We start from the raw sequence: 576,716 nt of genomic DNA, 5'->3' as shown, positions 1-576,716 counted from the left end.
GAAAAATAGAATATGCTGGGTAGAATGTTGAAGACTGCTTTCCCAGTTAAGAAATATGTAGGAAAGAGACTAATTTTGTATTTTTCAACACTCATGACTTGAAGTGTGATGAGTCAAGACCACAGTTGGAATTCAACCAAATAGAGCTGAGGTCCCGGCAAAGATTGAACTTGCACCCAGTAACCATCTCTGTAAATTACCTCAATCTGAATTGCTCAGTAAAAAGGGCACTTTCTGTATGTGTTGATAATAAAATAAGAAAAGCTTTATATAAATAATATGAAAAGTTAATGAAGCACAGAAACAAGTAGTCAACTCTATCTTGGGGCAAAGAGAAGATACTGGGAGAAGTTTGTCCAATAGATATAAGGGGTGGGTTGGGTTTTTACATAAGAGCGCCTAACCTGGACCTGTGTGCAGAGAAGCTCTGAAGAGCAGCTGTATTTTTAGTTTGTTTGTTTCTCCCACATCTTTGTTACAGCCAGGGCAAATATATGTTTCTCTCAAATATATGTTTCTGGCTCATGTTATCACTGCAGAAAATTGGTTTGAAAAATACAAGGCTTATTCTTGGGTTTCTTTAAAAATTGGTTGGGAATTAAAGTAGTGTCTTTTACTGGTCTCTCCCTGACCCCTGACCATCTTCTGCACAGTTGAGCCCAGTAGAGTGTGGGCATAGACCCAAGGGTGAACTACCTATACTTACCTTGTTTTCTCAGTATTTTTAAAGCAATTCTGTGTATTCAAAAAGGTATTTTTAAATGGATTAAGTGATTTTTTAAAGAAAAAAAGCTTTCAAGAGAAGATTTTAAAGTCACCGCACATTTAGTATATGCTGACTACTTTACTTTAGTCCAATCAACATTAGTTTATAGGATATTAAATTTATAAAGCCATTGTCACCAAGGATCTGCCTAAATATTTTGCATGAGAATTGATATATCAGCCTTGGTCATTATGGTAGAGACATGGAAGATCTGTAGGAATGAGTCTTGAAATCCTTGGATTGCCTTGAATTGTGAGTAAAATGATTGATTTGATATTTGTGTACTCAGAAGCCTCTATTTCACATTTGTGTCCAGGAAGGTTATCTATGCCATGTATGTAATGCTCTTGTGCACACTAATTCACTTTGGGGAATGTGACAGATTTTAATGTTGTCTTCATAATATAAACTTTCAGAAATAATATCTGACATTTATATTAGCTAAAGAAGATTCTGAGGATAAAAACCACATGGAAGATAAAATGATTGCTGAGTTATATTCATTAACATTCAAAAATTCTGAATTAACTAATGTATTATGCTCCCTCTATCTAACTGCTGCCAAAATCTTTATTTGAAAAGTGTACTCTTTCCTTCAAAAATGATCTCAATCTCATTTAGTGTAACAAATAAAATATTTTTAATGATACAAATTTTATTTTTAAATGCATTTCTTTTATTTTCAGATGTGACAGAGTAGCTAGATTTAGAATAAGCCTCTCATATAGAAGAACTGTAAAAAATTGTTCAAAGTGCCAAAAAACCTCAAAACAAGGCAACTAATATGAAGGTACTGGAACAATCTCAGTTAGCCAGGGGACTGTTTAAGACATAAGCTCTAACAACATGTTGTTTAAAAGAGACAAGTTTAAAATAAAAGATCAGAAAAACTAAAAATGAAAACATGAAAAAGGGTTAAAATATTAAACTAGGAAAAGTTAAAATAGAAATCTTAATATCTGGTAAAATTTAATTCAAGGCAAAAATAGAAAACAAATAGAAAGGAAACATTGTGTACTCATAAAAGACATAATGGAATAAGAATTTTAGCCACCATAAACCTATTCTCTCAAAACAATACAGCCTTAGAATATTTTAGGAAATTTAGGGAGAAATATGTTTATCAGTAATTGCAGTTGAGGATTCTTATATACCAGTTTTAGAAATTTGAAGCTGAAACAGACAAAAAGTAAACAGATATGTGAAAAATCAGGATAATTCAATTAATGAGTTTCACATACTAGATATAAATGGAACCCTCAGTCAAAAACAAACAAATAAACAAAAACAGAGAAAACATTCATTGTAGGACATGAAAAATATTTATAAAAATTGACTGCACAGTAGGCCACAAGAGTAACTTTAATAAATTCCATAGAATATCACATTGACTATATTCTCTGGTCATATGCAATAAAATTAGAAATTAATAATATGAGGATAGTTTTTTTTTTAATCCTGTAGGTGTAGAAACTAAATTATATATTGCTAAACAACCCTTGAACTAAAAGGAGAATAATGAAATGCTTAAAGCTAAATGGCAATGTAACACCCCATTTCCAAATTTATGTGACACAGCTAAAGCAACACAGAGAAAGATATTTATAGCTTTAAATACTTTTACTTAGGAAACAAGAGAAGTTAAAAACCACAAACTAAAGCTCAACTTGGAAAATTAGAAAAATAGCAACACATTAAATCTTTTTTAAATATGATTGAAAGAAATAATAAAGGTAAAGATAAAAAACAATTGCATTAGAATTTTTCAAAATCAATAGACTATTAACAAAATTAAAAGATGGTTCTTTTGAAAGAGTAATAAAAGTCATGACAAAACTGGTCAATGATATGAGAGCTAATAAAAATAGACAAGATAGAAATGAAAACAAATGAGAAATAAACACAAATAAAATAGAAATGTTTTAAATGATAAAAAAATGTGAAAAAATTATATGCTAATAAATATAAAAACCTAAACAGATAATAAATTATTTTAAAAAGCATTAAAAATTAAAATTGGACTTCTAGCCAAGATGGAGGCTTAGACTGACACACTCTGTCTCCCTCCACTACTAAGAAGGAATACATCTACTGCAAAACCAGAAATGACAAGAAGTTCCAGAAAATAAAGCTACATGGAAGTCCAACATATGAAGTTATAAACAAGTGGTGCTCTTCCTTCCGGATGGGTAGGGGGTGAAGCCAGAGAGAAGAGGTCAAGCTGTGCTGGCTATGGCAGCTGTGGCAGTGGCAGCTGTGACAGTGGCAGCTGTGGTGACAGCAGCGGGATGGCAGTAAGCACAAACACCTGTATTTAAAAAGAGGCAAGAAACACCTGGGGAGCATCCCGGAATGCAGACCAGACCCGTCGGCTCACAATTTCAATGCTGGGGAAGGCAGACCCCCATTGCCTTGAACTGTGAAGGCCAGAGGGGGTGGGGATGGAGAAAGAAGCCCACAGTCCCTCAGCAGAGAGTAAACGGCAAGAATCCATCTTGAAGCCCCAACCCCACATAAAACGTCACAGTGTGGTGATAAGGGTCGCCTGGTAGTGATGAGTGTATGGGGCTCCACCCCCTATAATGTAGGAGGTGTGACAGCCCTGCCCAGGAAGCAAAGGTAAACAGAAAACTGTCAGGATGGCACCGATCATGATAGAGATCCCAGTGACACAGGTGACCAAACAGCAAATATCTGATCTAACAGATCAGCAAACAAAAAATCTTTCTGAGGCACAGTTCAGAGCTTTGGTTATATGAATGTTTACAGACCTGACAGCAGATCTTAAACAAGATGAGGAAGGAATGAAGGCTAGTCCTGCTGAAATGAACAAAAACACATACGAAACTAGTGGTGAGGGAAAGAAAACCAGGGATCAAGTCAACAAATCGGAACATAGAGAAGGAACAAACAGTCAACCAGTGCAGAAAGAGGAAATAAAAGTAAGGGAAATGAGGAGAGGCTCAGAAACCTATGGGACAGCTATAAGTGGGCCAATGTCTGAATCATAGGGTTGCCAGAAGGTGAAGAAGAACTAGAAATTGAAAAAGTATGTGAAAAAATAATGAAGCAGAAGTTCCCTAACTTGGGGAAGGAAATAGACTTACAGGTCCAGGAAGCACAGAGAGTTCCAAAAAAACTGGACCCAAGGAGAATCACACCAAGACAGATTATAATCAAAATGTCAAAAATTAAGGATAAAGAGAGAATCTTAAAAGCAACAAGAGAGAAGAAGAGAATTACATACAAAGGGGTCCCAATAAGACTCTCAGCTGATTTCTCCAAAGAAACTCTGCAGGCAAGAAGGGACTGGCAAGAAATATTCCAAGTAATGAAAAATAAAAACCTACAACCATGATTACTCTATCCAGAGAAGCTGTCATTCAGAATAGAAGGGCAGAGAAAGTGCTTCCAGGACAAAGTAAAACTGAAGGAGTTCATCAGATCCAAACCACTGTTATATGAAATGTTAAAGGGACTTGTTTAGGAGAAAGAGGATCAAAACTATGAACATTAAAATGAAAACTGTATCACAACAAGTAACAACAGAAGCTAGGGAATTGAAACAAAGGCAAACTAAGTAGGCAACAAGAGTGTGAAAAGAACTATAGGTATGGGGGACATTATGGGGAGAGGTCAGTGGGGAGGGGGAAGGGGGGAAAGGGAGGGAGATGGTACAGGAATTAAGAAGCATAGTAGGAGGGAGTGGAGGAGACAGGAAGATGTTGAGAAGAACTATATGCACAACCAACGGGCATGGACTAAGCAGGAGGGGACAACTGCAGGGTTGGGTATCACTGGGTGGAGGGGGACAAAGGGAAAAGAAATTGGGACAACTGTAACAGCATAATCAATAAAGCATATTTTTTAAAAGACTAACAGAAAAAAAAACTGTTATCATGACCAAGTACAATTATGGACAAATTAAGACACCCATGAGTTAACTGAAATAATCCCTATAAAAATAAACCACATGAAAAATCTAGAGTTTGTGCCAAGAATTTAACAATAGCTACTAATACTTTAAATACTCGTTTTTCCTAGTAATTGTGCTTCTATGACTGTATCCTTTAAAAATTGGAATCAAGCCCCATGTTCAACAAAATATTAGTTAAATAATTTTTTTAATTAAAATTGGAACAGAAAATGTATAAGCCTTTTTACTCATTCAACAAATGTGAAAATCAAAAAATTCTAAATAAGATGTAAGCTAAGAAAAGTTAAAACGTGTATGGATCCCTGGCTGGTGTGGTTCAGTGGACTGAGCACCAGCCTGAAAACCAAAGGGTCACTGGTTCAATTCCTAGTCAAGGCACATGCCAGTGGGGTCACATGAGAGGCAAATACACATGGATGTTTCTCTCCCTCCCTTCCTCTCCCTCTGAAAATAAATAAATAAATTCTTCTAAAAAATAAAAGTATGGAAAATAATTAATCATGACCAAATAGGATTTACCTGGAAATAAGAGAATGGTTCACCTTTAGGATAGCTGTCAATGTGACTCTCCACATTAATAGATTAAAGGAGAAAACTATGATTACCTCAGATATTTTATGTATTTGATAAAGTTCAACATCTATTTATAATTGGTAAACCCAAAACTCTCATCTATTTGATAATATTTGTAAAAGAAATTAGAAGAAAAGTAATAGTTAATGGAGACATTTCCAATGTATCCTCTTTATGATGGAGAACATGACTCAGTTGTTCATTTTCATCACTATTGCTTAAGCCCCAACCAATGCTATGAATAAAAACTAAGTAGTTTAAGAATTGGAGAGCAGTCATTGTTTGAAGATAATAGTGATAATGCACCTAGAAAACCCAACAGAATTTTTTTAACTACCATAAGTAAGGATAGAATTTAGTAAAATTGTTGGATACAAGATCATCTTAGGAAAAAAACCTCTTTACCCTATATATAACAAAGTATAAATTATAAATTAAAATAAGAAACCAGTTCCAATAGGAAGAAAAATTATAATATATCTAAAAATAAAAAATACACAAATACTCTAAGGAGAAAATATTTTAAAACTAATAAAAGATATAGAAAGTTATCTTAAACTGGAATACATTCCATGCAATGAGATTGAATAACTTCATATTATAATAATGTCAAATTGGAACAACATGAATCCAATGCAGTCCATATGAAATTTCTTGAATTTTTTTTAGAAATTCAATAAACTGAAATGTAAATGAAAGAATAAAGGCACATCAACAGCTGTTAACTTTGAATGAGAAAGTAAACTTTCCCTACACCATATTAAGCATATAAGGCCAAAATCATAATATAGTATTGGTTCAAGAATAGAGAAATTAACCAATAAAAAAAAATAAAGACTTCAGAAAAATACTTACATGTATGAGATCACTCTATTATTAAGAAGAAATCACAAACAAATGTAAAAAGAACCCAGTGTTGTGCAAAAACACCCAGACTCGTCCATGGAGAAAAATAAAGATGGGTAGTTGGCTAACATCTTATCGAGTCACAATACATTTTTTTAAAACTGTTTGAAAGTTAAGACTTTGAAGTTAATAGAAAATAATGTAGGAGAACATTTTGGGCCTTGAAGTGGAATTAAGCAAAAGAACTTCAAAATCAGAACCCTAGAATATAAATCAAAAGGGCAAAAGAGATTAATTTGATTATATGAAAACATACAACCTCCATTCAATGGACAAAGGTAACAGACAATTCCAGGCTACAAGAACCATCAAGTGATCAGTATCTAGAATACACAAATTCCTATGAATCAATCAGAAAAAGACTGGGCTACCAGCTAAGCATAGACAATAGGCAGAAAATTTATAATTAAGGAAACGTAAAAGTTGTTATCTGCTTGTGGCAGCAAGCAGTTGAAGGCAATCATCAAGGAATGGATAAAAATATGTACATATAATATGAAATTTTAAAATTCCAAAGTATTTCAGAACTTTCAGAGGCAACTGATGGCAAGAAAGACCACGGGATATGAAGAAGTAAATTATAGATTTCTTCAACATTACAAGAGTGAGAATTGTGAAGAGAAGAAATACAAGATATGTCTTGATACCTTCCATTTGATCACATTTAATAAATTTATATGTAACATCTACTATGTGTCAAATACCAGGGATATAATTATCTGTTGACTATCAGGTTAGTGTTTGTGAAGGTTTTATAGGATTTTTAAAAAAATAAAGAGATTGTTTGGCATCTCTGCCATCAAGTTGATAATTTTAACTTTAAAAGTTAAAAATATCTTCTAATTTATTGTTTCACTATTTCTTCTCATTTTTCTTTCTCTTTAAAGTCTGCATACTGAGTTCTCTGTATATAGGCATGTATTTGCATGTAACTTCTATATAATAAATAAAAACTTCACAAGAATCTTTAGGTATTTCTTAAGCTGGAATTTTTAACTATTAATATCAATTTTAACATTAATATTTAAACTATGCACACTATATAAATAGATATATATATATATTTGTATATATATAATGTATCATACTTTGAAAATTATTCACTAAAAAGTATAGAAAACATTTATTAACATTTGTAAATGTTTAATATAAAGACAGACATCATTGTGAGTCCTGAACCTCGAGTATTTTCACCTTACATACAGAAAGAAGAAAGAGTTTCCAATTTTATACCATAAACAGGTTTTATACACAAAAATATCTCTTCATGCACATCTTCTCAAGAATGTGTTTGCACTATTTCTCCCTCCAGCTCCTTTGCTAGGGCATCACCTTTGGTTGTTCTCGTTGTGCACTGCACATGGGTGTCACATCTAACTGGGCACCATTTATATCTTTATCGTCTTTATTATTTTGAAAAGGTTTAATTATAATTGAGCAATTTTATGTAACAATTTTGAAATTTTCTGACAGATGGCAGTACGCTCTCTTTCTCTATCCAAATGAGTATATTTTGCCAGTTTTCCAGTTGATAGAAATTAAGTGCTTAACTCTCAAAGGGTTAAATTGTTTTTTGAAAATTTCATATTGAAAATGTATATTACAAAGTAGGAACCAGTGTAACAATGAAAATATGTTGTTGAAATCATAGAGAGCAAACGTATAATGTGGGTGCCAGGGGCTGCAGGGAGGAGGGTGGGGAGTTGTTGAATGGGTATAAGATAAGAAGAGTCCTAGAGAAGGATGGTGGCGGTGGTCCGCTATCATTAGGACTGCATTTAATGCCACTGAACTGTACATTTAAAAGTGATTAGGATGGTAAGTTTTATGTTATGTGTATATTACCACAGTTAAAAGAAAGAGGAAAGAAAAACACTCTATTGATTTAATATCTTCAGTAACCCATGCCACTACATCAGAAGCTGCTGTTCTTCATTGCTGCTATTAGTGCCTTGGCTAAATTTGACATTTCAGATTGCTATTTATACATTCTGCCATTTATACACACACCTGAATGGAGCTCTTGAGTACCAAAATAAAATTTACAAGTGCTTTAATTATGTCATTAAACATTATGTAGCAACTGAGTATATTTAACTTTAATAATCTATAAATAAACATTATAAAAACATAATTATGCTAATTTATTCCAGTGATTGTTTTTAATGGAAAATCCACTAATATAAAAATTAGTCACTGTTAAAATTAAATAAGCTAAAGTGTTATAAATTCTAAGATAAAAAATTTTTTCCTGATAGAGAATAGAACTATTTGTATGGAGAAATCAAGAATTGGAAAACAGAAAATGACATAGTATTTAAAAGGAAAATGAAATACAATATTTGTATTTTTCAAATGGGGGAAAATAGCTGGATAACAAGGAAAATATTTGAGTTAATTTCTACTGGGCAATTTCTAATATTTCTATTTTTAGAGCTAATAACTTATAGTTATATCACCAGTGGAGCAGAATATGAATTTATTTTCTAACTCCATCTCAATCATAATAGATGAATTTCAAGGAAAACTGGATGATTAAAAAAAGTCTCCATTAGAATCAGTATTCTTTCTGCTCATAGAGCTACACAGCTGTGTAATTCAATTAAGCAACAGTCTCTGTCATTGATTAATATCCACTTCAAGCATGAAATTTTAATTTTCTAAAAGACGGAATAGGTAAGTTTCAGAAACATATTAAACACAAATCTACTTCTAAGAATTCTATATGCTAAACTCTTTGGGGATTGAAAAAGAGAAAGATTAGACTCAGATATTAGCAGCAGCACTTATCACATGTTCTTAGAAAACTAAAGAAATCCACGTGTCCATCAAAAATAATGTTAGTACTCAAAATTGAAATTAGAAATATCTAGCTATTACAGACACAGAGCAAGAAAGCTATAAAGCATACCAGTGTGTTACTGTTAAGTCTGATTCAGTTGGTAAAAATATTTTATTATTTTATGTTAGAATATTAATTGAGAATACCAACAATGAAAACAAAATGTTATAATAGTTGAGTATATAAAAATTTTAAGATAAATAAAATCATAAAATATGCAATGAGTGAAGTCTTTTTAAATAAACTAAAAATGAATATTTCTGTCATTCTCTACAGCTGTTATAAACAATGTAAAACAAATAAAATTATTGATAGAATTATAGTTTCTCCAAAACATAAATATTTCATGTTGTGAACCATTTGGGATTTTTTTCCAGTAGAATAACATGACTAGGCAAACATACACTAGCAGATAATTTCCATAACAAATCTAAACAAAATAACTTGTAGATTCAAGGATACAACAATGCCACAAATGTATGTGGAAAACATGAGCTTATAACAAACAAAAAAATCCTGAAAAGATTGAAGTTTTAGAATATTCTTTATTTTTTTTCTGCATATTTAAAAACTTGGTAAATAAACAATAAATCAAAAAAATCTCAACACCACTCACAACCACTCATTTTTTTACAGCTTCCAACAACTACACAATGAAATGTGGGCTTCAGTGAACTACTGGATATATTGAATACAAACATTGATTTAAAACATGTTTACCAAATATAAATTTAAACTTGTCACCAAATACACAATGGAAAAGTGGAAAATGATGCTGCCTTTTTACTAAAAATTCAATTAGAGACAGCGAGCAGTACTCTTTTACAAATTAGTGATATTATTTTAAAAGTATAGACGATACAAAGGGGGACCAACCAAAACAATGAAATTATCTTCTCAAGGGCGAGGCCCTGTAGTACAGGTTTCCCCTGGTAGGTGAGTGTTCTAGGAACCCACCTGTATCAGTGTACCAGCTGGCATTGTTGTGAGAAGCTGCATTTGGCTTCAGTAAAAATTTTTTTTGGAGACTCAATACATTTGCTCATTTCATGATGGGTGATTTAGGAGCATACCTGCTCACACCATGCAGTGTTCAGTGTTTTTTGTCCAAAAAATAGCATAACCCCTATGCCCCATCCACCCTATTCACCCAATCTCACCCTGAGTGACTTCTTTACTTGTTTCCAAGATGAGAAAAGTCCTTAAAGGAAAATATTTTGCCAATGTGGAAGAGGTGAAACAAAAAAAGACAGAAGCACAAACTCAAAATCAATGAGTTCAAACACTGTTTTGAGCAGTGGAAAAAACATCTCAAGAGGTGTAGTGCATTAAATGGAGAGTACTTTGAAGGTGACTGAAGTTGAAACATGTAAAAATAAATAAACAAATTTTTATAAATAAATTTCAGGTTTTGGGGGGTCCCCTCATAGAATGTGTACTTTAGAAAACACTCTTATATTCTTTTTTTAAATTTGTTTATTCAAGACTAACTTGGCATAATGGCAAAATATTATACACAAATGATGCAAGAATAAGAATTCTCTGTACCTAATCAGTTTTAATACATCAGAGTGAAGAAATTATTCAAAGAAAAATAAAGTTATCTTAATAAAGAATATATTATTGATGATGTAGTGAGCCCTGGCTTGTTCTGCCTAGAGTGCCCCCATCTGCCAGTGTTGGGGGATTGAATGGGCAGGGACTGTCAGAGACCACACCCAGCTGTCAGCCTTCTTTCTGAAATGCCATCACAGAAGACACCCACCTTGTCCAAAGTATTGTCTTCCTGGCAGAGCCAACACAAATGTCTGATCAGCATGGGTGTGTAATGGCCAGTCTCTCTCACGCCAACTTCAAAAAGCTAAGAAGAACCATTCCAGGTCCAGATACTGCTATTCGGTTTGCCAAAGCCTTATTGAGATCACATCATAGCCCACCTTTCCCCTTTCTCTGAACCTGCTCCTTTCCCTTCCCTTCCCTTCTTTTCCCTTCCCTTCCCTTCCCTTCCCTGTCCTGCCTTTCCCTTCCCTTCCTTCTCTTCCAAAGATGTTAATCTCAAGTATGCTCACTGATAATTTTTTTCTTTCTCAGGCTTTCTAGGGAACTAATTTACAACATATGCTAAATAAATTGTCACCCCTGACATTAACAACAACTTCTCCAATGTAGAAAATACTAGGGAAAAAAAGAGAAATAAACTCAATTTTCATGCAAATGCGATTATCATCCTACATGTATTACAATAATATCATCTTTAAAGGAACAGTTTAAGGAACTGAAAGAATGTCAAGACTTTTTTTACATTCCAGATGACCTGTGAAATTTGAAGGATTAGAGTGAGTATGAGCTATTGCAACTATGTAAAAATGTACAATTTAAATTGATTAACACACTAAGGAACGCATATTTATGAGATATTGCATATATAAGAAATAAACCACTTTTAAGTTGTTTCCCTTAAGTCTAATACAATGTGGGCTGAAGTGCTATTGTATATATTTAGAGCAAGAAGTTACATGACGTATTTGTGACTACATTATAGCTCTCAGGATACCTTTAACTTCATCAGTAGAGGGTATAGCTTCTCAAAATTAAAATGAACTAGAAATTATACAAGTTCTACTATAACTTCATGAGGCAGGCTGTTAAATCTAGTAGTAACTGTGACTTCAGATATTAGGGCAGGTAAACTTTGAAACTATGAGAAGGAATTTATTACCATGAAAGCAAGATATGTAACTTTGCAACAAATTGTTAGTCCTAAGACTGAATGTCTAGGTATCATGCTAAGGTTTTGCATTTTAGAATAAGTTTGTGGTTAATAATTTAATCTGTGTAACTTATACATAATAACATTGTTTTAGTTGTTATTGATAAGTAGTATACCAAACTTTCTTGGTATTTTTGGACTAGCGGTGGCCTTCATAGTTACTGTATTCAAGGATTTTTAAAGAAATAATCAAAACTTCTATTATGAATTAACTACTTAAAGTGGTTAAACAACTAAAAGATTAAAAAATAATTCCCACAAATCTCATTACAACTCCACGTGTTCAGTTTTAGATCTGTATCGGATGTCACTCTGACCATAAGCAAGATCCTGCCACAGAAGTTGAGATAAATTATTTGTAATGGATAGTTATTATATGAATCATAGCAATTCTAGATCTTTCATGAAGTTAGTCATCACATACATATTTTTTCAGTACTATATTAGATATATATTGCTGTATAATAAATTACCTCAAAGGTACGCACTTAAATCAACAAGCACCTATTGGCCCAGAGAGTTTCTGAGGCTCAGACTACAACTGCACCTGCACCTTCCTGAAGGGCAAGTCTGACTTAGGGTCTCCAAAGAGGTTGCAGTCAAGCTGTTGTGCTGGTCTGCAGTCTTCTCAAAGCTCAACTTTGGCTAGAGAATTTACCTCTCAGCTCACTCAGTCTGGGGTGGGCCTCAGTTCCTTGCCACATGGGTCTCTCCATAGGGCTTTGCACAGTGTGGCAACTGGCCTTCCACAGACAAGAAAGAAAGAACCAGAGAGCACCCAGGTAGCAGTTGTAGTACTTTATAACCTAACCTCAGAAGTGATATACCACCCTGTCTGCTGTATTCTACTGGCCTCACAAATCAACTCTGCTACACGTAGAAGAGGGCTGACAGCATATGGACACCAGGAGGCAGGGATCAGTGGGGATCATCTGGCAGTTTGGCTTATACAAGCACATTCTATTGGCTAAGAAATGCACTATACACTAGGAGGAAAACGGACATGAACCTTCTTTCCTGGGGCTTTCATTTTAAAAGCAAAACTGACCTTAAACAAATAATTATGTTCCTTGTCTGAAAGACTTGTCTGAAAGAATGGGCTCATGGCAAGTACAAGGGGGACCTCCCAAAAAAAGTATTTATTTATAAAAAGTTGTGTATTTATTCTTACATGTTTAAACTTCAATCACCTTCAAAGTGCTCTCCATTTGATGCAGTACATCTATCAAAATGTTTTCTCCACTGCTCAACACAGTTTTTAAACTCATCAGTTTTGATGCCTTTTAGTGCTTCTGCCATTTTTTGTTTTACTTCTTCCACATTGGCAAAATGTTTCTCTTGGGGGAAATTTCTCATCCAGGGAAACAAAAAAAAGAGTCATTCTGGGTGAGATTGGGTGAATAGGGAAAACAGGGCATGGGGGAGGCATGCCATTTTATGGTCAAAAACTGCTGAACACTCAGCATGGTATGGGCAGGTGCACTCCTAAATCACCCATCATGAAATGGGCAAACTCATTGAAAGAGTCTTCAAAAAAAATTCACTGGAGCCGATTGCAGCCTCTCACAACACCACCAGCTGGTACACTGATACAGATGGGTTTCTAGAACACTCACCTAGTGGGGGAAGACTGTACTACAAGGGCCTGTCCTCCAGAAGATAATTTCAGGGTTTTCTTGGGGGGGGGGTCCCCCCCTTGTATATTAGGGGAATCACTGAAGGAATATGAGTATAGCTAGGTAAAACAAAGCTTTAAAGGAAATATGAGGATTTAGTTTTAGGAAAGATGGTATTGAAATAATCTTTAAAATTGAGAGAATGTAGAAGGAAACCTTATATGTTCCTCTTTATAAAAAATATAGCATCATAAATATCTTTTTCCATTAAGAGTGGAAATGAATTTCTGAACTGTAAATAACAAAGAGGTTAGATTTTGAAGGCTGAGAGATAGTCTCAAAGCAGCTATGTGTCTGATTTGATTGAACTTATTATTCTTAAACACTTGGCACTCAAGGACAGGTAAGAATTTTCCCAGTGACATTAAACCTGTTAATTTACTTTCTTGTTATACACATTAGAGCCCTTGATGTAACTAGTTGTTTACAATGCTTGTGAAATATTGTTTAGTTAATTACTTGTGTCATAAACCATTAGCTATTGTGAAAGTTAATGATGGGCTAAAAGCTGTAACCATTGTAAATGATTCACAAGCAAGCTTACTAAGCTTTTTCTAGAGGCGTATTTTACTGAAAGGCTATAAAAACACAATTTTCAAGTAAGTCATTTAAAATGCTATCCTATAGTTCTCATTCTACTGCAGTAGAAAATTTTTAATAAGGTAGTTTGTAAAACCTTTCTTCCCTCCATAAAACTGAGACTTGATGCTGGGGGGAAAACAGAAAGATATGAAAAAATTCCTTCTCTAATTTATAAATCTTAGCAGTTTTTCATATTATTACTACATTTGTTAAAACAGATACCTGACCTGACGTCTCTACTTGTAGGAATATTCTGCTGTGTGTGTGTGTGTGTGTGTGTGTGTGTGTGTGTGTCTGTCTGTCTCACTGGAAGAGAGCAGCAGTTTTCAAAGTATGGCCCCAGACCACCAACAGTAATATCACCAAGGAATATGTTAAGAATGAAAATTCTCAGGCTCACCCCAAAGACCCTGAATCAGAATCTTTGAGGGGGAGGCCAGCAGCCTGGTTTTTTGACAAGCAAACTGATTCTAGTACACTAAAGTTTGGGAACCAGTGAGGTATAGCATAACTCATTATTGTCAACTCTTTGTTATCACTTCTGTGACTCATCAGAGCCCACAGAAGTGATTTTTCAATTGCCATTCAGTAGTTCAACCAACTCAAACACCATGAGCTTCACAAGGTGTTCCCACCGACCTCTTGAAGTTGAAGGATTCATAAATCAAGATTAGAGGTGTATTGACAAGGGATTATTTACAGTTCTTCCAAGCCTTCTGCAAATTTAGCATTAATTTTGGGGCAGATAGCCTTTCTAACAGCCTGTGGTTTAATCAATATTAGAAAAGAGAAACAACAAGGTAAAGATGAGACTTGTCTGGATTGGCGGTCAGGTGCCTTGGACAGGCTCATAATATGACTGACTCTATAAAATTGGATGACCTCGCTGGTTTAATTTCTCAAGACCTCCATTTTATCATCTGTAAAGGAAAGTTTCAGTTTTTCACAAATTTAATTTAAATATTCCTTCAGAAATATATCATGAGTAGGGTGACAAAAGAGTCTGGTCTCCTAGGACTTCCTGGTTTTAGGACTAAAAGCCCCTAATCTAGAGAACCCCTGACTCCCAGGCAACCTGGGAATGTTGGTCACCTTACGTGCACCAGCTGGTCAAAGGGCACCGAGTTGTTGAAGAAATTTGATTTGATTCTGAGTTTATACCAAATTTATACCAATTTTCATAAGTGACTTTAATTTGTTAAGAATGTTTTTAAGATTCTAGATTGAATTAAAATTAAGAGCAGTTTAACATTGACTCAGTAAGGGTCAATACATAAACCTAGATATAATAAAATCATGTGTAGGTTTTGTAATGACGGAATGGCTTTATTCTGTCTACTTTCACCAGCCATTCAAGAAAGCAAGCCCTCTTCCATCATGATGTACAGATATCAAGGTGACTGCCTGCCATGGTTTGCCCAGATTTTCCACATTTTAGTTTTGAAAATCCTGAGTCTCAGGGTCACCCTACCAACTTTACATTTAAAAGTTCTCTTCTGTTTTTTAAAAAGTCCAGTTGGCTAATTGGGTTCTTTGTCCCTTGGTTTAATAGGCTTTAGACTAGACAAGGTAGAGTAGCATTCCAATATGCCAAAGTCGTGGGTTTGACCTCTGCCCAGGGCACATACAAGAACCAGTTAATGAATGCATAAATAAGTAGAAGAACAAACTGATGTTTTAATGGTTCTCTCTCTCTCTCTCTCTCTCTCTCTCTCTCTCTCTCTCTCTCTCTCTCTCTCTCTCTCTCTCTCTCCCTCTCTCCCTCCCTCTCTCTCACCTTCCTTTTCCAAGTACCATCTCCACTTCTAAGAGTTGTAGTCTATTTCTTAACTGAAGCACTGGTAGCCACGTGCCCAAACATTGACCTCAGTGGTAACATCCTGATTTCCTATAGGTGGGGGTGACCATATGGTCAAGTGTTCATTTATAGGTGTTGTCTTCGCAGATGGCACCTATTTATTTCTACTTTCAGTAGTTTCCAAAAGTGAGTATGAATATACTTCTTTCCCAAACACTTTGACAATATAAATAACTTGATGTATTCAATTTCCAATTATTCATAATCTTCAGACTGTATTCAACCCTTTTAAATCAGCAGCAGAATCATTACATAGTTTTGTCAATAGCTGGAGGAGCTCCTGAGAGTGGGCAATTTCTTCACAACCTGTATTTCCTCATACCACTATACCAAGTGCTAAGTATTTTTAGTGAAGAAGCAATTCAATTATGCTAATTTAATGAGTCATCTTATTTAAACCTGGCAGGATAACTGATAACTGTCATGGTAGAAATAACCCTTAATTCAGAAGATGAGTTTTTATTCTAGTTGTGCAGATCATTTAGTTGTTAACATTGGCAAGTCATTTCATCTCTATGGTTTTTAGCCTACTATATATAAAATGGTGAAATTGATCTTTGCTTTTATGATTGGATATTATAATATCAGCTGAAGGCAAATATGTATTATAGGAACAGTATAAACATCAGGAAATTATCAAACCTTATAATAATTCAAGTCAATAAAGTTTAAGATTATTTCAAGCTTACATTTTAGGAACATAAAAGTCCTAATCTTTTAGAAGTGAAGCAAAGGAATCTGGTAATATGTCATAGGCTTTCAAAACTCTAATTAATTGACTCTACTTCAAAATTATTCTTATGTTAATAAAATTATACTGTCAACTTGCACAAAATGTTCCTGTTTGGGTGTCTCTTCAAGATAGAAAGGAAAAATGCTACTGTGGTGTCCATCCACCCCATGCCCAATTATTTCTGATTAATTATTCTTCAAGGCAGTGCCTGTAACTTGCCCCATGGTGTTTCAAACTTTGTACCTTTAATTTAATAGAGACTATAATATATGTGGGGACTTTTCTCTCAATCAAAATCCTATTGGATCTGCTCATGTCTCACATTTTCACCACTGACATATAGTTAGTTTTCAATTACCTAATCACTGCCTCTTTGTTTCTAGTTAAAGCTTATTTGAAGGCACAATCAGCCAACTGTGTTTTCACCTGGTAGAAACGAAACTTTTCCAAGCACTTACGAAGACTGGAAATAGCTACAGTCTACTACTTTCTGCTACTGTAGAACTAAGCCTGCACTTAATGGGAGATTTTTCTCTCTCCCTAGATATAAACTAGAACTTGAGAAGTTTCTCCTGGGGCTAGAGTGGGTTGGGAAGGAGTAAGGAGTCAGGTATGTGCAACTAGTTACTCCTCAAAAACCACTGCATCTTCAGGGATCTCCTGAACCAGATAGGTAATCCATCCTTGACTGCATGCTGTCACATATCATAATTCAAATTCCAGGCAAGGGAATGTGATTGGCCTGGCTGGAATCACATGATCGCTTTTGTGGTGAGAGGGGTGGAGGAATGCGGAAGGCAGCCCCACAAGAATCACATGGGGTGGGTGGGTGTGAGTGGGTGCAGTTGCTAGAACCAGGGTAGGGAGAGTGGGGTGGAAAGTTTTGTCAAACTTCCCATGCTCATTTCCCATCCTCAGATTCTCTATTTAATAAAACGTGGGAGAGGAGACAAGCATGCCTTGTGGAGAAAAACCCTCCCAGGCCATCTTGGATCCTGAGTCTTACTTGTGATCTGTTGTTTGAGGAAAGGAAAGCCTTCCTTATTATTTCCTTCCTGGATTCTCTCCTTAATTTTAGTAGAAAAAGCAAGAGGGAAAAACTTGTGAATTAAAAAAAAATGCATAGATCATTCTTTATAGCAAACAGGCTGAAGAAGAGAGAAAAAGTAACATGCAGAGAAATTTTGAGGGTAGAAAAATTCAAGAGGCTGATAATTGGGTGGTACCCACTTTCACATCAAAATAAGAAGTGATTATTCAGCTGAGATGGAGGTGTGAAGAGATCAGTAGAAAATATTTGAAAGACTTACTATCTATTTTCAACTAAGAGAGGTCATCAAACCATTGTCTAAGAGTTAGAATTACTTGAGTAACTAAAGTTAGAAGTATGCATTTCAATGGGCTTAATTATCTGCAGGCACCTAGTAGTTAGTTGAAATCTTGGGTTTATGTTTGAAATAATTTCTGAGTACTTTGTTTATGATTACAAAATGAATGTGTGTTTACTGTAAAAAGTTTAAAGAATACAAACAAAAACAAGAAAAAACCTTAATACTAAAAAGTAACTATTTTTCTCATTTTGTTGTCTACCAAGATTTTTTCTATGCATGTGTCCATATATGAAGATTTAAAATATTCAGGTTTTCCTTTTAATGTAAAAATCACATATCCACTGTCAAAAATTATAAAAATACCAAAATACATATTTAACAAAATAGACAACAATCATAATCAAACATTTAATCTGTACCTATATATAGGTATACATTTTCTCAAATAAAAACAGGATCAGTGCTTTGTAAGATCACTCTGCTTTGTAACCTACTTTTCTTATTTAAAGATATCATCTCACATTACAAAATAGTATCCACTCTTGTTCCAGTGGTAATTTTGCCCCAGGGAACATTTGTCAATATTTGGAGACATTTTTGGCTGTCACAAAGAAAGGCATCTAGCCAATAGAAGCCAGGGATGTTGTTAAACATCCTACAGAGTAAGCCTCCCAGCCTGCAACACAAAAGAATTACCCACCCAAAATGTCAATAGTGCCAAGGTTGAGAACTGAGCCTTATTCCCCCAAAGTCTCCTCCTCTTTTCAGATATAAGGGATTAGAAGAATATTTCAATTACAGTGACAAACTGTCAGGATCCCTATAATCCCAATCCATCTCACAAATACTGCCAAGAATTCCTTTTTCTTCCAACCTAAGAGCCAACCTGGCAGGGATACTGATGGGAGGAGGCAACAAAGCCTCCAAAATCTTCTAGCGCATGTTTACCTACACTGGCAAGTATCTAGATTCCTGAGAGCACCCAGGCCTGCCACCTCTGAGATGTTCTCGCACATGGGTGCTGCATTCACAAACACAGCTGACTCTAGGAAGCCTTATCTTCACCTTCTGCCTTTGGATTCCACTTAGGATGCCACCAGTCTTTACCCTCTGAGCCAGTCACTTGAGCCATCAATTCCTGAGATCCACTGGTGTGAAGACCCACCTTCCTGCACGACAAGAAGTTCTAAGGTCCTAGGATGCCCCCCTTGGTCTCTGCTGTCCTTTCTTGGAGATAACCCTAAGTATCAGGTGGTTTTCTTCCAAACATGTATTAATTATGCATAGTTCTAGGACCAAAACTTTGCAAAAAACAAAACAAGTTTGTCATCATATCATATAACCGATAGAGGTAAACTGACCTCTTTTTTCGTACCAGGCTTTTCTCATATTTGTCTACTTATTTCTGAGGGCCATTAGTTTGTTTTCTGTTTTTTTCATTAGTTTGTTTTTATTTCATGACATCCCCCATCAATTTTAATGGAAAAAGAGAATACCATTATATGAGTGGATTAAAATTTAAGAAATCTGTCACTAAATAAACACACCTGATATTCTGTTTTGTTTAGTTTTTTACTATTCTGTACAACATTTTGACAAGTATCCTGTCCATATGCTCTTACATAATGCCTTGTTCTTTCTCTATGATAAATTTCTAAAGTGAAATAACTGATTCAAAAGTATGTCCATTTTTAAGCATACTTGTAATGATATACAGCATAGGTTTAATAATATATGGTATAATTATTATAACAACATATAGTATAGTTGTAACAATATATAGACCCACAAACTCAACAAACAAAAATATAAACCATGCTTCACTAGTACTACCAGGGGAATGCAACCTAAGCCATCCTGAGATAGCATTAGAAAGTCACCAGATGACAAACTCCAACAGTGTGGATAAAAAAAAGGGGAACTCTTACATTGCCATTAGCACTGGAAACTGATACAAGCACTTGAGAAAACAGTTAAGGATTACTCAGAAAAGTGAATGATGTCCATAAGCGTACAATTCTACTGTTTGGCATATACATATATACAAAACACTCACATCTGTACATCAGCAGATGCACTCAAAATGTCCACAGCAGCATTATTTGCAATAGCCACATATTGGAAACCATCCACATGTTTGTCAACACTAGAACAGATAAGGAGTACTAAAGCCACACAACAGAACCCTACTCAGCAACAAAGATGAATAAACTACAACCGTATCCAACGATATGAACAAATTTTACTACCATAGTGTTACATAAAAGAAAAGACACAAAGGAATATATGAGATAAATTTGTATAAGCTTTTAAAACAGGAAAAACTAAATAGTATTTTTAGTGGTACCTATATAGATGATAAACAATAAACCAAAGTGAAAGAATAATTATCCTAAAAGGTAGGATAATGGTTATCCTTAAAGGGGAGTATGGGGGAAGGCACTCAAGGAGAACCATGGTGGGGCTGGTATATTATTGGCAATATGTTTTTATTCTCATGTTGAGCAATGGCAATATGTGTTCACTTTATTATTATTCTTTAAGTCATACACATTTTATATAATTTCCTATATGTATGTTATATTTTGCAAATTTTACTGAAAATAAAAGTATCCAGCCCACTACAGTCTTCCCAAGCATCTCATCAGATGCAAGGCATCTGTTCTATCCACCTTCTCCTTCACACATGGAGTCAGACTTTTCAATCTAATATAGAAGGAGAGACAACACCAAAAATAATTAGTGCATAACTCTTTGGGTAGTGCATACACGGTTTAAAAAGAGACAAAAGGAAGGGTCTCAAGTCCCCAAAGAAATTAGCCCATATATTTTTCAGATTAAATGCACACAAGATACTTTGAACAAGATAGCTCCTCCTCAGTAAAAAGGCCGTTGGGGCTCTGGACTCACGCAAATTGGTCACTTCATCATACAGCTTCTGTGAGTTTATTCAGGGACTCAGGGAAGATCTACAGAACAAGCCAAAATATTTTTCACTTCTAATACACATGAATAAAAGCCATAGGTGCGATCTTACTTAGGATTCTTAACTGCAAGCAACAGAAGATGCCTCTGGTTTATAAAACCAAAAAAAAAAGAGTTTATGAAAATAATATTGGGGATCTTTGGGAGGAATGGAAAGCCACACCCAAGCTAATCTCCCAGGAACAATGTCCAAAACCCTGTAGCAGAGCTGGCCTGGTGAGTAATCAAGGGCCCCTGCCATCGATCAGTGCCACTCCTAGGACAGAAACTCAGACTGGTAATTGTGGTCACACCAAAAGCTGGAGGTCTCTGCCGTTACCATAGCAGAGTCCATCTGGCATTTCTTTCTCCAGTTGCTCACTTTCAAACTGAGGTCCCATACATGATGTATCTGACTGGTGGCTTCCAGACCACACAGCACACTATCAGGGAAGCTGAATTCTACCAATGCCCTGGGCAGCCAGATATCCTGAACAATGTCTACCTCAGAGTAGGCATCCACACTCTTCTGCTTGAAAAAACTTTCTTAGTCTTCTCCAACTTATGGAATAACAAAAATTTAGTTACTGCCAAATTCTAAGTACATGATTGATGATATTTTTAACTCTCTAGGAAAAAAAAAAAAACATGAAATTTTACCATCTGTTTTGGTCTTTTGTACCTCGTGGGCAATACATTTCACAAAGTCCCCATGATTCAGAGGAGTTAGAGGTAGGGCCTTAGATCCGAGTCTGCATGCATATGTTACATCCATTTTCATAGCTCTAGAAGAGGTGGAGTAACTGGAAATGTCCAATTCAACACTTTGGATGGAAGTGGTTGGCAGACAAGGCCCTTGCTGTGGTGAAAGTGCACCTCCAGGTGATTCTGCAATCCCAGAGTCTCAAGGTTAGGGCTGGTGCAGAACAACCACAGGCTGTATCGGAAGCCAAGTGTATGGCTAGTGGCCATGCCACTCCCTCACAAGCTGTTGCATTCTGAAGCTATCTGGAAAGAATTTCTGCAGGGATTTAAGACTGTGAAAGTCAGGCTCCTTTTTTTCTATTATAGTTAGTAATTTTGAGACATTTGCTTTCTACACCAGGACCTTCAGCCTCAGAGGACACTCTCTCTGCAGACTTAAAATCTGTTTTAATATAGAAACTGAAGATACCTGGTGGGTGTGAGGGAGGAAATGGCAGGAAAAAGAGAGAAAGTTGCTAGGTTTTTCTTCTCACTTAAAACAATTTAAAGCAATTTTCTCCATTCTTACGATGATTACTTTTTTACCTTAGAAACTGAAATTCAGAGGTTATCATCAATCCAAGTTTTTTAAATGTTTTCTTAAGACGTCTTCTGATACATGGGAAAATTTCATTTTATTTCCTGTTTTAACTTTCAAAGCACTTGAGGCAAAAGCTGAGTTTTGTGGGCTTCTGACATTCTGTGATGTCTGATTTATAGCAATGGTTAGTTCAGGGTGAGCTTAAACAGGTGGTAGAGAATATTGGTGGAATGGATAAGACTGCAGATGCAAGCCATGACATATGGGACTGAGAAGATCGGGGAAGCACCAAGTTCAACAAGGAAAAAAGGCTGCTGAAATTAGCATTTTGAGAGAATATATGGTCCTCTGCTGCTCATTTTCCTAAGAGAGAATCTCTCCTTTTCCCCTTTTCAGAACCTTGAGATGGAATGTCAGTGTTTATTGGAAGTCACAGAGAACTACAGCGCTTTGTTTAAAACATTGGAATGCCCCCCCGCTTATGTTCCTAAAATACATATATATTGAGTCTTTCAGGCTCCAGACAGAAATGAGAACATGTGCCACCTGAAAAATATCATCCATGAAATAGGAGTTGAGAGGTGGTAGAAGCTTCTGCTCTGGAGACTTTTAAGAGAAGGCAGCTACCAAATGAACCAATAAATGGATAAGGGGGATATAAAGAGTTCACATATGTATTTTATAATAAATGGGGATTTAATAAATGATAATACCACCATTACAATTCACTGGGAATAGATGGATGTTTTTGTTAATTCAGTTGGCCCAACTGCCTATCCATTTGGAAGAAATAAGAGCAGACCCTTTCCTCACACCATATGGAAACAAAAATAACATGTAGATTAAAGATCTAATAATTTTAACGTAAGAATGAAGTATAGGAGACTATCTGAATAATTTAAGGGTAGGTGAAAAACACCTTTTTATGTATCAAAACTAGACATCACAAAAGAAGTTGACCTGTGTCCTTCAAAATAAAATCCTGTATAGCAAAGTTTCCATAAACAAAATGTATTTTCATGCTAGACTGGGAGAAATGATTTGCCACCACTTATATGGTTAATATCCCTGATATATTAAGAGCTATAACATAATAAGTAAAATATAAAAGTGAGCAAAAATATGCAATATAGTGACTGAAACTATGGGGAAAAAATGCTCATTATCACTGTAGTTTGGGAAATTAGAACAATGAGGTGCAATATTTCACAAAAATAAAAAGCAAGTTATGGGGGGCATTTATTACTATAGTTATAGTTGTTCTTTTTTTCAAGAAAGATAGGAAAGAAGGAAGAAAGGCCCTATTTATGTATTTGTGTGTGTGTGTGTGTGTGTGTGTGTGTGTGTGTGTTCTGGGGGATACATTTTTGGAGGATAAACAACAAAATGTTAAATTAATGACCTCAGGGTCAGAGAAAGATACTGAGCCAAAAAAAAAAAAATTTAATTTTTCTCTTCATACATCTTCATAGTGTTTTACTTATCCTGATAAGAATGTATTACTTTTGTGATTGTTTTTCTTCGTCAAGAGATTTTTGTTTTTATTTTTTTTATTATATTTTATTGATTAAGCTATTACAGTTGTTCTGATTTTCCCACTTTGCCCTCCTCCAAACAGCACACCCCACTCCCTCAGGAAATTCCCCCCACCATTGTTCATGTCCTCGGGTCATGCATAGAATTCTTTGTCTACTCCACATCCCGATGGCTATTCTGTAACTACCTATTTGTACTTACCACTGCAGAGCATCATCTGTGCAGGGACAGGGTAGTGGTGCTCCAACATGGCCTGTAGCTATCCACAGGGTACACTGGCCCTGATGTTTACTGGGTGGTGCCTGCCAAGGTCAGCCCACACTCGTGTTTTGCCTGGGGCACCTTTCCTGGGCTATAAAGCAATCTGAGATGGCTGCTACTTGTGCCGGGCTTGGAGATTCGCAGCTAAAGCCAGCCTGTGAACCTAGGCTGGCTGCTGCTAGTGCTAGGCCTGGGGCCTTTTAGCAAGAGGTATGGGGGGAGGGGGGACTCACTGAGGCTGGCTATTGCTTGTTTGAGAGGATTTAGGAAGTTGTAGCATGAGCCAAGACCCGCCATTCATATGGAAAATTAGCTTGGGTGGGCTGGTGAGCTGAGTGGGGCGGAGTCTCTGGGGATCTCCAAGGTGGGTCAAACAGTGTTAGCCAGGTTGATGGAGTCTCAGATATGGCACCAGCTTTCCAACCTGGGGCAGGAGAGTGGTTTAGAAAAGGGACAATGGCCTTCGCTCACCTCGATGCCAGACAATTCAATTTCTCTCTGTGCACCATTGGTGCCTTTCGAGCTACTACCCTGGTGCTGGAGCTCAAACGGAGTTAGTCTGAGTAGGTGAGTCTGTGATTGGGTTCTACCTGGGGCTTCAGCAGGTTATCCCAGCAACTCAATCCCTGCTGGTTTTTGCAGCCAGAAGTTGTGGAGACTTATCTTCCTGGTACTGGAATCCTAGGCTGGGTGGCCTGGTGTGGGGCTGGGATTTCTCTTCTGAGTTTTTATCCACCACATGTGGGTGAGGAGCCAGCCCATTCTGCATCTGCACCCTTCCTACCAGTCTGGATGGATGTGGTTTCTTTAATCCTATAGTTGTCAAACTTCAATTTGATTTCTGAAGCTTCTGAGTAATGGTTATTCTATATTTTAGTTGTAATTTTGATGTGGTTGTGAGAAGAGGTGAACCATGTCTGCCTACACTGCCATCTTGACCAGAAGTTTCCTACCTTTGTGATTTTTAAGAATAAATCCAACATTAGTCATGACCATGTAGTTCAGTTAGTTGGAACATTGTCCCATACACCAAAAGATTGTGGATTCATTCCCCATTTGAAGCACATAAGGGAGGCAACTGATTGTTGTTTCTCTGTCATATCAATGTTCCTCTCCCCCCACCCCATCACCCTAAAATCAATAAACATTGAGGATTAAAATAAAAAAATAAATTTAAAAATCCAACATTAAAGCACTACCTTAAAAGTAAATGAATGATTCACTATTGTGATGAATTAGGACAAATAAAGAATTAAGTCAATGGATTGACTATGTTATACCATTCATTGAGTAAAGACAGTTTCATTGACAATAAAATATTTTCACATAATAAATTCTTTGTTGTTTATACAGAGAATAAATACCAGTCTACAGTTAATGTTCAAGAAATATTACTTTGTTTCTATCAAGTCAAAGTTATTTTGATTGAGTTCTTCTATCACATGAGGCTATTGGGACATTCTATTTCTATCATGATTGGGCCCTGTCCAAGGTCCCACCAGACATCTGGGAAATGACAAGGCTGCAAGTGCTATAACTAAGTGTGGGAAAGGAGGGCTGGACTTGGAGACAGGAGATGTGGGTGGAGGCTGCTCTTTTACCATCTAAATTATCTTGGCATGTTGATGCAACTCTCTGTGCCTTGATTACCTCATCTATAAAACAGAATTGGTAACATTTGTCCTGCGTGGCTCACAGAGGTGTCATGGGATCATGGTGTTTAATCCTGTAAAAATGACCCATAATGAAGCTTGTGGTGATCTAGGACTTGGCTGAATGACTAGACTGTATGAAGAAAGCCAAGTCTCTGAGAGGATAATGTGTTTACAATTAAGAGATCTAAGAGAATTGGGCAGACGTGATAAGAAAGGTCTGGAATTCAGGTCTCAGAAAGTTAAATCAGTTGAAGCTTCAACAGACCTTCCTTGGACCTAAGATCTCTTAATATATAGGTCAAGTTCTTCCTCCAACAAAACTGCTGTATAGACTAGTTTATTCTTTAAAAAACTAAGTTGAAATTATTTTGTTTTTTTGCTTGTCACACAAAAATTCTTGCAGAATGACTAAAGACTGAATTCACTTAAAATTTCTTGGATAGCTCTTTAGAGAGATGATTATTATCTAAATCCTTCTCCAAAAAGTCAAAGAAAACAAGGAGGTGATTTATGAAATGTTCAGTGCATGCCTGCAATATCAACGATTGTGTTTACAGCCATAATTTAGTACCAGTTCCCTAGGCCCAGTGAGCATTTTTTGAACTAGGAACACACTGTACTTGCAGTATTTGAATAGTGCTTTTCCCACTCTGTAGAGTTAATGTCAGGAAAAGGATTAAATACTATTTAGGAAATAAGAGCCCTGGTTTTATCCCAAATTGTCCAACCATTAGCTGTGGACATTGGGCCAGCGACTCTCCCTAGGTCTCTTTTAACCCTCATGATAAATAAAGCCATTGTACCACCTAGGATTCAGATCATTATTTTCTGTTATAAAATGATAATAGAATGTGCCAACTAGTGGATTTTTGCTTTTTAATTGATTGTCTAGATGTTGTTTCACTTCATGTTTCTCGGAAGCTTGCAATTTTTATATATCATAGTGTAATGTAAGCTCTGATGCGTTTTTTTTTTTTTTTTTTTTTTTTTTTTTTGTAGTGTAAGTGGCTGACAGAAGTTTTGATTGCCGAGGCATCCACTTCAAAGACTGCTATCTCCAGTGAACACATTGCCACCCACAGTACGAGATAAAGAGCCAAACCAGCTCCCCGCACTGAGGTGCCATTTCTTTAGAGACCTTGGTTAATTTCAATAACTGATCATTTGTACTACTTGTTTTTTTCCTCTTCCCACACCTTAAATCCCCACTCTTATATTTTAAATTTGCCAATCAAGAGTGAGTCGCAGAAACCTTAGACCCCTATCCTGGACCCCAATAAAAGCAGAGTCCCAGTTCCCAGTTTGCTCTTTATCTCTCTACCCATAACCTAGCTGTATAATTTCCAGAGTCTATACATTATAAGCCTTAATTTTTTTTCAAAGGTTCTCGATGGTTATTGTTGAAGAGCATCTTGCAATTATAATAAGAACCAAAGCAGCTGGTCCAGTGCAAAATTGGTTACTGACTGGCTGAGACCAGCACAAAACAGTTTGACTTCATTTTCACTTAAAAGCCATTCTGTATTGTACATGTTAGAACGCTGTTGCTATGTACATGACATTGAACCAATTGTACTAATAATTGATATTCACTACTATTTTATAGTAATAGCTAATAATGGTGAATGTTAAAAGCAGCTTCTATACTACATAAAAATTCTAATTGACAAGTTGCAACTTCCCTCTAAACTCCCTCCCGTATGTGAGCCACTAGTCAGTAAACTATACTCCACAGGTCAAGTCCAACATGCCACTTGGTTTTATAAATAGTTTTATTGGACCCAGACTAATATGGCTCAGTTGGTTGGGCACTGTCCCACAAAGCAAAAGGTAGGCCAGTTCAATTCCTGGTCAGGACACATGCCCGGGTTGTGGGCCAGGCCCCCGGTTGGGTATGCATGAGAGGTAACCAATCCATGTTTCTCTCTCACATTGATGTTTCTCTCCCTCTCTTTCTCTTTCCCTTCCCCCTCACTCTAAAAAATAAATACATAAAATATTTTTTAAAGCTTTATTGGTGTAGCCACACTCATTTCTTTACATATCACCTCCAGCTGCACTCATGCTATATCAGCAAACTTGAGTAATTGAGACAGAGACCATAATGACCCACAAAACCTAAAATACTATCTGGCCCTTTACCAAAAAAAAAGAAAGTTTGCCAACATCTGCACAAATGTATTCATCACCTTAGTTGGAAAGCCTTGCCCTACACAGGAAACTATGTACCTTGGGCTGACATCCCATTTTTCTCTCTTGTAAAGCCTCTACTCCTACCAAGAAAGCCCAGTACCTTTTTTACTTCTTGCAGATAAAAAGTTCTACCCCTCCCCCATCCCCAGCATAAAACTAGCACAGTAGCCCTGATTAATTCACAGAAATGTCCCCTAGATCCTGGCCTCTCAAAGCATGGTCCATGAGCCAGCAACATCAACAACATCTAGGTACTTGCTACAACTGCAGAATCTCAGACCCCACCCCAGACCAGCTGAATCAGAAGCTATATTTAAATAAGATCTTCAGATGACTTGATACACTGATCTAGAGCAGTGGTCTCCAATACTTTCGGCAATGATGGAAATGTGCTCTCTCTGCAGTGTCCAGTATGGTAGCTACTAGTCACATATGACTATCAAGCAATTGAATTGTGACTTGCACAACTCAGAAACTCAATTTCTTTAACATATTCACTTAAATTAATTAAGTTTAGAGAACCACATTTGGCTGGTGACCACCGTATTGAAAAGCACAGCTCTAGACTGTGCCCTTGGAAAACGATCACTGGTGAACACTTGCAGCTCACCTCCATAAGCCTCCAAAGTCACCTGGAGCATTCCAGCATTGCCCTGAGCCTGGAAGAGGATAGACGATATGGGACATCTAGCAATGTCCCTATTGGGTTCTGTTGCTAGAGTACTCAAATTGTCCCCAAAAGCCCAAGAAAGGCAAGGGCGTTAACTATGAGTGAGATCTCAAGGACTGACTCCTCAAGGTAGTGGTTAAGACTTGGGAGGGATCAGGTGTAAGGACCTATCCCAGGAGGTGGGTAGGATGAAGGAATCCCTCCATCAGGCTGGTGTATCCAACTGAGGAGCCCATCCACAGACAACATCTTGCAAGCTCAAGCCTGACTCTCCTCTTGCCCCAGCCTCATAGACCCATGAACCAGAAGGCCTCAACCACAAGGACATTTAGAGGTCATCCTATGAAATCTTTTTTTCCGCCCATTCATGTATTTTTTATTGATGACACTTACAGTTGTCCCCATTTTCCTCTCTTTGTTTGCCTCCACCCATTTCCCTCAGCCACCCTTCTATCTGGCCATCACCCTACTGTTGTCTGAGTCTATGAGTTATGCATATAGGCTCTTTGGTTAATCCCATCACTTTCTTTCATCCAGTCCTCCCCTCCCCAGTCCCACCTGACAGCTGTCAGTCTGTTCCACATGGCCATGCCTCTGCTTTTATTTTGTTGCTGCTGCTGAGGAACTTGTGCCAGGGTGTGCAGTGCAGGGAGTTAGCAGCAAAGTGAAGGGTGACCCTCACTTCAACCAAGTATTTCCACCTCAAGACAGAGCAAAGACCTCTCCATCCACTCTGGCTCGCAGTCTGTATTCTCAGTAACATACACCCCCACCCCCAACACACACACCACCACCACCAGTTTCTCTTCAGGGCCTCACACCCTTCTGTTGTGGTCTGGGAGCTGCTACTGAAGGAAGCTGAGACATGCTCTGAGGTGCCTGATTCTTATCTCCCTTGGCTCAAACTGGTTTTCCCAGAAGAACTCTGCCTGTCATAAATCAGTTTCTTAGGGCTGCACAGCAAATTACCACAAACGCCTTAGCTTCAAATAACAAAAATTTATTGTCCCACAGTTCTAGCAGCCTAATGGCCAAAATCAAGGGCTATGCTCCTTCTGAAGGCTCCCCAGGAGAATCTCCCGTTACTCTTCCAGCTACTGTGGCTCCTGGTGTTCCTCGGCTTGTGCAAACATAACTGCAGCCTCTGTCTCCATCCTCATATGGCCTTCTTCCCAGTGCCTCTCTGTGTCTTCTCCTTTCCTACTTAATATCTAAAGGATACCTATTGTCATTAGATTTAAGACCCACCCTAATCCGAGCGGCTTTCCTTTTGAGTCCCTTACATCTGTAAGAATCCTCTTTCCAAACAAGATTACATTCACAGATACCGGAGTTTAGGCTTGGCACATTTCTTTTTAGGACCACTATTCAATGCACTGTACCCAGTGTCCAGCATTCTTCCCAAAAGTCCTCAGTACCTTCTCTTCTGTGGGTTTAATCATCCTGCCAGTCCTTCAGACACATTGGAGGGGCTCTACAAAACTTGCTTCCTGGGCAGGGAAAAAGGAAACAGCTAAAAGCCCTCTCTGAACAACAGTGTTTCACTGGAGCTGTGTACCCTGGAAACATGGAAATCTGTGGGGTGCTGCCCTTTTTCAACCCCTTTTCCACTGGCCCTGCCATTTGCCTTATCTTTCCTTCCATGGCACAAGGGCATGTATAATAGAAAGGACATGCCCTTCCATTTCTCTGTCAGCTTTGTGCTATTCCTACAGTCCTCACTCAACATGTTCCTATACCCACCAGGAGAATGCCTGGAGAATGTCTCCTATTCACCAATATATTAGGTGTTGTCCCACTGTCTTTCACCCACACTCCCGCCATTGAAATTGAATCCCCAGTCCTCATAGACCTAACTCAGATATGGAGATTGTGATTGGGCCAACTTAGACATGTGGCCTGGGGAAACACCCATAGACTGGGTTAAGCTTATCAGGCTCCTTTCAGGAAGATAAAAACTGAGAAGCCTAAGGACTATGCAGATTGAGTAGGGATGGGCCCTGCATTTGGCCATGATGTCTTGTACATCCTGAATTGTTCAACATATTGGGGTGACAACCGTGTTGGGCTGCAGCAAGCACAGGAAACCTGACTCTAAGGGGGCAGATGTGTAGAGAGCCGTAGGTACAAGAGACCATTTGGTCTGAGGGTGTGGGTGAGAGAGAGATACTTAATAACTTCCCACTTTCCTCACTTCCTACATGTTATTTTTGAATGTGTCCATTATTTTTCCATAAACCCCCTTTTAGCTCAAACAGGCCTAGGTGGGTTTCTGTTCTTTGTTACCATAAACAACCCAAACCATTTCTGCTTTATAATCTTTTACCCTCGGAAGACTAGTCTAAGGGGAAGAGTGCCTTACAAGAAAGAGAAATTCCATTAGTTGTTATTTAAAAACAAATAAATAAACAACAGAAAAAGAATAAAACCCAGTGAGCAAATCCTTCTTGGGACATTGTAATTTAACAAATTGTTATCATGATTTATAGATTACTTGCTTGTGAATTTTGTCAATACAAATTATTCTTCCCTTCAAGAACCTAATCATTTGTGGATGAGTTGACAAAGTTGTGTTTCTGAATCTGAGGAATTTGAGGTGATGACCAACACAATCTCAAGGGCTTGATTAGCATCTTGGGGCTCTACACCTTCTTACTTCATCTGCTACAGAAATTTTGCCAAAGAGAGCAAATGAAAATGGGAGGAGGGAAAGACAGCCTAGTGCCTGATCTTAGATAAAGAAAACTAACCTACCTAAGGCCCAGATGTAGAATTTTATGTTTGGGTAATTATTTGTGTTCTGAGGAAATGGTAGGGGTAAGATGCCCATGATAATGTATTTTACCTGTTTAATATTCTTCTCTTATTCCCCCAATATAAATGAGGAGCAGAGAAATTCAAAGAAAATACTCAATCATAGAAATGGTAGATACATAATAGTTTATGATGTCCATTTTTATGGAAGAGTGTCAGAGAAAAAATGGTTTGAAAACTTGGTTGTCTGTAAAGTTAAAATGCATGTGGAGAAAACTGAAATGTCACCTTTTTGTGCCCTGCTTTAAAGTTCTCATACTGGGATGAGGAAGAAGAAGGCAGAGATTTGATGCATTAGTGCCAGCTTTTTCAATGTGACATTATGTAACTGAGTAAGAAGCATTGAGCTCTCTCTCCATCAGGGAAAACCTGTAGAACTTCAGAGGATCTGCTAAGCCTTAAATAAACCTTCTATTTTTAGCCTAACCACTATAATTGAATTTTCTTTTCCCTTTCTCTCTCAATAGTTATCAGCATCTTTCCATGAAAATTCTTTGATCTCTGCTGGAAGTCTTAAGAAATGTGAATTTCTTAATATGCAAAATTAGAATGGCAAAGCCTCCTCACTGGGGGGGATCAGGAAGATGGATTAAAATAGCATTTTCCTGTGGTTCTCAACCTTAGATTTACAAAAACAATCACCTGGTAGTCTTTTGAAAAATAAAAATGCCTAGGCTGTTCTAGCCCAGTTGACTCAGACTCTGTGAGAGTGGGGCATCAATATTTTTAAACAGTTCAGGTTTTAGGACCTGTAAGCACTCAGTACAGAACAAGAGTAAGGGCCTGGTCTTTAAATCACTGTTAACTTGATGTAACAGCGGAAAATTGTAATGGTGGGAAATTATAACCCACCCCACCATTCTTTTGACAGTGTTTATATAAATGCTGACTCTGACTAATATGTTGCTTATAAAGGAACAGCTTGTTTATATAAGAATCTAGAAACTAACTGCTCAAAAGATACAAACTCCGAACTTCCGGCATCCCAGCTCCATAAGATTTGCTGACCTTCAACCATAGAGCCAGGATGACATGGATCCAGGATGATTAAACCAGGATGATGCACACTAGACCATCACTTGCCTTATTGGAATGGACAGTGCTCATCTGCATGTAGAGAACTTTTCAACCTTCTTCCTTGATCTCTTTGTTCTCTTCCCCTCTCCCTCCTTATGAAAACCTCTGTCTCCACTGAGATGTGGAGATGGGCCTTGAGACATGAGTCCTGCATCATCCAGGTGGCTGGCATCTGAAAATATACCACTTTCCTTTACCTCAGCATCTGCCTCTCAAGTGTTAGCTTTCCTAGCAACAGGCAGCTGGATCTGCACTAGGTTACACTGAGACTCTTAGGAAGAAAAATAAACGTGTGTGTGTGTGTGTGTGTGTGTGTGTTGAATGTTTCCTGATTAACACAACCTATAATGAGGAAGTTGACTACTAGACCCTACCAACCAATGAAGCTGTGAGCAGCTTATCCCATGTTCATGTTTTGTTAGCAGGACTCTGTCAGGTAATGTCAATTGGACACTGACTGTATAATGATGTAATTTCTAGTTATTCCAGTTTAATTCTCCTAAAATGACATCAAAAAAGTGAGACATTACAACACATTCCTGATTAAAAGACAATAGATGAAATTAAACCTCTGTAGATAACTTCATTTCCATTGAGGTCATGGGGCATATTTCTTTACTAAATGTGGGATCCCCTTAATACACGATGATGGTCAGTTTAAAACTTCATTTAGCCTGAGCATAGGTGGATTTCTGAATCTGTGGACTGTGCTGAAAATAGTTGGAGCCCCAAAATTAGACATCAGGTAAAAGTTTGATGCTGTCCTCCCCTTTCACATGTAGTCTTCAGTATGCTATAAACTAGCAGATAAGTTCATCATGGACATAAGGTAGGTTATTCATGGGCTTTTAGTGTAATAACTCACAGCTAGAATTTTAGTCTGGGATTATGGTTTTCCTGAACCTTGAGGATCTCCAGTTAAGCAAGGTGACCCTAATAAATAAATTATACAAAAGGGAACGAAACTGTGAGTCTGGATGAAGACATGGTTCCTCTGATTACAGAGATGAAAATTACATCCAGCCTGTTAGAAGTCTCTGCTCATTTCCAGTAACATACCATGCATTGAGATGTCCAGGTTTCAGATGTTTCTGAGGCTCCTTTGTATTCTCTCTCTCTCATTTGTACTAAGCCAATAGTTTTCCTTTTTAACACTTTTGCAAGGGAAGCACAGACACTATTTTCAGGAATGTCCAGTCACTGCACATGCTTTGGTACAGGTGTGATTACAAGTGCAAAGCACAGGCTTAAAGTTCACCCATGTTCTGCACATCAGATACGATTCACAAAATGCTATTTTTTGAATCTTGACATTTTTTAAGTGGCATTCAAAATTAAAAAAATGAAGCTATTGCTAGCCATATTCATCTTCTACTGACAGCTAATTAGTATAAATATGCATACAATTTAATTCAACAGAAGAAACATTCAGTTTCATAAATAAATCTATTCTCACCATTCAGGGAAAATAAGATGCCAGAGTTTGAATGATCTGAAACAAATAGTTTTATTACTTTAGTTGCTATTTTATGACTGTGTTTATATAGTTGTTCATCTTAAAGTTCTTTGCAAATTATTTTACAGATTTATTAGGGAATAGATGTGATTAAAATTCATTGTCATGATAAACATTTTGTATTATTCTCACATTTATTTACTGAATCTGTCACCACAAATTGCCTGATAGAAATCCCTGTTACTCTATAAACATTGATCATGACTTGACCTTTACCCCAGTGTTTGTAAAATTATTTCACTCTTGTGAGCAGTATATTAATTGCTGAAAGAAGGAAGGGAGGAAAGGAAGGATAGAGGAAGGGAAGAAGAAAGGAGGGAAGGAAGGAAGGAATGGAGGGAGGGAACAAGAAAGGAAGGAAGTAAAAAAGGAAAGAAGGAGGAAGAAGGGAAAAATGCTGAACTTTCTCACTAATCTCTTCCCATCTAAACTTGCCACCTTATCTCTAACCTTTAGTTTATTCCATGTATGAGTACTTATTTTCAGAAAACACCTGTCATCTTTACATCTCTACCTATGTTTTTCTCTTTAGCTCCTGCCTGATATCATTTCTCATTGACTATACTACCTGTATCTTACATTCACAGCTTTTTGCTAACTTTTCCCAGATTTTAATTCAACACCTTCCATTAATAAGGCTTCTTAGTTCCATAACTCAACTATAAGTAGGTGTCATAATTAATAGATTGTCAAACATAAAGCCAACCAGGTCTAGTTGACAATGATTTATCAACCTTAGTGATGAACTCCCGAGTTCATATGGACAAACTCTTGGTATTAAAATATCCAATATTCTCATCCATTTCTAAGCCATAGGTCAATAGCCATCTTGTATGATTAAAAGGTAGAAAAACTTAATATCTGTAAGCATAAACAAAAATTTTAAAGAAAAATTATTGTGTGCTTACAGAGACTAGGCACCATGCTAGAAGATGGGGAAACAGTGTTCAATTAAAAAGAGCCAGACCTTACTTTCATGAAATTAACTACTAAGTGTAGGACAGAGAGTTTAATGAAAAAATAACATATTATTGTTTAATTAAATCATACAATTACAAGGAATACTGTGAAAGGGAACGGGTGCTGTAAGAATATATAATTAGAGGGTCTAGCTTACTCAGGATATCATGGACAGTGGCTCTAAGAAATTGACATTAGAACTTAGTCCTTAAGGGTGGTTAGCCAAATAAAAAGAGAGAAAAGAAGGGTTCCAAACTAACAATATAGCAAGTCCCAAAGTTCTGAGGCTGTGTGGAGCTTAGTAAGAGAGATCATAAGAAAGCCAGAGTATCCTGAGTAAAGAAAGCTCAAGATGAGGCAAACTGTGAAGATAGGAAGGAATCTAATGACATAGCTCCTAAGTGGGCAGCCAATGCAGGATTTTAGGCATAGAAGCAAGATGATAAGTTTTGCATTTTAGGAACACTCTGGTTGCACTGAGGAATATGGACTGGGACAGTGGACGGGGGCTACAGAGGCATGAGTGGAAACAATGAGATGAGTTAAATGCTACTGAAGTCCAGGGAGGAGATGATGATGAATTAAAAGAGGGTGGTAACCGTGGGAACAGAAAGAAATAGAAGAAGTCAAGATGTGTTTAGTAAATGAAATCTTTTGCCCTAGAAGCAAAGGGCAAATATCTGATTCTACTGATTTCACTTCCCAAATATATCCCAAATCTATCTTATATATAAACTCTTAATTATCTCGTGTGTATGTGTGTGTGTGTGTGTGTGTGAGAGAGAGAGAGAGAGAGAGAGAGAGAGAGAGACAGAGAGAGAGAGAGACAGAGACAGAGAAAGAGAGAGAGAATGGAGTCAATGCTCTAAGTAATGGCCACCAGTTTCAACACTATCTCTAGACTTCCATCTTAAGAAGCCTGTTGCTCACTAGAGAACTCTGATGGGGAAGGGCTAGAGACTGAATGGATAACTACACCCAATCCCACCTTTAACACTGGAAAATAAGTAACCTACTACACCTACTTTATTGACCATAGTGGCATACATTTGTACAGAAGAAACAGCCAGTATATGTAACTATTGGGTTGGCCAAAAAGTCTGTTTAGTTTTTCTTGTAAAATAACAGATTTTCACCAATAACTTTATTGATTTGAATATTTTGAGTATGTCAGCTATATCCTGTGTGCTATAAGGCTGATTGTTCTCAATTAATGTCTCTATTTGATTGCCTTCAACTTTAACTGGTTTACCCGGCCATAAAGCATCATCCCGTGAGAAATCCCCAGTATGAAACTTTGCAAACCACTTTTGACATATTTGAACAATCACAGCACCTTCTCAATACACTGTACAAATCTTTTTATTTGTGCTTCAATGCACTTTTACTTTTCTTGAAATAATAAAGCATAATATGCCAAAAATGTTGCATATTTTCTTCCATCTTCAATATTAAAAGGCTACACAAAAATTCACCAATTTTGATCAAGATTGTTTTTTTTTTTGGTTTTTTTTTTTGGTTTTTTTTTTGTTTTGTTTTTTATGCATGCTGGTATGACAACTGGCACAATACGGTCTGACAAAATTGTTTTGAATGAACTTCAAGACAACTAAGCGTTACTAGAGCCAACTTATGGGAGGAAAAGAGAAGAGATTTTTTTTGGCCAACCCAATATAAATTAATATTCTTATCTTACATGATTGAAAATGAAATACTCTATTTTATCAAAGACATATCAAATATGGATTACCAGCATTCCGAGAATGAGCACATGATAAAGTTTTGGAACTTAAGTGCTCCTGGGTTGTAGGAGAAGACAGAAAGATACTTATTTCTCACAATGTGACCTTGGGAAAATTACTTTTAACATTTCTGAACATTATTTGTTTTACATGTAACATGCTAATACAACTTATTTCATAGAATTCTTCCATTATTTAAATAAGATAATATATAACATTGGAAGTTTTATTAAAGCTTCTGCCATATAGTGCATATAAAATAAATAGTAGTGAAGACTTTCATACTGAGAGCCATCATTGTGAATAGTAATTATTATGTTATAATTTTTCAGGTTGCCTGAGAGTTCCACTTTACTAAATGCTGATTCACTCAGCCTTCCCCATATGTGTTTTTAACTCTGACTGTTATTTGGGGTTGACTAATTTTGGGAAATTGGAAACTTGGCTGTTTAAAAGCAAAGTTTGTGGTATACTATTGTGATCTCTGGCACACCCCTACACCCACCTAAAGAATCCTTAGATTTCCATCTTTGCATTTTCAGTCAATGTCAAAAGCTACCAAACATTGCCAATTTATGGAGCTTGTGTAATACTAACGTAATTTCTGTGGAAATTATGTTACTGAACGTGTTCTTCTTAAAAGATGTAACAGGTCTGAACAAATATTTTTCAAAATAAAAAATTTTCCAATGTAAAGATCATGTATGCATATACAATTCATCTAAGATTAGTCTGCTTAAATTGTCAAGATGACAGCTTATGAGTTTAAATCCAATGGATAATAACATACGTTTTACATATAATCTTGACAGTATAGCTCTTTAGCTATGCAATTATGAAACTGATTATCTCATGTAATTATTATATTTTAAATTATGATTATCCCTTGTATTTTATTTATAGAAGTTAAAATAATCAAAACTTATGTTGAGTATTTATATTTTGAAGTTTAAATGTTTAATACCAGATTGAAATAAGAAGATACATTTTGAAATAAGAAAATATTTGTGGATATTCTTTAAGAGCACGTTTCTACTGCGCCATCTCTTCATGCTTTACCATAGAACAGCCAGTCTCACTCCTTTTACTATAGATAACAAATATGTAATAAGAAATAATAAAATTTAATTTTTTTAATTAAAAAGAGAAAAAGTAACCCTAAAATGCCTTTTAACTAAAATACATAAATTTTTAAATAAAAATCACTAGCTAGGTTTTAACCAAAAAATACCTCACTTGGAATATATGGTATTTCCATTAAGCAATAAATTTTGGAGCCCCCCCTATCATGCTTACAAATACCCTCCAACTTGCTGACCTAACCAACCCCTGGCTGCCCAAGTCTATTTTTATCCCAAGTGATCCAGACCTGACCTCTAATTCCTCATAGGCATCAAAATACCATGTCCCATTCTCATAAGACTCTGGCCTGGGAGACAGTGGGTGGCAATGGTTATTAATCAGGTAAGTGTGTTCTTTATGATGTATCAGCCAAGCTAATATGTGACTACCTCCTAAGTGATACCACGTACACTTCTCTGTTGGAGAATTCTAAGAAATGAACTAATGTAACCTTCAGACGATGTGGCAAGCCAGTGGTAGCAATACTTTGGGTCACATAGGTAAATATCCAGTTCTGAAGACTTTGTTGCCTTCTCTTGGAATACATATGAGCCTTCATTATTTTTAGGCCTGAACTGGCTACCTTCTTCCCCTAAACTAACTCTGCCTATATCCTATGTTCTCAAGACTTCAGATATTATCTTTATAAGGATGACCCCTGAGTCTCTATCTCTAGATTTAACTTCTAATATGTTCCAGTCTCCAGTTTCTTAGCACCTATGAGCATTTCCACATAGGCATCCTGCTAGTACCTCAATCTCAATATGCCTAAAGTAGAAGTCTCCCCACCCCTAGCACCTTCTCTTCCCCACCATCTCCTTATCTTAATTTCTATGTTTTGTTATTAATGTTATCTCAATTTTCCAGGTAGTTAAGTTCAAGATTATATGCTTATCTCTGATTCCTCCCCTCTTCCTCTTTCTTTTCCATATACATTCAACTGTCAAGAGTATTAATGAAGTTACGTAGAACACACAAACACACCACCCTAATGAACTCTGGGCTGGCCAGATTCTATGGGGAGTCTGATTCTAGGTACCTTTCTAGGTACTTTATTTTAGGTAGAATACTGACACAAGAAAGGACATCTAGAAAATGGTGAGTATTCCAAAACCATATTGGGTGGAAACAAGATGGTTGTCATAGAGAAGAGAAAACATAAGGGGTACACTGTGCTTTCTGAGATGCCAAATTTAGCTGTGAGAGCAATCAGCAAGATGTGATTTTTCAAAAGAAATATCTGGAACTGGTTACAGGACACATGGCCTTTTGCCCAGACTGGGAATTTATTGATAAAAGGGCTAGATTGTTGGGTAAGGAGAGGAATTGTGAAGCGATTTCTTCGGAGAGTTATACTATCAGTTGAAATCCTCCCATTCCAGACCCCAGCCTGTAGTCTTTTTAGCTCTTTAAGGAGAGTTCTATATACATTCCCTACATGTGGAGGACTGAGGGGCTGGTCCCTGACTTGTCATTTGGAACGTTACAGAACTCTATTGTCCCCCAAAATGGCTGTCAAGGAAGTAACTGTATATACTCAATATGTCAAAATGAACGTCACTGATATGTGAAACCCAGGGACCAGATGAATTAATTAACCATGGAAACTAAATCTGAATTACATTGAAAGGTATCTGACCAAAGAGGTGGCCCATCAGGGTAAGGGTCCCCAGAAGTAAAAGGTAAAACGATGTGTATCACTGGGGGCTACAGTTGAAAGAGGTTAACTGAATTAAAGGAGTTGCATTAATTGGCTGCATTAAATGAAGTGCACTGAGTGGGCCCAAAGGAGAATCTCCAAACTGTTGTTACTCAAAGCATGATCCATGGCCTAGCACCATCTGTATCACCTGGGAGCTTAGTAGAAATGCAGAATCTCAGATATCACCCAGGGCTACTGAGACAGAATCTCCATTTTAATGAGATCTACACATAATTCATATGCATATTAAATTTTGAGACATGGGAACCAGTGTATGGGGGTACCAGTCAAGTGAGAACTTTCCTGTCCCCCCTTAACTTTCCTTCCCCTCCCTGCTTAGATCTCCAAGTTTGGAAATAGCAGTTACATAGAATTGGGGAGATTAGCAAAGAAGATGGGAAAGCCTGCTTGCTACTCAAAGGCAAGAGGGTGGAAGATGTACTTCCAACCAAGACTAAGAATCCATTGATATATTTGATTGAACACTTTAAATCAGAGGATTGTACCTGTGTTCACACCTTAAAGTGGCTATAGAATTTTATTTTCTGAGATTGACAAGAAGTGTCATGGGACTGCCCTGGTAGGGGGGTGTATCAACTCCGAGCAGGCTTGAAAGGAAGTGGGAGATGAAGAAGAAACAACTGTAAAGACTATGAGCCCTGGGATTTCTGTTACCAGTTCACACTGGTAACACCTGTCTCCTAATCCTTGATTGATTGTCATGTGAAAAAGCACTGAACACTAGCCAGTTGGCACACATTACTGAGAGAGAGATTTTTTCCCAGCAGGCTATAAGAATCTTCTATAATTGTTAACAATGTCTAACCAGAAAAGGGATGCACATTGTCATACTCCTGAAATGGCTCAGGCAAAACAGACCCTCTAGCCCAGGATGATACATTGAGACTTTCTCCTTTGGGTTGAAGATAAAGTGCACATGGATTCTGAGGGTCTATAAATCATGCTGCCGTACAGTGTGTGGGACTACCTTCCTCCCTATTAGTGACCAGCCTATTCCATAGGCTTCTTGACTTTTTATATCTATGGCTCTTTACATTTTTCAATTTCTTCCCTTGATATCAGTTTGTCAGCTATTAGATATCATTTGCTTACCACTCATTCTTAATTTGCTATTTCTAGCCATGTGTGGGCTGCAAAAACACAGGGCCCTGCTTGAGAATTGTGTACAAAGAAAATAAACAAACTTCCTGTGAAGCCCTTTCTTATAAATAGAGAATTTGGATTGTGTGTCATCTACCTGGTCACTCAGGAATCTTTTCTGCTTATCTTTTGATTCTAGTGAACTTGTTCAATAGGCAAGGTAAGTACCTAGAGGAGGCAATTGATTGTAACCTTGTACATTCAGCAAACCCTAACTGTTCTAAGCATCCTTGCAGTGTTGGTAGTTTAAAATGTCAATCTCAGATCTCTGGGTGCAAATTTGGATTCTCCTAGTAGTAGCTAATAATTACAGGGGAGATCCTTAGCCTCCAGGGACTTCCTCTTTTCACTTTTAAAATAGAGGCAATAAGACTTCACAGGGTTGTGGGAACTAAATGAGCCAATGTTTATGGTGCACCTGGCATGTCTAGGTGCCCAGTAATTTTTAGTTCCCTTCCCCTGTTCAACTTTACCTTTTCTTCAACTCTTGGCAATGCAGTGTATGCAGGATATAAATAACTGAAATATTTGTTGAGGGGTGTAAAACCATGAGCAGCTATTGAAAGACCTGGAGATGTTTTCTCTGAACACAGAAATACCCAGCATGGAACTTTAGCCTTCAAAGATTCAAAGAAGATGCTGGTGGAAGAGAAAAGGAGTTCCTCCTCTTCACTTTTGGACTCTGTCCCAAGCTGTCCATCTGCACCATTACCACCTCATGCCAGGTAATCATCGTCTCTTACCAGGACCACTGCAGCCACCTCTATACCGGTCTTCCTTGACCAACTTATGCCCTACCTGCCTCCAGTCTATTCTCCACATGGCCTCCAGAATGACCTTTGGGAATTACCACATTGGCTATGTCCTGCCTCTATTAAAAATTATTCAGGTCCCCTTTGACAAAAACCAAGATCCTTAGCACCCAAGGGCATCCATGTCTGTTACTCAGCCACATTTCCCATCCTTCCATGGGTTCCCTCCCACCTACTCTCCACACACACACCCTGACACACACACACACTTATGCATACCTTGTATTTACCAAAACCAAATCGTATGAATTTCTTTAGAGATACTTATCTGTCTCACTGTCTTCATGCCCGTCTGTTTGGACAGCCTCCAACTTGCCCTTGGGGTGAAATGCTTAAAATCAACTCATCTTCTCTGAGAAGGCTTTTTGTTCTATTCTCTGATCCACCTTCCACCCACAAAATTAATCACTCATCTGTCCTACTTCCATATCTCTATTGTCAATAGCGTGCCATACCTGTGTGTCTCTCCTCCTGACTGTGAGCTTTCTTACCACACACACTCAAACCCTTTCTCCAGTCCCAGTGCAGGGCCAGGGGGTCACCATGTCAACACCATAGCACTTAACCTTCAACACAGGTTGACTCGCCAGCAGGAGGCTCAGCAGTTGCCTCCTACCTCAAGGAGTCACTATCATCAGATTATTATGGCATAATTTATAAAAACTGACCTAATAAGTTCTTTTAATTTGGGAATGCTACCATAAAGTGGAAGGATTATGTCATAATGGAGCTTCTCAAGCCAAATGTGCATAAGAATCACCTATGAACTCTTGCTAAAATGCAAATACTGCTTCAATGGGTCCGGGTGAGGCCTGAGATTCTGCATTTCTAACAAACTCCCAGGCGCAGCTAATGCATCTTGAGTGGCAAGGATTATAGATTATCAAATTCAACTGGGTTTTGGATAACATTGAAGCCAAAATCCTAAAAGTTAATGTTTTAAAAATCCAAGCAAAAAAAAAAATTTGTTCAATTATTATATCCATGGTGAAGAAATGGAAGGTGTTTGCAATAATGGTCTTTTAAGGTAACATTCAAGCAGTCCAAATATTGAGTAAGCCAGAAAATTTAAAGCATGTATATGAGCTATACACTTGTTCAAAAGCACTTTTGATTGGTTAATTAAAATAATTGTTTTCAAGGGGTTGGCAGACTATGCATAGAAGTGGAAATTCAAAGCTACTAAAAAGCTGGAAAAATGAGCTACTAAATGATAATTTCCAACTGTTAAAGTTAAAGCTTTTGATTTGATTAGAATAGAAGTTAAGTGAATTACTTTTTAAAAAGAAATAGAACTGCTCCTCCTCCAGAGGTTTCTATGGTTTCATTTAATACTTTTGCTATTAATAAATACATAAATGGGTTTGAAACATAATGGCCACTAATTAGAAGGAGAATAACAAAAGGTCTGAATAAGTTAAAAACTAAAAAATTGGTTCATGCTCCTCTGGTCAATGACTCATAAACAGAACAGCCATGAAAAATATTATTCATTCATGTTGCCTGGTAGTCAAGTGATAAAGAAACATTTCCAGATCTCCTGTCTTAGGAAATTCTTGGCTAAGTAGGAAGAGATGGAGAGCTGGAGGATAGAGAATATATAATTTACCAGGCTGGGAAGACAGTGGAGTTAATAAACCATTTCGAGTGCAGGAGCCCACACTCCTTCATCAACCACATTTCTATTAATAAGCTCTTATAGTATAAACATCTCTCATATAGACCCAATACTGACACAATGACTTTAATCAATAATACCAAGCCACAAACACTATCATTTGATGATGTACTTACATGCATGTAAGAACAGATTGCAAATTCAAAGAACAATACAAACATTTTTTGGGAAAATGCCACAAGCTGCCATCTCCCATCACTAGCAAATGTGACCTTCTCCATTACTAACAATGTGTACTTTGTCCTTTTCTTGAAAGCTGAGAGTTTTTGAAAGAAATTGCCATTGTTCTCTTCTTACATGGGTCCATTGATATCACAATTGGTTCCCAACTCCAGGAAGATGGGATCAATATTTGCTTATTCGTCAGTCATGCAGGTTTTCTCACAATGGTTTGTTGAAAACCACAAACACACTCATTGTTGGGTTCTTAGGTAAGATTTCCCCTCTTCCTTGAGCCAAGCTACACTCTACACACCCATAATGAATCCTGTTGGACAATGCCAAGGGCAGTTCAGTTCCAACTTCTGTCATTTTGCCTGGAAATCCTTTCAAACCCAGGGCCAGGAGACAATTACTATTTCTTTTTTTAAATTAAAATTATTGGGGTGACATTGGTTAATAAAATCATGTAGATTTAATGCATAGAATTCTATAATTCATCATCTGTATATTGTATTATATGTTCATCACATCAAGTCAAGTCTCCTTCCATCACCATTTAACCCCCCTTTACCCTCTCCTGCCTCCTCCCACTCCCCACCCCCTGCGGTTTTCCTCTGGTAACCACCTTACTATCATTTGTCTCTGTGAGTTGTATTTTTTTGTTGTTTGCTTAATCCCTTCACTTTTCCACCCAGCTCTCCAGCACCCCTCCCCTCTGACAGTTGTCAGTCTCTTCTTTGTCTCAGTCTGTTTCCATTTTGTTTGTTAGTTTATTTTGTTCATTAGATTCCGCATATAAGTGAAATCATGATTATTTCTAAAAAGACCAAATTTCCCTAATGGCATCTTGACAGATGGAAAAACCAAGAGTATATAGATAAGACCACATGAGATTTGAACTGCAGATATCACCAACAACACTGATTTTAAAGAAAGAGAGAGAGAGACAACATTTTTTTCCCAGTACAAATGCAAACAAACCTCCTTGATTTTTCTCTTTCATCTAAGTCGGGAAACTAGAACTTCTTTCCTCAAAGATCTACTCCCAGAGGGACAGGCTATTGAAATGATGAAAATATGAGCCCTACCCTTGCTCCACCCCTTAAAGTGTTATGTTACATGTGGCATATTTTTTCACTAGAAAACATAGGCACATTTTACTCTTTGGAAACATTTTTTTTCATTGTGCTTTTTTTTTTTTCTTTTCCAACAGAAAGGATTAGCTTGAGTCTTTGTTGTAGGCATAAGATTTAGTGTAAAAGCTTATTAACTTAGTTAGCTATAGCCAACTAGTGAGGTCAGGGCTGTGAATTCAGTCCTGGAAGTGACAAGGAAATCTTAGATTTAAGCTTCATAGCCTGAATCTTCTTATCAAACATGAACACCCAAGCCTGCTGTTCTCAAACTTAGCTGTGCATGAGACTCACTGGGCTTCTCCCCAAATTGCACTGAGACAGTCGGGTGGGGCCTGATGTATCTACTTTTTTAACCATTACCGCATATGTGGTCTGGGGCCTTGTTTTGGAAGACTCTCTTAAAGTCACTGGTCTGTCCAAAATTACATGTGTTGGGAACACAGATGACACAAAAAGAGATTAAATGGGGTTCTTGGCAAAGCTCTAGTCCCCACTGAACAAAAAGTTTAAAGAATGATCACCTGGGAATATAAACAACATATAGGACAAATCAGGGAAAAGAGCACTGATTTAGATCAATAAGTGCCTGTAAAAAATAAATAATACAGTATTTTTACCCAGTTTTTTCCTTTAAGAATTTCCTAATTAAAAAACCAGAGAGAGGGCTGTTAGTTTTGATCACAATTGTAGCAGTTGGTTTAAGCTTAATGCATTAACAGTTCTAGGGACTGTTGGACTAGAGGTATAAATAGAAAGCAATAACAGAAGCAATATGTCATAAGAGTTAAAGCAAAGTATTTTAAACATTTTATTATCTTGGATTGGGGAAGAGGGGTGGTGGGTGGAGAATCAGAGATTTGCCTTGCTTACTTTTATCACAGCTGCAACAATCAAAGGAAATGTCTGGATTTCCGGATGTTCCTCGGAAATTCTGGACTTAGTGAATTGAAAAAGGGTGTATGCAGGAAGTTGATATGTACCTATCTCTTCCATCTGCTATGTTATCAATGTAACTCCATATTTTAGAACAAGAATTAGCAATAGGTATTATTTCCAGGAGGAGAGGCAGCGTACAGGTCAAAGGTTAGGAGTTGGGTCACAGTGAGGGAGGGACTAGAGGTGGGAATGAGTTACAGGTGGGCTGTAGTAAGGGTAAGCTAGAAGAGGAAAGGCAGTGAATGCTCCTATTTCTACATTAGACTGAAGTTTTTCTGAGACTTATTGCTCCCTAGGTGACTAGAGGTGGGAGTTATAGGGAGGAAGAGTGATAGAAAGAGTGAAACTGGGTCTTTGATGGATATCTTGGGTTGGGTTCCCCCAAACCACATGGAGACAAAGACGTGGCACAAGAGTTGGTTTATTGAATAGCAGGTGATCCCAGGTGATAGTCCCTTCAGGGAACTTTGACTAACTGTAGAATACACTTCAGCATTATCCCAATTGAGGGGTGAGGCAGCTGGGTTATTTTTCTACCAACTTCCTTCAGCGGCCAGTTGAGGGCTACCTCCTAGGCATTTCTGGTCTGTCCCAGGCATGGATTAGGTGACCTTCCATGACCAGAGAAAACCCTCAGGGAATGGATCACAGGAGCTTAGAGGTTGAGGACGCCCAGAGATGGGAAAGCTGAGGCAATATTGATGGGGCACTGAGAGTAACTGGTATAGTGAGTCAAAGGCTGGGACATCATGACAAGATGTTCCATTTGCACGTGAAGGATCAAAGGATGCCTTCTGTTGAGAACGGGTATTTGAATAGAATTCCTTTCTTTTGTCCATTTTAGAAATATGCTTTCTGTGGTCAATCTGATCCCTGTTTTCCCTGTGCCAAAGCCCTATAGTCAGATGTATAATTTTAATATAGTATAAAACATATTATATTATATTATATTATATTATTCCATTAATAGCTGCCATGGTAGAAAATGGAAGCCACATTATTTTATTGTTTGACTAACATAGCTTCCTCACTACCACATCATTTAAAAAATTATGTTGATAACAGTGATATTTAATAACAAATTAAACTGTTATTTAATAATATTTTTCAAAATTTAATGATTTTGGAGAGAGAGAGAGGAAGGGAAAGAGAGAAATATCAATTTGTTGTTCCACTTATTTATTCATTCATTGCTTGTTTCGTGTATGTACCCTGACTGGGGATCCAACCCACAACCTTGACACAACATCATGAGCCTCTAACCAACAGAGCTATCCAACCAGGGCTAATAACACATTTTTTTTAATGGCTAAGGATATTCTCTGGGTAGTTTTCCAGTTTTCCTACAAGAGCTGCCTGCTTATCATTTTTAGATTTTGTTTCTTCCATAATTAGCTTTATAAATGTACCTTGAGATCAGCTTCGTTCTTCTTTCCTTTATTTATTTTATTTGTTTTTATTTGCTTCTAGGTTAACTGAGTTGGCTAATTGGAAATTATCCTTGAGTTTCTCTGAGTTTCCAGTGTCAGTCTACGCTTGGAATGGAGATTATTCCAGGCTTCCAGCCTTTTGCAAAAGCTTCTCACTGTCGCTGTTGAGCAACCTGCCTGCTGAAATATTACTTATTCCCAATAGGTGTGTCTAAGTCCCTGGGGGGAGGAAGGTTGGCTACTCTGCTGCCTCTCTCAGTTACCAAACTATCTGCCAAGGCAGCTTGGGGCTGAGATAGATAGAATAGGAAGATAAATCTGAGGAGACAGCTCAAATAACCCTAAGCCACACTTGAGAGTACCCCAAGAGGATGCACTGGAGGGAAAAAAAAATCAGATATCAGATCCCCCTAAATGGAAATTTCCCAAAGGACTCCATTTATCACTAACTGCTTGGTTCAAATGGAAATTCCCAGAGACACAGAGGGGCTTGGTAGAGAGCCATATTATTTGGAGGGTTGGATTTTAGAGGGATGATTAACCATGTCACAAAAGTCAGATCTTAGTAGTCGCCATAACTGCCTAAAAGTCCAGAAGGTTGAAAAGTTGTTATGATATTATAACCCCAAGTTCCCCTATGTGCCCAGGTATAAAGCAGCCTCAATCAACCATAATGTATAGAAATTTGGTTATCCTGTTTCATTTAAGTTTCCTGGCTACAAAACCTTCTTTTACTTCAACACTTTTTGAATCTTTTTCATTTACTTACCTTAATACAAAAATCTAAAGAACAGACGCATTTCATTCATTAAGTCATTACTGTGTTTAAAATGGGTCATTCTGAACATACTTTTCACCATAAAATATTTTGGATGCAATTAGAGAGGGAAGTAGGATGTTAAATCTTAGTAAACACACTGATGTCAGTTTGTTTTCTTATGTTTCATTCTTTCTTTAAAACGCTAGGTAATTAAGGGGTGTGATTAAGTAAGGTTATGGTTAATTTAGGTTTTGCTATGGTAAATTTACCTTATGTTGATTTGTCCTTGCTTATGAATTTCTTTAGATGTGATTTTAAGTTTTTCAGTTTTGCTGTGGTTTATTGATCAGGTTATATTGTAAGGCACCTTAAAGGCAAGGCCCTGACTTGAATTCACTGCGCCAAATGTCTACTGCCTGTCTGAGTGCCCGACACCTGCCTTCATTCCTCTCCTGCCTTCCCATCTTACACTGTTTAATCCCTTAGGGATCACTCAGTACATGTGTTTGGCAGACACACAAGTGAACTACTAAAACCATCCTGTGGTGTCAGTAACTTGTCACTTTGTTTCTCTTTTATTTGCAGTTCTCATGAAAATCGCCCCAGGTCCAAACACTGCCCAGACTGCTTGTCAGCCCTCTGCTAGAGAGATTACTGTTTTCTTCTTTCGAATACCACAGCACCTTTGGAGGCCCAGTATCAACGGTCAGCACCAGGAGAGGCTTTGCACTGTCCACATCCTAAAGCTGGCAAGACAGGCGGTGAATGCTTCAGAAGAAGGGAATCATTTGACCCCTTTTGTAAGTTCCCCCGGTGCATTGATGGGATGGACTGAGTCAAACTTCCTTAACTTTTTTGAAAAAGGCTTCTTTATCTCTTATTCTCTAATAGCAGTGTCAAAACCAGAGAGAGCATAGCATCAGGACAAAGCTTGCCTAGGGAACTCCCAACATATACTTTGCTGGATTGTGTATAAAAATTTTTATAAGGGGCATTCAGGGCCTGTTAGCAATATGCTTGGTAACAATATAGTAATTCCATCTCTGCTCCAGGGAAAGGAAGAATAACGACATGGGCCATATTATTAAATCCTTTGCCCAAAAGGGTGTTTTCAAGAGTTTCACAATGATAAATTAGTCAAATGCAACTTGAAACACATTTCCCTATAGAAAGTAACTTTAAATAACAGTGTCTTTAGGTGGGGATTCCTTCCCAGAACTTCACAAGAAATAGTTTTCCAAATCCCAAATTTCAAAATCAACCAATTGAGAAATCAGGGTGGAAATTTTAATTCTCTTGCAAAAATTAAACTTCAATAATCAACATGAAGACCATACTGATTCTAAGAAATCCATATGTCAAGTCAAAAGCAAGAGAAGCAAAAGCTGTCACTTGAAGTTGAAGGTCAAGGTCAATTTACCAGGAACCAGGACAGGACCATATAAGAGAAATGATCAGTCTAATCAGTCACTTGTAACTGTGGTTATTGTGTGTTCATAGCCTATATGTACAATATACTTTATTCAAATCCTATGGAAGATATCCCAATGAACAACAAATTCAAGAAACAAAATAAGGCCTTAAACTGGCAATTTAGACATGTGTTTTCTGTGGTTGCCAGCCTTGCAAGAAGACCTAAATGTCACTTTATTTAAATATACCTAATTATGTTCTCTAGCATTTTCTGGTGTTTAAACATTCACTGTAGACTATGGTTCTTAATAAATAGCTCCTAAACAACATGTCTTACTTTTTATTTTTAGATATCCATAATAACGAGTTTTAAGTAATAAAGCACATTGCATGTATTTTAAGAATGACTTATAATTTTGAAAATTTCCAAGAATTATGATTTTTTATTCCTGAAGCCAAATATTAATATATGCAGGTTAGGTTGAAAGTTTTAAAATGGAAAAAGATATATCAGGCAAACATCAATTTTAAAAATAGTAAAAGAACAGGAGTGACTTTACATATGTGATAAAATTCTATTACACTAAACACATACACAAAGGCTCAGAAGTACATTTAGGGACTAGGAATAAGACAGGTGGAGTGTATCCATGTCAATGTCCTGGTTGTGATATTATAGTACTATATTTTTGCAAAATATTTTCATTGGGCAAACTAGGTAAAGGGTGTACAGAATCATTCCATTATTTCTACTGCTGCATGTGAATCTACAATTATCTCAGTGCAAAATTTTTACCTAAACACCAAACAAATTACAGAACTGCAAAAAGTATTCTTCTAGCCCAATTTTAGAACAAGACAGCAAGAACAGAGTTAGTATTCAGTTTCTTCCCCTTTATTTAAAAATTATAGAAATCATATTGAGTCATTTAACATTTACTTACTGCCTATATGACTTATTACTAAGCAAACATTTTTATGTTAAAATTAAGCCTTTTGATAACAAACCCCTGAAGAAAATAATAATGACATTATAGAGTTTAAATATTTGCACATGGTAAATGAGTCATGGAGATATTACATAGAACCAAAAAGACAAAATGAAAAAGAGCTTAGTCTATGAGGGTTTCTCAGGTATCTAGTATTATCTCCGTATCTGTTCCAAAGGATTTTTCCTTACATAGACTCAACAGAGTGATAGAAGCACATGCGGTTAACACCTTTGCTTCTGTATAATGCGCTGGAATATACAGTTCCATGTTTTGTTCCATAAATGAGCCCAATCCCTTTTTATCTCCAGGCATAATTCATGATTGAGCACCACTCTCACTTCAAATCTAAATTAACGAGAAACTGGTGGTAGTTTTGCTAATAAATATTGGCACTTAATCTGTGCTACATGACAAGTAGTTTAATCGGTAATGTCACTTTATGGATTTTTGTCTCTTTCAATGATGTGACCCTATTTAAATTACTGTATTAACCTAAGCATGTAACTAAAGATACTCTAAAGATGTAAGCATAATAAACCCTGAGAAAAATGTGTGTGTCATTACTAACAAGTCTGCCTTCTGAAAATTTTATTTACAGTAGCAAAGAGAATAAATGAGATATGATGAGCAGGAAGTAATGCTTTGGTTAATTTCCTGGAAGGACAAACTGCAGCACGCCACGCACAGGGAGGCAGTGAGTCCCAGCCCTGCTGATGCCCTGTGCTCCCCACCAGAGCCCCATAGGCTGAGGCTGGAGCCCTGAACCTGCTCTAGAGCCACTGAATGAGAATGTTCAAGGGAAAGATGGAAAGTCTGCACTTTTTCTTTCTTCAGTTAATTCTAGTGCACATAGTCTACTAACAAAATTTGGGAAAATCAATGTACAAAATCATAGCCAGCAAACTTTTTCAGAAAAGATCCAGATAACTTATATTTTACACTTTGGGGGTCAAATGATATCTTTTTGCCTGTTTTTTGTGTGTGTGTGTGATTATTTATTTATTTGTATATTAACACATAATATTGTTAAATGCTGTTTACATTGTTTATACAGTATTAAATATTATTAGATATTTTGATCATCACCCTAAATACAATACAAGAAAGACTTGTTCTCTGTCCTCAGTAGCCACTTCAGTATGAGTAATCTATTGCTGTTTTGCAAAACTTAGTCACTTCAAACAAGGACCTTTTTAAAAACTTGTTCACAGTTCCGCGGGTCACGAATTCAGGCAGGGCCCATCAGGAACAGCTCATCTCTGCCCCGCGTGGCACCAGCCGTGGTGGCTCCGCGGGCGCTGCAGGATCCACAACGGCCTCACTGAAATGTCTGCTCCCTGTCCCAGGCCATGATTGAATAGCTGGGGCTGACAGGAGGCCAGGCCTCTTTCGTGGGGTGGGCCGGATTCACTCCTGCTGCTGCTCACATCTAGTCACCACCCCAAAAAGGACTGCACAATCCCGGTTTCTAGACTTAGTCTCATCTGGTCTGTGTCTGGCTCCTTTCACTCAGCGTTATGTGTTGGAGAACCATCCATGTTGTCGCCTGCTCTTGTCACTTGTTCATTCTCCTTGCTCTTCAGTATCACGTGGTGCGAAGGCTGACAACTTCCATTCTGCTACGGATAAACACCTAGGTGGTGTCCGGTTTATGTCTATTACAGAGAGGCTTCTATGGCCACTCTAGGACAGGAATTTTGGTGAACATACAGACACATTTCTGTTTGGTGTCCACCTAGCAGTGCAATTGTTGGGTCATAGACAGCACACCCACTCAGCACTGATTGACCCTAAGAAAGTGTATTCACGGTGGTTGTGCAAATGTACACTCCGCCAGCTGGGTCCAGGTGTTCCAAGTGCTCTGCATGTCCACCAATGCTTTAAGTAGGGTCAGTCTTTTTTAATCCAATTTGTGAGTGTACAGGATGGTCTTTGCTCCTCCTGGAGGGCTGTAGGCTGCATTGTATGGCCCGGGGAAATCCCCAGGGGCTGGCGCCAGGGGCCAAGGAGAAGCCACTTCATCCTGGAGCCGTAGGCACGGGGATGGGAAATTCTGACACCTAGTTGGACAGATGGTGATTTGAAAAATCAGTGGAAGTTAATTTGGGGGTGTGGATGGTGGTTTTGTTGTCCTGGTTCCCCCAGAGTCTTGTGACATCTCCCAGATCAGGAGAACTGGATCTGCATCCTGATTCCTTCCTGCTATCTGTCCCACCCTCTCCCTCATGCACCCTGAATTCAGCTACAGACATGTTTGCTGTGCATGAGTATTTCCCAAATATACCCCCACCCTGTACCTGAGGTTTGACTGCAGTTGTAATCCTTTGGCCCACCATGACTCAATTCTCTATCAAAATACTTCTTCTTCTCAAAGGCCTAACTCAAATGTCACTCTCTCTATAAGCTCTCCCAGATTCTCCAGTCCTTCCTGGGTCTGCTCACTGCAAGCTTCTCTAGCTTTGCAACCAAATTCTTTGCATCCGCTGCCCAAGACCTGGAGCCCTCTGCCCTCCACATGGCCCCTCGTGCTTCCTCATCTGTTACACCCATTTGTCTCTCTTTCTCTCTTTTTTTAATATACTTTATTGATTATGCTGTTACAGTCATCCCAATTTCCTTTCCCTTTGTTCCCCTCTACCCAGTGACCTGCCTCCCTCCAGTTGTCCCCTGCCCTTAGTCCATGCTCATTGGTTGTACATATAGTTCTTCTCAACATCTTCCTGTCTACTCCACTCTCTCCTACTATGCTTCTTAATTCCTGTACCATCTCCCCCCGCCCCCCCAGTTGACTTTCTTTTTCCACTCTCATTGCCTACTCAGTTTGCCTTTGTTTCAATTCCCTAGCTTCTGTTTTTGGTTGTTGTGATACAGTTTTCATTTTAATGTTCGTAGTTTTGATCCTCCTTCTCCTAAACCAGTCCCTTTAACATCTCATATAACAGTGGTTTGGATCTGATGAACTCCTTCAGTTTTACTTTGTCCTGGAAGCACTTTCTCTGCCCTTCTATTCTGAATGACAGCTTCGCTGGATAGAGTAATCGTGGTTGTAGGTTTTAGATTTTCATTACTTTGAATATTTCTTGCCAGTCCCTTCTTGTCTACAGAGTTTCTTTGGAGAAATCAGCTGAGAGTCTTATTGAGACCCCTTTGTATGTAATTCTCTTCTTCTCTCTTGTTGCTTTTAAGATTCTATCTTTATCCTTAATTTCTGACATTTTGATTATAATGTGTCTTGGTGTGGTTCTCCCTGGGTCCAGTTTTTTTGGAACTCTCTGTGCTTCCTGGACCTGTAAGTCTATTTCCTTCCCCAAATTAGGAAATTTCTGCCTCATTATTTTTTCACATACTTTTTCAATTTCTAGTTTTTCTTCTTCACCTTCTGGCAACCTTATGATTCAGATGTTGGCCTACTTATAACTGTCCCATAGGTTTCTGAGCCTCTCCTCATTTTCCTCACCTTCTGTTTCCTCTCTCTGCACTGGTTGACTGTTTGTCCTTTCCCTATGTTCCGATTTGTTGATTCGATTCCAGTTTTCTTTCCCTCACCCCTAGTTTCATATGTGTTTTCATTTATTTTGGAAGAACTAGCTTTCATTCCTTCCCCATCTTGTTTAAGATCTGCTGTCAGGTTTGTAAACATTCATACAACCAAAACTCTGAACTGTGCCTCAGAAAGATTTCCTGTCTGCTGCTTTGGTAGATTAGGTATTTGCTGTCTGGTCAGCTATGTCACTGGGATCTCTATCATGATCTCTGCCACCCTGACAGTTTTGTGTTTACCTTTGCTTCCTAGGTGGAGCTGTGGAACCCCATGTACTCATCACTACTAGGCAACTCTTCTCACTATGCTGTGGTGTTTTGTGTATGTGGGGGGGTGGTGGTGGTGGTGGTGTCCAAGATGGATTCCTGCTGTTCACTTTCCGCTGAGAGAATAGAAGCTTCCTCCTCTGTCCCCATGCCCTCCAGCCCTCACAATCTGAGGCAATGGGGGATCTGCCTTCCCAGGCATTGGAATTGTGAGCTGATAGGTTTGGTCTGCAGCCAAGGGTGCTCCCCAGGCGCTTCTCATCTCCCCTTAAGTGCAGGTGTCTGTGCTTACCACCATCCTGCTGCTTTTGCCACAGCTGTTGCCACAGCTTGACCTCTCCACTCTGGCTTCGCCCCTCCAACCCATCCAGACATGCACCACTTCCTTATAGCTTCATATGTTGAACTTCCATGTAGCTTTGTTTTTCTGGAACTTCTGGTAATTTCTGGTTTTGCAGTAGTTATATTCCTTCTTAGTTATGGAAGGAGATGGAGCATGTCAGTCTAGGCCTCCATCTTGACCAGAAGTCCCAAATGATATCTTGAAACTATTCAACTCTACTTTCAAAGGAAAGCAACCTCAGACAATATGCAAATGAACAGTTGCGGCTGTGTTCCAGCATTGTCTGATTGATGCCTGATTAAGGCATATGCCTTTCAGGTGCTTTCCAAGGTGTCAATACCCATGGGCTACAAAAGCATTACTGGAATTTTATCAAGTTTGAAAGAGTTTTTTTCTCCAGAGTCCATTCAGAAAGACTAGTGTCTAAAGATTGCCACCCAATAAACCAGGTCCTCAGCAGCCACGGTCTTGTGTATTCATCTACCCTCTCCTTGTATCAAGGCTGGGCCTGTGACTCCCTTATTACCAATAGAACAAGGTAGAAGAGATCCTGCCTGACTTCAGAGGCCAGATTAGAAGTCTTCTACTTTCCATCTTCTTCTCTTGTAATATTCATTCTGGGAAAGCCATCAGCTGTATAAAAAGTCCATCCACTCTTCTGTAGAGACCACAGGGAGGGACTTAATGGCCACTTGATCAAGGCAGTGGACATGTTTTGGAGCCTCTACACGAGACTAGCTATTAGGTGAATATAACGCAGTAACTCTGATCAAGAATCACCCCACCAAATTCTGCGTGAATTCCAGAACCCCCCCAAAACCAGAATAATAGTGTAGGAATGATATAATAAACCACTTGTTTAGAGGCAGTATCTCTATGAGGTATATTCAAAGGGCCACTAAGGATCATTAAACTAACTTATAATGAAGAAGGTTAAATGTAAATGTGCGCATGTTTGGAACAAGGCTTATTAATTGCTAAGGGGAGTAGAAGAGGGGTGATATTGCCATTGATGGCCTTTAGCCATCTTTCTTCTACAGTACAAGGTGACATGTGCCACCTGTGGCACTGGCACTGCTTTTCTGGCCAGGAGATTCATTCAGAGAAAAACAAATCTACATATGAGAATGTTGGTCTTTGAACAATGAATTAGCACACAGAGAACCGATATCTTTATTAGAATAACTGTTTCATTTTGTCATTTGAGTCAGAAACTAGATGTTTGAGATGGAAACTAGATGTTTGAAATTACCAGGAGAAAAAAAATTCCAACCTCTTTGTAATAAGAGTTTATATAGTGTTTTCCTAGCAGTTTAGAATGAAAAATACTAATCCATGGCTATTGATTACCATGTTTCCAAAAGCTGTATATATAATACTTTCATTCTCAATATATGATAAATAGCACCATCACAATAAGATTTGGCCATCTTCTACTAAGATGTCAAGGAGCAGACATATTTTATGATGTTCTAAGCTCCTCCAGAAAGCACCTCAGCAAAATTAGTTCTGCTAGCTTTTCCCTATTTATGGGATTCAGTGTGAAAGCAGCTTATTTATTAGTACATTGTGCCATTTGGTTTGGGAAATACTGTTTTATAAGACATATAACTAAATGAAAACTTCATTTAATCTTGGTTTAGTATAATTCATAAGGGCAATACTACTTCACAATAGCCAACTTTTAAGGAATGTTCATTTATGGCAAGCACTATGCTAAATAAAACTTGTAAATGTCACATAAATGTTATGGGGCAGGTATTATTATAATTTATATTTTCTGTATTAGAAAGCTAAGGCTCAGAAGGTTTAATTTTAATTATTCATTCAAGGTTAAGTAGAAGCCCCTGACTCCTAGGTCTGTGTTCTTAAAACACTACATTATATATGCGGTTACAATGAGGCAAGCCCTAGCTACTAGGGTGTATAAACTGTGGACCTTAAAAGACAAAAATTTTTTTTCAGTTTAGAGCTCCATCTCAATCTTCAAAATATAAACAATAGAACATATTTATGTGAATTATTTTCAACTTTGGGAAACTGGAAATATTAATTTGGCATTAGATTATAATCATAAAATATTATAAATAATTGAAAAAGAATTGCTATTGATCTAAGCCACAAAGGAGTTGACCCTTAAGAAAGCACTTAACAATTATGCTCTTGGAATAAATATGAGAAACAAAAATAATAAAATCTTGAAAAACATTCAAACTTATTTCAGTATCTTATGTGATTCTGGCAGCCTTCTCTTCATTTATTTGGCCTCTAGGACTTTCATGGTATTGATGATATGCCCATAAAAAAAGGAAAAATAGCCGTGATTGAAAATATGGATTTTATTTAAGAACTCATAAAAATTCCAATTTCAACACCCAGTATTCTTGATGTCTTATTTTTATTTTTTAGCGGCCAAAAAACATAAATTTATTTTATTTTAAAACTGGTAAATTTGGGCGTTTCTATTTAAAAGGGTGTTGAGCTAGCCTCTTTGCCTTCCAACTAAAATATCTTTGAAGTTAGAAAAGCTTACAACAATGCTGGAAATTAATACAATTGATTTAAAGCTAGCATCTGGAAAGCATTTCTAACTATAACATTATTGGAACTGGATGGAGAAAAACCAGAGTGAAACAACTGATGCTTAGCCCATGAGGTAGAGCATCTCTTCCTGCCTCAAAGAATGGAAAGAATGAAATAAACACTTCATCCCTTTTCTACTTCCCCCAAGAGGACCTGGGGCGATAAGAAAACTAAGCAGTGTTCTCTTACACGAGTCTCCCTTTTGGGATTGCCAAAGGAATACTTCTCAAGCATCTTTGCTATCATGGTGAAACTGTAACTGCCAGAACCTAGCAGGATGAGGAAGAGGAAGTTGTTTAGCATGGTGGAGGGTTGTGGCTAGCCAGGCAGTGGTGCCTTTTACCTCTAGTCCCCAAAACAAAGGGCTACAGGAAGAATCAGTAGTACTATGCTATGGACTGAATTGTATCTGCAAAATTCATGGCAGACTGAAGGCCTAATCTCCAATGTGACTACATTTGGAGATTGGGCCTTTATGGAGGTAATTAAGGTTAAATGAGGCCATAAGACTTAAGTCATGATCCCATAGGATTAGTGTTCTTATAAAAAAAAAAAAGACACCAGAAAGCTCATGTGTGTGCTTGTACTTGCTCCCTGGCTCCTAGCTTGTTCACACTCTCTCTCTACTACATAATCCATTAGGAAAATTTGGAAATCAATAACAAAATAATAAATTTAAAAGCTGCAAACATATAGAAACTAAATAACACAACTAAATAACCCCTCCACAAAAGGAAAAAAAAAGTAAGGGAAATTTAAAATCACTAAAAGGTAGAAAACTGGGTATGCCTTTTATGGAAAATCTTAGGCCATGGCTAAAGCAATATTCATAAGAAACTCCTAGCTTTAAAAGCATAAAACAGAAAACAAAAAATACTGAGAAAATGAACAGTGAATGAGGTCGGAGAAATAGCAATAAAGCAAATCCAATGAAACTAGAAGGAAGACAATAATAAGGTAAGTGAAGTAATTAAAGAAATAAAACAAAAATAATATGAAAGATTAATAAAATGAAAAGCTAAAATTATGAAAACCTTAAGATAGAATGCTGACAAAACATAATTAAATGCCCCGTTTACTTATGAACATGAATCCAAAGAGAATAAAATAAATGATAAATACATAGAGCAAAATCTTCAAATTAACAATTATTTTTTCAAGTCATGACCAAGCTCAACATCAGGAAACGTGTCCATACAATACAACATGTCAAGGAATTAAAATAGAAAAATTGTGTGATTATTTAAGTAGATGCTGTGAAAGTAACTGTGAAGGTTCACCATCAATTTTTTTTATTAAAATACTCAAAGTAGAAATAGAGAAACTTACTAAAATTGTAAACATTTATGTATCTAAAAAATTTTAACAAACATTGTACCAAAATGGAAAATCTATAGCCACTCCAATTAATATCACAGTCAAGAAAAGAACACTTCTATTACCACTACCATCAAACATAGGACTTAAAGTCTTGTGCAATTATATATGCAAAGCAAAAGTAATAAGAGGTGTAAGCATTTTTCCCAGATATGATTATCTCCATTTAAAGCACATAAGAATCAATAAACATTTAAATTAATATCAGAGTACATATTGGTAGATACAGTCATTCTTCTATACCAGTAATAACAAAACAGATAATAAGATATAGATTACACATAATATAAGAAAAAAATAAAATACTGCTCACAGTAGCAATTAAAGATATAAAATGTGTATCAGGATCGAACAGGGAAGCATAAACCATTATTAGTTTTTAAAATGGAGGGAATTAAAGCTGTAAATTGGTTGCAAAAGCAATAAAAACCAGGCAAAAGAGAAAGTCAACCCAGAGATCAGCAACAGAAAGAACCCAGTGCCGATGCTAAGTGGGAAAATGTGAGGCAGGGGTGATGCTTACCGAGCAGGAGGGGGACACACGGTAGGACTGTCCAACAGGAACTAGACAGACAGAGGAAATCACTGTGGCTTCTCCCTTTTTCTTGCCCTCCATCCAATCTCCCACCACTTCATCTCTTTGCCCCAGCAATAGGGAGGCCAGCAAACATAAGAACCTGGAAAGCACAGCTTATCTACCTAGAATTTCAGCTCCTATCAGGTGGACCCACTTTCACAGCTCTTGCCTCCACATTCACTGATGGTCCCATCAGGCTTTGAGGCGATATAGGTTCCCTGGTGATGCTGGTGTATTGATATTTCACATCTCTGTTTTGTTTCTCTTAACCCTGCCTGCAAGTCTATAAATAGTCCCTTCATTAAATTTTCAATTAAATCCTCTGAGGGTGCCATTTGTTTCCTGACTTATGAATGCCGAGTAGGAAGTATTAACTAACACATGATAAAGAAATAAAGCAGGAGTCCCTTGAACTGTGCTCACAAACTATGTTTTCTTCTGGAGTTGCTCTCCATTGTCAGAAATAAAAAATTCAGACACTAGAATAACAATGAGAAGATTCTTGCCTAAAATTTAAAATAAGATATAATTTAGTCCATGAAAAATACAATTCTCTTTTCAAAATTTATTCCTGCAGTTAGGAAGGTACTTCAACCCCAATTTGACACTTTTTCTGAAGCAGTATTGAAAGGGTGAAGAGCTTTAAAAGCAATCAAAAACATAAAATTTAAGAAGTCCTTTGTAGGACACATTGTACCAAGTGCTTCCAATCACTGGTTTTCAATTACTGTCAAAAAAGAATTTTAAATTTCTTTAGCTATTTTCCTGTTTTTTATCTTCTTGATTTTAAGTTTTTTTAAATGAGTAATTTAAAGATGAAGTTGTCATCTATAAATTTTATTCCTTTTTTTAATAGCTATGGTTATGGCTTACAGGCATTCATAATAGCTATTCTCATTCACTAGAGATATTCTCAATGTCTGAACGCTTTCCTTAAAAGAGCAAAAAGAGTTATATGTCAATTTCTTGAAGTTATTGCGAACTAAATCATTGCTATATGCAGGGAAATGTCCAACTATACCAATACTAATAGCGTGTTAGTTTTAGCATCAGGGTTTTACTCTGTTCTTGAAATATTTCACCTCTACTCTAAAGACCTCATCAGGCCCCTTGTCTAAAAAAATTTTCCTACTTGTATCATGGGCTAATTAATAAGATGCTATTATATTGGTGGCCAATTTAGAAAAAAAATAAAGTGAATTTCATAGAATCTGTTGGTATACGTTCAAACTACTTTGGGTAGAAATTTCACTATAACACCTCTAGGTGAGAGTTCAAATAAACAGAAACATCTCTGAGTCCTTGGTGAATCTCTTTATTTCCTTAAAGGAATACTCTCAAAGACCTTTTTTCGGGGAAAAAAAAAAACTGTAAGTTGATGAATAATTTTAAAAAAAACTAACATAGCATTCTTCATTATGTTTTTTTAAGTGTTTAAACACAGAACCACTCTTCGTCACAAACTATTTACATTGTAGTCTGATTCGCATTGAGAATAGTGACTGGGTAGAGCTCAAAGTGTTTTTTAAAAATCCATGTAAGAATATTCAATGTAACGATAAAGATTTCAAGCTAATCTTTATCATTAGGATGAGAAACTTCATCCGGGTTTTTGTCCTAGGATGTTTCATGATTCTTCCTCCAAGCAGGAAAATAAGAATTCAATTCTGACTTCAGAGATCCCAAGTAACTCCAACTGCATCTGGTAGTTTATAGGATACAGGAAAAATTTAGGGTTACTCCCCATTTTACTAGAAATTGTTGTTTTTTAGATGTTAAAAATATTCTATTAAACACTCTCTAAAAAAAAAAAAAGCAGAAGCAAATGTTTGGGACAACGTGTCTCCATAAATGATGCAACAACATACGTTGATGTTTTCAAGGTGCACTGTGGCCTCAGTGGGGAGAATCACACTCACAGGAGAGCCTTACAGATTTGTCCTAAGCAAACTGTTTTTTGTTTGTTTGTTTGTTTGTCTGTTTGTTTTTAATTACATCTAATATTGCTGGAAAATACGTATTGTAGAAAGTTATTTTACAGAATCAAATTTTTTAATTAAAATATAATTGGTATACAATATTCTATTAGTTTCGAGTAAACGTCACAGTGATTCGATATTTGTAAACCTTTAGGAATGATCACCACAATAAGTCTAGTTACCATGTGTAACCACAAAAGGTTATTACGATATTATTGGCTATATTTTCTGTGTTGTATATTACATCCTCATAACTTATTTATTTTATAACTGGGAGTTGGTACCTCTTAATCCCCTTCACCTGTTTTGTCCCCCAATGTCTCCCCATTCTGTTCACTTCCTATATCTATGAGTCTATTCCCATTTTATTTCATTTGTTGATTTGCTTTGTTTTTTAGATTCCACATATAAGTTAAATCATACGGTATTTGTCTTTATCTTATTTCATTTAGCATAATTCCCTCTAGGTAGGTCCACACATGTTGTCACAAATGGCAAGATTTCAGCTCTTAATGAGAAATGAAAAGTAAGCCAAATTCGAAGATTGTTTAGTATATATAAAATTTAAGTAAATTATTTTGTGGGCAATTTATAGAAGTATTGATTTCCATTCTGAAAGATTTCTAGTGAATAAGTGGGAGACAGGAAGAAAGAGCTCAAAAAGGTAAACATAATCAAGAGAACATATTATTTAAATTTCCTGGAGAAGTAAAATTAGAGACTGGATTAGGCTTAGAGAAGAGTTCTTCTACTATGGTACTAATGACATTTTGAGCTGGGTAATTTTTTGCTATTAGGGTCTCTCCTGTGCTTTCTAAGATTGGTATCCCTGGCTTCTAATCAATAGAAGACGGTAGTACTTCCTCCACCAGTTGTGACAACCCAAAATATCTCCAGATATTATCAAATATCTCCTGGGAAAACAAACTACCCCCGCTTGGAAACCACTGGCTTAGAGAAAAGAATATTTCCTTAGAGACAGGAATAGGTGAGTTCAAGAAATTAACCAAGAAAGAAAGGTAAGTGACAGAACAGGGCTCAAAACATGGAGATAGGATCAAAGGCACCTTTGTAAAAACTCAGATTAGAGGAAAAAAGGAACAAGGATGGGAGGAAAGGAATGGGAGAATAGGTGAAGGAACTTTAGGGAGGAGAGGAGGCAAGTTGATGAACCTCCTTATTTGACAAAAGTGGACAGCGGTAACCCAGATGGGAATCAGGAGTTGATATTGGAGTAACTCCTGCTGGAGAATAAGTAGGAGGCAAACTCATTGTCCAATGTGTCATGGTTCTGTGAGAACACTGAGGCTCTCAATTGACTTCCTCTTACAATACTTAGCCAATATTGGTCATGGGACCATCTCCAGGAAAACTCAGCTTCCAGAAGTGACAGCTGAAAAAACTTACTTTGTTATTCACCAAAAAACTGGGAATCAGCAAAGCCCATAAGCCATAAAGTGAATGGAGAGAGTGTAGCTATTAAGAGCATGAATTCTAATGATACACAAGAGAAGCAGCAAGGCTTGGGTTAACTTGAGAGGGGTAGGAAATAAGGAAAAGGAGGTTGTTCAGTGAGAGAGAAGAGCAGACTCTGAAAGAGTAACAATGAGAGAGATGAATGGGAGTCATGATCCAAAAGTAGAATTTCAGAGCTAGGATCTTACCCAGTTCCAATGAAGAGCCAGAGAAGTTGTTGGAAAATGAGGTGGGTGACAAAATTGGGGAACAACATATTTGAAAAGTCATAAACACAGGTACTGAAATAAGCAAAGTAAAGGTTAGGAGAGGAAGGGTAGAAAAAATACAGGAAGAAAACAGAAATATAAATATGTTAATAAAATTTTAAAGTTTCAGATTAACTCTGTTGTCTTACAAAAAAATAATTTCAATCTTCTATATCCAAAAATACTACATCAAAATGTTCTATAAATTGCCCACAAAATAGTTTACTTAAATTTTATATAGACTAGATAATTTTTCTTCAAATTTGGCTTCCTTTTCATTTCTCATTAAGAGCTAAAATCTTGCCATTGTTAAAATGTATAGCTTAACTTATTTTTAGTTAAAGTTTAGAAGACATTTTCTTTTTTTTTTTCATTATCTCCCCCTGCAAAAATATTTTGGATAATCTGTTCAAGATTACCTCAAATAGGCTAGAATTTTGATCGAGTATGAAAATTTTAACCTCACCACTTTCTTTAGTTAATTTTCTCAGTAAAATAATTTTTTTATAGTTTTTGATCCGTTTCATTAGAAAAAGGGAGCAATGTGAAAAAAAAAGCTTTTAAATTACTTCTTTAACCTTATTTATTTACATTTAAGTTAAATTACTTATAACAACTAAACTGAAATCTTATTGTTGTATTAAAAGTTGTTGAAAGCCATGTTCAAAAATGATCATAGCAGTATTCAGAATATTCAAAAACTGATTAGAATCCACATATAAAGGATAACAGTGGAATATTAGACTGTGGTAACAAAAACCAATAATAAACAAGTCAGTAATGTGACAAGATACAAGATAAATATCTTAAAAATCAATCATACTTCTATAAAATAACAACCCCATAAAAATTAAGAAACAAACTCATTTGCAATAACAAGAGAGGGTAAATGGAAGGCCTTTGTACTGCAGATGCCAGGAATAGCTGAGAATATAATTTTTGAACCAAAAATGGGATTAAGTGAAAATATGCCCACTGAATTCTGAAATTTCCAACTTTCAGAACACTGGCAGCCATATCATTACCCTCCAGATTGGAAAACTCTTCTCTTGGGAATCCAACCAGCCCACCATTAAAAATATTAAAGATATTTTTTAAAATTTACTTTGGGCTGTCCCCACAAACAACCAAGCAGGCCGCCCTATCCTGAAACTAAATGTTAACCAGCCCCATTCTGTGTTAAGAGCTTACAGTTGCTTTTAAGATATAAAAACAGGACTGATTTTTGTATATTGACCTTTTATCCTGTAACCTCCCTAAAGTAGTTTAATAGTTGTAGATAATATTTGTTTATAGATTCTACATAATCACCTATGAATAGAGGTAGATTTACTGCTCTTTGCATCTTGATGCCTTTTATTTCCTTTCTCGCCTAATGGTGAAGTTGAGACTCCCCAGTACAATGTTGAATATAAAGGCTGAGAGTTAATGTTCTTGCCTTGTTCCTGATCTTAGGGAGTATTTAATCTTTCAGCAGTAAATATGATGTTAGCAATAGTTTGCTTTGTTTTGTTTTTAGTAATTTAAGTACATTTTATTGACTACGCTATTACAGTTGTCCCAATTTTCCCCCTTTGCCCCTTCTCTGCCCAGTACCTCTCTTCCCTCCAGCTATTCCCCCCACTTAGTTCATGCCCATGGGTCATGCATATAAGTGCTCTGGCTTCTCCATTTACTTTACTATTCTTAACTTCCCTTGTCTATTTTATACCTACCAGTTATGCTTTTTGATCCCTGCTCCTTTTTCCCCATTATTCCCCCTCCGCCTCTCCACTGATAACCCTCCATATGATCTGCATATCTATGGTTCTGTTCCTGTTCACAGCCAGAAGCAATGAGGCTTTATTTTCCCAGCACCGGAACTGTGAGCTTCCCAGTCCAGTCTGGGACTGGGATCACTCCTCAGGTGTCCCTCCTGGCTTTTATAATGTGTGACTGCTTGGTCCACTGGCCAGCCATAGCCACTGCCTTGCTGCTGCCGCCACCACCACCACACTGCATCTTCTCTGCCCCAGCTCCCCGTCTCTACTCCTCTTACCTATCCAGATGAGTATTAATTTTTATATCTTTGTTTGTCAAACTTCCATGAAGTTCAGATTCTGGCAGTTCCAGTTGTTTTTCTTGGTTTTGAGGTAGATGTAATCCTTCTTGTGGTTGTGCAAGGAGGCAGAGCATGTGTGCCTATGGCTCCATCTTGGCCGGAAGTGCAGCGATAGGTTTTTAACATATGCCCTTTATCAGATCGAGATGGTTCCCTTTCTAATTTGATTAAATGTTTTACTATGAATAAATACTGAATTTTTTCAAACATCTTTCTATTTAAACAATGTTTTTTCTCCTTTGTTACAAATTACATTGATTTTCAAATGTTAAATCAACTTTGTGTTCCTGGACTTATTTGTTAATATTTTGTTAAGTATCTTTCTGTCTTTGTTCATAAGGCATGTTCATATGTATGTATGTATGTATGTATGTATATTGTCTTTTTTATTTTCTGTATGTGTTTATGTATGCATATTTTCTTTCTGTATTTTTTTCTTCCCTTTTTATTTCTTTCTGTATGCATGTATACATGTGTATGGCTGCATGGATATCTATTTTATGTATGTATTTATGTGTGTATGTATTTTTAATGCTTTTGTCTGGCTTTGGTGTCAGGGTGATATTGACCTCATAAAATGAGTTAAATAGGGCCAGCATCCTCTACTTTCTGAAAGATTTTGTGGAATATTGGTATGATTTATTTATTAAATGTTCAATAGAATTCATCACTGAACCATCTGGGCTTGAACTTTCCAATCAGCTTTTTGGTCTTCCACTCGTAAAAGTAGACATACAGACATCCAAGGATTGCCCCTGATCTGAACATAGAATCAGCTAATAAGCTTTGAAGAAATACACCCCATCAGCACAGATTTGAATTTGACTGGTCCTAAAAGCATAAGTATTTTTAAAATCCCCTATGTGATTTTGTTGAGAACCTTCGCTGTAACATAAAAGCTAGAGACAAAAGCAACCAAAAAAGAGCAAACTAGAAGAAACAGAAACTTCATGGAAATGACAACTCTAAAGAAATTATTACTGACATAATCAAAGACCTCAGAGAAGATATTGAGAACATTAAAAAAAAAAAAAAAAAAAAAAAAACGGGATGTTCCTACTCAAAAGTTAAGCAGAACTAATTTTAAAAACATTGTGGACCTCCGCATTTTACTGGTTTTGTGACCTTAAGTTATTAAGTTCTTTGAGACTCCGTTTCCTCATCTACAAAACAGCAATAATATTAATAGCATCTATTTCATGGGCTGCTGTGAATATTAAATAACATAATACTTGGAAAGAAGTTAGGAGAGTGCCTGCCATGATGTGATAATTAGTAGAATGTAACTGTCACTCTAGTTGAAACTCCTTTTATTGTTACTTGTTATATTGAATCAAATAATAACAGATGCCCTTGGCAGCATTAAATTAAATTAACTATCTAACTAGTGAAATTAATATTGAACTCTAAACAATGCATTGGAAAAAGGTAGAACAAGGAGAAAGGATGTAAATTAAAATTAGTTTAATATTGTGGCTATTCATTTCTAAAATGTGTCCACACTTACAAAAGTTAGCTTGAAAGTCACTTGCTCCTATTTCCTCGTTATTTGGTACAAGCTCAAATTTGCCACAGAACCCTGGACACTTAATAGAATCTATGCAGGAAATCATAGAATAAACTAGAAGAATGGCTATGTGGATGATCATTCTTTATATATTTTGTTAAGTATTAATCTAGTTTGATTTCCAGTATTCCCTAATTCAGTACCATTTAAATTTTAGAGTAAAATAAATATCAATGAGATCTATAATTCTCTACTTAAGTTGCAGATTAGTCAGATTTTTCAAGCCTAAAGAGCGAAATGAAAAAATAATGCCTAGAAAACAAATCATTTGGCACATAGCCTCAATAAATATTAATTGATATTGTCATCATCATTGTCATTATAATTCAAGGGAGGACTAGCTAATAATTATAAACTTGAGATTCCTCATATAGAGTATGAGGTCAATCTGAAATAAACTTGTCGCTCCTCACCTCAAAAGTTCGCTTAGAAAAGTTACTTGGGATTTGACCATTGTTTATTTTCAGATATATTCTCTTTGTAGACGATCAGTAATGTTCATCCATACCAAAGATATGCAGAGTTTTAGGCCAGAATCATCTGGTCATTCTTCATTCCTTAATAATAATGTTTTGCTTTGTAGACCGAGCCAAAACTGTAAAATCAGTTTGTTTTTCAAGAAGTAAGAACCAAAAAGATTCTTAAGTTTGACTTAAATGGCAAGATGTCCTTCCCTGGGTAATTTTTATCTATTCAAACACTGTAGGTAAGAATGAAACTCTTGAAGGTGAGCACAAGTGTCATTAGTCAAGTGTTGTCTCACTTAAATTTACTTTTTTGTGTGGAGTATAGGTATTGCCTTTTATCTCCTAATGGACTGTTAAACAAGGTGGGCACCAATAAAACTCCATAAATCTCAGAAAGAGTTTAAAAATTACATGTGTCTTAGATGTCAAGACACTTCATTTAGAGTTTTCAGACCTGAAATAAATATTTTTTGATGATCAATAAAATGTGTTTCAGAATCACCTTCCCCAGAAACTGCCACGGAAGGAAAAGAATAAAATTACTCAGACTATGAAAGGAAAAGAATCAAATTACAAAAGACTAGGAGAAAATGGACCAGTTTTCATTTTCAACTATGACCAAGGAGATGATGTAAAGTCTAGAAAATGTTCTAAATAATCTCTACTGGCAAGCAAATAAAATCATCCCCCATAAAACACATTCTTCAAGTCTCAGTATCATTTTCAGAAGGTGGTACCACCTGAGCAGTAGCATCTTCCAATGGGAAAAAAAAAATTGGTGAAATGAAGTCATTATGCAATATGCAGTTTTCTTCTTTATCTTTGTGTTCTGAAGAGCAGCTAGCCAATTTAGGAAAAATAACAAATAACACCAGGAATATAGCAATCATCTTTAACATTAAGTAAAAGGCCAGAAATGATTCCTTTTTAGGGCTATTTGAACGAAAAAAATGTAATTGTAAATTCTTACACCAAGAACCCTAATATTGAGATTGCATTTCTACCTAGAAATGTGGGGCAAACCATTTCTGCAAGGGTTACCAGAGATCTATGTCCACCAAGAACTGCCCAGAGTTTAAATCACCGAAAGTGCAACTCATACCCAGTTGGGACCTTCATACTGGAAGTTCAGGAACCACTGTTTGTAATCACAGGTTAGAAAATATATAAATATTTTTCCCTTCTACTCTTGTGTTTTATTTATTCTTTCTGTGCTTTAATTTTCTAAAACAATCTCTAAGAGAGATTTTACCAAGATTAAGTTATGACATGATTGCGCTGATGAGTATAAAACACTGCCTTTTGAAAGATTCCCTCCCAAGTGGGAAAAGACAAAATTTACAACAAAAATAATACCCTTTGCTTGCATTACTTCTCTTATTCACAGCATTTTATTTATTTATTTTTTATTTTTTTTATTTTTTGGAAAATCATTATGTAGACAATTTGACTATTTGTAATGTGAATGTACGAAACATCCACATTCTTTTAGTATCAAGAAGAAAAATCTGATTAGAAAACTCAGAATGTGTTTGTTGCTTTAAATACTAGTGGTTTTGTGAAGGGATGTAAGCTGACTCTTAATGGATGGTTCACCAAGAGAATTACTTCCTGTTTTGCTCTTCAAATAAATAGTAACTGCATTTCACGTGGGTATGGACAATCATGTAAGGATTCTTTATTGCATTGGATCACATTTTCTTTTATACTTCCTATTCATTGATACTTCTGAAACCAATTTCCAAAAAACAACTCTTGTAGAGAGAGGCGCAATGTTTTTTTAGAGAAGCCAGAGGGCCACAGTCCTGAACAAACTAAGAGGTCAGCTGGCCTGAAAAAGAGCCAACTCCAGTTGTATAATAAAAACTGACCCTGGCTCTGAAAGCTCACTTGGAGGCTTCCAGCTAGATTTCATCACTGCCCAGAGTATGGTATTTATATGGGATGGGCTCGTTTAATAAGCTGTTTCACCAGCTTCTAAACTTTCACTGCAAATATTTCTCCAGAAGCCAAGCCCTCCAATCCCGCTCATTCTGTGGGCTTGAAGTATTAATTATAGTTTCTATTCTACAAAACAAACATGTAGAACTGTACATTTCTGTGTCTGTTTGTTCCTAAATTGCTTGGCCATGACTACTTGTTTTTTACTTTGTTTTAGCCCCAGTTAGCAGTAAGTTCAGCATTTTAAAGAATCAATATAATTTATAGATCTTGAAGTTTTTCAGCAATCCTAATTCCTTAAAGGGCCATTTGTCTCATTTTTCAGTATATGCTACTAGTTCAGCCTTAAAAGCAAAAAAAATTAAATGGGGGGGGGGTGATTCATTAGGCCATATGCATGAACCAAATTTGGTTCAAACCTCAATTTAAGTCAGTTAATGGTGACTTTTATATCAAACTATTTTTGTGACTCGTTGTTTTTAAATTTTTTGTATCAAATATTTATTCTTCGTATTAAAAGAAATAGTAAACAAGAAATATTTTACCATATACCACCAATTAGTAAGAATAAAGATCTTGTTCTAAACTGCAATGGTTATCCATATCCGGTTCTGATATGATTGCAATCACTGTGTACAGACCACATGATTGCTATTTACAGTTTAGCAAAGAGTTATTTGTGCATCTCTAAAGTCCACATACCAGTCATATTTATAGGCAATAAAATATTTGATTGATATACCACAATTAACTAACTCAGTTCCCAATATTTAAACATTTGACATGACTTTTAAACTAGGTACATTATGATTATGTTCATGTAGTAGTTTCCTAGAGTGGCCACAACCAAAGTACCACAGACTAGTTGGCTTAAGACAACAGAAATTTATGCTCTCACAATTCTGGAGACTAGAGGTCTGAAATCAAGTTATTGGCAGGACCACACACCCTCTGAACCCTGGAGGGGAAAGTCCTTTCTTGCTTCTTGTGGCTGCTGGCATTTCAAGGAACTCCTTAGCTTCTGACAGCTCAACTCCCATCTCCAGCTGGGTTTTTTGTGGCGATCATATCTCTATCTCTTCTCTATTATAAAGACATCAATTACATGAACTAAGGGCCCTCTCTGCTCCACTCTAAATTCCAAATTTACTAATCACATCTATAAAAAAAACCTATTTCCAGATAATGTCATATTCTGAAGTCCCTGGAAGGACATGAAATTTGGGGGACATTTTCCAACCCAGTACATGTACCCTAAACTATTATTCATAGATATGCTAACATTCTCAGTTTCCAAGGACAAGAAAATAAAATGCTCTCACATTTTCAAAATATGCAATTTCCAAAAATACATATGTATGTTATTTATCTTTTCTCTCCAATCTGTAATTTCTGTGAGAAAAAGAATTCTGCCTTTCATATTATTTCTTAAAATACTGATTATCCCACAGGCATAAAATCTAACTACTATTCATTATAAGTTTGAGAAAAAAAAAGTTTTATAGCAATCATGAATTTAGTATCATGTCTTCTAATTGATACTCTTTTTTTCCCAGAGATGACAAATTTCTTCACAAGTTTCTATCTCTGATATGGGTTTGTAATGGAATACGTAGTTTCTATTCCTCAAAGGGAATAGAGGAGATCCCAAGTTCCAAAAGAGAGGGGAAGCATATAAACAGGAAAATAAATAACATTTGTCCTTCACCTTCACCACCATTCTACAAATATGTATTGATCTTTAGGAAACCCAAAAGTACTCTTTTGGGAACATCCAAAATTTAAGAAGAGGTCATAGTCCTTTCAATGGGAGGAGTCTGGAAAGGCAAAGTGCCAAAGAGCATCACCTTTGCAAAGATCACATAAGAAGGGCCATCTTTTTAAAAAGGGAGGGACCCCAAACACCTGCATCCCTTAGTTTTCAATGCATCTACTATCAACACATCAGAACATGTTTTCAAGGATCTTGACACAGCACAGGACACTGTGTGAGGGACAAGAGTGACACTTTATTTATTCTGAAGGTTGAGATTACTGGTAAAATATTACAATTTGTTGTTTATTATTAAAACTTTTTATTTTTGGAGCAGTTTAAGGTCACAGCAAAATTGAGGGGAAAGTACAGAGGTTTCTCATATACCCCTATTGCTCCAAAGGCACAGGCTCCCCATTACCAACATCCCCCACCAGCATGGTGCATTTGTTACGGTTGATGAACCTACACTGACTGACACATCATTTTCACTCAGAGTCCATACTTTACATTATGGTTCACTCTTCATATAGTACATTCTATGGCTTTGGACAAATGTATAATGACAAATATCCATGATTATGGTATTATACAGGTTATTTTCTGCCCTAAAAATCTTTTGTGCTCTGTCTATTCATCTCTTCACCGCCACTCTAATCTCTGGCAAACACTGATCTTTTTTTTAAAGGATTTTATTTATTTTTATAGAGAGGGAAAGGGAGGGAGAAAGAGAGGGAGAGAGACATCAATGTGTGGTTGCCTCTTGTGTGCTCCCAACTGGGGACCTGGCCTGCAACCCAGGTATATGCCCTGACTGGGAATCAAACCGGTGACCCTTTGTTTTGCGAGCCAGTGCTCAATCCACTGAGCCACACCAGCCAGAACCAAATGCTGATCTTTTAACCATCTCCATAGTTTTGCCTTTTCCAGAATGTCAAATAGTTGTAATCCTACAGTATGTAGCCTTTTCAGATTGGCTGCTTTCATGTAGGAATATGCATTTAAGTTTCCTCCATGTCTTTTCATGGCTTGAAAGCTCATTTCTTTCTTCTTTATTTATTTATTTTTTTTGGATGACGCACATAATCACTAATACTTTATTTTTACTAATTCACTCTCAAGAATCTGATACACAACTCTTGTCCCCTAGATCTTGTTGTATCTAAACACTTATGCGGATAGTCACACTGGGCAGAAACAAAGTCAGTTAATTTATGAAACACATTGATGACCTCAGATGATAAATGGTGGTACCTCTCAGGTGTACTGTTCAATGTAAAATGATTTTTTAAATTATTATTATTTTTAATATGCTTTATTAATTATGCTGTTACAGTTGTCCCAACTTCTTTTACCTTTGTTCTCCTCCACCCAGTGACCCCCATCCTTCCAGTTGTCCCCTCCTGTTGGTTGTGCATATAGTTCTTCTCAACATCTTCCTCTCTACTCCACTCACTCCTACTATGCTTCTTAATTCCTGCACCATCTGCCTCCCTTTTCCCCCTTCCCCCTCCCTGCTGACCTCCCCCTATACCTAGAATTGTTTTTCCATTCTCATTGCCTACTTAGTTTGCCTTTGTTTTGATTCCCTAGCTTCTGTTGTTGGTTGTTGTGATACAGTTTTCGTTTTAATGTTCATAGTTTTGATCCTCTTTTTCCTAAACAAGTCCCTTTAACATTTGATATAACAGTGGCTTGGATCTGATGAACTCCTTCAGTTTTACTTTGTCCTGGAAGCACTTTCTCTGCCCTTCTATTCTGAATGACAGCTTCTCTGGATAGAGTAATCATGGTTGTAGGTTTTTATTTTTCATTACTTGGAATATTTCTTGCCAGTCCCTTCTTGCCTACAGAGTTTCTTTGGAGAAATCAGCTGAGAGTCTTATTGGGACCCCTTTGTATGTAATTCTCTTCTTCTCTCTTGTTGCTTTTAAGATTCTATCTTTATCCTTAATTTCTGACATTTTGATTATAATGTGTCTTGGTGTGATTCTCCTTGGGTCCAGTTTTTTTGGAACTCTCTGTGCTTCCTGGACCTGTATGTCTATTTCCTTCCCCAAGTTAGGGAACTTCTGCTTCATTATTTTTTCACATACTTTTTCAATTTCTAGTTCTTCTTCTTCACCTTCTGGCAACCCTATGATTCAGACATTGGCCCACTTATAGCTGTCCCATAGGTTTCTGAGCCTCTCCTTATTTTCCTCACTTTTCATTTCCTCTTTCTGCACTGGTAGACTGTTTGTTCCTTCTCTATGTTCTGATTTGTTGATTTGATCCCTGGATCTTTTTCCCTCACCACTAGTTTTGTATGTGTTTTTGATCATTTCAGCAGGGCTAGTCTTCATTTCTTCCCCATCTTGTTTAAGATCTGCTGTTAGGTCTGTAAGCATTTTCATAACCAAAGCTCTGAACTGAGCATCAGAAAGATTTCCTATCTGTTCTTTCGTTGGATTAGATACTTGCTGTCTGGTCAGCTGTGTCACTGGGATCTCTATCATGATCGGTGCCATCCTGACAGTTTTGTGTTTACCTTTGCTTCCTGGGCAGGGCTGTCACACCTCCTATGCTAAAGGGGGCAGAGCCCTGTGCACTTGTCACAACCGGTGACCCTACTTACCATGCTGTGGTGTTTTCTGTGGGGGTGGGGGTCCAAGATGGATTCCTGCCATTCAATTTCTGCTGAGAGACTGGGAGCCTCCTCCTCTGTCCCCAACCTCTCCAGGCCTCACAGTCCAAGGCAATGGGGTTCTCCCTCCCCCAGTGTTGGAATTGCAAGCTGATGGGTCTGGTCTGCAGCCGAGGGTGCTCCCCAGGCACCTCTCTCCTCCCCTTAAATATGGGTGTCTGTGCTTACCGCAGTCCCACTGCCATCTCTGTTGCTGTCACAGCCAGCACAGCTTGACTTCTCTGCCCTGGTTTCACCCCTCCTACCCATCCAGATAAGCACCACTTCTTTATAACTTCATATGTTGGACTTCCATTTATTTTCTGGAACTTCTGGTTATTTCTGGTTTTGTAGTAGTTGTATTCCTTCTTAGATGTGGAGGGAGACAAAGCATGTCAGTCTAGGCCTCTATCTTGGCCAGAAGGCTCCTGCGTGTATTTGCCTCTGTGTCTTAGGTAGGACTGTCACACCTGCTATGTTGTAAGGGCCTTAGGGATTCGTCAGTACAGGGCGACCTGTTTCACCACATTGTGGCGCTGTATGTGGGGGAGGGGTCTGAGAAGGAACAATGCCACCTGCCCAGCACTTGCCCCTTTTCCAGGTACCTCTCCCACTTCTGTATGGGACTGGTGCCTCTCTAACTGTTGCCCTGGCTGTCATTCCGAGTAGATGGGTCTGCGGGTATTCTAGGATTGTGGGGGCCCTTTAAAAAAGTGGACTCTGCTGAGAGACTGGCAGTTTCTGCCTCTTCCCCAACCCCCACTGGTCTGCATAGTCAGAAGCAATGAAGCTTGATTTTTCCTGGTGCTGGGATCGTGGGTTGCACGGTCTGGTGAGGAGCTGGGAATTCTCCCCAGGTGTCCCTCCTGACTTTTTGAAATGTGTAACTGTGCTTTCCACTGGCCTGCCGCTGCCACTGCTGCTGCCACCACAACGCCATGTCCTCTCTGCCCTGGCTCTGCCCTACTCACCTGTCTGGATGAGTATTTCTTATTTATATCTTTGTTTGTTGGACTTCCATGCAGTCTGGTTTTCTGGAACTTCTGGTTGTTTCTAGTTTTGAGGTAGTTGTATTCCTTCTTAGTTGTGGAGGGAGACGCATCATGTCTGTCACACTTCCATCTTGGCCAGAAGTCTCTCAAAAAGTGTCTCATTTGTTTTTTCAGTGAATATATTTCATCATCTAGATGTACCGCAATTTATCCATTCACCCACTGAAAGATATTTGGTTACTTCCAAGTTTCGGCATTTATGAATAAAGTTGCTATAAACATATGTGTGCAGATTTTTGTGTGACTGTAAATTCTTAACCCCTTTGGATAAATACCAAGGAGCATGATTACTGGATCACATGGTAATAGTATGTTTAGTTTTGTTAGAACTCTCCAAACCCTGAACTTTCTTCCAGGCAGCCCTTTGCATGCTTTGACAACTTGGAAAAGGATGGCCCTGCAATGAAGTATTTTCAAACCTTCACAAACACTAGCTTTAAATTTCTGTTTTCCAAAAAAAATAACTTTATCCTGTAGCACTGTATAATCACTGTGAACATATAATGCTTGACCTACATATCGTCTTTCCAGGGAGCCCCAGATGTGAAACGTATATAATACTTGTAGCATTTTTTAAATTTCAAAATAACAGAATTGCTTTCCTGGAAAACATTTTGAAAAATACAAGGTTAGTGACCAATGCTGCACTTTCCCAAGTGACATCCCAACCACTTCCAGAGACAGGGCACTTTCAGAGTAAGAGGCTAAGAAAAGGTCTGCCACTCTACAAGGAAGTGGGGAACTTGGATCTCCAAGAACAAAACAGCCATGGCTCTTTTTGTCTTCCTTTCTCAATAAAGAAAGTGAATGCTCAACTTCAAGGGATGCAGAGAATGTTCTATTTGTTTTTGGAGTAGTTAATGTAAACTTTCTATGGTCAGTACTACTAAGAAGAAACAGAAATAAAGAGTTCAGAGTAAATAGACTGCCTATAATCAGAATTCTACAAAGTCCAGAAATAACTGTTTTCCTCATATTTCAGGCCAATATGGAAGCCTTTTCTTAGATCATGAAAAAAAATGTATTCCTGAGTTACTCTGGTCAGCTTACTGATTCAGTTGGATCCAGTGTAATTGTGAACTAAATTACTTTCTGATAAGAAATTATGGTGGCCAAAAAATCCAAAACAACAAGAAACTAGTCTATTTAGCCAAGAATGTAGATCATACTTTCCCTGTCCTATAATTCCTTGCATTTGTGAAAAATCTTCCCTCCATTCTAGTATTATTTAAGTTACCAGCTAAGTCTCTTGTTCCCTTCACTCAATTTATTTTGAAAACATTTCACTCTCTCCCATCAACTCATGGCTTGGTTGCCCACCATTCTCTTAAGACTTCTCTCTCAAAAGATCCCCATAATCTACTGATTCTAAAAGATCATCATGGAGCATTTTATGCTAATGACTCTCTCCTCTTTTTGGAAGCGTCTTCATTCTTGCCTTAGGTCAGTGTCCCTCCCACTTTTCTTCCAACTTCTCTGATGATTTCTCCTCAGCGTTTGCTCAGGCTGGGCTTCTAGGCACATATTACTTAGGTTTAGTTCCTTACACATTCCACATATACCTGCTCAGTGCCCTTTATGTGCTTGGCACGTCCTAAGGTTCCAACTTAAGCTCTGCTTTCCCTCATATCTATAACTTCTCCCTCTGCTATTTCATCCAGCCTCAAGGCTTTAATTATCAACACTGCTCATCCCCTCCTTTTGGCCACAGATTTAATATATATCCTTTACATTTCTTTCCTGGACTTTTATAATAGCTTCCTAAATAATCTTCCAGCTGACAGTTTTACTAACTACAATTCATTCTATGGACAGCATCTTCCCCTTTTCCTCATGCCTTTCCTTTCTCTCCTTCCTTTACTTCTCTTATAAAATGGGTTTCCAAACTTTCCTAAATATAAAAAATGAGAAAAAAAGAAAAGAATTGCTGATAAGTCCGCACCCAAAGTCAACCACTTCACTCTTATTGGGCTGCCAGAGTTCTGCGAGGTATAGGTTTAAAAAAGAAAAAGGAGTCGGGAAGGAAGGGAACTTTTTCAAACTTCAAAAATCAGATAAATCCTGTCTATTTAAACTGTTCCAAAACATAAAGAAGAAATCTTTCAAATAACTTTTACTGAAGCCAGCAAAATTTTGAAAGAAACCTGACATAAATATTTCCCTCCAAAAAACAATATATTGATCTCATTTGCAGAAACTGCAAAAATATGAAATAAAATATGAGCAACTATAATACAGTAAATAAATAAAAATAGCAGAGTGAAAGAATGATTTAATATTGAGAACTTTATTGATTAAAAATATCACATTAATAGAATAAGGAAAAATTCTAATTGTTCTTTCAAATAATGCTAAATAAGATCTTTGATATGATTCAAACTGCATTCCTACCTAAAAAGAACTCTGAACAAAAATAGGAATTGATGATGCTTTCTCAACATGATACCAATATTCATCTCAGCATTGTGCTGTGATGGTATATTTGCCAATGGTATCTAAGACAAGGGATTGATCTCCAAAATACATGAAGAACTTATATGACTCAACACCAAGAAAACAGACAACCCACTTAAAAAATGGGCAAAGGACCTAAACAAACACTTCTCCAAAGAGAACATACAGAGGGTCCACAGGCATATGAAAGGATGCTCAATATCACTAACCATCAGAGAGATGCAAATAAAAACCACAATAAGATACCACCTCACATCAGTCAGAATGGCCACCATCAACAAACCAACAAACACGTGCTGGTGAGGATGGGGAGAAAAGGGAACCCTGGTACACTGCTGGTCGGTGGACTGGTGCAACCACTATGGAAAACAGTATGGAATTTCCTCAAAAAACTAAAAATGGAATTGCCTTTTGAACCAGCAATTCCATTGCTAAGATTATATCCAAAGAATCCTGAAACACCAGTTCAAAAGAACCTATGCACCCCTGTGTTCATAGCAGCACTATTTAAAATAGCCAAGTGCTAGGAACAGCCTAAGTGCCCATCTGTAGATGAGTGGATCAAAAAACTGTGGTACATTTACACAATGGAGTACTATGTAGCAGACAGAAAGAAGGAACTTCTACCATTTGCAACAACATGGATTATAGAGAGAATTATGCTTAGTGAAATAAGCCAGGCAATGAAAGAAAAATACTTTATGCTACCATCTATTACAGGAGACTAATGAACAACACAAACAAACAAAAAATAGGCTTGATTGATACTTTCTCAACATGATGATACCAATATTCATCTCAGCATTGTGCTTATATAGTGAAATATGAGAAAATGTTCCTGTGATATCAGAAACAAGAAAAGTAATTCCAGTTTACTATCACTTATAAAGTACCAAACAAAGCATTTAAATGAGAGAAATATAAGATATTAACATAAGAAATGCAGTAACCTTGTAGTTATGTGCAGATTATATGGCAGTGTGTGTGAAAAAAATTAAGATTATCAACAGAACAAAAAACTAGGAACAGTAAGATTTGTATTCACTATTTTTACATAAAATTACACAAACGACTGATTGATCTATAATTTCCTTTGGAGGAACTATCTATCAAATAGTGTTTGTTGGCTTTGCAAATGGAATTTGGAAGTGGTTTTTTTAAAAAAATAATTTATTTATTTGTTTGTTTATTTATTTTATTATTATTATTTTTTTAGAGAGAGGGGAAAGGAGAAAGAGAGGGAGAGAAAGATCACTATGTGGTTGCCTCTCACTCGCGCCCCCAACTGGGGACATGACGTGCAACCTAATAATGTGCCCTGACTGGGAATCAAACCAGCGACACTTGGCTCGCAGGCCCATGCTCAATCTACTGAGCCACAGCAGCCAGGTCTTGGAGGTGTTTATTTTTGTTCTGAAACCATTTAAATGAACTGAATTTATCTGATCTTTGAAGGTTGAATAATGTGCATGTTTAAAAAAAAAGCAAAACCCTATCCCTGAGAAAAGCCTAGTAGTAACCTAGTAAAGTAGTTGCAACTTAATTATACAAAGTCTATTTTTTATACAAACAAACACAGGTAGGTAATATAATGGGTTTTAAAGTACTATCTATAATAGCAAAATTCTATGAATAAATGCGGAATATATACATACCCCAAAAGAAGAAGAAGACAAAAAATCTTTAAGCTTCGGATGAGGACCATAAAGATTAAGGCTAAATAGAAAGACTTATCATGACATTGGATAAAGAATGTAAAATATATAAAGGACTCTTAATAATTCAATTTCTAAATTTAATGAATTTCCCCCCCCAAAAAAAATAAACATTAAAAAGTTTAGGATTAAGTTAAGCAGAGCTTTAAAATGATTGGATATGCAAACTATACATCTAGTAAGAAATTAACATTTAAAATATATTAAGAATTATATTTTATATATATATCCTATAACTCAATAGCTAAAAAGGAGAAATAATTCAATTTAAAAATTGACAAAGGATCTGAATAGACATTCTTCCATAGAAAACTTACTTTCATCAAAAGCTACATGATAAGATGCTCAGCATCCTTATCCTCAGAGAAACATAAATCAATGAAAACTAATCTCACACCTGTCAGGGTGGCTATACAGTAATCCCTCTCTATATCGCTGTTCACTTATCATGGCATCACTGTATCACGGGATTATATTTAATTATTTATCGTGGATTTTTCACTGTATCGCGGGATTTTGCAGTACTGTATATGTATGTTGTTAAAGTTACGTAGGTTTAAGAGTGTAGAATATGTTTAAGAACGTAAGTAGTGTTTATAAAAGTGTGGAAAAGGTTAATAAGGGAGTAGGAAAGGTTAATAAGGGACTGGAAATGGTTTATAAGTGTGTGGGAAGGGTTTATAAAGTCTTAAAATATATATAAATACTAAAATAAATGCAAGGTTCCTACTTCACGGATTTTCACCTATCGCAGGCTGGTCTAGAACGTAATACCCGCGATAAGTGAAGAAATACTGTAATCAAAAAAACAAGAAATAATAAATGTTGGTGAGAATGTAGAGAAAAGGGGATTCTTGTGCACTGTTGGTGAGAATGTAAATTGGTACAGACTCTATGGAAAACAATACAGTTTTCTCAAAAAATTAAAAATAGAACTACCATATGATCCTGCAATCCTGAACATTTGAGTATTTATTCAAAGTAAACAAAACAGTATCATGAAGAGATATGTGCACCCCCATGTTCATTACAGCATTATTCACACCAGCCAAGATACGGAAGCAACCTAAGTGTCCATTGATAGATGAATAGAGAAAGATAATGGGCTATCTACATGCAATGAAATATTATTCAGCTCTCAAGAGGAGGGAAGTCCTGACATTTGTGATAATAGGGATAAACCTGGAGGGCATTATGCTAAGTGAAATAAACCAGACGCAGAAAAAATAAATACTATATAATCTCATTTACATGCCGGGGGAAATGCCTAACTCATAGAAACAGAGTAGAAAGGTAAGGGACTGGGAAACATGAAGGTATTGGTAAGGTACGAACTTCCAATTATAAGATGAATAAGTTCTGAGGATCTAATGTACAGCATGGTGACTTTAGTTAATAATATTATATTGTATACTTGAAATTTGCTAAGAAAGTAAATTTTACACAATCTCTCCACACACACAAAAAGTAACTATGTAAGGTTCTGGATGTGTTAACTAATTGTGGTAAACATTTTACAATGTATAAGTACATCAAATCATCATGTTGTACACTTTAAATGTCTACAATTTTATTTGTCAATGTACTTCAAAAAAGCTGAAAAAAAAAAGAAAAAAATATTTAGTAAAAATAAATTATGGATAACTTCACAGTTCATCTGGAAATATAAGTATGTGAAAAGAGCTAAGAGAAACTTGTAGAAAGAGAAGTAACAAGCATTGTCAGCATTTTAAAGTATTTAAAATGACAATATTTAATATAGCATTATAGAACAGACATAGCAATGAAACAGAATCCAGCAACAGAACAAAATGCATATGGGGATTTAGTCTATGATAAAGATAAATTTTTAGCTAAGAAATAAAGATGGATTATTTAATAAAAGGCATTTGAAAATGGACAAAGAGTTGGAAAACAGCTGGACTAAAATAAAATTAACTCCAGAACAATAAAAGATTTTAAAATTTTTAAATAAGTCATTAAAATAACTAGAGGAAAGCAGGTGAAAACCCAGATGTCACATAGGCAAAGTCCATTCTTTTTGATAAAATAATACTACACTTTATTGTTTTTTAGACAAAAATACACTAAACAAAGTCAAACAACAAGTAAAAGTGTGTGGGTCATTCTTTGACAAAGTGTTTATTCTAAATATGTAATATATTTGATAAAATGCTGATCAAATAGGAAAAAATGGTATCTTCATTCTTTTTTTCAGTTCTGTAACTATACATGAAGTTTAGCTTCTTTCCATGTATTTATTGACCTTTTATATTTTTGAACTGTTCTTAGGGATGGGGGAAGGGAAGGAACTAAGCAAGGATGTGCTCTCAGCTGGAGTCTAGCTTTAGCCGGACCCTACAGCTTGCGCTGTGCCATGTATAGCACCTCAGAGTCAGTCTCACCTCGAAGCAAAGCGGGTTGCTCTTTTAAACACTAAACCAGTCAGTCACTGGTATGGGCTGAAGATGGCCAATGGGTAAGCTTTCTGATGAAATGGCTTCTATTCCCCTGAAGGCAGCTGTGTGAGCAAGGGCACAGCTGTGGTCGCTATAGCAGCCAGCACTCATTGCAGCTGGGAGAGGGGTACCCCATGAAAGGGGACTGGACGTGGTAGCGAAAGCATCTTCTGCCATTTCCAAACATATCTCACCTTGCTGCCCTCCGCTCCAACCATTCAAGAGCACTTGACGTTTCCTAAACGTGCCCAGCATACCCATTATTCCACGGTTTTCCTGGAATAACCTTGCCACTTTGTCCAGCACTCCAAGCCCCACTCAACTTTTGATGTAATAGCCCAAACCCTCTCCTATCTGTGGAAGTTTCCAGTCTCCTCTGTCTCCCATGGGAGTCTCTTGGCACCTCTCTTATAGCGTTTATTTTGCATGCTTTTTAATAGAGTTAAATTGTTCACATTTTTTTTCTCCAGAATCAAGGTGGAAGCTATTCATTTCATCTGCTGTTTGTAACAAATAATTAGAAACATCTGTCTCCTCAAAGGTTTATAAATGCCTTTGGTGTGAAAACAGTCTTGGTCATCTTTTCCCGTTCCTTTAGTCTGTAGCATGAAATGAAGTAAATGCTTGTTGAAGTGAGTTGAATCAAATATAATCTCAAAAAAATAATAAGCGAACTTTTTTTCTATGTCACCCATCTGGCATGGAAATAAAAGGACTAATTTCTTGTTTGCTGGCTTTCTTTTCATTCTATTCCTCTTCTCTCCTCTGTGATACTACTAACCCTTCAGTATAAATATTTTATTCACTCCATCTACATTGTTTTATGTACTAAAAAATATCACAATTCAATTGACTACTCTTTTATAATTCAATCTTTTACATCTTTTAAGGGTGATAATTGAGAAATCAAAGGTTTTTGTGCTCTCTTTTTTAGAGCTTCACCATCAATTTCCTTTATTATGTTCAGATCACTTTATCTCTCAAGAAACACCTGAACCACAAATTTGTTTGAAAAGCATTATCGTTTCAAGGGCCCCTTATAGTAGGCATATGACATTGACTTTTGATATGGTTACAAAACTTGAAGCTCCATGTAAAAAGGAGACCCATTTATAAAAGAAATAATTGATGCCATTATTTTCAACACTTTCTGTAGAAGAGGACATGGAGATGCAGGGGTTATGATCAGGTTTCACTTGCTTAAAATCCTTTAGTGGCTTTCCAAGGCTCACAAGACAAAGTACAGACCTCTCAATATGGCTTAAAAGGCCCTCTATGACTTAGTCTCTGCTTTACCACACCATATTAATCCAGCCGTTGAAAATGACTTCTATTCTGCCAGACTCAGTGTGCTCTGACCCCTCCCTCTGAGTCTTTAAAATACTGTTCCCAGTATTTTAAATGTCAGCACTCTCAAATCCTAATGAGTTCCTATTAATCCTTCAGGTCTCAGACAACATATGAATTCCTCTGCTCAATCTTCCCAGACACCCCTAGATTGCTTAGATGCCCCTTCTTCTCCTGATGCCTAAATTAGTCTCCTTGTAATTATCATGCTGAATTGTATGCCTGTCTCCTGACCTGTAATTTAAAATCATAACTCCCTCACCCAGCATTATCCATCCTCCTTACACTGTTCTATTGTTTTTCTTAACATTTACCCATTTTTAACATACCATAAAATTTAGTCAGTGTTCACTTCTGGCCATAACAGACAAACTGGTATAAAATTAGTACTACTGACTATAAATACCTATAAAACTGGGGGTGGGGGGTGCAAATATTTTCAGACATTATACAACAGGGAGCACAGGGTTATTGTTTCTGAGAGAAGGGCAATTTCAAGGTGAGCTCCTCAATAGCCATGACCTCCTGCCTGAAGGCACTTTCCAGACTCCAGGGAGGGGAAGGGCAGCCCAAGCTGAGCCAGGTGGTCTTGCTGAACTGAGGAGAGATTGAAATGCAGAGCTGCTGAAAGCCGCTGGAGTTCGCAGGACAGAGTATTGGTCAGAAGGGAGTTACACCAAGAGGGAGCTCCCGAAACGTCCCCAGAGGTTCCCATAGTCATTCACTGAATACCCAACTATGCCTATGAGGACAAGACTGCACAAAGCCTGGGAGAAAACAATACCAGAGCACCATGAGCTGAATACAGATTCTAGAGTGCTGGGAGTCATTGGAATTCTGACCAGACAGTGACTTGTGGGAAAATATCAAACAGGCTAGTCTACCTACAAATAATGTTGCAGAAAGAGGAAAGGGATGGAGACAGAAAAGAAATATTTTTTGGAAAAAAAAAAATGTCTGACCAAACAAAACCCCACTGATTCCAAAAAGCTCAGATTAACACTAAGCAATATTTTTAAAAATAAGAAGAAACAAAGAAGAAAGACTATATCTAGGCACATTCGAATCCAATGTTAAAACCAATGCAAAGAGAAAAATTTGAAAGAAGCCAGAAGGTAAAAAAGACACATTCCGGAGGAACAATGGTGAGAATTAACAGTGACTTTTCACCAGAAACAATGTAAGCCCGAAGCAACACTACATCTATAATGTGCTGAAAGAAAAAGCTGTCACCCATGCACTATATAGCTAGCAAAAAAATATCCTTGAAAATTAAAAGCAAACTAAAAGTATTTCAAGATAGACAAATGTGAAAACATACCACCAGGAGATTTAAAATAAGATTTTCAGGCTGTAGGAAAATTATACTGTGTGGATACTCATAAAGGAGTGAGGAATAGGGGAAATGTAATATATGTAACTATGAAAGTGGGGTGAGCTGGAATCCATGAAGAAGGGCCCAGCATGTTAAATCAGAGGCTGAGAGGAGTAAAGAAGGCATCTACCATGAGAAAAAAGAGAATGACTGGTTCCAGAACTAGAGAAAGTAATAAATGAACATGGAACTTTTATTGTACTAAAGCAAGGAAATGGTCAAAGGAAGATGCGGACATGTCTAACTTGAAAGCCAGCAAAATAATTTTGAGCAGTAAAATGAATAATGACAGTCATTGATTATAAACAATTGATTAAAATGAGAAACCATGAGTCTATACTGATAAAAATAAATGAATGAATAAATTCAAAGTTTATAAGAAACTGGGTATTTGCTTAGTTCCAAAGTACATCCCCATAAAATACTTATTAATTATGAATTAATTATGAATGAGAAAAAAGTAACTTTACAGTGGCCTGGTAGACACACTCTTGATCAAGTAACCAATGTGAATATCATCTGTAGCGGGACAAACAGAAATTACGTGCCATCTGATATAACAACAAGAATTCAACATGATCTCTGTAATATTCCTGCCAAAGTGCATAATCTGAACCATATGAGAAAATATCAGGGAAAAAAAATAAAAGGAATTTTCTATCAAATAAAGACCTTTAATCTTCAAAAGTGCCAAGTTCATGGAAATTCAGGAAAGACCAAAGAACTCTGCCAGGCTGAAGAGACATAAAAAAGAAATACAACAGGTTAAACTCAAGTGGACTCTTTGCTCTGTATAAAGGATATTATTGAAACAACTAGCAAAACTTGACTGACATTTGGAGATTAGGTGGCAGGGATAAATCAATGTTCACTTCCTAAATTTGATGGCGGTATTATGAGTGTGAAGAATGTACTGGTTTGAGGAAATGTGCACTAATAAAAAGTGCAATTGGACTAAACATTCCAATCAAAAGGCAAGAGATTGAAGAGCCTACTATATCCTGTGTGCCAGAGACACACTTTAATGGTAGAGAACTTCTTCAAATATTATGTTCATTGTTTGTCTTCCCCCAGGAAAATAAAAATCTCACAAAGGTAGGGATTTTTGTAACATTCCACTTTCTTTCTCAAGATCCTCAGAACCTAGAACAGAGCTTAGAACATAGAAGCCACTTTAAAATATTTGTTGAATGAATAATTAAATACTCCCTCAGACCGTAAGCTCAAGGACAAAGTCCATGTTTCCTGCATCCCTGTTTCCCCATGGCCTGACACATAGAAAGTCCTCAATGAACACTGGTGGAATAAATAAGAGAATTAGGGTAAGTCATTCACTTTATGGAAGGAGACCAAATTCATATGGCATTTTTTACAGTTATTGTTTTAAAAAATTAAAACAAATAAAAAATTGTTAAGCCATTATCTATAAAAATTGTATGGCTGCTGGACCATAGAGACATACATTTACTGAGTTATCTGTTATCTGCTTTCACCTTTACAAAAAAAAAAAAAAAAGCCTATAAATGGAAACATTTTACCAGGGTTTTTATTTCTACTGGAATAGATATCCCAGGTATTGATTACCAGATGATCATGATAATGGCCATGAAACTTCATTACCACTAAAAATGCTGGGCCCAGCAAAACCTTGCTTACAGAGGTTTTAAGTTTCTTATAAGATATACTGATAACATGAATTAAAATATCTTCTTAAGTATACCCTGCCCTGATTTTATTCTTGCCTCTACTTCCATGCATGAGAAAAAAGAATTCACATTCCCATTGCAATCCAATACAGATTAAACCAATTTTCTTTTTGCATAGGAAATAGAATTATTTTTAAAGTAAAATGGGAAGGAATCTCAATTTCTTTAAAAACGTTTCAACTAGCTCTGTATTTTGTGACGATAAAGTTAACATTTGGCTCAAAACCACCATACCCATGCTCATATTTATTAGCCCCTTCTTCCTTAAAACACTAATGTAACATTGTAGAAATTAACTTTTTTAAACATTTTAAACCAGCTTATCGCACACATACTGAAAAGTACACAAACTATAAGTGTCCGGCTCTTACAGCTCAAAATGAACAATATGTACATTGTGTAACCAGAACCCAAGTAGAGAGAGAGAATATAATTAGCACCCCAAAAGATCACCTTTTTTCCCACCCAACTGCTATGCCTTCTTTCTCCCCAAAGATAAGTTCTCTACTGACCTCAAACATGATAGATAAATTTTTGCCTGCCTTTGTATTTTATATAAATGGCACGATGCAGTATGTGCATTTTTGGTATTTGGCCTCTTTCACTTAACATGTTTTCATAGAGATTAACTTTTTATCTTAAATTGAAATCATTATTGAATGTTGCATGATAAAATGTAATCAAAAGTTATTCTTGAATTTATTCTCTTTAAAAACAACAAGTTTTAGCAACCAAAATTTTACCAAACATTACAAAGTTGCTAAAATAGATACTGAAAACAAGAGTAGCAAAAACAGATTTTATTAAAGGTAATAAAAGCATTCAAATTAGTGCTCAGCTAAGTAATCTGCAATACACTGCTGAGACTTTGTACCCATTGGTAAACCATTCTACCTAAAAATTATTGCAGACATATCGAATGCTATATTTTCGAGGCTCTGTATACTTCGCTGCTCTTTGGTGTTAGATTTGAAGCGGATTATTTGTAGAGAGCACTGTGCATCTGTGTATCACTCAAGTAACATATACACTCCATTGGTCCTTCCCTTTCACCAGGCTGTCACTGATACTATAGAGTTTTACAGATTACAGGTTTTGCCTAAAGCGACAGTCAGCTCTCTTACCCAGTAAGTAATTGGATCGACAGATTTGGCTCAGCTCAGCAAGTCTGTACTTTTCTGTATGCAAAAGAAGCCCTGAATTGAAATGCAGCAGCCTTGCCTGGTCAGGATAAACAGAGCTCCGTGGGGAAGTTTAGAAAATCTTGTTAAGGAATACTACAGCTCCCATTTCTACATCTTTACCAATCAAATTTCATGATTTCTGGATACATAGGCGTCATTATCCATTAAAAATAATAATCCAAAATATTGGCTTTGTTGAAAAGGATTTCTAACTTTCAAAATGTTGGCTTCATTCAAGATGGATGTTTTCTAACTTTTTGCATCCCAAACTTGAAGCTAATTTTCAGACCACGATATTTTTGTTTTCAGGACATAGTATTGCTGTAAGAGAGAAATAAATTACATGATGCTACAAGCTGCTTTTTAATTTCAAACACTGTAAAACCTAAAGTGAATTTGTTCATAGCACATAAATCTAGAATAGCCTAGGTAATAAATTTAAGTTCAGTGTGGGTGAGCTTATAACACCATGAAAACCTCCATTTTTTCACTTCATGAATTTGCTGCCCTCTTGGCCAATATATAAGACTCTGTTGGGCTGATTTAATTCTCAAAAGAGAGGAAAATTTCAAGTTAAAAAAAAAAGCCCTGTCACATAAAACTTTCCATTTCTAGCCCTCTGGGCAGTCGAAGGAGTGAAAATGTGCCCTGTGCCCTGATACCCCTGCCTTCATTTTGCTTTAGGTGGTTCCAGCTAGCGTTACTGATACTGAAATTTAAATATAATTGCTAGTCTGTTACAAGTTGCATTCTGTTACTCTCCTGGCTCCGAAAAGGGGCTAGTGTCTCTCACAGAATCAAGCATTGTTAGAAACAGAAAGCTTTTGAAAATGGAGATTTTTAAAACAGATTTCAGATGATTTAATCACCTCTCTCCTCCAGTTCTTCCACAGCCCTCTCTCCTCTCAGCATCACCAAAGAGAGGCTTGATGAAGAAGAAAGAAGGAGCAATTATTTGCAGAACAGGTGAAGGTGCTTGTGAGCTATTGCGTGGTTTCTCTTTCCACGCCAATCCTCGAGTTTGCCAGAGGATCCTGACCTTCCACATAAACAGCACTGAAAGTGAGAATCCTGGCTGCCCATTTGCCATTCAGCTTTGTGCATGTCTTTAAACCTCCCTAAGCCACAGTTTCCTCAACTGTAAAATGGGAATGAATTTTCTTAACTCACAGCCTTGTTGTGAGGATTAACTGAAAAAAAATATACATATGAAAACCTTAGTGCATTAAAAGTGCAATAAATATTAGCTATTATAACTAGAGCATTTGAAGCAACAGGATGGGGTGGCCCAGGTTGTTAGTGCCCAACACAGATCTATTCCCTTCCTTCTCTCTCTGCCCACAGCTAGGCTGTATAGCCCCAGTATCGTGCCAGGAAGGTGGGATCACATGGCTGAGTTCTAGCTGATAGAATGTGAACAAAAGGCATGTGTGCCACTTCTGACTCAAAGCTTGTAAGAAGTTAGTGCCCCCCTTCACCCTGTTTTTCCCCTTCTATCTACATGCAAAGGATTACAAGCCCCTAGCAGATGGAGGAGCCGCAGACAGGAGAAGCCACGGTCCCAGAATAACTGCATGAAGGAATGTGGCCATCACTACACCCCAGCCAAGAACAACGTCCCAGGATGGACTGTTATTTGTGCTATGATTTATTTGGAGGTCTATTTGTTACTGCACCCTTGACTAATTAAAACAGCTGGGAGGCAGCCAGGATTCACATTTAAAATATTCTTGGCATGGTAGGTCAGAAGTTCTCACTATAAAACAAATGAGAACATTTTTCACTTAATTAAAGGTTTCACTTAGCCTTGCACTTTCACATTGTAAGAGAGCGGCCAGAAGCCCCAAAATTTGGGGGACGGGACTCAGTGGAGGACAGCCATTTTCCTGATACCTACATTCTTAATATGCAAACAGCTATGGCCATTCCACACACCAAGGAAGTGGGAAGGGTTTTGACCATAATGGTGATAAAAAGGCTTACGGGGCCTGTGTGAGATTCTGCAAGTGGCCAGGACTGGTCAACATACCCACTGCGTCACAGGCTGGGGTCAGGGATTTAAAAATAAGGCGGCAGCCATTAAGCAGCAGAGAGCCATGTGCTTTGAAAGAAAGAAAGGGGTCATGTGGCCTGGGCTAGTAAGAAAGCAGCTCGCTGCTGCCTTTATTGTGCCCACTCCAGTTGTCTCTGAAGCCACCAAGAACTCCACCTTGCACACCAGGATTCTGTCAGGACTTTTGGAACTTGGGACATGCGGAGAGGACTTTCTTAGGACTTGTGCCTTCCTGGACATCACCATGATCCAGTGCAACACGGCACATGCTTCCCTGGACTTTTATACAGAAGCTGATGACATCGTACCCCAGATCCTGAAGGAGAGAGCTGAAAGATAAGGAATGGGGAACTTCTGGGCATATTTTTGGCTTATAGCCTTTTGGGGAGCAAGAGAAGTCCCCGGTCCTGTGGGAGAACAGGGCTCTGAGCAGGACTGTTCCCAGCCCCACCAGTCCCCCAGGTTGGAATATTGTAAATAAAGAACATTTTTCCTCAATACTAATTGTTGGATTTTACACCAAGGCACCACGTGAATGAACCCCACTTTGCTTGGTAACAACATTACCACGTAGTTTCTCTCTTGAGCTGAACTTTCCCCAATACTGTTCACTCTGCACAGCTCCCAGACATATGCGCTACCTTTTTGTCTCCTGGATCAATCTTCCTTAACATAGCCATAACAGGGTGCCACTTTTCTGTGCTTTATTGAAATCCCAAGAGAAAATGAAACCAAACAGTATCATTTTCTAATTCTAAGCATCTCAATAAAAGTACGTATGAATTTTATTGAGCAGGAAATCCCTAAATATCCTATCTTGTTTGGTTCCTGGTCTTGAATGGTGAGTCTCATCTTGTTTTATCTGCCTAAAAACAGGCTATATAAATATGCAGCTCTGTTCAAAGACAAACACTAGCTTCCCGCTTCCAGGGAAACACATTTCCTGTTTCCGTCCTCCCCTGGCTCAGTGGTCTGGGCTCCCAGCTCTGTCTCCTCTTTGGGGGAGGCACCTAGTTTAGAGTTCATGTGAAACTCAATAGTTATTAACTGCCTTGAGACCCAATATATAATATGGCTATTCCCAGCTCCAAAACAAATGTCACCTACTTCCTGAGGTGTGCTATCCCTGAAGTTGGAGATTGTTAATATCACAAACATTAACTGTACAACTACTCAAGCATCATCTTAAAAATGTAGGAATGCACAAAGGGCCTTCCTGTTTTTCTCCAGCTCCTTATCAAAATTTCAGAACTTCTTAGCCATAAAAAACAAAAACTAGCCCTGGCTGCTGTGGCTCAGTGGATTGAGCATGGGCCTGCGAGCCAAGTGTCACTGGTTCGATTCCCAGTCAAGGCACATGACTAGGTTGCACATCAGGTCCCCAGTTGGGGGCAAGAGTGATGTTTCCCTCCCTCTCTTTTTCCTTTCCCCTCTCTCTAAAAATAAATAAACAAACAAATAAACAAATTAATTATTTAATTTTAAAAAACTAGCAGTAATGCAACTGTTTCAGTTTGAATACAGGTTAATTAGCAACATAAAGAGTATCAATCATTCAGCAATCACTAGATTTCAATGAAATAGGAACCCAAACTGTATGGTATTTCTGTAGTATGTTATTAGTGACAATACTAAAGCAGGGTTCCTCTATCAGTATAAAATGCTTTAGAACAAAAACAACAGCAAAATCTGAGCTTCATTACCAAAGACAAGTCCTCCAGTCTTTTCTTCCTTTCTTTCTTTCTTCCTTTCTCTCTCTCTCTCTCTCTCTCTCTCTCTCTCTCTCTCTCTCTCTCTCTCTCTCTCTCTCTCTCTCTCCCCCCCTCCCTCCCTCCCTCCCTCCCTCCCTTCCTTCCTCATGCAAGGTCATTTTTTCATTACTTCTACAGAGAGGGAAAGGGAGAAAGGAAGGGAGAGCAACACTGATGCGAGAGAGAGGCATGGATTGGTTCCCTCCTGTATGCACCCAGACAGGATCGTATGTGCCCGGTAGGTACGTGCCCTGACTGGAATTGAACCCGTAAACTTTCAGTTACGGGACGACACTCCAAACAATTGAGCCACACCAGCCAGGGCTTTAGTCTTTTAGAAAATAATTAAGATTTCCCAAATGCCATGGGTGGTAGATTCAAACCACCAATGTATATATGAGTCAGTGATCTGAAGATAGCAGTGGGGACTCACGAGGGATTCAATCAGCTGAAGATGGATTTAGATACATTCAGTAATTGCCCAAGACAAATCTGAAAGCAGATTTCTGTGCCTCCCTAGCAATGGCCAATGAAGATCACAACCAGCTTCCCAAAAAATAATAATAACTTTATAATATTCTATTTTTAAAAATTGTAATGTATTGATTTTTTCTTTCTTCCTTTTTTTTTTTTTTTTTAGAGAAAGAGAGAGAGATACATCCATTTATTGTTCCCACTTATTTATGCATTTATTGGTTTCAGTGGTTGATTCTTGTATGTGCCTTGACCTGGGATCCAACTCACAACCTTGGCCTAGGAACTACATTCTCACCAACTGAGCTGCCTGGCCGGGGCCTGCACAATGTTCGATTAACATCCAGAAAAGAAAGCCCTGAAATCTCATAACCAACAGTATGTAGCAAGCCATTCTCTAAGGTTTAAGCCTCTGCATAGTGCTATTTTAATTATGCACTGCAGGCAAACTGTGATTGTGTCTTGCCAGTATTTTATTAGAATGTCAATTCAATTGAATTACATCCCACGGGAAAGATTAGCATGGATTTTGTGTGATGTGTGAAAGTGTTGCTGTGTCCAGGCCAACTTTTTTAAAGTTGTGTGTTAATTAGAGTGAAAATGAAGAGAGAAGTGTGAGATTCTCGGATCCAAGAGAGCCTGTAGCCGCTCTTCCATTCCTGGGTAATCCTCACTCTGTTTGCTACAAACGTAACACAAAGGCTGCCAGACATCACAGTGCACTAGGAGCATTACAAGAAGGTAAAGGGACTCAGAATGAGGAAAAGTATGTTCAGTCATCTACTACTCCTCAGCTTAAAGCTGCAAGAGAGTGAAATATCAGACTATACACCTAATGGAAATTTAGTTGAATCAAATTGTTTAATCTCCCCCCAAAGAAATAGCAGACTTTGAGATAGTACCCGCATGTTTTCAACTGAAGAAACAAGGCAGGAACTTGGGGTCACCTGACTTGCAAAGCAATGGCAGAGAAAGGTCCCAGGTCTCCCAAAGTCAGTACCCTTCTTTTGTGCTAGTATTATAATAGTTTCTAGTTTCCTGACAATGCTTCAACACTTTTCTTTTCTTTTTTTCTTTTTTCTTTTTTGAAACTTGTAATTAAGGAGAAAATCTGAGTATATAATACAGACAGATTACTTTCCTTGGCAGCATAAAAATAGCACCCAGTAAAGGAAATGAGTAAAAATAGAGGAGAGATGTAGTGGTAAAATCTTTTTCTTTTTTTCCAGACCCAAAAGTGCTTACAGGTTAGTGATGTTTGAAAACCAGCTGAGACTCAGACTTGTCCCTGAGAAAAAGCCAGTGTGTGAACTGCTCTTTCTGTGGCCCTCCAGTCTCTGCAGTCTCCTTCGGTTTTAGTCCCTGGTAGTTTCAGGACTTAGCCCCATCTGCCCAGGTGAAAGTTAAAATCACTTCTGAAAAACTCAGAACAGGATTCCCCCATTTGTGATGACTGGGAAGTGAAGTGGCCATTGGACAGTACTTTCATAATAGAAGTGCAGAGCAGAATCAGCTCCCGTCCTGGACAATCCAGCCTTTGTACTCTCCCCTCACACTGACCCCAGGAGAGAGGGGAATTGGGGGGTGGGGGCGGGGAGGGGGACAGCGCCCTGGAGTTGAGCCAAGGGACCAGAAACTTTTCTGTTTTCAGAAACTTGCATGCTCGCTTTCCAGCCCCTCCCTCAGGCAGCTCCGTCCCAGGCCACACCATCCCACCCCTGAACCAGAACCTTGGTCCCCAACCTGGGCAGAAATGGGGACCAGGCAGAAAGTGAGGAACCTCCCTCGGAGAAGCCAGTAAAGCTCTGGTGGCCACGTCTGGGCGGACCGCCCAGCGCTGGTCAGCGCACGGGCCTGGGGACCAGGTAAACGGTGGGCACGGGAACTTCCTGAGGACAGGAGTCGCCAGCCCGCGGGCCCAGATGCACACAGGTGAAATCGGGCCTGTGGAAAGTATCAAATCGCCTGCGCCAGTATAGATGCCACTCACGCGCAAGCAGCCGCTGGTTTTTAAAGCCCAGGGGCATTAGAGCAAAACCTGGCGACCCAGAAAGTCTCCGCGTGACTGCCGCCGGCTCTTTTCTACTACCCATCCCCCGCTTACCGACTCCTGCCGCTTTCCTCTCCCCGCCCCACCTCCGCCCTGGCTCGGGGGTGCAGAATTCACGGGGCCACCTCTCCCCCGACCCCCAGGTCCTGAGCTCGCAGGGTCTCCAGTTCCCTCACCTCTTTTGGTTCTGGGATGGGGAGAAGGAGCGCTCTCTCCCCTCCAGCTCTCCCAGGCTTTGGGCTCTAGACGTACCCACTCTCTCCGTCTCTTAGGCTCGAGTTCTCAGGAGACCCCTACTCTTTTCCCTGGCCCCGACTCTGTACTCGTGAGGGAATCTCCCACCCTATTCCCCCAGGAGGCGCCAGACTGACTCGTGAGGCCCCCACTCTCTAGCCTGTCGCACCCTCCTTCTCTCCCTCCCTCCTGTCGTCCCCAGGGCTGCCGCCAGCGGCCCGCCCTTCCTCCTGCGGGGTCACTTGGGGACAGGAGCCTCCCCCACCCTCCCGCGGAGGGAGCCCAAGCCGCCGGGCGGAGGCCACAGCGAAGCCTTTGCCTATGAGGAGCCTAGAACTCCCGCGCGACATTGGAACCCTGTCCCCGCCCCCGGCCCGCGGCGAGAGCGGACTTGGGCGGCAGCGACCTCCACGGGGAGGCGGTGCTGTGAACTTCACGGACCGTGACACAGGCGACCGAGGCGGAGACGTATGGCCGCTGCCAGCGAACAGCAGAGAGTGTCATTAGGGCTCTAGGACAGAATCCCGCGGGTCTTTCGGGCTTTGCACCCCGGTGTTTCCTGCCCTGAAGCCTAGGGGGAGCACCCCCGCAGCCCGCTGAGCGCTGGCAGGCCCCTCCCTCCGCGTTCTAGCACTCACCCCACCCTGCGGCGCAGAGCTTCAGGCGGTGCGCGCGGCTAACCCAGCGGGTGCCACCCATCTCCCCATAAGTGAGCACCTAACTCCAGGGCTCCAAGCCCCAAGTACTAGGTAAACGTTACTGAGCGCTCCCGCACTCTCCCAGGCAAAACCCCATGCAATCGTTTTATTGTCAATTTTATTGCAGTGTAAAGCATATGTAAAACGTGCACCTGCACAGCTGGATGAATGTTCGCACACTGCACATACCTGTGTAACCAGCGGCCAGAGCAAGAAATAGAACAAGACCAGCGTCCCTGATGCCCCACCCCCACCCCAGTTCTTTCCAGCTGGTACCCTCTTCCACCCACCCAGGGCAACCATGCCCAGATTCATTTTGCCTGTTTTTATACTTTATATAAATGTCATGATAGAGAATGTGCTCTTTTGTGTCTGGTTGCTTTTCACTCAACGTCATGTTGTCACCTTAGTGAGATTCATCCCTGATTTGCCTCTGGTAGAAGGTTCTCATTTCTGTATTTTATTTTCTTGTATGAAACACACCGGAATGTGTTTATTTGTATATTTTCTTGGAAATTTGGGTAGCTTCTGGCTATGTGGTTATTACAGAAAGTACTGGTGTGAACATTCTAGTCTATGTATTTGGGGGGAACATCTTTGCATTTGTGTGGATAAATAAGTAGGAATGGAATATGTTCAGTTTTGGTAAACCCGGCCAAAGGAATTATAGAAACTGTTCCCTTTCACTTCTCACCAGCAAAGTAGGAGAATCCCTGTGACTTCAAGACCAGGATTGATTGAGGACCTATGTGTGCAGCAAATAGAATGCACAGAGCCCCTCCACTCAAGGAGTCCTAGCAGAGAGAGAGTATACATACTGACAAATACCTAGACAAGCTAATGCCTGATGGGAAAACAACAAAACTGGGCCAAGGGATGGGGGGAGGACAGTTAAAATGGGCTGGTCAGGGAAGGCCTCTAGGAGAAGGTGACAATTTAGTCCAGCCTCCAAGATAAAAAGGCCACAGCATGAAGGTGCTCCAACTTTCTCCTATCGTCTTCTGTCTCCCAGCTTACTGGGCTCCTCGACTTGGGGAGACCAGGTTTTAGTTTCCAAGGTCTTCACCTTCACAGTGTTGCTGCTTGGGTGGGAAAGTCTCAGGAAAGCACCTGGACCACCCATCTTTCCTGGCCTCTAAACTCCCAGACACTTCTCTCCCAGGGTAGTTTCCACCCTTGATTGTATAATTAGTGTTCATTATGCTTTATGTCTGCACCCCACATTTTGCCAAGTACTTTACCACTTGAAAAAATATTTCTGACTTGCAGTCATTGCTAAGGTAGCCTTGTGTGAGACACACACAGGAAGTTCCCACAAAGGAAGCAGACAGCATGAAAACACTAACATGCCCAAGGCCAAAAGGTAAATCAGGAAAGATGAAAGGCGGCTAAGGCCAGTTCACATCTCCTTCCAGGCCCTGAGAAATTTACCTAACTCACCTAAAGTCACAACACTAATTAGAGGATTCTACACAGGAATCCAGAACTGTCTAACTTTGGAATCCAGTGTCTCAGGTCAGGTTTCCTAGAAGCACAATCTATGATGAAGACTCTTGCTGGAGAAACTTTTGCACAAAGCGTTTTCAGAAGAGGAAGGAAGCAGGGTAAAGCAGGTGGGAAAACTGAGCAAGAATGTGGTCTCAGCCAGAGGAGACTGAATTTAGTCTATTGCAAAGGGAATGTGATGAACTGCACCACAGAGTTAGTCTCACTTTGAAGGAAGGGGGAGATGTTTCTACCCACTCACAGCCAGTCTTTGCCATTTGTTCAAAGGCGACATCTACGAGCTCTTTAAGAAAAGATCAAGTCTTAAACCAAAGAAATGATACTTTAATGCAACAGTTCATAAATATTTTGGTTTCAGGATCTCTTAACACTCTAAACAATATTGAGTACCCCAAAGAGCTTTGGTTCTGGGAATTACGTCTATCAATATTTAAAATTGAAACTAGATCCCTGGCTGGTGTGGCTCAGTGGATTGAGTGCCAGCCTAGGAACAAGAGGGTCATCAGTTCAATTCCCAGTCAGAGCACATGCCTGGGTTGCAGGCTGAGTCCCCAGTTGGGGGCTCATGAGAGACAACTAAACATGGATGTTTCTCTCCCTCTCTTTCTCCCTCCCTTCCCCCCTCATTAAAAATAAATAAATAAAATCTTTTTAAAAATTAAAAGCTGGAGTCTCATAACTGCTTCTGCATCCCATCCGCTACATTATGTTGTTTGGGCTGAGGAATAGGAAGAAAATCTGGTATCACCCAGATCAAAAACAGGAGGACCTCATGGACCCCTGGAAATAGTATCAGGTACCCCCAGGAGTCTTTGGATCACTTTGAGGACTATTAATCTAATAATTAAATTTCAGGCTCAGAACAGAGATAAGGAAACAAGCTTCAAACCCTTAGCCTATCCAATTGTATATGTAAGACTATCTCAGAAATGGATTAACCCAATGAGCTAAATGGTCATTCTATAAAGTAAACATAAAAACTATATTGTGGCATTTGAAATATACTCCCGTCTCTTTTAAACCTCAATCACCGCCAAACCACTGGTTTTCCAGATCCCAACAATGGGTTTTGCAATACCATTTATTCATTCAGTAAATATTTATTAGGCATCTATTACTTACCAGGCACCATCCTAGATACTGGAAATGCAATGGCATGCGAAATATTCAAGTTACTGCCTTCATGGGGCTTACAATTTAGTGGGAAACACAGACTGCGATAGGACAGAGATAAAGAAATATAAGGTGCCATAGAGTATCCTGGGATATTTCTTACAGAGTCAGTGCTGGCGGGGGGCGGGACAGAAGGAGTCCTAGATGGTAACAGTAGAAGTGGGATGGGAATGGGGAGCTCAGACAGCAAGGCTGAAAATGTGTGAAATCAGACCAGAGATATGAGGCCCATAGGTCTTGTCAACAATTTGGGTCTTCCTCCCAAAAGAAACAGAAAAGCCAAGTTTTTAACGAAAAGGCATGTGATGTAGGTGAGACCATGTAGAAGAATTTAGAATAGTCTAGTCAAGACAAGAGCTTCAGCTTGCATGGGTAGGGAGAGATGAAGACAAGTGCTTAAACTGGAGAGCTGTCAGGAGGTAAAACTGAAAACACCCAGTGCTGGGTTAGATACGAGGAGGGAGAAGCAGGTGTCAGGGCTGCCTGCTACATGGCTGCAAACATCTACTGAATACCTCCTACATAACAGCCACGGTACCAGGCTCTCACGTCACAGTATAGGTCTTAGGATTGCACTTGACTAGCAGTAACAGGACAATAAAAACTGAACATTGCTTAAACAAGACAGAAGTTTTGTTGTTTTGTTTTGTTTTTATCTTGTCTCATTGAAAAGTCTAGACACCAGAGGCTCAGGACTCTCCTCCATGAAATCCTCAGGGTTTGAAATCCTCTGATCTAATTGCTGCTCCCAGTCAGAGCCCCCATTCGCAAGGTCCCCCCCTATGATAGCAGCTCCAGTTCTGGCCATTATACCTGCAACCTTCAGAAGAGAAGCATAAAAAGCAAAGGGCAAGACATAAAACATCTTTTCCAAAGCAACCATGCAACACTTGTGTTTATATCCATTGCCAAGGTTTATTCCCTTAACCCAGAGAAGCTGCAAGGGATGCTGGAAAACATAGTCTTCACTCTGGACAGCTGTGCGCAGAGCTAGAAATTATATTACTTGGAATAAGGGAGAATATTGAGGGACAATCCACATATTCCACAAAAATGGAATTAGACAGAGGTGTTGCACTTTTAGGGAATCCAACAATTCAAGGTCAATGGTTTCCATCTTTTGAATCTTAGTGTTCCTCGTCTGTCAAACAAGAGGGTTCCTACCAGATGACCTTTATGATTTCTTCCAGCTCTAGAGCACTGTGATTCTATATTCACTTCCCTCACAATGAGGGCCTTTGTAATGATTCACATGTCAAAAGTATTGATTATAGTTGATTTCTTACAACAAATACATTTTGCTGAAAACACATATGATCTTTCCTGCAATTATTTTCTTTGATAAAGTTGGATTTACTGGAACCAATCAAACATGATGTTTTGCTGGCTCTTTATGTATTTGATGTACTTATTTTTGTGGAAAAAGAGATATTCAAACAATGGAAAATGGAAAAATGGAAATTTTTATGGTTGCTTGAATTAAATGTGATCTAAAAAATTGTTAGGAATAAGTATCACTTCTTTTAAGGAAACATAAACAAATACTTCTTCAGTTAAAAATAATTCTTACTTTTTTAATGGTGAGTGGAACCATCAGAAATTAGTCATCATTATTATCAACCTTTTCCCAAATATATCTGATCTTAGACAATTGGGGTAAAGAGACAGGTCACCTATTCTGGTTTTGTTTGCTTGTTGTGATCATATTTATTGTTCAATGTTGTTTGGGTTATCTCCAGTGGTTAGACTGAATTTCCTGACGTGATGGTAGAAGATTACCCATGAAAGTATTGGTTGTCCACAGGAAAAGAACTTAGATTTATAATTTGCCAAGGTTACACTATAATGTAGGTCATATTTAGTTTTGACGTTGTAGTCAACACCGGCAACTCCTGCGGCGCACCTGAAGCCAAGCTGTATTGACTCCGTCTTTCCCTTGGACCCTTCAGCTGCGAAGAGAGGGAGGGTCTGCTGCATGGGCAACAGCAGACCCTCCATATCACCCTGCCCAGGCTCTGTAGCTTCAGCTTCACTGGAGAGGACACTCCAGCGTCATTGCAAGATGTCGATTCAACACGGGAGGAGACAGATACCGTGTCACTCCCGAGTCGGACTGCACAGCCATTCTCGGCGGTGCAGATAGACTCTTAAGAAGCTACACGATCGCCTCTCGAGACGGACGGCTGCCGACGACGATTTAGTTTTGACTTTTGTCTCTAGACTCTTCATAAATCTAGCTAGCCATAGAAAAATGGCCACATGTTAACTTTGACTCTAATTTCAATTTATTATTGGATTAACTGAATTAGTATTGGAGCAAAGTGATACTTCCCATATCATTTAGTATGCAAAACATTTCTGATTTAATTTACTGTAATTGAGCAGTTCAAAGAACTGCTCGTGTGAAATGGGATCCTACCTGCTTTCCATCAATTAGGAGTTAATTCTGTGAAAGCTGTCCTAAAGAATATTAAAAAGAAGGCATTGAAGATATAAACTTTATGAAAGCACTGTTCAAATCATGAAACATATTTCTTGTTAAATTTATTTAAATAACAAATTTAACAAACAAGATGCCTGTTTTTTAGAAGCATATTTTCTCCAAGTAAGGGCAATTCAAAATTAGTGAGAAAATTCATTTTAAAATTTACCTCTCCTCGTTGTTTTTCAACCTAAAATTCAGGCACAAAGCTTTTTAGTATGAATGCATGTGTGTTTATGTGTATATACATATAAATATATACAGATGCAAATAGTTTTATCTGTTTTCCCTGAAAAATAAAGCATGATCTATGTCAATTTGTATGACCTTCAAAATGATTTTTACAGTGAGATAATTTAAATATAAACAATTTTTAAAATATTACCTTTCTGGTAACTTCATAAATGCAACAGCCAATGACTTACCATTAAATACAATTTGTCAACTTTTAAAATATGAGGTAAACTTGCTTGTTCAGACTTGAGCATAGATAAAAAGCCTGAATATTTAAGCAAGACACACTAGTTTTACAGTTGCTCAGAGATTTAAATAAGGCGGAATGATTGTCTATCACAGCTCATAATAATGTTCTTAAATTTAGAGCTCCAAATACCCTCACTCACCAGTCGGCATGTTTCTCAAAGCTTCAGACTGAAAAACTGCAGCTGTGTTTATGTGGTAATTTAAACCCCTATTACATATGCAAGCAACTGGGCTTCATGGCTCAATCGCAATGCATTCATTTTGCTTTTTTTTTTTTTGTATCAACGAAATAAAATCAAAGAACTATATAGCATTATGGCCAGCTCTTTAAATCACAAAAATCAGGAGATTGAAAATGATAGTCCCACACACACACAAAAGTCTTTTCCATCCTCCATTAAATAAAGTTTACAAGAGAATTTCCATGTAGATGTATTTAAGGTGTGGTTTTTCTGTTCGGCAAACATTTATTAAGGTATTAAAAAAGAAAAATCCACGTTATCATAATAAGATAAATTAAAGCAGGAGTAAGGCAGGCCTCTCATCCTGAGGATTTTGGAGTCTAACAGAAGGTATCTGGAATCAAATATTGTGTTGTGCTGTACAAATAGGTAATATTCTCTATGGAGAAGACCAATAAACAGACTGTTTTTGTTTCCAGATATTAATAAAATTCTGAAGTATTTTCTTTGGGGGATATTACAGATCAGTGCAGTCTATATTACTTGTGATTCACATAGCAGCAATATCTAAAGTATTTGTTTACTGTCTAGATCCACAGTGACCCAAGCAGAAGTATGAGTAGTTCATCTCATTATATATGATAGCCAGATTCAATGATTAACTCAATTTTTAAAAATCATATTCTAATTTAAGAGTTTTTATAAATCTGAGCTTTTCTCATATTATTTTTGCTTGTCAAATATGCATGTGCATGAGATGAGGCGAATGTACTGACTTATTGCAAGAAAACGTTTATTCTGAAACATTCAAACACTTTTTTAAAAGTGATATAGAGAAGTGAGACTTTTATAAGTATATTGGAACACAAAGAAGGTTGTTTCCAATTTACTCTTGGGTTGCAGTTCAGATGTTAAGTTGATTGGAATGCAAAAGTTTCTCTTGGAAACAATCTCTTAACAGGCTGGGTTTTCAAGAAAGCTCACAAAAGCAATTTATTCATCTAAGGTAAGCCTCTGTAGTAATTATTCTTTGACACTCTCTTTTCTTTAACTTTTGAGTGCTTCAAGGGAGACAGGGCAACAGCCTTCTTATTCCTCCGCCTCAGTAGCCAGAGCCTTCACAACCTGTAAATCCCAGCAATGGCTAAGCCCGAGCTCTGGGGGTGATTTTTTCTAAGCAACTATGGAAAGAAACTCTGTCTCTGAGAATCATGAAAGGAAAAAAGATCAAAATGAATGACTCCATTTATATACTCTTTAATCTATATAGATAATAGATGGATAGATAGACAGACAGATATACAGATAGAAGGTTTTGGAGTCATAGGAAAAGATAGCAGTATACATGCAATGTACATCCGGTAGCTACAAGCCAGATTACAAAGTCAGGCTACGTGGGACCTGATCTCTGATTTGCTACTTGGAAGTTGCATAATTTGGGGTAAATAACTAAACATCCTTAGGTTCCAGGTTCCCTATCAGAAAAAAATAAATACTCATAGTACCGAGCTCAGACAATGTGGTAAAGGAGTAATTGAGACAATCCATATAAAGTGAACAGCACAAGTCCACAACACGGGAAGCAGCGAGAGCATTTTATGGCACATAGTTGAAGGCTACAGGAATATACAGAAAAGCATATTCAACCATTGATCAGTTCCAGTTTAACTAGATTTATGACCTTGAAAAGGTCATTCAATTTCCGTGGGGCTCAATTTCTTCAGGTAAAATGAGGGAATAGGTATAGATAAACTAGTGCTTCTTAAACATTAATGTGCATAGAATCACTTGAGGACCTTGTTAAAATTCAGACTTTGATTCAGCAGATTTGGAAATAGAGGTAGGAGGTTCAAGATTCTGAACTTCTAACAAGCGTCCAGAACGAGGCTGATGCTGCTGGCCTAAGTACCGCAGTGACAAGGAAAGATCTAGGTGGTACCCAGCAAGAGTCTCTTCCAGCTTCCAAGCTGTAGTTTATAATTATGATAGTGGCCCATTTTTTGCACATAAAGAAAAGATAGAAGATTCATATTCACCTGAGAGAAAAACCAGTCTCAAAATATCCTGGGTATTATATCTCTAGTGCTCCAGGGGATCTTGAAAGTGAAGGCCAGGATATAGCGAAGGGGTCAGGAGATGTTTGGCTGCTGAGAAGGTGGGCCAAGGGAGATTTTCTCAATGTGGTCCTCAGCACAGAGGCAGTTTGAAGAAGAGGAGAGAGGCTTGAGGGGGTTGCAGTTGGGAGATTTCTTTTTTCTTGATTCTGGAAGGCAGCATGGCACGATACTGAAGAGTAAGGGTTGTGTGTGTGTGTGTGTGTGTGTGTGTGCGTGTGTGCGCACGCATGTGCATGTATGTGTGTTATCTACTAGACACGGAAACCACTTTCCCAGCTCTGAAACTTAATGGCTGACCTTGGGAAAACTGCTTAATTTTTCTTAACTTCATTCTCTCTTCTATAAAATGGGAGTAACAGTATTTTGTTGGACTCTCGTGAGTGAGGATTACATGAGCTAGTGCCTAAAGCTCATAGCATAACAAAAGATTATTCATTAAAATGACCATCACCATCATCACCATCACTGCTCTCATTAAGTTAGGAACACTGAAAGGCTGAGCACTATAATCTCAAGTCTAATTTCAGTTTCTAAGGCAGTGGTTCTGGTGAAACTTAGGGGTCAGCATGAGATCCCTGTGAAGAAGTATCCCAGGCTAACTTTATATTTTATTGTTATGATTGCTAGATTGGTACATTAGAGAAATGATGCAGGCATACATATTGGACTAGCGGGAAATAGGAGGCAATATGAATGTGTGTTGAGTGGGAGGAGTGTCACCCTGGGTAGATGTTCCTTACAGTGTGCCAGTGGATTCTATCCTCACTCTTGTCTCACTCTTTCTCAATTTGGATGTAAACACAGGTGACAAACTGAGCTAGAATATGACACATTACCATTGTCCAGGGGTGTTAAACACAGGCAAGAAGACCACTTGACGGAGTACTAGAGAAAGGGTTTGGAAGTTTGGAAGGGAGGCCAGGGTAGACGCTGCGCCCCTCCCACCCCAATCCAGAACTGTGGTTCTCTAACAGTTATGATCACTTCTTAGGCAACTGCCTTAGAGTTTTCTGTATTTGTTGCCAGGATGGCAGCAAATTAACTCTGATTCCCAACACTCCTTGCTGCCCACCCAAAATTTACCCCTTCACACATCTTCTTTCTTCAGCCTGTTCTTGGATTGCTCTTTCAGCTCTGCAAAGGTATGTGAAACCAGATAATCAAACTTGATAAGGAATATAAATGCAACAAGAGTAAGCAGACCAGTGAAGACCATAAGCCATCCTTTGTAGGATTTGGCTTTAGGGTCTCAGAGGGTGTTTTCTCTTATATGGATGTTCCATAGAAATGAAATTATCTTACCTTTGGCCTCCAGAGTTAGCTCAACCATCTATTCAGTTATCACCCACATTTCAAAGCAAATTGTGTTCATTTAATTAAAAAGTGATTTACAAAAAGTTGCTACAAATGCATAGAAGGTGAAATAGCATAATGCTATATGTTCTGCTCGAATATATTTGTTGTTCAATTAAATTGGCTTACAAGCTCAATGTTAAGCAAACTGGACACATAGATGTACAAGTATACATTCCCTACATCACTAATCTCTCATTTGTTATTGCCAAGGGGATAACTCCTAATGACAGATGGGAAAAATATTTTTTTTACTGTAGTAATAAAATGCCAGGTTTAACATGCACAAAGCTAGAAAAACAATGATGCCAAATACTGAATTTATATTACATTGTCTTTTGAACACCGAGCAGGAATAACTGCAAAATGCAGATACCATGCAATGTGAGAAAAAATGCTTTAAATAGAAAGGCATTTAGAGGAAACTTAAATAATTCTCATTTTACTTCACTATTTGGTTTGACACCTTCGTTCCATGGGTGGCCCCATATTAGTGAGGACTCTCTTAAAAATATACTAGTTTTATTTCATAGACTGTCTAATTACAGAAGAAAAGTATAGAATTACAAATTTAAATACACTGGCTTTGTATGCAGAGACATTTATAAAAGGGAATGAGGTAATATTATAAGATATTCACATTCTAGGGGTGCTGTGTATTTCCTAGGTTATTAATTTTCTTAGCTATACTTTTGAGGACTACTACTAAACAAAAGAATTGTATGTAATTTTTAATTACTAAATATGAGTATTTTCCCTTTGCAGCAACATTTGTAAAAGTCATCTGCTTTTTCGGTACAGTCATTTTCATCTTTTGGGCAGTTTGTGGGAAGTATATTACTTGAAATGCCATACTTGCAGAATTTGTTTTCTTTTCATGTGTTTTGAAGAAAACATTGTTTTTCATTTAATTAAATTGCTTGCAATAGAAGCAGATTAAATACTATGTTATTAATAAACTCCATATTTTTCTCTAGTCTCTCTAAGGTGCTGAAACATGCCAGTAAGCAATTTCTTAATCTAGAAAATTGTTTCAGAGCAAAGTTCAAATTTTCTGAAAATGGAAGGCAGAAAATTGATTCTCTACTGGGGATGAGCTTGCCCCCTAGGGGACATTTGGCAAAGTCTGGAGACATTTCTGGTGAGGAGGAGGAGGGGACGGGGGAGGAGGGGTGTACGTGCTACTGGCATCTAGTGGGTAGAGGTCAGAGATGCTCAGCTCCCTACAGTGCAAAACACAGCAAAGATTTACCCAACCCAGAATGTCTATGGTGCTGAGATAGAGAAATCCTAGCCTAGAATTTTATTTTAAATACAAATGCAAAATAGAAAGCACTGAGGCAGGCTGAACTTTACATGCTGGACCACCATCCTTTCCAAAGGTGAGAATGTAGCAACCCTAAAAGAACTCATCCTACGGTGTGAGAAGAAAGGAAACCTTTGTTCTTTTGTGTTCCAAGTCTCGTTAAGAAATACAAGTGCACGAGCCATTCCATTATAGTGAATCATGACCACATGTTCATTAGTTCCTACAAATTGTCTTACTTGTTATTCCTAACTTTAATATGCTGTAAATTAGAGTATGGCATTGCCACACACCACAAAATTTATTTTTCCCTTTTCTAATAGTGCATAAGCTGATGGTTGAATGTAGTCTTTAACCTATGGAATAAATGCTACCCTTCTGCTTTTTATTTTGCTCATACAGCATGGCCTTTAAAACAGTGTGATAATTCAAAGCAAATGTTCTTCTAAACTATTTCTCTTTGTTCGATCCCAGCAATTGACAAAAGAAAAACTAAAAAACCTTGATGGGGCTTTAGAATAAAGGGTTTTTATATATTGTACAATGTTTTGAATGTTAGTTCTTTTCTTTTTCAAGACATATTCTGGTGTACTCTCTTGCCACTTCATTCTTTCATTCTGTCTTGCCCACTGCTTTAGTCCTGACTTGATCCTAGTTTCTCTTATGTATGTGTGCATACTCATCTTTTCTTAACACTTTTTCCCACTGACCATTGCTATATCTTACAAAAGCCTTTCTTATAGCTTATAGGTTAAGTAAATTATCTTGGATAATTCACTTAATTTCTTACAAGTCTCAGTTTCCTCATCTGTAAATGGGAATAGTTCTATTATCTCTCTGAGAGGATTGCTGTGTATACGTGGGAAAGTGAGTGCTCAGAAAGTGTCTGGTACACAATAATAGATGCTCAATAAAGGAAGCTATTATTTCTTTTTGAAAAATTCAGAGCAGAATTTTGAAACCCCGTACTCATCAAATATTTATTAAACACCTTCTATCTGTTTGGCACTATTTTATGTGCTTGGGATACTTCAGAAAACAAGGCAGACTAAAACAAACAAATGCTGCAGTCATGGAACTGGCACACACACAGTCACACATGCAAAGGCAAACATACACACACGGGTAAAAACACATGCACCCACAATGATAATATAAACATCCTGCTGCGCTTCCATTACTCATTTTAGAAAATAAATGACAGTAAGCACTACTCCAACTGGCCAAAGTGGTGTGATCCAGGACAGTTACAGAATTCTGAAGGAAGACTTTTCTTTCAAATACCATTTCTTTTGGGTTTTAAGGAAAATAAAAGTACATTTCAAAAATATGTATAAAGATGATCTCTCTTAGGAAAAAATATATCACACAAAATGGCAATAGGTACCAAACTATGGGGAAGGAGGGAATTGGCTTTTTAGACACTATTTTAATAGCCAGCAAATTCACTGAAGGAGAAATATATCTAATTTATTTATTGCTCTTAAATATGGAAATAAACAATTCATAGACAGTAAACAGACCAGGTGGAATGACAGTGCAACACAATTGCTAAAATATGCATGGAAGGGGGATAAAAACTCATTAAAGAATACACGAGCTTTTCATGAATTCTTGGTAGGATTTTTTTCTTCTGCCTCAGAGCTTTGCTGTGCCTTTGCCTGAAACAATTTCCCTGCCTCTTTCCACCTGCCTGTCCCCTGCTCATCCCTCAGCGCTTAGCTGAAATGTCCCTTGAGAGATACCTCCCCTGACTACCCCATCTAACTTAGGTGCCTTCACCTATCACCCTCCCTAGTCAACCTCTCTTTGTCTGTCTATTTATCTACGTATCTGGATATATTTTGAAGGGTCCTTCCACCCAACTTGACTCAAAGTTCTACAAAGGGAGAAACATTTTACATTGTCTACCACGAGTTTTCCAGACTCTAGTCACTGACTCCTACTTTGTCCTCAGTGAATGTTTATGGACGAGAGAAAAGCTACCCGCTCAGGGTATACTGACTGCCAAGAGTTCTGAGCTAATCAAAGCATGCTTCCTTTAGTTTTCTTGATAAGATGTATATGCCTGGCCCCTGTTGGTCTGTGTGCAAACGCATTGCATCATTTGACCTCAGTCTATTTTGCCCTGTGTATGTGGCATAAAGTGAAAAATTCCTGGTATGGTGATGAATCTCCTAAGCCAAGCCAAGAACCAGGGATAGGCAAAGCTACTTGGAAGGTGTTACAAGAGGAAAATGAAAGGATCTATGATTGTTCTCATTTAGGACTTCTCCAGCTAGATGTTTGCCTCTAAACCTCAGCCATTTGCGTCAATCACATTTTAGCAACATGACATTGCTGATTCTCCCCTCCAGGGGTGGAGCCTGTTTTTCCTTCCATCCACCTGTTTTTCCTTCCATCCAACCTGGATTGAACATGTGACTGGTCTTGACCAATAGAACTTGAGCCTGTGTGAAGCAAGCAGAGACTTGAAAAGAGCTTGTGCTTTGTAGCTTGCGCTCTTGATCATCTTTGGGCCCTGAGACCACCACGTGAAGAATCCGGTGAGGAGCTAAGCTGATCCCTCACAGCTGATCCATCCCCTCCCGGGCTGACCAGGCTGACAACCACCAAACATGTGAGTACGAAGTGATGATAGATTATCCAGCCTCAAATTAAGCAGCTGCCCAGCTAACCCACACAATCATAAAAAGTAAGTGAGTTCTGCTTTAAGCCATTAATTTTGGGAGTGGTTTGTTAGGCAATTAAAGATAACTGATACAGTCACAGATATCATATTACTATGTCATTGGTCCAGGAGTCTACAAATTGTAAGTTGGGCATTAGTACCTTAGGACTGTCCAAGGTATAAAAAGCGAGTTGCTGATTCAAAGTTTGGGAACCACTGCATTCTAAAGCATTTTCCACTTCGAGGTTTGCAAAATAAGCTGTATATTAAAATTTTTGAGGAGCCCTGCAGTGAAAGAGAAGAAACTTGCTAAAAAAATGTTAAAGACACCTCCCCTTCTTTTCAAACTTTCATGACCTCTTGGCATTATCATCATTGCTGAAACCTTACCTTGAATGTGATGGTAAGGGAACTGGACAAGGACTGTGAGATCTTGGCTCTGGTTCAGGGTGTAGCATTAACAAAATGTAGGGCCTTTTACAAATCTAATTTGGTAAAATTAGATAAAATGAGAGACATAATTTCAGCTTTGAGTCTCTTTCAAGTAATCATGAACCTATTCATGTCACCTGGGGTGGAAATGTAAATGATGCATTGACACTTGGTTTTTTGTATTGTATTCTGTTTTTGATGAGTCATGACAACTCTGAAGTGACAAAGCATTCATTCATCTCAAAATCTTTTTCGAGAGCCTGCTGTAACTCAGGTACTATTCTGAGTGCTGGCGATGTATTAGTGACCAAATCTCTCTTTATGGCAGCTTGTACTCTAATAGAGGTGCACTGTCAATCTGCAAAGAAATAACTAATATAATGCCAGGTGGTAATAAGGACTGTGAAGCAAAACAGAGTTAAGGGCTAGAGTAGTGGTTCTTAAACTTCAGCTTACACCAGAATCATGTGGAGGATTTGTTTAAAATGTGCATTTCTAGTTTCCATCCCCTAGAGTGTCTTTTTCAGTAGGTCTCAAATGGGAACTAAGAATTTTCATTTTTTAACAAATTCCCAAGTGATGCTGCTATTGGTGGTAGATGCACCATGCTTTATAAACCAGTGGGAGAAAGTGACAGGAAGTTGTTCCTTTAGATGGAGTGGTCAAGAAAGGTCTCTCAGACCACCAGAGACCCCTCCCTGTAAAGTGAGGGAGGGAGCCAGGGGAAGATATGGGAAGAGAACTTTAAGTAGAATACACAGCATAGTATGTGCAAAGGCCCTGAGGCAGAATTGAGCTTGTTATGCTGGAGGAAAAGTGAAGGCTAATGTTCCTAATAGACACTGCTATGGTAACAAACCAGTGTCCTTGTTACCTAAATGGCATGAATTATGCATAGCAATATTCTCAGGGTCCACTGGGGTTGAGCTTTCCACCAAATTATTTCATGATAAGACTCCCATTTAGAAATAGTTAATAGGAAAAATACAACTGTAGGAGTTGAGGAGTTTGGGTTAAGTTAAACACCAGGACAAGAAGAGGAAACTGCTCGTGTGTCATATTTCACTTGCAGAGGTCCACTGGTTGAGGCTGTCACCAGAACTGTGTTACTTAAATTCACAGTCCCCAAGTCCTTGCCTGTGGCTTGCATAAGGGTATGTGATTTCTCAGACCCAGGCATGTCATTTCAACATGGCTCCTTCAGAATTTGTGGGTTTTCCCCAGACAGTGACATATTATGTTTTCGAGAATAATCTACACTTGGAAAACATTTTTCACATTCCTTATCTCATTAGAGCCTCACAATTTAATTTCATGATACAGAAAAGGCAGAAACTATTATCCCCTGTGCTACAGATGAGAAAACTGAGGCTCAGAGAAGCTAACGCTCAGGACCATTTCTTTCTTTTTTCTTCATAGGGTCTTTTCTTTGATATGCAAACTGTACAGAGTAGTACTGAAGCAGAGCACTGAAGGCCAAGTCCATAACCTCCCTCTCTTGAGAACAGTTGGTCTCAGGTCTGTGCCTACCACTCACGTGTATTTCATCATGACCATCAATCATGAAAATATGTGGCCTCACTCAGAAGGCACATCGTTCGTAAGAGAAGGAAAACTAACATTTACTCAGCACCCAAGATCAGGCACTGGGTTCAACATTTCTGAAGTGTGTCTTTAGTTAATCCCCCTGGCAATGAGAATTTTTTCCACTTTGTAGGTGAAAAAACTGAGGTTTGGGGAAACTAACAAATCTGAGGGCAAAAGTGTAAGTGACTCAACATCACTTCTTTCTATGCTGTTTCCTCTGACTTCAGTAGCCACTCAGCCCTCTTTAAATTCTACAGTGAAGTATACGCATGATAGAAACGAGACACTTCCTACTAGGGACAGTTTCATGTCAGTCACTCCAACAGTTTGAATCAATAACACTCTTCATGCTAAGACATAAAGGGGTTAAAAAATTGACCTAGAGGAAATTTCTATCACTGCCTTTAAAAATCTCAACTGTCCTATAAATGACTCACGGACATGGACAATGGGGAGGGATATGATTGTCAGAGAAGGGGTGGGCTGGTGGGGGGGGCAATGAGGAAAAAATGGGACAACTGTAATAGAAAAACCAAAAAATAAAATTAAAAATATATATATTAACTGTCCTTATATGAAGGACCACAGTCCATCATAATTATTTGTTTATTAAGACTTTATTTTTGTAGAGCAGTTTCAAGTTCATAGCAAAGTTGAGGGAGGGTACAGGGATTTTCCATACATCTTCTGCCTCCCATACCTTCATAGCCTCTCCTACTATTAACATCCCCGATGACAGTGGTACATTTGTTCAACTGGGGAATTTATATTGACACATCGTAACCATCCAGAGTCATACTTTACATTAGAATTCACTCTTAGTTTGGACAAATGTAGAATGACATATATTCATCATTATTGTATCATACAAAGATTTTCACTGCCCTGTGAATTCTGTGTTTCACCCATTCATCCCTTCCCCGACCCCAACCCCAGGCAACTGATCTTTTTATTGTCTCCATATTTTTGCCTTTTCCAGAATGTCATATACTTGAAATCATATAGTGTGTAGCCTTTTTAGATTTTTTTTTCCCATGTAAGGCTATGCATTTAAGTTTCTTTTGTGTCCTTTCATGACTTGACAACTCACTTATTTTTAGCACTGAACTCTATTCTGTCATCTGGATGTACCAAAGTTTATTTATTCATTTACCTACTGAAGTACATCCTGGTTGCTTCCAAGTTTGGGTAATTATGAATAAAGCAGCTATAAACAGCTGTGTGCAGATTTTTGTGTGGACGTAAGTTTTCAGAACTTTTGGGTAAATGCCAAGGAATGCAATTGCTGGATTACATGGTAAGAGTATATTTAGTTTTCTAAAAAATGACCACACTGTCTTCCAAAGTGATTATCATTTTGCATTCCCACCAGCAAAGAATGAGAGTTCTTGTTGCTCCCCATCCTTGCCAGCATTTGGTGTTGTTGTATTCTGGATTTTGGCCATTCTTATAGGGGTGTAGATGTCTAGTTGTTATTTAAGTTTGCATTTCCCTGATGAAATAAGATGTGCTTATTTGCCGTCTGTATATCTTCTTTGGTGAGGTATCTATTAAGATCTTTTGCTCATTTCTTATTCAGGTTGTTTTCTTATTGTTGACTTTTAAGGGTTCTTTGTATATTTTGAATAATGATCTTTTATCAGATATGCCTTTTGCAAATATTTGCTGCCAGTCTTTGGTTTGTCTTTTCCTTCTCTTGGCATTGTCTTTGGCAAAGCAGAAATTTTTAATTTTAATGAAGTCCATCATGTCAATTCTTTCTTTCATAAATTGTTCTAATCTGCATAAACAGAAACTCAGGATTCTCCTGTTTCCACTGCCAGTTCTAGATTTGGTTGTTTGTTACAAATATATCTTTTATGGATGCTCAAAATATGTTCTATAGTTGTGTCTGTAGGACCTCTTGACTAATATTTTATGCAATACTTTGTAAACTTGAGGTGAGAACAGTATATTGTAAAAGAAGTGTCAGTAAGACCTATAATGCCCTCAAATTGAGACTCTCATTTAACTAACAAAAGCAAGTAAATTCAAAGTTATAACTCTCACTCCAGATAAGACTCACTCAGGAATTTTAGGATCTGAAAATAACCCATGATCATAAGTACTATATTATATGTTTTTGAATCTAGAAAAATTAGGATTTATTCCACAAAAATAACTGTCACTATACTACAGTCCAATTAGAAATTACTCGGCTCATCTTAAATCTATCTTTCAGACAGCTGAAAATTAATATTTAATTTAGAATGTTTTGGTATTCTTACCTTCCTTTTGCCCTTCTTCTCAATATACTTTAATTCATCAACATCATTTCTGCATAGGCTTTTCGTATGTGGCTTAGTACATAGAAATGATTTGTGGCCACAAGCAGAACTCATAATTGCTACATAAGTTTATAGTTATTCTGAATATTATTTTTAGAATTTTCATACTTGTGATGCTGAATAATATTTATTCACTGAAGTTAGACTTTGTTTGATATTTTATTTGTGATAAGTGTAAGAATGAATAGAAGTGCTAATTGCCCATCTTCCAGTTGCTCATAATTGTGCTAGTACATCACAGAGCTCTAATTGAATGATTAAAAGACGATATATGACCAGCAATTACACTCCTAAGCATGTGCCCAAGAGATATGAATACATGTATCCACAAAAAGAATTGTTCAAAAAAATTTTCTTCAACAAGTTGCTTTATTTGTAATAGTCCCAAACTAGAAACAACTGAAATAACCATCAAAAGGAGAATAAATAAACAAATTGTGGTACCATATATTTACATGATTGAATATCAAATAAAAATTTCAAATAGAACAACTATCTAATCCATCCAATAATGTAGATTGACCTCAAAAATATTACATAGAGTGAAAGAAACCAGCTATAAGAAAGAATACATTGTGTGATTCCATTTATACAAAGCTCAATAAAATAAATGAAATTAGCAGAGCTAATAAATGATGACAGGAGTCAAAATAGGGTTTACTTCTGGAGGGGAATGGTGATCAACAGAGAAAAAGTACAGAGAAACTTTCTGCATTGCTGGAATTTTTTTTATCATATTCTTATGGTGATTACACAAGGGGATAAAATCTAAACATATATCAAACTGAACACTTAGCATGTGTCGATTTACTGTACATAAATTACACTTCAATAGAAAGTTATGGCTGACAGCTGTAGGGCTGGGGTGGAGAGATTGAACAAAAAGGAAAAAAGAGAGAAGGAACTTGGGAACATGGACAGCACTGTAGTGATTGCGGGAGGAGGGGCTTCGGTGGAGATGGAACAGGGTATGGAGGGATAAATGGTGACGGAAAAAAATATTGTTTAAATATGACCCTGAACTTCCTTTTTAAAACACAACATTTCATTTTGCACTATATCCATGCTGATGCACCTAGGCCTAGTTCATTCTGTTAATAGTACCTATTTAAAGAAATGATGATTTATGCTCTGATGGAGTTTGGCTTGGCTGATGGGCGTGTTGGCCTAACACTAACTACTGCTACAAATAAGCTCTCATATTTCAGTGGCTTACCACAAAAGAAGTTGATTACTCAATCACTGAGCAGTCCAGTGTGAGTCTTCTCTTTCTCCTCTGTGTGGTGATTAAAGGACCCAGGTTCCTTCCAGCCTGTGGCTTACTGCTTCCTTCCCAGGAACTTTTACCTCCAATTGAAAGACAAAAGAAGAGAAAAAATGTAATTAGGGAATTTTATAGGTTTCTAGCTGGTGACATGCATGTTTTATTTAGGCCTCTTTGGATTGTTCCAGTGCACAGAAGCTTCTTAACGAGGAGCTAGAGAGATGTCTCATGACTCCCAGAATAAGTTCACATTTTCTGGCCCCATGATTCCTCTCCTGCACACAGGTAGCATGATAGGCTTCTTAAGAGTACATACAGCCTCTGCCACCAGTGTCTGTCTGGGCCTGAGCTTAAGGAAATCATTTGATAATCCTATGTCTTAGCTTCCCCATCTGGAAAATGGAGTGTGTAATAATACTGCTGCACGGAGTTCTTGGGAAAATGTTAAAATGTGTGACGTATTTAGGATAATACCTAATACATTATGCACATTTAATAAATGGTAGCAGAATGTCTACTGGACCTCCAACATGCCCTGGGCTTCTACAAGAGCAAAGGCTGGAGCACCTTCTCCAGGGCCAACTTCATGGGCATACAATCATGCAGTTGCGAGCAGCCCCATGCTCAGACAGGCCCTGTGCTCCAGGCCTGGCACTAGTGTAATGCTCTGTTTTCACTGTCCTGAGATTTTTAGGAATTTTATCTTGTGTTTTGTAAGTAGCATCTGATGGGACAATGAAGCGTGTGCATGAGCAGAGGAGATCCAGTCAATACACGTGTCCATGACTATGCTTCACTGCTCCATTCTTATATAGCATTCTGGATGAGCACAGAATCCCAATGGCCCCACGATGAGTGAGAGGTCAGCAAACCTCAGACTGAGTACAAGGTGAGCATGCTACATGCTTTCCAGTCCAACCAGAACTTACTCTGAAAGCACAAGGAAGGCAACAGCCAAGGAACTCCATCATGTCCTCTCTTAACTTGTGTTACTTCCCTGTACTAAATGACCGTTTACTCTGAAAATGATGACATTGAGGGAAAGGGCAACCCATAGTTCCTTTTCCTTTCAGTTCTTCCTTACTCATCAGTACAGTAAGTCAAAGACAGAATCACCACATAACGAGAAGTAAAATAAAATAAAAGCAGTTTTGTGCTGATTCCACAGCTCTGATAAGACCAACACATACATGCACATACAAACTACAAAATACATATGCACATACTAGCTACAAAACACAAACTATGTAATTTTGTTGCTTTTGCATAGGAGTTGAATGCTCTTCTGTTTACATTTAAAAACCAGCATGGCATGATGTAAAGATGAATAGTAAAATTGATGCTAATAATTTTAAATGATTTTTTTACTTAGAATTATATTAAATAGCAAATTAAAAAGTACAATGACAATTCCAAGGACCTACAACCAAGACTACTTTATCCAGCAAAGCTATCATTTAGAATGGAAGGACAGATAAAGTGCTTCCCAGACAGGGTAAAGCTAAAGGAGTTCATCATCACTAAGCCATTATTATATGAAATGCTAAAGGGACTTATTTAGGAAAAAGAAGATCAAAACTATTAACATTAAAGTGACAATAAACTCACAACTATCAACAACTGAATCTAAAATATAAAAACAAAATGCAACTAAGCAAACAACCAGAACAGGAACAGAATCTTAAGTATGGGGATCATTTGGGGGGTTATCAGCTGGAAGGGGGAGGGGGAGGAATGGGGAAATGGTGCAGGGACTAAGAAGCATAATTGGTTGGTGTGAAATAGACAGGAGAAAGTTAAGAATAATATAGGAAATAGTGAAGCCAAAGAATTTATATGCACAATCCATGGACATAAACTAAGAGGGGTGTGATTGCTGGAGGGAAGGGGGGTACTGGACAGAGGGGAGCAAAAGGGAAAGAAATTGGGACAACTGTAACAACATAATCAATCAAACATACTTTAAAAAATACAATGACAATTCCAAAGAGAAAACATGGAAGAAAAAAGATATCTTTATATTGTGTATCTTTAGTGGCACTTTTTTCCTGCTTTTTTGAATAAAAGGCACCATGTTTCATTTTGCACTGGGCCCTGCAAATAAAATAGCCAGCTGTGTCTTTTCCTCTCTCTGACTTCCCCCAAAGTTCCACCCACCCATCTTCTGTAGGAAGTCTTACCTGATCCCTGCCCCATTTCATCATGGGCTATCATGATCTCTAAGTCAGCAATCACCTAATTATTTATGTTTATATATTTCCCATTACACCTTCACTCTTGATTTTGAACATGTCATCTCCCCTAATCATCTGTCTTCCCTAAGAGAAGGAACGGACTTGACCTTCTTATCTGTCTGGCCATGGACCAGCATCACTGGGGCCCTCAGAGCCAAGATAAATTTCAGAAACTAATGATGAACAGAAAGAATTGGAATCTCCAGAGCTGGGACATTAGGCTGCTGAGCTAGCTTGAGAAGTCATCAGGGGATGAATGAAAGACTACTTGTGGTTCCCGTCCCTGGAAGGGTCATTCCTTTGGTTCCAACACTCTCTGGTAAACTGTGGTCTATTCTTGGGCTGTTTCAAGTGTTACCTTGGTTCTGTGACATCTTCCTGATTTTTAACCTCACCTCATGGCCACATCTTTAATTTCCTGACTTCAGGTTCCTTAATTCATATTAATTATTTCTGACACTGAGAAAATTCTTAATTGAATTTTACTTCCCTTATTAGACTCTGGTAACATTGGGGACTAGGGAGATGCAAGTGAGGTGTTTGCCTTGGATGTAAAATGTAAAGGGATGTCTAAAAACTCCAGTGACCAAGAGAAATTATGTTTTAACGCAATATTTTTAAAATCAAAATTAATGCAACAATTATCCATGATAAACAATATATCAAAATTTTAAATAGAGGTTCAGACCCTGTACTGGCACCACTGTCCTCATTCATGTCAGTCTAATCCCAGCCCCGTTGGATCCTATGTTTTATTCTTCTTCTAACCCCAGTTGTCATTAATGAATGAATATATGAATGAATTGCTTCCTTGAACTAATTCATCAGCTTGAAATTTATTGATCTTGGCAATGAAGATGGATGACTATGGTGGAATGTGCGCATGGGTCATGAAAACAGCTTGGTTATGTCTTCTGAAATCAGCTGGATTGGGACTGCCTTCAATCAGGTCTCCATTACATTCTCCTTTATTGTCCTTCCTAGGGGAAAATCAGAAGAAAAAAAATCACATGTTCTGTTGGTGACCGTTCTTTACCATCATGCAGCCTCTTAGACTGCCCTCAGGGCCGGTTCAAATGGAATCACAGCAGTTCATGTTGTTTCAATAACGTTGCATTAAAGTTGTCCTCGCCATTATTATAAAACATCATTACCATCATAGCCTCATGAATTGTTTGAGTAATGCCACATTATTTATTTCATGTTTTAATTTAGTCTGTGCTTCAGAAGTTTCCAGGCAAAATGAGATCAGAAAGGCGAAGCCATTTGACAAAGGGAAGCAACAGTGTTTGTTACACTTCATTCTCTGTACAGTATTTCCTACTAAAGAAGGAATTTAGCTCCAAGTTATACTCAGGAAGTGAAAAATTAAGAAGTTCCAGAAGTCTTTAAGGCTTATCACCCACCGTTGTGAACGAAGATTCACACACACACAAACACGCACACGCACACACACACACACACACACACACACACACACACACACACACACACCACTACCACCACCACCACCTCTACCATTTATTACAAAGTTGTTGACCCCTCCTCGGCCCCTGCCAGGACCAAGCTGTCAACTGTTGTAGCCTATCAGAGCCAGGCTTTTTCCTGTGACCAACTTTTCCCCCTCACAGTTAGCCACCAGGGGGCCCCCTCTTTGGAACAAACGGTGAGGCTCCACAGCTTTCCTCCAAACCAACCAAAACATACCGTACAGCTTTGGCGCAACGCTAGGGAATTTCCCTGCAAAGAACAACTGACCAGCTACAGACCTACAAGTCCTACGTTGCAGCCTCATTGCGACTAAAAAATAAAACACGGATATATATCGCCAAGGACAGAAGGGAAATAGGATCCGTGGAGTCTCAAGGCAGTAGCCCCTCGCTCTAGTCAGGGAGCCTTGGGGTCTACGACTTTCTGGAAGCGCAACGCAACTGTGAATCAGACGCCTGGAACAGTTCCTAATCTCCTGACATTTGTAGTCATTAATGTTATCTGCAGAGGTGGTGGCTTCTCACCTCTTTCCGTGGGATGTTCACCTGAAGCTGGAATAAAACACACGCCACTGGCTGGTAATTTAGAAAACTCTCCCATAAATTATCTATATAACGTTTGACAGTTGGGGAATACATACAAATCGTCATAAATCCCTCACATTGTTATGCAAGTGAATGTGTGTATTTAACTAAATAAATCGGAATTATTTTAATATTATCTATAAGAAAATAATTGTACCCTGTCATCAAAATAGTTTTGTTGCAACTATGGCTTCTTAACGACTACATTTTAGCTTTTTTAGAAGCATTCTTCTAACACAGAATGCAGCTGCCTGCTTCATTTTCTTCCAATTTGAATCTTTGGCCTTCAGGACTTATGGGGGAGGGTCTGGGGGGGTAGCACTTTAGAAATTCATATTTGGGCAGAGCTTTTCAAGAGTATAGATTATTTTTGCTTTCTGGTTTTATTTGTACATATCCAGGGCAAAGACAAATTAATAGGGCGGCCCTTGTGGCACCTGTGGAGTGTCTCAAGCCCCGCACACATCTCCCAGGATATGCATGATGGTGTGAAGGGGTGTCTCCTTCAAGGGCAAGCCAGATATTTTCCAAACTCCCACTCCCGAGTTGGTGATGGTAAGAGAAGACCAGACGCCGCGGCGAGTGGGAGGCCCCAGGAGGAGCCAGTACCCTGTGTCAGCCCCACACGCGCGCCACAAGTGGTTTGGAGAAAAAGGGAGGAGCGCGGCCAGCCTCGGCAAAATAAAGCCCGTACTTCTGGAAGTCACCTCTTCCCGTAACCCTGTCACTCGTTCCCTATTCTTTCCAATTTGCCTACTAGAGAAATGGAGCCCGAACCCGAACCTCTGTGCTCACGCAGTCGGGTGGGGGCACGCGCAGCAACCAAAAACCGCCGCACCCTGGGTGGAGGGCACCGCAGGGGCTGGGAGGAGGGAAAGCGGCAGGTGTGGAGGCGGCCAGCCGGGTAGTGGGTGCGTAGGGAACGGGACAGGGTTACGCGAGCCCGGAGTGGCCAACACACCAGCCAGCCAGCCGAGTGCCGGGAGGGAGCCGGGCGGGGGGCGTTGGGTGCCAGCCGGGCGGCCCGGGCGGCGGCAGCGGCGGGACGTGAGGCCGGGAGGCCATTTCCTCGCTGCGCCCCTGGCGGAGCCGGGTTTGCCTGCTCTTGGCTGTCGCCGCCCCGAGAGTCGACCGCTGGGAGGGCTGGAGGGGAAACCAGGTCACCGGTTCGCAGACGCGTCGCAGAGCTTGCGCCCGGGCTCGGAGGAACAGCGCCCGGGGAGCTGGCCGGGGCGGGCCGGCGCGCGGGGGCCCGGGAGAGGCGGGGACTTCGGTGCCCGGGCCACGCTTGCTTCCTACGCCTATAAAAGTGGAGTGGCAAGGAGGGCCGGTGCGGCCCTGCCGGCGGCCGCCTCTCTTCACCCAAGGAGTTGACATTTTGCAGGACTCGCGCGACGTCCCGTCGTCGGCACTCCCCGGGACCCCGCCGCCGGGAGGAGGGGGCGGAGGAGGGTGGAGACTGCGGGGCTTGGCCAAGGAAGGCGCACATCCTCGGGCGGGCGGCCGTGACGCGGCGGGGATTAACTTTGCATGAATAATGTGAGTGCGCTTGGAAAGGAGACCTTCTGCTCCCCGGGCTCGGGCAAGCGCGCCCGCCGGCTGCCTTCCCCGGGCAGGGGCGCCCAACCCAACCGGCTCCAGGGCACTGGTAATTTGGCGAGAGGACCGCGCGGAGGCAGGGTTGAGGGTGGGAGTGTCGGGGACGGGGGAGGAGGGGGCGACAGTTTCACATGTCCAGAAGGGTGGGCAGGATGGTGACGGAGGTGTCGCGCAAAACTGAAGGGTTGCGGGAGGCGAGCTGAGCGCGCGCAGGCAGGCGGACGGGCGTGGGTGGGTGGCTGGGGGGTGTCAGTCAGCCGCCCTATTACCAGCCTCCGCGGGGTTTCTGTGCCCCAGGTTTGAGAGGAGGGGCCCTCTGGTGTTGGGGCACGGAGCGGCGGCACTTGGAGAGCCACAGCGTGGGCAGTGGCAGAACAGGGTGGCCGGGGGCCCGCTCCAATCGCAGCGGCTCTGTTCCTCAAACCCCATCCAGGCTGTTGACAGGCTCCTTGTGAAATGGAGTTTGGCATCCTCAGCGCCGAACCGAGTGGAAGTTTCCATGATGAGGAAGTTCTGTGACACGGAGATTCGGAAAAGGTTGGCAGACAGAGGGGGTGCGGTTTAAAGGGACTGTGGGTCCGTCCCCACCCCCCTTTTTGCTCCTGCCCCGGATCTGCTGGGTTTGGAAAGGAGAATAATCCTGAATATTGGCGTGCGCTGTTGCGGGTGCCTGGCGATTTGGCTTCTCTCCTCCTCCTATGCGAGTCGGTGGCGATTTCGCTAGCCTCCTGAGTGGCACTTCTTTGCCTTGCTTCTCTTGACGCAGCATCTTCGTCTGAGCGGCCTGAAGTTGGTTCTGATACCAGGAGTTGTCCCAGCTGTGTACTCCCCAACCCCCGCGCCACCCCTCGGAGAAGGACTAATTTGGGAGAGTTTTTTACTCCTAGTGGATGCTGTCCTTAGCTGCTGTTGTCACTTAGGAGAAAGATTTCCCAATGACCGTTGTGGGATTATTATTAGTGCTAAGTCTTAAGCCTTCTGATTTGTTGGGACGAGGGAGCATGGGGTGAGTTTTTATTTGTTAACATTGATTTTAAAGGTATGATTTTCCCCAAATGGGAAATTTTAAAGTGAGTCAAAGAAAACAATTTGCCTGAACAAGCAAGTTCAGACTCTCCATCCTCCCCTCTCCACACAGATTTAGGAGAATAATCACTATCCCTAAAAAAAGTCTTCCTCGTAGTGTGTTACTGGTCTGAGGTGCTAGTGAAACTGTTTTAAAGACCTGCTATTGAAATTCAGAAATGTAAAGCATTCCTTGGACAGTGTATTAATATCAGAGCACAGCAGTTTTTATAATGATAAATGTATTGGATAATGTAGACCTCTTGGACAATATCTCTACATTATTTTGCCTCATTTTAGTTCAGTATGCTTAGTTACCTTATAATAATATATAGCATGCATAGAATTGCAAAGTAAAAGTTGTATTTCAGTCAAAATATTCCATGATCCATTATTAATATTCACCATGACTGCTCCCTAATTCACTTCTGTTTGTCTCTCTTATTCTGTAACAAGTCGGAGACTAGGGAACATTTTTTTAAGGTGTTTTGATGAAAAGTATTTTGAGCAATGAATGTTTTTAAGAGCTTTCATGCCCCTTGGCAAAGTGTTCTCATGAACTCTCACAGAAATTCAATAGTTAAGTGACTTATTCAGGGGTATTATATGGAAAGGCATGGTCAAACAACCATTTATTATTTGTGATAGTTAAAAAGATGCTATCATAATTTTATTTTAATGAATTTCCAAGTTTTGTTATATGTTGGAAGGGGGAACAGACTATCTGGTAGCAAATACAATTTGCTTTTGTTTTCCAGTGAGTGAAAGTAAATGATACTGAATATAGCCACAGAACTATTTTTTATGGAGCAATTCCTGTTGGCATTACAATTCAAAGGCATAATTTTATTGACATTGGAATATTGTTTTTATAAAGTAACTGACTTTACAAGAGTAATAAACATTCCATTTCTCCCCTAAAGATTCTTTGTAGTAAATTCTGCTACATAGATGAAATAAGACTATTTCCTTTTAATCTGCATCTTTCTTTTAATCTACATCTTTGAGAAAAGGTGCTTTCTTAAAATTTCCTTAAGGAATGTGTGGATTCCTTTCTTTTTCTGGGGTTTTTGCAATTGTTTGAAGCACAGGGTATGTGGAGCCACAAATGGGATTGCACATTTCTTTTTTTAGTAAGCTCATCTTTTTGATGGAAATCAGAGTAAAGGTGATTGGTTTCTTTAGCTCCTTTGTTGTCATTCTAGTGTAAGATTATGTGTCACCTTCTTAAAAAGTCTTTTCCTGACCATTTGAGCAAAGGCAGTCACTCCCTTACTCCTTCTGAGACATTGTTTCCTGTTTCCCTTTTTCCTTCCTCTTCCTTGGTCTTTTGCAATCTGAATTGTTCATTTCAATTGATATTTACAGATTACCTGTCTTCTGTGTCTAGAATATAGAATCCATGAGAAAAAGTATCTTGGCTACTTCATTCACTCTTGATTCTCCAGCATCTTGAACCATGCTTGGCACACAGTAGGTGCTGAATGTATCTCTTCTGCATAAAGGAATGGTTGTGCCCAAACATTCTGCTCCTTCAAATACTGAATCATCCTAACTGATACCAATTGGGTATGCCAAGATCTGTGCCTGTAAATGTGTGTGCCATGTATATATGGGTCAATCTTTGTTTATTGTTCTCCTTCTCTCTCTTGTGAGGTGAAAGCTAGCCTCATTTTGTTATTTCTGCAAGTTTTTCCTGGGGGCATTTGCCTTGAGTACATGGAATTTCTCAGCAGCAGCTTGTCTTACCTGATTCCCTGAAGACTTTGACCTTCAACACCCTGGGTTTCAGCAGAATTTTTATGAGTTCCAGAGGTATTGTCAGTGCTCAAAGTGGAATTCCAGGAAACAGACATAATTGGGTGATAGCAATCCCTTCTCTCACTCAGTTGGTTCTAGCAGTGTCTCTATCTGATCTCCAAAAGTGATGGTTGGGGAAGGGGCAAATGGTACTGTCAGGATCCCACACGAGATGGAAATAGCCCCGTGGTGGTAGATTAGAAATAATCTGGTGGTTACCCTGCGTTATAAATTAAGTCAGTCGGCCTCTCCCTTTGCCCCCTTTTTCCACCTCCATAAACAGATTCTGAACCAGATGACTATGGGACATATTGCATTATCTGAGCTTTCAAGTGACTGAGCTGTGATACCCAAGGGGTTATTTTCAAAGTAGCTAGTCATGAAAACTCTTTTGACAAATGAAACTAAGAGGATGTTACAATTGATGATTATGGGAATTTGTTTTTGTTTATAAAGTATCAGTTTTCAGAACCATGTCTGAGTAAATGCATAGTAAAAACTCCACAGAATGATGAGACTGGTAGAAAAGGTAGTGGACAAAAGATACTTAAACTGAAATTCTAAGTGTTTATTGCTTTTGAGTATTTGATTTAGCTCCAAGCTTCTCAGCAGCCAAGTTAATAGGAAAAAAAAAAAAGGAACTGGAGTATGTATTAAAGTTATAGGTATAGCTCAGTTGACATTGGCTAAGTGCTTAATACGGTACCTGACAGCTAGTATATACTCCTATGAACTATCAAATCATATAATGGCCAGTACTTGAACTTTAATCCTCCAGAAAATGAAGAAAAGTTCTTTATGTGATCAAGTCTTCCACCAATCCTAGAGGGGAAAATAATGCAAAAGGCATGATAATGAAAAGTAACCCAGTGGGAGTTTATCTTCAGAGGCTAAGCTACCATGGTCTAGCAGTGGAGATTCTGGTGATTGTCCCCAAGACAGAAATAGAGCTCAGAAAACCTAGAGGAATGAATGGTTGACATGTTCTTTAGGCTGGCTCTCTCGAATATCCAGTGTCACAGCCAACCTTTTCACTAAAGCAATCTGAGAGGACAAGACAGCCAGGTACTTGAAAATGACACTGACCATAAACCTCTCTGAACAGGTGGTCTTGATGCTTTGTGCTTTAGTCTGTCTAGCTTCTATCTTCAGGTATGGCAATTTGTTTTCAGTGTGCATTTCTTTCTCCCCCCATGAATTCGTATGAGAGGCTATGGGTTTATTCATGCTTGACTGCCAGCACATAGCAAAGAGTTTCACACATGAGCACAGAGAAATGCTTGTTGAAAGAATGAATCAAGGGTGAGAAGGGGTGGTGCTTCTCGTTCTCTTCTGATGTTGGTTATAAGTATCGCCTTCTGACTTGATTTTGCCCAAAGTGAATGTTTGCTGCCTGGATTGCGTCATATCACAGCTGAGTATTTTGCTTGAAGGGCTTAGTCTAGTATCTGAACTGGTTGAGTAATGGGGTGCACGTTAACTGCTTGCTTTATTTAAAGTCATTTTGAGTACTTGATTTGATTCCTCATTCAGTCTACATAAATCTGTGTACCTACTATGTTCCTAACCTTGCCAGTCATTTCATAGCTCGGCATGCTCAGCGGTGACCTTTGAAACAATATGCATGTGTTCTGAAATGGTCTATACCTATTGGGGTCTCATATTTGGCCCCCTAGATGAAATAAAGTTATTTTAATCTGAGAAAGTGATTGTAGTATCTTTAAACCATGTGTGTTAGTAAAATTGCAGCAAGATTCACCCAGAGTTCTTTTGGTATCCACGTAGTATGGGATTGAATATGTTTAAGCCAGTGAGTCTCTGATTAATGATGTTCACTCTCCACTTCAAGTTCCCTAACTTATTAGTCAAATGACATTTAAGTAAGTGGGGGGAGATGGAAATATCCAAATCACTGAGTCACAAGTAATATATTTCCATATCCTCCTCTCAGGAATCTGGCCAACTGACAGCTACAATAATGATCTATGTTCAATGCTAATGCTGTTTTGTCCATATTGTCCTAATTTCAAGGGACCTTGGAGGCTTTATGGACTGGCAGTTCTTGTCCAGTACTATTTTTATTAAGCAAGAAACTGAGCCCTATTGTGAACTTAGGTCTCTTTTCCAAATGGCAAGTCAGGAGAGCCTGGAATTAGGTCCAAGGAACCTTGACTCTCTGTCCCAGGAAGCATATCATAACCTTTACATTCTGACAGTCAGACACACATATACGTATACAAGGTACATATACATGTACATTACATAATATATGTATATTATAATAATACATAATGTGTATATAATGATAATGTTTATTGTAACATGTACATATCTGTGTACACACTGAGAGTGGACTACAGATGGAACACATATAGTAATTAGGAAAGGATCGATCTGAACTAAATTATTTCTTCAACTTCCTAGTTCCGAAAGAGAGCCTTCAAGGTTCAAGGATTATGACTACTCTTCTGCAATCAAAAACTTAGGGATTTATTCAGAAAGTCATGAGTGATAAACTGATTAAAATAAAAGCTTGGACAAAGGAATGCACATTAACAGCAAGTACTGTATGTCTTCTTAATTCAGGAAATACACTGTGTGACTTCTCTGGTGACTCAGGAATGTTTGAGATGAGGGGAGTGAAGGTGATAGTCATGGTTTTTACTGGCATAACATATGATTATGACATTTAGGAACCCACTGAGTATTCTGACTCTTGTGACACATGTTCTGTATTTCTCAGGATGGTTCAGATAGACTTTCCCCCTCTTTTTGTTTCTCTTAAAAGACTCTATTTCCCTAGATTTCAACAATGGTTGCAGAGAATTGGTGCTCAAAAAATAATTATTGACAGCAGTCATGACATTGCCAGGTTTGGATAAGTTTTTCCTATCTCTCTTCCATAGGCATAAATGTCTCATCTACTTGCATGTCCTTACATGCAGAATCTGCCTCTGTGACAAGTGTGTGCCATGTTCCACATAGAGTGAGAAAGGCACTGCTTGTTTCTGGCTTTAGCTGTGGTTCCCATGCTCAGCTTCCAAATCACAGGGAGAATTCCATAATCACACTGGTGTCCCATGCCACGAATCTTGTCATCACTTTTAGTGCCCCATAATCATGAATATTTTCACAGATCCTCATATCATTTTATTTTTTATTTATTTTAACATTTACTTATGTTACTCTATGGCCAATTATGTTGAAGAAATCCTGAGTTCAACCACCTAGTGCAAGAGTGGCCAGAGCCTATTTTTATACTAAAGTGCCTTATGAATACCCAAGAGGGAAAGTAGGTAGCAAAACATTTATTTGTGTGTATGTACATGCATGTTCATGTGGCTCATATGGCACGTGTGTCTGTGTGTAAATCTTCATGGCTAAAGTTCAGATGGCAAGAGGCTGTGAGGAATAGTCCCTAGTGTTACACTTTAAAAAACTAGTCTCAGAGTATCTTGGGACAATCTACAGGAATTGATTGAGTGTGGGACAGTGTTTCTTAGCCTCTAAATATTGGCATTGTGGCCAGATCGTTTGTTGTGGGTGCTCAGTTTCATCTATAACATGTGAAAAGTAAATGAAATAATGTAGTACATGACCCACAGTTAGGTATTTCTAAATATTAACCATTTGTACTGGTGGTAGAATTAATAATAATATTGATAAGTTCTATGATGGAATAAGTATAATGCATAGTGAGATCCCGTAGTTAGGAATGGGGAGGGTGGTAGGCAGTAAGAACACTATCTACAAACATACAAAGTGGGGTCAAAGTATGAAGTGTCTGGGGAATTACAAGGACCTCAAGAATCACAAGGAGCACAATCATCTGACTGTTGTGAAAAGGACAATAAATGAGGCTGTTGGACCTGGTAGGGGTCACATGGTGAAGACTTTCCTGACCACAGTAAAGAACGTGGACTTTGTCTTAGTCACATGAAGAGACTGAGTATTCAGGAAATCAAATTTTGATTTTAGAGTAGTTCTTTGGAATAGATCTTGAGTGAAAGAGAGAGTGAAAATGATGAGCCCAGTTAGACTCTTAAAATAATCCCTTGAGAGATGATGGTGGCCGGAACAAGGCAGCTATATGTTGCTGTGAAGTCTTTGGGAACAGATTTGACTTCTTCCAAGGTATGACAAAATTTTTCTAATTTAATTCTAATAATGAATATGCTTCACAAGCTAGATCTGCAATTAGGGAGATTTCAAGTTTAATTTGAAAGAAGATTACATAATTGATTCTCTTTCAAATATTTCAGATGAAGCTTAAAGACCAACTCACAACCTATTTGTAGCTGAATATTACCCAAGGGTTTCTCTGTGACTGTATATACATGCCTACAGTTCCCATGTCAAACAGAAATATACTTCTTCATGACTACACTGAATTAACATTTTGGTATTGAGATTCATTATTTAGTATTAAGTGTTGATTTTCTAACAGATAGGAATTTTACTTTTTTAATGATCAAAATGAGAGATATTGAAGAGTATGAGTGAATGAATGAATGAGAGTGATATTATGTAAATACTACCTAATTAAAAATAAAAATATTTTGGACAAGTCTCTTGACTTATCTGAGCTCGGATTTCCTTAGTCATGAAATGGTAGGAATAGATAACTTAGAGAATCTCAAAATAATCCTTAGCCCAGGGGGTGGCAGACATTTTCTATAATGGATTATATAATAAGTATTTTCAGCTCTTCAGGATATACAGTCTCTGTGGAGGCTACTCAACATTTTGTTGCAGTGTGAAAGCATTCATAGATAATATCTCATTAGATGGGCATGATTGTGTACCAGTAAAACTTTATTTATAAAAACAGATTGTGGGTTGTGGTTTGCTAACCTCTGCTAGCCCAAGAGGAGGCCAATAGAAACATAATATGAACCATGTATGTACATAGTTTAAAATTTTCTAGTAGCCACATTATCAATAAGTACAAAGCAACCAGTGAGTTTAACTTCAATAAAATATTTTATCCCACCCAATATGTTAAAAATATTATTAACATGCAATCGATAGAAAAGTATTAATAAGATATTTTACTTTTTGTATTAAATCTTAAATATCTGGTATGTATTTGATATTTGCAGCACATTTTAAGTGTTCAATAGCCATTTGTAGCTATTAGCTACTAATAATTGTGGCAACTCAACTTTAGCCTTAAAAATCTATAATTTTATCAGATCCATGCAAAAAATAGTAATTGAGACACTTTCTCGCCACATATACTGGTTAGAAAATCGATGTACTTTGAAATAAAATTTTAAAATGCACAGTAGCTCAAAAACTAGAAGTTTATTTTTTACTCATGTGAAGTTGGAAATTGGTATTTGTGGTTGATTGGTGGCTATGCAACACAGTGGTTCATGGGAGTCTCCATACCTTTGGTCTTGGTTTCCTCCACCTTTAGCTCATGGCTTGCAAGGTCGTGTGTTCATTGCATCAGACCACTGATTAGGGAATGAGAATGGAGAATGGAGAAGTTCACCAGCTTCCTAAATACCATGGATTGGAATTAAGCCAAAATCATTTTGCTCAAATTCCACTGGTGAGGAGGAATCACATGTCCCCAGCAACATGAACTAGAGTGAGAAAGATAGTTCCTACTGAACAGTTGTTTTCTAGTGTTAACTCTATAGAATGGGGAGAAAGAATTGTTTGGGGAACTATCTGGGCCACACTGTGCTACTCTGTTTTTAATTCTTATGTGGATATCATCGCATCACTGTCTTGTTTTAGAAGGCATGGGCAAGGAATGGAAACATCTTTATAGCAATGAGGTAACCCCGTTCTATTTTTCGGTGCAGTGCCGCCCTCCTATCTGACCTAATTCTGTTCCTGACTTCCTTCTCACTGTTATGGGGCTGTCTTCAATCTTGGTAGCCCTGATTTTTCCTCTTTGTCTTTGACCATCATTTTGATTTCCTTGGTAGATTAGTGTCGGTCCTGATGTGCATATTCTGTAGTATTGGGAGCTTGTGATCGATCCTGCTGACTTATTTTGAAGGGAAATAGAATTTAAAGTAGAGTTATTAAGGAGCAGAGGCCAGAGCTGATTCTTGATGTATTAACAGAGAGGTTTTGAAACCATTTTCCTGGAATCATTTTACAGAGCTTTAGACTGTTTAAATAAATGACTCATTGCATAATATCTTGACTAAAAATACCAATTTTTTATATTTATACTACTTATCATTGCTTACTACAATGGGAACCCTTTTTAAGTCAAAAGGGATGTTTTTGTTTTCTTCCCCTCCCAAATTATCAATGTACTTTATCAAATATTTAACTAGGTCTATAGAAGTACCTCCCATGAAGGAAATTTAAGATGGGTATGAATAATAAAAGTGAGGTAAGTGAAAAGAACAAAGAAACTTTTTCCTTCTAACTATGCATATTTTATCTTTCTGAAAACCTTACCATTTAATTATTATTAAAATCTCTTATTCTAAGAAGTAAGGAAATGCAAAAGGCACATGCCTTTTGCATTATCAAGAAATAAGGCTAATCAGTGATAAGAAGTATCATTCTGAGGACACATTTTAAAAAAAGAAATAATTATATACCTTTATATTAGCCTAAATAGGACTGTTTTCAACTCCACAAACCTACTTTTGTAAATCATTTAGCAGTATTTTTGAAAAGTGAAATTTGAAATATTAACAGGTTAATCCTGACAAATCCCTCTCAGGTCCAGAATTTAGCTAATTCTTGATATTCCAGAGTAGGGAAGAAATAATTCTCTCAATAATCCCCAACTTGTTAGTGGCTTATCTCTGGGTTCTCTGGAGCTCAGGCTAACCCACAGTATAGGTGCCAGTAATGTCCTGTTTTATAGACCAATCACAGAGCAGGGACTGGCCAACTGTGTTTTAGGGAGGGTAGAAGCTGGGGATTTGGGTCCTGGATTGAATGAAAGCTGTGACACTGGGGAGAGACATCAGGGGGTAGGGATAGGGTCGTAGACAGCTATACAGGGGTTGAGTCGGATGCCTGGCTTTGCCACCTTCTACCTGTGGTCTCTTGGGCAAGTTACTTAACCACTTTGAACATCAGTCATTCCACCTGTGCAATGGAAATAATATTGGTACTTACTTCACAGCATTGTGGAGACAATTGAAAGTGATAATGGTTATTGACTGCTTAGCATGTATAGTGCCTGGTGAGTGTTCAATACATGGAAAACTATTTTACTATATTACAAAAGTTGTAAAATGGATTGTGGCAAGTAAGGCTGCACCCTGGAGGTGAGGGGCATCACTGTCTAAAAGGCAGGAAATCAAAGAGAGGGACCTGGAGGTCAATCTCCAAATCTCCTTGATCTCACAAATTTTTTGTGTTATTATGTGGTTATTGGTAACAACCTCCATTTTATAGATGACCTGGCATGTTTCAGTCTCAGGAGATATATTCCAACATCAGTCATAGAAGTCAGTGAACCCTCAGGGTTTGCAGAAAATTAGCATAATCGATGTTCAGTTACCTGCCCAAGATTCCGGTCTCTTGAGTGCAAATATGCCTCTCACTTGTATTGAATGTGGGGCTTCAGCTGACTCCCTTACTTATTTTTTTTTTTAATTTTATTCTTTAATTTTGTTATCCTCACCTGAGGACATGCTTATTGAGAGGGAAAGGGAAGGAGATAGACAGAGGGAGAGACACACTGATCAGTTGCCTCTTGTTCGCACCCTGACTGGGACCAGACCTGCAACCTAGGCATGTGTGCTGACGGGGAATGAAACCCACAGCCTTCCAGTTTACAGGACGATGCTCCAACCAACTGAGCCACACCAGCCAGGTCTTTGTTTTGTTTTTGTTTTTTTAATAGCAGCTACTCTCTTCCTTGTTCTGATGCTCTTCTACCATTCAAATTCGAACTTCTGTCCTTCCAAATTCAATAAATATTTTCCCTCGCTTCCATTTCATCCCAGATTCTCAATATCCTTCATTCACAGAGTTCTAGAAATTCTACTGTAATTAATTAGGCTTGAGATCCACATTTCCTCTGCTTCTGCTCAGCTGAAACATGCCAATTTCAAAGACAACTTCCCTCACTCCCTTGTCCCAAGTTTGCATGGCCAGTCACTTACTATATATATTCTTCACTGTTCACAGTCCAGGCCTCATATTTGTCAATGAGTTGGATTTTTTTTTTTTTTTTTTTTTTTTTTTTTTTGCTGGATTTGAAGTTCCAAGAGGGCAGGGGCTATGCGTTAAACAAGTTTTGTGGCGTCTAGAAGTGCAGGCCCAAAAGTAGGTGCTGAATAATGCTTTCCTGCTGCTTAGACCAACTACACTAAGCTGTTTTCATATAATTAGGAGGAACCTAATTTTAAAATGAACAACCGTGTGCCGTGTGTCCTCAGATGAACCAGAATATACACTTACAAGGCCCTGCTGTCCTGCATTATAAATAAGGGAATAGGTTGTCCAGCAGAAAAGCAATGCTGTTCTTTCCCCATTAAAAAAAAAAAAAAAAAAACCTATCCACACATAAGAATTGCGATAGAAGATCTTCCTGTCTCCTCAACTAAGTTGGCAAGAAATCAGGGTCCCAGGCTGGATGTCCTCTGTGAAGATGAAATCCATCAAAAATCTATGATCCAAGAAGAGTGGCTTCTGAGGATTTGTAAAGAAAGGTCCCCAAGAATGGCTCACTGTATGTAAACAGACCTCCAAGCTTGGCGGCCTGATTTCTCAACTTGTATGACCACAAGGACTTCCTTTGGTGATGGGTTCAAGTTTCTGCAGGGATAACATTCTGAAACTGGGAAGTGTCAAGCTACATTGCTTTTTAAATGCCCCTTTCGCCAATGAGAGGCGCCTCTCAGACACATAGCTGCTGTGGCATCTTTCACAATGCCTAGCTTTTTTGTGGACTTCTTTCTTCCTTAAGATTTTTAGTGTCTCAACATTCCCATTACATGGAAGTTGAGAGATTCAACATCACCCAGAGGGAGGTTACAATTCATTTCTCTTCTTTATCTAGCAGTGTGTTGAAACAATTCATTTTTGCTATTTTGTGGTCAAGTTTCATTTCAACTGAGGTGGTCTTTCCTCATCATCTTTGCCTCTTTCTAGTAGGAGAGTAAGACCCCCTTCTCAGAGTCAAGGCTGTTACTACTTCTATGAGTTCTGGCAGAAGTTTGACTTTTGGGCATTTGAGACTAATAGGGATTATGTAGCATTTCCTTCCTGCCATTCTTGAGCAAAAGATGTGGTTTTGCTTCTTGTCTCCATGGGAGAGACCAGAATTTGCCAGAAGTTGTGCTTCTGGTGGTCTGAGACAAGTGGGAGAGGAGGAACCCAGTGATTCTGTGCTCAGGCTTTGGGGAAAGAAAAATCAGCCTTTCTGAGAGAGGGACACTGGACCCAGATAGCTCATCCATCGGAGGAACCTGAGCATCCAGGGGCTGGCAGCCCAGCGTTCCTTTAAAACATTTACATTAGGCATTGAGTTCCCTGGAAGCAGACCCTGAGATGAAAATCCAAATGTGAGTGATCTTAGGGGAAAGGTGAAGAAAACACCAGTTGGAGAGTAAAGAAGGGAGTTGGGACAGGAACAGCAGCCAAAAAGGGAGTGTAACCAAACCAGTTACCACTGTGGGCACCTGGAGAAAACAAGGAACATGTGCCTCAGAGTTACCTTACCCAGGAGGCAAAGGGGTGCGTATTTATTCACCAAAACCTGTCAGGGATTAGGCAAGGACTGCCTCTGGAAGCCATTGATTCCCTGGCATTTCGGGACTGCCACTTGGTCAGCCAAGAGCACGCCTCCAGGCAAAGGAATGCAGTTTGGGGCCATTGGAAGACAAGCTGCTGGGCACTGAAGTGGAGCCCATGGGGACAGGGGCAGGGCACCGGCAGCATCTATACTATACCTTAGCTTTTCTTGTCACTGGCTTATGACGATGCAGCTCAGACTGACCCTCATTTATACCTGCGGGTCACTGGCCTTCTATGCACTTATGCTTGGCTCTCTCAAGGTACAGACTGCCTGTAGCTGGAGCGGTGGAGCTGACCCCAGCAGCTAATGGTATAGGATCAACTAGAGGGAGACCCATGGAGCAGGGCTTTTCAACCTCAGCACTATTGATATTTTGGGGCAGATAATTATCTTTGGGGGGGGGCTGCCCTGCGCATTGTGAATGTTTAGCAGCATTCCTGGCCTTTAGCCACTAGAAGCCATTATCAGTGCACTCCCAAGTTGTGACAATCAAAAGGTGTCAAGACATTGCCAAGTACGTCCCCTGGGAGGCATAATCACCCCCATGGAAAACCACTCTCTTAGACCTTCTTTCCAAATCTTCATCCTTCCCTCCCCCAAACTCCTCATCACTTATAATTACCTATTCATTATGATTCTAGTCCTTATGGGGGGTGGAGGAGATGTTCCAAACTCTGGGATATTTGGACGTTTTCCCCAGTTCATTCTGATACGCTTGCTGCTCCACCTGCTATGTAATACTCCAGCCAGGAATCATCGTCCTGGTCTGTCTGTCTGTCTCTTTTTCCTCCCTCCCTCTCTTCTCTCCATCTGCATCATGGACAATTGCAATTTGGAAGATGCCCCTTTAAGTTTCTTCCCCCTACCACCTTCTTTAAAAGCTCTTGCTCAATTTAATAGGACAAATACCATAATGACAAATCAGCTAATAAGGTGTATATTAAAATGTAACATATTTTTTAATTATGCTTATCCATTCTTTTATCAAACATTTATCTAAATATGTGCCAGGTACATGCTTGCGTACAGTGGTGAGCAACACACAGCCTTGTCTAGGGAGGTGCACAAAATAACCGGGAAGAAGGGAGCCTTGTCAAAGTGAAGAATATTTTTATCTTATCAATATACATACGCCTCAAATTCTGGAGGCCGCCAGTACACAGTCAATATTGTATGAGAAACAGTTACAATTATGGCTTGGTATTTCCTAGTTTGGGAACTCCCACTCTATGGTCTAGGATTGAGAAATCAGGCTTTAAACTATAGGATTTACTTCTGTCACATTCAGAAGTGTTTTATGAGCACAGTTCACCTTGACAAGCAGGTTTCACGGTGGAACAAGTTCCTGAAATGAAATGTTAATAAATCCTTCACCCTCCTGTTGGCCAGTATTGTCTTTTGCTGTTTCTGCGTTCCTAATCTAGCAGTTGTCCACATTGCTAGGTAATCTCTCCAAAAGGGCTTCCAAACTCTCAAAAACTGGTTTCCTTGCCTCTGCTTTGTTTTGCCCAGGGGTTTGTTAAGGAGAAAGGAATGGTATAATGATGACAGAGGAGAGGATTTTGAAGGCGCTGATGTCACCAGGTGATCTGCTGAAGGATGCTGTGTGTTTTGCCAGAGAGTGTACTGTGTCCTGGAAGGGCTTGTGGTGACCTCAGCGACAGTGGAGGGGGTAGCCTCTGCTGGAGGCAGTGGCATGCCCCACACAGTTAGTTCGCTTCTTCTCCCTTCCCCCAGACTGACTTCTTTTTTTTTAAGATTTATTTATTTTTTAGAGAGAGAGAAACGTCAAGGTGTGGGTGCCTCTTGTGCACCTCCAACTGGGGACCTGCCCTGCAACCCAGCCATGTGCCCTGACTGAGAATCAAACTGGTGACCCTTTGATTCACAGGCCGGTGCTCAGTCCACTGAGCCACACCAGCCAGGGCTCATACTGACTTCTGTACCCCCTTGCTTCCAGGGTGTGCTTCCCCCCCCCAACCAGCCCTTCCAGCTGGTTAGAAAGACAGAATCTGGACCCCACCCCAGACCTGCCCAAAAGGAATCTGCATTTTAACAAGGTCCCCAGGGGACTCATCTGCTCATTAGAGTTTGAGGTGCTCTTTAGTTCCACTTCTACCTTTCTACTTCTCATTAAATACAAATACATAGAATCCTACCACATAAAAGAATTAATAGCAGTAACCCTGATGTATATTCACTAACCCCATTATGCCTAGTTTACTGTTTTTCAGACTTGGTTATCAGCACATTGGTGGGCCTTGAATCAACATAATGAGTCACAATCAACATAAGTTTTAAGTAAAAAAGACTAGAATAGAAATTATTAGAGCAAATTACATATTTATGAAACATTCATTTCATTAAAAAATGCAAATATGTTCACATCATGCACACTTTTATATGTATGTCCTGGGTCATGATTACAAAATAGAATTCTGGGGTGACTTTAAAAACCACTTTCATAAAGACTTATAACTCTCTCTATATATTTGTATATCAGTGTCAGTTTTTTTAAAGATTGAACATACGCATTTGTTACAGTTTGGCCACTTGACTAACCCACAATTGTGAGACTACTATATTCTCCAATTCAGATCCCTGTGCAAGTAAAGTGTCTAAATAGCATGTACGAATGTTAAAATTATTTCAATTGCAAGTTAATGACAATAAGGATTTGAATTTTTCACACAATTTCAGAAAATAATGCTCTGTCAGAGACTATACCTTATCTTTAAAAAGACACCTTTAAAGAAAAGCTCCTCTTAAACCAGGAAAGAAAAAAATAACAACTGTAGGCTGTCCAAAAAACATGCTTATGTTTTTTAATTTTATCTTTTTTCTTTTTTGTTGTGTTTATTGGAGTGACACTAGCTAACAAAATTATACAGCTTTCAGGTGCACAATTCTACAACACATCATCCGTACACTGTGTTGTGTGTGCATTGCCCCAGGTCTCCGTCCATCAGCCCATCATCATTATCCCCCCTGTACTCTCTGTCACCTCTCCTACACCCCTCCGCCCCAAGCGATCACCACACTGCTGTCCACGTCCATGAGTTTTTTCTCTTTTCCTTTTTTGTTCAACTTCTCCATTGCCCTCACTCAACTCCCCAAACCCCTGACAGCTGTCAGCCTGCTCTGTATCTATGAGTCTATCTCTATTTTGCTTTTTAGTTCATTTTGTTCATTGAACTCCACGTATAAGTAAAATCACATGGTTTTGTCTTTCTCTGACTGGCTTATTTTATGTAGCATAATGCTGCCCAGGTCCATCCATGCTGTCGCAAAGAGTAAGATTTCCTTCTTCTTTATGGCCGAGTAGTATTCCATGGTGTAAATGTCCCATAGTTGTTTTATCTGCTCATCTACTGATGGAGACTTGAGCTGCTTCTATATCTTGGCAATTGTAAATAACAGTGTGTTGAACATAGGGGTACATATATTCTTTCAAATTAGTGTTTCAGGTTTCTTTGGATAAATTCCCAGGAGCAGAATTGCTGGGTCATAGGACAGATCTATTTTTAATTTTTTGAGGAAACTTCATACTGCTTTCCACAGTGGCTGCATCAATCTGTATTCCCACCAACAGTACACAAGGGTTCCCTTTTCTTCACATCATCACCAGCGCTTGTTATTTATCGATTTATTGATGATGGCCATTCTGACAGGTATGAGGTGATATCTCATTGTGGTCTTAATTTGCATTTCTCCAATGGTTAGTGAAGTTGAGCATTTTTTCATATGCCCATTGGCCATCCATTCTTAAAGTTTTAACATCCTTGAAAAGAATAAAAATTTTGAACCCAAAAGAAATTCTCCAGGTTATAGGAGCTATAGGGACTCCCAAAAAAGTTGGCACTGCAGTTTTATTTATTTTGTTGTTGTTGTTTATTGACTTTATTTATTTATTTATTTATTGCCTTTTATTTTATTTTATTTTTGGCACTGCAGTTTTAAATTCTTATACCTTCACAAGTGTCAATGCTGCAAAATTACAAAAAAATTTTGGAAGTTTAATTATTTACATTTCTTCAACACATATTTAACTTGGCAGATCTTGAAAAGTAAGTTTTTCACTTCAGTATTTTGTTTCAGTCTCCGACTGAAGATGGCAACGATGAAAACAATAAATTAACATGAAGCGTTTCCTTTTCCAAGTCCAGAAAGCTGAATGAGTGTTGAAGAAATGCAGCAAATGGAACCTTCAAAGGTGTTCTTGTCTAACTGTGTAGCATTAACCCTTCTGAAGGTACTAAACCCGCTGGAGAAGGAAAGAAAACCCTTGTCACTCTTCAGGCGGGTCTGTGTGAAGCTCGGGCTTGGAGACCTTGGAGAGTCCGATTTCACCACGTGTGGGAAAGAACGAGTCCACAGGGGGTGAAAGCGAGGCGCTTTGTGAAGGAGGGTGCTAATGCCAGGATGGGACACAGTTACAGGGAAGTGCTTTCAACTCGAAGGCAGGATCTGTGCCAGACAATGACTTGTCTTTGAAAGTGCCTTTGCCCTGCAAGCGGCAGCTGGTTGAGCCTAAGGGCCTTCTGAGCTTCCCGACTGTTCTTTGAGGCACCTGAATTTCCCCCCTGACCTGCAGGGCCTCTGATTCTGATGAAATGATTGCTTACTAGGGTGTTTACTTAGATGCGGGTGAGTTATTTAAAGCAATATTTTATTTAACATGATTTCAAATGTGCTTTTAAGGAACACTGCATATCTTTGTTTTCTTCTGTAATAGGTATGTCAATCATATGGGATTTTAGTTTTATCAAAATTCTAAAAAAAGATGATATCCATATGCTTTAAGAATTTTGTGTTTTGGGAGAATATTAAAATAATTTTACATTCTATAACAGGTGAGAATGCTGGCATTCCCTCTCAGGTGTAAATATTAGAGTATATGGTTTTGCTCATTTTGTTTCAACTATCCTGTTTCTTTGTTCCAAAACTAATCTGTTTGCTAATGCTCAGCCCTTTGAGGATATAGTGGTTCAAATTACATAATTTGAGTATATATAAATAATGAGTTAAATATATGGGGAATATATATTAAATATATATAATTTGAGATCAAAATGAAAAGGATATTAGAGATATAAGTGGTAGCAGTTTATAACAATTTCTTACATTTATTTCTAAATGTAACAAGTTACAATTCCTCAATATTATAGTTTGATTTTTTAATAAATTTTTAGTTTTGCATAGAAAACATTAGTTTCAGTAATATCAAATTATAGTTGTTCATATTTGCCATCATTATTTTAGCTTTTTGTTTTCTTGTTAAAAAAGGAAATCCTAACTTTGTATTTCAGGCTCCCGCTTCCTGTTGCATGGTGGTTGTGGCTGTATAAAGTAGCACTGTTAGCCTCAAGACTAATGAGAACATGACAAATTTTGAGGTCCATGCCAAATAGAACATTCTGTTTTTGGAACATTACCTATGGAAGACCACATGTTAGTATAGTAGCTTCCCTTTGTGATTTATCATAGATGTTATGTTCTTTCAATTAAAAAGTGCAGCTCGTTGTATGAAGTCATTCTTTTATCTACAGCATCTTGGACAGATTTCATTATAGGCACTTTTAAAATTAGTAAGAAAAATTAATGTTTTAACATGCACCAATCTGATACGAGTCCACATAGTTGAATCAACTCTGCCCATCTGTAAATGTTTGGGGCTTGAACCTCTCCCTATGCATAGCATGACTGTCTGCTGCATCAAAAAATTGAAGATTTTTAATGAAGTACCAAAAACAGAATCCTTGCTGGAAGTATTGTGTATATAATTATTGTAGCTTTTTGTTTTCCACAAAAGAAACCTAACCCTGACAATAGCTATTAATCCTACAAATTCTAGTAGATCTATCACAAAAACTAGGATGGCAAATAGTTTTGTGGTAACTCAAGTAGGTTTTGATAACCAGTGTGCTTGAGAAGTATTGTGAGGCTTACTCTCTGGACTTATTGGTAAAGAGCATTATGATTGATTAGTATTTTCAGCTATGGAATAACTGATAGTGATACCCTGAGTGTCATGTATTGTCTTATCCTGTGTCTATGCTCATAGAGGATTAAAATTTCAAGATACTGTCCCATTAGATTGCTTTTGGCTTTAGTTTTGTACACTTTTAGAGTATTTTTTTTAATTGATTTCATAGAGAGAGAGGAAGGGGGAGAGAAAGAGGAAAGAGAGAGAGACAGATATCATCACCTTGTTTTCCACTTATATATGCATTCATTTATTGTTTCTTGTATGTGCCTTGACCAGAGATTAAACCTGCAACCTTAGCATACTGGGATGACTAACCAACTGAGCTAGCCAGCCAGGGCTTTAGTTTTTTACATTTGAAAGGGTACTGTAAGTATTCGGAAGGCTTGTTTATTTTCTATTCAATAGTAAATCAGAACATTCATTTGTAAATCAAAAGTCTATGTAAGAGTATTTTTCAGATTGGCAACTTTAGTGTACTATCACATAAAACAAAGCACATAGTAAAGTTTTTTGTTGTTTTTGGTTTCCAAGTCCTGAGACTCTATGTATAAATGTATCATTAATAGTACTTTAAAAAGTAAAATACCAAAACAGGTGGAGTTATTTCAAGAAAATGTTAGGGTCTCAAAATAAAATTGGTAATAATATTTTGTTATATTTCAAAATGGTAAAACTATATTTATTTGTGTAATTTATCATTCAGACTTTATGGTCTACTTTATTTCTCAATTACAATACTCATCCTCTCAGGACTCTTTGACCAGCTCCTTGATATTGAGAACAGGAAGGAAATAGATTGTATATGAGAAGATAAGGACTCATGGGCAAGCTCATATCGTGTCGACAGAGCTAAGAAGATAGAAAAAGTTGGCAAAGAAGCTGCAAACGTGCAAAACTGCAGTTTGAAGTTCAACAGAGCCTGTGTTACTTATTTCACCAAGTAAAATTGAATCTTCTGTCAATCTATTTGGTCGAACTCCCTTGAAATATGCCAGTGAGAAGACCTGAGTAGTGTTCCCTTCCGCCATTACTCAACTGTCTGCCAAACCTGGAACCTCATAATTGCTTACACTACACTAAGTGACTATAAGGTCCACAGGAATTAAGGGCGTGAGGAAAGAAATCTTTTGTACTGTTGGTTTTGGCACTCTTTCCATAGACAGATGAATCACTCTTAAACAAGTCCAGGACTTGACTTTGTGAGGACTGGCAGAGAGAGCAATAAGAGACAATTGGCTTTATGTTCTAACCTCTTGCACAGTTGACCTTTTCTGTAGGAGCTTTTCGTCTTCAGGACAAGATGAATTGCGTCTACATACCTCAGGGGATTCTTCTTGACGCATACCATGTGCTAGATCCCTGTAGATGTTTCAAGATGTTATCATTCTGGTAGCTGGAACATGTGCTGTATTGACCATAAATAACTGAGTTTAATATTTTCTGAAATAAAGGGTGAGTTAAGAGTGTTGGGGTCTCAAAAGTCATCTGAACTTCTTTATTTGTCCTGCCACGTGCAGCTACAATATTATAAATACAACATAGCAGGTGAAATGCGAATCTTGGTGGGCAGACCTGAGTATAAATACGGGTGTCCCTACTAGCTGGATGACATAATGTTCAGAAAAATTGCTTAACTTCTCTGACTTTTAATTCCCAGTTCTATAAAAATGTTAAAAATTGTGTACAATGAAGAGTGGGAACAAGAAGTTAACAGTGTAAAATGAAAAGGAACTGGTTAAGCAGGGCTATGCCTCTAGTCTGAAAGCTTTGGAGGTATGACTGGCTTCCAGGACATTTTCTCCTGACCGGGGGGAGAAGGAGGAGTAATAAAAAGGTAGGAAAAAAAGAAACTTAAGAATAATCATAGATGCTCTGCTCATAAATAATTGTTGTTAGCTTTATTCATGATTTTAGAGCAAAGCAAGTCTCTCATGGTGTCACCTGGGTAAGATGGAAATTTGCAGACTGATAATAGGACATTTCACAAGTTGAACAATCATATGCACAGGATGTTTTCATTAATTAATATTGGGCTGGAGGAGGAGGATCTGCCAAGGACCCCTGGCCTTTTGCGTCAGCTCTCTGTGGATGTTGTGAGTGCCACCATGAAGACATGAATGACATGTTTATCGAATGTTCCGGGGCCCCAAACCTGGAGGAGAGAGCCAATATGTTAAACAAAAAGCGTGGATTTAGAGAGCTTTTGAGGGGCTAGAACAGTGAGTTCAAATCAAGAAAGCCTAAAAGAGGACTTAAACCACAACACTGCATTAGATGCATTAGATGCATGTCGGAAGCCTACATTCTAGGAGACCACCAGTCATCATTGGTATGAGCTGGTAAGCAATGTGGTGCCTCAGCCCCTACTGTGGCTGTAAGTTCCACTAAAACAATGGTTCTCAGACTTGAGCTGTATCATAATCACAAGGAAGGCTTGTTAGAATACAGACTGCTGTGCCCCAAGTCCAGAGTTTCTAACTTAGTAAGCCTCAGCTGGAGCTGGAGAATTTACATCTTGAGCAAGTTCCCAGGTGATGCTGATGCCTCTGGTCTGGGCACCATGCATGGAAAAATACTGCATTATAAGGACAAGTGTGGCTCAGAAATAAAGAGATTATTGTACAGTCCTGAAGTATGGAAGCAGTTTTGGGTCCGACTCTTCCAGAAGGATGGGAAGCATTCTGGCAACCGGGTAATATTAAGGACCATTGAGGAAAGAGATTATGGAGAAGGGAAACACTTCAGAGATGTAGTAGCTACCCTAAAACACTTGACAAAGAAACATGTTAAGTAGTCTTTGTTAAGAGTGTATACATTAGAACCAGATCAACCTGGATTTGATTCATAACTGTGTCATCCTTTTATATGTTTAACAAATATTTCTATGGTGCTAAGTACCAGGCACTGCTCTAAAGGTTTTACATGTATTAATTTAGTTAATCCTTATTAAGTAAGTTGAGAGGGGTGGAGCAACTTCCCTAAAGTCACATAGTTAGTAAGGGATGGAACTGCGATTGGAATGTAGGCAGTCCATGTCCTTGGATACGACCTTACACTGCCTCTGCCCTGTGGGCACCTCTCCACTTACTCGCTGTGAGTCCCTAACGAAACTCCCAACTTCCAACCTCCCTGAGACTCAGTTCCTTTACCTTTAAACAGACGCAATCCTTCCCTCAAAGGATTGTTCTAAAGAGTCACAAGAGATAGTATTTGTAAAGCATCTAGCTTGTGTGTGGTGTGTAGACTTCTGTGATACTGAAAACTAAGAGCAGTGGGAAAAGTTAGTGTGGGTCACACTGTGACTCAAGAGTCCAAAGCCTATCCATCAGTTTTGTGGTCCAGGAATGGTGCCAGTGCTTCTTGGCCCCTTTAGTGACATGGACAACATCCACACCTTGAGGACTTACTGATATTCTGACTTTAAAATTTTATGACTGTGTAAAATAGTGATGTCATTTGTGGCGACGTCTGTCTGCAGTAGATTTTTGGTGGTTTCCCTTTTGTTCACCTGAAGCTTCATGCAGATTCTAAAAGATTGTGCCTGTCACAGATAAGCTAGTTACAAAAATAAGTTAGCCGAACTGTTTTCTATTCCTTACTGGTGCCTCACTCTTCACCAGCAGACACCCATTCATTGTCTGTCACTCTTCAACACTTCCCTCTAAATAAGTTAATAAAATGTATTCTTATGCTCAGTAGCTATTTCTTGCCTGGTTTCCTTACACCTTAGTATCCCTTAGTAATGATGTATTTTGATTTTTGCATGTATCAGAAACCTTCATATTTTAAAACAGTAGGGATTATTCACAGAGGTATTTCATTGTACTCCTAAGAAGTAGACTGAATGCTTTCCATGACGTATAGACAGAAGTATGATAAGAAAAACCAGGCATGTGAGGCAAAAAGCTTGTGTGGGTGCCCTGGTTTGTGGTGGAGTTGCATAGCCAGGGGTAGGACTAATGTTGATGCCACAGACCCGTGATGTTGTGGCTTATTTGAAATGTTTTCCCAGCTCCTCTGTGGCTCCTGCATGTATAAGCAGCTCCCTTACTTGGGCCGCCTCAGGAATTAATTCATATCTCATGAATCTATTGAGCTTATTATATGCTAGTAACTGTGCCAAGAGTCCAGAAATCTAAAATGCATATAGCTGGTTTTGAATGAGGATTGATGTCTAACCAGGCAACTACAGAGGCAGGGGGATATCTGCTAAGAGAGGGGGAAACCCTGGGTTCTTTGACATGGTTCAGTTAGGGTGTCTACTAGGGAGATCATGGAGAACTATGCCTGATCCTTTTTGAATAACAGTAGTCAGCCTGGCAAACTCTGTGTGTGTGTGTGTGTGTGTGTGTGTGTGTGAATTAAGTAAATGTGCACATATTGAATATACAATTCCCAGACCTCTTCCCCCATTGGGTTTTCAGAACCTTAGCATCCAGGCCTTTTACTCTGCAAGACAATAGTTTGAAAAAGTCTTTTCTGGGAAATCTGACCAGCCCAAGAAGAAAGACCTAGAGATATTGAATAGAGAGTACCCTGCATTATGTTAAGCCATGTCAATCTACAAAGAAATTCTCCCAGAAAGAAGGAGGAAAGAAATGATGATGGTAAATGGGAGAAGGGAAATAAACCAAGATAAGTAAAGGATTGGTTTATTCAGCCCAACATCTTAATAAAAAAAAGTATCAGGAATAGAGAACAGGGAGTACGAACAGAAAGAACCCTTTAGCAAACTCATCAGAATGGTGTACATGTGTGGTGAGCAGGGAGGGAAATGAGCTGATTCTCCTCCTTGGTAGTGGAGAGTAAATAGATACTGCCTGAAATGAAAGGACATGTAATATAGTCATGTTATTATAAACATGGAGGTAGTCTTCCTTCCCGTGAATAAATGAAAGCTTAGAGTGTTTATCTCTAGGGAGGAAGAGATAGGGGGAAATGGGAGAGTAGTTTTTCATAACAAATCTTATACAACTGCTTGATACCTTAAACCATGTGCAAGTATAAATTTGATAAAAATAAAAGCAAAAGCAAATTTCCTCAAGTCTAGAGAAAGAGCAGACTAGATAGAGATGTGTCAAAAATGACTGAACGTGGCAATAGTGCTGATAAAATCACCTAGCATACAGGACATGGAGATACAAACTAAAGAAAAATTCTGAGTCCTAAACGCAATAAATAAAGTCAGATCTACACTTAGACTCATCCTATTGAGAATGGAGCCAGTCAAATAAAGTGGGTGGGATAACATTACTTGCAACGAAACCAAACAAACAGCCAACTGACTTCTCCTCAGCGATAGTAGATGCCAGATACCAGCAGAATATGATTTGCAAAATGCTGAACAAAATTGTCAACCCAAAATTCTATGCTGACTAAAGTATTGGGTTGGCCAAAAAGTCTGTATGGTTTTTTTCTGTAAAATAAAAGACACATTTTTTATTTTCACCAATAATTTTATTGATTTGGTTATTCTGAGTGTGTCGGCTGTTTCTCATATGGTATAACATTGGTTGTTCTCAATTAATGCCTCAGTTTAATCGCCATCAACTTCAACTGGTCTACCCAACTGTGAAGCATCATCCAGCAAGAAATCTCCAGCACAAAACTTCACAAACCACTTTTGACCTGTTTTATTGGTCACAGCACCTTCTCCATACTCCATACACTGCGCAAATCTTTTTTATTTTTTATTTTTTGCATTTCAGTTGTGTTTTTACCTTTCTTGAAATAATAAAGCATAATATGCTGAAAATGTTGCTTATTTTCTTCCATTTCTTGTATTAAAATGGCTACACAAAAATTCACCAATTTTGATTTTTTTAAAATACATGCTGATATGACAGCTGTCACCATACAATCTAACAAAATTGTTTCAAACGAATTTAAAGACAACTAAGAACTACTAGAACCATCTTATAGAAAAAAAATGAACGACCTTTTTGGCCAACCCAATATATTTAAAAACTGAGGGTAAATTAAAAATTTCCTCAGATAAGTAAGAGTGGGCTAATTTACCTTGCTGAAAGATGTACTAAAGGATATAGTAGAATGAGAAAGGGACTGAACCAAGAAAAATGGTGTAGGTTGCAGGGAAAAAACAGTGAATAAAGAAATTAGTATAATGGGAAATCTAAATAAGCACTGTTGGTAAAAATCAACAACAGTAACAGTAACTATTTTTGGTGAGTGTTTGTCAGGAGTAATACAGAACTTAACTACCGTAATAGCGCGGACTGAGAAAGATAGACGTTAATAGTATACACAGTCTTTGTATTATTCTAGAAGAGAATAGAGTTAGTGATTTTCTTTAGATTTTGGTTGGTATACAAATTTAGCGATAACTTCCCTAAAGAATAATGTACATGTGCGGTGGGCAAACCAGTGGAATATGGCAAATTCAACTAATTCAATAGCAAGAAGGAAGGGGAGGGGGGAACAACTAAACTCTCCAGTTTGAAGAAGATTGCCTGATTGCATAAAAATATGAGCTCCAGCCACATATTGTACTATTTATAAACATCATACCTAAAACATAGTGACTCAAAATCTTTGAATGTAATAGGGTGGAAAAAGATATATCAGGTAAATATGAAGTAAAATAAAGCTACAGTAACAATATTCATGTTAGGTTAAATAAGACATTAAGATGACACTTTAAAAAAGACTATGCCATCATCATTGATTATTTAGGTTAAAATTTAATGACCTAAATTTATCTTTATCTAGATATTTGTGTTGAGATGTGTCATATTTATCAAATTAATGAAACTATTTTAAGGGTATCCTTAGGCATTTTTTATTGAATTTATTGGGGTGGCATTGGTTAGTAAAATTGCGTAGGTGTCAGGTATCAATTCTACAATGCATCTTCTATATATTGTATTATGTGCTCACCACCCCAAGTCAAGTCTCCTTCCATCAGTATCAAGAACCGTTTCATGAAAGATAGCATTTAACACATTGCTGCATCAGTGTCCTAAGTGGTGGTAATGTGACTTAAATAAGTAGTTTTGTTCATTAATACTTAGAGAATAGTTAGCAGTATTTGCTGACAGCTCCTAATTCTCGAGAAGCAGTTGGCTTCCATGAGACTCCAGGCCCAAGTCAAATATACTTTTGAAGCAATTTCTAATCACAGTGAAAATTGCCTCAACAGCATGTATTATTCTAAACTTGCTTCATGTAGCAGTAACATAAATACTGGTGCCTTTTAAAATGTACTATCACTTATTATCAAATTTAGAAATGAGATGATGCGAAGAGAGCCCTCTCTGCCTCCAAACATGTTTTCTGCTGACAAAGTTATGTAGAAATCTTAATCCACTTAATGTTCTGTTAAGGTTTCAAATGTTCCTTCCTCCCCTCTTAACTGGCCCTTGCTACAGCCAACAGCCCATGTTCTTACTAATCAGACCAAATCAATCTCTTTTTCAATAACAGGGCCCAAATAGATACTGTGGGGTGAGTGTCCCCTCCGTTCTGGAGGGGAACCAAGTTGTATAACCCTACAGCAGTGACAGGAGCGGGGGTTACTTGGTGTGGGTGGGAATTTGTTCTTGCTCTCGCACAGAAGCAGATAGGCTGTAGGTTCTAGCTTTGCTCAGCTGGGTGCCTTGCCCAGAACAGGGTGGGGCTGGTAGCCTGAGAAACTGGGTATTTTTCCCAGGCTTCTGGGTCACTGCTGCAGCCTTTCAATACCCTTTAAAAAGCACCTCGAGGAAACTTCTCATTGGCAGCCCAAAAGCCCACTAGTTCCAGGGGAAGGATCTGGGCAGCAAAGAAGAATTTTCTCTCCTCTCTATTTCACAGGGCTCATGGAAAGTGGGATTTAGTGCATTAGTTTTAGACACAGGCCAAAAGGTAGCAGTTGAAAACATGTTTTTTTTCCCCTTTTGGAGTTGAGGCTTCAGGCAACCTGGTTTCCTTGCTACTTATTACCATTAAACAATTTTAATCACATAGGTATTTTCCTGATATTTAATAGTTTAGACCAGTGTACAACCTTAGCAATACCTTGCTTCCGAAATGCTGTGAGTGATAATTTCATTCAATTCAAGGGATTTCACATCTGAGAATTTTCTTAAGAAACAAGAATTGGTTCTATTTGACTTGAATTAATTATGCCAGAATTATGGCTACTAGTTGTGATTTTTTTTATTGATTTTGTTTAGGGCAAATAAAGTGTTAACCCATTTTAAAGGTACAATATGTACCAAACTGTTCAAATTTGCCTGTAAGCCTAAATTTATGTTGAACCCTTTACCCAGTTCAAATGATTTTTCCCTTTTATTTTTAAATTATCAAATGAATAACATCCTTATTATTCTTTAAAAATACAGAAAATGTTGAAAATGAAAGGATGCCATTCCAATGTCGCTTTTGTGGTACCAGTTACCATGTGTAGACTAGCTTGAAAAACAAAAAGCTTTCTGCAACATGTGGTCACACATCAGGAATTTTAGAGTATCAGAAAATACAGGTCATTTATCCTAACCTTGTCAGTTCCAAGGACAATATTTTGTTCAAAATAAGGAGGTAACTTGTCTGAAGTTATCATTTCAATATGTTGGCATCTTGACCTTTGAACTCAAGTCTTTGCCTTCTAGGACTTTGTGTAGGATATCACAGTTTTTAATTGTTAACCACTCATTTTTATTTTTTTAAGATTTTATTTACTAAGCCCTAGCTGGTGTGGCTCAGTGGATTGAGCGTTGGCCTGCGAGCCAAGTGTCGCTGATTCAATTCCCAGTCAGGGCAAATGACTAGGTTGCACATCAGGTCCCCAGTTGGGGGCGTGTGAGAGGCAACCACACAGTGTTGTTTCTCTCCCTTTCTTTCTCCTTTCCTCTCTCTCTCTAAAAATAAAAATAAAATATAAACCAACGAACAAATAATTTTTTAAAAAAAGATTTTATTTACTTATTTTTAGAGAGAGAGAAAGGAGGGAGAAAGAGAGGTAGAGAAATATCAATGTGTGAGAAAAATATCAATCGGTTGTCTCTCACATGCCCCCAAACAGGGACGTGGCCAGCAACCTAGGCATGTGTCCTACCTGGGATGTACTAACTCCCATTAATGACCATTTGAGAAAGTACCACTTTTTCAACACAAAGGTGTCATCTTGAACATAGCTGAAAATAAATCCTTGTATATTTCACATGCCATATGTAAATCTCTGCACATAGAAATCATAGTTGTTCTATAATTTACAAAACTCTTGGAAGGACAATGAATCTTTACAACCCAGAGTTATTTCATGTTATTAGATTAGATATCCTAGAGTTAAAGTTGAATAAAATCAGATCATTTTAGAGAACAAATCTATTTAGCTCTGACTTGGTCAAAGATGACTTAATCATTGGTTATTAGCCACATCTCTGTTTTATTAGAACAACTGGAAGAAGTATTAGAATAATCTGCCTTATTACTTGATGTAGATAAAGCCTCTGTATTCACAGTGTATTTTATAATGCAAATAAAGCAAATAATAGTAATAATGATAATAGTAGCAGCTACTATTTATTGAATAGATAGTATGCCTGCATCTTTACAAACATTACACTTGATCTTCACAACAGGCCAATGAGGTAGGCACTGGTTTTATCCCCACTTTATAGAGAAATATACTGTAGCTCAGAGAGGTTAAGTAACTTTCCTGGGGTGGTGGCACAATGACTGGGTGGCAGAATGCAGACTTGAATCCAGGTCTACCTTACTCCAAAATCCAAGACTGGGGCCCACCTCTCCAAAGCAATTCTGATTAATTAATTTTGTTTCTTGCTGATTTAAATTCTTTTATTAACAGTGGTTCTTAACCTTTTTGGGGTTGTAGAACTATTTGAGAATCTGTACTGTTGACTAGAAAATGGTATATTTGAAAAGATATGCATAATTTAAAATCAAATTTCAGTGAATAGAGTCTCTAGCCCAAAAGCCTATACTTGGGTCTTTGCAATTTTTCAATCTTCTGGAACCTTTAGCTAAAATACAACTAACCCTAAAAGAGGGGGAAAAATGGAATGCTTGTCAACTAAAATTGTGATATTTTTGTGGGGTTAGACTATTAATAAATGACAACAAAGATGGCAGGAAGCACTTGTTACATGTTGTATCTGTTCCTCATTCTTTCTGGAACCAGACAGTTCTGGATGGGAGCCCTAAAACTTTTAATACTGACACTGAATCATAACCAAAGAATAATTTCAAAGATAAGATCTAATAGCCAAATAATTAACTTCCAAGGAACCCAATAATTACTTAGTGAAATACGAAGTAAAACTTTCATGTTCTCCCTACTTAGATTAGGGTAGGTTAAAGGAACAAAAGATAATTCTTTAAATATTTAAATATTAGTGCAACATGTTAAAAAGAAAAAACCTGGTGCCCCAAAAATATGAACATTACAAAATTAACATAGTGATTTAAAATTTTTCTATGTCACAACTCCCATCATTAATGCTTATAGTTGAGAGCAAATTGCTTTTCAATGCAATTTTTCTGATCATCCCTGAACTTTATGATGCCCCTGCTGATATTAGTTTTATCATTAAAACCATTATATTTATTTTCCCAGTGTGATATAAAACAAGAAAAGAAAGTAGTTCTGCTTTATTTTAGATAGATAAATTGCATAGATAAGCCTGTTATTTTAACTTTTCTACTTTGCTGTTCATGTGACAGAGTTCACCAGATAATACATTCTAAAATGCCATTAAGAAAATGTGTTAAATGAAATCTCCTTAAAGTACATAGACTAATATTCTTTTTAGGGGAAGGGGAGCAAAGTAATGGGGACAGTAGGTAAGGTGGTAGGCACTGTCTGATCTATGTGGTTTAAATGATTTCTTATATTGAATGGCTAAAATTTAACTCTTTTGCTCTATTTACTGAGTTGTATTTTGAAAGTAAAAATATGGCATTGTGCTCCCCCAAAATACAAATAAATACACTCTCAATTAATTTTTATATAATAAGAATTTATATAAAAACTAGGTACATTGACTTGTCTCTTTTAGAATATTTATAATATATTTGAGAATTAAAAGCCATACTACATGGATATCTGAGTCTCTCCTGGTTTGAGGTTTGATCTTTCTTTTAGAACCTTATGAGTCTAATTCCCTCAGCAATGAGTAGGGTGTTCACAAAGTAATGTTCATTCTTTCAGGCTACAACATTTACTGCGCTGTGGGGGTAGGAGAGGATGCTTGACTCAGTCAATTTTGACATTTATAAAAGATTTGATGGAGGAAATTGAAACTAATAGCTAAACTATTAGCAGCCAGTGCATTAACTAGTACCCTACTGAGTGGCCTAAAAGAGTTGAAAATGTTTAACACCCTGAGAAGCAATGAGATTGCAATTAGGGAGAAGAAAGCTCCTTTTTTAAAAATACACAAAGGCATATAAACTGCAGACCATAATTTCCATCTTCTGTAGAAGTTGTAGAGACTTGAGCCTGCTAGGTGTGCTTGAAGAGAGCTTGAGAACAGGCAACCAAATCCAGCTGCTTCATTTTTCAGGAATGAGAAATGATGCTGAAATAATTTATCTGGCAGGTATTATCAGCCCACAATGACTGTCATTTAGCCTCAAAGTGATTTCCTTTTCTTTCACCTTGCTACATTTCTTTAGAACCTTGCTATTGTGGTGTGAGCTCTGGGCCAGTCCCATAGGCAGCCCCTGGGAGCTTGTTAGAAATCCAGAGTCTCAGACCTGCTGGGCCAGAATCTGCATTTAACAAGATGCCCAGGTGATTCATCAATGTCTGAAAAGCCCTGCTTTAAAACACTGAATCAATGACTGACTAATTGCCACCATTATGAACCCCCGAAGAGTTCATGTAGCTTCCAAACGTGCCCAACCTTTCTCTAAAAGCGAATATCCTCACTAAGTATAGGACTAGACAGTGTTTTCAGCTCCTTTCTACTGAGATTATCTGCTCCCCCCCATGCTTTCTTCTAAATACAGTACAGTTCAGTAAAGCCCACCTAGTAACACAGGTGGGATTTCCCAATTTGTGACACCAGAAACTCCAAGTGTCACAGTTTTCGCTAGTTTCATCATCTCTCAAAACTATTTCTGGAATGACAAACAAATCAGGTATTAGATGAATTTACAATTTACCACCTTTGTCCCTTCACTCCCCACTTAGAATGGATACTAAGTAATGGTCAAATGCATAGAAACTCTGGGAGAGTATTATTAATCAACCTGGACAGAGTACACACAGGGTACAGGAAGACAGACACACTTACCACTATCATGTACAAAACTATTTCATAGTCCCATAAAATGGAGAAGAACCTGGCTTCCGTTTGAGGCTGTTTCTATCTGGTGACAACCAAAACAGATTGAATGAACTCATTCCTATAAGCTTCATAAACACTTTGAACTTATTTTTAAATGCCTTGCTCTGAGAATCTAAAAAGACCGTATGCTTTCTTTTTTACTAACTTATGTGAGAAGATAATCACTTGCAGAGAAATCCAATAAAGTGGTTGATAAAATGCTTTAAAAATATATTTCAGAAAGTACAGCAATACTAGAGATCTCAAAACGCTAGCCCCACATTCTTCTTTCTACTTACAGCACATCCATGTTTCCTCCTCAGCCAGCAAATGGACTAGTAAAATCAATCCTGTACTTTATCGAATTTTATAAAACAGTTCTTTTTTCTGCCTGTTAATAAAATATCCCCTTGGAAGGAAGCCAGAATTCTCTTAGGCAGTTTGGGCTTTCTGAAAAAGAAAAACAGGAAAGGCAAGGTAGCAAAGGAATATAAATGAAAAAAAAAAATGAACTTTGGGGTAAAATTCTCATCTGAACACATTGACTAGTCTGGTTATTTTTTTAAGTTTTGTATCAATAGCAGTGTTTTAAATTGAACCATGAGTAATGAAGTTATGCTGCATCCTCAATTCTCAGTAACACTAAGAAACAAAATCACCTTTTAATTCACATTGCTTACTGACGCCTACAGAACACATGGGATAATTGAAGCCCCCAGATTGGGTGACATTTCTCAGGGTCTCAAAAGCAAGTTTGGAAGATAAAGAAGAGAAGATAGGCAAAGAAAGGTTTTGCTGGGAAGGTTGACGAGAGAATTCAGAATCAAAATGAACATCCCATTGCAATGCCTTTCGTACTGCTTAGGAACTGAAGAATGGAGACAACCAGTCCAAGCGTCCAATACCAAAGAAGTCCTACCCCTTGATGTTAGGGACCCAAATCTAGACTTCCTTATTTCTGCTGTCCTTAAGAAAATAAGTCTATTCCCACAGTGGTTAGCATGAGGCCAAGTACTCAGGCAAGGTTTACTGAAGGAATGGATTCAAGAAGAAGTGATCCCCGTGTGGACTTCATCCTTGCTGTCTTCATCCTTTGAGTGGAGTTCCTTACCTACCTGTGGGACTTAGTTACGTAAAACTCTGGCCTGGAAAATGCCATTCACTACTCTACATTTGTATGATGCTGTTAAAAAATTAAAAAATAAAGCTTTGGTCTGGAAAACACTGATTCTCGTTACCTTTATGATCTGGGGGGAAGGGTGTTTATTCTCTCTGGGTCTTAGTTTCCTTACTCTAAAATCATGATCTCTTACATTTTGTCTACTCTACAGTTCTGTAAGTCTGGCCCTAAGATCTCAAACTTGCCTCTAAATAATGACAGAGATAAGAGAACAAAAATTATAAGGACAGAGGGAGATCATAAATTCTTTATGAGAAAATTTCATCTAAAACTCATCTTCTGTGCTTGAAAGAAAATTATAATTTTTCTTTGGTTAAGCCATATCTACACTTGTAAATGCTAAGCATATGTCTACTTTTAAATTGTAGTAGAAGCTAGATTGTTTTTTTTTTTTTACAGAAGCTGTATTGAGATTCAATTCGCATACCATACAATTTACTTATTTTAAGTGTGTACTGTTCAGTAGTTTTTAAAATCATCATCACAGAGTTGTACAACCATCACCACTATGTAATTTTATATTATTTATATCACCCCCAAAAGAAACTGGTACTTACTTTGTACTCCTCCTCCTCCCCCCTGCTCACCCTAAGCAACCACTAATCTACTTTATGTCTCTGTGAATTTTCCTGTTCTGGGCATTTCGTATGAGTGGAATTATACAATACATGGCCTTTTGTGACTCGCTTTTTTTCACTTAACATTTTTAATGTTTATTACTGTTGTAGCGTGTATCAGTATTTTATTTATTTTTATTGCTGAATAATATTTTATTATATGATCATACTGTATTTTATTTTCCATCAGTTGATGAACATTTATCTTGTTCCACCTCTTGACTCTCATGCATAATGCTGCTGTCAACGTTCATGTACAAGTTTTTGGGTGATGTGTGCTTTCATTCACCTTCAGTATATTCCCAGGAGTAAAACTGCTGGATCACGTGATAACTTTATATTTACCAGACTGTTTTGAGGAATTGTCAGACTCTCTTTCAAAGTGCTACACAATTTTACATTTCCATCAGCAGTGTATGAGGGTTTCAACTTTTCCCCATCCTCACCAATGATTAGTGATTTCCACTTTCTATTATTACTATTCTAGTGGGTATAAAGTGATATCTTGTAGTTTTATTTGCATATCCCTTATGGCCTGTTTTGAAGAAATGTTCTCTCATATTCTTGGCTGATTTTTAAATTGTGTTGTGTTTTTATTAATGAATTCTTTATATAGTCTAGATACAAATTCCTTATCAGATATATGATTTGCAAAATTTCTCTCCCACTTATTTTCTTTTTGTTTTAAAGTATTGAAATCCTAAAGAACAGGTACCTTGATCTCAAGCCAAATAATTGTCTATTACACAGAAATGTAAAGAATCTGTCTTTATTCCTAAAACATCAACAACACAGCAGGACCACAGAAAATCGTGTATAATAAATGGTTTAGCTGTTTTCTGATGAGAGGTTTGGCACCAATTAAAAAAGCCCTGTCTAAGTTATGAAGAGAAATAAGTAGTCAAAAGATATGTAATTTAAATTGTCCATAGTTTATTATTAACAGATATTTATGGAATACCACTATGTACTGGGATTAAATAAGAACAGTTGAGAGTTTGATTCTTATCTTATTGGTATTGATAGTCATAGCAACATAAGAACTTTTTTAAAAGTTAGATATACTGTAAGATTTTTTAAATCATTCTTTAGAGATATATTCTTTTCTTCTATGTATTTTCTAAGTATTGAATATTTAATTTATTTTGTTCACATGTAAATAAAGGAGTAGAATACATATATATACATATGTGTGTGTATATATGTATATTTATTTACATTTACATTTTTTCTTTTTAAGGATCTGTCTTCCTAAAATCAATGATGTTGCTTATTTAAGTGCCGTTTTCAGTTAATTTACAGAAGTTTTTTAAAGAGCTATCCCAGGGTTAATTCATTCACTGAACAAATAATTGCTCTGTCTATATTCCAAGTTCTGGTCTAGGGGCTGAATAAGATGCTGGATAAACAGATCTTGATTGTTCCTCATGGAACTTACAGGCAATAAACAAGTAAAAAAGACAAATAAATGTAGAATTACACTTTTTAAAAAAAATGGTATGAGGGGAAAGAAGAGGGTGCTAAGAGAGAATACTAAGGAGATCTACTTTAGGCTAAGGGGTCAGGGAAGTACCTTGACACATATGGAGGATTAGATGGAGCAAGCCAGAGGGGCAGGAAAGCATTCCGACCAAGGGAACAGCATATGCAAAGGCTATGAGGCAGGAAAGAGTTTGCTAAGCCCAAGAAAGCACAAGAAGGCCAGTGGGCTAGAAAGGTAGTATATGAGGTAGACAAGGGTAGGAGGCAAAACTAAGAGGAGAGGAGGAGCCAGTTTACAGAGGAGGCTATAGGCCACATTAAGGAGTTTGAATTTTATTTAGAAAACTGTCGCATGGTTATGAGGATTTTAGCAGAAGAAATGACATGATCTGATACTAACTGAAAAATTCATGTTGGCTGCTTCATGAAGATTGATGTGTGGAAGTAAGGTAGCCATAGAACCAAAATGACCACTTAGGGGGCTTTTGCAGTTGCCTGGGTGAGCACTGATGTTAGCTTGGACTAAGATGGGGCAGTGGAAAACCAATACGGTGAATGGATTTGAGATTATTTTGATGTAATGGGTACAAGTATGTTTTCTAGGTTAGAACATTAACCTCTTCTCTTACTAGTTGAATGACCATGGGCAGATTAGCTCTCTGAGCCACCATTTTCTTAGTAGTAAAGTGGAAATAATAGTAAGAATCATCTCACAGAGTCATGAAAATTGAATGAGTTGATAATGCCCTATCTGCGTCGTAAGAGTACCTGGCATGTAGTGAATGCTTCAGTACGTTTTATTGTTGGTATGGTTTGGATGGGGAAGAGGAGTGAGCTATCAAAGATGACTGCCAGGTTTCTGGTTTGAGTACCAGGTCCTGAGATGGAGGAAATTGGAGAGAAGCAGCATCTGAGGAGATCAAGAATTTTGTTTTAGGGCATGCTATCATAGTTTGAGATGTGCAGGAGGTATCCAAGTGAGATGTTAGACTGTTGAATTGGGGGCTCGGAGTAGTGTCTTGGGCCAGAGATTGAGCTTGCATTCAAGATGAAACTAAAATGTACTTGACAAATTCACAAAATAATCAGTACTTGCAATGATTCAACCTTGTGACTGGCCAATGGGACATCAGAACAATTTGTTGATTGACCTTCGTTGGAGAGGTGGCAGATATGGCAAAAAGAGTGTGGAAATTGTTATCATACCATCTTTTGAATTTTTTCCCCCATTTATGGTCAAAAACTGCTGAACACTCAGCACAGTGTGGGCAGGTGCACTCATAAACTACCCATCATGAAATGGGCAAACACATTGAGTCTCCAAAAAATTTCACTGACCCAAACGCAGCCTCTCACAACAATGCCAGCTGGTACACTGATACAGATGGGTTCCTAGAACACTCACCTTGCGGGGGGAAGCCTGTACTACAAGGGGCCCACCCTCCAGAAGATAATTCTGGATTTTTTTTAGTCCCCTTCTCGTACCTTCCTCATAGGAGAGGACCAAAAAGAATGTACATGACATGTCTAGTGCAACACCTGGCACATGGTGGATGCTCAATAATGATTTCCTTGTGTGCTCTGGTCTCTTCTCTCCTTCTTACCCCAGCTGTGGCTCTGCTGCCTGGCCTAGATCTGCTTCTATTTTTAAGTGAAAATGTAATATGGGAACAGTATGGTGACAGATTAGGCCAGAACTAGGATGGGCCAACGGAGGCCCTCACCTTAGGCACCAAAAAATCAAGATAAGTACTATTTTAATGCATTATTTTGAAATATCAAAATCAATGCAAAAAATTCATGATAAATACAATATTATGTTTTTAATAAAGACAGGATGAGTATTGCTGATTTTACCTTTTGCCTCCAGTTGTAGCACTCAGTATGGCACTGTGACAAGGTGAAAACAAAGAGAAAATGTTTCCACTGCTGGGACCCTAAGACTCTAACTCCTTCCAAAGCTGATGGCTAAGAGCCGGTTCGCAGACTTGTGTACTCCAATGATCTCTAGATGGTAAAGGATGTGTTCTAATGGCCTGTGACACAGGGTACACTTGGGGTTGGAGGCTTCTCCTAGCCCAGCCCTCGACCTCCTTCTCTCACTTGCAATGTGGGAGCTGGAGCAAGGCTCTCAGGTTCGCCCCACCTCAGTGAACGCAGACCCTTGTGACCCTGGAACTGTTGAGCAAATACCAAGTGAAATAACCCAATGCTCTATTAAAGGCAGGGGTTTAAAGGTCAGCTTTGTGCTTATCGGCTGCAAGTCTGACTCACTCCCTAAATGACTCTCCGGGTTGTACTTGCAATATGGACTAAGAAGATGAGCATTTCCATTCAGAGTAGGAGCTGTTTGCTTTGCAAGAAGCTATCATTGCCCACAGGAAAACAGCAGGTCAGGAGTGGGTGGAAGCTGAAGGGAGGTCCCCGTACAAGGAACGCTTCCTTCTGGTTTTGGCTTAGAAAGCTCCAGGTACATGTGGTGCCATGTGGTAGCTTGTAGCTTTCTGCTTTTTCCCATAAAAATCAGAAAATCTCCAACTGAAACCCTTTGGTAGTTTAAACATTGTTAATGGGTGAATAACGAGTAATAAAGGACAGATTTGTCAGAGCTCATATCTTTCATGTAGAAACCAATCATGGAATTTTGAGCTTTGGGGTCACTTTTTCTATCACAAAAGCTACGTGTGGGAAGCCAAATTTTAAAAAGTCACATTAAGTATGTTTACTTAAAGAAAAAATTCTCCTAATTTTTAAAACATTTTACTGCAAATGTAACATACCATCATAATGTGCATTTATGAATGATTTGGGGTTAAACAGTAATGAATAGAGAGTCACATGAATTACTCTGAAGCTGCTGCTGAGCTGGGTCTACATGTCAACGGCACTTTAAGATTGCAACATTTTGTTTGGTGACCTTCATACCACTTGACTGCATGCACCTTAATCTCTCTCTCTCTCTCTCTCTCTCTCTCTCTCTCTCTCTCTCTCTCTCTCTCTCTCTCTCTCTCTCTCTCTGTCTCTCTGTCTCTCTCTCTCTCTCTCTCTCTCAAAAAAAAAAAAAAAAGCTGAGCCTGCTGCTATAGATTGGTCAGCGGCTGGTCTTGTTTTGAAACTCAGTTTTTCATTTACCTACTGCTTTATAATGCCTGGTTTAATTTGTACAAAAGGATGTTCAATATTTAACTCAGAAACCCATCTTTGAGTTTTTAGGAAAAATAAGTGCAAGGGTTGTCATGGCTTAAGACTGAAAGACCTCATAGATAAACTAGGTGGTACACTAAAGAATCAAAGTAAAGAATGCCTCAGAAAAATTGTAGAATATGTACACAAAGGCACAAAGGGAAAGAAAATTCCATATTTCGTAAGAAAGTATCTTCCAGACTTTGAAACTTATAACTAAAATTTCAGAAACAGAATAAACATTGGGACAAATCAGCTTTTGTGGGGGCTGCCAATGTGTAAATATGGGATCCGATAGAGAGCTTGCTGTCCAGTTACCTACCCCTCTGCAGGAATCATTTTTTGAATCTTTATTTCTCAAGAATTAATACCAAGCCTTTTCAGGCTATGAATAAATTTCATGATCCCTGAGCAAAGGCATACCCATGGAAGTTTTATTTCTTAAAGAATTTACAAGATTTTCAATTGTGTAAGTAAGAATATTAAATAATTAAGCTGTGATACTTTGTTCAAAGGGGACTGGTTTCCTTCCTTCCTTCTTCCCTCAGTCTCTGCTCCTCCCTTCCTTTCTTTGCCCATTCATTCTTACGATGTCCATTTGAGTGCTTCGATTATCTTATTTCTACCTTTGTAATTATTTGTTTTACATCAAGACAGTTCTATTAAGAACCTAAAAGCCAAGTAGTATCTTTTTAAAGCTCCTATTATTCATCCAAATTTAATCTTCCTTTTTTCTCCATTATTACATAATTGCTAAAACTAGCATTCATGTAGGAAGTCTCACCAGTATATTGCCTCCTTGAATACCTTAATTCAAAGGAGACAATAGAGTGGCGACACTTTCTATATAAATGCCATTTACATATGTATAACCATGTATATGATCTATTTAGCTAAAAGATAAGGCTAATATTCTTTAAACTAACTACCCTATTTTGAAAACTCTTCATCTATGTCTCTAAACCCAATGCAAATTGTCACTGCATTTGTAGACTAGCATTATACAGAAAACCATTAACCTGACTTCCAATTTTCAGAAGAGAAAATCAGAAATTCCACTGCCAATTAGAGCTGCTGGTCTAAATGTTGGTCTGTTAATAAGCAGGGAAAATAACTTAGCTGCTTTCCCTGCTGAGCTAAAATACAGCACTACTCTCTTCCCCCCTGTGGTGTTTTTTATCATGAACTTCTGGGTTTGGGGAATTTCCTGTCAAAAAGCCCATTTCTGTCAATCAGCCATCTGATTGGTTAGTGTGGCAGTAGTGTGGCATGTTGAATTTTAATGTGATAGTGGCGTACCTTGATTTCGAAAATGCACACATGAACACTTGGGAACAGTTGGGAGCAGGTTTAAAGTAGAGCAAATGCACTATACTGGTATAGACTATTGGCCATGCTTCTAATGAAACACGCCTGTAAGTAGCTTGCACACAAGACTGCCATCCTTCCCTGGCTGCTGTGGCTCAGTGGATTGAGCACTGGCCTGTGAACCAAGTGTCGCTGGTTCGATTCCCAGTCAGGGCACGTGCCTGGGTTGCACGTCAGGTCCCCAGTTGGGGGCGTGCGAGAGGCAACCACACAGTGATGTTTCTCTCCCTCTTTGTCCCTCCCTTCCCCTCTCGCTAAAATTAAATAAATAAAATCTGAAAAAAGGAAAAAAAGAAAAAAGAATCCGCCATCCTTGTTTCTCAAGAACTTTTGGTTTCCTTAGGCCCTTTCTTTGTTTTTCATTGACTCACTTTGCGACCCCTGCTCTGTTACCCCGCTGACAGCCACATGCCTTCCCATCACTGCCCTCCATCAAATGCAGACTTCTGCCTTTGCCTCCAAACTCAGGCCATTCCTGCTTTCATGTCCTTCTGTCTTACCTTTGTCCTTGACCTGGTTCTGCCTGGTTTGTTTGTCATCCTCTAAATTCACACCTCCCTGGCCTGTCTCTGTGTGGGCTCCTCTGTCCTTTATTTTTAACTGATGGCACCTTGTCCTTCACTGTCATTCACTGGCTTGCATTCTCCTTCCCCTCCAAGGCCAGCTACAGGTCTTTTCTTCTCTGAAGGGACCTTCCTAGATTTAAATATTAGATTTTTGTACCCGAAACAACGCTTGACCATTTTAATATATTTAGTCAGGCAACCTGAATTTGTTGTAAACTTTCTAAGACTAAGACTTTTATGTTTTATGTTAGTAACCTCATGGCAGGTACTTAGTAGGGTTTGTTTTAGTTCGGGAAGTGAACGTCTAGGTTGTGGCCCTGACAAGATGAGGTAAACAAGTCTATTTCGATTAAAACCTCCATATATTAGGGCTGCTTTTCTAACTGATGGAAACAAACAGGAAAAGGCTTGCTGATGTCTGTATTTTAGCTTTCTTAATTGATAACAATTGTCTCTGAAAAACTGTTTATATAGTTACGTAAGGTGATCCTTAATATTACCAACATCGTAAATGTCATTCATAATCTAATCTATTTTGGCAGCATGCCTTCCTTAGAGTAAGTCGATCACAGTTTTCCTAATGAAGACTTGTCTTTTGTTCTCTTAACCGTTTTTGAGTGTGTTGTTCGGTGGCAGTAAGTACATTCACATTGTTCGTCCATCACACCACCTGTCTCCAGGGCTCTTCTTTTTGCAAAACTGAAATTCTGTGCCCAATAACCAGTAACTCCACCTTTCCCCTCCTGAAAGACCCTGATGACCAACGTTCTTCTTTCTGTCTGTATGATTCAACTACTCTAAGTACCCATCGAAGTGGAGTCATATAGTATTTGATTTTTTCTGTGACTGGCTTATTTCACTGAGCATAATGTACTCAAGGTTCATCTGTGTTGTTGCATATGTCAGGATTTCCTTCCTTTTTAAGGCTGAATAATACTCAACTAATGCACAATTTTTAAAGAAACTTGCAACAGCATTTTGAACTCTGGCTTGTGTTTATATATGATTATACCGATTATTTCATATATGCAAGCTATTTTTATAGTTATTAGGTTAACCATTATTTGTGTTGATAATCACTGAAATTAGATTATGATAGTATTTACTTGATTTCCCTCAAATTCTCAAGGTCCTAAGGCATTCACAATTAATAGCAGTTTTGTATTTTATTATATATGGGAAATGATATATTTCATATTTCCTTATATTAAGGAAGAAAATATTTTGTTTAAAAATTGCTATTTTCATCACCAAAATACAGGTTATGTTAGACACTTCTCAGAATTAGACACTTTTTAGGCATTTACAAAATTAAATGTAATTTTTAAATATATAAATAAAAACTTTAATTATTAAAATATTTATATTATAAAACATTTAGAGACTGGACATTAGAAAAATCATTTATAATCGCATTTCCCAAATATAACTTAGGATTTTAGTGTCTTTCCCTCCAGTCTTTTTTGCTTAAACATTTTTATTACATGGTTCTAATCATGGTATATTATAAATGCTTTTAATACTCTAAAACAGGAAAGCTGCCCAATAGAAGTCAATGTAGTTTTATGATCATGTGTTTGATTGAACTCAAGAGCACCTTGGGAAGAAGCACTCTTAAGAAAAGCGCAGTTAACTGGTGTTTTGACGTAAAGGTTCTGCTGGTCCCCGTGATTAAGGATGACTGGGTGGACATTGGACATTCTCCAGTGACTTCACCAGAGCTGGCAGGATTCATGCTGTAATTGGCCATATTTATGGAAATATGCCTCTGGAAAAAAGATGGAAACAGGAGTGAGCAGAGATGAAAGATAGAGACCCTGTGGGCATCTTGGCCAAGTTGAGCTCTCCGGCTCTTACAGCTCTTCCTCGGAGCCTGAGGATGCCTCAGGATCCTTAAATTAAAGCTTCTTTTCTGATTAGCTTTTGAAAATTGGGGTTCTGTTTCTTGTCACTGAAAGATACCTGACTAACCCACCTTGACTTTGACCTATTTCTGTCCTGTTTGGGTTGTCTGAATGATTTACTAGCTTGATACTCTTCAAGCTGATACTACTACTCCAGTGAAACTTCACCCAACAAGCAGGCAGGTGTAGTTTCCCCTGTGGCTCTGTCACTGGGATCTGTCCTTTATAAAGGCTTACTGAATGAATTAGTTTTGATGACAAATACTTTTTCCTTGCAACCTCAAGCAATCTTGCTAGGCAGCAAGAGGCAACTACTTGACTCTCTATATTTCAAAATTCTATGATACCATTTAGGTGGCCACTAAAATATGACTCCTTCTTTCTACATCCCCTCCCATTTGCAGAGCCCTGCACTAACAAATTCCAAGCACAGAAATGACCAGACCCTCCAGGACACATGCCTTAGACTTCTTTTGGTGTGTAGTATTTTAAACTTACATTAAAGGTGACCTCCATCATTCATTCTAAATAAGAGGGTCCTAGTGTCACTGATTAGACACAGGTTAAGTAGAAGTCAAGTAGAAAGATTAAAAATATCCCTGTGTCATAATGCTTATATAATTGAAACTGACATCTTGTAATTGAACTTAGATTTAATATGCTAACAGGACAAGATAAACAAACTGCATTCCTTCTGGGATCAGGCCCTCCCATTTATTGCAAAGAAAGGCGTGGCGTGAGAAAAGTCTTTAAGTTCACTGCAGATTCACTGAGACCTGTCTGAGTTGTTGAGATATTTTAAGTTCAGAAGTTGAATTTTTATGACTAAACCTAGTTAATTGTTACAGAATGGTGAATTGTATAGAATATTCAATAATACAAAAAGAGTTGATGATTTTTTTACTCGTGGTAATATATTATAATTTATAGCATCCATTAAATGCTTCAGATTTTTTCCTAATTGAATTTAAAAATAAATATGTAGTTCTTTGAAACTCCATTGATTTGAGTTGAAAGCTATTGCAAAGGGGAATAAGAAAGATATGCCAAAAAGTTTTCATCTACCATTCTTTTAAAATGACTTGATTTCTTATAAAAACAGAGGCAATATTTGCATAATTGTGTTCCTGTAATCATGGAAGTTGGAAAGTTGTAAAATGCACTTTGCAAAAGAAACAACAGGATCATCCATTTGCAGCTGGGCTAGAATGTGATGTATGTTGAACTGTTATTTATTCCCTTTGGTAAAATAGAGGTGTAGTTAATACTCTATAATATTATTACTTGATGCAGTGATTACCCAAAAGATCCAACCATATATTTCTTTATATGACAAAGAAATACCTTCATCAAGATTTCAGACTTTCATTAAGATCAGAAGGAGAGGGAAATGATTGAGGGAAGCAGGAGATGCTAACTGTATATGCTCTGTTACCTGAAGTGTAACTCTTTCTTAAAGGCTTTAAAAGTTTGTATGATTCAGGAAGCTCTTTTGGATGATATAATCAAGGGACCATTCCCTAAAACAGTCTGGGACAATCAGTTTATCGTCTCAACATTTATCTATTTGTCAAATTAGGTAACAAAAATCTCCCATCTTCCTTCCCAAAATATTTTTTTCTTATGACTGTATGCATGTCTTATCAACTGGAATATTAGCTCCCTGAGGAAAGATGCTGCAGAACATAGGCTTGTAAAGAAATACGCCTGCTCTCTGGGAACTTAACTTCCTGTTGGGCAAGATAAAAAACCACCTATGTGGATAACTAAAAGCACAGTATGTGTCAAGTGTCTTGGGAATTCATAGAGTTCATCAAAGTGTCTTTAAATTTTTAAAGGAATAGTTTAAAGAATGAGTTCATCCCTGTTTCCTTAGGACCCAGCCTAGGACTGGACACATAGCAAGTATGCAAAGGCTTCTATGGACAAATAAGTTTGGAAAATTCTGAATTAAACAAAGGGAAAAAAAGAGATCACTAAGTCTTTAATATGAGAAAGTACATTGTGAATTTCTAAGAGGGTGATTGATATTTGATGAGAGAATTCTTTAAAACTGTGGAATAACCCATAGGGCTTGCAGTCAGTGTAACACACTTGGGGAAATTCTGGCAAAAAATAAGAAATGCTTTAATAGTGACCAATGTTTAATAAGGCTATATGCAGGGAGGCTCTAGATTTCATTGAATTATACTATATTCGATTATTTTTGCTACTGTAACAAATTACTGATTTAGTAGCTTAAAACAACATGAATTTATTATCTTATAGTTCTGGAAATCAGAAGTTTAAGGTAGGTCAGCTATGTTTTGTTCCTTCTGGAGGCTATGGTAGAATCTGCTCCCTTGCCTTTTCCAGCTTGGCTTGTGGCCCTGTACCACTCTGACCTTTGCTTCTGTTATCATATCTCCTCCTCTTGACTCTCCTGAATCTTTCCTTTAGAAGGAACCTTGTGATTATACTGGACCCACCCAGATAATGCAGGACAAGCTCTCCAATTCAAAATTCTTACCTTAATCACATCTATAAAGTCCCTTTTGCCATGTAATGTTACATAATCACAGGTTCGAGGATTAGGATATGAACATCTCTGGGGACCATTTCATTCAGCCTCCCACACCCACATTGTATTTCCCAGAACTTTAGAGGGTACCCAGTAAATATTTGCTGAATATCATTGAGAGACTGGATTAATGGTTTTAGTAGAGCTCCCTGAATTATGCCAGTGAGGGAGAAATGGACTGCTGATATCATCATTGCAGTAGGGCTTTGCAGGAATCTTCAGGAGTATAAGTTTTTAGAGAAAAGTCTCTCCAATGTGGATAGTATTATGAAATGATAATTCAGCAGAGGCAGGAAGCATTTTTGCAGAAATACATCATTCCCTCTGTAATCACTCAGCATGCTGACCTCCCTGCAAACCTTCCTGTGTGGGGATTGTTTTGCTATGGCCAGACTTTGAGTGGGAGGAAAGTGGAGGTTGGCAGAGTGGAGCTGAGCGGGAAGAGGCCAGAGTGGAAGGAGCAGAAAAGGAATTAGCCAGATCTGATGGAGAGATGGCTTCTGAGATGATTCCTTTTAGAAGCTGAAGTGGATTATGAGACACCCACTCCACCATTTCCCTGAGGTCATGCAATAAAATTAGTGTCACAAAAGGCAGACTTCTTCATCTCTTTAGAAGGTTCAGTGTGTCCAGCTTCTTGTTTTTCTTATCAACCTTTGTTTCATTTTTACTCTTTATAAAATAAATTTTATTTTAATGTTTATTATAGAAAATAAAAATGACCTAGTCTAATACTCAGAGAGAGATTTTTTTCCATGTTTTTCCCTGTATATATTGTTACATTACAGAATCAGGACCATCATCTACATATAGTTTTATATCTTACTTAGTTCACTCTACTAGGAGCCTTTTTCTTATAGCATTAACTGTTCTTCATGACATGATTATTTAATGACTTTCTAATATTGCACTTAGGGATGGACAGGTGTAGTTGAATGTTTATGCTTTTGCCTAGAATGAATGATGTAGCCTTGAATAGGCTTGCATTTCATCTTTTGCCATGTTCTCTTTTATTTATGTATGTATGTATATATGTATTTATATTCTAATCCTCATCCGAGGCCGTTTTTCATTGCTTTTAGAGAGAGAGGAAGGGAGACAAACATCGATGTGAAAGAGAAGCATCAATTGGTTGCCTCCTGTACGTGCCCAGACCAGGGATCATAGGCTCCCAGACCAGGGATCATACACGCCGAGACTGGGGATTGAACCCACAACTTAGGTATGTGCCTTGACTGGGAAAGGTTTGTGCCCTTTTGGTTACAGAACAACAATCCAACCACCTGAGTCACACCAGCCAGGGCATCTTTTGCCATCTTCTTAATTGCTTCTCCCTAACAGTAGGCATAAACATTTTTATAGTTCTTACACACGGCCAAAGGTATTAATTTACCCCCCTACTGGCAGTGTGTGAAAGTGTCTGTCTCTCCTCACACTCGGCAGCATTAAGCATTAATCATCTAAAATTCTTTTTGAATGTTTATCAGACATTTATACCAATTCTTTTGTAATTTGTTGATACATATTCTTTGCCTAGTCACCATTATGTTAATATTTTGCTATGAACTGTCAAAGATTCTTTGTATACCATATCTTTGAAAATTATTTTCCTAGTTTGGTGTTTGCCTTTTAATTTTGAGTATTGTGCTTTCTGATACATGGATCTTTTCATGTCTATTACTGCACTCAAATCTGTTATTACTTTCTGATATATTCCACTATGTCTGTGTTTGGGAATTCTTTGCTTCGCACACTGTCTAATAAATAATCATTTATATTGTTCATAATCCTTTATAATTTTATTTTTTAATTTAATATCTAATCCATATGTAACTCAGTTTGACATACTCTATGAGGTAGAGATATAATTTTTAATTATTCAAATAGTTACTCCAACACTACTTACAGAATAATCCCTTTGTCCTTCATTTAGTTTTAATGAAATCTATCTTTAATTATATTAGTATATACATTTCTGTATCTGGGCTCTCTAATCCATTTCTTCAAACATCTATTGATTATATAGTGAAACAACATTATATTTTGTTTAGCACATTTTCATTTCTGATATGGCAAGTCTTTTATTACTCTGTATTTTAAATGTATTTCAGCATTATTATCTGAGCATACTTCAAGGTGAATGTTGGATTTAATTTTAAAATTAGAAAATCCTAATGTATTCTGCTTGGAATTATGTATAAATTATGAATCGTTTTGGAAGAGTTTGCATCCTTACAAATTTTGATTATTTCATAATATGCCTCTGTTTTTTCGTCTTATTCAATGTGACAGAAAAATTACTTCTTCATACAAGTTCTGCATATTTTTAAGGTTGTTCCTAGGTATTACATAGTTTTCATTTAATTATATTGTTTTCTAATTGGTGATTGCTGTCGTATGAAAGCTATTTTTATTTTTTTTTACCTTATTTATTAATTATAATCATTTTCACCTAGTTCTCCTAAATTTTCTTAGTAAAAAATCATATTATAACAAATAATTACTCTATTGCTTGTCAAAGAACACATTTCTTATTTCAGAATTATGTTTTATAGCATTAGCCAGAATTTCTGTAGCAATGTTATACTTAACTTAGTGGTATTCGAGTCTTACCGTATGTTTCTAATTTTAACAACTATGATAGGTATTTCCAACTATGTTAAAGAAATTGTACTATATTTCAAATATGGCAAGAGCATATTTTTAATCAAAGAAGGATTTTGAAATGTGACTAGATGATTTTTGGTTATTTTGATAAATTATCACCTATGAGGATAACATGCAATAGAAGTCTGAGTATAAGATGTATGGCCAGACTGACCTGGCTTCAAATTACCCAACTTCCTCTTAGAACTATACTCAAATAATGTTGAGTGCATTATTTGTCATCCTTCAATTTCAGTTTCTTACTCTCTAATATGAGGATAATAATATAGATATCTTGTAAGCATATTGTGATTATCCAGTGAAAATTGTTTGCAGTTCACTAGACTTGAAACAGAGAATCATATTTTTTAAATTATTGTGTAATTTTTGCCTTTGATCTATTAAAGTGGCGTACCCGATTTCCTAATATTTAATCATATTTTATTCTTGGAGTAAATCCTACTTAGTCATGATGAAATGTTTTCTTAACTCACTGCTGTATTCAATATTTATTTCAGATTATTGCATCAACTTTCATAATGATTTGGCCTTTGGTTGAATTTTTATGCTGTCTTGTTAGTTTTGACATCAAAATGATGTTTATTTCATATAATAATTGGGAGGTTTTTATCTTTCTGTTCTTTGAACATATGGAAGTTATATATTTCCTTTGAGAATTTGAAAGAAGTTTCCTGTGGAATTTTCGATGCTTAGATTATTTTTTGAACCAGATAGTGTCGTTACAACTTCTTAAGATTTTCTCTATTTGTTGTTGTTTGTTTTCTTTATTCAGTTGGTCTATTCAGTGTGTCTATTTCTGCTTGTCTCAATTTTGGCAATGCATGTACATCTAAAAATTGGTGTTCTGTAATATTTTTAAAATACTAAACATAGGTTGAATACAGTATTCTCTTACATAATTTCTAAGATTTTTTTTGATCTGTACTTCTATGTCTTTTTCTTGGTTTATTTTATAATTCTAAGGTTTATTTGACTTATTTTTAAGAACTACTTCTTGGATTTATTTATCCTACTGTTCCTCTGCTGCTCACTTCTGTAATGTAATCTCCTAGTGTTTAGATCTTTGTCTTTTATACTTTTGACTCTGCCACTTTAAAAGTAATCATTGGTGGTCAGCCATCATTTATCTAGTGTCTCAAAGGCCACCCTAAAGAGTTATGGTGCCTATTCTCATTCTGAGGCTGTGACACATTGCAGACTATTCGGCCTAGGTTCACATCTCAGCCCTACCACTGACAACCTGTGTGATCTCCAAAGAGGTCCTGCAGCTTTCTATGTCTGGGTTTCTTGTCTGAGTGTGAGGATATGAAGCTCTGAGAACATTGCCTGGCATATAAAAAGCAACTTGTAGCTATTGTCATTATTATATTTGAGAATAAACATTATGGTTGTTCTCATGGTTACAGCATAGAGTCATATTTGTGAATGGAAAACTCGAAGGCAAATTAAACATTAGAGTATTTCCATTTGAAATGTTTGGAAAGATATTCAGCCTTTAGAAAAACCAGATACTTGAAAGATATAGCAGGCATTTAAAGGGAAGGGGAAAAGGACAAAAGAGTTACAGTTAAACTGTTCATAATTGTCATTGGTGGAGAAACAGCCTTTCCTCACATGCTACCCATCTGTGTGGGTCCTCTCATGCCTGCTGGTGTCTGTATTCCAAAAGTAAGAGATACAGGTGTTTTCTCAGCAACTTACAGGAATGGGGCTCAAGACTTTATTTTTATTGGGGTGGGGAGGTTTAGTGTTAGAGAGGATGTTTCTGTTTGGAGAGGCCTCTTTAATGATACAAGGTTGTTGTTTTTTTTTCACACCTGGTATGTAGAGGGCACACCTGATCATAATGGCAGCGGGCCAGGTGTAGTTTGACTTTCTCACAGTTGTCAAATAAGCAGGTGAGTGATACATTATAAACAGGTGATTCAAGTGTAGATGTGGATTACACTGTATTGTGTATTAATTGCCTCAGTTCATTCAATGGTATTCTCTTGGGGTGCTGTGCTTCCCAGAATACTTTCTTAACCCCTGACATTTGCAGCAGTTGCTTGTACCTCCCAAAAGAGACATTTGTCAATGTGCCTCCGTTGCTTTCAGGACAAAGTTCAAACTCCACAGCTGGTCCCTCTCCTGCTGCTGGTCCTCCCTATGCCTCGCCACGTTAACGTTGTGACAGGCATAAGTCTACGATGGCCCCTAAAGTCCCCACCCCTGATCTACACGCCTATATACTCCCCCCTCTTTGCTGTAGACAGGACCTGGGATTGTCACTCTCTTCACTGCTGTACCTAAGACTCCATCTTACCAGAATGAAGAGAGAGAGGTTCTCCTGCTGCTCTTGAGGAAGCAAACTGCCATATCGTGGAGAACGCCCCATGGCAGGGCAGGTGGTAGGGAGCCTTTGGGACTGACAGTGGCCCTCCACTAAGAGCCAGCAGAAAAATGCAGACCTCAGAGCTGCCATGCAAAGAACTGAATTCCACCAACAACCAGTGAGGTTAGAAGACCCCAAGCCTCAGATGAGTTTCCAGCCCCAGCCAACACCTTGATTTTAGGCTGGTGAGATCCTGAGCAAAGAACTGAACTAATCTGACCTGTGAGACTGAACCACGGAACAGTTAGATGATACATTTTGTTGTTTTAAGCTGCTAAGTTTGTGGTCATTTGTTATGCAGCAATAGAGAAATAATACTGTCTGTCTGCTTGCATTCTGTTATCACTGATCACCTGTTTCCCTTAGTACAGTTGCATTTCTACGTGTCCCCATCCACAGCTCAGTTATCATCCTTTTGGCATCCCCAGTCTTATCGTCCTCTTTAACAAGAAAGAAGATGATTTTCTATCTTTCAATCATACTCTGAATGTGGCCTTTGTCTCCAGAGGATTTTTTTTCCATAAAACTATTAGCACCTTTATATTCTATTTAACAAATATTAACTGAAAATATTTTATAAATTAATTATTTTTGCATTCTTCAAAACTCAAGTGCTTCAGAATATGTATCTGAAAGAGTGAATTTGTTGTCAACTTTAGACTGGGTCTTGGAACAGTGTGAATTAAGCTGTGTGAGAACTACAGTGGCTCCTGGGAGGGTGGTCTTTAATGGTATCCTAGGAGAACCCACCGTTGGCCCTGTTTAGGAATTGTTTTTTTATCAATAATTTTAGTAAGGATACAGATTGCATATTTATCAAAGTGATGGTTGGCATGAAGTTTGGAACATAACATATATTTTGAGAAGCAGAATTAGGGCCCAAAGGGATTATTTCAGGTTGGAATTATGGGCCAACTCTAACAAGATGAACTATCATTGAATACGTGTAAAAGAGCTATAGTTAAGTAAAAAAAAAAAAAAAAATCAATCTAGAAACTAAGGATGGGGTGAGACAGACAGGATAGGCAAAAATATTTAGATTCATTGTTTACAGGTTAGTATAAATCAATGGTATGTTGGGGCTTGTAGTACAGTTCATTTGAACCATGAGTTAATTTTAGACTTTATTAATTAAACTGTTATGTCTAGAACAAGAAGAATAGCCCTACTCTGCTCCGTATGAGTCACAGAACTGAAGAGTTGGGTATACCTCCTTTAACAGGGTCAAAGACAAACGGGAATTTCTCCATTGAGCAGGGACCAAATGGGTGAGCAAATTTGAGATCACATACAATACTGTGGAATAATCTGAATTGTGGATATTTTGCCTTTGGAAAAGAAGGCATCTGAGAATTAGACTTCCTTACCATGACTTTGGTGACTGAAAATTACAGGAAAATTGTTTTTGCTTGTATTAAAGAAGTAATTACTAACTTGTACTTAATAGCAAAATAGACTCAGCTGCCTTTGATGAACAAATAGAAGTTTGGATGGAGGAAAGCAGATTTGTAAATCAGTCCTTTGCAAGCACTATCCCAATGAGATAGTCATGGACCAAAAGACACCAACACATGTAGTTAAAGGCTAGAAAGTTTTATTAAAAGTGAAGACTGCCAAAACTTAGGTATATGTTTTCATAAAGTGGGAGGTAACACAGTATGATCCCAGGCAGAGTATTGGCTCCCCCAGGTTGCCCAAAGTTCCCCAAGAGTGGGCATCCACTCCTAAATTAGGCCACCCATGGAAATGAAGATTCTTCTAATCACGAGAAGCTGCCAGAGTAGGTGCTGTGAGTGTCCCACTCAGATCGACGTCACCGGGCTGGTGCACCCATTCTCCAGCTGCTGCGGGTGTTGCCTGCCAGCTTCTCACATTTACACCCTCCCCTGTAGAACTGCACTTGACTGATGACATCTGCCTCATCCAGAGAAGCCTGGGAGGCCACAGCCCCCATCTCTTGCGGAAGTCCTTAGCCAACGACTGGCTGATGCAGAAGTATAACAGCTCTGTCCCTGATAGCGCATTCACTTTCAGGACAACCTCTGCGGTATCATGGACACTCCAGAGCTCCTAGTAGAATCAGGTTAGACCTCTGACACACAGTTTTGTGGCCTTTCCCCTGCACTACTGTGCTTCCCTCACTCCCCTATACATTTGCCCTAAGGGCCCTGACTAGCACAGGAATTGTCATCTTAGGTTTTGCTTCTAAAGATCCTTATCTAAGCATGTCTTTGGGGGATTTATAACCTCCTGTCCCCCTGAATACAAGAACTTCTGCCTATTTATTGACCCTCTTACCCAGTGCTAATAACCGGGCCAAAATGTCCCTCATCTCTGTTTATATTCTGGGACTGGGTAAAGAGAAAGTCATTTTGTCAGAAGCATGCCCAGCAGGCTCAGGCTCTATGCCTGTCTGAGTACCTCTCCAGCAAGCCCAGAAGGGGGGCCCTCCCAGGGCTCTCCCCATTCTAACATGGATGATTCTGTAGTTCTCATAATGTCCCTTTATCCCTCCAAGTGCACAATGGGCACACATACACACTCACACTCACACACACACACTTCTTTTTGTTCCTTCTCTGACAATGGCAATGCTACCTGACTCTCCCATGGTGATGAAAAGATTGGGGGCTTTGCATATCTAGCAACAGTGTTCCAGAGCTTGTCAGATTAGGGAAACATGAAGATCAATTGGCATCCCTCTCCTTTTCTCTTTTTAATGGCCTTATGTTTCTGCTCCTTTGTTCTCTCTAGACACCCTTCTCATAATGGGCACCTGGCTGATCACCAGACGTATAAGGTGGCATGTGAGGCAGGAGGAGGTAAAGCTCCGTGTGGGGAAAAAGACAGGCTGGTTTGGGAGTAGATTGATGTGCTTAATTCCTGACTCAGGATTTAACCTGAACAGCCATGTGACCTTCGGGTCACTTACCCTTTCTTAATTTCAGTTTCCTCCCGTAGGAAATGAGTAGAATGTGCTGACAGACTTATGCAGACCAAGTGAGATAGTACATCTGAAAGCATCTTATGGAAGTATAAAGCCCTTGACAACATGAGATATTATTCAGATACTGTATTAAAATGCAGTCCTCCTCCTAAAGAGCCTACAAAATAGTAGGAGAGCTGAGGTCTTAACACAAATAAAAACTATTTAAGGTGGAGGTGATCTGGGTCACCAGGGGCGACAGATTTCTATAGGAGTTCAGAGGAGGGTAAACCCATTTCCTGCTGGGAACATTTGTTTTGGGGGCACAAAAGTATGTTCATCTTTTATGTATTTCTTTTCTGGCTTGGGGCATGTAGACAGCAGGACCCTTGTATAAATCCAGAGAAATAACAAAGATCTGTTAACCTTTATGCTTAATGGAGAAAGGGGCCTAGTCCATATACATATGATTGATTGATGTAGGGACTGAAGCATCTCTTTAGAATCAACCCTTTGCAGTAAGATGTAAGGTTGTCCACTTTCCAATGGACTTAACTACACCAACCAGATCTGAGAACTGGAAGTGTTTCTATATGTATCCATTTTTAGCATTGATTAGTTTATTCTTTGATCATTCATGTGAGCAGGTTCTCATTATTATTTTTATACTTAAAATGCCCAGAGAAGCTCAGAGAAGCTCAAAGAAACTGAACAGAGATAGCCAGATGTGTGGGATCTTCCCAGCCACCCAACCCTCGAATAATGGATGTGCCAAGCACAGAACTGCAACCTCCGAATCAACACTCGAGGGCAATGCCAGGATGCCTGAGACATAGAATGCTTTCTTGATCATTTAAACTGTTATTATTTCTGATAACGAGGCTCAGAGTGAAACTAAAAAACACCAACTGCTCTCATTTATCTTTTAATTTACTCAGCAGATATAGTTTTTAAAACACAGAAATGCAAAGGAATATATCATATACTCTACATATAAGAAACACGATGACTGAGCTCTGACGCTCTTTCGTGGTTGACATGTAGATCAAAGCTTGTGTGGTTGACTGCTGTGTGTTTATAAACGGGGCCGTCTTGTCCTGAAGGTCCAGACAAAGAACCCAGAAGGTGCCTGCAATTCCTACATGCCCTCCCGGTGTTGGCTTTCCTCCCTGTGACTCAGTCTCCTGCCATTATTCTCTCTTCTGTATTTTTTTTTCCTTAGAATAGCTGTGGAGCCCTTTTGATCTGCTTTGCATATTCCTTATTATGAGAACAGCACAGTCCCCTGTACTTACTCCCAGATATACACTAACATCTTCTTCCAATATTATTTCTTTCTCTTCTTTTCCTCAAACAGAGATTCTATTGTCTTCTGACTCGCCCTGGGGTCTATCTAATCCCCTTTTCAGTACGTAAATGTCATTTGTGATTCTCTTCCAGTCCTTCCTCTCTCCCACCACTGCTCTTAAGGGCACATTTAATGATTATTGTGTGTAGAAGCATTTATGGAGTTCTTTGATTCCTCTAGTCACTTAAGCTGCAATTAATTTCTACTTCCATGAAAGAGAATTAATTATACTGAGGCCTAATCATCTATTCTTCCCAAACAATTTGGAGGGGCTGAGGAGGAGGAGGAGAAAGAGGAGGAGGAGGAGGCCAGTGGAGTATCTGCACGCACGCACTTTGCTGCACACTTGGGTTTTGTTCCTGGGCCCACTTTACTTATAGTTTCCTATCTCGCTTTTTCAATACTTTGGGGACTGATTTCATTTTTGGTTTTTGAGTGGCTATGGCTAGAGCAGCGCTCTGCCTTCCAGTATCAGGGGAAAGCCTCTTTCTCCTTGACTCCTTGTAGCAAACACACCAAGATTGCATCTGGTGCGGGACCAAGTTGTACGCAAGTTATCATGTTGGGGAGAAAAGAACTATTTGTCTCCATGTGGACATACTCTGAGGTCTTGGGGTTTTGGTGCCTCCATGTGCTACCTATTTCTGTCCCTGACGTACTGCACTCATTGCTGCACTTGGCACAGCTGACCAGAACCCCCTCCCTGTTCATCCCTACATTTGCCTCCTTTGACCATTCTTTTTCATCTTCTCCTCCTGTGTCCCTCTGCCCACACACTTCCTGTCCCCTTTGTCTCATTTTGCTTAAGTGGCTTTGTTCTCCAAGGTTCTGGTTTTTTCTTCACCTTCCATTTACCCAATGTTCCAAGTTTAGTTTCTCTGCTTCCAAACCTTGTACTCTCTCCCTCCCCTGTTGTTTTCAGTTGCTTGGCCAGTGATGTCACCATGCACCTAGCTGTCAACCACCAGGTTATTGTAGGTCCCTTCTCCCAACATCAAGTTGGTTTTCAATGAGACGTTGCTGTTGTCCAGCATCTTATCTCCATGCACCACCCCCCAAGAACTCCTATCCCAGGCCTAGACTATGGCAAGATCCTGGATACCTCTACCAGTATCTTATTTTTTATTTTCTAAAAACAAATCTGAATATGCCACATCCCTGAGGATAAGTGTCTCTTTGCTGAACACTACACAATAAAATTCAGGTGCCCAGCATGGCATACACAGCCCTGCAGCATGTGGCCTTGGCCTTCCCTTCTGCAATTGTCTATCCCCACAACTACATGCCAGACACACGTCTTAGTATTTTTAAAGGATACTTTTCTGCCTGTGCCTATTTTTTTTTCTCCCCAAAATTTTCCTTTTATTTTCTCTAGCTGGCAAAGATCTATTCTTTTTTCAAAACTGTCTTGTGACGTTTTCTGGATTTTTTTCATGTTGGAGAAACTCTTCCTCTGTGTGTGAGCTGATTGTTGTCTGAGTCTTTATCATGACATCTGACCTCACATTGAGTTATTAGAAAAAAAAAAAAAACCAATGCTTTGCATTTGCAGAATAATTTATAGACATCAAAGCTTTCTTATAGACTTTCCATGGTGAGTTGGAAAAAGCAGAGATATGAAAGGGAGGTGTGTTCAACAGCACTTTGGTGTCGGTTCTATTTTGGTCATTTTTGATTCTCATGTACTGTTATCTACACCTTTAGTAACAAGGAAAGTGTGTCAAACCTCCTGCCACTTAGGAGGATAAGAACCTGGGCAGAACATTTGGTGAGGATGGCCAGCCAACCCTGTTCTTGAAAGTGATAGCCTTGAATTCAAGACAGAAGGACCCAGGGGAAATCTATATGAACTCTTGAAGCTAGGAATTTTTTTTTCTTTTTTTTGCTAAAAACATTCTTTGTAAAACATTGAATACCTTTTTTAAACATACACTTAAGCTAAGAAATGCTCGACCTCTTTTCATCTTTTTTTGTTTTAATCATGGAATTAGGACTTCCTAGTTAATCAGTGCCCAAAGTAAAGATAACCTAGAGGCTGTTGGCACTAGGTAACTTAGACACTAGCTACAAGTTAAACCAGAAGAGAGAGAAAGAGAGGGTGGACTCAGAAAGCATTTATTGGACTACCGAAGTAGGCACATAATAACTGAATTTTAGCTTGAAAAGATTTAGCCTCTATAGCTAAGGAATAAGGCCTAGAAAAGTCAAGCACCCATCAGGACCCTCACCACAAATGGCTATGAACTCCTAACTCCTATCCAGAATCCTTTCCCAGCCTCATTAATATACACGAAGGTATTAAGAATGGCTTATGAGGGAAAATAACTGAAGGCACACTATTATAGTTGATTGTGAGTTTGAGCCTCCGTTTTGGGTAAATTATGTGGATGGTAACAGTAATAGAAGTCAAGAACTTTTTACTGCTTGATCTCATTTGGTCCCCACAAAAACCCTGTTAGATGCTGTAACAAATGACCACAAGCTTAGTGACTTTAAAACAACACAAATATACGATCTTACAGTTCTAGAGGTCAGAACTCAGAAATAAGTGCCACAGGACTTAAAGTCAAGAGGTTTATATGCCTGGTTCCTTCTGGAGCCTCTAAAGGGAGGATCCTTTTTTTTTTTTTTTTTTAATGTAATTCAGCTTTTAGTGACTGCCTGATTCCTTGGCTTACAGCTCCTTCCTCCATCTTCCAAGTTCATTACTCCAAACTCTTTCCATCATCACATAAACTTCTCTGCCTCTGATTCCTCTTCCATCCCTCTTATAAGGCCCTTTGTGATTATACTGGGCCCACCAAATAATCCAGGATAATCTCATCATGAAATTCTTTTTTTTTTTCCTTTTTAGATTTTATTATTATTATTATTATTATTATTATTATTATTATTATTATTATTATTATTTTGTAGAGAGAGGGGAAGAATGGGATAAAGAGAGGGAGGGAAACATCAATGTGAGACAGAATGCGCCCACACCCAGGGACTGGGACTGCCACCCCAGGTATGTGCCCTGACTGGGGGCTGAACTGGTAACCTTTTGCTTTGCAGAACGATGCCTAACCAACTGAGCCACACTGGTCAGGGCTCATCATGAAATTCTTAACTTATCACATTTGCAGAGTCCCTTTTTTCATATAAAGTAATATATCCACCAGTTCCAGGGACTAGAACTTGGACATATTGGCAGAAAGGGTATTATTCAGCCTACCATGGAGAAGGTACAGCTGAGGAAACTCAGGCTCAAAGAAATTAAGTAACTTCCACAAAGTTAGATAGTTATAGGAGAATAGTCATTCATTCTTTATCAGTATCTCTGGAACTGAGTTAGAAGGAATAAAAAATAAATAATATACGTGATCTCAAGGTAATTATGATATAGTATTATTAGATTTTTTTAACCAAAAATATACTAAGGCTGTGGTCTAAATTAGAAAATATAATCCATCATAAAGAAAAAGGTTCTAAACACTTTTAAAAAAAGGAAGAAAGAAAGAAAGAAAGAAAGGTTCTTCAACATAATTAAAAGGGTAATCCTTGGACTATAATAGGCCACCACCCAGAGTTAGTAATCTTATTGGCTGCTGTGAGCCGATATTTTAATTTTCAAAGCTTAAATCTCCTTCAATACATTTCCATCCCTTGGTAGTGGGTGGCTACTCTATATGCAGAATAAAGCTAACATTTTTAAAACTTGACAGAATTTCTTTTCAAGTTTTCAAGTCAGCTATCACATTTCTCTTAATCTCTCTCTTCTCTCAGTTGAATATGTCAAGTTCAAATTCAGTTAGCCATTTATATGAAATGGATTTTTGATGACCCGGTGTCTATATTAACTCCACCTAGAAACTCTAGTTTGTCAAAATAAGTCTCATAAAATATGGTTTCAAAGACTGAACATGATATTATAGTTATAGTTTAATAATCCTGAAGACGGTTAAGATGTTCCCCTCCCTTAATTGGAAAGTGTACCTCTGTAATCTTTCCTTATTGACATGGAATTAATGGAAAGCTGGAACAAAAAAGCCTACTTCCAAAAAGGGAAAAAAGCACTATTTTAACCCGCATCTTGAGTGGTGACCCACTTGAGGTCCAGAGAAAGAAGAAAAACATTCCTTTATACCTTGATCACATCTCACTGCTTTATAGGCAACCTTGATGGGGTTAAGAAGGCCTGCCTTCCTTGATGTCTCTCTTGTCTCTCTCTCTCTGTTTTCATTAGTTTATTTTATTTATAAATAAATTTACATGTTATAACACGTATGTAGGCTATGAAAGTTAATAATGAATTAAATCTTCCCTTAAGCCAATGTGCAATTTAAGAAGTAAGACATTACAAATGCTGGTGATGTTGAATATACAGTGTTCCTTGCTGATTCTCATCTCCTACCTTCCTCCACTGTGATTCACTGATATGAATTTTACATTTATTATTGAAATGTTTTTAGTTTTGTTGCATATATATATATATATATATATATATATATATATATATATATATTATGCCTAAATAATTTTTTAATGTTTGTTTGCCTGTTGGCTTTATAAAAATAATACTATGGCATACATACTTTCCTGCAACTTGTTTTTGATTCACAGTTGTATTTATGAGATTTATCATTCCAGTATATAAAGCTAGAATTTGTTCCTTTACCCCATCTATATAATATTCTATTGTGTGAACATACCACTTTATCTATTTGTTCTTCTGTGGATGGACTTTTAGATTATTTCCTGTTAGGGAGTTTATTTCCAGTGATTTGCTATTATAAACAATGCTGCTGTGAATTTTTGTGCCTGTGAATAAGAGTTCACTAGCAGTGGAATTGCTGGGTTACAGGGTACATACACTCCTTACTAAGTAAGTCAAAATGGTTGAACCAATTGACACTTTCTTCAGCAGTGTATTAGAGTTCTTGTTGCTTCACATCCTTGACATTTGATAATGTCAGGCTCTTAAATTTCACCCACCTAAAAATGTGTCTTACTGTGGTCTGAAAAGTATTGCCTTTATTTATAATGAGGTTTAATATCTTTTCAATTGAGTTTTTTAACATCGATACATGCTTTTTTGTGAGATACTGCTCATATTTTCACCCATTTCTCTTTAGCATAATTATGCGCTAGCATAATTTCTTAAGTAATTGATGATTTCCTCTTTGATTGTCAAAGCCAAGGCTTTTATAAATTCAATTTTCACTTAGGTGAGACTGTGTTTGGTCTTTCTGTTCTATTTCATTGGACAATTTCTCTGTTTCTGTGTCAATACCTCATATTTACTTTCCCTGACCTCTTTCATTTTCCATTCTTCTACCCTTTAGGGTTCCGGATCTTTCATTCCATAATGCACTTTATGTCCAAAGTCAGCCAGTTTTTTAAGACTATCTTGATAGATTCCATGGTCTGTAACATAACAAACAGAGCTATATCTTGGTAGTGGAGATGTCTTCTCAGAGCATATGCCAGCATGTTATAAAGTCCCCATCACCAGCAGAATCACCACGGATGATGGGAGTGAAGGGGACAAAGAATATGTTGTTACTCTTTCTTTAAGTTCTCACTAATTTTTTTTTCATATTTGTCATCGTATCAGTCTGCTGACTCAATATTTTTTTCTACTAAACTGATATCATTCAGGTCTCCCCCAGCTGTACACCCTGCACTTCCTAATTGATTTTTATATTAAACACAGTACCTTAAATTTTGCTCTCTAAATTTTATCTGATTCATTTGGACTCATTGTTCATATTGGTTTTGAAATCTGATTACATTATCTCAACTATCCACAACCATTCAACTGTGATGATAATCCTATCTTCATCTAAATCAGTAAAAATTTTGACAGAACAGAGCTCAATAGTATATTTCTACATGACATCTTCTCAATTGACATTGAATAATTAATTAAAAACTGTTCACCTTGTCTATTCGTTCTTGGTCATCCAGGTTGTATTCTACCATTTTACTCCAGGATATCTTGCAAGACTTTGTCAAGCACCTTGCTGAAATAAGCAGATAATGTCATTGGTATACTTTGATATGTGTATATATATATATATACATATACACACACACACACACACACATATACATATATATAATATAATTTAACATATAATGTATGTTATATCATATGTCACATAATACATATATATTTGTTTATGCTGCCACCCCAACCTCATGCTACTCTTTATTAATTACCTCACCATTTTTCTTTCCATAGTATTCATAGACCATGTATTTAAATATAACCTCTAGAACTGTGGATTTATGGGTATGATATTGTTCTCTCATACCTAACTTTCTCCCCCATTGCCCTCAGCTCCCTCTTTTGATATTGAGGGCAAAATTTATTTCTTTTGTGTATATATGAGAAAATATATATGTGAGAAAAAAATATATATTAAATATATTTTCCACCAAGTTATGTATATATAAAAATATATTTTAAAAAACTGACTTGTTGCTTGCTTGTTTGTTTCTCTCCATTACTTCTGAAGATCTAATTCCCCTCACCCTAGAAACTTAAACAGAATTAGGTGCTCACTTTCAACCTCATTGTTTCAGTTTACTACTCAAGTTAACTATTTAAGGCCTCTTCTTTACAATTTGAAGGTCATTCTTCTTGATGGAAATTACAAACGCAACAGGGAAAAGGACTGTTTTCCTTCCTCTTTGTCATATGCTAATTATGTCATGCTAGCATTGCACCATCTTGCTGGAGCCATGGGGCTAGTCCAGCCCTTCCTGCTCTTCCTGTGGAGTATAACCAAAGATGCATTTTGACATACTCAGCATTTTCTTTGCAAGCTTCAGCTCATCCTTAACTTCAGCTTTATTGATGTTATTCTGTCATGTGATCAGGCTGCACACCCAAACTGGGCTAGGAAACATAAAAGAAAGCTTGTCAATTCCTGGTGAGGCTGAACCTTAAACAAACAGCAGTATTGCTGGTGACACTGGCAAGTAATCTTGCTGAGAGCTTATTCCCAAAAGGGAGATGGGGACTCAGAGATATATTTAATCATGTGAGATGGAGTCACCCATGAACTCTGTACGTGAAGCTGCTACCATATGACAAAGAGCATTCTTTATGATATCTGAAGGATGGTTCTGAAATAACATCTGTGCCTAAGAAAGCAATATCTTCAGTCACTATACCAATAATAGGCACATAGTAAGTACTCAATAAAAATGTATTTATTAAGAATGAGAACAATACATTTTGGGGAGAAGAAAAATATTATATCCTTCCAGTCACAGGAAGGACAAAAGTTGAGAAAATGGATTTAATTTTTCATAGTATTTTTTAGCTAATTTGACATTTTTATTTTAAGATTCTGACCACTTGATTTACAGGGAAACATTAATGGTGAAATATGAAATATGCTTCTATGCTTCTTGGAAAATACTTTGCCTCAACTGATTAAAGACACATACGCTAGAGCAGGTGTGCAAATCTTCCTGTTTGAACTGAAAGAGAAGTAGGCAAAGGAGGAAATTAATGGAAATTTTTAAGCCTTAGTCCCTTTCTGATATTTTTGATATAAACCTCTGGGAATGAGTCAAGAAGGGAAAAGACTAACCAAGTCTTCTTGGTTAAAAATATTGTTAAACTAATGATGAAGTTCAAACATCCCAGAAAGGCATTTAATATTTTCTTTTGAATATTAATAATTGACATTTTTAATATTCTCAATTAACACTCTCTAAGTTTGTAGAAAAGTTAGAACTGTGTGTGTGTGTGTGTGTGTGTGTGTGTGTGTGTGTGTTGACAGGGGCAGGAGAGAGGGAGATGGAGAACACTTTTTCTTTTCTTAGGGTTCAGTGATTCAATATATGATGTAGTACAGGGCTTTGCAGAAATTAAGTTGTTTAATAACTCCTGCTATTACAGGTAATAATCTCTAAATTTGCTCAAGTCCTTTTGGAAATAGGCAAGGCATAAATGATGCGCTAATAACCCATTCCCTACTTATTTGCATTGATTCTATATGTCACTATTCACCTGCTAAACATTCATTCAAATTGAGACCTTTTTTGGTTATAAAAAATACACAATGGTGTGAACTGTGTTAACTGGTTACTGGCTAGAAGGGAGAGGTTTCCCTCAGTTACAGATCAAACTTCAGTGCAGGATTTGCTATTTTTAATCCCCGAATTTAGAAACTTAATTCCATTAAAAAGGGAGAAAGTTGTCAAGGGAGGGTTGCTAAAAGTTCATGCTAAATTTGCTTAGAGCCAGATTGTGTTCATTAATATTTATACATCTATGGTTGGGAAGGGGCGATTATGCTTCTTTAAGAACACTGGGTATTCATTTTCCATGTGTCCCATAGCCTTCTGATTAGGGAAGGTGGGTTTTCATTGCACAATCAATGAGATACAGATGGAAACCATCTGGCGCCTCATCCCCTTTTTGTCAAAAACCTTGTCTTGTCTCTCACATGTCAATGATGAATGGAGAGATTTCAATCTCTAGCTGAACAATGCAGTTTGAATCCCTCAGCTAGCCAAGGGTTTCTTGGCAAACATCGATGGACTTAATATTTTAAAGAAACCAGCAATCATTTTAATTCATTAGTTGAGGCCTGTTGTTCTAGGCAGTGTTTTTGATTTGTATTTTGGGCATTGGCTTTGTTTTTGATTCACAAGCATTTTCCATATGGGTGTATTTTCTTTTACACAGTATAAATTATGGGGACAAAAGCAGCAGTGTTATCTGATAAAATGACCAAAATGCTGAGAGGTTTTTTTTTTTTTAATCATCTCCTGTGCAAATTATGATTCACGTTAAGAGTTCAGACCCAAAATTTCCTTGTTAGCTGGTACAGAGCATAAATCAGAGGACACAGAATTGAGTTAACACAACTCCAGGCAATGTATCTAGAAATCAGTGCCGTTCTCTGCTTTGTGAGAGGAAACTTGGCACAGACCCGTCTCAGAGGGTCCTGGATACAACACTTTTATGGTTTGTCTGTCTGCTGAAGGTCGTAAGTTCCTGGTGGAAGCAGAGTGATCAACTCACGTGGTGAGCTTTGACAGTGATACTTCAGCTAACAAAAAACAGATCAGTTTTCCTACACTCCACGTTTAGTAGAAAAGGGTGCATCACCAAAAAAGTAAGTTGATGCCAGAGGCTTATTTAGTAAAACTCATCTCCAGAGGACTTCCAGGGTTGGTAGAGATTCAGCCCAACCCTGCATACCTGCCACGCTGAGGTGGTTTCTGTAGCAGTTACAGGCCCCCCCACCAGCATTTGTGTGGAGCTCTGGTTTAAAGAGCACATAACATGCACATTTCCTTATTTAATTGTAATGATTATTGTGTTAATACATAGCATTTATTCCCTGCCAGGCACTGTTCTAAATGATACCTATATCTTCACTCATTTCATCCTTACAACCACTCTAGTAAATTCTATTATTATCCTCATTTTTACAGATAGAGAAACTGAAGTCCAGAGGGATTAAGAATTTGCCCAAGTCCCATAGCTATTAAATGGCAATGCGGGGATTCAGATCTGCGTAGAAATCTGTGCGCTTAACTGCTCTGCACACTGTTTCTCAGAGTAACCATATGAGATAGTGGTCATTTTTCTTATTTCTGCTTTTTAGACAGGAAACTAAAGCACGGAGAATTTTCATCTGAGAACCTTTGGTTTTAAAGTAAATAAAGGCTTTCTTTGAGTAAGTCATATACCTGGGTATTCATTTTTTTGTTTACAACAAAACCAGATTTAATAAACAGATTACCATAAAAAACATTGATTGAAATAAAAGTACCCATAATCATACTTGATACACTATACTAGATATAGTCACAGACAGTTATAAAGCACTATGACTCGCCTTCTTAGAACTACAAAGGACAAACCTGGTGTTACATGTTTGCATTACATACGAAACAATAGTCTGGTGCATAAATTAACATTGATACTTATGCCACAAAGATTAGGAATGAGTGCTGAGGTGCATTGAATAAGTTGCCAACTTCTAAACAAGCTGTATTCCAAATGTACTTTGTAGATTAATTCTTGGGAACACAGAATTCACTTGCATATGGAAATAGTGGTCATTAGGACCCCCTTTTAAAAATTCAGGAGATGAGGCAGCAGCAGCCAGTTGAAACAGGTAGCAGAGTAGGTTATTTTCATCAATTCTCTTTTTTTACCTTGTAAATACTCTCCTTTCTTCTATAGATTGCCCCCGTCCCAATCCCTCACATTATTCATTGTCGTACAATGAACTGCCATACAAGTCAGTGGCTTTTGATAGCAAAAATTTACTCTTTCTCACAACTCTATGGGTGAGGACTTCAGGTAGGGTTGGCTGGGCAGTTCTTTCTCCATTTGGCATTGATTGGAGATCACTCATTCAGCCTGATTCATCTGGGCCTGGCTTGGGCTGGAAGCTCAAAAAGAGTTTTATTCAATTCTCAAGTGACTTAGTGTTTCTCACGTGACCTCGCTCTGTCATTGGTTTTGGCTTTCTCACAATGTGGCAGTTTGAACCCTTCTTACATGGAAGCTGGTTTCCAAGAGGAAAAAAGGAAAAACTACCAATCCTTTTAAGTCTTGGGCTAATAAGTGCCAGGACCCTACAACCCAGCACGTAACTTCTTCCACAGTCTATTGGTCAAAGCAAGTTACAAGGCTACTCCAAATGTAAAAGGGAGGAGAGATGGATTCTCCCTCTTCTAAAATGGGGACGGGGGTGACATATGCATATAAGGAAGGAAAAAACTGATGGTGGCCACTTTTGGAGACTGTGTTCTATATCGTCTCTTCATTGTTGGATTATGGAGAAGGTTGAGATGTGAGGTCCTAACTTTTCAAAGTAGAACCTATCAATATGGTCCTGTCCCAAAACTAAGTTCAGTGGATGTCAGAGATGTGAAAAGTCTTCAGCAGCAGCTAAAAGAATGGGGAATTCATACACATCCCTCTTTTTGCTCCCGTTTTGTCTTTTTTTTTTTTAATGTAAGAAATTAAGTTTATATCTGGGGAAGAAATTGAGGAGGGTGTCTATATCAGTATTAGTTTCAGTTGTGAGTATCTGAAACCTGAAATAACAGTGAAGCAAAAAGTTTATTTGTTTCACATGTAAAGTTCACAAGCAGGCAGTATAGGGCTGGCTTGGCTTTTTCTAAGCCACTACTCCACATCCAGAGAAGGACTGGAAAATGGCAGCTCTTCCATAATGACTGCACAGATCAAATCCATATCCTATCCCAGGTTTAGATGATCACAAATTCCTGGGGCTTTTACTCTGGGCAATTATCCATCCATGCCACTAGGTTTCCCAAATGCCTACTTTTCACGGAAATGATGATAGCAGTCTTCATGAATAATTACAGATAGAAAGAATTTCAAGCTTTATACAAAATTGCCTAGCTCTCCAAAGCTACTACATGTAAAATGAGTTATTTACTACCTTGTTCCATTTCCTTTTTTATGAAAACCACCTGAAATTATTTTTACTGTCAGTTAAAGTAATGAAACAACTATACTTAGGATAGAAGAGACAGACCCATAAATACTACTTTAGCCATATTTTTTTAATGGGGTAGAAGAAGCACCTGACTAGGAATCGGGTAAGCATGAGTCTTCAGGCAAATTACCAAATGTCTCGCAACCTTAGTTCCAAGAACCTCTGCGATGGAGATGGTAACATATGGTCTGTAAACAGTGTATACGGAAAGGGGGCATCAAATGAAATGATGATGGAGAAGTGATGGAAAACAGATCACTCCTGCAAACTTCAGATATTTCACTTTCATTAATTTTGTGAGGAGCATCATCATCGTCTATGTTGTAATCAGGGCAGCCCACTGTGCTTCATTCTGAATTGTCCGTTGAAATCATTGAGAATGCAGATTCTGCCCATTTTGCAGCTTCTTTGTTCAGCCGCATGGCTACTGTGCCAGGGCTCTGAGTGGCAACTGTCACTTTTTTAGTAAAGCCTGAAGAGTTGGTAGCTGTGAAAAGGAAAAGACAGACATTATAACAACAACATGTGAGTCCTCGAGCCTCTTCTGGCTTTCATCTCATCACTCTGCACCTGGGCCCTATGAGGATCGTGCTATTATTATTAGACCTATTCACAGGACAGGAACACACCTTTGAGACTGCTGACTTGCCAGAAGTTCATTAGAGAGTAAGGAGGTGGAGCCAGGATTTGAATCCAACAAACCCCTGAGCCAGGGTTGTTACTTATCATGCTCACCAGGAATCTCAGCACTGGCTAAGCAAGGCCTGGAGAAGATGAGAGAAGGTTCCGCACAGAGGTAGTCTGATAGCCAGGGCTGGCTGCTTGGTCATGGGACCTAGGCGGTCACACAGGGCCCCGTGCTCAAAAGGGCCCACACTGGATTCACTGTTCTCCTGGTGCCATCTCAGAATTCCTAATAACTTTTGAACACGTGGCCCCTCGTTTTCATTTTCTGTGGGACTTCACAAACATAGCCAGTCCTCAGAGACACTAAGGTGAGAGAAAGGATGAAAGAGAATAGCCCACCTTACTTCTACAAATTAATGTGTAAAGCAAGGGCAAAGGGGAGAGGGAACTAACATTTGCTGAGTATCTGTTATAAACCCAGTATGTATCCACATCATTTTTAAACCCATTAATTAATTTCACCTCCAGAAAAACTCTATAAGGTAAATAAGTTCATCATTTTATAGATAATGAAATAGATTATCAGAGTGGTTAAGTGATTTGGATAGGTTACACAAAGGAGAAGAGGTGGAGCTGAGATTTAAAGCCAAGTTTGCTCTTATTCTTCTAACCCTTCCAGGGTGCTCCATGATGGAGATAAAAAGTACCTACTCTTCGTGGGCACATTATTATGAGATGATTTTCCCAATTCTGCAGAAATAGATTAAATTATGATTAAAGGTATATAGTTTATAATAATATAGTTTCTGTCTGCAAAACTTATTGACTTTTTCTCAGTTAAGCCTGGCCTACTGAAAGGCTCTCAAAGATAGACCTGTGATATGAAAACATGATTAAGATATGTTATCAGAATTACTGGACAAATTACTGGACTATGCAATGTTATTTTTATAAGCTAATTGCGTCAAGGTTCTTAGATCTATGAATAGCAACAAACTAGGAATCCAGCAACATGAATTCTACTTTTGACTTTAAATAACCTTGGGTAAGTCATTTGACTTCTCTGAGTGTCAACTATGAATTGAAAAAAAAAAGAGGAATCTTCAGCTAAGGTAAAAACGGTTTCATCACAGTTAGAACCCTACGTAGAATTCTTTTTTGCACTCAGGGAAGGAAACCTAAATTGGCTTTACATTGAGAGTGGGGTCTTTAGGCAAGAGGGAGCAACGGAAAGGGAAGAATGGAAGGACCTGTATCCCAGTACATTGAAGGGTCCTTAAGTGGGCTGGCTTCCTCACCCTACCTGTAGACCTTTGGTCTGTCTGCCTCTGGTAGCCAGGGTTGCTTGCCTGGGATAGCAGTGAGCCGCCAGAAAACTTGGGAGAGGTCATGCATGATGCTTGTTGAGAAGGAAGAAGGCAGGAGCTCTACATTTGCCTAGTGTTTCTCAATCATGATTTGCAAACTTTTCTTTCTATTTCCTTGCCCTGTGGTCAAGGACTGATGGCCTTCCCCTAGCTATTGCTTTAGGATTAATTGTGAATGGTTTCACAGTTATAGGTCCAGACTTAACTGATAAGAATGCCGTGATTGATAAATGATGTCTGTCATGGGTACTGAATATATAGGGGATGATAGATGTGACTCATATCACATCTATTAGATATTTGCTATCCTAGTTCAATGTAGACTTCCCAGAAATATTTGTTGAATGACTAAATAGCCATTTCTGTTGGTGTTAATTTTGTTGTAACTGTGAGGAAACTACAGTCCCTGAAGTTGTCTAAGATTTTAGAAAATTTAAGACATTCTTTATTTCTCAGAGTATAGATCATAAAATACTTGCATCAGAATCACAGAGTGAGCTTGTTTAAACTAAAGATTCCTGGGCCTCATCCTAGACTTACTAAATCAAAATCTTCAGAGGATAAGATTCAGGAATCAACATTTTCATGAGCATCCTTAGTGATGTCTGTGTGAATGTGTGCATGTGAGCATGTTGAATTTGCAGAATCATTGCCTTATAAAATTGGGTAAAAAAAGTACTATTTTTAAAACTGGCCATATTTTTATTTAATACATTATAATATGAACTAAGCAGTCACTTTGCAAATGGTGCTAGAATTCAGTACAGGGTTATAAATACCCTGTTTAATTAACTAAATTTTTCAATGTTAGATGTGGAAGATCTGGATAAATAAAAGTTAAGGGCAAATAAAGTAGCTTTTAAAAAGTCTCATAGTTGTACCTTACTCAACCAAGTAATGCTCAATGCATTGTATCTTATCCTATTGATATGTGTGTGTACACATAAGTGTGCACACCATGGAAGGGGAATGGGGAGGGTTGCAGAAGACTACAACAAAGATTGAGGAGCAGAGTTTAAGCAGTGGCAAACTTTTGGAGATAAGTAACAATAAGTTGATCGGTGAGAACAGAGAAAAAAAGGGGGGAAGAAGAGGACAAATGTTTTTAGAAAAAGTACTCCAACTCAAAGAGATAGTCACATGACAGCAGAGCAATATTGTGGAAAGGACATGGGCAACCAAAATTTGAGTCTGACTCTGCCACAGAAATCAGTCATGTGATTCCTGTTTCCTCATTGTGAAATGGGGTAATGATAAAACCAACATAACCAGTGGCCCAAGTGGCAGTAAGACTTAACAAGGAAAACAAGTATGAAGAGCTGGCATGTAATAAGCACTCAATGGCATTTAACAGAGAGGTGCCAAAGCTAAAATGACTTCTCTTCTGAAGTGTAGCTCATTGATATTGTTATTTTAATGTGGGAGCATTTTTTGTGAGGGCGTGCGTTAATTTCACCAAGGCTCAATGGCTCATATGTGAGGAAAGCCTTATCAGAAAGACAAGAGGATTCTTGTCTTAGATTGGAGTCCAGAGATCCTCCCCGAGGACCAGCCATTTTTTTGTTTCCCTAAAGTTAGGTGACTTCAAAGTATGCCTTAATTTATCAGTTAATTGAATTCAACAAAAATATGTTGAGCCTGAGCCTGCCCTTATGTGTTAGCCCGTGGAACTTGCCCTTCTGTTGCTCAAAAGCTTGTGAGCCTCAACCAGATGCCACAGGAACAGATAGACAGTGCCAACTATGTCCCCAGAAACAGAGCGAGGGAACTTTGCAAATGAGAAGATATCACAGTTTGGTTTTGAAGAATGAATACAAGTTTTCCAGGCAGGTTCCAAGTGGGGAAGCCATGGCAGGCAAAGGGAAGAGTGTTTTCACTTGGGTAGACTACACATAGCTGAGGGGTAAGTAAGAACAAGTAGATGAATTTCCCTCCTTGCTGTTCATTCATATATATGGACAAAAAGCAATTCTGTCATTGGTAGTTTGCCAGCCAGGACCTAGGGATTTTAGTTTCATTATGGTAGACTAATGTAGGGGGTGCAAGAACAGCTTGGCCTCAGAGGGGGAAATGGCTAAATTCCTGGTGACATACTTTGCAAACTCAACCCAACATAGTAATGGGAAGCCTTCCCCTAAGCTTCTTATCTTCAACTCTCTCTTAAAGTCAAGAAGTCAGAAAACTTAAGTACTGTTTCTTGGAGTTCCAGAATCAGAGACTAGGCAGGGACAATGCATTGTGATGTTGACATTCTGTTCTTTTTAATTTATTTTACATCATTAGTATTTCCTCAAATCTACCTGGTAAACACACAATGATACCTGTATAATGAATTCACTCTTAAATAGCTATAAAAAAATGTGCTTTATTAATAGGCCACTTCAATTTTGGGAAGTAGCCAATCAGATAAATCAGTCATAATGGGTGTGTGTGGGAGTGTGTTTGGCTTACAAAATCAACTAATGAAGGATTAATATGAATAAATAAAAATAGATTTTAAAAGTGCCCTTTGACCTTGTGAAACTACTTTTTCTTTCTAAAACAGAAGAAATATTATCTGCTTTCTTACTTAAAGGCATTGTTGGTCAATTTGAACCCACGTTCAAAAGCATAAAATTCAGAGCAAAGTAATGTCCAATGTAAATTCTGCAGAAATAAACTCTACATAGTTCACTGAATATCAGAATTTTTAAAACTCCACCTTATCCCTTCCACCCTTCATAGTTTCTTAGAGGTCAGACAAGGTGAATAAGTTACTGATGAATATAGAATTAGAGCAAAGCAGCAGACTGTCCTGAAGGGAGAGATCTATATGAGGCTAAAAAAACACCCGTTAAACAGCTGGATTCATCTCCGATAAACAGAGCTCTTTCTACATGTACAAGGGATAGGCCCCATGTAAGACTAACAGATTCTGCTCTTTGTTCTCTTTTTAAACATTTTCACTGCTCATTAGCAATTCATCCTGCAAGTACAGCTCCTAAAAGGCAATTCCCAGTAAAATTTGGAGGCCTCAAAGCCATCTTCATTTTGTCAGCAATCCTTTATACATATCATTCTGGGGAAGCTTCTTCTGGCTACATATTCTGTTCTATGAGACTGACTTCCTAGTGGACTATGGCTTCTCTGAGTTCAAGTATCTTGTGTCTTCTAAACTTGTATCCTTATCTCCTTTGCTGTATCTACTCCTTGCATATCCTTTAATCCACATGAAAGCCCATGAGGAAAAAAATTATGTTTATATAAGGCAGTATCATTAATGTACTCTTTATATGCTTCAAGATAATTGACCTGAAATTTTGAAATTGTGCTCTGGAATACATTACATTATGTAACAAATTTTCTGAAACAATTTTGACTTTAAATATTTACACTATGTAAATATTTACATAATTATGTAACAAATTTTCTGAAACAATTTTGATTTTAAATATTTCATTCCATGACCACTATAAATATATACTCATACTTGTTGGAACATGATTCTAGATTATTGGTTCACAAACTAGAGTCATTAAGTATCAACTGTCTTACCCAAGACCCAATGGAATTCACTTATTATTAAGTAAGGTAGGATTATGTTAATAATCCATCTTATTCATTCAACATTTCTGTAGCAAAGTCAATGATACTTGAAAAATGTTTGCATTTTATAATTCCACATCCATTGTTCTGGAATTCCTTATTTGAAACAAATCTTAATTTTGTGATATGAGAATGACAGTTTCTTAATATCTTGTAGTTTGGGCTTCTTGGACTGATTTTTTTTCTCTGTCTCTTAACTACAGTAAGTGCTCACTGAATGTCATCGATAGGTTCTTGAAAACTATCACTTTAAGTGAAATGACATAAAATGAAACCAATTTTACCATAAGCTTATTAATATAAACAAATATTTATCCAAAACTAGACTGAAATAGTTAGCTTGATTAGAGAATACTAAATTAATGTTAGAGTCAATCCTTCAAAATTAGAAGGGGATAGATCCCTTATGAGTTTTCCCTGACAAGAACTGTGAAGGGTCTGAGGTTTTTACCCTATTGGAAAGCAGAAGAGTTAGCCTGCAGCAGTCTCATAAATAAGGGCAGAAAACATGATATTCTGGATCAGCGATAGAGCGTTTATGCTCACAGCACTTCCAGTAGCCAGCATTTTCTTGTGCCTGCTTCCTCAGTCCCATTTCCCACAAGGTTATGCGAAGAGCTGCAAGTGCGTAACTAGAAAGAATTCTGAGTTTAGGGAACCCAAATCTTTTATAATAGGCTGTAAGCATGCCTGGCCTTTAATGGAGCAATAGACTGTCTCTATCCTCCAAGTCTGCTCACCGCACAACCATTTTTGAGACGCTAGTCTGGAACAAAGGCAGTTTCCATCTTTGTTCACAAGATGTGCAGAAACTTGAAAGGCACAGGAGAATTTCCCCCAAAAAATGCCATGAAAAAAACTTTGCTCTGGAACACATTTATTTAGGCTTTTTAGGGATGGTTTTCAGCATATGCCCTTCCATTTTTGACATGGTTATAAGCTATCACAGTTTGTAGGAAAGCACTGTTTTTACCAAAATGAATACCATTTATAAATATCATTGATAACATAATACTCATGGAAATCTTTGTTTTTATTTATTTTTCTACTAACAGGATGCATCTGCACCCAGAATACAAGGGCTGGCTGTTCCACATTTGCACTCTTTAAATGATAGTGTAGTATCAGAGATTATGTCATTGTTACACGAGTAGGTATTCTCAAAGACAAAATTCAAAACTGAATTATTTGGGAACATTCAGACATACTGTGAAGCAGCAATGTTTTTGTTTGCATATTTATTAATTTATTTTAATATCATGTAAGGTGGCTTTGTCTATAAGGCCAAGGAAGAGGTTTTATTTATTTAACTTTTTCTCGGTCTGAATTATTTTCCCTTGATTGTGTTGTGCAGCTTCTAAGACATAGATGTCTGCTGTCTGTTTAGCAGGCCTAGAAGAGAGGAAGAAAGACACCAAATAAGTTCTCACCCTTAACTTTGGGCTTCCTCTTCTAATTGACTTTGCTGAAGTAAACTTGATGTACTCACACTGGAGTGATTAGTTACTGTCTCTTGAATCAAAAGAAAGGATTTTCAATCAACAGCCAGCTTTTTGTCCCCAGAAACATAGATTTTTCTCTTTATAAAGATGCCCTGTCATGCACATTTGGCCTTCGGTATATAACATCTTCCTTGAATTTTCTCTCAGCACCAATATCATTGTTATCGGGATGCAGTTGGTTGAATTCCATTGTCTTTTGCTTATGCAAGTACATCACTACTTCTTACCATTAGAGATGTACCTGAAAATGCAAATACACCAGAGGAGTCTAGGGCAAGTGTGGCCCTCCTGTGTTTCTTACACTTGGGGTCATTCTGAGAAGAGATGGCTGTTCTTCTCATTTTCTCCTAGTTTACTTGGTAATTTTTTTGTTTGTTTGTTTTTTGTTTTTATTTTGGCTTTTCAATTACAGTTGTCCCCTTTTTTCCTAATTTCTCTCCCCCACCCAACCCACCCCCTCTCCCGCAATCATATCCCTCCCCATTGTCCATGTCCATGAGTCTTTTATACGGGTTCTTTGACTAAACCCTTCCCTTACTTATCCTTCTTCTCTCCCTCTCCCCTCCCCCCTATTGACTGCTATTCTGCTCTTTGTTCTATTTAGTTCCTTTGTTTGTGTTGTTCTTTAGTTTCCTGTATTAGGTGATATCATATGGTATTTTTCTTTCTTTGCCTGGCTTATTTCTAATTTTTTAATTCATATAGTTTTATTTTGACATATGAAGAAAACTAAGTTTTTCCAAACTCCTAAACAATTAGCACAAAATCATTTTTATTGAATAATCTATTTATTTATTGTTAATTGGTGATGGGTTTTTTATCATTTTTTAAGGTTCTTATATAAACTAGCATCTGTTTGGAGGACATTTCTTATTTCATTTATCTATTTTTGGCCAGTAAGAGAGGCTTACATTGAAGTTTTAAGATATATTTTTAATATGCAGGCAAAAAAGTTCATGAAGTTGTTATGTCTCTAATTAGAGAAGTCTTTTGCTTAAATACAATGCTGTCAATTTATTTTATAAAAGCAAATTGGCTAGCATACAAATTATCTTACCCATAATTTATATCAGCCTTTACAACTATAAATTACCACTAATCTTTTTTTGAAAGAATAATAGGGTGCTATATATATTCATTTGGAAAATAATACATAATTAACAAAAAATAAAACAAGAATAAATTGTTTTTCTCATACTCACAACTGTAAACCTACTTTTGCCCCACCCTTATGTATATGTGTGTGTGTGCATGTGTGTATATAATGTTTACATTGTTCCTTCTCCTGCTTCTGTCCTATCACCAAATTCATTGTCAGATGATATACTGTATATAGAGGTGTCCTTGAAACTTTTAAAGTATTTGAAAAATAGTCTTTCAGCCTAATGACCAGATGCTACTCAGTTGATCAGATCCATGATCCCTGCATTCTGATTTGGTTATTTAGATCAGGGTTTCTAAACCTCAGCACTGTTAACATTATGGGTTAAAAACTTTTCTGTTGTGTCCTATACATGTAGGATATTTACCATCATTCCCCCACTAGTTACCAGTAGCACCATCCCTGCCTCCACCCAGTTGAGACAATCAAAAATGTCTCCATGTACTGCCCAATATCTCCTCCAGAATAAAATTGCCCTCATTGAGAACTATTGATATTAAGTCAAAGTAGTCAGATGGCATTCAGTATAATAAATGTATTTAACTTTTATTCATTAATTATTATTCTTTTTTGTAATCCTTGCAACACAATCAAGTTGAACCAAGAGGAATCCAATTAATTGCACAATGGTTCATTGTCATTGGACATAAAAAAATCAGCCCCAGAGCATTTTGCTTGGCCATGTGACTTAAACATGGCCACAGTAAGGAGTGTGACATTGCGATTGCTCAAAGTAAAACATACTCGGAGATCTCTTTTGGCTCATTTCTCCCTAGTTAGCCTGTGTTGATGGTAATTTGAAAAGTTGTCAATCTGATAACCACATTGGTATCTATAAATGAATTGTGCCCTACGTTTTAATATTATACTCTTTGATATTTAGAAAATGGTCCAACCTCTGTGCCAATGAGTTTTTTAATCATCTTGCCTTTGATTTTAGCATATAACCATGGCTGTCTGAGCTAGTTAGTTCTGAGGGGTTTTACAACATGATAATGAGGCCAATGTTGCAGTTTCAATTAGCTTCACAGAAGAAACACCTAGCTTCTCAGCAGCAGACTGAACTGCTAACCCCTGCCACCACTCTCAGCCAATGGCCAAAGGGAAGAGGAGAACAGAGAATGTTGCTAACTCAGCACTCCCAGTCCCATTTAGCCTGGACAAGCAAAGGTCGCATCTCATTGATGATGATGGGTGATCCATGTTATATTCCCACACAATTCACTGCAAAAACATAAAGTGAAGGAGTACTCTATAAATCAGAGCTGCCTCCATGGTAGATTATTGCAGCAGACTTTCTTATTTGAATTTTTTGGAATTAACAAAAAACAAAGCTGCTGTTTTCAATGGTATTTAAACAATTATTATTTTTATTTTCAAATTTACCATTTTGACCATATATTTCAAGTAAGTACATTTTATCCACTCATCAAGTTATTTTCTAATCATTCACTTAGAAGGATGGGTCATTATGAACATAAATTGTCTGCCACTATGTAAATATAATGGCTATCTCAGACAATATTTTATTGGAATGTGAAGACTCTCTATAAGGGTTGAAAAGGAGATTGCATTTTACTTTCACTTAATATGGCTTTGTATTGGCAAAGAAATACTAACAAGGATCCTAGCACCAAATTTCCTAATGCTAATTTATGTGTTATATAAAATGTAACCTTCATAGAAATATGGCCCCCTGCATCTGCCCTTTATTTTAAAGATTGTATTCAATTATTCTTTTGGAATATTTGCAATTTTCCTACTAAACTGCCTATGTAGTAATAAATGCAGATGAAGCTTGGCCAATTAGGTTTATAGTCTCTAGTCTTTGAATTCTGATTATACTTATCTAATCCTAAGCCACATTTTCACAGTAGGAGTTTATGGGGCTTAATATCATTATATAATGGTTTTCCTTTCACATTATTGCCTAAATTTTTCTTTTGGTTTATCATAGGAATTTTCAACATTATGGGTAGGTATTCCGTTGATGAACATATATTCATTTTCAAGTTCTTCCATTCAAAATGTACTCATCAAAATGCAGTGAACTTTAGTAGCCTATGGAGAAAACAGCATTTAGAAATTGATATTTACTTCACCTTATCAAAGGTTTGCTAAGCATATTGATTCTCACATAAATATCAGGGGACAAGCCAAACAAATTGAGCCTTGAGTATAAGAATAGCTATAGATATTTCCATGGATTTATTTTTAACCAAGGAAATCAGAAATATATATATGTGTTTTTTAAATTGATTTTTACAGTTGCAGTTCCATGGGTACCACATTCTTTCAGCTGCCCTTCTGTTATTAGTAGTGCTATATTCAGAATCTCTTATTTCAAAATGCATGCTGTTCTCTTCTTTCTGAAAATTCTAGCACTTGTTTAGCATTTGTATTGTCAGGCACTGTGCAAAGTACTTCCATGGATTGTTTCATTTAACATTTTTATAGTGGCCTATGTCATACACTAGATATTATTATTCTCCTCATTGTACATCTAAGGGAATTGCAAGGTAAATGTTAGTCAATGACCAAGGATCATACAACTAACACTAACACAGGACAAAGCTGGAACCTGAATTTGGTCTCTATGAATTCAAAGCCCATCTACTTACCTGCTACTCCATAGTGCCTCCCGGATTTGTATTATTATTATTTTTATTTCCAAAATAATAATATGATTTTATTTCTCTTGTACTTGATTTAAAATAAATAAATAAAAATGATACCAAATACCTTTTATGTCTCCCAAAACTGAATTCCTACTGAATGTATCCTGTCTGTGCAAATTTAACTTAGAGTAGAGCCTTCATCCTTTTGCTTTTCGTGGATATTAAATTTGTAGCTAGAGACTTGTTCATGTTTTGAGTAATCATATTTCATTCCCTGTGACATTTTGGGTACTTAAAACACGTTCAATGTTGTTTTAAAGAATGCAACTTACACCACTTCCTTTAGAAAACTAAAAATTAAAAAATAATAAGAAGTGTCAAACCATAATTACATCAAGGATTTTAGTAACCTCATAAACCACAAAAATGAAATACCAAAAATTTCTTTCAACTGCCAGCATCAAATTCTCATTTGCTGATTCTATTTTTGCTGCATTGATGGAAGTAATCCAGTTAGGTTGACATTTTTATAGAGGATAGTTTAGTGTTCAAATAAGCCATGTTATTTTACCATCTTTATTTTCTTTATATAAAAGGGTGTTTTTTTGTTTTGTAATGATTTTAACTGTGCAATAAAGTAAGTAAAAATGTGTCTTGTATGTTGGATTATGGCTCCAGAATACACATTTTAGTTGATGTAAAAATCTTTGCCATAACCACAGTCTATGTTTACAAATACACCCCTCCTAATTTTTAATGAATCTAATCACATAAAATGTGTCAAAAGAAAAGAGAAACTTGGTTTCAAACATAAGCTTGAGTTTCTGTTGAAAAAATAAAGTCCAAATGTGATTGCATACAATCACACACATGCTCATGCATGTGCTCACACATGCACTCCAGTTTGGATCCAAGTGTAAACCTGGTAACACAGTGGCACTTAAGACCAAACACTAAGCATATGTCAAAATTTGGTGTGATCATAACAGCAGAATGGTACAATATTGTGTCATTCAGTCTGATGCAGAAAGAGAAGCCAAATGACAGGAAATCATAAAACAAATGTCATTTCCTTCTCAGAAGCCTTATGTTTTAATAACGAAGGGAAAAATAGAAGCAATATGTTTCAGTGTGACTTCGTTGTCATTGATAAATTGATAGATACATTTTTTTGTTCTGTAAGAGAAAATAGACTAATGAACTTCTAATGGTTGAGATATGTTAGGCAAAGTTGCTGAAAGTTGATGTTTCTGTTCTGAGTCAAAATATATCTATCATTCATTAAAAAATAACATCAGAAAATTTATATAGTTTAACCTAACAGAATAACATTTACTCTATTTATTTTAATAATTTCTTCCTATCTTACTTTTTTAAAGATGACTTTTTAATCATGTGGGAAAAGCATAACTTTAGAGATGGACCTTATCAATACAAATAACTTGTGTGTAGTTCAAATATTTTCAATATATTATTATCCATGAGTTCCCTATGAGAACCAAAGGTAGAATAGTTGTCCATAACTGGCAAATTTTACCAAGGATGAGAATTAGAAGTTTTTCAGAATCCTTTGATACCTTTGGCTAAAGGGCAAAAATCATGACCAGGCCAAGTAAGTGGGAACCAAATGATAATTCCTTGAAGAAATTCTCCTGTACCATGTTAGAAAGTTATGGCTAAATGAAATAGCCTATAGATTCCTGAAATGGAAATGCCATTGGAATTATCCAGGCCAAGAGTTCTCAGCTAACCAGTAAGAGGGCCGGAACCCACGTGGATAAATTGCTGTGAGCAGTGAGGTATGTTGTATGTGATTTGTTTTAATATTCCAAGTTCTAAAATTAGCAAATTATTTTATTCTTTTATAAATTAGAATATATTTGAAATTATATTTCTAAAAATGCCACATTAACTAGATAGCATTTCCATTAGAAAGAAGTACAGTTTCAGCCGGTGGGTCTAGTATTACATCCATATTCTTTGGTGAAACACACAGGAATGAATTGAGCATGAAGACATAGGAGTGATAGCTTATAGCAGAAAACGTTTGTAATCTGCAGGTTGAGGCAGCCTCTGAAAACTTTTCCAAGATCAGCAGAGAATGCTGAATTCATAAGCAGAAAGCTGATGATGTGCCTGGAATTAGCAAAAGGTCATAGTGTTGAGGGACCTTTCTCCAGAGCATGGTGAGGCCTGAGAAAACCCCTGCACCACCACTAGACAACAGTTTTCATAACTAGTTGCTTAAAGCTCTTGGAGTCTCTGTCTCCTTCCTGAAGACTGTGCCTGACACCCACTGCCAAAGTTTGTTTTCTCTGAGCTCCATTTCTCTAAAGTGGCCATGATCCAGGAGCTGACCTTTTCTTTCTTTGGATGTGTTAATATCACGGATTGAGCTTCATGGTTGGTTTCAATCTAATGGCTATTCCCATAGACCTAGGAGAAGAGTTCATTTAATTAGTTCAATGCTTGTAGGAGAACCTTATTCCTTTATTTACAGGTTGACATTTGAAGGGATGGGGCACCTCAAATTACCCCTATTTAACCAAAAAAATAAAACCTAAGACCAAAATCTGACTCTAGTTCTCATTGTTGTTTTTGACTGCTTGATTGTGATATTTCTCTAGATTATTTAGTGGAGCAAATTTACGCTATATCTCATCCTCATGATCTTGGTTTCAGGTACCCCCTTTTTGTGATTTATGATTTGTATAAATTTATAACCTCAACAGCTGTAAACTATTTTAGGGGTAGAAAAAAAGATGTGTTTATTCCTTTTATTTTTTTAACAGTACAGGACAATCCTAAAAAAAATGACATTAAACCTCATAAATCAACCCCATAGGTTGAAACATCCCATGTAAAGTAACATCAAATTTAATCTAGCAAACCTTAAAAGCAATAATAAATCAAAACCACAAAACATTGTTCTTAAGAACATAAGAAATTTTACTATTAGAGAATCTGTTGTTGTAATTCATCTTATCAATTGGTTAAGTAAGAAAAAATTTATCATCTGTACAGATAACCCCCAAAAGTATTTGACTTAATATACATTGCTGATGAAAACTCTAATAAAACAGACAAAAAGAATACTTAAAATGATGACTACTTATTTGAAACAAAGATTAAATATTTCATTTAGTTGTCAAATGTTTACTAAATTGAGAAACAAGAAAAAGATTACAAATGTACTGATTATTTTTCTCAGAAGTCTAGCAAATATAATGACAAGGGGAAAAATAGTCAAACCAATCCCCATTTGTCTATATTGAAAATTGAAGAGTATCAACTGAAAAATGAAAAGAACTATTAGAATTGTTAGGGGTTTAATGTGATGTCTATTTACAAAAATAAATACACAAAAATAAAGTTAGTTATTAGCTATCATTAATTATAAAATAAATATAAAAAACACATATCATAACAGCAACCTTAAAATAAAAAATAAATAGAAATAAATATAAAAAGAAATTTATAAAATGGCCTTGAAAAAAGTATAAAATAATTTGGAAGAAGATGAGAGTTAACAGAGAAACATTCTCCACTCCTTGACAGAAAGAATCCATATTTGAAACATTAAACTCTTCTCAAAAAGTAATCCAGCAACGTAATGCAACTAAACAGAATTACTGAGGGATCCTCTCTGTAATGTGACAAAATGACTTAAAAATTCATGTGAAATGAACTGAAAAACAAAAGTAGTAAGTTATTTTTTAAAATCAATGCTATGATTTTTGTGTTTTTCTTATTTGTTCATTTGTTGCTTTCAGTTTTACATCCCTCATGAGTGAAATCATATGGTTCTTCACTTTTTCTCTCTGACTTATTTTACTTAGTATGATATTCTCAGCATCAATCCATGTTGTCACAAATGGCAGTATTTCATCTTCTCTTATAGCTGAGTAGTACTGTATATACGTACCACTCTCCTTTATCCACTCCTCTATACAGAAGACATTTCAGTATGGTGACTACCCGAGAGAAGGGGATAAGGGGTAGTAAAATATACAAGGTGTCAAATACATGGTAATGGAATATTTTACTTTAGGTAATTTTTTTATTAAAATTATTGGGGTGACGTTATATAGGTTTTATTATTATATATTGCAGATATACAGTTGACGTATCATAGAATTGTACACTTGAAACCTATATAATTTTATTAACAAATGTCACCCCAATAAATTTAATGAAAAAAAATTAATGCTTCCAAAAGGTTATGAACAATTATTTTGATAGAAAATGTTTAATTTTCTACATAAAATGTAAAACTCTATCCAATGAAAAAAATCACAAATAAAATTAAAATGCTTCAGATGTGATGGGAAAACATTTGCAAGACAGGATTTCTTTAATATATAAAGCAGTCTTACAAATATGAAGAAAAGAACAAGCATGCCTATAAAATCCACAAGATCAAAGACAAGCAAACTTTTTCTGTGACAGATAGTAAATACTTTTGGCTTTGCAGGCAGCACAATCTCTATTGCAACTACTCAACTCTGCCTTTGTTGCACAAAAGCAGCCATAGACCATGTGTAACCAAACAGCCATAACAGTGTTTCAACAAAATTATTTACAAAAACAACAATGAGGCAAAGTTAGGCCATAAACTATAATATGCCAACTTCTTCAACAGACCTTCTATGACATTCACTGCTGTATTCCAGATATACCTAGAAGCAAGCATGGTATACACAAGATCCTCAACAATTACATGTTGTGCAAAAAAATACATGAGTAGAAAGAGGACAACCCACAAAAAATAATTTAAATTAACAGTAAGACATTTAAAATTGTTCAAACTCAAATAATGAGAGGCAAATTAAAATGACATATTTCCTTTCTCTCAGATCCACAAGGTTGGTTGGTTTGTTTATTTAAAAATCATTCTTAAGTTTGCTGCTGATCGGTTTTTCACTATTGCATCTTTAGTTATAGAAAATAATATGTATATCCTTTCCCTCGGTCAGCAGCTCTCAAATTGTTTGGGCTCATTCTTAAAAATTATTGAGAACCCCAAAGAACTTCCATTTATTAATGTTTTTAATATTTACCGCATTAGTAATTAAAAGAGAAACATCTAACATATGTTCATTTATTAAAAATAGCAATAATAAACTCTTTACATGTTAACATAAATAATATATTTATGATAATAACTTTTTCCAAAAGGGTGGAGGACTTTGAGAAGAGTGGCATTGTTTTAATTTTTGCAGATCTCTTTAATGTCTGAATTCTCTCAGATTTGCTCCTGAATTCATTCTGTTGTGATATGCATTTTTGTTGAAGTATATGAAGAAAATCAATATTCAAAGAGTTATGTAGTGTGAAAAAAGAATATTTTAATAGTCTTTTCTGGTAACTGAAAATATTGCTTTGATCAACACCAAAACTCAACACGCAGTAATTTCTAACTGGGTGGTTGCAATGTGGAATCTAAAACCATATCACTGAACTTTTCATACTCCATTACCTTAAAATCCATTCATTTATCTTGCACTTTGAATGGATCTTTTATGCATGCATGATTTTGTAACTTCATGCATTGACCTTTGGGAAAATATTGGTTCACTGAGTAATACAGATCTTCCACATGTAGATATATTTCATTATACAATAGTCAAGATTCTGTTTATCACATTTTCACTCATGTGAGGAAGGTCTTTAACTATTAAGACTGTGTCAAGCCTACAGTGCCTTACAACACATACGGTCTGTTGATTTTCTTTTTTTAAAGTGACAGACCCTTCGCTTTTGAGAAAAAGTTGGCCAAACACTTCAGTCTGAATAACCATAATTTGTCTCTTACTCATTTTTTCAAGGAAAATAACGTTCTGTGAAGCAAGCAGATAGTTGATTCACAATTCAATCACACAAATGCTTATCCTCAAGACAACCATCATACTTTAATTTACAACACTTGCTATTTTGTCACTCATAATATTTTTTTTAATGCTCAAGTGTTGAGTTTTAATTAAAATAATGTCATTGCTTCATCAAGGACATTCTTGAGTCAAATTGGCTTGCTTTGCTTCGATTTGTTTTCTTGGTGTGAAGTGTGAAGAATGCAATGATGATTTGTACAGTTGGTGCCACTGCCTTGATTTGTTCTAAGTCGCCGCAGTTCTACCCTCCATTGATTTTGCGCCATCAGGGCTAATGTCAACACAGTAGGAAATACAAATAATGTCTTATTGTTAATATGAAAATTATTCTGACTTCATGGACATCCTGAAGGAGACTCAGGGTCCCTCAGAGGTCCTTAGACACACTTTGAGAACTGAATTCCAGATTTGACAGATGTTAACATTTTATCCTATTTGTCTGAAAACTATTAAAATAAAATATTATGAGTCCAGCTAAAATCCCTACCCCTCTCCTCTAATCTCCTTTTTCCAAGATTACCCACTATGTTGAAGGTAATGTATCCTTTCTGTACATGTTTTTGTACCTTCCCTGTGTTTGTAGACACAACAGAGTATTTTTATGGTTTTTAAAATGTTAATAAATAATTCCATTCTGTATGTATGCTTTTACCAAGATTTTTTATTCAACACTATGCCATGATATTTTTGAGATAGATCTGTGTTGATACATATATATCTAACTCATATATTTTAAATGCTGTTATATTCATTTCTTTATTCTTGTATGTGGATAGTTAGATTATTTCCAACTTTTTACTATTGTGAATATTTCCTTAAACAAAAGTCACTCTAGGTTGGATACCAAAAAGGGGAATTCACAAGTCTAAAAGTATGCATATAGTCATTTTTCCATACCTATATTGCCAAACTGCCTTCAATATGGTTTTACCAATTTATAATCTAATAACTTCTTAACTGGTACTCTTTTTGTGAGCTGTTTAGAAATGTGTGTCAGACACTTCAAAAGAAGGCATAAAATTTTGAATCAAAAATTCCAGTTCTAAGAATTGACCATAAATGTTATTTAGCCATCAAGAATGAATACAAAGATTTTGTTGTTTGGGGTTTTTTTTTTTTTACAAAATTGCTTATTGTATTATTATTTATAAAGCAAAAAACCTGGACAACAGCTACTAGATATTCAACAACAGGTGATTAGTAAAATATGTTTTGGTATCTTTTCATGGACTATTATGCAGTCATTTTATATCCCAATTTTATCTAATCAACATGTTATTTTATATAATTATATTAATCAAAATGGATGATAGGAGTACAGATAATTTTTCTTTGTGTGTGTGTGTGTGTGTTTGTGTGTGTTTCCATTTTCTTGTGTTTTTGAGGAAACATGTTAGTACAGAAAGGAGGGAAGGAAGGAAGGAAGGAAGTGGTAGGCAATGAGTTAAAGAATATATTTTGAAACCTCATCACAATCTAATTGTCAGGTCAGGCCAAAAAAATAGAACCACAGTTTCCAAACTTCAACATTGCATAGGCGTCACTTGAGAGCTTATTGAAACCCCGAGATTTTTATTTGATGGGAATGGGGATCAATGAGGCCCTGAAATGCATAGAACTCACAATTAAAGAAATACTAGTTAAGAAACAATAGCTAATTTGATCTGACATGTCTGCATTGATGAAAAAAATAAGGAATCTTGTCATTTTTAATATTCAGCAGGCAAAAGAGACATGCAATGGCTCAGGTAGAGTTCTGGTGGTGCCGGCCTCGTGAAGGCCTAAAGCTGAAGGCAGGAGCCCGAGACCACGTCCTGGGGTGGGAAGGAGCTCTCTCTCCTGAGAACCTGCTCCGGTCTTTTCTTTCTTCTCCTTGACATTGGCAGCCTGCCCTGAAGCAGACAAGGTCAAGCGTGCAGGTGGTGGCTACAGGTGTTTGACCTCAGTTCTCTCCCATCTCTCCTTCTTCTGTTCCTTAGCACCTCAGTCATCTCTGTTGAGCAAAGTTTTACAAATTTGAGCATCAGAATCTTGGGGTGAAGGCACGTATTCCTGGCCTCCCACCCCAAAGCTTCAGATTCCATAGGTCTGGAGTGGAGCCTGGAATTTGCATTTGTAATAAGCTTTTAAGTAATATTGAAGCTGCTAGCATGTAGACTATACTCAGGTAGGGCCAATAAACTCGCCAGAGAGAGCCAGCCAGGACTCAGGAGCTGAAAAGAAAACATTATTCCCTAGGCCTCTTATCAGATGGCCATTTAGATATGCAGATATGAGAGAGTATAGGGATGATAAATGGTGATGGAAGGAGACTTGACTTGGGGTGGCGAACACACAATACAGTGCACAGATGATGGTTTATAGAATTGTACACCTGAAACCTATATAATTTTATTAACCAATGTCACCCCAATAAATTCAATTAAAAAAATAAAACTATGTCTGAGTCACATGTAAAATTATTTATCCAATTTTTTTGAAACTTCGTTAGGAATGTGTTTCATATATGACCAGGTGCTTTATTGGTATATGTTGAGGCTTTTAATAGCTTTTATTGTACTTAAACTAATGATTGATATATGTATCATATAAATAAAATTTTTAATATTATATTAAAAAAAGAAATGCAGATATGAATGCAGTAGTTGTAACAGTATTACCAGTGGTAGTAGTAATGAGAGTAGCAATAGTAACAACAGAAATAGTGATAATGGTAAGATTCATAATGAAACAACAAAAATAAATAACTAAGGATCATTTTTTTTCCATATTTTGATGAAAGTCTTGAACATGATCTTGCCAGAACAGAGACAAGATTTTGGATGCGGAAATGTTATGAAATCACAAATTTCAAAAACTTCTCTTGAAATGGATGTTCGGTAAAAGCAAGGTCTTTAAAAACATACCAGATCTTATGATCCAGAAAAAGTTGTTTCTTTTTCTCTTACAGGGTATTTATCTTTGGCTAATAGATTCAGCCAAGCCATTTTTATAGCCTGACATGTTATCAAAAAGTATTTTTATTGCTCAATCTAACTACTCCCTTTCTCAACCTATTGCATTAATCCTGTCTTCAGAAGCCAAGCATAAACTGAAGTCTAGGTAAAAGGAATTTTTTTAAAAACCTCTTTTGTGTTTTTTCCTTTTTGCGTTAAATTATGAATACAGTAATTGGTAGTTAATGAGATGTAAGTGCCGTAGTTCAGACACTTTGGGTTAGTCATGTCTCTGTACCATTTTCATCCGGCCCTCATTTTCCAAACAGCAGACCTATAATTATGCCAATATTTGGCCAAGCGAAAGAATATTTTGTTTTCCCTTGTTGCTACCTGCAGACCATAAAGTTATGGAAAGCATTGGACATGCAAAACTAATTTTACCTTACCCCAGTGAAAATTCTGAGGGACAGCTCAATAAGATAGTTAAAGGTGTATGACTCATAGATTTGAGAGATCACTGAGACATCTTGAAAGCATTTGACCTGGCTGTTTGGCTGGTATCAACTCCATTTTTCAGATGCATTAGCCAAGGCTCACAAAAAATCAAATATATATGAAATTGGGACTCGAACTGGCCCCTAAGTTTGTTCCTTGTCAAGAGATGTTGGCAGCTGTCTTCTGCCTCTTGGGACAGTGTTGTTTTTTTGTTGTTGTTGTTTTTATGGTTTGGTTTGGGTTGGGTTGGGTTGGGGTTTTTTTGCATATGTTATTGCCAGCCTACCTTGAACAATGTTGTCACCTAGTTGCATGTTTTTCATAAGCTTTTAAAGCTTTGTTTATGTTTTATTTGTAGAGCATCTTTCAATTATATTGAAAGATATATTGCACCACATATTTTGATGGCTGAAATTTACACATGTACCTGAGCGAACGACATGTACGCATTTTGTTTCATATAAAAAAGTTCAGGTCTCACATTTGCATTGCAAATGTCAGTCTGTGTTTGCACTCAAGTGCTAATCTTTCTAAAAAATGTCCCACACACATTGAAGGACATCCAAAAGGCAGAAACTTATTAGAACCTTGGATTCAGATTACAAATGTGTTTGGCTAGTTCAGTGTTAAAGTTCAAATTATCTTAGAAGTATTTTAAATATTTGTACAGGAACACTGATTAGTTTACTAACGTGTTGCCTCATAACTATCCATTAATAACCACCTTGGTTATTATCATTAACTCCAAGGGCTCAAGTGAGCTCTCGGCGAAGGTAATTTGCTTTAGTAGTTTAAAGCTGTCATGCGATGTCTTCACGCTAAGATTTGGAAGTGTTGACTCAGAAAAGAATTTGAAATTTCTTTTTTAAAACTGCATTTCAGTCTTTGCGCAGAAGAGTTGAAAAAGCAGTTTCAGAAAGTAATGTCCTTCCTGTCCCACTTCCCCCTTCTTTGTGGTTATTGTTTCCTGATTATTTACAGTTAAAGTGGAGACCAGTGGTGTGGTGTAGGGGAAAGAAAGCGGAATACCTGGGCTTTAGTTCTGGCTCTTTGATTCAACTTATGACCTTAGACAAGTCATTGAGGTTCTCTGAGTGTTAGTTTCTATAAATGAGAACGTGATACAAGGTCATTTGTAGCTGTAAAGTCTGAATGTGCACATTCTGCCAAGAGAAGTTCAACTAGCCAGTGGACAACAGATCCATGTGTCGTTTAGGAAGACCCCTGCCTCCCTCGTTTCTTACCTTTTGGCAGAGCTGATGGCTTCATGGGCTGCAAACTGGGCAGTCACATACGCCGCCAGTGCGTTACAGACCCTTGCTGGTACGGTCTTGAAATTCTTAATAATTTTTTAGCACAGCCCTAGTTTCATTTTACTCTGAGCCAGATAACTATGTAGCCAGCCCTGCCTTCTGGTAATACGTTTCTTGCTAGTGCGTCTACCTTTGCTGCCGTTGCATCTTTCAGGTAGACTGAGGAAAGCAGAGATTTCCAAAAATATAATATGTGGATGTTTGGGGTCATTTTCAATGATTTGAATGTCTGAGTCCTGTCCTCAGAGAGTCTGATGCAATTGGTCTAGGGTATGACCTGTGCATTGAGATTCGAGAAGTTCCCCCCTCCAGGTGATTTAAGGGGCAGCCAAGGCTGAGAACCAAGGTCTAGAGCAAAGGGTATTTAAGAAATACATAACGGCTTTATTGTGATATAATCACATACCATACTATTCACCCATTTGAAATGTACAATTCAATGTTTTTTAGTATAATCACAGAGTTGTGCCACCATCACTACAATTTTATAACATTTCTATGACCCATTCCTCCCCATTCCTCCACTACCCCCACCCCAACCTCAGGCAACCACAAATCTACTTTCTATCTTCATAGATTTGCTTATCCTGGACATTTCATGGAAATGAAATCATATGTGAACTTTGTGGCTGACTTCTTTCACTTAGCTAATAATGTTCTTATGATACATACATATTAAGGCATGTATCAGTACTTCATTCCTTTTTATTGCTGAATAATATTTCATTGCATGGATATACCACATTTGTTATTTGTTCATCTGTTCACCAGTTGGTAGATATTTGGATTGTTCTACATTTTGGTTATTATGAATTATGCTGCTACAAACACTTGTGTACAAGTTTTTACACATACAATTGTTTTCCTCTCTCAGTGTATACCTAGGTGTAGAATTACTGAGTTATATGGTAAGTTTACGCTTAACTTTTAAGGAATTTTTAAACTGTTTTCCAAAGCAGCTGCACCATTTTCCATTCTTACCAGCAGTGTATGAGGGTTCCAATTTCTCCACATCCTTGCCAACACTTGTTGTTATCTATCTTTTTGATGGTAGCCATCTTAGTGGGTATGAAATAACATCCCTTTGTGATTTTGATTTACATTTCCTTTATGGCTAATGATGTTGAGCATCTTTTTATGTGCTTATGTCCATTTATATATCATTTTTGGAGAAACATTCATGTAAATCCTTTGCCTATTTTCTAATTATTTGGGTTTTTTTCATTTTTGAGTTTAAAAAGTCCTTCATATATTCTAGATACAAGTTCTGTATAAGAAATGTGATTTGCAAACATTTTATTCTTCTCTGTGAGTTGTCTTTTCACTTTCTTGAAGCTATCCTCTAAAACACACAAAAAAATTTAATTTTGGTGAAGTCTAATGTGTGTTTTTTCTTTGCTTCTTCTGCTTAGATGATATATCCAAAAAGGCTTTGTATAATCCAATGTAATGAAATTTTTCTCCTTTATTTTCTTCTAAGAGTTTTATGGTTTTTAGGTCTTACATTTAGGACTATAATCCACTTTGAGTTAATTTTCCTGTACAGTGTGAAGAAGGAGTCCAACTTCATTCTTTTATATGTGAATATCCTAGAGTGAATTTTTGAAATGGCCTCTTAATGATGGTTAGTGAACATCTTGCTGAAAATCATCTGAGTAATAAACTTCATGGGGCTTGGCACATGAAGCATCTGTGCCAGAAATGAATTTCCAGAAATTTTCAGCTTCTTTCTGCTCTCTTCCAGGAAACCCATGCACTGGTAGAAAGTCTGAACACCTACAACCACCAAAGAACACATTTATACAGCCTCTAGTCTTAGGTCTCCCTACTGAAGGGGTGGAGATGCTTAGTAATTAATTGAAGAATAATATCAATCACTAAAAGCTTCTGAGGGAGCTGAGTTCACATTTCTGTACTTATCCACACAAACACACAAACTATAGTACATGACCTATAAGTCAGGATATGCCTAGCGTAATGCTATGGTTCTATTTGATGATATTTCATTGCATTGTGCTCTTTTCTGTTGAAATGTAAGAAGGACTCTTCCTAATAATTGTGAATCAGAAATTACTTCAGAGAAGGTAATTAAAATATTTTACCTAAAATTGCTTAAGCAAAAAGCAGATAAACCATCCCTCCAGAAGGCCCTTGAGTGAAATGTGAAATGTAGCCCAGGGCTCTCAGTCTGGTGGGTTTCCCTACTGGCTGGTGGAATTGATCCTCATCCTACCTGCCATCCCCGTAGCCACAGAACTTTGGATATGGATGATACACCCCTCTACTTTGGAGTACATTTCAGTCAAGGGCCTTCTGGAGGGATGGAGACTTTGGTTGGGGCGATGGGCACACAGAGCAGTGTGCAGATGATGTTTTGTTGAGTTGTACACTTGAAATCTGTATGGCTTTGTGAACAAATGTCACTCCAATAAATTCAATTAAAATAAAATAAAGTAAAACAAATAAAAGTGCTGATTCTCATGCAAGCACCAACAGTCTCTGTGTGCTTGTCTAGGAAGGGAACATTCATGACAAGTGTATTTTCACACTGCTGAGCTTAAGGAGGGCATGTTAATGTACACTTTAGGGACCCATATTGAACCTTCCATTATTTTACTATAAATCCCTCAGGCAAATGCCATTTTATCTCAAGGAGACAACAAGAAAAATAAGCACAGGTTACAGTAGTATAGATCTGGGTCCAAATCTTGGCTATACTATACAGTCTGGGTTATTTTTAGTGATGTGTTTAACATCTTTGAGTCTCATCTTCCTCTGCATTATAGGGATATAAAAAATATTTATTAATGGTCATTGTTGGATAAACTCAAATAACAAATGTTAATTCCCTGACCCAAGTTGGTAATTAATATATTTTATTCCTCTGTTCCTTTAAATACCAAAGATATGGTAGTCCCTAGTTTCAAAACTCATTTTGAGGGCCTGAAATCCAAAGAATTAAAAGGGTTGTTTGCAAAAATGGAGGTTGGATTTATAATTACACATGTAAGATCCCTCCCCTGTATCAATCTGTTCAGTGGTCCTAAAGCTCTTGTTTCTTGGCAGGCTAGAGGACCTCACTCACCTTGTGAGGTCTTCCTGCCACCCTAAGAAAAATATCACTATTGTCCATGATTTTGGTGATCCATCAACATTCCAACAAACTGCCCAGCTGTTTGAAACAACAGGTATTTATTTTCTTTGGTCTGAATATGCAAAGATAAAATGCAGCTGCCTGTTTGGGGAAGAACTTCTTGGTCTATTTGGTTAGGTTCAGCACTGGAATGAATTCTGACCTTGATCAGTGCACTAACCTCTACCAGGTGCCCCTAGAGATTGTTTATGCAGATATTTAGTGACCACACAACCAAAACTAAATCCAGGTCTCCTAAGATGCTTTTTGGGGGGATTCATTATTCAGCAGGAATATTTGTTTGGCTATCAGTAGGAGGGAATAGTTACCATGACAAGTGTGTGAGGCCCTGCACAGAGGACACTATTGTAAGGACGCCTGGGGTCTGGTTTGGTTCTTCAAGTGACCACGGGTGTTTCAAGCACTTCCATTCCCTCTGCATTGATATGGGCCTTCCTGTAGGAGCCTAAAGACCATCAGAAAGATAACAGGCATGGAAGGATTTCACTCAAAGAACAATGCAGTATATATTCAAGTAGTGGCATTTGCATTATTTATATTCTTTTGAAATTCAGTTCAGTTGTTTTCTGTGAAAAACTAAGAAGTGTTTTAAATGATAGTGTGTCAAAAATTGGGAACAATGAACTATACATGAGGAAGCATGAGAAGAAATATTAATTCAATAATGAATTTAGCATTTATTTTTGTTAGGCTACATGATTATATATGTCTTTTTGTTAACTTGTAGATATAAGTAGAGATTTTAAGAAGTAGAATAAACTCTTATTCTTCATACCAAGAAAGGAGAACAGAGGTATATAAGGATTTCAAGCAGTATATGTTCCAAACCTCTGAAAATCCTTTCTGGAATTTGGCCTGAAATATATAAATCTAGACTTATAAGTATGACTGTTACTCATATAAGTATAAATATGTAAAATCTAAACTTTTTGATTTTGAAATACAATTATCATTTAGGACAATTTAAATACACTCCCTATTTCTGCTGGAGTTCAACACATGCCTTTGAAAAGTGCAGGACTTCGCTTTATAATAGGAAAAAGTGAAGCATGGGAAGTAATTTGAGTATGATTTACAGTTGAATATCATTTTAACTTTTTTAAGAGGAAAAGTCCATACTGTGACTTTAGATTAAATGTAGAATTAATTCTCCATTAAATCTAGAATTTTCCTCTGGGAAAATATTAAGCAAACCCTCAATAATTCAAAAAAAAATTACATATTTTCTCCAGACTTGGAAGGAATAAAATGAGGTTTCCAGTTTAAACAAAACCTTGTGTGTGGTTGTAAGAACCAAATTAAAAGACGCACATACAGTGCTTTGGAAATAGCAATATACTCACCAGGATAACAGGAGGTGGACCACAAAGCAGAGTAGTAAGGAGCCTGCCTTCGGACCCAGACTGCCTGTGTTCCAGTTGACTGCTCTTGTGTGAATTATTTAACCTTTTTGTGTCCCAGCATCTACATCTGTAAAGTAGGGGTTACAATAATTCCTATTACTACTATGAAGAATTAATCAGTTAGCACATGTGACATTCTCAGGATAACGCCTGGCATGTAGAAGGGATCAACTAATGTTAGTGATGATGATGATGATGATGATGATGATGATGATTATAGTGTATTGGGGGAAGATGAGAGTACAAGAAAAAGAAGTATGTGTTTTTGAAAATGGGAAATGGACCAGCTGACCCAATCTGTTTAAAGAGAAGTAAACAGAATATTAGAAACAAATTAAGTTCAGAATTGGCATAAAGGGATACCCAGTTCATGGATATATTCTAAGTTGAGACAATTGTCTTTCTTGATACTGGTAGAAATACTGTTATCAGCACTTAACATAGTTTAAAAATGAAATATTTTGACCAGTTATTGCGTATGTACTATGGAGCCATGAAGATGCAGTGTAAAAACAAAATTTAACAAGGAAGCACTACCATCCCAGGATTTAATAGCAAGCATTATAGAGATTATGAAATGATGATATGGGATAATAAACATTTTTATTGCTACAAATATGGGATGACAGCATAATTCAAGAATGGCAGACAAAACAGCCTGACTCCAAGGAGAGAGAGACAGCTCTCTACAAGACCTTTCCCAAAGCCGAACTACAGATGTCCTTTATGCCGTTGACCATATTTTGTCACCCATCTTCTAAGACAATGGCTACACATTCCATGCTGGAAAACCAAAATCAGCGGGGCCTTACCTTCCTGTGGCCGTGCCCGCACATCCCTGAGCAGCCTCGTTGCTCTGCAAAGAAGTTCCCCAGGGCTCTGCCCACACCCCTGCCCCTCTTGCTCCACTGCTCCTCTGTCCAGCTGGGCAATGCCTCTAACTTCTGCCTGTTATGCTCCACAGACACAGGCTGGGCAAAGTCACCCCTAAAGAGTTTGTTTTGCTCCTCCACCAGCTGAGGGAATTGTCTGCTGGGCTGTCTCAAGTCTGCCACAATTATTTCAGCAATGCTTGGCAAAAGCCCAGGCTGTAAGTTCTCCCTGCTAAAAATGGAGAATCAGGGCCAATAGTCTTACTATAATTTTCTTAATTCCAAGAGCTTAAAAATAAATAAATATATAGTCAGGAAAAGGATTGGAAAGTAGCTGGGCAGTCAGGCTGAGAGGATGGGTAAAAACAGAGCAGCTGTGTTGGTCTTAAGCTTGAGCTGGCTGCGTAACCCTTGATTTCTTTTAATTCTCTGCCTGAGGATTCAGGGCCATAAAACATAGCTAACAAGTGTTAAGCTATCTGATTTCTTGTGAGACATAAAGAGTAGAGTTGATTGCCAAGCCATTTGCAAATGGAAAGTATTGCAGAAATGCTTATAATAATAAACGGCTAATTATAGTACTTTCCCAGGTTCTGGGACCACTATAATGGGAAGGATGGCCCATACAAGACCTAACATGTTTATCAAAGAACAGGCAGGATGTCTACTAAAGTAAATATTATATATGGTGATATCTCATGTGCTGATCAACATAATAAGTCTAGCTGGACAGCTGCTGGGGTTTAAGATAAGCAAAGCAAGCACAGGAGTGTTTTAAAGCCATTTATGCACAAGAAGATATACCTAAAGTATGTTTCAGCTGAAGAGTAGGGATGAGGAGTGTCTCATGCCTCTTGGTGTCTTCACAGTACTTTATGATTATGAAGTGCCCAGCGTTCTGCACATAGTAACTGACCAAAAAATTGTTGATTCTTTCCCCTTCTCCTAGCATTTTCTCACCAGTGGTAGGTGGCTTGGGGTAGAAGAGCATGGGAACTTTGAGTGCCAAGAGCAGACAGGCTAAACCTGGGTGGGTTTGCTCTGCAAATGTAGCCTTGGCACAATACCTGCAGTTCCTCCTTCCTATCAGACTGTCACATCTAAGCCACGCCTATGAAGACATTTTTGGACTGTCATTGGTTCCCTTTTATTCAGTGAGTGCAACAGAAATACCCATCGATTGAAGCCTGTCTCTTATGGACATTTACAGCATTCCAAGGTGGTGTTTTTCTGTAGTGAACGCTGCTGAATGGATTTTTACTTGTTGAGTATTGTTTATTGCGGTAGCTATTTTTATTAACACTGCCAAAAGCCTTTAATCCTCTATGAGTTGTGTGTATCTTTGGGGTTGCTTCTGGTGTTAAAACTAGCCTTTGATGCAAAGTGGAGTGAGCAAGGAAAAGGGACTTGAAATAAGAAGCAGTTTGTAGAAGGATCCTTGGGAAAACCCTCTGCCCTGCGTTACATTTTGCATTCCACTAGAAACAACCGGTTAAAAACAAAGCACAGACCTAGCTGAGAACCTGAAAGGCAAGTTTCAGCACGAGTGAATTTTTAACAGCCTCAAAGAGGGGGTTAAAATGAAATTCTGACAGCCTTAACTACACTTCTTTCTTAAAATATTGCTATAATAATAAAAGGTGAAATGTCAGCAGTCATGTATTTTTCTGTCTAACAATAGTTGATAATCTTTCCTCTGTGGGAGCACTTGCCCTTTCATAGTTTTGACTCTGTGTTTTGACTGACTGCCCATGGACAGCAATTACTTGAGCCATTTTTCTGCACTTGGGCAGCACAGCCAGGAACAGTTTTGCATTGCTAAGTTCTCCAGGCATTTGCTCTAGTGACTTCTGCCAAGCAAATGAGTCCTGTGATATGGACGGCTTACTGCCTCTGGTTTTTAACCCACTCCAGCAACCTGTGTTCTTCCCTAAGCCTTGGAAACACACTAATAATCATGTTTCCTTAGAAGCAGAGCCCAACTTCTTTCTGTTGTCAAGAAAACAGCTTCATACATCCAAGAAGTCACCGGGTCTCCCTCAGAATATTCCAAAAGGGTAGACACTGCTCATGGTTTCCACAAAGTGGTGAAAGGAGTCTTCTAGTCTGTTTAACAAGCATGCTTTGATCAACTGCTACATTCACCAACTTAGGGTATCAGCTGGGGAGAGTACTAAGATGACTGTTACACAGACTGAGCCTGGAGAGAGGCTTACATTTTGTGGGAGAAGTCAGATGAGAAGTGTAAGTGATTGAGGGAAGCAGGCTAACCAAGAAAGGAGCCTGCCTTGATGTTAGAAACTGGAGTACTGGAGTCAGTCATGACCTGTCAAACTTAAATGTCCTCAGGGTTGGGAGGTAAAAGAAATGAATGAAGGACACTGGTAAGGATGGTGACACAGTGGAGTATGTGAGTGACATTTAAATGGGACTAAATATAAGGTATGGAAGTGGGAGCATGGTTTGAAGGTAAAGTTTGGACTATAGTCTCCTTGTAGATAGTTTTTAATAGCAAGCTGAGGAGTAAGGGTTTTACCCCATGTGATGAGGAAGCAAAGAAGGTGTGAACACGGAAGTGGTAAGATCTGACTTTGGGAACATAACCCTGACTGTGAAGAGTGGAGAGAGTAAATGGAGTCAGTGGAGTGTGTAGATATAGAGGAAGAGGCCCTGAATATTGGCGAGGCGCTTTGTAAGCAGGACAGGGACAGGGAGAGTAGAAGGAAATGCGAGGAAGAGACTTACTGGAGGTGGGAGAGAAAGGATCTGGTCATGGCATTGACTCAGGTCTTGAGTCTGTGACATGGGGAACACAGGATGAAGATAAAGTTTTAATGTCCAGAGGAAAAATGAGCTCAGTTCCACGTTGTGAAAATGGAGGTCTTGAGCCTTCGGAGAGAGACTGTCCAGAAGACTGGGGAACCTCCACTGTAAGATTTCCATGGACACCGGAGTTTGGACAGATGGGGTCAACGTTATTGAAGAAAAGGCTTCTATCTGAGTTGTCTGAAGATGCACATTTAAAGAGAAGGTAAAGAAATCTGACGTTTAAAAAGTCATATTGTACAGCATATTATTTGACAAGAAATGAGCTGCTACTGTGGCCACAGGCTGTGAAAGTAGGATGTGAACTTTTAGTTACAGGGTAAGAATTAATATTTAAGGAGAAATACATGATGATTTATCTCAAAATTTTCTAAAAGCTTTGTAGGCCAGTTCCATGTGGAAACACAGCGCTGATGGTAATGAGCTCAGGTGGTTCCAATCATCTCAATTGTTTGTTGGCTACTAGGTACATACATTTTTCTGTTAAACCATCATATAATGCTATTTAGATCTGACTTGCTTAGATTAAGTGTAGATAATACTTTTATTCCAGTGACAATGTAATTGCAGGATCCATTTTGTCATATGTTTTTAAATCCCAAGGATTTAAAAAGCAGATTATGTTGAATGTAAAAAGAGGGAGAAATTCCCCAATATTTAAAGAATGTGAAGTGTATTCAGCCCCTCCCTGCTCCTCCAGTAAATAGAAACGCCGTGCGTGTGTGTGTGTGTGTGTGTGTGTGTGTGTGTGTGTGTGTGTAAATTGTAATGTATTTAACTTGGGGGGCAAAATTATTTAATAATTTGGGTGTTGCCATAGATATAAGTGTGAGTGCCAAAGACCAGAATGGAAAGAAATTTCTGTTGCGGAAATGCTCAGCAGTTCATTCTCCCAAGTAGCAGGCTGGTAGCCAGTTGCCTTTTTCTGATTACTAACAAAAATTCAACATTTCCGATTACATTCTCATTCTTCAGCATTTATTAATGGAGCTCCTTATTTAGGACATCTGCAGAATATCATTTATAGTAGAATTCTTGCTAATATTGTAAAATTTTTATTAGACCTTAGAAATGACATTCAGGTGGTGATACTTATTTTTGTTAAATATTTCTCTCTCTAATGAAGAGTCCTCTAGCCTTCCAGAAAACAATTGTATCTTTAATTAATTTTGTTTTAATTGAGGTATTACATTCACGCAATGTGCCAATCATACGTGTATGGCTCAATGAATTATTACATACGTATAAGTATATAGCCGTGTAGCCACAAGCAAGATCAAGTTATAGAATATTTCCAACACTCAGAAGGTTCCCTCCCTCAGGCTTCTTCATTGTCAATATCACTCCCCAATAGTAACTTCTATTTTCAATACTATGACATTTGTCAGGGTATTAAGTGCAATGCTTACATATCAGTAAATTCTGAAATGTATTTTTGGGGGAGTGTGCTAGAGTACTAGAAAGTACTCTTGACTTCTTTCCACAGGTCACTTGTATAAGAACTTTTGCTATTCAAGTGATTAAACCTTGGGCTTTTGCAATCACAAGTGGCACACTCTAATTATACTGTGAGTGAATTATACTAATGGTGAAAATTATATTAAGGGTGAATGACATTATGATTTCTGTCCTCTAAAGGGGGTCATAGGTTTGCACCATTTTTACAGACTTGAAGCTCTATTAAATTTATCCCTTCTTTTATCATTCCTCCAACCCCAAGTGTCCTAGTGGGAGTTGTCTGAATGAGATATTATTATATTATATTATATCATATCATATCATATCATATCATATTATATTATATTATATTATATATTAGTAATACATTTTAATACTTAATGGATTATCTCCAACTCCAGAAATTCTCAGAATTGTGACAGTTCCCAACACATAAGAATGCAGAATTTGATAAATAACTAGAAGAGATCATACCTCTTTTTTAACAATTCAGGAAACATGAAAACAACACCAAATGACCTTATTTACTTTGTGACCTGCAGGGCTTCTTCTCTAGGGTAGTTCTATGATTGTATTCTTTTTCTTTTGCTTTGTTTTAATATATTTTATTGATTATGCTATTAAAGTTATCCCAATTTTTTTCTTTTTCTCGCCTCTGCCCAGTACCCCCATTCCCTCCAGCAATCCCCGCCTTAGTTCATGTCCATGGGCCATGCGTATAAGTTCTTTGGCTTCTTCATTTCCTATACTATTCTTAACATCCCCCTGTTTATTTTGTACCTACCAATTATGCTTCTTAATCCCTAATTTCCTCTTTCTCCCTTTTCCCCCTCCCCACTGATAACCCTCCAAATGATCTCCATATCTATGATTCTGGTTGTTTGCTTAGTTTGTTTTTTAGATTCAGTTGTTGATAGTTGTGCATTTGTCGCCATTTTAATGTTCATAGTTTCGATCTTTTTCATTTTCTTAACTAAATCCCTTTAACATTTCATGTAATAATGGCTTGGTGATGATGAACTCCTTCAGCTTTACCTTGTCTGGGAAACACTTTATCTGCTCTTCCATTCTAAATGATAGCTTTCCTGGATAGAGTAATCTAGGTTGTAGGTCCTTGCTTTTCATCTTGTTAAATACTTCTTGCCAGTCCCTTCTAGCCTGCAAAGTTTCTTTTGATAAATCAGCTGAGAGTCTTATGGAAACGCCCTTGTAGGTAACTCTCTGCTTTTCTCTTACTGCTTTTAAGATTCTCTCTTTATCTTGAACCTTTAACATTTTAATTATCATGTGTCTTGGTGTGGTCCTCTTTGGATCCAACTTGTTTAGAACTCTCTGTGCTTCCTGGACTTATATGTCTATTTTCCTTTATCAAATTAGGGAAGCTTTCTTTCATTATTTTGTCAAATAAGTTTTTAATTTCTTCTTCCTCTTTTCCTCAGACATCCCTATGATTCAGATGTTGGTATGTTTGGAGATGTCCCAGAGGCTCCTTATACTATCCTCATTGTTTTGAATTCTTTTTCCTTGTTGCTGTTCTGGTTGAATACTTATTTCTTCCTTATGTTCCAAATCATTGATGTGAATTTCAGCATCATTTCCTCCATTGTTGGTTACCTGTAGATATTTCTTTATTTCACTAATGTAACTTGCATTTCTTCCTGGGTCTTTTTTATTCTTTTGCCGTACTCAGTGAGTTCTTTGAGCATCCTGATAACCAGTGTTTTGAACTCTACATCTGTTAGGTTGGTTACCTCCATTTTGTTTAGTTATTTTTCTGGGGTTTTGTTCTGTTTTTTCATTTGGGCCATATTTCTTTGTCTCCTCAATTTGGCAGCCTGTCTGTATTTGTTTCTGTATATTAGGTAGTGCTGCTTTGACTCCCTGTAAAAGGCACCTGTTAAGTGTGTGGGGAGGAGCCTTAGGTATTTGCCAGGGCAGGGCAACCTGTTTCATTGCTTTGTAGCCCTGTGGGGGGGGGGGGGCTTGGAGAGGGGACAGTGGTGCTGCCTGGCTTCTGGAGGTTTGCCTTGCACACACCCTGTTTCTAATCACTTCACTTACTCTGCCCTTACAACTGTTGCCCTGGTACTGAATCCCAGAGGGCTTGGGTCTACATAACTTCCAAGTCTATGTGGGCCCTTTAAATGGAGTCTTCTGAAAATTGGCAGTCTCTTTTGCCACATCAACCTCTACTGGTTTTTGTAGCCAAAAGTTATGGAAATTTATCTTCCTGTTGCTAGAACCCTGGGCTATGTGGTCTGGCCTGGTGCTGGAATCCTTTGCTCCTGAGCTATTCCCCCCAATTTTTATCCACCACACATGAATATGGACTGCCTGTTCCTCCGCCTCTCCACACTACACCCAGTCTCCGTGCCTCTGCCTGTCTCCACGTCTCCACCCCTCCTGTCTGGATAAATGTGGCTTCTTTAAATCCTTGGTTGTCAGACTACCATACAGCTCAATTTTCTGATGGTTCTGGGTGTTATTTGTTTTGAGGTCTGGTTGTAATTTTTTCTGTAGTTGTGCTAGGAGGCAAAGCATGTTTACCTACACCTCCATCTTGACTGGAAGTTCTATTATTATATTCTAAACCCAAACTTGCCCCCATTTAAAAACCAAAATTATAAGTTTAAGGCTCATTTCTTCGATCCAGTCTGATGAATGAAAAGATGTTGGTGATCACATATAAACGTGTCAAGGCTTGGTGTGGCCCAGATTACTGCTGCTGCTGAGATAATTCTCCAGACTAAAAAGGCATCCAAGAGAGACTAGCAGTAAGTTACATGGAAATAAAGACCAAGAAAGATCTCTTAGATTATTAGTTTAAATAATTCTTCCCCAACTGTTAAGAGTTTGCCCTCTTGAATTGTTATAGGAACTGGTAGTTCCATAAAGGTAAGATGATGTAAGGTAAGTTGGGTTAAAGTGATTCCTTTGTTTATTAATCAAAATCAAGATAATTTTGTTTCATATACATTGTTCCTTTCTATGAAAAAACTATGATAATATGACTGAATTTCCAGGAGGAAATTTTCTATTACCTTTAATGAGGAAAAGAATGTGTTTGCATGAATGAGTATACAGCACCTATAAGAATGCTTGTGAGATCTGTTTACTCTATACTTGAAATAGAACTGAACTGAATTGGCAAGAAAGAGAATTGTGTTAATATGCAGGTTTGCAGAGGTACAATTATAGTCCTAGTGACAAGATATTAAGAAACTATTTAATTACCTTTGTAGGGTGAAGGAGAAATTTTTAAGATACACTTGCTCTGTCATTGGAAAGCATTTTGTTATGATAAATTATTTTTAATTATTCGATGCACTTAATAAAAAATAAACAAATACAAATATTTAAAAGAAAAAGCGGGTCTTTTTACTTTTCTCTCCCATCCCTGTCCCTATCATCAGTCCCTACATAAACATGGTTTATAGTTTCTGTAAGACAATTTTTTTTTCACTGTGTGGTTGCCCCTCACTCGCGCCCCCAACTGGGGACCTGATGTGCAACCTAGTTATGTGCCCTGACTGGAAATCGAACCAGTGACACTTGGTTCGCAGGCCGACACTCAATCCACTGAGCCATACAAGCAAGGGTTTCTGTAAGACATTTTTAATGCAGCTACAGGATGGATGGATGGGTGGGTGGATGGATGGATGGATGGATGGATGGATGGATGGATGGACCAGAATACATATTTAGTTATCCAATTTCTGAGTCAGTTATCACCTTGAGAATTCAATGATGAGAAAATATAGATACATCACTAACTTTCCTAAAGATTATAGACTTAGCAGAGGAAAACAGAAACCAATTGCACACAGGTAAATGTATAATTATAAATTTAACATAACAAAAAGGAGCATGTGAGTTCCTCTGAGGAAGTGGCCATTGTGCTGAAATCTGAACAAAGAATGGGCAACTGTTTTTGTTTCTTGAGGCATTTTTTAAGAATGTATTTTTCATCCATCTTTATTTGATACCTTTCTCCCTCACTTCTTCTTTCCTTCTCCCCTTTCTTTCCTGTGTTTTTTCTTTTCATACAGTTTCTATGCCATTTGTTTTCATCTTTCTCATATTTAATGCAGAAAGTGCTAGCTAGACCATCACTTTTCCCAAATATTGAATTCATGAACCATACTAATCATCTTGCCTGCTCTGAGCTGTCTTTATTTTCTCTTAGAACCTAAGATTGAGGACTTGGTATTACTGGGTATTTTCTGGGAGTCATGGCAATAATAGTTGATGAATTTAGGCTCTATGCTTTGATCTATGGTTTTATTTAGCATTTCATAGTGGCATTTATATTTTTAGGAAGGGGCCTATTCTAGTTCTATCAATGGGAAACCTAGGGCGCAGATTATGGCATAATTCAGAGAGTTTTGGGGGCTTTTGCTTTTGACAAAGATTATTCTTTGCACTTACTTCCGCAGCTTCAGCTCCCCCTTCCAAAGTCATTCTCACCTTAGGTGAGTTGCTGTCGTGGGGGCAGGTCAAGACTTCTACTCTAAAAGCTCATTCTATAAAAATGTTTGCAATCTGCATTGCCTACTGACCCCTCAGAGCACTGCCCTCTGCATTATATGGCACTTGTGATTCCCCTCAAATTTGTTCAGCTCTCCCAGAGCTGCTAGAATTACTTTGCAAATAGTAATTACTCTTGGATCTCTACACTGTTGTATCTATTTCTCTGACCACAGTCTTTCAAATATTGTTTTACTAGATTCCATCTCCTTTTTTGTTTGAACATCATTGTTGAATATTTGAATTTTTTTTCCATCTTACTAATTTGAAAGAAGGGAAATTTGGATACATAATCTTAACTCTATCTTTTAGTCTTTTTGGATCAAACTTTTTTATCTTCACAATGGAAACAAATAATTGCTACCCTGTCTGGTTTTTAGGATCAGATTAAATAATGAATCAGAAAGCCTTTGTGATAGGCAACCTAATATTATGCCGCAAGGAGCTAGATAAAGAAGAACAAACTAAGCCCAAACTAGCAGAAGGAAGAAAGTGATAAAGATTAGAGCAGAAATAAATGAAATAGGAAAATATTAACAAAAGTAAGAAGTGGTTCTTTGAAAGATAAACGAAACTGACAAAACCTTAACAAGACTAACCAATTTAAAAAAGAGGACTCAAGTAAATAAAATTATGAATAAAAGAGGAGACATTACAATGGATATTACACAAATACAAAGGATCATGAGACATTACTATGCTTAATTATATATCAAGAAATTGGACACCTAGAAGAACTAGATAAATTTCTAGAACTATATAAGCTACCAAGACTGAATTATGAAGAAACAGAAAATCTAAACAGACCAATAACAAATAAGGAGACTAAATCAGTAATTATAAACCTCCCAACATAGAAAAGCTAAGGACCAGATGGTTTCACTGGTAAATTTACAAAAGTATTAATGCCAAACATTTGCATACCCTTTCAAAAAATTGAAGAGAGGGAACATTCCCGAACTCATTTTACAAGGCAAGCATTGCCCTGAATTACCAAAGCCAGAAAAGGGCAATACAAGAAAACTGCCACCCAATATCCCTAATGAATATAAATGCAAAAATTCTCAACAAAATACCAGGAAACCAAGTTCAATGGCATATTAAAAGTAACATACACTATGGTAACTGGGATTCATCCCTGTAATGCAAGGATGGTTCAGCACAGGCAAATCACCAAATGTACTGAATCACATTAATAAAATGAAATATGGAGACCATATATAATCAACTCAATAGATGCAGAAAAGCATTTGACAAAATTAAACTCTACACAGATTGGGTATAGAAGGAACACACATCAACATAGTGAAGACCAAATATAGTAAGTTCACAGCTATAATATTCAATGATGAAAGGTTGAGAGTGTTTCCTCTAAGGTCAGAAACAAAACAAGGATGTCCACTCTCATCATTTCTATTCACCATAATACTGGAAGTTCTAACCAGAGTAATCAGGCAAGAAAAAGAAATAAAAAGCATGAACTTATGTATAAAAAAAGCCTAAAGACTCTACCTAAAAAGAAACCTGTTAGATTGATAAATTCAATAAAGCTACAGGATACAAAATGAACATAAAAATTAGTCTTTGTATGCATTATCTATGAACTATGTGAACAAGAAATAAATAAAACAATCCCACTTGCAATATTATTTAAAAAAGTAAAATATTTTTGAATAAATTAAATCAAGGAGTTGAAAGTATATACAGTGAAAACTGTAAGACATTGGTAAAAGAAACTTCATAACATAAATAAATGGAAATATATCTTGTGTTCATCATTCAGAAGAATTTATATTGTTAAAATATTTATACTGCCCAAATTAATCTACATATTCAATGCTATTTCTTCAAAATTTCAATGGCATTTTCTCACAGAAGTAGAAAAACAATTCCAAAATATATGTGGAGCCACAAAGTAACCCCAAATATTGAAAGCAGTCTTAACAAAGAAGAACAAAGTTGGAGGCATCACACTTCCTGATTTCAAACTATACTACAAAGCTATAATAATCAGAGTAGTATGGTACTGGCATAAAAACAGACATACAAACCAATGGAACAGAATTGAGTGACAAGAAATAAACCCATGCATATATGGTCAACTAATATTTGACAGGGGATCCAATAATTCTCAATGGGGTAAAGACAGTCCCTTCAATAAATGGTGCTGGTAAACTGTATATCCACATTCAAAAGATTGAAAATGGACCCTGTCTTACAATATACAAAAAATTAACTAGAATTAAAAACTTAAATGTAAGGCCTGAAACCATAAAACTCCTAGAACAAAACATAGTGAAAATGTTTTGACCTTGGTCTTGGCAATTAATTTTTGGTTATGACACCAAAAGCACAAGCAACAAAAGCGAAAATAAATGAGGTGACATCAAACTAAAAAGCTTCTGCACACCAAAAGAAATGATCAAGAAAATGAAAAGGCATGCTTCAGAGTGGGAGAAATATTTACAAATTGTATATCAGCTATAGAGTTGATAACCTAAATATGTAAAAAATTCATACGACTCGGAAGCAAAGAGAATAAGTAATTTGATTTTTTGAATGGGCAAAGACTTGAGTAAACTTTTCCAAAGAAGAAAAATTCCTATCAAAACCACAATAAGATGTCACTTCACACCTGTTAGAATGACTATTATCAGAAAGACAAGAGATTTAAAAGTACTGATAAGGATGTAAAGAAAAAGGAAACCTGGTGCACTGTTGATGGAAATTTAAATTGGTACAGACACTATAGAAAACAGCATGGAGGTTCCTCAAAAAATTAAAAATAGAACTACCATATGATCCAGCAATTCCACTTCTGGGTACATATCTAAAGGAAGTGAAATCACTATCTTAAAGAGATATCTCCACCCCCATATCCACTGCATTATTTACAATAGTCAAGACATGAAGACAATCTAAGTGTCTATCAAATGATGGATAAATAAAATATGGTTATACCCACATGCACATACAAAAGCATACATTGAATTCTTATTCAGAAAGAAGGAAATCCTGCCATTTGTAACAAATGGCATGGATGAAACTTGAGAGCATCGTGCTAAGTGAAATGAGTTAGACAGAGAAAGACAAATATAGTTTGATCTCATTTATATGTGGAATCTAAAAAAAGAAGAAACCCTGATCTTAGGGAAACAGAGTAGGTTGGTGGTTACCACAGGCAGAAGATGTAGGAAATGGTAAAGATGGTTAAGTGTAAAACCTTTCAGATATAAGATGAATAAGTTTGAGGGAATCTGATGTACAGCATGATGACTGTAGTTAACAATACTGTATTGTATATACTTGGAAGCTGCTAAGAGAGTAGATTCTTAAAATTCTCACCGTACACAAAAAGGCAACTATGTGAAGTGATGGATATGTTAATTAACCTTATTGTGGTAATTGTTTTACAATATGTAATATATGAAATCACGTTGAACACAAATTTATACAATGTTATATGTCAATTATATCTCAACAAACCTAGAAAAATTAGCAAAAAGGGAGTTTTCTGAGCTGTAAAGTTGTTTAAAGATGTAAATTATTGCTACTATTGTTTGTCTAGATGAGACACGCAAAGACAAAAATAAAGAATAAGATGATCTATGTTGAGCACTAAAAGGAGTCAATGAAGATCCAAATTAATTTATCACTCATAGCGTTGTATAATGAAGCTTAGGAGTTATACATCGCATTTATAAGAAGTTCATTGACTGCACTCAGCATTGTGGAGTAGAGTGGAGATGTCAGGTGTACTTGCTGAATCACCCTTCTGAACTGTGGAGACTTGTTCCGCAATCCTCAGACTGAACAGGAATTACCTTATCGTGCTTTCCAGTCCTAGAGGCGGGAAAGTAGCTCAGACAAAACAAATAATAATCCAACACCCAAATACATTCTATTCTAGCTCAAAAACCTTTACACTTCAAGGATTCTGAGTCAGGTGTTTCTCTTGGCTTTAGACATGGGTTCCTTTGCATGTCAGAAAACATTCTCAAGATTTTTGTACCCTTGGCTCACCCTTCTTGGAGCTCAACACCTGACAAAGAGCCGTTGACCTTTCTTATCTCTCAACTTGTGACTTTCTGTGACTTAATTGGGAAACTTTGCTTGCTATGTTCTAAGTAAGAAATGTAAATCACAAAATACTGTGTACAGTTATACCATTTAGTGTACAGTTATAAAAAATTGATGCGTACATGAATGTAGAAATGAACACATAAATGCACATATGATTGTGTATGTATGCACACACATCTAAGGCGGTGTAGTGCTTAAACGCGCAGGCTTCGGGATTAGGTAGGCTGCTCACCTTTCACCTATAAAGTGGGAATAACACCTGCCTCATAGAGTTGTGACAAAGATTAAATGCGGTAATAATTATAAAATGCTTTCAAATGATTTGGGCAGTAAATAAAACTGAAAAAATATATACCCAATATTCAAAACAGTCATTTTTGGGTTGCAGGATTTTGGACAATTGTGTTATCTTCTTTATGCTTTTCTCTTTTTTTTTCCAGATTTCCTTTGTTATCCTTTATAATAGGACAAAATAAAATAAAATTGCTGTAGTAACATTGTTATTAATAAAATGAACGTCATAGAATAGTGTTTCCCAGTAGAGGAAAAAGTCATACATGTTGATTCATAAGTTTCTGAGTTCAAAATTCTCAGTTCCTGTATTTCCTGGCTGTGGCACCTCCCTCACGTTCCTTGGAGCCCTTTTTCAACTTTTCCGCTTTTAAAGAGGAAAGGCCCAATGGCCTATTATTCTAGGACTGTTGTCACTGAGCCTTGAAGAACTGAGAGGCCATCAGGTTAGAAAATACTCAGTATTTTTATAGTTCGCTTGGCTTTGTTTTTATTCACATTTTCATCTTCTTACCTCTTCTAAGAACTAGCCTTCCCCTGATCACAAGGTTAAAAGACATATATTTTCATTAAACCAAATAAGGAGCTACCTTTAGATCGAAGCCAGTTCTTATTCACTATAAGACTTACAAGTGATCCTAGCAAATGAATATAGATGATAAACAAACATAGTTTTACTATATTTATCCAAATATTTGCACCATCTTTTCTCCTTTTTATTCATAGCATCAGTCCTGAGTCACTGAGTATAATTTTACTTATTACAAAGCAGAGAAGGAATTAAGGCATTTGTTCAAAATCTTCAAGAGACAATAGGGCTGAGGGAAAACAGTAATCCCCTTGCCCAAATCAGGCTGCGCCTCATTCACACTGAGGTTCTCTTGGGCCCGTTACTGGATGATAGACTTGGTTTAATTCAACCTTGTAAACAGAGGGGAAAATTTGGTCTAAGAATCAGCAAATTGAGGCATTCGGCAGCCATATAAGCTTTTTCTTCAGCTTGGTCACTGGATTCCTGTGTCTCTCATCTTACACCATTCCTTTGTTGGCTTGAACAAGTCACTTTTATAAATTAGCATTAACCTGTTACCTAACTGACTTCAGAAAGTTGCTTATTTTATAGGCTCATGAAGTTTTGTAGCTAGAAAGAGCCCTAGAAGGTCTCCCTTCTCAGTTTACAGGGGGTGGAGGGTGGGAGGGGAATCAAGGTAAGAGATTTGCCCAAGATAATACAGCTCTTTAACAAGCAGCCAGGACTATCCATTTTCAGCTATCAAATGTTAATTCTCTCACTGGGAAGTAACATTCTGAGTCCCAGTCTGCACAGTCTAGCATACATGCATCTAAGGCCCTGCCAGAACTGCTGTTGCTTAATAATCTAGAACTTGAACATTTCTGAATTCCATGCTGCCAGGTTTACAAAGTCCTTTTGACATGACTAACTCCTAGAGCACAAATGATGTTATCATGGCTGCATCCCTACCACCTCATCCTTTGAGCAGCCTCACTTCATGTCACAGGTGTGATGCCATCATCACCCCTGCTTACAACTCACACTAGTTTGAATGACCATATTTTTAGGGAATGTGTGGCAAAGAGGACTCTCATTGGCCCAACTTAGGTCATTGTGCCCATGCCTGTGATCAAGAGGAAGAACTTTCTACTCCTTCTAGCCATCTGGCTTCTAGCGAGAATGGAAAGCTCAGGCTAAACCCAATGGCATCTGTTCCCTATGGGAAAGAAAGATTCTCTTGCTATACATTTGTGTTACCAGAAGTAGGAGAAAGACACGTTGGGCAGGCAGAAGCAGCCATCCACTTCAGAGATCAACCAGGCTACATAGGTAGTAATTTTTTATTTGATGGTGGGCATTGTGGATGTGACAATGCTAAAACTTTGGATGTCTTTGTCTTCCTTTAGAGAGAGGTGAATTTTGATCTAGCAGGCATTTAATTTTCTGTCAGATGAGCTGCTAGTCAAGGCTTGGTTTAAGCTTTATTAGGACAAGTGTAGAGTGAGCCCTGCTCTAGAACTACAGTAGTTCTGCTAAGGCGGCGATTTTCAACTGGTGTGTTATAGGATTTTCAAAACATGCAATACCTGACTACCGAGTCAGGGGCACTGACCTCTTTTCCCTTGAAAAAATGACAACAGCCAACACAATAGCCGTCAGTGTGAATGAATCAAAATTATACCTATTTTTCTGTCAGATCAGCAAAAAAAAAAATTTTTTTTTCTGGTGTGCCACAGAATTTTGGTGATTAGTTTGTGTGTACCATGAGAGGAAAAAGGTTGAAATCGCTGTTCTAAGGCATTGCTTTTGGGGGTCTCAACCAAATCTTGGGAGTGTTCAGCAAGATCTCTTTTCTCTGGTTGGTTGGAATTCCAACATCTCCTGGCAGAGTGCAACCTTTTGAAACTTTTCTGCTCACAGAACACTGTTTTGGGTAGGCTTTGTGTATGCTATGGAATCTGTTTCCCATAGGAAAGAAAGGTTAATATTCAGCTTAATATTCAGCTAAAGACTCCAGGGAACCCCTGTGCATATTTCTGGAGTTCTCTCTTGATGTACTTCTTCAATACCCTGCTGCACAAATCCCTCCTCTATCTGCCCCACCCAGCGTTCTCAGCTTCCTCCGCTCGGCTGCTCTGTTTGGTCTCCACTTCCCTAGGCAGAAAGCCAAGGTAAATGTGGAGCTTATCTCCTCTGTTTCCCTCCTCTCAGGGATCACAGTCCTGTACTGTCTGTTGTCCAGTGCCTGAAACTGTTGCTTCACAAGTTTGTCCAAGTATTATAATTGCTTATGTCCATTTATCCATTAGAGCCTGTTGCAAAACCATTTTTGTGATCCGGCAACTGAAACGCAAAGAGATTGGTCAGTCCCCAAGCTTGGTTCTATAGGCAAGGCTACTTGACATTCATAGAAAATTTCTTTAAAACCCTGAGGACAGGTTCAGACCTCTTTAAATGAGTTATGGGAGCTGGTAACTTAATCTGGGGTGAATCCTTTGTGAAAACAAATAATCATTTCCTAATTTATCAATTTTTTCTGTAAATTCTAATATGTATTTATTTCCTTATTTTATATGAGATATGGTCATCTGTTGAAAGAGTTTTGGCAGAAGAAGCAGAATAATAGACCTGAGGAGATCTGGGTTCAAATTCCAGCAGAGTTTGAATCCCTGGGTTTGATTGAGATTGTGTATAAAGTGGAATAAAAACACCAGTTTCTCAGGGTTGTTATGATGATGTTGAAAAAACTTTTCAGATTCTTATTTCTTTCAGTAGTAGTACAGGGGTCAAGGCAAATTTAGAAGTAGATGATATTTAAGCACTGTTCTTTGAAATAGCTTTTTTGTGTGTGGAGCTAAATATAATATTAATAAAGTCTTTGAGAAGTGTTTTAATATGACAAAGCAACCACATCTAAAATTATTATTGAAAAGCTAGTCTGTGCCACTTTAAAATATGTCTGTTAGCACTTGGCTTTGCCTTATAGACATTTGCATTACTTTTCTTTTCTATTAATCCCTGAGTCATAAAATATAAGCTTTTATAAAAGAAAAGTAAAGCAGAGGGGGAAAAGAATTTATGTACAGGTATTTGAGTTTTGTATCTTGACTGTTTAAAGGTTTTATAATACTGGTTTATAACTTGTTGAGAACAATAGACTAACTATTTTAAGCACATTAGCTTTGCTAAAGATTAACTTTTTACATGCCTGGCAAGTGTGTCGAAATTTAAGCTTTGAGGGTAAGAAAAATATTTTCCATGACTGCCTGTGTTCTGAATTTTTAGTAAGGCACTAACACCTATCATCAGTGCATTACATTCATTTGTAATCAATGTGATTCAAGCATTTTATCCTTGTGTATATACAGGGTGGGGCAAAGATAGGTTTACAGTTGTGAGTACCTGAAACACAGAATTTATTCCTGTATTATTATTTATTTGTTATTGTATTCTTTTACCTATGGACAACTTTTGCACCACCGTGTCCTCTTAGAAGAAAGCGAAATAAGGAGGTCTTGATAAACAAAAACTTAATTTTAGCCTCACTTTACTTTGCATTTCTATTTGTGTTCATTTGATTGGGCACATGACCTGTACCTCCTTTTTCTACTTAAAATAATTAAATTACTTTAGCTAATTAAGATGTTTTTCTTTGTTTCTTTGATTTCCCATCTGACATGCGTGATAAGGTGACTACATGTTTGTTGCTCTAAAAGCCTGGAGTTTGTTTATTGTTATTTCCAGCTGCCTTGTCTGTGTTCATAGAGAGCTTATCAAAGGTCTGGGTGGCCTATGCTAAAGTCACCCCAGCAAGTGTGGGAAGAGCAGATACCTTTGTGTGCTCATTCTGGCAGCCAGGAGTCATGGCTGGCCTCCAAGGTGTCAGCCGAGGACCTGAAGTGCCTGGGCTGTTTGGGAGGTCATATGTTCGAAAGCTCACCAGGGACATTGCCATTCAGGGTACGCACTTGATTTCGGAGTGGATCAGACTGAGGTGAGAGGATCTCAGTGGACTTCAGTTTACATACACCTTCATTCTTTCCAGTGTGTTTGCACATACATTATCTCGCCAGATCATGGGAAAAGAGCAGCCAGAGGTCTCCCTTTGTTTTATGACAGGCAATATCTCACACCAAGACTTGTTTGAAAATTAACAGTCTCGACTTTGATCTTTGCTGAGTTTTCCAACTATTTTTTTAAGTCATAGAATCCTTTCGTTAAAGAAATATTAATCTGACACCCAATACATAAAACAAGTGAATGCTTTAATTCACACTTGAATGGGAGGGTCCAAAGTCTTTTCCTCTTAGACTTTATCTTCTTCTCTGTTCCTGAAGAGGCCCTTAGGCCCCTTGAGGCTCTTACAAGCACAGCAGGAACAGCCCTAGGATGCCTGTTGGCCCACGACATCACCACTTCTGAAATCCTATATTGCTTTCAGTGGGTATTTTGCATTATCTGTTACATTTTTTCATAAGTCTTCATTTTTCACAGTGATGAATGAGGCATTCTGGTACAGTAGTGAAGCCCCCTGGTCGTGATTCAGTCAAACTATGTGACTTTGACCATGTCATTTGATTTGCAACTTTGGCTCTGCTGTCTGTAAATGGAGATGGTCAGACAAGCATGGAAAATGCCAAGATGTTTGGCTAAAAGACATTTCATCAGTGAGATCGGACTTACAGGAGCTGTTGATCTCTGACTCATGCCAGTAGACATATCCCTGGATGACTTCAGGGGCAGCTTCTCTGTCCATTCGGTTGTAGTCAGGGTAGGGTCAGTGAAACAGAAGGCCTTCAGTGAATGCAGAAGAAATGCTTGCTACAGTGGAATTTCCCCTACAGGAACTCAGCACCACATGCACTTACAGTCTTGAGGCTCCCTCTTCGGGACATTGGGCTAGATACTTGTTTTAACTTAACACCATAAAGACCTTATCTGATGGCACACAAAGAACACTGAATCGGGGGTTGAAGGATCCTGTGTTGGGATCCCATGCTGTGCTGGAGCTAGCTTGCGCTGCCTCAAGGGAGCCAACTTCACGCAGGTCTTCCCAGCTCTGCATGAAGTAGCACCATATTGGTTTGAAAATGGCTGTGGGGGGATTATTTACACCTGAAAGTCAGCAAGTGCTATAAATTGGGGCTTCTTTTTTGAGAACTGCTTTACCAGCACCCCATGGAGAATGTTTGAATTACAGACCCAATACTCCTACTTTACATGTTAAGCCTCAATTTTCTCAGCTGTTAAATATGGAAGGCAATACCTGCTCCGCCTTCCCACATTTGTCGCAGAAGTCCAGGGTATGTGAAAGAACTTCAGAAACCAAAACCGATGTCAATGGAAGAGACAGCACTATCGTTTCCACTGTTCATTGAGGGGACAGAGAAAGGACACATGAGCACGAACTAGATTTATATTTTCCTTCAATAAACATAGAATGAGTGTCTCTCATGTGACAGCTTACAAACACAACACTATATGTGCTTTTAAAGAATCATAAATATCAAATGTAGGTTGAGCTACCTTGAAGTGTATTTAATGCCATTCTTTAAAATGGAGTTATAGAGTAAGAAAAGACAGATGCCTTCAGGATTTCCAAGGCTTAGGACCTCTGAGTACCAAAGGGTTTCTCTTGGGTGTCAGCTTGCAAAGTGCCCTGATTCCAGCCTGAGGAGGCTTCTGCTGATATTGCCGTGACGCAGCACAAGTGAGGAACTGGGAAGAGCTTTGTCCTTAAGGAAGGTGCAGGAAGCTAGACAGTCTCTGACTCTGTGAGCAGCACTCATCCATCTACTCTAGGATCCAGGTGAAAGGGTGGCCATGGGTAATCCTTGCATTGCTGGATGGGCTTTCCCATTAAACCAAAAAGAAAATCCCCAAATAAAGCAGACTACAGACAAATGGTAATTATTAAGACAATAGCATAAAATCTCTACCAAGTATTCCTCAAAGAATGTGATCTTCTTCACCTTTCAATGGAAGACATGGTAGGAATCATTATCTTATGCTCAGTAGTTGTACATTCAGTTATAACCTTTCTCTTTTCTGTGGCCCAAGACTGGATGATGTTACCCTTGGCTCTCTAGGGTTCTTGGGGGGAAAAAATCTTTTAATGAGCGGTGGGAAGAGATAAACCTGTACCTTTAATTTTGTGCTTTAATTTTAAGTTAAATTTATCACTTTGGAATTCTGTCTGTCTTACATAGAATTTTTAACCTCTCTATTGCTGAGAAATATACCGTACAAGTCAAGAGAATTAGACTTATGAAATAGAACTGTCTTGTACTTCCTGCTCTGTCACCTGCTGTTTCCCTGACCGTGTGCAAGTTTTTAATCCTCCCAAAGCCTCTGTTTCTTCATCCATCAAATGGGGCTAATAATAGTCTTTTTTTTCCTGGGGCTCTTTTGAAAATTATATGCAAACAGAGCTCAATTAATATAAAGTCATTAACCTGTTTAAATAATGAGTCAAATGGTAACATGGCCTCAATTCAAGTGATGACTTCATTTAGGATCTTGAACAGTAAAACCATGGAGTGAAGCTGGATCCAGAGTGATGGAAGCTAAAATTAAGCCATCTTCCAGCTTGAGGAGCCCTTGGAGCCAGCTTGGATTTGTCAGAAGCAAAACTGGCACTGAGGAGAGAGGGTGATAGAGTGCCTTCCGCATGGCGTGATGCCTGGTGAGATTCCCTCGCACTTGCTGTCATTATCCATTTTGGTTAAGGGGTCTTTTCCCAGACCAGTGGGGGCACTCAAGAATATTCTGAAATAGTAGAGCATTGTTCTCCCAGGGAGTCGCTCTGTGGATTATTAGCTATGCTAAGTAGTGCGCTTTACATTGGACAATCGACTCCTTCTGCATCTTCGGACAGACTCAGGTGCACACATCACAAACACGCTGCCCTGATCATCCTGACACTCTTCCACAGTAAAGCCAGTGGCAATGGAGCTCAAGTGGGAGCCCACGGCATTGCGAAGTAACAGATCATGCCAGAAAGAAGAATCATCCATACTTTTTTTTTGGGGGGGGGGGTGTCAAAATAAAGATTCCAGGGCAGAGGAATACCAAAGGTGAGATTGTGGGAATGGTCTATCTCAGGCACTGCAGACAATGAGGGGGCACATTGTCTTAGAGAGTTTAAAAACAATAATAAAACCTACAAAAAGTAAATTGGCTTCTTATTATCTTCTTGCCCTGTTCTAAACAATCTCAGTAATAAAACAGGCTCCCTGAAAAATATATTCTGTTGACCTAAGTTCTAAACAGTTGCTGCAATCACTGTTGAGTTTTAATAATATAGTTCAACTTCGAATTTGCACATTTTATTACTTACTTTTTAATAAACATAAATTCACATGAAAGTTAATTTGAAGAATTCCCAATTGTCCAGTCGGCAGCAGCACGTAAGACTCAGCTGCATGTGTTAATTTCCCGAGTTTCCACGTTACTTTGCAGAGTTAGTTCCTAAAGGTTTGAAAGTTGTCTAGTGTTTTGGGTAGAGTTTGTGCCTCCAACCCTTGGGGCACTACGATAGGCAGCATTTAAATAGATTTGAAAAAGATAATGGTGGCTAATGATTGTACAAAGAAACAGAGCTTGAGTTACTACTTCAGTTCTATCATACTATACGACTTACACAACCTGGAATCTTAACTTGTGTTTTAGACTTAAAACAGTGAAACAGTGTGTGCTGTGAGGGGAAATATTTTTGTTTGCTAAGTGAAAATTTTACTTAAACGTGGAACATGTTTGTCTTATTTTATGGTTATTGTTGAAAAATGTTGTTTAGAGGAGGGGACTGTTAAAAACTGACCAAGCCTGGAGCAAAATACTGCTCCAGCATCAGGTTCAGACAAACGGATAGACTTCTAACTTCCAACGTCTTACAGTGGAAGTTGACTTCACTATTTTCCTCCCATCCTTCCTTTCTGAAGTCATTCCCAAAATGCAAAACTCCCTGCTGTGGAAGCCATGTGACATAAAAGGCACTTTGAAGCCACTAGAGGCCTGAATTCAAACTTCAGCTCTCCCAGTCACAGCTAGCAGACCTGGGATGCATGGCTTGATCTCCATTTCCTCTTCTTTAAAAAATAATTTTTTAATTTTTCAATTATAGTTGACATACAATATTATTAGTTTCGGGTGTACAATGTAGAGATCAGATATATAAATAATGATGAAGTGATCACCCCAGTAAGTCTAGAACCCACCCATCTGACACCATACATGGTTATTACAATATTATTGACTATATTTCCTGTGCTGTAATTTACATCCCCTTCACTGTTTTTTTAATTGAATTTATTAGGATGACATCAGTTCGCAAAACCATACAGGTTTCAAGACCCTATGACAGAGTCATGGTAATTAAACTAGATATAGCATGCAAAATGTCTATCAGTTTGTCACACATGGCAGATAGGGTATTAGTTTCCTCTTCTGTCTCCACCTTTCTCCTCCTTCCTGCATTGGCATTTGTCTGTCTGCCACCCCTCTTGTCTTTACAGAATTATGAGGAGTGGAAAGTAATCTCTGTCATATTTACAGTGCCTGGTGCACTCAACAACTAAAACATGATCGCTGTTTATAATCTGATCTGTCCCCTCTGAACTTTACAAACTAAACTTTCAAATGCAAGGGTTGAGGGAGGGAACTTCTGACCTACAATCCAGGTCTGGATGAGTGTAGCCGTTCTTGTACATACAAAGTGGGAAGTGCTTGTCCATTGTGAACTCAGGTATACAAGAATTTTCTATTCTTCTTGGCCATTGTCAGGCAAACAGTGTAATCACGGTGGCCTTCACCAGTGTGTTGAATCGCAGCTTTCACTGGGTTCTGCAGGGAAGGACAGACATACGTGAAAGAAAGGAATCCGGATACAATGGCTAAAATAGTTGATTTCATTTTCGTGGATAGTTCAATTGATGCTAATAGTGGCACCCAAAAGAGCATTTTCAACTTCTCAACCTTTTCATACCCTACTTCTATGAAGTTATAGCATTGTGTCTAATCTTTGGTTTATATCTAACATTAAGTTTTCTGGTAACTCATTCCTTACTAGCGATACACTGCCTTTGGCTTACCTTATAGGAGTTGTATAAGGATCAAATTAAATAATATATTGAAAAGATTTTTATGAATCATTAAGAAATTACATATGTTAAACATTTTTAACTTATATCAGGGATCAGTGAACTATGACCCACTGACCAAATCCAGCTCTCCAGCTGTTACTGAGCTAGCCTGGGGCTATTCTAGTCCCTTTGAGGATTTTGGCTTAAAGTAGGTCTTGTGTATAATACCCTCCTTCTGTTGAGCCTCAGGCTAGGCTTCTGCTCCCAGTACTAGTTCAACATTTGGCTCCAGGGCAATTGCAGTTTATTTATTTACTCACCATTCACTCTTCTTGTTTATCATACCCCTTCGAGATTTCTTGTAAGCCCAGCAGAACTTCAAACATTTTGCTTGTTGAAATCTAGTTGTATTGCTGAGGGAAGTCTTTCAAAGTATCCAACAAAAGTGGAAATCTTCAAAGCATCTTAACGGGCCCTCCGACTGCAGATGAGAAAACAGGAATTTAAACAACTTGTCCACTGTTTCTCAGCTCTAAATAACATAGCATGTCTTGAACACCCTGGTCAATCAGAGCCCAACCTAAAGGCTAGACTTCTATGCTATACAGTAACTTGATATATCAAGCCTGAGTATTGGTCTATCCTCTGGAGGAAAGAAGCCCCAGGGATGGTTATTTAATGTCCCTGTTAATCCCAATGTGGTGGATAAAGACCACAGGGTCTCCTCCCCGGCTGCACTTTGCACAGTCATCTTTGTTTAATATATGAAAGTGTTTTTACCATTTCTCTCTCTGAGCTGACCAAGTGTTGAACCACTACTCTGACCCTGAAGGCTTCTCGCATCTCGTCTCGTGTGCGAATGCTCACTCCTCCTTCAGTGTCTTCATTGAGCTCTGCCTCCCTTCTTCTAATTGTTCTGGAATAGTTCCACATCCTTCTTCCCAATAAGCCAAAGATTCTTTGAAGGTGAGGATTTCACATCTGCCTCAGTTACTGGCAGACAGCTGGTGCTCAGTACATGTTTGTCGTGCGGTATAGTCACAGGCAAATGGATATGAAACCTAAGACCTGATAAACAGTAGCACAAGTGACTTCTGGGCCCTTAAAGAAATCCAAGTACACATGCTTTTAGGAAGTAGAGAGACTGGTGGGCAAACATATGGGTGAAGAAGCAGGCAGTGGAGGGTGGCCTGAGCTTCTCACTCCCTCCATTGCGACCACTTGGCCATGACTTTCTCCAAGCATGGGGGTAAAGGTGAAGTGGAAGAGGAACTCTGGCTTGCTCAACTCACCCAGCTCTAGTCTAGATTTGCACTTCCATCCAAGTCCAAGTCACTAGCAGGTATGATAGTGGCTACAATTAGGACTCTATGGATTGAGTCAGCTGTCACTCAAGGATAAGCAATTTAATATGTCTCATTGACACATTGTATGTATCTCTACTGCCAAAAACAGGAACTGGATTGAGTTGTAGTTTGGAGCTAATCTCTACATTGACTGACACATCTGGATTAGAGTGAGACTAAAAGCATAATTCTGTGATCTAGTTTTGGAAGAACATTTCCAATTTTAAATATTTCATCCCACTTTAAGTATACCTTTACTCGTCAGTCACATTTTGTTTTTAGTTTGGAAAAGGCAATAGTAAGTTTCAATATGCAAATAATATGTAGCTAACCCAACTGATTAATATTGGAAGTAGCCAAGTAAACAAATAATTCTGATCTTTCCAATGCATTACACAGGTTTTTAGCCAATAAATGTGGTTTAGGTCTAAATATCCCTTATTAGAACTTATTTCCTTCTCTTCTAAATTTACCAAGTATGACCAAGGTACTTTCTTACACTGCTTTGCCAATACACTGAGATTGCTAATGAGGATAAAAATACACTCAAAATGAATTTTTATTTCTCATGAGCTTCCAGATCCATATAAAAATAAGTCACCACTAAAGAGAAAATATAAAGCATAAGAAGTATAAGGTGTGCCATTAGATGAGACTCCTATAAAGTAATTATACCATGTAATATTTAAGCTTTTAAAGTTCAAACTCTTAAAAATGAAATTAATATTTTTAAGAAACGCAAATTTAATGTTTCTAGATGATAAAGACTATCTATGTGATAATTAATCATCTTGTTTACAATCACCACATTTCTTTGTGATTCCCAAAGTAACAATCAGTTTATAATAAGGACTATTAATGGATTTGCTCTTTACAAAGTATCTTATCTACAGCCTAAGGAGTAAACAGTCCAGGGACCTTACAAAGCAGACACATTATTAATGTTGTTTAAGCAGTTCTAGTAGGTTGAAAAGCTTTCGTTTGTTTTTATAAAGTCCAGTGACACAAAGTTGGATGGAAACTCTGTGGCATTCATCATTTCCACTCCGCAGTGTGTCAGCTTCCAAACATGGGCAGAGCGAGTGCCCAGTCTGCCCTCCGCCTGTTTCTTCTGCACACCCCAAGCACATCCAAGTTCACAGGGAATGAACACGATGCAGTCTCTGTGAGGGCCTGATGCATTCTTTCACGTAACTTGGTGAGGAAGACAGGAAATAATGCTTGATAAAAACTGGTCAGGCTAGTTAATGTGGCAGGTAAATGATTTTTTTCAAATAAACACAGGGCTTAGAAATATGCTTTTAAATGAAGGAGTTTAGCTCTATTTTCTAGAAGTAGAAAAACCTTCACTTCTGGCATATTCTATACATATGTGGAAATAAGATATTAGAGTGAATAAAATTAGGAAAAATGGGTATTTTAGTATGAAAAATCTGAATGTTTATAGATAGACATATATATGAGCTATCGTCTCACTACAAAGTGACATAATTTGTTATTTCTCTGTAGCAACACCAATAACTTTTCTAATGTTTAAAATATCTCCAGAGAGAAAGTTTTTCAAGGTCTACTTTATAATGGTTTATTATAAAAGGTATAACCTGCAGTGGCTGATTATTCGCTTATTTTCACCTTTGTAATTTGTCCTGAGAACACTGTCAGAAGCCCCTTCCCTGGGAAGCAGTATAAGTCACATCCTATTATTAATAAGTCTTGTTTTCAGGCAGGAGACAAAGCAGGAAAATTTGGGCTCTGGAATCAGGACCAGGTTTGAATTCTGGCTTGCTTACTAGATAGGTAATGTGGGATAAGTTATTTCACCTTTTTAAATCTCAGTTTGGTGGGAAGTTCTATCTTGAAGGTTCTTATTAAATATTACCTATTATTATTATTATTATTAAAATATGACGCACATGAGACATTTAGAAAAGGTGATTTATTTCTATCCTGAGCCACTACATGATCTTGCTTTGGTTGGCATGATCAAGTTATCACTGCAATAATACATCAGATGGTTATAATACATCAGGATACTGTTGGGAACACTTCACTGTGACTGGTCTCTGATATATGTCTCTTCACATTTTATTCAGGCTCCTCTGTTACCATTTCCAAAGCTTCCCTCTATCTCCCTGGGTTATTTTTTCTACACCATACACATTTCAAATATTACTTTGCCAAGTAGCCCTAAATAAATAATCATTTGCATTAAGAGTACAAGGTCTTCACAACTGAACCCAGCATCTGTTTTGTTTCAATAAGGCTTATGTGGAATTTTCACATCTGCAATTCAAGCAGTTATTCTGGATACATGGATTGAACCTTGTGTTACTTCCCTGGCCCCATCCATTTTCAGTAACAAAATAGACAATTAGGGGTTTATATAAAGAATAGAAAATAATCTCAAATTGTTTAAGGGTAGTTATGTATCTCAGAAGGCAGAATAATGCCACATTTTCCTAATTTCTTTATTTCTTAGCATAGAAGTTCAGACTTTTCTGCCAGCAAAATGCACATACGTGACTTTTCTGGAAATTCTAAAATTTATTACTTTTAATTAGTGAGCTTAAAATGTCAAGGTATCAATTTATTTCCTGTGTTTCAAATGTATTAAGGACTTAAGCCCTGGCCAGGTTGCTCAGTTGGTTGGAGCATCATCCTTTAAACCAAAAAAGTCATGAGTTGGATTCCTGGTTGTGGGTTCGATTCCAGGCCAGGGCACATATGAGAGGCAGCCTATTGATGTTTCTCTCTCACACTGATGCCTCTCTCTCTCTCTCTCTCTCTCTCTCTCTCTCTCTCTCTCTCTCTCTCTCTCTCCCTTTCTCTCTCTCTCCCTTCCTCCCTCCCCCCCTCTCCACATACCTACCTCCCCCCATACTCTTTCTTAAAAATCAATGAAAACATACCCTTTAGTGAGGATTGAAAAATAATGATAATAAAAATAAATTGTATTAAGGACTCTTAAGAAACAGCTCATCCAGCAAGCTTACCTCTTAATTGCCAAAACATTTTTTCTGTTTGTATATCTTTTTACAGATAATTTTCAAAAGATGTTTGAAAACTTTTTTTTCCTTTTTCTTTTTCCCCTCCAGAGAAAATTTTTACTTTTTTTTTTTTTTTTTTTTTTTTTGCTTGAACTTCCCTGTGGTTTGGCCAAATACCATACAAATGAATGCCTTATGGACAAAGCACTTAGACCCACTGAAAACGCAGGCTCCAGTGGATTACTTAATGTTCACCAAGTGTCCCAAGGCTTTAGAAACATCCAGCCTGCTCGGGCATCCTGTGTGTGGCATGAGTTGAATTCTACCCAATTTCTTCTTGGATGAGGGAATGTTAGAATGGTCTTAAAATCTGAGTTAATGCATTCTCTGAAGAAGCCTTTAAGAGTCCTGGGGATGTTTGCCTTACATGTGGTAATGTCCTACAATGTGTTTAGACTCTTCAATTTCCGCAGCTGGCTCTCGCTGGATGGAATTCTGAAGTAATTTAAGGTCCAAAGTCGCCCTTGACTTACTCACCTCAAGGACATATGACTTGGTAAACCTTGATTTCTTTCCCATCACCATAATACTTCAGAAAGTCCATCTCCTCAATAAATGATCATTCAAAAATAGTATCAACTGCTCTAAAAATTAAGAAGTACCCTAACCATAAGAAACAAAACTTGGGAGCTTTTCCTGCATTTTTTAGCCAGCTGCCCTAGTCCCAACTGCACCCAAAACAGCTCCATGATTACATTTTAATGGTCACATTTATCATTTTCCAAGGAAGGCCCAAAAGTGTTAAAATAACAGCATAGTGGGTCATGAATTTTTACAACCTTTGGTGTCAGGTGATCCTAATTCACATTTCCTTGTGATCTGGAGCAATTTCTCGTGATATGGGGCAATTGCAATTTCTTCAACTGCATACTCAGCAGTTGTTAAAGAAGGATAATTATGGCACCATCTTTAGAAAAATTGAATTCACTTACGTATTCATTCTTAAGATATTTATTGAGTGTCAGTTATGTGCCTGGTGTTTTCCTGGGCACTACAGATACAACAGTGAACAAAATAGAAGGAAGCCTCTGTTTTCAGGAAGCTTACAGTCTAGTGGATGAGAAACCGTAAAAGAAATACAGAAGTAAAATGCTGGATGTTAGAAGGTGTTAAGTGCTTTGGAGAGAATAGAAGAAAAAGGGGTTGAGGAGATGCAGTTGGAAACAGACTGGTCTGAGGAGGCATTGTTGAGAAAGTGACAGGAACACTTGTGACACCTAAAAGAAGGGAGTTACCAACCAAGGAGATACGTGACAAAAGGCTTCCCGTCTAAGGAATGGCAGAAGTTTCTGGAGACTAGATGGATGGTTAGTGGGGGAAGGGGGGGGGGGAGTAGGAGGTGAGGTCAGAGAAATGAAGATTAGAGAAGGGAGGTGGGCAATAGACGGGTGTATTTGCCTCTTAAAATGGAACCCACAAAAAGGTTTCAAGGAGAGAAGAGCAAGACCTTACTCCTGTATTAAAAAAATCAGTGTGACCATTGTGCTGAGAATCAATGAGATGACATGTAAAGCATTTAGCACAGCATAGGGCTCGTCATAAGCATTTGGTAATGGTCTCTATTATTGTTATTATCATTATCATTATCATTATTAGTGGTGGTATCATCATCATCATTATCACCACCATCATCATCATTATTATTTATTTTGACGTTAATGCTGTCTCTGATTCCTTAATCATCAGGAGACAAATGCAAGAATGCAGGCTGTTAGTATTAGATTTGGGGCAACTGTCATCTTGTTCCTTCAAGTTAAATCACCGAGAGGTGTTGGCAACAGCAAATTCAACAACTGGGACATTTTGCTCAAAACATCAGCTGTGTGGCTCAAGCCCCTGGTCCTTCAACCACCCTGCCTTCACTTTCATAGAAGCCCCCACTGCTTGTGAGTTCAGGCAAGCAAGTCTGGATATAAGGAGCTACCAATGGTGCAGAACCCAGATGGGAAGCTTTTCTCTGGCCATGATATCTTTTGCGCACTTTTATTTCTGGCCCCAGCTTTTCTTCTTGGGTCTGGCTTCCTTGGTTTTGCTTTATCACCAAATGGTGCTCAGGCAGTGGGTGAAAATAATCACGATAGCACCCTGCTCTTACACGGTGCTTTTCTTTGCAGAACATAAGAATGCCTCCTTCCCCCTGTTGTCGTGCCCAGCTTCTGTGGGCGCTTGTAGGCAGAGCATTAAACACAACATTAGGCGTAGATTATTATCATCCAGGCCTTGACAGTCTCCAGTTTGGTCTGTATCATATACATTGACAGAAACTCCAAGACAGCAGTAGTGGTGGCATTTATAATAACCAAATTTTGAGGCATTGTGGACCCTCGAGTGGGTGACCTTAAATCTATTGAGCTTCCTATACCTTTTGACAGGTACACACACAAACACACACCACACACAGAGACACACACCACACACACAACATACACACAAGCAGCCTGCAGATGTGGTTTATTTTACTTGCACACTTTTTTTTTCAAAATTCTGAATTTGTTGACAACGCATTATAAAAATGTGGGTTTTAAGTTTCTTCTTCAAAAATCAGAACATTTAGCACTCCTCCACCCCAATTTCTCCATAGCAACCATCAGCTGGAGCTGGAGGCACCAACCCAGTGGTGTTCAACCTTGACTGCACAATAGAATCGCATGAGGCAATTTTTCAACTATACCAGTGCCCAAGCCCTACAGCAGACCAATTAAACCACCATTTTCAACAACAGCAGTAGCAGCAAATGTTTGCTTAGTTCAGCTGATTTTGTGCAAGAACATGTCCTGGAAAGAGAGCTCATGTATAAAATATATTCATGCTAAGGACACAGAACATGTGTGAAAATGATGATAAACAACCATACAAGATATAAGATAAGCTTAGTACCAAGTGAGGGTGTTAAAAGTAGTGGTTCTAGGTTTGCTGCCTATTCAAACTACCTGGGGAGGAGGGACTTTGAAAAATCATGATGCCCAGGTTGCAACCCAGACCAATTAAATTGAAATGGAGAAGAGGAAAAGGAACTCGGGCATCCATATTTTTGAAAGCCTAGATTCCACTGTGCAGGGATATAGAGCAGCAGCGCTTCTTGAACTTTTAAGATGAGTATGCATCACCCAGGGGGGTTCTTGTTAAAATTCTGTTATTGATACAGCTGGTCTGGGTAGGGACCCGAGGTTCCGCATTTCTAACCAGTTCCCAGGTGATGCTGATGCTCGTGGTAAGGGGCTACATCTTGTGTTGCAAGGATGTAGGGAATAAGTTGTGCTGCATTTTAGCTCTGCGGTGCTTGGACAATTCTGTCTATTACTCTGCAGCAGTGTTTGGGGCTCTAAAATGGGCATAACAATTCCCCCGCCCCTTTGAAGTGCTGTTGGGATTAAATGCAATAATAAACATGTATAAAGTAGCTAGTAGAATAGATATTCAAGAAATGTTTTTGTGACTGAAACTGAGAAGAAACAAGGGTGATTTAGGAATGTACATACACAGGGTCATGTCTTTAGTGGTCCTTGAAATTAGGCCCCTTCTTTGAGTAGAAAGAACAGGAAGCTGTGGTGTTCTTTGCAATGAGTGGTTGAGTTCTACATGTAATCCTCAAGACATTTACTTTTCATTTTAATTTCCTTTCCATCTTTAATCAAAATTGATGTGAAATAGTAAGTTTTTTTTAATGGATAAGTGACAGTTGGTTTTCTCCACACCTGCTACCCCACGGTAGATACACCAACAAGCTGTAAAGCAACCAGGAGGGGATGGCAGAAAGAATGGACAGAGGAAGCCAAGGTCATACTGCCCTTGTTACATGGGCAAAGAAGGCAACTCAACTGAAAATTTCATTTCAAAAATTGAACACTTTCCAGCTCTGCATCATGTCAATGTTTCCAGAGACAGAAATGAGAGAAGCGGAAGATCAGAGAAAAGTTCATATGTAATTAAAGAGAAAATTGTCTAGGTTTCTACTAACAGAAGCTTATGATGGTTTTAAAACATGGTCAAATTCTTTGACCCTCTTCCAACAAGAGGGGGGGATATATGTCCCCTCCTCTTGAATTTGGGAGGGCTTGTGACCCCTTTGACCTACAGTGTATGGTTGAAGAGACACTGTGTAACTTCTGAGGCTGGGTCATAAAAAGCCACGCTGCTTCCCTTTTGTTCTCTGGAACACTTGCTGTTGGGTCCTGAGCCACCATTCACTACTTCCAACTACTCTGAATCTGCCGTGCTAGAGAGGCCACATCTATGTACTCTTGGAAATAATGCCAGCTGAGCTTGGCCTTCCTGTCACTATCATCCCTGCCTAGGTGTCATATATGTGACTACCTTTAGACCAGACCAGCCACCAGCTGCCTATCATTGAGTATGTTTGGTTAACACTACATGAAAGCCAAAGAATCACCCAATAGAGATCTGCTTGAATTCCCAGCCCACAGAATCGAGAGAGGGAACAAAGTTGTTGTTTAAGCCGTTAAATTTGGGGTGTTTTGCTTCCCAGTAATAGATAACTGGGGGAAAAAAGGTTTAATTTTAGTTTTGTGTAAGAGTCATCTTGATTCTTCCCATTGAAGAAAATTAAATTTTACTTGTGTGTTTTAGGGAAGTCAGCAGAGCATAAAGAACATTCAGGGGTCAAGAGATCTGAGTTCTTGTATTGATGTTATTTCTTCCTAACTTCGTCAATAAAATCATCTGGTCTCAATAAAATAGTAAGATAATTTTTTGGAGGAAGGGTTTTACTGGTTCTGTGGCCTCTGATCATCTTATGGAAAAACCACCATGTGAGAATTGACAGGAAAATGGTGGAAAGAGGCTAAAGATGAGGTCTCAGTCTAACTCAGATGTTAAAATAAACTATAAAGCAAAGGAAATTAAGATAAAGCAACACCAGCACAGGAATATAGAGACAAATTAGCAGAAGAGAGATCAGATACAATGTAAATATTTATGGGAATTTGGTATATGATAAAGATGTCATTCAGAACAATGAGAAAAGGATGGATTATTCTTTAACTAATGTTGGGTCAACTGGCTAACTATTTGGGGGGAAAAAATAACAAAGCTGAATACGTAGCCACTACTTATGCCAAAATAAATTCCAAAATGAACCAAAGACTCCAACATAAAAACAAACCATGAAAGTACCGGACAAGTTTTTAAAAATAACTCTGGAGTGCATAAGGCCTTTCTAAGTAAGATACAAAACTCAGAAGCTATAAAGGACAGATCTCTTATGTTTGAGTATATAATAATTAAACATTTCTCTACAGCAAAATATATATATCAACAAAGTCAATTAACAAACACCACACTGGAAATATATTCGTAAAACAAATGTGAACTGAAGGCTCATTTAATTACAGAACTCTTATGAATCAATAAGAAAAAGACCAATGATTCAATAATGAAATGTGCAAAGCATTTATTCATTTATTCTTCAAGTATTTGTTGACAATTTACCAGACAGCAGTCACTGTTCTTTGCACCAAAGATACAGCAGGGAATAAAAATAAATTCCTGATCCCATGGAGCTCCCATTCTGGCAGGCAGGTACAAATGATAAAAAGGAACAGGCAGATGCATCCTTGATTTCAGGGAGTGACAAACGCTGGAAAGGAAACTAAACAAGACAAAGGGATAGAGGATGAGGGGAAGTGGTTGCTAATGTAGGAAGTTTCAGGGACAGAAACAAATGAGAGAAGTGTATGAAAAGAGGCATATGGTTAAAATATATTCAAATAGCAAAGCATTGCTTGTGCTGCCAAAAGACAGCAAACAAGTGGTTTAATAAATTATAAATAGAATTAGTACAGTTGACCCTTGAACAACACAGGTTTGAACTGCATGGGCCTGCTTACATGTGCATTTTTTTCAATATATATACAGTACTATAGTTGTATTTTTTCTTTCTTATGATTATCTTAATGACATTTTCTGTTCTCTAGCTTGCTTCATTGCATACTGAATACAGTATGCAATACATATGCAAAATATGTGTTAATCGACTGTTTATGTTAGCTGTAAGACTTCCAGTCATAGTAGGCTATCAGTGTTAAGTTTTGGGGGAGTCAAACTTATACACCAATTTCAGCTGTGCAGGGCATTGGAGTCCCTAGCCCCCACATTGTTAAGGGCAACTATACAGGGGAATGCGATGAAACCCATTTAGAAGAAGGAAGTACATTTGAATATATCAAGAGTTCAAATTAAAATCCAAACAAAATGACCATATTTATAATATGAATCTTCTATGAAAAAAAAGACATACAGACATATCTGCAGGAACATTTCTGGGAGGATAAATCAGGCTTTACTGATATATGGTAGTCAGTGCTGGGGAGAATCATTTCCAGGGTATCCTCAAAGTTTTTTCAGCTATACATATATTTTATTTCTATTCTAACAACAAAAGAGACGGGAATTCCCATCCATGCACAAATTTAAGACTGAAGAAGTCAGTTCACTTTCTGCTCCAGATTCCCCCAACTGTGGAAAGAGGGATGTGAATGAAATTATCTCAAGCCTGAAATATTTGTGTCCTTTTGTATATTATTTTCTCCTAAGGTTTCAAAAAATACATAAAAGCAACTAGAAGAAAAACAAACAACAAAATTGATTCAGGGCTATCAGCCTGCTTTCTTAGATTTCAATCTTTAGGCCAGGTGCCCCAAAGTAAGTAAGAGCCTTATATTTTGGTTAAAATATTGTCAGTAGGTCACTGAGAACAGTAGGTAGGTGCTGACATTTTTTAAGTAGAAGCATCTCTATATTGCCATAAAGGATAATTTATTCTACATCCATAACTTCTTCTACCCCAACTTCCAAGAAGAAATGTTTAGGGCTTTGGCAATCAGAGCCAGTCTGTTTGTTCCCTCCAGTTTGCATATTCTATTTATACTGTCATATCTGCCTCAGCCCTTCTAATGCCTTTGACCATGAACTCACATTGGATTGAGTTTTTATTAATAATATTATTTTAAAGCGGTATGATCAGAGCTATTTATCGCATAATGATTCAAATTGTTGACTGAGTTCTAAAAACTCCTTTTAAGAATTTACCTAAGCAACTGTCATAGCTCGTAGGTGTTTGTATAGCAAGCAAGAAAGGACTGCCCCTTTTCACCTCCCCCTGGAAGGGAGGGAACTCTGAAAGGCCTTAGGTGCACAAGTGGCCAACATTTCTGGAGTACTAAAGCTTTCTGAGATCTTAGGCATCCTCCTGAGGCCTGTACATCAGTTGTTCTCATCTCTGGAGCCCACAGGTAGACTTCAAGGGGTCCATGAGTGTCCTAGGGCTGTAAGTACACAAGAGCACCTTTCTGGAAACTGGTCAAAGCAACACCAACCGCAAAGATGCCCCATTATACTTTCAAAGGGATGCATGTCCCCAAAACAATTAAGGACCCACTTGCTTTCAATGTCACAGAACACTGCTTGTCATCACTGGCATCCCACCCTAGTGCAGTGCTGGTGACCCAGCAGGCACCTGAGGATGGGTCGGGGATAGTGACTCAGGGGTAGGGTGCTCTCATGCAAGAGGCCTGAGCTTTAATTCTACCTGTTACCTACTTGCCTTGTTACCTTGGGGAAGTCTGAGCCACGGTTTTCTCATCTTGAAAAGGGACCTAATAATACTCCACTCCTCTGGTTGAGGACACTAAACAATGTGCTGCTAAGACCATGGTCTTTGAGAAGCAGGCCAGCAGCATTGGCTCCTCCTTGTTAGGAAGGCTTGATTAGACTTTGTTTTATTTAAAGTAAGCAATTAAAAAAAAAAACTTCTTAGTTAAATGGCTGCTAATAAGAAGGTTTTATAAGAGCCTTTGTGGGTTTTTTTTTTTTAACATATGGAATTATCTGTTAAGTATATAAAATCAGAGGAATAAATGATAGAACAGATAAACCTGTCTTTTCTATCCCTGCATCTGCCAGTGCAGCAGAGAGCCTTTGGTGGTACACCATCCTGACCAGCATGACTCAGAAAGTGACAAAGTAACTAGAACCCATGTGACAAATGAAGATACTTTAACCTGGGTGCTGGTGTGCCTGCTAAACTAATTATGACTGTCCTATGTGACTGGCTTAAATGTGGCAGCCTCATTTCCATGTACTGCCTTCATTTCCCGTTCAAAGAGCTGCAAAGATGACTGTGTGGCTAACTCTGGCATGTAGCCAGCTGGGCGACCTAAGATGCTGTAGGACGAGGGAATTCTGCTGAGGGAATTTATGAGTGTGTGTGATATTTATGTTAACTGCGTGGACTTTCAGCTAAGCCATCTATAACTTTGATGTTTTTTATAAAGTACAATTTTAAATTAATCCACACAACATGCATGAAAAAGATATTACAAAAGGTATTTTTTAAGTTGGTCTTCTTTCATGCAAATATGTCCAGAGGGTAAGAACTCAAGTTCCCCTTTTACTTTACATGACATTCACTCATGCATCCAGTGTTTCTGTTCTCTGTGTTAAGTTAGAAATTTAACTCATTAAAGAGAAAATGAACAGTTTCCAGATATTTATGAATAAATTAATAGAAAACTAGAATTTATAAAGAAATGCATTATTACATTTTTTTACAATAGCTTTTATTTATCTAGTTGTAAGAGTAAATCGATGCCTAAAGTGGAAATTTTCAGGGGGAAATGGCATTTAATATTCACTTTTAATTTCACTAGCCAGTATTGTAACTCCTCTTAACATTTTGAAATGTTTCTTCCAAATCTTCTTCTATGCATTGGAGATAAATATAGATATAGATACAGATATAGATATAGAAAACATGGCAAATTCACATTTTGCATATTTAGTTTTTTTGGTTTTTTTATATCTAACATTTTATTGTGGTTATTTCTCACATTGTGAATTTGTAAGTATTCGTTTTAATGGCTGAACAATTACTTTTTTGAAAGCATTTCTCCCAGTGTGGAACTTCTGGGCTGCTTCTGGTTTCCCACTGAAGCAAATACTTCTGTAGACATTTGCGCATGTAAGCCTTAGTTTGCTTTTTTGGTGATTTCCTTGGGCACATTCATGCTCTCTTGGAGCTAAGGCAGAAACGAAGCTTAGGACCCATTTCCCAGTGATTCATTTCATCCCCGTTAAATTCTTCATCATGTATGACCCTTTTTTGCTAAAGGGATGACCAGTCATGTTCACAACCCCCTTTAGCCCACAAGCTTGTCCTCTCAAGAACAGCTTTACCAAAATTGGACCACCGTGCTTGGCCTCAAACGGGTTTTCCTTTCTTTGGTTGTGTAAGGCAAGCCAGTATGGCAACTTGCCCACAGGGCTTCAAGACCCTTTTGCAGGCAGGTTTGTTCCATAGGACCAGAGAGAATGTTTTAAAATAAAAGTTTCATTGAGCTGAAATTTGTCCCTGTGTTAGAAAGATCAGTTTTCTTCTCACATGCCTGGACTGGTTCCTTCCCACATGCTTGCTAGCTCTTCTGCAGACACCCAATTTCAATGACCTGAGAAAGACTTTACACCCTGAAAAGAGAGATAAAGGAAACTCAAGACCGTGAGCTCCTTTATCACAGGGATGCACATAGATGCTCACACGATTCTTCATTGTCACTTGCAGGACCCTTTTGTTCCTCTTTCAAAAAGTGTCTTTGTGTTTCTCAGAATGAGTTGGCTCGCTCTCTCCCAACTGTCGGAAATGCAAGAGAACTTCATGGAAAGCAAGAGTATATATGGTTCCCCGTGAGGTTAGAGGTGAACTCTCGTTCCTTAGTCACAGTCGCCATCTGCTCCCATGTGTCCTGTGCTGCAGACATCGTCACAGCGGTTGGTTAGGAAGTGTCTAGCTTACTGGTGTTGAGCTTCTTGTTCCTGCAGAAGCGTCACCCTGTGCCTTGGGAGGACCTCTGCTCTCCTGGCTGTGCCCTGACTGATTTACTCTGTGACTTTGAAAGGTGTTTTTTAAGGACTTGTTCTGGGAAAGATTATGACAACTGATAAAGACACATGCATGATAATAAGGTAACAAATTAGAAAAGGAAAAAGCAAGAGGGCAAAGGAAAACAAGGATGGACACTAATAAGCAGCTGAAGATTAGGTTAATATGCAAAATGTATACAATTATTCATTCAGTAACTGTACTGAGTGCTTAGCGCACGCCAGGAATCTTGTATCGGAACATGTTTTCCAAATTTAGTTGCAACACATTAATGATCCATGAAACCATCTTAGTGAGTGACCACCATTTTTAATAGAGTGGGGTTTATGAAGGCTAGAACAAAACAAAATATTAGAGGGATGTGCTCAACAGGCATTATTTACTAAAATGTGTGTTTGAAATATATGTGTGTGTTTGTGTATTGAATCATGATATAAAGTGTATTTTTTACCATCGCCATTGTAAGAGAAAATTGATAAGCCACTGACCTACAGGTATGCACAAATTTTTGGTTGTAGGAGGGATCCTTGAATGTTTCCTAGTCTAAGAGCAAAGGTTTCAATATTCATTATTAACTAAGATGTTTTTTTGTTATAGGGTTTTATCAAATTGAGAATGTTTTCTTTCAATCCCAGTTTGCTGTAGTTTTCATCATGAATAGATTTGAATGATATAAATGCTTTTACATAAATGCTTTTTCTGTCTCCACTGAAATAATCCTATGCTTTGTTTTCATTTTCCTGTTAATAGGATGCTTTACATTGATTGATTTTTTCAATATTAAACCAACCTTCTATTTATAGAATAAACCCCCTTTGCTCATAATGAGTTATCAGTTTTAAAACATCTCAGGATTCAGGTTGCTAATTTTTTTAATGTTTTTTTTCCTAAATTCATGAGATATTAGTTTGTAATTTTCTGTTCTTGTAATATTTTTATTTAGTTATGGCCTCAAAGCTGTGCTGGTCTCATGAAATGAGTTTTATATAATGAGCTGACACATGATCTGTCTTTTTCTATACTCACAATGAACTATGTGAAATTGCTATGGTTTTCCCTTAAGTGTTTGGAAAAATTCACCAGTAAAGCAGTTTAAGATGAGAATATATTGTGAGGAAATTGTTTAATAGAAACAGGACTATTCATATTTGGGTTTTGGGGGGGGTTTTTTGTTTGTTTTTTGGTAATTTTTTAGTGGTTTATCCATTTCATTGACCCTTTCAAATATTGCCATAAAGTGTTCATATATCATCTTATTATTGCTTATATTTTAATTTTACAGACATTTTTAAACTAAGACATTACAACTATTGTTCAACCATTAATATTCAGTTATATTTGCTGCATATTTACCATTTCTGTTGCTCATTATTCCTTTCTGGATTTCCAAGCTCCCATCTGGACCCTTTGTCTTCTACCTAAAGTATACTCTTTGGTATTCTCTTAGTGTTGGCGTGCTGATGGAAAATTCTCTTAGGATTGCTAATCTAAAAAGGTCTCTACTTCATCTTATTGCGGTCTAATTGATATATAAAATAAACTTAATGTAAATTTAAAATATACAGTTTGTTAATTTTTGACATATGTATGCACTGTTAAAACATCACCACAATCAACATACTGAACATATCCATTACCCCCAAACTTTTCTCATGCCCCATTTTGATTCTCCAAATACAGAGAATAACTGTGGAGGCACTTTGAACAAACCCACATTTTCATGGGTCTTCGCATGGAGCTCAGCAGGGAACTAAATAAATATCTTCCTATTTCCTGGGCCAGCATAATAACAATAACAGCTAACACTTATACCATGCTTATATGTGCCAGGCCCTGTTCTAAGCACTTTACACATTTTAATACTTCATTTATTTAATTTAATCCTTATCACAACTCTATGAATTAGGTCCTATTCTTGCCCCCGTTTTGCCACTGATGAAGGTGGAGTGAGCACTAGAGCTCCCTAAAAGTGTGTCTCAGGTCATAATCAAACACATGCATCCTTTGGCCTGGTGAAAACCTTCTACCTGGAGGTTCCCCGGTGTGTCAGTATCAAGCACAGATGTGTTATTTTCAATCCCTTTGTCTTATTTTTATTTTAGAAAATTTGAAAAATGTGGGTAAATATACAGAATAAAATTTAAGTCACCAAAAACCCTAACACCCGAAGATTACCACTTTTAGGATTTAATTGTTATTTACTTGGAGTCTTTTGCCATTATAGATAATACCACATGAATATCTTTGTCACTAAAGTTTTGTATATAGCCATAATCATTTATTCTGAGAAAGAAATGCTGAATAAAAGAATGCGTTCAACTTCAGGCTTTTGATACTCTCACTAATGTGGGTAGTGGTGGGGAGGGACAGTACACAGTAAACAGATGAATGTCAAATTAGCCACATGTAAGAAAGAATGTTTCACTACCAGAGTTCTGGCAAGAAAGTCACCAAACCGTATCTGATATAATGATTCTGTAGTGTCTGTTTACCTTCCCTTTAGAAAGAGCAAATGGAATTTTTTTTTTTTTTTTTTTTTTTTTAATAATAAGGAGCTTTCTTTTGGTAGATACCACTGAATGTGGAGATATGGGGCATTTTATTGTTTACTTTTTTGTTTATTTTACTGTTAATTATGTTGCTCCCATTCCAATTGTGTCCCCTTGGTCAAAAGAATCATTCCCAAGTTCGTTCTGGTATACAGTCTGGACCGACAACCTCAACGCCCAGACTCTGCCATGCTTTGTTTAGAGATCCTCCGGGGGTGGCTCTCCAGAGTGATGAATGCCATCTTTGTTTAAAGGGGCAGGAGGGAGAATAATCTAATTCTACCAAAGAGAGAAGACAGTAAACCGATCCTGTGTTTCCATTGCTGTTGGAAAAAGAACAGTAAATGACAGCAAAATTGAATAGCTTGATACTTGCACGGTATAAATTACCCAGCGGAAGAGATGTGTTGAGAAGGAAAGTGAGGATTTGATCTCTGCCTTTCAGTTTTCAGTCATTGTCAACCACCAAGTACAAAAGTTGGCTCAGCAAACCTTGGCTTCATCCAGGATACTAGGAGAGAGCCAAGAGATTTTTCTCCCTGCTAAGTTGCTCTGGATTGGTCTTTTGTGGATATGTTTACATTGGTGAATAAAGTCAGAGTACTTTAGCCATTTTGCCACAGTAGTGCTTTCAGCCTGTGGCGTAGGCCCTATTAGCGGGTAATGAAATCAATCTAGCAGGTCATTACTAACATTTCTTTAATGAAATAGTATTTCAAATAGGATATAAAATGGAATAGAAAATGTCAAAATGCCTCACCGAAATAAGAATATTATTTTATGAAACTTTTGTTTTAGTGAGATATACCTACCCATATCCATGTATACGTACATGTGTTGCAGATTAAAACATACTTTCTATTGTGGGTCATGGTCAAATAATTACTGCTGGGAGTTTGTTACATTAGATATTTTTTTCCTGGGAATATTTTTGTATATAGACAATGTTCCAAATTTTTTTTTTTGTTTGGAATTGAACAGATCAAACTTTGGGGTTGAAGTTGAGGTAATCAGGGAGTCATCACATTGATAAAGACAGGAATTATCTTTCAGATTATCAAAACCCTAGGTAGAAAAAAATGGCTTATCTGATTCTGTCTTTATTGCGGTCCTATATAGAAAGCAACTCTGATAATGGCACCTCTTTTCAAATATCAAGTGGAAAATACCCCAAGGTTAGAAAACCACCATAGTGGCTTCAAATACCAACCCAAGGGTCACTGTACTTTGACAAGAGGATGGTTCATCGTAATATTATATACCTACTTGCCTGTAATTGGAGTTAAGAATTTAGCAAACAATGAAGGCGCTAGTAGCTGATTGTGATGACATGTACTGATTTTAAAATGTTACTATGATAATTCAATAATGAATACATTTTCACATCTGCAGTGTTTTCCCCCTAATTCAATTTAATTCAAACCTGTGTTAATTGCTTTGAGTTAACACTAAATGGATGTGTGCACCCGGGTAAGATCTAGGTAGTGGCCCAATTGTATATTAGTAAGATTTTTATATGTGGTAAATACGTATATGAATGTGTATATAAAGATCATATTAGCATGTGATACATTCCACCAAATATATTCATTCATTGGTACTTCAGCTTTATGAAACTAAGAAACAGTCAATACAGTAAATAAAAACAGTTGTTCTAGAAAAGGCAGTGGCTGTCTGAGGTGCTTTTTGAGAAGGATTTAGAGATTCTGTTTAGACTCGACAGTCATTAGGAAAGGTTGTGTTTAATTAGTAATATCTGTGATGAACGTAGGAGAGGAACAGTGGCAATGTGTCATGGGTTTATCCTGGAACTTTCCAATTTTGTAAATTCTTATGGTATCTTGGAAACATGAGTTGCTTCCTCCATTTTTTAGGGGGAGGGGAAGGAATAACAGGTGGATGTAGTTCAAAGTTAAACCTTTTAGTAATCTCTTGCTCTTGTTTAGTAATCTCTTGCTCTGTTCACATTCATCTAAACTATTTCTGGTGCTAACAATTTTTGATAGGATCAAGGGTCATGGACTCCATTGAAAACCATGTGAAAGCTACATACCATCTCAGAAAACTGAATGCTTACACAAACTCTGGCCAGTTTGTCCGGGAGTGTTTGGAATTCCCTGAGATCTACCCTCAATTAAAAACTCCTGCTCTAGTTGTCTTTCTCCATTTCATCCCTCAAATTTCTATGAGGGTAATAGTCCTCACATCCAATTTGGATCATATCACTCTCTGCTCAGAACCATTTCATTTCCCTTTGCCTTCAGAACAGAAGTCCAATCTGCTTCGGTTGGAATCAAAACTCTTCAAGCTCTTGCCCTTATAGCCTCATTGCTCCCTCCTCCCAAATGCACAGCCTTCTAAGTCAAACCAGAATACTGCTATTTCCCCAGGAGTTCCTTTACTTTGTTCCCATAGGTGCTGCTACTTTCTAACCTTCCAGCCCAGTGTCTATTCCAATTCTCATTATTTTTGTGGACGTTGCTCTCAGCACTGAGTTATACCTTGTTTAGTATCTTGCACATCATGGTGGTGTATTTGCCTGCTGGCCCTTAGATCTTTTTCTTGTCCTTTCCTTGTACTACTGAGAGGCTGCTCACTGATTGTTGTGCTGCCCCAGTTCCTGAGTCAGTTGGCCTCCATTTGGGTTCAGCCAGTAGAAAACCAGAGGGAGAATGGAATACTAAAGGAAGGGAGAAGCAAGGGTATTTCTTCCCCATACTCTGTGCCTGAGACAGTGTCTCTGATGGCAACTGTGTCTCCCTAGAACTTCAGTTCCTACTCGACAGGACCTTTGAGCCTTCCACTTCTGCTAGTTGACCCTGGTTCCAGGGCTCCACTATCAACATTTCCAGTCTTTGTCCCTATAGCTCAGGAATTTTGTGCAATTGCTAAGTTCCTGGATGCCTCATTTTCCCATCTGCCTTCACATCTTTTTCTTTGCCTGTGTAATCAAGGCCTTGCATTATAGTCCTCTTGTTTAAATACTTATGCCAGTTTATATTTTCCTGGTTGAAACTTAACTGATGCAGCTGGTATTTCATGGATATTTGCTGAATTTTATTACCTAATTTAAAACCATTTTCTATGTGGGCATCTCTTTTTTGAGTGAACCAGGGGTAGGCCCTGTATCAGTCATCTAGTGCACAATAGCATTACATGGGATTACGCAGCACAGTAACAGATTACCTCAAATCTCAATAGTTTGAAACTGTTGGCATTTATAAGTTCATAAGTCTGTGGGTTGACTGAGTGGTTCTTCCACTTCGGGCCGGGCCCACTCATGCATCTATGGCCAGCTGTACATCATCTAAGTGGCTCTGCTCGTCATGCCTGGGCTCTTTCACATGTATGCGGCTTGGCTGGTCAAGGCTGATCTAGGATGGCCTTGGCAGAGACAACTGAGTTAACTCCACTCAATGTTTCTCAACCATAACAGGCTAGCCCATGCATGTTCTCATGGCGGTCACAGAGAAGCAAAAGAAAACACTTAAGCATAACAAGAACTTTTTCAAACATCTGCATGCATCATACATGCCAACATTTCATTGACCAAAGCAAGTCACGTGGCCAAAATCAGAATCAAAGGGGCAGGAAAATAGACCCGGCTTCTTTAGGGAGAAGAACCGCAGAGGTGCATGACAGGGAGTGGGGAGAATGTGGGCTATTAAGGCAATGCAATCACTTTGTCTCAAGCTCCATAAGATTTAAAGAGAGCTGAGATAACAGAGATGATAGGAGGATAGAGAGATAGATAGCAGATGACATTAAGTTTTTGCCATAATAGTAAACCTTTTAAAATGAAAACTTTTCAATAGAATACACATTATGTATTCGCTAATTTGTTCCATACTGTTCATTTGTACATAGTTACTGAATTAAAAAATAGACCAAGTAAAGAGTCGTTTATAAATAACACATTAGTAAACCAAGTTAAAGGGACTTTATTTATCCTTTAACCTTCAATTAGCATTAATTGGGAACAGTCCTGGGAAATTGCACCAACCTCACCTCAGGTCAGATGACTTGACAAAATGAACTGTTTCATGCCCAGAAATAAATGTATTCCAAATATAAATATGAATTAGTTACAAAACAGATTCTTTTGAAAGTACAAAAGAGCCACAGTTAATATATTTGTGCCCCAATTAAAAATGTGTAAAGAACACACATTCTGGGCTAAAGTTGTCTCAGGGAGTGAGTCTCATTTTTGCTTTGAATCTTGTGTCTACAAACTGGGCCCCCTCCTTTGAGACCTGAGCAAACGCACAGCTCCCTGTTTTCTAAAGAGAAGAAATAAAAATGGGGATGTTTAGGTTGGAAGGATCTGGGGCTGACCTTGCTACTTCAGATTTCCTTCATCACTGAGAAATCACTGTGAATCTGTCTACTTGGACTACTCTGACTTGATTTGCTCTTGGTTTGAGGCACCCCAGGAAAGAGATGCTGTCTGATTGTATCATAGCAAAATTTGGAAGCCACCTCAATGACATTTTTTTCTATTTCCTTCTCTGCAGTTTGATCTTTAGAACCCGAGCCTGTTCTCAGTGATTCAGAATAAGTTCTATGACACCCCACTGCCTGGGTGAGAGTCCTGGCTAGCCTCTTCTTCACTGTTTGACTTTGGGCAGAAATGTAAACCTTTCTCTACCTCTCCTTTCCTCATTTGAAAAATGGGGTTATGAATCATCCCTACCTCACATGAGCATTTTGAGGATTACATTTAGTGAAATTAGGTGAAAGGCTATTGCATAACCCAGCCCGCAAAATGTGCTCAGTAAATGTTATACATAATGTGCTTATTATTGTTAATCATTATATGAGAATTTTTAAGTTGTTTATATTGAGTCAGGCTCACATATATTCTTCTTATACTCTCAAAAAATAAATAGAAGCCCAATATTGTTTTCATACAAAAAGCACTGTTTGTTTTTAAATATTAATGTCAGGGGTAGTAGCGTATATTCACTCATATTCGCCATAAAGCCACAAACATAAGCGTCTTCTTGGTCTTGTCAAGTCAGTTGTTGAGAATGCTTTTAGATAGAGTATGTGTCTTGAATGTCTTCATACTATCAGAGTTTCTGATTATCTAGCAAACAGCTTGGTGATATTGATGGCTTGGGATTTGAAGATTTATGACAAGAGCAATGGAGAGAGACTTTGAAGAAAATAGATAAACACAGTCCCAAAGTCTCCCTTGATGTTGCTTTAAAAGGAAGGAAAATCAATAATAAGCACATCAATTGTTAACAAATATATTTTGCCTTTTCCAACATTGAATGTTGATTCTCCATGGAGTCATCACGCAGAAGAGCTACTGTTAAAACAAGGCAATATCCTGAGAAGCTCAGAGTCCAGCAGCAGAGAAAATTTACACCTACACACATACCCACACATAACCAACAACCACTTGAATGACATGCGAGTGTTTTATGGTGCCATAAACGTTGGGTGTTGGATGAAAAGAAAATGAGCATATATTTATTCAACGTGACAGCTAAAGGGAAGAGCTAGATCCGTGTGGTTAGTTAGCTCTCACATACCTGACGCGGAGACAAAAATGCAGAGAAATAGACACATATGTACCTAGATTCATATCATACAGGGAAATTAAAACACACACAACACTGTGCATTGTCCTGGATACCCATATTGTATATGAATGTTAAAAAAGGTGGATTGGAAAGATGCAAACAAATTTATGTTCTGGCCTTGGAGTATGGTTGTCAAGGAGATTATACCTATGCTCTATTTTTTTTTTTTTTTAATTAAAAGAAAGAATAGAGGTGAAAAAATCTGATCAGTGGCCCATTCTAGGTAGCGGGAACCCAGACATTTGTTCTACTAACCTCTGTTTTTTCTCTGATTGCTAAATTCCATACACTAACAACAAAAATTTGGGGACCACAGTTAGTTGAAAAGCAACTTCTCACTTGTCTAGACACTTGGAGACATTTTCTGCTGCATGGTTTGTTTGGCCATCTCTTTCATCTGTTTATACCTGTGTAAAGTGTCCCCAACATGATCGCACTTAACACAGTCTAGACAGCGCCGTAGCGTCATGCTCGGATGCATGGCCTCTGCTTTTACCAGAGGGCACAGCCAAAGCTTGGATTTGTTAAGACCTATCCCAGAAAACATCCTCTGAGACCTAACTAACTGCACCCTCTTTAGCACAAATTTTCTAAATTGTGTAAGATTCACATCTGTCTTTTAGTCATTTTCCCAGGCAGGGAATCCAAAACTCCTGTGTCCCATCCACAGAAAAGTAGATCTTTGGGATCTGCAAGTGCTATCCCATGCCTATAATGTGTTACTATAGTCCTTGTGTTAAAGGATTCTCTGAAACCATCTCCCCTTTGGAATGAGATTTTATCTAAGTCTATTTGCATTTATTCAAAATCAGAGACAGCTCTGAAACCAGACCCTATTTAAACATAGAAAGAAGAGCAGATTAAGCAAGTGTTGGGAAACATTTTTTAAAAGGCACTTCTATTTATTTTCTTATGTTTCTTTTTTTTCCAGATCTGCAGTTTCCCTCCCACTGGCTGTCCTGCGTGGGTGCCAAGTTCCACACGTGATTTAATGGATCAGAAGGTCAGATATCAGGCTTGACTCAGGTGTTGGCAGACGCGTGACCTCTATGATTAATTGTCACATTTTAGCATTATAGTAATTATTTTCTAATTTGTGGCATTGCTGCTGTTGTTTTTAACATAGTTTTGAATTCTGTAGGTATTCAGGGAAATATAAAACAAAAATGGGCTTAAAAATATAATGGAGTAAAGGAATGTTACAAATTCATTAGAAGCAAGAAGAGTCATAATAGGTCAGGGAGAGAAAGGAGCCATTTTTCATTTGTTACGTGAGAAAATTGTGCTCATTGAAGATCCAACAGTTCTCTCCAATTGCTCTTGCATGGTAAAAAAAAAAAAAAAGAGGAGCCTAAGAATTCTATCACCCTTCAGCTGGAGTAGGTCAGATAGGACCGTAAGCACCTGTGCAGTGAGGACCCTCTGTCCTGACTGACAAGCCCTCTGCATTCTCCCCGTGGTTTGCAGGTGTTTGGCAATACCAAGCAGCTCCGACTGCAATGTCAGATTAAAATTTGGAACCCAGTTTGTTTACACTATTATAACAACAGTTTCAGTTTGTGTCTGCAGTTAGGGTTGTGTCAGCACTTTCTTTTCTGTCTTTATTATTTTTAGCAGTTTAAAAACTACCCATGGGGGAAAAAAAAAAGTGGCTTTTCTGGCTAGAAGGTGACGTTCTGGCAGGCCCAGGGCCTGGTGGAGTCTATAGACATCCTCGCTGGCTGTGGGAGTCGGATCTTTTCAATGCTGTCTTTGTGCCTGCCCTGGCCCAGGGCCTCTGGCCTATTGTCTAGGTGCCTCGGTTAGGGGTGGCGCTATCTGATTGTAACGAGTACTAATGTTACAGCGCTCAGCGCCCAGGCCTTCCCTGGGGGCCCCCAGTCTGGCTGCCTCTGTCTCCTAACCCTCTCTCCCAGGCACCAGTCACAGCTCTCATATCAGAAAACACCATTTGTAATTATAGAATGTTCGGGGAAAGGGATCAGCAAGGATTATCTAGACCTATGGTTCTCTAACTTTTTTTTTTTTCTTCAAAGAACCCTTTTCCCAAATGAAATCTTTCAGTGAACCCCAATTTGTAAGACATGGAAAAGTACAGCTGTTTTGTTTGAAGATGAGAAGCGTGCCTCAGAGCCCACCCTTCAGCCTCCTCTTCACCCACCCCCAGCCCGGGTGACTTCTCAGGTCCCTCGTCCCATCTTTCCCAGGAAACCTACCTCCACAAAATATTCACACACCGTTCTTGCAGGGTCATCCCCTCAATTTACAGAAACTAAGAGGTGATTTTTTATAGATGCCTAAAACATGAGGCATTAGACACTCAAGAGTTCTCGCTATATTAATGCATTTGTATATGGTTCTAGAAAAGGCACAGCTGATCTGTGGTGGTAGGAATCTACAACAGTGGTTATCTCGGTGAGAAGAGTGGCCTAACTGGGAAGGGGTCAAAGGGAATTTCTGGGGTGATGGAAATATTGTGTATCTTTATAGAAGTGTGGGTTGCACGTCATTTGTCAAAATTCATCTGTGCGTTTTACTATATATAAATTATACCTCCATTAAAAATAAAAACAAAGAAGGGAAATAAAGCAAAACACTAGGCATTTAATGAATGAAAATGCTGATGAACTTCCTTATATACTGAAAAATACTGATGAATTTTCTTAAAGCTACGTAGGCTTTGTATTAAGTGGGGTCACCACACAAAGTTTCAGAAAATAGGAGACCATGCTGCTGTCCCAGCCTTTTCTTTGCTCAATAACCAACAAAACCAGGGGAAAAAACCTTCAGAGAATTTCAGACAATAGAACCACTGAACACCTTGGGGGTCTTCCAGCCTGTAATGTGGCTTAAAGGATGCTAATGGGAGTTCTGGGAATGGAAGTCTCAATAACAGTACTCGATTCATGCATTATGTGGATAGGTTCTATTGACAATGCCTGGGAAATTCTTCATAAATTTTTAATTCTTTGCTACCTAGTCTGAATGCTTTTTCATGACCTATGAAATGCAGGGTTCCTTCTCATATATCTGAGCGGCGTGGACCCTCTGGTGACTGAGGTTGGAAGACAGGCATTATTGACACCTGTAAAATAAGCTGCAGATGGATTCGATGGTTTTGCTTTCAGCACAGTTCACGTACTTTGAAATGACTGGCCATGTTCCTACACCCTTACCATAAGGTGTTTTGACCCTCTAAAAAGCACTTTCTCCCCCTTGAACTACTTTGAACCAACCGTAGTCATGTTTTTCTGTGTGTGTGTTTTACAAGTCAGGCAGTAATGTGGAAGGTAATTATTTCGGTTGAAATGCAGTTGAGGGCATAGGCCAGGGCATTAGGACCCAGCAGCCAACTCTGCCTTGGGAGCCTGATGAGGAAACCGGGGCTGGGAAGAGCCAAGGAAATGTTTTTTAAAGGGAATAATGGCAGAGCTAGGATACATAAGAGAGGATCCTGTGGAGCCAGCGCAAGAAGGATTTAAAGTTACTCAAATGTTCCAGGTTTGAAGGCTGTTGTTTTTCTTCAGAAAGGACAAACTATCTACTGCCTGAATGATTTCCCAACAAAGGACCAAGGCCTATTTAATTCACAACATGGATCCACATTGACAAAAATGTAGTTCCCTAATGAAGCTATGGCAAAACTTTTGTAAAATAAGAACACTTCCAATTACTGGCACACTTTTTTTAATGCGTAATTACCTTGCTTTGCCTGCACATACATGCTGACTTCCTAATCAAATTAAATTCAATTTAGCAAGAGGTTTTTATCCTTCCAGTTCAGTTTAATGTGCCTAAGAGCAGAAATGACAGTGCACAAAGTAAGTCTGACAGAATTCGCTTCTTTGCAAAATGCTCTGTTTTGGAAATCGGTGTTCTTTTGAAACAAACTGTTTCTTCGAATCATTAAGAATCAACCTATCCAAACGGAAAGGACCAAGACAGAAATTGTATGTCTTCTCCATTTTGGTGCCTTGGGGCAAGTGATTTCCTAGAGCCAATGTTCTTGAAATATATGTATGTATATATGTTGGTATGTATGTACTTCTTTTTTACTTAATAGATCAGTGGTCTTACAAAATGCCACCTGTGCAGTCACATTTCCGTTCTTCATAATAATGAGAGTGAAAGTAAAATGTCAATGAGTGAAGGCCACTCTTTTGATATTTTTTCCCATTGACTTTTTAAAATCAGCAACCTGAACCTTTTCAACCACTGAACTGCTTACAAGGGCTCTTAATAAGTGAGAAAATATTCTGATTTAAGTTTTATTTCCTTTTCCTTCTCCCAGCTATTTACCCTGTTGGTGCTATTGAACTCATAACAACAAAAAACAGAATGAAAGATAAAGAACAGATGCTTTAATGCTTTATTCTTCTCAATTTCCGCACAAGGAAACTGAAGATGAAATGCTCGTGAGCAGTGCCTAAAAGGCATCACAGTCACTGGGTGGCAGGGCTGGGCTTTAACTCACATCCTTCTCTCTGTAAGTCCCTGCCTTAAGAAGAGCAGCAATGGATTGAAACTAATCAATAACATTTAATGGATTTAAAAAATATCTATATTTGCGGACAGAATTAACTATTTTGGGCCCGCCCATAACAGAAAACCATATAGTGATAAATAAACAAAGGTCTATTTTTTTTCTCTCCAGGGCAGTGGGTGAGACTCAAGTACTTTCTAGCTTTCTGTATTTCTATTCTGAGCATGTGAATTTATCTTCAAGATTACCTCTTACTTCAAGATGACTGCTGGAACTCCAGCCCTCACATATAGATTCTAGGCAGAAGGAAAGATGGGAAGAGGGTAAAAAAGGCATTCATTACCAGTTCTGTTTTTACTCTTTCGGAGACCTCACCAGAATTCCCACCCAACAAATTCTACCTACAGTCACCGACTCCTAGTTGCAAAAGAAACTGAAAAATGTAGTTGGATACTTTGCCACCCAGAAATAAAGGGAGTTTTGGTTATAAAGGAATATAAAGGAGGCACCTGGCAGACCTGGTCACAGTTAGGCAGTTATTAGATGCTCTTCAATATGGAGGGGAAGGATCAGGGTGGTGCTTTAGAGGAACTGACCTTGTAGCCAACTGCGTGATGGATAAAGGAGCGATAAAAGGTATACCTGAGGATTCCAGTTTGTGATGATGAGCTTTGAATTCCTGAGGTGGCATCACGAAAAGAGATGGTGGCAGGAGAAAAGAGATGAAGAAGGGATTGACCAAAGAAAATATATTCATTAATTAGTTGTGCAATTCAAAACATACCACATACACACATATGTGTATAAAACTTTATCTATACATGTGCATATATATAAATGGTAACCCAGGAAAGACAGTTAGCTAAAGTTCTAGGAAACAAGATCTATCTGAATAAATAAAAAATTACATGGTGTTTTTCTACATAGAAAATTGGCTGAAATTTTCTGTGGGCAATATATAAATAATACACAGATAAATACATAACAACACAATCAACATAAAACTTTTCTAGGGCTCCGTACCACCAATAGCAATGGTTTTTCAAACTTTGTCATCCTTTAAAAAAAGGAAAACAGAAAAGGAGCTAACTTATAGGCTTTTAAAGGGAAGAAGAGGACAAATCTTAAAGAGAACTAAGAAGTTATCATAAACAGTCAAGCTAGAGGAAGTTGGAAAGTCTGGGTGAGGAAGGAATCAGTTTTTCTTCCTCCTTTTGTTTTTTCCTTCCTTCCTCTCTTTTTTCCTTCCTTCCTTCCCTTTTCTTTTTTTCCTTTTCTTTCTTTTTTTTCTCACCCCCTTTCCTCCTCCCTTCTCACACATGCTCTCCTCCCTTCTGTATATAATCCAAAGGTCTGGGCAAAAATGACCAAGTCTGTCAGTACAACTTTCTTGGTACTATGTGTTCGACACCCTTGGCTACAAGGCAAGAATGATTTTTCACTTTAGCTTTGAAAAATCAGCTAGTGCTGAATAAGCATAACTTGATTGTCTGATTTTAACCCCCTCTGATTGCATTTTGTAAAGCTGACGTGAGTCCCATTTTTCCCCTCCAAATGCTGGAGAGGGCAGGTTTGGTTGGCATCCACTGCCTCCTACTCCAGGTGTCTTCTCAGGAAGTTAGCTGAGGCAAGCGTTGTAATTTCTACTGTAACGTCCTAGACAACGTCTCTCATTAAAAAGTAACTGCCTCTACACTTACATAGTAAAACTATAAAAATGTGCATGGGAAAAACATATGCCAACTGTCAACTGGTGGTCAGCTTGGCAAGAGAAGGGAGGGAGAGGAAAGAGATAGGGAGGTAGATAATTAGTGTTTTGCTAAGCTTTATTCCTTATAAAGAGAGATGAAGCAAATAAAGCAAATCTAAATAGTAGGTACGTGGGTGTCTGTAATATTGTTTTATATGTCCTTTGAATTTGTGTGATACTGCATAATTTATTTTTTAATTAAGCAAATGCCTTTCATATAAGCAAAGGGACTTGAGTCCTTGAAAATCTTTACTTCATCCACAATAATCTACTAACAAATTACGTATCATATTTATGCCTGCATATGTTACTTCCTCTTTCTGCCAGCCTCTGTCCTTATGGTCTCCATATAACCTCTTCACCTTTTCAGACTCAACAGAGGTATAGTATTCTCTGGGGAGCCTTGCCTCATTCCCTGCCCCAGTTCCTATCTGGGTTTGGGGATCCTCCTCATCTCTTGAAGAACATCGTATGTATTTGTATCATGGCATATATTGCACTGTTGTGTAACTACTGGTTTGCTTCTCTGACTGCCAGGACTGTCATGTCCGGCTGAGCTACAATATCCCAGTGAGCACCCTTCCCACACTGCCCAACCTGAGCAATTATCGGGCGGTCCTGCCTCCTTCCCACCAAAGACAGACCATCTCTATACCTCTATGCAAAATACCTATCCTAGTTCAAATGCTGGAATTGGCACATATTGGCATAGCAAACACTTGTTTAATGAATGAAAAAGTGAGCAGCAAACCAAACTCTAGTTTTCTTGATGAATTCTTCAGACAAGCGTCAAGACTGTGGCCCCTGGACCAATAGCGTCGGCACCACCTGGGAACTTGTTAAAGTGCAGATTCTCTGGCTCCATCCCAAGCCTACTTAACTCTGAAACACTGCGGGTAGACCCAGGAACCTATTTAACAAGCCCTTCTGATGATTCTGATGCATGCTTAACTTTGTGATATGCTGACTTAGTGTGTTCAAAACTAAACGCAGAGGTACATCTTACCTCGGTTGAGTCTGGCAAGGTGAATGGGAGTGATCTAGAAACCGTAAAGGTGCAGGGGGCAGGCACGGGAAGTACCACATGCAAAGACACAGGAGCATGACACGAATTTGTAAGGAGATTGTTGGATGGAGTAAAGAATCCAGGATAGACAAGAGAGATGATAATCAGGAACTCTGTCTAAGGTGTTCGGGTTTTAATCTGACAGCAGTAAAGAGCCATTTAAAAGTTTTAAATAAACTGGTGATTTGATCCAGTTTTATATTTTAGAAAAGGTCTTGTGGCTAAAATGTGATGGATGGGATGGAGATGAGATTAGCCACTGAGAGCCAAGTAAGCAGCTAATAACTAGTCTAGGTGTAAAATGATGACAGCTGAACTAAGGCAGTTCCAGCGGGAATGGAGAGGATCGGATGGATTCAAGAAGTATTACAAAAGTAGATGGACAAAACACAGGAATTCACAGAATTCAGGAAGCAACAGTGAAGCCATCAAGGATGACTCTCAGGTTTGTGTCTTAGGCAGTTAGATGCACATTAATGTCATTGAGTAAACTAAGAATGACAACAAGAGGCGGAGATTTGGGAATGGGATAGGGGCTGGAGAAGGTGAGTTTGATTTGGACATTTGGAGTTGGAGGAGTTAATGGAACAATCATATTGAGGCATCAAATGCCCACAGTTATATCCTGGGCTGGAAACTTCAGTCTGGATGATATCAAGGTCTTAATCATTTACATATCATTATAAACAATGCTGCAGTAAATATACCTATACATAACTTTTGTCTTATTATCTGATTTTTTTCATAGGAGAAATTTCTAGAATAAAGGTTGTTCATAAATATAGCCAAATTATTTTGCAAAAGGTTGTGTCAATTTATGCTTCCATTAATATTGTAGAAGAGTCTGGCTCATCACATATTCACCAACATTAATCTTCACAAATTGGATATCCTAATGATGAGGATGCTTTAATGTATGCTTGCCTAATTACTTAGAAGGTTGGACATGTTTCAGTTCTACTGACTTTTATCTGATGATTACCTATGATATTTGCCCATTTTCTATAAGATACTAATTCTTTAAACTGACTTTCAGGAACTCATTTTCTGTTAAGGGTATTATCTCTTGACCCATCTTATATGTCACAAAATGCTTTTCCAATTTCTCATTTGTCTCTGCTATAGCACGACATGGTTGTTCCCTCTGCCTAGAACACTCTGAAGTGTCCCCCAAGATAACTGGGCTCACCCCCTCAATGCCTGCAAGTCTTTGTTCTAATCTTCTCCTCTCAATGAGTTCTACCCTCAGCACCCCAGAACCTCCCAACTGGGCACTTCTGATTCCCCCGTCTTGACTCTACTTTTCTTTTTTCCATAGCACTTTTCACCTTGTCACATACAATACAATTTATTTTGTTGTCAGTCTCCATTCAGTAGAATGAGTTCCTTGACAGCAAGGACATAAGAGCCTTTGTTGGCTTTATAAATATATGTGAAACACCTAGAATAATGCCTGGTACCACAATGTAGATGTTTAATAAATAACTATTAAATGAATATTGATTGATTTTATATTTTTATCTATTGTCCTAGAGTTTCAAAATTTAATTCACATAAATTTATCAGCCTTTCCTTTGTCATTTCTTCCATTATTTTCATGCTAAAATATTTTCCACATGTGGAGATCAATTAAATATTCAGGTGTATGTTGTTGAGGGTTTTGTTGTTGTTTTTTAATTTTCTTAGAAGAATTACTTTTAAACCATCTGAAATTCATTAATATTTATATGGTGAAATTCTATTCTAACCAGGCATTTCCCCAAAATTGTCAATCTCATCTCATTTTTGTAAACCACTTCATCCCTCTATCATGAGTTCATAATTCTACCTTTTAAAAATTAAATATTATATCCATACGACAGGGTCTGATTAGAGCCCAGAGTAGTTCAATGGAACCTAGACTGTTCCATTAGCTACTGATGAAAGTTTTAAATCCTTGACATTAGGATTTATCAATAGTTTTATAGCAAATCTTGGGTTGAAGTAGAAGCAAAATTCAAATTTTTTAATTCCATGAGGAGTATCCTTAAGCATGGATAAACAGAATAGTTCATCAAAAAGAATATCTCTTTCACAAAATAAAAAATTACCTAGTTTATTTTAAATACAAGTTTTTGCAGCTATTGATTTCTGTGTTGTGGTGACTTATTTCATGAATACCTTCATTGGCAACCATTTGAGAAGACTGCATTGATTAGACAAATTTTTCTAGAAATATGAAGAGATCATACCAAGGCATAGTAAATTTCTAGTTTGGGATTATGCAACCTGTTAATAATAGATCAAATAGCTAGTTACCAGCTCTCTTTAGGCAAATATGTTATCAAATAAGTTTAACCTTTTCTCCTTGCAGAACACCATGCTATGCCAATGAGAGGTACAAAAAGTGCAGCCAATCATACTCCCCAAAGAAACTTAAAATTAACAGAGATCAAGATACATATACAGGAAAAGGTGAACAAGTATTTTAGTTATTATTATTTATGTTTTTGGAAAAATGAATCGGCAGATTCCATTTCAAGATACTAAGATGTAGAAATGGTGGTGGTCACTGCCCATGAAACCTTCACTGAAGGGATTAGAATTTGGTTCAGGACTAGAAGAATAAGCAGAATTTGACTTTTATAGAAGAGGAGAAAGGAAGAGGGGACTTTAATAGTCCTAAAGCCTATTTCCAGTTTTTGACAGGGCTTTTTATGGGTGCGTGCATTTTCATTGTTGATGAAGGCAATGGGTGGTTTCATTTCTGGACAATTGCTGTATTATGGTTTAATACATGTCTGAACAGTTTTTTACTTCTACTTTAAAAATTTAATACACTAATATTTTTTTAATATTTTATTGTTTATGTTATATTACAGTTGTCCCAATTTCCCCCTCCCCCCTCCCCCCAGCCCATCCCCCACTTCCATAATCAGTCCCTTCACCATTGTCCATGTCCGTGAGTTCTTCATACATGTTCTTTGACTAATCCCTTCACCTTCCTCCAATCAGTCCCCACCTCCCTACCCCTTACAGCTGTCAATCTATTCCATAATTCTGTGCCTCTGGTTCCATTTTACTCATCAGTTTATTTTGTTCATTAGAATCCACTTATAAGTGAGATCATATGGTATTTAGATTCCACTTATAAGTGAGATCATATGATATTTGTCTTTCAACAACTGGCTTATTTCACTTAGCATAATAGTCTCCAATTCCATCAATGCTGTCACAAAAAGTAGGAATTCCTTCTTTTTTACTGCTGCATAGTATCCCACTGTGCAAATGTACCACAGTTTTGTGATCCACTCATCTATTGATGCTCACTTAGGCTGTTTCCAAATCTTGGCTATTGTAAATAGTGCTGCTAGGAACATAGGGGTGCATAAATTCTTTTGAAATGGTGTTTCAAGAGTCTAAGGATATATTTCCAGCACTGGAATTGCTGGGTCAAAAGGCAGTTCCATTTTTAATTTTTTAAGGAAATTCTATTCTGTTTCCCAGAATGGCTGCACCAGTCTGCATTTCTACCAATAGTGCACTATGGTTCCCTTTTCTCCACCCCCTCACCAGCACTTGTTGTTTGTTGATTTATAGATGCTAGCTATTCTGACAGGTGTGAGGTGAGATTTCATTATGGTTTTAATTTTCATGATACACTACGGCGGAGGTGCCACACACACCCTAGGCTCGGTTGGAATTTGCTCTGTCCAGCAGAGGCTTCGTGACCATGGAGGAACAAACTTTTACCCAGGACACTTTGTTATGTCTGGGGGAAGGAAGGTGACTGCCTCTCTAGTGGAGACCAGCAGCCAAACCTTCATCCCTCATGTCTTTTATTGAGGAGGATACATACAAGAGATATAAGGTTAAAATTCATAAATCGTCTATTGTATTCAGGCATTTGATAGTAACAGATAACATACACTAATTCGGGAGTCACACTGACTGATTAGAGTCAAGGTCTATAAAACATTCAGACCAGGTGCAGGGTTCCATATACTCCTTGCTAAAGATAGCTTATACTACATTGCTGATAAAGAAAGCAGAGCAAGTTCTAAAGCACAATGAGCTTAATACGCGCTCTTTGATCTAATTCCCATGGCAACCCTCTGAGTGGTTGACAGTTATGTTCCGCACACAGCCTTATGTTGAGATTTAGAGACAAGCATGGCCAGGACGCTGGCGGCTCATCATGCTCAGGCCAGGTCTCCAATTCCTTAAACCACGAGGAGTGGTTACCGCCCACAATACACTAATGTATCAGTATCAAATATATGGTGGTAGACATACTTGGAATTGAAAAACAATTAATATGGTGGAAGGATCTATGTGAATTGTTGTCTTTGCTATTAATGTAGATTATTTTTTGTACTTATCAGATATGGAATGAGAAATATAGGTCCACTTTAAGCAAACCTTATATAGGAGCATTTGCATTTATAAAACAGATAGAGTAGCAAATACTTATTTAGCAAAATCCTTCTTTTCCTAAAGATTCAAGATAGCTGTTTTATGTAACAAGTAACTGAATAAACATTGATGTGTTTTGGACCCAGCTTTATCAGAGACCCAGCTACAGTGTGAAGGGGGCTCATTTGTAGAGATAGTTTAGGAATAAAATAGCTAAATGTACATTTGAAAGAACCAGTAGATAGTAACTTTGATCCACTGCAAGATCCTAAAGTAGTTTGGTGATAGACTCTCAGACTTCCTTTCTAAATTCCCCTAGTTAGATACATTTCTACAACTGGAACTCTGACTTCTGGAGCATTCTATCAAAGGTCCCAAGGAGTTCCTGCCCAGCTATTGGTTTCTGGTCACACAGAATTATAGAATACAGGGAATAGAAATATGCCGGAGAAGATCTCCTTTTCTACTCCAAGAGTGGATGTGACCAGTAGCACTGGCACCACCTGCGAAATTGGTAGAAATATAGAATCTCGAAGCCATCTCTAGATCTAGCAAATCAGAATCTTCACTTTAGCAAGATCCCCAAGTGATTCTTATGCACAGTAAAAGGAAGAAGGCTGAATCCATACGCAGTGCCCTTGAACTCTAAGCAGCTAGCTGCCTTGTATGATTGGTGTTGTTGTCAGCCTAAGAACATTTGAGAACAAAACAGAGCCATTAACAGCTCTGATCTTGGCTTGGGGAGCAATTGCCATTTTCAAGGGTAGAAATGCTGTGCCCAGGAAGCAGAGATTGAAAACATTCCAAAAGGAAATATGTTTAGGAACTATGGTTGCCTGGGGCCTGAGTTTGTTGGAACAAGTCAACTTGTTAGGAAAAACATGACGATAACCTTATCATGGGCCACTTAATGCTCATCAAAATGAATGGCATCATTTTATGGAAACCTTGGACAGAAATAAGACTACTTCTAAACGTTTTTGGTGGAGTAGGAAGTGGAATGAATGGAAGACAAGTAGGCATGGATGCAATGCTCATGAGAAAAAAATGCGCTTATGGCTAAATTCGCGCATTAGCTGCATCTGTCCCAGCCGGGGACTGACGCATAAAATAGTCCCCAGAGGTGCTTGCATTGCAAAAGGTGACAGGATAGTAGAGAAAGGAGATGGAGGTGAAGGTTTTCATCTTTTCTGTAACAGATTAGATGCAGGACTATGGAATAAAATGAACATGAGTCTGTACCCACATATTGTGCCACCACAGAAGATACAAGCTTCTAGAAAAAGAAATATCTTCCAGTAGAATGTTCTAGCGGAATCAAAGCCTTGATAATAACAACAGAAGAGAAAAAATTACAATAATATCCTTTGCATTGGGGCAACTATGGCCTGAAGCAATTCGCTTTAAGTTCAAAAGGAAAAGCCAAGGACAGATTCTGATGCCCCCAAGAACTGAACCAAAAGAAAAAAATTGCCTTTCTGAAGCTCCAGGCAAAAAAAAAAAGAAGGAGCTTCAGGAGCTGCTGCAGAAAAGCTTGAATACTTTCATTACCCTATGAGGGGTCATAAGACAGAGGTGGGAACTGGTTCAGCCCTGAGGCAAATACAATAATCTCTTTGTTATTTGGTGCATGCGATTAGGTTAAGAGCAACAACAACAAAAAGATATTTAACCTGTTTACCTACTTTTCCCAGGAACTTTTTAAAATCCTCTGTTTGAACCTATGGAAGCTATGGTTTTGATTTGAAAAGGTCAAAGGGTTTAAGTTTCTAACACTGGTTTAATTTCCTGGCTAAGCAAGTAAGAGGACAAAATGAAATTTTTATTTTTTTCATTGTTTCTCTCTAAATTGGTATTTTACAAAATTTCACTTTTTTCTACAAATTCACCTCTAGTTTCTTTATGAATATGCTCTAAAATAAATTTATAGTTTTAATTTGTCATGGACGTTTGAAACAATATTTTTCCTGCCCTTATATTGTAATCCAGTACTGTCCACTAAAAATATACTGTGACTCAAAAAGTCACATATATAATTTTAAATTTTCTAGTAACCACAGTAAAAAGGAAAAAAAAACAACAGATGAAATTTATTTTGCTATTACATTTTATATAACTCAGTATCCAAAATATTATTCTAACAAGTACCAGTGAAAAATTACTAAGATTTTCTACATTCTCTTTTTCATGCTGTTTTCAAAATCCTGGGTGTATTGTACATACATAGCAGAGCTCACTTCAAACAAGCCACATGTCGGATCCTTAATAGCCACATGTGGCTAGTGGTTCAGAAGAACCTGATGAGAACTATAGACCTTCCTCCTAGAAAAAAATTGCATTAGCTCACAAACCCCTAAGGTTTGCTCTGATAGGGTGTGGGAATGAATGGAGTCTCAGGAGAAATGCTAGTAAATCATCATAGTAACATAACCAGTTGAGCTACTCAGCCTGTACACTGGGGTGGGGATTAGGGGCATATAACTGGGTAGTCATTCACTTTGTAGTGATTGATAGACTATAGAATTGTTGTTGTTGTTATTTTTCTTCTACTGGTGACTTTCTACCCCCCTCCCCTGGGCCCTATTTGCCAGAAGATAGACATGGAACTTGGCCTTCTTGGGAGCAATAGGACCAGGAAGGTGGGGATGAGAGGAAACCTGGAGTGGTGGCATAGACAAGCTCTGCCCCTGGCCCTAAAGAGATGGACTTTTTCTCTCATCGTTTTTGCTAGCTTCTTCCTATTGTAATTCATTTGGTGAGCCCCAATATGCAGAGGAGGAAGGAAACCAGTAACTGGCAACTTGACCTTCCTGCAGCCTACAGCTCAAGTCTAGCTTGCAAATTTGAATGCCAGCAAAAGCTGGGCAGGTAACTGAAATGAGTCACTTCTTAACTGAAAATTTGGATTTTGAGTAAATGTCTATTTTTTTCAAATGTTGACTGATGATTTGGTTGAAGTAGTATTTTTTTTTTTTTTTTTGAACACTAGATATACCAATCAGAATACTGAAGCAAGGTGGATTAGTCCAACAAGATGTAAGTGAAGTCTTCATGCAAAACATCAGTGGCGGTTCTCAGTCAGGGACTGTGTCTGTGACTTTTGTTGCTATCACAGTGATGGGAGGGCTGCGATGCTACTAGCCTTTGGCACCTTCAGTACAAGGGTCCTGCACCCATGATTGTCCTGCCCCAAACACTGTAACATCCCAGCTTAGAAACACTGACAGAGGATGGGAATTCTCCAGATCCCTACGTGGTATTGGTGTAGTGAGGTTCAACTCGGGTTTGGGACTAAAGGGCCTGTTTGGTGATGAGGAAGAAGCACCTTTGCTGAAGCATCTACTTTCTTTTGGCTGGACAGGTGTGACAGACACTGTAGGTTTCAAGGATTGGAAGTCTCTGGTCACCTTTGACTTATCTCACATTTCTGCAAAGCTTTGCAAAAAAGACTTTAAAGAAAGACTTCCTCTTTTCTGCTTAAACTCTTCAGAGTTTTAACCTTATTGTGAAAAGTAAACTTTTCATCACTTTATTTTTGTGAGATGACTTTCAAACAGTGTGACCCCAAAGAGATGACTCACTTTAAGGTTTATGACCAAGAAAAGGTCTGTGTTGCAAGAATCCCGCAATAGAGAGTTCGCCTGAACTCTTCATTCACCCATCTCCGAAAGGGAGTTATATGCCAGAGGTATGAGCTCCTGGGAAGAGCACAACCTTGCTCTACTTGTTTGAACAAATTGAATTTGCCATAATTCTCTGTTTTACAACTATGCGAGTTCAGCTGAAATGTTTACAGTATTCCCTCACGTATCGCGGGTATTACGTTCCAGACCCCACCCACCCACCCCCCCGCGAAGTAGGAACCTTACATTTATTCTACACTCTTAAACCTACATAACTTTAACAACATATGTATATAGTGCCACATAATCCCGCGATATAGCAAAAAATCCACTATAAAAATTAAATATAATATTTTTTAAAATCCTGCGATACAGTGAGGCCGCAGTAAGTGAACTGTGATATAGTGAGGGACTACTGTATTAGGTTTTATTCAATGATTATCTCTTTTCTTAAACCAAGGAGGGTCTATATGATTCATTCTCTGAGTTTCATATGAATTATGAAGTGTTTTGTGCCTTCTACTCATCTGGACTTCTGGTAATCAGTTGATCAATTAATCTATCTATTTATAACATTTTAGTGAGATGTAACATGCATATGCTTAGCATGTGAGAATTAATTAGTTTTTAATATAGGTGTACACCTATATAATTACTACTCAAAAGAAGCTAAAAACACTCCCAGCAATCGAGAAGGTTTTCTCATGTCCCCTGCCCCCTAATCAGAACCAAACTCTTATTCCAAGGATTATCCCTATTCTGACTTCCATCACCAGTGATTCAAATATTTGCCTGTTCTTGAACTTCTTCTTACATGTGAAGTCACCTAATATGTATCCATTTATATATGACATTTTTTGTTCAATATCACACCTGAGAAATTCACACATATTGTTGCATAGATCAGTAGTTAATTCTTTGTATTTCTGAGTAGCATTGATTGTATGAGTATACTACAACTTATGTACTCTCCTGTTGATATACATTTGGGTTGTTTCCAGTTTGGGCCTGTCTTTTGGTAAGCATATACATTTCTCTTGGATATATAGCTAGAAATATAAACGCTAGGTCATAGAGTAGGTACATGTCTAACTTTAGTAGAAACTTCCAAACAGCTTTCCAAAGTCATTGTATAAGCTTACACTCCACCAGCCATGCATGAGAGTTCTCAGTTCTCCATAGCCTCTCCAGTAGGCAGGAATGCCAGTCTCATTTTAATCTTTCTGATGGATGTACAGTGGTGTCTCATTGTGGCTTTAATATGCATTTCCACCCAAAAAAATGAGTCATAAAAATTGCTGAAGTTCACAAAGAAGCTTTTAAATTCTTGGCTCAAGCTATAATATGTACAATAGCGGTTAACCCTTTTCAAGAATCCTATTTCTCCTGCCACAGAGACATAAGGCCTGATTGGCCATCATTGCAGCTCTGTCAGATGTGAGCTGTCCCCAGAGCATGGCCCTGATAAACAGCACACAGGGGAGACCCAGCATTGCTGCCATAGGCACCTGGCAATGGGTTTGCCCCCTGCCAACCCAGGGCAGCCTGCCTGTTCAGTAAGGACCCTGTGAGCATTTCCTGAGCACCTCCTTTGTTCTAGGTACTGTGCTGGGCATGAAGGAAGCAACAGGGACCTAGGCACAGTCCCTCTCTTGAAAGACTCATGATCTAGTGGGAGAGACAGAAAGCGAGCATACAAGTGACATGCAGTGTAAGAGCTTTGAGAAATGTGTATGCTCAGGGGGCTTTGAGGACCAGAGCAAAGGCGCTTGGAAAGGCCCAGAGCCAGGAAAGTCTTTCCAGGAAGAGTGACAACGGGGGTGAGTGTTAGAGGAAGCAGAGGGAGGGCCTGAACCTGCAGGTGAGTCTCTGTGTGGCTGTTTCCAGGATGGCCGGGGCAGCTGGGGCGAGAGAGCACAGGCAACAGATAGTGCCGGGATGTGTGCAGGGCCAGACTGTGAAGGGCGCACCTAGATGTAAATACACTTTGCAGAATTGCAGCCTAGAGAATCTCTTTCTCGGTTTACCTGCAAACAAGAGAAACTGAGACTTTCCTTTGGCTCTTGTCTCTGAGTTTTGAATTTTGCTCATCTTTTGATATTAAATTGCATGGTGTTAGTCTTCTTTCTCACTTCTTATCTGGACATAAACAAGTTTCCTGTTAAACAGTTTGTAACCAGTGTGTACTTTCTCATAAGCAATAGTCAAAGAATTGTATTTTCTTAACTAGGTTTTTTTTTTTTTTTCCTTATACGCCTTCCAGACCCAGCTAGCTCATGCCATAACCTTAACTGCAGCCTAAGACAATTTTAGTTTACTGGTAGAATGGAGTTTTGTTCTTGCTGTTAGTGGTTATCCTTTTGATTGGAGGAGTGAGGCAGACATTGGCATTCCTAATAAAGGATCATCAAGTCAGTCCTGATCATGTCCAAAACCTTCTTCCGCAAGCACAGCCAAGGCAGCCATGCAGTATCAGGATTTACCTCCATTATATTTAACAAGCATGCATGTAGCATGTATGCATCTCCATTTTCCAGGCAGTAGTCTAACTACATTATACATAGCAACACATTCAATCTTCCCAACCACCCTAGAGTTGAATGATATTATTTCCATTTTACAGATGGGGAAACTGAGGCATCCAGAGGTTAAGTAACTCGCTCAAGCCACACACTTATTCTTGTAAGCACTATACTAGGCAGCTTCTTCACACTTGTGAAATACCCAGCAGAAGCTCAGAGAATCAAAGTTCATTTCGTAAACATGCATTGAGCAACTGCCTGGCAAGTGAGTCAGCAATACCTTTGCCCCAGGACCTCTTAACCTACTGAGGAGACAGAAGAATATGTTTGTAATGCAATGTTAACCCGAGGAGGAAAGTAACTGACTTTGCCCGAGGAATAAGAGAAGGGCCGTGCCCTCAAAGACAGGCTCAGCCTTCTGAGACGAGGTGAGGCCAGGAAGGAAGGGCAGGCTCCCAGTTGTGAGGAGGCAGAGCTTGTCGGAAAGTGCCAGAGTGCTTGGGGTCGGTGTTAAGGTGTGCTGCAGAGAATATGAATGCGGGAGGTAGGATGGTGGGCGTACAGGCAGGGCTGGAGGGTCTTGTGCACAGGCTTTATAAAGAGTAAGCTTTATAAAGAGTAAGCTTTTATCTGGTACCCAGTGGGAAGCCATTGAGGATTTTTAAGTAGAGAAGAGAGGCGATAAACCATCTTGATCTCTATAATCCAAGAGGAAATCAAAGCAGTGTGGGATATTTGGCATCTAGGAGTATCAGGTAGGTTGAAAATAAAATACAAAGTCTGAACTATAGCATGCAGGATGGGGACACACAGAGGGGAGGGGACAGACAAGTGTGAGCAAGAGGGATGGAAGAGTAACAAATGGGAAGAAGGAGGAGAGAAAGAGAGAATGCTGTCTGCTGAATGGAAGAGAGGGAAGACATTCAGGGAGGAGGAAAAGAGGGGAGAAAGGATGGAAGTGGAAAAGGAAAGAAAATATGCCGGTGCCTTAAAAAAACTCACGGTACAATGTTCCTGGCAAATTCCCCATGAGGCTGGGACTTTTTGAAGTATTTGCACAGCCAGCTTTTGTTTTTGTGGTTCACCGGCAGTTATTTTCATGGCTCTATAACAGCCCATTGCGATGATTTTCATTTGAAGATCACTTGTCAGACTTATGTAAGACTGCATTTAGGGGGCATTGCCTTGGCATGCAGACAGCTTTCCAGATCTTACACACCCGCAGAAGCATGCTATCTGAAGAGTGCAAGAGAGCAAATTAAATTTGTTGCTAGGCACCCCAGCAGCAAGCATTGCTACTATGGGGCATTTTCAGAATAATGCCTTTCTTTAAAAAAAAAAAAAAAAAAGATTTAAAATTCGGTGTCTTAACCCTGAACTTGAATGGCCTCAAAGCCAAGGAAACTTCAAATATATAAGAACTATAAGCCTTTTGTCAAGGCAATCTATTCATCCTCTTTCCTGGTGATAAGCAGTATAATTAGTGGAGTGAGTTGTTTTATTTCTCTTTCTGGTTATGATGATCGGGCTGGGTGGCGGTGACTTGGAGTTGGGAGAGGAGGAAAAGTTCTAATCATCCAAGGCCTGTAGATGTGGATAAGGTAGCATGTCAGGTGTTAGCTGTCCAGGCAGCCTCCTGGTGTTATAGGAGTCTCATTTCACTAGGGGTTTCGGTTACCACAAACTTTGCTCATCTTCCTTCTGCGAGCCTGGCTGGTAGCAGGCCAGGAGGCATGGCGTGGAATCCCAGCTGCAGAGAGCAGCCTGGAGTTGGGAGCCGCTTGTCTGGGGAGTGTGTTATGTGGCAAAATCCATACAGTCATGACGTCAGCCCAGCGTCAGTCAACACAGGTATCTAAGGTGCATTTCAAGCACGTTTAATTGGGATAGCTCAGCCACGTAAGTGCAGGACGTGGCTTTGGGTTCCAAGCAATTTCTTTGCTTAGAAAGTCTTTATTCTACCTGACTCAGAAGTAGAGTAGGAGAAGCTCATGCTGAGGGTGTGGAGGTGTCAGCAGATCCCGAGAGCCGGTAGGACAGCAGGGTAAGTGTCACGCCCCCTCCCCCCGCCCATACTCTCTGCGAGAATACTCAGGGAGGTTCTGTTAACAATTAATGTGGGCTCAAGACCTGTCCATATTGCCAACTTTTCTTAAAATTCTCGTATATCATTGCTAAGGGTAAGATTCCACAAAAACTTATTTTTCCAGTGTTTCTCATATATCTTGAATTAGAGTCAAAGACAAGGCAAAGAAAATATAACTCCTGGATTTCAGGTTTTGTTCAGTTTGAGACCGGGAGTGGGGTGGGAAGGAGAATCATAAATGGATATAGACCATAATTATTTTTATGTGCTTTTTAAAGTTTAAATTTTTTAAGGTGATTGATAAAAGGAAAATGAATTATTTTTCTATTCTTAAGTAAAATATTAAAGGGATCTATGAACAGAAAATTGTAATCAGTTCCTAGTGCAATATTTTGAGCAACAATGAGTCCCTTCAAGTGCCACACTTGAGGAGACAACCAGAATGTGTTCATAGATGCTGAGGCTTTGAAGATGATACATTAGAAAGGTGAAGGAACTGGGAGTGTTCGGTCTGGAAAAGACAAGAATACAGGAGTGATTACAGCTATTTTCAAGTAAAAGAACTGAAGTATGGAGTAAGGAGACTACTTGTTCTGTATTTCCTTAGGAAAAGGGGTTTTATCCTTTGGTGGGGCTAACAGACCCTTTCACAATTGGACAAAAACATAAAACTATAGACTTATTCCCCAGAGTATGCATTTATACAAATGCAAAATTAGCACATGATATCAGGGACTTCATGGAACTTTCGGAAGTCCATGTACAGAACTCCTGTTTTAGATGAGAGAACTGATAGTGAATGGAAATTTCAGAATTTGGCTTGATGTAAGAAAGAATTGTCAAATAGTTTGGTAAGTGCTGCATTGGAACTGGAGTTTTCCTAAGGGGATTCACTCCCCCATCACTAGAGGCTAAATGAATGGTCATATGGGCTTTAGACTCGCCAAGACCTGCCTGCTGCAGGTGCTGCTGCTTCTAGCTGTGTATCTTCAGATTGATCATGTTTTCCCGCTGCTGTGAAATGAAAGTAAAACCTACCACAAGGTGATTGGAATAACTCAATGACAAAGGGTGTCTAAAATGCCTATTCTAGTACTAGAGTAGATGATGAACAAAATTAACTTTTCTCAGTAACCCTCTAAGATCACAAGTTTAAAGGGAAAGCAGGGCAAAGCATAATTCCTGCTTCTGCACAACTTTTTCATAATTATTTTCCTTTTTTTACTGTTAAGAATATTATAGAGAGCATTCTGGTTTTGCATCCAAAGTCCTTACAATGTCTAATTCCAAATTTATACCAGATTTTTATTTTTAAAAACCTTTTAAAATAAATTGCAAAGTAATGTGATTGTATCTCAAGGTATTTTAAAGCATTCTAACCAAAGTGTGAATGAACATTGCAGACAATGAAATGTATTTGAAAGAATTCAAAGTGTTTTCAATGAGGAAAAACTTATCCTGAATTTCTGTTTAATAGAAGAAGAAAGGAGGTTGTGTTTAAAGGTAATACTTAATAGTGGGAAAGAATAGTAACTACATATCAACTGAAAAGGGATAATACTAAATAATGATAGTCTATAATAGAAGTTAAATGCCTGTCTTCAAGACTGTGGAAAGGAACGTAGTTTTCAAAGGGTTTTGGGAATGGGCTTTCTAAAATGTCCAACCAGGGTATGAACTAGAGGATAAGAATGTTTAGTCCTGTGAGTGAGAGCATATTCTTAGCAGCTGGCAGCTCCAGGGAGCAACTCCAGAGCATTTGCTGTAATGCAAGTTGTATTTAATTCACCAAGCAGCAAATGTGTATGGAACACCCACTACCTCTGAAGCTCTGCCCCAGGTATTGCTTATGTCCCCTTCAAGGGACAGAAGGCAGGTTGAGGAGGTCAACACATATTCCTAAAAGGATGAGCAGTGGGGCAATGACTTCCCAAGTTATTGAGAGGAAAGTCCGAGGTTGTGTTGCAATTGATGACAAGGTGCATAGCAGAGGAGAGAACTGAGCAGGGCCTTGAAAAATAGAAGGAGTTTCTATCTTCCCATCTCTGTCAATGGCAGGATCATTAATCTAGGTGGTTGCTTCCTCTTTCCCAAATCCAAACTCTCAGCAACTCCTATATCTTCTACCTCCAAAATATATCTTGAGAGTGCAACTCCTGCCATCCCCACTGACATCAGCCTGGGTCAAGCCACCATCATCTCTGAGAAATGCTTCAATAGTCTCTTCACTGGTCTCTCTCTTTTCACTTTTGGCCCATCCTCGAATCTATTTTCTACAAAGCAGCTGGAGTGATGATGTCATTACCATGATTTAAACTCTTTAAAGATTTCCCATTGGGCTAAAAATAAAGACTTTGCTCCTCATCATGGCCTACTCGGCCCTGCAGGATGTGGCCCCGCTGATCTCAACCCCATTCTTCTCCCCAGAGCTCACCATGGTTCAGTCACACTGCCATTCTATGGTGCTTTCATCTTCTTAGATGTACAACAGAGAAAGAAGAATATAAGCTTTACTGAAGGCTGTGTCATATCAGCTCTCTGAATTAGCAGGAGAGCTTGGTCTTGCAATGATTCTGTATTGCAAATGGGCATGCAAGTAGAAAATACCAGCAGCATAGTTTGAATTCAAGGACCATGCCCTCACCCAGGGAAGGCTCCTTTTGTATCTGGAAACTTATCTCTCCAACCAGCTTCATTAAATTCTCTCCCAGGATAATATAGTTCATCTAACTCCCACCAAGAAGTACAGCCAGTATTTACTGCATGCCAAGTACTGTGCTAGGTATAGAAGCTATGATACCATAAGAAAAAAAGACATGGAAACCCCACCTTCTCAGCGTTTTCAGACTACTGGGGGATGAAGACAATTAAAACAGAAGAGAATCACAATGAGGAGCTTCATAAGATGCCAGAATGCAAGGGTGGGGCACCTAACTCTGACTTGGGAGGTCAAGGAAAACTTTCCAGGGCAAATGCCATTTTAGCTGAGACCTGAAGTAATAGTGGGATGTGGGGCAGAAGACAGGGGTAAGAATTCAAGTATTCTTGGCAGGGGAAGCAACACATGCAAAGGGATGTTATGAAGAGAGAGCATGGCACTTCCATGAAAACCAGAAAAGTTCAGGATGATTGCAACATAATGGGAAGGTCGAGGGAATATGGAGAAGAGGAGCACAATATCAAAAGCAAGCATTGGCCGGCATATATAGAGCCTTATAAGTCATCATAAGGTCTTTGGACCTATTAGTAGCAAATGAAAGATTTTAAGCAGTGTGATGACAGGATCTGATATGTGTTTTAGACAGCTCACTCTGGATAAAGTATGAGAGAGGGCAAGTGCAGAGTTGCAGGCCATAGGAAAGGCTGTTCTATAATCAGCAGAGAAAGGATGTTGGTATAAACCAACATAAAGGTAGAAATGATTGAGAGAAGTTCAGATGAGAGATTTAGAAAGAATAATCCACAGACTAGGAGCTGAGCTGGATAATATAGAGGTTAGTATGAAACAAGCAAAAACAGTGGCTCATTTTCACCATGGGCAACCTCTTTCAGGATACCATTTGCTAAGACAGGGCCTCAGCTGTAAGAAGGGTTGGGAGAAGATGGAGAGAAGTCACGCCTGATAGTGAGACATCTTTCTTTTTTATCTGAGAGCAGCAGTTTTTCTTTGTGCTATGGGCTCTGGAAACTCTGAAAATACATGGTTGGAAGAGTCTATGAAAAATGGAAAGGAGAGACTAGATGGGACCTAAGATGATCATTAACTCTTCAATTTTGCTTAAGCCCTTGCCAAGGTGCCAGCTGAATTCTTCAGTCATTAATAAATAATATTAAAGAGAAATACTGAGTCTGCTAGATAATAGCAAGGTCTTTCCAACTCCATTATTCAGTGTGCCTGGTATTTACATTTTTCATAATCAAGGTGTGTCCATAATCTTATCTGTTTTGTACAAGGTTATTGCAGTCCCTTGGGGAATAAAATTGTTTATTCATTTCAGCTGCCTTCACGTCCCTCTTCAGCTATACACAGATCCTCATTTACATTTTGGATGAGTAAATGTCTGGACTGTGTGGTGTTTTATAAGTTTAATGGACATGTGAACGTGGGAGAGACAGGCCATCACAGAAATAGATGACAGTAGATATGTGCTTGAGACACCACCCAATTAATTTAATTTCTGTGACATCATCCCACTTTAGTTGAAGGCTTCTGCAGTGAGTAGCTCTTGTTTTACCTGTAATTTAGACTCTTATTAAACAATGAACCTGCATGAGAAAGAGTTCCTTTAAAGCAAGATTTCTCAACCTCTGCACCACTAACATTGTGGGATGGATAATTCTTTGTCATGGACACCTATCCTGTGCATTGTAGGATATTTAGCAGCATCCCTAGACTCTACCCATTAGATACCAGTAGAGACCACACACACACATACAATTGTGACAATCAAACATGTCTCCAGACATGGCCAAATATCCACTGGGAGACAAAATTGCTCTCAGTTGGAGCAATTTCAGAGCAGTGGGTCTCAAAATGTGGTGCTCAGACAGGGAGCATCAGCATCACCTGAAAACTAATTAGAAATGTAAATTGTGTGACCCCAACCTACATCTACTGAGAAAGAAACTCTCAGTGTAGGAGCCAGCAATCTGTGTTTAAGAAGCTCGTCCCATGATTCAGACACACACTGGGGTTGGAGAACTCTGCTCCAGAGCAAATGAATGGTCACTGAAGTTTCCCAAGAAATAGTTCTTCATTTAAAAAAATAAATATGAATACAAGAAGGTCTTCTCCTTCTCTTTTCCTTTTCCTTTCAAGAAAGGAAGTGAAAGGACATCATTTCATTTATTAAGAAAAAAGATTATTGATAGTTTCCTCCATGGAAATTCTTGTAGGTAGATAAAAATTTCAATTTTGAAATCACATGAGACGTTTATTACTCTGAACAGAATTCTTTTTTTTAGCTTAAAAAGATGAAATAGTAACGACTTGATTGGCTATCAGATTTTAAATAAGCACATGGAAAAAGTTGCTGCAGGTAGAACAGAAATGTGATACTGAGCTTCCATTTAGGGTAGCCGGCCCACTCATCTGCCCCAGCACTCAACAGCATTTGGAAAGCAAAGACAGATGCCTGTGTAAGGGAAACCTCTCCTTTGTTTTCTTTTTTAGCTTCCTTCTTTACCTGTTTGTTCTCTGGTCCCTTTGCCACCCAGAGCAGCACTAAATAAGGAAGTGGAGTTGTCTGGTTTATTTAAAGAGTAGTTTTGTCATGCATCCTACAAATTTTAAAAGTTCAGGTACAAATTCTGAAAATGATTTTATCAGAAAAGTAAATGAGGATCCACTTAGATAATTATTTTTACTTAAGAGCACCTGTATGCCAAAATAAGAAAGGCAAATTTAGTAAGGCTTTGTTTGTTAATGTATTCACTTTTTATGTATTTATTTGTTCAAAAAATATTGAGTGTCGACTCTATACCTCATGAAGCCTACATTTTTATTTGCAGGCAAGGGAAACAGAAAACAGCCCACTATTTCAAATTTAGAGTTGTACTCTATTAATAGGTTATAAGATCACAAAGCACTTTGTGATTGTTTCTTTAATGAACAAACTAGACTAGAATGAAGAAACTAGACTTCATTCTTCCATACGTAAGTGCGTTATTTCACCAAGCTGCTGATTTGGTCGTATGTATGCTGGAGGGCATGGGTCACTGCAAAGCATTTCTCAGTATGAATTCGAGAAGTCTGAAAAATATTGAAATTTTTTAAATACAGAAATAAATGAAATTATTTCAAATTGGAATGCATGCTAGGAAAAGGCTAGGGGGCTCAGAGAAAAAACAGCAAAAACTGTCAAGTGCGTACATGGAGGCAGGACCACCATTAGTTGGACGTTCTGAATGACCTTTCTGATGAAATAGCATTCCAGCTGCACCTGGCCAGGGAGAGGGAGCCAGCAGGAAAGAGGAGACAAGCAAGCCTTCCAGACCGAAGGGAGCAAGTGCAAAGATTCTGTTTGGGGCCTGACTACCTGGGATGTGGCAACTAAATGGCAAAGAAAATGGACAGTTCATTTCCTTCCTCCTTTGGAAGCAAAATTCTAGAACTTTCGGTGATAGAGGCACAAAAACAAAAGAGCCATAAACCTAGTCCATAAACATAGATAGATGTCACTTCAAAGACATGGAAAATTCCCAATTCGGATAACTCACAGAAGGAACGCATATATTCAATTGAAATTTAGCAAATATTTATTGAGTTTTTACCATGAGCAAATAATTACACTGTAGTGAATTCAGAGAGGAACAGGAGTCTTAACATGCAAGTGTAGAGTTGTTAGTCGCATGACACAAAGGACCGCTGAGCATTTATTTATTAATAAAATTGGTCATTCTCCTTTTTAAGAAGGCCTATTCCATGGGCCTCAAATTTATTTTTCTCTATTTGGCTTTATAACAAAGATTTCATTCACTCCAGAATGGTTTCTGCCTGATTAGATAACAGAATGGATTCTGCCTAATTAGATTATTCACTCTGATCTATATTTCAAAAGATAGGGATGCTGTGTGCCCAGTGGCGATTTTATATTCTAGGACTTCAAAGTTTTGCAGACTTAACGACCTCTATGGCACCCTAATCCTGTACTCTAAGGTTCCCTAATGCTCTCATAGAACTCCAGGTTCTAAGCCAGCCCTTTGACAGTAGGTATGTCTGTATTTGTGACAAATTTACTATTACTTCAATGCACTCTATCTCCTTGCTCTCTCATTCAGCTCAACTGCCTGAGTTCCTTTTACAGTCCTAACAAGCGTCCCTTCCCCTGCCTTCCTGAAAACTTACAGCCTACAACTTCTTCAAAACTCAAGCTCCTTTTTTTTTTTTTTTGTCAGATGGGCAGAATTCACAAGCCTCCAGCAATGGCTAGAAAAGCTATTTCAGTAATCTCCAATAAATACTCATGGTCCTAACTTGACTACAATGGACTGTGAACCTCAGATCACTGGCAAGTGGTCTGGAAACCCTGGAGACAATATTTTATACTTACCTCAAGGCAGCTGGAATCCAGTAAAAACTTTCAATATAGACAGCAAAGTCATAGGGAAATTAGCAAAAGATCCTTTAAACAAACAATTTGGGACATAACAATTTGCATTTGTATCCAGAGCCCATCAAATGTTCATATTTTTTGAAGTGGTAATTGGAGAATATTTGGGAAGACTTCTGAAATTTTTCTAAAGAAATAAACCATAATTCAGAGATTTTGGCATAGATATGTTATTTGAGGCATTTTATTTTATATTTGAAAATCAACCAAATATCTTTTAACAGGAGAATTTAAATATATGCTGTTATATCTATACAGTGTACTATTTTAAGTCATTAAAAGTGCTACTTAGGAAGAGATTATAAAATAGGAAAATAGTTAAGTTATAATGTTAAGTGGAAACGATAAAAATTGGAATTTATGATATAAGTTCAAGTATATATAAAACAGATGCACAGAAAAGCTAGAAGGAAAATATGAGTTGAGAGAACTGGATAGTTCCAATACTAGTCATTGTTTTCTTATACACATCTGTATTTTTAATTTTTTCTACAAAGAACAGACAATATTCTTTTTATGTTCCAAACAAGTAAACTTCATCTCAAACATCATGTTATTTTTCTTCAGTAAATGTAAAAATAATTAATGGTTTCGGATAGTATTCAGCATACATATGGCACAGCCTAAGATATCCAAATTTGCTTGCCAACATCAATAAATATATACTTGTCTAGTCTCAGCACAAAATATTGCCAAGTAATAAAGCAACATTAATAGTTTATCATCCCTTGTTGGTAGTATTTATAAAAACAATCAATAACTCTCATAGAAGATTTCCATTCTTTGTTAGGAGAAAAAAAGAGAATGCTATATAGTCATGGTTCGCTTTAAAAATGTGACTTTTATAAGAACGCATATGCTAGGGTAATTGAGTCATAATAAATTATGTACCTCCCTAATTGATTACTAAATTTTGTCAATTAATTGCAGGAAAGTGAAAAGAAAACCATTTGCATGCAGACAGATTTTAGATCTCTTTAGAAGCTTCATCAGCCCCCAAAGCCCTACACAGTTACAAATGATGAGGTTAAGTATTATGATCTCTAAAGTTAGAGTAATGGCCTATATTCAAGAGCTTTGAGCAATGGCCTGATGGCAGAGGGTTTAAACCTAACACTTTCTTCAGCCAGTTGTGAAACCATTTGCTATGCCTTAGAAAAAACAAGTCCAGCTACCCTGATCACCTTGAAATTTTGGTGATTCAGCCACCTCCATCCCTAGAGGCCAAGTTCGTCAGCTGTCAGCAGGCAAATACTAAGAAAATGTATGCTCCTTGTTTTGGAAAAATTTTTCCTGTTGCTCAGCCCGGTTATAATATCTGCTCTCAGGGAGTCTATATTTATGACAACCCAATCATCTTGGCCTGTGCACTGCGTCTCAGTGTGAGGAACCAGAGACTTCTGAGGAAGACGGCTTTATAGAGGAGACCACACTGTTGACAGATTCCTGCCTCCTGCCTGTGGGTGGTCAGAGTCAGGGAAATCCGAGCTTCCCAGCTCGGGCTTGTCATGTGCCAAGAAATTTAAATTCAGGGAGGGGTTATCTATGACAGCTATGGGTCTCCCAAAAACCAGAATTACAGGTAACTAATATTCCTTCTGCATGCCAAAGCAAACCCCAAACGCTTAATCCCCAAATGACTCAGCTATTAATATTAAAATGATTTCTTTAATAAAGCTCATGTAATGATTTGTTAGTCTCTGGGCAAACACAATAAACGCATCATTGAAGGGCTTTAACTTTGACAAGCAGATCTAAATGAACAAGGAAGGAAGTATGTTATCTGTTGGAAAAGACTGTTTCTAAAGGAGTTAGTCCATCAAAGGAGGAGATAGACTCAGATTTCTTGGGAGCGAACTTGGTCTTAGAAAAAAAGGTCTAAGAGGTTTAGTAGAAGGAGCCAAAGCAAGATTAGAGGGAGGCAAACCTGATTTTGAATCCTGCATGGAATTGGGTGCCCTTGGGCAAGCTCCTGAATTTTTTTTACCCTTTCTTTTCTCATTGAAAAAATGGAGCCTGTAATAAATACTTATCACAGTAGACATCAGGGAAAATGATATAATGGATATGAAACTCCTGGCTTTTGCGGTGTGCATTTTACATACCTCTTTACCTTATGATTAAAACATATTAAAATACTTCCAACCCATTGTGACCAGTTTGCCCTTACAGGGAAAAGGTACTTCTTCTCATTTGGTAATTAGAATGTAACTTGCAAATGATCATGGCTAACTTAGTCTGGAATTAATTACCACCTATTATTTCTACCAATATATAAACAGATACTAATATTGATACCTCACTATCACCCTTAACCTCATCCTGCACGTGCAACGCAAACCTAACACCAGGTTCTTGATGCTACCTACACATTTCCCACCTAACACTACTGTATACAGTCCACTGCCCACCTGCTAGTGCTTACCCCCACACCTCTTGCATGCCATAGAAATGATGTTCCAGGTAATCATCAAAATAAATGTCTGGACGTGTGTACACATGGAAGATATTTGTTCTGCAATAATAAAATTTGTAGGAGGAAAGTATCGTACAAGCAAATTCAATATAATATGTTTGGAAGATAAATTGTGATCTTGAGAAAAAAGAAAGGAAAGCAGGAAAATTTGGGAGACATTCCCAAAGATGAAGTAACTTACAGCCTTTTTTTATACAAATGTATGCCAGCTACATCTATCTACAACAGTGTTTCTCAAGGTTCAGCATGCCCTTGAGTCCCTCAATGGCCTTGCATTCCTGGACCCTTACCCCCAGCGTTTTTGATTCAGTAGGTCGGGGGTGGGGCCAGATCATTTGCGTTTCTAACAAGTGTCCGCACAATGCTGATGCTGCTGATCCAGGAAACACTATGAGAACTACTGATTTATTTAATTCATAAAATGAATTTAGAGGCTCTTCAATTTTTTGGCAGTCTAGAATAGTTTAAGTAACACTGGAATCATCTTTAAGGGTTAGTTGGAACCCAGCTGTGAAATTATTTAATCCTGATACTTTTCCCTTCCTTTTAAATAATAGAATTATAATCACTGTTTCCAATTCCTTTTATTACATTTTTCTACTTCCATTGCAATAGGATTCAATGTAGTACTTTCTTATAGTTATTTTAATCTTTTTGTGTTTTTCTCAATTACAATATTTTCCTCTCTTCTTTCCTTAGTCATACTCATCATATAGTTATATATTTTATAAAAGAACCAACTTTTGAATTCATTCATTCTACCATTTTTGTTTACTACTTTATTTATTTTTAGTGTTTATCTTTATTAACTTCTTCATACTTTATTTGAATTTATTCTTTTGTTCATGAAATTTTTTAAATATAAATACTATCTTCTTTTATTATAATTCTTTTAATAGCCAAGTTACCATAGTTTTAAGCTATACATTTTTCTCTGAATATAACTTTAGCTGTGTTTCATTAGTTTGGGTAGGAAATAAATATTCTCCTTTTCATTGGTCCTAGATAGCTTAAATTTTGCTTTTCTCATTAATCCTAGAATTTATATATATATATTTTTTATCCTCACCCAAGGACAACTTATTGCTTTTAGAGAGAGGAGAAGGCAGGGAGAGATAGAGGGAGAGAAACATTGATGTGAGAGCAAGACATCAATCAATTTCCTCCCTTATGCACCCTGACTGGTGTCCAAACCCACAACATAGGCATCTGCCCTGACAGGGAATCGAACCCATGACCCTTTGGTTTACTGAATGGTCCAACCAACTGAGCCACACTAGCCAGGGCAATCCTAGAATTTTTAAAATATTTTTAGTTCAGATCAACTAGCTAGTGCTTTGTTATGTAATGTCAATTTTATTTGCTTATGATCCAAGATTATGGTCTACTAAAGTATCTACTTTTTAAAGTAACTTAAACTTTTCTTATCAGCCTGTAATTTAGATTTTATTAATGTTTTATTTTGATGCAAGTTTTATGCACAAATCTATTAGGTTGTGAGGTTTATGTTTTTCAAATCTTTATTTATGTTCTTTCTTATATTTGGGTTCCTTGATCAATTTTGAAAGTTCCCAAATCATTTTCTAAAGTCAATGGAACCTTTATTCCAAACCTTGTAAATGGAATACAGACCAAAAAACAAAAAAGGACCAATTTTATTTACACACATAGGTGCAAACTTGTAAATAAAATATTACTAAGCAAAATCCAGAGGCATCTAAAAAAAAATACACTATGACCAAGAAGACTTGTCCCTAGAATATAAACATGATTAAAAATCAGGAAATCTCACAAAATAATTTGACTCATCAGTAGATTAAAGAAAGAAAAAAAGCAAATGTAACAATACGAGTAGGAAAGACATTTGTAAAACCCAGCCATTTTAATTTTTAAAACCCTAATTACTTTGTTTCATCTTACTTAAATGTGATAAAGACTGCCCACCAAAAAGTAACAAATAACAAAGTTCTAAATGGTGAAACTCTAAGGCTCTTTATATTAAAATCAGGCATAAGAGTGTATCAATGATCTATTGTTGCAGTAATGCTGCAGAACGACCCCTAAACTTCACATATGTATGATGTTGAATGTGTAAGTAGCTCACAGTTGGTGGGGATCAGGGGACCTGAGCTGGGGTTGCTCTCGAGTCTGGGGCTGGCTGGCTGTGGACTGATCTATGATGGTTTCTGCCAAAACAATTGGAAAAATTGTACCCTGTACAACATGTTCTCATCTTCTGGTAGACTAGCCCAGGCATGCTCTTATGGCGGTGATAGAAGAGGAAGAGCAAAAGCAAGCCCAGTATCAGAAGCACTTTTCAGGCCTCTGCTTGCATCGTATTTGCTAAGGTCCCATTGGCCAAAGCACTTACATGTCTCGACCTAGACTCAATTGAGAGCGCTGAGGAGTTTCATGGCAAAGGGCGCAGATACAGGGAGAGTTGAGACTGTCTTCGCAGTCCTCTACAGCAGTGGTTTTCAGCCACTGTGCCACAAGAATTTTTTTAAGATTTTATTTATTTACTTTTTAGAGAGGAAATGGGAGGGAGAAAGAGAGGAAGAGAAACATCAATGTGTGGTTTCCTCTTGCACACCCCCAACTGGGGACCTGGCCCACAATCCAGGCATGTGCCCTGACTGGGAATTGAAGTGGCAACCCTTTGGTTCACAGGCTGGCACTCTGTCCACTGAACCACACCAACCAGGGCTTAAAACACCCAATACCTGACTATTTAGTCAGGGACACTGACCTCTTTTCCCTTAGATTGTTAGAGTTTAAAAAAATGGCAACAGCCAACACAATTGCTGTCCGGTGTGAATGAATCAAAATTATACCTATTTTTTTTGTGTGTGTCAGATCAGGAAAAAATACACTTATTGGTGTGCTGCAGAATTTTAGAAATTAGTTTATGTGTGCCATGAGATGAAATAGGTTGGAAATGGCTGTTCTACAGATAGAGATCCCTGTTTCCACTAATATTATTCATCATCATTTCAGAGTTTCAAGTGAATTTAGTGGGACAAGAAGTAATTGGCATATTTCATGCAACCAAAAAAGAGTAATACCTTTTTTGTTGATGACATTATATACCTTCAAAAGTCAAGGAACTCCAGGAAAACACTGCTATAATTAGCAAGGATATTTGACAAGGTGGTGAGATTAAAATATCAATGTAGAAAGATCAATAGGTCTTCTTTGTAGTCGTTCACTCAACAAATATTTATTGAACAGTAATTTAATGAATGCCAAGCACTCATCTAGTCCCTGGAAATATAATAATGAACAAAAGACACATGGGGGCTGGTGTTTTAGCTGAGGGAAATGGAAGATAAACCGCAAATGAGTAAATAAGTCGGTTGATGACAAGTAGTACAGAGAAAAATATAAAGGAGAAAAGGAGTATGGTAAATGCTTAGCTGGTGTGGTGGGTGACAGGCAGCGATGTGCTGGTTTCTGTGGGGTGGTCATGGTAGGCCTCACTGATAAAAATAAGCATCTGAGCAGAGACCTGAGGTGCGTGAGGAAGCCCCCCCATGCAGTTAACTGAAACAAGCACATTTTATCAGAAGGAACAGCAAGCTCAGAGGCCTTGAGACAAGGCTGTACAATGTGTGCTTTATTTATAAGTTACCAGTTACAAAATGGAGAAGGACTTGTCACCATACCAACACAAATTATAAAATACATCCTTAAGAATCAATTTAACAAGAATAATTTGGAGAACATCAATTAATATCTTTACAAGTCCTAGAAAGCTATTAAAAAAAAGAAAAAGAGGAGGCTAACTTGCATACCAGGTATTTGAACATACTGAGCAACTGGAACAGCTGTATCAGAATAACATGGTTTGGCAAAAAAGTAAACAAACTGATTGTACAACAGATCAGAGAAGCCATGCAGAACTACAGCTGGCACCTTACTTGCTAATATATTCAAAAGTAAACTCTAGATGAATAAAGGTACATGTTTTTAATTCAATGATAAATATGTATTAGCTTTCTATAGCTGCCATAACAAATTATCACTAACCAAGTGACTTAAACAACACAAATTTATTACCTTACAGTTCTGTAGGCAAAATGTCTGACATAGGTCTGACAGGCCTAAAGGACCACATTCCCTGCTGGAGGCTCTGAGGGAGAACCCACTTCCTGGCCTTCCCCAGAGGTTGTCCATATTCCTTGGCTGTGACCCCTTCCTCCGGCTTCAAAGCCAGCAATGTTGCAGCTCTCTGATAACTCTTCCATAGTCACGTCTCCCTCTGACCACACCTGAGAAAGGTTCTCCTCTTAAGGATTCGTGTGACCAGATTGGACCCACCTGGATAACCCAGGCTACACTCCCCATTCAAATTCTGTATTATTAATCGCATCTGCAAAGTCCTTTTTGCCATGGAAGGTAGCATCTTCACAGATTCCAAGGATGAGGGTGTGGACAGACATCTTTGTGGACCGTCTTTGTGCCCCACAAACATTTTAGAGAAGATTTAGGAAGAATATGTTTATAACCCAGATGTTAGGGAAACGTCAACAGGAACTAACTTATAAAGGACAAAGGAAAAGATGAACGTGCTGTGCATATCGGTTATTTTGTTTGTTTGGTTTTTGTTTTCTCCTTAACTAAATGACCAAACATAAAGGAACTCAAAAGACAGAGCTAACTGCCTTACAACCTGTGGCAAAGGGTTAAGGTCTACATTTTTACAGCATTCATAAGAATTAATAGAAAAAAAAAAACCTTTGAAAAACAGGGAAAATACTTGAGTAGTTGATTTTCAGAAAAGCCAGTCCAAATGGCCAATAAAAACACATGAAAATATGCTCAACTTTAGTATTTTTCAGAAAAACACAAGTTGATGGTAACAGTAAGTGTGTATATTTATTTCCTAGGGCTGCCATAATGAATCTGTGGTTATTTAAAACAGCAAGAATCCATTCTCATAGCAAGAAGACCGAATCAAAGTCAGGGCCCTGCTCCTTCCAAAGGCTCTTGGGAAGAATCCTTCCCCAAGTTTTCCAGTGTCTGGTGGTCCCAGGTGTTCCTCGGCTTGTATCAGCGTAACTCCAACCTCTGCCTCTTCCTTTACCTGGGCCCCTCCTCCCCACCAAGTGTATCTCTCATGAGGATACTTGTCATTGCATTTAGTGCCCACCAGATAATCCTAGAGAGATCCTTAGTTATATCTTCAAAGACCCTTTTCCCAAGTAAGATATTATTCATAGATTCTGAGAATAAGACATAGACATCTTTTTTTAGGGGGGGGGGGTTACCATTCATTCAGCTACTACAATAAGATATTATCCTTCCCGTCAAGTTGGTAAAAATTTTTAAAGAATGATAATACCCACAACTGTGATATAGAGAGAGATGAGGGGTGGGATTCTCACACACTGCTGTGGTCTTGTAAATTTTTAAAGAGCAATCTATCAAACTCTAGGGATGCAAAAACATACACATATCATATATTACTTGACTCAGCTTCTAGGAAACTAGCCCATAAAAATAAAAGCACCAGTAGGCAAGATTCTATATAAAAGAAGGTTATTATATCATTGCCGTGGTGAGGGAAAGAAGAATTTGGAAACTAAATGAATGCCCAGTAATTGGGGGATGGTTGAAAATAGTGTACTACATCTATATCATGGATATGAATATATATATATATATAAAAGATTTGAGAACTATGTGGAAGGATAAGTACCAGCTTTTATAATGGGTCCAGACTGGTAAATCATGCAAGAATTCATGTTCGAGGTTTTAAGTGGAAAATTACTTTTTTTGAGTCACAATGCCTGGGATCCAGTACGAATTCTTGATTTCCTAATCCCTGGTGTCACCGAGCAAAGTCCTGTGTAACCAGCCACGCCCAGTCCCCGGTTGCTCAGCCTCGGGTAAGAGGGAGCCTTCGCTCTTCTCCCAAGCTCCTGATCCTATGAGTACGTGCCGGATTCCAGGAGTAGCAAAGTGTCTTGGTTCTGCCCTTCTTGGGGCATAATGAGAATATTGTTTTATGATGTGACTAGGCGGATCTAGAGATGTAATCAGTGGCTTTTGACAGTCATTGCCAAGTGAGAAAATTCCTGTGCCATTTCGTCCAGGAACTGAGATGTGCTACTCCAGCCTAGCTTGCCTCTGCTTTCTGAATTCCCCCAGAATATTTTGAGCAATGGAAACACATTGAAAAAAATACATCGCTTCCTCCTCCAGAAAAACAAAATAGAAGTCATACATTTAAAGGTAAAAACCCTGGTATGTTTGCTTTAAAAAAAAAAAAAGAGGACATACTTGCCCTGAAACCTCAAGGCTTCCTGGAATCTCTGTTAAGAATTCAGATGTACTGATGATAAATTTCTAAATCCCATCATTTCAGCCAATACTGTTAACAAATAGAAAAGGAGGAAAGACAGTTTCTTTGATCCTAGGAACAGTTTTGTTTTTTTGTTGTTGTCGTTTTGTTTTTTTAATTGTGGGGAAATGCAGTTAAACCTGGCAATCTGGGAAAATTGAGATCAGACAGTCATTGATACTTTCAAATTGTTTGCATACCTTATGGGATGGAGCACCAGATCTGTACCAACTCCAGAGCACTTAGAAAGACTTAGAAATAAGTAACACATCAATTCTTTTAAAAAGTACCCGAAGATCAAGTGACTCTTCCTTCCTCCAGGAAAGCTGGGCTCTCAGAGGGCCTTCTTATTTTTTAAAGAACACTTAGATACAGGCACGATTCTTAATTTCTTCTTCTATGTGTTTGTCTTACTCTACAATGAATACAAATTAGTTTTTGAATCAGAAGGAAAACACATTAACTAAAAACTCATCTATGCAATCTGAGAATTACTGTTCATAAAGTATTTCTGGAATGGGTTTTTTAAGAAACAGCCAAATTAGTTACAATCCATAATCAGGATGTCATAGCATGAATGCCTAGAGACCTTTTTTCGTATTAATATTTATAGATTAATCTCTCAGTTGGTTAAAAACGTGAAACTGTGCAGCTTGGAGGGAAAGGCCTTCTGAGTAACAGGGACCTAAAGCCAAATCCTGGCATCTCACTTCCTCTCCAAGCCTCCACTTTTACATCTGTTGAGATGATAATTTTTACCTTTGCAGAATTGTTACAAAGCTTAGGGTTAATGTTGTTAAGTGTTGGAAGATTGCACTCAATAACTAACAATAGATTAAATCCCAGGACAATATTTCTTCCCCATTTTCTTCTTCCTTGTTTTAAATAACCAGAGGAGCAATACAAGATGTATTAGACATTTGTCCTCAAAATGCTATTGGCTTCTTAATTACCTCTCCATAATTATTTACATCTCAAAAGGCAATGATACTGCCCTTTGGTAAGGGGAACAAATAAAACTTTAAAAAGATGAGATGTTAGAGATCAGGTTTGTAGTTCCCAGGTGACCTGGGTAGGGCCTACCAGGGAGGGGCGCTGAGGCACTGGTAGGCTTCAGGTTTTCGATCTGGGTGCTGGTTGCACAGCTTGGACACTTGCATCCTGTGCAGGTGTCTGTAAGTGTGCTATGCTTTAATAAAAAGTTAAAACCAAAAGAAAAATGACAGGAGATGTCTCGATAGTAAATATCATCAACATCATCTTTAATGGATCTCACTTTTTTATTTGAATTTATCATAGGCACATTAGAGGAAAAATCAAAATTCAGTGCTTTAGAACAGAAGCTTTTAACTAAGTGTGGGCACCAGACTGCCTTTGAAGATTTTTAAAAAGTAAAGATCAAGATCCTCTCCTAGAGATGTTGATATTCAGTAGGTCTGGAGTGGGGCCCACATATCTGTCTTGTTTGAATGCCAAAATTTGGAACCATGGCTCTGAAGCCTAAAGCAGAGGTTCTTAAGCTTGGCTGCATGTTGGAATCACTTGAGGAGTTTAAGAAATATTGAGGGCTGGTTCTACATGCAGGGCTTATCATTTAACTGGTCTAGGGGGTGTCCTGGGCACCCAGATTATTAAACGCTCCCCAAATGATTCTAATGTGCAGCACCATTGGAAACAACTGCCTGGAACTGAGGGAGGGAGCTTGGAAATCTTGTCCAGGTGTTGAGTAACAGCTGGGGAGGCCAGCAAGGGAACTGGAGCCTCATTTAACTGCCCGAAGCCCAAACTGCCAGCACTCCACCCACCGTCTGCCCTGACCTGTGGCTTTCACATAAGGCAAATATTTATTGCATGTTCCTATAATGAGCATGTGTTTGTTTATAGGGTCTTAATATCCTGTCTGTGTCATCCTCCTCCATTTAACCAGTAAGTTTCTAAAACAGCCGGGCCGAGGGCCGGGTAACTGCTTCTACAAGCAATTAGGTGATGCAATTACATGGGTGATCCCAATAAGGCAGCAATTCCTTTCTGCAGCTCTCTGCAGAGGCAAGCTCCAGCATTTTATATCCCACCTGCCCCAGTGAATTCACTACAGGAAAAGGAAATGCAGGAAAGCAAGCCCTCCTTCCTAATTCTTTACCTCCTTTCTAACCCACGGATTTGACCTTGCCCTCCCTCAGTACCTTCAAAAGACGTCTTCTCTCTGATATACCTTAGAATTCCCTTTACTATGTCTGAGAGGTGGAGTCAACGGTGATTTGAAGGAGTAGAGCCTCTCGCCATTTATCAAGGAAGCACAAGCTGCCCCTTGAAAGAAGCAAAGAGAACCCAAGGTTTGAATCATTTTACCTATTTGAGAAACTGTTGAGCTAAGGGACTCTTAGGTGAGAGGTGGCACAATGAGCTTTGAAGTCTTGCTTTTTTCTCTGAAAGTTAAACATAAAGAATGTGGATAGCCCCAGTCAACTGGCATTCCTGAAGGAGCCACGCTCCTCTGTCAGAAATGCCCGCCTCTGTCCTTGAGGCTTTAATAAACTCTTGCTCACCCTTCACATGATACCTCCTTTTGAGAACCTTCCCTCGTTTGCCAGGAAAGAGGACAAGGATTTGCTCTCTCTCCTCTATTCTTACAGCACATTATTCACCGTGACTCTAGGATGTGTAACAGTGTATTATTAACATTTCACCTCTGTTCAGGCTCCTCTGTTAGATCCAGGCTCTTCTTAGAAGAGAAGGAGATCTAGCTCATAATCCCAGCCTCAGAACTCAGTTCTGGGCCTTGGCATGTTGGCAGGAATTACACCACATAATTACAGTAGGTGATGTTTGGCACATGAGTTGCCCATCCTGATAATGCGGCCATATTTATTAGCAGAAGTTTTGCACTATAAAGCTTCTAATTAAAATGGACATGATCCTAAAATAGGGAGCCACATCAGTGCTGCCTTTTGACTCCAGATTTCATTCCATCCAAGTAACTTCTGACTCTCCAACTGGGTGCTAATGGAAGATCAAAGAGGCTTTTAGACCTGGTCTTTTTCTCCATTTCAAGAATTGGGTTCATACTAGAGGTTAATTCTAAGCTCTTGACTCTGAGATGGAATGACAATAGAAGCATATCTGACCATTAATTCTAAGTGAAATAAAAAGACAGTAGAGTTGGAGAAGTGAATGTAGGAAAGAAAATACTAAGTAGAACATTGGAGTGGGAGGAGTAAATAATATTTAGATAAGAAGGGACCTGAATCATCTATCTGTGTTGTCCAGTGCTGTAGCCACTGGCAACAGGTGACTATTTAATTTAAATGTATATTAATAAAATGAAAGAAAATTAAAAATTCAGTTACTCCATCACACCCTCCACATTTGAAGTACTCAATAGACTCATGGGATTAATGGCTACCCTATTGGACAGTGCAAAAATAATACACAACACTGCCTTTATCATAGTAAGTTCTATTGAACAGCACTGGACAAATCCAGTTCTTTTACAGGTGGGAAACCTGACAGCTGGAGTTCAGGGAGTGGCCCAAGGACACACAGTAGGCCTGGGCCTGAGACCCAGACTCAGGAACCCCAGTCTGGCCTCATTACATTCCATGCTATGACATTTGCCCCCTTTCATTGTGTAATTTGTCTGTGTGAACCAAAGAAAATCAGGAAAGCTAGCAAATTTCAGTTAAATTCAGAAAGTAGTCACTCAGTGCTGTTATACTAAAGCAAACTTACTGAAATAAAATTTGTAAAGTAACAATTTCATGGCACAGTACCTGTCTTAAATGGAAAACTTAACTTCTGAAAAAAATTTGTCTTAGTACTTAAGTCAAAATGCTCCGTGGTTATAAAAAACACCATTTAATCACTCAATATCAGGTGAGGAACTTATGTGCTAATCAATCAATTCAGAGACTACACTTATCGCTATTTAACTGTCTGTTATTGTATAGTTATTATATATTATTGTGTAATCAAATATTCCTCCCCAAAAAAATCACATTTGCATTTTCTAAGTATACATAAGTGTGGTTAGGGCTGTCACATGTGACACATGGACACGAATTATTTGGCTTTTCAAAATGTTTATCATAATTTCTCTCTCATATCTTAAGCTGGTTTCAATAAGATAATGACAGGTCTATATTTGACCTCCTATAAAGAATATCAGCTTTCTTCATACATTTAAATTGGGTTTCCAGAAGCCAAAGTGATCAGTTTTCAGACCTGGGGCAATATTTCAGATGAGATGATGTGAGAAATTTGGGTCGGTATCAAAGTTCCTGGGTCATCCGAGCTGAGATAAAAGACATGTGGGTGACCTGGCTGCTATGGCTCAGTGGATGAGCATCGGCCTGCGAGCCAAGTGTCGCTGGTTCAATTCCCAGTCAGGGCCCATGACTAGGTTGCACGTCAGGTCCCCAGTTGGGGGCATGAGTGAGAGGCAACCGGACAGTGATGTTTCTCTCCCTCTCTTTCTCCTTTCCCCTCTCTCTAAAAAAACAAATAAATAAACAAAACAAATAAATAAATAATTTTTAAAAAAAGAAAAGACATGCAGGTGAAGAAGCTGTGCTGAATGTTTCAGCCCCAGCTGATACCATCTTTTCTGAATATGGTATTTTAGAAAGCCAACGGGGATTTGATTGAAGTCACAGGTAGTTTCTCTTCTTACAGTCAAGGCAAGACACCTCTGTCCTGTTTCCTTTAGCCTCTTGGGTGACCGTGCTCAGAGTCAGTTTGCTATTGGAAAGCCACACACAGCTGAGGTCAAGGAGAAGTTCCCTCTATGTTCACTAGAGTGACTTAGGCATAGAATTTGCATTATTTGACTGAAAGTTCCAGAATTCAAGAGCAAAATGATTTAAAGGTGTGTCATCTCACAAAGCAAGGACTCCGGAGGTAGATGGTTTTAGAGTTTGTCAGTTCTATGGCATGACAAGATCCTCTGGATGCCCTCCACCTGTTGCTCTGCCATTCTCCCCACATTGCCTTTCATGCCCAGGCTTGTCCCCTTGGAGTCACAAGTTGTCACATCTCTAGGCATCATATGCTGGCACAACTGCATCCAAAGCCTGGAAGAGAATCAGTCTCTCCTCATGTGTCTTCATTACAGGAAGACACACCTCTCCAAGAAATTCTCTCTCATGCGACCTCTAGCAAACTGCCTTTCACATCTCAATGGCCAGACATGCTCGTACCTGAGCTATAACTGATACCCTGAGCTCTCAGTTATCCAATGATGTATAACAAGCCACCACCAAGCTCAGTGGCTTCAAATAAGTTTGTACTTCTCAGGATTCTGCAGTCTGGACTGGGCTCAGCTGGCTGGTATTTCTGCTCCACATGGTATCACCTAGGGCTGAAACATCTAAGACAGCATCCCCTACCACGTGTCTTTTATCTCAGCTCAAATAGCGAGACTACCTGGGGACTGGCCAGGCATCTATCTTTGTTCACATGGCCTGTCCATGTGGCTGTCTCTGAGTAGTCTGACTTTCTACATGACAGCTGACTTCCAAAAGAATGTGAAGTGGAAACTCCAAGGCCTCTGAAAGTATTGTCTCAGAAGTCACACAGTGTCACATACACACAGTGTCATGTCCACACTGAACTTAGTGCTTCAGCCTTCATGGTGGCATCCACTGCACTGGGATAGCCTGGACACGGCTAATTTCAGTTCAGCATTCCAGATGGCCTTTGGGGACACAGCATCAGCCTTGCCGTACTCAGGAAATGATACCCTGTGCCTAAATTCAATTTAAGAGAACTGAATCAATGTGGCCTCATTTTCTCTCAAGTTGAACTATTGAAAGAATAGATCACCATGCTTTTATAGTAAACAGAAGAAAAATGTGCATAGAGCTGATTAACACTAAATTCAGCAATGTGGCAAAATAAGATTTGATCTATTGAAGTAACATCTCGTTGTATTTTGCTGTGTTATTTTCTACCCTTTTCTGTATGTTTCACACACATTCCTGTCCTTACACAGTCCCGTTGGTTGACCGCTAAAGACTAGGCTCAGTTTAAAATGGATCTTCCTGAACTAAGGCTCTTCAGTATGAAAAGGTTTGACATCTTGGGTAACTTAGGCAAATTCCCTACAGTCAGTCAGAAAAATTTCTAGAACCATTTTAGGACATTTTATTTCATGCTGGAGAGCATTGAAAAAAATATCAGCTTCTAGAGCCAGACAACTGCTTTGGGATCTCCAAGTAGAAGGTTTCAAGGTTCGTCATTCCTACCCAGTGCTGCTGCTCTAACTGATTTGAACACCAGCCCAGGGTCAGCAGCTGCTAGAAAAATGCAGGTCCTCTTGTCAGACGGAATTTTTTTTTTTTCAATTTCTGTTGAATTAGGGTATTTTAATCACCACATTGTGGGTCATGTCTCTTAGAGAAGACATTGAATTATGTAGTCAGAACACCTTTAATGACCAAAATCCTTTGAGTATATCAAAGGAAGAGTTTTGACCCATAATTTTTTTGTTTAAAAATATTTTTGAATACAGGTTTTGATGTTTACAGTGGGCATACCTAGGATATGATACTGACTTAAAAAATTTTTGTTTACAAGATGCCTGTTCTGTGTCAACTCTGGTATTTCTGAAGGGTCCAGAATGGGACAAACAGCAGCCAGAGAAGGGCACAGCCCATGAACAGAGGCACGTGCACTGCATTTCAGCAAAGTAACTTAGTAAACTTGCTGGAAGATTGTTTTCCCTCCTTTATATCTTAAAAAAAAAAACACGCATAACTAAGCACCAAATATTTTTTGTTCTGCCAGTGTTTTGGGGTTTTTTTTGGCTCACTTTTGTTCAGCTCAGACATGGAAAACTATTGCCTTGCAGACACGTTTCTGGGCAGCGAAGGAGCTATAAAGGAAACACAAACTTAGTTCATTTCTTTTCCACTGGGAAATAATATTCAGAAGAATAAAATGTGTCAGCCACAGTTAGAAATCAGGAGAGTAGAAGCTAAGTATGGCCTTGGAAAAGAAGGGAGTTGTTTCATGAAAGGCATCAGAATCAGAAATCTTTGCTGGGAACAGAAGCACCAATAGGTCAAGCTGAAGAGATGTTAGATTTGTCAGCATGTTGGGGAACAGCCCAATACTCTGAGTTTTTGTTAGAGAAAAGAGTTTTTAGTCATGTTAGTAAGGAAGGAAACTGATTTCAGTCTTGGGGTATTTTTAAATATTTTAGAGAGATTTCATGGAAAAAAAAAAAAATGACAGCCATTTTAGCTCTCTTAGCCTGGGCTGTATTTACTACCCACAATCTGAGAAACAGACTTCTCGAGATAATTAGGTTTCCTTTAACCCTTTGAGTGCCATGTTAATTGCTAAAATTCGTGCAAGAAATGTCAGGCTATTTTGCTGAGAAATGCAGAGTTTATGAAAAACGTTTATAAAAACATTATTATTCATAACAGCTTCCTGAAATTTTCATGATATACAGTAAATACCCTCTTCTTTTGTAAGCAGTGTTCTTTGATGCAATTTAGCAAAAAATTTATTGCATTAAAATTATTTTATTATAACAATTATTTTAGAAAAAATAAATTCTTTCCTTCAATATGGCTTTTGAAGTATAATATATGGGATAATATAAAACCTATGATTATAATTTGAAAAAGCACATAGCAACATGGATAATAAGCAAGAAGTATGCCAAATATTGCATAAATTTTTGAAAAATAAAAGAAAACTTCATAACGTACAAAAAACTGAACACAAGCGGCATTCACACTAGAGACATATATAAATAGATATCAACAGTGAAAAACGTTTATAAATAAAAATGAAATGCAAAAGCAATACAATAGCAAAAGCTTCCTTATCACGCACACTGCATAAAGTTTTGACAATTATTGCAAAGATAAATGAAATTAAAAGGACCGTTTAAAATGTAAGTAAAAAATTATAACAGAACTAATATGTCAGTATTTGAACAAGCGTAAAAATTCAAAATTTGGAGCAACATGAGAAAAAGTTATATTAATATATAACCTGTGGTACAAAAAAAAATACATAAAATAAGAATTATTCCATTGTTATTTACATTTATAGCCATTGAAAAAAAGAGTCGCTGGGAGCGACACTGGCACTTTTGGGAAAATTTGTCTGCATCGCTCACAGCGATGTTGGCACTCAAAGGGTTAAGCGCAGCTGAAATATACAGCCAAGCCATATTTTAAGTTTTGCTTCATTTCTGAAAGGCAGAAACCTGTTCTTTAATCCTTAGCTCCCTCCACTTCACCCCCTAAAAAAGATTGATAGAAGGATAAATAAATAAATGGGTAATACACGAACCTACTGTCTGTTTCACTGGAAGAAAAATTGGAATGTGGTTTCTTTGAAGGCAGAACCATATAAAATTATGATTTTTGTAGGTTAAAATGACCAAATTGTGGCAATGGTGTATGTTTCAATCTAACAGGAGATGCATCTCCATCACACTTACACTTTGTTTGCATTTACTAAGCCTTTAGGACTTGGTGCCAATCATCAGCCACGCCGTTGATGAAATACCTCTCTCACAGTGAGGCTGTGCACCTGGAGATCTTGTTGGTATGTTCAATCCTACGTGCTCGATTTCTTTAAAGACGCCTTAGTCTTCGTGCAGCTAATAAGCCACAATAATAAAGCCCTTGTCTGTCCATTTGCCAGCCCTCCCATTTGGCCAGCAAGCCTCTGCCTCTGGCCTGAAACCCTGTCCTGGGCTCTTGTCCATTTTCTGTGAGTCTCCTCCTCCCCTCCCTCTTCTCAGCCAGCCCTCTGAATGACAGTCAGAAATCAGAAGGGCTCTATTTCCTTAAGCAAGTCACTTCTTTGAGCGTTTCTGGCATTGCTTTGGCGCAGTGGCTTCCAAATGGATGACCACAGTCCACAGTAAGAAATACATTTTACATACCTATTAAGCCTACAAGTGGTGTGTGTGTGTAAATTCGAACAAAAGTTTCACAAAACAATCTTTGCTCTTAGCAAATGCAACCAATGAACTCTGATGCTTTCCGGTCAACTTTATTTAAATTTTTAAAAGGTGCTTCTTGCTCCCCACTAAATTGATTCCACAACCCACGAATGGGTTGGGACCCATAGTTTGAAAAACACTGCTTTAGTGTACTTGGTTCAGCCCAAGAACTTTAAGTTTGGCAGTCAATCACAGCCTTGCTTATATCGGCAGAAAAAGGCAGGACTATTCATTGCTCGGAACATGGTAAAAACAACCTTTGGCAGCTTTCAGAAGGCTTTTAAATAGCAGTGGGATAAACAGGTAATAAGTCTATTAATGGAAGAGTACCTCAGCCAAAAAATAGTAAGGGGTTAAAAAAAATGCTGCCACACTGTCGGAAGGTAGATGGAATCCCACAGGTTCTGGTTTTAGAACTTTGCTTTCAAGTCCAGCTCTGAGCTGATAACAAAAGAAGGTTGGCCCTGTTTTCCAGGTGGTTAGGAATGTAGATATTTCAGATGCAGGCAGAGGAAAAGAAAACTCAGGATGTTGATTTAGAAAGCCTCCCTCTGCAACCGCCAATCATGCCTCATTTCTTGTTGGGACCAGGAACTGAGTCTTCTCTGGGCTTCCAGCCCCTGGCTCTCTTCCTCCTCTCCTGGCCTTCACCGGCCTTCCTTTTATTACTTAGAGTCAAATTTGTTCTGCTCTGGCCACCTGGGTAAAATTTGTTTTCTAGATTTGGGACAAACAAAAAGATGTTCTTTAACCCTGAAGGAAATTGTGTATCGGGTGTTCCTGATACCATGATGTATTCATGTACCAAATCAGAATCCCATTCAGTACAACTACAGAGCTGCAGCTTTTGTGAAAGCTATAAAGTCCAAGATAAGTGCACAGGAAATTCTGTGCTTGGCAGTTTTCATTCGTTACATGAGTAAATGTTCTCTTCTCCCCTTGGTATTTGGTTGCTGATATTTCCTTTTTAACTTCATGCCAAAGGAGGATAGGAATTTATCGGGTCATAGCCGAAAGTTGGCTGGATGAAAATCAGTTCAGGAGCCCAGGTTTTAATTGCTTTCCTACAATGCAACATCAAGTTTAACTTCAAAAGGGCCACTGGAGGTGTTCTGCCCTTCACACTTTTGTTTTCCGAACACCACCCAGAAAACATTTAAAGGCCACCAAGAGAAGTCTCTAGTGCTAGACATTCTTGGGCATCCTTGAAGATTACAGAGAAAGTGGGAAGATCTGTCCCATTGAAAGTTAGTTTTCTTATCTCTTGCAAATGGACCAGGAAGAGCTGGAAGAGTATTCAGCAGGGTATCAGAACCCCTGAGGATAACTCTCATTTCGCCTACAAATCAGGAGACAGTGGCCTAGAAACCACACTTCCCTACAACTAACTTTCTGCTTCTGTAAGCGAGGAGAACCACTCTTTGCTTCTGTTGCTCATACAATGGATATGAGCATCAAATAATGTACATGAAAATACTGTGACAAACAAAGTTCAATTGCTAGGTTCCTTTCTGTTTTCAATCAGCCCAGACCTAATGCAGAGAAGGGCCTTGGGGTGTAGGGACCCGAGTAGGGGGACTTTTTAACCCTTCGAGTGCCGTGCGTAATTTGAAATTTGGATCAACATGAGAAAAAGTTATATCAATATATAATCTGAGGTACAAAAAAAGAGAACAAAACATAAAGTATGAATTATTCCATGGTTATTTACATTTACAGCCATCAAAAAAAGAGTCGCTGAGAGCGATGCTGGCACTTTTGGGGAAATTTGTCAGCATTGCTCGCAGTGACATTGGCACTTAAAGGGTTAAGTCTTCGTCGCCCTAGGAGTCTGATTTTTATAGTGACTATACAGGACTTGGATCTGAATAAAGGAGAGGGGGCATTAAACCAAGGACACCGGGTGGGGGAAAGCCAAGCAGAGGTTTTCAGTGGTAAGGGAAAGGACATGAAAAGGAAACCTGTCGAAGGTGGCTGTGTAAATGCCCCCCTGCTCCCGCATTGTGTCTGCAGGTTATACAGGATATTCCAGAAGCTCTCAAGAAGAGCCTGGATTTCCACCACAAGCTCACAAGCTGTAGGACCCTTAAAGGGTTGCTTAAAAATACCTGCATCTCATGAATGTTGACTATTACCCAACTTCATCTTTTGTCAGACTTAATCTTCAATTTCTTCCTTTATAGGAGCACACTGAAGTTGAAAATAAGAAAGGCCATTAAAAAACCCCATTCTTAGGTTCTGGTTCTGCACCCCATTGTCACCCTGGCTAGTGGTAAGAAATGGAGAATCTGTCCTCACTGGCTCGTACAAATCAGATTGTTGACCAGACCAAGAAAGGTGTCAGGATGGTGTTTGCACAGGAAGAGAGAGGTGCTGTGCTGAGGAAATTTTGTTTTGATACAAAGTTTCTATTTTCTCTAGTCATACTGTGGTATTAAGCCTTGAAACTGTGAGCCTTAGAGTGGATCAACATTCTTCAGCTCTATTGACAAATGACCGTTTGTCCAAATGTAGATTTTTGAGATGTTTAGAGGAGAAAAACCTAACAGTTGAAGCTGAAATATTAAACCATGTGCATTAAGCCAGCTGCACACAAAATTCCTTTCTTACCTCTTAGCTTAGTGAGGATGACAGGGTTGAACAGTGAAGAAATGGAGCATTTTCAGGATTTTTTTTCTTTCTTTGCCTCTTTAGGCATCTTCTTGAACCACACTGAAAAATAATATTCAATGCTTTCTTTAGAGATTACTATTTTACAAATCATGCTCATATTGGTGAACCATGCATGGCTGATAAAGGCTTGTAAATGAAAAGTAGTATGTCTTAGTCAACCCAGACTGCTATAACAAAATACCATGGATTGCATGGCTTAAACCACCAAAACTTATTTCTCACGGTTATGGAGGCTGGGAAGCCCAACATTAAAGTGCTGGCTGATTCAATGTCCAGGTTTTGTGTCCTCAGGTGGCCTTTCCTTGATTCATGCACTCAGAGAGAGTGAAATTTCTCTGTCTTCCTCTTCCCTTCTTTTTTTTTTAAAGATTTTATTTATTTATTTTTAGAGAGAGGGGAAGGGAGGGAGAAAGAGAGGGAGAGAGACATTAATGCGTGTTTGCCTCTCACATGCCCCCAACTGGGGATGTGGCCCGCAACCCAGGCATGTGCCCTGACTGAGAATTGAACTGATGGCCCTTTGGTTCACAGGCTGGTGCTCAATCCACTGAGCCACACTAGCCAAGGCACTCTTCTCTTCTTATAAGGACACTGATCCCATCGGGAAGGTTCCAGGATTAGAGCTTCAACATACAGATTTCGGAGGTAGGGGGAATGCAAACCTTTCGCCCATAACAAGGCATAGCCCTAAAATGAACATTAAAAAAATGCTAAAATGCTTCTAACCTCAGTGGTGAATGTAATGCAAAATTATTTTTACTCTAGAGAAATGTATTTCTTGTCACTTATTACCAGTCTTTCTTCAGAACTTTACTCCAATGCAGTATCATTCAGGCTTCCTGAGCACACACCACTCTCCCCTCCGGCCCACCCATGAGACACTCGATCCACCCAGCTGCTCTCCATACATTTACTCCATGTTTAATTGGCGTTTGACTCTTCACTTCTCTACACTAAATCATCTAATCTTGTCCATCTTTGCATCCTCAGGACTGAGACTGGTACCTATATATTATGATCATAACAATGGCTAACATTTACTACAGTTGTCATATCCTAGACACTAGGCTAAATGTTTGTAAGTTTCTTTTCTCGTACTGCTGTCAATGATGCATGTTCCATCATTATTCCTGTTTTCAGATAAGAAAATTGAGATTTATAATATTAGATACTTTGCTCAAGGTCAAAAAGTTGAGAAATGATAGAGATGGCTTTGAACCCAGCAAGATTCTTGATCTCAGGCTGTTAATCACTGCGCTATTGTAAGTGTTTAATAAATGTCTGGTGAGTGCACTCACTCTTTAATGAAGGGTGAATGAATAAACAAATGAATGAATATTGGCTTGATTATTTAAAGCTAATGATGAAAGCTTTCAGATGAATCACCTAAAAGTTCATTCATCAGCCACTTGCACAATGTGAATATCAATTATTAAAATGCTAACTGGCAGCATTTGGAAGAATGGTTTAGAAATTGTCAAAAAGAAAAAAAAACAGCACTACTTAGTGAAGTCACATACAATAAAGGCGGATGAACTGGGCTCTAACTCTCCCCATGTGACAGTGAGTGAGTTAACTTAAAGGCTGTCTGTAAGAGCATGAAAAAGGGACTGAGAGAAATAGAAGAATATAGGGAGAATTTCCAGACTTTTCTTTTCTTGCAGTCCCTAAACATTTAGGTTCCTGGGAAAGTAGCAGTTTAGGGTGAGTACAAAGCCCATTGATGTGCCTAAGCCCAGTCATTATTCAGCACAGCGAGTCACCCAGAGAGAGGATTCTTCAAAAGTAGAGGGTTGCAAGAGAGGCAATGGACCTGCTGAATCGGAATCAGAGATAGCCGGGTCTCTCGAGTCGTGTTCTAAAGTGGCCCCATGATTTGGCTGTACCCTGCCTTTGATTGTCCTCCTGCGCCTTTCCTAAAGTCCAAAGAAGATGGTAGCGGGGAAAGCCCATTATAGTCAGTCACGGAGCTAAGTTGCTGTCGAAAACCTGAACAAAAACATGCATTTCCATCCCGCTCAGGTCAGAGCCAAATAAGAAATACAAATGTGGCCAAAAGCAGTTGGACGTGATGATGTCTGTGAAATCAGGCTCTCAGAATCCTTGGCAGTTCCTTTTTCCTTGCCTTCTTTTCTTCTCATAAGAGAAAAACATCAAACAATAAAGTTTTTAGCAGCAGGTAAAGTAGCAGCGAAGGTGCCTCACCGGAGAACGGCCTTTCCAAATGGAACATTCTTAAAAAGAGTGACAAATGTCCTCAGACAGTATTCATTTCAGTGTCCTCATTAATAGATAAAGGTGAGACCAGTTGGTGGTGTTCGGCTTTAAAAGTTTTATAAATTTAGAAATGATTACTATTGCTTTGGGCAAACTGCCAGAGCATTTTTAAAACAATGTTTAAAGTAACTTTCAATTGTGCAAAACTATAACATTTTGTTTATCCTTGTGTGAATTTAAAATGACTGCTCTCTATATTCCTTTTCCAAACAAACATTTCTGTTTGTGTTGAAACCCAAGATGCAAACTTCCTGTTCCAAAAATATTTGAAAGAGGAGACTGCCAGCCAGGAACCCAGTGGTTTGCCGGGGAAAGCAAAGGACGAGACCTGGGAAGATGTCACGTTCTCTGATAAGAGCGTATCACTGAGACTCCCTGAGTCTTGATTTACAAATCCATAAACAGTGCGTTCCGTGAGAACAGAAAACCAGAGTGGTTGAACTGAAAAGAAAGCTGGTACTAAAATTCAGGTTAGAAAATATTAGAAGGCTACCTTAGTCCTCGAAAGAGTTGTTTGTATTCACAAGCCGCTGGAATTGGAGATTGTTCCTACTGGCAAAAGCACAAGCATAGAGATCACTGGGTCCAGGGTTTTCAAGCTGCAGGCGTGACTGATAGTGAGCATAAAGCGAATTGAGTCATATCCTGCGTTCTTTTAATGAAAAATAGATTAGAAGAGAAGCTATCATAATACGTCTCACATAGAAAGGTTGAATATTGTTTCATGAAATTTCTCGAGTATGTGGGGGTGATCATAAGGCAGAATATTTTTCTAATTATAGATCATCTAGTCTAATACCTTCACTTTATAGATAGGAAAAAAATTAAACCAAAAGATGGTAAGTGGCTTGCCTGAGGTTACACTATTATTTCATATAAATCGAGAAAATAAATAACTTAAAAATCAACTCTGTTCCATTAAAAAAAAAAAAACAGTTTTTCTCAAAATCTAACTGAGGATTCTACAAACAATAGCACAAATTTTCCTTAAAGGAAAACCCAAGAGCATATTGGAGGCACAATGATATCTGTTCCCATGGGATATTAGAAGGGTGATAGTTTTATTGAGCTGGAGCTTAATGAACTGGGTTCTGTGTAAAGTGCTTTGTAAGAATTACATCACTGAATTCTCCACAGTAAGGTCAGTACTCTCTCCCCTATTACAGGCGAGTAAAGGGAGGCTCGACGAGATCATAGTTACCCCACTACCAAGGGCTGCAGTGGGAATCCAGGGCTAACGCTTCCTTGCTTGGTTGGCTTTGCTCACTTTCTCTTCAATTGATGAAGAAATGGAGAGATAAAGAGAAACAGGTCGATGCCCAAACATTAACACAGACACACGAATTTAGACATTTTGTAAGTATAAACCTGAGCAGAGAGTATAAAAACACCCTCTGAGAGAAAAACAAACTGAAAAGCAGATACGCTAAGATATTTGTGTGAAAATTTTGCTGGCAGTACAATTTTTGTCAGGTATAGTGTTTCTTAAAGTTTAACTAAAAACCACTAACTGGGAAAACAACAATATGGTGTTTTTGCAGTGAACTAACTACAATGAATCGTTGCTTCACTTTCTCTGGGCAGGTACCCTGTGAATTTCAACTTCTTTGTATATCACAGCCAAAATATAAATGCCTTTGATTATAATAATAAAAAAAGAAAACTAGACAAATTGGAAAGAAGGAAAAAGAGGAAAAAGAAATGGAAAGAAAAAAAATGTTTTGAAAAGTGGTTGTTAAAAGGCTTTACTAATTATTTACATATACATATATTCATTCCTGGTTTCTTGAATAGTCTTTTTTTAAGTTAGACAATATTATTTGTGACTGTCACCCACAAAGGAAGAGGACACTAATTTAGATTCCCCAGGCCACCTTAATTGCTTATCCCTTCATTCTAGCTCTGAATACTCTATAACTTATATCCATATAAATAGTATTTCAATGTAGGCTCTACTATTAGTACACTTAAGTACCATCAGATGCAGAGAATTAGAGATTAAAAAGTCAATTTTCCACAAACTCAATTACTGAATGAAAATAAAAATAACTTAAGGTCAGGCTCTGTCAGTCACTCTTAATAAAGCACACTTTGAAATTACAGGGCAAAGAAGAACAGAGAAAAGCTGCAGAGATAATCTAGTCCACACCTCCCCTCCAGTCAGTCCTGACATTCTCATTGCCAAAGACACCCTTCCTGTTCAAAGGGGGGGTCCTAAGACCAGCCCCGTCAGCAAGGTGCTTGAAGGAGTCAGGTGCATGTTCAAGTTGGAGAAGCATGGAACTGTATCTTTGTAAGGGGGAAGAAATCCAAGGCTGCATTGGAGCAGATGAGATCCAAATATAACCACAACCACCCAAGTGGAAATTTAAAAAAAAAAAACAAGATGTAATTTGACCATCATTATGGGATAGATATATGAAATACTTGGAAGGAGTTTGGTGATTTACCCTTACAAGTTAGAACAAAAAGAGTTTGAATTATCTTGGGAGAAATGAAGGTTAACAGTCAGCTAGAAAGAAACCTAACATGCTTTATATCAGACCTATTTCAATGGAAGCATGTGGTTTTAGGTGGACCAGAGGATCTTGTTTTGTTTCTAAAATACTCATTTTTCAGTGACCTCTTTTTTATGGCAGATGATACTGGCTTTCCATTTATAGTGGTGATATAATATTTTCTTTGTAAAGAAGTTTATTTCAGTTTTTTAAGAGGGTCAGTTTCAAGAGCTGTAATAATTAAAAATAGGGCAGATGGGTTAAGGGTGGAATTGAGGGACAAGGAAGCAGACTTGCAAGAAGACTAGGTCACTGTCACCCTGAATTTCACATGGCACAGATGAACATCATGTTTAAAAAGAAATGAAGGACTGCCAAACTTTTTATTTTGCCAAATAAAGATATTTGAAAACAGAACAAGCCAACATTTATTATCTGCTAGTACCACATAAAAGAAAGGATATTTTAATACCTCAAAAAGCTGAAAGACAATATTAGAATGAAAAGATAAACCTTTCCAAGAAAATATGGCTGGCAACCTTACAAAGACACATATATACAGGTCCCCAGTCCCTTAACCAAAATCCTTGCCATACAAGTTTCAGAATTCACATTTTTGGGGGAGGGGGTGGGATTCTAGAAAAATATGAAGATAGTATTGTGTAGGATTGTGGCATCTAAGGGACAATTCAGTACCAAATCAAATACTTTAATATTTCTGCAGTAAAACATACAAATACACTAAGTCAAATCAATAAAAATTTATAGAATATCCAAATGAAATCAGGTCAGCTTTTACCACAAAATAAGTTAGGAAAAGCTTTCAGTTTTTAGACTGTTTTTGATTTTGAAATCACAAAGAAGGAATTATGCTCACAAATCTCCCACAGTCTGTAGTGTTGCCCTTTTTCTTCCCATTTTGCAGTGGGGCAGGGACCACTCTGTCCCTGAGGGGCACAAGGCTGAGAATGATGGCATATGGAGTATGTATTTGGCCTCTGATTGTGTAATATCATAACCATAGCCCTCTGTGATGACCTATATTAATTCATGTCATATTCTTCATGAATATTGTTGAACAGAATTCCAAATAGTTACCTAGTGGAATGTAAGTCCCATGAGGCAGGGATGTCTGTTTTGTTCACTGATGTATCCTAAGCACTTAAAAGAGTGCCTGACATATCATAAGTGCTCAGTATTTGGTTTTAAAAAATGAAAGATTTGCAAGTTAACAACCCATGTAAATATTAAAATTATCATTGACATTGACGGCTCATGGATATAGAGAGTTGAATGTGTGTGTGTTCAATTCAGAGCAACCTGTTATGTTCTTTTTATGAAAAAAATGCATGTGTGTGTGAGTGCTTCCCACTGGTTCTTCAGTAAAAACAGAATTTGGATAAGGGAGTTCCAGATGATGTCATATATTGAATCATCTGAAACTCTGAATCAACACGAATAAGTATTTGGTACTCATGGTTATTGTTTAAAGACAAGAATATTTAATTTTCTTTGCTATTTTGGATCCAGAAGGTCAAAAATAAGGGCGGTCAATGAACTTTAATAGGAGAAAACTAAACACAATAAAATAATTTCGTAGAAATAATTCAGTAAAATAATTCAGTGCGTTTTTTTCAAAGGAACTGCTTAGCCACCAAGCATCTGAATTTCTTTTCATGGCCACAACAAAATATGGCTACAGCTGGACAAAATATGATGGCAAAAAGAAACTAGCGTAATTCTGGCCTAATTCTTCCAGAAAGAAAGTTAGTTTGGTTCTCCTCCTGTGACTCATATGAGAATGGTTTTGATCAAACTGTGATTAAATGAGCAAAAATTCTTTGTGAAGAAAAAAAGTTATACCCAACCAAGAATAAGGCAGTATCACTATCTTTTTAAATAAAGGAAACCTGTCAGCATATCATGAATTATTGGCAGTCTTTTTTGAAACTAAGACAAAATCTTCCAGGCACATACCAACCACAGTGTATAGTGAAATTTTAAATGGCCCATAATCCTATCCATCCAAAAATTATAGAGCTCAATTATAAACTCAACCAGCTCTGGACCATCATAATCGTAATAGCTGTCACTTAGTGAGTGTTCACTGTTTGCAAGTCACTATACAATAAATGTTACTCATCTTACAAACTCATGAGTTGGTATCACTGCCATTTTATATTTGAGGAAATTGGAATTCAAAAAGGTTAACTAACTGTCTAAGTTTATACCAGAGTAAGTGGCAAAGTTGGGGTTGTAATCCAGGTCCATCTAATCTGCATATTGTCTGCAGTGCCACACTGCTTCCTCCAGCCATGTTAGCAGCTCTCTGGTGTAAAAGTAATTGCTATCCAACAACAAGCAATTCCAATTATTATACATTTTTCTATTGAGTCTTTTCAGCTTCTGCCACTGCTTATGACAATAAATGTACCCATAAAGTCAAGAGCAATTCATCTAGCTAATAGTCTTTTCAGCTTGCCATTGTTTTCTTACCTAGTCATTGAAATTGTTCATTCTGAAATACGGAGTGGGGCAAAAATAGGTTTACAGTTGTAAGTACACAAAACGCAGAGTTTATTCTTGTATTATTATTTATCATTGTATTATTTTCTATACGAATAACCGTAAACCTATTTTTGCCCCACCCTATAGATTTGTGGGAATTTAATTGTCCAATTAATTGTTTTATTGTACAATGTTTATCTTAAATAATGAAACTTTTACTAATAGTTTTGCCAGGCACCACCAGAAAAGGATTACAGAATTTCTAAAATACAACCTTTAAGCAAAGATTCTCCATAATAATAAATCAAAGAAAATATTGCCATTGAAGTCAAGTGTAATTAAAACTATAAATCACCAGTTAATTCCCTTAACCATGCATTGAATGCCCCGGTAGGTGTTAGAAATTGGTAGAGGTACTTTGGAGTGTATAAAATTTAATTTAGTAAGAAGATGCAGAGTCTTTAAAGTGAAAAGAAGATTAAAAGAAGGCTGATATTTGAAATAAGGCCATAAAGGCTAGAGATTGAGCGTTAGTCACAAAATACATACAACGTGGAATATTGTTGTCCTGTTCCCCAGTGGGGGGTCCCTGCATTCCTGGTGGTCAAGGAGCTGTTTGCAGTTGGGCCGGGGATGGTCACTGGCAGAGAGGATGAGGCATTGGCACAGACACATCCTTTCTACTCCCAATCGCATGAGAACCAGGCCCCAGCAGCAGTGTGGCGCTCATTGCCCTCCCCAACTCTTAATTCTTGCCTTCATCTTTGCCGCAGCATCAGGCTACTGGCCTCAGTTCCAGAGAGAATAAACTAACGGGACTTCTTTTTAAGGAAAAATGACTCGCAGCAAATTTGTCTCAGGAATCTGAACCCTGAGTCTGCCCGAGACATGTGGCCTGCTCTTCTGTGACCCACAGTGATTTGACATCCAAGTCACCTGTCATCAGTGCTTTACGTTAGAAAATAAAAGGTCCCCAGGGCTGGCACTCTTTCTGTGTTTGGGATTTCCCTCATTTCTCCTCATAACATTGTGAAAAGGTATTGATACTGCCCCATGCTCATTGTATCTAACAAAATGCGAACACGTCTTATTAGGCCATGCCCCCCTCTAAACACTAGCTTCATCACACCCCACTCAAAAGTAATCCCCATTTTCTCCTTTGACTTGGGGGGTTGTCTGTGGGCTGATGGAATTCTCTGGCTTCTTCAGAATGTGTATGGGATCCACCAAGAGTGGGAGCTCCTGAGCCCACAGTATCAAATAGCCTATTTCTGGGGCTCCACCTTCTCCCCCTTGCTCTCTCCTGCTGATTTAACTCAGGCCCCATGAACCCACCTTAGTAGCTGCTCCCCTACCATTTGCATTTTGTCTGAGCTCCTGACTTATCTCTTGGGATCATCTTTCCTTTTTCTAGTGTCCCTTTATTTCCCTGCTGGGCAGAGCTCAGACTTGCTATTCTGGGCCTCCTTACAATCAGCCTTATTCGAGCTGGCTCGGTGGCAGCATATCTTCTTGGGTATCTCTCAGAGGCAAACACTCATTCTGGCAGGGAGAGGGGAATCTAACCAGCAGATTACAGCCCAGCAAGAAGCTTGCTCCTAGCTGTGCCTTTTGCCATTTTGCTAAGGGACTCGACTCTCCAGCCCTTTAACTGTGCACGTGACAAAGATACATATGGTCTGTCTTGTCATTTCACTTTATTCTGGAAGATCCTGTTAGATCTGGTGTGTGGACACTGGTTGAGCTGAAGCATTGGTACCCATTGGGAGAAGGAAAATAAAAGACCATGCTTTGGCTCCATGCCAGCTTGTCTCCCATGAGGCATGGATAAGTGTCCACTAGCCAAGGAGGTCACTGTGTGTTCCCTTCCTTCTCCCGAGGGCCCTTCCATCTAAACTAGCTGTGGACTGTGTGCCTGCCTACATTTTTAAAATCCTCACCCAAGGATATGTTTTATTGATTTAGAGAGCAGAAGGCGGAGTTGAGGGGGTGCTGAGGGAGAAAGAGAAGCATGGATGTGAGAAAGTTTGCAGGTGTGCCCCAACTGGAGATCACACCTGCAAACTTTTGGGGTACAGGACACCACTTCAACCAACTGAACCACCCAGCCAGGGCTACATTTTATTATATGTACTACAGTTTTTCAGAAATATATTCAGAGATACGATCTAAAATATCATGTCCTAACTAAAGAATCCACACAAACAGTAGCTGGGCCCCTCTTCCTAGTAGGGATAACAAATGTGCCTGACTTTTTCAACTCATTTTTTTTTTAAATATCTTTCAGGCTACCATAGAAAAGGCACAATCAAAATAGAGTCAAACCTCAGTTCCCTAGAATGAAATTAGCTAGTACTCTCATGTAACCATAAATTCCCTTATTGAATTTACATTAGAAGCAAATGACAGAAACCTCATAACTAAAATTCAACCCTCTAACCTGTACTACAGGTAGAACAAGTGTACAAAATCCAGATTTATCTAGAAAACTTGGAAGTTCAGTGATAATGGTTAAGCATCATCTGTTACTCTGGTGTTCAAAAATTTTAGTTCAATAATTTTTATTGAATGCCCAAGACCCTGAATCATCTCAGAAGGAATACATTTATTCTACTAAATGAAGAAACTGAGGTTTTTCAATTCTCTCCTCTTTCTTGCTTAGCCCTTTATGTGGATCTCCTCTAGGGCATTTATCCTTTTTTACGTTTTATTATAGATATTTGTGTGCTGGGTTTTTTGTTTTGTTTTGTTTTTTTAGAGAGAGGGGAAATGGGGGAGAAAGAGAGGGAGAGAAACATCAGTGTGTGGTCACCTCTCACATGCCCCCAACTGGGGACCTGGCCCGCAACCCAGGCATGTGCCCTGACTGGGAATTGAACCAGTAACCCTTTGGTTTGCAGGCTGGCATCAGTCAGGGCTGTGTGCTGGTTTTATCTGCCCTAAAGAACTGACAGCACCTGGGGGCAAGATTGATGAGCATCACATTTGTAACCCTCAGAGCCTTAAATGAGGTAAGAGATGAATAGCTACAGCGAATTGAAACTAAATATTCACTCTGTTGTTTCCCCAACTGATGGGGAAAAAGAGAGGAGGGGAGGGAAGGGAGGAAAGAAGAGGGGAGGGGGGAAGAAGAGGGGAGGGGGGGGAGAAACAGATGGGCAGGTAGGCAAGCAAAATAAGAGAGGAAGAAGAAGGTTAGAGGTAAAGAAGTAGAGATACAACAGCATATATCAAAGGTTCTCTGAGGGTGGTACCTGGACCAGCAGCATAAGCAACACCTGGAAACTTGTTAGAAATGAAAATTTGGGGGAACCATCTCAGAATCAGAAATTCTGGAAGCAGAGATCCATCAGTCTGTGCTCTTTCAAACCTCTCCAGGTGATTCTGATGCAGCTAAATTTGCGAATCAATGGTATAGACCTTGATCTCTCTCAGTCTTCTAGGCACTGCTCATCAAACTCAAGGTGCATGCAAATCACTGTCAGGTTCTGATCCAGCAAGTCTTGGGTGGGCCCTGAGATTCTGCATTTCTAACAAGCTTTCAGGTGATGCCCAGGCTGCTGGTCAGTTCTAGAACAAAGGGGTGTTACAGAGAACCCCAGGAGGTCCAGCTGTTCTTGTGGAAGCTGACACAGGTGGGCAGAAGGGGGAGCAGGCGAGTTTCCAGCCTTTCTCCTCCCCACCCACCCCTCCCTCCATCTTTAATAAATCTTTCTCTCGGTGAATCTACTTTATTTAATGGGCTTCCCATAGCTTTCAATTGAAGGAAGCAGGCACGGGGCAGGTGGCTTTAAAACTACACACAGGATAAAATGGGTAAAACAGCAAACAGAAAATCTTACTGTTGAACAACTTTAATGTCAGGCATTATGATAATCTGTCTGTCCCCTTTACAAATTTCAATGTGTTAACTGATGTAATTACTATTGGAGGACGTCTAAATATTGAAGACTTTAAACTCAAGTAATTGCTCCCCCTGCTATCTGTGAACAGGACAGTACCAGAAAGTTTTCTTTGGCATTACATGAGACTAACATTTACAAACCACTTGAAATATAAAAGTAAATATTATTCTTATTAGCTGGGCTTTGAACATAAATACTCTATGATTTTCCTATGTATCTGGGTTTTTTTTAAGATTTTATTTATTTAATTTTAAAGAGAGGGGAAGGGAGGGAGAAAAGGGGAGAGAAACACCAATGTGTGGTGGACCCAGCCCACAACCTAGGAATGTGCCCTGAGCGGGAATTGAACCAGTGACCCTTTGGTTCTCATGCAGGTGCTCAATCCACTGAGCCACACCAGCCAGGGATGCTTTTGGATGTATATTTTTATTTAAGGACTTGAGCTAAAATACAAGCATTAACTTGAGACCTTTACTCTTTTTTCAACATCATTTACCATGTGATAAGTATTTTACCCTTCACCTTTTACATTGAGAAACAAAATTCTCTGGAACCCCACGCCTGTAGTCTATTACATTACCGTATTTCTCAAGGAAAAAGTGCTGTTGCTGTAGCACACATAGTACATAATGAGACCAACAGTTGTGTACTTCAGTGAGAAATTAAGCTGTGGGACTATGCAGGACACCCTTTTGACTTGAAAGTTATTCATTTTTTTACTAATTCTAGTAAGATTAGGGGCTTCTAGGAATTCAAAGAAGGCCCAGTGGGTGTCTGTTCTTCAGAGAACCTCTATTTGAGAAAATTTGGAGAAGCATTCTGTTTCTCCTTGGTCAAGTTCAGAGTGCTGCTTCCTAAAGGTTATCACAGAAGCCCTCCCTTGGCCCTGGTAAAAGCTCGTTCATGACCTCCCTCCACACGGCCTTGTTTCCACAGCCATCTTCTTTCCAACTTTAGCCAAAATCAGCAATGGATAGTTCAGAAGGTCCAAATCTTGTCTTCACTGTTTTCTTGTCCCTCCATTTCTAGAGCTGCAAATCTTGCAAAATGACATAGGCAGAAAAGAACAGGTTTTGATTTCATTGGTATTTTCATAAGCCACATGCATACAGGTTCAGGTATGAAATTCCCTAGTTTAAAAAAAAAAAAATGAAAGAGAGAATGGCACTTTGGCTCTAAGACTGAATATCCTCTTGGTATATAGAACTATTTTACTGACTCAGATCATAACGTGCACTCAAATATACTAATAAACTAAAATATCCAATAAACAATTTACTCAGAGGAGTCATCGGCAGCCGTCCATCTCGAGAGACGATGGTGTAGCTTCTTAAGAGTCTATCTGCACCGCCGAGAATGGCTGTGCAGTCCAACTCGGGAGTGACATGGTATCTGTCTCCTCCCGTGTTGAATCGACATCTTGTGATGACGCTGGAGTGTCCTCTCCAGTGAAGCTGAAGCTACAGAGCCTGGGCGGGGTGATATGGAGGGTCTGCTGTTGCCCATGCAGCAGACCCACCCTCTCTTCGCAGCTGAAGGGTCCAAGGGAAAGACGGAGTCAATACAGCTTGGCTTCAGGTGCGCCGCAGGAGTTGCCGGTGTTGACTACAACGTCAAACCGCCTTAGGGACTCCGGCTCCGGATTTTCTGTCGGGGTTTACTCCCTTAGCCTTTCCCCTGAAGAGGTATGCCGCAAGGCAGCGGAGGTTTTTTGGAGTCAGAGTTTTCCTTCTCTGATGTGCCCTGACTGGAAGATCGAACCAGCGACACTTAGCTCGCAGGCCAACGCTCAATCCACTGAGCCAAACCAGCCAGGGACTCAGAGGAGTAAGTTCCAAGTTATTACCCACATATGCCCAGGGAGGGCTATGTTTTGAAAGTGTACCTAAAAGAAAAATTGCTTAGACCAGAGCATCCATGGAAAAGATATTTTTTTAAAGGAGCATTTTGACACTTGAAACATACAAATGAACCTTGTGGAGAGTCCCTAATGGTAGAATCTTAAACATTTCTGTGTAAGATTAGACAAAAACTCATGCTTTTAGTAATCTAAGAATGTTAGACTAGGAAGTAAGTTTCAGAATAAACTAGTGAAACCTCTACATTTACAAAGGCATTTAAGGGCAAAAAGACTTGCCCAGCAGCTCCTCGCTGATCCCAGACAGAGGTGAGGCTAGAATTCACGTCAGTCCATTTCCAGTCCAGTGACATTTCCAGGAAACTATCTGATTTAAATCTGCACGTCCTGATGAATTTACCCTTCATTAGCTGCTAATTCACTTCCTTTTCAGATTCTTGCAAGAAGTGCACCAATGCTAGCAATGCTTCTATTAAGCCCCAGCTGGAAGGGCTGGGAAGTATCTAATTTCTAACCAGCCTGAGTAATGGCATTATAGATAGATGCTTATAATGTTAGCACCCAAGACTGCAGCCTCGGTAGCATGGATCCCTTTACATTCTCATTATTCTGATAATTAGATGGGATTCCCAGTTCATCTGTGACCTGACATTTATATTTCATTTTTGAAGTGACTCAAGGAGTGAGTAATTCAATAGAATTTTGCAGAACAGACTGTACCTGTAGCTCGTTAAAATGTGTTTGAAGTTTAATAAAATTGTACCCCCTCCAGTAATAAACCTGGTTAAGTGTCTAGAACATCATGCATGCTTTTAATGGCCTGTTTGTTTTTGAAAGATATGAAACAGGACAAATTATTTAAAATAAAGATACAAACTGCCGTAGAATTACAGTTTAAAACTTTTTTTTACCATTTTCAATAGAACCATCTGTTACTGTTTACGTTTCCAAAATATAAAATTTTGATCTATATGATCACATGTTTTTAAATATTTCTTTTCAGTTTCCCAATCTGAGTAAATACCACCCATTTCTAAGAAGTTAAATAGCAGTTGTTTAATCATCAATGCTCAAATACAATCAATGTTGCAAAAAACAATAAATCAATAATAGTTTTAGGAGAAAATAATTCAGAAAAAGCCAAATAAAAAGAAACAAAATTACACTTGTATAAATTATGAATGCAGATATCAAAAATTGCTCACTTAATTTCTTACTAATAAAAGGGACATCTCTGCTCAAATTAATTGTCAAGGTGAATAAACTAAAGATGGAACACAAAAGCTGATATTGTTACCCTTAATAAAAAATAATTTAAATGATATCTATATATTTTGCCTTTATTTCTTATTTTCCTTACTTTGATATATTTCTTATAATTTTGCTTTATATATAAAATTTACGTATGGCTTTAAATATAAGAAATAAGTCAAAAATATAAGAAACATATCAAAATAAGAAACATTTATATTTATCCATCCTAATAAGCTGTGGGAACTTCTGCCCTTGTTGACTAAGAGGCAATGTTGACCCTTTCCTGGAGATAACATTAGTAAATCATTAAGACTTTAATCCCTCTTTATTTGTATTACATGTTTCCATTACTTTAATTCAAATCAACAACATTCATTAGCAAGAAGGCAGCATCTCATACTTGTGGAGAAATGACTAAGACAGTACATTGGTGATGAAGCAAAAAATGTCAATATTGTCTGACATTGTCCCTGTCCTTCTGTGGGACTAAGTCACCACCACACGCCATGTCATTTCCTGAGGATGTGGGCCGTGCCTGCCTGCCTGGTGAACAGTGCCCACCCACAGCTGGAGTCACATGCTAGTGCCAGAGTGTGTAAGAAATTACTCTATTTTATTTTTTGAATTTTGCTTTTATAAAATACATTAATGTATATTTAAATTTTTATGTAACAGAATAAACCATTTACTATAAAAGTTTAAATAGAACAGAAAAATATAAGAAATAAAGCAAAATATAACCCCAAGCTCTACCATCTAGAAATAACCAGCACTAACATTTCAAGAACATTCTTTCTAAATCACTTCTCCGTGCATATGTACAAACTAGGAGAAAAGAAGTAAGGAAGGATGGATACATAGAAGGAATTTTATAAACATGGCATCCCATCACAAATACTTCTTTAAAATGTGTTAAATTTAATTTAACTCGGATTTATCTGAAAAGAAACTGAAGAAATTGCTTAATTTTGGTTAAATGTCTCTTCACCCATAGGACATTAGATTTCAAAAGCTCCCAATGAAATTAAAAGATTGTGTAAAATAAGATCTTTCCTTTTTTTGATTGTCTCCAATTTAAATAATATTAATTAATTATACCTATTTTTTTTTTTTGAAGAACTGCATTTTTTCCACCTCATCCTCTCCAATTCTTCCAATTTTTGTTAGTTATATTATTTTTACTTTGTCAGGGTTTATAACACTTAACTTCTACTTTTGCCAATTGTTTAGTCATACTCTGTATGTAAGTCAATGGTGCCCTTTTCCATTTCTGGAAACGTTTCCAATATTAAACCTCTGCATTCTTTTTCTGTTACATTTTTTTTTGACATTCTTTTCTTGTTCCTGATCTCAGGGGGAATGCTTTCATTTTATTGTCCATTGAGTATGATGTTGGCTTCAGGTTTCTCATATATAGCCCTAATTATGTTAAGGTATGCTCCCTCTATTCCCATTTTGCTGAGTGTTCTCCTCATAAATGGGTGTTGTACTTTATCAAATGCTTTTTCTGCATCTATTGATATGATCATGTGATACTTGTCTTTCACTTTGTTTAGGTGATGTACTATATTTATTGATTTGCGAATATTAAACCATCCTTGCATCCCTGGGGTGAATCCCACTTGATTGTGGTGTATGATCTTTTTTGATGTATTGCTGGATCCTGTTTGCCAATATTTTGTTGAGGATTTTAGCATCTATGTTCATCAGTGATATTGGCCTGTAGTTTCCTTTCTTTGTTGTGTCTTGACCTGGTTTTGGAATTAGGGTAATACTGGCTTCATAGAAAGAGTTTGGGATTTTTTCCTCTTCTTGGACTTTTTTGGAATAGTTTGAGGAGGGTAGGAGTTAGTTCTTCCTTTTTCTGTTACATTTCTTGCCTGGATTTCATTGTCAATTCTGTTTTGTTTTGTGCTTGGTTTTTTTCAAGAATTACCTGGAGGGTGCTTTAATTTCCTGAGTTCCCCCATCTTTTAGAATGCATGTCTTTTACATCTCACTGGTGTTAGCAGGGTCCACTTACTTTTACTCAGTACTTTGAGAATAATTGTCTCATTGCCTCTGAGGTTGAATGTCATTGTGGAGAAATCTTGGGCTGGCCAGAATTACTGCCCTTTTGTCTTGTTGACTAAAAATTATTCTTTTCACCTTGAAACTCATAACTATGATCTGACTAATGGTCAGTCATTCTTTATCAGTTGCATGTTCTTTGATCTGCAGATTTAAGTCTTTCATTTCTAGAAAAGTTTCCAGTATTCACCTCGGCATTCCTTTTGTGTTACATTTCTTGTCTCTGGAAACACCAATTATCTGTATGTTCCTTTGTCTTTGTTCTCTGCCTCTATCCACTTATCTATAAACTCTGTGTCCTTCCTCTCCACTACTTCATGAAGTTTTTCCTCTTGTCATTATTTTAATTTTCTGTTTCTTGCTGTTTTCAATATATTTACTTCTATAATAGTGGCATTTTGGTTCTCAGTTCCTCTTCTTAGTTCGCCATCTCCCTTTTTTTTTTTTTTTTTTTTACTCTATTCTTCTACAAATTTGCTCTAATCTTTTGTTGTAAATTGAGTACTTAGAAAAAAAAATTTTTTTTTTATTTTTCTTGGGTGATATTTTCTTCCTTGGCTGAACTATTCTCTCTCTTATGATCTATCATTATCTCCCTGTCACCCCACCCCCTTCATTTGTACACAGTCTCTTTTAATCTTGTTCATTCTTGATGGGGAAGCTCTGCCCAGACCTTCTTTTTACTCTACTAGAGTGTAGGTAAATTTTTATTGACATAATCCCCACATCATCTCAAAATCTTTTGTCTTTTTCTGTGGCTGGGTTGAGTATTGTCCCCCAACCTCTTTTCTAAAGCAGGAAAATGCAGCCCAGCAGGTTACCTTTGCTCGGGACCTGAGCTTAGCTCCCTCTTCTCAATCCCATTAGATATCACAAACCAGGTTCTCCTCCATTAACTGCAGTGGATCCTGTGGCCTGAGTCTTCCTCTCATTCCCCAATTTGCCAATGCCCTATGGTCATTCACAAGAGCTATTATTTTCTGATGCGTTTTTCTTGACCTTTCCCAGGGCTACCTTTCCACCTCCCTCAGCTCATGACTTTCCAAGTCTGGAGATGTCATTAGAGTCTCTGGATTCGGCTTGTTCACCTTCTTTCTTCTGCGTTGTCTCAGCGGTGAGGTGTGGGGGGCGGTGGTTACAGTTACGGGGCTCTGTTGCAGCTACTCCTAATCCTTCGGCCAACACTTCTAAAGATAAGAATATGTTATGATACTCCTTTTTTGGTTGTGACTGCTGGCAACTTTTTGTTTTGATTTGTTCTATTTTAATAGATCTTTGTTGTTCATTCATTAAGTATTAAAGGAGGGAGATCCCATGATCCAGCTTCACATAATGATTTTTTTCTCCCTCTTGTCTCAAAAACCATATCAGTTTCTATCAAAAATAACAATACTGCCCAGATTTTCAAAAGTTTAAAGACAACCATTTCCATGCCAAATATTTAATTGTATTATTGGTTTTATGATTATGAAAGAATGCATTTTTGAAAAATAATTTAATATACAAAAGCATATTAAAGAACAAATAAGCATTTGTTGTCATGATATTTGGGTGTGTTTTACTATTTTACTTATCTGTGTATAGTTTTTAGTATTTGGATTCACACTTCATATATAGTTTTTATTTTTTTGCTTATTTTGTCTCTAAGAGTACACTATGAACATTTAACATAGCTTTAAATATCCTTTGATAAAAGCATTTTAATCTTTTGGAAGCATCCTAATATATTCAAATAATCTATTGTTGAACGTTTATTTATAATTATTTTAAACATTACTGCTAGGATGAACATCTGTCTACATAAATCTTTGGTTGTACTTCCTTTAAAGTATGTCAGCAAAAATCATAAACCTTGATTATTAAACAGTTCTATAAGGAAGATAAAGAAAAATCTTGTATGTCAGGTTAACTCCTGGGACATAAAATTTTGAATAAACTTAGATATATGTATTTTACTGGTTTTTCTTACCATAAATTCAAGGTTTAAAATCATGTGAATTCTGATTGGTTCATGAGAGCCACTGAGGCATTTTCTAAATTGTTTTCAAAAAGTACCACTTTTGCCCTGACTGGTGTGGCTTAGTTGGTTGGGCATTTTTACGCAAAGCAAAATGTCACCAGTTTGATTCCTAGTCAGGACACATGCCTGGGCTGTGGATTTTGGGGTTCAGTCCCAGGTCGGGGCACGTAGGAGAGGCAACAGATTGATGTTTCTTTCTTGCATCAATGTTTTTTCCCTCCCTTTCCCTCTCTCTCTCTCTATATATATATATTTTCTTTTTTTCTTTTTTAAGTACCACTCTTACTGCTTCTATCAGTGCCATTTGGATTTTTCTACAGAGTTCAAAGTAGCATAGTGATTCAGTGCACAAACTCTAGGGCCAGAAAGACATGGGATCTAATCCCAGCTGTAACACTTGCATATAACCTGATGCCCTTCCATACCTTCCTCTTCACCCCCTCTTTCACTACATTCTAATGACACCGACCTTCTTTATGTCTCCCCCACAGGCCCAGATCATATTCCACTTGGCCCCTGATATTCCTTCAAATGCAGTATTCTTCCCTCAGTCTACCTGAGGCTGACACTTTTTCGTTCAAGGGTTAGTTCTCTGCTTCGCTAATATTCCCATTAACTCTCCCTCGAGTTATGCTGTATTCAATTACTCTACTTTATTTCCTTCATAGTATTTCACATCACTTAAAAGTATCTTAAGAATGGCTCTATAAAAGAATAATAATAAAACAATGGCTCTGATTGATGGTATGGCTGCTTACCTCAGCACCCATAATTCCCTTGTACCCACCACCTGCAGCTGCAGTGCCCCTCTGCTGTGAGAGGGACTGCCCTCTTGTGGAACTTTATGATATTGCTACTAAAGGCACTAAGTCTGGTTTTATTTTTGCAATGACAAGCTTGTTGTTTCAGGGGGTTCTCCAAGTGTCAAATATTTGAGACTTAGTGATTTTTAGTTAGCAGATTAATAAGTTTTAATCTACCTGAAACAGCAATGACTTAAAACGTGAAAGACCTTGATGTAATAATGATAGTTACCCTTCAATGCATGTGTTTTCAATACCAACCACTACGCTAAGGAATTTTCATTTACTATCTCACTGCCTTAAACATTGTCAGCTGAAAAACAAGGCAACAATTTGAGACATGATACAATATAAATAAAGCTTTCCCAAATCTCAGAATAAAGCTGATTCTCTATGTCCAAGCTTTCTCTGCAACTTTTCAAGGAAAGAAAAATGAAGAAATGGGTAACTTGGTTTTTCAAGCATGAAAAGGGCCTGAATTCTTGCCTCAACTCCTACCCTAATTATTGTATGTCACTTAGAGATTAACTGTACTTGTCTTCTCTAGACCTTAGTCTCCTTACATGTAAAATGAGGCTGAGAGCCCTTCCACGTGTAAGACCCAGGAATTTATGATTATGCTCAGCCAATGCCAATAGGAGACAAAAAACATCATTTCTTCACCCTTACCAGGTATAGCAGTTCCAAAACCCTAAGAACTAAAACATCATTTTGGGATTTTTGTTGCTTACTTTTTAATAATTTATCATATACTTTAATTATCTCACTTGTTCTTCACAAATAACCCCATAAGGCCCATACAATGATCATTTTACAGATAAAATTTTAAATCTTACAAATAAAATATTATTGGTAAAATTGATGGACAATATACTAAAACTCAGGTTTTCTGAATTTTTTAATTGAATAAATTTCACATGTAACATTGTATAAATTTAAAATATACAATGTGTTACTTTGCTATATTAATATATTATAATATGGTTATAATTATACTGATATTTATCACATTATGTGACTATAGTAAATGTTATTGTAAGATCACTTTGGATGACAACATAGGACTTATGTATTAATTACATGTAGTGTTAACTGTCAGTTAACATTTGAAAAACTTATGTTTTACAACAAAGTTACTTCTTTAAAGCATCCAAAGATAATCCTTAACTTACAAATGAGAGCTATGTTCTGGATGTAATTTACTATGTTTTAATACATTACTATGTTTTAATACAATTATCTATGTCTGTCTTTAATTCAACAAAAATCTATTCTGTAAACATTGTTGAGTATCCACTCTGCCCTGGTGCTGGCATGAAGGAAATATTAGCAAAAGAGAGAACTATAACCTTAATCCTCATGAAATCTATTATCTAATGGTTTATGAAGTCATTCCCAGCATCATCTTTGAAAATAATTGGGGGTAAGATGCCAGAATTGAAATGCTAGGAAATTGGATATGTTAGTTCAGTTATGCATATTCATGGCATCATAATATCATTTTGAAGTGTCTGCTGGGGGGAGGCAACAGATGTCCTTTCAATCTCTTGTTAGCTGTGTGATCTTGAGCAAGCCACTTTACCTCTCTGTGCATCTGTCCCATCACTTGATAAACAGATTTAATGCTCCCTAATTTGCAGTAGTTTGTAGCGATTAAATAAGATAATGTGTACAAAGAGGCTGGCATACACACTCAATACATGGCAGCTGTTGAGTGAAGAAGAAAAGGAAAAGAGAGAAAAGGAAATTGGAGACAGTCCAACAGGCAATTTGGGACTGGCAGAATGCCAAAAATGACAAAGTTACTTAATGTTGTTGTACATAAATGGCTGGAAGTCATGAAATAGCTCAAGAGAAATATCATCTATTATGTTTGAAACTAATAATGGAATGCTTTACTCCTCTACATTATACTAATATTCATTGTCTTTCCGTTCTGGGCCCCGATAATCTAGAAAAAATGTTTAATGTTAATCAATCATCTACATTGGGTAAAAGAAGTCTTGCAAAACCTAAATTCTACAAATAAATATACTGAGTAACTGCTGTGTACCCAGCACTATTGTAAATGCTGGAGACTGAGCAATGAACAGAATAAGGGGAGAAAATTCTGTCCTCGTGGTAGTTACAATCTAGTGTAAGAAAAATAGGCAATAACTAATATTCAAAAAGTAAATTACATGGTATATTGGAAGATGAGAAACTCTATGGAGAGAAAGTAGAAAAGGGAGTAATTTAAAATAGGTGATGAGTTAAATATTGTTGAAAAGATAACATTTGAGTAAAGACTTGAAAAAGGTGGAGATAAGATCTTTAACAATATTTGGGGGAAGAGCTTTTCAGAGAGAGCATGTTCAAAGGCCCTGAGACAGGAGGAACAAGCTGGTGTGTCTGAAGAACAGCAGGGAAGTCAACTAGACAGAAGTGGAGTGAATGAGAAATAACAGCAGGGCATGAAATCAGGCACCCTGGGGGACTTTGGTTCTTATCCAGAGTACAATAGGAAATTATTTGCTGGGTTTGTGTAGAGGGTTGAAATGAACTGATATGTAATTCAACCAGTGGAGCCATGTGGCATCATTTATATTTTAAAAGGTTCACCCCTGGCTTCATGCTGATAATAAAATCTTGGGGACAGAGATGAAAGCAGTAAGACCGAACCATTGTAATAATCCAGGAGAGAGATGATGGCAGCAGTGACGGAAGCGGGGAAAGTGTTTTGATTGAGTCATTTAGAATCCTCATTCACGGTGATGAGGAAGACAGAGGGTAGAGGTGCATGGGGAAGGTTTATAGCCCCATTTGGGACATATCAAGTTTAAGATGTCCATTAGTATAGACAATAAGATATACAAGGAGAGGTCTGGGCTGTACATAGACATTTGGGAATGTCAGCATACTGATGGTATTTAAATCCAGGAAACACAATGAGATTACCATGGGAGTGAATGCAGATAAAGAATAGAATACAAAATATGTCAGTGGAAGTGAGTCTTTTATTTTTTTAAGTATGTTTTACTGATTATGTTGTTACAGTAGTTCCAATTATTTTCCCCTTTGCTCCCCTCTGCCCAGTACCCCCCTTCTCTCCAGCAATCCCAGCCTCCCTTAGTTCACGTCCATGGGTTGTGCATATAAGTTCTTTGGCTTCACCCTTTCCTATATTATTCTTAACTTCCCCCTGTCTATTTTGTACCAACCAATTATGCTTCTTAATCCCTGTACCATATCCCCATTCTTCCCCCTCCCCACTCCCAGATGATAATCCTCCAAATGATCCCCATATCTATGATTCTGTTCCTATTCTGGTTTGCTTAGTTGGATTTTGTTTTTATTTTTTAGATTCAGTTGTTGATCGTTGTGAGTTTGTTGTCATTTTAGTGTTCATAGTTTTGATCTTCTTTTTTCTTAAGTAAGTCCCTTTGACATTTTATATAATAATGGCTTGGTGATGATGAGCTCCTTTAGCTTTACCTTATCTGGAAAGCACTTCATCTGTCCTTCCATTCTAAATGATAATCTTGCTGGATAGAGTAGTCCTGGTGGCAGGATGCCTTTCATCGCATTGAGTACTTCTTGCCAATCCCTTCCTGCCTGCAAAGTGTCCTCTGAGAAATCAGCTGATAGTCTTATAGGCACCCCCCTGTAGGCAACTCTCTGCCTCTTTCTTGCTGCCCCCAGGTCTGTCTTTATCTTTCACCTTTGGCATCTCATGATGCGTCTTGTTGTGGTCCCCTCTGGGTCCAGCTCACCTGGGACCCTCCATGCTTCCCAGACCTGTATGTCCATCTGTTTCACAAAATTTGGGAAGTTACCCTCACTTTTTTCAATTCTTGCTTCCTCATTCTGCACTGGTTGGCTGTTTTTTTCTCCCTTATGTTCCAAATCATTGATTTGAACCCTGGTTTCCTTCCCTTCACCACTGGTTTTGTGTGGATTTTCCTTCATTTCACTTAGCATAGCCTTCCCTTCTTCTCCTATACGTTTGCCATACTCAAGCATATCTGTCAAGCCTGTGAGCATCTTTATCATCAGTGTTTTGAATTCTTCATGTGTTAGGTTGTCTATCTCCTCATGTATTAGGTTGGCTATCTCCTCGTTGCTTAGATCTCCTGCTGGAACCTTGATCCATTCCCCCTTTTGGGCCATACTTCTCTGTCTCCTCATTCTGACAGGCTCCTGTGTTTGTTTGCCTCCACATCCCAGGCAGAGCTGTCGCTCCTATAGCAACAGAATGCACAGGTACAGATGCTGGTTGGGAGTAGACGTGATCCTGGGAACGTGGACCATTCCCCTTGGTTACTTCTATTTACTCGTGGAAATGGGAAGGAAGGACATTAGCTGAGAGTGATGATTAGGGAGACGTTGTTGGAGATTTGAGGATACAGGAAAGGTTTGAAATAGTTATTTAGAAGGTTAGGAGAGTGAGTAACCAAGGGAATATGGCGTGAGTGCCTGGGGACATCAGGTGCCCACCTGAGGTTTGTCTACACAGAGACAGTCAATTTGATTGTCTTTTTCTCCAGCCATGTCCTGCTTAAGGTGACAAGGAAAAGAGAAATGCAGAGGAGGAATTAATGAATAAAATGACTAATATGAAGATGAGCTTTATGGGCAAACATTGCTTTCCAACTTGGAAATTGTAAATTTCCTGAAGACCAGCTTGTTCTTGGTAGCTCTTGGTGAAAGAGTCATGTCTGCAATCTTGCTACCATCATATAGTTCATGAGTCCCCGGGGCTACCTGTGCAATGGCCACCAGGCTAGTTAGATCACAGACTAGTCAGAGCAAACAATGTACCCACAGAGTTCCCAGAAAGAATCATTTCTCTGCTTCCTCCCATGCCCACCATATTTCCCCATTTGGACAAAATAATTATTTAAACATAAATTTGCCAGTCTCAAAAGACCACACATTATATGATTCTATTTATGTGAAGTGTCCAGAATAGACAAATCTATAGAGACGGAAAGTAGATTAGTGGCTGATTGGGGGAGTGGGAAAGTGGGGAGGGGGGATAGCTAAAGAGTGTGTAGCTTCTTTCCGAGATGATGAAAATGTCCTGAAATTGACTGTGGTGATGATTGCATGTATCTATGAATATACTATAATTCATTGAATGCTATACTTTCTATAGGCAAATTGTATGGTGTAGGAATTAAAGCTGTTTTAAAAAATCTGCATCCTCACACATTTCATTATGTATTTGTATAGATGAACATCAAGGGCTTATCAGTGAAAATAAGCCAAATCATTTAGACCTATAACTGAATTCTTTTACACCTAACTTTAAATAGAAGAGTTTACTTCAAATGCTGAGAGCTTTTTGATATAGGTCAAAACAAAACAAAACAAAAAACTTCTAGTCTCAGATATGGAAAATAACTTCTAGAAGTGAAGGTTTTCTGTTTTTGTTTTTTTGTTTGGTTGTTTGTTTGTTTAAGTAAGTAAGAAGGAAAGCCAATTCCCATTCTGTGGGGCTTTGTTGCGAAAAACTTGGATTAAAAGCTTCTGTTAATTCTACTTTTCAAAGCTAGATCCTCTCAAACAAATCAAAACAAATGTTCTCAGGAGTCCTAAGGTGATACGTGGCTCTTTTGTCCAAGTGGCACGCGGTGCCATGAACAAATTCATTTCTGCTTCTGTCAGCTCCGTGGCTGAGCATGGATAGTGTCCTCTGTTTCACTTCTGGGTTCGCTTTTTTGCTCTAGTCTTAGGGAAGCACACTCCTTTTCATACCATCGTTGAAATGCGCAACTTATTTCTGTTTTAAAACATGCTGGCACTTAACTTACCTCGTGTTCCTGGTGATTTAAGTAACTCCTCAATCAGTCATCTTGGCCAGTTTGTCTCTGTTTTAGGAAGAGTCCCAAGACAACACCGTCTTGTCTTTCAGTATCCAAAAATAAATTCTGAGGGTGACAGATCCTTTACCCTTACGGACGAGTTACTGGATACGCGTTAAACAGCGTGGGACTTTGCAGTCTGAGTATGAAGGAAGCATCAGGCAGCCAATGTAGCTTTTCAGCCAGCGGTTCTGTGACCTTGGGCAAGCCATTTAATTTTCTATTTCCATATCTAAAAATAAGGAGCTGGATCAAGCACTTTCTGGGGTTCTTTCCAACTCTAACCTCTAGAAAGGCATTGAACTTCTGAGAGGTGAAGAGCTGAGGCTCTAGAGTCGTTATGACCTGCTTAGAATTCTGGATTTGCTACTTACTCGTAACCACGTTCTAATTCTTTAGCCTATGTTCCGGTTACTTCCTGTCAAAAAAGAGGATAAGAGCCATACCTGTTAGGCCCTGGCCCGAGTAGCCCAGTTGCTTAGAGCATCATTCCAATATGTCAAAGTTGCAGATTTAATCTCTGGTTAGGGTACATACCAGAAGCAACTGATGAATGCATAAATAAATGGAACAACAAATCATATTCTCCCTCTCTCTCTCATCAATAATTTTTTTTTTAATTTTTAAAGAGTCATACCTGCTGCCTAGGTACAGCCTGTAAGTTACTGATCACAGGGCTTGCAATGGAATAAAAGATGTTGATATTTATGGTAAGGATGCATCTGTACTAGACACAAGCAAAAGAGATGACGCCACACACACTTTTGGTCTAGTTGAGGAGCAAAGCCTATGTGAGGTCACTGACCATCCGTATGAAGCCACAGGCCAGGAAAGGGTTGGACGACACACTCAGGAACTGGAGTTTCAGGCCACTGAGTTCAGGGCCAGGACTGTCGGTTGGGAGAAAACGTAAGCTGAAGCTCTCCTTGTTTGTTTGTTTCTTTCCTTCCTCTCCTCTGGCTCTCCCAAGTTTATTTTGGTTTTGAAACCAGGCCCACCCAGGGGAGCTAACCAAGCAACAGACCCTTCAGCCTTTTCCTGTCTCCCAGCCTCAGACAGGCAGGCCCCCCCCCTCCCCGTTGGCTCGCAGGCGTCGCCTGCATTGCTGGGTGCCCTTTTTCAGCTGCCCCCAAGTGAGTTCTAGGCCCCTCTGGCCCCACTCTTGGTGCCTACTCCTGCTTCCTAGATGCTGCCTTTCACCTTCTTCTCCTCCCTCTCTGCTCTGTTCAAAGGAGGAACACCTCTCCAACCCTGTGGTGAATAAATTAATACAAACAGAGGGTTTTGATTTACTGCACCAATTTGATGTCAAAAAGTTACAGAAGTGGTTCTTCAAGCGGGCAGTTTATCGTCAGCGCACTCGCAGCTTGGAAGCGTTGCTCTGGGTTTGCGGTGCCAAACCACATCACTGAGCTCCTAACTGCTGACGGCTGCTCAGTCTTGGGCTCGGCTGTAACTCTCCAGGCTTCATCTTGACTTCAGGTGATTGCCCCGTGGGTGTATACCAGCATGCGTCCACTTGCTCTGTTAGCGTGTTTCATGCATTATATAATTCATTGCAGGTAAATGGTGGAAAGGGCTTCATTCTTGGGGCCAATTAAGTCTATCCCCCAACAAAAGAAACCGGAGTATCCCACTGTACAGATCAGGGGTCAGTAAACCACACAGCCTGAGGGTCAAGTCCAGTCCACTGCCCGTTTTCGTGAATAAAGTTTTATTGGGCCATGCTCATTTACTTAGGTATTGTCTCTGGCTGTTTTCACACCACACAGCATGGTGGAGTCATTGCAAAAGAAACGATTTGACCCCAAAAGCCTGAAATAATTTACTCTCTGGCCCTGTCCAGATAAAATTTGCCAACCCCTGATTTAGATGTAGAGACACCAGAAATGATAGGTCCATTGAGTATAGCCATGTAAATTTTCTAGTTTTCTTTTTTTCTAACATGCATGTATTTTTCTATAGATCTTATAAAGATCTATTTCATTTTTAAATTAAAATAAAAAGTATCAATAGAAAGTATTGATAAACTAAGGGGACTCTCTATGAAGGTTGAGGCTATTCATGGAAATTTAGGACTGGAAAGTGTAGCATCTAATCTGACTTCATCATTTGTTAAGTTGAAGGAACTGGGAACTATGGATATGCCCAGAGTCACGTGACAAGTTATGGCTGTCACAATCCATAACCCAAGGCTCCTAACCTCCTGCCCAGGGCTTTTGCCAACCCTGTTAAAAATATGTCGCTGAACAGAGCCGATTGGTCCTGCTATGGATTCCAATGACCAGCCCTGAAGCTACTAAGAGTCCTACTAAGAGTGTCTGTTCAGCATCCTCTTCCACTTTCCATAATGACTGTTTCAGACTTCTCAATCCTTCAGAAACCTCCACTATCCCCTTGTCCTCACTTACTCTCATCACGTAACCTCACCTCCTGCTTTAGAGAAAACGAAACCTATCACACAGAAACTCTAATCGTCCCAACATGGAACACATCAGTGCCCATCCTCCCTCCAATATTCTCTCTCTCTTCTCTCTCTCTCTCTCTCTCTCTCTCTCTCTCTCTCTCTCTCTCCTTCTCCTTCTCCCTCTCCCTCCCCAGCCCCATCTCATCCCCTCATCCCATGCTCCCTACCCTCACTCCTCTGCACCAGCCCTTTACCACCTCTTACATGTGCCAGGCTCCCTCCCCTCTCTAGAATGAGCCTATGCACAATTCTATCTCTATGCTTGGGGTTGTTCTTCTCTCCCTTTCCACCTGGGCAACCTACTCCTACTCACTCTTTGTCTAGGAATCTCATCCCTTCTTCTAAGAAGACATCCTTGACTAAGTCAAATCCTGCTTTTTAGCCTTTCCTTTATAATAACATAACTATAATTTTACATTGAATTGCATAATTCACTTTATTAATATCTATTCCCTCCCAAAAGCTCCATAAGGACAGATAGTATGTATTTTTTTTGTTTTGTACTGTGTGCCTAGCAATGGTTGATCAGTAGTAGGAGCTCAATAAATATTTTGTGAAAGAATAGATGGAGGGAGGGAGCGATGAGTGCATGCATGGATTCGCAGATGGACAGACAGACAGACAATTATGACATATTTGATCTAAGGTATTGTACCTTTTAGTATAAGTACTAGCCTGATGGGACGAATATTGTGTAGGTTTTCCATTAACTAAGAGCAATGGAAACATAAGCATTTGACAGCAATAAGACTGCTGAGTTCGACACCTTGGTGGACATCTGCATGCCACTTTTATACTCTTCCCAGGGACACTCTGTTTCTATGGGAATATAATAACAATAACAAGTGCAGTGAGTGTTTCTTAACTCCCACAAATATTACTAAAATGCAAACTTGTGGCTTCTGATTCATACATGTTGTTAGAGAGGAAACTCCAAGCTGTCACAGGGTCATAAATAGCTCTGCATTCTTCCTCACTGTGATTCTACATGACTAATGTCATTAGCCAACCACAGAAACTAAACCATTGGTAATAGGAAAATAAAAATGGTGTATGTTCTGGTTGTGTTTGGCACAAAGCCTTCGTTTGGGCAAATATGCGTGCCAAGGATCCCTAGAACAAACTGCTTTATAACATCCAATCAGGTCCAAAGAATTGAGCTCTTATTAAAAACACACATACCCTATAGCAATCAACTGAATCCAAAGTATTGAGTTTTTTTACTAAATGCAGTGACTCCTACACTTCAAGTGCAGTCCTCTTCAGCAGTTATCTTAGTAGGAAATGTATTTATTTTAGTAATACTGCCCTTTCTCTAAATATTTGTAACTCCTCTTTGGGACACACTTCAAGGCCAAGAGTATATTATTAAACACATCTTCAGCCTTTTGAGGGTAAATTTGATTTTTAGAAAAACCTACTGTTATGAAGAAGAATAAAATCTAGTGAATAAAATCAGAGGTCAAGCTGAGCATTTGGTCCAAACAATATTTAAGTCCAAAAGATACAGGTTTTCTTATGTAGAAAGAAAGAAGAAGAAAAAAGGCTCTCAAGAGCCAAGTGGTTTTCGGTGAGAAGTAACATCAATGTTTGAAGAAATGGAAAACACGCATAGCTTCATCAGATGACAGGCCTTACAAATTCCGATGTGTTTATTTTAAAAACCCAATCTCATTTCTTCAGAGATTTGAACTGGCCATGCCCCAGGCCAGCCTTGGCCAACAAGATGTGTTTCATTTGGCCAACATGGTGGTTTTACTTAAAAATTGAGTCAGGGTTTAAAAATCAGGAGATTTCAAGTACATGTTTGGATTTCTGGTGTCCTCTGAAAAATCTGAAGATCTGGCTAAACTGTTCCCACAACCCCACATGACCATCTCCTCCTAGAAAGATATATCTGTCACCTCCTTTATAAAGGGAACAGTCAGGCCTGCATCCCTCGTTGCCATTGTCAACTGCCCTGACCTCACTATTAGTAATTGCACTCCCTCTCCCCTTTGCTGTTTGTCATTCTATGTGACATTTGTTTCTTTAATAGCCTGTGTCATCTTCCTCTAGTTTGAAAGCTCATGAAGGCAGGGACTTTTTTCCTGTGTTTATTCACTGCATCATCCCCAGAGCTGGCTACGTAGCTGGCAGTGATGTAGACCTGCTGAATGAATGAATGTCCAGCCCCGTGAGTAGTGAAATTTACAAACCTTGCTCTAGAGTCATACTTAGTAGAAGACCAATGTTTACCTTTTTAGAAATCAAGAATATTTTACAGCCTCTATACATTTCATTTTCTTGTTTATATCACTTATTTTGTGCCACTATCACAATGTTTTTGAGTTTAGTCTTCACAACAATTTTGTAAAGTGTGCAATGTCTCTGCATTTTCTCTCACATTTTTCCACCTTTATATTGTATTCATATCATTGTATTACATTCACTTTGTTCTTCTGAGCAGATGCTAAGTTCTGTACGTGGTTCAGAACTCAAATTGTATTTTAAAAGCCTGCAGTAAAAAAAAGTCTTCCTGCAACCCCTGTCCTTTAACCATGAGGTTTTCTGCTCATAGGCCAGCAGCAGTGTTAGTTTCTTGTGTGTCCATCCATAGCTATTCTCTGCGTACACACTTACACATTCTCCTTTCTCTTTGTATTTTGTATTGATAGATGCCACATGCCATACACCATTTGCTTTTCTCACTAAACAGTATCTCTTAAACATTATTCCATATGAATTCATACAGTTCCATCATTTTTTTTTTGATCCTCACCTGAGGATATACTTTTTGATCTGAGAGAGAAAGACAGACAGACAGACAGACAATGATGTGAGACAGAAACATTGATCGGCTGCCTCCTGTACACGCCCTGACTGGAAATCAAACCCACAACCTAGGTATGTGCCCTGACTGGGGATTGAACCCACAACATTTTGGTGCATGGACAGTGCTCCAACCAACTGAGCCACCTGGCCAGGGCATTCTTGTGCTGCCCCTCTGACCTAACAAGCCACTCCTTACAAGGCAGACTGTTGTGTTCTATATTCCTTCAAAAATGTTCACAGGCTCACCTCAGGAGCCAGCTCATAATGTTCTAAGCATTCCTCCTAAATGTGTACAGATTTTCTATTTACTTTATGATCCCAACTGAGAAGACATAACAGACATACCAGAGACGGGAGCCTATAGCCCTGGCCATCATCTAGTTTCTGGGTCACAGGTCAGCAGCCCCTGCCAGAGAGATCCAGTCCCAAAGCAGAACAGACAAGTTTTCCTTGTGATGAAACACAGTCACGCCCCTCTTTGAGTTGAGTTCCTCATTTTGTCATGTGAAAATACCAGAGACCAAGCATTGGTTAAAAATAATCTTTAAAATATGTAGAGTTATGAAAGACTATGTCAAAATATTAGTGGTTAACTCTAGGACAGATTTTAATTCTTTCTTTTTTCTCCTTTATACTTTCTGTGTTTGCAAACATTTCCATGTGAGCAGGTGTTATTTTTATGCCTAAACATAATGTTAAAATTTGACCCTTTGAAGCCTTCCACCCTACTGCCCTTTAGCCTGGGGTTATAATTTCTGACACATGCTCAGTTCTTGGCTGGAAATAATAATTTCTTACACTTAGCAGAAGCAGGGTTAGGGTTGAGTTCAGTTGATGATGTTGTTTCTGGTGCTGCAATGTTGATAAGAACTGATATATGTCCTGCACGTGTGCCACCAACATGCACCAGTCAGGGCCCAGGCAGGAAAACAAAATGACACTTGGTCATTCGAACAGGAAGATTCAGTACAGGATATTGGTTAATATGTGGGTGTTAGAGCATCAAGAGAGCAAAAAGGAGCACCGCGGTCCCCCAACTGCAAGAAGCCGCTGTCACCCTTACAGATGGGGTTATTGGGACCAAGGAGGTCAGAGAGCAGTCCTGTGGGACCAACCAGTTACTGCCAGAACCTCCGAGGGATGCAGAGACTGCTTCTGGAAAAGCTTAAAGAGACAGGAGGCTGCAGCCGACAGCAGGGCTGGCGGATGCTCACGGGGCGTGAAAGAGGCAGGGGAGGAAGAAGTGCTTCTCTCCCTCTCACCTTCCAGTCCCCCTCCCTGCCTCTGGTCAGCAGAACCAAATAGAAAGCCCTCTGGCAAGGGCCTGGAGGAAAGAGTTTGCAAGGTCCCAACCCCAGCATCACAGAACAGAGAATAGAAGGGTGGGTTTGGAGCAGCAGGTGACACTCAGCTTTGGGGTGGGAAATCTGTGGTTTTGTAAGTGACAGCCAGCTAGCTTTATCCATTATACTGTTCTAAATCTTTCCTTGAAACAGCTACTGTCATCCTAAATTTCCAAATATCTCTTGGCTTTTCAAGAAAAACTCCACTCCCTCCTTTATGGAGGGAATATTCATTAGTAATCCCTTTATTACAGACTTTTCTGGCAGCATCGAAATGGGATTGAGCCTGGTAGCATGTGAGGGATCAGGACTCAAGGATAATTCATTTCACACACTCCTAACCAGCTAGTACCCTTGCAAGGTTTATTCTCTTGAACTCAATTGCAAAATAATAGGAATAATATCCTCCATCAGTTGGGTCAGGGATTATTATAATAGAACTTCTCATTTTCTGAACAACCAGGTAACCTTATCAAACTCAGAAAATGTCTCGTCTCTAACAAGAAATATTTGCCTGCCACTTAGGTACTAGGTGTCTCACTAATAGGTGTGAGAGGGTTTCAGACTCATCAAGAGTCAACTTTTCAAATTAATTTGTGTCGACCAGACCAAACCTTGTGTTCTCTAAATTAAAACTTCAGCTGCCTGAGCAAAGGGCAAATACCGTATGATATCACTTAATACAGGAAACTAATGAACAACAAACACAAACAAATGAGCAAAACTGAACCAGAAGCGTGTAAATAAAGAACAGACTGACAGTGGCCAGGGTGAAGGAGGGAGGGGGCAAAGGTGGGAAAGAAGGGGAAGGAACTAGTATAAATAACCCATGGACATGGACAACTGGGTGAGGATTGACTGTGAGAGAAAGGGGGGGGGGGGGCGGGGAGCAATGGGGGAAAAATGGGACAACTGTAATAGAAAAACAATAAATAAATTTTAAAAAACAAAACAGCTGCCTGATATTCTAAGCTAGAAATTCCATGTTTGAAAAATATATATCCTATAGGTACAACTGGTGCTCAGCTTTTGTTTTCCTAGATAGTGACATCAACATTAGTTGTCAGGACCTTCCATTCAGAAAAGATTTAAGCTCAGATTTTTCAAGAACAAACTTGTCTTAGGGGACAGGAGGCATAATTGTGAACCCAGATTTTCCCGTATGCCAGTCTTTATCTTTAGACATATAAAAGAGACACTCTAAATGCATGTAACTATTATTATTCTTGCAGGAAGCAGCCCAGTGTAGCGGTTTAGAGCATAAAGTCTAGGTTTGTGAGAATTGGGTTCAATTCCTGGTTCTTTCAGTTAAAAATCTTTACTACCTTGAACAAGGGACTGAACCTCTTAACTTTAGTTCCCCCAACTGTAAAGTGGGGATGGTCCCAACTACATCCTAGGTTATTGAGCATAATAAAGGGGGTGATCTATGCAGGACACTTAGCAGAATGGCAAATACATAGTAAGCACTCAAAAAATGTTAGTTGCTATTACTATTATTGCCTTATTATTATCAATATTATTATTCTTACTTTTTAGGAAACCATATACACATGTGTAAGATGTATGGTGATTAATATATTAACACATTAACATAAATAACATTATCTTCTTTTTCTCTACTTATTAAACACACAAGTAGAAACCCTTTAGATCTTTAGATCTGTTGCAGCTTTTATTACAAAGCTAAGGGCCATGTTTGGTCTAGTTGGCCTTTGTCTTGGAGCTAAGAAGAGGTGCACATTCATTTCATGTGGGATCCTTGCTATTTCTTTGGTGTTTTAAAAAGTGGCTGACTTTCATTTCTCTGGGAATCTTTGTTTTCAAGTCACATGAATTTATTTTTCCAGAAAATCACATGATACATCTTTATCTATGGCAGGTAAAATCAATTATACAAGTTGATGACCAAGGCCCACTGTCTTTCCTTTTCATATAAGACCATGGGTAGGCAAGTGGGTCTGGTTTGAAATAAAATTTTTTCTGATTGTAGAGATAGTACAACTCAAGTGGTCCAAATCACATCGACGTGGGGACCAAAACTATATTCTTTCAGGGAAAGTAGAAGTTGTGAAAAAATATTGATTTAAATGTTCTCTCGCTGAGGAAGCATTAGCTGAAGCCCCAATAGAGACCATCCAAATAATATTAATTGTTGCAACACTTCCTGCAAGAGTCACTTTTACAGGTGCTACTGCCCCCAGAGAGGGGGGTTATCCTCTTACCAAACTCTTTTCCACAATATCTTGCTAGAGGATGGTCAAGTCATGCGTTCCTGATGTTACCAATTTTTTTTTAAGTAAATGTATGTATCCTGACAAATGATATGCCTAATACTGTGCCCTTTTCACTTGAAGTAAATCAACTTCTCAACAGACAGCAGCGACACTTGGTGAGCACACCACTCCCTTCCCCACTTGCTGCCCCCTGCCAACTACCCCATGAAGAGAACACAGCTTTGCACACCAGCTCTTCACTCCCCGGGACCCTATGCAAGTACGCAGTTCTCCAGAATCCATGATTAGCCAGGCACTACAGTAACGACTCACACTTACTGAGCACTTACTATGTGCAAGGCAACGCCTTACGCACTTTTCTTGTATGAACTCATTTAATCCTCCCAACATCTCTGTAAGGGACAGACGGTTTTTTTCTTTCAGAACAAATGTACAGCTGATGTTAAAACAAGCTGATGTAGATATTCTGTCCAAGCATCCAGATTGCAGGGTCAGAATGATTCAGCCCACGGCCACATTCTGAAAGACCCTCAGTTCACAGCTGGATCTTGACCAGGGACATGGCCATGACCCCTGGGCAGGGGTGGCATGATGATTTGCGGAGCAGCTGTGTTTCGTGGTTGCTGTATTTTTAGTTACCCTTTCCCTCCCACACACTCCTCTGGCCCTCTGCACTTCTAATAGAGTGAGTACCAGATACAACCTCCTCTAATTAGAATTATCTGTGTGCGTTCTGTCATCTCTAGCAGGCAGTGCTTGGGGAGGGGGCGGAGCTTAGTCACTCAGGGGCCCATCATGGACCCCATCTGAGCGATGTGCACGCAGTGGGTGGGAAGCATATGACTCAGCAATTGCGCTCACTGGCTCCTGGCTGGTTTTCCAACTCCTCCTCTCACCAGCTCAGGGGCAAAGGGCAAATTTCCCTGTCCCACAAACCCCCTGTTTCATCAATGAGCAGGAAACAACTCTCGAGTGTCTCTTCCTTCCAACGGTGTGGTTATTGATGACATGGCTGTGTCCACCTCGAAGTTCTCTGGAGACACAGCGGCAGTCCCCAAGAGTCTCACTACATCATAGCATTGCTCACATCTTAGGGAATCCCCAGTGAGAATGGTGAGGCCAGGACTCTGGGTAGCCACCTGACCTTCATTCCACCAAACCCTCTGTGCTCAAACATGCATGTGTCAAGATTGTGAGCAGAGAAACAGGCAGAAGAGCAGAAGGAAGGTTTTCCCACTTCGCAGACTTCCAGGACGTGGTGTGGAGCTCCCGGGGGAGGGAGAGTGGTCCTCAATGAGTTGTTGTTGTCCATCATGTTCCACACGTGGGTTCAGTTATCACAACATCAGAGTTTGAGGAAGGTTCACAGGGTGGCTGGTTAATCAGCATCTCATTCCCAGCTGCAGACACATTGAATTCTGTACGGGGGTGGGACAATCAGTCATCAGTAGATGGTTATGTAAACATGGCTGGAGTTTTTCTTCACATTGTAAGTTCAAAAAGGTCAAATCTATACAAAGCTTGGTCTCATACAAAGTGACTGCTTTATTTCCAATACTGCGAGTCCTAAAAAAGACCAGAATTGAGGGAGGTGTGGAAATTATTAAGAGGAAGCCATATAATCCAAATAAATTACTCTTGAGTTAAGTCTTGATCATAAATTTTAAGTTACATTTCTTTATTCACTAATAGAAGTTTCTGACAGCAAATAAGGGCTAAGGAAGGCTCTCTTACCTCCAATTCCAAGCCCAGGCCAGCCAGAGAAAACCCACATGCCTGATGAGAAATATTAATAGCCTGTGTCTGCAGCTTTAGATTGAACACTCTGTATAATGTTCAAGTTGAAGTGTGCGTTTTTAACAGTTTTATTGAGACATCATTTGCATAACAAAGTTCCCCCATTGAAGTGTACAATTCAGTGCATTTAGTTTATTTGGAGTTATGCAGCTATCACCAAGATCTCATTTTAAGATCCTTTCATCACTCCAAAAAGAATTCATACTCATTAGCAGTCACCCTGTCCCTGCACATATCCCCCACCCACTTACCCCTACTTCGCAGCCCTTGATTACCACTAACTCACTTTGTCTCTATAACCTAGACATTGCTTGGCAATCCCATCTCTTGACTTATAATTAGAATCAAATAACCGGCATTCTCTCAAAATCTGTCCTTTGCTGAGAAAATGTATGTTCTTCATGCATCACTGAACTTTCCCTCCTCCGTTCAGCCCCTGTCTTTCACCATCACCTCCAGAGGTGACCGTCGTTATTCATTCCACAGGTACTAATTAAGGGCTGCTGTGTGCCACACAGGCTGAGCATTTGGGGTAGTCAGTGAGCAAAGCAAAGACCCCTGGCCTCAAGGAGCTGCCCTCTTAGCAGAGGGAGACAAAACAGTAAGTAGCAACAACAAAACCAGAAGGAAACTGTGCAGTGGGTTAAAAGGCGCTAATCACTGAGGGGACAAGAAAGTGTGGAGCAGGGTAAGGGCCTTAGGAAGGCTGGTGCACAGACATGGGCAGCTCTAGCGGGGTCTGGGATGGTCAAAGTGGGCATCCCGGAGAGTTAAGGTTTTCAGGCCTTACGGAGCAGGTGTCTGGGGGACGAGCCTTTCCAGAACAATTGCATTGCAAAGCCCTGTGGTGAGGTCATGGACGACATGTTGGAGGAATAGCAAGGAGGTTGGTGAAGCTGAAATGAGGTGACAAGGAGGAGATGATGACAGAGGGGCCAATGGGGCAGATCATAGGAGCCACAGCAAGGTTTTGGGGAGTGGCTGCCACATGCTAAATTATATTCTCAGAGGGCTGCTCTGCCTGCCATGTGAGAAGAGATCAGAAGGGAGCCAGAGCAGAGTAGAGAGACGGCCTGGTTACCGTCTTAGAGGCCACTAAAGGGCAGTGCTTCTCAACCTTGGCTGCGTATTGAAATCACCTGGGCATCTTTACAAAACTGAGGCCTGAGCTACCGCTCACTGATTGGTCTGGGGTGCAGACTGGGCACCGAGACTCTGCAAACCTGCCCAGGTGATACGTGTGTACAGCTCAGGTTGACCATGAGTGTCTTAGGGGCACTCAGCTGTCCCACGGGTTCGACTTTGCAGCTGCGAAACAAAAACCTACAGCTGGCCCTGGCTTCTTATTGGCAAAGCTTGTTGGCAGGGCTGCTTTGAGGTGACCAGAGATCTCACTGCTACCGCAAGGCCGGAATTGGCACTGCACACAGCGTTCTAGCCAGGAGGGGGCTGGATGAAGCCAACCTGGACTGCCATGCACACCTTGAGGAGCTCGATCCCATTTGTTCGCTGGACCCACACTTGAGCCTCTGAATGGGAGAGCCAGGCTTTCTCCCTGTACCAGACAGAGGGCTGGTTGTAATAGATCAGAACAGAATAAAAGGATAAGGCTGGAAGTGGGTATGTGATTCATTCAAACAAGCATTTTTTGAGAATTATAGTTACAGCGTGTCAGGCGTTGTGCGAGGATCTGCAGATAAAAAGATAAGGTCTAACCGTCTTTGCCCAAAGTGAAATGGCTCAAAGTGGATGCGGTATACTATTTCAAAATGTTATTTGTGGGAAGGCTTTAAATAAACCAAAGGGAGGGGGGGACCCTTCGGGTGCATATCTGAGCTATTGGCATTTCTAATTCAGAGGGATGAATAGAACATCATTGTGTTGCAACGGGCACAAGTACAGCAGAAAAAAGATGCCTGGAGCCGTGAGCCGAACATGAATCAGCAATCTCATTCTATTGTTCAGAAAATAATTATGACGCTGGGAGTATGTGGGGAAAATGTTCAGGGGGGTGAAATAAGGAATATAAGTTTGGGTAAATAAGTGCAAACCAGAGAAAATAGCAATAAGATATTTTTTTAATGTCTACCCCCCCAAAAAAGAATTATGCAGCAAAGCGCTTACCCCCAACAGAAACAGACACTGGCAAAAACATTGCATCTTGCTTTTGGCTTCCTGGACTCAAAGGAACTTAAAAACTTGGAAAGGATTTAGGGAAAGCTAATTTGTAAATATGGAAAATACAACGCATAAGAAGGGAGATGATTTAGACTTCCTGTGATCAGAAAGTAGAGCTTCCCTCACTTCTTGTAACTAACAAATGTTTCTTGAGTACCTGCTGTGTGCTAATCACTGGGCCAGCTGGTAGGGAGAGAAAAGGAGGGGTTGCTACCTTTGGAACACCTTCTCATTTGTGGCAATGAGCAGGGAAGTGCAGAGACACACTAAATCACTGGCTGTCCAACTCCAGGGTGCGTCAGAATCATCGCCTGGAGGGCTTGTTAAAACACAGACTGCTGCGCCCCATCCACAGGGCTTCTGATTCAGCGGGTCTGGGCTGAGCCTGAGCCTCTGCATTTCTAAAGAGTTCCCAGGTGATGCTTATGCCGCTGATCTGAGGACCACACTTTGAGACCTCTGCTCTAAGGAAATAAGGATATGGGGCAACAGAAGTCCACCATAAGATGCAGTTGACCTGTTGTTACTATAAAGATGCCACTTTTTAAATGTGTTCTCCAGTGCATAGCTAATGGTTTTTTAATTAGCCACGTGCTTTGAATAAATCACACTGGCCATGGTTTTGCCACCACCCAAAGGAGGGTGGCAGGAGACAGGGGAAGAAGCTTCTCCGCAGGCCTGTAGAGGTCAGTGTGTACATAACACAGCAGAGAATCCAAGCCAAGGCGCATGCACGTGGACTCATAGCAGCAGGGAGGGCAGTGACAGTAGGGTGACCTATCCCCACACTCATGCTCATTCTGAAGTTCTCAACTGCATCAGCTGGGAGACCTTTCCTAGATGCACGTGCCTGGGCCAAGCCCTAGAGCTGGGGAGCAAGTCCCCTCTGCTGGTTCTGCCATGAACCACCTCCTGTGATTTAAGAACCACTTTTTCTACAGCCTCCATGATTGTGCCCCAAACTTATAAGCTAGCAGAGGGCAAAGCCAACCTTTCTGAAAATGTAAAACTCCTACACATAACGTGTCTCGTTACTTCATTACTACAGGACTTGCGTCTCAAATTCAAGGGAGCCCACTTAAAATGCAAATGGCCTTCCAAGAAGGTAACTGTTCAGTAACAGCACGGGGTGCCTTGGTGAGCCCCTTCTCCCTGGTCATGTTTAGACAAGGCTGACTGTCTTGGAAAGGAGAAGTGTGGATGCCTGTCCAGCCTCAGGTGTAGACTCAGTTCCTCTAACACGCCCCCAAATGCTTTAGGCTGTGACTCCCAGCGTATGACTCCTGGGGAGTCTAGACAGATCACCTGGGAACTTGTTAGAAATACAGATGCTCAGACCCGCCCACCCCTGCCCCTAGACTGGCTGAATCAGAATTTCTGGGGCTGAAGCCAGCAGTCTGTTTTCACAAGCCTTCCAGGTGCCTGCCGAAGTTTAAGCGCAGCTTTATTGCTGCTTGTAAGTCAGAAGCAGAACAGGATGGAAAAGCAGGCCACCTGTCGTGTATAGATCTACTCAGGTGTTCTGGCATATTAAACATTTCTTGCTTATTTGTCAGATTTTCGCCTAAGATATTAGTATAAGGCCAACTTCTCGACTACCTTTGGCAACCCTGTGATTCGCAGTGATAATGGGATTTATGGCATCCCCCTTCTTAGATGATGCAAGAACTGTGTTCTTGTACTTGTTAGAGACTTCATCACCACCTCCCTATATCGAGGGGCTCAGGAAGCACTTCTGAATGATAGTCAAGTCTTATTTACTCCAAAGACCAGCTTATGTCCTGCAAAAGCTTCTCTGTGCCTCATTCTCTTACCCTCTGCTCCACAATAGTAAGCCAGGCTGACTCACTTAGGAGCTGAGAGGTCAAATTATGTGGCCGTGGTCCCCCAAAGAGTGAGGGGTGAAACGTGATGATGTAAACACACCCTTGTACTTTTCACGGATTCCCAAAACTGTTACAGCCACGGTTCCCAAACTCTGAGCCGAGGCACTCTGGGAGTGTCACAGCAAACCCACAGGAACACAGTGGAATGTCTTTCATGTTTGAGGGAAACACAGCAACATTGTTGGACGTCAAACACACACTACTTAACTCTTTGGACCTTATTGCTTAATAAACTGAATGTTTAAGTATTTCTTTTCACCTGGGGTCACTGTGAAAAAAATTGCTGAAATACTAAGGGTGCCATGAACTGAGAAAGCTGGGAATCTCAATATTCTAGAATCACTGGCCCCAGAAGGAGGTATATTTTCACTGTACACTTTCTGGTCAGAATCATGCATATGAGCCAGAATATTTAAGGAAATACACATTCCAATTTTAACTTAAATGTCAGGAGGAAAAAAACTGCAAGGAAATTATAACTATATGAATCTTTTAGGGACTTCTTCTCTTTCTTAACCCTCCTACCCAGGTCCACCCAGTCTGACTCCCTAACTCACCTCTTAACTATGGTTCCTTCGGTTTTTTTGTCTGTTTGTTTGTTTTTTAATGACAACCTAAATTCTCATTTGGTCCCCCGGCCCTTTCTTTATAACCTAAACACCATGAATCAGTTCTTACAAATTTGAGTTAATAATGGATCTGGTGCATTCCTGAAAATCACCTTTAAAACAGGTAGTTGAAAGACAAAATCTAGGCCACGTGTGAGCCATAGTATATATATGACTGTAAGAACAGTGTCACTCAGAGAACCATGAGGACGCAGCGAGTGGAAGAAAAGAAGTTTATTGAGGGAAGGTAGCAAGCGAATGACCCGACTCCGGGCTCCTAGGGAAGGAGGGGCTGTTTTATAGTGGGAAGAAAAAAGAAACTATTGAATTCAGTCGTTATCTTGCAGCTGTGAGTCTAGGGCTGATCAAGGCCAAACGGAGCTTGGGTTGATGTACCCCACTATCACGGAAAACTCCCAGGAAGCTGCAGGTGGGCGGGGGGAAGGGGAATAGCATGGGAACGGAGGCTGTCAATGACACCTCACAGAAAACCATAGAAATTTGCCAATAAAGTGAGCCAAAGGGACCTCCATCAAGCAGTACCAAACAAGACGCCGAAGAAGGGGAAACAAAGACTGTGTAAAGTTTATAAAGAATATTTCTGTAGGAACTTTGCAGTGTGGTTCCCCTCCCACACCCACCACTTGGCATATACAATTATATCTATATTTATCAGGAGGATTTTATTTTATCTTCAAGGAATTTTAGGGGCCAAGGAGTCTTGCTAACACCTCCTTAGGAAGATTCTTCTTTTTATCCCAGAGCTAAAAATCTGCACAGAGCTCCCTGAGGACTCCAGAGGGAGCAAAGCATTAGCTCAGTCTGGGCCAGGCTAGCGTCCTGGGGTGTAGATAGCCCTGTCAAGTGGTCAGGTGCTAAAGTCTCTTCTTATGAAGCAGTCCTGGGCTGGGAAAACGAGTGGGTTCTCGTTTGTGGTCGTCTTATTCATCACCCAACACTTTCAGGAGATCGATAATACATTATTTGCTTTCCTTCTAATGTTTTATTTTCACATTCTTGTTTGCTGTTTTTTACGCACATGTCTCAGTGAGTCGCCTAAGCACAATGATACATTCAGGCACCTGGTGGTTCTGTGTGGTACCCTTGTTCCTCAGGAGTTATCTAACTCCCCGGGCAGGATGAATGTGTTCCCCGCAGCCCCTTACACACACACACACACACACACACACACACACACACACACACACACACGCATGCACGCACAGGCACACACTTTATTTTCCTTGGCATGGGAAGCTACCCTACTCTCCACCAGGTGTCAGTAGAGTCAGTTTGAACCGCTTGCTTTGGCCAACTGGGCGTGGGTTGTAGTTTTTTCTCCTGCTGTTACGCAGTTCCTCACACCACCCATCTGCTTCCTCTGGAGAGACTAGCTTCCATTCCTTAGCATTCAGAGATGATAGTCCCCCTAGAGGACAGGAGCTGCGAGGAAAACCTGCTATAAACGGAGCAGGCAGTCAAGTTGGTTCTTTTAGAGTTGACCTCATAAAACTTACTGGCTGGTTTTTTCTTGACTTTTCTATCACTATATTATGTGGCTAGAAATTGTTCCAAGTTTCACTCAGTGTGACAATAAATTAGGTGTAGCAGATCATTTTAGATTCACAAGGGGCTTTTTTGTTAGTTTTAAAGCCTGCTCTGACCCCAAGAGTCCCACTCCCACCATTGCTGACCTAGTCTCAAAGCAGAAGCAGGAATTTATTCAGCTGTAGCCCCAGAACCCTGCAGGGAAGGATGGAGGATTCTACCATGTGTCAGGTGCACTTATCCTATTTAATTCATGCTTCTCTTTGTAGTGAATGACCTTATACCTAGTTTGGGAATGCAACTCTTGGCTGTTAACACCCCCTGTGTCATTCTATTGGTCAGTGAGTGGGCCCACGACTCTTTCCATGCAGTTATGACTTGGCCTAAAAGAGAAAGGGAAAAAGAGAAGGGAAGAAGGAGTGAAAGGAACAATGATTTGGCACAGACATGGCTTAAGATGAAGACTAGAAATGAGCCCCATAATGAGATTGTTGAGCTTGAATTAAAAGGGACGGGGCGAGGTGGAAGTAAAGATTAATCATTTTGCCGAGAACAAAATAATCAGCGACAGCAAATTAAGCTCAGATTCAACCACAGATCCTCATTGTATTGTCTCACTCCCTCAAGGCAAGACACTTACAGTGACTGCCAAAAATCTGAAATGCAAATGATAGCTTTGTCACTCAATAGTCATTTGCTGATGTCTCTTATGTGGGGCCCTAGTTTCCCACCATATCCAGCGGAGGAATTCTGACCATGCTTCTGCTCTGAGAGGTGTCCCTCTAGGATTAACAGTGGAGCCACTGCACAAGGCAGAATTTCTACTATTTTCCCATGTTTATTAATTAACTCAGAGTCTAATGTTCCTTTTTAACCAGCCCCATCCCCAGTCTAACTGTGCTGGTTTTTTAACTTTTTCTGTTAGTTATTTTTTTTGTATTACACTCCCAATTAGGGTTAGTTTTACCAAGTGGAAAAGATGGATCATAGTGTGGTATAAGTTGAATACACCTTGCCTTTCTTCTCTTTGATTTGAGTTCTCAAGGTATTACCATTCTCAGAAATTCAACTATTGTATATTCAGTTCATTGGATCCTAGATTTACTATTAAAATGCAAAAACATTAGGGAAGGACAACTTGGCCACATTAAGGATCAAAAAAATTGGGAACAAAATCATCTGTGTACCCAACCTCACTTGGCCCTCAAAACAAATGTAAATGAACATGAAAGGTAACCTTGCAAGGGAAAAGAATTTTACAGAAGGTAAAATTCAGCCTTGGAAGAGGAGAATGGCAGAGGAGAGGGGAGCAATTCCACCTCCATTTTATCTTGGTGATGATGGGGTCTAGGGAGGTGGGCTTCTGTGCTGCTGTGTGTCTTTAAATCACCCCCTCAAAGTGGAGACCAGATCACAGCTCTGGGGCCGGGACTGGGGCTGGCCAGGAGATGAGCAGATCAGAATAACAGTGACTATAATAATGAAGAAATCTTCCAATTACTAACATTGGGTTCCTACTTTTAAATTTACAAAGCACCTTCAAATTCCCTTGGTCCTCATCATAGCCTGAAGGGTGGGAACTGTGATTCCACATTACAAATGAGGCTCAGAGAGTTAGGCAACCTGTCCGAGATGGCCGAACTTCTGAACTGAGACTGCAAACCACCTGGCGTGACTCCGGGTCCAAGAGCCTTGTCTCCACGTCTGGGATGGAACTTGTCTTTAAAACTACTTCCCAAATGTCAGGGTGAAAAGTTTGGTGGAAATGAGTGTTTCTCTTTGAGGGGAAGGGGACAGAAGGAAAACTCCAGGAGGGAGAGGAGGGCTTTTCAAGAGGCACCCAGTGGAGTTCCACAACTAATTTGCCCTCCTAGCGTGGGGTGCAGCCCACCGAAGGGACATCCATTTGTTGTCATCCATGTGTTTACAGATGCTGTAGGCAGAGCAGAGGCAATGTCAACGTGGGGACAGGGTGGGGTGAGGGGCTCTGGCCCCGCCCCATAAGTCCAGCCATGCCCAATGCCCCTCAATACCCAATAAACTTTGTAAAAACAGTTGCTTGCTATGTAAGTGCAACTTTAAGACACATCCCCAAGCTCTGCCCTTCACTCATATCACTATGACCTCTAAAATCTTTCTATTTAGGAAGCATAGAGTATCCATGTTTGCTTGGTGCCGAGTGCAAGGGGTGGGTCTATCCTCCACTGAGAGCCTTCCAGGTGTTAATGATCTCAACTTGGAGTCTATAATAGCCTAACACTGGAGCAGCTGACCCTTTACACTGAACCAAGAGATTTGCCTGTGAAAGTTACCCCACCACCACATCCCAGCCCACACATGGCTTCCTTGGCTGCCCATAAAACAGTCACTGAAGTGTTAACAGTGGGTACTCATCATGCCTGGCTGTCTCACTGTGGGGACTCATCGGGCTGCATGACACTCTGGTACCCTATCTCCGGAGAGAGCCAAGGAAAAGCAAGCTAAGGAAGGTGACCTTGGAAAGATCACAAAAGCCTTCTTTAGAAAAGTGAATGTAGAGATGGGGGGGCGAGGGAGTGCAGTGTTTCATTTTAATTATGTACAGATTATATAAGCAATGACTCACTAGGTCCATACAAAATGATTTTTGAAGGGGTGATTTTTGCAACTGTCCTTCAATGTCATAGTTTCTGTTGGGGATGATGGGCATGCAGTCGGCGGGGAAAGTACTGGTGCTTTACAAGATGGAGTTAGGGGTGTCCTCTCTGGCCCTGGTCTATCTAACTTTGTGGCCTTGAACATGCAGACAGGAAAACAACAATGGTCCCACGCAGAGGTGCCACCGGAGGTTTAGCCTCCTGAGGAGTCTTCCTCCACACTGTGGCAGGTTGATCTTTCTCAAATAGGGGCATGCCCTTAAGGACCTTCCATGGCTCCCCATTTCCCACAGGACAAAATCCAACTTTATAGCAAACCTTTCAAGACCCATCACCATGTGGCCCCAAACAACATTTGTAGCTTCCTTCTTGGCCACTTCCTGCCCCCTGCCCACCCCCAAATCATATATCCTGTCGCCCAGCTGCTGTCCCTTTGGGTCTTCCATTGCTCGTGAGCCACAGGGGCAGGCTCAGCCCTGTGTGTTTCTCAGCACCGCCCTGTTGGCCCATGGCCTCTGTGGCTTGTATTTTTAACTGCTCCTTGCCAATAGGTTCTAGCTTTTCAGACAGCTCGTAAAATGAATTGTAAATCCCTTGAGTCCTGAGAGCCTGTGGTCTTAACCTATTTGCCTCACTGGTGTTTGCTCCAGTATTAAATGCCCATATCACATTTATCACTGTCTCAGTATTTCTACCTCCTAAATGTCACTTGAATCCCACCACCTCCAGTGGCACCACGGGAGTTCTAGCCACCTTCATCTCTCCCCTAGACCTGCTGTAGCCCCAAGAATGGACTGCTTTCACTCAGCAGCCACTGCGAAGCTTTAAAAACTTAAATTGGATCCCGTTGCTCCCTTGCTTAAAAGCTGCATGGTTTAAAGGAGTTTCCCAGTTTTTCCATACAAGGCTCATTCTTTGCAAAGTAACCCATGTGCCTCAGGAGCACGGGTGTGAGAATAAAGCATGAAATCATGACACAGTGTGAGGCCCGTTGGAAAGAAAAGCCTTTGGGTCCAGGGTTACCGCCTCGGAGAAGCCTTTGCAGATAGCCCCAGGAAGAAATGACCTCTCCTCCCTTTGCATCCCAGTCTGCTCTGACAGGACACTTAAGGGGAAACCTATATACCTTTTTGCATTTCTTTTTTTATATTGTGATTCCCTACCTTTGTTAGATTGGAAGCCGCTGGTGGACAAGCTGTAGTGCTATCTTTGGACAAAGCCAAGGGCAATGGCTGAACGTACAGGCCCTCAATCAAGGCCTCTTGACTGACCAACGAAATTAATGACTCATGAGAAAGGGATGTTCTCCATTTCAGGAGAATTTGCCTAGGAGACGAAACCAAATATCCTTCTCCTCCTCAATGTCTTGGGTGCTGAAATGTTGAAGCTGCTAAAGGGGCCCTCAACTTTGAAGGGCTTGGTACACAGTCCCTCACTGGATCTAGTTGAAGACTTCCTGGCCTGTTCTAACCAATGGTCTGCAGATCTGTGACTCGCCCTTCTTAGACAGAGTTCATTGCCAGTCTCTCATTAGCATAGTCCTCCCACCCATTTCTAACACACCCTCACCAACCCTTCCTCCTCGCTGTCCTACTCAGTGAAGTTCTTTGCTGTGCTTGTTGCCCTTCCAGGCAAATACAAAAGCTCCGCCTTCTTTAGGATTAAGTTCTTTGGGTTTTGTTTTCTCCTTTAGTCCCCTGAGAACCTGGCAAGCCCCAGCCCTGGCTCAGGAAAGGACCTCCTCTGCTTGTGCTCCTCAGCACAGAGCACTCCGCTAACGCCACACTGGGTATAATAGGACCAGCAGGAAATGTGGCCCTGGACACCTGCCTGCTCTGGGGGATTGTTAGAAGCACCCCAGGAATTACACTTTAAAACTCTAGAGCTCAATGAAGGAAAACAGCGCTACATACTACTAAATACAAAAGTACTATAGTAATAGGAATACTAATATACTATTAATTTTATACTAAAGATAATAGTAGAGTAAAAGTAATACTTATATACGATTAATGGTGTAGTAATGATAAGAGTATAGTAGTGCTTAACTACTAGAGTACTAAGTAATATTATATAGTAAGTAGTAAGTAGGCAAATCAAAACTAAAATGTGTGATGACAATACTGTTTTTAGAGCCTCAATTAGATTTTTTTTTTTTTCCTGTTTCTGGATTCTTTCTGCTTCACACATAATTCCTTTCTATAGTTCATATGCCTAGTGCATAGAGGCTTTGTAAACAAAGACACTTTCAACCGATGGTATAGCAAGAACATAACTGGAATTTGGTCACTTGACCTTCACAGTGATAAAAAGAACACAAAACTGTTCTGACACACTTATATTCATGTTGTATTTTAATGTCGGTGCATCAATCAGGGTTTTTCTTTGTTTTTGTTTTTGGTTGCAAGTGGCAGAAACCTGAGTGGAGCCAGCTGAGATAAAAATGGGGCTTGTTTTGCTCAGGAAGGGCTGAGGAGTCAAACCCTTGGAGGGGCAAGAGGGACACGCCTGGGAGAACTGAAAGCTGGGGTTCTCTGTGAGTGTCAGGGCCTCCTCTTTCTCACCTTCAACAGGCTTTTTCCATGTGGCTGAGAGAGACATGGAACTAAATAAATTTCTCCCCTCCCTCTCTCCTTCTCCCTCCCTTCTTCTCTCTTTTTTCCTGTCTCCAAACATCCAGTTTGCCCAAAGGTGGAGTACTGTGAGCACCGTGGCTGGCCTAGCTTGAGCCACATTCTTCTCCCTCTCCAGAATATTCGGGAACAATGTCATAGGAAAAGATGGCTATTTCCATGGGCTAGGAGGGGGAGGTTCATGGCAGCTTAGTTTCTAAGAGCAAGAGTCTGAACTTTCAACAATGTAAGTATGACCTTAGCTCTCACCTTAGGTTATCTCAGAACCTGGTCCCTCTCACTCAAAACCAGCTGAACAGCTGAGTGAGGATGGAGCAGAAAGCTTGTGGCTGGTAACCCCTGAAATGTAAATCAGTAGCAAGAATGCATTTTCCTAGTAGTTAATATCCATCTCTTCTACCAGGTGCCTACTCAGATTACTTATACCATTTCATATGAACTTTCATTGATTTTATTTTATTCAGTTATTCAGCATATATTTCTTGAGTACCTGTTATGTATATGACATTCTACTCAATGTGGGAGATATAAAAATAACAGACAGTCCCTGCCACAAAGAGACTACAATCCAGCAAAAGGTAGCCATGTAAACATAGAATGACCACAGGTGTGATAAGAACTATGACCAAGGTATGAACTCAGTGTTGCAGTAGTAAATGTGGAGATAGAATGAATGGCCATATATAAACCCAAGTTGTAAGTATAATGTATATACTCCTTTTCTACATACTTCCCCTTCTCCAATCAGTTACTTAAGTATTTCCTCCTCATCCAATGGTTCCGTGTGCAGAGTGCATTACGGTTTACTGAGCACTTGAACTCACATGGTCTTTAAACCTCAGAAACATCAGCCTTGTGAAGTAAGTAGAGCGACTATTATTTTCCTCATTTTGCACACAAAGAATTGGAGATTCCAGTGCTTTGAAATGACTTGTCATGATCCCACAGGTAGTATGTGATAGCATCAAGTCTCAAACCCACGCCCTGGGGCTTCTGTACTATTCCTAAGCAACCGCGCTGCCAATATCTACTGCTGAACGAAGAAGCCCCTTCTAGAACAAGAAATGTAATTCTGAAATATCCCCGGCTGTATTCTGGAGGACTGTGACCCGCAGTCATCAGCCATCTGGTTCATCCACCTGTGCACGTTCTTCAACATGTTTCCCTCTGACAAGTGGGACAACTCTGGCCACTGACGCCCACTATGACTCCACCCCCTGATCTGAGTTGTCTGCCTGCTGCTCTCAGATCACAGTAATGTAGTGGGGAGGGAAAGGAGTTTGGCGCTAACAGAGAAAGTCACAAATGGGACAATAAGAATACAGATTTCTGTTCCCTAGAGCAGTGTGTCTAAGACTTTAAAGTGCACATTGGTCACCTATTCATCTTGTCCAAATGCAGGTCTGCTGGAGTAGATTTGAGAAGGGACCCAAATTTTCTAACAAGCTCCTAGGCAAGGCAAGGATCCAGACTGAAAAGGCTAATACATACATCATAAGGACTCATGGGAAAAACAGCAAGTCAGTGTGCCGGTAGCTTTCTTTAAATCTTGAAAACAGACATGTGATCTTGAATAAAATATTACTTTAAAAACATGTTTCTAGAAGGAACTGTGAGATCTTGTAGACTTACACCCATCAACTTCCCCTGTTCTGACTTGAGAGTCTCAAATTGCTGATTAATGCATGTGGTATTGTTTGGAACCAAAACATTGTGGAAAATGCAGGTTATAACCTGTGGTGTTTTTTCTTGTCTTTTTCTTTGTAGGAGATGTCAGTGAAAAAAAAGGTCCAGAATGATTACTAACCTATGACTCCCAACAGTATGACAGGTATCTATACTTTTTAAATTTTCTTTGTGTTTCTCCATTTTTGTTCCACTTAAAGAGAAATATAAGGTGTCTAGAAGGCCAACCCAAGAGTCTTAGCAACAATAATTTCAAAAACCAACAAGTGTTATTAAATGCAAACGTATCCTGGGAATACATCCCTACAAATATGCTTTATATTCAGAAACTGAGGTGGGTCATCACCACTGACATGATGGGGAAGAAATGACAGTTCGCTGTCCAAGCCTAGTTTTTAGCTATTGGTCACCCTTGCACACTAAATACATTCACTCTTTGCATTTGTTGCATTGATATAATAAATGGCTCTACACACTTACAGACCAGGGTCCAGGCATCTTTCCCAAAGTGGGCTGTTGATTCCATTCAGCAGTAGAGTCAGAATGGAATACGATTCAATCACATAAGGTAAAGTGAGCTAGAAACTCTTAGCAAGGGACAAAGGAGCCCTGAGGAGCATACGATTGCAGTAGCAACACATAGAGCAGGGGCTGCAAACTGTAAGGCCCCAGGGGCCAGGCAGAGACACGAGTGCCTGAACCAGGTTGGGTGTAGAACCGAGACTCCTCTCAGAAAAGGAGCCATTCCTCCTCCACTCAAGGCTGTCGCAGACGAGCAGAGATGAAGCCCAGTGTGTCCAGAGATGTTGAATTTTCAGAAGTTAGAAATCCAGGTTTTAAATAAAACACTCCTAATTATAAATGTAAACAAAAGCTATATAAGTATATCAAAAACTCATGGACCAGTCAAAATGTCTGCTGACTAGAATCAAGCCAAGGACTTGTCCGTTTACAACCTCTGCTATCCATTTTCCAGCCTAGCACCAAGCCCGTGACTGTCCTTTTGGTTACTACAGTGGGAAGGCAGGTACCCATGGACTTCTGCGTGTCATGGGTACACCCTCACTTTTGATGATCTATTTATGTCACCTCCCCACCCAGTAACAAAGTAAATGTACAGGACAATTCCTCCCAGAATTCATTCCCCTGTAGCATCGAAACATTGGAGCAACCGAAAGTTGCCACTCTGTCTTCTAGAAGTTTATAAGCCTTATGCAATGGCCATAACATTACGTCACCCAGCATCACTACCCCGCCTCTCTACCCATCTACACTTGAGTTCCTGGTACAACAACAAGATCAAGGACTTGGGCAAGCCAGATTATGATTCACACCCTTAAGAAGGGAGGGTCTCAGAATCACCTTCTCATCTTAATTCTCATTAATAGCCACCACAATGTACCCACTCCCAGTTCTATTTCACCTGGCCAATATTCTCCCCCACTTAAATGTCACACTTTTCTATGTCATAAGCCTGCTCATTCAGTGGAAATTTTCTATAGATCAGGCTTAGCTAAGCCTCCATGTTTATGCTGCTCTGAGTGGGAATCTCAACCAGGAGTGATGGTAGGCACAGGTATGTGTGAGCACATGGCTGACAGACAGCAGTCCTGAAAACCAAGGGAAAGTGGCCCCTCTGACAAAGGATAGTGTGGGACCAAGTGCTACACAACAGTAGCTCTCTGCTCCATGATAATTTGCCTCCCGGGTTAAGCCTCCAAAGTTACAGTCTCAGAGAACACACTCCCCTGAGATATATGAACATGGTAGTACTTGCTATATAAATGGGTGATCCAATGGATTTTTCTTGACTTGAGGTTAGTTCTAGAGTGAAATACTGAACACCCATCCCAGATTCTTATAGAGCAGGAGCTAAATACTAAATATCTCTGGCTTTACATGCTACTCAATTCTGCCATTGTAGCATAAAAAGCCATGGACTATGCATAAATAAGCAAATGGACTTGGCTGTGTTTCATTAAATTTTATTTACAGTACGGGTAGCAAGCCAGCTTTGGCCTAAGGACTATTGTTTGTGGACCTCTATTCTAGAGTGCAAGATAGTCCAAACCATCTTGCTGTTGAGCAGAACCCCCAAGACCAAGCCAGCTGATGTCCAGGACTGGGCTAGACTCTGGGCCTACTCCAGAACAATCCTGGACCAAGCCAGCTTTCAGCCAATCGTGTGAAAGCCAGATGCTTTCCTTGCAGGCTGAGCTGGAACCCTAGGAGGGAGCTTTTGCTGCCCAGCATTTGCTTCATGGAGTGGAAAATAACAGTAGCTCTATTTTCAAAAGGAATCTACTCCATACACATATATGGTCAGTATATGTTAATGGACTCAGCTGAGAAAATCATCACTTCAGACTCCTTGTGGATGAAGTAAAAGTGCCCTTTTTCCTCGCTCTTTTGCTGTGGTCTTGGACTACATGTTTATGTTAAGAAACCTAAAGAGAGACCATAATAAAGTTGTAAGACATCATAACTAAGCACTTGCTTTAGGAGCATAATTTAAAAGGCAAATATGCATAATGTCTTCTTTGAAAAATATAAAAGGTAATATTTTTGTTATGCAATATAGAAAATCAATCAACCTTTATGAAAGGAAAACCATTGTTTTAAATGAATAGGAAAAAGAACACAATCTACTCCTTTAAAACCAAGCAAACCATCATTTTCAAATAAAGTGCCACCTCAGACACAATGCTTATTAAAGTTATAATTTTGTATTAACTCAAGTGGAAAATTGTTTATTTTCTGGGGCTATTTAATTTCAGCTACGATGGAGCTGGATCATGCCAAACTTTTCGCATTGATTCATTTCACCTAATTTGAAATTAGGACTGTATGAAATAAGTCACTAAGAAATACTGATTTATAAAGAAGAAAGTAAGAAAGTGCTTTAATATATTTTATTCATCTAAAATTAAGTGCTACTTCCTAGATAATCTGAGGAGAATTCTGCTAAGATGTATGGCATTAAAATGAGCTCTACTTTGCATAAAACCATGACTCACAGCCTGAAGGAGTTTGTTCTAAGATATGAACACCTAAAATGTTAAATCACAAAGTTAGAGGCATTTCTGGCCTTGACTAAAAAGGAAACGAAGAACTCAGACTCCTCTAAATCTGCCTGAAAGGCCAAACACAAGGATCTGGTATATTGGCACCACACCTGGCTCTGTGAAATTATTTTATGATATAAAATGAGTTCTCTTGTTAAATCATCGTTTGCTTTTTTTTTTCCCCTCAAGGCATTACTGTTGAGTGCATCCCAGGTAGCAGAGGAGGGATATTTGCAAGGATGTGACAGGAGCATTCCCTGTTGTTGATGCCCAGATGTGCTCACTGTCATCTTCAGAGCACTCGCTTGCTTCCTTGCTTGGGATGGTGTATTTGTTAAGCAATGTGGAAAATTACATAGGTTTTTCTTTTAAACTTAACATTTCCCATTATTCTTGAGGTTAAATATTTTTCTTGTAACTAAACAAGTTACCTAATCTGTCTAAACATTGAATTCTTATCAATTAAATGAGAAAAATGAGACTAATTCATGTCTAGTTTCCCTTTCACTTTTAAGATTAGATCATCTATACTTAAAATTTGAAGATGTATAAATCACATTTCCATGAAGGAAAACATGAGGGCACTGACAGTTGGTGTACAGGAAAGGGGCACCTGGAGCAATGTACTATTTGTTTTGAGACTGCCCTACTGGACAAATTTTTCAGAGCCAAACGAAACATTTAATTTGGGAAAATGCAGTACTTTATTGAAAAGCCTATGTCATTTTTCAAGGGTGGCTCTACACATGTTCCTTGGGCATTTCAACTGCTCCTTAATGACCATATCATTCCTCAGAAAGAGAATCACAAGCCCTGTCTGGGTAGCTCAGTTGGTTAGATCATCATCACAATACAACAAGGTTGCAGGTTTGATCCCCGGTTAGGGAACATACAAAAATCAATCGATGAAAGCATCAGTAAGTGGAAGGATAAACCAATGTTTCTCTGTCTCTCTATCTCTCTCTCCCCCTTTCTCTCCCTCTCTCCCCTCTTCCTTTCTCTCTCTAATATCAATAAATGAAAGAAAGAAAGAAAGAAAGAAAGAAAGAAAGAAAGAAAGAAAGAAAGAAAGAAAGAGAGAAAGAGAAAGGGAGAAAATCACAGTTGTGCTTACACACTACAATCTAAGTTGAGTGTCTTTTCATGGGATCAGAAAGTTACTGACAGCAAAATAACAGCACACTGAAATATAACTGTCAACAGTGTACATGTTAACATTTCCCATTGTCAGCAAATACTAAAGTAGGATTTTGTTCATGACTACTTAGTCATCCATCATACAGTGATACAGTCCCTAATTGTTAGACCTTTGTGTTATGCAAAGTATCCTTACAATGAACTGCATTGTACATAATGTTGCACCTCTGATTATTTCCTCAGAACCAAATTCTACTAGGTAAAAGGAAATGCTAGGTCACAGGAGCTGACATCTTTAAAAACCTTTGCTGTTGCAAAATTGTAAGCAGGTTATTAGACCCGTTGAGACACCCATCAGCAGTATCCATTTCATCATATACTCTCCAACTATGGATTATTTTTGATAGGGTTTTTTGTTTGTTTGTTTTTTAATCCAAGGACATGTTTTCTTTGCCTTTTAGAGAGGGAGGAAGAGAGAGAGGAAGGGAGAGAGAGAAGCATCATCTCTAATGAATATGTGATGTTATTTTGTTTGCAGTGAGCCTAGAGTTATTTTTCTATGCCACCACCACCACCTGCCACACCTCCAACTGGAAAGTCCCAGGGTCCTGTTTCATCCATCTGGGCTTTTGTTTCCAGTCTTGGCCATGAGGGCATATTCTTGCTCTAAAATTTGGCTGCGCTGTAGAAGGGATCCTAGTGTGGAAGTCCAGCTCCCCAAGATGGTAGAATGCAGATGCATTCCTGCCTTGATGCTGACACTGAGCTGAGAGTCATTTTCTCTAGTGCTCACATTTTACACATGAGCAGACAAAGGCCAGTGTGGTAAAGACACTTGCCCAAGGTCACCACTGTGAATTGTTGAGTGTTTGGACCATCAGCTCTCCCTGTAGCTGCCAATGAAGTTTTTAAAAACCACTGACTTCCCACCATTAGATTTCATTCTATTCACATAGTATCAAACTGTGGTTCCTGATTTTTCTGCCAAGACCCTTTTGGTATTCTCTCCTCCACCACCTCCCTTGAATCCTGTGGTTTCAAACATTTTACCTGCCAAACTACAATATATTAAGTAATAAAATTCATTGCCTATTCTTAGTAATCAAAAATATAAATACTCTGGTATTTCTGATGAGCAGGATAAAATGATCAATGTCCCCACACTATACAGATATATAGAAAAATTGCGTTATATATTTTTTTAAATCAGAAGACATCGTGTATCATTGTGTAATTTCCCTTGGGCCCTTTCAAAATGTATAAATTGCTCATAGTTTTTCTCAGTATTATTTTTATGGACCTCAAGTTAAGAGCCATTTGCATGAGAAAATTCTGAATATTCTGTGCTCTAATTTCCTCAACTCAAAGTAGGAGTTATACTCCTATAATATTTAGCTAAATAGAACTATAAATGAAGTCATCAGAATTCCAATTACTGCTGGCACTACCTTTAATCAAAAAAGCCTTTCAGTATTATTATAAAATCATTCTTCAAAGATTATATCTATGTAAATGAATATAAAATAGCCTATCATACTCAGCAATGCATAATGAAAATATTCATGAGAATTTCAATCATTTGATACTGTGCACCAAATTAGATCAAGAAATCATTGGCATAAATCAGAACATTAGTAAATTCTTTGAGTTTTTTCAACAGAAAATTATAATTAAATTTAAGATTAAAGGGTCTAAGATATTGAATTCTAGGCATATACACATAACTCAGAAACAGTCCTTAACCTTTCAGGAGCTCATAGTCAAAAGATATCCCAGTTTCACATCAACACACATTTTTTAACATCTAAAAAGCCTTACAGAGATTTGGAATCAGAAGAAACCCTCAGGACTACCAAATCCAACACCCTGAAAGCGCATGTGGAAAAACTAAGCCCGTAAACTTAAACTAATGAACATGCTTATGGCCATGCAGCAATGCACCACACAGATTTTTTTTCTTTTCATTGAATGTATTGAGGTGACTTTGATTAATAATATTATATAGGTTTCAGGTGTACAACTCACAATACATCATCTGTACACACATATATTTTGGTTGTTCTCAATGATTCTTCACACCTCTCACTTTCTAAGCTTCCATTGACGCTGATTGCATTCATAAAGGATTTAATGACATAAAATACAAAAACGCAATTTGGACTTCAAACAAAAGAATTTTATATCTGACTCTTGTTAAGTCCAGTGTCATGTACTCTAGGTTGGTGTGTAATATTCCCCATGATAATTTGGGGACCCAAGCTCCTTCCTTCTTACATCCTCATTCACCTCTAGGACTTCAGAATTTTGTTTATTCAACAGGAGAAGAGAGAAAAGAAAAGAAAAGGCTGTGTGGAGTTGTTTTATGGGACAAGCCTGGAAATGGCGCTGAATGCTTTTATTCAAACCATTGGCCAGAACTCAGTCACACTGCAAGGGAGGCTGGGAAATGCAGTCTAGCTGTGTGCCCAGGAAGTAGGGAAGGGACAGGTTTTGATGATGAATCTATGTCACAAATGGCTATATAAATGCAGGATAATATTTCAGAAGTAAGTGAGGTAAGGAAGGACTTGGTCTTTATATTGAAGTTGTCTTCTTGTTTAAAAAATATGTCTGCTACAGTCCCCTGGACCTTCTTTGGGTAGCATCAGCATCAGACTAGCGATTGTGCCCACTTTCCTGGCTGCTTCTGGAGCTGGTATGGTGCAGTTAAAAGAACATAGACTTTGGAACCATGTGTCCTTGGGTTCAAATCCCCACATATTAATATTGTGAATTTGAGCAACTTGCTTAAGCTCTTGGCATCTCCATTTCCTTGTTGTACAATGAGGACAGAAAGCATCTTAGAGTTGTGGCGAGACTCTACTTAAGTCAGTCAGTAAACATTTACTGAGAGCCTCCTGTGTGACAAGTCCTGTGGCACAATCTAGGGAAACAGCAGAGATTTTTAAAAAAAGAAGAAAAGGGCACACAGTCCAGATAAACAAATGTGTTACAGTTATTGTCACTAGCAGGTACTCAATAAATGCGAGTGTTCTTGCTTCCTTCCCCTTACCACCTTCCAATGCACGGTCTGTAAACTTGATGATTTCTTTTGGGAGGGGGCACCCTATGCATCTAAGCTATGAAGACAGATTTATCCCTAGAAATTCCAGATAGAATAATTTAGTGAATAGTGACATATCTGAGAGATTGAGAAGTCAAATGGAAAAATGTTTCGATTGTCCCCACTGCTTTGGGTCAAATTGACAGGGTGAGAATTCTGTGAAGCATGTTTAATGTGCTAGGGCTTAAAACATAATGATTTGAGCTACAAACACGGGTTCAGTTCCAACAAAAGTAAACAGAGAAACATCAAAGCTGCCAGCCCTTGTCAAGGCCGGTGGCCTTAACATTGCAAATCAGAGGAAGGTCTTCAGAGGTGGCACATGGGTCCCTGAGGGCCAGAGGTCAGTAAGGCTGCCGTGGCCTCTCCTACTTGCTGACAGGTCAGGAAGAGCATGCAGACACCCCCACGAGAGGCAAGATGACAGTATCTGTGTGCCCCACACTGCCGAGGCCTTGGACTCCTGGCCTCTCCAGGGACCCCACCTAGGGGAATCCTCGCCTCTCTATGGCCTTCCTTGACTCCTTGTCTCTTGGCCCTTGTTTTATTGCTTCCTATGATTTCCAAATAGGACAGAGGAGCTTGATATTTGTTTTTTTTTAAGCCTGCCTATTTTTTTTTATACTCTTGTTTCATCCTTTCTATGAAGCTCTGTTTTATTTCTCTTTATTTGCTTTTATCTTTTTCTTTTAAGTGCAAAATAGGATGGGAAGGAGGGGTGCCAGGAAAATGGTGAGGACAATATGTCTCTGAACCAGGAAAGTATATACCATCTTCACTCCAGTTATCTCAGCACCAACCACTTTTTAATGCCCCCAAAATCATATCTTCACATTGCTGATCCCTTAAAGTGCAAGAGAAGGGCCAAGGGCACAGGCCTGGGTCAGATCTGCATGGGGTCCAGTGTGGCTCTACCTCTTCAGCTGCGACCTTGGGCAGTTGCTTTTCCTTCCTTAACAGTCAGTTGTTTCATCTGTGAAATGGAGGTGATCTTTACTTATTTCAATATTAGTGTAAAGGTCAAAAGAAACAATGGGACGCACTTAGCACCATGGTTGAAACGTTGCAAGCCTCAATTAATAAATGATAGATGTGGTCATCAACCACCCCTATCTTCTCAATAGCTCCAGGCCAAATGCACCACCCCTGCCAGGAAAGCTTAAGGAGACAAAAGCAGCTGTCCCCTTATCTTGTTTCAAATACATTAGAGGATTGGTTTGATGCATTCCACAACCAAATGCCATCCAGCTTTCCTGAGTAACCCATTTCATAATGAAGAAAGAGTCACAGGGTTGACTCAGAAAAGGATCTCTGGTTCCTCTTTTCAGGTCTAGTCCTTGAGAACTGTCCATTCATCTTAAATATCTCTTTACGATGTTTGTGAAAATCTATTACCAAAGCTTCTAGAATTCTTTTGCTGCTGGCCTGCCTCCACAATGTGTCTAATTATATCATTCCTGCCTTAACAGACAAGTCTTGCTGTAAGAAAACTCAGGATATATTGGCCAGGCCTGTGATTGGCCTCATCTCTGTTTTCAGGCGGGAGTAGTTGTAGCCATAGTACATATCCTCTCCTGTCAAAGCACGCATTTCATACCATGTGTAATTGAGACCTGCTTAAGATTCCAAGTTTCCAAGATTAAGAATATGCTGTACTTTCTGACCCTGTCAGGCTCCAACCCATCACAAGCATTTTCCATGTGCCCAAATTAATTGAAGAAAAGCCTTTGATGTCCACATGCACTGACCAAGAGGAGAAGAATTAAATTGGCCAGAGTATGGGGCTCTTGGACCTAGGTCAGTTTGGCCCCACCCAATGATAATTTCACAAAACACACTTCCTAATTAGTCTTCTCCATTCTCTCTCTCTCTCTCCCTCTCTCTCTCCCACTCCCTCTCCCTCTCCCTCTTCCTCTCCCTCTCATTCTTCCTTTCCCTCTCCCTCTCTCCCTCTTCACCTAAGGGTCTGGTCTACCTGCACCCTTTTAGATTTCACCACTCTCCTCCACTCCCTTTGTTCATGCCATACCATATTGTCAGAATTGCCCACGAACCATAGAATACCATTGCTTACCACTCCCCAGGGCTCGTTTAGAAAGTCTGTCAACTCTCTTGGCACAAGGAATCATCTGAATGCTTCAACCCAATGTTATTTTATCCTAAATAATCAGCAGCTGCCTTAATCCTGATGACAGATTATAGATATGGAAAACAGGGACTGCTAGTTCTGGAAACAAGGAGCTTGCTAGATGAGGGCTACCTGATTTCACCTTTTCATCATGAACTGTCTCAGCTCCTCCTGTGTCGGGTGAGAGGCTGCTGATGGAGCTTTATCTTAGCAAGGTTCAAGACTTGGTTTTGCTTATAACTGTCCATATGGCCTTGATCAAATGAGGCCACCTTCTTGGACCTCAATTTTCTTTTTTACAAATTAGACATTTGAACTGGTATGAGCCCTAAGGTTTCTGTAGTCCCAACTATTCTCTGAATTTTACTACTCGGAGCCCATTGGACAAGGACCAATTGAGCTAATTTGCCTCTAAAAACTCAGCATGGACTATTGCTGCACCGCAAGCTACCATACATGCTGATGGTCAAAACAGCAAAGGTAAAGTGGGGAACAAGGCAAAATGATTCATGAAGTCAACTCAGTGTGGGTTTGCCAAGTTAAGATCACTTCAGTTTGGTTTCTCACACTGGCATAAAGAAATCAAAACCTTACTTTTCTATATCTTAAAATGAGAAGAAATGACTTTAAAGCTCATCCCTATTGTTAATTATTTTGTTCATGTTGTGTCTGGATCACTTACTTTAAATAAAAGCCTACCCAGATTGCCATCCAAATATAGGTCCACAGTGGTTCAGAGAGAAGACAGCCTGGGACTTAGGGTAACAGAGGCATTTCAAACACCTAACGAATCGGCCCTATCATAACAAAACCTACAAGTCAATATTAGTAATAAAGAGAAATTAAATAAGGTTTGTTTGGGGCACAAGAAGTTTCTTTTCTTGCTGGAAAGCTATTGTGATCAATACCAAGTACAAATGATTGCTTGTAGTAAAAAAATATTAATGATTATATTCCACCAAAACCACATCACGAATATGCTTATGTATATTATGACTTCAAAAAGTGAGCAATGCTATGTAAATTTCACCAGCTTTCCCCATCCCCTAAAAATAAGTGTCCATGTTATTACAGCACCGTCGCTACAGTTTCACGGGTTGGAGCTGAGTTTCGATTAAACTAGTGAGTCGCTTAAAATACAGGTGTTCCTGCTGGTGCTGAATCTATTAGTCATTCATACCTCAGGGTGTATTAATTCAATCAGACTATTTCTTGGAATCAGTCCCACTGATACATGGGGAGGAAATGATAGCAGCTATAAAGGAGGAACTCCAGTACCTGGGGTCAGGGTGAGAGCACTTGGAGAGAAACTCTCTCACCTCACAATTTTGCCTGAGGCAAGGTTTCTCAGCTTGGCACAATTGATGATTGGGGGTGCATGATTCTTTGTTGTGGGGGGGCTTTCCAGTGCATAGTAAGATGCTTAGCAGCATCCCTAGCCCCCACCCACTAGATGTCAGTAGGACATGCGAATACCCAAGTTATGATTGCTGAAAATGTCTCCAGACATTGCCAACTGTCCCCAAGAGGGCAAAAACCTGAGTGAAGACTACCAGCTGAGGGGCGGCCCTGTAGACATTTGTGGTAACTCCAGTCTCTCTATCTCCTTTTGAGTCAATATATGGCTCCACCAAATAACTCACACGGAGGTAACATGCAGAAATGGAATTTTTCTTCCAGAAGCTTCTTCCTCACTTTGTCAGTGTCTTCTTCCTCCTCCCCCCTTCTTCTCATCTCTCCAGGCAGATGTAACCCTAGAATGGAGACCGTTGTAAACAAAGCAGTACCAGGAACTACACTGCCCATTCTGCTTGGGGTAGCAAGTTGGGACCATCTTGTGACACCGTCCATTTAACATATAGTTCTAAACAAATATAGCAAGAAGAGCACACAAAGGAGCATGCATTTAGGTTGAACAGCACTTTGGTACCACCATTTGGCAGCTCAGTTTGCTCTGCAGAAGCTGTCATCTATAGATACCTGCCAGACGAACAGAATAATTGCTAACTGCACAGTATTTTTGCTCCTTTCGGTTACTGTTTGGTCAGAAAATACCTCAGGTCAGATTTCCATATAGCTGTCAATGTTTGCATCTCAAGCTGTGACTTTTTTTCCCCTACAAATCATGCCTTTCAAGTCCCCAAGCGTCAGTGTTCTCAAATGTTATTGTTTCACGGATCAAAATCAGACAAATGATTTGGACATAATGTCCTTCTCACATTTCTAAATAAATATGCCCTTTGACCCCATTCTTTTTGAGGACGGATTTTGCTTCCTGAAACCAACTTTCCTAAGGAAATAGATGAAACTCTTTCAAAACAATATTTGTGCTAAGAGATGATCCATCATAATTCCATAGGATTTCCCACATGCCATCGGGCCAGCTTGGCCCATCTTGAGGAGGACTCCAGGCACAGCAATGCCCCTTAACTAGCGTTGTGACTGTGGGCAAATTATTCATTTCTCTGGGCTACAATCGTCTCCTCTGTAGAATGTAGGTAGTATAGTGCTTATGAGAACAGCTTCTCATTCACTCTGTAACTTTGGGCAGTATCTTTAGCCAAAGTTTCCTACCTGTAAAATGGACAAATAACAACACCTCCTTCACAGCCATTGTTGTAACGCGCAAATAAAACACAATATGGACCATGCCTGGCACACAGTAGGCCTTCGACAAAGGTTAGCTCTCACTATCATAAACTCAAAATGAAATTATCCTTTTGTCAATTCTAAATTATTTACAGTAGTCCCTCTCTATATCGCGGTTCACTTAACGCGGCCTCACTGTATCGCGGGATTTTTTTTTAATATTATATTTAATTATTTATTGTGGATTTTTCACTATATCACGGGATTTTGCGGTACTGTATACATATGTTGTTAAAGCCATGTAGGTTTAAGGGTATAGAAATGTTTAAGAGCATAAGTAGTGTTTAAAAAGTGTGGAAAAGGTTAATAAGGGACTGGGAAAGGTTAATAAGGGACTGGGAACGATTTATAAGTGTGTGGAAAGGGTTTATAAAACCTTAAAATATATATAAATACTAAAATAAATGTAAGGTTCCTACTTTGCGGATTTTCACCTATCGCGGGGCCGGGGGGTCTAGAACATAATACCCACGATAAGTGAGGAACCACTGTAGTGGCCTTTTAACCTTTCAGATGGGCAGCTAGAAAACAAATCAATTCTTTCTTAGCTTGGTTGTTCTAATTGTTTGCTTGTTTTTGCCTTTTTCATAAGTGTTTTAATCACTGGGAGGCAGAGCCCATACCATCATAAACATTAACTTTTTGAAAACTCATCACCAGCAGCCAATGTGGGAAACAGAATCACTCCATGCACAGCTGTCTCTTGTTTGATAAATTTACTGGAAGAAAAGACATTTTAATTAGAAAAACAGCTCTTAGTATTTGAGGTATAGAGTGAAAATGTCAGAATTTGAAAGAGTGTTGAGATTGAGTAATAAATCCTTATTGTATACTAAAAACCATATGTTTTCAATTAAAAGACTAGGACAATCCGAAGAACCATCTCAGCTCTTCTTCTATGTGGGTGATTTTGAGTAAGAAAGTAACCTCTCTGGGCTTTACTTTCTTCATTTCAAACCTCTCACTATATAGTTTAGTCCCCAGAATTTACTTATTTTTTCCTGTGATGACCATCTAAGTAATTTTGTGTTGACTTACCATAAACAGGTAAGGGGGTGACATGCTTGGCTAGACCTCCTTCAGTTCAGATCCTGACTTGATCATTTAGTCACTGTGTGACCTCAGGCAAGTTGTTCAACCTCTCTGTGCCCCAGTTTCCTCATCTAAAAAAATGAGGGTACTATTTCTACCTCATAGAGTTACTGTGAAGATTAAATTGAAAGTGTTCAGAATGGGTACGTGGCCTCTAAGAAGCATACATTAAATGTAGCTATTTCTTTTATTATTTTGTTGGCTGTCTCTAGAGAAGCAAACTTTAAAAAGATGAAATTATAATCAATATTCTTGGTGTCTGGGGATTTTCCATTTCATGAACCAAATTTACCAACTAATTGTTTATGAAATAAAGACATCAAACATCCATCCTTTTCACAAACCTAACCTGCAATCCATCAAAGACTACTTTACCCTCTGATTCCTGAATAGGAAAAAATCTCATCTCTGTATGGTAAGTATTTTAAATTGGGTAACCACACATTTAACCAATCTATCTACTTTATATGGAGACTGTGTTCCCCAGAGCAGCGTCTCAAACATCAGTGTGCACGTGAGTCACACTAGGATCTTATTAAAATGCAGATTCTGATTCATCAGTTCTAGGGCCAGAATCCCACATTTCTAACAAGCTCGCAGGTGATACCAACACTGCCGGTCCTGGACTGCACTTAGAAATTCATAAGCCATTTGAGGACAGAGGGCGCATGGGGGCACCCCTGGGCTTCATTGGGGCAAGCAGGTTGGGGAGGAGCAGGCCTGTGCGGAATCATTGCCAGACGCCACCCTACTCCTCCCACCCCCCACTTCCAAGCAACCCCAGGCTCACCAGCTCTATGTGAATTTAAAGGTTTAAGAAAAAAACAAACGGTATGAAAAAGACAGTAGAAACCCCACCTACTTCTCTTGATTCTCCCAAACTGTAAAAACATCGTAGGACGGACTGCACCAACAAGCTGACCCTTCTGCAATGCTGAATTATCTTTCACAAGACAGGCAGGTGGAACCCCATTTACTTCTCCCCACCGTTCCTGCTGCTGGGACAGGACCTGTGAGGTGCAGAGGCTAAGCCAGACCCTCCTGGGGGAGCATGGCACACCCTCCTGGGGTTGTTCTTACCACTAGGGCCCTCTTGCTGAAGTATGTTTCTGATGTATTTAGTAGCATTCTGAGGGCCTGCAAACAATCCCCAAAGCTCCTTCTCTCAAACGCTCCTCGACCCCTCTGAAAGCTCACCTGCTACCTGTTCAGGAGTGGGAAAGCAGCGCATATTGCGGCAGCATTTCTGTTCAAACTTCTTCAGATTGAAATGTGTCCTCCCTAGGTGAATTCTACATTCATCTTAATCCTAGTTACTTATTTGCACACAAAAAATATATATATGGAGAATGGTAATGAGATTCTATGAAAGCCCAGAGGAGGGGAATCTGTAGACCTATATGTTACTCTGCTTTATTGTCACCAGCATATTTTTTTTGTCCATTTTGTTAATCCCCAAGTGTACTTTATGGAGAGAATATGTGTGCTTTGTGGACAAGTAATGAGACTCCTTTTAAAGTGTGAATGTATGAAATTGATCCGATCACCTAAGAGTCACATTGTGTCTTTCTACTTGAGAAACTGTAAGTCTCAAAGTTTATTCTTTATCCACAAATTACACCCCAGTTCTAGTTTCCAAAGTGAGAAGAGATTTACATGCATTTCCTACTTTAGGAAGGGGAATTTCCCATTTGGGAACATAAAATGGGGTCGCTCTTCCAAGCTACCTTATGTTTTTTCAAAAACGTGGGTTCAGGCTGGCAACCAGAATAAACATGATGATCTGAACTTTCATACAGGAGAAATCTAATCCTGGCAGTAAACATCTGTTCCCTTTTATGTGCATTTGTGGCTCCTGAATATGAATGTTTCTGTGACAGCCATAGCTTGTCTAATATCCTAAATGGCATCTCTGTGGCCTTTAGAGTAATTACCTCCAAGTTTGAGTCATCTGACCTGAGGCTTCTCTGATTAAATCGGTATGAATTATGGAAAACCAAGTGACCATTCCTAGGGGAGGATTCCATTGTGTCCTCTGGAAAGTACTTTCCCAGTCTTTGGGGCTCCGGTCAGGGTTCCAGCAGTCAACTTGTTCGTATGTGGTTAAATAATTATAAGATCTTGCTCGTGAACTTGGTCACTGCCATGTTTTCATGCATTGCAATTCCACGTGGAGTTTCCACCATGATCTTCTAACTTTGTTTTATGCTAAACTTTAAAATAGATTAACATGAATTTAAAGGTTCTAAACACATACTTGTAAAAATAAATTTAATGGTTTTAACTTATTATCAAGAGATTATCATTGTAGTGTCTAGTTTCAGAATAATTATTTGAGGTTTCTATAGCTATGGTGATTGTTTTTCATTTGGATGGTGATTGCCTAATGGAATAGACAGGAAAACTGGAGAAGTGGGAGCAGCCAGATAAGGAAAAGATTTGTTTCTCTCTTAGCAGCTCCCAGATCTCACTCGCTTAATGGACTGAGAAACCCTGCCAATGAAACAAGAGAAACCCTCTGTGATAGCAAACTTAAATTCATCTGCACACAGGGGCAGAGAAGGCCAGTCTCAGCAGGAGGGAAAATAGGCAGGTGCCCAGTAAAAGAAAGACAAAACCATATAGCAATGGAAATCACCCTACCTGGACAAAGAGGCTAATTCTGCAAGACTATGCCTACAAGAAAATATGTCTGAGGACACATTTCATGTAACTAAACAACGGCTGAGCAAGGGTCTCAGCAGATCCTAGTTTATAAAGTCTTGGGAGTAAAGCGACAAAGTCGTTCTCCAGAAGTGTACGTTCCTATCGGAATGTCTGAGCACATTGCGTGCTCCTCAGTATTCCATCCATCCATCTGTCTTGTCCATTCACCCATCCATCCATCCATCTATCTATCCATCCATCCATCCATCTATCCATGAATCCATTCGTCCATTCATTTATAAATTTTCAAACAAAATATAAATAAAAGGTTAGTATTTTCTTCTCAAAGCCCAGCATCCAGTTTCTTTTGAGACCTCTGCTACAGATCTTGAAATAGCCACAGACACGTAGCACTTGGAAAGAGGAGGAAGTGAAGGAAGAGAAGTTTTGGGGAAACAACATGAGGACCAAGAGGAGATAATGAGCAAGGGCATTTCGCTGAGCGGCGGGAGAATAGAACAAACACAAAAAGGGGAAAGATTGGGCGATTTCTGTTTCCCACTGGGCTGCAGAGGAGAGGGAGTGGATGCGGAGAGCTGCCAAGTTTATTCAATTCCGCTCTAGGCGGTGAGCATTCCTTAATGGACCAGGTCCTGTGCTGCTTGCTGGGTACGTAGCTAAACAAGTCGTGGTTCCAGCTATTAAGAAGCTCGCAAACCTAAACAGGTGAATTAGTAATTACAGTACATTGTAACACATTCTAAAGAGAAACACGAGGATCAGTTAACATCCCTCCACCCTCATATTTTCAGTGGTTCAAATGACAGGCACACTACCTAGTTCTTGGCATTGCTATGTGAGCGCTCGTAGCTTGGGAACTGAGAGGTGGGTAAGTTATTCAGAGTCCAGGAAAGGGAAAAAAGGTGTGGACACCATTGACATAATACAGGCAGAACATGGTACCTTCTTGCCTTACAGAAGAGATAGAGACCAATATCATAGATATTTAGGAGAGAAATCCGAACAGGGAGAACAGTTTTCCCAAAGTCATACAACTAATCCATGGCAAAGCCAGAACTGGAACCTTGACTAGCAGAGCCCAGCCACTAGCATGCTATCCTGCCTCTAAAAAGCAAAACAGTTTTCATTTGCACTAGCAGTTTTGGGAAGGTAATACTATTCATAGTAGAAAATCAATTGAATTGATTTTAGTAGTAACAAGTCCTTCTTGTTAGTTACCAGTGGCTTTCAGATAAGAAAAGGGGCATAGGGCCTGTGCCAAGGATGTTATTTCCTCTTTCCAAAGTCACCAGATTATTAGGGGACAATAAGTATTAATTAGGACATTGTTCTAGGCACTGTGAGACGGCAGCAGCCAGCACTTGAGCAGCGGGACAGTGCATCTGCCTAGCTCAACCCCTCTGAGTCTCGCTCTAGACCCCACTGTGTCCACCACGCTCCCCTGCCCATCACTCCCGGGACAGGCCTAGCTGCCTCCCACCCCAATTGCCTGGTGTTATCCCCCCAGATAAGGAAATTGCACATGTATGCAAATGATTGTATCATGAGGTAAAAAGTAGCACATAGAAGGAGGAAGATACATGGAAAGTGTTATGGGAGCTTGCAGGGTGGATGGATGCTTTCAAGGAAGCTTGAACAACAAGTTAGGCTTGACTTAAGTGGGAATCAGACGTCTGTCATGACCATCATGCTAAGCAAGCCAGGTGTGATGACAGGCCAGCCTTAAAGGAAATGTCCACTTCCCCAAAATGACTCTCCCCTGCCTTGCACAGCAGGCAAGCCTCCAATCCTAGACATTCATTCCTTGGGCTTGGCCCTACACTTCCAGGCATCCTCTTTAACACATAGTTTCTGCTGGATGAATGAGTTCTCCCAGGTTCTCAGCCTTCACATAGTCGTATGAAGTCATTTATCAAATTCCTTTCTTTTGGAGATGTTCTTTGACATCTCCTTTGAAAGGAGACTTGAGTTCAGAGGATGGGGCAAAGGACAGAGGCATCGGGTGTATGAATAAAGAGTTAACACATGACCTGGTTGGTGTGGCTCAGTGGATTGAACGTCAGCCTGCGAACCAACTATTGCTGGTTCGATTGCCAGTCAGGGCGCATGACTAGGTTGCATGTCAGGTCCCCAGTTGGGGGCATGAGTGAGAGGCAACCACACAGGGATGTTTCTTTCCCTCTCTGTCTCCTTTCCCCTCTCTCTAAAAATAAATAAATAAATAAATAAAATTATTTTTTTTAAAAAAAGAGTTAACACGTAATGAGGCAGGCACCGTCCCAAGACCTTTGTGTGGATTGACCTCTTTAATCATCACAAGAGTATGTTCTTAACCTTACAGATACGGAAACAGAAGTAACAGAGAAGTGAAGCCACTTGCCTAAGGTCACAAAGAGATGTGTGAGTAGGCGATCGGCCCACAGCAGGGGCTGAGCACCCATAGCACAACCTGAGAACAGCAAGAACTTGGGAGGAGGGAGAGAGGAGATGGGAAGGGGGTCAAAAGGAGGTGAGAGGTCATCCAAAACAACCTCATCTAGGCAAAGATTCTGTTTAGGACGAGGTGGCAATGGTAGTGGTATTGATGGTGGCGGTGGCACTGAGGGTAAGGTAGCTATATGCATTAAACATAATTTATTTATTAATAAAAGCAACACTGTTTTATTAACATCATTTTTTCCTTTGGATAGAAAGAGAAATGTATGGGCACATTCGTCATATAAATCAAATAGTTACAGCTCTATCTACACCGGAATACTTTTACTTACATTCTTTCACTTGATCCTTACTAAAACCCCATGAGCAATATTAGATTGCACTTCTACAAGTGGAAAAAACTGAGTTTTAGCTTGGAGAGAGGAATCGATTTTCCCAAGATTAGGCTCTTCAGCTGGAGGTCAGATCTTCCAACCCCCTCCTCCACTCCCTCCATTGAAACAGCCTCCTCCAGGCCCATACACAGGTCCAACCCATTAGGTTTTTTCATTTTCAATTATCTTCATTGAGAAATGCAGCCCTGACAGGTCCTTTAAAGGGGCAAATGCAACCTTCACATAAAAGGAGAAAAGCACTGGATCCTGGTAACTGCTCGTGGTACATCAGGAGGTGGTTATGTAAGGGCTGGGAAGGGGAACTCCAGGCATAGAGAAGAGCTTCTGCAAAGACGCAAACCTGTGGGCACCAGCTCACAAATTAGGAGGCCACATGGTCAAAGGACAGAGAGAAAGGGCACAGCCATGGAGAGGGGCTCAGCAGGACAGGAGAGATAGGTCCCATGGGCCTTAGGACTTCATTGCAGTGTTGATGGGAAGTCATCGGAAGATTTTAAACAGCAAAGAAATATGCTCTGATGTATATTTTTAAAAACTTCCTCTGGCTGCTCTGTGGACTATGGAGTGTTGGTGGCTAAGAGTGAAAACTAGGAGACCGGTGGTGAATATAAACAAGTAATTGGGAAAATTGAATAAGACAATAAACATAGTTAATAAAGAACTTTCAAAGTACTAATCAAATGATAGCTATTAATGGGCCAATGGCTACTCATCAAGTTAAATCAAATAATGGGACAAGTCAGTTAACCAGTACTAAAGATGTAAAAGAGCAGATGAAGTGCCCTGAATTTTAGGTTCCTCATCAATCAAGTAGTATAACAACCACTATGTACTTCCTGAGATGTTCATGAAGATGAATAAAATTATCTAGCTCAGCCTGACCAGTGTGGCTCAATTGGTTGAAGCATCGCCTGTAAATCAAAAGGTCACAGGTTTGATCCCCCATCAGAGCACATACCCAGGTTGTGGTTTTGATCCCTGGCTGGGACACATATTGGAGGCAACCAATTGGTGTCTCTCTCTCTCTCTCTCTCTCTCTCTCTCTCTTTTTCAAAACAAGGAATAAAAAAATGTCCTCTTATGAGGATTAAAAAAAAAAATTTTAAGTGTTTAGGTCAGTATCAGCTAAATATTAGTCTCCAGTTCTACATGCCTCCAAAAATAAAAATAGGTTGACATGTACATAGTCTAAGAAATTAGAGACATCATACTTAATATCTTGATACTGTACAGTGATAATTCTACACATTCTCTGAGTTTATAAAGCATTTTATATACACATTCCCCTAATATAAAATATCATTTGGAGACTCAATACCTAATATCGATGACCTTTCAATGCAAAGTAAACACCATCCTAATGAGTGCCATGAAATCCCTGCCTACTCAGCTGACCCTTTCTGACCCCATTGTCATAATCCTACTTCCTCTGCCTTGCCTCTTTTCTAAGGTGTCAGCTCACTTTGGTGTCCTCAAATACTTGAATATTTTAATATAATTCTCCCTTTTTTGACTGCCAGATTTCTTTCCTATCATCTCTTATGAAATTTCCAGATATAGACTGTCGGTAGTTATGTTAATGAGATTTACCTTTGCTCCTCCTTTGGAGCAATGCTACTGTCATTCAAAGCCACTCGTCATCTAATGCAAACTCAGTCATTCTAATCTAAATCCCCTGGAGATATATGGGCCAACATGTAGAAGTCATTTCAGTAATAGTTCACAAGTCCCGACCTTGTTATTTTCTTTTGCTCTACTTTTTTATTATTTGCATCAAAACTGACTAATTTAATTGGTTACGTACCTTAGTGTCTAGAATATGAAGTATTAAAAGCCAGATGTTAGCTGGGATCATTAAAGAGCAAAGGATTTATACTTATGTGCTTAACACAATATGATCACTTCTAGATTCCCCCTTTTAAAAAAAAATGTATTTCTACTACAGTGTACATTGTATCCCTAACAATGCTCAAAACAACAGGCTCTTTGAGTGAAATTCAGTTACGTCCATACAGTTAACATCTGACTTTTAAGGTTTAACACACAGATCTCAAAATAATTTATAAATTTTTAATTATAACACACATTTACTCCAAAACTGTATAAAATATTAGAGAGTCGGAGAAGGAGGTTGCACCCTTACCCAAAACTTGCCAATGATTTATTTTCTTACCTTAGATTTTCATAACACTGTGGAACTCAAATGCTGTTTTAACCAAATCATCTGGAGAACTTGGTGAATACACAAATTCACAGGCCTCATCCTACTTTAATAAGCCTGGTCTCTGTGTTCTTTAATAGCACCTTGGATCAGTCTGACACTCACCAAAGTTTGAGAATTAGTGACTTGAGCTTTTTATATTTTAATCCCTCTTTAAAAATATCTCATTGGGCCCTGGCTGGTGTGGCACAATAGATTGAGCACCAGCCTGTGAACCAAACAGTCACCAGTTCGATTCCCAGTCAGGGCACATGCCTGCGTTGAGGGCCAGGTCCCCAGGTTAGGGGCACGCAAGAGGCAACCACACATTGATGTTTCTTTCCCTCTCTTTCTCCTCCCTTCTCCTCTCTCTAAAAATAAGTAAGTGAAATCTTAATAAAAATAAAAATATATATCTCATTGGTTTGAGTTTTGGGGAAATGAAAGGATGTAAGCATTAGACATAGAAATAACAGGGAATTCCTGAAAACCATTATTGCCAAGCAAACATATGTGGAGGTAACTTATATTTTCCCAATGACAGCACACCCAGTAGGCAGAATTTAAGGAGCCTGATGGAGTAAGTGCCTTTTCCCTCCTTGGGAATGGGATTGAAATTGTGTGTGCCCCACCACCACCACCTTCCATTTTGGGGAGGATGAGAATTAAAAGTATTCCTTAAATAAATTCCTCTTAAGTTTCCCCATGACCCAACCAGAACTTCTCAGTCCCCAGGCTTTCCAGCTATGTCCCCAACCTATAAACCTGCCAATTATGCAACTGAATATCATTATCATGAATGGAATGACAGACAGTAATTATGAGTTCGTAAATACCTTCCATGAAAGAAGCCCTTTTCGAAAAACTATCTCAGCCTCTTTTCTTAGGAAAATGGAAGGCAATCCTATCCCTTGCCTTACCCTTAATACAGCCCTCTTGCTTTAAAAAAAAAAAAAAAAAAAAAACACTCTTGCTGGCCCAGGGGAAATGCTGAGCCTGATTTAATAGGCTGTACTTGAAGGAGGAACTGTCCCCTTGGGTGGAATCCCTTTGGGCATCTCTCAACCACTGACTACCTAGTTTGGCTGTATTTCTTAATTTCTGTTCAGGCAGGGAAATTAATACCCAAGTGATCGCATACAGTGATTGAAAGGCTATAATTTATAAGTAAATTTTGTTGTGCTGAATTTACCAAAGGACCATAGATATCCATATTAGAAAAATGAAATATTGGAAGTTTTACAAAATAGTGTGACAACTTTAACACTGCTTCAAATGGAGCTTTACAGGATGCAATTTGCCAAGGACTTAGAGTGTCCCAGAAAATAAAGTAGACATCGCAGGAACATGCATGGCTGAGAAAACTTTTCATGTCTGTAAAGTAAAATGAATCTCTTTAGGCACAGCATTAACTCTTGCATGCAGTAACTTTATATTTAGCTCGTGAACACCTCAAACCCTCACGGATAATAGGTACTTGAATAGATTCTACATAGATATGTTTAGTCTGAAATGCAATACAGTCTCCTAAGATCTTAATCTGTTTTCTTTTAATGGATTGTGAGCATGAATGCCTGTAATTGCACCAGTAGCTGGCATGGTTGAGTCCAGACCATGCATTGAAGAATGCCATATAAACTCTTAGGAGAAAGGACCCGTGTTTATTTAACTGAGCTCATACAATGCCTAGCACAGTTCTCTGTACAGAGTGAATTTTCAGGGCTCTCCTCTGAATAAGAGCAAATCTTGCATCCAAAAGCTATTATACTGTATGACTTTTTAAAAGGGATTGTTGCACCCTGACCAGTATGGCTCAGTTTTTTGGGAGTCATGCCACAGAGAGAAAGGTAGCTGGTTTGATGCCCAGCCAGGACAAAATGCCTGGGTTGTAGGCACAATCCCCAGTTAGGATGTGTATTAAGAGGCAACCGATCGATGTTTCTCTCCCTCTCTTTTTCCCTACCTTCCCTCCTCTCTAAAAAATATATAAATAAAATATTTAAATAAAAGGGATTGTTCCTTACCGGCCAAGGTAGGATAATTCAAGCCACAGCATTTCCACTTACTATCACAAAGAAATCGTGTTGTGACTTCATTGTTGTGGTTGTTCACAGTCTTCTCCTGGAGTAAGAATGGAATGTATGGGTACCAGAATTTTCACATAGGAACCTTAAGACCCAGAAGGGTAACCGGAACTTCCAAAAGAGACTGAGAGTAGATTACACTTTCAGAGAAACCATCCTAACCAACATCCGCTGAAGACATCTAGTAGCTTTAGAGAGGGTGCTTATGGAAAATTTAACTGTTTTTAACCCTTGTGTTAAATAATTTAAAAATAATTTTAAATGTTTGAAAACAGTTTTAAATTTCCAGTCTATACACAGATCAGGATGGACTTATCTTTCTAATATGGATATCTATGATCCTTTGGTGACTTTAGCATAACAAAATTTACTCATAAATTATAGACTTTCAATCATTGTATGTGATCACTTTAAAAGTAGAACTGTGTTTATATTATATTTTTTCTCATTTTGATAGACAGCAGCCTAAGAATTTCTGGAAATATGGATAACCAGATGGATTATGCTTTTAATGTCTATGAAAATACAAATATATGTATTAGCTTGCTCGTTTTTACGTTCTATTTTGTATTCATGTAGAGTAAAGATATTAAGAAGGTAAAATTCACCTCTAGGGAATGTTAGTGTGAAAAAGTTTTAATTATATATTTCAATTCTTTCCCACTTTCTAGAGGGCTGACTTTCAAGTCCCTATCAATTTAATAGGGAAAAAAAGCATAATATACATAAATAATTAACTGCCTATACCTCAATCAAAGAGGTCTATCATTGGGGCTCTTAATTCGCCCCACAACTAAAGTACCACCTGCTGTCCTTCATCGGATCTGATTGCCAATTTGAGACGACACTGAAACCATTTACAAGACCCAGCCTCCTTCTTTTAGGCCATCAGAGGTAGAAGAAGAACAGAGTTGTCACTCAGTGCAGCCACGTGAACAAGTCCCACTTAAGTAACAGGGTGCCCCTCAGGTCAGCCTGTGATAAAACCCAAGTCAAACAAGGCTGGGTCCTGGATGTTTTATGTCCTAAGGATCTGAAAAGTGTTCTTGACCAGCCCTGACCCTCCAGACCTCACGTGGTCATCTAAGCAGTCACATAAGTTGGTGTAAACTTGCTCTCACGGGCCTTTGCTGTGGAGGCAAGACTGGCAAAATACAGCCTTCCCAGGGAGGACCTAATATCTTTCTAGGTGCTAAAAATAAGGGGGAATGTGTTGATTACTCCGGCAGGCAATCCAACTGTGGTGGCTATATGCCCAAGGCTGACAAATTCTGCATCTTATCACTGCCGTCAAGCGGAGATGTGTGTGAATACCGTCAGCCCAAAAGAATTGAGAAACAACTTGCCTTCCAGAACTGCCTCTCAACAGAATCTTGACAATGCCAACAGTTCATCATCTCGTATTTTTCAACCCTCCAGAAAATGGCCTTCCAGCCTGGGACAAACCAAAGCACTGTCCAGACCAAGAACACGACTGGAAGCTAGTAGGAATGTCTGAAGCCTGCCTACACAGGAAGAGCCATTCGGAGAGGCACAGCACGTTGAAAAATGAACAGTCCTCACCACATCTCATCCAGACCACCTGGACTAGCTCAATATTCCATCTGGACCATGACGATGTGAATGATCAGAGTGTCCCAAATGCCCAGACCTTCCAAACGGAAGAGAAGAAATGTAAAGGTAACCAGATTTTTATTAGACCATATCAAGTGTTTCAACAAGGAAAAAGAATTCTCTTGCAACTAGATGCTTAGTCTTCATGTACTCCAATATATAGTGTCTGTGTGTTTTCCCCAACTATTCTGATATGAAGTTTCTTTATCCCCAAATCTTTTTAACATAAAATAAATAATCGGGTTCCGAAGGAAAGCAGTTAATTTCAGTTTCATGTTGGATTGGGGCACTTGGGGAGAAGACGTTTGTGTTTCTCTAATTAGCAGAAGAGTTGTTAGTTTTGGCTTTAATTCTATTTTTGAATCTAAGTAAAAACAGACATTGCCATCGTTATATAAGTACTTGCTTTGAAATGTGTGTACATGTATACGGGCGTGTGTGTGCGCACGCTGTTCTTTTCCCGACTGCGCCAGCAGCTAAGGATCTCAGAGTCTACCTTTAAACTAAACGGACAATTCACATTCAAAAAAGAGGTTTTAAGTTGGTTTTTAACTCATTAAATCCTGTGTCATCATCCAGAAAGGCGAGATTATGGTTTTAGGAGGTTGTCACCTCATAAAAAATAAGTTAAACTGGCCTAAGTTCCTGATGGCATTAGATTTAACTGGTCTTGACCCCAGGTCGCCTCTACCCTGACAGATGTCTTCATGCTGATCGCTTTATTGTCTTAGGGCTCCCAAAATCTTTGCTTCTTAAGTTAGTCTTTAAATGTCCAAGAAATTAATTGGTGTCTTTAAATGTCCAAGTTCTTGTGACTTCCCATTCTGTTTCAATTTAGCATTTTTTTAAAAGGCTTTTGGTTTTTTTTTTTTTGTAAGGATTTTAACTCGTGATAGAACTTTAAATTGGGTATTTGAAAATTTGGTGATCACATCCAAGATATCAATGAAAGTTTGTGAAGACTTCTATATATGAGCCATGAAGGACTTAGGCACTCTTCTGACTTGAACATAAAAATGTGATAATATTTATCCCTCTCAAGAAAAACTGCTGGTCCTTTAGTTCTTCTGGAAACCCTTCAAAAGCTCCTTGGAATTGCCAGTAGACCTAGGAAGTTGAGTGTGCAGATTGTTTCGGGTGAAAATAGGATTATCTAAAAATACTAATAAAATAGTGGTATAAGATCTGATTGGAGAACAGTCAAAACTATCCATGTTCTCTTTGAGAAGATTTGTGTTGTCCTTTATCTTTATTCCTTAGGAGAGTTGAGAAATTGAAAAGAATATTTAGAAAAAGAGCGACGTAACCTTTTTCAAAGGAGCCAGGATATAGGACAGGGGTGTCTCTGTGTGTATGTACACATTTCTTTGAAATACAATTGAGATTTAGTCTCAGCATTTGTAACCAGGTTGTATCTTCAAATATATGAGCTGGCATCAAAATCATGTCAGTCCTTGGCTTACGGGAAATGCCAACAGAAAATGGAGTGTTCTCCTGATCTAAAAACCTCGTGATCTAAGGATCTCACTAACTACATTTTATTTATTCACAATTGGTACCCATATTTACTCAATTATTCATTCAATCATAGGACCATCTTTGTCTCGATTGTTTATGAGAAATACTGGCCTTGGATATTTTGAGTTCCCTGCACTGTACACTTTTCAGTTTGTTAGTGCACCTTAGAAGCAAAAGGAAAGAGTCTTTGTCTGGATCCAAGACCCTAAAGTATAATACAGCAGTTAAGACCACATTTTTGAGTCTGACTTATCTGGGCTAAAATCCTAGCCCTTCAAATTTCCATCCTTGAGCAAACTTATGTGATTGTTGATAAAATTAAATAAGATAATGTTTTTAAGCATTTAGCATAATACCTCTCATGTAGTGCTCTCTAAATAGCAGCTATCGTTATTACCGTGATCGTTACTCTTAGTTCTGCATCATTAAATCACATCAATTCCTTGGGCTTGCACTGTGTGCCTGGTGCGGAAGGGGGAGGGAGGGCAGGACAAATGAGTGTGGGGTGAGGCATGATATTTCAGGGAGGTTAAAGTTGATTTTTATATTCATTTGGCTCTCTTCTGCTGAAAGTCAGAGAATTATTTAATAAGACACTATAAAAAATTATTAAAGGTCTTCCTCAAGATTCTAGTATTAAAGGGAAAACAACTAAGGTCAACTTTCCTGTAGTTTCCAGACTAATCAGGGTTCACCTTGGCATGGACATGAGCCAATTCCTTGGTTCAGTATGAAAATGCCACCAAGAAGCCTATATTGACATGGCCTAAGAACCTTATTAACTAAATTTCACTCATTCACAGTACACACCTGTGTTTACCAGTGAGGCCAGGGAAATAATGTGATTAGTCACTCTCCTCCTTGGACTTGGCTCTTCTCCATCTGTTCTGCTCACCTGCCACCTCTACAGTATATAATCACTGTGAGGAGAGTTCTATTTTGATGTCAATCTACACTGGACATTTATTTCCTGGATATCTCTGTCTAGCCCCCCCCACCCCCCCACCCCCGCCACACACACACACACACAAGCATGTTTGATATCTCAGTCCTGGGCTATAAATCCATTCATTCATCCCATCAGAGTTTATTGAGTGCCTACTATGTGTGGGACATTGTCATTGACATCCGAGCATGAAGAAATAGCAGCGGGGCTAAAAGAACATCCAATGGAAGGGACACCCAGTTACACTTCAAGGACCCCAAATGGAACTGATAAGAACTAAATAGCCTTCAAGGATACAAAAAGTTAAAGATCTTCAGTGCAAGAGTCAAAAGAACAAATAGACTGCTTGACATTGTATAATAAGCCCATCTCCCAAACCAGTAATCTAACCAGTCTAGACCAGTGCACCTGTAAGTATGATTTGTGAACAGAGATTCTTCTGCAAACTATAACTTTTAGCATTCTATTGCTGCAAGTACAGAAGCTGAGAATAAGCTTTCAAAACTTTTATAGCCATTTGACATTGCTGCTGACATTCAAATACATGATCAGTGGATTCACCTTGCTGACTAGGATATAGACCAGTTGAGTATTACCAAATCTACCTGTAGTCATGTGAGGCCAGGGCTAGGTAGTCTTGTACAGTAGAACCATGTATTAAGCCATAATAAAGAAAGTATTTCTTTTAAATTTTGAGAATCACTGATTCATGCTTTATAGTATTCTTAATGTTTTTCTTTAGGCTTATTTTTTGTTACATATCTAATGTTTTGTTTTTTATTTTGGTCTGAATTCTGACTTCATTTTAATCTGCATATACCTGTGCTCCTATCTGCTACAGTCATTCTAATGAAATTAGTTGGTAACATATTTAACTAGAATGAGATCTCCAAAGCCCTTACACTCTGCGGCAGAGCCCCCAATCAAATCTGGTTTAGTAGCAAAGACTGTTTTCAGCCAGAAGCAAGTGACCCCATTCCCTTCCCCAAGACTCCCTCTACCTCCACACTACCCCTCCCTGGAGTTTTGTTGTGACAAAACTGAACTGATAGTGTGGCCCTGTGGGCCATTTCCTCCTCCTGCCTACCTCCTCCTTCCCAGAGCCTAAGATGATGTATCCGGCAAGTGCTCACAGTTCCCCAACCAGTGGCACCTGGAACTTCTTAGAAATGCATAATCTCAGGCCGCACTCCAGATTACTGAATCGGAAGCTCTGGAAAGGGGTCCAGGAACCTGTATTGAACCAGCCCTCTGATTCTTAAAACCGGACTACCCAGAAAGTCCCTTAGACTAGCCTCAAATCCTTAGAGTAGGAAAGGGTCTGCCACCTAGTGGACACTTGGAAAACGTGCATTTTTCTTCCAGGCCTTAATGCACCTGCAGAGCCACCAGCATCTATTCATTCTTCATTGGGCCTTCCTTTAGGCCTGGCTTATTTATTATCTTCACAGTCAACTAGACCTTCTGTTTAATCACTCTTCCTGGTCACACTTCCCTCTGGGACTTGAGCCCTTCTGAGAGTACCACTCTATTGGCCTGGGGCCCTGATCCTCCTCTTGAGTTTTTAGACTGTACAAAGCTTCTCCACTTGACCCTCTCATACCCACCTGACCTCCTACGAGTCCCACAGGCTGGGTCCTAGCAGATGCTGGCACCTCTGTAGATGAATCTAGCCATCCCTGCTCAACCCAAATACACAGGTCTCCATACTTTGATATTTGACCTTGATGTCAAACAGAGACCTTCCTGAAACATTGGAACCTCGTGGGAGAAACAAGGCAAAGTTGACCCACCTTCCTGTTTACCTCAGACAGATAATAGCATGTTTTCTGTGTAGATCCACTCTGTGTTTAATATCAAAAAATTGAGTCTCAGATTTCCGGGAAGGCAAGGAAAATAGTCAAAATAATTTTACTAACAAGTTACTTTCTCTCATTACAATGCCTTCCAAGTTCATTGTACAAAAAGTGAAAATTTCCCAAGGGTTCAACAAAAATAATCTTAAAAACTCATTTGTAATTCCATCCTCCAAGGAAAAGCAGTGTTAAAATCTTTATTATATCTTAGTGTTTTTTCTGTGCATCTCTATTTTTTACAAACTTGGAATCATATTAGCCATTCCACTTTTAACCAGTTTTAATGTTTAAACAATATATCATGAAAAATTTCCCTTGTCATTAAATATTCTTTGAATCTTGACTTTTATTGGCAATAGATTATTCTTTCTTGTAGATATACTATAATTTATTAAACCTGTCTCCAAGATTTGGACAAGTTAAAGTAATTTTTAAAACAATATCTTCTGTCAGCAGAGTGGCAGACTATTAAATCCTGCTCTTCATAAGGAGAAAAAAAATGAATCAAATTATTGATGACAATTTTACATGATGTATAATTCTCACTTACCACAATAACAGAGTGTTCTAAAAATGAGAGCCATAAAGCCAAGTCACTGTATGCATTCTAATCCTTCAAGTTAGACGTTCACATTTTCAGCAGGTGATCGCTATCTTTGTCCTTTAAGTAAAACATAAGGACATCTTCAGGTAAATGAATATGTTAGAAGATGGAAGATTAAACAGTTTGAACACTTTCACCAATATGGGCCTCTGCTCCATCCATCTCCTCTTCCCACTCTGCCCCTACTCACCATGCACCAGGGTGCACAGTCCTGCTGAGAGCTCCGGTGTAATTCATATACTTCAAGCGTTCTCAGGAGCTTTCACCATCAACATGGCAGGAAGTGCTATCTACCAGCTTCTGGCATAGGCAAGAGAGGCCTGTGATTTGATACTTCAAAGGCAGGGAAGACAATCTTGTAAGTAGACCAGGGCAGGCAGAGCTAGAGTGGAGAGGAGGAAAATGCTGGGAAGGAGGCAATGCCAAACAAAGGCAAACACCAGAAACTCAAGGCTCTGTTTCATCCAACTTCTGTTGCATTGAATAGATGGAGCATACCAATGCAGCAGTATATCACAACAATGCTTCAACTCAGCTGTCCTTCCTATACTGTTCTGTCCCATAGAATACTCACCCAAGGGCACAAAGGTCTGTGTTCAAAAGTTTTCTTTTGCATCGTTGTTTTTGTTCCTGAAAATTTGGAAATGATCCAAATGTTCATCCATAGGAAAATGTTCAAATAAATGATGGTATATCTAACGAATCCGCTAGAAAAATAAACAGATTTTTAAAAGAGGTGGCTTTAGGAACACTTAATGGACAAGCAATCATGCATTAAGTATAGTGTATATTCCATTTAGTTTTAAAAGTCTATACAGTTGTGTGTGTGCACGTGTGTGCAGAAGTATGCAGAGAAAAAGTTCCAGAGAGGGTATTGGGGGGATAAATGGTGAAGGAAAGAGAGTTGACTTGAGGTGGTGAACACACAATACAATATTGATGATGTGTTCTAGAATTGTACACCTGGAACCTATATAAATTTTATTAACTTATTTCACCCCAATAAATTCAATAAAAAAAGAAAAGGAAAATGTTCCTGATGCACATTAGCTTTGTGTCAGTAGATACCTTAAAAAGGAAAAGGTGAAATAAAGGGGGTGCTAATATTAATGATATAAAACTGCATTCAAATTTTTCTATAAGACTGTTTATGAATAATGTGTTAAGATCATATGCTTTACATTCAGACAGGCTTAGGTTAACTTCTTTCTCTTTAATTTAGCAGCTCAGGGCAATTTTTTTAACCTCTCTGACTCTCCATCTACTTCATTCTAAATGGAGTAATAATGTCCGGTTGTTAAGGGTTGTTCTAAAAATGAGAGACAATGTATGTAAAGCACTCAACATAGTGTCTTCAACGTTAGTAGAGACTAAGTGACATCTTATAATGTCAACAATCTCTCGGCCTTGTGTCCCCTCCACCCATATTCAGATAACGTGGATTGCAACCTTATTGACATTGCATTGAAGTTGAAAAGGTATTATTGGAAGAGTCAACCGTATAAAGAAGCATAAGTAACCATTGGACTTTAAAGTCTTTCCCTTCCCAAGGACCTCTCCCATGGGTTTCCCTGAATGCCTATAATTCTGTCATTGCCCTGTGTGGTTTTTCAAAATGTAAGCCTCCTGGTTACATTTTATCAAGTCTCTAGCATCTCCAAGAGGCTGAATTAGAACAGATTCCCTTCTCCCTTGACAAGGTCTAATAAAGGGAATGGAAGGAGACAGTGAGAGAAGGTGGTGAGAGCAGGAAAATAAATGAGAGAGAAGAAAAGTAAGGCACAGACCCTGTCCAGTGTGGATCAGTTGGTAAGGCATTGTTTCACAAACCAAAATGTCACCGGTTCAATTCCTGGCCAGAGCACATGCCTGGGTTGCAGGTTCAGTCCCAGGTCAGGGTGTCTACAATAGGCAATAGAGTGATGTTTCTCTCTTACATTGATTTTTCTCTCCTTCCTCTCTTTCCCCTCCCTTCCCCTCTAAAAGTAAATAAATTAAGTCTTCAAAAATAAAATAAGGAGCAGGTCTGCCATGTACCAGTATGCAGATTGTTAGGTTGTGTGCTGTATGATAGGATCAGTATTCACCTCATTGATGCCATAACACAGTGCCCTGAAGACAAATGTCACCTCCCTCCCTGCCTGCCAAGAACTGAACCTGAAATCAGGATAAAACTACAAATCTGCTAAGAGAGTACAATTTAAATGTTCTAACAAAAATATATATAGTAATAGATATGAGATGTATTTTTAATATATATGAGGTCTCACCAGAAGGTATCCAGCCATGTAATATGAAAAATAGACATTTATTGAAGATACAAGAAACATAGGACAATGATGCCTCAGTCCCCTTTAAAGTAGGCACCTTGGGACCTCACACGGTTCTCCCATTTGCCATCAGCTACCCCATCGTATTTTCCTGAATCTCATCCCTTTCAAAGGTGATTTTAGTTTCGGGAAAAACCAGAAGTCACGGGGTGCTAAATCTGGGCTATAGAAGGGCTGAGTCACCTGGGTGATTTGATGTTTCACAAAAAAACTGCATAAGATGTGATGCATGAGCGGGAACATTGTTGTGATGAAGCTACCAATCACCAGCTGCCCATAGCTGTGGCCTTCTGAATCTTCTAATTAGTTTCCGCAGAGGAATGTTCAAGCTTAATGCAAAATTTGATGCAAATTCATTACTTGCTCAGTCATTCTAAATGCAATGGCCACACAGTACACATGCTCACTCAATGGCATTTACCACTCCCACTGACTAGTACAGTGAAGTCATCATTGTTCACCCATGCGCATTCCAGTCCACTCCTTGGCTGCCAGGTTACGTCAACGTTGTGGAAACCATTCTCATTATATTAACAATGGCTTTTTCCAAGACAGGCCTCATCATATATAGTGATGCATATGTTAATGAGTCATATAGGAGTAATCTTCCCTCAGTGTAGACATATATCAAATCATCACGGTGTACACTTTAAGTATCTTACAGTTTTATTTGTCAATTATACCCAATAAAGCTGAAAAAAATTCCAAGAATCCTCAAGTTCCTCAGCTGGCCGAGAGCATCAAAACTTAGGGATGTTAGCCAGCACATAGAGACTATTTAGAACAGAAGACCATGATTTCGCTCTTGGCTCTAAAACACCTACCAGCTATTTAGCCTTGGGTAAATCACTAATTCTCTCCAACAAAAAATGTAATCAGAGATTTCAAAGAAACAACAGATATTAATCTATACTCTATTTTAAAGTAGCTCTCCAAGCCCTAGCTGATGTGGCTCAGTTGGTTGGAGCATCATCCCACAGACCAAAAGGTCATGGGTCTGATTTCCCATCAGGGCACATACCCAAACTGCATGTCCAATCCCTGGTGAGGATGCATAGAGAGGCAACTTGTATTGACACAGGGATGGGTTCATTGCTGTAGTTAGTCTATTCTGTGACTGATGCTAATGATGAGTTATATTTATAGATTAGTCTTTCAGGTTCTGGACCAATTTAGCCTCCTTGACTTGAACTGGAAGGATGCCAGAAATCCAGAACAAGCTGAGCTTTGAAAATGAGAGTCAAAAATCCTCCATGGTCCAGAGGCATTCTCCAAGGCATTTACCTGAAACAAAATTATTATCTTCATTGAACGTCTGTCTCCATGACATTCATCAGTATTGACATATACAAGGGACTTGACTTTACTAAACTTTACTGCTTCTTAAAATACAGAACTGTATTGCAAATATGACTAGTTAAGCCTCTTATCTAGATTGTGAAGTCACTTAGCATTTGAGTTAGAAAATTGTGTGTGAGTTGGTTTCTTCATCAAGATGGCAATATTCAGTAAGTGGTAGATTTTACCCCAACTATCCACAGTTACCCTGTAATGTTCCAAGCTGCAGAACAAACAAAAAGGTATTTATTTGGCTTTTTGTTTGCCTAGCTCTGGAAAGAACTTCTTACAATAAACCTATGATATACAAGGGTGTGCAAAAGTAGATTTACAGTTCATATAGAAAATAATACGATCATTAATAAATAATAATACATAAATAAACTGTGTTGTGCGTACTTGCAACTATAAGCCTACTTTTGCAAACCCTTGTAAAACTAAAGGTCAAAGCTGTGTAAATAAAAGAAACTCTTAGAAGATGGAAGTCTAGACAGACATGCTGCGTCTCCCTCCACAACTAAGAAGGAATACAACTACCTCAAACTAGAAACAACCAGAAGTTGCAGAAAAATAAAACTGCCTGGAAGTCCAGCAAACAAAGATATAAAGAAGAAATACTCATCCAGACAGGTAGAAGGGGCGGAGCCGGGGCAGAGAGGACACGGTGTGGTGGTGACAGCAGCGGCAGCAGCAGCAGGCCAGCAGAAACCACAGTCATATGTATTAAAGGGACACCTGGGGAGCATTCCCAGCTCCTCACTGGACCTCGGAGCTCACAGTCCTAGCACCTGGGAAAATCAAGCCTCATTGCTTCTGACTGTGCAGACCAGTGGGCGTTGGGGCGGAGGCAGAAACTGCTGGTATCTCAGCAGAGTCCACTTGTTTAAAGGGCCCCCACGGTCCTAGAACGTCCGCAGACCCACCCACTCTGGGAACAATGGCCAGGGCAGCAGCTAGAGGGGCACCAGTCCGGTGCGGAAGTGGGAGAAGTGCCTGGAAAAGGGGCGAGTGCTGGACAGGCGGCATTGTTCCCTCTCGGACCCCTCCCCCACATACAGTGCCACAACGTGGCGAAACAGGTCACCCTGTACTGACGAATTCATAAGGCTCTGCCCCTTAAATGTAATAGGAGCGACAGCTCTACCTGGGACATGGAGGCAAACAAACACAGGAGCCTGTCAGAATAGGAGACAGTGAAGTATGGCCCAAAAGGGGAAACGGATCAAGGTTCCAGTGGGAGAACTAAGCGATGAGGAGATAGTCAACCTAGCAAATGAGGAGATAGACAACCTAACAGATACAGAATTCAAAACACTGGTAATAAAGATGCTCACAGGCTTGACAGATATGCTTGAGTATGGCAAACGCATGAGAAAAGAAGTGAAGGCTATGCTAAGTGAAACAAAGGAAAATCCACACAAAACCAATGGTGACAGGAAAGAAACCAGGGTTCAAATCAATGATTTGGAACATAAGGAAGAAAAAAAGTCAGTCAGTGCAGAATGAGGAATCAAGAATTGAAAAAAAATTAGGAAAACTTCCCCAATTTTGCAAAGGAGATGGACATGCAGGTCCGAGAAGCACAGAGGGTCCTGGGCGAGCTGGACCCAGAGGGGACTACACCAGGATGCATCATGACTGAGATGCCAAAGTTGAAAGATAAAGAGAGAGTCCTGGGGGCAACAAGAGAGAGGCAGAGAGTTGCCTACAGGGGGTTGCCTATAGGACTATTAGCAGATTTCTCAGAGGACACTTTGCAGGCAGGAAGGAACTGGCAAGCAGTATTCAATGTGATGAAAGGCAACCTGCTACCAGGATTACTCTATCCAGCAAAGCTATCATTTGGAATGGAAGGGCAGATGAAGTGCTTCCCAAACAAGGTAAAGCTAAAGGAGTTCATCATCACCAAGCCATTATTATATGAAATGTCAAAGGGACTAACTTAAGAAAAAGAAGATCAAAACTATGAACATTAAAGTGACAACAAACTCACAACTATCAACAACTGAATCTAAAAAATAAAAACAAAATCCTACTAAGCAAACCAGAATAGGAACGAATCATAGGCACGGGGATATCCCCTTTGGAGGGTTATCAGCTGGGAAGGGGGAGGGGGAGAAATGGGGATATGGTGCAGGGATTAACAAGCATAATCGATTGGTATAAAATAGACAGGGGGAAGTTAAGAATAATATAGGAAATGGTGAAATCAAAGAACATATATGCACGACCCATGGACATGAACTAAGAGGGGTGGGATTGCTGGAGGGAAGGGGATACTGGGCGGAGGGGAGCAAAGGGGGAAAGAAGTGGAACTACTGTAACAACATAATCAATAAAATATACTTTAAAAAAAAAAGCTCTTGTCCTTTAAGGTAAAAAAATGTACCTATTAATTTTTGCAGGAATTTCAGTTGAATGGGCTACAAAGGAAACAGGTATCTGCAATGGGTTCATCCTAATTAATATTTGTGGCCAGACATAGGGAATAGTGCTTTATTGTTATCCCTTTCTGGTTACACATGATATCTCATTCTTGACTTTCCTTTGAAGTGATCATTCTGCGTTTGAGTCTTATTTTTTCCCCCAATCAGTGGAATCAAATGCTCACTTTATTATTTTTTTACATGCATTACCTTTATTTTTTAATTCATTATTTTTCAATTATAGGTGCTATACTATATGTTAGTTTCAGCTGTACAACCCAGTGATTAGACATTATATAACTTACTAAGTTATCACCATGACAAATCTAGTACCCATCTGACACTTTACATAGTTATTACAATATTATTGACTATATTCCCTACACTGTACTTGACATTCCCATGACTATTCTGGAACTACCAATTTGTACTTCTTAATCCCTTCACCTTTCTCACCCATCACCCCAACCTCCCTCCCTTCTTAAAGAAGACCCTTTAACATTTCTTGTAATACTGGTTTGGTGGTGATGAACTTCTTTAGCTTTTTCTTGTCTGAGAAACTTCATTTGTCCTTCGATTCTAAGTGATAGCTTTGTTGGGTAGAGTAATCTTGGTTTGTAGGTCCTTGATTTTCATCACTTTGAATACTTTTTGACAGTCCCTTCTTGCCTGCAAAGTTTCTTTTTTGAAATCAGCTGACAGTCATATAGGAGGTCTCCTGTAGGTAACTCTCTGCTTTTCTCTTGCTCCTTTTAAGATTCTCTCTTTGTCTTTAAACTTTGGCATTTTAATATGATGTGTCTTAGTGTGGGCCTCCTTGAGGTTATCTTGTTTGAGACTCTGTGCTTTCTTGACTTGTATGTCTATTTCCTTCACTAGGTTAGGGAAGTTTTCTGTCATTTTTTTACATAAGTTTTTAATTTCTTGCTCACCCTCTTCTCCCTGCAAATGCTGGTATGCTTGAAGTTATCCCAGAGGTTTCTTACACTATCCTAATTTGAGGCGATTCTTCTTTCTTTTTGCTGTCCGATTGTGTGTTTTCTGCATCCTCATCTTCCAAATCTCTGATTTGATCCTCTGCTTTATCTTCTTCACTGTTGATTCCCTGTAATGTATTCTTTTTTTTAATCCTCATCTGAGGACATGCTCATTGATTCTAGAGAGAGGGGAAGGGAGGGAGAAAGAGAGGGAGAAAAATATCAATCAGTTGTCTCTCATAAGTGCCCTGATCAGGGACCAAACCCACAATCCAAGCATGTGCCCTTACCAAGAATCAAACCCCCAACCTTTCGGTCTGTGAGACAATGCTCCAACCAATGAGCCATACTGGCCAGGGCCCTATTATGTGCTATTCATTTCAGTTCATGTATTCTTCTTTTCTGACTTTTTCTTTTCTAATTCTGTTTTCATGTTTCCTTTCTGTTAATGTTCTCACTAAGTTCATCTACTCCTCCCCTAAGTTTGTTGAGCATCCTTATAACCAGTGTTTTGAACTCTGCCTCTGGTAGATCTCTTATCTCCATTTTGTTTAGTTCTTTTTGTGGAGTTGTGTTCTGTTCTTTCATTTGGGACATGTTTCTTTGTCTCCTCATTTTGGAAGCCTCCCTGTGTTGGTTTAGATGTATTAGATAGAGCTGCTACATCTTTCAGGCTTGGTAGAGTGGCCTTATGGAGTAGGTGTTCTGAAGTGTACAGTTGCTTTCATGTGCTTTATTCCTCCTGTCAGAGCAGGGCCAGGCCCCCACCAATTGTTCTTTATACCAGTTTTATTTTCTGGTCCAGGAACCAGGCCAGAATTATACATTTCATTTTGGTTTTGTGTCTCTTTATCTGGTTTAATATGGAAAATTTTCACCTCCTTGTCTTTCATGGAATTGAGATTTTTAAAGAATGTAGGCCATTTGTCAAAAATACTAAAATATTTTTGTATCACATGATGTTTGTACTTATAAAAATTTGATTTAAGTTTGTGATTCATAAATTGTTTCCAATCTTCCAAATCACTTACATCTTCATGTGAGGAGATTTATAATTTTATTAATGAGCTTGTTCATTATCTCACTGGGTCAGAAGAAAGTGCCTTTTCTGAAAGTTCTTTTATTAAGCATCCATTAAATACTCTAAGGATGAATGTCTCAAAAGTAAAAGGTATTTGTTTCTCTATCACCTGTGGCATTTTTAAGGTTGGAATGACAGTGTGATTCTTACCTGGGGGACACCTTTCTCTGTAGAAGGGACAGAAGGCAGGAGGATCTCTGCAATCTGAAGACTTCTTTGATAATTAATAGACTCTGCCTATTCATTCTCTTCTCCTGTTTAGCTGGACATTCTTTTCATTCCACAATCCAATCACATTAAGTTACAAAACGATTAAGATTCGGTGCATCTTAGGTTAATGTTTATATTTACTATGTATCTTTTTAGACTACTTGGCATTTTAAATAAAATAAAAGATTTTAATTCACTATTTCTAGATTTGGATCTCAGGGTACCAACATGAAGTAGAACCTATTTTGAAAACTTACAAAACTTTTTAAATTTCCCTCATCTTTCAAAGCCTAGTTCAAATACCACCTCTGTGATTCTTTCTCTATTCCTCATAAGAATGAGTTATTTCTTTCTTTATGTTGTCATGAAATGTTATGGAAGTACTTACTGTGTTCTGTCTTATCTTATAATAATAGCTTCTGAACATGCCTGTTTGACTCACCAGAGATTGTGAATTCATCTTGATTTATACCAAAAATATTCTTGAGTGTGTTCTGTGAGCCTAGTGCTCTACTGCATGCTAAGAAAGAAAAGTTAAATGAGATTTCCAGTTAGACATGTTGGAAGACCTTTGAGTCTAGACTTGAAATGAGTAGCAACTCACTAATGATCAAGCAATGGTGAATATTCTAGTGACTGGATGACATTTGTCTTAGAGAATAATAATGAAGAATTTAGCCTGCTTTTTTTCAGAAAGAATTCTATTTTACTTTATGTTCACTACACTTGAAGTAGTCAGTGTGTCAGATGTTGTTTCTTGTCTGTCTGATATGTCTTTTTAGTTTTCTTGTAAATTTCAGAGGAAAGCCATCCTATGGAAAGCCATTTTCCATTGAATCTAGAAAGTAACATACATGGTATTGATACATAAATAATGTGAGCTTTAAAATTTTTTATGTTTTTTATTTTTAAGTTAATTTATTGGGACGACATTGGTTATTAAGATTATATAAGTTTCAGATATACAATTCTATAATACATCATCTGTATATTGTATTGTGTGTTTATCACTCCAAGTCAAGTCTCCTTTCATCACCATTTATTCCCCCTTTACTCTCTCCTACCTCCCCCAACTCCCCTTTCCCTCTGGTAGTCACCATACTGTTGTCTGTGTCTATAAGTTTTTTCTTTGCTTAATCTCTTCACCTTTTTTCACCCATTCCCCAACCCCTTTCCCCTCTCTGACTTAGTGTAATACTCTCCAGGTCTATTCATGCTGTTGCAAAAGGTAAGATTTTCTTCTTTTTTTATGGCTGAGAAGTATTCCATTGTGTAAACGTACCACACCTTTTTTGTCCATTCATTTATTGCTGGTCACTGGGCTGCTTCCAAATGTTGGTTATTGTAAATAATGCTGCAATGAACATAGGGGTTACATAAAATTTTTTGAGTTTGTGTTTGGGTTCCTTTGGACATATTCCCAGAAGTTGGATCACTGAGTCAAAGGACAGATCCATTTTTAATTTTTTGAGGTAAATCCATACTGCTTTCCACAGTGGCTGCACGAGTCTGCATTCCCACTAATAGTGCATAAGGGTTCCCCCTTTTCCACATCTTCACCATCACTTGTTGTTTGTGGATTTATTGATGATAGCCATTCTGACAGGTATGAGGTGATATCTCATTTTGGTTTTAATTTGCATTTCTCCGATGATTAGTGATTTTTTTTTAAGTTCTCATGTTTAATTACAATTTATATTACTCCAGCAGAGCAGCCCCATTGCTATATTCTAACTCTTAGCCATTAAATCCTATAAAAATAACCCAAACTTTTTACAGTAACCTTGATTAGTGAATTTTTTCTATTTTGATAATCAGTTTTAATTATCTTGAGCTATTTGTAATCCACATCTGTTTATGTAAAGCTTTCTTGACATATAATCTACATACCCTAAATTTCCTGTTTAAAATGTAGTTTCATAGTTGTTAGTATATTTTGAGTTGTACAGTCTTCACCACAACCTTATTTTTGAACATTCTCATCACCCCAAAGGCATTTTGAGCTAATTTATACTTACTCTTCATTTCTGTACCCAGCCCTGGCAACCACTCATCCGCCTACTGTCCCTACGTATTTGTCCTTTTGCTGGACACTGCACAAAAGTGGAATGGTACACTGTAACTGGTATCTTCACTTAGCATATGGTCTCTGAGAGTCATCCACATTGTAGCATGTATCAGTACTTCGTTTGAACTTTTTGCCTTTCATTATGCTTCATAACATTTTCAAGTGTAAGTGTAAGACTGGAGCCTTTAATGAACAAAAAATAAATCTTTTGATAACTACATCAATTGTGGCAGAGTCTAGATTTTGCACTACTTGTTCGTAAAGGTGAAAAATCAAAGTAAATGCAGATGCTTCAATTACTCTTTCATTATTTCTATCATTAGGGAAATTTGTTTTAAAATTAATCTGACATATTATTCTGGAATAAAGAAAATATACTGTAGCTGTTAACTGTCAAAACCATTTCATTAAAACAACCACTTAACTTTTCAAATCAAGTCCCAGCAGTGTGAATTACAATGAAATAATCATCTTAACTCATTAAAATGAGAGGAAATGGATCTATTTGCTTTAGGGGATTAAATTAAATAATACATAAAATGAATGGGTATGTGATGTTCATGTAAAACATAAATGATATTCATAAAAATATAAAATATTAGAGAGCATTTTTTCTAGAGATAGAGGGAAAAAACAGTGTCATAAGAACTATATGAAGCGGTATTAAATTAGTAGAGAAAGTGGCATTAAATTAGGCACATCTTTTGAAAAACATAAATTATTAGAGTGATCTTAGAATTTGTGGTAAAACACATAATTAGTTGCCCAGAATTTTGAAAACATTAAAATAACTTTCTACTTTATAAAAAACAGTGTAGATAAATGGACGAGCAAATTCTAAAATAGCAATTCAAGGGCCAAAATTTTAGTATCAACATCCTCCCTTAGTAGCTACTTACAGATGAGAACACCATCCCTTCAGTTTTCCACTCTGTAAAATGAATGGAAATACCTCCCCCACCAGTCTGATTGTTTGGTTATGAAGATAACACAATAGATCTCATCATTATTATCTAGCCAGTAAAGTAAAGTTACATCAAACTGAAACTTTATTGTGTGTTTTTTAGACTACATTAGTCATTAAAGGTTTGCTATTGAATCAAATGTTCATCCATGAAAAAGAGTAGACATTCCACTGATGGTTTAGAAAAGAATACGGCAATGCTGATAACCATGGTCTAAAATATATTTCAAAAACCTTGTTTTTCTTTCAATCCTTGGCCTTATTCTGTATTCATTTTTGTGTGTGTACATTTTTCATTTGGTCTGAATCCTGAGCAGTTTTTGGAGATTATTTCATTCCTTCAAAGCACAAGGAGATGTTATGATTTGCCTTTGGTCTTGGGAGAGATAAGTTAGAATAAACCCTTGGTCTTCATCCTAGGGTCTCTTATATGCAAAATGCTGTGCTAGAATTTATCAACATTCTTCCATCCACTGCTCATGCTATGAAAGAGAGGCCTTGAAATAGCACAGATGGATCCAGGAATTTGGGGCCCTGCAAACAATTATGTGAAAACTTAAATGAAACAAATTTTGACTTTAGGCTGAAATAAGTCCAAATATTGTTTTTCAATATGCAAGAGAGAATTTCATGGACTAAGTATCCAGCAAGGTCCTTTATAACGGGGCCCTGGACTGTTTTTCTTCCTATCTCTTGCCACTTACATAACCCAAACTCAGGCCATTGTCATGCTGAACAGTGTCTCTGCCTCAGTCACACGCTGTTCCCTGTTCCTACCTTACCTCTCTTTCACACAGGGATCCAAGCGCCGTGAAACCACTTTTGGTTAGATTATATTATTAGTATTTAAGCATTACAACAATCTTGTCATTCTTCAGGCAATTTTTTGTAAAAGCAAATTCTGCTTATTGATGGATTGTGAACAGAAGCCCCCCCCCCCTTACTATCCTTTAGTAGAGCTGTGAAGTTTTGTCGAAAAGCCTTTATTAAATACTAAAGGAGAAACGATTAGAAACAAATTCAGAATACAGATGTTTTAAAAGAGGAGGACTTTGAGTTTCTACTCCTACCAAAACATACTCAATCCCAGAGCCCAAAGGCCCGGTCTTGTTCTTCAGCCACCTGGGGATTTGCATACCCTTGGGTCCGGCCTGCCTCCGTGGCCAGTAGCTTCCCTCCTTCGTAAAGACCGTAAAACAGACACCCTCTTCAGCAGCTTCCCAGGCTTCTCCTCCCTGTTCTTAGTGTGTAATCTGAGGGGGTAAATATTCTTCCAGGTGATAAAGCCCTAAAAATGACCTTACCTCCAGCATTCTTACAGACTGTATTCAACAGAATAGAATCCTGTGTTTCTCAAAGTGTGTTTCATGGAGTACTTATAACAGATACTACAAGATATACAGAACTCTGTGATCAGATATGCTCAAGAAATGCTGAATTATACAAAATCATGCAAAGTTCAATAGTTTTCTTATGGGAATCTCCAAAAGATGGATATACAAGGCATTGTTTCCCAAACTCAGCTGACCATAGAACCTCTTTTTATTGCTTTTTCTTCAAAGTTTCTCCTGGGACTGGTATTTTGGACCACCTTGGGAACCCCATCTGAATGTTGCTGCAGTAGCCCTGGTTGTCCATTTAATAAGAATCACAGAATTACAATAATCAAAGGGACAGTGATACATGCTAATATTAACTCACCTAGGACTGAGGAAGTAGAGAAGTTCCAAAATGGTTAGAATTGAGCATGATCCTAGACTCAAGGTTTTATATAATTTAGTGAGAGTCCTGAAGAGAAATCGTCAATTGCCAGACATGGGGAAAATTCCCATAATTCCTCCCTTTCTCCAAAGTGGTTTTTTAAGCCTAAATCACTAGCTAGGGTCAGTTAGAAAAATAAAGACCCCACCTGGAATAAGAGGACTGGCACACTCAAAGCAGAAGTGAGTTCTGGTCACAATCACTACCACCTATTGTGTTACAAAACTCTCTGGGACTCCGTTTCCTCATAGATCAAAAAATATATATGGAATACACAGCTCAGAATTTCTAGTTGTAACATCCTGGGATCCTGGAGGAAGCCTCCATAATATTCCAGATGTCTTAGGAGGTGTAAGGAGAGCCACTTTAATACACAGTGGTCCCAAAGTGCCAGGAGCTTGCCCTGGTCTCATCTCTGGAGTTGGACTATTGTAACTTGGAGTCTGTATTTAAAGGAATGAGTCAGAAGATTCCAGACACTGAAAGCCCAAGAGATCATGCTCAAAAAGTCATTCTGCACCCCTTTATTTCTCCAAAAATATATTCCCTAACAGTTAGCTATCTTTCAGCACTCATGTTAGAAGATCTAGACCCCACTACCTTATTTATAATGAGATCTTTCCCCGATTTGGGTAGCTCCTTCACAGGGCAGGCAATGGATGATCAGTCCCTTTTATAGCCTCTTCTGGAGCAGAGGTGATTGGCAATGATGACACCCATTCGAACTTGCAGAGCCTCAGTGGAGACAGGATTAATAAGCAGGTCTATCTCTGTTCTCTAGTGGCAAAAAGATTTAAAAAGCAAACTGGCTCAACTTCAGACAAAGATATGTCTCACAGGGACTTTCCAAGCCTGAGCTTGTCCATTTATTGCAATATGTAAAATTTTGTCTTGTTTTCAGCGCACGCAGGTTTTGGTGTGCTGAGAGTCTTGCACTTTTTTCTGAGAGAACAACCATCGTCACACTCACATATGTGATGTGTGTCAGGTGCTTTCAGCCTATGATGGAATCGAGAGCCCCCTAGAACACAGGAAGAGTGACATCTAAGCTAAATCATGAAGGCTCTGCCCTGTGAAGAGCCAACAAGGCAGGCACTTCAGATAGAGAGGACATGCAGTGTCCCTGAGGTAGACAAGAACCAGGGGTGTTCAATGAACAACAAGGACACCATTTGGCTGAAGTCAAGTGCATGAGGTGGGACAAGTAGGTTTTGGCATGAGGTGGGGAAGGGCCACCTTTTGGTAAAGAGTTTGAATTTTAATCCAAGTGCAATGAAAAGCCACTGAAGTTTTGAAGCACGGAAGTGACAAGATTTGATGTTTAGTTTTTCCAACATGGCTCTTTGGTGGCTGGAGCAAGAAAGAATTAAAGGAAGGCAGGGAAAGCTAGGAGGACATTTGGGGGATCTGGTGAGGAGATAGTGACAGTCTGAGCCAGGTGGGATGGCAGTGGAGAAGTGCTTGGATTAGAACTGTTGTTTGGAGGTAGAACCAGTGAAATTGCTGGTGGCTGGGATGTAGATAGTGAGGGAGAGTGAGGAGTCAGGAAGGGCTCCAAGGCTTTTTGCTGAAACCCGCAGGTGGATGGTGGTGCAGAGATGGGGAGACTGTAGGAGGAACAGGGTTTAGAAAGAATTAAGTTGGAAGCGCTTACCGGTTGTACAAGTGGAGATGTCAATTCGGACATAAGGTGTCTGAGATGGAGATATGCATGTGGATGTCCTCAGCATTTAACTTATTTTTTAATAATTTGCTTATTTGTTTGTTTGGTTGTTTATATATTTTTAGAGAGAGGGGAAAGGAGAAAGAGAGGGAGAGAAACATTACTGTGTGGTTGCCTCTCACTCACGCCCCCAACTGGGGACCTGACGTGCAACCTAGTCATGTGCCCTGACTGGGAATCGAACCAGCGACACTTGGTTCGCAGGCCGATGCTCAGTCCACTGAGCCACAACAGCCAGGGCAAGCATTTAACTTTTTAAAGCTATGAGACACCATGAGATCGCCTACAGCAAGAGAAGGCAAACCTTTTCTCTAACACATTACATACTAAATATTTTTAGATGGCCATGTGGTCTTTGTCACAAATACTCAACTCTGCCATTGTAGCACCGAGTAGATACAGAAGTAGCTAAGGACAATATGTAAAAAGTAAGTGTACCTGCCTATCACTAAAACTTTATTTACAAATCAGGTAGTGGCCCATATTTGGCCTATAGGCCAAAACTTGCTGACATCTGACGTATGACCTAGAGTGAAAACATAGAATGAGAAGAGAAAATAATCTAAGACAGAGGGTAAGGCACTTCAATAATTATTATTATTATGTATATATAATTATAGCACTTACTGTGCCAGTACTTTACATATATTAACTCAATCTTCACAATAACTGATGAGGTGAGTACTGTTATCACTATTTAAGAAGAAAATTTCGACCTAAATGAAAAGTTTTTCTCTCTCGAGGGAAAGAAAAAATCCAAAGGTCAACAGTCTAAACAAGCATGGCAGTTCTGTGGTAGCTTTAGGTTTGGCACCTAGATTCCTCAAGCCTATTTTTCTACCATCTCTAGAGCATGGCTTTCCTCCTCATGGACCATAGCAGCGTCTGGAGCTCCAGCCATCATACTGACATTCCAGACAGCAGGAAGAAGGAACAAAGAAGCAAATAGTATGCACCTTGCTGTCTTTGTCAGCTTTCTTCCAAGCTTCCTAGGAACCGCCATGTGACATTTCTTCTGCTGTACCTCATTGGCCAGAAGTTATTCACACAGGCACACCAGATGCGAGGGAGACTAGGAAACAAAGATCCCCCACACCACCACCACCGAGGACCATTCCCTTCTAAAATCTAGAGGTTCTATTCCTAAAACAGAAATGAGATCAGTAGAGTAGAAGCTAACATTAATGTTGCCCGATGTTTATTATCTTTTCTTTTAATGTGTCCTTTTGCAAGTATAGATGATAACACTCTCCCTGAGTCATATCTGCTCAGCTGTCTCATGTCTGGCCTCCACTGTTCAAGTCCTACATACTGTTCAAAAGCCAGTTGACAGGTCACCTTTTCTGTGAAGCTGTCCCTGACTCCCAGGCTGATTCTTCCTGTGTTTCTGTGTCACAGTTATCACACACTCCCTTGTCTGTCCCCTTGACCTGTCTCCTCTACTTGACTAGATAACTCAAGGACAGGTGAAGCCAGATTGAAGTATGGGAGGTGACTTTTTAAGAATTAAGGGAAATATGCAGTAAAACTGAAAATAAAGAAGAAGAAGTAAGTAGGCAGGATGCCTTGGTCATAGTGAAGAGGCTGGGGTTGGACACCCAGTAGGACTGCAGTTCTCAAATTTTGCTGCCTATGAAATAAACTGAGGAATTTTAAGAAATCCTTATACTCGGGTTTCACCCCATATTGATTAAATCAGAATTTCTGGGGGTGATACTTAGGTTCTTTATGGGTGATTCCTGTGTGGAGCTTTATTTGAGAATCAACACAGTTGAAAATAGAGGAAACAGTGAGGTGATTAACCAGGGGGGAGAATGGGGGAAGAGTCAGAGGGTAAGGGGGGCGGTAAATGGTGATGGAAGGAGACTTGACTTGGGGGGGTGAACACACAATACAGGGTACAGATGACGTGTTATAGAATTATGCGCCTGAAATCTGTTCATCAGTGTCACGCTAATAAATTCAATTAAAAAAAGAAAACAGAGGGTAAAAGAGACAAAAAATGAGAGATCATTTCCTCCTTCAGAGACCTTGAGAGTTTGTTGTTAACCTATGAGGTTTTCCAAGCAAGATTATTAGTATTATCTTTTTAAGTTATTTCCTTCTGGCCACGGACAAAGGTGTATTTCTATAATAAATAATTATCAATTGAAGCACTTCTAATGAGAAGTATTAAAGCCCTGTAAGTTTATTTCAGGCAGTTTGAGACACTATGGGTCAAATAACCCTTAAGCTTCTCTTTAAGGAACTAAATTAGAATAGTCACCCAGGGAAATAAGAAAACAACCTTACTGAAGCTCACCTCATTTGTGACACATAATATGTTTAAATTGCTTTATCGACTTTACAAAGAAGCCTGCCAAATCAATCACAAGTGACAGAACTGTGATTGCTTCGATCAGGGTGTGAGGGGCCGCATTCCAAATTCAATGTGCGTGTTGAACTCCATTTCCATCCACAGTAATGAGAGTTCCGTGCGTTTACTACAGGTAAGAATGGCCCCATTTGGTACAAGGAGTGGGTTTCAGCAAGTTTTTTACTGTTTTCTCCAAAAAATAAAAGTTAATGAGGAACTGGGTACTCTTAAATATGTTTTGAAACTTTTTTCCTATTCAGTGATTTCTGAGGGAATTCAGGATAGTTTAATTCAATAAAAAATGCTCTTGATTCTCAGGAGTCCTTCTGAACATTTCGTGAAAATTGAGAGAAAACGTTTTCCAGGAGGCATTCTTCCCTTTTTCACTGCAGTATTTATATCCAGTTCTGAAGCAGAATAACACTCTGGTTTTTTAAGCATTTTTAGCAAATTCAGAAAATTGCTTTTCTATGGGTTTTTGTTTTGGGTTTCTTTTTATTTTTATTTTATTTTATTTTATTTTTTGTTTTTGTTTTGTTTTGGGGGGGTTTTTTGGAATGACAGTTGAGTCTTTGGCTTTAGTTGATATTGTTACTGGTGAAAAGCAAGTAATTGCTTGGTTTTGTGCCTTCAGTGAAATAGGGAGCCAGGAATTGCACTTAGCAAAGCTGCAGAACTGAATGGATTCAACATGCAGCTCCTAACCAGAAAGAGGTCTCAGAACAAGTGTGTTTGCCAGGAAAGGGAACTGCTTTATTGACAGGTTAATTTTCAGATTAGCTTTGGGAAATCTGAGATAAATAAATGAAATCAGACCAAAAATAATAATAATAATAAGGCCTGAATTCTTTTTCCTGGGGTTTTCAGAAAATAATCATTTCTTCCAATGAAATGTTTTGACATTTTCAGTAGGGAAACATGTTCATTGTAATGTTATGTGTATGGACTCTTAAAAACCCTTGTGAAAACATCTTTTATTTGTTTTAAGAGTAATCAGAGTAAAAACACTATTAAGATGTTAGCTGTGTTCTTCATTCCTATGGTAATATCCAAGCTTTCTAGGATGTTGCGATTCATTTTCTGGTTCAAATGTACCAATCTGGAGAAAATTCCTTTACTTGTTTTATAGTTCAATTTTTCATTTTTATAGTATATTTGTTATTATAGCTGTTTCACTTGTTTTATAGTTGCAGTGTTTTGAGGAGTCTTATTACTTAATGTCCACGGGACCTGTCTGTGTTTCTCCCCTTATTTTGCCTCATCTGCTGCTGGCTCTAATTCTCACCTTCTTGCTTTAAATAGATAGCTCCGTTACTACATTTCTAAAAATCGTCAGCACCTAAAAGGCTCCCTTGCACAATAGTGATCAACTTCACTCTATATATTGAATGCATGTGCTATTAAGCCACTTGGCAGGGACTGTGATTGAATTTTTGAACAGCCTCTGCTCCTACCACCTCTTGCTCTGTACTTAACAGATGCCCCGTAGATGTTTGTTGAATGACGGCGATACCCTCCTTTCTCCTGTCATATGTATGTCCCTGTCCCGGAATTCCAGGCTGCAGTGAACTGGAGCTTTGGGTCCAAAGTGGAGGTCTCACTATTGAATGTTACAATATTATATTGCTGTGGTCCCTTGGGAGGGAAATACCAACAAGGTCACACATTTGTGGACCAGCAGGAGCCCAAACGTAGCCGTCACCACTTGAAGCCCAGCCCTGCAAACTGAGTCTCCAGAAGAAAGAAGAAGAATCCCTAGTCTCAAAGAAGGCAGCTTCCATCCTTACTGAACCAGCATGTGGAACACACACATGTGTATGGACATACATGTGCTCCCCACTGTCCACAAGGAGAAAATACCATTAGCAACCATCTCAGCAAATAATTATGATCTATTGTGATATTTGTCCGAGTCTTAGTTCAAAGATATGGTGATTCTTAGAAAAAATGCATTTCCCATTTGGATCACTGTCTTTAAATGTCAAGTGCTTGAATACTACTTAAATCCCAATTATGCTTCAAAATAGTCTCAAAAGCAGATTTGAATGGGAATAAAGTGATGGTGTACAGTTTTCCACATAGTACTGTTAAGAGTGCTGTTAAGTGCAAACAGGGAAATGCTGTAATAGAGGGGTAATTCTTCATTTCAGGGTGTTCCACATGCTCTCCCTCATGCATTTACAAACAAAACATAAAGACAGAATTAGCAGTTAATTTAAGCTTTAGGTCTCATGTAGATTAATGCTAATGATGTAGAAAATTGTCAGGTGCACATAACAAAATAGAACTCGGTCACAAACCCCAGGGGCATTTTCAAATGTGGCTTCGCTTGGCATGTTTCAAAAATCTGTGGGACCTGTGTGTCATGAGGAATATGGTTGGACCGTGGTATTAAAAGCCAATGAGTAACATTCAAGAGCAGATTTAACCACTAGCATCTGTATCACTGGATTAATGTTTTGGAGTCAGTCATCGGGCTCATGGCGACTGGATTTTCTCTGGTTCATGCTAATAAACTAGGTTATTGATTTTAGGATTTCCTATGTATCTGAGGATAGTCCCTAAGATGTCTTTATAATGTTTCATGCTTAAGTTGTCAACAAAATGACAAGACAATGAGTAATCATTTTCTAATCATGTTGGAAGGGGATAAAGAGTCTATAAAACGACTCTTCCCAGCCTCAGAGCAACAGGAACATTCTTGCTCCCACTCCTCCAGCTGGGCAGAGGTCATCCCTACCTGTCTGCCGTCTTCCCTGGGGAATTAGCTGCATTCACAGCTTAAGGCCTTGGATAGTCAGAAATCTGCTTTCCAATATGTCTGAATGGCAGGAGAGCTCACAAGACACCTCAGTCTAAATAGGATTTTTAGCACATCGGGTGCTGTTCCGAAGTCAAGCAGGCTGGGTGGCTGTGTTGCTGGTGGTGTTTATTCATCTTCCTTTCTCGTTTCATGTGTATGGATGCACGCTTCTTAGCGTATATGCCCGGCTCTCTGGCTGTATGGGCTGGTGAATGCATGCATAGAGCGTGTGTATATGTAAAGCAGAAACTGAACCAAGGTAACAAAATGAACTACTGTATGCAAGAACTCTATGAAGTACACCCAGCTGCCGGCAGCAATTGCTACATGCAGGCCACTGATTATTACACGTATTTTGAAGATAGTCCGGGTTACAGTGGGTGCCACACGCAGGCTGTGACCAGTAACAACATATATATGGAACAGGCCTGGGCAGTGAATCAGCCTTATACCTGTAGTTACCCTGGAAACATGCTGAAAATCAAGGACTCTGACTTGGACATGGCCCTGAATCAATACAGCCAACCTGAATATTTCCCCGAAGAAAAGCCTACTTTTTCTCAAGGGCAGTCGCCATCTTACTCTCAAAAAAAAGGTAGGGACCATTTTACCTAAATTTATTAGAAGTTTCATTGTGTGTGAAAGTTACAGTTTGCATCAGCTCGGTCAAATATTTGAATGCTGAATGTTTGAAATGAAAAACAGCAGTGAAGAGAGATTGCCAGGTGATTGAAAGGGGTCCATGAACAACAAAGATTTCCAAGCACTTTTTTCCTTCATATATTAAAGCTGGATTGAGTTGTTTTTTAGAGCGTGTGTGTGGAGAGAGAGTGTGTGTGCCCAAAGTGATTATTGTCAGCTTCTTTGCTAAAGAAAACATGTAAAAAGCTTCTTCCCTTAGTGAATAAGTACCGTGGCGTTGGAAGTATGATAATTCTCCCAGTTCAGTTTCAGATTAAAAGCTCATTTGACTCCTTGGCACTTCATATGAAAAGTTTATTTTTAGTTAACTAGTAAAATATTTCAGTAATTTTTTGTACTACTATCATGGTGATATGTTAGGATTTGTAAATGTTTAGTTTAATATATTTACTTATCCATGTAAACTGTAAAGAATCTATGTGTAACCAAAGCAAGCTGTAAGAATATAAAACTCAGAAAGAAACTAGTACACTTTATATTGCCACTGTGTCCCTAAAGTTTGATGTGTCTGCGATCATGTCAAATGAACGCTCTGTATGAGAGTGAAATCTCCTTCAAAATATCCATTGTTGAAACAAATACAAACCCATTTATTTTAAGAGACATTGATTTTACAGTGCTGCTTAATTTTCTATCAATAGAACATTGCTTGTATTACCAAAAAGTAGAATAAGAGACAAATCAGTAGCTGTTAGGGAACTTCATAGTAATTGACAGATGGAAAATGCTTTCTAGAGTAGCTTAAATTCTAGTGCAAATATACCAGGAATTCATTTTTTTTCTGTGTATGATCTACAAGAATATTGCATAGGAAACCAGACAAACAGATTTCTGTAATTTGTAAGAATATGATGCCCATTGATCTTCAAATGTGAATTTCTCTGTAAAATTATCTTAAAATAGAAAGTGGTTTATTTGACTGACGCCTATAAAAATTATTATTTGCTTTTTTAATGTGACTATATGAGTTAATTAATAGCAGCCTGTTTTGAAAAAAATAAACAAAAAATTTTTTAAACTACAAACTAAATCTAAAATCCCTGTTCAGTTTTTACTCTTCTATAATTTCCAAATACGAACTATGAAGGAGATTATAGCATAAAATATATTCAACCTTGTTCATCTGCATTTTCATTTAGTTTTACACCCTTTTGAAGGGCATCACAATTTCTTATTTATTGCAAGGGGCAGGGGCAGACCATGTAAGTCCCCTAACGGGAACATTTGAGGTAGATTGTGTGCTTTGTATTTCACTTATATGCTTACAAGTAATGTATCTTTGAAAAGAAGTTAACATTGCCTTATTATACATGCCTGGGTATGCCTTTATTAGTGATGTAAGATCATTAGAAAATGTTGGTGCCTATCTCTCTATTTGGGCATCCCACTATTCCTAAAAATTCCTGCAAAACTTTTCATGCTTTTTACTCTTTTTTTCTTTTGTCTTTTTACTGTATTTTCTTCAACCAGCACTGGAGAATATTTGCTTATAAAACATTAAACCAGGGATTCTTTACTAATTAATTTGATGCATGAACTAGAGGTTAAGACACATTGTATGAATATATTGATGTAATTTCTCAAAGCCATATGCCATTAAAAGGCCACTGCCAGCTGCCAAACTCACTAAATCAAAAGCAGGCAAATATTCTTAAATGCGCCATTATTTACTGTTGCAAGTCTTTAAGCAAATCCCAGTAAAACTAAACCCAGCTGTTAACTGTCTCTTAGGACAAAAGGTCATAACCAACATGTTTATCCACATCGACCCATTATTGATTTTTGTTGTTACTGAAGGACATCAGTAATATCTCCTTATGGCAAAATTAAGGCTACAAACAGGTGTTCAGTGGGGCAGGCCTCCTTACTCCAATTGGATTTTTGCCTCTTTTCATGAAACTCATAATTGCTTCATCCATGTTTGTTGCTGTCACTAACAGCTGTATAAACTCTTCACTACTGCATCTGTCTTAACTTTTTTATAATTTTTTAAGGATGGCTTATTCTCTAACCTTTAATTGGAGTTTTCTGGTATGTAGAGAATGATCATAATCTTGGAGGTTTTTTAAATGTATTTAAGTACACATGGATGAAATAAAGGAAAGCTACAGGCAGAACCCAGTGTTAAGACTGGTATCTTAAAGGTTGACTTTAGAATGACTTTTAACTCTCTCTGCATATTTTTTCTGTTTTTACATTTATAGCCAAATATCACAAAGTTATCAAGCTCCTGGAGCACTGAGAACACAAACTAATGAAGAGTCAGAATTCAGTTTATTGAATCAAATTTAAAATAAGACTTTAAGACTTGGTGGGAGAGCCCATGTAATTTTCACATTGAGAAGGACTGAAGTGCAAATATAATGTCTGTCTTATTTTTCATATAGAATATGAGAAAACACATATTTCATTTTTAAAAGTTAGAGACAAAAGTGCTATAGCTATCACTCAGACGATATGAGCTCCTTTTTTTTTTTTTTTGGTCTTTCAAGTAACCCAATCATGACTTGTTAAGTTAAAATCGGTCATTGCAGCCAGTTCTGACGGCTTCTAATGTCCTCAAACAGCTTGAGGCTGGCCGCTCTGCAGGCAGCTTTGCCGGTGAGCCCCTGGGTCTGTTTACGCAGAGCTCTTTCCTGGAGTGTCCGCCCTGTGCTGCCCTTCTCCACAGGGACTCTTTGCTTCGCATTCAATGTGCCATCTTTCTAGGAACTGCAAGTCCAGAAAGTTGCCGGTGTGTTTGTATCAAAGTTGACGATCATGTCCAAGAGAAAAATAATTTCCTGTTTTGGAGCCAGGATCGAGGATATGGGGTGTGTTTGTCCAGTTCCGTTTTGGTTGAGTTTTGACATGTTCTTGTTCTCTAGCCAGTTTATGGGTTGCAGAGAGAAAAATGAATGACTTAAGCAGAAACTCCACATACAACTGTTCTTTCTGAATCTGTTTTCATTGCCCCTTGGTCTCAGAGAAGGAATCTAAATCTTTTTTCATGTCCCAGAGTCCTGTTGACTTGGTGTGAATACTTGTGTAGACATTAGAAATGGAAATTAAATGGTAAGGTTGGGGATGTTTGAAGTGACCCACATCAAGAGTCTTGGATTAAAAAGAGCAGTTATGCCCAAAGATATATGATTTCTAATTAGAATTTCCTTGACCTCTTTTAAAGTTGGAGGATTGCTATACCATAGAGTTGGGGATGTGGAAGTTTCGAAGTCTGCACAGGTACCCTAAAATGCTAGAATCACACTCCTAGTGAGACAGGCAGGACAGGGAACCAAAAAAATGGCAAGATTTACAAGTCCCATTGCGTACTCTCTCCCAATCATGAACTTGAATATGAGATGATTGCACATTATGTCTATTTCTCTTTCTAAAATTCCTTCCCCTTCCTTCCCTTCCCCTCTTCTCCTCTTTGTCTCTCCCCCATCCCCACCCATCCCTCAGTCTCTCTCCCTCAGTCTTCCTCTTTCTCCCCACTCCCATCTCTACTCTTCCTCTCTAGTTGAATTTCTTTAATTTAAACACATATGCAATCAGTCCACCCCATGAACTGTTGCAGACACCATCTCTTTAAAATGTAGTAATACTCAAGAGGTTAATGCAACTGTAGATTTTTCTACAATGTTTATGTAATTGTAAGAATGCTGATATAAGGCTAGAATATAAATTAGGTACTGCAACCCATACACTCTTAAGAGACAACACCACTCCAGAAAATAGTAGGGTCATTTTGTAGAATACATAATATACTCACTATTCAAAAGGTTAAAGAGAAGTGCCTCTCAGCTCCGAGAAATGAGAGCAAAGTAAGAAACAGCAGTAGTTTCCAAACCAAGTCTAAGTGCAGACAAAAGCATGAGCTGGCTCTTCTTTCTTTTCTGTGTTGTCGAAGGCATGTCCTTCAGAGATTTCATTAGATGCCCTAACCTCATCCTAGAGCATTCGCTGCCACTCCTCACAATGGAAACTAATAGCAGGAGCCCACAGCATTAGGAGAGACTGAAGTCTGATGCCTGGCAGGCTTGGGAGAGAACTAGGTGCTGCTTATTGTCCGCATTCAGAGTTCACGTCCACCACCTCGCATGTGAATACTTCCCCACAAACTCAAAGCTTTTTGCTCAGCTCCCAGCATTCGGATGCATTCAGCCTGAGTTCTAATTGCTGCCCGCTCTACCACGTGCTCTGGTCCAGCTTTTATGACCCCAGCTTTTTGTTCTGATACTAAGTACCAGTGCCCACTTAGCATTTACATTCTTCCCTTCCCAGACCCTCAGGACTTCCAGCTCCCGTGCGCTGTCCTTGGTACCACCCCCATCTCAGTTCCCTCTGTACTAGATGCCTTCCAAATATCCTCAGTTCTCCTGCACCCTCCCAGAATGTGCCCCGCCCTTTCTCCTTCCCCTGCCTGCAGAGTCTTCCCACCATGTTGTCCTGTCTTCTTCTCCCCACGGCCACCCCTTGGCTCCCTCAAAGACTTCTGCTTCCAGCCACTCAGCGGCAGTCCTCCCCTGCCCTCAGCACCCACCACAGCCTCCTCCTCAGCATTCAGACCCTTTCCCATGAGCTGTTAGATCAAACACTAACTCCCCCGACTCTTCCTTTCCCTAAAGGGTTCCATTTTGTCTCAGGCTTGTGCTTCCGTCCACATCCTCTGTTCCAAAAATCTTGGCCAGTTTCTTCACAAGTTCCTCTCTCCGCCGTGCTGCCCCCACCCCTGAACCAATGAGTGATGCTTTCGTTCTACCCATTACCCACTGCCAGCCACACGCCAGCGCGCATCGCACCATTCTCAGCCTGCGGCACTTCCGGTCACTGACGAAGCTCATTGCCCATCAGCCTCTTCTATGTCATCAGCACCATATTCAAAGGCAGGTGCCCTTGTTTTATACAATGGCACTAACTGATGAGCATAGGTCACTTTTTTGAAAAGAAAATGAACTATGTGTCATAGGTATTAGACCAGTTTCTCAGCCTTGTCACTGTCAACATTTGGAGCCAGATAACTCTTTGTTGTGGGGGTTGTCCTGAGCCTTGTAGGGTCTAGCAGCATCCTCAGTCTCTATGCACTAGATGCCAGTAGCACTCGATGCTCCCATCCCCAGCAGTGAAAACCAACAATGTCTCCAGATACTGCCAAAGGTCCCATTGGGGCCACAGTCACTCCACTACATTAAATGAACTTAATATTTAGAGATCATCTGTAGCAATGGATTTTTTATACTGTGAAAATCCCTCCTCCGTTGTCATATTGAACAACTTAGATTTTTTTGCAGATTGAGCTGTTTCACTTTTTTTTCTCAATCCTCCACTCCCCACCCAGCCCCCAATCAGACTGAACTGTATCAAAATGTAGTACACTTGAACAGGCATAGACATATATGCATGCAACCTGCTACTTACATATATGTTATAGGTCATTCCCATAGCCTGAATTTGGGTTCTATTTGTCATGTATGCTTATTTATGTCAACTTCGTGTAGATCATTAGCACCATGAGGCCAGTAACCTCCTTCACGCTCCGTGAGGTGCTCCCGTACCATAACCGCAGGGTATACCCGCAGGGAGGCCAGTGCAGCTGACAGCAGCAGTGATGTTATCCTGATAACAACGTAGCCACCCCTTCTCCTTCATGTAACATCAGGCTGAAGAGCTGATAGCCCCCACTGTTAGAGCTATAATCTTGCATCTCACTCTGAATGGATTCTCAGATAAAGAAAGGCAAACATTTTACTCAAACGTGCAGGACATGAAATAACTGAGGGTGTTCTGTGTGAGCCCAGGGCATTAAGTTGACTCTTATAGCAAAATCAGAGGCAGCTGGAACCCATTGCCAGTGACCCTTTCCACTCCCCTCCCCCTCCCCACCCTTCTAATAAACTGCACCTTCCTGCTTTTTAACCAATCTCCTTTAAAACAAGAAATCATCTCATTAGTACCAGAGTTTGAAAATTCTAATGCCTACAAGCACCGGAGCTGATACTGATGACAGAGAGGCACAGTTGCTGCATATGGACTGCTTAATTGAAGTTTTTCAAACCCCCATATGCATTGTTTATGTGTTATAAGAGTATTTTTACTTCCATAAAGAAATATATTCTCTTCCATTTTTCTTGAATTACTTTTGTCTTCCCACTTTTGACAAAGATAAGAGTTCTGTGAAATACTTCTTTACTTATAAAAAGACATAATGCAAGAATAAACATAAATGGCAACTGACTTTTCACCCCTGAGTTGGGACTGGTGCTGACTGGGAAAAACTAGAAAGTATGCCTGTCTTTTAGGAGGTAGGCTGCCCTTATCAGTTCAATTGATTGCTGCTCTGTGAAAATCTGGGCTCATTATTGCCAGATCTTCCAGTCTTTCACAGGAAGCAAGAAATCTGGGTTTTATATGAAATCTCCTGGTTTTCAAAACTGGCTGAGATTTTTAAACACTCTGCAAGCCAAACACTGTAGACTGCCAGTGTGTGTACCCTGTGATTAAAACTTTGACTGAGGCTCATTATACTAATCTATTTTCCCTTTCCTGGTGATTTGCATCTTCAAGTCATGTAGTTCTAATTGTAGATTGAAAAGTTATGTCAACCACTAAGAATCTGAGCCTACAGGCATAGGGAGAAGGAAGGTTCTTCCTGTGCACAAAACTATAGTGTGCCCAAGCCTACCCCCCAAAATTAATATATTTTAGTTTCAGGAAATCTGGAGTCAGAAGAAAGAATCTGAAACTTGCATTGCCCCTCTTTTTGCCCTAAGACTTTTAGATGGTGGAAATCCAGAGTCTGTTGTCATCATGACCTCTCCCCTTTGCCCTCCTCTCACCTCTGACCTGGTCCTCCTTTCCCTTCTTTACCCCGCAATGCCCTAGAGTTTAAAATCTTGGGACTCCGTGTCTACTGCCCCCCAGCAGCAAGGACCCTGCCAGCCAGAGAGCAAGGTGGAAAGCCAAGATGCTCAATGATTTCACTAGGGTAGTAGTGGGAACAGAAAGATGGTCGCTGTTCTGAGAAAACATTTTGTGAGGTGGGAGCCTCTGAGGCACCTCTGCTGAGAATTTGTGGACCACGATGCAAGAATACCTTTTCAGTCAATGCTGTTTCAAGTTTGTAACCAGTGTCTTACACACTAGGCCCATACATGTTTGTTAAATAAATGGATGGATGGATAGATGAAATGGATATATTGTTTCTCAGAGGGTTAAGATTAACATTATGCAAAACTTGGTGCCTAATACCAAGAATCAAATGTAAAAGGAATCAGAATTAGTATGTTGGGAAAGGCTAAAAGATGAACCATTCAAGATTTTTGAAGTGTATAAAGAATGGGGGAAAACTTAACTCAGAAGGGTCTATGCTGTGGGATGAACTGAAGAGGTTCAGTATTAAACTGGAAGAATAACTAAACATGCTGATTATTGAGCTCCCTTAGAGGTGTTGATATACAGTCTCAACTGATATCCTGACTCAAACCATTCAGGGTTCTTTGTTGGCTCTAAGTTGATAGTTCCAAGGATGAGTCAACAAATCGACTTTTGTCACCTCTCTGAACTGCCCAAAGCATTTCCTAACACCAGCAATAACATTGCTCCTTTTAGATGCCAGAGGTGCTTCTGCTAGGTAAATGGTCTTATGCAGAAGTTAAGTTCAGCCATATTGGAAATGGTCTCCAAGCTCAGTTTCTCTGCTAGACCTTTCTTCCTAGGTGGCAACTTCTACTTTACATCTACCACCAAGATTATTCTGCCTTATGTTCTCATCTTTTCCCTAAGGACTGTGTCTACGAAGCTGACAAAAGGTGCCAGTGTTTCTTCTCCTAGGATCTGAGATGCTGTTAGAATTCACTCAAGAGAATTAAACAAACCAGGCTTCTGATTTTACACATGCACAGGAAAAACCTTGAATCCAATGCCAACCAAAAAGCCAAGCTTACTGCCATGATTTCCAGCACCTGTATACAACATCCCCTTCCACATGCCAACTCTCTCTTAGAATCAAGTTTTCTAAAACTAAAGTTGATTACAACGTGTGTACACCTTGACAACATTCGCTAAGTGGGAAGCCAGTCATAAAAGACCATGTTTTGTATGATTCTATTTACATGAAATTTCCAGAATAGGCAAATCTGTAGAGAAATAGAAATTAAATCAGTGGTTTCTTAGGGCAGGGTGGGTGGAAAGGATAGGAGGAATGGGGTTGGGGGAGTGACTTCTAAAGGCACAGGGTTTCTTTTTGGGATGATGAAAATGTTCTAAAGTTGATTGTGGCAATGATTTCACAACTCAGTGACTATGTTAAAAGCCACTGAATTGTGGTATGTGAATTATATCTTAATATAGCTTCTAATTAAAAAGGTACAAAAATGTGAGTAATGTTTTACCATGTCAACCTTTTTTATATGCAGGATATACTTATCAATTCATGAGACATTGCCAAGTGCCAACTTAAGAAAATCTAAAGCCATTTGTTGAACAAACAGATGGAGTTTGCTTTCATAATAATATGCTTGATAGAGTGGCAATGTAGTTTACTATTCTAAAAAATAATGCACCTGAGTATTTAAAAGCTAGGGAAAATGTGTCACCCATAGACACATCATCACAGGTCCTAATTGTTTTCTGGGCGTTATTAACCATGCTTCTTTAACAGTCACCTGATATAATGTGCAGGTGTTAATTCTCAGATAAGCGGTGTAGCTTCCAGGGTTGTTTCTCATATTTGTCTCTAGACAAAACCCAATACTGACATCCAGTTCGTGTCCACGCCTGGCAACAGGCCTGGCACCACACATGCATGTTCCTTACCTGGGCATATTGCCAGCATGTGGCACACCTGGTGATCATGAAAAATGACAAAGATGGAGACACTGATGTCAGAGAGCAGGAGATAAAGTTAAGTTCTCCAGCAGAATTGGTTAGCACGTGATGTTGTCAAGTATATCCAGTAACCTTAAGAGAACCCCCCGCCTTCCTATTCATTATATGCGGAATGTTACTCCCTGATGGAAATTATTTAATGATGGATAATGGACTTAAGCAAAATGACTGATGTGTCATTGCCTGTGGTGACCATTTTGGGTAAATGGATGGTTCTGAGTTAATATTTAGAGAAAAGAAAGAGTTGGGTGGGGTGCACCAGTATCATCATGTAAGCAACTGCTACCAGCTTAAGTGGATGTTTTTGTAGAAGTTTTGATTATTTAACTAAAGATTTGTTTAATCACCTATTCATCCACCCACCAAGATAATCTAGGAAAAATCAGAGAACAAAGCAAAGCATCCATCAGGCTAGCATACAGAAAACAGAGGGGGCCCATTCCACTCTCAGATTGAATTATCATGAGATGCCAGGTTCATAAGAACCTGAAAGGTCAAACAGTTCAAACGTCTGCATAAACTGCTGAGCTACGGGGAGGCGGAATCCAGTCCTACAGCCAACGCCAAAGATAAAGCAGGTAGAGTGAGAGATGGCAAGGGACCTGCATCTTCCTATGCCTGCTAACATTCTCTGGCCCTCCCAAGGCATGTCCCACAGGCAACACACTGTCTAACTGTATTATAATTTGTTCCTGAATGTGATATTGGAAAGAAATGACATGTACTTCTTTTTCCCTTTTCTCTGCCATCTGCACTTGACATCAAGAACTCAAAATTCTTTACTCTAATCAATTGTACATAATCTCTATGTATAAGAAGTAGCTTTCCTGACATTGATATGTCTATTCCATCTGCCTTTACCAGGAAGGTGCAGTGTTTTAATAATTGGGTTACTTTGATGTTTAAAGTTACTTTGTGTTTTATAAGGATGTGTTTCAATGCACACACAAGCATTTATACACCACAGCTATACACGCATACTAATCTCAGATGAAGAAACACCAAAATGCTACAGTAGTCATCTTTGTGGTGGAGAGCTGATAGGTAAATCTGTGCTTTGCTAGTTTACATCTTCCAATTTTTCTATAGGGAACTGCATTACTTGTGTAGGATTTTTAATTTTAAAAATTTGGACTTGGTAAGGAACTAATAAACACATTATTTTTGAATCATAGAGACTGACCACTGAAGTCCATTGATAAATGTTAAGTCCAGAGCATCTCTGACCATTTTCACTATAACCCACCCCCAATTCTACACACTTGATAACTAATTAGTTCTTTGGACACAGAGTCTTACTGGAATTTTTATGTTGTTTCTTTGTGTGGATGGACTCCACAAAACTGTATTTAGAATGAATCAATGCCTAATGAGTTTTCCTGTAGATTTTGTATGTCTTATGAAATTTGAGCCCCAGCACCATCCATTACTTAACAGATCACTAGCTCTTGGAGAAGCTTAAATCTGGATGTCTTGGTCTTAATTGGAGTGGGATCTTGGTTTCTTGACCAAAAACCAAACTTTCTAACTCAGTTTTCATTAGGCCAGAAGTTTGGACCTGTATTTGCATTATCATCTCTTTCAAAAACCCCTGCTGAGATCTTTAGTCCTTTCCATCTATAGGTTCCAGATACAACCACCTCCCTTATGTTCTCTGCCATGGGCCAGTGACAGCGATGTTGAAAAACTGGGGTGCAGTCATCAAAGGAAGCAAGTGCCAGACCCCCGGGTTTCAGCATGAATGACAGGATTCCTGCCCTCTAGCTGGAATTACACAAACCTATTGTGAATCAAAGATTACAGTCTAAGGGAGGAAGAAGTTCACAGTGGTTACAGTACAGGTTATAAAGGACTCTTGAGGAAGCGCAAGGAGGTATGGGGGCACCCAGTCTGGACTTGAGCTGAGGGCTGGGCAGGAAGGCGTCTCTGAGATTTCCCTTTTGTGATTCTGGACATAGCCCTATCCCAGTGCCTACCACATGATATGCAGATGATCTCTTGTTGTCTGTGTTCCCCACTACACTGAAAGTGTCCCCCAAAATTAAAACCATCATCTTTAGATCCTTATATAGTGTTACCTATATAAACATTTATCAAATGAAACCATCCTCTTTTATTTCCTTCATCTCTTTGTTTTTTAATAACAGCTTTATTGAGACATATTTCAACATACCATAAAATTCACACATCTAAAGTGTACAAAATTTATCCATACAAAACTGTTTTTTCCATTAAATGGTATTTAGTATATCCACAGAGCTGTGCAACCATCAACACTACACAATACCAGAACATTCTCTTTACCCTGAAAAGAAACGTTGTATTCTTTAGCAGTCATTTCCCATTCTTCCCACCCTCCGGGCCTTGGCGACCATTCATATAATTTCTGTATCTATGAATTTGCCTATTCTAGACATTTCATGTAAATGAAATCGTAAAGTATAATATGTGGCCTTTCACGTCTAGCTTCTTTCATTTAGTGTAGCGTTTTCAAGGTTCATCTGTTTTGTTGCATATCACAATACTTCATTCCTTTTATGGCTGAATAATATTCCATTGTGTGGCTGTACCAACTTTTATTTATCCATTCACCATTGGATGGACATTTGAGTTATTTCTACCTTTTGAATATTATGAATAATGCTGCTTTGAGCAGTCATGTACAGGTTTTTGCATGGGCATAGGTTTTCAGTTCTCCTGGGTGTAGACCTAGGAGTGCTATTTTTGAGTCATTTGTGACTTTATGTTTAACATTTTGAGGAACTGCCAAACTATTTTCCAAAGCACATTTTACTTTCCTACTAGCAATCTCTGAGAGTTCCAGTTTCTCTATATCCTCACCAACATTTGTTATTTTCTGTCATTTTCACTGTAACCATCCTTGAGGAAGTTAATTGGTATCTCACTGTGTTTTGGGTTTGCATTTCCTTGCAATGGTGTTGAGCATCTTTCCATGTTCTTTCCTTCATTTTCACCCTTTTTTTTCTCTCATTGAGAAATGACCAGGACTGGAAATACAGGACTCAGTTGCTTACACATATAGGGTGGGGCAAAAGTGGGTTTACATTGGTGGGTATATAAAATATAAAGTTTATTCTTGTATTATTACTTCCTAATTATATTATTTTCTGTAAAAATACTATAAACCTACTTTTGCCCCACCTTGTATGTTTCTCAAAGGAAGAACCCATGTCTTATTTGTCTTTATAGTCTCAGAACCTAGCATAGTGCTAAGTACATAGTAGATGCTAAATGAGTGTTTTCCAAATTCATAGATGAACTTTTTGCTTAACACACAAATCTTTCAGTCCCCTTTTTTTCTGCCTGGATCCCTCCCAGAACTATTTATTAAAATGTCTGATGAGAGTTTTGAAACCCTGAAGTGAACTCAACAGATGACTCGTGGTTTCCACAATAGAGAAGTAAACTAAGAAAGACTGGAATATTTCAAAGGATAATCTTATATGTGACCAAATCTCACTTGGAAGTCATTTCTCTCTCTCTCTCAGGAAGGGACATTTTATTAAAAATAAAGTCTGAGCACAGTAATTTCTAAGAAGTTATAAAAATGAGTCACTCTTCTGTTTCCTTTATGGCTCTGTTCTAAAAATTTAGCCCTTGGTGACCTAGATTAACAAAAGATCTGGTAAAACAGCATAAATCATCAGTCATTTCAATCTGGCTAATTTTTATTGAAACTAGTAAGCATTCACTGCATCAAAGAACTTCATAAGGGACCATGATCAGGAGAAAGAATGATTTTGTTTTCACAGCTTCTTCCTTCTCCACATCCCAACAAATCAGACCTTGTTTGATTTTTTTGGTCTCATTAAACTATGTGCTTTTATGGTGAACTGTGGGTCCATGTGAAACTGAATTTTCCCTTCTGAATCCATTTTTTGATTGGACATCATCTACAAATGAAAAGAAAGAAGCACAGGCAGCTGGGAAGTAAACCACTTCTGTTTTTGTTTTTAAATGTTACCTTTCTGAGTAAAGGAATATAAACTAGTATACACTATTAGTTCTGTAGCTATGGATTTGTCATAATTGGATTTTTTTTCTTAATAAACAGAACCTCTATTATTTTACACTACCCAATGTTGTTGGGTTGTGTATCATGATATCACAGGTTTACCAAATTTATGTTTAGATGGCCTTATTCATTCTACTTAAAGTTGACTATTTTTAGAAACAGACCAGCATAACTTATACTGCAGGGCTAGAAGTTAGTTGACCTAGGTTTAGTCTCTGCTGTTAATTTCTGGGGTTACCCTGAAGAAGGCAAGCTTCTGAAGGCCTATTCACCTCAAAAAGTACTTGATCATCTCCCAGGATCTTTCCAGCTATAAAATTTTCTGAATTTATTTGCATGGTGCCTTGATTTCAAAGTAGATCAAGTCTTCTAAGAACGAGATCTAAAATAAGTTTTATGAAAGACACTGTGTTGCCCAGAATCTAGAGCTCTCCAGGAGTCTCAAATGCTGGCCTCTCTGCATGATTCATTGGCTCCAACAGCCTGTGAGTCAGTTCCCACTTGCATAGCAAGAGGGATCTATTTCTAAGGCATTCCTAAATCCTGGGCCTTATATTCACTCTGTTAAGTGTGAGATAAAATGCTAGATAAGATACTGGAGAAATATATTAAATGTTTTATTTACCTTTTATATTTAAAACTCAATGGTCAGGAGATATAGATCCTAAAGCAAAAATTGTATTAAAATGTATAAAATAATTGTCTTGCCTTCTCTGTCACCCACCTTACACACTGTTCTCTCCTTATCCTCCTCCTGGCTTGGGGTTTTGACTTCAACACAATATTATTTTCTCACGTTCCTCTTTCTTCCTCCTTCACAGGATACATCCCCAGTTACTTAGACAAGGACGAGCTATGTGTGGTGTGTGGTGACAAAGCCACTGGGTATCACTACCGCTGCATCACCTGTGAAGGCTGCAAGGTAATTGCCCCGGGCTCCGCCCAGCTCCAGGCTCCTCCCAAGACTCTCCTCCCCAGAACAGAATGATCTTCCAGGTGTCTGGTTGTCCTCTTCATTTTTTGGCATGTTCAAGAACTAAATTCTTTTCCAAATCAAAAAGGGCTAAATGGATTTTGGGGAGAATGTAATGTCTGTTTTTTTAGACAATAAAATAATGAAAGAAGAAGAAATTAGCAAAATTCTCACTTTGCATTTTAAAATACGTAGATACAACATATTATCATGCCAAGAAATTATCATTTTCTTCCTGTTTTATCTCCAGTGTTTTGAGGAGACAGAGCTCGCCCTACCACAGGCTGTTTGCCACTATTAATCTGAACAAATATGCTCATTTTTAAGGTCTCCATTGGGGAAATATTTTTGAGACTACTTAAATTCAGTTATGTTCTGAAATTACCCAGATTGGCTTTCTGCACTGCCTGCAGTCAATACGTAAATTCTGATCATCCCATCAGCTAACTTTAAGCTCTACAGACTCATCTTCAAGAGATACTTGACAAGAATACACCAGTAATCAACAGTCAGTTCACATTCCAAAAGTGAGCCTAAATTTGCCTACTTACAATTTGTCATCAAAGTTAACATGAGCTTTCTGACCAACATCTTTTTGGTCCACCAACCAAGCCTAGAAAAGAAAGTCTACTATAAAGATAAATAAAGCTTAACCCAGGGCCATAGCCAGCATTCAACTAATGTTTTATAAATGAGGAAGTATATTAAGACAGGGAAAGACTTTTTACATTTTTTTCTCATTAAATGTTTCATTTATCTTTTATACTTTAAAACTAAATTATCACAAGATAGAAATTCTAAAACAAAAGTTGTATTAAAATTTATAAAACAATTCCGTCTTCCGTCACCCATCCTACCTCCTCTCCTCTTCCCCTCCTCTGGCCACCCCCTGTCCTACTTACCCTTAACCCTAAACCCCCAAAATCAACACATTAGCTAGCAGCACTGTTTACAATAGCCAAGTGCTGGAAACAACCCAAGTGCCCATCTGTAGATGAGTGGATCAAAGAACTGTGGTACATTTACACAATGGAATACTATGTAGCAGAAAGAAAGAAGGAACTCCTGCCATTTGCAACAACATGGATGAAACTAGAGAGAATTATGCTTAGTGAAATAAGCCAGGCAAAGAAAGAAAAATACCACATGATATCACCTAATACAGGAGACTAAGGAACAACACAAACAAATGAACAAAATTGAACAAGGAACAGAATAACAGTTATGGGGCGGGGGTGCGAGAGGAAAAGGGGTAAGTAGGGGAAGGGTTTAGCAAAGGAACTAATATAAATAACCCATGAACATGGACAACGGGGTCAGGATGGACCGTAGGAGAAGGGGTGGGCTGGGTGGGGGGTAGCAATGAGAGAAAAAGTGGGACAATTGTAACAGAAAAACAATTTTTAAAAAAATCAACACGTTAGCTCAGTTTTAAGGTGAGGTGCCCCATTTTCCCAATGGAATTATTTTCCATGCAAATCTTTGTGTCGGAAATTAGGAAACATTTACCAGAAGTCTGCTAAAATCCTGCTACATCCATTGGAAAGAAGACATTTCTAAGGTCCCAAGGCCTTATACCTGCAATTTGAAAAGTGATACAATGTGTACTCATTCATCCAGATCCATTTGATCTGGAATTTGTAACATTTTAGCAAGGATTAGGCTAAAGGTTCCTGCTACATCTACGAAAAGAATGTCTTAAGGAGTTTAATTACATATAAATCCTGGTTATTTACTAATTGGGGGACTTGCAGACAGTCTCTTGAAAGCAGTTTTATTGACTTGATTTGAAAATAATAAAACTGCATTGCTTTAGACTCATTCTCTTATTTCAAAAGTTCAATAATTCAAGTGGGCCTTTTTTTCTAAATTAGCCCCAATTCATAAGGCTTTACCAGCCTAATCATGCAGCACTAAGGTTCTTTCAAATCAATTTCAAATGGTAAGTTTTGAATTCTGGGAGAGAATCTAATGAAAATTACATTCAATAATCAACTCCCAAAATGACTCTAAAGACTGAATGTGCCCTACAGAGAGGACTTAATGCCCATTTAGCAACTGACTTAAACCAAGGAGGATAAATAAAGCAAGTTAACCTTTAATTCTGCCTCACACACATCTTCATGATAATCAAGAAATCCACTAGCCTCTTTCCCCCAAATCACAGGATATCTGGCGCCTGATTCAACTGAGGTTTACTTAAGAGAAGAAATCATGTAGCATAAAGCTAGATTTCTCAACCTCGGCCTTTGTGTGAGATCAGAATCCTGTTTCTAGGATTGCCTCATTTCTAAAATCAGAAGGAAGCCTTCCTAGGGTGGTTATGCAGATTATTTAATGTCAGAACAGTGTCTTGGAAAAAGACAAGTTTTTCAAATGAAACACAGCTTTTAAGTGTGGCCAAAGATTTTTCTAAAAAAGATTACATTTTACATATTGTTTATTCAGACTTGTCATTTAAAAATATTTCTACCCCATACTTGCAATTGTGTATAAGGAAAATCATTTTTGCCCGTTTTGTCCCTGAAGACAGTGAAAATCTTCTGGAGATGTTTTGTGTGCTTTGATGGGCAAGTGTTTAATGCATCTTTTGTAGAAAGTGTTGATAATGCCCCACAATAAGTCTTTTGTGTGGTTTTTTTTTTTTTTTTAAGCAAGACTAAAAGCTTTTTTAACAGTTGTCCAACTATTGCACTTAGAGGTCGACAACTTAGCCTCATCTCAGACCACTAAGAAATGGATCCAGGTCTTCTCAAAATTCAGGGAAACACATCTGATGTTGATTTATAAAAGCACGACCTTCCCTCACCAACAAATTGTCAATGAAATATATGTCCCTGTTCAGTTGCTGGGACATTTGTCAGCTCACCTCAAAAAAGATTTGTTTATAAGTAGACTTTTTAAATATTTTCCATCCTACTTCATTCACTTCTGGGACTTATTTTGTCACTTTTTGAAGTTAAGGAACCTAGCATCTTTACATTTACTTAAATGTAATATGGTCCCTCATCACATGACAAAATATTTATATTATAGCTCAGAGGAGGCTGACATCTTAAAAGGGATTTGGTCTATGAAGTAAGTGCCCAAGAAAAGTCATCAGAGATAAAAGTCACAGAGAAGATAGTACAATGAATAGCAGAGCCTGCTACACTTTTTTCAAATTAAACAAAGTATGAATTATTGTATTTGTTTCATTTAAAAACTCACAGAGTAGCCTTTTTGGAAAAATTAATGTTAGTCATTCTTTCCTTAGTGTTGTCTGACTCTTCAGTATGTTCCTCGCCCCCAGAACATGGGTCACCATCAGAATATGGGTGAGAAAGTGTCTCCCCGATTTTGGACAGAGCATTGACTGTCCTGTGCCCACACAGGACGTCCATATTCTCACTGGCTGCCTGGTATCTCCACCTCTAGGGAAACTTTGCCTCCTCTAGAAGGAGGTATGCTACCCAGCCCCTCTCCTTCTGGTGTCTGACAAATGCCTTCTTGCCTGGACTCTCCTGGTTTCTTTTCCCTCCAGGCAAGAGTACCACCTGAAGGATAGATTAGACAGAGGGTAACAGAGATCAAGGATGGTGGTGGTGTCATAGGGAAGCTTATTTTTCACTCTGTGCCATGCACTGACAGTCATACTTTAGCATGACTTGCCCACCTTGAATATCTAGGGAAACATTGCCATCCTGCCAAACAGGTACACTGTGTGTGATTTAATGGATCTCATAACAACAGTATATCAATATCATTCAAACTAATGGACTCAAGTGTGTGAGGATGCAAAACCCAAATACAATATGACAGTTTTTCTGTTAGAACTTGAATACGCATGCCCCCAGATCAAGTCCATTCATTGCAGTTATTGCTCTCATTATTTCGTTTTATTCCTCTTTGCCCAGTATAAAATCTCACCTTTGACCTTTTCTTCATAAGGAAGAGCTCTTATGTCTGAGTGAGAAATATGCAAATGGTATGTGTACATAATAAAAGCCAAGAAAAGTTAGTTAAACAGATTAATTAAAATTTGGGCTTAATCTAGGTCAGTTTATTATTTCAATCCCATTATTTATGTAACCAAGTTAGCGGTCCCCCTTAAGCTGTAGTTGACGACACTTTTGAAAATGTGTTTTGCCTTGCTATTCTACTAAAATGAAGGGTTTTTGTGTTTTTTGTTTCTTTGGTTTTTTTTAGGCGTGACTTAGAGGGCACTATTAATAGTATGCTCAGATAAAACATTTAAATAATACAGTAAAACTGGATTCAGTTTATATTTATATCATATAGGTAATTCAGTAAATAAGATGTGGAGTCCAAATCCCAGATTCCAGGCCAACATCCAGCATGTACTTACCATGTGACTTCGGACAAGTGATCTAACCTGTATGTGGCTTTGTTTTTCATCCCCCACAATGAAGATACTGAGTACCAACTACATAAGATTGTAGAAGAGATAGAAGATAAGTGTCTACAGCACTTGGCAATATGCCCCTCACAAGAAGTGCTCTCTGCCATTATTAATTCCTACAATACCAAAGGATAGTTGCCAAGACTTAAGTGTCACGTCCAGGAAGGTTCTAGTAGAACACACTTCTGAGAGTGTTATATAAGCCACCGAAACCAGGAAGGAAATGGTATCCTCAGGACTCCTTACAGTGGCACTCTCCCTGCCTTAAGAAAGGACGAGATATATTGCACTTTAGGGTGCATTTCGATGGATTCTGGAGAAAAAGAGTGTGCTGAAAGACCCCAGTGTTATGAGCTATGGGAGAAATTGGTAGAGAGCCTGAAATGTTCTACTCCCTAAGTACTGTTGTTTCAAGGACTAGCTGAGCTGGTCATGACCATCTCAAGAGTCAGAAACGAGAATTAAACTAAGTCTTTAGAGGCAGTTACATTCAATTAATTACTAAATGATTAAATTATGATGACAAAGTACTGCAAGGATGCAGCGCACTTACTCTCCAGTATAAAGTACAGCAAATCTCTTTTTTAAAGTATATTCTGTTGATTATGCTATTACAGTTGTTCCAGTTTGTCCCCCTCCACCCAGTACCCTCCTTCCTTCCAGCAATCCCCTCCTTAGTTCATGTCCATGGGTCATGCATATAAGTTCTTTGGATTCTCCAGGTCCTCTACTGTTCTTAACATCCCTCTGTCTATTTTATACCTACCAACTATGTTTCTTAATCCCTGTACATTTCCCCCTATTCTTCCCCTTCCCTGCCCCCCACTGATAACCTTCCAAATGATCTCCATATCTTTGATTCTGTTCCTGTTCTAGTTGTTGGCTTAGTTTGTTTTTGCTTTTGTTTTGTTTCTTAGATTCAGTTGTTGATAGTTGTTTTCATTTTAACACTCATAATTTTGATCTTTTTCTTAAATAAGTCCCTTTTACATTTCATATAGTAACGGCTTGGTGATGATGAGCTCCTTTAGCTTTACCTTGTCTGGGAAGCACTTCATCTGCCCTTGCATTCTAAATGATAGCTTTGCTAGATAGAGCGATCTAGGTTGTAGGTCCTTGCTTTTCATCACTTTAAATACTTCTTGTCTGTCCCATCTTGCCTGCAAAGTTTCTTTTGAGAAATCAGCTGACAGTCTTATGAGAACTCCTTTGTAGGTAAATCTCTGCTTTTCTCTTCTGCTTTTAAGATTCTCTCTTTGTCTTTACCCTTTGGCATTTTAATTATGATGTGTCTTCATGTGGTCCTCTTTCAGTCCAACTTGTTTGGGACTCTCTGTGCTTCCTGGACTTGTATGTCTATTTCCTTCACCAAATTAGGGAAGTTTTCTTTCATTACTTTTTCAAATAAGTTTTCAATTTCTTGTTCTTCCTCTCCTCCTTCCTGCAACCCTATGATTCAGATATTGTCACTTCTGGAGATATCCCAGAGTCTTCTTATTATGCCCTCATTTTTTCCAATTCTTGTTTCTTCATTCTGTTCTGGTAGAATGTTTATTTCTTCTTTATGTTCCAAATCATTGGTTTGAACCCCAGCTTCCTTCCCTTTACTGTTGGTTCCTTGTGGATTTTTCTTTACTTTGCTTACTGTTGCCTTCATTTCTTCCCTTATGCCTTTGCTATACTCAATGAGTTCTCTTAGCATCCTTATCACCAGTGTTTTGAACTCTACATCTGTTAGGTTGGTTATCTCCATTTTGTTTAGTTCTTTTTCTGGGGTTTTGTTCTGTTCTTTCATTTGGGCCATATTTCTTTGTCTCCTCAATTTGGCAGCCTCCCTGCGTTTGTTTCTGTGTGTTAGGTAGAGCTGCTTTGACTCCCTGTCTTAGAGCCCCTGGTAAGTTGTATGGGGAAGAGCCTTAGGTAATTGCCAGGGCAGGGCAACCTGCTTCACTGCTTTGTGGCTCTGTATGTGGGGGAAGTCACCAGAGAGGGGACAATGCCACTGCCTGACTGCTGGAGACTTGCTTGGCACTTGCCTCATTGCCAATCACTTTATAGCCTTCCCATATGCAACTGGCACTTTTCCAGCTGTTGCCCTGTTGGTGGTTCCCAGAGTGGGTGGGCTTGCATGCATTATAGGACCATGTGGGCCCTTTAAATGAACTCTCCTGAGAGACTGGCAGTTTCTTCCGATGTCCCAACCCCCACGGGTTTTTATAGCCAGAAGTTATGAGGCCTTATTTTCCTGGCACTGGAAACCTGGCCTGCACAATCTGGCCTCAGCCTGGGATCACTTGCTCTCAAGGTATCCCTCCCAATTTTTTATCCACTACACATGAATGTGGGACTGTCCATTCCACCAGGTGCCACCACCACCGCTGCCTCACCACCTCGCTGCCACCATACCACGTCCTCTTGGCCCTGGCTCCCCATCTCTGCCCCTCCTACCAGTCTGGATGAATATGGATTCTCTAAATCCTTGGTTGTCCATTCCATACAGTTCAATTTTCTGGCAGTTTGGGGTATTTTTTTGTTTTGAGGTTAGTTGTGATCCTTCTTATAGTTGTGCAAGGAGGCAAATGTTTCCATCTTGACCGGAAGTAGCAAATCTTTTCACAGCTTAATTTAGCAGCACAATTATGGCACTCTATGAAATGAAATAATATAATTTATTTATATGACTCAATGTTTAAAAAAATGAAAGTGAACACAAGATTCTTCCATTAGCCTATTTTCCTTGAATAAATGCCAAAAGGATGTTAACTCTGTAGTCCTGTGACATCTTCAGCTCAGAGTTAGAATTCTTTAGATTCACTTTAATTCAATTGTTCTATGTTGAATAAGTAGAGCTACAGGCCCATAGACAGGTAAGATCCAGAACAATCCATCACAGCTATGTGGACACAAAATTCTGGAGTCATGTATTTCCAGAAAATATGTAACTGTTGTCTTGGGTCTTTCTTTTTCATGTAGGGTTTCTTTAGAAGAACCATTCAGAAAAATCTCCATCCATCCTATTCCTGTAAATATGAAGGAAAATGTGTCATAGACAAAGTTACACGAAATCAGTGCCAGGAATGTCGCTTTAAAAAATGCATCTATGTTGGCATGGCAACAGATTGTAAGTAACCTTTTTCCTTTGCTTTATATTCAAGGGGTGTTGATTGGGGAAAGGTTTGGTTCAAGGAGATCAGCCAGGCAGAAAAGCAAGCAGGAGCCCATATGGAAAGAAGGAAGACACCTAGCCTTCCCATAGCCTTCACTCCAGCAGGGTGGTTTCCACCCTACCTCCCCCGTACCAGCTGCTAACTCTCAATGTACCCAGAGGATGGGTGAGAGAACATGGTTTAATGATCCCTGTCATGTTTGCAAGACTGTTAGACATACTCTGTCTGCAGCAGAAATTACAAACAAGAGGTCTTGTCCATTCCCTTGGTAAGGTCTTCTTTTACACACAACATTTACATGGCAAAAGCCTCATGGATGAGTCTTTTTTCAAAAGCAGAGACAGGAATTTACTTTTGTGGCCATTTTTAGAGATGGGGCACTGGCAGAAAACATCATGATCAAAAATTTCTGAAGAATGTGAAGCTGAGTGCTATTATATGAGTCACCCTGCTGTTGGTTGGTTGGTATATTTTTAGCCAGGAAAACATTCCAGGCTGAAGTCAATCTACCCAGTTTTTAAAGTGCCACAGCATATGGTGGCGAGATTAGCTGCCGACCTGTTCTCTTCTCCCCACACTGTGGAAGGGATTTACACCAGCCACTTTAATTAATCTGATAATAAAATAAGAATTGTGTCTTTCCGCAGAGCTTCCCTTTTGCCAGGCATCAGGGTTAATGATCTCTCCAGGCATAAACTTTTTGCACATCAATGAAGGATTCCAACCTTGAGGGGTTTTTTGTTTTTGTTTTTTAAAGGTTGGGGGCGGGTTAAGGGAGAGAGAAGAAAAAGACAAAAAATAAAAAAAAACGAATGCATCTAGGATTTTTTTCCTATGAAAGAAGAAATAACTGTGGCTTATGTTTATGTGACTAACACGGTTCTCTCAGCTAGAACAAAAATATCTGTGGAATGTCCTGATTTGCCCATTAAAGAAGACAGAATGGGGAGTCTTAAAAAAAGAGGAGGGTTGGGTTAGGGCATTAGGCTGAAAATCCTGGGTTAATCCTACCTCTGGCTAAATGCGTTCTTTGTCTTTATCTTTTAGAGGCTTTTAGCCATTGCCAACAATATGCCTCATAAGGGTATGTGAAATGATTGACCAAGAACCAAATGCTACATGTGTCACTATAATGAACTGTTATTATTAAGTATCCATTTCATTGTTTTACTGAGAATTTAAAGATATGAATTTTTATAACATTAAAAAACAGTATTCATCTGAGTTTTGAATTCATTTGAATTCATTATTTGCTTGTGAGATATTATAAGAGCTCGGGCTTTAGAATCAGAAAAACCACTGGAGTCCCAGATCTGCCACTTGCTAGCTGTGTGACCATCAGACTTATCTCTGGTTTCCTGTCTGTGAAATGATCACCTATTTCACAGGTTGTTTTCAGGATTAAATTAGGTCATGCATGTCAGATGCAACCACCCTGGCACAGTAGATGCATTGGGTAAGCGGGTTTATGGGTAAAGCCCCCTCCCTTTTCTCCCTTTAATGAGTGAACTAAAATAACTGGGCAGCACATATTCATATTTCCCACATTTGCCAATGCTCACCTGACTTTGGTGACCTGTTCAAATGGAGGTCACCTGGGGTTTTTCATTATTCTGTTTGTGGACTAGCTGAGCGCCTATGGTTCTCCCTGCTATGTTTGCTTTTTTTCTTTTCCTACCAGGTCACAGCTTCATCAAGAAATGGCCTTAGGACAATGATGTTGTAGGACTGGAGTCAGGCGTCCTGGGTCTTGCCTTGGCTCTACCATGAACTTGCTGTGTGACTTAGGCAAGTCATCGTCTCTCTGGATCAACTTCCTCCTCTGTGAAAGGAAGGAGTTGGACTAGATAATATTTAGGGTCCCTTCTAGTCCTAAAAGACCATGACTCTGTAGTGTAAAAACTCAGCCTTTCCATTTCACTGATGGTTATTAAGAGTCTGGCAAAATGGTTTTTGGCAGGAAATTAACCACAGAAGTATAGGTTTCTTATAACCTGCCTTTCATATTTCCCTTCTGTATAAATGATAAAAATCATGGCTACATTTACTGAGACCGTTTAGTGCATTATCACCTTGTGAAGTGGGTATTATTGATCCCATTTTTTGTGGGAAGAACTGTAAGCTCAGAGAGCCTAAGTAACTTGCCAGAGGTCACACAGCTAGAACGTGGTAGTGTCAGAATTCAAGCCCAGATCTTTCTAGACTACAAAGCCTAGGCTCCTTTACTATCAGTAAGGGTTGACCAGGTGAGAGAGTAATGCAAAATGAGTACCTGTGAAACCCAATAGAGGCCCAACCACATTCCAATTATTCCTTAAGGGAGCTAATGGAGAGTTGGAGGGAGCGATCGCCAGTCTCCCGTTGACTGCTACAGAACTTTTCTTTAACCTTCTAAGTTCTCTTAGTAAGGACGCTCTCCTTACCAAGAGCCATTTGGAGGGAGGAGGGACATTATGGAAACCAGAAGAGTGAATTCAGATGATTGGCTAGACAGACTCATCTGGGAACCTAACTCATGGGTAGGTTTGACTTCTCTCCGCTTCATTCGTATTTAGGGACACCTTCTGTGGAATTGGGGTGCCCAGTGTCCAGCTATCCCAGGGCTTTGTTTTGAAAAGCTGGCTAGGCACTGGGTGTTTGGCACTAGGGCTCATGTTGGACAATGACTAGTCAGTCAATCAATGGCAGTTTGCTGCCAAAGGAGAAAATGCCCCAGGTGACCCGCTCCGTAGGCCCCACCGAGCCATGTGCACATCAGTGGCCCAGGGACATGCAAGCTGCCACGTGTCTGGGAGTATCTGTGGGTTTTGTGTCTCTCTCCCCCCTCCCAGTGGTACTGGACGACAGCAAGCGGCTGGCAAAGCGGAAGCTGATTGAGGAGAACCGGGAGAAGAGACGGCGGGAGGAGCTGCAGAAATCCATCGGGCACAAGCCGGAGCCCACCGACGAGGAGTGGGACCTCATCAAGACCGTCACCGAAGCCCACGTGGCCACCAACGCGCAAGGCAGCCACTGGAAGCAGAAACGGAAGTTCCTGGTGAGCCTCCCGGCTACACGCCGGCGCTTTCTCCCGCAGCTCGCTCGGGCCTGCCCTGGGCTGCTGAGGTGACCCCCCCAGGGTATTGATAAGCACACTGCAGCTCTGAGAAGTCAGGGGACTGCAGAGCAGGGACTTGAATCCAAGTCTGTCTGAGAGCAAAGGTCACTCCTATCATCTATCGTTTGAGGGTCTCTAAATTCTAGAGCAGTTTCTAAGGCTACATGATCTGTTTGCTTGTGCTATTAGCAAGGCCAGCTGTGGGTTAATAAGTAAAATTCCATGAAACTCACTCCAAAATATTCCTTATAGAATAACCCCTAGAACAAAATGCCCCATATCTCAAATGCATTTTTATGTCAGTAGAAGTCAAAATGTTTAGCTTAAAATAAATTATCTCAAGGCCAGGAAGACAGTGGAAAGAGGAAGTAAGGATGAGGATAGGGAGGGGCTTGTGGAGAAAACAGACCTTTCAAAGACCCCTGGAATATTGATGGTTGGATGTTTTTATAAAAACCATTGGAAAGTGCTTCATTCATTTCTCCTTTGAATTTCACAATGCTTTGAGGCTGGAATTACTAACCCCATTTTACAGATATACAGAGTAAACCCAGTATCACCCAATATATCACATTACTAGAAAATGGCTGAGCCAGGCCCAAAAGCCAACTCAGGTCTTCTGGTTCCAAGGCCAGGCCCTCCACCCACCTCACCAGATGGACCAGCCATCCCCACACTAGCTGGCTTTTGACTCTCACAGAGACTGATCCTGCTCTTTGTTTATGACATGAACCTACTTATGAGCCCCAGAACCAGACATTCTGTAGGTTTATTTGTACCTCCAGGGTACATCAGGATATCCTCCCCACTCGAACAAGAAGAATAGTGGTATAATTGTCCTCGTTCCTCAACATCATCATTATAATGCCATTATAAAAAGGATTGGTGTGTGTGTGTGTGTGTGTGTGTAGTGAAAATAGTACAGCAACCTTAAAGGAAATTTTTTGGAGAAAAAAGCTTATCCATGATCCACCTGCATCCAAACAATTACTTTCATGTTGTAATCAGCAGGTTCTAACATACTTTGTTGATGACTTCCACCAACAATGTCAGCACACATGCTACATGGCCCTTAGCAAATGCCAGGTACTGTTTCTAAGTCCTTCCATACATTAAAACCCTGTCCCAACAATGTAGAGAGATGTACTTAATATCTACATTTTACAGAGACAGGAACTGAGGCAGAGAAGTTAAGGAAATTTATCTGAGCTCCCACAGCAAATAATCTGTGGTGACAGATGCGACCCAGCTCCAGGATCCATCCTCTAAACCACTACACTATGCAATTTGGCCACCCGCACCAACCCAGAGCCTTCAAAAGACATGTCTTTGGAGGGGCACCCTCTTAGTGCCCTGATCTTTCATCCTCAGCCTGACCCAGGTACATCTTGCAGATGATTAGAAAACGCTAATTATGCATAGATGATAGATTCTAACCCAATATATTTGGGGCATAGCATGATAGAATCCTGCCTAACCCGAAGCCCAAATCTGTACTTTCCCCAAATGTGTTAGCCATAAATGGACATTGTGGAAATTAGTTCCAGGCCTGGCACTGATATCTGATTTCAGAGTAGTGACCAAGCTGAATTTCAAGTTACGTGGAAGATCTGGGACACATCCTGGAGTTCTTCTAAGAAATCTTACACTTCTATTTTCTTTCTTCCCAAAAGAGAATGGATACTAGTCTAGCTAACCAATTCAGTGGTCAACAAGATGCTTCTTTCCAGACTGTAAGATTTGTTCTTTTATTAAGAAAACATTTATTAAGCAGCTACTATGTGCCAGGAGATGGGAAAACTCAGCCATATTCTAATGGAGGGAGACAGACAGTAGAGGTGAAGGGAACCAGATAAATGTAGGTAGTGGTAAGTGCAATGGGGAAAATAAACATCATGATGGGACAGAGTGATTGTGAGTTGGAAGTGGGAAAGACTTCACTTCTTTAAACAGGTTGGTCAGAAAGGGTCTCTTGGGAGAGGTAATATCTGAGCTGTCTCTGAAAGCTCAGAAACCAACTCTATAAGGTAAAAATATAATCAGACCTCTTCATGCCTCATTCATGGTCTCTTCAGCAAAGATAACACAATTTCTAGTAATTAAAACCAGCGAGGTCTGCAATTTAACTCAAAGTTTCTTTAACAGTCTTCATCAGTCTGATCACCTAATGAAAGAACCAAAGAAGATATGGCACAGGATGATTTGCATTATTTTTTTTGTCAGGGCCATGAGGTTATCAAAGCACAAGAGAGCTTTCTTCAGGAAGGTAACATTTACAGAGTGGCTGTTTTACCAACCAGTCTCTGGTCCCCCTGGGAGATGACATGAAATGCACGTTTTGTAGATGCTTGAGCTGTTCAAGAACTTGCCCCTCTTGATCCAAACACAAATAAAAACTTCTTCAGGTCGTGTTGTTCTTAGAGAGGTGCTGGGAGAGATCAGAATGCTTCCACTGTCCCACCTGTCTCTACAATGAACTTCATTTCTACCAGCCAATCCCCTTCTGTGCTTGGGATCAACCCTGAGTCTCCTCAGGGGGAGCACCATGTTCCATTCAGCGCTGTCCCCAGGGTCTATCCCATGGATGGTTGAAATTTGTGGTAGCTTTTCTCCAAGTTGGCTGCCATTGGATTCTTTCCTCCTTGTATACATAGCCCATTCTCCCCCACGGAGAGGTAGAATCTGTTTCTCTCTCCCCTTGAATCTAGTTCGTGATACCTTTAAACAATGGATTTAGGCAGAGTGACTACTCAGGCTGAGTCACAAGAAGCCTTGTAGTTTCCATTTAGTTATCTTTGAGAGGGAAGATGCCTGGTCCCCTGAGGGAAGCTAACTGCCATGTAAAATAAAAACCCAACTACCCCGAGACCACCATGCTGTGAGGAAGCCCAGGCTAGCCATGTGAAGAGACCACGTGGGGAGATTCTCAACCCAGGCAACAGAAATGTGAGCGAAGAAACTTTCAGATGACACCAGCTTTCAGGGCCAGGTGACGACAACTGCATATGGGACCCCAAGTGAGAACCATCCCATTGAGACAATCCCCAGAACGCCAGGAAAGACTAAAAATGTGTTGTTTTTAAACCGCTAAATTTGGGGGTAATTTGTTACACAGCAATAGATAACCAGAGCAGAACTCAAGACATATTTATTAAATAGAACATACAGTTCCACCAGCCCGTCCTCAGAGGCAGTACACTTAAGCCCTGTGTCTCAGCCAGGTTACAAATACATATTTACAAATACTCCTTGCAGAAGGATGACCTCAATTGAGTATTTATTCTCAGGATGAAATGGTCACCCTTTTTTGATGAGTTATTCCTACAAGGACATTAGGAAGCCTTCATTAAAGACAGCTCTGCTAAATAGCATCCGTGTCCTGAATGGGCTCCTATGCATTAGGATTTATGTCTCCCATGTAGCTGAAATCCCATTTTTGCTTGCAACACTGATATGCATATTATTTTATTTATTTTCATGTGATGATGGCTGATCTTATTCTGAAATAGAATTCAAGGAGGCCTACTATGTTAATAATAATAGTAATATATCATTGTGGATTAAAATATGTTGTCATAAAAGCTACAAGTATTCATTTATCTATAATGGGTAGGTAACTTACTCCTCCAAAAAGAACTTCTTTATCACTTTTTACCCTGAGACCAGGACTTAAGTCAGAAATAGAGACTGGTCATTGGACCTGAATCTCAAATCCACATTTGTGTTGAGAAAGAAGAGTCATTGGCAAATAGGCACTTTGCAAAAGCGAGGCAGATTTTCATAATTCTAAAGCCACTCTGTAAAACTGTTTCCAAAATCACTTACATCATATAATTTTCTAGTTTTCTCCAATCCACTCAAATCTGTGATGGCACGGAAGTGCCCGATTCAATCAGCAACAATTTCTGTGTGATGACAGTGATGATAAACGGTAGATGTGGACTCCGGCGGGAACATGAAGCCTCTAATGCCAAACAGAGGAAAGCAGTGTCTCCCCACCTCCCAGGGCCGGTGAGATGTTTGGTTTTGAGCAAGCGCCATTCCAGCAACATTATTACTGTTGGCATTGCGTTATTATTGTGTTAACATTGTGTTATTATTCTGGTCCCTTGGTTCACGTGCAAAGGTATGGCTTTGGATGGATTTTTCACCCAGGGTGATATGCGACCATCAGATCCAGGGCCAGCCTGCCCTGCTTTTCCCATGGCAGAGCTATAGGGTGATTTCGCACGTTTGAGATTGGGATGGCCTCGGAAAGGGGCATAGCAGGAGGGTCAGACAGGATGAGTGACTTGGCCATGTGTGGTCTGTGTGGACAGGTCATAAGACAAGTGCAATCAAGTCAGGAAGGCTTCTATCACCCAGAAGTATTGTAAGTACACCAGAGGAAGGCAGAGTAGTCTAGAAGCTGTGCGTGTAGAGATTGGAACCAGACAACCTGAGTTCAATGCTTGCCTCTGTTGTTCTTTAATTATGTGACTTTGGACACGTTGCTTCACCTCTCTGAGGTTCAGCAGCCTTCATACCCTTACCAAATGGTATAAAAGTAATAGATATAAGAGCTTGGCATATCATTAACAACCCCATAAATGGTTACTATGTCCATCCATCATCTCTTCCATCACTACCCTTCCCATCCTGTCCCTGCCCATCCCAGGCAAAAGGACAGCCTGTAGTAATGTCCCAAGGCCCAGGGACCTTTAATCACCATTTGCCTGAGTCTTCCTGCTCATCCTTGCAAAGGTGGGAGAAGACACGCTGTGATCAGGCAGAAAAAGAGAAAGTCGGGTCTGACCCCACCCCACTCCACATGGGCCAGGGGGCCACTGGTTCAAGGAAAGAAGCCCTCAGCTCTGGGCCAGCCACTCACAACCAGGTCAACTGGCACCATTTCCCACTCACCTGGAACAATGCTGATGAAACAGTCAAAGCAAGAAGCCAGTTAGTCTTGACGTATGTAAAACTGGCCTCCTCTAGTGCTGAGTTGGAGTCAAAGCCCACACCCGCGCACATACCAAATCTCTCCTTTTGTATCTGATATGTTAACTCAGATCAATCATAGATGATTTTTTTGTTCCAGTATCCAAGATCCATTAAGGTTACAAACCTTAATGATATAACGGAAGGCTTCTGTTTTGTATATAATTTTACTTCTAGCAATTGTATGTGCCATTAAATACCCAGAGGCTTAAAAGTAAACTTTTTTCTACCCTGGTATTTATTTTCAACAAAAAAGTTTGTGAGGTTGTTACATTTGGGAGTTCAATTTCAAATGAAATTGTGTATGACCTGGTGTGATTTCCCTCCTTTTTTCTCATCTTTAGGGTGTCACAGGTGGTGATTCAAATGCCCCACAAACATGGAAACTAACATCAGTACTAAACTACTGACATTTCAGAAGCCACTGAGTACCACTTAAATACAATTAGATTAGATCTATCAGTGTTCAATGAGAAGATGGGTTCAACCAGGCCAAAAGTGTGTATATGTCTGTGTGTGCGTGTGTCTGTGTGCATGTGTGTCTGTGTACACATATGTGTATAAAACTCCCTACCTTTACTAACGTGTGCTCATGTTCCATTTATCAGCGGATCTTCATGACAGGTTGCAAAGTAGAAAAGGCAGATGCAATGAGTCTCATTTTCAGGGTAAGAGAAATTATAAAGACCAGCAAGCAGGTCTGAAGGATTCAAGAAACAGCAATGCCCAAAGAAGGAACTGATATGTCTTTTTCTTTAGCTCAATCTGTGTGAGAAAGAGAAAGGGAAGGAAGCGGTCCATGTGATTAATCCATCAGTTCCATCTGCATCCGAAAAGCCGGCAGAATATAGCCTTCCATGGGCTTGCCTGCCAACAGTCACCCCAGAACACCGTCAAGAAAACACGACAGGAACCAGATTCTTTTCCCATCTACTCACTGCCCCCTGAGATAAATAATTAAAATGAAATAAACAGAAGCATCTGCTGGGTAATCTAGAAACAGATCAATGCTACCAGAATGTGTTATGTAATATATTTAACAGTCCTCCCGAGGCTGCCACCCTGACCCTGACGCTCCCTTGGAGGGCATACGCTGCTCCTGCACCCTGGTGCCCTGGCAACAAGAGAGTAAAAGAATCATCCTTTGCTTCGCTTCCTGCTAAAAATTACATGAGAACAGTAGCGGGGGAGATGTAGGAAGAAATATGGGAACTGGATTCCCCTGAGCTGGGTGGTTACTGCTGGCCCAGCGGTTCTCCAGACCCACAGTATCAGCACGGGAGCCAGGTAGAAATGCAGATGCCCAGGCTCCACCCGGAACCACCGAATCAGAAACTGGGATAGGGACTCGGCAATGGGTGATTCTGATAGACAATGAGGCTTCGTGCTGTGGTAGCAGCCTTGCCATTGGCAGGGACCTCACTCACCTCTCTGCCAAGGAGGGGTTCAGCCTTGTTCACCTCACTCACAGTACCACTTCCTCCTGCCCATCGGGGCCCAACCCTGCACCTCCCACCCCCAGGTGCTTGCTCCTGTCCTTATCTGTGGCCCTAGGCAAAGGTGGCCACCATGTGGCAGGGCCTTTGTCTCTGATCCCTTTGGTCACATTCACAATTTCCTGGAAGACAATGGGAGGGGCTGACAAAGGGAGTATGAAGAGGAGTGAACATTCTCTCCCCTTGGCTCAGCGTGTACAGGGCGTCAAAGCCTCCAAAGAGGGGGAAATATGAGGCTCCTGGAAGACTACCGTGTGGAGTCCTGGCCTCAGGGGACTGTTCTTCATCTCCCTGAGCCCAGTTTGCTCATCAGCCAATCAGGGATTGTGTGAGAGCCTAAGGGGCTGGCTAGCTAGTAGCCCACAGATACATGGTAGTTATGATTATCGCAACGACAGGAAAGGGCAGTGTAGAGGCCCATTCCTGGCAGGAAGCACTGGTGACAACAGGAGACACATGGGAGGCTACACCATGGCAGTCACTGACCTCGAGGCTAGGGAGCTAGACTGATGAATGGACATTGGGAGTCAACGGCAGAACAATCATCTGGAGGCTTGCCAAAATGCTGATTCTGCATGATTACGTCTGGAGAAGAAGCTCAGATTCTGTGTTTCTAACAAGCCCCCGGGTGACACCCATGCTACTATACCACCCTTGGAGCAGCAAAACCATGGATTGTTCTTTGTCAAATGAATAGCGGAGAAGTGTCCTGGGGACACTGACTGCTAGTAAAATCCCCATTCACCTGAAGGTGTGCCAAGTTCCACACAGCTCAGTTCCTATAGGCAGGCTGGAGATCCCCTTCGGCCTGCTGCGACCTTCTCCAACTGGAGTCTGTAGGCAGACAGCGTGTTGAGCCCCAGCAACAAGAGTGAATCCACAGGGTGCTGTCTGCCTGGGGTCCCCCACCGCCCTCTCCCTCACGGCCCACGCTGAGCCCACCTCACACACAAAGACACACATCAGAATGTGCAGTGCTCTGAAAATGGCCTAGGATTTATGTCCCCTGGTGCAATTATACACCCTTTGTGCATTCAGAAGTAGAACCCAAATTCCTCGTCCATCTTCCTCCCTCCCTCCCTCTCTCGTCTCTCTCTCCCTCTCCCTCCAACAACAATCTTGTGAACAGTGTCACTGGGGGCCTATTGCAGCAATGGTCGAGACACGTATCTTTGCTCAGACATAAATGGAAAACTGCACAGTTTGTTAATAAACTGTATAAACTGGAAACTGTACAGGCTGGCAGTTCAGAAGAGATTTTTCTCCCACGTGACAACTAGGATAAATACAGATTTCTGCAACTTCGTCATGGAAATCTTTCTTGTCTCTCCTCCTTAGCCAGAAGATATTGGACAAGCACCAATAGTAAATGCCCCAGAAGGTGGAAAGGTCGACTTGGAAGCCTTCAGCCATTTCACAAAAATCATCACACCAGCAATTACCAGAGTGGTGGATTTTGCCAAAAAGTTGCCTATGTTTTGTGAGGTGAGGAAATGATTTTTTTTCTTCTACATTGTTTTTCATTCTAGCACCAAGATAAAGAAACAAAATATTTGCAGCTCCCTTCGTGCCTTTTTACACTCAACTATAGAACATATCATTTAAGTATTCTTTCACAAAATAAATTTTAATGACCAAAGTATTCAAAGGACTAGCTCTCCATATTTACATTATCTGCTTTTACTGGATTTTGAGTTCATTTCCCATTTTTCACTCATACAAATATTCTGGAACAAACATTCTGGAAAAAAACAATCTGGCACCTATGTGCTGCTCACAATATTATTTCCTTAAGGTTTTTGATACATGTTGCAAATTGCCCTCAAGAAGGAAGGTACATTCTGACCTCCGTGCCGAAGGTACTTGTTTCCTCTCATTCAGGTGGCATTGTTCTTTTTGTTCACTGGGTTGAGTAAATTTCCTGGGTACTTTCTTGGGTTCCTTTCTCTGGGCTGCATCCCCTGTCCCCCATTCCTTGGTGCCTGAGCAGACACTCTGTTGTTTGATACCCCTACAACTTAAGCTTGCCTGGCAGTCAAGTGGTCTCCTTCAGATAGCCACCAATAATGTTTTTTTGAAAATTTAAAGCTCATATAAACCAACCTCTGAAGAGCTACTTCAGTTAAAGAAAGAAAAGAGCCATCTCCACCACCAATAACAAACACGCATGCACTTAGGTCTGTGGCAGGGGTGAGGGTCTACATGGAACTTTGCAAGCTTCCCTCAGAAATTAAAGCCAGCTTCCAGGTTATGATTCTCTCTCTCTTTCAACCCTGCTATTTTGTAGTCTCCAAAGTACAGAAAAAAGGGCGGGGTCACATGTACAGCAGAGATGAGTATGTTTCTGGTGTGTGTGGCCTCCTAAGGACCTTTGACCTTCATGCTCTTTGGAAGTCGAAACTGGGAAATGAACTGTGTAGGTCCCTGAGCTACCTACGGAGTGGGTTAGAGATCCCAGGTGGTCTCAAGAAACAGGTTTCTTGCCAGAGGCCATTTGCTGTATCTGCTGTTGAAATTTTGCTCATGGTAACTTTTAGCTGTAATCCATGCCATCCTACCAAGCAAGGTTGGCAGGCACCCTGGGCTATGAGTGATTGGAAATCATTGCTGGCAGAGCTGCCAAGAGCACACATAAGAACCTCTTCTAGACAGCAGGGCACTGTCATCTTTACCAGTCAACCCGAGTGACACTCCCCTAAGGGCACAGACAAAGTCTGTGGGAGGATCCCTGCATCTCTGCTTCTCCCAGTGAAAGTATTTTGGCAAGTGACTAAGAGACTGCTTACCCACATGTTGGAGCTAATTTCACCAGGGCCTTCAAAGAAAAGGCACCTGGCCTAGTTTTTAAACTGTTGATGTTCCCAGATGAATACTTGTTAAACTTTCATTTAAATTTGAACTAATCAATAGTAAGTACGTTTAAAGAAGAATACTTCTACTCCATTTCTAGTCAGACTTGGCTACAAATATAGGGCCTGCCCAAGCTTGCATACTTTGTGACAAATAGAAATTAATAATAAATGATTTGATCTGGTTAGTAATTTCTCTTCGGTATTTTGTGCCAAAGTGGTTTTCAAGATTGGAGGCCATAAATGGGCAGCATGAGCATCACCTGGGAACTTGGTGAAATGCAAAAACTCAGAGGGTGAGACCAGCAATATATGTGGCTAACAAACCCTCAGGGATCCTGATGGGGCTGAAGTCAGAGCCACTGCCCTAAATATTAGAGCCAGCCTCTGCCCACTTCAGCCAATCCTCTATCTTACCTGGACAGGATCTATCCCATCTCAGGCCTCCTATTTCCTATCATGTTCTTGGGCCAGGAATCCAAGCATGGAATGGAGGAATACAAATTAGAACCTAAACAAAAGCAAATCACAGTCATTCTTTTAATGAGTGGAAGTAATTTACATATATAGATTCCAGAACCAAATATGAAATGACTTTTATTCTGCAGAAAAAGCTAAGCAAAATTAAATAGTAAAGTGACTAGGCTGGGTTAGTAGAAAATATGAAATACCCCATATTTTAAATGTATTTAGTAATATTACTTTTACTTTTATATAACTTAAATTGAAGTTTGGTTGTTGAAAAGAGTAGTTCCAAAAAAAAAAAAGAATTGGTACGTGCTTAATGAAGAGATGAAAATTATGTGTAATTTACATTTTCACTGTTTACGGAAGTTTAGTCCCACCCACCCAAAATACTTCAAAGTATGTGTTCTCTACTTCTCTTGGCATTGGACTCCAACAGATAAAGCTTCAAATTCTAGCCTTATTCACAAAACATTCCTATGACCACCCCCTAGCATGTTGCTCAACCTCTCGGTGCCTGGACTTCTGCATCTGTAAATAAAACTGGAAGTAGAATATGTACTTTCCTGAGTTCTGTGAAAATTACATAAGGTGATGCATATAAATCTTGGCGTAATGCCCAATTCATTAAAAAAAAAAAAAAACCCAGTAACTAATAGCCTTTCAACCTATTTTGATAATGGCATTTAATTAAATGTTCTACCCATTCAGAAAATAGAGCTCTAATTTTTTTAATTACTTTTCTTAGCAAAGTTCTTTTTTAACATTTGTTATTGATGTTATCACATTATCACAAATCCTAATTAAAAAGCAACCCAATTAGCTTACAAAGAAATTGCCACACTGGCAGAACAATACAGAGTGTGGAGTAATTCTGGTGCCATAAGTAGTGAGATTATAACCCTAGGAGCCAGGAGTTGGAATTCTGGTCTCACCTCTGCCCCTAACTCACTGGGTGACCTCGAGCAAAGCTTATACATCTCGGCGCCTCATGGGTAATATGCATCTATAAGGGACTTTCTAATTCTGAGCCTTTTAAGAGACTCAAGGAGCAAACTTCAAAACAAACAAACAAACAAAGAGAAGCACAGTTACAAGCTAAACAGTAGAGTCATCTGTTGATTATTGGAGCTGTATATAAGACAAAAGTGTTGGTAAATTTAACATAAACCCAGCTCTCAAGCAGTTAGTTGCGTTATACTACAAACTCCAGAGTAATGGGCTATTAGCAGTTTCACACATGACTGTAATACAGGTTGGAGGTCAGTCACAGAAGAAATGCAAACTACAACCTGGGGTAGAAACAATGGTTGTTGAAAGACTGGAGCCAAGTAGGCAGGGAAAAGCCACCAAGAGTGCAGGCCCAAAGAGTTCAGGATTAACGCCTGTTGTTTCTGCCTGGCCTTGTCCACTCGTTCTTTGCTGATGTGGGCTGGTTCTTTTCAGCTGCCATGTGAAGACCAGATCATCCTCCTCAAAGGCTGCTGCATGGAGATCATGTCCCTCCGTGCCGCTGTGCGCTATGACCCAGAAAGCGAGACTTTAACCCTGAATGGGGAGATGGCAGTGACACGGGGCCAGCTCAAAAACGGGGGTCTCGGGGTAGTGTCGGACGCCATCTTTGACCTGGGCATGTCGCTGTCTTCTTTCAACCTGGATGACACTGAAGTAGCTCTCCTTCAGGCTGTCCTGCTGATGTCTTCAGGTAAGTGTGCCCAGGCTCATTACTCGATGTCAAAAGAGGTTTTGCTTGTCTGGTGCCAATTCCAATCCCTGATGAGTTTTTAATCCCTCTTTAGCTTCAGCATCATAGTTCACTCTTCAGGGAGCAACTGGGAGTTTGCCCATGGGCTGGGAACTGAGGGAAGGTGTCAGATGTGTATGTTTTTTGCAGCTGCCCAGGGTAGTGGGAGAGAACCAAAGGAGCCATTTACAAGACTATGAAATGACCCACCTTCAACCGACACCACCCCACCTGCCTCATGGTAGCTGACCAAATCTGTCCCATTCTGGTTTTGTGACACAGGGTATGGGAATGAGTGACCACACCATTCTGCGTCAAGTTCTGGATGAAGAAATTGAGAGTGAAGGCCAGAATTTGTCCATGGCTTAGCTACAACTTAAGTTTCAGTTATTTATTGCAATATAGCATACCATCCCAAAGCTGAGTAGCTTAAAACATCCAAGATGGCTGGCGTTGGGGCTGAAACATCAAACACAGCTTCCAGTCTCTCCCTGTGCAGCTTCTTGCTCGGCAGGTAGTGGACTTCGTACATGGTGGGTGGACTCCAAGAAGGAGCGTTCCAAGAACACAAAAGCAGAAGGTGCAGATGTCTTAAGGCCCAGTCTTAAGTCATCGAGCATCATTTCTGCCTCACTCTACAAGATTTGTCCAAATTGGTCCCGGCACCAGCCCAGATTCAAGAGTTCACCTGGGAGCAATGGCAAAGCCACCTTTAACCTGACAGCAGCCGTTATCAAGACCTCTAACTCCCCTGGGTGAAGAGGGAATAATAATGCGGACACCTTTTTCTTCAGGGATGATGTCACAATAAATAAGAAATGCAAAATACATCAGACTCTTTAAGGAGAGCTAGTCTTTAAATAGAAGGTGGTTTCTGAGTCATCATCTTCATTTTGAGGACCCTAAGTTTAGCTGCATCTCAGCAATTGTCATTCCACACTCTAGCCATCTGCTGGGCTGGTCCATCTCTCCTTCTGGACTATTTTTGATGACAGAGATGTGTCTAATTGTGCACGTAGCACCTAGAACAGTGTTTAGTGGGATTCCAGAAATGCTTACTGGGTAAATGGCTGAATAGATAGATAATACATAGGTAAAATATCGGTCACAAGCACAATGAGAATCCTTTATAGAGTTGATGCTTCCTGACTAACTCAGTAGAATTCCTTTTGTTTAAGCTGATCTAGAAATGTATTTGCTACAGAAAATTTAGGCATGGCAGATTTTTTTAAAAAATAAATAATTGTTTTTATTATGGCAAATTTCAAAAATATACATAAGTAGATAAAATAACATAATCCTCTCGAACACTGTGGTGAGCAGGGTCTAGGTTAACCCCTCACATTCCGCACCTGCTGATGTTCACACCCTGGTACAATCGCCCCCTGCTGAGTGTGTGCAGAACCTGAGACTTGCTTCTAACCAACAGAATATGGCGAATTTGGTGCCATTCCCATGTGGTCACATTACATTAGGTTATATAAGATTCCCCCTTGCCGGCAGACTTGCTGTGGAGACTCTCCTTGCTGGCTTGATGAAGTTCTTGGCCATGTTGGGAAAGCTCACATGACAGGGAGCTGCAGGTGGCCTCTCAGAGCTGAGGGCAGTCTCCAGTCAACGGCCAGCAAGAAACTGGGGCCTGACGTCCTTCAGGAGAAATAAGACTTACAGCTTTTCTAAGACCTCCCTATGTGACCCTGAATGAACCCCCAGTTTCTCTGGGCTTCAGTGTCCTTTAAAATAAAGAAATTGAACTATGTAAATGGAATTATATTCCTGGAGGGGGGGATTCAAGGTAATTTTTAGCTGAGATTTTAGTGGCACAAAGCCAGTTTTAAATAACACAGAATCAATGTGAGAAAGCTTTTATTTTTTTACAATTTTCTTTCTGGTTATATCTCCTAAATAAGGAACAAAGAGAGATTCAGTTTGATGCTAGTCAGTCTTTAACATCTCTCTAAGGCTTACTAACCTTCCTTTTTAAGAAAGAGAGAGCAGATCTCAGGGACAGTTTTCCACAAGAACTTTCAGCTAAAATGTAATAAAGGTCTTTGCCACGTACCCATTGTTGTGGTTTATCTTCTATTTACAGCAAATGGAGTTTTATTTATCGAATAATACGAAGTTTCCTCTCCAGTGAGTCAATTTAACAGCTTAAGGAAACAAAGCGAGGATGTGGAAATGACAAAAATTGTGAATGTGACCCCAAACTCTATCAAACACCTAACTGAATGATTCTTCCCAATTCTGCCTGCCTGACGGCCATGTGACACACTTAACTGAAATTGTCCCACCTGAAATGATCTGGGGACTTCTCATTCGTGCTGCCAGGACCTGGAAAATGTTACAAAACCCTTTACATCTGGCAAATGACAGCTACATATCAGTGCCCTGAAGCTCCAGTTCCTCCTCAGACTTGTCTTCTAAGCCCCATTGTTTTGTCTGGCATTTCGTGTACACAAAATCATAAGCCTGTTCTTCAAAGACTTTTCTAAGAACTATTACTGCTAAGTTCCTTGGTCCTACAGTGATAAGCAGAGAGTCAAAATGGAAATGATCTGAAAGACATACCTTTGAGAGATTTTTGTCTTAGATTGTTAAAAAGTCTTTGACCTTTAAAAATGTTTCTCTTTTCATAAACATTTTTAGTACAACTTGAGCATCATCAAAATGTCCTTTCATTTTCTCTACATCATTTATATGACCCCCTTATCTTTATCACTCATCAAAGGACAGAGTCTGATGCCACAAAACCCAGGTTATTATTTCCCTTTAAAGGAACATGTCAGAGCAATATTGTGTTGATTTTCTATTTGAATCAAAAATTAAAGGATCCTGTGGCACATTCAAAGAAAGAGAGAAGATAGGGGAGTGGGAGAGAGAGGGAGTGAACAGATCCACAGAGCAGCAACATCAGATATGAAAGAAAAATAAATAGATAAATAAAAATGCACCAATTGCAATCTGAGCTGAATAGGGGATTCCAAAAGCCCATACATGAGTATTTTTAGACTCAGAAAGGTGGATTGAGGCATTAACCCTGCTCTTTCCTTTTGGATTAAGCAGAACCTTATATAGGTTTTTACTAATGCAGGTACTTCAATCACTGGACACTTGGAGTGTGACTTTAAATGATCAGACCTGGGCAGGGGGTGGTAGGCTTCCTGGAGCTATATGAGGAATTCGTCTTACAAATTACTTTTATAATGCAAGTGTTTGCAGCCTGGATATTCCCCAGTCACCCAGCCTTCTTGTGACACCTCTTTATCATTTTCTGGAAACTGCTTGGAGTCCCCTCCCACAGCAGTGGGAAGACCAACGGTGCCCCCAAGACGTGGGACAATTTCCCAGACCTCACATGGTCCTGGTCTCCTCTCACTCCACTTTCCCTCTGTGACTCTTCTCTGCATGGGGCGACTCTGGCATAACTCACACACACACCCCTTTTTTTCTATTTTAATTTCCTACAGCACCACCAACACAGGGTGCTACAGGTAACAATGTTCCAAAGCTCAAGGGAAGGGAAGGAGCGGTGCATCACAGGCCTGGCAAACTACTAAAATTGGATGTGCGCTTCTTTGTCTTGACGGGATATCCTTATAGTCAAACATTCTTCTGTGGACATCCAGGCCTCCTGCAATGTCCCCAATGTCTTTTCACATGTCCCCTGGTCTGTGCGTGTCCATGCTGGTCCTCCTTCTTCAGCCAGGGGGCCAGTGCAAACCCAAAATCATTCCTTCATTATGCTCAGCATGTCAGCTCTCAGGGTGAGGCTTCTCCTCCTGGGCCCTACGAGGAAGCTACTGCCATTCACACCCATTGAGGTGATTGTCTAAACCAGAGGTGTCCCGAACAAAGCACTAGGCCCCTTCGCATAAACGATGCCACACCCTGGTATCCTGGTGCTCCATGCCCAAGAGTTCACGTGGCTCCCAGGCTCACTCCTAGGAATTAGAAAGTTCCCAGATCTGCTCATTTTCACATTAAAGGGCTTAAACCCCATGGCAGGCCTTCTCCTTCCCACCCTCTGAAGTAACATCCATCTTCTTTCTTCCCCTCAGATCGCCCAGGGCTTGCCTGCGTTGAGAGAATAGAAAAATACCAAGATAGTTTCCTGCTGGCCTTTGAACACTATATCAATTACCGAAAACACCACGTGACACACTTTTGGCCAAAACTCCTGATGAAGGTGACAGACCTGCGGATGATCGGAGCCTGCCACGCCAGCCGCTTCCTGCACATGAAGGTGGAATGCCCCACAGAACTCTTCCCCCCGTTGTTCCTGGAAGTGTTTGAGGATTAGACTGGCTGACTTCGTTCTCAGAATTCCTACAGCACTGCTGGGTGTCATTTCATTCCATTGCCTAGATCTTTTTTGTTTGTTCCTTTGTTTCTTTGTGTCGGGAGGGATTGCTTAGGGGGAAAGGGAGATAGTCCTTGGCATAGACATGGATGAAATTGCCCCTTGAATGCGGGTACCTGTAACTATTGCATTTTGTTCTCCAGTCCTTTGATGTGAATGCTCTGAAGGTTTTACAGCTATGGAGGTGGGGTGGGGACCATCATTAATTCACCAGCACCAAGCCATCACCAGCTCCCATCTGTCCCTGGTCAGAGACTCAAGCAAGCAAAGTGGCACGGCAGAAGACTAAAGAAGCCTTAAAACCAAGATAATGTGGTCGTCTTGATCCAATTCTGATTTTTGCAGGGCTCAAGTGAGCAGGACACGAACCATCTTTGGTTAGACGTGGCTTTCAGCTTGACAAGGAAAGGTCGGGACAAAATCTTTGTGTATTCTAGAGCATGTTTATTCTTCAGCCACCTTCTTTCTCTCCCAGCAGCACCACTGGGGATGTACAGAGATGTCTGTTCCCTGAAATCAGTTGTTCTTTCACTGGAGTTCTTATAATCCTATGATTGAATTCAAGTTACACAAGGCGTGACTAAGATGTGCAGGTACTTGACTGATTCAGACCAACAAGGAAAACCGTTTTCTTCAGTGAGCCCAAAGAATTTAGAAATCTTTATCAATGTCAGTGAGTCAACAGTTTCCAAAAATTCACATAGCATTACCTCACAGTCGAAAGGCTTCTTTGCAGTTATGGCTCAGAGAACATTTCCATCGAAATTAAGCCTCATTACAGAGTGTTGTCATTATTCAATGACATCTGATCCATCATCTCCCAAACTCCTGAAGGTATTTATCCTGATTGCATCTTCGCTGAGCTGACAACAGATTTCCGTATGGATTCAATCCCCTAATCAAAGAGAGATAATGAGCTGAAAGTTGAGTCTGGTTGTGGAGGAATCCTAAGGAGAGATTAGTGCGGTTACATTCCGAGTGGAAGGAAACGTAGTGAATCTGAGAGCCCACTTCACGTACTGATGGTTGCAGGACGCTTCCTTCTGGTCCTGGATCCTCAAGCTCTTTACTCACTAATGTTTCCTGGTCTCCTTTTCCCTCTGACTCTATCATTAAGCAAAGACTGGCTCAGCCGCTCACCCTCTCTGTCCCACTTATAGCACTGCCCTGAAAGAGGTTCAACAGGACACGCCCACAGACCATGACCATGACCCCTCACTCATCTTCCTCACCCAGCCCACCTCCCTGATGACAAACGTTGGAGCAGCTTGGACCCAGAAAACAAATGGTGATGCCTCATCACTTCCGCTTCAGAAATGGGCAAAGAATGTCCCCACTCAATTGAATGTATCTCATTCTTCCCTGGCCTAGTAGATACACACAATTCCTTAGCCTACCTTGTACTGCCTTATCCTGAAAATACTGGGGAAAATAAGCCATATCAGCAAGATTTACCTGAAAACAAAGGAATGAAAGTCACTGTGAAAACCAAGCAGGCTAATTTTTTTTAACTGGTCCAGAAGTCAGGACACCTGAGTTGTAACCTGTGCTCTGTCAGCTGGTAGATTTATGACCCTGGTAGATTTGGTCATGGTTTTCTCACCTTGGGTCTTGGTGAGTAAGTCATAAACTCTAAACTCCTTCCTATCCTTAATATTCTTACTAATTTCAGGGAAGAAAAATCTGGTTCTTTTGATGGTCTTTAATATTCAAATTTCTACCTTTAGGAGACAAAAATATGGCCCTCTTAACAGATGTGGAAAGTATATTTGGTATTGATTCAAAATAAGAATTTGACACACTACTCATCAGCTATGTAGAGAAAGGCAAGACAGCCTTGTAAACAGAAGAGGGACAGCATCGAAAGTCTCAAGTGTGACTGGAAATAATCAGAGGAAAAGTATATTTACTGCACTAAAGCAATTATATTGGCTTCTGGGGAAAGGAAACAAGAACATCGCTATGGAAATTTCTAACCACAGAAAAAAAGTAAGTGAAGAGATTAAAAGCATAAACATGAAGTTCATGGGCAGACTACTTGCTTTGACTTCACCCACAGAGAGTTTTTTGGGTTTGTTCTCTCTAGGCAGCCTTTACCTTGGTTAACATCTCAGCTCCCTCTGTTGACTCCCTTTGAAACATAACCCCTCAGTCACCTTCTAGCTCCTGGGTAACTCTGAGAAGCTTCATGGTGCGGGGCAAGTTTTCCCTCAGAAGGGGATGAACGGGAGAAAAGAGGCGGGGGACTGGAAGGTTCGCACACTCCCTGGGCATCAAGCCTTCCCAAGAAAGCCTCCTGGATTTGTTTGACAGAGATTTCCCCTTACTTTAGACACACCCAGATTCAAATATAAGTACAAAGCCTGATCTAAAGCAAAATTGGAATGCTTTGTGGATTAACCAGGACTGGGCATTGGCCAAACAGTACAGTATATCTACAGTAATCCAGCCAGCCCCAAGTAAATTTATGTTTGATCCTCAGCTTCTTAAATGATTACCCTAAACAGGCAAGCAGCTGATCTAAAAATCTTGTTGATGCTGAGGAGGACAAGCCTTAAAGTACTTCAGGTTGAAAGGAAAGGTTATAAGAACTCAAAGGATTATGACCCTAGGGGTCAAAGTGACTCATTTCTTCCGTAACTGACTGAGGAACCTAGTACATCTCAAGACTCCATCTCATAAAACTCGACTAGGAGGGATTTGCTCTGGATTTTTTTAAACATTTTTTAAAATAGTGTCCAGACTGTCAGATCAAGTGTGGAATTGATTGAAACCCCTCACAGTGGGGAGACATCCCAGGAGAGGAGAACACACCTGTACAACTGGGATTCTTATTTATAAATTACTTATCTTTCGAGGATGAGTGGTGTGTGTGTGTGTGTGTGTGTGTCTGTGTGTATGTTACCCTCAAGTGTACTTTGCTCTTCAATTTAGACATGCAGTATTTTCAGAAATAGTGAGAAAAGTAAGGTCTTTTCTTCTTTATGATTCTGCTCAATACACCATGTGCCACCTTAGAGCTTTTTCTAGTCAAGTGAGCCTCTGCCCTCAATAATGCGCTTTGCCGTGTTGATGCCTCAGCCCAATGGTCTCCCTCACCTGTGTCCGAGTGACACCTCCTCGGTCTGCAGCGCTGTCATTGTCATCAGGGTGGACCACCGGGCTTGGCTTGGCTCCAACAATGTCATTCTTGTGGCTCTTCCGTGAACAGGTGTGCAAGCCTTGGCCCCTCCTCAACACTAAGCCCCCCAAATCTTGGCCTCCGTGGAACTGCTGAACGCCCTCAAGGCATGTCATTGTCAGTGATACATTTTATTCTGTGAAGCTCTAACCTATTCGTGTCATATTGACCTTTTGCTGCATGAGTCATAAATTATGAAATCAGTCCTATGGTTTTTGAAATGTAGCCAGCATTTGTAAGGCTAAACCTTTTTCACGAACTGAATTTAAGTGAATAACCAAGCCACACTTCCTCTTCAAAAGGAGAGCGCTTACAGACATTTGAATCTCTTTGCCCTTTCCAAAGGCTACGGCATCAGGTTCTAAAATAAGCTCGTAATTTTCCTGTTATTTTAATAATATGGAAATAGTAGCATAGTGTTTCTTTTGATAGTGATAGACTATAATCCATATTTAAATTTTATAGAGAAGAAATTTTATTGTAATGTGATGTAGATATTTATTATCCAGGTAAGGATTTGCCCGGTGTGTATTTTTTACAATTGAAATGTTTTACTTTAATCTTTAAAAAAAAATACATTAAAAACACATGCAAAAAAAAAAAAAAAAGACTAGGGGGAAAAAAGGTTTGGCCTTATCACAGAATTTTTACTGTGCTGTATAAATGTTTGCAAATGGAAAACGAGTGCATTTCTAGCGTGTCTCCACATTAACTAATGAATGCCGCCTTCAAGAGCAATATCCTGCAGGTAAAACGCTGTTTGCTTTCTGTTGCACAGTTAAAACTGACCCACCTTATGCACAAGACAATCAGATCTAAATTTGTCCTCCTCAGGATTCAGATAATACTCAAGTAAATTACGGAGCACAATGTAAGACAAAAGAAGACACTTTATTTAATTCCACACGTACTGTTGATACAGAAGACATCAGGGCATGAACGAGTTGATGTTGCCCCACTTTTGCTTTTGGTTTACCTAATTAACGTCACATTTTCATTCAATTATAGAGCCAAATTAGATCTCTCTGCTTTCTTCCCAGAAAGCACTATTTCCCCCCATAATGCTTTCATGCCCTAAGAATTATAAAAGTACTACAGTATAGGAAAAGATTTACAGTCATCAGAAGATCTGTGTTTTGCAAACGGTGTTAAGTGATATTGCTAGATTAGTAATATTTTTTTCATTCTAAAACGGTTGAAATCTGTGATCAAAATGTTTTAAACTGTCCAAAAAGAAAATTTGTATATTTGGGAAAAACGGATTTTTACATAGCTTTTGTATGCAGACATTAAATTGTAATTATGAATATAGTGGGCGTAGATAAAGTCATAAGCTTCAATTCTAAAAAAGAAAAAAGAAAAAGCTTATAACAGATGTACTTTTCTGTCTTTCTTTAACTATTATTTTCCCAATAGGCACAGTATTGCCTGCTCTTCTCATCTCACCTGTTTCCACAGGAAGAGAAACAGGGGTGTGAGGGCATTTGTCTCACAAACATCCACTAGAAGAAGCAAATTTCCTTGGGAGGAGGGTATGAAGGGAGAGGAAAGAGACAAGTAAAAGTCTCATGGGGGAGGGCCACAGAGATGGAATGAAGAGGGAAGACTTAAATTTTTGCCACTCAAAGAATATACTCATCTTATCTCAAAGTGTTTCAAAATATCATTAATGGAATTATACAAATAGCTGCTATCAACATATATCTTAATCCCCATTGCCCTGAACACATGTTAGGACTCTTTCTGTCATGATGGACAAAGAGGTAATTCAAACTAGCTTAAGGTTGAAGGGGATTTATTGACTATAACGCTGGAATGTCCAGGGGTAGGCAGCTTCAGGCATGGTTGAATAGGGGTGTTCACTCAGTATTGTCAGGAGCTGCCTCTTGTCCTCTGCAGGAACTTTCCTCACATAGACTTCATCCTCACATAGCCTTTCACCTTAAGGTGGCCCCCAGTAGCACTAAGATTAGCCTTGCAGCTTCAAACCAGTGGAGAGTTTCTTTGCCCCACAGTTCCAGTAAAAATCATGGGCCTTCTTCTCCGTGGCCCAAATTGAGTCCTGTGCCCAATCCCGATCCAATCGCTATGCTAAGGAGGAGAGATTTGCTGATTACCTTTGAAGTCAGTTGTCTGAAATCCTGAAACCGAGTGGGAAAAGAGGGATAATCATCTGGACTAAGAGTTGGGGCAGGGATAATTCCTCAAAGAAACTTCTAAGTTTTGCTACTGTACGAAGTGGGGAGGAACAGCAAGCAAACAAAAGCAACAAGTGTCCACACCAAAAGTCAAGTCTGGAAGCATATCCATTTTTAGTACAGTAATGAGGTCTCCTTTACATAGAGGATGCTCAGCATGGTTTGGCCAGGACATGAACCAAATAAACACTTTCCAAAGAAAGTATCTGATTATATCCTACCTGACTCATGAAAGAGGCAAGTCCAGGTAAGATGCAGCAAGCATTTATTATTTCCTTGGGCTAGCTCAGTTCCAAGCACTATTTTTCTGAGTCCTCCCATTCTCTATTCAAACAACTGTGTATAACTTTTATATTCGTCTCTTTTGTACGTATGTACTTCTCAACTCCAAACTAACGAACTCATTCCTCTTCCCCAAGAAATTATTTTATTCATTTCCTATTGGAGAATTTTTTTTACATGTATATTCCAACTAGGTATAGTTCTTAACCCCTTTACACAACAAAGCCAACCCAAAACTAAAATGGTATCTAATCGCTTGATTTGGGTTATGGTGCTGATATTATGTCACAAACCTAGACAATTCTAATAACCTAGAATGAAGAGATGGCAGAAGACAAATTTAGTTGGCATCCCACCCGAGATGACAGCTCATCTTAGTTTCATATTTAGCTACTCAGGGCACTATAGCTTTGTAAATAAGCAGAATTTTTCATTAGGTTCAAATTTTAAAAAAAAGAAAAACTAGAATTACTGAAATGTTGAGTGTTACAGATACCCTTTGAGTATATATCTCTAGGATCCATGAGCTACTTGACAAATGTTCCATGTTGTACTCTGAAAGATAGAATCCATTTATACCATGTACTGATGAAATCATAAATGAAGTCTGTGTCAGTAAAACGCTGTCGCCTGCATGTTATACTAAAAGGAGAAGAGAGCTATCTTAGCCCGGGTTTCTCCTAAAAGCAAAGCTTATGTGCTACAATTTTATTAGGGACAGCAGCCCCCAAGGAAACAAGAGTGCAGGAGAAAGAGAATGAGGCAGAGGAGGAAAGAGAGTAAACACAGGGTGCGTTGCTGAGCTGGCCCCACTAAGCACAGCTGAGAACTCAATCGTGCAAGCCCATCTTCTAAGGGCCAGAAGAAAACTGCTTCTCGGGATAATTCATAAGACTTTATCTACTGGCTCTCACTTTCCATGACCAAAGCTGAGGCTGACTCCCTTCTGCTTCTGAGTTGTGCATGCCTGGCTACAGAGAAGGGCCTGTGGTGTCTCACACTTCAGGAGGAAAAGCAAGCCCTTCAAGTTGGGAGTGTCAGTGTCCAATCCCATGGCTGGACAGAGTCCATCTAAACTGGGTACAGATCAAGTGGCAAATGGGGTGAGACAAGTGACCCTGGGTCCTAAGGAAATAAATGGATTTTAGAGGATCTGCCATGATTTGATATAGTGGTTCTTCCATCCAACAAGCTCTTCTGATTACACGGAGAAAGGTCACAGGCTCTCAAGTACCAAAGAAAATCACAAGCTCGACAAAGAACCAAACCTGTATTTCACTATATCATGAGCTTGCATATTATAAGGGCTTATAATTGCATGCAAACTGGTCATGTAAATTGATTGTCCACTTGACTACATCATCATGTAGTAGCTGAAAAAACTAAATAGACTAGTCATCTAATTACACTGGGTTTTTTTCTTTTTTTACAGGCTCATTTCAAGGGCAATTTTTTTTTTCTTTTTTTAAAAAAGGATTTTATTTATATTTATTTTTACAGAGATGGGAAGGGAGGGAGAAAGAGAGGGAGAAAAACATCAATGTATGAGAGAAACACTGATTGGTTGCCCATCGCACAGCCCCAGCTGGGGACCTGGCCCGCAATCCAGGCTTGTGCCCTGACTGGGACTCAAACTGGTGACCTTTTGGTTTGCAGGACCATGCCCAACCCACTGTGCCACACCAGTTCAGGAAGGGCAATTTTTTTTTTCTATACAAATATCTAGCTGAAAATTTTATAGAAGCCAATAGAAATATTTTTCTATACAAAATTTCACTTTGGTGCTAACATTTTTAGAAACAAGGCAAATGAAAATTGAAGTCAGATGAAGTTGTAATGAACAAACATCCTTCAGGACAGACTGATAACATCCTTTCTACTTTTACTTTTCACATCACTCTAATTGCAGCAAGGGAGGCAGATGCATGTAGAATAAACCATCTTCAAGTTACTAAATTTGAAAATTCTAATGGATACAGAGGTATGAAAAACACTCTTCAGTTTTACCCGGAGTCTTTGAAAGATGCTGCAGCCTTATTCTTTACAGATATTCAAGTGTGTGTGAACTCTAATGATTTTATTACTTTTCCTATGTGTACTGTTAGCCTTAAAAAGAGAACTTAGGAATTCTTTCTACTACCTAAAGTCAAAGCCAAATAGAGTCTTTGTGACAATAAGTTACATCAAAAGATGAAGAACCCAAGACCATCAAGGACCATCGATTGCCAAGTAAGCTTCTTTGTGAAAATCCAATTGGAAATTTCAGAAAATTCAAAGGACATGCCAGGTGTTTGTGATGCCCCCCAGAGTTCTTCACTGTCACACTGGATTATATAATGGCCCAGCAGGTAAGGAACAAGTGCCCTATGGCAGGAATGATCCTAGACCCTCTATGTTACCTCTAATCCTCCAAGCAAACCTATAAAGTAGGTGTTAGCATCCTCATTTGTCCATGGAGAGGATGAGTGTGTCTAAGCTACTTATCCAACACCACACAGATGACAAGCATCAGAGCACATCAGGTTCCAAGATCCGTGTTCTTTTTATAACCTAATAAAATCAGCATAAAGCTTTAGTCCCATAGAAAGAGAAAAGGCAGCTCTGCTCTGGAAATGTTTACCATTTCCCCTTCCAAAAAGGCTCACCTCCCCTAATGCAAAAAAAAAAATTTTTAATGTGCATCCTGAAAAATAGGCCACCTCAGCTCTCATTAGGTTGTATTTATTGCAAAACCACTCATTAGTGTTGCAATATTAGAGAGTTATGTCTCTTTGCAGGACTTGTTTCTAACCCAGCTGGCTTCTAGAGATGTCAATCTAAGAAGAGAACATTTTGTTTTACTAAGCATTTGGGGGTCTGAATAGTTAAATTTGGGGAGAGCCAAATTGCTCAGCATAGTGGAGAAAAAAATTTACAGCAATGAAGGTGGGGAAGTGAGGAGAGGACGAGAAAATAAGGTGACAGAAGTTAATTTTCAAGGTGTGACACCATGCTAAAACCCCCTCAACTGTAGATACTAACTTAAAATTGGCAAATGTATGGTGCAGATTAATTTCTTATAGAAACCAATAAAAAGGGGACATTCAGCTATCATGTTGCTAAAGAACAGAAGAAACCCAAAGCAAAAGAGATCTTGATAATATAAGTATCCAAGAACTTATAGAATTCTGGGGGTTACTTTATCTGGTGCCAACAAATTGAGAGGTGACTTTTTCAAAGCAATTTCGCTCAGCTCTGAAGAGAGGGCTCAAGTTGACATCTGGTAGATACATTTACATAAAAAAACTGCACATGAACATGGGGATCAATTAGAAAATTGAAGGTCCTTGTGGAATTTTCCACAGGAAAGCAATGAGAACCTCTTTTCCCCAACTTTTACTCCTACCCACAATTAAAAGAAGACAGAAAAAGTCTTAAATCTTAGCAACCAAACCCAGATATATTAGGAAAAAATTCTTACAATATTTGCAATGTCCAAAATGTCATGGGTTAATGTCAGGAATATATAGGTAACTTTTCCAAATCAACAAGAAAAAAACATAAAATATAACAGAAAAACTGAATATTCACAAAGGAGAAGCCCAAATGGCTAACAAGTATATAGAGATTTCCCTCCTTCACTAGCGATCAGAAATAGGAAAGCTGACACCCTTTTACATCCACAAATTAGGCAGACAGAAAATGCCAAGTGTTAACAAGATTGTTAGAAGATGAGGACTTCATCTCCTTCTAATGACAGTGTAAACTGGTTCCACCCATCCTTCCTAGAGCCAGTGACTATGTAACGAGGATTCCACGCATGGGAACACTCCCAAACTCACACAGATCTATAGGCATGTCATCCTAACACCACAGACTCTGCAGCATCAGGGAGTTGAGTCAAGACTAAGGAAGAGGAGGAGAATCCTGGGGTTGGGTCTACCTACCACGGAAATCTCTGCAGCATCAAAAACATTGAACTAGACCTGTATGCTGAAACACGTACGAAACAAAACAAGACCTGTAACACCATCTACATGAACTACAAACACATACAAAGGAACGCCATATACTCTACATGGAATCATACTTAACCAAGGACATCAGACTGGCTGTGAAAGAGATGAAGAGAAAAAATAAAACAGGAGAAGGGTCACTACAGGCTGATGATTTAAACTGTCATGAAATAAGGAATATGATTATCTGAAGTCCCTGCACCTGTGGTCCCGCCCTCCCCCCCAAAAAAACCCGCCAGCTTTTAATCTCTTTACTCTCTCTTCCCTGATTCACCCCTTTTACAGTTCCTCCTATGTGATAATGGGCAGTAAATGATTGGATAACAAAATCCTGATGACGCATACAACCTACAGCCTCAGAACCAGGGCGATAAAATCAAAGATGGCCTGGAGATGACTAAGGGAGAGAATAAAGAGAGAACGGGAGATAGTCCAGGTTGACAAATGGTCTTGTAGCTGAAGAACCTATTTTTCCAATCAACAGCATCTCTATGTAACTTCAATACATGAGAAAGGAGAGAAAAGGCTCTGGTTAATGGGTCTGCCATTCAGCCACGTGCCAGAGTCCCCAGAGCAAATCTTGAAATCTCTATCAGAGTTCTGGAAACCTCTGATCTAGAAATCTTTGCATTTATAATGGGTGGATCAAGTTTATTTAAAAGTCCAGGGTAGAAGGATTAAGTGCCTAACATTTGTCAACAGTCTACAGAGACACAGGGCTGCCCGGGACAAGGCTGGGAAACCCGAGGGACGGTCTGCTGCTGCCACTGCTCTTGCTTTATCCTTTAAAACCAAATTAACAAGCCTCTTTTGTTTTTATTTGATTTGTTTGTGCCATGTAAGTGGGTTAAACAAGTTTAAACTACTTCTGTCTCTTCTGAGTTCCTCTAATTCAGAGGACTATGAACCAGGACCCAGTCCATTTCATATGGGAATGTCAAGTAATTGGGAGCATTGATCCTGTAGAAGACGAGATGGCATTCTAGCTCGCATCTAAGATACCTTCCAGGTAGAGAAGAAATCGATTTGTTCTGTGTTGCTACCAAAGAGCATAGCTTTGATTAATACGTGGAAATTAATCAGAAGTCAATATCAGCTCAAAGGAAGGAAGAATTATGTCACAGTTAAACTGTCTAAAATAAAACAGAGTTCCCGATCACTAAGGTGTTCAGGAAAAGACTAAATTCGCATCTGTCAATGAGTTAGTAAGAAGCCTAGAAACATCACAGCAAATGACCTCATAAATCTGCTTCAGCCCAAGGTCACATCCTGGCCATGTCCTCAGGGGCCGACTCCCTGTTCTTGCTCAGATTTTAGGCTCCTACTGGTGTTATATTTTAGTTTCTCCACAAGGAAACATGAGATGAACTGGAGTTAAATGCAACTTCTTGTGCCACTTACTTAGGATGTATAATCAGTCCCTACAAAAGCAGATGAGCCAGGAAAATAAAGTCTACCATCTGCCTCTCCATGTTTTCAACAATCATCCTACTAGCTCCTGAGAAAACCTTCTCTGTGCAGCCATGAATCAGACAGGCTGATTTGAAACCATTACCAGAGGGAAGAATGTGCCAGAATCAAAGAGCAACTCTAAATTGAGAAAAAATATAGCAAATAAATTCTAGGATAGTCTAACAAAGTGGGAACATTACGTGGCTGCTGGTTTATCGGGTTATGTCGAGTACTGCAGGCATTATTAAGAGTGTCCATCCAAACACGAATCTTGATTTAATTCCCTCGGCTTGAGACTTGGCATGTTGGTTGTTTGCCCAGACACGAATTTATTTTGACCAAAATGAGTCTTAATCAGCTTGGCTTGAGTAATGATGTAGCCAAAAAACACAGCTGGAAAGCAGTTTAAGAAGCTTCTCCAACAATTCATAGATTAGAGAAAAGCAGAACTTTAAAAAATATATTTTATAAAATGTTAATCCCTCCCCTGCATTTAGTTTAATTGGTGTTAGCAAAAGCCACAGTTGTCCACTGAGGAGAGATCCCTGGGGACTGAGAGGAGTACTATGGACGCACCGGTGCCTTACAATAGTCAAGGCAGGGAGTTTGTACGGGGAGGTTCTGCTGGAAGCTCTCAGCTCCTTCTGCACGGGTGCCTCGTGCACCTTTAGAACCAAGACGGTGGCTTATTTTGAATGTCTATCAGAAGTGGGCACGATTAGATTCTGACCACTTTAACTTACTGTGAATTACAAGCAAGACTAAGAATGGGCTGGCGCAACTTTTTCTTCCAAGATAGTGATTACAAGTCACATGTTTGCAAGGTCTCATGGCATCTGGCTCCTCATAAAAAACATTTCGATTGCAATCAACCTCATCATCCATAGGAATCCCTTCATTTCACATCCAAGGGCAGGCTTCTTTTTTTCAAGAAGTGAAACTAAACTCTATGAAAAGAAAAAACACTACCATACCTCATACTGACAGGAAAACGGGCAGGAGTGGGTAGCAGGCAGCAGCACAATTCTGTAAATCATAGTGTCCCTGGCACATAAAAATAAAACAATGACCCCGGAGTCCCAAAGAAAGTATATTCTTAACTGGAACCCAAATATCCCATAGAGTTCTGATGACTTATTCTCAGAAGTCAACAAAATTTTTATTCAATTTATTTTTAATTTTCAGTTTAATTACAAGGGTAATTTTAAAACTTACCATAAAACATATTGAAAAGTGCAATCAAAAAAGTCATTACATGTTGGAACCCACTGTCCAGTGTATTCTGCCACAGATGGCAGCCCCCATGGTTGTTTTTTGCATGGCCACCTTCCCTGTCCTCTCTCCTCCAAAGCCCCACCCACCAGCGCCAAGGAAGACCTACGTATATGCTGCCTGTAAGCACAAAGGACAAAGGGGTGAGGCCAAAGGAAAGCCAGGGGCAAAGAGAGAATTCCTGCCCCACTTCAGGTAACCCGACCTCAGGTGTGGATACTAAAAATGGCCTGTGATCCATGGACCAGGGGACAACCATGGTTAACATTTGGGTAGACAAATATCCTTCTGGATATTTTTATATGCATAGATAAACAAGCAGAATGAATAATCGGTGTTTCAGCTTTCACTGTAGACTCTATTCCAGACAAAGATGTCTAGGGTTAATACAAAAGGAGCATAAAATCATGAGATTAGACCAATAGAAGAGGCAGGAATGGGGAAGGTGGGAGAGGCTTACACTTAGTATTTTCCCTAGGCTCTCTGGAAGCTGGGAATTCCTCAGATCCAACGTCTACAACCATAATTGTTTTTTATAAGAATTATTTACATAAGTGATGTCAAAGGGGTCCTTTTTTTCTTCATTCTCAGCTTCTATTAAAAACATGGAAGTACCACAGCTTAGCATTTAATTATCACCATCCTCCTTAGAGACCTTTGAGAACTTAATGAGTATGTCCTTTTGTATGAATAGAGAATTCAAGCTGAAAGAATCCTTCCAATGAATCACATTAACATGAATTCTAAGTGTCCTTTAACTTTGGGGCCTTCTTATACAAGATACTGGGGTGTTTGTTTGTTTTTTCTGAATCAAAATGTATCTTCTTACTTAATGAGATGATAAATTTCAACAGAAGCTGTCCCCACTGCATTTCAGTGAAACCAAAGATCCAGGGAGGCCACAAGAGAGTCATTGAAGTGACTTTCAGCTTAAAGGGACTAGGGGTTCAGGAGAAGCAACCTTTCTGAAGGTCAAAGTTCTACAGACTCAAGTTCTGAGTTTGAATTTTCTTTTTTACTTTTGTTTTTATTTTATTGTTTTCACTTGCATTTTTTTAATTTAAAAAAATTGTATTGCACTTTTTTCCATTACCATTTAGTTCTCTTATACCCTTCCTGTCCATGAGTTCTTTTTTCTTTTTGGTCAGTCCCTCCACTCCCTAACCTCCCACCACCCTTAGTTGTCATCTGCTCCCTCTCTCTCTGAGTCTGTCTCTATTTGGCTTGTTAGTTCAGTTTGTTCCTTAGATTCCGCACATGAGTGAAATCATATGGCATTTGTCTTTCTCAGACTGGTTTATTTCATTTAGCATAATGTCCTCAGGTCCATCCATACTGTTGTAGCTGAGTAGAATTCCATTGTGTAAGTGGCCCATAGTTGCTTTATCCACTAATCTACTGATGGCCACCTGGGCTGCTTCCATATCTTGACGACTGGAAATAACAATGCAGATTGGTGCAGCCACTGTGGAAGGCAGTATGGAGATACCTCAAAAACTTAAAAATGGATCTGCCTTTTGCGCCAGAGACACCAATTCTGGCAATATAACTGAAGGAACCTAAAACACTTAATTCAAAAGGACATAAGCACCCCCATGTTCATTGCAGCGTTCTGAATTTGGAAATTTAGAACACTGTTGTACTCAGCGGCACTGAGGCTAGCCACTTACCAGCCTGATCTTTTCTCTCAATTTTCTCCTCCTTTCTCTTCATGCTCTCTATTCATTCCTAACACAGGAAGGTCATGCTTGTAATAATAAAAAACTCTTAAAAAACTGAAGAAGATGCAAGTCATGGTTTTCTCCTAACGAAATTTTAGACCTGGATTGGGGTCAGGTGTTTTAGGGCATATGGACCCCATCTATAGTACTTGCTATATTCCTCATCCTTTCACCCCCACCACACTGGATCCTCTGAACTTCACATCAGAGGAAGGGAAGGAAGAAAATGTCAGGAACAGAGTGTATGACAAAAGATGAAAGCATTTCCTGATAACTGGGAAGGTTCAGATGATGCGAAGGACTGTAACAACAGTCTCTTTATTGAACATTTGCAACTTGGTCTTTACCTCCCAACATACCCAGAAGCAAAATGGTATCTTGCTCTCTGTATCAGTTTCCTATTTCTGCTCTAAAAAAAATTACCACAAATTTGGCACCTCAGACAACATAAATTCCTAAGCTTACAGTTCTATAGGTCAAAAGTCCACCACAGATCTCCTCAGGCTAAAATCAAGACATCAGAAGGGCTGTGTTCTTTTCTGGAGGTTCCAGATCAGAACCTGTGTCCTGGCCTTTTTAGCTCTGGAGACCACCTGCAATTCTTGGCTCATGGCAACTTTTCCCCATTCTTGGGGGTGAAGTTCTCACTGGTCCTCTGTAGCCAGAAAGGTTCTCTGCTTTTAAAGGCTCATGGGATTGCAATGGATCCACTGGGATAATCCAGGGTCATCTGCCCATTTCAAGGTCCCTAATCACATCTGTGGCGATACTTTTGCCATGTAAAGTAACACATTCACACGCTTGGAGGAGTGGGAACTGGGACCTAGACTAATTAGGACTTCGTGGGAGGGCATCATTCTGCCTACCACACTCTACTTACTAATTCTCCAAGTTGTTCAACTTGACCATTTCCCAGAAGGGTTGAAATGTTTCCAAAAGTGAAAAATCTCTGCCACAGTGAGGAGAATGAACAACTCCAAGTGATAGGCCATCTTTACATTTGTTTCAATTTCTACCCATTGGGGGGGGGGGGGATCAAAGGAATACTCCTGAGATTCTAAGGAAAGCCACTGAGTGCCTGTAACTATAGTTATAAAAATTCTAATAAGAATGTCAGTTCATTGAGAGCAGATAAAACCAAAGCCTTGGCCCACACAGCAAACCTCTTGGTAGCAATATGTTCTAGAAAAGTGAAATCTGAAACTGCTTTTTCTTGAAATATCAGGAATGTCTGAAATGACTCCTACCCATGAAATTTTCTTAATAGTGTGAGACTTGAGGGTAATTAAAGTGAAACGACAATGTGCAGTTCCTTCCTCTGAGAGGAAGGGGAAACCATAGCCAGTAATAGGAAGAAATAACGTGTGCATGCACCTTGTAGATAAGGACGGGTATCAAATTCACATCTACGGGAGAATTAATTTATTGAAAAATATTTACTGAGCAGCTCTGTATTTAAAAATAGGAAAGAAAAGCACTGTGCTGGGTCCTCTGGATTGAGGATGGATTAGTCAAGAAGCGGGCCCTTAGGGAATTTGCCCTCTAATACTGAAGATAAGAAGTAAATTATTCTGTGAGGCACCAGAGATGGGCAGTAGTTCTCTAGGGCAGCGCTTCTCAAACTTTCATGTGCCTACATGTCTCTTTATTAAAGTGCAGACTCAGTAGAATAAAGATTCAGTTGGTCCAGGGTGAGGTCTGAGACTCTACATTTCTAACAAGCTTCCAAGAGGTGGTGATGTCACCTTCCAGTGTCCATTTCAGCAAAAATTACACTGACTAAGGCAGATAATTCAAGTAGTTATGTTAATTAATAAGTGTCATTAAGACTATTACCTCAACACTATTTATGTTGTCCACATAATTAAATGAAAATGTTCCTTTTATTTATTCCATTAGCCCAGCTAACTTATGATGACATCCATGACAGTCCCCTGTAGCCTTCTTGATGGTAGATTTTATAGACCTAGGAGACCTAGATTCCACTTTTATATGTAAAAACTAAACAACTAGGTATTTCAGAAGCAACACAAAAGTCAATGTCCATCTAATGGGAGTTACACATAGGAAAATGATTGAATTTGAATGAGGAGTAAGTCCAAGAAATAAATAGAATAAGGTTTTCGAGAATATATGGGCATGCAAAGTACCAAGAAGGAGACATTCTTTAAAAAGACAAAAATAAATTGAGACTAATACCTAGAACATTGTGGTGACCTTTCTGAAAACCCAGGATTTAAAAACTTTTTTAAAAACTTACAAAGAAAATAAATACAGCAGATGGTATTGCATTTCTCATTGTAATACTGTGGCAGAAAGGCAATGAAACAGTATCTTGAAACTATTTTCAATTTTTCATTATTACCTAGTCTTTTTAAGAATGAGAGAAAAAGCTCTGGCCAGTGTGGCTCAGTTGGTTGTCCTGTAAACCCAGAGGTCAGAGGTTTGATTCCCAGTCAGGGCACATGCTCAGTTTGTTGGTTCGGTCCCTGGTCGGGCCATGTACTCTCTTACATTAATGTTTCTCTCCCTCTCTCCCTCCCTTCCTCTCTCTCTAAAACCAAAAAACATGTCCTTGGGTGAGGATTCAAAAAGGAATGAAAGAAGGATCAATATTTCCTAATATTTAAGAACTTAGAAAGTTTGCCACCCATGAACTCTCTCTGAAAAAACAAATGTCTAGACAAAGTCTATAGAGAAAAACAAGAAAATCAACAACAACAAAAAATGAGAGAGAATTGGAAAGGAGGAGCAGAAAAGAAGGAAAGACATACTAAGTTTCTTCAGTTTTTGAGAAAAGGAAGAAGATATTGGACAGAAAAAAATGTAGAATTTAATACATACATATGTGGCTTTAATGTTATTTTTTAAAGAGTGGAAAGAAAGGTATATGTAACTTTAGTAATTCTTCTTAAGCAATACATTAACAACAGAAGCTATAAAAAAACAACTCACAAATTTATCTATATAAAAATTTTACATTTTTGTGGGTCAAAGACACTATGAAGTGTTAAAATGGCAAGGAACAGACAAGCTTTACACTAGAAGGAAATATTTATAAGTCACATGTCCAACAAAAATTTATATCCAGAATATATAAAGAACTCTCAGAAATCAACAGTAAGAAACCAAACAACCCATTTTTTTTTTCCATGAGCAAATTACTTTACACTTTCCCAAAAAGAAGATGAAGAAGGCATAGGCAAAAATACTCCACATTATTCGGCATTAGGGAAATGCAAATAAAAATCACAAAAAGATACCATGACATACTTATTAGTGTGAATAAAAATACAATGCCAAATGCTGAGCTGATGCAGAGCAACTGGAACTCTTCATACACTGAAGATGGGAATGCAAACAGTAAAGCCATTTTGGGAAACAATCAAAAATACTCTCATGTACGGTACATATATATTGACTATGGTAGGTTGTCACACAGTTGTATACATTTGTCAAAGCTCATTAAACTGTATGGTTAAAAGGGGCATTCTATTTTATAATTCATTTTATATAAATCATGTATCAATAAACCAGGTTTTTTAAATGCATCCAGAATTTAAAAGATCCACATCATATAAAAAATTTTGTGTTCAGACATGCTGTGTCTACCTCCACAACTAAGAAGGAACACAACTACCTCAAAACTAGAAACAACCATAAGTTCCAGAAAATCCAGCTGCGTAGAAGTCCAACAAACAAAGATATAAAGAAGAAATACTCATCCAGACAGGTAGGAGGGGCTGAGGCAGAACGGAGAGGACACAGTATGGTGGTGGCAGCAGCAGCAGCGGCAGCGGCAGTGGCAAGTTGGCAGAAAGCACAGTCAAACATTTTAAAAAACTCAGGAGAGACACCTGGAGAGCACTCCCAGCACCAGATCAAACCATGCAGCTCATGGTCCCAGCGCCAGGGAAAATAAAGCCTCATTGTTTCTGACTGTGCAGACCAGTGGGGGTTAGGGTGGAGGAAGAAACTGCCAGTCTCTCAGAAGACTCTGCTTGTTTAAAGGGCCCCCACGGCCCTAAAACATCTGCAAACCCACCTACTCTGGGAACCATGGCAAGGGCAACAGCTAGAGAGGCATCAGTCCCATAGGGAAGTGGGAGAAGTGCCTAGAAAAGGGCAAGTGGTGAGTCAATAGCATTGTTCCCTCTCAGACCCCTCCCCCACATACAGTGCCACAACGTGGGGGGAATGGGTCACCCCACACTAACAAATACCTAAGGCTCCACCCCTTACAACGTAACAGGTGTGACAGCCCTACCTAAGACACAGAGGCAAACAAAAACAGGGGCCTGTCAAGATGAGGAGACAGAGAAGTATAGCCCAAAAGAGGGTATGGATCAAGGTTCCAGTGTGATAACTAAGCGATGAGGAGATAGCCAACCTAACAGATGAGGAGAAAGCCAACCCTACAGACATAGAGTTCAAACGTTGGTGATAAAGATGCTCATAGAATTGACAGATATGCTTAAGTATGGCAAATGCATAAGGGAAGAAGTGAAGGCTATGCTAAATGAAATGAAGGAAAATCCACACAAAACCAATAGTGAAGGGAAGGACACTGGGGTTCGAATCAATGATTTGGAACATAAGGAAGAAGAAAACAGTCAACCAGTACAGAATGAGAAAACAAGTATTGAAGAAAATGAGGAGAGGCTTAGGAACCTCTGGGACAACTTCAAGCGTGCCAACATTCAAATCATAAGGGTGCCAGAAGGAGAAGAGGAAAAGCAAGAAATTGAAAACTTATGTGAAAAAATAATGAAGGAAAACTTCCCAAAATTGGCAAAGGAAATAGACATACAAGTTCAGGAAGCACAGAGTCCCAAACAAGATGGACACAAAGAGGACCACAGCAAGACACATCATAATCAAAATGCCAAAGGTGAAAAATAAAGAGAATCTTAAAAGCAGCAAGAGAGAAGCAGAGAGTTACCTACAAAGGGGTGCCTATAAGACTCTCAGCTGATTTCTCAAAAGAAACTGCAGGCAAGAAGGGACTGGCAAGAAGTATTCAAGGGGATGAAAAGGAAGGACCTACAACCAAGACTAGTCTATGCAGCAAAGCTATCATTTAGAATAGAAGGGCAGATAAATTGCTTCCCAGACAAGGTAAAGCTAAAGGAATTCATCATCACCAAGCCATTATTATATGAAATGTCAAAGGGACTTACTTAAGAAAAAGAAGATCAAAATTATGAACATTAAAATGACAAAAAACTCACAACTATCAACAACCGAATCTAAAAAATAAAAACAAAAACAAATTAAGCGAACAACCAGAACAGGAACAGAATCATAGGTATGGGGATAATTAGGAGGGTTATTAGCTGAGAGGGGGAGGGGGAGAAATGGGGAAATGGTGCAGGGACTAAGAAGCATAATCAGTTGGTACAAAATAGACAGGGGGAAGTTAAGAATAATACAGGAAAGGGTGAAGCCAAAGAACTTATATACATGACCCATGGACATGAACTAAGGGGGCTGAAATTGTTGGAGGGAAGGGGGGTACTGGGAAGAGGGGAGAAAAGGGCAAAAAAATTGAAACTACTGTAACAACATAATCAATAAAATATACTTTTAAAAAATTTTGTATTTAAATACTTTCTATATCAAACTTCAAATGTATTGTCATGTTTAATTTTGTAGACAAGGGCATAAGCTCATCTGTACTCTTTTAAGAATCATTATAGTATTTTTAAATGTATGCATGTGATCTATTCCATAGTAACAATAACTCATATCATGTCAACATGTAAATATTTATGGGAAGTACTTATTCTCATATAGCTATGCATTGCATATTCTAAATATGTAGAATGTTCAAAAATGAAAGATGATTATGTGACTTGAAAAATATTTTTTACTGTTTAATACAAAATAAAAAGTAGCTTATTTTGCACCATTAAAAAATATTTCTTACATCAAGGAAAAATTCCCTAATAACAGAATGTTTTGAAGTGACATTTCCATATTAAAATTAATAGAGTCCTCCCAAAGTGATGCTTAAAAGAACACATATTTCTATATTGATAAGGAAGAAAAAAATAAAAAGCAAATCTCTATGAACCAAAAAAGGGAGTATTTGCAAATGTATTTAGAATAGTAAAATGTGGAGTGAGGGGAAAAAGATATTAGCAATGAACATAAACAACTACTTTAAAGTAGAGATAATATTCTAAACCACATATTAATAATTACCATTATCAATACTCTGTAAGTAGCTGTTGAAGTATGAAATAATAAACAAAGCTGTCGCAAAACAGAGAACATAAATAGACCAACAGACTAATCACAGAATTAGAAACAGTTATTAAAAAATGTATGTCCCCCAAAACACAAATGGTACTGACTGAATCACTAAAGTATTTTCTTAAATTTCCAAACCACAATTTACTCCCTTTTGTTACCAAAATTTTTTCCAAAATACAGAAAACAGCACGTACTCAATTTGTTTTCATGAGGTAAATGTGGTTTTGATCATAAAACCCAAAGGCACCAAAAAAGAAAATTAAATGATAGCTTAATCTTACTTTTAAATTTAAATACAAAAACCCCACATTAACTCTAGGACACAAGATCTGGGTTTAGGGGACCAACTCTACCACAGGGATCAACTTTTATAGCAGGGGCTAAGGCACACCCCCAGGGGCATAGCCCAAACATGGCAACAATGACATCACAGGCCTCACCCCAAACACAGAGGCCTTGGTTTAGACAGTCAAGCAGGCATAGCGCAAGGCTGGGCATACAAGCCCACGTCGTCCCCAACGTCATGAAGCTTACCTTCCCCTGGAGGAGATAGACACTTGGTGAGAAAAATGATGCAAATGTTGGAAATAAGGCATAAAGTTGACTATGTGTCTTTTCAAAGTCATACCAAAGCTGTACTTAACAGCCCTTACCACTTCCCCCAGGGATTATTTCGTCCTCTAGCAGAATGCTCCTTTATTTGATTGATTATTTACTACTGATTAAGGCCAAGCTTCTGTGAAGTTATTTGTTAACCTGGAAGCTTAGACTTCTGTCTAGTGCAGCTGCAAACGATCTTGGCCTTGTGCAAAAGATAACTACTAAGGGGGTTGTTTCGTTGCTCTGTATGGCATTGACCTACTTTGTCTGTGACGTAGCAAGCCTGCTTCCGCATGCCTTCCCCACTGACAGATGTGAGAACCAGCCCAGGCATCCTGCTAATTTCCTGACTTAGATAAGTCTTTGATATGTACGCACTATACATTTGGACCAAAGCCATGTTTTTAACTTTTTAAAACTTAGGCTGTTAACAAATAATGACACAAATAACGCCCTAATTACAACTGTGGAAAGGGCTAAGAAGGAAAAGAAAAAGACTATTCTGGCCTGAGGGATCCTGAAGGAGATGGTGTTTCAAAGAAGGCCTGCGATGGCTGTGTGACAGGAAGCCACGAGACAGAAAGAGCCCGCGAGGCGTTGTTCCTTCGCAGCATGATTTACTAACTACTCCTTAGGACTCCCAAAGTCACAGAGGGAAGTAACCAAAAATTACTCTCTTCCAGTGCTGAAGCAGAAAGGGCTTGTATTTCTACACCAAAACAGTCTTCAAAATAAAAATACTAAATAATAATGGTAAAAAAAGCTACTATTGACTCAGAGTTTTACTTACAATGTTCCAGATCTGGAACTAAACACTTAAAATACTATTATTAATCTCCATTTGACAGATGAGAAAACTGAGGCTCAGAGAGGTTGTTATGTGCCCAACGGTACACAACAGGCCTGCTTGATTTCAGACCTTAATTCCTTTGCTATCCTGCCTCTTCCAAAGATATTTCTTCAAGTTTGTGCTACTTCATAATGGGGAAGAGGGACATTATTTTCATTTTTTAACATATCTCTTATAGCCCTAACTGGTCTAGCTCAGTGGATTGAGCGTCGTCCCACAAACAGAAAGATCACCAGTTCTATTCCCAGTCAGGGCACATGCCTGGGTTGCGGGCCAGGTTCCAGTTGGGGGCACCCAAGAGGCAACCAGTTGATTTGTTAATATTGATGTTTCTCTTCCTCGCTTACTCCCTCCCTTCCCCTTCTCTAAAAATAAATAAATAAAATCTAAAAAAAAAAAAAAAGGTATCTCTTGTAGATTGACATCATGACAAGGCCCTGGCCAGATAGCTCAGTACTGTTACAGTAGAATGAGTAGCAGAGGGGAAATAAAGGCAGGACCCTCACACTGCAATCTAATAGAGGAGGTTAGAAGCAGAGGGAGACATGTCTCACCTGCTAACCCAGAAGTCCTGGGCCTGATCTGATGATATCGCCAGGAGTTCTAACATCACAAGAAACACTTTGTTAGCACAGGAGGAAGAAAGTCCTATGTACTCTTCCCACTATCTGAGAAGGAAAGCCTTTGAAACTGTACTTTCATCCTGAGGCCGGAAAGGTGAGAGAGGGTCCACAGTTCCCAAAGAGAAAAAACCCATAAAACAACTTTGGTTAATTGCCTACCTCTGGTTGCTATCTGTTTTACAGGGGAGTCCCTAGTGCTTACAGAAAGCGCCCATAACTAACTTTGGGTAACTGCCCCAATTTTAATTGTTGTTTTACAACAAGATGAACAAATGGAGCCTGGAGCAAGATAAGGATTGGGGTGAACAGACCCCCACACATACCTACGTTTGGGTAGTCATGTTCCCCCAAGAAAAGCTGGCACCACCTTTAGCCGTCAATCACCATGTAACTTCTTCACCCCCATCCTGCTAACTATATAAGCCCTCAGAACAAAGGACTCACGCTCTGGCCACCCAGCCTTTGGCCACACTAAGGCGAGCTTGCCACCCCAGCCTTTGACCACCCTTGCTTTTGCTCTCCCACTCACTAATAAACTTTGCTTGCATGCTAATTGATTTGCTGATCAGTAATTCTTTACATGCGTTGGCAAGAAGAACCAGGTCTCTACCGTTGACAGTATGTTGGAGCGTCATCCTGATGCACCAAGGTTGCAGGTTTGATCCCCTGTCAAGGCACATACAAGAAACAACCCATGCATGCATTGGGTGGAACAACAGATCGATATTTCTCTTCTGTCTCCCCTCCCTCCTTTCCTCCCCCCACCTCCACCTTTCTCTCTCTCTAAAAATCAGTAAATAAACATTTGAAAGTAAAAATAAACATCACGGCAAGAAGGGAACAGGAGGGTGATGTATGTCAAGGGCTCTGTGGTTCAATGTTTACATTTACCAGCCCTGTTCCTTCCCAGCTTCCTGCCACAGTGACTTGGAAGTGAAGCAGGGTTTGCTCAGAGTGGCTTTTCAACAATAAAGGGCATCTTGTTGAAAAGCTGTTTACTCCATGCCTCGGCTTTTAACTGCTCCCCAGCACAGGTCCCTCTGTCGCCTTTCTCTCATCTGTAAGACCTGAGCGGTTGTCCAGAAGCTTTTAGCCCCACTAAGTGGGCAAAAAGCCTTCTCCACCATTCACCTTGAAACTGGTTTGGAGTCTCTTGAAAGTGTTTGACCATTTAGCCAGGCGTCAAGAGTTCATTGTGAGCAGACAATCCATTTGCCTTGATATTGTGTGAGATTTCCAGATTTCACTGATTGGTTTTCTGATCTTTTTCTTTCTCCATTGGTACTTCCTGCTTGTAAGCTGAGGATTATATAAAAATGTAATTTTCCAGCCACCTTTCTTAATGTTATATTCAAACAGAATACATGTGTCAGAAATATTTTCCAAGTGACACAAAGAGATGTTGAATTCTTTCCTGGGTCCCTGTGGCTTGGAGTCTGATACCAACCCTGATCCCTTGTGACTTTTTAATTTAACTTTAAACAGCCTAGAACAAAAATCACAGAATTCCATGACTTCTCAACTAAAGGCACCTACGAGATAATCTAGTCCAACTTCTACATTTTACACAATGAAAAAGGCAGGCTGGTGAAGTTCCAGTGCTAAGACCTCCAGTGAGTAATTAATGCTGAGTTTGTATGATGGATTTTACCTTCCTAATTGTAAATTCTGTGAACAAAGTCTCCAACTTAAACTTTTTTGTACCTCATTTGCTATCTGAACAGTAGACATTCAGAAGTGGGGAATGGATGTTTTATAGGACCTTCTGTTCAAGAACCTTTAAGATTAAATCCAACCCATAAGCGATGCACAAAGTTTTAAATGAAACAATCAGAGACCTAGAGAAATTTCATCCCAGCTCACTGGCCCCTTGTATGCAGTAAATACATGGATATGCCATTGTAAAAGATTCAGACAACACCTCAGCATACAGAGTAAAATATGAAGCACCTCCAAATTTCCTTCCCCTTCTTACTTCCCTCCCAAATGTCAGCAGTCTGTGTAGGGAAAGTGTATTCTTCCAGTCCTTGTCAATATCTTACTACACACACGCAGGGTTTGGTTTTTATCTTACATAAATGAGGCCATGCTTTACTCACTGTTCTGAAACTTGCTTTTTCACTTAAAAACACATTTTGGAGGTCTCTGCATATGAGTCCATATGCATAGCCTTCCATCAAATGGGTGTGCCACAAATTCCTTAGCCATTGCCCTATTGACGAGCCCTGAAAGTGACCATAACCTTTGCCTACGATGAACAGTGCTGCATGTATATGAGTATTTATTCAGAACGGATTCCTAAAATGGCATTGTTGGATTGATGCTTATTTCTTCTGAGTAAGTAGATCAAAGATAGCAAGCATGATCCCAACCAAGTATTTCAGCAGATGGCCTTGAACAAGTCACTCAAAATTTCTGGGTGCCCCCCCTGATTCAGAGTGATACAGGTTCAAAGGAGATCAAGATGTGAAATGCCTCTGGAAAACATGAACTACTATGTAAATGAAAGGAACTAATAGCCCATAGATAGCAATATATGTTATGGCATCAATAAACCACACACATGGCTACACTGCATGATCTATAATGGACACCTTAAAGATGTCCAAATAGCTTTTTCTTGTTTGGGTATAACTGCCCCTTTCTATTAGGAAGTTGCTCCTCTCCCAATGCCAACCATGTGGCTCTGGGGAAAGCTGACATTATAGGACACAATGACTGGTGTAAGGTGGGAATGTGACTTCCACAGGCCAATAAGGGATTTTTCCTGGGATTTTTCAAACTGGGCCAGGCAAAGGAAATTCATCCCTTGTAGTGACATCAGCAAAATGGCCAAATAAGATGTCCCTTGAGCATATCCCTCCACTCAGAAGAAGAATAATTTGGCATCCAACCACAGATAAGAGTGCCTTCCTGGGAGCCTGGGATCCAGGTAGGAAACTATGACACCCCAGTGTAGCTAAGACTGAGGAGAGTCATTTTCAGAGTGTAGGCTCACACCCAAGCTGCTGACTCACCATCTCTGTAACTGAGGACTTGGCTACAAACCCATTTGGCTCTGGGTCTGTCACCAGCACCATATGCCAAGGAGGAATCATGCCCACCCAAGTGTGCGGCACAAGACACACAGACCTCAGCCCTGGCTGTGGACCTTGAAGTAGTCTATGCTCTGGCTCCAGCCCCACTCAGCCCTGGGCCAGGAGCCCCTTGTGATAAACCCACCAAACTTGATCCAAATATAGATTCCTAATAACTGGGCTCCAGCCTGTCTCAGCCAGTCAGCCAACAGTCCTCCTGGCACACAGACCCAGCAGGATACACTTGTGTGTCTCAGGACCCAGCTATGGATCCCTAAATAGCTCCCTATCCATGAGGACTCACTTACAGCCACATTGGCTGGGTCCTATCACCAGCACCATATGCCAAGGCACACTGCAGGAGTCACACCCACCCATGCATCAGGTAGTGGACACACAGACCTTGGTCCTGACTGTGAGCTTGGAGTGGTCTGTGAACTGGCTCCAGCCCCTCTTGAACATAGTTCAAGAGTCCCTGGAGGTAAGCTTGCCGAACTTGGTCAGATAGATTCCAAAAGGGCTGTAACCAGGGCATCAGCTCCCTCCCAGCTGTGATCTATGAGCTGGCCGGCTGGCACAGTGGCCAGGCAGGAGAAACTCCCATCTGCACCCCTAGGTCCTAAAATTTCCTAAAGGTGTCTCCAACTTTCTTATAGCTGCAGTCTGCTAGTTTCCCAGCAGTCCTGAGGGGACAGTATCCCGTGGGAGATACTTCTATCTGCAAACTCTGCGATCCTGAAATGGCCCTATTATGCAGCTCCAGGCCCCTTCCAGCCACAGCCATAGCCACAAGCAGGCCTGCTGGTCTAGGAGCAGGGCAGGAGACACTCATGTCTCTGGCCACAGATACCCTTAAAGGGCTCTATACTGAGCTCCAGCCCCTCCAGTCATGGTCAGGGACCAGCCCAGCATGCCCAGGAACCTGGCAGAAAACACACACATCTGTGCCACCAGACTGAAGTCTACATAGTTAACAGTACTGTATTACATACTTGAAAGTTGCTAAAAGAGCAGATCTTAAATGTTCTCACCATAAAAGAAGAAACACTGTAATTATGTAAGGCAATGGATGTGTTAACTAACCTTATTATGGTAATCATTTCACTATAAATGTGTATCAGGTCATCACACTGTATGCCTTAGGCTTACACAGTATTATAATACGCACACGTCAATTATATCCCAATAAAGTTGGGGGGAGTGTACCCCCTTTTGGAGCTGAAGGTATGGGCTGAAGTGTGGTGAGTGCTGCTGGTGGCCTTGCCCAGCTGTGTGGGGACGTCAGCGTAAGAGACACAGAAATGCACGACCTGATGGCACATAAGGCCCTGATTTGGGTTCCTGGGCCATGGCCTCCCTCTGAGGCATTGTCCTCCGGGCACGTGTGCCTTGTAATATATTCCTCCATTGCATATGAGCCTGTAATTCCATTCCTACAAATTCCTTCCATTTCTATCCATGGTTCTTCTCCTTGCCTGTTAGTCACTCCTTTCCCACCCACCTGCCAAAAAGCAAAAGGTTGTCCTCAGGAGAAAACATGATTTTGATTTGCTTTCATATCTGAGCAAGGTAATCACCCAGGTACTCCAATGGGGAGTATTTGGGCAGGGAAAACATGAGACCTCCCTGGTATGGCAGCCCTTCATATTTCTGATTATCTTCAATAACCTGACTCTCAGCCATATGATGGGAAGGGGCAAAGGTGGGGCAGGAACTGGGTTTTTATAAAGGACAGGCTTCAGCTGCAGTAAGAAAAAGTCATCGATGTTTTCCAAACTTCAGAAAGTACCTGCTTACTTAAAACTAAACTCTGGTTCTTGCATAATGAGGACCATTACGGCATTTTATAGAAGAGAGCATTTCTTTTTCAGAGAAGCATCTCTGGCTCTGAACTTCTCTCTGTCCTTGCCATTCAAGTGTGTTTCAATACAGGCTAAGAAGAAAAGCTCTGTCACTGTTCCATCTTTGACCTCTTCTTTTTGTCAAATGTTCATGCATAAGAGCTAGTTCTGTGACTCTAAGAGAAAAGCCTCGTCACTTGAATGCTGTCTTAGACCCTTGAATTGTTTTTTAGTAAAAGTATAAATACATAGCAGCAACATGCTAGCTAGAGGGTAAATACTTGTCTTTCAGGAGCATTAAAAACCTGGATTTAATAATCCCATCTGCATCACATAAAAGCAGATTTAAAATTAGACCCTCCCTAAATAAAATATCTGATCTGCCACTTACTATTCCAGTGACCTTGGACTACCCTAAGTCTCAGTGTACTCATCTATAAAATAAAAAGTAAAATAAAATAAATAAGCTCAACTCCTATGGTGATTATGATGATTAAGTGAAATTTTATATTTATAGTCTATCTTAAATGCTAAGCACAGAACCTAGAACATATTATGTGTTCAATAAATGGTAAGTATCACCGTAAACTTGTTAGTAATGAATTTTAAGACTTGGATAGTAATTTTCATTTTGATGCTAGTAATAATCATGAGCTGTAGAAGCCATGAGTGTTCTCCCCATTTCAGAGATTAACAAATTGAGGTTCAGGGAAAATAAATGGCATAGCCAAGGTCATATTTCTAGCCAGCAAATGACATACCTGAAATTCAAACCAAACCATTCTAGATCAAGACCCCTTCTCTTGCCCTATGCAATATCACCTTGCATTAATGATGAAAAAATAAAATAAATGAGATTCAATCAAGATTTTAAAAATATGAGCACCTCAGAGTACCAGGTAGTGTTCTAAGTGCTGAGACTAAAGCCAAGAACAAAACAGACCCCCCAAAGAGCCCCCATTCTCATTCTTGAGGGTGAAGACAGTCAATAAAAAAATAAATAGGTAAAATAGACAACATGTCAAATGAAGGGGAGTACTAGGAAAGCAATTAACCCAGGAAAAGGGGAGGGGTTGTGCCCAGGAGCAGAGGACGGAAGCCAGTTTTAGATACGACTGATGATCTGGGTGGGCCTCGTTGAGAGGGTGACACTTTAATAAAGACCAGGGGGAGTGACATGCCGTGGGAAAGCTATCCTGAAAAAGGAAACACGGCAAAGACCCAGAAGTGACAGCGTGCTGGATGAGTCCCAACAGTGTGAGCCAGGAGGATTATGGGGTGAGGGCAGAGAAGTAATGTGGGAGAGCGCAGGTGGCCAGACGGTGAAGGGCAGGTAGCGCTTTCAAAAGGACTTTGCCTGTGACCTTGTGAAATGTGCCACTGGGTTTTGTTCAGAGGAATGTCCTGGTTTGACTTAATTTTAAAGGATCATTCTGGCCGCTGTATTGAGATTAGACTCTGGGGAGGTAAGAGTAGATCAGGGAAATGTGCTGGAGGTGATTGCAAGAAAGAGGATGGTCACTCAGGCCAGGATAACAGAATTGCAAGGAGGGAGGAAGTAGCAAATTCTGGACAGGTCCCTTTTATTATGAAAGTTTTCAAACATAAAAGCAGGGAAAGTAATACAGCAAACTCCCATAAATCCATCACTAAGACTCAGTAATTATCAAGATTTTGCCATGTTTACTTAACCAGCTTTTTTTTTTTTTTTTTTTTTTTTTTTTTGCTGAAGGGTTTTAAAGTAAATTACAGACATGGTATCATTTCACTGCTACATATTTCATCATGCAATAGGCACTTCTTTAGCAATATAAACATTTCTTACATACATTTACATTACCACACCTAACAAAACTACCAGTAACTCTTTGGTATTAATTCACTCCATAATACAATTTCCCTATAGTTGTCTTTTAACCTCCTATTTCAGTCTGGTTATCTCTCCCTAGACCAACACCATACCACTTTAATACAGTCATTTCATAAATAGTCTTACTAGCAGGTAGGACACATACCTCTGTCCCGCACCTTTGAAATCTCTTGCCTGGTCTTTATCCTTTCTCTTACATGTGAATTTTACATAAATCCCAAATTAAAGGTTAGAAAACTACAGTAATTTCCCCCATGGTCCCATGTTTAGTAAGAGGTGGAGGTGACATTTAAAGCCACGCAGACTGAGTGCAAAGCCTGGATTCTAGGCACTACATCCACAGCACCGCCTCCACAGTAGCTTATAAAGTGTTAGAGAGAGCTGGGTTAAACGTCAGTCAGCCTTGAGCTCTGTACTTGGGTCTTCCGCATGCAAATGCCTGGGGAACTCTCAGAACCAAGTGTCCTCATCTGCATAATGGTTGTAGAAATAACTTGTCTCAACACTATAAATGAGCAGACCCTATAAACTGTGAGGCATTGCTTCTGTGAAAGCCCATCTAAATGTATGATTTTTGCACAGTGAACTAGTCTATATTTTTCTGTGCAAAATCGATTTTAAATCTCTTTTATTGATATTCTATACTAAGTCTCTTTGAACGGAGAATAGGGGAACTTCAGGGGAATTATTTTACTTTCCTTGAGGTCAAAATGAAAGTAGCGGTAAACTGTCACTAAAATTACTCTGTCTCTCAGAAAACAATCCAGAATTTAAAGGGCTCCCAGTATTGATTAAAGGTCATGCTCAGCCAATCCCCACACCCTATAGGAAGCTCTCTAGCAGATAAGCTAGGCCCAAATGAGGAAGAATAAAATTCTCCAATGTAGAGGCAAATTCCAAACGTGAAACGTGGGTTGAGAAATTGTGAATAAGAAGTACAAGTGTTTTGGAGTCAGCCTCTTTGGAAGAACGCCTGGATGAAAGGCACTAACTGTGGCTTTCTCATAACAGTTAGGCTGAGCCAAACAGAAACCAAAGTATCTGACAGTGGCTCTAAGTCTACATTTCTTCCTTTATTTCTTTCCCAACTTCTGCTTAACCAGAAATAAATGAGCAGCTATAAAATAAATCACAAAAGTAAAAATAAAACAAAGGTTACTTTTTCATGGTCCTCGGGACAAAACACAGAAATGTGTGGGCTGTTTTGGCCCGTGTATAACTGAGAGATGGTTTTACTTAACCCTAAGTCTTATTTTTGTCTACCTGTCTAATTTTGCTTTATTAATAGATGTTGTTTTAGCTCGGGTTTCTCCCAGAGGTTGAACCTGAGCCAAGAATTCAAGAGCAAGTTATTTATTAAGCAAATTCTCCCAGGAAAAACCTGTAAGAAAGTGAAAAAGAAAAAAAACAAGCTATTCACAATCTCCCAAAACTGGGGAGATAAAGCCTGGAATTCATAACCATCAAGATGGAGGGGTGCAAGTAGACATCCCCAGATTTAATTATGGACTCTAAAGGAAGACACCATAAGAATATAGTTAAACTGAAATAGAACTGAAATAGACCAGGTCTTACGAAAACTAAAACCCAACCTCTAATCAATGAATGACTAAATTAAAGCAATGTATCCCTCTAACAGCCTGACAAAAACTACAAATAAATAATAAAACTTTTTGGCAAAGGTAACATTCCCCAAGCAGCTATAATTTTTTATACACAATGTCTGGCAATTAATTAAAAATGCCCATGCATGCCAACAGACAGGCCCAAGTGAAAAAAACGAACAATAGAAATAGGCCAACAGATGATCCAGGTATCAGTTATTATCAAACACGGGCTTCAAAATAAAAAATAAGATAAAACAGGAAACAACTGTTCAATCCTGTCTACTCTTTAATCCTGCACTCCAAAGGAATACTTTAAACACTTTCAGCTCTTCCTTCTGGTATTTACCCCCATTTTCTCAAGTGAAAATGTTCATGCTGCTATCTCCGAATTCATACATTTTAGTTATTATCTATTGACTACCTGTTAAGGTTGATAAGACTTTAACCCTCTTTCAACTTTCCTGCCTTGCAAATCTCTCTTACATATCTCATTCCTTTCCCTCCTATGAGACAATATAGTTACAATCAATATGCAGTTAAATTAACATTCAGGGTTAATTAGGGTTATATGGATATTGATTTCTACTGAGCCAATTAGTTGTACTATAGTTCCTCTCATAGTTTTCCAGGAGTTAATAATTGGCTTATTTTTCATTTTTGCATTTTCTATGTGCCTACCACTGATTCTCCCTCAAGATCCCAATAAATTTATAAAACCCCTATCAATACTATTTTCTACATAGATGCCTGTGGTTAACTATAAGTTCCATTTCATTTTCTCCAGAAACTTCCCTCCTAAAGTCTTCCATATCCTCCTATCCAAAGTATGCTGATTGTTTCTATTGTACAGCTATGGTCTCAGAACCTCCCTATTTGTAAAACTAGAAATTCCTTTTTTTAAACATCTATATTAACCCCCACATTACCTGGAACTCATTTCTTGGTTTAATCCCATGTTTTGGTATACCTTCCTAAGAAATTATACATTAGAAATAAAATGCTTGAGTCTCTGAATGTCTGAAAATTACCTTAAAGTAATTTAATCTTAATTTACATAAGCACTCAGCAATCTGGAACTGTGGACAAATCCAGCCTGCCACCTGTTTTTTGTAAATAAAGTTTTATTAAAACACAGTTATGCTCATCTGTTCACATGTTATCTGTGGCTGCCTTTGCAGAGTTGAGTAGTTGCATTAGAAACTGTATGGCCCACAAAGATTTGCTATCTGGCCTTCATATAAAAGTTTGCTGATTCCTAATGTAGACCTAATTCTAAGAAGATGAAAATTATATTTAAACCCACAGCAGATTGAAAGCAGCAAAATTTTGTGGGAGAAGGCATTCTCAAGCTAGGCCTGCTGATCTTAGTAGGCAGTGACCACTGTTAGCCTTATTTCAAGGAAAAAGACCAAAGAACTCTAAAAGGAGTCTTTAAAATTAAACCATCAAAGAAGTGAACTTAGGAAGTCCCATTGCCTCCATGGCCAATAACTCTGAAAGGCCAGCCCTGCTCTAGGGTTGCTGTGTAACAAACCACCCCAAAATTTTGTGGCTTAAAACAGCAATAATTTATTAGCTCAAAAGTCAGTGAGTTGGCCATTTGGGCTGCACCATTCAGTTGGGTGATTCTGCTCTCCTTGCCTAGGCTCACTTCTGTGGCTGCAACCATCTGCACGTGCTGATTAGTGTACACTGGCCTGGCTCTGGAGGCTGGCATTGGTAGTCGGATGCATTGAGTCCACTGAACTATGTGACGCCATCAGGCTAGCCAATCTTTTTCCCATGATAGCAGAAGGCATCCCCAGCGGCAAAAAGAGGACAAGCACCAATAAGCAAATATTTTTCAAGTCTCTGCTTATGGCACATTTGCTATTGTCTCATTGGTCAAAAGAGGCCACATAGCCAACTCAAGAGTCAGTATGGCAGAGTAGCAGTTACAGCTTAGAAACAGGGAGGGGAATTTTGCTGGCAATTTTGCAAACATTCTACCCCAGATAGTAATGTCTAAGAAGAACTGAAGGAATAACACCAAACATAGAGACAACAATTCAAAGATAGTTTTGATTTTAAAATATCACATTCCCTAACATTTATTGAGTCTTTATTATGTTCAAAGCACTACACATTTATCACCCCATGTAATTCTCATACATCCCTGTGAAGTAGACATTATTATCTCCACGTTTCAGATGAGAACACTGAGGCTTAGGGAAGCTCAGTAACGTTAGCCAAGGTTACTCAGCTAAGTGGTAGAGCTAGGCCTGGAGCACAAACACTTACCCACCGGGCCACACTGCCATCTCTCACTGATATGCAAGAGATAACAAAAGCCAACGTCAAGTGTTAGCAATGAAAGGGGAAAAAGGAAGTTGAGAGGTAACATCAGTAGAACTTATTCACTAGTTGGATGTGGGAGTGAAGAAAGAAAGGTGACTCAAAGATGACTCAGATTGCAAACCAGCATGTCAGGGAAAACATGTGACACTGGATGTTAAATTAGAAGTTTTGACTGAGGCCCTGAGCTATGAGAGATATCAGATGTCAAAGGGAGATGTGTGAGATGGGCCCACTAGATACAAGTTTTCCAAGAAAATAACAAATAATCAGACAAATCCTGGTGGTCTTCATTCAGATCAAGAACACAAAAGACTCAAAAGAGTAGAAGTTTGAGAAGAATTAGTGAGGATTTATTTGGAAAACAAAAACTCTGCCATAACACAAACACCCACCAAAGGGAAGGTATAGGAGGCACTTCCCCTTCGTGCTAAGCCCTGTGACAGGGGCTTTAAGGACATCACTCAGAGTGTTTGATATGTGTTCTTGGCAGGTAAAAGACACAGGGCACAAATTTCAGATTCCACTTGAGAAAACCAAGCATTCCTGTGGCTACAGAGTAGACTTGTAACTGGAGAGTGATTGAACTTCCTCTGATCAGAGATACGTGAATCCTGGGGACCAGATGTGAAATCTGCAACAAGTACGTGATCTGAGGCCATTATAAAAGTCATCTTTTCCTAGAGGATGGCTCTGTAGGCTGAAGGAACCTGGTGGTAGTAGGCTGGTCAATGCATCATGGAGGCAAAAGTCAAGAGCGGACTGGCAGCTGTCAACCGGTGGAGAGCCACCGTTCACCTCATAGAGTGTCAGAAGGGCCCAGAATGGGTTTGCAAGAGCCATAGACGTGCCCTCAAAAAAAAATTCCGAATTTAAACCTCTGCCCACCCAGAAAGTATTAAGTCATCTCATGGCAGTGCCTATGAAGTAAGAACACACCTGTTCTCATACTTCTTTCCAGGCCCCTTCAATTCTGGTAGTTTCAGGAGCTGTGGCCCATGAGTCTAGGAGGAGGTACATGAGAAAAGAAGTTGATCATAACCTCTACCCCAAAGGCATATGGCCCACCTATAGCTGGCCCTTACTGGGGAAGTGCTTGAATGTAAACTGGTAGGTTAATAATTAGATATTCTAATTTCTGTATCAAAATGCCTTTTGTAACTTAGAGTTTTTTATTATCTAAGAATGAATAAGAGTTATCAACCTCCCTTAACCCCTGGCAGAAAATAGACCACGCCTTCAGAAGGGGTTAAAAGGAACAGTAAGTGATGAAAATAAGTTTTAAGTTTATATTCTATAAGTACTGCCCATTCAACACAACAGTAACAAATTGGGAAGAGAAGTAGCTGATTGAGGGGTTAAAAAAAAAAAAGAGGGTGGAAGTGAGTTTGCATCTTAGAAGAGAGATTGAGGCCAATGACAAAGAATTTAAGGGTCATTTGCTCAAAAGTGGTAGTTGATGCTGAGGAGTCGTAGGTCTTGGTGAGAGAAGGTAAAGAGAAAAGGGTCAGGACAAAGTATTGATTGATGATAACACAAACTGGAAACATTTTGGAAAAGCCACTGGAGATCATTCAATATGACATCAAGAAGATGCTGATGGAAGACTGCTGGACCAGCAAGCTCCCCTGAGCACAGGAAGCAGTCATTTGCGGGGGGACCAGTCTCTGTGCTCTCATGTCTCTTTCCAGCAAAGCCAGTGATGCAGGGAGCCAGGCCTGAGCATTGCAACATCAGTGCAATGGCTACTTGGCACAGTGATAGCAAAGAAAACGGGTTAGTAAAACAGGAAAGGGCCAAAATTTAAGAAGTCACAACAAGGATGCAAAGAAAGAGTGAAGAAAAAATTCCAAGTCTTAGATCCTGGGGGTGAACCCGTTTCCAGTGATGATGACATTGGTTTTGAGCATACAGGGACAGAGGACATAGAGCTGAGGCTTCATGGGTGAAAGAGCCACCAAAAAGAATGCCAAAATCACCAAAGATCATGGCAGCAAGCTGGGCAAAAAGAAACATCATTGCTGGTTTGTAAACTGGCCTTCATACATAGAGAGCAAGGAGAGACCGAAGATAGAGGCAGGCCACTCCAGACCAGTCGGTGGCAGTTATAATAAACATGAATACTTACTCCAGGGCTTGTTTTCAGCAGCCATGGGATGACTAGATCTCTACACCTACTTACAGAATAAAAGTTTATACAGAGGGCTTACCTGGGTCCTGTCACATATGCTGTCCAGATGGTCTCACAACACATTGCTCTCTCACAGGCTGCATCCTTGAAAACAGCTCCCACTGTGGGGACCTTGGACAGAACATACATCCCATTGATCGAGAAGTGGGTGAGAAGCCTCCAATCACCCTGGTCCAGCTCGAAGGTCAATAGACGATCACCTCCTCTCCATAACCTCCCCCAACAATCATGAACTTTGATCTAAAGTCACCAGTTTGCCTGATGCTTCATTCATTCTGCTTAAGAAGGCAGAAAATCAAGGGGTATATTTTTTAAAGATTTCCATTTTTTAAAATGTATACAACTTTTAAATTGAAGGCATTAAAAGGATTATGCTTCCATCATCTATAAAACTGTGTAATCCTCTATTCTCCTGATAATATTGGAATGTATAAGCACTATTGGAATTTTAATCAGTTTTTCAAGGTCACTCGAACTGATGGGTAATTTCAGACAAAGCATGCACAAACTAAAACTAAGTATCACTAACCATGGCAAATTAAAACCATTAAAAAATACATAATTTAGATGCTTTATTAGTTTCACATTTTAGATAATCTTTAGTGATTCATTACTGTTCATCTCAGAGGCTTAAATTATTTCTTGAGTTCCTACTAAGTGCCAAGAATTGTGGATATAAAGACAACTAAATGTTGAGAAGAAAGAATTTAGCTCTTCAAGTCCCAGAGGGACTTCAGTCCAGGCTGGGTTTGCCAGACTTAGCAAATAAAAAACAGGATGCCCAGTTAAATCCGAACTCAAATAAACAAAGGAAAAAGATTTAGTATAAGTATGCCCCAAATATTGCATGGAACATTTAAACTAAAACAGTATTCATTGTTTGTCTGAAATTCAAACTCAACTGGGCATCCTGTATTTTATCTGGCAACCCTAATCCAGGTTTTTCTGGTCTGCAAGAAAAGGGCTTTAGCCAAAGGACCTCTTTAAAGCAAGCAGTAAAAGAAACAATTACAAACTATGCTCTGCTTATTTTGCCAACTCCTTTTATTTGTCTCCATCAGAGGACAGAATCCACTCATGTTAACTAACCCTTAATCAGATAGCCTTCCTGCTCACATATCTGCACAGCATACTGCTTTCTTTAATATACGAGGTCTGCCTGGAAAAAGCCCAGCCATTGTTAATATAACAGGAATGGTTGGTGCGACTTCGATGTAAGCTGGCAGCCAAGGAGGGTGGACTGGAATGCGCATACGTGCATAATAACTTCACTGTACTAGTCAGTGCAGGCGGTAGACCCCGTTGAGTGAGCATGTGTACTGTGTGGCTGACAGGTTAAAAACGACTGAGCAAGTAGAGCAACAAATCTGCCTCAAATTTTGCGTTAAGCTTGAACATTCCTTCATGGGAACTATTCAGATGATTCAGAAGACCACAGCTGTGGGCAGCTTGTGAGTGGCAGCTTTGTTAGGACAATGTGCTCCCTCATGCATCACATCTCGTGCAGAGTTTTCTTGGCCAGACATCAAATCACCCAGCTGACTCGGCCCCCCGACAGGCCAGATTTGGCGCCCTGTGACTTCTGCCTTTTTTGAAAACTAAAGTCACCTTGAAGGGAAGAGATTTTAGACTATTGGGCAGCTGATGGCAATTGATAGAACTGTGTGAGGTCCCAAGGTGCCTACTTTGAAAGGGACTGAAGCATCATTGTTCTATATACGTTTCTTGTATCTTCTTCGATAAATGTCCTTATTTTTCATATTACACGGCTGAATACCTTCTGGACAGACTTCGTACTTTACTTTTAGAGCGGTTTCAGGCTCACAGTAAAAGTAAGCAGAAGGTATAGAGATTTCTCATATACCTTCTGCCCTCATACATCATTATCACCCAAAGTCTAGTTTATATTAAGCTTCACTCTTGGTGTTGTACATTCTTTGGACTTGGACAAGTGTATAATCACATATATCCATCATAACAGTGTCATACAAAATAGTTTCACTGCCCTAAAAATCCTCTGTTCTCCACCTCTCTAGTCATCCCTCCCTCTTCCCTAGCCCCTGGCAACCACTGACATTTCTGTTGCCCCATACTTTTTGTTTTCCAATTCCAGAATGTCATATATTGGGAATCATCCAGTATATAGCCTTTTCAGATTGGCTTCTTTCACTTAGGAACGTGCATTTAAGTTTTCTCCATGTCTTTTCGTGGCTTGAGCGCTCATTTCTTTTTAGCACTAAGCAATATTCCACTGCCTGGATGTACCAGTTTATTTACTCACTCACCTACCTACTGAAGGACATCCTGGTTGCCTCCATGTCTTGGAAATTATGAATTAAGCTGCTATAAACATCTGTGTGCAAGTTGGTGTGTGGACATAAATTTTCAGCAACAAGGAGTGCGATTTCCTGATCATATGGTAAGAGCATATTTAGTTTTGTAAGAAACCACCAAACTGTCTTCCAATGTGGCTGTACCATTTTGCATTCCCACCAGTAACAAATGAGAGTTCTTTTTGCTCCACATCCTCACCAGCATTTAGTGTTGTCAATGTTCTGGATTTTGGCCATTCTAATAGGTGTATAGTGGTATCTCATCTCACACGACACTTTTTAATATTAGCACTGTCTTAAGGGAAAAGCTAATCTGTCACAATAAAATAAAGGAAAGGAACTGGCAGGTTCACCTTTAATGGATAACTTCCATCTCTAGACCCAAGGTATCTGCTCAAATTGTTACCATTTTACCTGCCAGTGGGAAGAGGGTCGGGGGAGATACAGGGTAACTCATTTTCATGTCAAGGATGGGTCATGGAAGTGACACCGATCACGTTTACTAGCCTAAACTGACTCACAGGGACATGCCTTGCTGCAAGAAAGGCTGCGAAATGTAGTTTATAGCCACATGCCCTGTTACTATTCTAGGAGATTCCATTACTAAAAAGAAAAGGAGAGTGGATGGGGAGGAGGCAATTAGAAGTCTGACAAAACTTGGCACTATGATAATTAGGTAATTATTTGTGAAATTATTAATTTAATGGCTCTGCCCCCTCCCCATCTAGGCTGTAAGGTCCGTGACGGCAAAGATGTCTAGCTAGTTCCCAGGACACTATCTATAACCATTCCATAAATATTTGTGGAAAGAAGAGAGGAAACACTGAGGAAGAAAAGGAGAGTTCCTCCGCCAAGGTCTTTGCCCTCCAGCCTCTGTGCTTCCCGTCGCCCACCCCCAGGAGCTCTGGGAGGGCCCTTCCCTGATATCTGCTCACGGCCTTCCTCCGGGGACCCAGCTCTGCTCTGCTCTGCTCTGCTCTCCTGCCCTTTCCTCTCTGGGTCCCACAGGATAGCATCTGCTTTCAGCCATGTGGGCTCAAAACGACTCTGTGGTTCCATCTGTCCACTTGGCCTATCTGTCCACATGGGTACTTGGCATAATTCACACCGGACAAGCCAATGACCGATCTCCACCTCTGCTGTCGGGCCCTCCTCCTACAGTGATCACAGCTGTTTCACCTTTGTTCCACCTCAGAGTAGTCGCTAACACCAGCACCACCCCCGTACAACACAGGATTCTGACTTTGTCTTGGGCTACCCAAGGAATACCACCCAGATTACATTCCACATATGGAGCTAAACCCTCGCTGATTACTTTCCTGAGGGCAAAGGACCACATCTTCAAGTGAATGAATGATCCTTGTTTTGAACAGACAAACAGAATATGGTTTTTTGTGTGCTAACATTCTATACTGGGCGAAATGATCCAGTTACATAGAATAGCTGCAATAATTGACATCTGAGACAAAGTGTGAGCCTTTAAAACATCACACAGTTAACAGACAGTAGACATTTGGAGACAGTTCACTGTAGGTTCACATATCATCTCAACCACTGACTCGTGTGATGTAGGGTCAACTATTAAATGTCCCGGAAGTTAGATTTCCTTATCTGTAAAACAAAAATAATAATATCTCTACCTCGTGGGGGTTTTGTGAGGATTAGAGAAATATATTTTATGTAATGTCTGGGATATGTGAGTATGATGGAATTTTTTGTTATTTTAAGACTTATTTATTTTATTTTATTTAGAGAGAAGGGAAGGGAGGGAGAGTGCGAGGGAAAGAAACATCCGTGTGTGGTTGCTTCTTGCACACCCCCAAATGGGGACCTGGCCTGCAACCCAAACGTGTGCCCTGATTGGGAATCAAACCAGTGACCCTTTGGTTCACAGGCTGGTGCTCAATCCACTGAGCTATACCAGCCAGGGCAGTTTCCTTTTTTTTAAAATGGCAACCAATTCCGTCCCACTACTCCTATTGAGAGGTGAAATATATGTCTTCTGCCACTAAGTCTGAGTGGACTTGTGACTATTTTGACCAAGAAAGTACAGTGGAAGTGATCTCTACAGCTAAGTCAGAAAAAGCCATACAGATTCTGCCTAGTTCTCTTGGGATGCTTGCCCTGGGAGAAGTCAGCCCCCGTGCACGAAGTCTGACCAACCTGAGCTCACCAAGTTGGAGAAGCCACATGTAAAAGCTCCAGGCAACAGCCCCAGTAAAGCGCCCAGTGGACAGCTAACAAACTGCCAGCCACGTGAGTGAGACGGCGTGGACATCTAGCCAAGTAAAGCCTTCCGATGACGAACACCTTACTGCGTCCCACTCAAGAGCCACCCAACTGGGCCCTTCCAGATTCCTGACCCAGTAAATCATAAGCAAAATAAAATGGTTTATACCACGACATATTGGGGTTGCTTATTACACAGCAATAGGAACCAGACAATGAACAACAGTAAACCTTAGCAAATATTAACATTAATCTAGCTTCTAAATCACACGAGCTCTAGAATCAGGCCTTCTGCTCTCCAAGGTGTGAACACCAGCGGGTGTCCCAGCCCAGAAGCCTCTCTTACACTTCGAGCTCCCTCTTTGCAGAGCCTGGTTTCTTTCAATTCCCTGCTAGGTTTCCTGTCTAACTTCTAGATCAAGAAAGTCTGGATGAACTTCAGATAAACACTTTAAAATTATTTCCTGGAAGCTCACCAAATCGAACATGTGAATCCTCCCAGTCTGCACAATTGAAAACAAGTTATATAATTTCTGTTTCTCGAGGCGGAAAGGGTTGTGCAAGACAGAGAACACTGGGACCGCTGCCTGTCGTCTGGAATCACGCTTTAAATAAATAGACGAATTGCACTGTACTGAAATGATGAATAATGAAATGGTAGAAATGGGAATTAAAGAGCAAAGGAGACTACAGAAGCTATTTCTGTCTCTCACTGAGAATTCTTAATGGCTTAGGTTAAGTGTTTACTTCTAAGGGAGTGGATTATTTTTAATGTCTTAGAACATAACACCTCCATGACATCCATTACTTTCAAAGGCCTGCAATGTACTTCTCAGATCTAAACAAAACTGAAAAACTAAGGAACAGCTTGAGGTTCATGCTGAATGTGTATCTTTTTTCCTTCAGCTATTTAAAATGTTCCACCGGCTATATCAATTATTTATGAAATTCATTTTCTGACGAGAAAGTTATTTTCTGTAAAGAATGGAATTATTTCAAGTTTGACTTTTTCCCCTCCTTTCTTTTTTCTTCATTGATCAACACTCTCCAGTATGTCTACTTAGGACAATATCTGGGATGGCATTAGAATCCTCCTGAAGGTGGATAATAAATAGAGAGCAGACTTGAACCATGAAATATAATATTTGTGGCTGTGTCTTCTCTCAGGATGTCATATGGCAGGCTGAAGAAACATTTGCATGTAAAAGTACTTTTAAAACATTCAGGATTCTAAAATCTTTATGGCAATCATTATTCTTTTAAAATTCATATGAATATCTAGAAATTAAAATTAGATCATTGTGGTGTTTTGATCCCCAAACTTAACTGATTACCAGAACAACTTAGAGACCTTATAAAAGTGAAGATTTCTAGATTTTGCCTCAGAAAAATGGAATCAGAGTCTCTGGGAAAAGGGTTCAAGAATTTATATGTATATCAGAATATTCCAGGCAACTTTATGGCCAGCCAGCTTCAATGGCCTCAGCCTAACCGCCCCCATACCCTGCCATAAAACATAAAGAGGAAGGAGCTGGAAGAAAGCAGACCAACGTGTGAGTAACAGAAGTAAGGCTCACATAGGATCTCCTCAGGCCTGGATAGGACTAAACAGACCCTCCTTCCACTTATTCAACTAACAAACAAACATCTTTTAAGGATGAATGAATTATAAGGTGGCAGGGAACAGAAAAATAACACTTATTCTCTGCCATCAGAAACTCAGAATCTACTCCTTCATTCACTCACCAAATATTTATTAAATACCTGCTATGTGCTAGGTACTATTCTAGACACTGGCAGTACAGTGCTGAACAGACAATGCCCTGTTCTCATGGGATACTATATTTAGCATAATCTACATTTCTCTTTGAGGAAGGTAAACAGGTAACATACGGGCTTGATTTGGCCAACTGCAGTAGGCAGGTATTAGGCAGAAGCAGTATAGAACCTGCAGGAAGCTGACAGAATGTCTCCTTAAATTCTGCACCACAGACACCTTATTTGTTGCACCCTAGTCACAATCATGAAATCCACAGGTGTCCTAGATATGATCATAGCATAGGCAAAAGCAAGAAGATACTAAAGATCATTCAAGAAATGATGAATAATCTAGTGTGGCCAGAGGCAGGGGAAGTGGCTGGAGATTTTGCTGTGAGTGACGTGAGACTCCAGCTGCAGTGGACAGTGAAGCTCCTTGCATGGTAAATGTTTCTTCTCTGTCTGTATAATTATTATATTCTCCATTTAATTTCTTAGAAAGATTACTCTGATGGTAGTGTAAAAATGAGAGTGACGGTGGAAGACTTGGAGACCAAAAATCAAAGTAGCAACTACAGTAGTTCCAGGAAAAGGTAATAAACATTTGAATTGAAGCAATGGCCTAAATGGAAAGGAAGTCATGGCACTCAAGACTATAGGGATGCAGATAAGGGAGGAAAACTCGAAGGCCATCTGCAGTGCAAAGGTGAACGAAAAATAAAGATAATACAGTAAAATTGCTTGTTTTATCCTTAGCACTACCCAAGGGAAAAATTTTTTATTTTTTAAATTCACTACCACAGTGGTCCAAATTCATATTCTGTAACATACACACACACACACACACACACACACACACACACATCCCTCAGGTACAAGATTTAATTTAAAGCTAGGCCTGGGTTAGCAGTAAGCCAAGGCAAATGGCAGTAGCAAACACAACTCCCTACTAGACTAACATCATCATCTTGGGCCTCAAAAAAGTCTCATCGAGTTCCAAGGACAACAAACAGCTCACAGTATACAAGTATAAAACACAGAGAAACAATGTACCATGAGTGGAGCGCCAGGAAAAACAATAAACCATATAGTCAATCCCACAAATATTTGAGTTTTGGAACTGTACAATACAAAATGAAAAATAACAATGTTTTACATAAGTAAGGAAAAAATCTTTGAAAATATGAGTCGGAATACATCCCAGAGGGGCAAAGAGGTAGGATTATAAAATAGAGCATAGAAAACAAGGCGTGGAAAATCAAAGAAGAGGGTCCAACTTGTGTCCAATTGGAGTCCCAGAAGGAACTAACACAGAGAATGGGAAGGTGGCACTATCCAAGGAAACCAGGGCTGAGAATCTTCCAGAATTGATGAAAGACAACAATCCTTACATCAAGGTGGGCGTACTTTTTGTTTGTTTTTAGAAATTTTTCCTGCAGCAAATCAGCAAAGCTTCAGAATACCGAAGAAAAAGAGATCATAAAAAGGAATGACATACATACAAATGGCAATTATACTATAGTTGAATTCACAAAAGCAAAAATAAAAGCAAAAGACAATAAAACAATATATTTAATGTGCATGAAGAAAATAACTGTCATCTTAGACTTCTATATTCAATGAAATCTCTTTCAAAAACAAGGAAAAATTAACATCAATTTCTTGAAAGAATTAATGTAAAAAAACAAAATGAGTTTAACACCAGTAGACGTTTGATAAAGATAATGCTAAAGGATGTACTTCGGTTCTAAGGAAACATATCCCTGATAAAAGATCTGAGATTTAAGAAACACAGTGGTCAAAGTAAATTAGTAAATATATGGGGAAATCTAAACAATATTAACTTTGTACAACAATAATAAAAATGGCAAGAACATAAAATAAGAGAGGATGATCAGAATTACAATATTCTATGGTCAATGTATCATTAGGAAAGAAGGCAAAAATATATATAAACTTTAGACTTTGTTAATTGGCATGTTAAAATATAATGCTAACCACCAAAATAACAGACATAAAACATAGGATTTCTAAACAGAGGGGAAATAATGAAATGAGGAAAAGTGGAATATATATATATAACTTTTCTACTTTTGTATCCATATATTGAATATATGGAACAAAATATATTATCTCTATAGATAGATACAGATAAAGCTATAGATATAGAATATACAGATATATACATCTATTTATATGTACAGAAAAGATTTATATATGGAAATCTAGCAGATTTTGTGTCTTACTTAAGAAACCTTTTAGATGTATATGCCAAACATACAGAAAAAAATATTTTTAATTTTCTTCATTTTTAGAGAGAGGGGAAGGGAGGGAAAAAGAGGGAGAGAAGCATCAATGTGTAGCTGCCTCTCATATGTCCCCAACTGGGGACCTGGCCTGCAACCCAGGCATGGGCCCTGACTGGGAATCAAACTGATGACTCTTTGGTTTGCAGGCCGGCCCTCAGTCCACTTAGCCACACCAACCAGGGCAATATAGGAAATCTTTGATAAAATTTATTACATGAAAATTAGAAATTTCTGTGCTTGGGATTGGCATTGTTTCCCTCCAAACCCTCCACAGCACTAAGGACAGCATCTCCTCCCACTCACTGTATATGTCTCTAATGCTTTCCAAGGCTGGCTCTTTCAGCAGCATGCTAGATTCCATTACTTAAGTAACCTCCCTCCAACTCCAATCATCAGGCTCTATTGCCAATGGCTTTTCCAATGGCTTCTCCCCAGCCTTCAGATAGTCTCCCTCCATTACAAGATGGCCTTCCCTTGACCTTGAGTTCCTCAGCTACTAACTTATTTCCCTTGAAAACTTGGTTTAGGATCACAGTTTCCAGGTACTTTCCTCAAGTCCCTGAAGGCTGGCTTCTGCAAAAAATTAGTAATAAAATGAATTCATGCAATTTAATTCAAATTAGTCATTCTGTGCTAACTGTGTGCCTCAATTCTGGTCCTTTCAGTTTTTGTTCCTTCTAAAGATACAATATTTAAACATTGGAAAATAATTATAGAGAAGTAAAAGATAATGATAATCTTAACAATTTCTACCATAAATTTACTTTTGACTCTGTGCCAGACCTCATACCAGAAGCTTGACTTTCATTCCTTCTGAACCTTAAAACAAGGCCTCAAGGTCACTATTGTTATCACTTTCTTGCAAATGAGTAAACCAAGACTCAAGGAAGTGAAGTGAACCTCTTAGGATCACACAGCTAATAAATCGCAGAACCAGCATTTAAACCCAGGTATGTTAATTCTCAACACATGGACCACTATACTTTGGAGCTCAAAGTAAAGTACTAAAAGTGGTATTGCAGGCTGGTAACACTTTGAGTGGTCAGGAATGGGTGGACTCGGTGCTACTGGAAATTCTGTTGATCACATGTTGGGTTCTGAGGTCAATATTAAAGTAATAGGTCCAAACTAAAGTCTTACACAAAGGAACATTAATGCTAATGCCTCCACCAATAAGAAAGCTTTGCTCTAAGGACAAAACACTTTGTAAATATTTTCTATCAACCCCCACAGGTATCTTATTCAATTGTAAAAATGTGCTTCAGTCAAAGTTTAAAACAACAAAAATCAGCTTCTTAAGTATCAACTGTCCAAACAATACTCAGTTTACATTTTCTTGATTCATAATATATCATTCAATCCACCGTTTAAGTTCTAGGAAATAAAACTCAACAAAATGATTACTATAAAAACAACATTACAAATTCTAACCAGGCAGAAATGAACTCACTCAAGGTTCAAATAGTGTTTTTTCTATCCCTTATCTAACACAAGTTGAAATCAATTTCCTCTCCTCTCCTTTGTTTCCTTCTTTTGTTAACTCATTATCATCTCTCCTAAATTACTGGTTAATTTTCTTCTGAGTGTATCTCATAAACTTTGTAGACTATCATTCTGGCTTGAAATAACAAGCCAAAAATGCAGTACAGTCTGTGGCAGTTTAATTCAGAAGGATTGACTAGTGTAATAATGAACCCTAGACCAGGCATTGCATCTCACCGAAGCACAGTGCCTAAGACAAAGAGGCACCAATGAATGACAGCAAGATTCACCTCTACACCCACTATCACAGGCACGTATCTTAATAATTTGATTTCTGCAGATAAGCGCTTGAGTCTTGGATGGCAGGGCAGGAATGGAGGCTGTGGCTGGTATGTTGGGACTGAGAAAGGAGAGACAAACTAAGTACCACCCTGCTCCTGGAAACAGAGGATGCCCTAGCTAGCGTATATCAGAGTATAAAAAAAAATAGTTGGGAAAATTGGAGAAGTGAAAGAAAAATTTGCTTTGAATAAAGTCGGGAACCTAAGGTATTGATGATTTTGATGAGAATTAGATGACAGTGCACAGGACCTGCCTGGTAAGCAACTGGAAACCAAGTGCTATCCATTTATCATCTCACTGAACCCACCCTGCAAAGTGTATTACTATGCATTAATAGGCTCGTGTCATATCCCCAGGAAGATAGCCTTGTCACTAAGCGGCGCTGTGTTCTCTCACCCATGGCTGAAAACCTATGAGGCGGTGACTGCCCCACAGGCAAGAACTGGGATCACACCCGGCTCCGGAGAGCAGGCACTAGGGGTGGCTTGGATGAAATTCAACCCAGCTCCTCAGAGAGCAAAGCAGAAGACAGGCACGGGTGACACCAGACTACCCCTGTTTCAGCAGCAACCACGAAAGCAGGCTCACTGAGCAAGCCACGCCCCGCAGGGCTCCTTAGGGAACTGCAGGCGGAGAGAGCCTTCCATCAGTCAGGCTTCCGGCAGGAAACTGACAGGTAGCACCTCAAAAGGGAGAATGGAGGAGGGTTTCATAAAGGCCGTGTTTATAAAGATGGACAATGGTTCCAGGGAAACCAAGAAAGACTGAGGAGCCTAGATTACCTTGACCATCCCTAAAGGGGCAAGGGAAGAAAGCGGTTACCAGAATCCCAAGAGAAGGACAGAAAAAAGTTCCCTGGACTCACTCTCTCCACCCTGCAAAGCTCCCCGGTGCTTCCCCTTGGCTGACCCCAACCAAAGCCCCAAGTCCTTAAATTCCCTACATGTCAGCATCACAGGGCAGAGCTAGGAGGAGAGGAATGAAGAGTCCACCTGGAAAGGTGGACAGGAACTGGCCCAGGACACTTGTCGCAGGGAGAACAAAAAGTGCTCCAAGCCATTTCTCTACAGGTTTACCCTACGGTAAAACATGGATCAAAATCCACAGGAGACACTACTGACACCTTTTTTCTTTTTCTTTTGTTTTCAGATAATGGAACTGAGTCTCAGGGAGGAAAAGTAATTTTAAGGATAATAGAAAATAATTAACAAAAATGAGATCTGCATGACAACAGAGCCTACTCTTTGGCCACTGATGTACTGCCTCCAACCGTTGTATTTTAGAAGTGGAATGCTCAGGCTGCAAAAGGACTTGGATATAACCCATTCTCATCTCACCGGCTCAAAATATTTTTTTCTAAAACTACGACATATGGACATTCTCATGTAAAACCCTCGATGAGAGAATTAACTAGTCTTATACGGGGACAAGCAGTACAGAAAGTGGTCTATGTTTAGAAATAGTCAACCCAAAATAAGGAATAAATTAACGTTTGAAAGGGTAGAGTCGCTTGTCTCAGTCTGGGCAAAGCTTCGGCTTTCAGAAGCCCATGAAGATTAAAATGAGGCGTCAGAAGAAGCCAACATTACTGATTGTATGACCGCTTAGCAAGCAAAGCTGATGAGGCAAAGCTCCACTCTGCGACTTCATATTCAGTGAGCAGTGGGCAAAGTGGGGAGAGGGGGGACTCTTGTCTTTCCTTAGCAACTTTTTGGAAAAGGAACGCATTCATTACCTCCTTGACACCAAGGAAGAAGCCAAGTTCAGAAAGCATAAGCACTGTCTCTGTTCACTAGATTAACAACAGTTTATTCTGTTCTCAAGTGTTTTCCTGTTCTGAAAATCCAACAAAGGCTCATTAAAATCCGATTCTTTTTTCACACTCATAGCAAGTACTCCATTAACTTCTGCATTTCCAATAGACATATATTTCAAGGCAAGCTGCAACCTTTTTAAATCCTGCAGTAGGGACGATCCTAGGTAGAAAGGTCTTCAGGCACCACAGCCTGACAAAGAAGCAGCTCACCTCAACTGAGTCAGACTTGAAGACTGGGATAACCTCTCTCTGCCATCCCAGGGTAGCCAGGTGGGAAGCCAAGGGCAGGCAACCGTGCCAGAAAGAAGAAAAAGAGGAAGCACATGGGACTGAAAAGTAAAACGAGAAAACCAAAGTCACTTATCATTTATTTGCCTAAACTAAATTTCAAATTTCCTTTCTCAAAGAGAGAGAGAGAAAAAAAGCTTTGCATTTTGCAGCATCTAAGTAAGAGGTACTGTTGCATCAGAGAAGCACAGAAAATGTCTTCAAAGCCAGTAGAAACAGGCTTTGCCTGTTCTAATCCCGGCCTTGCCACTTTGGTCCTACTATGTGCCACCGAGCAAAGTTCACCTCTCTGGAGCTTCAGTGTATCCAGCCGTAAAATGGCAGAGTCACAATGTCCAGATAACAGGGAGACTGTGAGTTATAAGAGATAACCCGCTTTTTGTTTAACCAACCCAAAAGCTTTACCAATAAAGCTCAATTTCCTCTAAGTTCAACTTTGCTGAAGTCAGAATCCACAAATACCATTGAAAAGCTCCTTAAAGTGTCTAAGAACACCCATGAGAAAAATTAAGATATCAGCACCGAAATACAGACCTTCCATTGTATCACAAATATTCATTTGTAGTGATGGAAACAAAGTGAGTCTCTTTGTTCTACAGGCTTCCAAAATACATCATGCCACTTCCTATGTCATCCTTTTCTGTCTCACATTCTCGTAGGCTACACATTCCTGGAGGGCAAGGGCTTACCTTTTACTTCGATTATCCCATCATATAGCACAGGAGTTGGCTATGCCTAGTGCTCAGTAAGGATTTCTTGAATGCATAGGCGGATGGAAGGACGATGAATCACTGTCTCTGTCACAGGGCTGTTTTGAGGATCAAATGAGATAACATATGTGGAAGTGCTTTGGAAACTATAGTGTTTCTAAAGAGCCCAGTGAACTCTCTTGGTTTTCTCAGTCCGTAGGAAGAGAATGGCAAGTGTTTTTCAAGGCAGGAAAAGCTGACTATCCTAACCTTAAGGGAAAGATGTAAAATTTAAACTGTAACTGTGTAATTTATTACTGCCCAACAATGTACAAATTTGACTATCAGTCAAAAACTTTAAGCATCTAAGAAGCAAAAGTGACCATACACAGAATTTCAGAGCACAAACTAGGAAAATATATACAACATATGTAGTAGTAAAGGGGCAACACACAGAAAGCTCTCACAAATCAACATGAAAAAGATTAATGGCACATGCCAAGAAAATAACGGCAAAGTATATGAACAAACTTTTCTCAGTAAAAGACATACAAATCAATGTTATTAAACATTACAGGATATTTTACCTTTAAAAATGGATCCTAAAATTACATTACCTTTTTTTAAATTTATTTTCTTTTCTTTAGCTTGCTTGTTTGCTTCCTTTCGTCCTTTCATTCATTTGTTCTCCCTTCCTTCCTTCTTCCATTCTTTCTCCTTTTTAATATGCTTGATACAGAACATTGTAAAGTTTAAGGTATACAATGTGATGATTATATATATATATATATATATATATATATATATATATATATATACTGTAAAATATTTGTCACACATCCTTCCCCTCACATAACTACCATTTTGTTTCTGTTATTATGGTGAGGACACTAAAGCTCCACTCTTTCAAATACACAACTCAGTATCATTCACTATAGTCACCATGCTGTACTTTAGATCCCTGGAACTTATTCACCTTATAACTGAAAGTTGATTTCCTTTGAACAATATCTCCCATTTCCCCCCACCCCTCCGCCTCTAGCAACCACCATTCTACTATCTGTTCCTATAACTTCAATATTTTTAGATTCCGTATATAAATGAGATCATACAATATTTGCTGTTCTCCGCCTGACTTATTTCACTTAGCATAATGCCCTTATGGTCTGCCTGTGTGTCATAAGTAGTAGGCTTTCCTTCTTTTATGGCTGTATAATATTCCATTGTATGTATACCACATTTTCTCTATCCTTTCATCCACTGATGTACATTTAGTTTGTTTCCATGCCTTGGCTATTGTGAATATCACTGCAGTGAACGTGGGAGTAGAGATATCTCTTCGGCACATTTTCTATATATCTTGAAGTGGGATTGCTGGATCATATAGTAGTTCTATTTTTCAATTTTTGAGGAACCTTCATACTGTCTTCCATAGGGTCTGTACCAATTTACTTTCCCATCAACAGTGCACCAAGGGTTCCTTTTCTCTACATCCTTGTCAGAATTTATCATCTCTTGTCTTTTTTATAATAGCCATTCTAACAGGTGTGAGGAGATATTGTGGTTTGAATTTTCATTTACCTGATGACTAGCGATGTTAGTAACTATTAATGTAGTTGTTTGGCCATTTGTATGTCTTCTTTGAAGAAATGTCTATTCAAGGACTCTGCCTATTTATTACTTATAGTGTTTACTTGTTTGTTTTTTGCTATTGAGTTATATGGTTGGTGCAAAAATGATGTCCGATCTCAAGGTCTATTTTAAAAATGAAAAAGCCCATGATTTTGAAAATATTTATGTTAACATAACCTCCTTTGCTTTCTAGAACCTCATTCCATCTGTCAACTAGCTTATAAATGCCATGCTTGTAAAATTCTTTAGGTTCTGAAGCAAAATATGAATCTGACTCAGTTTCAACCTCTTCTCTCAATGTCAACCTAAGAGCATGAGAATGGTTCTGTAGTCCCCCAAACAAGTGATAATCAGAAGGAGCAAGGTCAGGAGAATATGGAGATGAAGCAATATTTCCCTACCAAGCTCTTTCAAGAAATTCTTGGTGAGTCGAGCTGTGTGAGGACAAGCATTATCGTGATGGAAGATGATATCCTTTCTGTTGACTAAGGAGGGTCGCTTTCAGTTCAAAGCTGCTTTCAAATGACGAAGCTGTTCACAGTAAAGATTAGCAGTAATTTTTCAATTGTTGTCTAACGGTTCATAATGGACAGTTCCTTCCATATGCCACCATACACTCAACATGATCTTCTTTGGATGAAGTCCTCCTCTGGGTCGTTGAACTCTTCTTCCTCCTCAACTGATCCACGATCAGTGGCATTTAATGTTATGGTAGGATCCACTTCCCAGCACCTGTGACAAGCCTACCTAAAAATGGTGCCTGAAGGTGTCGTGAAAGCAATGATTTACAACAAGCAACACGCTGTTGCAGATTCTCTGGAGACAGTTCATGTGCGACCCATTTTCCGACTACTGAAACCTTTCCGGTCCTTTTCAGTTGGCGTAGCACGGTTGTATGGGCTACGTTAAATTGTTCTGCAAGTTCCCTAGAGGTAATGGTGGGGTTTTCTGTGACAACAGCTTTCAGCATTTTGAAATCAAGTTTTTTTGGATGACCCTCTTTTGGCTCATTTTTTAAACTGAAATCTCCACTTCGGAAATGGGAAAACCACTTCCTGTAACTTTTTTCAGTCATTGCATCGTCCCCATAAGCGCTCTGAATGGACTTTGCTGCTGTACTTGCATTGGCACCTTTACGAAATTCATAGAGTAAAACATTTCTAATGTGGTCTTTAGATGGGACGAACATTGGTGCAAATATTGCAGATGATTATGAACAATACTTTGATAATCTGAGAAAATAAGGTATAAAGTAGTCACTGTGACATCAAAAAATTATAAGGAGAGGCACAAATTTAATAAGTACTACCTAAAGCTTTCTTTTAAAAGAGCTGGACATTACTTTTGCACCAAAACTTTCCTATATATTTTAGATATTAACCTCTTATCACATACATAGATTGCTAAGATTTTTCTCCCATTCAGTTAGCTGTCTTTTTGTTTTGCCTAAAGAAAAAAAGCTTCTTTCAGTATTTCTTATAAGGCAGGCCTAGTGGCGAACGCCATCGGTTTCTGTTTGTTTCAGAAAGCCTTTATCTCACCTTCATTTCTGAATGACAGCTTTGCTAGGTCAAGTATTCTTGGTTGGGATTTTTTTCTTTTAGCACTTTGAATATATCTACAACTCCACTCTATCCTGGCCTGAGAAATCTGCTATAGCTTTACGGGGTTTCCCTTCTTTGAGAGAATATTTTTTCTCTTACTGCTTTTAAAATTCTCTCTTTGATTTTAGACATTTTTATTGTAATGTATCTTGGAGAAGGTCATTTTGGATTAAAATTATGGGGTAATCTATTAGCTTTCTGAATTATCTTTAGTCACAGGCCCCTGGGAGGCAGAGCATCAATAACTGAACAGCCCTTGGCAAGTGCTGGGGGTGAAGGGAGGTGCAGTAGGTACAAAGGCTGTAGGGGTGTTAGGTGGCACTTCCAAGTTCAATGGCTAGGACCAGGGCAGGCAGCTTTGTTAACCAGAGCCAGTGATGTGCACACACTTGGCTGTGGACGTCCAGTACAGGCACCTGCGCAGTGGCAGGAGACAGTTACAGACACACAGGTGAGGGCCAGGATCAGCACCAGGGCCAGGGCCCACTGCAGGCACACCAATGGTGCTGGTCACTGACTGAAGGTAGGGCTGAATCCAGGCCTACAGCATCTGTGGGGGTCTGGGCTTTCAGCAGTACACTTCCACAGCTGCAGGATGTCACCATGGGTGCACACACAACAGTAGAACCTGGTGACAGGAGTCAGTCTAGTAGCATGCAGGTACATAGCTAGAGGGATTAGCTCCAAGCATTTGCCTAGAGATGGGAAGCAACTGTGGGTGTCTAGGCTAGTGTCCTGCACTCACGCAGTCTCAGAACTCTGGGCTGGCTGCTGGCGTGAATCTTGGGCTCCAACAGCAGTAAGGTGGAGGAGGAAGGGCGGGGGAGGACTCAGATGGATGGTGTTTGCAAATACGTGTGGGGACAAAACCCAGGGAAACCTGCAGAGAGTCTATGGTGGCTGTTCTGGCCACTGGTCTCTTCAATGGTGAAAGCTACTGGGGTCTTCTGCAGGGCAGGGCACCAGGAACCAGAGTTGCTCCACATGCATGGCTGATACTGGTAGCCCTGCCCTTCTTCTTTGTTCTTCATCATCTCTATCCATTTCAGCTTTGCTGGTCTCTAGGTGGGATGAAACCAAAGTCAGTCCTCCACGCATACTCCAAAGGCCAGGAGGCCGGTCACGCACTCTGTGCTCCTTTGCCCAGGGAGGGAACACTTTCCAGCTAGGCAGTTCCCTCTTGACACCCAGCAGTGCCTGCCTGGGAGATGGGATGATGCTGGCAAAATGAGTTATTCTTCCCTCCCTTTTCATGTGGTTTCACTCAAGTTTTTCAGTGCCACTGTGTTGCTAAGTTTCTTACGTGGACTTCTACGCTCTCCCAGAGCTCTGTTTCCGTTCGGGGATAGCTGTCTCATTGTTGATCATCATTTTGTGGGGGGACAAAGGCTGGGGTCACCTACTTCACCATCTTGGTGACGTTACCTTTTGTAGTGATCACATTCGCAGGCAATATCACACCTTTTAAAGCATGTAATACACCAAATGATCTAAAATTTTTTTGATACATTACTACCAAACTGGGTTTTCTCTACTCTATGCTGACGTGATTGTTCTTTTAAAGCTAATTCCAAGTCCTACATTTATTTCTATTACACTCAAATTTCAAAATGATCTTAACAGGTCTGAATTCTAAGCTGAAATGAACAATCAAAATTTCCTATCTATCATGCCAGCTCTCAATTCCAGGTTATATTTTTATCCCAAGTCATTTTTATTAAAGATGAACATCTCAGGAACAAAGACAGAAAGCCAATGCAACCAGATCTAATGAGGAAACCTGCGCACAGCTCATGCCTAAGAGGGGGCTTCTGTGATGGTGGGAGCTGCTCCAGGAATGGCTCAAACTTGGAGGTAGTAAAATAAAAGGTGGAGAGGTAAACAAAGAAAGCACAAATAGAGGGAGAATGGGGCAGAGAGGTGGCGGGCAACAGAGCACATATCCAGTGCGGTTAACAGGCAAGGCAGCCGGGTGGTTCACCCCATACCACCTGTGCCAAGCAGAGTGAAGCAGAAGGATGGACGCCTGGATGAAAGAGACCACAGGTGTGCTGGGTAGCTGCAAAGACCCAGAAGTAACACGGACACTCATTGTGTACCAACATCCCACCAGCATCATATCTTTTCTCTCTATTGGAGGCAGTAGGATACAAAGCAGGAAAGCTCAAATATCCAGAGGAGTACAGAAGCAATAATGTTCTAATATTTGTAGGAAGCATACAGCAGAAAAAAGAGGTGCTAAATTCAACAAACAGAACTAACACCAGAAGAAACAAAGTTAATGGAACAAATTGGTAGAAACTTTACAAGAAATACTAGGAACAGAACCAATTAGAGGTTGGAAAAAAATAATAATAATTAAACATAATGGATACAGCTGAGGAGCAATGAGTAAGTCAATAAATTCTCTCAGAACATAGCCCAAAAATTTCAGAAGGGTGAAAATATAAAAGAAAAATCGGTGTAAGTTATGTTGCAGTCTAGAGGTAACAAATGAGTCACAGGTTAGTAATCGGCCCAGTTTCAAGGGGAAGGCACCCCACAAGACAGGGAGGGATGACTCATTGGGCCCACCATTGTGACAGACAACCATATGTTCCCCCTACACTCTCTCCCATCACCCTGTATGTGCCTCTATTATCACCTTTCACATAATGTTATAATTGGTTTACTTGTCAGTTTCACTAGATGATGAGTCTTGAGGGTAAGAACTATTCCATTCATCTTCTCAATCTATGGCTGCTTGCTCAGTGTCTGGCACACAGCAGGTACTCACTAAAGGTTTAGAGAATTAAATTACTCCTGCTGTGGTCCTCCAGAGTACATAGAATCAGAGTACCTTGCTCTAAAACTAGTTCTAAACCACCTGGGCTGTATTTTCTTTCTAAAAAATTAATTAAATTCTTTTTTTTTTTTTCAGTGTAAAGGTAACCTCCAGAAGAACTGATGTAGAACATGTAACTTCCAAGACACTAGGGGGAAGAGAGGCAAAGGAAAACATAATTCAACAGAAGTCTTCTATAGACTTCACTCAGACATCTGCAAATAAAGTAAACAAAACATAACTAACAATATGGCAGATTTAAATAACATAAGTGTCAAACTTGAACTAAAGATATAAAGAGAGAACTTTGCAGTCAACAATTTGTGTACAATACACATGGCACCTTTACAAAAACTATGTATCAGGCCGAAAAGAAAATCTCAAAACTCCAAAAAGAAAAGGTATTCATACTGGAACACAACTGAAAATTCACAAAACAAAACAAAATTTAATAGTCCCTCCCCTCACCTCTGGCTGAAGAAACTTTCCACATAAAAATGCAAACTCTGGGTAAAAGAAGAAATGACGCAGAAATTAGAAACCTAAATAGAACACTAACCACAAAAGAAATACAAAAAATAATCAAATGTCTCCACCCTTAAGTCACACCAGGTCCCGCCTCCATTCATCACTGGATATGGGCCACCAGGGAGAGGATGACCTTGAGCTGAGGCAATTCCTGAAGGGGATGGCCACAGAGAGTGTCTGCCTACAGCAGCTGGGACAAGTCCTTCTCAAGGGCGGATTTGGGTGGCCCATCGCCATGTCTGAAAAACAGGTTTTGATTGAACAACTACATAAGGAACAGTTAGATCTCAGGGTCCTCCTTCTCCCTGACCCCTGCAAGAGAATGATGTCCTTCTCTCTGGGAAAATATACCAGAGATGCTCCAGACTCTGGAAGACCAGGAACAGGGGAAAGTTAAGTTAAGGCTCTGGATTAAAAGTGGTGAATTTTGTGAATATTTGCCTCCTGGATGATCAGAGCTCCTCTGAACTCCCTCTGCCAGACAGACTCCCAGAACTGCCACAGCCAAGGTGGAAACCCAAAGCAGAGCATAGAAAGATCCTTCTCAGGAGAAACTGAACAGCCCCAGAAAAGACATATAGATACGAAAATCTCAGCATTTCCCAAAAAAAGTAGGCTCACCACCCAATCACTTTACAATGGAGGCCACCAATGAAGAAACCAATCAGGGCCTCACTCTTCATTCTGGCTGATCTCTGGCTCAGCAGTACCAGGCAGCTCAAGAAAGCCTTGCACATAAAATTCAGAGAGCAGATTCCAAGAAGCACCAACAAACAATAGGAGTCAAAAAAATGGGGAGACAGAGAAACAACCTCCCATCAAAAGGAAAGGTAGAATCCCCAGAAAGAGTGCTAAATGAAATAGAGGGGAGCGAACTATCAGATATGGAATTCAAAACATGGATTATGGAGAAGCTGAATGAGCTCAGCGGAAACTTCAAAGAACTCCAGAAAAACTACAAGGAACTCACAGAAAATTACGTGAGCATGAAAAAGGACATAGAAGCTATCAATAAGAGCCAGGAGGAAATGAAAAATACGATCTCTGAATTGAAGAACACAGTAGAAGGAATTAAAAGCAGGCTAGAGGAAGCAGAAGATCGGATCAGCGAGCTGGAGGACAACCTACACAAAAACTCCCAGACAATGCAACAAAATGAAAAAAGACTGAACAAGACTGAAGAGGTTCTAAGACAGCTGCAGGACAACATGAAATGTAATAATATCCGTATCATAGGAATTCCAGAAGGAGAAGAAGAAGAGCAAGGGATAGAAAACCTCTTTGAAAAACTAATGACAGAAAACTTTCCTAACATGACGAGAGAAAGAGTCACGCAAGTCCAGGAAGCACAGAGGGTCCCAATGAAGATGAACCCCAACAGGCCCACTTCAAGACACATCATAATTAAAATGCCAACATTCAAAGACAAAGAGAGAATCCTAAAAGCAGCAAGAGAGAAACAACTAATAACATACAAGGGAGCTCCAATAAGGCTATCATCAGATTTCTCAGCAGAAACACTACAAGCCAGAAGGGAATGGCAAAAAATATTCCAAGCAATGAAAAACAAAGGCCTACAACCAAGAATACTCTACCCAGCAAGGCTTTCATTCAAAATGGAAGGTGAAATAAGGAGTTTCCAAGACAAAAGAAGGCTAAAAGAATACATCTCCACCAAACCAGCATTGCAAGAGATGCTAAAGGGTCTGCTTTAAGAAGATGAAGAAACAGAGAGACAGAGAGGAACACGAGTACAAAGGGGGAAAATGACAATGAATAAGTACTGAAAGAAAGAAGGAACTTCTACCATTTGCAACAACATGATTGGAACTAGAGAGAATTATGCTTAGCGAAATAAGCCAGGCAACAAAAGAAAATTACCTTATGCTGTCACCTGTTACAGGAAACTAATGAACAACACAAACAAATGAGCAAAATTGAACCAGAGGTATGTAAACAAGGAATAAACTAACAGTAACAAAGGGGGAGATGGGAGGGAGAGAAGGGGTAAGAAGGGGAAGGGTCTAGTCAAAGAACATGTATGAATGACCCATGGACATGGACAACTGGGTGGGGACTGACTGTGGGGGGGGGGCAGGGTGCAGGGAAGCAAGAGGGGGAAAAAAAGTGAGACAACTGTAGTGGAAAAACAAACAAACAGAAAATTTTTTAGTGGGGGGGGAATAAAAATATAAAGAATAGAAATGCAAGTTCAGTGAATATTAGAAGGACAAGGATTTTCCTTCCGATAAGACAGTCCTACAGATTTAGAGACTTGTATGTGGGTTATGTTACATAAATTAACATGTGTTTTCTGTTTTCAAAGGGCATAAGCCTACAATCTCATTACCTGAGTGATTATCTGTATGCATAGGCCTCACTTAATCCTGTCTGCATTGCTGCCTCCTGAGACTCAATGGTTTGGCTGAACTAAGTGGCTGGGTTGGTGAAGAACGGGGTGGTCTGTGGGCTTCACTTTAAAACTGGTTTCTCTTTTCTATCCTAATGGCTTGGACAGAAAAAGCCCAGAGGCCTGAGATGGGGGAAACCTAAAATATTTCCCTCAGTCCAAAATAAGTATAATGGGCAAAAGGGTTTTGGACAGGTGAGATGTACCTGGCACACCTTCCTCCAAAGAAGCCCTTCTTTTCCCTAATGTGGGACATTGAAAAATTAATACCTGTCTTTTGTCATCTAGTGGTTACGGATTAAATGATGTCCTTTAACCCTGTTGCCCCCAGAATACAACAAGGATGCCAGCCTGTCAAACCAAGCATGCCGTTGTCCAGAGACAGCCAACCAACCTGGAGTCTGCACGATCCTTCCCCTTGTGGGAAGGCCACCCTCCCCTCCACATCCCCACTCTTATTAGGGATTTCTTGACCCACGGGTAGGTAGGACGACGACCATGTCCAGCTTGAAGCAGCTAGAGGAGCTCGAGACCTTCATCCATTGTCCTTTATAAGATTGTAAAGGGTCTTAAGTCTGAGAGGGAGGAATTGTTATTTTTTATTGTTAAAATATTTAACTAATTAATTAATTAATTTTAAAAAAAGAAGAAGAAGAATATATGAAAGGGTGAGGCGGGAGAGCTTGTATGTACGACCCATGGGCATGGACTTGGAGAGGGGATTGTTGGGGAAGGGGGGTGCTGGGCGGAGGGGAGCAAAGGGGAAAAAAAATTGGAACTATTGTAACAATATAATCAATAAAATATACTTAAAAAAACAAAAAAAAAAAAACAAAAAAAAAAAAATTCAGAGAGCAAAGCAAACAGATAGAAAAAGGAACTGGAAGAAAGTGAGCTATGCAGGACATTAAAAAAAGCAAAAAAAAAAAAAAACCTTAAAATGAATATACCCAGAGTAGTAAGAGACAGGCTGCTATTTTAAAAAAGCAGCAAAGAACAAGAAAGAGAAGGGGCCCTTGGAAACTAAAACTATGAGAGTCACAACTGAAAATTCAATAGGAAAGTTAGAAGAGTAAACCAAGCAGATCTCTCAGGTGATAAATAGCAGGAAAGGAAATAAAATATGCAAAAAGGAAAAGACTAAGAGAATTAGAGGCTCAGTCTATGAGGTTCGCTACCCAAATATATGGGTTTCAGAAGTGAAAACTAAAAAGACAGGAGAAAGCAAGTTGAAGAAAAGAAAAAGAGGAGGAGGAGGAAGAGGAGAAAACTTCCAGAACTAAAACATGTGACTCTTTGGTAGAAAACTGTCATTTATAACCCAGCATAATAAATTTTAAAAGTCACACCCACAGTACATCATTGTGGGATTTCAGAACATGAGGAATAAAGAAGAGACCATAGAAAGGGGAAATCTTGTGCACCAATCTGCAGCCACTGTGGGAAGCAGCATGGAGATACCTCAAAAAACTAAACATCGATCTGGCTTTTGGCCCAGCGATTCCACTTCTGAGAATTTATCCAAATAAACCCAAAACACTAATTCTAAAGAATATATATGTATGCACCTCTATGTTCATTGCAATGTTATTTACAATAGCCAAGACTTGGAAGTAGCCCAAGTGTCCGTCAGTAGATGAGTAGATAAAACAGGCATAGTACATTTACACAATGGAATGCTACTCAGTCACAAAAAAGAAAGAAAAGAAGATTTTACCTTTTGCGACACCATGGATGGACCTAGAGAACATTATGCTAAGTGAAATAAGCCAACCAGAGAAAGAGAAGTACCATATGATTTCACTCATATGTAAAATCTAATGAACAACCTAAACTAACAAGTGAAATAGAGACAGACTCACAGATACAGAGCAGGCTGACGGATCTGGGTGAGAGGGTATGTTGGGAGCTTGGAGGGGGGCAGGGATCGAGCAAAAAATGAAAAAAACTCATCATGGACATAGACAACAGTGTGGTGATTGTTGGGGGGGTGGAAGAGGGTTTTGGGAAATAAATGGTAATGGAAAAAATACAATTAAAAAAAAAAGAAGAAGAGACTATAAAAGCTTCCAGAGAGAAATGTAGGAAAATCATCAAGACAAGAAAAGATGCAGAATCTAGGAAACAGGGGACCTAACAGAGGAGCGAGGATGGAAAGAAAGCTTCTATGAAAAGAGAAGTCCCAGGAGCACAGAGTCCATACTTGAGCCAAAAGGTAGAGGATTCAGAAGGCAGGTCTGGGGAGGAGGGCGAAAGGGATTTGTGGGTTATCTGCTGGAGGGTATGAAATAAGATTAGCAATAGGTACAAAAAAAACTAGGCAAAATAAATCTATGCAATTTAAAACTCCGGAAAAAATAAAAGAAATGGTCATGTTTGTGCAGTATTTGGTTTAGTGGTAAACAACATGTACACATAAACAATATTTACATGGCATAATCATGTAAACAATGAATATTACTATAACCAAAAATGTGGGCTGGGCTTTGTTGGGAGAATGAGGAAAGCACAGTTGAATGACTGGGTGAGGCAGGAGTAATTAGTTTCCAGAGGTAAATGACAATTTACCATAGAGAACATCAATAAATCAATAAATTAATGTCAAAAACTGATGAACCAAGAGACACATAAATCGAGACGGTACTTAGGAATATGAATACTTAGGAATTCCAGAAGCAACCACTGCATGAATGAAAAGTGGCTCCCTCCAAGGAGCAGGATCAGGCAGCCCCAGATTAAAGACATGCAGATACTAAAATCCTAAGAACTCCCAGTGAAGAAACCAGGTGACTCAAGCACTCTACAATGGAGGCCACCAGTCAACAAGCCCAACCAACCCACAGAGAACTGTTATTTAAGCCTCTGTGTCCTGACTTTCTTAACTATGATAATAAAATAAATTAAATTTTTAATAATGAATAGAACAAAGAGAGGGTTCTTTATAAAGACCTAACTCTTATAAACCACTGCCCCAGTTCAACCCAACAGAGCCTAGAGGGTAGCATCGATTCAACTCACCTATGAACTGTTCTTTTTCTGCATTGGCTTGAAAATCAACATCTTCCCTTTAAAACAAAGCCTAGCCTCACATTAATTAATGGCTGTGCTGGTTCACATTGGCATTCAAGTGGTTCCTTCAGGTTGAGTCTAAAATTAATTAATGACACTCTCAATTGCACTTGAATTTCATGTGTCTCGTCACTCGCAATTATTTAATTTGCCTTCTCTGGACAAAAATTTACTCTTTGGCTCTCAATAAACTTGTACAAATTTACTTCCACCCTCCAAACAAGATGAAGGGAAGCCATCTATGAGCCCATGAGGAGCCTCAAGGTGAAGACTTCATCTATCTAAATCACACTTTAACAGGAAACTGATGGACCAGAACAGGCAAGTCAGCTGACTATTTTTTTGTGCTCCACTTCTAGAGAAAATCTCACAGCCTACCACACACACAAAGGCACACAAGAGAACTGATATAAAAGACAGACTCAGAGAAGACCAGAGCCAAGACAAATCTTGACAACAGTGCATGCATCAGGCAACTCTAGTGACCCAACTCTTCTTCCACTGAGAGCACCTGTTCTCAGGCAAATGTTGGGATTTCTCCAACATTTCAGGTCCCAAAGGTTTCACCCAGCACTCACATGTGGGCAGTTATCAACTCCCAGGCAAGCCTCACCTAACAGGGCACAGGAGCCAATGGGGACAGGAGTCAATCCTCATTGGACCATTCTGAAAGGCAATCAAAACACTAGTCAAAATGCTCCAGGCAGGACCTAGTCCCAGTTACTCTCAACATTGACCTCATTAATGTGCCCTTTTCCTTCTTCCCCTGCCCTCACTGGCCCCTCACCTCTGTTCTTTGGCACTGCTTCCCAAACTACCCGCACTGAGTCTTTGTCTCAGATTAAGTGTTAGAAATTAAATCAGCTAAGAACTAGGAAGAACAAATGTTCCACTGTGCATGGGACTGAGGGATTTCCCAGAATATGAAACCTTTAGTGCTAAAATTGAGAAAGCCCCTGGAAAACCAGATAAATTTACCCTAGTTAGAAAGTGAAAAGAAAAAGGTACCAAAGAACACACTGAAAATATAAAAAGATAAACATGAGAGGACAGTGTCTCTCCACTGTCTATACTATAAGCCTCACTGTATCAGGAATCTCCATGCTGCAGTTGGCTCCCCTTCCCTCCACTATTACTTAATATTATATGGATAGAGATGGTAGTCAATAAGACAATAAAAAATATAAAATGTAGGTGGAAATAAAAATGTAATGCTAGGCAATCTAGCAAAAACACTAGAATTTTAAAACAGCAAGTTAAAAACTATGAAAATAATAGAATTCACTGATTTAGCCCATTAAAAGAACAACATATAAATAAATAAGCATTTTCTTATTTACCAGCAATAAACAGAAATTGTCATTTAAAAGAATTCTGACTTCTGGCCAAGATGGAGGCACAACCATGAAGGAATACAACTCCCTCAAAACTAGAAACAATCAGAAGTTCCAGAAAATCAAACTGCATGGAAGTCCAGCAAAAAACGATATAAACGATATAAAGAAGAAATACTTATCCAGACAGATAGGAGGAGCGGAGCCAGGGCGGAGAGGACACGGTGTGGTGGCAACAGTGGCAGCGGCGGTGGTGGCAGGCTGACAGAAAGTGCAGTCACATGTTTTAAAGTCAGGAGGGACACCTGAGGAACATTCCCAGCTCCTCACCGAACCTAGCAGCTCACAGTCCCAGCACTGGGAAAATCAAGCCTCATTGCTTCTGACTGTGCAGACCAGTGGGGATTGGGGCAGAGGAAGAAACTGCCGGTCTCTCAGCGCAGTCCACTTGTTTAAAGGGCCCCCACGGTCCTAGAATGTGTGCAGACCCACCCACTGTGGGAACGATGGCCAGGGCAGCAGCTAAAGGGGCGCCAGTCCGGTGCGGAAGTGGGAGAAGTGCCTGGAAAAGGGGTGAGCGCTGGGCAGGAGGCATTGTTCCCTCTCGGACCCCTCCCCCACATACAGCGCCACAATGTGGTGAAACAGGTTGCCCTGTACTGACAAATCCCTAAGACTTTGCCCCTTAAACGTAATAGGAGCGACAGCTATACCTGGGATGCAGAGGCAAACAAACACAGGAACCTGTCAGAATGAGGAGACAGAGAAGTATGGCCCAAAAGGGGGAACAGATCAAGGTTCCAGTGGGAGAACTAAGCGACAAGGAGATAGCCAACCGCACAGATGAGGAAATAGACAACCTAACAGATGCAGAATTCAAAACACTGGTGATAATGATGCTCGCAGGATTGATAGATATGCTCGAGTACGGCAAACGCATAAGAGAAGACGTGAAGGCTATGCTAAGTGAAACAAAGGAAAATCCACACAAAACCAATGGTGAAGAGAAGGGAACTGGGGTTCAAATCAATGATTTGGAACATAAGGAGGAAAAAAAACAGCCAGTACAGAATGAGGAAGCAAGAGTTAAAAAAAATTAGGAAAACATCCCAAATTTTGTGAAGGAGATGAACATACACGTCCAGGAAGCACAGAGGGTCCTGGGTGAGCTGGACCCAGAGGGGACCACACCAGGACGCATCATAATTGAGATGCCAAAGGTGAAAGATAAAGAGAGAGTCCTGGGGGCAGCAAGAGAGAAGCAGAGAGTTGCCTACAGGGGCGTACCTATAAACTATCAGCTGATTTCTCAGAGGACACATTGCAGGCAGGAAGGGACTGGCAAGCAATATTCAATGTGATGAAAGACAACCTGCAACAGGGACTACTCTATCCAGCAAAGCTATCATTTGAAATGGAAGGTCAGATGAAGTGCTTCCCAGACAAGGTAAAGCTAAAGGAGTTCATCATCACCAGGCCATTATTATATGAAATGTCAAAGGGATTTACTTAAGAAAAAGAATATCAAAACTATGAACACTAAAATGACAACAAATTCACAACTATCAATACCTGAATCTAAAAAATAAAAACAAAATCCAACTAAGCAAACCAGGATAGGAACAGAATCATAGGTTGGGAATCATTTGGAGGGTTATCAGCTAAGAGGAGGGAGAGGGAGAAATGGGGATATGGTGCAGGGATTAAGAAGCATAATCGATTGGTACAAAATAGACAGGGGAAAGTTAAGAATAATGTAGGAAAGGGTGAAGCCAATGAATTTATATGCACGACCCATGAACATGAACTAAGGGGGGTGAGATTGCTGGAGGGAAGAGGGGTCCTGGGCAGAGGGGAGCAAAGGGGAAAAAAATTGGAACTACTGTAACAACATAATCAATAAAATATACTTTAAAAAAAGAATTCTATTCACTATAGCAACAAAAGTTATAAAATGTCTAAAAATATATTTGAAAAGAAATGCACAAGATATATATGAAAAGCCCAGGTAGGTGTGGCTTAGTGGATTGAGCACCAACCTGCAAACCAAAGGGTTGCCAGTTCGGTTCCCAGTCAGGACACAAGCCTGGGTTGCAGACCAGGTCCCCATTTGGGGGTACATGAGAGGCAACCACACATTGATGTTTTCTCCCTCTCTTTCTCTCTCTCTTCCCCTCTCTAAAAATAAATAAATAAATAATCTTTAAGAAATAAAAGATTTATATGAATAAGACTATAAAAATTTAGACTATACAAGGTGGCCTGAATAAAAGGAGAGACATTTTCTTGCCTCTGGATGTGAAGTCTCATAATTGTAAAATGTCATTTCCTTCCCAAAGTAATCCATAAATTCTCATTGCAAACCCAACCACAGTCCCAATATGATTCTTAATGAAATCTGACTGATTATAAAATTCTCTAAATGAGAAAATGTTCAAGGATAGTCAAACAATATTTTAAAAGTAAGAACAATACGTGGGACTTGATCTACCAGATGTCAAAAAAAAAAAAAAATTAAGATATGCAATAATAGAGAAAGAAAGAGATGAAAGAAACTAGGAAATTTTAAAAGATACCCATTATGGATCAGAATATATTCAGATAAAAAATAGTACTTAACACCAGTAGAGAAAGGAAGGATTATTCAAGGAATGTTTTGGGGACAACTGGATACTCATTCAGAAAACATTTAAGTTGGATCCCTACCTGACACAAACATTTATTAAAGATATAGAGATAAGCATGAAAGGAAAGATCCATTTTCTGTCCTCACAGAACTAACAAGTGAGAAAAAAGATATTAAGTCGAAGAACAACACAGATAAATAAAAATCACTACTGTGGCAGGGACTGGGGGGAAAAAAATGCTACTTCAACTATGAGATTTCAAAAGAGTGGGAACTGACTTAGGAAAGTCAGGAAAAGCTTTCCTGCAGAGGAACTGACTAACCTGAGTCCTGAAATCCCCCAAAAGAATAAGGATTTGCTGGGCTGAGCTGGAAGAAACACGCCTCACAAAAGACACGGCTGTCCGAAGGCTCATGGAGGAAGAATGCATGGAGCATTCAAGGGAGTAAAGGTGGGCTAATATGCCTGGAACTTCAAAAACAAGAGGTCGTATTAATTGTCCTCATCTCTATCCTAAGAGCAATAGAAATCCACGGAGGATTTTAGCCAGGGGAGCAACAAAAGGAGATGTGGTTTTGAAAAGGTCAACTCTGGCTGCAAGGTAGAACGATGTAGAATGTAAGCAATAAGCAGTAGTCGATGTGAAAGATTCTACGAGCTTGGAGCAGGGTGGCAGCAATGAAAACAGAAAAAGGTGGACTGATAAAGATACGTGAGAGGTACAATGTACGTGAGCTGATAGCGGGTTGGATACTGAGCGTGAGGTAAAGGAGGTGCACAGAATGGATGGACTGTCATGCCATTCACTGGGATAAAGAGCACAGGACCAGCATGTGCTGGGGAAACCACTAATTCTACTTTAGACATGCAGAGTTTGAGGCATCTTGACATATACAACTGGAACTATCAAGGCAGCAGTGCAGAACCTTAGGGTAAATATTCACATTTCACTTTTTCAACAGAACGTGCAAGAGAGCAACAACGTTCATTGCCACAGCAAATAACCACCTCGGCCTGACTGCGTTGAATTCTCACTCATGCAGAGGTCAAAAGCAGGTTGGGAGCAGCTGTCATCCATGTGGGACACAAGAACTCAGGGTTCTTTGTTCTGGCCTGCTCCTCCCCTAGCACCTCCGAGGCCTCAGCATTTAGGAAGAAGTGGAAAGAGAGGGTCAAGATCGCACACCTGAGCCACCTGAGCCAGGAAGTGACGCACATCACACCTTACACATCACGTCTCACCACGTCCACTGGTGAGAACAGCATCCTGGCTGCGCGGCTGCTTCCCAGTGTAGTGCTGCCAGGCAAAATACACGACACCTACTTAAATCTGAATTCCAGAGGAAAAAATCACTTTGCAGTACAAGTGTGTCCCAAATATTGTATCTGAAGTTCACATTTAACAGGGAGTCTTGTTTTTTCATGGCTGTTTTTGTTTATGTTCTTGCTAAATCTGGCAAGCCTATCTATGGCAAGATCATACCCTTTGATGGACAGTGAGTCATTTCTGCCACATGATATAAGTGACTTAAGAGTAGAATTCCACCACATTTCCTCTGCAGGTTGGGGGTGGGGATGGATATGGTAAGTTGTTCTTCAGTTCAAGACACCAGGAAAGAGGAGACTTTAGAAGCAGAAGATGAATGAGGTGCACTCGTGGCAGACCTTAAAATAAAAAAACACGGTTCCCTGTAATGTTTCCATATAGCCAATGAGCATTTATGGAGCACTACTGTGTTCTGTGTGCCATGCTGGGGCCAAAGATCCTGAGATTTGCAATCCATGCTTTAGGAAGCTCACACTTCTAGAGGTTTGGGGCGGGGGGTGGTAGCATAAATAAACTGATGAAGGAGCATTGAGCCAGACTGCTGGGAACCCAAAAGGTTTCCCTGGAAGATGGTGGCTGAACTGAGCCTCGGAAGTGGGGCAAGTAGGAATCCACCAAGTGAGAGTGTGCATATTGCTACTCCACCCAGGGAGCAGTAGATGGTACAGGTCATACCCTCCCACCAGAAACTACTGGAAAACTGAACAAAATATATGGAACAATTGTCAGCAGCCAGAACAGGACTATCATCTCTGAGAGAAGGGAAATAAACAAGGTGAGCCCTCCCCACAATTGCCCTGGTTTTCTGCTTGGAGGCAATTTCTGGACTTCGGCACAAGGAGAGGAATCCAGACAGAAAGTGGGAGATGCAGTGAGTTGAGGAGACAAATATAGGCACTTGGGGAGGCTGAGGTAGCTGGAATTTATGAGCAGAGTCTCAGGCAGGAGGGAGCTATGCAGAGAGAGCTTCCCAGAAATCTGAAGAGGAGTCTCCTTGAGTCTTTGACTGAATAGTAATCTGCACTCACTTAGATAGAGCTACACAAAGCCAAACAGGACAACTGTCAGATAGCTATTAGCAGAACAATTTCCAGAACCCATTCAGGGCTGGAAGATGCTTTGAGCTCTCCCCAGCCAGAGTGAAGACTCATTCAGTGCAATGACCCATTGACTCACTCAGAGAGACCACACAAGTGTCATGCTGAGCAGTAAAGGTAAGGCTACTCTAAACCAGAACTAACAAAGCTCCAAAACAAGCCTAGAAAAGATCAAGCTGATTGATGTGCACGGAAGTATACTGCCTATCAAAACAAACATCAACATTCTACTAGACGGCAAAATCCAAACACCCAATGAAATGTCATTTAGAATGTCAACATCTAATTTTAAAACAAGTAGACATGCATAGAAGCAGGAAAATGTGACTCACATCCAGGAGCAAAATTCGTCAGGAGAAACAGAGTCAGAAATAACAGAGATAACGGAATTACCACATGGTGGGGTGGGGGGTTTGATGGAATTCCAAACCAAGAGTGTAGCTGGAATACACAGGGCTTCTGGCCAACTCACCTGGAGATTATCCAGTTCCATTTGTTTACAGTGGCGAGAGTAGGTATTCGGACAACCACTGTCATCAGAGAGGCTGGGTGACCTGAGGCAAATGTAGTGGTAGACTCCATCTGGAGAAATCTAGAAGACTCACATAGGTCTGTTTGACAAATAGAATGGCTGCCTTCCTTCCCACTAGGACAGTTAGAAGAACACCATATAAGTAGATAAGAATCTGGTTTGTCTCTGCCCTAGTCATAACTTTCTCACTTATTTCTAAGACAAACTTGGATTAAATATTTGCACTTCCAAAGAAAGGAAAGAGTTCAGCTTTCATGAGCACCTACTGAGTGCCAGATACTATCCTGGGCACTCCAACTTACATTATTTCACTTTATCCTTATACTAGCTCTGAGAAACAGGTACTTATCTCCTTATAAATAGAGACAGCCCTGGCTGGTGTGGCTCAGTGGATAGAGTGCCAGCCTGGGAACCAAAGGGTCGCCAGTTCAATTCCCAATCAGGGCATATGCCTGGGCTGCAGACCAGGTCCCCAGTTGGGGGTGTGTGAGAGGCAACCACACATTGATATATCTCTCTTTCTCTTTCTCCCTCCGCTCCCCTCTCTCTAAAAATAAATAAATAAAATCCTAAAAAGAGAGAGAGACACTTAGGTCCAGGAATTAAGGAGTTTGCTTGCTTCATAGGAACTGAAATCTATGAGAATTCAATAAATCAAACTTAGAAATGTTTTTGAAGTCCTCCTCTGCAATGTAGTCTTTGCAATAAAGCACACCTGGGTCCAAATTCAAGTTCAGCCGCCTGTTAGATATTTGCCATTGGAAAGTTCCCAGCTCTTCAAGATTCCAGTTCTACATATGTTGAGTGAAAAGATTATATCATACTTTACTCTTTACTCAGACGGTCTTACATCTCTTTATTCATAAAGCCACAGGGAAGATTCAGTGAAAAGATTAAGAATGGAAAGAACCCAGGTATTTACTGAACATACGAGGTGTTCAGTAAATACCTGTCCTCCTCCTCTATTAAATATCTAACCTGACCTTATATTATGGTAAAAGGATAAACATCAAAGTCATAACTACATCAAAGTCATAACTAAATCAAATAGAAAATATGTTTTAGAAAATGTGTAAGTCAGTGGTTCTCAAAGTGAGATCCCTGAACAAGGAACACCAGCTGGAATTTGATTGAAACGTACATTCTGATCCCACCCGCTGAATCAGAAACTCTGGAGTGGGAAGTCTCAGAACTACCTGTAAATCAGGATTTCCATTGCACTAATTTAATTCAATGATTGCATAGACTATGGTTAGATACCAATAGCCAATATGATAATTGCTCATCCTTTTGTGCTTTATGGAATTTTTCGGATCACTTTAATGTATTCTACTGATTAAACCTCTCTACAGGAAAGAGTAAACCAAGTAAAAATGATGTTGAATTAATAACCTTACCAAAAGGGTCTAAGCTACCAATTTTTTTTAAGCCATTTTAATGGCCAACTGGAGGAAGTAAAGATTAAATTGGTAGCATCTTCCCTAAACCTAATAAGGTGTTACCACACATGACACTTCCAAACTCCCACCAATTTCACAGTGAATACTGTTTCCTTTTCTAGCTGTTCCTGTCCCAGTCCCTTACGCTAAAACTTAGTTCCTAACTCAGCTGTTCTCTTTTCCTAACATGCAAACCTGGAAAACAATGAAGCAATTTTGATTCAGAAATCAAGCATTTGTCATTAGGCGCAAAAACCTATGTGCTGAAGACCTCAAAATACTGAAAGCTACAAAACAAGAACTGGATGTGGGCTGGGCAGCTGAAACCAATTACGCGGGAAATTTGGCATCAAACGTAAATGGCACATCTGAATACTTAGAGTGAGTCTCAATTATGTTTCAGTAGTTCTCATTTTTTCCGATTGCTACAATATTCGTCCACATTCCTCTCCCAAAGGCTGTACTCCTCCATCCTTGCTTGCAGAGGATTTCAAGTGTTTTCTATTTTCTTAATCGTCTCTTTTATCTCCACCGGTTTTTTTTTTCCTTCCTTATTTCATGATTTTTTTTTTCTTTTTTTTTTTCATATAAGGCGTGTGCACCCAGCGCCTGATGCCTCTACAAATACAGGGAATTTTCTTCCTGTCCTTGAAGTGACAGCTTGTCTTTTCCCTCAAGTGTCTTTGTCACAATGCCTGATAAACTGTTTATTTTTCCTAACAGCTTTCCTTTTTTGCCTGAAAAACAAACATTAACCAAAAAAGTCCTTGTTTTGCTAAATTGCTACTCTTTGCGATTCCTGGTGCTAGAGCGCCGCCTGCTGAGTAAATGAGACATAGCGGGTCATACAGCCTTTGATTTAGCAGAGGATATAAGAATTGGGTTCTGGTGGCCATTTTCTCACCCTAGGTACAGTCTTCAGAAATCACTGCTGTGATAGTCTTGGTATGATCCCTCTCCTCTTGCAGAACTCACTATACATTATCCTTAATAGTACAATGAAAACCATTGTACAGTAAATCTGTATTTTTACCACTATCTACCAGATACTTAGCAAAATGTCCCACACAGACAAAATGCTCAATAAATATTTGTAGATAGGTAATTTTTTGTAAAAGCATTTACAAAACTGTAATTTAATTTTTTATTTCTCTAAATAACTTAAAGCTCCTTGAAGTAAAAAGAAATAAAAGTATATATTTGACCATTAGAGCCCTAGCACTTAGCTAGGTTTGCATAATGGGTTTTCAAAATAAATTTGAATTAATACTAATTAATGACTCTAAATATATAATAGTTACCATTGTAGCACCTATAATGTGCTAAGAACTGTTCTAAGCATTCATCAAACATTTAATTCTTAAAACCTGCCCATTTTACAGATGTGGAAAAAAATCTCAGTGAGGTTGAGTACCTTGCCTAAGATCATAAAGCCAGGGGTCTTCCAAATCTGTCAGACTCTAAAACCCATGCACTTTCCACTCTACCAACTACCTTTCACAAATCTGCAGCCAGGACTAGAATTAGAATATATCCCCCTTAAAGAACCTCAGTTCAACACTCCAACCCCCATCACACCACACACACACACACACACACACACACACACACACACACACACACACATCTACCTTCCCACCCAATAAATACAGTGACACAACCACATTCAAATCTCCAAACACAAAATTGCCAACAAGGGCGGTGGAGTCTTTGTCTGAACCAGCTAATGATATAGAACCTATGACATCATATGGCAGTCTATTTCCCCCATTACAGAGAGCCCAGATAATTCCACAGGCCTTTCTTATAATAAACTCGGGCCAGTTTTCTGTAGTTTTCAGAGCTTTTATCTATAATTCACAATTCTTTTTCTGAGACACTACAAGGTTTAATTACTTTTCCACATGTGAGCCTTTTAAATATGGGAAATGTTTGACCACATCCCTCTAAACATTCATAATAGTACTCATTCCCCAATAAATATAAACCAAAATATCTGATTTTGTATGCGACTTGAATACAACTTTGAATGCTTGTGCCCCTCTCCCATTCATATGTTGAAACACTGACCTCCAGTGTGGTATTTGGAGGGCGGGCCTTTGGGAAGGAAGTAGGTTTAGATGAGGTCATATGGATGGGGTCCTCATGATGAGATTAGTGCCCTTATAACAGAGAGATCAGAGAGCTTCCTCTCTCTCTCTCTGTCTCTCCCTCAATTTTGTCCCTCCTTACCATGAGAGAATTGAGAATACAGTAATAAAGCAGCATCTTCAAGCCAGGAAAAGGGTCCTTACCAAAACCTGACCATACTAGCACCCTGATCTCTGACTTCCTAGCCTCCAGAATTGTGAGAAATAAATTTCTGTTGTTTAAGCCACCTATTCTGTGGCATTTTGTTATAAAGTGATCTGACTCTACATAGCAGTTTTAGATCTTACCATAATCCATAGTATATTCTACTCTACATATTTTATTTCCTAGTGGTTACATTTTCAGGTGAGTTAATTGGATGTCCTTATTGTATAGATGAGACACTGAAGCCTACACACACACACACACACACACACACTCTCTCTCTCTCTCTCTCTCTCTCTCTCTCTCTCTCTCTCTCTCCACAAAGACAAATGCCACAGCAAGCTTTTGCTCCTCACCAGCTGCTGACTTGCCATCTCAACTGAACTCAATATCCTCATGTTCACGGCTTCTCTGTTACTCCAACACATTTATAGTACCTGGTTTCTCAGAAACTTACATTTTCAACAGCAATCTGGGACATTTTTCTGCTGGTGGTCCATACACAAGGTGAGAAACACATGCACCAACAAAGATTACAAACCCATTGTGGTACATCAAAAAATGGCTACAAATTCTTTCCCTCCTTGTACCTATACCCAAGCAATGTGCCACTATAGCCCCTTTCATTAATGGGGGGAAAATGGGACAACTGTAATAGAACAACAATAAAAAAAGAAAGAAAAGCTAAATAAATAAATAAACTTTTAATAGTTCTTTTCTCTACTTCTGGTCTGGCTCTCAGATTTTCTTTGACAGAAGTGATATTGTACAAGGTCAGAACCTATGCTTCAAGGAGTCTTAAATGCTTCTGCTTTTGCCCTTGGAATGAGCCCAAACTAGCATGGCGAAGGACAAGGGATCACATGGAGAAAGGTCTCAGTCATCTGAGCCATCCAAGCTGAACCCATTATAAGCCAGTCAACCCAGCAAGACCACCAGCTGACCAGAGATATGTGAGCGATCCCAGCCAAGATCAACCAAACCCAGCCTAGACCAGATCTTCCCAGCTGAGCCCAGCCCAAACTGAAAAGTGACCTCCAGAGCTAAGTAACTATGATGTTATATAAAGCTGCAACATCACCTAAAGTGTATTGCAGCCACAAATAATTAACTTGAATCTAATCATGTCTTTACATGTAATCGCTAGTTTATAGGAAATATACATGATAAAGGAACAAGCCAACTTTCATTTTTGAATGAGGCAGGTATACATAAACACACACGCACACTCTACATACATGTCAATTACACTCTTTAGTGTTTTAAGTTAGAGAACACCCTGAGACTTTTTTAAAAATATTTTATTTATTTATTTATTTTTAGAGAGAGGGGAAGGAAAGGAGAGAGGGATAGAAACATCAATATGTGGTTGCCTCTTGCACACCCCCCAAACTGGGGACCTGGCCGGCAACCCAGGCATGTGCCCTGACTGGGAATCAAACCTGGGACCCTTCTGTTCCTCAGGCTGGCACTCAATCCACTGAGCCATACCAGCCAGGGCATGAGAACTTCTGATGGACATTTTCCTAGCACTACTTACCTGTGCCTAAAACCTAAGTTAGTCTAAAAAATAATAATAATACCACCACCAAATCAGTGTGCCAGCGCTGTTTACAGTGTTGCGTAAACAGGAGATGTGAAGCTCCGTTTCAGGGATCATGAAGAATGTTCAAGGAGAGCCACTTTAGACTCTGTAATGAAGGTTTATTTGTATGAGGGTCTCTGAACTGATCATTTCTCAGTTCAATCTTTTGGGGGCCATAAGTTTCTGAAGCCCAGCCGTATGGTGTCTATGACTCACAGAATCAGGGAAAACCATCAGACTGACCATTTTACATCTCAAAACTTTTATTCTCCTTAACGTAAGAAGGATTTGTTATCAACTTCTGCAAGATACAGGGAATACGTCAGCCTTAGGGGTTTGAACTAGAAGTAGATAAACAGGACAGGAGTTTGGGTTCATCAGGTACCAGGAATGGTTTGGAGTTTCAAAACTCTTCTTAACTAATATTATACATTTTTTAAAAACCCAAAACATATTTCCTTAAGGCTTTTCTCCTTCATTTCTAAACCCAAGTGTATTATCCATGAAAAAGGAACCCATGTATTTACACTCCATTCATTCATTACAGTGCGTTACATTGTATGTACAACGCTGGCGTCCTTCCTCCTTGGACGGCCCATTTCAAGGCTCAAATGATTCTGAGGTGAACATTTTAGAGAACCTTCTTCTCCCAGACCTTCCAAGAGCCCCAGGATTTATAAACAATACTCTTGACTGGAACATAAGGTTCTTAAAAGCTTTTGTCCAAATTTAATATTCATATGATGGAAAATTTTTCAGGTGAGTGAAATTAGTGCTTCCCCTCTCTCCTTTGTCCTTGATTCTACCACTTTGAACAGAGAATGAAATGGTTTCTTTATGAAGTATCAGTGGGCTCAACCTTGCAAACTTCTGGGCAAGAGAACAGACTGGTAGAACATTGGAGAATTCCATAGTAAGGAGAGAAAAGGCACAGTACGATTGCAAGGTGCTACCAGGCTCTTCACAAAGCCTTTTTCAAAACATTATCTCCCTTTATGACAGCATCCCCAGAAGGCGGGTGGGGAACTGTTAACGGTCCAGCTGGAAAAACCTAATGCAAGCTCAAGCGAATGTCCTCACCGCCCTGCGCTCCACTGCCTCTTCTAAAAAATGACAGGCAACCCTTCCTCCGGCCTTCCCTCAGTACCACCACGTTCCTATCATCGCATAACAAAGTACTCCAAACTTAAAAGAGTAACAGAACAAACGCGGTATTTTGCTCATAAATTCTGTGCGTCAGGAATTCCAGCAGAGCTGGACTGGGCAGGTCTCACTGGGGTCGCTAAGGGTGCTGCAGTCAGATGCTGGCTGAGGCTTCACACAGCTGAAGCTTGTACTGAACCTGACATCCAAAATGGCTCACTCACACAGCTGGCAGCTGACATGAGCCATTGGTTGGGAGCTCATCAGGGGCTGATGACCGGAGAATCGACACACGGCGGTCTCAGGGTAGGTAGACTTCTTCCATAGCAGACAAAAGCTCCACATGCAAGAGTCCCAGCAGCCCAGGTGGAAGTTGCATGCTTTTTATGACCTAACCTTGACATCCACATTGACCACTTTTATCATGTTCTACTGGTCAAAGCAGTCACAAGCCTGCCTAGATTCAAGGGGAAGAAACCACAAGCTCCCACCTCTTTTTCAATTAGACAACCATGTACTTTACAACGTGTTTCCCCAGTATTTCCAGTACCCTCCCCTGGCCCTGTACATAGTCATCACAGCACTATTGCCTCTACTTCCTACAGCCCAGAGAGTCTTCTGGAACCACCAATCTGTACCTCCCGGTCCCCTCACCTCCTTCACCTCTGGCAACCACCAGTCTTCCCTGTTTGTCTATGAGTCTGTTTCAGTCCTGTCTGCTTATTTTCTTCTTTAGATTCACATGTGTATATGTGAGATCCCCAGGCATCCGTCTCTGCGTGTCTTATTTCACCCAGCACAACAGCCTCCAGGGCCATCCATGCTGTCACAAATGGTAAGATGTCATCCTTTTTTATGGCCAAAGCTCCCACCGCTTAATGGGGAGTGGTATATCAAGGCTTTGCAGGTGACTTTAAAACCAACCCATAACCATGGATACTCCCACAGACATTTGTTATGTAATCTGAAGATACCCCCTGAGGCAGACACTCTGGCTGCCCTGACCCATGTCTGAGGTCACCTATAACTGCAGAGGACAGTTCCTATGATGCTGCCAGCGTCCCACCCCAGGGGCCAGGTCTCACCAAGGGCTTTCTCTGGTATGGGAAGTAGCTCAGCCCTCAGTGGCCACGTTCAACCAATAAGAGACGCAGTCAGTAACTAAACATCCTGACGTCCTTGTTCACTGGTGGGACAATGCTGAGACATTCAGGTGGTCCCCCAAATGACTGAGCCCCAGGTAGCCTTAGTGGCAGCTGCTCATTAGTACACCCTGCACTGGCTCTCCTCCTTTCCTTCTGTAGCACCCCTTCCCTCACTTCTGCTTCCTGACATCACTTCCCAGCACCCAACTCCTTGTCCCCGGGTCAGTCTGCTTTGGGGAGGACCCAAACTAAAGCACCCACTACAGAAAGACAAGTACCATATGATTTCACTCATATGTGGAATCTAATGAACAAACTGAACAAGCAAAATAGAGACAGACTCATAGACAGAGGGCAGACTGACAGCTCTGGGAGGGGTGAGGAGGGGGTGGAGGGATGGAGCAAAAAGGAAAAAAAGAGGAAGAACTCATGAACACAGACAGCAGTGGGTGGAGGTAGAGGAGGGAATGGGGGGGAACAAATGGTGACAGAAAAAGAATCATACCAAGTCGTTGTGCTTTTCAATAAATAACTCTTCTGTTCTTAAAAAAATTAAGTACTAAAATAACTAAAGCACCCATTACATGTGTCCTGGTGAGAGAGGAGTCTGAGGACTATTGCAACAGATCATCCCCAAGGCCCTTCCCCACTCTGAACTGCTGTTACGTCCTCATCCAGTTCATAACCGTGGTGAAGAGAGAAGGTCTGGGATTGCCTGAGTTCTCAAAGAAGTTCACAGGGTAAAGCCAGAACTGCCCCTAAACCAGGGAAGACAACCAATGTTTCAATAGTAGATCCTATTTTCTACATGAAACAAAGCACCTCTTACATGAAAAAAAGAGGTCCCTCCTCCCTTAAAGCAGCCATAAAAATCAGCACTAAAGGATGCTCAAAAGTCTGGGGGAAAAAAAAAAAAAAAGAGACTGAAAATAAATATATCCCAGCAAAATCTAAACTTTCATAGGCAGCAAACTTCAGGCAACTGTAGTTTCTGCAGCTAAGGGTGGGTTTTATTTTATTTATGGGTTTTGTTTTATTCTTTAACTTCTCAAATGTGCACCCTAGGCTCAAGGTATGCCCTGAAATTAGCTTATCAGATGACTCGGCCTACCCTGGCCCTCGAGATCTTTTGTTAATTAGCTTGGTGACATAATGCATTCAGTGGCTATGGGCAAAGCTCAGAGGAGTGAGAAAATCCATTTAGAGAAATTGCCAGAAGTTTCAGTGTTTTCTCAAGCAGAGATGGCTAATTCAATTTCTTGGCATAACCAAGAATGGGTCCCCAGATCTGCCAGGCCTTTTTGAAACTCCTTAAATTGGAAATGGCTCAAGAACTAGCCTTCTGTTTCTTTGGAGCCTCCTTCGGACGTCCCACCTGAATGAAGTGTGGTCACACAAAAGACATAAATTTATCATTTGTCAAGCCTTGTGCTGGAGAGGGAGTTTAGTGCATATATGCAAACCTCCCGAGAGTTTCTTCACTCCCACAGCGTGTTACCAACAAAGGTCACAAAACTGCATAGGAGACTGCAACGTGGTTATGTTCTTGAAAGAACTCCAGAGACCAAATTATACAATTTCCAACACTGGGCTATTCAGGGACCTGGTAAACACAGAAACCACAAGAGGCCAGGGAGGGGAACAGGGGCAGGAGCAGGATGTCTGTCTAATTCTGCATTCACTTTGCTCTGTTTTGTAACAATGTTGGCTCTGCGGAATAAAGCCAAATGTGGTTTCTGGGTCTTTAAGGCCCAGGCAGCTTGGGCAATGGATTGGTTGCCATGGAAACTTGTAATCCAACTGGCTACTAAATTGAAAAGCAACAAGAGTTGGAAATCCCTAGCAAATAAAGTGTGATACCTCTCAGTGACAATTATTTGTTTATTTCAGTCTGGCTCTGAGCGCTTAAGAAGACAAACACCTAGAATCCTCTGCTATGTTTGAATGAGGCCGGGTTATTTTTTTCCTTTTCAAAAACTCTCAGACAAAAAGGAAGACAACAAATAAACAAGTTTCTGAGAGAGTTCACATGTCAAGCCTCCTTTATGACCCCAGAAGAATGCTCCCCACGGTACACACACACACTGCACAGAAGAAACTGGCAGGATTTAGCGATTCAGAAATCCACAGGAACACGACATAGTAAGACCTCAGCCTGTGTCTACATCAGACTTCCCTGAAAAAGGCCTGGGATCACACTCAGTTTTCAGATGTGTGCTGTGCACACGTACACAAAAAATTTTTTTTTAATATTATAACCCCAATAAAACATCAAAAAGTTCCTCCATCATCAACTTAAGTAATTTATTAAAAGGCTGTTGGGCACTTTACATGACACTCTATTTATAAAAACAAGAAAGACCCAATCTCTGATCTCTTTAAGATCACCTTTATGGAATGGGAGGAAAGACAGACCCATACATTGTATGACCAGGGTTCGCCAGTGTTATGCGCTGAACTGTGACCTCCCCAAAAATCCATATGTTGAAAACCTAACCCCCAGTACCTAAGAAAATAACTATATTTGGAGGTAGGTCTTTAAAGAGATGATTAAATTATAACAAGATCATTTAGAATGAGCTCTAAACCAGTCTGACTGGTGTCCTTTTAGAAGAAGAGCCCTAGCTGATGTGACTCAGTGGACTGAGTGCTGACCTGCAAACCAAAGGGTCACAGGTTCGATTCCCAGTCAGAGCACATGCCTGGGTTGTGGGCCAGGCCCCCAGTTGGGGGTATGCAAGAGGCAACCACACATTGATGTTTCTCTCCCTCTCTTCACCTCTCTCTAAAAATAAATTTAAAAATATATTTTTAAAAAAGAAGAAATTTGGACACAAACACCTACAGAGGAAAGACGATGTGAAGACACAGGGAGAACACAGCCAGTCTCCAAGCCAAGGAGAGGCCTGGAATGAACCTTCCTCTCATGGGTATCAACCCCAAGAAAGAAAATGTCTGCCAAAATAGGACTCCTTGTGGTTAACTGGGCCCAAATTCATAATCTGAGTCCAGCAGCCATTGTTCAGAGAGGCCTCCCACGTACACTGTATCTCAGAGAAAAGTCACACAGAGAACAGCCAAGCTTCCTGCACTGCGTTCCTGCTGGCTGAGCTGACCCTTATAAGGAAGCTTCTGGTATTGTATTTCAACTAATGGGACCAAGCCCTTCCCCATTCAATCAGAGCTTTGCAGCTATCTCTTCTCCTGCACCTTTACTGACCCATCAGGGCAGCTCCATAATGACCAATCAGAACAGTGGAATTTGGGCCAAACTATCAAGCAGGATGGGATGTTGCCCTGGGCACCACTGATGGTTGCCGTCAACACTGAGTTCACGAAGGAGGGCCCTTCCTCCCTAATATTCCATGAGGAAGAAAATATTGTTGGTTGCCTACCCGTAGCCATTCTCCAACCCCTTGTTCTTTCTGCAAGAGCCTGCTGCTCTCTATAAATGCTAAAAAATGCTATACACTTGCTTTCCAAGCTCCCTTGCAGGATGAGACCCAATAGGCTGGCCAATGGGAGCAGAGAGGTGAAGTCTAGGGGAAGCCTCCTGAGAAAAGTTTCCCCTAATAAACATGAGGAAGGTCTCGCCTCTTCTTCTCTGGACACAAGGCTTCTCCTGCAATGCCTGATGGTGGCGCCATCCTGCAGCCAGGAGAGACAATATTACAAATATTTATAAGATGATAAAGAAGGATCAGAAATTCCTAGGTGTGTAGAATTTTTTTCAATTAATTGTGGAAAAGTACACACACCATTTACCACCTTAGTCATTTTCGAAGTGTTTGCTTCAGGAGTGTTAAGGACCATCACACTGCTGTACAACCATCCCCAGGACTTTTTTCATCTTGCAAAACTGAACCTCTGAAACGTCTCCCCATTTTCCACTCCTCTCCCAGGCTCCAACATTCTTCTTCCTGTCTCTATGAATATGTCTCCCCTAGGCACATCATGTAAGTGGAATCATACAGGATTTGTCCTTTCATGACTGGTTTATTTCACTAGCATCAGGTTCAGCCACGTTGTAACATGTACCAGAATTTCTTTCCTTTTCAAGGCTGAATAATATTCCACTGTTTACCCCATGTTGTGTACTCATTCATCCATCAATGGACACATGCATTGCTTCCACCATTTGGCTCTTGTGACTCTTTGCCAAAATGTGGTTTTATAAGTCTCTCTTCAAGACCCCGCTTTTGATTCTTTTGGGTACGTATCCAGATGTGGTATTGCTGGATCATGTGGTAATTGTATTTTTAATTTTTTAAGGAACTGCCATACTGATTTCCACAGTAGCTGTACCATTTTACTTTCCAATAGTGCACAGTAGTTCAAATTTTTCCACATCCTCACTGATATTTGTTCTGTTTTCTTTTTTGCTTTGTTTTGTTTGCTAATAGCCAATCTAATGGGTGTGAGCTGAGCTCGTAGGTTCTTGATGTCATTTGGAGCCACAGAACCAGCGTGGAATTTCCCTGCCTCCAGAACTCTTCTAAGGAAGTAATACATATCCTTATTGTTAAACCCCCTTATAGACAGGTCCTAAGCATATTCTAATTGATGCATTGCTCTTTCTACAATATAAGACTCCATACAGAAAGGATTAATTCTCTTCACAATTTAACTCTGTTTCTCATGCTTTCCATTATATACTGTTTCTTACACTCGAAAACTGACAAATTCTATCCTAGGGTAAAGTCACATACAGTGCAATTGCAGATACAAAGGAGTGTTCATAACAGCTCTATCCAGAATAACCAAACACTGGAAATAACTCAGGTATCCAGGGATAAACGGTGGTACCTCCATACAAAGGAATACTATTTAGCAATAAAAAGGAACAAAACTACTGATACATGAATAACATGGATGAAGAAGCCTATGCAAGAGAGCACATACTGCAATTATTCCATTTATAAACGTAACATTTTAGAATAGGTTAATCTAATAGTAGAAAAAAATAGAACAATAGTTACTCTTGCTACAGGGTGAGGATTGCCTGAAAAGGGGCATAAGGAATATTTCTGGGTGATGTTTATGTTCTATAGCTCATTTGGGCTTTAGGTTACACAGGGAGAATGCATTTGTCAAGATCAAGTGGTAAATGTATCATAAAGTTGTGCGTTTTGTTTTGTCTATAAATTTTACATCAAAAGAACAAACTGTAAATACATACTCAACTCTAGTAATTTGTATGTAAGCTGAAATTTTTAGGGGGCAGATTACTGATGACTGCAATTTACTTTGAAATGCATTTTTTTTAAACCCCAAGATGAACTGATGGACGGAAGGATGGACAGATATGTAATAAACAAGTACAGTAAAATGTTAATGGTAAAATATAGGTGGGTGTTCACACAAATGCTTTGACTTTGCCCACTAAAAGTGTTGAAGCTGAAAAGTGTCAACAGGTGAAAGTTTTGGTTTTATATGGTAAAAATTTCCTGGACCCTTCCTGAGGGATGGAATAAAATTACAAGGACTTAGGGGGAAAAAAACGAGAGAAACAACTTCAAAATTTTTTACACCCTTACACTTTTACTTAAAAAATTGACAATTTTGTTAGGATCAAAATTGGTAGGTGCTGCTATGCAGGAAAGGGATTCGCTTAAGCATCAACAGTTCAGCTAAAATTCACGACCTACTGGGGAACAGACAGGAACCTCAGTGCCACTCTCACTGGGTGTTGGAATCCTGGTGGGTATGAAACTCCTATACAAACCCTCCTCCCCCAGGACACTTCCTGTCTCAGAGCCTTGACGGGTGACCTTGAGCTAAAGGTATTACAAGCCTGAGCACTGAGGCCGAGGCAAAGGGGCAGGAAGTCACACCACCAGGACCATGGACAGCCAGCCAGCTGTGTGCAATGAGTGTCACACCAGGTTAAGGCAAGGGTGATCTGTCAACCTTTAGCTGCAAGAACCCCCAACGCTATACTTTTTCAACTGCGTTATGTATCATCCTATCACAACTGGGAGCCCTGGAAGGGATGCTGGAGGGTGTACAATTCAATCCCCTCACTTTGCAGAGAGAAACTGAACCCAGAAAGGTGAAGTAACCTTCTCAAGATCATTGAAAAGCAGAATCACTAGAAAGATACCCCCACTCCTCAGTAAACGAGAATATTCAAATCTCAAAGACATGGACTCCTTCCCTCCATTTTCAGGGCCCTTCCATTATTTTTACTAGCAAGAAGCATCTTGCCGATTATTTCTGCTCTTGGTTACAGATGTACACCCTAGACGATAGCGCAACTGGAATACAGAGGATCTTCCCGCTGTATTCTTGTTTGAGGCACTGGTAACAGGATGCAGACTTGGTCATCTTTTGTCACCTGATAACATTTTCCTGAGCAAGTTACTGGAAATCAGCAGCATCTAAAGGCTGAGGTCATCAGTCAGTTTCAGTGCAGTTTCCAGCTGAGAAAGGAACCACCCCCTCATGTGGCAGGAACAGTTCTCTTCACTTCAGCCCCAGGCGCTTGGGAGAGGCCCAGCCACAGGCTGACAGAGGGCCATGTGCTGTTTTCCCACTTCATTCCCTGCCAGGGACCTCTCCTTTCTCCTCTTCTACATAGGGCATTTCCTAAGTTAATACAATTACCTAATATCTGTACAGGCTTCCCTGTTTGCAGAGTTTTTTTAACACATCTCATTTTGTTTTGCACTGTGTGTAGTTTGTTCTTTTTACAGATGAGGGAAAATTTTATTTAGGGGTTGGGGGATAATATTAAACCCCTATTATGTATTGAATCCTAAACTAAGGCATCCCCAAACAACCCCAGGAGTATTAGACCTACTGAAAAGCACTCTGCCGAGGAGACCCCAAGCCCAGTGCCCCTCCCTCATGCACAACAGTTGAGAGCAGACTCTGGGGCCCAAACATCTGGGTTTTGCAGGCCAACCCTCCACTCAGTAGCTATGCGACCTTGTGTAAGTTACTTCAGCTCTGAGCCTTGGTGTCCTGGATCCAGAAAACCTAATTACCTCTTGGGGTTAAGTACTAGTGGTGTGCTGGTAAACACAACTCTCTGGAGAGGAAAAGTGTGTGTGTGTGTGTGTGTGTGTGTGTGTATTATTTTACTGAAAGGATATACAGAACACACAATTTATAAAATAATATTCTTTACTGTAAATTCTATAGAACCAGTTCTCACAGAATGCATTTCATTTTTGCTAAAGTTGCAATTGACGAACAAGTCTAGTCCTGACATGAATGTTAACTGAAATCAAGTATATTAATAAGGCAAAAATGAAACAATAAAAACAATGTCAGAATTTGAGTCGTTTATGAACGATGTGAGCAGCTTCTTCAGTGAGTCAGGTACTAGTTTTCAAATACTACTAGACTTTTTTTTTTTTTTTTTAATTTCCTGTGCTATTAGCAACCTTTAACAAGACAGACATGAGGCACTTTGAAGTTTTGATCTGTATTAACAATTTCTCTATCACTTTAAAAAGAGACCATCAACAAAACAATGACTTAAGCCCTGATTGATAGCACTTCCCAGGATATAAATAATCCCACCATGGCCAATTCTGAGCCACCAACACGCGGTCACTCAGCAGGGAGTTGGGAAGAGATGTGCGGGAACACACCATTAGAAAGCGTTTCCACCACACACGTAAGAGTAAAGGTAGTGAAAGCTCAAAAGCACAGTAACAGTAAAACGTAAAATAATTTGGAAGTGATGAGTTTTGAGTATTAACTTTACAAATATAATCATTGTAGGCTTAGATATTTTAATTTTTAATAAGGGCTATGTATCTAACAACGAGCTCCCTAAATGTTACCATCAGATCACACGAGCCTTCACAGGCCAGCTCCAATCCCACCCCCGGCCCCTGGGACTAGGACAGATGTCACGATGCTGTCACTGGTGGCCACGCGTTCCATGTCCACAGAACTCCCACGACACTGTCTGGATGAGTATCCTGGGTTTCCATGGCACCTCATTTTGCATTTTGGATTTTATTTTAATCCTGAGACATAGATGTTCAGTAAGTATAAGTAATGAATAACTAAACCATCAGTCTATTTCTCAAAAATGTTGTCCGATAAAGGAGCTTAGAAAAGGAGCAGCCACTGTAAGAAGCCAAAAGATGATCAATAGAAAATGAAAGTGTAGTTGTTTTCTCTACTTTGGAAACTACCCTACTTGCGTTTAACTTCGGAACCTGAACAGGAAATGGAATGGCTATTGAAGGGGGGGAAATAGATGAATATTTACAAGTACAGCAACAAAACAATGGGGGCAGAGGAGGGGGGGGCTGCCAGAGTTAAGGATGAGAAGAGTTCAGAGAAAAATAAAACAGTAGGAAAAAAATAGAAGAGGAGAAAAGAGTAACAAAGACTTTAGAAGACCATGTTCAATTCTATGGTATGAAGGAAAAAATTTAGGAATACCACATTCACCTTGGGTACGTGGTATTTGAGTCTTTTTTAAAGCACTAATCTTATTTACATTAAAATGTAGTGGAAACGATAATTTTCAGCGCATGGAAAAAAAGCACACATTGTAAAAAAGATTCTCGCAAAATAAAAAAATGAGACCATTACTATAAAGGGCTTTACAAAAACTGCTGCATTTTCCCATCCCATTTTCCAGAAGTGAACAAGAGCACCTGGTACTTTGTGTTCACATCAAACATCAGATGAGATCATCCTAATGCAAGCCTCCCACCCTCACCCCCACCCAACCACAGGATGGTAACTCCAGGGTTCAAATTCAAAAGAGAAAAGTGACAATTGAAAGAGGTGATAGTAACAAAAATCCTTTGAATGGGATTTTGCTTTCTCTCCTCCTGGGGGATGGGTGGAGAGTGCTCATTAGGAGGTGGGAGTAGGTAAACCATGTGAGCCCCTCATAGTTATGTGGGGACAGTGCCTGTAGGACGCATTCTGGAGAGGTTCTGAGCTTCCTCCGAGACTGCCCTTACGACTACTACACCCATTCGATCCAGGGTGTTGTCCTAAGCGACTCTGACAGTCTGGTTTCTGAAAAATCACGCCAGAGCGACCAACTTTCATTGTGAAGAGCAACCTTCACATGCCTACTAGTGCAGAGGTCATGGCTGTCATTAACCTTTTAGACAGACTAATAATTAAGAAAAGTAATGTCCAAATGTTAACAGGCCCAATCGAGCATAAAAACTAAAACCAGATCCATGAATTGGCTGTCTCTCACATGCATTTCCAAAATTGAGAAGGAATTTAATCTATTTTGTTTTCCATCAACCACACGTTTATATTTAGAGCTCAACGTTTCCTATTTTACTGTGCAAAATACTATCATCCACAGAATATGATCAACATCCAAAGTGGCTTACAGGTTTTTTTGTCCTGGAAGCAGCCTTTCCAAGGAGCCCCAAGAAGAGTTCAGCAAAGAAAAAAGGGAAGGCAGGGATTACCTGATGGAGGAAGTTTGGGGAAAACTGCACCCCACTAACACTTCCATAAAGGATTCATAATGCACGTTTGCACATTAGAGAACAAGATGGACATAGAGACACCTCAGTAACCTTGTTTATCCTAGCATTTCCAAATTTATTTAATCAAGAAGTCCATTTCTCCAATGTAACATCAATTAGTACCTACAGAAAAATGGTGGATATTACTGGTCTGTGAAACAAACACAGTGAATGCTGATTTAAGTAACTGTCTTTTTACTTCACCAAGGTCACGACCACTGGGAAATGGAAGGGGTGGGGAAGGCGGTCTTGCTGATGCCCCTTATCCCTTCATGGCCAAGGATGATTCTTGACTAAGTCAAGTACCCTCGTCCTCTCTCACCAGCTCCTTCGCAGAAAGACTACCTTATTAGATACAGTGAACCACTATCAGTTGGCATTACGTACAGAAAACAGCAACAATCCTTGCTAGAATCTCTAAACAAACTCTAAAACCATCTTTAAAAAAAGAAAAGCTCTGCATATAGACATTCCCCTATGCTACATTAGAGATTTACATGAGAGATCCCACTATGACTGTTATTTACAACAGTCCAGATCTGGATACAGCCCAAGTGCCCATCAGCAGATAAAAAAGCTGTGATACATTTACACAATGGAATACCATGCAGATATAAAAAAGAAGGAATTCCTACCTTCTGCAAGAGCATGGACGGACCTGGAGATTATTATGCCAAGTGAAATAAGCCAGTGAGAGAAAGACAAACACCAGATTATCTCACTTATATGTGGAATCCACCCTGGCTGGTTTGGCTCAGTGGATTGAGCGTCGGCCTGCGAGCTAAGTGTCGCTGGTTCGATCTTCCAGTCAGGGCACATCAGAGAAGGAAAACTCTGACTCCAAAAAACCTCCGCTGCCTTGCGGCATACCTCTTCAGGGGAAAGGCTAGGGGAGTAAACCCCGACAGAAAATCCGGAGCCGGAGTCCCTAAGGCGGTTTGACGTTGTAGTCAACACCGGCAACTCCTGCGGCGCACCTGAAGCCAAGCTATATTGACTCTGTCTTTCCCTTGGACCCTTTAGCTGCGAAGAGAGGGGGGGTCTGCTGCATGGGCAACAGCAGACCCTCCATATCACCCTGCCCAGGCTCTGTAGCTTCAGCTTCACTGGAGAGGACACTCCAGCGTCATCGCAAGATGTCGATTCAGCATGGGAGGAGACAGATACCGTGTCACTCCCGAGTCGGACTGCACAGCCATTCTCGGCGGTGTAGATAGACTCTTAAGAAGCTACACCATCGTCTCTCGAGACAGACGGCTGCCAACGATGTGGAATCCAATGAACAAAATAAACTGATGAACAAAATAGAAACAGAGGGGTGGATACATGGAACAGACTGACAGCTGTCAGAGGGGAAGGGGAAGGAAGGGACTAGAACAGACATGCATGACACACAGACACAGACAACAGTGTGGTGACTGCCAGAGGGAGGGGGGTGAGGGCTGGGTGGAGATGGTCAAACGGGGAGAAAACGGGGACATCTGTAATAGTGTCAATACAGTTTTAAAAAAGCGAGGTCCTGCTATGTTCAGGGGAAAGTACAAATTTAAATCATAAATGGTCTTACAAAAACGTCGAGACAGAAAGATACCAAAAACCACACTTGGTTAGAAATAATATTTATTATCCCCTCCCCCCATGTACAGATTACTTTTCAGAAACATGAAGGTATTATCCGTGTCCTCATCAATAACAGTTTGTAGAAAATAAACTTAAGTCACATCTTGTCAACAATATATTTCTATCATTTTTTAAAACAATAGCCATTTTATTTTTCCATGTTAGTTTAAGAATAGCTTCAAGTTTTGTTTTGGATCAAATCAAGATAATCTGTGTTTATAGGTCATTTCCTGACAGAACCCATCCCCCCAACCCCTAAAAAAAACCTATATCCTAAGTGATAAACTCTTCTTGTACATTCAGCAAACTTTATATTGGAAAAGAAAAACAATAACTGAGATAGGTACTTACTCTCGTGCACAGTAATAAATCTAGCTGAGCTTCTACACCTTGCTTTGCAATGATGTTTACATAAAATAAATCGTATCTTATCAAGTTACAATGGTAGTTTCTTGAAATGTAAATGTGAAAGCTATACACTTAATCCACTGAAATTTCCCTCTAATTTTTTAATTTGTAATTAAATATTGCCATAAGGAAAAGCTTCATTCCAAGATGTTACCCCTTTCCCTCAGCTATTTCTCTCTAAAGCTTGAATCCTCTTCTCAGATCGTGTAAAGAGACACATTAAAAGCACAAAAAAAAAGAAGTTTTAACTTGCTGACATAATGCCCATAAGTTTGCTGACATAATGCCCATATTTTAACTTTAAAATGTAAAAATCAGAGTTAAAGCATCACTTAATTCATACAGTACATTAATTAATCAACAGTGTCCCACCAACTCAGACGTGTCCTAAAACTGGTTGTCTTCTCTGCATTTAGTAAGTTTATAACCAATGATCCAATCAAAATATGTGCTTGTAATAGACTGCTGGTTTAACTTTAGAACTGGAAGTTTCAGTGTTGGGCTCTTTTCAAATACAGAAATGCAATGAGTGGCATATGAACTATCAATTTTGTTTCCCATTACCTACAGGAAGAATTCATTCAAATTAAATTTTACAAGACAAAATGCAAATCTACATACCTATACATAGATGTATACTTGTATATATTCAACCTAACTAAGGTTTTATAAGCAATTCTAACATAGTTCTGGTTACACATTCCTAAGGACTTAGTAATTGTTTTAAAGATACGTATTATAAAGACACTTATGCAAAAGAAAAAAATTAAGAGTCAAAATGATCTTTGAGGCTTTCAGTATTACTTCAAAAAGCTGTTTCTATCCCCCATAGAAGAAAACTATGTATTTATCATAGGAAAAAAAATTATAAAAAGATAATGCTATCATGTAAAGAATTCACAAAAACTATACTTGTATATCCCATAAAAGTCATACCTATTTAAGGTAAATCACAATTATGGTTTATATTGTATTACAGACATCATTATCACCTTTCCTCTTTGAGAGGGTTTAACTTTATTTTTAACTTACTTAACTTAGTGCCACAGGAATTTAAGTCCCCACAGCAACAAGTTAAGCAAGATTACAAAATAAGGCATTCTGCTCACATGTCATTAAACAGGCTGAGGCAAGGAAAGTGGGCTCTTTTCATTTTTGTAAATTTATAGAATCCAAAAATTAAGTAGAAGGCAATCCTCACCCCCACCCCCAAAAGACAATTGTTATTTTCTAGGGAAACAGAAAAACATACATAAAATCCTCAACTTTGGCTATTTCTCCTACTGCCATAAACAGAGGTTGATCTTATCTATTTAATAAAGCACAATATTAGAAATGTGAATGAAATGTTTTTGACTATACCACTTCTAAACCTGTAGGTCATACACTAATTTACCAAATTATAGAGTCAATCTGATTGGACAAAATCCCTGTAGTGTTATTTAGAGGGGAAAAGTAGACGCACGCGCACACATGTGCACACATACACATCCCCCAACATACTAAATGATTTTCTTAAACATTGACTGGTTCTCCAGAAAGAAAATATTTATCATCAAGCTGGAGCACGTGTATAAGGGGCAGCAATGTAACCTTTTTTAGCTAAAGATAAGAATCTGAATAAACTTTTAAACAACTGGTATGCTGAACCAAAAGTTTTACCAAAGATGAACTCTAAAATACGTAGTTTTTGAAATCTGGATTCAACTCCCTGTTGCACTTTTACATTAAGTGTTGCTTAAACAAAAATAGAGCATAAATTCAATATTCTACTGTCTAAACATTTAAAGCAATGGTTATGTCATCAACAGGTAAAATGCACCTAATTTGGGTCTTTTCACACCCTTGTTTTAAGTTTATTATATGATAAAGCTCTTCACAGTTTAAAATATTGTGAAGAAATATATTTATGTATAACTATATTCACATACATATTATGTACACATACTATGTATTTGATGTACCCATAAACTTTTAATATGTGTGTGCCAGGATGATATCCCACACATAGGCAGGAACCCTGAATAATAGAATGGTGTGAACTATGAAATGATTTCTTAAAAATGCTTACAAATCAGAAAAGATTATAATGAATAATTATAATAACAAAAATTTTACCTTATTTACATAGTGCCTATCTCCCAAGAGGTAAATATGCTTTATAGACATTTTTAGTATCTCTGTGAGGTGGGGCATTGTGAACACTATCAATTCTCATTTTCCAGAACCAGCTAATCTGCACAGGATCATATACTTTAACAGTGACAAAGTAAAATACAGATAGGGAAATCTCCTAACCTACACAGACTCCAATTACCAGATCAAATAGTCCTGTGGTAAAATCAAGTTTCCATCATACAACAGAACTTCTACCACAAGGATTAATTTTTAAGTCCTCATATACTTGTAACTGTGCATTATTATATTTATACCACAGGGAGATCAAAATGGTTTTTGGTTTGGCAGATGAAAAAGTCTAACATTCGGTGTTAACTATTAGTTCAGAATAACTTCTCCAGTTTAAGTGCGACACAGCTGATTGGTCTATCAGGGAAATGCAGTCAATGTCTAATCATGGCTGGAAAAAATCTTAATCCAAACAGCTACTGCATAACTACAGAGAGAACCTACAATCTTGTATTGTCTTAAAGGTCTTTTCTATCTCCACATATGGTATACACATATAAATAAGCATTTTAGCACAAAATGTACAGTTAACATAATTCAGTTCATGTTTAAATAAACAAAGGCCTTAGGGGTGAACTTTAAAGGCCAAGAGCTCCTCAGAGTGCATGTTGTTTAAAGATCGAAGATCTGGCAACTTTAGAAGAAGTTTTGTAAAAATAGAGGCCTCATTTGGATGGTTTTTCATAATTAAGGTCCTTAGTGCACGGATGAGGGTTTCCTGCAAAGCCTCCACAGAGTTGACGTTTTCTATTCCAGATCGATCTAATGAAAAGTAAGGAATAGAGATATGAAGGAGAGGATATATTATTAACGTTAAATATAATTCTTGCTCATCAATCTCATTAATGAATTCAAAACAAGGTTTTATACATTGGAACACAGGTAAAAGATGACTGACAAAGTTTTAAAACACTTGATGGCAAATTTTTGTAGCCATTTATTATATTATAAAGATACAATATATATTATATAGTACCCTTGATAAATCAAAATTCTTTAGTGCTTAGGTATTTTTGTTCACAAAAAAACCCTAGAGATTTTGATTTTTAAAATTAGGTATCATCTGCTCATTTCAACTCCTTCTAACTGGCAAAATAAAATAAATAGTGTAGTTGAGAAATATATTTTCACCTCACATGGAATATATCCACATTTGTGTATGGCAGGCAGCCTCCAAAATACCCTCCAATGATCCCCTCACCCTGGTATCCTGTCCTTGTATATCCTCCTTCCCTTGAGTGGGCTAGACTTCCTGACACACCACTAATGAACAAAATACTAAGACTACCGAAAAACGGTAGCGTCCATCTTAGGCACTCACAAAGCCAGATGCCATGTTGTGAGCTGCCTGAGTGGTTCACATGCTAAAGAACTACAGGTGGTCTCCAGCCAATGGCCAGCAAGGAACTGAGGCACTTCAGTCCAAAAGCTGGCAGGAAACCGAATCCTGCCAACAACCATGTGAATAAGCCTGGAAGCAGACCGTTCCTTACAGAGCCTTCATGTGACGAGACCACAGCCTTGCCCACAGCTTAGCTACAACCTACTAAGAAACCTCAGCTAGAGGCACACATCTAAGCCACACTCATATCCCTAAACCTCAGAAACTGGGGGAAAGAAATGTATACATTTTTAAGTTGCTGAGTTTTAGGGTAATTCATTATACAGTAATAGATAGCTAAAAAACTATGCAACTTTTAATACCTAGTTATATTAACCTGCATTCACTTTCATTTAGCATACTGTGATTAAGCTCATCATACAATATTAATAAATAAGTGGTTTAATAAACCAATAAAAGAAAGTATCTTAAAATCAGCCAAACCTATGCTGTTTGCCCACTGACTCTTTTCATCAGCAAGGGCTATTTCATCCCTATACAAAAGGAGGCAACAGTATGCAAGAAATATTCAATGGCTCCCAGTATAGGAAGCTCAATTAATCAGAAAAATATTTCTCCAAGGAAGCAAAATTCTCTGGCCATTTATACCCTTTTTTCACTTTTTACAAGGAGACAGAGGAAGTTTTCCATTGTAACTGGTAGCTTAAAAAGGCCACTCGCAATACAAACATTTAGAACAAGAACTAAAATTTAATAATAAAAGGGAAAATGTCTGATTAACTCTAAGTGCAGGAAAAAATGATGAATATAGGCTTATACCTTAAAAAAATTGATTATCACAACTATGCTAATTCTTACACAAAAAGAAACAAATTGAATGATGACTACTGATTTTAACTATAGGGTAGTTCTTATGGAAAAAGAAACATGAATGTTGACTACTGGTTTGGGAAGGGGGTCCTAATTTTTCAGGCAAAACAGACAAACAAAAGCCCTCTTTTCTCTTGACATTTGACTTTGGCCATACAATCATAAGGGTCATCTTTGAAAAATCAATTAAAACTTTCAATAATAATTCTAAGAGTCACCCCGCCTTTAATATTCAAGTAATTGTATTAACATCCTTGCAACTTATTAATTCATTCACCAAGCACTTACTGACTATAGGTGGTTACTGTGGTAAGTGCTAAGGAATTAGCAATGAACATAACAAACCGAAATTCCTTTAGAGAGCTCATATTTTAGCAGAAGAAAATAACTGGTTTGTATTGTATCACCAATAATTTACAATACTAACAACTGGGAAAGAACAGTGATCCCACAAGCAAAATAATCTCCATGGGCAAAGGAAGAAGCAATAAGTGGAGAAGGATATGTGAGTCCAGTAAGTGGTTGGTCCTCGGATAAGTATTTTGTGTCTGGATGATCTATCCTTCTCTATACGACTCAGAACTTCAGGGAAATGCATACCCACACCTAATAACGTAAATTTATTACATTTTTCTAAAACCTCAATTTCTAAAACCTTAGTTTCATGATTTCAAAGCCAAAGAATCTAACTACAAGTCTCGCTAGGTCGTAAAACAGCATCCTCTCCAAACTGCACCAACGGAACACACAGACTGAAGCGGAAATTCATCTTCTAAGTCAGCGGTTCTCAACCTGTGGGTCGCGACCCGACTCTTTCACAGGGGTCACCTAAGACCATCAGAAAACACATATTTAATTACGTATTATTTTTGTGATTAATCACTATGCTTTAATTATGTTCAATTTGTAACAATGAAAATACATCCTGCATATCAGATATTTACATTACGATTCATAACATTAGCAAAATTACAGTTATGAAGTAGCAACGAAAATAATTTTATGGCTGGGGGTCACCACGACATGAGGAACTGTATTAAAGGGTTGCGGCATTAGGAAGGTTGAGAACCGATGTTCTAAGTGATGCACTAAATGGTACACTACACAGTTGAACTCTGATACATCTACCTTCTACTTCCTTAGCTGGTTCATCATCCCTCACCCAAGCCTGTACTCCTCACCAAATCCCCTCTTCATGCATATTCACTTCCTACAGGATGGAAGTTAAATTCCTTCAACAGAAACCTCTATCAGGACAACTAAAATCCATATCTACATGAGCCTTGGTCTTACACCTACAGGCCAGGCCTGATCTCCAACTGGAAGTGACTGCTGCCATTTCACACAATCTGAAAAACAATTCAGCTAATATATCCAGGTTCAATTCCCCTACTCTCCATGATATCAAGATTCTTCCAGTCTCACAGGAAAATATGCTTGAGATTTCTCTTTCCCTAAGCAGCTAAAGAGCTATTCTGTTAACAAGCAGCATAATGGAAAGGCTTTGAAGCTAGACTAATAGGAGTTCAACTGCTTTCTCAGCCAATTCTTAAACACATGACCTTGGGCAAATTGTTTAACACCTCTCTTCCTCAAATTCCTTGCCTGTATAACTGAAGATAACATGTCCTAGCTCACGCCAGAGGTTTGTTGTGAGAATGAAGTTAAATAATGGTCCTGGCCAGTGTGGCTCAGTTAGTTGGAGAGTCATCCCATAGACAGAAAGGTCGCCAGTTAAGATTCCCTGTCAGGGCACATGTCTAGGTTGTATGTTCAGTCCCTGGTCAGGAAGAGGCAACCTATCAATATTTCTCCCTCACACTGAGGTCTCTCTCTCTCTGTCTCTGTCTCCCCCCCACCCCCCATCCCTTCTCTCAAAAATCAATAAGCACATCCTTGGGTGAGGATTAAATAAATAAATAGTTATACAATGCAATCTAGAAATTAACTAGCATTTCTTCTGACAACCAAAACAAAAACCAGAAAGCAACTGTAGATTCCAAGGAAAACAAAAAGCTACTTTAAATATAAAGAAACTATAATGCTATTTAATTCTAAGCAACAGAAAATATAAATGAATAATCCATGTGTTATCTGAAATGTGAAACATTCCCCCTTCAGGAGGCACAGGTTAGTGCAAAGATTTATGTTGCTTTGTCGACATTTCAACCCCACTGTGTGAACACTATGAGCACTATTTACATAATCATAGTACTATAAGTGTTGATTTTTTATTTTAATTTTTGGAATCAACTTATAAATAAAGCATGAAAAAGAATCACAGCTATGTTAACAGAATGTAAATGTTTTGATTTTTTTTTTAAGATTTTATTTATTTATTTTTAGAGATAGAGGGGGATGGTGGAAGAAAGGGAGAAAAACATCAATGTTGGAGAGACATTAATTAGCCTCCTCTCACTCACTCAACAACTGGGGATCTGGCCCAGAACCCAGGCACGTACCCTGACTGGGAATCAGACTCTCAACTTTTCAGCAAGCCACACCAGCCAGGGCTACATGCTCACATTTTCTGATCCTTCACTTTTAAACACTCTCTCAGATAGTTTAGATAGAATCTTTTCATTATATATGTAGACAACATCCTCCATATCCTGGCTTCTTTTGCTATATAATGTCTATTATATGTTGTCAAGAATCAAAATATTTAGCCGTGACTGGTGTGGCTCAGTGGGTTGGACATCGTCCTGCAAACAGAAAGGTTTCTTGAATTTATACTACTTGAATTAAATACTACTTTAAAAATAACAATAGCCCTTTTTAAGTGGTAAAGATTTCCATTTGACATGAGCACTATCATATATTTAACTAAGTGAAAGCATTATTTTAAAATGCATGGAGGAACTAGTATAAATGACCCACGGACATGGACAACAGGGTGGGGATTGACTGTGGGAGAGGGGGCAGGTGAGCGAGGCAGGGGAGAGCAATGGGGGGAAAAATGGGACTGTAGTAGGAAAACAATTTTTTTTTAAAGAACGGGAAAAAAAGAAAACTTTTGGCTAAAATGGCACAGAAGTACAAGGAACACTACTAGAGATGAACAATGGGAGAATAAAAAGTTCACATTTCTTGGCAAATAAAGTGATACATAAATTATAATTTAATAAAAAGGTAACACTAAAATGCATGGAATTGTGCATGTGTGTGTATATATATATCCTATATGTCTTCATATATAAACATAACAAAAATAAAAGTGTATATATTCTTTTACAGTTTTCCACTTAGTATGTCAAACATTTTTACATGCTATATATCAATATGCAGGCATATGGATAAATGGATGGATAGGGAAATGGATAGCAAGAGACTCCTAATATGAGCAGTTATCTTTTTTGGTAGTGACATTATCATTATTCTTATTTTCATCTTAATGTTTTCTACTTTGTCAAAGAACCCATATTATTCTCATGGTCAGGAAACAAAACAAAGCTTTTTCAAAAGGAAATTAAAACAAAATAGCATAGTTCCTAGCATAGATAGAGCTCCGCTTCACCCGCTGCCTTCATTCCTTCCTCTGAAGTATCTCTGGCGCATATTCTCTCCCTCCACCTCCTCTGACACAACCTGTTTCAGAAGTGTTCATTCCACTGCCTCATACCTAAAGTTATTTCAACAGACTCTCTAGCTGACTCACCTCTCTAATCCATCTGGGATACCAATGCAGCAGTAAAGCATCACTTTGTTCATGCCTGATCATTCCTCTGCATAAGAAGTTACACTGACTTTCGGCTGTCCCATTTAGTTAAAACTTCTCTGCTTAGTTCTCATCGCTGACATTCCAAAACCTGGTACTCTCTTATCCTGTAAGCCTCTGTACCCCTCCTCCTTGATGTACACATTAGGCTTTGACCCCTTCCCCTGCCCTGCTTCATGTTTTCCCACACCGTCCCATCACTTTTTTGCTGGGAAGACCTAATAATCCATCCTTCAAATTCCAGTTCCACCTCCATCTTCCCCACAAAGTCTTCTCAGATGACTTCATCTTCTTTCCTATAACTCCTATTTACTTCAATCAGACCACACAATTTAGTACATAAAGCATTTTCTGTCAGTTCTGTCTCTCCAAATAGAACATAAATACTTAGATAGCAAATTTGTATCTTAATGCTTATTCTGTCATCCCCTGAGCACTTAGCACACAGGGCATATTCATCAGATAAAGAAATTAACAAGATGGATTACCTTTAGTTTCACAATAATAGATTAATCTCATGTCCACTCAAACCATTACTAATTACTTATCAACAGACTGTGAAATGGTAAAGTGCAAAAGGCATTTAAGGTTACTGAGAAAACAGGTATTACTTCCTGACATAGTCCTTCCATTCCTTCTATACTATTTCCATATCAAAAGTGCATTTTTAGCTACACAGGTAGAGATGATCAGAAAAGGTAGCCAAATTATGGTTCCAAATGGCCTAAGTCTTATTTATGCCACTGACGTACAGGTCCTTTGGGATATACAAAGTACTTACTCTTCTTAAGAGCTATTGATTAACAGTTTAGCTAAATAACCAGGGCCATAACTTACATTTTCACAGTTGAAAGCAAATGGGAAGCTTAAAGTATGTCATATCAAAATAGTGTAAAATTCTCAACAAATGTTTTAAAATAAAGTCAGTGACACCTAAAAGTGGCTGGTACTTACTTACATATCCCCCAGGGAAGTATTGCCTCAACTTCTAATTTGCTACTGGGAACTAGTATCTGTTTTAATAGCTATTGTCTAAAGTGAAATACTTTGGTCAGAAATAACTGCAATACAAATGCAAGGTAAGGAAATTGAGAAACATCATCAATGACTCTCATAACTAAACATTGAATGTTAGGACTCAAAAATCTTGGTCACTCATTCAAACAGTAACTGAACCCATGATAGGCTCACATGGTACATTCCACGCCTTGCACAGGATGAGAAAACCAAGATGCAAAAGGATAAAATTACTTACATCCAAGTCACACATAAAATTCAGTGGCAAAGCTGGGTGAAAGCCTACAACTAAAAAGTCACCAATTGTTATAACAAACTACACTAATATATACTGATACTTTCAAAAGTAACATACACATTATTTTAATTAAAACTCAGATCATTTTAGAACCACCTACCTGGAAAAACACAATGTTCCAAAATGAAATAATGATTTAGATTCATAAAAAGTTATTAACCAGAGCTAAAATAAATGTCGTAAATATAAGACCCAGCTCTAAACATAATTTTATTATTATATAGCACTTTTGACTGTTACTGCCATGATTTAAAAAATTAATTATGCAAAAATAACAGATTGACATAGCTTAGCATCTTCCTTAAGGCCTCTTCCCTCCATATAGCTTGTTACCTAGTTAACTTCCACCTCCTCCCCAGTTGGTCCTTACAGTCTAGGTGTGGCACAATTTTGAACCAGCTTGCATACCTGCAGATACCAGGACAACCGCTGTAAACAGACTCATTTCTTCATCACTAAGCTGGAGGGCATTCAGCTTCTCACTGAACTCAAACATAGAGTTCAGCAGATCCCCAGCTCCCATTGAGTGTAAGTCATCCACGCTATACTTCTTTCCACTTAAAAAGGTGACAGTACGTTCCTTTGCATCAAATAATGAAGCAAACCGTACCATTAAAACCTGGAAAAAGAAAAAGACTTATATGTATTTGGAGAGTTCAAAAGCAACGCTAAGACACACCTCAGTAATCGGGTCAGTTAAGGAACATTCTACATATAAAAGAGAGCTATAAAGGAAAAACTGAGTTTATCTTTACCCAGAATAATTTCCTTAAGTCAAATTTTCTACCAAAGCAATAAATACTCCAAGAAGATCAAAAAAATTCTAGCCACCAGTGGCAAAATACTTAACTCCTGCAATACCCTGAAACTCTATTAATAAAGATTCTGAAATGTAAATACAAAATTAAAGTAGGCAGTAATGCCAAGAAATCTGAAACTGGGCCTTGGCCAAAGCCATTAAAAAACTCTTTAAGCTACCAAGTATATATCTCATGGTCTTGAAGCCCTAAGTAAAAAGAGCAATATTTCAATGTAGCAATACTTGGAAACATCAAAACACCAAATGTAGCCAAGCCAAATGCAACATATGAACTCTAATTAGACCATTTGAAGAAATCAGAACCCAAAGAGGCAATATGCAAAAAAAAAAAAAAAACCTATTTGAGTAAGTGTGCTAGACACCAAGTTATAAACAAAATACAAACTAAATCAGGCAACAATTGTTTACTTAAAGTACCCCTTCCATAATATTAAATGGTGACATCTGTCACATATTTCTCTCATAATCAGCGGAACACTGAACAAACACCTTGCCTTTGCAATGCTCCCAAGCGAGGACTTGTTTTACCCAAGACAATCCAAGTAAGCCTTCTCTGAACATGGTGCTACAGAGAACACAGCTATCCCAGGACAAATGACAAGGCAAAAGGAACCAAGTCATGGATGGAGTCAGGGGTTTGTATCCTAGCCGACTGAGTGTACTGGTAAGCCAAGAAAAGTCTCTTCACCTCTCTGGACCATAGTTACTTAACCTTAAAAATGGGTGAACTGAACTTGTTCACTGACACACCTTCTGGCTTTAAATCTTAAGTGTGATGTTTTCCTTTAAACTGAAAATCCCCACCTGTGGGTATTACTTTTGAATTACACCATAGATATTTCATTCATGAATAGGGCTTCTTCTCTGTTAGTCCAGGTGCCCCAGAAAGCAGAGCCTAAGGCAAAAGTTTATGTGGGGTGTGCACTGGCACACATGAAAACAAGAGTGAGAAAAAAGGAAATGATATGTAAGCAAAGAGAGCAAACATTAGCAATATTTACTGAGCTGGCCACCGATTATCAAGAACCACTGAGAACTCAATCTCATGAGACCATTAGAGAGAAATGGCTTACTACCCCACTAATCAAAGATTTCACCCACCAGATATCAACTTCCCACCTGCCGGCCTGCATTTCAGAATAATACATAAGTGAGCTCGAAGCCTGAAGTTTCTCATACCTCAGCAGCAACAGGGAAGCCATTGGCCAGACCGGTGAGAGGCACCTAACTAAGCACAGCAGAGGTACTATCTGTGTCCTACTAAAGTTGCCAACAGTGGCTACCCCATGCCCAGGCAGAAGACATCACAGCAAGAGAAGCTGGAGAATAAAAAGTAGCCATAGATTCTGGAGTAAGATGAGGCCAAGAAAACCTAAGCTGCCACATTAAGTGATGTTTGATACATCCCCCAAATACAGGATGGGATAAAAGTAGTTTTACAGTTGTTCATATGAAACAAAATACAATAATAATACAAGAATAACTGTTTTGCATATTCACAACTATAAACCTACTTTTGTCCCAACTTGTATTCTACAATCTCCTCAAAGACAAAAACCACATTCTACTTACCCTTCATATTCTGTAATGAACATAGTAAACTCCAAGCTAGGCTTTCAGTAGGTGTCCACCACTCTGCAGAACCCACCAAGTCCACATCTAAAAGCAGTACTAGCCCTGGCCAGTGTGGCTCAGTTGGTTAGAGCAACATCCTGAAAATTGAAAGGTCATGGGTTTGATTCCTGGTCAGGGCACATGCCTGGGCTGTGGGTTCAGTCATCGGTCAGGGCACATATAACTATGAGAAACAACTGGTCAATGTTTCTCCCTCACATCTGTGCTTCTTTCCTGCTCTCTCTCCCTCCCTTCCCCTCTTTCTAAAATCAATGGGCATGTTCTTGGATAAGGATATTAAAAAATAATTAAAAGCTATACTAGAACCTGGAGTTTGCATGCTAGGAACACAGAGCATTTATACTTCAAGTCCTAAGTAACACTGCATTTATCTGGCCTCCTCCCCCAAATCCTAAGATGGCCATTCCTTTGTTGGTAGTTTCAGCTTCTAGACTATAAATACTCATTTAGAAAAGAAGGACAATTGTGCATGAAAATAAAATACTACATGTCCTGTATCCATACTCAGGGTTAACAAAACCTACCTCAAAAGTCCCGGCCTTTAAAAGATTGACCTGATCATGCTGAGAAAGATCTCTGAACCCAGGAATACGCTTTGCAAATTCCACCACTTCTTTCACTGCTGGGGTGAAGCTCATTGAAAATTCTTCCCAGATTTCATGCCCAGATTTATGAGGATCCACATATGGAGACTTACTCATTGGACAAACCTAGTAAGCACAAAACAGAAAAATCTTAAAATTATGAGAGGTGGCAAAGAAATGTCAAAAACGACGTCTCAATCATTGGGAACACCAAAATGAAAACCCTCAGATGCTACTGATGATAGCACTTTCTCTGTCGCTACTCTACCATGACAGAAAGCCTCACAACCACCGAATTTAAATAGCAATTCACTTGTTACCATGAAAGAAGCAAAACTGAGATCTGTAACAAGGCAGTTCAGAAACCCTTGGCGCAGGTTTAGGAGTTTCCTTTTCACACTGCTGCCACCTTATGTTGGCTTTATAGTTTAAAAAAAAATTCAGGGGGGTACGGGGCAGAGGGGAGCAAAGAGAAAAGAAAATGGGACAACTGTAACAGCATAATCAATAAAATATACTTTAAAAAATTCACACATATTTACTTGATTCTCAATCCTATTAGCGAGTTATAGCAGATGTTAAATTACCATTTCTTAGATGAGAACATGAGACTCTAAGATGTTTAGTGACTTATCCAAACACAGCCAGAAGTCACAGGCCTAGAACCCAAGCCCACATTTAGTTAGCATTTCAGAACTCACTCTTTTCTAAATGGGCACAATTACAATGTGGTAATTTCAAAGAGGAAAAGATAGTGAGCTACCTCACTTTTTTTTTAAAAGTCATAACCATTTATTTTATAAACAATGGTGTGAGCACTGACCTCCACCTAGTCAATGAGGAAACAATGACTGGAGATACAAGGTGCACCTTCTAAGAGAGGATGAGGGAGTAAAAATAGGAAGCTACAGAAGGCATAAAAACACTAAAAAGATTATAAAACATGCACAATAAATTCTTTTAGTAAAATCAGCCTTTACATTTTCATTAAATCCAGGAGATTTGGGAATTAAATGGTTCTATAACCATGATTTTTCCCCTCCTTTAGGCAGTCACTAAGTCTAATAAAATATAAGGTCACCTTTAAGATCCATGGAATCAAATACTTGCAAGTGACCAAAAAAATCTAACATAAGGACTGGTACAGTAAATTATTTTGAAAATATAAAAAGAAGGTTTTAATTACCTGACTGTGGAAAAGACCAAGCACTATCAAAGGACCTCAAAGTTTAAACTGGAAATGATGTGGTACTGATGCTTTTTCTGAAATTTTGGCTGAATATAAACACTGTACTTTCATGTAGACTGTTGCATTTGATGAAAAATAAACTTGAATGATATAACATTAACTCATCTCCTAGGATGAAGTCTGAGAAAATCCTTAGAAGCTAGCTTATTAAACTATTCCTAAATTTTCACACAATGAAACATCCATGTTCTATATCCAAACACCTTTTTGCATTATGGTTAAAGAACACTCCTTCCAGAGAAATCAAGGAATTACCAACTGTGGCAAGCTAAAAGATCAGCCCTTAGAGAAAATCCCAAAGCTAGTAAGGTAGTGATTAATCAGAATGCTTAAATTTTGAAAGGGATTTCTAAAAATTAAAAGACCAATTTTGCATGATCCAGATTTTACATAAAATCCTAATCCCAGTCACAGTATCAATCAAATCACACGCTTGTACCTAACTCTGTGTGAAATTAGGTCATTCAATAAATGATGTTTATTAAAAGTATCTGACCTAAAACATTGCACTAAAGTGATTATGTAAATCTCTTAGGTTTTCTGACCCACCCTTGAAGTTGATATATCCCCCACATAAAAGAAAACCTTCAAAGCTTTCCTTGATACAAGGTGAGCAAAAAAATTGATTTCACTATACCAGATGCATTCTCTCTCCATTGTTGCACAGGTAACTATTCTTGTTCTCATTCTGAGAAAATCCATCTATCGAAACTCTATCACATACTCTTTGAGTATAAGCATTGGAGAAGTTCATACAATGTCCATTTGCAATACAAATGGCATGCCCATTTGGGTAATGCATTATGTTCCTCCCTTTATACTGTCCATTGAGATTCTGCCGGCTCTCACTACAAGGAAAATGGCTGCTAAGCCCATTGCCACAATGGTCATGATTTAAATTATACTGCTCCATGTTCTTGGGAATCCGTTCTCTCTGGGGCTGCATGGTCTCTGCTGAGTTTTCTCGCTGCTCTTGATTATACATAAAGGTATCCTTGTGGGCTCTGGTCACCATGCCAATTACTTCTTCCTTTGCAAAATCAGAAGAGGGAGGAGAAGAGCTTTTGATGTTTTCTTGCTCCAGCTGGGGCTTGGGTCGCAGCTGTTCCTGGGCTGGTAAGGCTGTCTGTTCATGTTCTACTAATGCATCATTCTGCAAATGACCACTGAACTGGCTGTTCATCATGGTCTTCATTGCACTCTGCATTTCAATTAGCATCCTCTGTTTTTCACGCTTAGGAATACGACCAAACCGAACAGCTATTGAAGAAAAAGATATTTAACATCTATATTCTAAATAAGACCTGTTTATACAAAATAACACAAAGTTATCTTTGACAATTATGGCCTCTAGTCATACAAGTAAAGGGTATCTATATGTCTCTGGCACAAATTATTCTAAAATTACTGGCTGTTTTTGATATACCATGGGAAGTGGGAGGGAGGGAGAAATGTTTTCACTGTTCTCCCAAAACAAAGCTAAGGAGAAGATCTCTCTCTTGGGTATTTATAAGCAAAATCTAAGAAAGAAATTTGAAATTTACTAATAAAAATCACAGTCTGAAGCAGACCAGCATGACTACACAGCGCCTTATAAACAAAGCTGAAGGCACTGTTCTTATGAAGGCACATGGGATTCAGCTACCTACATCCACTAACACTAAGAGAATCTAGTAGGTATAATCACTTCCTGACCGTCTAACCTTTTGTCAATTCATTTTCATAACCTTATCCTCAAGATCCAACATTAAATGACCTGTTCTTTCCTTTACTGGCTTCTTCAAAAAGAGAATCTTAAAAAAAAAAAAAAAAAAAAACCCGCTCTGGCCAGTGTGGCTCAGTGGACTGAGCGCCAGCCTGTGAACCAAAGGGTTGCCAGTTGTGGGCCAGGTCCCCAGTTGGGGGCACGCGAGGGGCAACCATACATTGATGCTTCTCTCCCTTTCTCCCTCCCTTCCCCTCTCTCTAAACAGAAATTTTAAAAATCTTTTTAAAAAAAATATGAAAATAAAAAGCTTTGACCAAGTAGCTCAGTTGGTTAGAGCATCATCCCAATATGCAAGGTTGTGGGTTCGACCCCAGGTCAGAGCACATACAAGAAACAACCAATGAATAAGTATAACAGCAAATCGATGTTTCCCCCACCCCTGCCCCCTGCCCTCCAAGATCTGTTTTTTAAAAACACAGTCAATAGAAATGCAGTTACTGAAAAATCAACTTGCTGGATTTTAATTAAAATCAATAAAATAATTCATCCTCCATTATTTTAGAGGCTAGTCTTAGAATGTGTCTGGTCTTTTATACAAAGACAATAAAAATTCGCTATGCCCACCCAGTAAGAAAGCCTTACTAATCTATAACTTCTCCAGCATTATTAGACAAATGCTTTCATAGCGTTTAATACTCTACACCTCTACTCCCTCTCCTTCACAAATGATTGCCATTTTTATTCTTTTGGGGCAATCATAACATCCATCAACTTTGCTATTAAATTTTTTCAAGCAATTAAAAATCAAAAAAATCAGTTGCTGAAATCTGTTATTCAAGAAGCTCCTTATTGCGATACTGTATTTCTGTGTCAGTAAGATATTAGAGCAACTTAAGGGATTGCTTCAATGACCTCCCCTAGATAAATGTGAGGTTCATTCTTAGCAATTCTTAATTAGGCCTAATCCCTCCGAAAACCTCTTCCTCCTCTGTTGTTTCATAAAGCAGAAATAGACTAGCCACAAATGATTTCCCTAAGCACAACAGAAGAGTCAAATCTTCTAGTGATGTCATCCACAGATAATACTAACAGTTCCAAAGTTACCACAACTTTTATTTTCCACTGCTCAATTTCAACCCAGAATTGAGCAATCTCCTCCTCCACTCCAAACCCTAAATGTTTCTTTCAGTTTTGCATTTCCTTTCAATGTATTCAGAATCTGTGCCCTAAAAGCACACTATTGGCTCGGGGCTGAGAAAGTGATAAAGATACTTCATATAAAGAGAAATGGGACCTGGCTTGTGTGGCTCAGTGGACTGAGTGCCAGCCTGCAAACTGAAAGGTCGCCGGTTCAATTCTCAGGCAGGGTACATGCCTGGGTTGCGGGCCAGGTCCCTGGTTGGGTACGTGCAAGAGGCAGCTGGTTGATGTTTCTCTTGTACATCGATGTCTCTCTCCCTCTTTCTCCCTCCCTTCCCCTCTCTAAAAAATACGATCTTTTTTAAGAGAGAGAGAGAAATGGGTTCATCAGCAATGCTAAGAAATTATGGAGAAAGAACCATAGATTCCTACATCAAGAAAAACTATATCTTTTGGGGGGGTGGGGGGAGAGTATTCAAATTATATAGAACCAACAGAAAAAGAAGTGAGCCAAAAGCTATTTCTAGGGTGTTGATGTAAAAATTTTACTTTAATGATTTGGCATCCTACAAGGTATTAAAATATGTTTTCTAAAATCTGCTTCACCCTAAGCACGAGAGGGCCATTGGTAACTGGTTTATAGTTCTGGTTTATGCTGAGGAATAAAAGTCAAGCTTCATACACTTTAAAATAGAATGATCTTTAAAGTAGGAACATACCATCTCTCGACATTCCAACAGACAGACACTTTTTGAAGCGACACTGCTGACATCTGTTCCTATTCATTCTCATTATAGAACAGTTTTCATTCTTCAGGCACTTCTTGTACTGAATGTTTTGCTGAATGCTTCTCCGAAAGAAACCCTAAGAACAAAGACATATGCATTGATTTTAAAACATCCAGATGAACTCCTTATAAAAACAGCCACTCCCAACCCCTTATCATTCAATATTACTAGCTACACCTGGGAAATAATTTTGGCTTAGAACAGAGGGAAATATAAACTTGACACATGGAATTTAACTTGATTCTTACCAGTATCAGTAAGCACCTATGCTTACTGGCCAAACAAAACTCTTCTTCCCTTTCTTCCTTTGGAGGATCGTGCTGCCTTCCAGGCACCCCTTGTACTACATGGTACCCGTTACCAGTCCCTGCCTACAGCCACATTTTCCAACTCATACTTTAATCACATATAAATTCCAAAGCTCTTAAAATATGACTTATTTTTAAAGAGTTGACAGAAAAGGATGTTCCATAGCTATAATCGCCTCACTGAAACTAAGGATTATGTTAGTAGAGCTTGGTCTTTCTGGATCATTACCTGCTGACACAGCAATGGCTACTTCTGTGTGCCAGATGTTCCTGGCTGCTTGTCATCGACAGGTGTCACACCACAGAGCAACTAACGATCCAGGGAAAGACAGGTCCCGGCTAGATGGCTACAAATAATTGCCTTCACTAAACAAACAACTTAAGTGCATGTGCTTTGTGTGATAGGTACTTAAAGATCCCAGCTTAATAGTTCCAAGAAGAATGGAAAAGTCAGAAACACAATTACTGAGAGTATCTTACACTGTAGTTCCCTTGAGTATTATAACTAATCACATACTTCATGAATCTGTATTGGTAATTGTGGAATACATCTTTATACGTTATTATTGCAATACTATATACTTGGACACTACTATATTTGAGCTAGATACACCTGTAAAAAGCTATACAACAATTATGTGTATTTATCAAGAATACAAAATTAGGCCCATTGACTTGTGCTTTTGTTTCTCTAGCTATAAAGTTAGAATGATAACTGCTCCACCATTACTTCACATTTTTCAGAGGGAAAAAAAACTGTTTATAGAATTTTTAAAATGGTGTGAAAGTTCTACATCTATATAAAATTCTGACCAGCTTGTTAAGTGACCTGGCCATTAAGATACACCAAATCACCATTCATTCACAGCAGCCCTAAAAATTATTTCTTCTTTCACCACGTATATTCATTATCTTGCTCACCCGCCATATCCTGCCATACTGGATTCCTGCTTCTGGCCTTGGAGCACTTGCCATAGCCATGTTAATTCAGGAGAAAGGATTGTGTCAGATTAAAAAAAAGAGAAAGGTTCCCTGGGAATAAGGAGGAGGTATAAACTATCTCCCTTGGAATTATCTGATGGACAATCTAAGAAATATTCAACTAAACTTACAAATATAATGAGCTTTCCCAAGCAATCAATTTATATCCTATTTTCTTTTATTCACTTGGCATTACTTCCAAAGATACCACACTTTTATAAGTATCTAGGAATTATTCTCAACTCCTAGTACCAGATATGTCAGAATGACAACATATCTGATAAGACCTTATCAAAATTTGGTTTAAACCAGTTCCAACAAGGCACGCTTGCCTTGTCTGTTTTGCTCCATGCTGTTTCCCCTCCACCTAGAACAGCGCCTGACACATTAATGAATAGGCATTTGTGCACTTGGTTGCATACCATAATTAAATTTGAGTGAGACAGCAAATTTATTTTGATCAAAATCTTTTAAAAAATACTTTCACTGAATTAGAAATACATTTTTTCAATACAAGTTATATTTATATACTACATAAAATGCTTAAGACTTAAAAGAGAAGCAGCGACTTCTCTCCTCCCAGATTATCAGCTGTGGAAACTGGCAAACCTAACTCCAGTTTCTTTAATCCCAGAATCAGTAGCTTAAAGAGACAAAAGCATACTTTCCTTACCTTACAGCCTTCACAAGCATGAACTCCATAGTGGAATCCTGACGCCACATCCCCACAGACTTTACACAGTAGAACCATGCCACTAAATTCTAAGGCACAAACAGAAACAAAAGTGAGAAAAATTTCAATTGTTTGTACTCTTTCCAACTGAATATTTTATTTTGTTCAATTTTTAAGAGCTTTCAAAAGATACAAATATACTTTTATCATTTAAGGAAAAGTACTTAACACCACATTAACAAATCAAAAGACACCATAGTTTTCTCTTAAATTCAGTTTATGGAACTACCAAAAATATTTCAGAAAAGCTGGTTTTGCCCTTTCCTGATGATTTTTAACATTTTCTGAAATTTTGTAAATCTAGAGTTATTCCACACCAGATATGTAACTAGAACTAGGCAAGTCTCCTGCATAAGAATGGAAAAGTCAGGCAGAGGAGTCAATCAATAAAGGGTACAAACGATATCTCCTCAGGCTGCTGTAGAGATACTCAACTCCATTAACTTACAGGCACCAGATAGATCCTATTCCTTCCTGATCTTTCCCTACACCAGCCCACCTTACCTCCACATGCACTTATGGGTCCAAATTCCACTACCCATTTGGTTATCTCAATCCTGCTTTATTTCCTAATCCCAAAGTTCCTAGCTCCAACTTCACCCCCACAATGAGTAAGTACTCTGTTCTAGAAACCAGATTCAGTACTAGGAGTCCAGAAGAAAGGTAACTGTGAAAATGTGGCAAAAGGGGGTACCCTAGAGGAAACGTGGAAAGGCACAGTACATAACCACATACTTCACTCTGTGACAATAATCAGTTATGACAACCCCTACAGGCTGTGACTTTTAAAACCATCACTGATATCTTACCTAGCTACTGAACTATGATTACCCAGAAAGAAGTGAAAATTATACCCCAAAATATAATGGTTCCCCCAAATGAAAAGTTGATCGAGTAAGCCCCACCTGCAATTAACGGCACCAACCTTTAGAAAACTAAAGTAACTTACTTGTCACTCCACTGTGACTCTTTGTCACCCCACAAGCACTTGACTTGCTTGTTTTCATAGAACAATCTATTCGATCATTCTTCAGAATGCCTTCAATATTGGGAAGATCGCCATTTTTGGGATTGCCATTGTTATCAGAATTAGAGCTATTTGGAGAAGATGGAACAGAAGAGAAGGAGGACTGGAAACTATTCTCAGAACCCTCACTATGACAAGAGGCAGGGCTAGAGGCCGAGCTGGAAGAACTGATATAGGCAATCACACCTCCTAGAAAAGAGGGAAATCAGATAATTAGATACATGATAATATGCATTTTCTATTTTTATAATTCTGAACTGTAAAGTCACTAACTTGAAATTGGTTACTGATTAAATGTCAACTTATCCCAGAAGGAAAAGCAACTTATTTCCTACTATTCTTCCTGCTTCCACAAAGTTCAAAGCCCATACAATTCCACTGACTTAAAAAGTGAGAAGGCTCTCACTGGCTTAGTTATTCTGAGCATATGCAAATCCAAACCTAAAGTTTTTCAATTTTCAATCTCTTCCTAAAATGAATGAAAAACCTTCCTGAGTGACTCCATAACTTAAACAAATTGTTTTGTCCATGAAGAAATCTGCTTCTGGTCCTCTTTTTGTCTCCTTCAGTATACCTTTATATGACACAATCCTAGAAACAATGAGTTCATCGTTTGCCTCCCCCACCACTTGGCTAAAACACAGGTGAATCAAAAACAAATGTAACATCTGGATCTCCAGATAAAGTAATTCATTCCAAAATGGAGAACCTTTCCTAGCTGTTGCCCCCAGAGTCTCTATTTTGATGCTCCCTGAAGACTTCTATGACAATCACTAAACCTCACCTCCACTCTCCCTTCTCCACCTACTTCTCACTTGCAGACACTTCTCTCTAAGCAGCTCTTAAGGAATCCAGACTCATTACTTGTTCTTCTGACTTACTACAGTAAATGTTCAAGAGGCTGGAAGAAAGAATGCAGGCTATTGGAATAACATTAAGGCTGAAGTTAATGCCCTCTTCACAGAGCTACTCTCAAAACACTACTCACAACTTCATCAATATAACTTCCACAACCCCTCTGAAACCTGGTCAGAGACTGTAAACCTCCCAGGTTAAGAAACAGCATTTAAAATTATTTTTAGGGTATAATTACAAACTGCTTCACTCAAGAGATAAAATGCTGCAACAGTAATATCATAGCCAAATATGTTATTTTTCCAAATCACAGGTCAAATAAGCAATTCTCATCTTCTCGGCCAAGGTTTACTGTAGTTTCTTTTCCTCTTCTCCCCATCTCCAACAAACATTCACTGGCTTTTTCAGTCTTCATCAGATGCAAAGTTATCTCTCTTCCATCTCTGTTCTGAGGTCTTATTTAAATCTACTTTTTAACCAGTTTCCACCTATTTCTCAGCTAGACCATAAGCACGTAGGTGTGTACAGTGTCTCAATTCTCTATACATGCTTCAGGTAACAAGTCTGTCATAAATATTTTTAAGATCTACTTCTCTACCCTTGTGAACCCCGTGTCTAATAACATGGACAGATTCCCAAACAGTATAAAACATTACTAGAAAGTTGCCAGTAAAACAGGGCATTTCTGACAATAATCTAGATGAGTATATTAAGTAGTAAGTGGAGAACTTGGCACATTCCCAAAGTAATAACTGCAATTTAAGCATTCACTCTGAAGTTCATAAAACTTTCTCTGCTAACGGGAAATGACTCTCCAATCTTTTTTTAAGATAAAAGTCACACTTTATAAGTCATTTAAAACACACACAGTGCCATACACACACTCAACAAAACATTCCAAAATAATTACAGAGAACAAAAAGCCATTTCCATTTACAGAGGAAAAAAAAAAAAAGAGGCAAAAGAATTTGTCTTTTAGTCACTTTTAGTCTGTCATGTTGAAATTCGGTACCAAATACATATTGCGTATAAATTATTATATCCAGGCTGGGAAGGCCCTGAGAAGTAAAACACAACCACAACTCTCAGGGAGTTTGATTACAGTCCAGAGAGATGTTAAAACAGGTGCCTACTATGCCAAGAAAAACACAGCAGTGTCGATCATACGCAAACTTAATATGCTTAAGAGCAACTAAGTGCACTTGAGTTTTAAATAATGTGAACATTCTACCCACTTTTCCAGTCATTAAGCATATGCCTTGTATCAGTCTTCAGGTTGGAGGTGTGAATCTGCTTTCTTTAATCTGGCCCACTTCCCGAATGCTAAGAATGAAGCCACCTCCCCAGAATGAAGCCAGAACTTGATAATTAATATTTGTCCTGTAACGTGGTCCCTACCTATAACCCAGTCATTCTCAAATTGTGGTCCCTGGATCCAGGGCTCCAGCATCACCTGAGAATCTGTTAATAATCAAGTTCTCAGGCCCCGCTCCAGATCTATTGAATCAGAAATCTTAATCGCCTTGGTGATGCTGATGCACAGTGAAGTTTGAGAACCACTGCCACACGACACTTTCATCAGTGCTCAATGGAAGAAAAAGTGAGCATGAGTAGTTTTAATAAAGCAATTTCATCTACCAGTGATTTTAAAATATAAAGGGTCCTAAGACTTCAAACACAAGGAGAAAAGGCTTCCTGAGTTTATTTTCATTATCTAGAGAGATTATGTAAAATGTGCATTATTAAAACTACCTGGTACTGTTCCAAAATACACATTCCCAAGGCTCTGCCCAGACGAGAGAAGGCACCCATAGGAATGAGCATTTTTAACAAGCTTCCTGATTCTTTGCAACCTGAAGTTTAGAATGGCTACAACCAGTGAATTCTAGCACAAATTGCCTACAGTTTTATTTTTCAATTATATTTTATTGATTATGCTATTACAGTTGTCCCAATTTTTCCTCCTTTGCCCCCATCCACCCAGCACCCCTCACTCCCTCAGGCAATCCTCCCACCATTGTTCATGTCCATGGGACATACATGTAAGTTCTTTGGCTACTCCATTCCTATACTGTACTTTACATTCTATTGTGTAACTACCTATTTGTATTTAATAATCCCCTCACCTCTTCACCCATTTCCCCACATACCCCTCCCATCTGGCATCCATCAAAACGCTCTCAGTTTTGCAGAGCTTCCTGGACTCGCATGTCTATTTCCTTCACCAAATTAGGGAACTTTTCTTTCATTATATTTTTCAAATAGACTTCCAATTTCTTGCTCTTTCTCTTCTCCTTCTGGCACCCCTGATGTGAATGTTAGAATTTTTGAAGTTGCCCCAGAGGTTGCTTACACTATGCCTGTTTTCTTAATTCTTTCTTCTTCTTGTTCTGATTGGTTTTTTGTTTCTTTATGTTCCAAATCATTGCTTTGAGTCTCAGCTTCATCCACTCTACTGTTTGTCCTATAAATCATTCTTTATTTCAATTAGTGTATCCTTCCTTTCCTGACTGGGTCTTTCTTATGCTGTTAAGGTCCTCACTAAGTTCCTTGAGCATCCTTATAACCAGTGTTTTGAACTCTGCATCTGACAAATTGCTTATCTCCATTTTATTTAGTTCTTTTTCTGTAGTTCTGATCTGTTCTTTCATTTGAGCCATGTTTCTTTGTCTCATTTTGGCAGCCTCCCTGTGTTTGTTTCTATGTATTAGGTAGAGCTGTTATGACTCCCTGTCTTGGTAGTGTGGCCTAATGTAGTAGGTGTCCTACAGGGCCCAGTGGCACAGCCCCCTGTATCACCTGAGCTGGGTACTTGATGTGTGCCCTCCAGGTGTACTGAGTATACCCTCCTCTTGTAGTTGAGCCTTGGTTGCTGTTGGCTGGTCAATGGGAGGGATTTACCCAGGCCAGTCAGCTGCAAGGACTGGCTGTGACCACTGACCACCTACCTCCACCTTCTGTGGAGGATCAGCTGTGTAGGGGTAGGGTGGTGGGGCTCTGATGTGGTCCATAGCTGTCCACTGGGTGTGCAGGCTCTGGGGTTTCCCGGGTGATGCAGGCCGAGGTCACCCCCCGCCTGTGTTTTGCCTGGGACTACCCTGCCTAAGCTATAAAACAATCTGCAGATGGTTCCTACTTGTGCTGGGCTTGGAGACTCCCAGGTGAAGCCAAGCTGTGAACCTGGGCTGGCTGCTGCTATTGCCAGGCATGCACCCACTTAACAAGAGGTATGGGGGTGGCGGGGGGGGCCTCCCTGAGGCCAGCTGTTGCTTGTGTGAGAGAATTTAGGAAGTTGTGAAGCATGAGCCAAGGCCAGCCATTCATATGGGAAAGCCACTGTTTTTTTTTTTGTTTTTTGTTTTTTTTTTAATGAATTTTTATTCCAAATGACTGTCATGGCTAGAAAGACAACAGCTAAAACTCAAAACAATTTGCATAACTGGAAGTCAGAAGTAGTTGATTTGCAGGAGAGCCAGTGGTGTGATGACAGCCTTGGCACTCTGGTAATGGTTATAACCAAGAAAGTGTAAAAATAACCAACGTTCTTCTGATACACATTCTGGAGGTGCAGTGTTCACAGCAAATAACATAAAAAGAAAGAAAGGGAGGAAAGGAGGGAAAGCCACTGTTAATAGCTTGGGTGGAACATCAGTTGAGTGGGACAGAGCTTCAGGAGATCTCCAGGGCAGGGCAGTGTTAGCCAGGATGATGGAGTCTTAGGCATGGCACCTGCATGCCCACTCTGTGGCTCTGTCAGGGGAGGGCTCAGAAAAGGGACAATGACCTCTGCCCACTTTTCTGTCTGAGTGAAAACTGTCCTCCAGCTCCCACCTTGATGCCAAACACTTTAATTCCTCCCTGTATGCCACTGGTGCCTTTCAAGCTGCTACCCCGGTGCTGGAGCTCAGAGGGAGTGAGTCTGGGAAGGTTAGTCCATGTGTGGGTTCTTTAAGAGGAACTGCTTGGGACTCTAGCAGGTTCTTCCACCAACTCAAATCCACACTGGTTTTTGGAGCCAGTGGTTGAGGGGCCTTATCTTCCTGGCACTGGAACCCTGGTATGGGGCTGGGACTTCTCACTCCCAAGATACCCCTCCTGAGTTTTTATCCACCACACGTGCGTGAGGGACCAGCCCATTCCACATCAGCCCCCCTCCTACCAATCTGGATGGATGTGCTTTCCCTAATTCCATAGTTGTCAGACTTCCATTCAACTCGATTTCTGACGGTTCTGAGTGATGGTTGTTCTATATTTTGTTGTAATTTTGATGTAGTTGTGTGAGGAGGTGAGCCACAGTTGCCTATGTCACCATCTTGACCAGAAGTCTCTGATCATGGCCTATAGTTTTAAAAGCTGATGTTTCATTGACATAACTGTATGACTACACTTAATAGACTATGAATCCAAAGAGAAGCAATTTTAACCTGGAAGCCTATCAAATGTCATGTTCCCAGGTAGAAACACCATGGTGCCATCTATTCTCATAAAAGTTTAGAAATCTGAAGTTCACATTAGAAATTCCAGGTGTTAGCAAACTGCTGCTTTTTTCACATATGTCTCCACTCAGAATAGACTATAAAGAAAAATATTATCCTTAGTCCTGAATAAATTCCCAAAGGAAGGTCTCACAGCTACTAGTCTCCTCTAACCTACTATCTTAAGTAGTAAATTCACTTCCTAAGATCTCAAGAGGATAAAAAATGAGAAAGTGATAGTTTTCCTTAGAAGGCTTTCCTAGGGCCCAGGTCTGAGTCAGCCATTCACATTCACAAAGTCTTTGGACTACGTCAGCTTAAAAAAAAAAAAAAACCTTAGAAATCAAAGCTCTCAGTGATGGCTTAAGAACGAATTTAAAGCACTGACAGCAATGGAAGGTATTGTTAAAACCCAAAACACACCTTCCTTTGCAAAAGTTCCAAAGTCAAACCTAAGAAAAATTACTGAGCTATCATCAATCTAGTTAATATCCTATTTCTATCTTTAGAAGTTCAACAATCATTTACAAGAATTTGTGCCAATCAAAGATGACCCACTAGAAGCAGTCACATTCTCCCAGCAAGTCCTTCTACACTGACTCAGTTATCTTACAGCATCTAGTTTTGCTACCAGACACCAATCTACCAACATGATGATTAACAACCCAAATGGGTTAAATTTTAATTTCCTATGAAGTACAAGAGTACATCTAGTAGTTCCTCAACCCAGTAAGAAAGGAAAATGAAAACTACAAGTCACCAAAGACCTAATGAATGTCAAGAATAAAATGACCCAATTTCACATCACATTTCATCCTCTCAGGAACCCTGTGAATTAATTTTCAGTATCCCATTTTACAGATGAGGAACTCAGAGTTCAGAGAGATTAAGTAATACAGTATTCCCTCACTTATCTCGGGTATGACACTCTAGACACCCCCGCAATAGATGAAAATCCGCGAAGTAGGAACCTTACATTTATTTTAGTATTTATATATATTTTAAGGCTTTATAAACCCTTCCTACACACTTATAAACCATTCCCAGTCCCTTATTAACCTTTCCCACTCCCTTATTAACCTTTTCCACACTTTTATAAAAACTACGTATGTTCTTAAACATATTCTACACTCTTAAACCTATATAACTTAAACATACATATACAGTACTGCAAAATCCCGCGATATAGCAAAAAATCTGTGATAAACAATTAAATAGATTTTTTAAAATCCCGCAACACAGTGAGGCCAAGATAAGTGAACCACGATATAGAGATGGACTACTGTACACCTACTAAGTGGCAGGGCCAGGGTTGAAAGTCAAGGCTATCTAATTCCAGAGGATGGACTATTACCTCTTACTGAGAAGACCTAGGCTAATAAGTCACTTTCAATCTCTCCAAACCTGAGTCATCTTCTATAAATGGGAATACCTGCCAGTTATTATAAGACTGAAATGAAATGGTTTCATAAATGAGGATTATTAAAGTGCTTTTTATACACACAGTTTTTGATGATAAAGCAAGAAAGGCAAAATCCCCGAACTAGCATGTCCAAACTCCTCCAGAAACAGGCAGAATATACTTCTTAGATGCCTCAAGCTAAAGTTAGCTGAGGCAGAGTCTTCTCTATTTTTAGTTGAAAAGAACCATGGAGCTGGGCCAGGTTCCCAGGCTACGGTTTACACAGTGGTCAACTTCAGACAAGCCAGAAGTCAATATCCAATTTTGTCCTACTGGGAAGCACTCACTGTCCCTGCATATACTGGGGGTTTTCTTACCCCAGATGTAGGCTTGCCCATCATCAAAACCTTCCTATTCCCACCTCCCACCATCCTGGAATGCACGCTTGAGTTCCAAGTCAAGACTGTACATTTTTGTCTTGTAACTTAGAGCAAAACATTTTTATCATCGAGAAGCGTTAGTTTTCTCATTTTAAAAGATTATTAATAATTTCTACTCACAGGATGGTAGAGCAGATCTAACTGAAACACTAAACTTTCAACTGTGTCCTCAGTGTCAGGGCTCTAGAGAACATCATCCCTTCCCTAAAAAGCTTTAACAGCTCAAATGCAGGAACAGCTATGTTAACCACTCATTCCAGTGCAATGTAAGCACTGTTTCATATAATTGTCAACTAATGAGGATCACACAAGAGCACTACAGAAGGCAGAGATCAAGAGAGGCAAACAGTCGAGGTGACAGTAAATGGGATCTTGAAGAATATGTAAATTATTAAATGATGTACCACGTAAGAGATTATTTAAAATAATAAATAATGGGATGACAAGAAACAGAATAGGTCTTATTTTGTAAAATTGTGTTTTTGTCTCCATGTAAATTGCTGGAAGAGGAGGGCAAGTGTAATCTAGTGTCTGGAAAAAAAAAAAAAAAAGATTGACTAACAAGATTTAAAAAGTGGAATGTTGAAATTGGGAGGTTCTGCTGTCAGCTGCCCTTTTCCACCAGCTATGACCCTATACCACTGAAAACTAAGTGGATCCACAAAGTATCTCCTTCACCCCCAAGCAGACAGGACCACCAAGTTGTGCATATACCTTCAAACATTATGTAGGCTCAAACCTATTAAGGCGGAGTGGTTAGCTATGCTCTCCAAGTGGACTTTGTGGGTTTAAAATTGGGCTCTACCACTTGTCTAAGTTACTTAACTTCAATTAGCCCCTCATTTTCAAATGGTAACAACAGTAGTTTCCTTCAGGGAATTAATGTGAGGTGTCAAAGTCATAACACATGTAAAGGGACTCACACACAGTAAATGCTCAACAGCTACTGGTGACCATTATTTTACCATCATAGTACCAGAGGGGTTCAATCAGAATAGTTCAAATAATACTAAGCTTCCCCATCCTTTCTTAGTTCCTTCAATTTTGCAGGTGTCATATAACCCAGTCATTTCTCTGTAGGTTATTTCCACACTGCCTTCTGAACCCCTTAACTCCACTGGCTAGTCAAGCAGCTTCCTATTTCATATACGATTCTTTCCACTGTTGTGCTGTTTCTCTCCAAATGAAGGTTTCTTGACCCTTATCTCCCTCTGATGTTTTCTTTCCAAGTTTGGCAAAACAGTAGAATACAGATTTGTAAAGATATAAATGAACTATGTGAGAATGTTTTCCTATATTTTTGAAATATTCATTACAGCCAGGGTTAATAAGTTTATGCAATGAGTTATTTTAAAGAATCTAGTATATGAAATCAAAACCTATCTGTGATAGCCTTGGCTGGGTAGCTTAGTTAGAGCATCATCCCCAATACGCCAAAGACTGCTGGTTCAATCCTCAGTCAGGGCACATACAGGAATCAACCAATGGCCCTGGTTGGTGTGGCTCAGTGGATTGAGCGCCAGCTTCCAAAACATAACCAAAGGATTGCCATTTTGATTCCTGGTCAGGGCACGTGCCTGGGTTTCAGGCCAGATTCCCCAGCTGAGGGCATGAGAGAGGCAACCAATTGATGTTTCTCTCCGTTTCTCCCTTCCCTTCCCCTTCTCTCTGAAAATAAATTTTTTTAAAAGAATCAACCAATGAATGCATAAATAACAAATTGGTGTTTTCTGTCCCTATCTCTCTCTGTAAAAATTCAATAAATTTAAAAGATAAACTGTGGCAAAATATGAGTCAATTTCTACCACTTCTATTTCCCATCTGTAATAGGCACAGAGAGTGTAGAGACATAATATGTCAATGAATTCAGGACAGAACACTGGTTGAATGTATATTGACTAATACAATGATATCAACCCAAAGGGAAAGGTCAGAGGTATGCCAGTCAGCAATGAATTTGGCCCCACCCTAGTCAATATTTACAATCTGAAGAAAGTTAAAGGGAATGCTTATCAAAACTCCCTCTGGCAGACAGATGGCAGAAATTATTGATAAACTAACAGCTGTCACAGCTTGAACTTGGAACCAAAAGGAACAAGAGAAAATTTAAGAAAAGCCAAGTGCAAATTCCTATACTTAAAAGTCAAACAATTAACTGCACAATGGATAAAACCAAGCTTCAAAAGTTCACATGAGCCCTGCCTGGTGTGGCTCAGTGGATTGAGTGCAGGCCTGCAAATCAAAGTGTCACGGGTTCAATTCCTAGTCAGGGTAAATGCGTGGGTTGCAGGCCAGGTCCCCAGTTGGGGGTGCACAAGATGCAACCACACACTGATGCTTCTCTCCCTCTTTCTCCCTCCCTTCCCCTCTTTCCCTCTCTTTCTCCCTCCTTTCCCCTCTCTCTAAAAATAAACAAATGAAATCCTTTAAAAAAAATAAGTTCACATGAAAAGGTCCTGATTGCAAGGTTACTGTGAGTCAGCAAAGCAATATGCTACAGAAGCTAAGCCTGCCAGGGAATTCATTTGCAGCAGAATCCCAGACTTGGTACCCGTCCAACCAGTTTCACAGAAGCCTGTTCATTTTGGGGTGCTACAGCCCCAAGGGCAACGAGGATGATGACCAGTAGAAAAAAACACTGTGCAAGAAACAAGGGATAAGAACTGGAATTAGAAAGGGTGGCAGGAGGAGACAGTCCTCCAAAGGAAGTGTTATCATTTGTAGCTCTGAAAGGCAAGGTTAACATCAGTGACATTGTCCCAGGAAGGTTCAAACCAGAGAACAACTTTCTAATCACCTGAGCCTGCCCATATATGAGGCTGCAATATTGGATTAGAAGTTGAACCTGATAATCTCCAAATCCTATCAAGTAAGAGTTTAATTCCATGATAAGTTACCTAATTTTTTTAAATATCCTCAAAGGCTAAGTAGGCCCCCATGAGTAATTAAAATACAGTTAGAAAATGACTATTTTTTACTGTTGGTGGAAAATTCACAACATATTATCAAGGCATGCTTTTTACAGCATATAGTAACTCAATAAAAAACTGGCGTCTGTAACCTCACTGGCGTCAGGTATAAAGGCCATCATTTGTAGACAGGCAAAAGGGGAGAAGAGAGCAAAATACTGTTCTGTAGCATTATAACAGGAAATATAACAAGAAAAAGATTTATGCAAAGCCAAATTGTTGATCAGGTTCAGTTAAGGTCAGTGACTTAAGGGTTTGAAAAAAATTAACTTAAATGACCAGCCTTACAGAAGGTCTCACAGAAGAGTCACTTAGGACTCTGGTGTGAGTCATCCTGACCACACCAGAGCGCTGAATGATTAGCCATGGGTGTGACCCACTCACAGTACGGCTCCCAGCCCAAGGGGATTTTCAAGCTGGTTTTTATTACTTAAGATATGTAAGCTAGATCGCATCCTAGAGGAAAAAAAAAAAAATTTTTTTTGAAGAGCCTAGAGGAAAATATGTTTTTTATTTTTGAACAGTGAAGCAGCCTCATAACAAGGACAGGTGTTCTCCCACCTGCCGGGCGATGCTCTGGATTTAAGAACCTAAGGCTCCTTAGAGGGTCTCGCGTCGCGGAATCCCCACGCCTGTCCCGGGCACCGCCTTCGGCCTCTAGCGGGCCCTCGCCCCGCACTTTCTCCTCAGTATCCGCAGGGTCTGCGGCCTGTCCGTCTGCCTGGCCCAGGCTCTGCGCATCGGGGTCACCTCCCAGCGGTGCGGGAGAAGACCGAAGCACTGCGGCGTATGCGCCCGCCCCAGAGCCGCGCGACCGCCAGGTTCACGGCGCGCGCCCGCGCGCGCGCGGCCTCCTCCGCACTGTGCAACCCCGCGGGGGAGGAAGGAATCGCGGCCACGTCAGAGCCCGGAGGGTTCCAGAGGGGCGGGGCCTCCCGGGAGGCAGAGGCGCTCCCCGCCGGCGCGCGCGCGCGCCCCCGCCCCCACGTGTCCCTGCGGCTCCGGGGAATGTGGGTCACAGAGGCGAGCGGCCTCACGTGTCCCCGCCCGCCGCTACCGCCTCAGCGCCCATTATGTAATACCGCGTCACGCGCCCGCCCAGCCAACCGGCGCCCGCGCGCCGCAGAACGTAAACACAGCACGCACGTGGCTCGCGCGGCCCGGCCATGTGAGGGGGGAGCCAGGCCGGCGCCACCGGGCCGCGCTGCGGCGTTGCAGGGAACGTAGAGGGACATCGCGGGGCGGCTCGGGGGGCGACGGGAACCGAAGCTGAGCCGGATCCGCAGCGTGCCCCAGCCCACCCTGAGAGCCAGGGAACACCTCCGGCCTCCGCGCCCCCCCCGAAGTGCCCCATCGGGCTCCGAGCATCCCCTCCGCCAACCCCGACCCGCCACAATCCGGCTCTTACCCGCATTCACCTCCATGGTGCCCTCGGGCAGGGGGCCGAAGCCGCCCTCTTCCCGCAGAGGGGGCAGCTCCGCCTCTCCCTCAGCGCCGCGCCACCCCGGGCTGGAGGCAGCAGTGGTCGCGGGGCCCCTTCATGGGCAGGGCGGGCGGGGCGCCCGAGACTGGCGGCCGGAGAGTGGACTGCAGAAGAGAGGGCGACGCGGAGGCAGCCGGCGAGCGGCACTCCTCACGGGGTCCCCGACAACAAAAGCGGCGGCGCGGAGGCTTCCTGCAGCCAGCGCACCGCGGCAGCGAGGGCGGCTGACGGGGAGGGCAGCCACGACCATGTGACCCGCGCACACACCCCCCTCCCTCCGCCCGCCCCTCGCTGGCCGCTGCGGCGACTCCGCCCCCTCCCCGCTTCCTCGCCTCGCGTACCCTCTATCCATCCCCTCCCCTCCCTCTGCTCTTCTTTCCTTCATTCCCTTTCCCCTTGTCTTCTCCATTTCCCTCCTTTCTACATCCCTTCTTTCTCCTCCACCCATTTGACCTTCCCGCCTCGGGCCGGGAGCTCCCTCCACGCCCCCCTCCCAGGCCTGCTCCCCCGCACCTGAAGTCACCCCGCGTGGTTACCCAAGACAGCCACCTGGCGCAGAGTGGACCTGCTTTTCAGGACCCCGGGTTCTGCCAACCTGGCTCGGGCTAGCCCAACCCCTGACCTCCCCCGTAGGTCCCGCTCTCCCCACCCGACAGACCTCTAAACGCTGACTCTGAGGACACGGCCCAGTTCTCTTCCTCCTTCACGCCCTGGGTGATTTCATCCAACCCCATAGCTTGAACAGAACTATGTTGGGAGGTTGCCAAATGGACATTTCGATCGAGACCTCTCCTCTGAGCTCCAGATTGCTGCATCCAGCAACACGTTTGGTTGTGGCCTGTTGCTATTCCTAGGCATCTCAAATTGAAGATGTAGACGTATGTATGCGTCAAAACTCAGTGAATGCGCGCTTAAGATTTGTGCGTTTCACTTTGTATGTGGATTTTACATGAAAAGAAAAGACTGGAACCGAACGGAATGGGTGCTGAGGTATGCAGAGAGAATGGCACTGACGTTGGCGATTCCAATGCCTTCCAAAAGGAAGATGAGCTGATGGATGGAGGCATGGATAAATGGATGGAAGTATAGTAAGATTTGAGCTGTAGATGATGTATGTGGCTATTCACTGTAAAGTTCTTTCCAAATTGCTCTTTTAAAACGTTCAGTGTAAAATATTGAGGGAACTGTAATATATAAGATATTTTTACATGTGCAACACTCTCCGCTCCCCCCGTCCCCCCACCATTTCACTCACACAGGTTTCTTCCCCACTTTAATCTTTACTATTTTGGTAAATCTGTTAGTTCCTGGAGTCAGCAAGTTAGGTGTTCTTGATCCAAGCTCTCCCCGCCCCCCTTTTATACCCCATTCAATCCATTAACAAATCTGTGCTATTCTACCTTCTTAGTATGCCTTTAACCTCTGTGCTTCTCACCATCTGCATTGCTGTTACTCTAGACCAGTGATTTTCAACCTCTGTGCCACAAGAATTTTTAAAACATGCAGTCAGTACCAAACTATTTAATCAGGGGCACAACAATAGCCATCTGGTGTGAGTGAATGAAAATTATACCAATTTCTTTTGTCAGATTGCCAAAAATATATTTTTGGGTGGGCTGTGGAAATTTAGTAATTAGTTTATAGGTGCCATGAAATGAAAAAGGTTGAAAATCCTGCTGTAGACCAAAACACCATCAGCTCTTGTCTGGGTTGTTGTAATGGTTCCCTAACAGGGGGGTATGCTCCTTGTATCCAACACAGTCACTTCTTCCAGTCAGTGTTATTTTTTTTTTTAATGCAAATGAGACCTGATTACTCTGCTTAAACCCTCCAATAGCTTCCTCTTGCACTTGGAAAAAAATCCAGAGCCCTCACCTGACCTGCAAAGCCCTGCACAAACCATGGCCCTACTTTTTTCCAGCACTCTCCTGCCACCCTTTAAAGACAGTTCTCTAACCACAGTGGTCCTATTTTCTTCCCTGCCTCAGGGTTTTATTACCCTGTGCGATGCTGATGCAAGAGTTCCCCAGACTACACTTTATTGCCTGCTTTTCCCATTTTATGTGTCAAGCACCATCTTCTGCACCGGTGACATGAGGCCAATATGAACAGTCTAGAAGGCAGAAAAATCATAAAAGGATACCATTCTGAAAAGGCTGCATGCTGTTCGGTTCTAACTATATGGCATTCTGGAAAAGGCAAAAAGTAGATGTGGTAAAAAATATCATTGGCTCCCAGGGGTTGGGGGGAGGGAGGGATGAAGAGGCAGAGCACAGAGGAGTTTTAGGGCAGTGAAACTGTTCTGTATACTGCAATGGTACACACATGTCAAATGTACAACACCCAGAATGAACGGTCATAGAAACTGTGGACTTTGGATGATTATGGTGTGTCAATATGTTTATTGGTGGTAAAAAATGTACCACTGTGGTATGGGATGTTGATAGTGGGGGAGTCTGTGTGTGTTTATAGGGACTGAAGGAATATGGGAACTCTACTTCCCATTCAATTTTGTTGTGAACCTAAAACTGCTCATAAAAATAAAGTATTTTTAAAAAGAGAGGATACTACCATTTAAATTTTAAAAGGAGAAATGTGAAGTGGAAATAAGTCATTGCAAAGGAAATAAGACACTCTCTTCGATAACAATGCCTATGAAATAAAATCTTTGTCTATGAACTTCATGCTCTTTTTCTTTTAAGCTCACCTCCTTCCTGTGAGGCTTTGTGGGTAACTATCAGAGGCCATAAAGCTATAACCCAGGTCAGTGCTCAGCCACACCACTGGCCCCTGGAAACATGTTGGGTTCAACAGTGCCACAAGAGGTGCTGAGTGGTATACAGTTTGAACAGTCCCAGAGTGCTATAGCTGCAGTGGAAATTGCCTTTTGCTGTTGTCATTCCAAGGAGCCTCATTTAATAACCCTGTGGAATCTATAAAAATCTCAAACTATTCATAGTGGATTTCTACATACTCCACTTTCCTCATTCCTCTGACCAAAATAATAACTCTGTCGAATTAAGTGACTGTGTCTTCAAAAGTCATCTGTTTTTTAAAAAATGCAGATTATTTCCTGGGAAAGCTATTTCATTAACCCTTTTATTCCACTAACACCATGGCCCTGGGAAACGGAACACAGGACAGGTCATTCTGGGTGTGGCTAAAGGAGGAAAGAACCTAAATATTAGAGTCCTCTAATCCCAAGATCAAGCAAAATAGGCCAAGTGAGGCATTGCACTCTGAGGACTTGGATGAAGGAGAGGTATTGGGTGAGGGGGGAAGATATGAAATTTCCTTAAAGTTAAGGCCAATTCAAAACATTTAAGGTCATCCCTCATTTTAAAATGTTCTAATGAATATTTTAGTTCACAATACCACAGTAACATCCACTTAAATCTCACCTTCCCAGCGCTCTAGATCAACAGTTCTCAAGCATTTTTATTTCAGAACCCCTTTAACACTCAAAATTATTAAAGACCACAAAGTGCCTTTTTGTGAGCTATAGTTGATATTTACTGATACCTATTAGAGATTAAAAGAGAGAAATGCCTAAGAATACATAGCATTTACTAAATCTGTTCAGAAAAAAAAAATCCAACCATTGTTAAAAAAACAACGGTTTGCATGACATCAATGTAACTTGGCAGCCAAGGAGAGTGGACTGGAATGTGCCTTCATGAACAATGGGGACTTCACTGTACTAGTCAGTGGGGGTGAGTGAGCATGTGTACTGTGAGGCCGTCGCATTAAAAACGACTGAGCTAGTAGAGCAACAAAATCTGCATCAAATTTTATGTTAAGCTTGAACATTCCTTCATGGGAACTATTCAGATGGTTCAGGAGGCAACAGCTATGGGCAACTGGTGACTGGCAGCTTCATCACAACGTGCCCACTCATTCATCATGTCTCGTGCAGAGTTTTTCTTGTGAAACATCAAGTCACCCAGGTGACTCAGGCCAGATTTGGTGCCTTGCAACTTCTGACTTTTCCCCAAACTAAAATCTCCTTTAAAAGGGAAGAGATTTCAGACCATTGATGAGATCCATGAAAATACGATGAGCCAACTGATGGTAACTGGGAGAACTGTGTGAGGTCCCCAGGTGCCTAGTTTGAAGGGGGCTGAGACATCATTGCCCTATGTACGATGTTTCTTGTATCTTCTTCAGTAAAATGTGTCTGTTTTTCATAGTGCGTGGCTGTATACTTTCTGGTCAGGCCACCTGGTATGTCACAGAGCAGTGACATCATCACATGTTAACAAGCAATTGCAATTGCTATTCACCATAATATTTGTGATGTGCCTTCTCCCAGGGTCTTTTTTCTTTATTGTTATGGTTATAGTACTAATCCCTATATCACCACCAATACTGCATCAAAGTTTGACTTCATTGTAAATTCCAAAATTTGTCTATATGTATTTCTTCCCTTAATAAAATTACCACATTCAATTTATTTACCTAATATGAGGGTGTAACAACACACGCTGATTAAGCCAGAATTCAGGGACTCATGACTAATAATGCACTAAAAATATGAAAATTAAAACTAAGACTTTTAATCAGATGTATAAAGTGACTCCATAAAACAATAAAACAGAAACATAGAATTAGTAGCTAAAGGATCGGGCAATTCTGAATATTAGCTAAATGGAAAAGTGGGAAATAAAAACCATAAATCAAGAACTTTATTTTTATTTTTTTCTGTGCCTTGCATAACTGTTAATTTTAATTCTTATGATGATCAAAGATAGTTAGTATTTCACTTCACCTGGATAGCCCAAAGTTATCAAATACTTGGGACCTAGAAAGCAAGAATATTTCCTTTATTGGCAAAACAATACCACTTATCTGATCACCACCATATAACATCACTGAATGTTATGATTAATCATAGACTCAGTCCACTTTTGTTCTCACAACTCAGTTTATATTATTAACTGCTCCACTTATTGGTGCTAATTCTTGATGTATCCCCAGTCTACCATGGCTACACTTAATGACTCAGATCAGAAGGACTTGAATTCTGTTAAACACAGAAGAAAAATTTAATTACATGATAAGTGATTATAAATATTTCAACTTAATTACCAATTATGACTTACATAGTATCAGTAGGTAAAGTATGTCTTCTCATTTTGTCTTCATAAAATGTTCAAATAAACAAATCAAAATTATATCTGTACATAGAAATAAATATTCAAACAATCAATTTATTGATACCAACAAGATCAACGATGTGTTTACGTGCAAACTAGAACTGATGCGCACATCCAACACACAGTACAATCCAATAACATCTCACAAGATGCAGTGGTTAAAGTAATATATAAATATAGTCAAGTTGTGTTTAATAGAAAAATATTTTACACTCTTTTTTTTATTTTAATTTAAATTAGTTAAAATTAAATAAAATTGAAAATGTAGTCCCTCAATTGCACTAGTCATTTTTCAAGTGTCAAAAGTCACGTGTGATTAGCAGTAACCATATTGGTCATTTCAGATTTATAGCCTTTCTTACTCTTCCTGAGTCAGTGTGGTAAATTATTATTCTAAGAGATTGTTCATGTATAAGTATTCAAATTTATCGAAATTTATATTCTCTTACTATCTCTTTAATCTCTATGGGTTCTATAGTTCATCATTCTTAATTTTGTTTACTTGTGCTTTTTCTTTTCGTTTTTTTTTCCTGTAATCAATCCTACCAGGGATGTATTTATTAGTTTTTCAAAGGCTCTGTTTTCGTTTTTAGCAATTCACTACATTTGTTTTCAACTTCACTGATTTCTTATCTTGCTCTCCCTTCTTTCATTCTTATAATCTGATTTTTTTTAGTATATTTTATTGATTATGTTGTTACACTAGTTCCAATTTTTTCCCCTTTGCTCCCCTCTGCCCAGTACCCCTCTTCCCTCCACCAATCCCACCCCCCTTAGTTCACGTCCATGGGTCGTGCATATAAGTTCTTTGGCTTCACCCTTTCCTATATTATTCTTAATTTCCCCCTGTCTATTTTGTACCAACTGATTATGCTTCTTAATCCCTGCACCATTTCCCCATTTCTCCCTCTTCCCCCTCCCACTTGATAACCCTCCAAATGATCCCTATACCTATGATTCTGTTCCTATTCTGGTTTGCTTAGTTGGATTCTGTTTTTATTTTTTAGATTCAGTTGTTGATAGTTTTGAGTTTGTTGTCATTTTAATATTCATAATTTTGATCTTCTTTTTCTTAAGTAAGTCCCTTTGACATTTCATATAATAGCTTTGTGATGATGAACTCCTTTAGCTTCATCTTGTCTGGGAAGCACTTTATCTGCCCTTCCATTCTAAATGATAGCTTTACTGGATAGAGTAATCTTGGTTGTATGTCCTTGCTTTTCATCACATTGAATATTACTTGCCAGTCCCTTCTTGACTGCAGTGTCTTTTGAGAAATCAGCTGATAGTTTTATAGGCACCCCTTTGTAGGCAACTCTCTGTTTCTCTCTTGCTGCTTTTTAGATTCTCTTTATCTTTCACCTTTGGCATTTTAATTATGATGTGCCTTGGTGTGGTCCCCTCTGGGTCCAGCTTGCCCGGGACTCTCCATGCTTCCTGGACTTCTATGTCTATTTCTGTCTCCAAATTTTGGAAGTTTTCCTCCATTATTTTTTCACTTAAGTTTTCAGTTTCTTGCTCTTCCTCTTCTCCTTCTGGCACCCCCACAATTCGGATATTGGCATGTTTAAAGTTGTCGCAGAGGTTCCCAAGCCTCTCCTCATTTTTTTCAATTCTTGTTTCCTCATTCTGCACTGGTTGACTGTTTTTTTCCTCCTTATGTTCTCAATCATTGATTTGAACCCTGGTTGCTTCCCTTCACCATTGGTTTTGTGTGGATTTTCCTTCGTTTCGCTCAGCATAGCCTTCACTTCTTTTAATGCATTTGCCATACTCAAGCATATCTGTTAAGCCTGGGAGCATCTTTATCACCAGAGTTTGGAATGCTGCATCTGTTAGGTTGGCTATCCTCATCTGTTAGGTTGGCTATCTCCTCATCGCTTAGTTCTCCCACTGGAATCTTGATCAATTCCCTCTTTTGGGCTATGCTTCTCTGTCTCATCTAGACAGGCTCCTGTGTTTGTTCGCCTCTGTGTCTTAGGTAGAGTTGTCACTCCTGTTATGTTGTAAGGGCCAGAGCCTTAGGGATTCATCATTACAGGGCAACCTGTTTCACCACCTTGTGGCGCTGTATATGGGGGACGGGTCTGAGAGGGAACAATGCCGCTTGCCAGCACTTGCCCCTTTTCCAGGCACTTCTCCCACTTCCATATGGGACTGGCGCCTCTCTAGCTGCCGCCCTGTCTGTCGTTCCCACAGTGGGTAGGTCTGTGGATGTTCTAGGACTGTGGGGGCCATTTAAACAAGCGGACTCTGCTGAGAGACCGGCAGTTTCTTCCTCTGCTCCAACCCCCACTGGTTTGCACAGTCAGAGGCAATGAGGCTTGATTTTCCCCAGTGCTAAGATGGTGAGTTAAGCGGTCTGGTGAGGAGCTGGGAATGCTCCCCAGGTGTCCCTCCTGACTTTTTAAAATGTGTAACTGCGCTTTCCACCAACCTGTCACTGCTGCCACTGCTGCCAGCACCACACCATGTCCTCTCCACCCCAGCCCCACCCCCCTTACCTGTCTGGATGAGTATTTCTTCTTTATATCTTTGTTTGTTGGTCTTCCATGCAGCTCGATTTTCTGGACCTGCTGGTTGTTTCTTGTTTTGAGATAGTTGTATTCCTTCTTAGTTGTAGAGGGAGATGCAGCGTGTCTGTCTACGCCTCCATCGGGGCTGGAAGGCCCCCTAATCTGATTTTTCTAATTTTCTAATTTTCACACTTACCTTATTAATTTTCTTTGGTTGGCCAGAGTCAGTTTCTCTTGTAAATGAGGAAACCTCCCTGACAGAACTGCTTTAACTCACCCTCACCTGTTACAGGGAATATTCCAGTTACTACTGTGACATAACAATTCACCCCTAAACTAGCAGTTTAAAACAGCAGCAACTCATTTTATTATCTCTGATGGTTTCTATGAGTCAGGAATTTGAGGTGCTCCAGGCTGAGCATTTCTGGTTCCGGGTTTCTTGTCACCAATGGCAATCAGACAGCAGGTGGAGCCAGAACAGCAGGGGGCTAGAGCAGCTAGGTTTTAACCTGGCCTTTCCCTCTTCAGGTAGTTGCAGGGTTTCTCCACATGTTCTCCACATATGCACTACCTTGGGGATCCCTCACAGCATGGTGGTCTCAGGGCGGTCAGACAGCTTACAGGGCAGGGCAGTGCTCCAGTACAAGTGTTCCAGAGAACAAGGCAGGAGTTTCTTCACCTTTTCTGACCAAGCCTCATGCAACATCAATTTTGGGCATTATTAGTTGCAAATGAGTTAGAAGAAGACCCAGATTAGAGGGTTGACACATGGACCTCAGGGGCATCAAGGTCATATTTTGAATAGCATATGAGTTGGAACACATTGTTGCAGCAGCTACTATTGTTCAAACAGGGAACAACTATCAAGAATAACACATTTTAACAGTTCACCTTGATTTCAGGACCACATCACAGTGCCAAAGCTTTAAGATTTTTATCCCCTTTACATGGCAGCATTTTCTAGGTGTTGGTATAAGGAGAAAGGATGCTCCAGAGAAAGGAGGGAGTCAGATAACAAGTGGGATACAGGAGGATCCCCACACTACATGATGGTTTCACTCAATTTTTTTAGTTTATTCGTTGTGCAGCTGAAGGTCAGTAGAATGACATTTAAAATACAGACACAGTCTCTTGTCTATTTTGAGTCCTTTATTATCCAACATCAGTAATACCTTCCAGCATTGGAATGGAACTGCTTTCTCAGAGGAAAATCTAGTAGGAGAAAAGGGTTATATCTACATGTAATGAGTGCAATTTACACAATATCACATAAAAGTCCAGGAAAATCCACCACAGAAACCATCTGGCCCAAGATGCAGAGTGGGAAAAGAGCTAATGCAATTTGGAAACCCTAGCTGATTTTTTAAAGTGCTCCATTGATTTAATAACATACTAAACAGAAATTGAAAAAAAATGAAAATAAAGAAGGAAAATTTGTGGCAGCTCAATAAATAAAATGCTATAAGAAATGCCTGATTATCTTTAATACTATCACAGTTAAAAAAAAAAAAAAAAAAAAAAAAAAAAAACTACATGCTTCTTCCCAGGAAGGGGGAAAAGAAGACAAAAACATCAAATACCAAAAAGCTAGTTCTAACAAGGCATGCTATCTCACTAAAGGAACAATACCTATTACTGACCCTCTCACTAATTTTCCCATCTGATTTTCCTACTTATTTTGAAAACCCATCCCAGCAGTGGAATCTGTCCTACTGTGACTGTTAATCGTTCTCCTAAGTTCTCTATCCCAAATAATCACGAACACTCAGAGGGGCCTTAGAGACAAGGGGCACCTCCCTTTTCAGCAATCAACTTCTCCCTCCTCAACCTAAGTTTATCAGCAAATCTCCTCAGCTGGTTGATTCTTCATGCTTTATTCCTTCACTGGGAAGGTAACTTAGACTAGTGGTTCTCAAAGTGCAGTCACTGGGTCAGCAGCATCAGCATCACCTGGAAACTGACAGAAATTCAAATTCTCAGGTTCTACCTCAAATCTAGTGAATCAGAAACTTTGCCTGTGGAGCCAGCAACATGATTATGATGTGCTCAAGTTTGAGAGTCTGGGTTCAGAAAGCCAGTCGCGTTCCAGGGCTATAGGCCCATGTGACTAAGTATATAAGGCTCTTTCCAGATTTTCTGCACTATGCCTCCAAGGGAGGATTTGTGCCCTGCTATATGTATGTAGTACGACAGCATGTAATGTAACAGTATGGAATTCTAAATGCATGCATGAACTTACACAAGAATTTTCTGCTTGAATGCAAAGTGCACATTGCCTGGGCTTCTGACTTCAGTTCTTTCTCCAGCCTGGATGCATTTCTGCCCATAGACTCTAGGAGAAAACTGCTATTCTCATTAATTGGTTATGCTTATCACTAATAAGTCTTTAGTCATTATCTACCTATAGATTTATTTATCAACATTCTAGAAATTGAATTTATTTTTAAGGCTTAGACTCTTCTCCTTTCTGTCTGTGAAGGAAAAGCAAAATGTTCTAATAGTGGTAAAAATAGGATAGTCATTTAAATCTCAGTTAATATCCAGAACCATCCTTTAGCTCCTAAATTCATATAAAAACTCATTCCTGCCCTGGCTGGTGTGGCTTGGTTGGTTGGGGTATTCATCCCTTAAACCAAAGGGTCATGGGTTCAATTCCTGGTCAAGACACATGCCTGGGTTGTGGATTCCACTTCAGTTGGGGTGTGTGTGCAAAAGGCAGCCCATCGACGTTTCTCTCTCACATCAATGTTTCTCTCCCTCTCCGACTCCCTCCCTTCCCCTCTCTCTAAAACTAATAGGCATGTCCTCAGGTGAGGATGAAAACAAAAACAAAAACAAAACGCATTCATCCTCCTCATGATACAGTCCTATAGAAGAAGGTTGGAGGAGAAATTTCTTACCACTTATATTGTAACAGACTGCATACTGATTTTTCGTATGTCTGGATTCCATTGTTTTAAGGCAATGCATTGGGAGGTCCAAAGACGTCACGATTTGTGACTAACCTATTAGGCTTTTGGACTAGTAAGTCTCTCTTGTATGAGTCTTCTCTCAGTTTTAGAAGACAGGCCAAATGTAATTTCTTCAGGTCAAGGCAGGAGGCACATTTGTCTTTTATTACCTCGCTATTCAAAGAGCAATCCTGGACCAGCAGCATTGGCATCTCTGGGCACCAGTAAGAACTGTAGAAACTCAAGCCCCACCTTACACTTACTGAATTAGAATGTGCATGCTCACCAGGCTCCAGATGATCAGTGTGCACATTGAAGTTTGACAAGCCCAGATCCACTGTACAAAGGGGACAGAGGCTTTGCAGCAGGAGTGTCTCTGGAGGGATGTGGTCAGCAGCCTTCTGAAAGTCCCCCAATAACCCCCGCTTCCCGTATTCACTCCCTTGTGGACCTACAACTGCTTCCAAAAACAGAATATGGCAAAACCAATGGGATGTCACTCTGACATCATGTTATAAAAGACTGAGACATATCTTGCTCACACTTTCTCTTTCTGGCTCTTCTCACCTGATCACCTACAAGCTGCGATGTAGTGAGCTGCTCTATGTAGAGACTCAGGTGGTAAAGGACTATCAACAGCGGACAGGAACTGGATCCTACCGACAAACATATGCGTGAACTTGGAGGTGGATCTTTCCCCAGTTGAGCCTTAAGATAACTTCACCACAGCCAACATCTTGACTGCAGCCCATGAGAGACCCTGAAGCAGAGAACCCAGCTAACTTCTGACCCACAGAACTGTAAGATAACAAATGTTGTTTTAAGCCATTAAGTTTTAGGGTGATCTGTTACTCAACAATAGGTAACTAATACAAGGGGCCACCAGCAGATAAAAGACATTGAAAATTCAGATATCTTCTGGACTCCTGGGGAAGTCACAGAGACCTAACAGACAGGTAGATAAATAAAGAAACATCACCTGGGCAGAATCAATGCCTGGGAAAAGACTTTCCTTGTGTCCAAGGTAAGTAGTGAGACTGAAAACAGTGGGATTGGTTGAAAGTTTGCATCAGTGAAGCAGCAGATTCTACCCAGCACCCTACAGTGAAACTTTACAGTCAATGGGGCTCCCCAGAGCTGCCCAACACACACACATAGTGTCTAATCAGACTTTTAATGCTTCACTCAAATATAAACAAATAACTGGATCACTAGACTTCTGAGGGAAGACTCTACTGCTGTGAGAAGAAAGTAGGACCTAGGAAACAATACAAGGAGCAAGAAAAATACTCTTTCATTATTGGAGAGATAAGAGAAGATAGAGCATTCATGAAACCAGGATGCCACAAGAGGAACATAGAACAAGTAAGAATTCTTGAATACTAAAGAAAACGTATTTAACTTTTAAATGCATTAGAAAAATTAGGAATCAAGGAAATCATCATTAAGCAGAACAAAAAGATAAAGGGTGGATATTAGAAGTGATTTTTAAACTTTAAGATTAATCCAGGAGATATAGTAAAAGTTCAAGAAAGAAAGTAGTTAAAATTTTTTTTCAAGAGACTTTTCCTGGAATTAAATGAAAGGGTTTCCAGATTAGAACACATACAGATTATCCTGCACAAATAATGAAAAAAAATTATACTCAAGCCATGTCATGATGAAATTTCAAAATATCAAGGATAAAGAGAAGATCATAAAAACATGCAGAAAGAAAGAGCACATACAAACAACAGAAATTAGAATATCATCAGACTTTTCAACACCAGAACCAAACACCCAAGGAATGACTTCAAAATTCTAAGATAAAAATACTTTACCCTAAATCTCAAAACCCAACCAAACCGTCAGTCAAGTATAAGGGTCGAATGAAAATATTTTCAGGCAGGTAAGTTTTCAAAAAAACTTCCCTTCTATACACATTTTCTTAGAAAGCTATTTATATTAAGGAGTCGGCAGCCGTCCGTCTCGAGAGACAATGGTGTAGCTTCTTAAGAGTCTATCTGCACTGCCAAGAATGGTTGTGCAATCCGACTCGGGAGTGACACGATATCTGTCTCCTCCCGTGTTGAATCGACATCTTGCGATGACGCTGGAGTGTCCTCTCCAGTGAAGCTGAAGCTACAGAGCCTGGGCAGGGTGATATGGAGGGTCTGCTGTTGCCCATGCAGCAGACACCCCCTCTCTTCGCAGCTGAAGGGTCCAAGGGAAAGACAGAGTCAATACAGCTTGGCTTCAGGTGCGCCGCAGGAGTTGCCGGTGTTGACTACAACGTCAAACCGCCTTAGGGACTCCGGCTCCGGATTTTCTGTCGGGGTTTACTCCCTTAGCCTTTCCCCTGAAGAGGTATGCCGCAAGGCAGCGGAGGTTTTTTGGAGTCAGAGTTTTCCTTCTCTGATGTGCCCTGACTGGAAGATCGAACCAGCGACACTTAGCTCGCAGGCCGACGCTCAATCCACTGAGCCAAACCAGCCAGGGGATATATTAAGGTGATGTAACATATATTAGGAGGATAGAGAGAAGAGGTGTGTGTGTGTGTGTGTGTGTGTGTGTGTGTGTGTGTGTAAAGCATGTGGGAGTGCCAGTATATCCATATGTGTGAGAGGTATGAGAAGAAGGGATGTCTGTGACAGGGGAGTGTTATGTACACTCTCATCTTCTATAATAGAAAGCAATAGACAATGCCTAACATTTATGAATAAAAAAACAGTATTTTAAGGATATCATTTAAATTTAAGAAGGAAATACTGAAAAAGTTAAAGCTGGGGACCAAAGGATGGAGAGGGATAGGGCAGGGAATCATAGTTATATAAGCCTTGTAGAACAATTTGATTTCTTAATCTATGTGAATTTATTAGTTTGTTGAAAATTAAAAAGTACTATAAAGACAAAAACTGTCCAACTTCTCTTAGAGAACACAATCTTTCTAGATAATAAGTCAAAGATATTGATCACAGCTGTTGTTAGGTGTTCAAGTAGCTTTCTCACTGGCCTCATTTCTGGTCAGGATTGCTGAGGAAAATCAGTCTCTTTCTGTCTTCCAAGTTAAAAGAAAAAGACTCCTTTGATCTTATAATTCCATTTCTGGGAATCTGTTCTAACAAAATAAATATAGAAAAAACTTTTATGCAAAATAATATATGGTGCTGTTTATATATTACTACAAAATTGGCTAATCCTTAACTACCAACCAAAAACAAACATGAGTAAATTCCCCTCAAACTTTAAAAAGAATATTTATGAAGATGAGGTAATGATGTAAAAATATGTTGGTAATCTAATGTTAAGTGAAAAAAATCTATAAAAAATTGCATGTGAAGTATTATTGCAACTATGTCTTAAATTCTATATATTAAAAAATGGTTGGAAGATTACACCAAAATGTTTACAATGGTTTTGTTTCAATGATGATGTTATGGATGACTCTTTTTTTTTTTAACTTTGTGCATTTTTAGAAACTTAAAATTTTTATATATAATAATATAATTAAAATACTTAAAATATGAATTAAAATTCATTTTTATGTTAAAAACTTGGGGGGGGGGCTTAATTTTTATTCTACTAATATGACCCTAATGTTTTCACACAGTGGATTGTTCAACAGCAGTCATTTCAAACTCATATATAGTTGACTCTTTGGCAAGTTTATAAAAGCAACATTTTAATCATAATTAACCCAACATTGATAAGTTTTCAGCAGAAAGTATTAACTTGAGAAATCCATTAGGCCAATTTGACTTGAATAATTTATTGCTGAACAAATTAATAAATGGTCAATATTTTATATGGTGAAGTTAAATTATTTTAAACAGTTCCCATTTCATTTTGGTTTCCTGGAATTATTTTTATAAAAATCAAACTTCTCCCTCAAAATCTTATAAAAAATAGTTGTATCATTGAATAATTTTATTTTTCTTAATTTTTAAATTATTTTTTGGCCAGTCAGATTTTCAACCATTACTCTTTCATTCAAGAACTTATTTTTTCCAAGTCCATTTGACTTACCAAATTTTGCAGATTTTCAATTTGCTGAGATTCATTCTATTATTTTTGAGTCAGTAATAAGTCTTACCATGTTTAGTTTTAGCCATTATAAGTTTTATTTGTACTGTAGCATTATTATATATTTGATTTCTTTTTTTAAAGGCTGTTGGTGTCTGCTTTGTTTTTATCTGAGTCATGAAAAATGTGAGATAAATTCCTCTCAGATATTTCATGATTGGTACAAAGTTTATGACTGGGTTACTCCACAATTTTTTCCCACTTTGTAGCAAGTACCCAACTGCTGAGTAAAGAAGTCAAGGCCAGGTCAAACTGTCCTACTTCACAAAAGTCAAATAACTGGAGATAACAAAAGCTATAGTCACTCCGTATTTTTACATACCTACTTTATACCAGGCACCGTACTAAAGCCTGGGATGAAAAGATGCCAGTCCCTACCCTCAAGGGACTCCAGGGCTTCTAATGAAGGAGGACTATCATAGTCTTCATAATATGCTTGTTTGTGGCTAAATTGGATGTATTTAATCTTTTGCCACAGTAGGTATTTAAGATTTTGCCAGTAAGCAGGTACATAATTACAACACCCCATTATCTTTAACCACTTCCCTGGTCCCTCTCGTGATTTTCTCCATCGTGACAGCCTTATTGGTTTCTGTGCCTCCCATCTTGCCCCCCAACAATCCATTCTGAATGATCTTTTAAGAATCCAAATCAAGTCATGTTACTTCTCTGCTTAGAACCCACCAAGAGCTCTTCATTTCACATAGAATAAAATCCAAGATCTTTCCCATGACTTAGAGGCTCCTATACGATCTGGCCCATCTCAGCCTCCAACCACATCTCCTTCCCTCTCCCTGACTGTCCTTGCACTCTGGTTTCACTGGCCTCCTTTCCTTTCCTCCAACCTCCCAAACTCATTCCCAGCTCAGAGCCTTTACATTTGCTGTTCCTTCTGCCTGGAATGCTTTTCCCTCGGATCATCACATGGAGTCTCATTATCCTTCACATTTTATTTCTGGTACCTTCTGGAGACTTTTCTGATTCCTGTTTAATGTTGTCCCACCCTTGGTCCACAGTTCTTGTCACTATATAAAATTATTTTATTCATTTACTTGTTTGCTGTCTCATCTACTAAAATATGGGAAACATGGGAGCAGAGGCCCTATCAATCTTTTCACTAGTATAGTCCATTCACCTCAATGTGAATGTGTTTATTCCTCAATAAATATTTGTGGAATGGATGAAAAATAAATGGTGTGTAGAAAGAGCTGTAATAGAAGGAATGTAACAAATGTCATCAGTAAAGAGCTGACTTTTGATTGAATGATGACTAAAAATTCAGATTGTGGGGGACAGGTAGTTGAGAAGTGGGCCAGGTGGGAGAATGGAGATGAAAGGAAGGTACAAGAGATCTTGGAAGACAGAGTCTGCGCAAAGGTATCTAAATGAAAAAGA

At 39.3% G+C, this 576,716-nt stretch overlaps 2 protein-coding genes, 1 non-coding gene and 1 pseudogene across 7 annotated transcripts; 1 reads left to right on the top strand and 3 right to left on the bottom strand.

Annotated features, from left to right (window-relative positions):
* Positions 1–102,935: 102,935 nt before the first annotated feature.
* Positions 102,936–103,070, bottom strand: LOC150005182 (small nucleolar RNA SNORA8). The gene has a single exon (XR_016512542.1). It is a non-coding gene; the product is annotated as a small nucleolar RNA SNORA8 (small nucleolar RNA).
* Positions 103,071–116,074: 13,004 nt separating this feature from the next.
* Positions 116,075–118,947, bottom strand: LOC150005181 (uncharacterized; annotated as a pseudogene).
* On the top strand, positions 117,791–446,473 carry THRB (thyroid hormone receptor beta). 5 transcript variants are annotated; one of them, XM_090284392.1, is made up of 11 exons: positions 117,791–118,118; positions 163,007–163,146; positions 255,801–255,872; positions 351,326–351,389; positions 375,620–375,880; positions 415,203–415,303; positions 422,730–422,877; positions 425,755–425,960; positions 433,835–433,981; positions 437,257–437,515; positions 441,616–446,473. In XM_090284392.1, the coding sequence occupies exons 4-11, from the start codon at positions 351,368–351,370 to the stop codon at positions 441,855–441,857; spliced, it is 1,386 nt and encodes a 461-aa protein (XP_090140518.1). In that variant the 5' UTR covers positions 117,791–118,118; positions 163,007–163,146; positions 255,801–255,872; positions 351,326–351,367; the 3' UTR covers positions 441,858–446,473. The 5 variants fall into 5 exon arrangements, with proteins under 5 accessions (XP_090140518.1, XP_090140517.1, XP_090140519.1 ...); XM_090284391.1 differs by having other exon boundaries at positions 117,791–118,227; XM_090284393.1 differs by having other exon boundaries at positions 117,791–118,227; positions 255,801–255,895.
* Positions 446,474–528,182: 81,709 nt separating this feature from the next.
* Positions 528,183–560,658, bottom strand: NR1D2 (nuclear receptor subfamily 1 group D member 2). The gene is made up of 8 exons (XM_090284389.1): positions 560,562–560,658; positions 548,935–549,201; positions 547,926–548,014; positions 545,895–546,039; positions 542,965–543,587; positions 541,019–541,204; positions 538,448–538,658; positions 528,183–531,556 (listed from the first exon to the last, which is right to left on the bottom strand). Exons 1-8 carry the CDS (start codon positions 560,575–560,577, stop codon positions 531,360–531,362), a joined length of 1,734 nt encoding a protein of 577 aa, XP_090140515.1. The 5' UTR covers positions 560,578–560,658; the 3' UTR covers positions 528,183–531,359.
* Positions 560,659–576,716: the final 16,058 nt, after the last annotated feature.

This window comes from Furipterus horrens, unplaced genomic scaffold (genome assembly GCF_987537825.1).
Source record: "Furipterus horrens unplaced genomic scaffold, mFurHor1.1.pri manual_scaffold_7, whole genome shotgun sequence".
Taxonomy (NCBI): domain Eukaryota; kingdom Metazoa; phylum Chordata; class Mammalia; order Chiroptera; family Furipteridae; genus Furipterus; species Furipterus horrens.
The sequence above is the reverse complement of the archived record's forward strand: the minus strand, read 5'-3'. Positions and strand labels throughout refer to the sequence as shown.

Excerpts from the sequence above, each read along its gene's own strand:
- THRB (XM_090284392.1), top strand. The coding sequence starts at position 351,368 with ATGACTCCCAACAGTATGACAG. Across the intron at positions 415,304-422,729 it reads TCACCTGTGAAGGCTGCAAG|GGTTTCTTTAGAAGAACCAT; the intron begins GTAATTGCCCCG and ends TTTTTCATGTAG. Across the intron at positions 422,878-425,754 it reads TGTTGGCATGGCAACAGATT|TGGTACTGGACGACAGCAAG; the intron begins GTAAGTAACCTT and ends CCCCCCTCCCAG.
- NR1D2 (XM_090284389.1), bottom strand. Across the intron at positions 543,588-545,894 it reads TGTTGGAATGTCGAGAGATG|CTGTTCGGTTTGGTCGTATT; the intron begins GTATGTTCCTAC and ends TTTCTTCAATAG. Across the intron at positions 531,557-538,447 it reads GGTTGTCCTGGTATCTGCAG|ATCGATCTGGAATAGAAAAC; the intron begins GTATGCAAGCTG and ends ACTTTTCATTAG.